Here is a 523,329-nt window from a genome sequence, read left to right as displayed (position 1 = left end):
CATGACAGACCAAGACCAGGAATGTTAATTGAGACCCACTCCCGGCAAAGCAGTGATGCATTTGTAGGATATGAATCTGGAGGGCCCAAAATAATAAAAGGAAAGTAGAAGAAGCATCTATATTGTTCCTCTCAAGTTATAAACCAGGCCGACGGCAAAGGTAACAGTAGGAAGTTTGGTATGTAGTAAAAACCTCAGTTGGAGGACATTGCAACAAGAACAGGCATGTAAATATCTAATTCATTCAAACTGATGGGAGGGTTTTTTGACTGCTTTATTGAGACCATATGTTGGCGGCCGAGTACATGTGATATGATACTCAGATGCTTAGATGGTATTTTTATAAACACATCAGACTGCTTTAGAAAGATCTGTTTTGCATTTCTCTCTAAGTCTTTACTTATGAAAATTAGAGTACAAAAATATGAGAAGTATTCGCTTAGGACCACTATAGTTATCCAGTTATACATAAATGCTTTTATTATTTTGTACTTATGGTGCATGTAGGGATATATGTGTGTATGCAGGTGCAGGAATGAATTGCAAAAATGTCTCTTCCAGACACGTGTTTGTACTGTCCTTCATCTTTCCAGCTCTCTGTAATTCTATGGGCATGAACCACACAGACTGGGCTCCAAAAGACCAAATTAGAAAGAGAAGGAAAATGTTAAGAATGCTGAAAATACTGGGGTTGGCTTTTCTTTTTCTGATAAGTGTGTACTTTCCACCAGTCATTTGGGCACGCTAAACATCCTTGCAATCTGAATTATCTCACAAGCTGCTGAGCTGATACATTCCTTATCAGAAATAGATTTACATGTGCACTGTTCGCTCCTTTTGTTTCTTAGACAAAAACCTAAACCTAGCAATCTTTTATTTATTATATTTCAAATGAGACAACATGCAGGGTGGGAGTTGATGCACAGATTGTAGAGGAATGTAAATTTGCTCAAAAACATGGAAACATTCTGTTCTTGTTGTGGTGAACAGTTATTAGTTTTGAAGCACTGCAACAGTTATTTTACATAATCTATCTTGACACTTTTCTCACGCACTCTCACGCTACACGTCCATTTTCTCACGCAGTCAGTCAAAGCAACCTGAAACTGCAACCTGATAACAAGGATATAATAAGGATACTGGCGAAACAGATTTGGTAAAGGCTCCTGTGCGCAATTGTGTTTGTGCTCTGGAAAGCGTCAAAAGTGCTTTGACGCCCCCCCGCCATGATTGGATGAAGTGAAGTGACATACTGCCAAGTATGGTGACCCATACTCGGAATTCATGCTCTGCATTGCCATACACACACAGCAGTGAACACACACCCGGAGCAGTGGGCAGCCATTTATGCTGCGGCACCCGGGGAGCAGTTGGGGGTTCGGTGCCTTGCTCAAGGGGACCTCGTGGTATTGAGGGGTGGAGAGAGCGCTGGACATTCACTCCCCCCACCTACAATCCCTGCTGGCCCGAGACTCGAACCCGCAACCTTTGGATTTCGAGTCCGACTCTCTAACCATTAGGCCACGACTTCCTTCCATAATCATTCAGTATGACTATATGATTATGATTTACAGATTATGATTTATTTTTATTTTTACTTATTTAGTTATATTTATTTTTTACTCATGTTCTAATGTTTATGTGTATCTTTCAGATATTATTGTTAAAAAATAACGCCGGGGCTATTTTCTATTTTTTTTTTAAAGTTAATCAAAGTTGTCCTAAGACAAGAACGCATTTTGGTTTTAGGTTTTAGGGCAACTTTGATGAAAGGTTTTGATCCACTTCAAATGTTTATAACATTAGTGTATATGATCTACCTAGTCCATGAAAAAAGTAACTGAGATTGTGTATTATTAATATTAACTTTAATATCGTAATATTGTTGCATATCTTGTTGTGAGGTCGTTGTTTGGTGTGGACTATATTACTTCTGTCGTGTGTCATGTGTTCCTGCCTCATGTTTCCATATTTGGTTTGTTTCCTGTCCTTGTTTAGTGTGATTATTAGTTTATTCTGTTCAGCTGTGTTTTTGTAATTAGCCTGTGTATTTATAGTCTCTTTATAGTGTATTTATACTCGTTACTCCCTGGTGTTCTTGTCTGTGTCTACCTTGCCTTGCCTTGTCCTGCCCTGCCTTGCCTAGAGTCATTAAAGACTGTATTTTGATTTTACATCCTCGTCTCGTGTTCCTCGTTCATCGTTGCTGTGTGCACCGTGACAGTTAACTGGACCCCCTCAGTGACAGGAGAGGTACCCATCACAGATAAACAAATACAGCACACATATAAATAGACCGAAAGGCATGTAGGCCCACAGTACAGCTCCTTTCATATTCGTTTTTGTTAGTTACAGTGGTCCTGACCTCCAAAAGGCTAAAATATCTCTTACAGACATGAAAAGCTACTGAAGACACTTTTGGACGATTAAACCTCTCTTTACAGTATTCCTCTCTTAATGTCACTCTTCTTAGATCATGCTTAGACATTTGATAACATAAATATAGGCTGCTTTTAGATAATCGCTTCACTTCAATGTCATACTGTGTTTATCTGATATGATCCTCGTGCGCGATGGCAAATTCAAACCAGACGGCTTGATTTTTCTGGCTTTTTTGGGGGCCCACTAAAGCTTCGTGTCAAGCTTCAACACAGTTTACTGTGAATAGCTGAATACAAACAAAGCAACAAAAAGGTGTGAATATGAGAGCCTTCTGACCTTTTAGTTAGGGCAGACTCGAATGAATCTTTTTGAATGGGCAGTGTTCCATTTTTATCTCCGAATTAGTCATAGGAAAAAGGAGACCTCACTGAAGATCACGCGAAAATGCTCTAAAAGATGACGTATGTCCAGAAGCCACGCTGTTGTGTCTCACTTGCTGGCAGAATAGTCTGAAGAAAGCATTAGGATTTGATGCAGCTCTTCTTTTCATACCCAACACAATGACCAGGATGTGTTCAGTGCTGGATCAGATAGCACTGGGGTCAGCTTGCTCTTTGCGTAGCAAAAGACTGGAAAAGGTCATTGCTGCTGTGATAGGATTCACCTGGTGATTTAAACCACGCGAACGCATTACCTCCTCCGTGACATCATCTCCTCTGCTCTGAGGCTGAAATATAATCTCAGGCACAAGTAAAGACGGGCTTGCACATAATTATATCTCACTGCAAAAAATGTTTCTCTTTGGGTCAGTTTGGGCAGAGCAAGGATCAGATCAAGAGTGTACAGTGCTGGCTGGAATCTGGTTGTGCTTTCTGAGATTTGTTTTGCTTCTTGCGATTCTGGTTTCAATACAAGTTAAACTCAGTTTGTGGCATAATCTTGATTACCACATAAAATAATTTCGATTCGTTCCTTGTTTTCTTTGGAAAATGCAAAAACTGAGGTTGCAGTGAGTTGCTTACAGTGGAAGTAAATGCAGCCAGTTTCAAAATCCAAATTATGCTGCATAATTAATATGACATAACCTGTAATATTACTTTAACTAAATCACACAATGTTCTGTGTGTGTATGTTTGTGTTTAGTTTAAAACATGCAGGGATTTGACAAACCCAGAACTCCCACAGTGCCTGGGTTTTGGGTGAGGCAGCATTTGGGCATATCTGTTGCCCTGTGAAATTAATCCATTATTGTCAATGGATTACACCAAGTTTGAAAAAAGAAAATCCACAAGCCAGACAGTAAGCTTTTTCTGACTTGTTGAAATAGTTGAAAAAGCATAAGATAGATGCAGTCCCAGCAAGGATGTATTTATTCAGGGCATTTGACAGTAAGACTGGTGTAGGCGTATTTAGCTGACTGGATGTTTAGCTTAAAGGGAGTGAATTTCATGACATACACTGTTAAGCATTATTATTATTTTTGTCAACCTTTTTGCAAGAAAATTTACAATAGCTGGGTATCGTTGAATTTTTATATGTGACCCTGGACCACAAAACCAGTCATAAGGCTCAATTTTTCAAAATTGAGATTTATACATCATGTGAAAGCTGAATAAGCTTTCCATTGATGTATGGTTTGTTATGATAGGGCAATATTTGGCCAAAATACAACTATTTGAAAATCTGGAATCTGAGGGTGCAAAAAAAATCTAAATATTGAGAAAATTGCCAAATGAAGTTCTTAGCAATGCATGTTACTAATCAAAAAATAAATGTTTAGATATTTACAGTTGGAAATGTACAAAATATCTTTATGGAACATGATCTTTACTTAATGTCCTAATGATTTTTGGCATAAAAGAAAAATCAATCATTTTGACCCATACAGTGTATTTTTGGCTATTGCTACAACTATACCCCAGCGAATTAAGACTGGTTTTGTGGTCTTTGTGTTACATATTATTAACAGGTGTCTTGACAACAGCAAACAGACCAAAACAGTTTAAAAAAATACAAAATGTCAGGTTATTTAAAACTGCTAATTTCCCAACTAGAGAACAAAATAAACACACACATTATAGCTGATTACTCACTAAAAACACCCACAGATCATGTATTCATGTCGTCTTAATTTGACGTAACAGAGTTGTTATATATAAATGTGTGAGTTGCTTACTTTTTTAATTAGTCTTCCCATTAACGCCATTATATTGTTCATTTAAACTGTTCATTATATTGTTCATTTCAGAACACAAGAGGTGAGATTTAGTGCATGAGCCAATCACAGCTGATCATAACCAATCATAATTAAAAGCGAATATTTCTCTAAAATTAGTTCTGTTCATGGACACATTTTTAAATAAAAATGTAAAGCAATAAATAACATGAGAAACAGAAATCTTTCAAATGGCACTTGCTGTTCAGCTGCAGTGGGCATGTGTGGTCTTGAAAGAATCATATATGCAGGACTACAATGCAACATTTCGGATTGCATAAGTTGTTCCTGCCTGTTGGAAGTCTCTCACACACACCCTACCAACACACCTGATTTATTTGTGGTTAAGGTGGAATTTTAGAGACATGTAAGAGCAAGCAGACGGAGCTGAGAGAGAGAAATAGGGCATGGAAAAGAGGAAGAGAGATGCAGTATAGGAGTGCTACAGGTCTGGCACCAATTTAACCGTCACATGTACTGTACAATTGCCTAAAGCACTCATAAGAGAAAGGGGCAGCTTCTGTAATATGACATGCTCTCTTCAGCTCCATACATTTGACAGTCTGCATACTAATCATGTTCACTGAGATACAATTTGGTAAAACATATTTGAAACATTTTTAATTCATTCAGAATTCTGAATCATCATAACCGATATTCACAATAGAGCTGTCTGAATGTGGACACTTTGGGACTGCTCAAACAAAATCAAGAGAATTGAATATAATATTGATTCAAATAATATTGAAGTGTGCTTTATTAGTGTTTAATGGTTGTAGTAAACAGTGTTTTTTTTTGTTCACCTGTGGATTTTTGTGTGTACTTGTTGGGATGGGGTTGGGAAAGAGAGCATCTGCATCTTTAAATGGTCAACATGTGCCAATGTGCTTAAATTGAAGAGGGCTGCTGTCATCTGGTGAATCATTCTGAAGTCGGGCCAGCAAGGACAGAAATGTTCTCGTACCTCACTTAAAGCCCCTCATGAGAAGATGATGGGTCACAGATTCACAGCAGCGTGTAAGATGTGACATCTGTCAGCAAATGAGGAAATGATTTGCAGCCTTCAATTCCAAACCACTATTTGCCTGTCAAAATAGAGGAGCTTTCGTTCACAAGCCTGCCCAGCTGTCAACATCATCTGACTTTTTGGGTCAGTGAATTTATTTATTTAGGACTAGTTTTAGGGTCAGTTTATTTATTTATTTGTTTTTGGAACTACTTAATGATTTATTAAACTTTAACCTTCATTTAAAATGCAGTTCATTCAAACAATTAATACACATGATGATGTGTATATGTTTTATATATATATATTTTTTTAAATTCTTGGGAATGACGTGGGGTGAATCCCTAAAGTTTTTTTTATATGAATGAAATTTTGAATGAATAATTCAAGATATTTGTAAAACAAATAAAAGTGTTTTTACTTTAGAATTATTATTATTTTTTAAATAATGAAGAAGATTGACTAATGGACTCAGTAGTACATATAAGAAAATATATATATTTTTTATGGTTACCACAACTTCCATGACCTACATAACCGTGCAACAAATCGTCCTTGAGCTGCTACTTCCAAAATTTAGGGTCCCTCATTCTTATCAAGCGAATAACACATTTCCATCTGTTGTAATCCTTTTTTTATCTAGTTTTTGACTAATCTCCACTTTGATCCTCCTCTTTCCTCCTTTTCCTTATGTGATACCACTACGTTATGAGTTTCCCCCTCCGTCAGTAATTTACACAGCTGCCTTCCACTTTCTCTTGGCTGTAGCCCCTTTGTAGGACAAGGGAGGAAGGAAGGGCCAGTCAGCTGGTTGTGGGGGGTGACATGCCTGACGTTCCTAATGCCTACCTCAATAAACCAATGTTAACCTCCTGGGGCTTAGACTGCTGGAACAGGTGCCTTATTGCCGTCTGCTCACTTAATACAGAGCAGTGAAGCCATAACCCATTAGCCGACCACAAGTGCACACAAACAGTCTCGCTCAGAATTCAATCACGCAGTTAGGACACACAAACCCCTGCATATTATTTGCTGCTCTATCTCTTCCTGCTGCCAGGCTCATCTGATATGACGCATGACTGAACACGCTCAATGTTGGGTGGGTCGTGAGTACTGAATCAACAGGTGGCCATTCAACAAGACTGGCATTAATACAGTAAGCAAGCCATGATGTGATTTATGCCAACTCTGTCAGAGTGAAGTAAACGCTATTTGTATTCTCAATCTCTCCATCTCTCACGCACATACAGTTTCCTTGAAGAGATAACTTTGTTGGAGGATGAATTCCCCAGTGACAAGGTCATTCACCTCCAATGAACATCTAGAACATCCCTTCTGCTGGTCTTGTGTTAACTGAGCCTTGAGCATATCTAATTAACAGGAGGTATATTGTTGTGTTCCAAGTCAGAGCATTGGAATGTTGTTCTAAAGGCCCTTGGTGCCCAGAGAGCATTATTCATTCAAGTGAATATGTGCGCTGCTTTATGTAGTCTGATGATCACATGATTGCCCGGCTATCTGTAGCTGCTCATTTCACTTCACGATTCTTTGGTCTGTTTGTGTCGGGGTGTGTCAGTGAAGTGATAAATGGGATTTATGATACCAAGCGCAAAAATTAAAATTGCTGTAATCCACAGGAATGTTGCATCAGGTTATCTATCTGCTGTAACTGTACTGTATTGTGAAATATAAAATGCATATTTCTGACTCTCAATTCAGATTGGATAAGAAAGATTCAAAGTTGGGAAATTAATATATGTGACAGCACATTTTATATTAAACGGATCGTTCACCCCAAAATTAAAATTCTTTGGTCATTCACTCACCTTCATGTCGTTCAAAATCAGCATGACATACTTTCTTCTGTGAACATGAAAGAAGAAATTTTAAAAATATTTTACAACCAAACCACTTTGGTTAACATTGATATCTATCTATGCATGTATAAAAAAAACAACAAAAAAAACTTAATAAATAAATCCTAGAGGACTGGAATGACATAAGAGTTAGTAAATGATGACAGAATTTTCATTTTTAGGTAAATTACAAGCAAATTGTAAATTACAATGGCAAGTAACACATTGAATAAAACATAGCGCAATATTTGTTTTATTTACAGCTTCGTAATTTTGTTTTTACAGTGTATCTCTTTAATTAACCAAATTGCTACTTTGCTTGGCAACTGCAAACACACTGCTGGATATTTCTGCTTTTTATATAATAAACTTTATTTTACTTATATTACTTTTTGTTAGAGGTGTTTACAAGTAAAATACATTTATTTCATACTAAGTATAGTTCAAACATATTTACTGACATATCGCTCGAGACATAAAAATGATATAAAATTATAATTACACTTAATTTGGAGTACTACTATGTGCACAATTCTTAATATTAAGCCTAAATGTGTTTTAATGTCACTATTGATGAGGATTGTATGATCATTGAATAATATCGCTCTTTAAATGCAAGATATTTAAAGTGTACTTGCAGTAGTTCCACTTTAGCACAATCAAATATAATTCAGCATATCTTTAGTTGGACTTCAGCCCTACTTCCGCACAATTAAAATGCATTATGCATTAAGTACAAAATTAGTTCCAGTTTAGCAGACTTTAAGTATACCTGTTTAGTATACCAGAAGCACAATTGCAGGGTATTTTTATTAAGCACATACATATGTAAATTTATTTGTAATATACTTATCATGAAATAGATGTATTTCAAATACATTTTAGTATATTTATTTTTCACTAGGGACTGTTTATGCAGCTCTTTATTGAACACTGGTGTTTGTTATGTAGTGCTGTTGCCACCATTTTTTTAAACAAGCCACATGACTTTTTTTATGGTTAAGAGAGTTTTATGTTTAAGAGGCACCCTGTTTTGTGTAAAATCACTGTAATGCACAATCTGTCATGGTTTATTGCTTTAATTTAACCTGATTTCCTCAAAGTGCTAGAGATAATCATTTCATTTTCTTGATTACACAGTTGTGACTCTCTCTCTATACAAATGAAAATAAACATATGATCCATGAAGAAGTTGTGATGCAAAGGAAAGAGCGAAGACCCCATCTCCAGGCCCCTTCATCCGAATCAACAGAACGGGTTGCATTTCAGAGATGCTGAAGCGTTGGAAAATCAGTCAGTGGAGTGGAATTTCTCTTTATGTCTCTTTCTACCGACCACACAGTCTTGCAGTAATTTTAGGGTTAGGGCCGCAGTGGCATCTCTTCTATTCCCATCATTATCTCCATCTGCAACCACATACGGTAGAATCCACAGTGCAGCTCAACCGAGATGCTGAAACGACATTTAAAGTGTTGGATGTATGTGAGCTATAGATACTAGTGACGACTCACTCCAATTCAGCCAAACAAGCGTAGATTAGTCGTTGATCTCTCTCTCGCTACCTAATTCTGTCTGCCATTAAGCACAAAAGTGACCACACCTAATGTTTAGTGCTCTACGAAGTTGTCCTTATTCAAATTTCCTGTTTTATGATTACGTATGTTATCGCTGAAGTCGCTTCGTAAAATGTCTGTGGTGATGGTTCCCAAGCGAAACCCCTGTTTAAGCCCCTTCATGTGGCTCAGCTGTGTGTGGTCTTGTGCTCTGAGCGTCTTTCAGAATTGTGGCCCATAGTCTGTGATCTTACAGTAAAATGAACTCTGACCGTGATCAAAGTAAATATTTTACCAAGCACTTTGTGTCGCAATAAAAAAATCATCTTCTTGAACTTTTGGCATGGTTTGCGAATTTACTTGCTAATGACTCTTATCATGTGATTACACACAGTGTGTCAATATCAATTCCATCGTTACCATAACAAACTGAAAGCCATATAAAAATCATACCCTATTCATTGACAGTTTCAGTGGAGTATTCATTAAGCATTTCCCTTTATTTAGATATCCCATGTTATTTAAGCTGATTGATATACTATAACAGCATATCAGTTTTTTCATAATTTTAAATTTTTTATATTAAGATATTGATTTTCATTAATGTTTAGTACTTTTGTTGTTTTTGACATTTTTATACGACTACTTATTGTTATTATTAAGTTATAAATTTGTGCAAATTGTTTTGTCATTTTATTTCATGTTTCAGTTATTTTAGTTATTTTATTTTAATCAGTTAAACTAAAACAAAATTCTTGAATGTTGCCTTGTAATCTAGCTGAAATGAATTATTTTGTTTGATATTTTATTTTTAAGTAACATTTGTTTTATTTCAAGTAAAATTATGATTTTAGTTTTAGTTAGCAATAATAACTTTGTCCCTGATTTATATTATTATTATAGGGATACTGAACCCCAAAATGTCATAATGCACACCCTCATTCTTCAAAAAGAAGTGTTTTTGTTCATAAAAATGAACTTCTTTTGTCTTCTCCAGAGGAAAGGAAGTCCTACAGGTTTGAAATGACATGAGGGTGAGTAAATGATTGCAGATTTTTCATTATTGGGTGAACTGTCCCTTTAAGAGCAGGAAACCCCAGTGTTTCCACAGAGGTGATTGACTGAGATATACTTTAGCTCACACATGAGCAACACTTGCTGCTGTATGTTGATGGGCTAAGTAACAAAAGACCTGCTGTTTGAGTGGACTACCACCTGTCCTTCAACAGCACTGCCTTCACAACTTCCCCCACACTTTCAAACCACTCTTCATCCATTCATGACTTAAGTTTCAAGATTTACCATGTTATTGCCACCTTGGTAACTAGTGCACTTCAAGTGCTTTACATTTTATACTCTCAAATTGCTCTCATGTAAGAACATAAACTGTACTCACAAAGAATACAAAATAAGAATACTGCTGGCACCATTCAAATAAAGGCCTTAAAATTTAATACAAATAATTATATTCCAAAATGTGTTGTAAAATCTTTTAAGAATGATGTTTGTGCAAGAATATCTACTTTTTCAGATCCATCTCTTAAGTTCATATGCATGTGTGAAACAAGGGTGTGAGGTGAGAATAGTTGTGTGGAAAGTTAAGGAGATGGCATTGTTAACCAAAAAAATCTCTGAAATGTTGGGAGCAGCACCTGGTGTGAAAGATTTTGTGGCTATGGTGTCGTCAGAGGTGTGGAAAGAGCAGTGCAATGCAGCAATGAACTCAACAAACAGGGGTTGCACATAATTTTCAGCATTTTGGTAGTACATTTCAGTAAGAAAGATGGTTTGAAAAATAAATCTCTATTTAAATCAGTTATGTACAAAAAAAAAAAAATCCCCGTTATAGCCATTTGTTGCTGTTTTTTTAATCTAAATGAACTGAAAGTGAGGTGACTGTCGTAAAATGCTCTCTGTCAAATAAATCATTTCACTTGTGCACTTTTTGTTGGTGACTCCACTGTGTGGCTGTCAGTGGAGCAGCTAAGTAGGGATCTCAAACACAGGGAGCTTGACTCCTAAATTCCTAAGAGTTGCTATGGGACACTTTTGTCATGATTTAAGTATTGTACTCTTACCAGTTCTACTTACAGTTGATACATTTTCCAACCAAGCAGCATCTTTGATTATACTATTTTTTTTTATCAGAAAACATAAAATAAATATAACATTTTGTATTTTAGTGTGATTGATATTATAATATTATAATTTTCAATAATATTTTACAATTTTTTTTTATAAAAAATGTTCATTATCATTTTAATTTTAGTTACTGTATTGATCATTTTGTTATGTTTTCATAATTTTTGTATTTTTTTTAAAGATCTAAATTTTATATTTGGTTTAGATATTTAGCACAAAAAGGAAAAAATAGCCTATTTAGATAAGTTAAAAATATTTTATTTTATTTTAGTTCAAGTAAAATGGTTATGGTTTTAGTTTTAGTCAATAGTAGTAACCCTGGTCCCATACAGACTATACAGCATGCCAGACTTCAAAAGGATAGTTCACTCAAAAATAGTGTCTGTCATCGTTTATAGGCCTACACCCTAATGTTTCAAAAAGAAAACGTTTTTCGTCTGAACTGAAGGTGAGAACACAAAACGCTGATTTTTTTAATTTATTTTTTTAAATAAAAATGACAAATGAAAAAAAATTATAAGACGAAATTTACTTTAATAGTTTACTACTACAGTGCATTGGATATCAGATCAAAAAATATAATGTAAAAAAATATGGCATTTGTTGTATGGTTTTAATTGTTAGGCTACTGCTGAGAAAATCAGGATCTTTGACATGGATATGACAAAACCCTTATTTAAAGGGGAGATACACTCTTAAAAATAAAGGTGTTTCCAAAGGTTCTTCAAGCGGTGCCACAGAAGAACCATTTTTGGTTCCACAAAGAACCATTCAGTCAAAGGTTCTTTAAAGAACCATCTCTTCCATACCTTTTTATAATCTGAAGAACCTTCTTTCACCACAAAGAACCTTTTTTGTGAAACAGACAGGTTCTTCAGATGTTAAAGGTTCTTTATGGAACCATTTAGACAAAAAGGTTCTTCTATATGGCATCGTGAAGCACCTTTATTTTTAAGAGTGTACATCCATTTGTCTTAAAAGTTAAAAATTTGGTATAGCCTACTGTAAATTTTACAGGTAAACTACACGCTGAAAGAAAGGTCAGGGGCGGGGTCCCAGCACGAAACTCATACATGTCAGTGCCCATGACCACCTCCTTCCTATAAAGACGTCGATCCCATTCCAGCGGGAGGGGTTGATGAAGCTCCGTGTTTCTCAATGAGTCTGTCGAGAGAGCAACTGGACTGAGTGTGGAGCAGCCAACCCCACTGTCCACTCCGAACACATCATGGATTACAGACGGATTAAGCGTATTTTATTTGTCAATGTATTTATGAACTTTGTATTTATTTCTCTTCAGAAAAAGGAAGGTACGTGGAATTTATTCTTTCAAACTTTCTAAACTTCTCACTCAGGTTCTCACACACATGGTTTAAACTATTTTAAAGCGTTGTACTGTGGCGTGTATATCTACCTAAATGTCTCTATGGAAATCATTTGCATTGTTGCAATGTTTTGCATAGTGTTAAATCAACCTGAATAGCCTAAGTGATATTGGTTTCGTCGATCCGGTGCACATTTGTGCGTAACATTTCATTGTAGGTTTGAATAGGCAACCTCGAGTTGTTGAAATTGTTTAAAATGTAGTATATGCCTTTAATAGCCCGTTTTATATCATGTCGCATTTAATGTAGCCTATCTCACGCGAACGTTAAATATTCTAGTGAAGTAAATTTATAAGCGAAGAGTGAAGCAAGAAACATAGGCTACTAACCGGACTTTGTATTATGAATTTTTATTTTTTAATTATTCAATTATTCTTATTTTAATTAGTAATAGTAGCAGCAGACATAATTTCCATGTTTGTTTCTAGCAGGAACCAGGTAGCCTATTGTATATATTTACTTTATTGTTGCTTTATCAATTACTGCTGCTGTGTATCCTGACAAAAATATGTAACACTTTATATTTTTGCGTTATTGTCACAGAGGTGCTGCTGGATATGGTGGCTTCGGGAGCAGAGTTGGGTTGGTTGACATCGCCTGTTGAGCACGGGGTGAGTTTACTGTACTTCTACCGTATGAGCCTTCAGTTATATGGGCTGTATTTCTTTTCGTTTGTTTGTAATTTTTGAATGAGCAGGTCCTTATTGGACACGTATAATTCAGACTTTACCCTCAAAACGTTCCTGGAAAAGTTTAGAGGATTGCACATACTTTGCCTGCTGAACACTTGTAGTCTCGTGCGATTTTAAAGCCCTGTGTTAGCGACTGTAAAACTGAGGGTGTAATTAACTTTTAAAGGTTGGAGCATATGGTGCTTTTTGTGACGTGAGCTGAATCTATAATGTTAACTAGAATTTTTAAGAGTAATTGGTTTTTGAAATCAAAGGGATGTGCTTTATAACATGGTAGCTGGTTTATAACTGGTATAGACCCATTTGGACCAGCAAACGAACCGTACTGGTCCTAGTTTCTTAGGGTAGTCAGGCTGGGTATTAAGGAATGATAGCTGGTGACAAGGTTAGATCAGCTCAGCTAATGTATTTTAAAACCATGTTCCAAAAGAGCTACTGGGTTTTCCAGCAGGGAATGATCTGGGATGGCAAGTACAGACTTGTTAAGTTGCCTTCCCACCAATACCTTAAAACGTGGAAAAAGCATATGCATTACCCAAAGTAATTAAACCTAAAGCATTTTCCTTCAGAGTCTCATGGAAAAAGCTGATAAATTAAGAATGTGAACAAGGTGTCAGCATGCTCAACTTTATAGAAAGTTAACTGCACTCTTAATGAGCTGCTGTTTATTTAAAGAGTTCAATGTCTTTCAAATGTATTCAATTCTTTAAACCACAAAGTTCCTTTTATATGGAAGCATTCGTTGCAGAGGCCGTTTTACTACTATGCCACACACTACGAAAACAATGCACCTCTCCTGTAATTAATATCACGGTGCACATGAAATAAGAGCTAAGAACACACATGCACACTGCATGTGAACAGATATGTTACAGCACATTACATCAGTCATGCAATAGAAAGATTGCTGCATTGTTCCTTGCCAGAAGTTGGTGGGTAATTGACCAGCATCCTCACTACTACTTAAAATTCCACGGTCAGGACATTTCGTGTTATTTTTGTCCTCAGCATATGCTGGCATCTTTTCTTTGAATTTTTTTTTCCACAGTCTTGGTTTTGACTTTCTTGCTAACATCCATTTTTTTAATTTCACGTTGCAGTGGGAGATAGGCCAGCGGGCTGTGAACGGCTCTCTGTTGTATAACTATTATATATGTAATGTGGAGGAACGAGAACAAGACAACTGGCTTCGTACTACATTCATCCAGCGCCACCCCACCGCCTCTCGGGTCTTCGTGGAGCTGCGATTTGTAGTCCGTGATTGCAACTCTTTCAATGCAGACTCGCTTATCTGCAAGGAGACTTTTAACTTGTACGCCTCTGAGGCAGACGCGGACATTGGCACTGCTTTCCGCAAAGGCCTATTCCGCAAAGTGGCCACCATTGCTCCAGATGAAATATCCAGCCTTGGGGAGATGAAGATGAACACTGAGACAAAAGTAGTGGATAATCTTTCTCGCAAGGGCTTCTACTTGGCCTTCCAGGACATTGGGTCCTGCGTTGCCATCTACTCTGTCAGGGTTTACTATAAAACATGTCCAGGAACAGTGAAGAGCTTGGCAGTGTTCCCTGAGACCGTGGCAGGGGGAGAGAATCAAGCCCTACGGGAGGTGGCTGGAAATTGTGTGTCAAACGCTGTAAGCGAGGACCAACCTCGCATTTATTGCACCACGGATGGGGAATGGGTGGTACCTGTGAGCCAATGCCAGTGCAGACCCGGGTTCGAAGCCATCAACGATGCATGCCAAGGTAAGACATAAGTTTCTTTGTTTTGTTTCCACAAACTGAGTCCAGCACCAGCTGTTGTCACTTAAGATTTCTGGTTTGCGTCAGGAATTTGAATATTGACTAGACTTCCACATAGATTGTGATTAGTATTTCAGTTGTAGTAAATCATTATATAAACGACTGTATTATTTTATAAAAATGTTTTTGTATTATTGTGAATTTTGTCTATCCTTACCCTATATGTTTGTAGCTTGTGATAATTTTTCAGCACTGTATATTAGAAATACTATAAGAAATATTATAAAAAGTTTTTTTTTACTTTTTCTTTAATGGTTCTCATTTTATACAATGTAGCATACTTTTCACACACTATATTTTTCACTTTTTAAGTTGCTTGTTGTAATAATGTTTGGCTATATATACGGATGGATATATATGTGTATATATATATATATATATATATATATATATATAGAGAGAGAGAGAGAGAGAGAGAGAGAGAGAGAGTTGCTTTTAAGTTTTAAGTTGCTCATCAGCCATTTTGTTCATGCTGTCACTCTTAAAATTTCAAGTGCTTTGAAACCTGTTTGCTCTTCTTCACTGTGCGTTTGACTCCCATAACCCCCAGCATTCTTGAAAACACAAGTTCAGACGTCAACGACTTTTGCAAACCTATTGTGCTTTAGGCAAAACGTTTCAATGACAGCTTTAAATCTCGCATTGAGGATGTGACAATTTCTCTTTTTATTAGGCGTATGTCACAGTCACCTGTTTTTTTCTCCTCTTGTGTTCTTATCCCTGCCACACCAGAGCAAGATCAGCCATGTGACAGTCCTAAAATGCTTTGTGACTGTGGAAATGAGAGCACTGGCGTGTTGGGACTTGATTAGAATAATTCAGTTTTAAACGTCCTCTAACCTCAACACTTTAACATATTTCCACAATTCAGCCACATGCAGCGACTGGTAAAATACAGGCGAGTAAAACTCAAATGATAGCAAAGTTTCAAAGAGGGCATCTGGGTTACAATTTCTTAATTGTAGCGGTTACACATTACAGTTTGCCAAGCTCCTGCGCATGCATTTTTTTGGTTCGTGCACATTCCTTGTTTTATAGTCCAGGAATTGTGGGAACAGGTGTGTGTGCATGCTTTAGAATGGGAAAAGATAAAGTGTCAGACTGGAGAGGGAGGAGATTGTAGTGGAAAGGTGGAGAATGGAATGTAAAGGTAGCAGAACAATGTAGTGCTGTGTTCAGAGACAAACCCCCCTCCGCAGACCCCCCTCCAGTGCCTTTTTCACTCGGCTGATGCATTCCTTCTAGGTTTATTAAGAAGCCTTCCCAACTACTGCCGGCCTGAGGAATTCCCTGAGGAGAGCTTCAGGCCAGAGCTGACTCACGTTGATGGATGTACTGTTGATTAAAAGCAATCATTGTCGAAAAGTCAGATCAGGGGATCAGGGGACTGTGGGTAAATGCATGGGTGGGGTCAGACAACCGTTCGTTCTCTGAAACGGATGGCAAACTGTCCTGTGGTGGAGAGAGTTCTTAACAATATAAATATCAGACATGCAGCGGCACTGTGGTTTAATCAGTATTGACCCTTACACAGTTTTCCACTAATAAAACACACCCTTTCTCAGTCATAATGAATAAAAGAGCGCATACCTTTGTTGACCACACAAAGACGTGCTGCCTGACCTATGCTAGACTGCACTTGGAATTGCCCACACCCTGTCACTCGCAGTACACCGAGGTTGCCAAATTTGGACAGCTATAGTTTCTGCAACGTTTCAAAGTGCTATTGGCCTCCATATTGTTGATATATAGGAAAAACAAGACACTGATGAAGCCGGATGGTCATGAATCTCTCATAGTTGCATTATATTTCAGTAGAAAAATCCTTGTGCTTTACTGTAAATAAAGCTTTTCCTGCACTGGAACATGTTAAGCCCAGAGTTATGGGTGACCAAGTTAGAGTTTTGTGTGTATAATGTGTGGTGAGTGACTGGCTGGGTAGTAATTGACTTGGGTGTGTGTCCTCAAGAGCCATAAGTACTGGTTTTGGATGGATCTTCTTCCTATCCTGTTACTCTGGTCTTTTCTTTTCTTGCTTGCTTTCTTGTTTTCTTATTCTTAGTTTCCACCTTTATAACCTCTCTCAAACTGATCGTGATCCCTAGAGTTTTCCCAAATTAAACCAACTAGGCATGGTTTATATTTATTGTTATTGGCTGTTCCAATGATAATATGTTATTTTTGGCCTTGACTGCAGGTCTTTGAAGTGACATGTATTAAATGTTTAAACATCCACTTTCACACGGCCCTGCAAACACTGTTGAAGCTCTTCTGGGAGATTTCAAATGGTGTCTTGTAAATAAACAGCTTTGCTTATCCCCATCTGTCTCCCAGAGACAAATAGATGCTTTTAGGCCATCCCTAGTTTACATGCAAAAGCATTTTAAATAAACGTTAGCTCTCACTCACATACATGAACGTGTACAGTCAAAAGGTTGTGAAATTTTGGAATTCCTTGCTTGAGAAAGTGCACAGAGCACTCGAATGTCTCGAGCCATTGGGTGACAGCGCAGAAGTGGAATACGGAAATCTTCTGAAAGCGAGATATCGGAGTGTGCTGGGCTACGAGTAAACAAAAGTAAAAAATTAGATGTTCAGCTAAAATATCAGCAATTGCGCAAGCTTAAAATTTGTGCTAAATATAGTTCAGCAGTATTCCACCAGAACAGAGTTGATCAAAGCAGTGATAATCTATACCCTGAGGTGTAATTATTCTCTGCTTTTTGTGATGCTAATGCCCTTTTCTTTTGCCTTTTTTAATTCTTGTACACCTATTAAGCCCCAGAAACTATTTATCTCCACCTATGGGATTCTTAATCTTACTCAACTAGCAGTCAACCACAACAACTCATTGCCTGTTCTTTCCATTGCAGTACCATTTGCCTGGGCAAGTTTAGATAATGAGGAGCACTTCCAAATGGGTTTGGTTGACGTCTTTGATCCTCTGTCAACCTTATGTGCCAACATCAAACGAAACGAGAGTGGATGACATGGTTGTTCTGATCATGTCAGGATAATGACTGCTGAAATATAGAAATTAAATTAAACTATGCTCACTGAAACTCAAACTGTTTGCATCGACCATGTAGGAGGTGAGCGAATGATAAAGTGAGTCACCATAAGGTGGGAATTGTGTCGATTTTTCCACCTTAGTAATTGGTCACGTACAATTCTGCCATTTGCTTATATAATTTGGTACTTTTTTGAGTTCAGCGACATAGTTGGTCCACCAATGGAGTGGAATATTTAGGTTTGACGCTCTATATACACTGGCTTTTACATGAGAGGAGTTAACTATAGGATTGTGTGCATGTGCTGAGTGTATTGTGCTCCTAGTATGTGAGATCAGCAGTTTCCTGCCTCCATGTCAGCTCTGCGTCCCCCGAAACAGGACAAGCTATAGCGGAAACCGGAGGCTTGCTAATCCTCAGTGACCCTCCAACTCGTCCGCTCAGGGTTTTCTATTGTCGCTCTCAGTCACTGGCTTCATTCACTTATTCATTTCCCACTTATTAAGGAATTTTGTTTATGCCTTTGCTTAACGTTTTTGGCCTTGACCAGACTATTCCCATCTGTGTTGCCATCTCAAAGTTTGGACGATGGGCTGGTGTTTTGTATGGGCCAGAGCACTGGTTGTGCCCATTCAGTTTTTTTTTTGGAGTAGTATTTAAAGATTTATTTTTTTATTTTTTGGAGTAGTATTTTTAGGTTTCTTAGCTAACTCTTTTCTTAATTAACAAATCTTCTGGATGAGTCTCAGTGTTTCTCAGTGTCCTTTTGTGTGCTGTCATCTTCTCTTCCTCTTGCCCTCTTTCCTTTAGAATGAGTGGAAAGTGTGAAAAGAGAGGGATTAGAGCATTTATTGTGTCTGTTAACGACTAGATGAAAGAGTGAGTGGAATTGTAAAGCATAGATGTAATTCTCTTACAACTGTTCCATTGGGCTGATAATCCCTTGCACTAATGCTCTCACCACACCTAGAGACCATTCCCTCCCTGCTGGCTTCATGTTACCACTGCACCCCCCCCCCCCCCCCCCCCCAACCCCCCCTATACATACAAACACACACTCACAGCTCAGGGTTTGTCCCGTCTGATCATAAGAACCACTCCAATGACCTTTCAGAGATCTGTGGAAAATGCATTTTTGTTGGAAAATTAGTTAGAATATGCATAAACCTTTCAAAAATATTTAGGGATGAACTTATATTAAAACACTAGCACATAATGATAACCTGACAATTATTTCATTATTTAATATTTCATTTTCATGCCTGATGGTGTAAAAATCAATACTATTTTGTCTGACAAAACTATTGATTTTAGTTTTTAGCTAGTGTCATTTTACAATAAATCAATGTTGTTATGTTAAGTGAATTAAGGAATCCCCAAATTATTAGTTACATTTATGCATGTATTTAAAAAATAAGTACTTCTAAAAATACAGAAACTCTAATAGTAGACAGATCAATAAGAAAACATCCAACTTAGAATTTTCAATATTGACTCTTGACTGATATGATGAATTAAAAATCACTATAGGCCGAAACCTGATTTCATCTTTTTAGTATTGTGCATCCCGTAATAAATGTTTATTTATTAAACATTAAACAATTAAACTAATATATATTAATTAAAGTGTGCTGGGCGAGTATATCAACACCACAGCAGAGTAAAAAAAAAAAGTTAAGATATTATAAATATTATTATAAATAATTATTTATATATTTATTATACTTTTTAATACATATTTTTATATGTATAATATTATAATAAATATTATTTATATTATATATATAAAAACTAACAAAAAATCAATATAATTAAATATATAAACTTAATTTTATATATGTTTGTATAAAGATTAGTTAGAGCTATCAGCACATATAGCTGAGTTGTAAAGTTGTCTTCACCTCCTTGTACGCCGCAGAAAACCAATGTTTATGATTGCACCATGCTATCTTAATCTTCATTTTCTTATGCGTGCTTGTTTTATTTTCTCAGTGGCTCTCTGTCTGAATTTAACCTCTTCCCCTGTGAAACGAGCCCCTGGACGCTGTCCGCACTCACTCTGCTCTGGTGTTTGTTTTACTTGGCCATCAACACCTGGCGGAGCAGCACACTTTAACTCAACTCTGCCTAGGGCAACATGTAAGCCCCTCCGTGCCTAGGTTTAAATGACTAGGCCTTTTGTTTTTCTTTCCTTTTTCTCATTCGAAACCCCCCCTGTCAAACTCTTGTCCTGGAGGGGTTCGCGCTGTCCCGCCGCCATGTAAACACTCATTCATTCAGCCCTCCTTCCCCTTCTCTGTCGACCCATCCATCCATACATCCGTCCATTAACGTCACCCTCTCATCAGTCTTTGCTCCGACTGCTCCACTCAACCCACATGGCTCACAGACCCCAGTACATCATTGGCGAGCAGGATCCAGCTACTCTCACAATAAACAAACAGTCACTCAGAGGCTCTTATGGCCTGGGCTCTCGGTGCCAGATAGCGAGACGGGGCCCATGAAAGACGGCTGACACATCTCTGCATCTCTGCTGGAAGTTTGTATTACATAAATGTAATCAGCGTTCCTCAAAAGCCATAAGTCGTTGTTCGCCTCTGACCTCTCTCTACGATTTTGGCGAATGAGCCAGTTTCTCCTTTCCAGAGTGTGTCTAACATTCGCCTTCTCTGTCCATGCATGCTTTGATTGGCTGTCTTAGGAAGGAAGCTACACGTCAGCCTTGCGCTTCCTGCTTCCTGTTGTGTCCAAAATGCAAAGACAAAGCCCCTTGCGCTGAACCATATTCCCGCAGTATTTTGGAAAGTGAAACGTTGGCTAAAAACACCACAGTAGCTTTAGAATTTAGTTGAGTATCGCTGTGTAAAATTATTTTTCTAAATTGTGAAAACAAAAAATGATTATTGGAGTACATTTTACAAAAAAAAAAAATTATTTCAATATTTATACATCAAAATTTCACATTTAATTCAGTGTGTTACTTGCTTTGTCTTTGTAATTGTTTCAATGTTTTTAAAAAATGTATTTAACTGCAGAAAAAATTAGAAATCAATACTATTTTGTCTGACAAAAACGATTTATTTTAGTTTTCAATTTCTTTTTACGTCAAATCAATGTTGTTACGCCTAAGTGAATTTAGAAAACACAAAATAAATAGTTACAGTAATATAGGTATTATTTTGTTGGTAAAAAAAGAAAAAGAAAATCTAAAAACACACCCTCCACAAATAAATATTTATTTATTTTAATTATTTGCTATATTTCCTAGCAATTTCTGAGCAAAAATCTTTCACAATTTTTCAAATCCTACATCACGTTTTTTTTCATTGTGGCTTGAAAAGTTCGTAGATCTGATTCCTTACACACAAAGTGTTTTGAATAAGTTTGGAGTCTTTTGTAAACTTTTTGCATAAAAGGATTAAAGCAGCCCTCCAAACGCTGTCAGGTTTTTGTCCGTGGCTGTTGAGAAGCCAGCCAGCATATTAACGCGTCATGTGGCATCTATGCTATTCGAAACAAGTGTTTTCTCTCTCGCTGCCCCGAGTGGCATTCTGCGCCTGTTGTCCGGACTGAATGGGGCGTCGAATGTTGTGCTAGACGCTCACATGTGGCAATGCGGCAAGCGAGGGGACTTAAGAATTTGGAGATTACGAGTGGAGAGCCGAGAGGGGGGTGATATGAAACGGGGTTCTCAGCAGCAGCTGTTTGGCCCCCTTCGCTGTGAATAGGACAATTCCTTTTCTTCCCCTACTCCCCCTTTCCTTTCAAATCCCACCAGGACTCGTTATCCCTCTCTCTGTCTCTCCCTCAGTCCCCCTGTCTCCCACACTATCCCCACCTCCGCAGAGGGGCGCGTTAATGAGTTGCAGTAAAGTCTCCACAACAGCTGGCACAGAAACAAGATGAGGAGTCAACTTGAAAGAAGGAATAAATAACACATTGGCTCGATCTTCGCTGCCACGCTGAATTATTTTCATGCTGCGAGTTTTCTTTTGAAATAAGAGAATGCGTGCTCTCAAATATTAGAGGTAATGTATACCACCGTTAACCCCCTTCCTGTGAGGCAGAGCAAGTGGCTCAACCCAAAACAAGGCTTCAATTGATACAAAGCATTCAGGAAGGAGGAAGCATCCTACTCTGTAATTATAACTGTTTGGCAAATCTTCAGATAACAAACCATTAGAAAATGGAAACAATGATTTGGTATGTGACCACTGTGCTATAGAAATAAAACGACTCCAAAAAGTATTTGCTCATTTTTAGCCACACTTAAAAATTGCATTAATATACACATTTTATCTTTATTTATATTATAAAAGTATATTTATTTTCTTAGCTTATTATAAGCTACATTATTTTCTAATGTGATTATAAATAATGATTATAAGCAAAAATATGTTTAAAATGAAATAATTACAGAAATAATAGTTTATTATAATATTAAAAAACAAATAATATTTATTATAACATCTATCTTTGCTTATTTTACACTAATGTATTAAAATAGTACTATTAAAAATCTTTTAATGGAAATAATCAATAAAATTAAGACAAAAAAGTGGAGAAACTGCAAAAACTGCTGCATGCCGTTTTATACTGATAGACTTCTTCATCACAGGTATATGTTTCAACATTTTTCAAAGTGTCCTAATGCTGAAACTTTAGAGCAAATGTCAATAATCATTTCTCTACTAGTATTACACTGTCTTTGCCTCTGGCAGTATTTCAACACACAAATACAGATATTTCACCTGATCAGACACATGGTGTACATGATTGTGTAATATTGCAATTAATAATCTAAGCCTTGCGTGTGTCTGAGCATGTTGCCTGACTGATCAGTTTTGCACTTGAAACTGAAAACCAGATATCACAGCTTCATTGTGAAAGTAAATAAATGGTCCTGTATGTGGCTGGTCCAAGAAACGAAAAGAGCCAAATTCAGAACGGAAGCAGTATGTGTTTGAGTGTGCATAGGGTGGTGGTGGATTGTGAATGAGAGTCTGGACAGCGGAAGGACATGAGCTGGGCATGTTGGAATGTTTCTAGACAGATTCCGAGGACGCCATTCTTTTTCTTCCTGTTTGTACATTTACAAAATCTGATTGACTAAATTTATGCTTGAAAATCTTTTTTTATTTTATTTTTTTATTAATCAGCTAAATTTTTGTGACCCCAAAAAGTTTTTGATTACAAGTCATACATGTTTGCAAAACCTTTTTTTTTAAATGATAGAATACGGTTGTAAATCATCATTTTTTTCAGACATTTTTTGTGGCCCCAAACCGGTTTCGGACACTTTTGAATACACAATTCTGACTTCACATTTTAAACTTTTTTCAATGACATTTAACCAACTGATCTCAAGTTTACACAGGTGTTCAATTTAGAGGAGTAACCACAGGTGTAGTTCATCACATAAACTATGGACATGTTTGGGATGTTTGACAACCACAGCCTGTCCAAATACTTCATTTTGTATAGAACATTTATCATGTAAAACTTAAATCTTGTAAAGTCATTATTTATATTATTTAATATTTTGTTCTATAATTCATAGACATTCATGTATTTTTAAGTGTGGCTTAGTGGTCCAAAGATTTTTGGGACCACTGTATGTCTCTCTATATATATAATATAATATATAATACGTATACATGTCTGTATGTATAATATCTACTAGACTTGGTTGACGACAACATTCTTCTTCTTTTTTTAATGCTTTGTTAGATGCAGCATTCATCCTGTCTTTTGGTTTTGTGTGTTTTGTTCTGTTTTCTCTCGTGGTGGAGTTTTGAGAGCAGAGGTACCGTGCTGGAATGTGGGATGACTGGTCCTGTTTGTAGAGAATGGGAGGTGGGGGGGGGGGGGGGGGGGGGGGGTTCACACAGGATGAGTAGGAGTGTGCTTAGTCTTGCTCTGTCAACTTTGTGCACTCTTGCACAGAGCTTCAAAAAAAAGCTGTAGAGAAAAAAAAATCATCTTCAAAGGAGGCTAATTTACTGTTCATACATAGATGATCACTTGACATATATATATGCAGTGAGCAGTTTAATTGCACAATTTGCTCTCATCCTCATCCAAGTCATCATACATGTACTTTTTTTTTTTTTTGCAGAATGTCAGTCTGGCTTCTTCAAATCTTCAGTGTCCAGTGAGGCCTGCAAACCCTGTCCAAAAAACACCCAGCCCTCAGGTCCTGGCGCCACCAGCTGCACCTGCAAGGACGGCTTTTATCGAGCACACGAGGACCCTGAAACAGCCGCTTGCTCTGGTGAGAAGCTGCTTCTACATCTCACCTGTCATGAGCTCGTTGCTGTCATTTTGTATTTACATACAATATCCTTTCGCTGTCACTCTTTTCTGTAGGGATTAACTAAACCAGTACAGGTGAATGGGTAAATAAAAAGCTTGTCTGCACTTTGTCTGCTCAGGTTTACCCTCAGCTCCTCAGAGTCTGGTGGCCACCACAGCTCAGATGTCAATAGGCAGGCTTCAATTGTCATGGAGGCCCCCTGCAGACACCGGCGGGCGCAGTGATATCACATACGCTGTGGTTTGCGAGCGGTGTGAGGGGAGAGCATGTCAGCCTTGTGGCGAGAAAGTGCGTTTCGATCCAAGCAACACTGACCTGAAGGAGACCAGAGTCACTGTGAGTGAACTGGAGCCCCATTTGAACTACACCTTCACCGTGGAGGCACGGAGCGGAGTGTCCCAGTTCAGCAATAAGAAAGCCACCAGCAGCATCAACACTGCTTTACATTATACAGGTCAGTGCTCTAACTGATCACGGTAGTAGAAAGCAAAATGGCCATTTTGACAGATTAATGGGTTGAAAACGAGTATATATATATATATATATTTTTTTTTTCATTCTCATTTTCAGTCTGTCAATTGTAACTCTCTTTCATTTAATTTTCACTATTTTTGCTTTGGGAAATGAAAACTATAAAAATATATTTTTTTAAATTATAATAGTTTTCATTTAGGTTTAAACATGCTGCAGAAATCTAATCGTTTTAGTTTTTGTAGTATAAACAGCAAAAAAAAACACACACAAAGTCAGATATTTACAAACCTGATTCAAATCACATCCATTTGTGGTTTGAAATCCGATTAAAATCAGATATTTTGTGAATTATATTCTGTACGGTGACTCCAGTCAGATCGAATTTCTGTTTTTTTTCCTAACCCCATTGAAAGTGCACAGTGTTTACTGGGACTGTTTCCAATTACACTCAATTTTCCCCTCACTATAGCGAACCATGTGACATTCTCTATTTGCACACAGTCCTAAAGATCGGATTTTAAAGTTTTGGGTGTATAATATAAACAAGCTCATATACATCAGAGACGCAAACCTAACTGTTGTTTTACCCCCAGATCCTCCAAAAGTGACTGCGATGCATCTTGTGGACAGCAGCTCCACCAGCCTGTCGCTTCAGTGGTCTGTTTCTCACCGTTCCAAGCCAGTTGCCACACGTTATGAACTGATGTATCGCAAAAAGGTCAGTTACAATATCCATTTCAGTCTTAATACGTAACTGCAAATCTTGATCCATGTTATTATTCTCCATTTCATCATCTTCCTTTCATTGTCATGTCTACAGGAAAATGATGAGGAGATAGCCAATGGAAAGGTCACTACCTACACTGTGCTGGTGCTGGAAAAGAACTTGGTTCAGATCAGTGATCTGTCTCCTTCCACCGTCTACTTGTTTAAAGTTCAAGCTCTCAGCCCAGAAGGAAACCCAGGCAGCTACAGCTTGGAACAGGAGTTTTCAACACTCCCGCAAGGTGAACAAAGTGAAAATGTTTGCTTTTATGAAATTAAAATGTTATTTTCTTTATGGCTTTCAGTTCTCTGGATTTTTAGGCAATTTATGTGTTCACATACCAAAACATTGACAAAATTCACTGTTACAAAATACACAGCCTTTTTCTTAGTGGAAAATTAACCAAAATACTGATGACTCATTCTTCACTACACAGATATTTGTACACAGTCCAATCAAATGTTCTCTAGAATAGAAAGTCCCGCCCCCAATACTACCAGCAAATCAAGTTATAATTTGATTATGACGTAACTACATGCTATTGGCTATTTAAAAAAGGGACAAACACGATAAAGACATGTTACACCCAAATTTCCTGTTTCAAAATGCAATACATCAACACAGACAAAAGAACTGTGCTGGGCAAGCAGATTCATTGGTTCTTTTATAATTAAAAAATATAAATTTTATTGCATTAAAATTAATATGTGTACAATAAAATGTTCTATTGTTTTTCTTCTTATCATTAATGGATTATTTTTAAAATCAATGTCAGAATGTGTTTTTTTTTTTTTTTTAATAATCTACTTGTTGCTAAGTGACAGATAATGTTTCTTTGCTCTTTTATGTTATGGAGTGTGATTTATTCTTGAATGACTCATTTGCTTGGCTGCTTTGTTGTTGTTTTCCCAGATTCTCAAAAAACAGGAAACATAGCAGTGATCCTTGGGGCCGCGATCGGAGGAGGCATCATGCTTTTCATCGTGGTAGTGGTCCTGTTTCTGCGAAAACGGTTAGGAACAAGCACTTCACACACACACCCGGCTTTGTACCTCTCCCCCAGTCACTCCTTCAAGCCGTTCCTTTTCTTTCTCCTTAAAAATCCATTCAGTGTTTCCTTTTCACCGTTCTCACACTCTTACTGAAACGGCTCCTTACCACTTTTGAGGAAGAATCAATTCGCTGACTGTCCGCTGGCGCTGACTGCTCACTAAGTGCGTCTTAATAAGAGGCGTGTTTGAAAGGAGATGAATCAGAGAGGCATATTGTGTAAGATAAGAGGCGACGGGATTTAAGCAGTTCTGTGACGGCGACCTGAGCCCTTTCGTAGTTCCCTGTGATAACCCAGACCTCTGTCACCACTTGGCAAACACAGACCACTTTTTTTCTAAGCACTCCTCGGCTGAATGGAGCCGGTCCAGTGCTAGCCACTCTTAAAACTCAAGTCTGAAAAGAAATGTGTCGGTTTGCTGAAAAATAGAGCACTCATTGAGTTGTTTTTCTTCTACAGGCGAAGAAACTCTCACACCAGACAAGGGCCAGAGGACACCTATTTCTCCAGCCCAGGTTAGTGGCATTGAATTTCATTTGGTGGCTTTCTTCTTTTACAACCCCTCCTCTTAAATTCTTCCTGAATTCTCTTCAATGCAGACCAGTTGAAGCCGTTGAAGACCTACGTTGATCCTCACACATATGAAGACCCCAACACGGCGGTGCTCAAGTTTGCCAGCGAGATCCATCCTACTCACATCACAAAGCAGAAAGTCATCGGAGCAGGTTAGTACATCCATGGCAGTTTGACAAGCCGCTGTGGGGCTGTTTTGAATGCATTCTGGGGGAAGGGAGCTTCAACACTCGTTGATTTGAAGTTATGTTACAGTTCATTGAGAGTGACAGCTTTTTTACAGTTCATTGGAGTGACAGCTTAAACAAGGCGCACATTAGAAATTGTCTGATTCGAGCTTTACATGTTAGAGCTGGAATATTTTTAGTGTAGTAATTCTTTCCCTCCAGAGATGTTTTTTTCCCTCCCAATGTCATTCAAATTGAATTAGTGTTGTTTTCTTAACCCGCTCTGGAGGTTTTTTTCATATCCCACATGGAGGAGTACTGCTATAAAAAAAATCTGAGTTAATTAATCATGACTTAAAAATAAAACAAACAACCGCTAAATTAGACCTAAGTCCTAAAGTGTTTATAGGCTATATATCAAACGTCAAATTTAAATGAGAAGATCAGTGCGCCGTGGTCGCGTTTCCCCTGTCAAGCCGCCCACAGGACGTGGCCCTTGTCCACTTTCTGTCTGCTTGTTGGACACAGATTCTCATGCCCCTTCTGACCCCCTCCCATGAATCCACTCCAATCCATTGTTCATAGGCTTCTCTGTGGCCAGATGCATGCTTGTTATCATTTCAAAGCGCCTCCTTCGTGTTTTTAAATAACCCCTATCATGAGGCACGATTAAAGCATTGTCATTTGGTGTATTGCTTATCTGATGCCTGTATGCCTCTCACTTTGGTGGATTGTGTTGCTGTGCTGTAGGTGAGTTTGGAGAGGTGTATCGAGGAATTCTTAAAGCTCCAGGTCGGAGGGAAACAGCGGTAGCAATAAAGACGCTGAAGCCAGGATACACAGAGAAACAGAGGCAGGACTTCCTCAGTGAGGCCAGCATCATGGGACAGTTCTCACATCAGAACATCATCCGACTGGAGGGGGTCGTCACCAAATGTGAGTGCCCTATCAAGTGTAGTCTACATCTAGTTTTAGAATAAATTTGCATTTAAAAAATAAATATATTTTTAAACATTTCTAAAGAATTCATTATTTATTTGATAATAAATATTGTAATTTATGAATAAATTGTCAGGTTGATAATTATATAATTATAAGTAAATAACCCGTTTAAAAATATATATTAAATAAAACTTGCATATATATGTCTGTATATATACATACACACATACGCACACACACACACACACACACATATGCACTTTTTTTATTTAATTCAAGAAACTAAGGAATGAAATATATATATATATATATATATATATATATACACTTTTTATTATTTTTATACACTTTTTATTTAATTAATATATATACATTTTATTTTACGGTATACATATAAAAATGTTTGTATTAAATTTAAAGTAATAAATTATTTATAGTAATAAATATACATTTCTTTAAATAAAAATATGCTATATATTATTTTAATTCAAGAAACTAAGGAATAAAATATTAATTTTGTTTTACTTTATAGTGTATATGAAAAGTGCATATACTGTATTATATTTTTCATTTTTTTAATAAACTTTTTTATTATGCTCTTTATTTTTATACACCTTTTATTTAATTCAAGAAACTAAAAATAAAGTATTTTCTAATTTTATAGTACAAAAATAAAAATATTTGTATAAAATTTATAGTAATAAATTATTTTTAGTAGTAAATATATAGGTTTTTTTAAATAAAAAACATGCTATATGTGTGTGTGTGTGTGTGTGTGTGTGTGTATGTGTAGCGTTATTTAAGAAAACAAAAAAATAATTTATTGTATTGTAAATGTGTTGTATTATATAAATAATAATAAACGTTTTTGTTGTCTCGAGTTTTATCCTCTGAAAATATTTACTGAGAACTTGTATTTGTTTTTACTTTTGGTTTTGTAAAGCCTCTTTGTCTGTTTCTTTTCAGTCAAGCATGCCATGATCGTGACTGAGTACATGGAAAATGGAGCTCTTGACAAATACCTGAAGGTACGTTTGTCAAATTCATCATCGAGGCAGAAAAATTCTGACAGATGATACTGACATACCTTCAAAGTGATTTAACATGGCAAATAATTTACTCAAGAATTCCCTTCTGTGGTTTTCCTTTCACAAGAACAACTAGAACTAAAACTCTTACTGCTCCACAGGACCATGATGGCGAGATATCATCCTTCCAGTTGGTTGGTATGCTCCGTGGCATTGCGGCCGGAATGAAATATCTCTCAGACATGAGCTATGTACACAGGGATCTGGCTGCCAGAAACATCTTGGTCAACAGCAACCTGGAGTGCAAGGTGTCTGACTTTGGTTTGTCACGTGTTTTGGAGGACGACCCTGAAGGAACCTACACTACCAGCGTAAGTTCACATAGCAAATAAATGTGTGGTTACAAGCTGCTCTTAACTCCAGATGTCTTTATTTTACCATCACTACAACCTGGTAATTATTTCAGGATTTTCGGAAATTACAAGGGATTGCCGACACTTGTTTATGTTTGGGTTTTTTTCCCAACAGGGAGGTAAAATTCCTATTCGCTGGACTGCTCCAGAGGCCATAGCTTACAGGAAATTCACGTCAGCAAGTGATGTGTGGAGTTTTGGCATTGTCATGTGGGAGGTCATGGCCTTTGGAGAGAGGCCCTATTGGGACATGAGTAACCATGAGGTACGGACTGGCCACACCACGTCGGCTATGAACAATAACTCCACTGTTTGTCCCAAAGGATCTTCCGTCTTATCTGACTACTTTTGTCTCTCTAGGTAATGAAGGCCATTAATGAGGCTTTCCGCCTTCCTGCTCCAATGGACTGCCCCTCTGCCGTCTATCAGCTGATGTTACAGTGCTGGCTGCAAGATCGCTCCAAACGGCCCCGCTTTGGCGACATTGTTAGCATACTAGACAAACTCCTCAAGAGCCCAGATTCTCTGAAGGCCATTGCAGATTTTGACCCTCGGTAAGTGCTCAACACATACTTCGAATTCTTAAAAGGCTCGTACAAATCTTCACAAGGCGTGAACGGTAGAGAGAAGTTGAGGCATGTACCGTCTATTACACAATTTTGCGGAAGAAAGTCAAGTGGTAGTTCAAACAAAGCCATTCCTTGGTAAAGTTCAGACATGCAGTACCAGTGGTGCCACTGAATGGTTTGGCATCTTCAGATGTTTATCACATTGTAGGTGTGCAAGAGGGAGAAATCTGACAGTTTCATATCTTTATCAGTTTCTCGAACCGAACAGACAGGTTTTCCTCTCGCAGTGTGTGTCTTTCCCACCCAATAATTGCAATAATGGAAAGGCAAAAAAAGGTATCACTGTGTGGTTTGTTGAATGTATTTGTGTTCTGTCTTTGTCAGAGTTTCCATTCGGCTTCCCAGCACCAGTGGTTCAGATGGCTCTCCCTTCAGGTCTGTGGCCGAGTGGCTGGAGTCCATCAAGATGAGCCAGTACAGTGAAAACTTCAGCATAGCTGGAATTGTCAGCATGGAGCAGGTGCTGCAGATGAAGAGCGAGTGAGTAACACAAATTTCCCCTCATTCCGTACCTTTAGCACACTATACAAGGGAAGCGTGGCTGTGAGCAATCAGATGAAATCACGCCAACTGTCCATAGTCCATTTTTTCTTTACTTGGTGTGTCATATCCTGGTGTCCGGTACACCAGGATATGACTAGGGTTTTCAGTAGAATTTAAATTGTAATTATTTTTTTTATAGTTAATTCGCTCAGATTTAGTCTCAAAATATATAGAGACTGGAGTCATAAAAAGTTTTTTTACTTGTTCTGTTACTGTTTCGAGTCGCTTTGGATAAAAGCGTCTGCAAAATGACTAAATGTAATGTTTGCCCATAAATGGTGTTTCTGCCATTCAAAGACTGCAAATGTCCTTATTTTTTGTTAAACATTTTATTAATTTATAAATAAATGAGCTGTTTTGAAGAAATGTCTCCGCCATGTACAGATAAATGAAAGTTCAAAGAATAGTTATTATAGTAAAAATAAATAAGTAAATAAAATAAATTGTGTCTTTTATTATTATTATTATTATTATTATTATTTAATGCTGTCAAATGATTAACTGCGATTAATCGCATTCAAATCAAAAGTTTTTGTTTACATAATATGTGTGAACTGTGTATATTTATTATCTATATTTAAATACTCACATTTGCATGTATATATTTAAGAAAAATATTTTGTTTTCATATTGAATATATTTATATATAATATAATTTATATGAATACATGTAAATAATTTCAAAATATATACTGTATGTGTGTGCATTTATATATACATAATAAATATACACCGTAAACATACATATATTATGTAAACAAAAACTTTTATTTTGGATGCAATTAATCACGATTAATCGTTTGACAGCACTATTATTATTATTATTATTATTATCTCACTATTCAAATATGTAATTTTGTTTATATGTGCATTTATTATTATTATTATTATCACTGTTCAAAAAATTATTTAGCATATTTACATTTATTACACTTTTCTTACTTTAAAAAAAGTTATCTTATATAGAATTGTAATTTCACATTAAAAATGGCGCTGTTTGGACATATTGTAAACTTCCTTCAGTTTTCCCTCTTACATAATACAAAATTAGTATTCTGACATTATGTAAAATAGTCCTTTGAATAAAATGGCCCCAGATGATCACAATTTGAGAGTTCTGGGAATTTTGTGAAGGAATTCAGGGTGTTTGGAGGGCTTCCTTTCCTGTGGCCTACAGCCTACACTGAGGCTGATTGGTCAGGACAAGATCGTATTTAAACAAGATGGTATCTTTTAACTTTTAATAATTCCTAGAACGTATAAATATTTTCCATGTTTTTGTTTTAGGGATCCGGTAATTGAATGTGGCTTAAATGTATGCTTTGGTTGCAAGGATAATCTCGCACAACCGCAGACCATTTTTGATTTACTGTATCTGGCGAACGTGGAAACCACATAAATTGCAATAACGATTTAACCTTCTTAAGACTTTTAATCGAGTCAAGCAGTAACATTTTACTTAAAAACATAAAAACCTTTCAGCAGCATCTCAGCAAACACCTTAAAATGCTACTCGTTGATTCAAATTTGAACAGAAAACACTGTGGCAGCAGAGAAAGAATAGACGTGGTTTTTAGTGGCCTGGATGTGGTGAATTATGGCATGCTGTTCCCCCTCCCCTCTTCTGCCATCCCTCCCTTCCTCCCACTGTTTCGGCAGACTCTCTCATCCCTCCCTTTCCCAAAAGCACTAGTCAAGGCCTGTGCTTTCACTGTAGCCAGGAACCACCGTTTCTGCCTGCTGTGGCCATGAGGCTATGCGGCTGCTCCCCCTCACATCAACACGATTGGACTTAAAAGTCAGGACATGAGATGAAAGAGTGTAGGGCTAGTGAAGGAGAGAGCTGATGTACATGTGGAGGTAAAGACGACAGTGCTGGACCTCACGGAGGAGGCAGTTTGACTGATGAAGGGCTTGGGAGTGTAGTAACGGCGTAGCTCCAAGATCTCTGGCTCTGCTCCCGTGGGTGTTTTTAGCCTAGAAGCTCGCTGAACTTTGTGCGGAGGACCAGAAATGTCTTTGATGTGTTTGTCTTTTATTTTATGGCCATTTTTATTTTTTGTTCCATCTGGTGTCATCTGGTAGCACTCTTTAAAACCAGAAACTATTTACAAGTCCTCCGCTGCCTGTGCCGGCCAGCTCTGATTCATGGCGGGTGAAGGGAATCCTTGTTAAATCATAAAGGCGCTAATTAAAAATGTAATTAGGACTCTGATAACATGCTATCTTTCAAACGCCTCTTCAAAATTACTTTTTGAAAGACAAGATTATGTATCATTTTCAAGCAACCTCCCACCGCGTTATTAACTTTGATATAAACTAAAGCAAAGAAATAAATATCTTTGACATAAAATGTAATAAAAAAAATTTTTTTTAACTGGGGAAACTAACCTAAAATGCATTTTTTTAAATATATTTTTTGACTCCAAAGACACCTTATTAAAATGATGTGAAAATGGACCTAAATTATTTTTTGAGTATTAGTTACATTGTGTAGTAAAAAAACTAAAATAAAAATGAAGACTACAAAAAAACTGTTATAAGTTATGAAACCTTAAACAGAAACTAAAGAATATACATTTTCTAAATAAATAAATAAATGAACTGAAATAATAATAAATAAAACATATTGGCAAAACTGACACTAAACTAAAATACATTTCATGACTCCAAAACCAAAATAATCTAAAATTAATTAATGTATGCCATGTTTTAGTTTTAGATACATGATGTATTAAAACTTTGGCTAGACCTGACAAACCAATATTGACAAAAACTCCACTCGCCTCAAAAAAACAAACAAACAAACAAACAATTAAACTGCAAAGACAAATTGAAAATAAAACAAATAAATTAAACTAAAATAACTCGGCAAAACTGAAACTGAACAAATACTAAAATAAACTGAAAATGCACATAACTTCATTGTTGTTTTAGCTTCTAAATGGTGTATTATAAAACTTTAACTCTTATTATAAAACTACAAAAAGCATTTGCATGGGATAATAAACGATGTTAAAACTAAATTAAAAATAAGATTAACTTAAAAGAGAAACTAAAGAATAAACATTTTGTAATTTTTGAAAAAAAAAATAAAAACTTGGCAAAACTGAAAATAAACTAAAATAGTTTTTAATGAATCCTTAGCTAAAATAAACTAAAATAAAATGAAAATAGACATAAATAAATTTTATTTTTGGAGACATGCTGTATAATAAAATTTAGTGTATTAACTAAAATTAAACAAAAACTGTAAGAACTAATAAAAAATAAACTGAGAAGACAGACTTATAACTAAAAATATAAACAAAATAAAAATGTCAAAAACTTAATAACCCTGGCCTCCAGTTCTCACAAACTCTTTCTTTTCTGTTTCCCAGGGATATTCGTAACATTGGCGTCCGTCTGCCGGGCCATCTGAAGAGGATTGCCTACAGCATCTTAGGACTTAAGGACCAGACGAGCACCCTGAGTGTGTTTGCAGTGTGAACTGTCTTTAAAATGCACCGAAGGGACCGAACCCTTTGGCTGTGGACTGAATAAACTCTCAGCTGCCTCGGGATTGGACTGCAGGGACAGCCCTTGACCTGGCCATAACCCTCCAGTCTAGCGAGATGGACTCTCACCGCTGTGGAGACATTGGAGTAGCATTTGGTGTACTTATCAAAAATGGAGGAAGTGTAAAACAATCAAAAAGCTATTGATGTATGCATCAAACCATGTATATTAGATATATATTTTACCATATGCATATGTTTATTTTTTAGAGAAGATATAGTCATTTCTTTCAGTTTAGTTTTTTTAAATTTTTTGTTTAGTTTCATATGCATGCTTAATTTTCGCCGGAGAGCGATCAATGCTAGTTAGCACTCACTTTTTACGCTCAGATCTTATATGTTGCTCCTCCAATGCTGTTGGCACTGTGTTGCTCTGTACTTGACTGACCGTTTCAGCAATACGAGAGAAAACCAGATCCACAGGTCTTTGTGTACCAGAAACGTGGACTCAAAGCTGGCGGTTATGGGTTTAACATAACACTTGATGTTCTGCTGAGATCAAGGTGATTATAATGCTCTCTGGTTTCTAGCATGCTTGAGTTGGCCACGATTTGATGTCTCGCACGATGACATTTCTTTACAATTGCACTCTCAGCGCTATATGCTTTGGACCATCAAGTTTAAAGTCTCTGGTTTAGATGAAACGGAGCAGCAAGGCGTTCCTTAAATCCAGTGTTTTCTCTACAAACAAGAAGAGAGGAGGCACCGCCATGAAATAGCACTTAAATCAGAAATCTCAAAAGCTGTCTCATCCCTTATCGTTATGAAAGGTTACGGCAGTGATGACATTAAGGATCGAAGGGAACAAAGAGTGAGCAAAATGACTAAATGGAAATGGGTTAAGAAGAAAAAAAACTGTTCTGGAACAGATTGTCGGACTTAATCAAATGAGAAAATGCGATCCGGCGGTGTTCTGCAAACAAATGCACGGTTCTGATTTTCAGATATTTGCACCAAGTGACAGTCCTAGCAAACTAAGAAAATGATCAAACAGACAGTTATGCAGACCAGGATATGTGGATGATATACCAAGGTCTGTTATTCATTCTATATCAGCAATTTAAAGTCGCCTGGAGCTGTGAATTGCGGAGACTATCTTTGGCAGATCTGCTTTATGATTAACTGATCCAAGATATGCTGGGATGAAATGCTACGACCTTTCTCGATTATTTCCTCTGACTTATAGGACCTCAATATGATTTCACATGTGGGGTACATAAGCCCCTTGTATGGAAAAAGTCTTTCTCCATATTTAACTCCTTTTTTTTTTTGTATTTGCAGAGGAGAGAAACAGCTACGTAATGTCTTTAAATCTTGATGGATATTGAAGTTCCTTGTTAATTTCACTTTATTCTGGTTATTTCTAGATGTTAATTGCAGATGGGTTCTTCCATACTTAGAAATGACATATTTAGTGTTTGTTTGCAGTTGATATTATGTTTCATATCTTTTTTTAAGTGGGACGTTGATACTGGCAAACTGCAGGACTTTTTTGGAAAGGGAAATTTGACATTTTTGGTCACCTATCTTGGTTCTGACCTTTTTCTAAACATTGAAATTTGAAACGCTCAGTACAAACATGCATATTTCCAACAACAACAAAAAAACAGTTTGATTGGGCCAATTGTTTTGTATTTTATTTAATAGTGTATTTATTTTTTACTTTATTTATTGTTTTAATGACACTGAATTGGGATTTATTTGTAATGGAAGTTTGTCTTTCAGTCACAATAAAATCTTTGTAGCCTTTCAATTCAATGTCACATTGATTTCTTTATTGTTTCTTAAACAATAAAAAGGCATAATAGAATAGAAATTAAATTGCTGCTTCTAATCACAGCTTCATTGTAATGCAATAGAAAGCAAGTCAATACAGCTCTGATGTACTCAAGGATGCCAGAAGTTTTGCTTGACTGCATTATCTAATTGGTCAAAGCAGCCCCTATTTAATTAGTTGCCGGTTTGCAGTCCATCTGTAAACTATGACAGAAACCATTGAACCTTATAACCTGTGCAGGTCAATTTACTTTGTTCTTAATTTAGCCCCCCCTGTCCATAACCGCAGCCTCACTGAACCCAAATTAAGAGAGGCTTTTGTCTGGCGCCCAGAGTATTGAATTTATCAGCTGCTGTTGAGTGATGCAGGTAACAATGCCACTAATGCACCCTTTTGATAAGGTGGAAAATGTCATGGTTGGAATGTAAATATTTATATACGAAAATAATCGGACAGGGGAAGCTGGCTAAAGAATGAAATGCCATCATGGATGGCAGACAGGTGTCCCGTATCTGTTTCTTTGACCTGCATTATGTCTGCATGTCTGTAATTGTCTAGGCAGCTTCGTCATCTTTTGTTCAAATGCCCTTGCACACATGGCCTGGAATCATGTATTTTAGTTTTACGTAACATGTGCTTCAGTGTGTACGCTGTAAAAAATACAAATAAAATAAATTTAAAAAATCTGAAAAATAGGGCACATTGTACTGTATTAATATGTAGGAATTTTCCTTGATTTTTTACAGGTGTTCACCTGTGTTTTGAATTTTGCACTTCATTACACATATTAAGGTTAACAGAAATATTGGTAAATTAATAAATAATATACTGGCAGAAATTTACCAATGCATTTTTTTTAACAGTGTGTCTTTGTCTCCCGTGAATCAGGAAAAAAATGTTTTAACTTTCATTCACCCTTGAAAACACATTCATGTTCCACTGACATCACTTAGGCCACACAGTCTTGTACAGCGCTACCCCCCCCCACGCTCCAGGTTTGTTCTTGCTGGGGAGCGTGCGATTTTGAGTTCGCTCGGGCCGTGCGCTCCTCTGTCCTCTGTGTGTGTTTTGTTGCATATAGCATAGGTGAGGACTGTGTTGAAGGCTGGGCTGTGCATGCGCTGTACACATGGTTTAACCTTAATGGCGAAATGTCCTGTGTGAGGCCTGTGGCTTTCATTTTTAGGTTTCCTCTTTCTTTACAGTGGCTTTGAAAATATCCCCGCTGTTTAAAGAACTCCCATTGTAAAAATCATCATTATACAGTTCAAGTATGAGTTTTCCCTTTTATATTTATTTCTTGTCTTTTCCATCACCCTCTTTTTCATCTGAACACACAAAGCCAGAAGCGTTGTGGAATTTACATCCCTGGCTAATTTTAGGGATGGGTTTCTGACCAAAAAACACATCCTCCAATTTGGGGCTATATTGGTCTTCGTCCCTCAGTTTTTCTCTCTGTGTTTCTCACTCTCTCCTTTTCTCCTCTTCAAGTTATTCTGTTTGTCTTCATGACTTTTCCACGTTTTTAAGCTTTGCTACCACACACTCACCAACTCTTTTTCTCTTCATATTTGGTGTTTTTGGTAACTTACGCTCAACCAAATGGTCCTTGAAGTTGTTTAGGGGTGAAGATTTTGCATTGAGCATTAAGTGGTGAACTAAAACACAAAAGTGAACAAAGTGCTCTCAAATCAAACATTACAATGTATTAACATTGGACTGCATAAATCCAACAATGTGCAAAATTATTACCATTGCATAAGCTGAACTGGATAAATGACAGTTCTTGGTTTTTAAATGTCTTTTTAATTTCGATGGTTTCATGTTTTCTGCAGTGAGCAGCCAATAATTTACCGCACAAAACACATTGTAGTCAGCACAAAACCACATTTATACTTGCTGCATGTGAACCCAATTTAATCTGGGATATATATATATATATATATATATATATATATATATAATATTACCTTGTGTAGTATATATTTATTAGATGAGTAGCTTTTCTCCCTACAAGATGTGACCCTATAGAAAAGACAAGCGAACCATTTTTGGGTTGTGACCCACCAATTGATAACCACTGGTTTAAGTTATGTACGTCTTCATTACTTTGTGACAACAACTTGCTTTTAAGTAGGCTTTTTTCAGTTCATTGTGTAAACACGTGCAACGTGTGTAAAAACATATGTGGAGTTGACAAGTGTTTTCAAACCTAGTTCTATACAAAGGCCACAATGTTTGTTCTCCCCTCAATTAAAAACACATTTGAATATGTATCATAGGACAACACCCAGTGCATGTATTTGGCAAAACTTTTCTTTCTACCCTAAAAATGTTAGGGTTTTTGATGACAATTCTATGGAAAAAGATTGAACTGTTTAGCAGTTGTGACACATAAATTTGTAACGGTGCCTAAACAAATGCTGCTTTGTGATGAAAGTGTCCTTGATATGTTTATCTTTAACACAGCTTATCTTATCTGCATTTTTACAATGTGCAGGGAAGTGTAGTTTGGTTAATTATGCTTACTAGACTGTAACTCATCTATCAGTATGCCTTAAATATGGTTCTTTCAGAGCTTGACAATGAGATATGAACTTTTTCCCTTTGTTTCCCCTGTTAAGCTTTAAAGAAGACAGCTGCAAACGGCACAAAACTAGCATGATTGCTTCCTGTGAAGTTTCTCTGTGGTGTTGTACATTTATAGGTCACACAATTACTGGCTCAACAACACAAGCTCTATTTTTCGGTTCTCTGTAGTATTCTTTCAATTAGATCTGTTTTGCCTTGTCCCTGAGTGGCCATGACAGTTCTTTCAAACTTTATAGACCCTCTTTCTGCTGGCATTCTTCAGCAGTTCCCTTCTCTTCAGCTCCTGTCTGCATGTGTTCTTGAAGCCATTAATCGTTCCTGCCTGCACAATGTGAACCCCAGCAGATAATTACAGTAATTAAACCAATTAGGCAGCATATGGAATGAGAGTTAACATGCCCGGAGGACACTGAGGTCTGCTATTCATCCCCTGCATGAGCCGCTGCTGAGGTGGTCCCCGTATCTGGCACTGCTTAAGGAAGGGGCCAGGGAAATTGCTTCTAACCAATTTTGGATTAAAGCAATTTCCTTTTAGCTGAGCCTTGAATATGGTGTTGCAGATGTATGTTGCTGGCCTGCTGCAAGAGGGGACTTCAAACAAAGAAGGACAACTTAAAGACAACTGAGAAGAATATAATATGAAACAGTGCCTTAATTCTGCATTGTGAACTGAAGTGTTTTATTTGCCACCCTTTAGTCATATAAAGTGATTTTTAGTAAGAGATACAACCCGAATTCTGGAAATTTTAGGACGTTTTTTTAAAAATTTGAATAAAATGAAAACTAAAAGAATTTCACATGAGCCAATATTTTGTTCACAATAGAACATGGATAACATAATAAATGTTTAAACAGAGACATTTTATAATTTTATGCACAAAATGAGCTCATTTCAAATTTGATGCTTGCTACAGGTCTCAAAATAGTTGGGACGGGTACATGTTTACCAGGGTGTAGCATCGCCTCTTCTTTTCAAAATAGTTTGAAGACGTCTGGGCACTGAGGTTATGAGTTTCTGGAGTTTTGGTGTTGGAATTTGGTCCCATTCTTGCCTGAGATATGTTTCCAGCTGCTGAAGAGTTTGTGGTCATCTTTGATGTATTTTTTGTTTAATGATGCACCAAATGTTCTCTATAGGTAAAAGATCTGGACTGCAGGCAGGCCAATTCAGACTCTTCTACTACGAAGCCATGCTGTTGTAATAGATGCAGTATGTGGTTTTGCATTGTCCTGCTGAAATACACAAGGCCTTCCTTGAAATAGACGTCTCGAAGGGAGCATATGCTGCTCTAAAACCTTTATATACCTTTCAACATTCATAGTGCCTTCCAAAACATGCAAGCTGCCCATACCGTATGCACTTATGCACCGCCATACCATCAGAGATGCTGGCTTTTGAACTGAACGCTGATGGATGCTGGAAGGTCTCCTTCCTCTTAAGCCCAGAGGACACAGCGTCCATGATTTCCAACAAGAATGTCAAATTTGGACTCGTCAGTGGTTTCTGGAAGTATTCCTGGGCCCATTTAGTAATGTCAATGACAGAATCATGCTGATGAGTGATGCAGTGTTGTCTAAGGGCCTGAAGACCACGGGCATTCAACAAAGGTCTTCGGCCTTGTCCCTTACGCACAAAGATTTCTCCAGTTTCTCTGAATCTTTTGATGATGTTATGCATTGTAGATTATGAGATTTTCAAAGCCTTTGCAATTTGACGTTGAGAAACATTGTTTTTATCATATTCCACAATCTTTTTAGACACTTTTTCACAGATTGGAGAGCCTCTGCCCATCTTTACTTCTGAGAAACTCTGCCTCTCTAAGACATCCCTTTTATAGCTAATCAGTTACAGACCTGATGCCAATTAACTTAATTAGTTGCTAGATGTTCTCCCAGCTGAATCTTTTCACAATTTCTTGCTTTTTCAGCCCTTTGTTGCCCCTGTGCCAACTTTTTTTGAGACCTGTAGCAGGCATTAAATTTGAAATGAGCTCATTTAGTGGATAAAAGTGTAAAATTTCTCAGTTTAAACATTTATGTTCTCTATGTTCTATTGTGAATAACAATTGGCTCATGTGATTTTAAAGTCTTTAGTTTTCATTTAATTCAAATTTAAAAAATGTCCCAACATTTCCGGAATTCGGGTTGTATAAAATAGCAGCATAATTCTGTTGTGAAACGGAATGTTTCCTCAGTCTTGTAAACTGTTTTCAGCAGCATTTTTTGTTTATGCTTCACGCTCTGATAAATTTTATTAGGCTATATTACTCAAAGTGGTCATTTACTTTTTATAAAGAGACATTATTACATGGCTCTCTGTAATACTTGATTCTGATTGGACACAGGCTCAGTGAAAAATGAGCACATCATTGAATCACCTACTTAACCGATTCGTTCAAAACATTGATTCATTGAAGAACCAAACACCAGCACAGTGTGTTTTGCGTGAACAGGCAACAACTGAGTCTCTTTTGGCTTCATGTGAAACCCTGGTGGAACAAAAATACACAGTAACTGGAAACACTGTGTATAACATGTACGTTTCTCACTATCAAATTAATGTTTGTTAAACTGTTCCAGTATCAGCACAGCACTTTTGCACATGTAGCTAATGCTGCTTAAAAATGACTGCTAACTACATATTTAACGTTGCCACTGACATACAATCTAAAACTCAACTAGTTTGACTTCTCTCATATCACTTAAGGTCTCTTTAGTTCTCAAACATTAATATAATTAAAACTAAAAATAATTATTTTAAATTGTATAATTGTGCAGTTGGCTGTCATTGTTGTAAAACAAATCCCTTCAGGATAATTCAAGACCTCAGCTTCTTATCATGAGACACATGTGATGTCACTATCTTCACATCATATTTCTGGTTTTATTGTGAAATGGCACTGGTCAACACAATTACACTTTTGTTTGACAAAAATACACTGGTTTTCTTGTGCTGATTTTATAATCTCGAATCTTGCATGTATGGGCCTCGTGAGCTGAATTTTTGTGGTGCTGCAACACATTTGTCCTGCAGCATTCAAACCCTTGCAAATGAGATTTGTCAAGTTCAAGTTTTCTTATGTTTCAGTACGAGATTTACTGCAGTAAAAACAGTTTAGGTTAGTGGTATTAGCCAAGAAAAGGAATGAACTGGAAACTTGATCCTTCCTCTGCTTCTTCTCTTCCTGACAGGCATTTGCACGCACTCGACCAAACCTCTGAGGCGTTCAGCATCAGTAGAAAAGACAAGAAATGCCACATGCAGATCATATCTGTGAATCCAGCTTTCAGCATTTTCTTTTGAGCAGATAAAGAATGTGGAGGGGTTTCTCTTCGACAGCAACAAGTGGGGGGTCTAGGAGGATTTGCTGGCAGCAGCAGGTGAGGCGGGTGAGATTATCTTTGTCAGAAGTGTGAGAACAGCAGACAGTGGGAGGGAGCCAACAGTAGTGGGAACCTGCTGAGCTGGTGCTGTGGAGCAGGGATGGGTCTTTACAGCGGGAAAACACTGGACAGGAAGTGCAGATCAGGTTTCTTTTGAGTGCCGATGGATTGAAGCTGTAAATGTGTGAGATCTTGATCAATAATGACTTCTGGTATATGGAAAATACAATACTTTGAACAAATGACATTGAATGTATGGGTTTGTGGAGATTTATTACAGTAAGAATGTGTTGTTTCACAGCATTGGAAATCCCCTGCTGTCACAATGCAAGGCTGATGATAAATTTTAGAGACATAAATTGTACATGTTTTAACATGCTCATAAAAAGAAAAATAGATCTTGTCTAACAGCTTCTTTGGTAGTCATTATAAGCCAATTTTCATTGTCCTCAGATGACTCAAAATTCAAGATTTTGGTTGCTCAATCATGAAATATCATCTTGCATGACTCAAATTTTTGCTAGTCACCTGTTTTCTGGTTTTCAGGGGTACAAGTTTTGTTTTGCACTTATTTTGTTGTAAATCGATTTAAAGGATAGAAAATTCTGTCATCATTTATTCACCCTCTTTTTGTTCCAAACTTGTATGACTGACTTTCATCTGTGGAACATAAAAGAAGTAATTTGAGATTTGTTTGTGCTTACTATATAAATCAATGCTTAGCAAAATGGTTTGGTCACCATTTGGTCAGAAAGAAAGTTATACAGGTTTGGAATAACATTAGGGTGAGTAAATAATGACAGGATATTCTCGTTTTTAGTGAAGGTTTTTTTTATTAAAGTCAAATTATTATTATTTTGTTTAATGTGGTCTTTTTAAAATATACTTTTTTTAAATTAAAGCTAGACTGCAGCAAATATTTAGACATTTTGAAAACATCCCCTGATTGCATCTCTTCTTAAAGGAGTTAATCTTACGTCCCAGGCCACTGAGTATTGCATTCAGTCCAGCCTCTCCAGGGGAATAACCACCGACAACTCATAAAATGGATTATTGCTTTAGTTATGTTATTTATGGTGACAGAAGTATGTAAACTGTATGGAGACAGAGAAGAGAAAAACACTCAGCCAAAGACCTCCAAAGTCAGCAGCCAAAAATAAAATCTGTTGTGTTGAGTTGTTGTTGTGAGTGATGGGATCAAACTCAAAGTCCCACGGGAAAGGGATTTTTTTTTTTCATGAACCAATGTTAACAAAACATAACAGCTTTTCATAACAGAATTTCCTTATCATTTTTTTTAACCTTTTTTTTAATAGAGCAAAGCAAATTTATACGTATAACAATTTATACAATAACAATATATAAATATTAAATTTACAAGAAGTGCAAGTATGACTGGTCCACAGCAAATTGATTTCAAAATTATTTTATTATTTTTACTAACTACTATTCACTGAAATACCACAATGCAATTGCTGAACTTTAAACCTTAGAGTGTTGAACAGTTGAAGTCATCTTCAGAAAAAGGCCCTTAATTTTCTAAATAATTCTCAAATTAACAACAACAAGAGTTGGATTGACTTTCACTCATACATCATTAAAACTGTGCCTTTGACTGATTTCAGTGTGCTGTTGTTGTTCATTTGTATAACTCTTTTTCAGGCCGTTACAGTGTCCTGTGTTATGATTAATTATTCATATTAAGTCTGATTACTTAGGAGAGATAATCAGAAAACAAAACGCGCAGATGACGGTGGAGGTGAGTGGAAGTTGTTGAGAAGACCCTGTGGAGTCCAGGATCTGCAATTAAACTGATGAAGCGCACAAGCGTGATTAAGTGCTCACTCGGATGTTCAGTTAGGCTACATAAAGCCGCACTCATACATTTGCTGTGCCCCGTTCTCCAATTATAATTCAACATTCACGTCTCAGTGAAATCAGCAAGATTATATTAGCAAATCTCCAAGCACGAAACAAAACCCTGAACACAAAAACACGCAATCCTCACAAACAACCTTCCCCCTATTAACCCGTTTAGTGACTATTTGAGGCTTTGATTTTGTTGTTGTTGTATTGTTTCAGGGGCTTTTGGGAATTCATCTATATTGTAATTGTGGAAAATAAAAAATGCATATATATATATATATATATATATATATATATATATATATATATATGCAGATGTTTTAAATAAAAAACCCTGTCATTATCATTTATTGTGTATTGAGATTTAAAAAGGAGTGAAATCCACCTCTAAATTTCTCAGTTATATGGTAATAATATGTTTCATAGTTTTTCCATGCTGTGATGATTTTGAGAAATATATAGAGCTGGTGTGAAAGAGCATGGAAATCTGTGGGAATAGTAAATGGATAGTTAAATGCACAATGGAAATTTATGTGCCCACAGATGTCAGAGACACATGTGCAACCCCAGAGAGCGACAGGGAAACCCCTTTTGACATGGTGAAATTAGTGTAAATCTTTAGTATTTTCACATAGAAATGTTTGAACCAAAATTCACTTAAATCAAGTCCTATTTTGTGAGGAAAACCCTCATGAAAACTTGTGTGCACAGTGCACGTGCATTTGATTACCACAAGGTGTCAGACTTTCCTCAAGATAAAATATGGTTTTCTTCTAGCTTTGAGCTAGCACTACACTACAAAAGAAGCATAATAAATTTTACTGATGTGTGTGTTATACTGAGGTAAGCGAGAGATGTTTAGCAAATTAAGTTACAGTTGTTTATTTTATTTTTACTTTCTTTGAGGCCTTCTAATACAGGCAGTGCCATTTAAAAAAAAGGAAGCGTGCTTTCCAACGTGCAATGAACATGACTTGGAGTGATGTCAGTAAAAAACTATTTGAACAATGTTTGCTTACTGGATTATAGGTTGACATGAGACAAAGAGAGTGAAAAGGATTTCTTTTTGAAGCCACAAGTTCAGACATGTGTCACTGCATGCTCTGAGACATGGAAAAAATAAAGTGAGAGTGTAAAAATAAAACCCAAGTGACATTTTCCTTTAAGATTGAAATTGAACCAATGCACAGAAATGACCAACACACTTTTTATTTAGTTAAACCAATAAAGCTTTCAAAAAGCATGATTATTCACACACTATAAATCTAACACACCCATTATCAGTTTTGTTTGTTGTAGCTGTGTTGCTTACATCATACCATTGTCTGTCTGCGTGTTTTTACCCTTCTGTGATTTTTTAAATTGTAACAGTTGCAAACTTACAACAGTGGTCAGGTGTTAATTTTCACTTTAGCATTCAAAGTCTTAGGCCTGGTTTCACAGACAGGCCTTAGACTAAACCAGGATTAAGCCTTAGTTCAAATAGGACAAGTGATTTTTTTATAAGCATGCCTTATAAAAAAGCATTACAGGTGTTCATCTTAAGACAAAACAAAGGCACTGACGTGTTTCAAGATCAGTCAGTGCAAGTTTCTTTCAATTGATTTACATCAATTGTGCTCAGATTTACATTTTAGTCTAGGACTAGGCTTAAGCCTTGTCTGTGAAACCAGCTAAATAAACCAGCAGACAATGCATTTACAGAACAGAATGTTATTTCAACAACATAAATATTTATCGAAGTTGTACTTTTATTACAAGTCATACTTTTTTATAATAATATTAAACACAACAGAGAGCATCTGTACATATAAAACAACAACTATTCATTTATATCTAGCTAATTGAGGCATTATGATATTGGAATATAATAGCAAAGACGCTAAATGTAGGTTGAGGTCAATAATGTTCAACTGTTATCAGTTTATGAAACAGAAGCTTATTTTTATTACAAAAAAAATATATACCCAGGAAAGTTATTTTTACTGATCTGACCAGGGATGCATTTCCCAAAAGCTATATGGTCGCAAGTTCTGTCGTTACAAATAGAGTTCAATGGAAATAACGTCCATAGTTAGCAAACAATGGTTTTGAGAATGGTTTTAAATGTCAAAGAGTAAAATAGAAAAATGACCCTACTGCTGTAAATGCAAAGAATAATAGTTATCTACTGTACATTAGTGATACATCACAGATCACCACCGTTCATCCTTTTCAGATAACGTTATTATTAATGAATTAGTCATGAGAGAAGCACCATAATTCTTTAAAATCCATGCTGAGATTATTCTCAGTTCTTCCTCTGAACTCTTCATTTGTGTGCCCTTGAGGAAAACCATATCCTCCATCTGCTCAAGATCTAAAGTTTGAATCACTGACCCCCCATAAATCACCACATAAATATGTTTAATACATGGCTGTAAATTGCATATAGAGGAAGGAAGGAATAAAAAAATAAAATAAAAAAAGTTATATTTTCTACCATTCACATTGGTTGTGCTTCTGCATGCAACTTTACCTTTGTGACACTGGAGGGCAGTAGAAAGCTTAAATGATTGAGTATGGAAACCCCTTATTCTTTTCTGCTTTTCTGGAAATTTCAGCTACCTTGCAGAACCTCACCTGAATTGATCTAATCATAAACACACCTTTATATTGTAGCATTTAAAGTGATTGATTGTAGGTTTTTTTCAAGGTTTAGGTTTTAGTTTCAAAATAATTTTATAAATATTGTTTTATTATTTCAATATCAGCCAGTTATCGGTTAGTAGTCATAGCACAAAAACAATTGTCAGCTTAATGTTATCGCTCAGAATTTTGATATCAGTGCATCCCTAATATAACCTCAATAAAAGGTTGTAATTTCAGTATGTAAATGGTGTGAAAGTTGGGTCTGAGAGAGAAAATGAGAGCAGAAGGGGGAGGAGAAGAAAGGAGAGGAGGGGAGGGACTGAGTGCACGCAGTCAGTGTGCTTTCCCCACTTCTCTCTCTTTCCCTCTCCTCACTTCCATCCCCACTTGAGAAACAGTGCTTTACTGTAACGGATGGACACCAGGTCCCTTTTTCCCTCATCCTGGACCAATCTTTTTCCTTTTCTCCACCTCTATCATCCAGTTGGCTCTCTCTGCTTGTTCCAGATCCCCTTCTACCAAACACGCACTCATCTCTCTCTCTCTCTGTTGCTAATTTTTCCCCGTCGCCCCACTCTCAGTCAGCATGGTGAACAGATAACTGCTAAGCTGTTGAACATGGGATCCTGCCTCTGCAAAGGTCACCAAGGTCAGTCTCTTCCTGATTGTATCTGAGTTTGTCTGTCTCTGTCCGTCCTGCGTCCATCAACCTACCTGTTGGTCCATCCGGTCTTAACTCTTATCTGTTTATCCACCTGTCTGCTTATCTCGAGCATTTACATAATGCATGAATGTGATGAAAATGACAGCTTATTCTAATATAATGCAAAATGAGCACAGAGTTGTGAGTGACTGAAATAAGTGCAGTCTATATGATTAAATAGTTTTATTGTTTGCAATTTTTATAGTTCTTGATACTGATGCACTGTTTGTTTTAGCAGCAAGAGCGTGTTGCTGCTAAAATACCGATGCTTACATACTGCACTGCAATTAAATATTACACAGCTTTTTGATACTTGATTCTGATTGGTCAGTCGTGCCTCCCAGTGGTCTGATATTTCCTAATATTCACCACTGCATAGATACACACACATACTCGCCTCACAATTTGCGATTATAAATTATCAACTAAAGTGAAAAGTGAAAGGACTTAATTTTTAATATTAAATTAATAATACACTATTAATATCAGAGTAGCTGTGTATTAAGTGTTTAACATTTGTCGATGTTCATTTTTTCTTATAACGGCTGTCAATAGCTGCATCCCAAATAACGCACTATACACTATGCACTTATACACTATGTACTTGTGCACTGTGTAGTGCATGAATTATGTAAGGTTATTTTGTCATTCATCAGATAGCACCTACCCCTCTGCCATGTAATTAAAGCTGCAACATTCGAGTGCATGAAGTGTCCATTTCAGACTTAGTTTTTTCACTTAAGTGCATCATCCTGGAATTCAAAGTGTGCTTTTTCTATTTGGAGTTTGCAGTGTGAACACACTACTCGCACTATTTATACTACAAAATGACACAGAATAGTGCATACGTATGCCAATTTAGATGAACCTATATTGTACATTATCATGACAAATAAAATAATCATAAAATCATTCTCAAATTAATATTTAATGTCCACTTGTTTATTTATATTGTGAATAGATTTGTGTTAAGTCTATAAAGATGTAGATGTGTATTAAATGCTTTAAAATAATTATCATGTCAACATAATTGTTTATTTGGTCTGAAGGCCTACCCGTGTTAGGTAAGTGTATTAGGTAACACTTTAGTTGCTTATTAGGATGCATATTACTAGTACTTATATGGCTGTTTATTAGTACTTACTGTATAAAGCACATGTTCTGCATGACCATATTCAACATCCCTAATACTACCCAATACCTAAACTTAACAACTACCTTACTAATTATTAATAAGCAGCCAATTAGTAGTTTATTGAGGCAAAAGTCGCAGTTAATGGTTTGTTAATAGCGAGAATTGGACCAAAATTAAAAGCTGTCCGGATTGTTTTATGGAATTACTATAAAAATTAAAACATAATTCTCATATCAGTATTTCGGGGAAGTCGTGGCCTAATGGTTAGAGAGTCGGACTCGTAATCGAAAGGTTGCGGGTTCGAGTCCCCGGCCGGCAGGGATTGTAGGTGGGGGGAGTGAATGTCCAGCGCTCTCTCCACCCTCAATACCACGACTGAGGTGCCCTTGAGCAAGGCACCGAACCCCCAATTGCTCCCCGGGCGCTGCAGCATGGCTGCCCACTGCTCCGGGTGTGTGTTCACGGTGTGTGTGTGTGTGTGTGTGTGTGTGTGTGTGTGTGTGCATTTGTTCACTACTCACTGCTGTGTGTGTGCACTTGGATGGGTTAAACGCAGAGCACCAATTTCGAGTATGGGTCACCATACTTGACAATACGTCACGACTTTACTTTACTTTACTTTTTTCATGTTCATGTATTTATTGATTTGTTGAGTAGCTGTATACTAACTATTAAACTCAAGTTTATTTTGCAATAATTGTTGTTCATCAACACTTGCATAATAAAAAAAAAAACCATCTCAGATCAATATTTAATATCCACATATATATTGATTTTGTTAGTATCTGTGTACATTATATCTTACATAATGACTGTCTTCATACACTGAGGGATTTATTTTAGTTAGTTGTCACTAAATTCACAGGCCAAACAGAACCAGTTGTTGACGCTGGATTAGCACAGCTAATTCTGAGAAGTTTCCTCTGAGCGCCAGAGGGAAATTATTCTGTTCTCATTTGTATCATCCCATCTGAATAAGTGTATTATGTATCGTAAACCAGCAAGACAGCTCAATCTGGGCACACAGATGTAGTGTCACAGTATTTACAAATGAAGTCTAAGGTAAGAGGTGACATTTCGTCCTCAAGGTGTCCTCCAAGGAAATGGCACCGATGAAGTGGATGATTGTAAATCCCATGGAGCGGAGAGTAGTGTTTGTTTGTCTGAGTCCTGTGGGGGTTAGAAGAAAGTCCAGGGCTCTGTAGCTAAGGCGGAGCATGGAGCGCGAAATGCCAGGGTCAAAGCTGATGTATAATGCATATGTGAGATGGATGGAGTTTCACCGTGATGAATGGGAGGTGGGTTGTAGAGGGGGAGACACGCACAACGTGTGACATTGTAAAGGTCACGCATTGTCAATTAATACCTGTTAGCAAATAACATGCTGGCGGGAGCCAGAAGCTCCACAGGTCTGAGATTAGCTGTCCTCTTTGAGGTCTAACCTCAATGAGATGCGGACGATGACGAAAAACGTGTTCTCGAACATTGGGGATCCCCAGGGAGGTGTTGTCAAGACAAACTCTTGTTGCTATGGAAACATGAGAGCAACAGTAGTGAGTCCCGTCCATCTACTCCAGATCAAACTGCTACATGCACACACACACACACACACTGTTATCTGTCACTGGAAAATGTATTAAATAAACAGTTGTTTGCAATGAACAGCAACATATTTTGCCTCTCTAGAGCTGCAAAGTGGCCAGCAACACCCCATGGAAGAGCTTCACTCGTACGCTGAAGGACAGCCTATTTTTAAGGTGTGTTTTGTCACAAAAATCTAAAGTGGGAGTGTATATGAAGATGTATAAATGTCAATGATACATGGGAGCGCTTTCACACTCTGAATGTGTAAGATCTGGTAAAAGTGTCTTGTTAGGTGTAATTAGCACCTGTGATTCACTTGCAAATGTGATTTCTGAAAGCTTTTATTTGGTATGATAGGCTGCCTTGTGTTTCCTGTCTTGTCATGTTATTCAGGGTAACCATCAGCCCTACAATGGCAGCATGTCAGATAAAAAGAGCAGCAGCGGGTATGACATTGGAGAATTGGCTACATCTTCCCTGCTGGGTGAGGAGCAAAGAGCGCATGTTAGGCACTGTCACACTGTGTATTGTTTTGATAGGTTTTTGCTATCGTTTGGAATCATTCGTCTGAATCAGAAGAGCAGTCGACCTTTACAGAAGCTTGCTAATGTAATTTCCCTCTGCCTGCATATCTCTCATTTATGAACAATCTCTCTCTCTCTCTCTCTCTCTCTCTCTCTCTCTCTCTCTCTCTCTCTCTCTCTCCTTCTCTAGTGCCTCTTTAGCCACCTGTTTCCTTTCCTGCCTGTTTTTTTTTTTTTGCTCTATTTCTCCAGGCCCACTCTTTTCAGAAAGTTAATTACAGACTAATAATGTGTTATGGGTTTTTAAGCTTTTCCAAAGAACATTTTTCATCATTTTAGGCTAATTATAAATGCAGTCACCAGCTGATGAAAATGTATAATGAGGGAAAAATAACCACAAATCTCTGATCGACTGCAAAAAATTCTAGAAACGAACCGCTTTGGGGAAAAATGCTATTAGGAGGATTAATTTATAAAACGTATGTCATGGGGAATGCAAATTATTGCTACTTCAGGTAATAGTTTGTAAGTAGATTGTTGCTCCTAGCAATGTATTAAGGTCTTAGCAAGCAAAGCGATCAGTCTGTGCAAGAAACTGAACATTATTAAGCTTATATATATATATATATATATATATATATATATATATATATATAACAAAGTGAAAATTAATTCTACAAATTGTGTCAAAACAAAACATGACATTCCTTTATGATTTTAATTGCTGGACACAATTGTAAATGTGAAGACCTCTGAGGTGTTGCAGGCCAAAATAATCATTTTAAGAGGAAAGATGCAGTTTTCATGCTAGGCTACTAAATAACTGTTCCTTTCATATAGCTAATATTTCTCAAAACATGCCATGCCATAGGGCCCTAAAGTGCAACCCAATGAAAATGTCTTCTTGTCCCTGCTTTCAGACACTAATCCTAAAAGGCTGTTCAGTTTTCGATGACTTTGGAGAGAATAAGCTCTACGTACCTTTTTTTCCGCAGAAGATACAGTCAGGTCCATAATTATTGGGACATTGACACAATTCTAACATTTTTGGCTCTATACACCACCACAATGGATTTCAAATGAAACGAACAAGATGTGCTTTAACTGCAGACTGTCAGCTTTAATTTAAGGGTATTTACTTCCAAATAAGGTGAACGGTGTAGGAATTACAACAGTTTGCATATGTGCCTCCCACTTGTTAAGGGACCAAAAGTAATGGGACAGTTGGCTTCTCAGCTGTTCCATGGCCAGGTGTGTGTTATTCCTTCATTATCCCAATTACAATGAGCAGATAAAAGGTCCAGAGTTCATTTCAAGTGTGCTATTTGCATTTGGAATCTGTTGCTGTCCACTGTCAAGATGAGATCCAAAGAGCTGTCACTATCAGTGAAGCAAGCCATCATTAGGCTGAAAAAACAAAACAAACCCATCAGAGAGATAGCAAAAACATTAGGCATGGCCAAAACAACTGTTTGGAACATTCTTAAAAAGAAGGAACGCACCGGTGAGCTCAGCAACACCAAAAGACCCGGAAGACCACGGAAAACAACTGTGGTGGATGACCGAAGAATTCTTTCCCTGGTGAAGAAAACACCCTTCACAACAGTTGGCCAGATCAAGAACACTCTCCAGGAGGTAGGTGTATGTGTGTCAAAGTCAACAATCAAGAGAAGACTTCACCAGAGTGAATACAGAGGGTTCACCACAAGATGTAAACCATTGGTGAGCCTCAAAAACAGGAATGCATCTAAAAAAGAGTTCACAGTTCTGGAACAACATCCTATGGACAGATGAGACCAATATCAACTTGTACCAGTTGTACCAATATCAACTTGTACTTGGAAGAGAAGAGTATGGAGAAGGAAAGGAACTGCTCATGATCCTAAGCATACCACCTCATCAGTGAAGAATGGTGGTGGTAGTGTCATGGCGTGGGCATGTATGGCTGCCGGTGGAACTGGTTCTCTTGTATTTATTGATGATGTGACTGCTGACAACAGCAGCAGGATGAATTCTGAAGTGTTTCGGGCAATATTATCTGCTCATATTCAGCCAAATGCTTCAGAACTCACTGGACAGCGCTTCACAGTACAGATGGACAATGACCCAAAGCATATTGCAAAAGCAACCAAAGAGTTTTTGAAGGGAAAGAAGTGGACTATTATGCAATGGCCAAGTCAATCACCTGACCTGAATCCGATTGAGCATGCATTTCACTTGCTGAAGACAAAACTGAAGGGAAAATGCCCCAAGAACAAGCAGGAACTGAAGACGGTTGCAGTAGAGGCCTGGCAGAGCATCACCAGGGATGAAACCCAGCGTCTGGTGATGTCTATGCATTCCAGACTTCAGGCTGTTATTGACTGCAAAGGATTTGCAACCAAGTATTAAAAAGTGAAAGTTTGATTTATGATTATTATTCTGTCCCATTACTTTTGGTCCCTTAACAAGTGGGAGGCACATATGCAAACTGTTGTAATTCCTACACCGTTCACCTGATTTGGATGTAAATACCCTCAAATTAAAGCTGACAATCTGCAGTTAAAGCACATCTTGTTCGTTTCATTTGAAATCCATTGTGGTGGTGTATAGAGCCAAAAATGTTAGAATTGTGTCGATGTTCCAATATTTATGGACCTGACTGTATATCCGTTCTCACTTTTGTCCCTCTTTAGCATCACCTCTTCACCTACTTCCTCCTTTTCAATTCTTTTATTACATTTGATTTGCTCTCATGCTAATCCCTCCGATCTCCTTAGGACTGCTGGCCACTATTAAAGACCACATCACTAAGCCAACTGCGATGGCCCAGGGCCGAGTCGCCCACCTGATTGAGTGGAAGAGTTGGGGAGGGGAAGCAACGTCTGGAGGAGGCTGGTCTGGCTGGACGAGAGATGGTGGAGGATGGGGAGGTGTGGGAGCCACACTGCAGGAGGACGAGCAGCGCTACTCCCACCTCACTGATGAAATCAAAGAAGCACGATTTGCTGCGGGTGACACAGCGTTTATATATTTAACATTTAACTACCCAGGTTTAAACTAATCTCAAAACTTCAGCCCTGCATAATAAGTATTATTGCAGTAATACCTCGATTATGTTGTTTAATGCACCTCATGAGTTCAGCATGATGGACATGAACAAATGCAGGGTTTTTCCATTCGTTCTTTCCATACTAATAGCTCCTCTTGTGATGTGTTGATGCTCAAGTACTATAGCAACCAATGTAGATATACCGGATATTGGACTACATTGTCTAATTAAACAGATCAGATATCATCACGTACAATATGACAGTGTCATTGGGGTTGTCTTTTTTAACTTGTTACTGCTAAAACTGCAACTATTTTCTTCACAAGTGTAAATTTCAAACCTTGCTCTGAAGGATTTCTATTTTTTAATTATTAGTTCACCTTAAAGTAAAAATTAGCTGAAAATGTACTCACCCTCAGGACATCCAAGATGTAGATAAGCTTGTTTCTTCGTTGGAAGTTTGGAACTGATTAGCATCACTTGCTCACCCATGGATCCTCTGCAGTGAATGGGTGCCATCAGAATGAGAGACCAAACGGCTGATAAAAGCATCACAAGTACGAATCCAGTCCACCAATTAACATCTTTTGAAGTGAAAGGCTGCATTTTGGAATAAACTAATTCATGTTTTTAACTTTAAACTGTTGCTTCCAGCTAAAATACAAGTCTTTTATTCATAATATTATTTTCTCAAATGAAAAAGTTGTCTTGTCTAAATATGCAAGAAATATGCAACAAACATGCAGCTTTTCACTTCACAAGACATTAACTGATTGACTGAAGTCCTATTGATTACTTGTGGATTATTTTGGTGCTTTTATCAGCTGTTTGGACCCTCATTCTGATGGCACCCATTCATTGCGGAGGCTTCATTGGTGAGCAAGTGATGTAAGGCTAAATTTCTCCAAATCTGTTATGATGAAGAAACAAATTCATCTACATCTTGGATGGCTTGAGGGTGAGTGCATTTTCAGCAAATTTTCGTTTTCAGTGAAAAGACAGACAGGTGTGAAATACCACTTTTGGTCTTGATAATTGTCATGAATATTCATTTAAATGTTAAAAGTTCCTTCATAGGACATAAGTGATAACAAGCAGAGTTGATGTAAGTGCATATTTCTTATGGGTAATTATGTTTTTTTTCTGGTCCTCTATGTGTATGTGATCTCTTTCTTCCTCTCACAGGTGTGGCGGAGCAGTTTGCTCTGGCTGAAGCAGCAATGAATGCCTGGTCGTCCCAGGATGTTGAAAATAAAGTTACAGGCAGTACAATTCCAGTACAAGGTATTAATTCCACTGTTATTATCTCCTATATAGAACCTTTTTGCAGTGGAAAGGTTCTATTGATATTAAAGGTTCTTCATGGAACCACAGATGCCAATAAAGAACCCTCATATTAAACCTAATTTAATAAACTAATGATATTTTTTTTTCTTTTTTTTCAGAAATACTGTGTTGTGTATTTACATTTTTCTGGTAAATAAATTGTGGTAACTAATGTTTTGGGTAAATATTCCTTAAAAAGAATGTTTTAATAATAATTGTATTAGTAGTAGTAGTAGTATCATTACATTAGGTAATATATTTCTGTCACAGTTTCTTCAAGTTAAACCAAACTTTTATTTTTTGCGTTGTTATGAAGACCTTTATATGATATGACGATAGTTTTTCTCAAAAGAAACTGAAAAATGCTCATGAAGTGACTCTCAGAGCAGTTGTAGAGATCATGTTCATGTACGCATATGTTGAGGCGGCAGAAGCTGAAAACACAGCGAGTGCCATGTACACTTCAGTGTGTGTAGTAAAAGAAAACATGCATCTGTGACATTCATTCACACATGCAGAACATGCAGGATTCATATTTAAATGGTATTTTTACTTAATATTCACAGACGCTAGTCCATATCACATTTTAATTTAATGGGCTTATTCATTTATGCTATCATTTTCATTCTAGGAGATGTGTGTGCTTGAGGTCTTTTTAATTTCTGCTCTCACAATGATGACGATGTCTTCACAGACCCCGAGGGCCTCTATCTTTCTCAGTTCCTGTTGGATGGAGGGAGTTTGGGTGTTCCTCAGCACCTGTACAGAATGCACATGGAAGCTGATGACACCAGCTCTCTGGCACCTTCTCATCCTCCTCAGTCTCATTCCCCCAGTCATTCTCATTCTCCACTGGACACACAACGTCCACCGCAGGAGCAGAGGATGGAAGAGTCCGTGCGACACGTAGACAGCACCTCCCTGTCAGAGGATGAGGTTTTTTATAACTGAAATTTTGATGATGACAGTGGGACGGAAAAGGTTTTTCGGCTGTTCTTTGTGTTCGATGAGAAGCGTATGAGGTTATGTCTGGGGTTATCGCTTTACCGTTAAAGTATGTAATAGCCACAGCTGAGTTCTTTGACAAGCAATGAACACAGGGATTGTTGTACATGTGGACATGTTATTTCATATCACGTTGCCTTTTTGCAAATGTTTGTGGTAATGATGATGGAGATTGGACTAGAATTACGTCTAGAATAAGGTAAAAGGTCATTGAACATGAATGCATCTAAAAAATAATACATAGACAGAGGGGTGATCAAAACCATCATGCCCTTTCACCTTCTACTGAGTGTTTGTAGATATTTGCAGCAACCTTTCACAAAGAAGCGGAGGCCTATTAGCACTATAGACTGAAGAAGAAAGAGACAAAATAAAACACGCTTTCATCTCCACAGACATTTTCCTGGTGCATTTCTACTGAGAACGACTCAATGGGACTACAGAGGTAAATAGGATTCTTTTGTGAGGACTCTGGAGGGTGAAAGTGACTTATGCCTTAAGCAAAGCCGCAGTCATTACTTGGGACAGTGAGGTGGAGATTTTAAAGATTTTTCATATTGCTAAATGTTTCCATGGAGATTTTGAGTATAAAACATCTAACACAACAAATGACTACATGTATCCTCAAAGCTGAAGTGTGTTATTTAATAGCCTCACCAAACAGAACTGTACAATATTGACTGTTTTCAAGTACAATTTTTAAACATTCCCACCATCTGCTATTGGTTGGGAAAAAAAAAGCCCCGTCCCCAACTCATGCCATTGGTCGAGCCAGTGTCAGAATACTCAGTCCATCAGGGCACCAGTGCTTACATATTTGGGCGAAATTGACCCATAGCTTACTTGTATAAAACAAGATTATTTATTATTAATATTATGTAATATAATTAATATTCGTGAATATCTATATTATTTGTATTAAGATTGATAACATTCATATTATTAAGATGAAATATGAGATGAAATTGACGTAAAAATGGCTTATAGTAAAAAATATTCAAAATAATTAAGATGAATAATATTCATATTAAGATGGAATATGAGAAATATAGACTTGTAGCAATTCCTTGATTAATTAACATGATCTTAATATTAACTCAACCTACAAATGGCTTACTTTTTGAAACAATTGTAAATTATTATTAATATGAAATAATAATAATGTTCATACTACAGTGGAATATGAAATGAAATCAAACTATAAATGGTTTACTTGTAGCAATAAATTGATTTATTAATATTAATATAATATTTTAGTAATATTACACACTTCAGCTTTGTTTGTTTTTTTAAAAGGTGGTATGGTCACAACTGCCACAGATTTATAAGTCCACATATATGTAGAACTGAAAAAGTATTACCACAGATAACTTTGAGTAACTTGCCTCCATATTGTGTTAATGATTGTGTCAACCGTTTTGTGCAGTCCTTTGTATGTGAAAAATTATGATTTAATCTTTAAAAGATCTATTGCGGCAGAAATCGCTTGCTAATAAGAAAATTCTTGTGTGTTCTTGCCTGTGTCTGAGACAAAAGAGTGAGAGCTGGAATAACAATCGTCTGCCTTTTCTCCGTAATTAGCCCCATTCACACTCCACTGATAAAGAAAGATGATGGAAAGAGAGAGATAGGGAGGGATGAGGTAGACGAGGGGAATCAGCGACGGAAGGGATTATGGTAAATGCAGAAGCAGTAGAGGGCGAGAGAGGAGGCTGTTGGGAGGTGGAATGGTCAAGTGTTATCATGCTCCAGGGTCTTTTAATAGAAGTTTGCACAGTGTGATCCTGGTGTGGTGTCAGATAATGTGTGTGACTGCTTTGGTGCTCCAGGGGAGGGTTTGAAGTAGGATTTAATTGAGTTGATAGAGGCTCTGGGGCGGTGAGCAGAATTGAAATTGTGTTTGTAACTGGAATTCAATTTCAACACAATTTATTTAGGAACAATACACTGAATTTAAATGAATTCTTATTAAACCTTTTCTGAGAAAAAAGCACAAGGATTAATGAACGAAAAACAGAGAAAAGAACAGAATTGGGATGGTTGAGAAATTAAACGAAGGTCATTTATTACTGAAGCCTTTGTTCTGTTCTTTTCTCCCATGCGTGAAGCTCATAAAGCTAACAAGCTGCATGAGGTTACAAATAGATATCTCATTTCATTCAAACTCTAGACATGTACATCAAATTATACAGGCTCTTTTTTCTCAAATTATACAGGATCCGTCCATACAGCATGACAGCAGTAGGGTACGACAGGACCTTGAATGTCTCCCTTTTGTTTTTTCTGATCCCAAAGTGTATGACTCCTCGAAAATATGTATTCTGTTTTATCACAAATTGGCAGAGGCACAATTTGTGAAAAATAAATAATAAAAAAACATGAAAATATAAAAGTGTTGACGGGCAAAAGTCCATCGGGAGGTCGGTGCCAATAGCCTTGTGGGCAGCATGCCGACATATAGCGCTACAGGTGTCCTGAGTTCGAATTCCAACTTAAGCACCTTTCTCTGGTCTGTCCTATCATAATAAAATCTTTTAAAAAAGCCCATTGAGAGAGCTACATAGAGCTGATATAGTACAGCTATCAAAGCACCTGAGCTTGGGCAAAATAGGCATATTCAGCTATATTTGGTATATAGCAATGTCTTGAGCAACATTTATAAACATAAATGTGTATAAACATTTCATTGTATTTTCCTCTTTAGCCAACATATTTGACTATTTCTTTTCAAGATGCAATAAAAGGGGTTTTGTACCTCAAATGTGACCCTGGACCACAAAACCAGTCTCAAGTTGCACAGGTATATTTGTAGCAATAGCCATCGTATGGGTCTAAATTACTGATTTTTTTTAATGCCAAAAATCATTAGGATATAGTAAAGATCATGTTCCATGAAGATATTTTGTAAAATTCCTACCGTAAATATATCAAAACTTAATTTTTGATTAGTAATATGCATTGCTAAGAACTTCATTTGGACAACTTTAAAGGTGATTTTCTCAATATTTAGATTTTTTTCACCCTCAGATTCCAGTTTTTCAAATAGTTGTATCTTGGCCAAATATTGTCCGATCATAACAAACCATACATCAATTGAAAGCATATGTATTCAGCATTCAGATAATGTATAAATCATTTTTTTTTTAAATATTGACCCTTATGACTAGTTTTGTGGTCAAAGGTCACCAATATTATCCTGGAATAACTAATGATAAATTCACCCTGGTAAATTAGATTTTTATTAGTCCCATAAATCTACATTTTAACAAATATTAAAAACTACATTTTAAGGTAGATCAGTGAATCCTAATTTTTTTTTTTGCCATAAACAGATGTTCAGCAAAGTGTTCTGGTTGTTATTTTTGTTATAAAACTTAGAATACATGAAATATTGTGCATTGGAGGAACTTCATCCCTGTTGTACCCTACTAAATTGCTGCTTCATTTCAAAAGATTTCTTTATTATTTCACTATGAATAGTTATCCACATAATGATCTGAGTAAAATCACCAGCAGATGAATTCATTATCAAAATGGGAAGCACAAATTGATGCCTGTCCTGGGAGTGTGATTCTGATGTATGAGCAAATTGTCCATGCATCAGACTTCCTTCGCCATCTCTTCGATTATTTTCTTCATCTGGAAGAAAAATCAGGTGTCATAAGAATATCCTAAACATACATATAGTTGGTGTGAGTGGTGTATTCATCAGTATTTGGTTTGTGTATGGCTGTATGTGTGTGTACAAGTTTGTCCTTGTGCAGACTGCTCTTATCACCTCTTTCCATGTGATGACGCCACACAGCCGCCCATTCTCCGTTATAAACAGACGCTGCTCACCTGTGACACTCATGATGCAATGAGCCTGACAGAACACACACAAACACGCATTATAGTGGAACACTGGAAAAAAACATACACAATGTAAAGTGAACCAGCTACCATGTATTCTCACTGCACCTGCTTTACAGTGCTTTCAGGAGTCAGATGTAGCCGCACAGGTTGAATAGAACATTCTTCCTCTAGCTGTTTACATAAACCCTACAAGAAAAAAGATTTAGTGATGATAAGCAGATACGTTATGTGTCAGATTTTTGAGCCGAGAGGATTTTAAATGTAATTTGAAAAAAATGGTAACACTTTACAATAATGTTAAATTAGTTCAAATTAAATACTTCATTAACTTACAATGCGCAGCAGATTTGTTACAGCATTTATTCATCTTTGTTAATGTTAGTTAATAAAAATAGAACAGTTCACTGTTCAAAATGTTTAATTATTCTAAAGTGTTACCAAAGTTACTAGATAAATAAAAATGTAATGCTTTTAAAATAAATTGTGTCTCGTATTCTTCAGTTCATATGCTTAATTGCTGACAATTTGATCATTATACTTGCCCTCATGCTTTTTTCCGTAAAACACATTTTGCTTGATTTACTATTTTAAAAATTATGGTTTCATATTTGAACCTTATCTCCTTGCATTCTAATTGAAAATTTTAAAGGGATAGTTCACCCAAAAATGAAAAATGTGTCATTAATTACTCATCCTCATGTTGTTACAAACCCATAAGTCCTTCATTCATCTTTGGAACACATATTTGTGATGAAATCCGAGAGCTTTCTGTCCCTGGATAGAGAGCAACGCAACTGACTTTAAGGCCCAGAAAGATAGTAAGGACATCGTTAAAATAGTCCATGTGACATCAGTGGTTCAACCTTAATTTTATGAAGCTATGAGAATACTTTTTGTGTGCAAAGGAAACAAAAATAATGACTTTATTAAACAATTTCTTCTCCTCCGTGTCAGAATTCGCTACACGTTCACAAGTACCACGATGCATGTATGTGCATTCCTCTGCTTGTAAACAAGGCGCAGCGCATCTGGGTTCTAGGCAGTCGTGACCTAATGGTTAGAGAGTCAGGTTGTGGTTCGAGTCTCAGGTCCAGCAGGGATTGTAGTCTCTTCCACCTTCAGTACCACGATTGAGGTGAGACAAGGCACCGAACTCCCAGCTGCTCCCAATGGCTTGCCACTGTTTTGAATGTGTGTGTGTGTGTTCACTACTGTGTGTGTGCACTTGGATGTGTTAAATTGCAGAGCACAAATTCAGAGTATGGATCGCCATACTTGCCACACGACACTTCACTTAATTTCATCAGAACGCTGGCTCCTGCATCAACAGCACATGTGTCGTGGTATTATTGTGAATGCACTTCAAAGACTGACACGGAAGAGAAGAATTACTGAATGAAGCCAGTCATTTTTTGTTTTGTTTTCTTTGCACACACAAAGTATTCTCGTAGCTTCATAACAGCTGAACCACCGATGTCACATTGTCTGTTTTGATGCTGTTCTTACTACCTTTCTTGGCCTTGAATATGGTAGTTGTGTTGCTGTCTGTGCAGGGTCAGAGAGCTTTCGGATTTCATCAAAATTATCTTAATGTGTTCTGAAGATGAACGAAGGTCTTATGAGTGACATGAGGGTGAGTAATTAATGACAGAATTTTTTAATTTTGGGGTGAACTATCCCTTACGGCTTGTCTCACTACTTAAGAGTTACATGAAGAAATACTATGTTTCTATGGGATGATTCACATGTTTTAAAAGTTCACCCCAAACTGAAAATTGTCATCTTTTACTCTCATGTCATTCTAGACCTGTATTGTGTAGTTACTTTCTTCTAAAGACATTTTATAGATTGTTTCAAGTGTATAAGGCCTACAGTCAAACCAGAAAATATTCAGACACCATATATAATTTTTGATATTTTTTTACTAGTGGGTGCAGGACACTATAGTTCATTTATGTAAGTGAGGATAGCAAAATAAAGTAAACTGTGACATACTATACCCAAAAATTCTTCATATAGTGGACTACTAGTAAAACTGACAAAAATTTGGGACCAAAGATTATTCAGACACTTTAACCCGACCATGCTTTGAGTTTTTCTTTAATTGCTAATGCGACCATTTTACACCACAGACTGAACAAAATTAAGCATTGCTTGGTAATTGGTTGACCTAAATTGGTATTGTCTAATCAGCTGACAGCTATTCAGCCTAATTCATTACATACCTTTCTATCAAAATGATCTGACATTATCCAGATAAATTTGTTCTAACAGTTTAACTCTGAGTTCTTGTCATATTTTATTACCATCTAAACTATAGCGAATAAACTGTCATAATGTGAGAAATGTTGGAAGTGTCTGAATAAATTTTGGTTTGACTGTATATAATGCAAGTCAGCAGGGTCCAAAACAACAATGAACTCCACTGACTGTCTTTTGTATTTGCAAAAAACACTCATGTGCGAGACACAAAAAATCAGTGAAACTCTACACAGTGCTCAAAAATGTTAATCGTATAGCGCATGTTTACATAGGAAGAACCAATTAAAAAGAATCCAGCCTCTGAATTGAAAATGCTTTTTCATTATTTTTTCAGTAACTTTGCACAATTCTTGTTATGATGGGTTCAATTACCTCATTTCTATGCTGATGCAGACACTCATGCAGCTGTGATTTGTTGATTGTACCCAGGAAAATAGGGGAGTCTGGGAGACAAGAGAAAAAGTAAATGACATGGCAAAGCCAGAGCCTCAGACTGTCAGTCTCATTTCATTCAATAGCACCATCATTGTACTGTACTGGAACATTATCTTGAGGGTGCAGTCTTGATTGTTTCTACTCATCAGCATGCAATCATTTGGCCTTTAGCTCTTATTGGCACACATTTCATTGGCTTTCACTCTCTTCTGTCAAGCAACAAGGTGCCATTAAAGTCAAAGAGGTGCAATTGTGTCGTTGAGCTGGTGATACAGTATTCGTTAGACTCACCGTGAGAGTCCACCACAGGAAATTCATTGTCTGCGCTGTCGTTTAGGATGTGCTTCAGACTCGCCAGTGTCTCTGTCCTCTCCAGAACAACTCCTGCTGGGATCACAAACTGCTTGATCTGAACATTGGCCAACCTGTAGGACAGCGTTCATGATGAAAACAGTTTACTATCCAGACATCACTGCCTTGATGTTTCCCCTCACAATCTTGTCATCTCAAGAAAAATGCAGGTTAATTTCAAGTCATAACACGGTGGAGCCTGAAGGCAGACGAGCAGACGGTTAACTCACTTTGGACAAGCACGGATGAGAGATGGCAAATGCGGGAGCTGTTTAATAAGGGATATGCCGTCGTAGAAAGATGGACGGTGCTTCGCACGAGCCACTGCATTGGATACCAGCGTGGCAACCAGAGCGGGGACGGCGTGAGAGCACTGGCCGGTCATTTCCACAGCCAGTAGGGCAGGAGAGAGCGTGTGTGTCACAGCCCCAGAGAAGGCAGCTGCTCCTGTACACACATACATGCACATCAAAATATGGCCCCATCAATACATGTAGACAGGCCTTATCTTCTCTGTGAGCCTGCTGTGTTGATAAAATCCCCCGGTCAGAAATTTGACAGGATAATAAGTTTGTTTACCTGCTAGCGCGTAGCCACCCGGGTTTATCAAACTCTTTCCTGATGAGATTCCATCTGAGAGCAAATAGGCCATGCCCTCGCCTACCAAACGCCCCACCGCAGCACCTAAAACAGACAAATGCTGTTTCATTGGGGCTTTTTTCAAATACCTTTTGGTCTGGATTCACTGAAAACTGCATATAGTTAAACTACTATTTAAAATAATACATTATAAACTATTATAACCATATTTTGCCAACTACCTTTGAGTGTAGATGCCTAAGATATTTAGCAGAACAAAGGATTTTATTTGTTTGTTTCATTTACTTAATTTAAATTAGTTTCAATACTTTATTATATTTTATTATTATTTATTTTATTTTACTTATTTTTATTTTTGTTTTCAAATTTTTATTTTCTAAAAAAAAACATTTTTTTCAAATACATGTTATTATTTTTGAATTTTCATTTACTTTTTCAAATATTGTGCAAGAAATTATGATCCGCACTCACGAGAACAGTCTTCTTTTTCCGTTTAATTCAATCAATCACCAATAATTCAACAATCATCATCTTTCCCTATTGGTGATGATTGTTGAATTAAACGGAAAAAGAAGACTGTTCTCATTAAGTGCGGATCATAATTTCTTGCACAAAGTGACTTAACAGATTAACGCACCAATATTCAAATAATGTTATTTATTTGTTTCAGTACTTTATCATATTTTATTTACTACATAGTTATTTTATAATAACAATCATAATAATGACTTTGGTTTATTATATTTTTTTTCAATATTGTACCATATTTATTTTATTGCATTTTAATTACTATTATATATATATATATATATATATAATTTTTTTTTTTTTTTTTTTTTTTTGCATATACATTCTAAAAAATGCTGAGTTAAATACAACCCGGCGCTGGGTAAAATATGGACGAACCCAGCGATTGGGTTGTTTTTACCCAGTGGTTGGGTTACTGCCCAGAAGGCTGAGTTAACTATTGGTTAAAAACAACCCAGCATGTGTTCTGTCCAATGTTTGCCAATATTTTTAGAGTGTAGAATGATGTAAATTGGTGTGATGACCTGATTACCTACCGTAAACAAATACTGGCATGAAATAGCCAGCAGGTAAAGGCAACGTACAAGCCACAACCAGCAGCCCAACCTTACAGAGAAATCATGAAATCAGCTTATGAGAACATTTTTTAATCTATTGAACAAGCAGTTTATGAACACAATAATAATTATTGCTACTTAATACTTAATACTCATTTAATTTCACCTTTGCAGCAATGAAAAATCCTAGTGTTTGGAAGTAACTCTTGCTAGGGGGATTCCATGCCTGCCAGAATGTTTTCTGAGGTTCAGGCAGGGCAGATGCATTCTGGGAAACAGTGTACCAGGAAGTGCCATCTAACAGTGAAGTAAGTAGCTGCTTCATTGTGAGCTGTTAGAAAACAAGGAGAAATTGAAAGTAAATATATGAACAGTGAACATGTAAGTTTGATACACTGCCAGTATTCTAGAAATAGGCCTATCCTCACCTCAGCAGCTATGAAATGTCCCGCTGAGTGATAATACGTAAAGCAGGCGAGGAGAAATGCCACTATGGCTGAATAAAGTGACTTTCTGGATAAGATTACAAACAAGAGGCAGCTCTGGGTTAGATCACAACAAATATCTCCAGGCATCCAATCAAAAGACACACATCTGCTGTCAACATACAGTGCCATCCATAAATCGGAGACCATGTTGCAAATCTAGGATTAAAAATCTAATGTAAACCTGGAAATAGCATATTTTATGAATGAAGACATATAAATATTTAAAGTTACACATTGCAATTCTGAATTTAATTCTATTAAACTTGAAAAACAAATGCAAAATAGAGGCACTAGTGCTCTCACATTTAGACCTCATCTACATAGTGAGAAAGAAAGTCTATCGAATTGTACAATATGATGTCCAGTCTGTGGGAATAAATCTTTCATCTCACTCTGTTGCCAGAAGTCTGCTGATGGGTTTGTTTGTTTTGACGAAACGCAGAGCCCAGCGATGACAGAATAAATAAATGCAGCTGAGAATACTGCAGAACAGCCTGAATCAGAGGAAAACATAATCAGAACAATTACTGCTTCATGAATGCTAATAATATAACCCAAACCCTGAGGTAACAGATATGAGTAAGCAGTATTTAACTTATGACTGTCCATCACCAACATGAGAATTTACCCAAGCAGAGCGAAAATAAATATTTCAAAAGGCTGGTAGGGAAGATCAGAAGAAAAGCTGGTTTTAAACAGGGCCTGGATGGTTTCTGTGGACATATATCAAAGAAATATTGAATCACTTCTCTCATATATCCTTTTAAATGAAACCAGATTACATTAATGTGGTGTGATACTTTCAGTTCAATCATATCTAAATCAAATTCATAGCATCCCTCAAGACTGATCTAATGGCCTTAGAGCACTGTGGTGGATGAGATTACTATGAAGACACCAGTAGCATCCATTAGGGGACGCTGTAGGTAGTGTAAACCTCTCACCTTGATCTCTACTACAGACAGAAAGCAGTCTGAAGGTGATTGCGCCGCAAGCCGCTGCAAAGAAGCAGGGACAATAATCTCTGACTGAATAATGAGTCCCCATCACTTCTATACTGAACAGAACACCTATGACAATGAAACAGAGATAAAAATACAGGCAAAGGTCAACTGACAGACTGGCTGACTGATGAGACAGTAATAACTTTGTGTTTGTTTAGTTCTAAAGGATAACACAGACCACAATGACGTCAACTCACCGCTGACTGGAGCCCCAAAGCAGCTCGCGACGCCCACCGCTGACGCCACAACCAGCATTTCTCCTTTAGCTGCTCTCTGAATGAACGGAGCCACAAGAGTCATTAGCTTAAGTAGCCTTCTATACAATTTCAATCTGGTTCTCATAATGGAAAATGCAAGTGGGCTGCGTGGTTCATGTATTGCAGTGCGGTTCAGCTACCTGTTTTCCTCCACGGCAGGAAACATGCAGGCGACTCATGAACGCACCCACCATGATAGATAAATGGACAAATGGACCCTATTGAGATGATAAGTTGTACTGCAAAAGGTCAATATATTCAGAACGTCCATTTATCCATAAACTCCACATCCTCATTTGCATGTAAGATAGGTTCTTACCACTTTGCCGAGAAACACTGTGCTGCCCGAAGCTAGTGTGCATATCAGGCCGAACAGTTTAGCGAAGAGATTGGAGAGGGACAGGTAATCTGGCATGTCCATCCCTAAGAGAATAGCCCTCGCCTCAGGAACACCAGAGCCTGAGGGTCAAACACATTATGCAGGACCAAATGCACCAGACAGCCCTTCTCAACAAATACTCATGTATGATTAAACATGTCTGTTTTTAACAACATCAGCATAATCCAAAGCAATCGTCTTTATTGCTGTTAATAAATCTTTGGCAGCAGAAGTGTCATGCCCATGTAGAACTGTTTTTTAAGACAAGTGGATTATATTTAAATTATATGTATTTGTATATTTGAAACATGGTGGTTGAAATCACTTTTTCTATCTATCTATCTATCTATCTATCTATCTATCTATCTATCTATCTATCTATCTATCTATCTATCTATCTATCTATCTATCTATCTATCTATCTATCTATCTATCTATCTATCTATCTATCTATCTCTACATCTCTACCTACCCACCCACCCATCCATAACATGGTGGTCGAAATCCCTTATTCTCTACCTATCTATCTATTTTTATATATATACAGTATATATATATATATATATATATATATATAAGACATGGTGGACAAATAAGACAAGCTCTAAATATAAGCAAATATTAGGTAGGCCTAACTGAAATTTAACCTTTTAAATTCAGTGAATATATTTACTTAAAATAATTATGGAAAATAAAATAGTAATAAAAACATCCAAACTGTTGCTCTTATTTTTTACAGTGTAAAGATGAGTATCTAGCTGACCTGCAGAAAATGGGCAGATGCTATGGGCGAAGCTGGTGGACAGAGCACAAAGACAGGCTGGGTAAAGCGTCCAGCAGAGGAACTGCAGCAGGTGGTGACCCTTCAGACATCCGTACAGCCATTGGTGAGCTAATAAAAGAGAAGGACACGGGCTGAGGTTTAAAAATGCGCGATAAACGCAAGAGCGTCTAAGGTCAGGTCTGTTTTTGAAAGACCTTGCCCCACTCAGCTGCTAGAATGCTTCAGTGCTCAAACAGTTAACCGCCCCACTTGCATCTGTATGCAAATTGTGTACAAATCATTTTTGAGTGACATGGTGGAACCGCTCACCATTCAGCAGCTTGGCTACAGTCATATCCATGAAGAAGCTCATTAGAGCGGTGACGATTCCTAACAGGGCATAACAGTACCACTCCATGCTAGCAAAAGACACCAGAACCTTCTTCACATACAGCACACACTCTGCCCAAATATAAAGAACATAAATTACAGCTGATAACTGTGAGTTTATGGCATTGAGGTTTGATAAAATGACGGGGGAAATGATTCACCTCACCTCTGATTCGTGACCGCGATACTTGCCATGGTTTCCATGAACGCTCATTAGAGCTGATTAGCTTTTCTTCCACCTTATCTTGGTCTGTCTTATCTTCATCGGTGCGCTGTTCTTCATTTTCTTCAAGATGCTTTACATTTACACAAGTCTCATCCATTGTCTAAAATGCAACATGTTAGTTATTTTGATGAATGTTGGTGACCAAACAGTTGATTGATATCCATAGTATTTTTTTCCATACTATGGAAATCAATGGCTACCGTCAACTGTTTGGTTACCAATATTCTTCATTAATATCTTCCTTTTTTCTCAACAGAAGAAAGAAACTCATACAGGTTTAGAACAACTTGAGGGTGAGTACATGACACATATATATAAAAAGAGTCCAGTATGCTGCTTGGTAACAGGCATTTGTTACCATATTATTTTGTTATTCTCCTTACTTATGTATTGCAAAATAAAGTGATATGGCTACGATATGGCTATGGCAACCACTCACTGTGCTTTTAATCCACAAACTGTTATTAAGAGTACAATTTTAGCAGAGTTAAAATCATAAAATAATAATTGTTTCATGTCCACACATTTGTCATTTTTGGTGAGTTGCCATGTAAGAAGCACATTATTCCTAATAATGAGAAAACATTCTTAGAAAGTTCCAAAATATTGCAAATGATTTAATGCCAACCCAAAGTCATTTGAAAATTAAAAAAATAAACTTTAAAGAGAGCTCACCTTTCATCCAGTTGACTCATTCCACATGAAAGACTGTTGAGGTCAGAATCAACTCTGGCATTACCAGATGTAGCTTGAAAGGAAAATTAAGCTTTAACTTATTTATGGTGCACGTCCTCTCCAGCTTGCCTCTGGGCAGCCACTGAATTGGAACAATGTGAAATTGAAGTTTCCTTTTTTGTTTTCTCTGAAATTCATTTTGATCTCACAAATGTCATAGACAAAGCTCGTTGTGGCCTTTTGGAACTTTTAATTAGGCAGTTAATGAAATGACCTGTGATGTGTTATGAATCTTTGTTGTTAAGGCCGAGAGAGCAGAAAGTGATAGAACCCGGCTGACCTTTAGAATTGGCATCAGGACTCTTATAACACTCGCACGCTTTAATGAGCCCTGGTGACATTTCTTAACAGGTGAAAAGTGAAGCATGAAAAGTGTACCGAGCTTTTCTCACGCGTTGCATAGTTTAGAATGTGATTGCCCCCTTGGTCTCTGTTTGAACACTAATTCACATTGCATTAACCTTCGTTCAAGGTGAAAGCAATCACACACACACACCACACAAATTATTCACTTGACACATTGTCGCACACAATCCTTCATTTTCACTGAGTTTCTTCATTTCACACAGAATTTCCAAATCACACAGTGCTGTGGTGGAAATACTTAATATTATAATTTCGTCATGCAACAGTGCATTCCATTAAGCTATTTCAGACCATAAAAACAATAATGCATAATTTGGGTCCTGCAGCTCAATGCCATCTTATCTCTTACAAAACAAAAATATATGGTAAAAACAATATACAACAACAAACAAATATTATTATTTTTTCATTTGTAGACAGTTGGATGTCTTATTAAAGTCATGGCAATACAGTGGATTGAAATGAGATTTGACGTAACTTAAATGATCAAGTGATATAATATTTGGTAATATATCACAATATATATTTTAATTGCATGAATATTTTGCACACATTACTATGTGAATGTGACTGACTATGTAGTACACATATAGTTACATACTGTATATAGTTATACAAATATTACAAAAATATTTATACACACAGAACCATATTTTATCACATGTACCTCTTTATATTAAGAAGTTTATTCCATATAAAATTTTAATATATTAATCATTAATGTATAAGGCAATATATTTTCATTGCGTAAGGGATTTCCTGCCCTCTGAAATTTATATTATAGTCATGATGATCAGCACTAACTCAGATGATAAATTAGTCTTTTTAAACAAACAGCAAGATGCATTATTCATTTCCATGTTGTTTACACACAAAGGCAAGCAATAAAGCCACTACTGTTCCACATGCTCATATAATTTCACTATTGACTAATTTAGCTGAGGGCTCACATGGGCTAATGCTTTAATTATGATGGAGCCATTTTCGCTGCACTCTGAAAACACAAATAGATAACTTGTCTTATCGACTTGAAACAATTTCATGTCCCTTGGTTTTGGATTCTTCTCTTTAGTGTTAACCCTCACGCAAACTGTGTGACAAAAGGTGGAATTTCATCTTATTTTAAATTTAAAACCCCCTGATCATTTTGGAATTGTTTTATCCCCACTGACAGATTCAATCTGTTACTCCTTGAGGAGTGACTGGATCACAGGGTGAATATGTGTGAAATGTCGCAATAATAATCCTTCCCTCCCGCCATGACTGATGAGCGGCTACCCGCATTCTGTTCATTTTCCCTGTCAATTTCCATTCGTTTTTCTGAGATGGGTCCACACACCAGTGGTTTTTATAGAATCATGACAGCCGCAAATGCAAACAAATAAAAAAACATATATTGACTGATGCCACCAGGCTATTTAAATGCATTTTCTTTCTCATCTCAGCTTTTATTATTGTATGATTTGTTTTGGTACTATAATTCGAGACTCAGTTTTGTGTATTTACAACTGCATTGTTTGTTGCTCTTGTATTTCTGTCCCTCAGTCCTAGCAAAACAAACCATTCACACTGAGCAACAATGATAATCCAATATTATGTAATGATCAGCAGCCAACAGAATCACAAACAGTGTAACACAACACAAACTCTCTCTCTCTGAGCTTCCATGTATGTTTACATATATTGCAAGGGACCTTAGACCATTTTCAGGCCAAGGACCTGTTTTTATTGTATAAAAAGTGTTTCAATATGCATGCAGTACCAATAGTAATATATGAACATGTACTTAAAGACAGCTAAAGCCTTGGCTTCTTTATCTTTGGTTATAGTTGCATAAATATCATATAAACATGTTTTTAATGAACATTTGTTTTTTTAAATTTGATGCTCACCAAGGCTGCATTAATTTGATCAAAATACAGTAAACCAGTAATACTGTGAAATATTATATTATATCTGTTTTTTATTTCAGTATATTTTAAAATGTAATTTTATTCTTTAATGAACACCAATAATAATTGAGCATCAAATCATATTAGAATGATTTCTGAAGAATCATGTGACACTGAAGACTGGATTAGAATAGAAAACAGTTATTTTAAATTGTAATAATATTGCACAATATTGTACAAGAAATGATTATTATATATAATATTACAAGCAAACTAAAACCACATTTTGGTCTCCACATACCCTCATGCTGTTACGAAACTGTTCCCTGAGGGCTGTCCAAAGACATCCATAAATTAGCTGAATACTTGGGAGGATATCAAGTGAACTTTCTGAAGTGAGCTCACACTAAGCCTGAGGACAAACTGTGCTAGTCGCGATTATACTGTTGACTGATTAAAAGCTCTCTCTCACTCTTGCTCTCTCTCTCTCTGTTTCTCTCTCAAGCACAGAATCAAATTAGAAGAGCTTCATTGGTGACACAAGCTGTAAGAGTTAATGTTTAATGTTTTTTTGGTTGGATTTAGACAATTTGTGAAAGTCTTGAAAGTGATAGGATATTGTGTGATTACATGCCATGAGAGGCAACTATTTGTCATTCTGGACAACACAGAGACTCCAAAGAAATGTGAAAATATTAATGCCTTAATTGCAGTTATGAACATCTAAATTATGTCATCGTTTACTCACCCTCATGTCATTCAAAACCTGTATGACCTACTTTCTTCTCCAGAACTCAAAAGATGATGTTGTTAACCAAACAGTTACTAGATATCTGAAAAATATTACCTTTTAGCAGTGCATTAAACTGCATGGGCAAATTAAAGGGGAAATAAATACGTGCAATTTCTTCAATGAGCAGTAAACCAGCACCAAATTGTCTATTATTAGCAACTCTCCTCCGTAAACAAATGCCTCCTAATCCATTTTCCTAACATCATCTGTCCCTCAACTTCACACTATCATCAACATTCCTTCCATCTTTCTGTTAACCCTCTGTCTGAACTTTCATTCCTCAACGTTGTTTATGCAGAGATGATGAACACCCTCAGGACATGTGTTGACTGTAATTTTCTGATTGACAGCTTCTGATGCCTCTTGTGAGAGTGCGTTTGCAAATCACGACAAATTGCTGTGGATGGCAGGCTAGAGAGAAATGGATGGAGAGCACACGGAGCGAGAGAAGAAGGGAACGGCTATTTCAGGGAGCGAGTGTCTGGAATGTCAGCTGTTGACTCAACCCCCCGCTCTCTCCCTCCGTATCTCCCTTTCCTATCTTTGAGCCTTTGTCAGAGCCCCTTTCTCAACCTCAAACCCTCATCACACAAAACTTTTCCGACCACTGAGCCCCTCTCCCTCACACGATAATTATAGCACACTGTCATCCCACAATTAACACACACACACATACACACACACATAGATATAACAACTCTCAGGCTAGACCCAGCATATAAAAGACAGTCAGACAGACAGACAATAGCCACACCAGAGGGACACAGCTAACAGAAAGAGTGAGAAAGGTTCTGAGGCTTGAGAGTGGATTCATACAGTGTTTTGAATAAGGACGGTGCAAAACTACTTCATTTATAAACTCACAGCTCACTGTATCACTTCAAAGCTGTGACTGGATATCGATTTAAGGCAAAGAAAGCGTCTAAACACTAATGAGTGCGACCAACTCCTCTGCCTATCGATCGGAGCGCAGTTTCCACCAGACATCCTCCTCATCTTCATCCTCAACCTCAACAAACCCATACATGGAGAAGAGCCGGGGACTCTTCGCTGAGGACTTTGGATCTTTCATGTGTCCAAAAGATGCTTTGGGATTTCCAAGTGAGTTATTAAGCCTGGTTCCATTGGATATTTACAGCCTAATGTAAAATAAACTGCTTTATGTTATTTGTCTTGAGGGAGAATCTGAATTTATTGTTTATATTCACATTGCCATTTTCTGTACATAAAATAGTGGATACTGATATTACAATGTGACAACTGCATGAGGCCTGAACATTTATTTATGGTATATGAATTTCAAGACTGCATGAGACATTTGACTGTTTATCTGTGTGGAATGTGTATGTGAAGGCAGATATATTTTATATTCACGGTTGCATCCTTGTATGTGTAGAAGTGTGTGTAAAACACAATAGATATACAAGGGCACCTGGGGGACAGAGAGAGAGAGGGTAACATAGGGAATGTTTTGAGCCAGAGCAATGCAGTGACTTCACTGTTGGGGAATGACTTAACAGTGCAAGGGCGGTCTGTTGCTGAATGTAATATATATGGATATGAAGTGCTGGTCTGAGATTCACCAAGGCACATTTTCACACATCATTAGAAAGCGATATTAATGCACAAGAATGCCCATTTGTAACATAATGGTGCTTGTGTAATGTAACAGAGTATATGCATGAGATTTAATGAACTCTTTGGTGGTCTTAGGCCATTTTAAACAGAGATATTTTATGTTGTGACTTAATCAGATTTTATGTTTTGTGACTTAATCAGAATTTTGCAAACCTTAGTGACTTTCACAGTACTTTCTACATGAACACACACACAAAATCACGGAAAGAGCGATATTCTGTACAATCTACAAATAAGCCATATTACAATAGTTTTTCATCATGTCTATATATACACTACCAGTCAAAAGTTTTTGGACAGCAAGATTTTTTAAAGAATTCTCTTATGCCCACCAAGCTGCATTCATTTGATCCAAAATACAACAAAAGCAGTAATATTGTGATTATTATTATATATATTTTATTATTATTTAAAATAACTGCTTTCTATTTGAATATATTTTAAAATGTAATTTATTCCTGTGATTACTAAGCTGAATTTCAGCATCATTACTCCAGGTACATGATCCTTCAGAATTATTTTTTAAAGGTTTTTTTTAGAAAGACTATTCTTTGTCCAGCCTGATCTCATTAGTATACACTAATGTAATGTAATAATTAGTATACAATGCACAATATGGACTTAATGAATAGAAAGTTCAGAAGAATAGCATTTATCTGAAATAGAAATATTTTGTAACATTATAAATATCTTTATCGTCACTTTTGATCAATTTAATGTATCCTTGCTAAATAAATGTCACTGTGCACACAGCAGGGAGGACACAGGAACACGGATACGAGGACGTAAACTCAAATAACATGTCTTTAATGAAGACATCACAGCAAGGCAAGGCAGACACAGACAGGAACACCGGGGAGTAACGAGTAGACCAGACGAAATAACACTGAACAGACAGGACTATAAATACACAGGATAATTAACACACCTGGAACAGAATAAACTACTAATCACATATAACAAGGACAGGAAACCAACCAAATATGGGCAATGGAAACACAAGACACACACACAACAGAGGCCTGACAATAAAAGTATTCATTTCTATAATTGCATAATTTAATAATAAATATATAATGATATATATATATATAATAATATATACTGACTCCAAGCTTTTGAACGGTATAGTGTATAATGATACAAAAGCTTTTTATTTAAGATACATACTGATCTTTGGATCTTTCTATCCATCAAAGAATCCTGAAAGAAATTGTACTCAACTGTTTTAAATAATGATAATAATGATAATAATGAAATATGTTTCTTGAACAGCAAATCAGCATATTAGAATGATTTCTGAAGGATCAGAAAAGATCACTGAAGACTGGAGTAATTATGCTAAAAATTTAGCATTGTCATCACAGGAATAAATTGCATTTTACAATATATTCAAATAGAAAGCAGTTATTTTACTTTAACATTAAAAATCTTACTTTAACTTTAAACATTAAAAATCTTACTGCCCAAAAACTTTTGACTGGTAGTGTATATATATATATATATATATATATATATATATATATAATAAAAGCAAGTAATTATAAATTAAACCCAGTAATTATAAACCCAGTAATTATGTTCTAATAAGCATCTAGGGAATGTATATATATATATATATATATATACTATAGAAATAAACCTCTGATCCATAATTGAGGAATACCCAAAAGAGTATTACTTAAATGATAGTTTCAGTCACATAATATGCATTTAAATATAGAATAAAGTTGTCCGTGAAGTAAAAAAAAAATGAAGGGGGAAACATGGACATGGAATTTTGATTTGATCTGATCCAATTCTATATGCTTGGCTGTATGTTATTTAATGCTTCCGCTAATTAATCAGGAGACCATTAAGGTGTGATAACATTGGTCCATTGTCTATTGTCAATGATGTAGCAAATCAATGTATGAAGCACAGTTGACAAGTCACTTTCAAACCAAGCAGCTTTTTGTTAGTCAACGTGGCAAATGCAGTGTGACCAACTTGAGGCCGTTGTGAAATCTGTGTGGAGAAATCTTTCGCAAAATGATTGCTTAAGTGGTTTTTATTAAAATGATTGAATTTTACGTGAAAATTTGCCAAAGAATGGTACATGTGACCAAACCTTTACAATGTTGACTAGAAAACAATCTGCCAAGCAACAGCAGTGCAATACTTGACAGTAATAGGCTAATTAATATTTAAATCCCAAACATCTGTTTTTTATACACAATATAAAATTGAGATACAAGATGGCGCCAGTTGTGTTTGTATGAAACAGTGATCCTATTACTGAGAGCCATATAATAATATTACATCGTATGTTTTCCATAAGACAGAACAGGGACAGTTGGAAACATGAAGACTCTGGGAGACACGTATCAATTCACAGTGGATGTCCGAGACTTCTCTCCTGAGGATGTGATAGTCACCACCTCAAACAATCAGATTGAAGTTCATGCTGAAAAGGTAAACAGACACAGGCCTCTGCATAATACAAATGAATTTTCAGAATATTCATTCCCTTATGTATGTACTTTATTCAACAGCTTGCTACTGATGGAACAGTGATGAACACTTTTACCCATAAATGCCAGCTACCAGAGGATGTAGACCCCACCTCGGTGAAGTCAAGTTTAGGGGCTGATGGGACTCTCACTATAAAAGCACAGAGAAACACTGCAAAACTGGAGCACGCACAGACGTTCCGCACAGAGATCAAAATTTAGATCTTTCCTCTCCTGCTGTATCTGTTTTCCTGTGATAAATGACCTTGATAATAGTTACTTAGTCCTGCTTTGTCATTCCTCCATGACCTTCTCTCATTACTTCGCATTAGACTTGGGTGGAATTTAATCCTGTCACATGTATTCGAAACATTTAACACAAATGCACTGCTAACGTCAATTCCCTGCTAAATATATATCACCTTACAGTACACAGTGGGGTCCAAACGTCTGAGACCACAAAGAACATCTGTGATTCAAAATCCAATTTAAATCTGTAAAGAAACATAACATTTTAGGATTTTGAGAGTATGAAAGAAAATGTATGTCTTTAAATGAATAAGAAATGTTTCAAGGATGCACTATTTCTGTCACTAAAAGTAATCAAATTTGTTAGATTGATCACGTGACTCTTTCTGCAGATGCTGCTGTTCTTGCATCCATTTAAATCATGCTGGAGAACATGATCATCAGGCTTTATACAAATGTGTGAAGTTCATGTAGCTCGAATGCTGCTGTCATGAAATCAACAAGAGGACAAACCAAATACTAAAGTATTTTTAAAAAGTTAACTTTTCCCTCAAACTTTTTGCAGATAATGTCATTTGAAATGCATTGAAAAGCATTTTTAGTGGGTGTTTAAGACTTTTGGAGCTTGTTGTATGACAAACAATCAGAAGAGAAACCTCTTCATTGAACTGATTGCTATCAAAAGGTATATTTTCGAACTGTAACACTGTGTTATGTTGGGTGATTTAACACTATTTTAGAAGATAATAAAACCAGAACACCTTTGATGAGTATTTTGAGCTTGTGAGTCAATGATTTGGGTCTTGTCCTCTTCCATTACATTGGACATCATGAGCAAATGACAGGTATTCTGTGTCTCTGAGCACTTCTTCTATAAATAGAGTTGGCCGTTACTATTCAGCCTTATCATCTACTATTTTTGTGCTTTATGTCATCCATCAATAACCTGTTACTGTGTTGCATCACATACAAATGTATGCAAATAAGCACTTGTAATAATACATATTATGCCATTATTTCTTTACAGTTCTTTTGAATCTAAGCTTAATCAGCTGAAAATGCCCAAACAACTTTAAAACCAAAATGGGAGACCAGCTAAAACAAGAAAACCAGATAGTTTAGGCAATGTTTTCCAGCACTTAAGAGTGTGTATTATATGAACATTACATGAATTTTAGGCCTATTACTGATCTGGGAACGTAATGACTTTAATAAGCTTAATTTATAAAGTAAATCCAATTATTTAAATAAGAAAAAAAATAGGCCTGCCATTTTTGCCCAAAGCTACATAATGGTTCACTGAAGGTTTAGTTAATGCCTAAAATGTGCACTAAAAATTGCCCCCTTAGATTTGCATAATATAATTTGAAACCATATTTTAATATGTAACTCGTGGTGGTTTAGGGGAAGTCGTGGCCTAATGGTTAGAGAATTGGACTCGTAATCGAAAGGTTGCGGGTTCGAGTCCCCGGCCGGCAGGGATTGTAGGTGGGGGGAGTGAATGTCCAGCGCTCTCTCCACCCTCAATACCACGACTGAGGTGCCCTTGAGCAAGACACCGAACCCCCAACTGCTCCCCGGGCGCTGCAGCATGGCTGCCCACTGCTCCGGGTGTGTGTTCACGGTGTGTGTGTGTGTGTGTGCATTTGTTCACTACTCACTGCTGTGTGTGTGCACTTGGATGGGTTAAACGCAGAGCACCAATTTCGAGTATGGGTCACCATACTTGACAATACGTCACAAATTCAAATTCAATTCAATTTAAAATGCATTATGACCCAATTCATAACCTGTGTTTTATTTGATAAATATTTCCTCGCTCTGCTATTATGATTAGATCAGTGTGTATTTAATAACAGCTAAAGTTCGCCTTCATGTGGACAAAAATATTACAGGAAAAGTTCGCGCATGCGCAGTTGAGTTTAACTTCCAGCCATTCGCTCGGCCACTATCAATCGATCAGAGAGCAGAAGATGGCGGCGCGTCGAGGCTGAGCACCGAGATCGATCACCGAAACACTCGATTGGACGGATCAGCTGAAGTCGGGGGAAAGGTAGAAACTCGTCCGTTATATGAGGTAAAGAACGTCAAACAAGACGCAATCTTCCGATAGTTTTTAGGACTAATCTTCAGCTAAATCTCTAAACGAACGCGCAGCTAAAATAAGCAAAGAAGAGGCAGGATTATAGCCCGCCTCTGTTAGCGCCATCTTGATCCATCAGCAGGGCCAGGCAAACTGAATTAATCCCGGAGCTGAGAAACAGAGAGAGAGAGGACTCATAATCAATCCGCAACATCGTCACACATTCTTGATGGGGAATTGCGCAGTTGTCAAATTAATCGATAAAGCCAGACAATCAGACATCATTGGGCTCGACTCGGGCTGATAATGATAGATTAAATTTAAATGCTGGACAAAATGTCCCGAGCGAGCTCGAGATAAACGTTTCAGTGTCGCACAGAAACACACACGGACTCTTACATAACGATGTTTGTTGATTTGAAGTAAATAATGAAGTCTGTTGGATGATTAATGTCTGACAATGTACATGCACTGGATCATAATGAGAATAATGCATGGATACTTTTGTACCGTAGATTAGATAATTCTGTACATATTATAAATACAAAGACAATATTGCAAAACAATTGACTTCCCATAACAGAAGGGATATGGGTCTATTTATACAGACAACACAGCAGTACACTTTTGATTAGACGATGATCAAAGGGACAAGAATAAATCTTCACTTTTAGTACTTAAAATTGTGAAATTACTTGCTTGGAAAAGTACAAAGAAGTTGAATCATGGCTATAATCACTAAAGATACTGAGAAGGAGACTTTCCCCTTATATACAGATAAGTGGCAGGGTTATTGTAGTTAACTAAAAATAAAAATATAAATTAAACTAAAACTAATTCAATTCCTTTAAACTCCCTTAAACTTATTTTCCCTATCTAGTTGCTTTTTTTAATGTTGCTTAACTTGATGCATTAAAATATTAAAACTATGTAGACACATTAAAAACATTAATACAAATGTCAAAAACATACAATTGTATTGCTAAAATTGTAACTAAAATTAATTATATGAATGACTCGGGACAGTGTTGACCAGACGAAGGCCCTGGTTTATCCCAATTTGTTTACAAACTGGGACATTTTGATTTGTGAGCCTCAAATGGAATAGCAACAACAGTGATTATGTTTCTCCTTTTCTTTTTATGGACAGGATACTGTTGCCTAAAGTACTGTAGTCCACTCCATCAGTTATGGACTTTCCTTGGCATAGTGGGAAGGTTCTTGGGCAGCTTAATGAACAACGTCAGTTGGGTCTTCTTTGTGACTGCACTTTTGTGGTGGATGGAGTAGACTTCAAGGCCCACAAGGCTGTGCTGGCAGCATGTAGTGCTTACTTCCGCACACTCTTTTTGGACCAGAAAGATGTTGTTCATCTTGATATCAGCAATGCTGCAGGTAGGCTTGCATTCTTACACATTACTTTGATGAAAGGGTTAATCCATCCTAAAAATGTAAATTCTGTCACCATTTACTAACCCTCATGTCATTTTAAATACATTTCTGCGGAGCACAAAAGAAAGTATTTGAAGAGCGTTGGGAACCAAAACACTGAAACATTACTTAAAATATATTATGTTATGTTTTGAAATGACATAGGGGTGAGTAAACCGTTATTTTTGGGAGAACTATCCCTTTGAACTTTTATGCTTAATGCTATGTAATTACATGTTAACATTTCTATTGTTCGTTGTTTTCTGCCTTTGTCTAATAGGTTCCATCTTTTTTTTCAGGTCTTGAGCAGGTCCTTGAGTTTATGTACACTGCAAAGCTGACTTTAAACCCTCAGAACATAGAGGACGTTCTTGTTGTAGCTACTTTCCTTCAGATGCAGGAAATTGTGAATGCTTGTTCAGCTTTTCAATCCTTGACTGTCCCTGCATCATCTAATCCTGGTTAGTGTTGAGTTTGCATTTTCATAAGCTATTAGTTAAAGATGGTACTGAAATTACAGGTCTTTTACGCCACCATTTCTCATTTGTGTTCATGTAAAGTAGTAGTGACCGAGCCGGTTGATGAACAGCTGCAATCTGTGAGAAAACCGGAGGATTCGAGTTCCCAGGAGGACCAGGAGAGTCATTCAGTGACTCAGAATGCAGTTTCTGAAGAGAAGGAAGCTCCTGTTCAATCAGAGACAAGAGAAACCCAGGAGGCTGCCAGTGACACAACTGAGAAGCAAAGCACAAAGACTTTGAGATCTGTCAGCAAAATTAGTGGGCCATCCAAAACAAGACAAAAAAAGGCTGGTGTTGTGGATTCCAAGACTGAAACGGAGGAAGAAAGAGCCACAAAAGAGATTCCACAATACGAAGATGACCCTTCTGATGCTGACTACACTCCTAGTTAGTGTCCATTCCTTACTCTTAATGCTTTTGTTAATGTTAACCATCTTTTAAAACTTGTAACACTTTACCGCTCCTACAGAAGTCTCTCAGAGGGTGGCAGCTAAACGGTCGTATGTTAGCACGAGGAGAAGCAAGTCGAAATATGCAGCTGTTCACACATCCGCAGAAGGTAATTCTGTCGTATATAACTATGGTGTACATTTACCTCACATTTTTATGTTTAGGTTTTCATAACTGTTAACATTTTTGCTAAAAGTTGATGATGCTGAGGAAACTATGTCAAAAGCTGAGAGCGTGGAGAACATGGTAGAAGAGGAGGATGCAGAGGATGAAGGAGAAACAGAGGAAGAGGAAGAAGCAGAAGAGCAGATGGAGACACAGGATGAAGAATCATCAGGTTCGGATGGGAAGAAGTCCGCACTTGTGGCAGAGAGAAGTGAGTCCAGAGCGTATGGCTCCATCACACACAAATGTGAGGTGAGAGATTCTTTAGTTTTGCAATCCTTATTGTCTTTGTCCTGTAGGTCTGTTTGATACGAATATATATATTAGTGTGACCATACGTGCCATTTGTCCCGGGCACATCCTTGCCAGGTTTTCATGCTTGCTGAAGGTAATGATCGAAAAGTAGTTTGACCAATAACATGCAGGCATTGTACATAATGGACCAATCATGGTGTGTGTCTATGGTCTATGGTCAAAGCAATTACGCGTACATATTCGGTGTGTTTGACTTAAGTACCTCGAGAGCATTTTGAAAGCATAAGGAACCGTCTGTAAGGAACTTTGATGTCATACACTGATCGGTCTGCACACACAAACAAATTCAAAGCCTAGATATTTTAGACAATATAGAAATCCTGACCAGGACGCATCCGGGAAAAATGCCACGTTTGGTCACCCTAATATAGATAGATAGATATATATTATATATGTGTATATACACACAAACACACACACACACACACAGGTAATAATGGTAATCTGATTATTGCAGGACTGTGGGAAGAAGTTTACACACACAGGCAACTTTAAACGTCACATGCGCATTCACACTGGTGAGAAGCCATTTAGTTGCAGAGACTGTAATAAATCCTTCTCAGACCCAGCTGCCTGCAAAGCACACGAGAAAACACACAGGTGAGCATGATACAGTCTAATGTTCTTCCTCTGCAGCCTCGTATGACTTGTCAACTATAAGACGTGTTTTCCACAAAAGCTTCACTGTGCAAAAACATCCACAATATGCAGTTTTCCTCACACTCTACGTTTCTTATTCTCCAGTCCTCTAAAACCATATTGCTGTTCCACGTGCGGAAAGAGTTACCGGCAAATCAGTCTGCTAAACCTGCACAGGAAGCGACACACAGATGAGGCGCGATACAGCTGTGAGGACTGTGGGAAGCTCTTCACCACTTCTGGAAACCTGAAGCGGCATCAGTTGGTGCACAGTGGGGAAAAACCCTACCACTGTGACTACTGCGAACGGGCCTTTTCTGACCCCACCGCCAAGATGAGACATCTAGAGACCCACGACACAGGCAAAGGTCACAAATGTCAACACTGTGACAAGAAATTCAACCAGGTAATGTAATTATAAAAACCTTTACACTAGTTTTGAAAGAAATGAATACTTCTAATCAGCAAGGGCACACTAAATTGATCAAAAGTGACAGTAAAGACATTTATAATGTTTCAAAAATCATTTATGATGATTGTTTTTTTCAAATAGTCCTAAACGCTGTTCTTTTTAACTTTCTATTCATTAATACAAACCTGAAAATATATATGAAAGTTTCCACATAAATATTAAGCAGCACAAATGTTTTAAACTTTGATAATAGGAAGAAATGTGTCTTGAGCAGCAGATCAGGATATTAGCATGATTTCTGAAGGATCATGTGACACTGAAGACAGGAGTAACTGAACTAAAAATACAGCTTTGCCATCAGAGTAATAAATTACATTTTAAAAACTATTAAAATAGAAAATAGTTATTTTAAATCTTAATAATATTATACCACATAACCGTTTTTACTGTATTTTTAATCAATAAATGCAGCCATTGTGGGCATAAGACACGTCCTTTAAAAACATTCAAAAATCTTTTGAACAGTAATGTATATTTACATGAGAGTTTAGTAATATAATTTTGTGTGTGTGCGTGTGTGTGTGTATATATATATATATATATATATATATATATATATATATGTGTGTGTGTGTGTGTGTGTGTATGTATATATATATATATATATATATATATATATACACACACACACACAACTATAAATGAAATACAAATTATATTTAAAATAATAAAATTTTTAATATATTTTTAAAAGGTTTATTATTATAATTGTAAGCATCACAACAGAATGTTATCTATATTCAAAAATATAATATCATGCAGACAAAATGTATAGATGATACCATATTATTGTCATTTAATTTTAGCCATTATGACACAAAACCTTTTTATTGGGCGTTACATATACAGACAACTCAAATCAGATTTTTTTTTAAGTTGGGAAACCTGAAAGCACATCTGAAGATCCATATTGCAGATGGGCCACTGAAGTGTAAGGATTGTGGCAAACAGTTCACCACCTCAGGTGAGATTTACACATTGAGACAGGGTGTGGCAATATATATATATATATATATATATATATATATATATATATATATATATATATGTGCGTGAAGGAATTTTAATGTGCCTTCATGGTCTGTTCACAGGCAACCTGAAGAGACACCTGCGTGTGCACAGCGGTGAGAAGCCTTTCATTTGTATGCACTGCCAGAGAGCATTTGCTGACCCCGGGGCCTTGCAGAGACACGTGCGCATCCACACAGGTCTGAGCTATTTCTCACACCCTCAGCCACTGTTACCTTATGTTTATTTAAATGTTGTTAAAGGTTTATTTGACCGTGTCTGTCTTACTGTTTTAGGAGAAAAACCCTGTCTGTGTCTGATTTGTGGAAAAGGCTTCACGCAAGCCAGTTCACTCATAGCTCATGTTCGCCAACACACTGGGGAGAAACCGTATGTGTGTGACCGCTGTGGAAAAAGGTAACTGAGAAATTGCATGAATGATGTTGTTTAGATTCATTATGGCACCATATATAATAAAAGTGTATTTCAACCATCACACCTCAAAGGTTTGTCCAGTCCAGCCAGCTGGCCAATCACATCCGTCATCATGACAATATCCGACCACACAAGTGCCACACCTGTAACAAAGCGTTTGTCAATGTGGGAGATCTCTCAAAACATATCATCATTCACACAGGTAAATGCAACATTTTGAGCTTTTTCTTATGTATTTCTCTCTTATGTGCTTCTAATGACTTTCTGTTTACAGGAGAGAAACCTTTCCTGTGCGATAAGTGTGGCAGAGGATTCAACCGTGTGGACAATCTGCGTTCCCATGTGAAGACGGTGCACCAGGGGAAGGCGGGCATGAAGAGACTGGTGGTGGCTGAGGAGGACGAGGAAGAGGAGAAACTGCTGCCGGACTCCGCACCGGGCTCAGAGCTCAATAATGAGATCAACATCGTCACAGTCACTACAGATGACATTGTTACTTTAGCCACAGAGGCTCTGGCTGCCAGTGCTGTAGCACAGCTCACAGGTGAGAGAATATGACAAAACTGGTGAGTTATTACACCTTGTAGAAAGGTTATTCCTCAGTACTAAGGGAATATTATAAATCTGAAAGTGACTGTAATAGCGGTTGGATGGTCTCCTGATATTATTTGTTGTCCTGTAGTGGTACCAGTGGCAACCTCTGTATCTGCAGATGAAACTGAGGCACTGAAAGCAGAAATCACCAAAGCAGTGGAGAAAGTACAAGAAGCAGGTGAGTAATATATGGTTTATGTACTATATCATAATTTATTAATTGACTGGTATTATAAGTTATGATAATATAATAATAATACAAAATAAATATATAATATTAATATGAATCCTATTAAATTGTTAATAGGATGTTGCTTTAATAACAAGTTACATGTACTACTATTACATTTACCGTGTGTACCGTGTGTACCGATCAAAGGTTTGATAGAATTCTCTTATACTCACCAAGGCAGCATTTATTGGATTAAACGTACAGTAAAACAGTAATATTACATTCCTAAATGTAGTATTAGATATAATTACAAAAAATGGATTGTTTAAGTGTAATTGATTCCTGTGTGCCATTACTCCAGTCTTCAGTGTCACATGATGCTTCAGAAATCATTCTAATATGCTGATCTGGTGCCCAACACACATTTCTTATTACGATCATTATTGAAACGCATTATGCTGCCTAATATGTTTGTGGAAGCTGTAAAACATTTTTTCATGATTCTTTGATGAATAGAAATATGTTTAAATTAATAGAATTATGTTTTGCAATATTATAACATAATTGACTTTACTGTCACCATTGATCCATTTAAAGCATCCTTGCTGTATAAAAGTATTAATAAAAAAACTCACCTGACCAGTAGTGTGAATATGAATTAATTATATAAATAAAAGCTGTCCTTTTGTAATATTTTGTAACATTATAAGTGACTGTACTGTTACTTGCATTTTTAGTCCATTTAGAGCATCCTTGCTAAATAAAAGTATTCTTTTTTTTCAAAACTTCATTCTCCATCTGACCAGTAGTGTGTATATAAATTAAGTCAATAAAATAAATTATACTAAATATAAACAAGATTTTTACAACCAGTCTTACGTGTCAATTTTCAGAAATTAAGATTTATACATAATCTGAAAGCTGAATAAATAAGCAAAAATCTGGAATCTGAGGATGCAAAAAAAAATCTAAATAGTGAGAAAATCGCCTTTAAAGTTGTCCAAATGAAGTTCTTAGCAATGCAAATTACTAATCAAAAATGAAGTTTTGATATATTTATGGTAGGAAATTCACTAAATATCTTCATGGAACATGATCTTTACTTAATCCTAATGATTTTTGGCATAAAAGAAAAATTTATCATTTTGACCCATACAAAGTATTTTTGGCTATTGCTACAAATATACCCCAGCGATTTAAGACTGGTTTTGTGGTCCAGGGTCACATATTGGCTCTTTATTAGTACTTTTACTCTGCATAACCATATTCTACATCCCTGCTGGTTTTTGTTATATTTGTTATACTTGTATTTTTTTGTATTGTTTTTGCCATGAAAATAGCCTATGATGGTGACATGGCATTAAATAAATATATACTACTACAACTCTACATCCCTAATCCTACCCAATACTTAAATTTAGCAACTACCTTACTAACTATTAATAAGCAGCCAATTAGGAGTTTATTGAGGCAAAAGTCATAGTTAATGGTTTGTTAATAGTGAGAATTGCACCTTAAGATAAAGTGTGACCAATCATACTGTATCATATTGAAGCTGAAACATTGTCCTGCTCTATTCCTTCAGATCCCAACACCCAGATCTTGTATGCATGTGACTCATGCGGTGAGAAGTTCCTGGATGCCAGCTCCCTCGCCCAGCATGTGCGCATTCACACTGCCCAGGCCTTGGTCATGTTTCAGGCAGATTCTGACTTTTATCAGCAATATGCAGGTGACGGGACATGGCAAACCACTGAGCAGGTCATCCAGGGAGGCGAGCTCTTGTTCCGGACACGGGTGGAGGATGGTGAGGAAGGAGAAGGAGCTCTAGCCCAGCCAGAATCTCAAAGTGAGGGGGCAGAGGAGGAGACCAGTACACAGGCAGAGACAGAGGAAGGTTCTGGAAAAATGAAGTCTGAAAGCCAAGCACAGTGAAGAGTTTCTGACCTAAATCGATCCAAAGGATGGAGTTCAGACTGTCACAAAGTGTGCTATTTCTAACATGCTATAATAAAACACACTGCTGTCATATCTCAAACCGCAGCACAATATGTGTACAGCATATTAAAACTACATTGTATAGAGTTAAATCTAAATAAATATGACAAGAAAAATGTTTTAATTAAATTTGAACAAAACAAACCTAATTTGTATGCTGTTTGTCAGACTTTTTAATACTAGCGTCTCCATGTACAGTGGGGCAAATAAGTATTTGATACACTGCTGATTTTTCAAGTTTTCCCACTTTCAAAGAATGGAGAGATCTGTAATTTTCATCGTAGGTACACCTCAACTGTGAGAGAAATCACGCTGTATGATTTTTAAATGAACTTCCATTTTATTGCATGAAATAAGTATTTGATACAATAGAAAAATAAAACTTAATATTTGGTACAGAAACCGTTGTTTACAATTACAGAGGTCAGACGTTTCCTGTAGCTCTTGACCAGGTTTGCACACACTGCAGCAGGGATTTTGGCCCTCTCCTCCATACAGGTCTTCTCCAGATCTCTCAGGTTTTGGGGCTGTCGCTGGGCATCACGGAGTTTCAGCTCCCTCCATAGATTTTCTATTGGGTTCAGGTCTGGAGACTGGCTAGGCCACTCCAGGACCTTGAAATGCTTCTTACGGAGCCACTCCTTAGTTGCCCTTGCTGTGTGTTTGGGGTCATTGCCATGCTGGAAGACCCAGCCACGACCAATCTACAATGCTCTTACTGAGGGAAGGAGGTTGTTGCCCAAAGTCTCGTGATACATGGCCCCATCCATCCTCCCCTCAATACAGTGGAGTCGTCCTGTCCCCTTTGCAGAAAAGCACCCCAAAGCATGATGTTTCCACCCCCATGCTTCACGATTGGGATGGTGTTCTTGGGATTGTACTCATCCTTCTTCCTCCAAACACGGCGAGTGGAGTTTATACCAAAAAGTTATATTTTGGTCTCATCTGACCACATGACTTTCTCCAATGCCTCCTCTGGATCATCCAGATGGTCTTTGGCAAACTTCAGACGGGCCTGGACATGTGCTGGCTTGAGCAGGAGGACTTTGCGCGCGCTGCAGGATTTTAATTCATGACGGTGTAGTGTTACTAATGGTAACCGTTGAGACTGTGGTCCCAGCTCTCTTCAGGTCATTGACCAGGTCCTCCCGTGTAGTTCTAGGCTGATCCCTCACCTTTCTCAGGATCATTGATACTCCACGAGGCGAGATCTTGCATGGAGCCCCAGTCCGAGGGAGATTGACAGTCATCTTGAATTTCTTCCATTTTCTAATAATTGCGCCAACAGTTGTTGCCTTCTCACCAAGCTGTTTGCCCATTGTCCTGTAGCCCATCCCAGCCTTGTGCAGGTCTACAATTTTGTCCCTAGTGTCCTTAGACAGCTCTTTGGTCTTGCCCATAGTGGAGAGGTTGGAGTGTGATTGATTGATTGATTGATTGAGTGTGTGAACGGGTGTCTTTTATACAGGTAACGAGTTCAAACAGGTACAATTAATACAGGTAATGAGTGGAGGATAGGAGGGCTTCTTAAAGACAAACTAACAGGTCTGTGAGAGCCAGAATTCTTGCTGGTTGGTAGGTGATCAAATACTTATTTCATGCAATAAAATGGAAGTTAATTATTTAAAAATCATACAATGTGATTTTCTGGATTTTTTTTTAATATTCTGTCTCTCACAGTTGAGGTGTACCTACGATGAAAATTACAGATCTCTCCATTCTTTGTAAGTGGGAAAACTTGAAAAATCGCCAGTTTATCAAATACTTATTTGCCCCACTGTATATGTCCTATGCTAGATCATGTATTCTCTGTTTTTTCACTGAAGCCAATTAAACATATGACTGTCCTACAAGTTTCAGTTTTCCACAAATCAGCTATAGTACTGAACTGTTATTTATTGATTTATTAGTGATTCTTTTGTTTGTGGAGTTTAATCATTTTCTGTTTGAGCTTAATACTGCTTGACATAAACATAAAAAACATGAAACCGCTGATTTTGACTGTATGCTTATCATTTTCATGACATGTAGAAGCTGAAGAAACTCGCAATAAACACGTTTAAATCCTGTTTTAGCATAACTCGTTTTTTGCTCCTTTGATGAGTGTGATGAGTGTGTTGCAAGCAAGTTTCTGTTTTTGAATATCACCGTTTTCATTGTCAGAAAACTCTTATTGAAAGTTGTACTGCTAGTGTTCCAGGTCATTTTGGTCCAGTTTTGTTCTGTTGGAGTTTATTGAACAGACAATTGATATTGTATCATAACTGCATACAATAGTGACTTTACAAAACGACTTAAACCACATTCAGTGCATAATGCTCAAAATAAGTTTGCTATTTATATATAATTGCTATATATATATAATTATTTTTATTTCCTAAAAAATATGATATATATATATATACACACACAATTACACTTATACTTATACCATTACGTTTAATAGATTTTATAACCAACAAATACATAATAAACTTAACATTCAGTTTTATATAAATAAATAATTGGACTTAATTTACTATACTGATTAGGCTAGCTCTCTGAAACGCATATAATAGTTGTGTTGCACTGACCCCTGCTGGTCATAAAAGTTTGGATGGACAGATGGAAACGGTGGATGAAATGAAATTGAAAATTAAAAATGAGATTAAATTAATTATTTGTTTGGAACATATTTTACCTAATGAGGGCTGTCTCATTATAATATTCGTGAGTCCATGAGGCAACACACGATTGGCTGCTGCTCTGGGTCAGAGTTCACATCCGCGTTAGCGCTGACGTTGTCCAAAGGAGGAAAATGGCGATGGGTTGCTTGTCAATGAGAGACACCGCGACTCCTGCAACATTAACCTGCAAAAGACGAGGTGCTATAATGGTTTCCACGTCGTCTGGTGGGTTCAGCAGAAGCGCTCTGTTTGTTTTATCCGCGGCGTTAATGTTGCAGGCAGTTTTAGGAGACGGAAAGACTCTCGTTCTGCTGGACAATCCCAACATCAGAGACACTCATTCAATCTTCTTCCGCAGTTTAGCAGGTGAGCTACACATTATCTAGATTTTATTATTAAAACACTAAATTATTATATAAGCATCTGAAAATATGTTTAATACGTTCATATGAATAGAAGATGCATTTTGAGTCTATGTGAATCTGAGTAATTGCACCAACATACCTGCACAGACTTTCTTTGTAATTATAAAACTCGCAATAATAAACTCACAATTACATTCTTGTTCTCAGATCGTGGGTTTGACCTTACCTTCAAGACTGCTGATGATCCTGGTCTCTCTTTGATCAAGTATGGCCAGTTCCTCTATGACCATCTCATCATTTTCTCTCCATCAGTGGAAGGTGAGTCTTGTTATAGTGAACATAGATTTTATGTCATGCTGCCATTTTTATGTTTGAATATCCTCGTTTACGTGTTTCCAATGGAACAGATTTTGGGGGCAACATCAATGTAGAGACCATTACAGCCTTCATTGATGGTGGTGGAAATGTTCTTGTTGCTGCCAGCTCTGATATTGGTGAGTGTTGTATTGGTTTTGCATAAGTGAACACGAATTGGCTTGTTGATATTTAAATGAACATTAATGATATCACTATGACTTTGACTCTGGCAGGTGATCCTCTGAGAGAGCTAGGCAGTGAATGTGGGATTGAATTTGATGAAGAGAAAACTGCTGTTATTGATCACCATAACTATGACATTTCTGATCCTGGTGAGGTAAGTAATGGATGGAGGAAAAAATACAGCTTAGAGAATTTATGAAGTGAAGGATTAAATATTTAAAGTCAACATGAAATTAAAATTGATCCTATAATTATTTACCTAGTTACTATGTAATGTTAGGTACAGCCAAGTGAAGCAGATTATCGTAAAAGAAAAGAAACTAGTTTTTGGCTGGACTGTCCCTTTAATGTAAATAAAATTAAATAAAGAATAGCAAATAACAATAGATGAACTTGACCTCCTGATTTAAAATGAGTTTCCATTTCATGTTGAATCCATATTGTGTGTGTTACATTCTACAACTTATGTTTTTAAAGGGGTCATCGGATGCAAAATTCACTTTTCAAGTTGTTTGAACATAAATGTGTGTTGGAAGTGTGTGTACACATCTATCCTATAATGATAAAAATCCATCCAGTTGTTTTTAAAAAATCCCTATTTTAAAATCTCCTTTCTCAAATCAGGCTGTTCTGAGAGCCCTGTCAGAATGACGTAGCTCCCACGATAGTTGATTGACAAGGCTGTCTTACCTTAGACCCGCCCTGAGTGGGCTGTAAACAGCCCGACCGCCATTGTGTTGACTCCGGTGCAGGGGAAGACAAGATGTCTCTGATTAAGTGATTGAGGTGTTCTGTTGTTGGATGTAATAATGAATATAGCAGTTGTCATTTACTCCCGACATCTGAGCTGCTGAAGACACAGAGGATAAACGTTACTTTTGCTTTGAAGTGAATGCGCCAATCCCCAATCTGCCTAAATACGTCGATGTTCACGTGAATCATTTGTGATCCGGCCTCACCTCCAGAAGAAGTGAGTATAAGGGTTTTTTATGATTCTTTGCAAATCGCCTTTCCTAATAATGTACTAGTTAGCCAGTTTTGTGGCTGAAGTTTACAGTCTGCTCGTCACTCCACGGAAGAGAGGGGCGGAGTCAGCAGAGCTCATTAGCATTTAATGTAACATGGACTAGAATGGTGTGCAAAAAACAGAGCTCGTTTTGACAGTTTTAAAAAAGGTGGTTTTTACACTACCATTGAGAAATTTTAACCAAAGTATGTTATAGACTTTTAATTAAGACCCTAAAGAATCATATCAACTTGTGCAAAATGGGAATCCGATGACCCCTTTAAAACACATTCTCTGTACATTTACACCATAATTTCAAATCATTGTTTGAAGCTTGGTCAGGTGCATTTAAGTTGTCTTTTTTTACAGCACACCCTGATTGTTGCAGACCCAGAGAATCTTCTTAAAGCCCCGACTATAGTTGGCAAGCCCACTGATGAACCAGTCCTGTTCAAAGGAGTTGGGTAAGTGGTCTCTTCTTGATTCCCCGATCTCTGCTTCTTTTGCAAATATACTGTTTAGCAAATTATGAGTTGCCTTGCTTTTTTCAGAATGGTGGCTGATCCAGATAACTCTCTGGTGCTGGACATTCTGACAGGATCCTCCACCTCTTACTCCTACTTCCCTGATCGCCCCATCACGCAGGCAAATATTTCAAATATTTCTTGCTTTCAAAGCTTTCGTCGTTCTTTTTTTGTCAAATTAATTCATTCACCTCAATCTCTGTTTTGCTTTCCAGTATCCTCATGCAGTTGGAAAGAACACCCTCCTGATTGCCGGTCTGCAGGCAAGAAACAATGCACGTGTGGTTTTCAGCGGGTCACTGCACTTCTTCAGTGATGCTTTCTTCAACTCCCCTGTGCAGAAGGCTGCTCCTGGGTCAAAGAGGTCTGTTACGTAACTGTGTAGACATTAAAAATGCATTGTGGTGTTAGGTTGAAATCATATGGATTATTTTATGTTTGATCAACTGCGAAGTTCAGGCCGTTAACAAAACTAACATTGACTTGATGAAAGATATACCCTCTATTTGTTTAGAGATGGTTTGATGCATGATTTGTATATTCTTCTTAGGTATGAACAGACTGGTAACCAGGAGCTGGCTGAGGCCTTGTCTCGCTGGGTGTTTAAGGAGGCTGGTGTTCTCAGGGTTGGGGCTGTTTCCCATCATCCAGTTGGAGAAAGCACTCCCCCTGCTGCTTACACCATCACTGACCTTGTGGTGAGACATGGCATATATTATTTATATAGACATTATAGTTCATTTAACAGTTTACACGTGATTTGTGACTATTTTGAAGAATGTCTTGGTTAATGTTTTTGGCTTACTACCCCCTGCTTGGATTGTCCCTACAGGAATACAGCATTGTGATTGAGATGTTGTCTGGTGGAAAATGGGTGCCTTTTGATGGAGATGACATTCAGCTGGAATTTGTCAGAATTGATCCATTTGTTAGAACCTACCTCAAGAAAAATGGTGTGTTGTTATTATATTCTGTTTAATTAACAGAAGTTCTCAAATGCATGCATGCTACTGTGTCAGTGTTCAGCAAGGATAAATTGCCACAAAGACATTTAAAATGTTACCAAAGATTTCTAATAAAAAGTCAGTTCTTTCTATAATCAAATAATTCTGATAAAAAGAAGGATATTGGGAAACTGAAGAGTAATGACTGCTGAAAACCCACAGAATGTTTTTGAATATTTTAAAGTTACTTTAAATTAAACTTTTGAATGGTAGTGTATGTTAATAATGATGTATGCCATTAAAACACGTGACTGCTGGTTGTTTAGGTGGAAAATACAGTGTACAGTTCAAGCTTCCAGATGTTTATGGAGTTTTCCAGTTCAAAGTTGACTACAACAGACTTGGTTACACACACCTGTACTCTTCAACCCAGGTGAAATTCAGAATTCATTCTAAATCTTGCTCCAAAAATTCCATAGTGATTTTACTCAGATTCTTGATATATTTACTGATTCTTCTGTTGTTCTGCAGGTTTCTGTCCGCCCTTTGCAGCATACCCAATATGAGCGCTTCATCCCCTCTGCTTTTCCATATTATGCCAGTGCCTTCTCTATGATGGCAGGACTCTTTGTTTTCAGTGTCGTCTTTCTACATATGAGAGAAAAAGAGAAGTCTGATTAAAATGTGAATCAGTGAAGAGGAGTGCAAGAAAATGTAAAAACAAAAATGGTCTTCAGACCTCTGGCAGTCATGATGAATAGAGATCTGAAATATGTTGGTATGGGCTTGTTATGGTGAGTTGGAGGTTGTGCCATTACAACTAAAAGCAAAAGTAAGTAGATTTTTTTTGAAGGGAGGTTGGGTAGTCTAACAAAAGACATGTTTTTGTTTTCTGGTTTGCTATCTGGTAATTTAAAGTGATTTGGGGCACACCATGTTTTATTTGTACAAAAGGCAACTTGAATTGGTTTTATGATACAACATGCACTGATGTTTTGGCTCTTGCTATGAAAATTTTGTTTTGAAATCTACCATTTATAAAATGAGGAATGGATTCTCAAAATGTGGTTGAAATACCTGAAGACAGTAAAGTTTTAACATTCCACCACTAAACTTTTTGTCCTCTTTGTTGTTCAGTTGCATCAAATTTGAAAGTGATTCTAATTATATACAGATTTATGCAGAACCTCAGTTTATACAGAACCTCATCTCACAAATGTAAACTACATGGACAAGTTTATTTTTAATTTTTTTATTTGTACGTTTTCATTGAATAAATGTGATTGAAATAGTATGAATGTGTGACAATAGAACCAACACTTTACATTGTGTTTGTATATACCAACCTTATATGCACGGATAGTAAAGCATTATCATTTTAGACATTTGTCAGTAACTATTTATATATATATGTATGTGTGTGTGTGTGTGTGTGTGTGTGTGTATATATATATATATATATATATATATATATATATATATATATATATATATATATATATATATACATTTATATTTTATCCTTATCTTACAGACCCCAAATGTTTAAACTCTAGTGTACATAATTTTTCCTACTGTATACAGTAGAAATGTAACATGTTATTTGCAAGAGCAGTTTTCTTCAATTTTGTGTGATTCAAATTATAAAAAGTATACTTACACTACTTACAGACAAGGACTGAAAGAAATCTAGATAATCCTTCTGCCTTGAATAAAGGTCTAGGACAGACCTGTCTTGAAGGCCAACTATGTAAATTTAACTTCAAATAGCCATTTCTATAGTTTCAAATAGTCTATATATTTTTGTTGTATTTTTAATAATTGTTTTATTAAGGAAATCTTAATAAGGAACGTTCAAGACAATTATTATTATTTTTTATTCGTTCAAAACAAAGATGTGAAAGCACGTGGTCGACGAATGACGTAGAATTTAACCGACACCAGTTGTAGTCCTTACCTAGCAACTAGCAACTTGTTTTTTTTTTTTAAACGGACAGCTTTTTCAAAAATAAAGTTTGAGCTATGACTGTTTATAATTTACGTTGTTGAAGAAGCCTGAAAGTCTCCTTGAGTAATGTTAAGCATAGAGCTTTTGGCGGAAACCCTTGGCGAATACAGGGTTGGCCTACAAATTTACGTCATCACTAAACATCTCGTGGCCTGTGAACAACACGAGCGCGAGTCGGGAGCGCGCGTCAGCTGACATCGCAGAGAGAGCACAGTCAGACATGGATCAACTCAAAGTCAAAGACAGGATCCTCGAAAACCTCTCTCTCTCCGTCAAGAAGGTAAGAAACCTCTATACATTCAACGATGGTATGCATCAACCTTCTGTAGTTTAGAATTTGAAGGATAGGTTGAGGTTTTTGCGGTTTACGCTATCAAAATAGTTGGGCCTCCCCCCTCCTGCTGTGTTTTGAAGACAAACGCCTTGACATCTTAAGAAATAACATCCAGTGTTCCTTATAAATCCGACTTTAATAAATACCAGGTTAGACAGACAGCTGTCAATGCACTATAATGAGTTATTGTAGTTTATATTGTGTACTTAGCGTTATCGATACCTGTTTATTGTAAAATAACATGCAAAAGAAAAAGTCGTTTTATTTAGGCGTGAGTCAAGTAAACACCGTTTACTGCATCATGGACACATGTAAACAAGTCCTGTTATTAAATGAGATGCTATAAATAGGGCAAACAGAGCTTACTGCTTATTTTATGGGGCCATCCCAGGACATCCCGTCTTTGTATGGTCTTTTTGTTCTGCAGTAAGTTAACTTGCTGAATCTTTGCTGTTTACAACATCAGAATGTTTGTTCTTTCTTTCTTTCTTTTTTGAGCTGTCTTTTGCTGAGCATTATTCTGAACATTAGCAGCTTGCACACCCTCGTTTGAAATCATTTGACTTATTCAGCTTTTAGCTGATCAGGTGCTTGGCATTAGTACGTTCTCATGGTTTTGTGATGGACTTACAGACCAAAAAGCTCTACTTTAATCAGTGAACCACAGAACCGTCAATTCTGAAAATGCATTTCTCATCAGAGGTTGTTTGTCTAGATTGAAAAGGATTGCTTGGAATGTCTTGGCTGTGTGCACATCATAAATTTACCAGATAGGACATACAGTTTTCATTCACATCCAAGTGATTGCTTCTTAACATTTTTCAACATTTAATCCACAGTTGCAGAGTTATTTTGCCGCCTGTGAGGATGAGACGCCAGCCATCAGGAATCACGACCGGGTTCTTCAGCGGCTGTGTGAACACCTGGATCATGCTCTGCTTTATGGGTTAGACAAACTGCACCAGAGCCTTTCAAAACGGAAACTCGTTTTAAGTAGACATTTGTAGGCTTACCGATCTTCTCTTTTCTCTACATCTTGAAGGCTGCAGGACATCTCATCGGGTTACTGGGTACTCGTGTTACACATCACACGACGAGAGGCCGTCCGACAGATTGATGAGCTTCAGCACATAGCTACCAATCTTGGCAGAAGTAAGATCAGACCTTTACTATGATGACTTGTTGATGTGCTATATAATTGTTGAAAAGTACATTAGCATTCAGAAGTTTATAGACAGTAAGATATTCAAGTAAATATATTTTTAATGTTACAAAAATGTTTATTTCAAATAAGTGCTGTTCTTTTGAACTTTCGATTTTCGAGCAGCAACTGTTTTCAATATTTATAGTAAGAATTGTTTCTTGTGCTGCAAATCAACATATTAGAATGCAGGGCTCGCAAAATTTCTAAATCCCTGGTAGCCCTTCGGGAAGGTACTCTTCAGATTTTGGTAGCCCGAAAATTAATTTAACTAGCCCAATTAAAATAAAGACCATAAATGTCAATCAAAAACATTCAATACACAAATATCAACGAATATCAAGGAAAGACTTTTTTTTATTTTACAAGGTATCTGCAGAATTCTTAAAAATCTATTTAAGGCAATTTGAAAAATAATTTCTTAGTTTTAAATACGTTAAATGGTATAAGGCCTTAAAAACTCTTCAATAAAGTTTTTTTAAATAAGTTTCTTATGCTCTTCAAGGCTGTATCTATTTGATAAAATAATATTGTGAAATATTATTGTAATTTAAAATAAACTTTCTATTTTAAGATACTTTAAAATTTAATTAATTCCTGTGAAGCAAAGCAGTATTTTCAGAGTAACATAATCATTTTAATATGCTGATTTTTAATCAATGTTGGAAACAGTTGTACTGCTTTTTTATTTTATTGTATTTTTTATACTGTATTTTTTGGGACGTGTGATATTAAAAAAAAAAAAAAAAAAAAATGGTTAAAAAGAACAGTGTTTAGTCAAAATAGAGATTTTGTTACAATATAAACTATTCAAAAGTTTGGGGTCAGAATTTTTTTTTTTTTTTTTTAAAAGATACTTTTAAAAAGTTTAAAGAAAGTTAAATAAACATTTGATAGTAAAGACTTCTATTAGAAAATATTTCTATTTTGAATAAATGCTGTTCTTTTAAACTTTTTATTGATCAAAGAATCAAAGAAAAAAAGAAACCGCTTCCAAAAAAATATTAAGCAGCACAACAGTTTCAACACTGATAATAAATCAGCATATTAAAATATTTCTGAAGGATCATGGGACACTGAAGACTGGAGTAATGATGCTGAAAATTCAGCTTTGATCACAGGAATAAATGCTATTTTAAAGTATAAAATAGGAAACCAATATTAGAAATTGCTATAATATTTCACTAGATCACAGTTTTTTTCTGTATTTTTGAAATTAATACAGCCTTGATGAGCAAGAGACTCAAAACAAGGTCAATTATTTATCAGGTTTATAATATAGCCCTAATATAATATATTATCAAAACAAACTATTTAAACTGATAGAATAGAATAAAATAGAATACAAACTGAAGCAAAACTGAAGCTGAGATCTGTAAGTTAAATATAAAAACCGTGAACATATGAATTCTTCTATAGCTGTCTAAACATCGTTATGAAGTACAGTTTGTACAATACTCTTGTGTGTGACTGTACATGTTTCAGAGTTTTATTGCCGTTCTTTGCCCATCCTCCGCTATTTCCAGCACTTAATCAAGCCACTCTTCTTTAATACATGAGGACGTTTTATTTCACATGTCACTGCGTTTGTGTTGACTCTCGTGTTGAGCGCACCGCAACCATTGAAGTATTCAGTTTCTACAAAGACTCATTTGGTGCACATCGTTCTCTTTCTGTGAAACCTGTAAACGGCATTCACTGGTTCTAACTCTGTCGTGACATCAGCTCTATAGCGGTTTGCCCGAGCATTGCTATTCTTTCCCTTTTTACTGCGGCATTCAATCAAATGGCTTCCCAACTCATTTTTGTTTGCGCGAGGCACATTATTTCTTCTGCGCGGCCGTGGTGGAAGAAGAGTGCGGTCGCGCTCAGCTTAGAGGGAACATTGTGTGGGAGCCCTGTATTTAAGGTAGCCCGTCGGGCAGGGCAGTGATACATTTTGGTAGCCCGACTGGAAAACACAATAGCCCCGGGACGTCGAGCTAGCGATTTTGCGAGCCCTGGAATGATTTCTGAAGGATCATGTGACACTGAAGACTGGAGTAATGGCTGTTGAAGAAAATTTGGCTTTGTCATCAAAGGAATAAATTACATTTTAAAATTAAAACTGATTATTAAAAGAGAAAACATTTATTTTAAATTGTAATGGTATTTCATTGTGTGACTGTTTTTGCTCTGTTTTTGGAGACCATAATAGACGTCTCTGAAAAAAATGAAAACATCTTACTTGACCCCAAACTTTTGAAATGTAAATATGAAGTGTTTGCAGATATATTCAGATGCTGAATGTTGTGGCACTGTGTGGACTTTGTTTCATATTGTTAACCATGACTGCTATGTTGTTGTTCCACAGGTCGTGCCTGGCTCTACTTGGCACTCAGTGAAAGTTCTTTAGAAAGCTACCTCCGACTTTTTCAAGAGAATCAAGGACTGCTCCAGAAATACTATTACAAGTGAGTGACTTTGAAATAATAGATATTGTTGTTCTTCTGTGGTTTCAGACCACAGAAAAAAAGCTTTCTTTCGGCAGTCATCTGATTTTTGTGATGTGTGAAAGCTGTTTCCTCCTTCCAACAGAAATGCACTGGTTTGCAGTCATGACCATCTCACTCTGTTTCTTACGCTTGTCTCTGGCCTGGAGTTTATTCGCTTTGACCTCGAATTGGTATGACTCTTCATTGATTTCTCCTGTCTAGAATTGTATGTCCTAGACCTTATGTGTCTCATACAGGACATACAGTATGTCACGCAGCTTAGTGCCAAACAACTGACTTCTCTTTACAAGTATGGATGTAACGATTAACCGCGAGCCGGTTGAAAATCGATTCAAATATGTGACAATTCAAATCGGTTGAGATGCCAAACAAATTGCGATACAGTTGCAGTTGGAGTTTATATGAATGTATCTCTGAGGGGAACTGATTGTCTTTAGAAAAGTTTACGTGGTATTTTCTTTTCATCTTGCATCTGTACTATGCAAATTAAAGTAGTGTTCATAAAAGCAGCTCTGCTTTGTTTACAGCGGTAACCCAGGAAACACTGTCATTACTGTTCATGAGCGCCACCTGCTGGCAGAGAGTGAATTTGCATCTCATTCAGTTCGTCTGCAGTTTTGTTCAGATATGTTTTATGTGGTATAGTTTTACAAAACTGAAGTCTGACCATTCTGTTTGTGCTTCAGGTTTTAAAATTATACAGTCTAATTTAGATATAAACTGCTGATGCTGCATCTTTGTTTGGATGATGATTAAAATGCAATGGCTGCCTCTCATTTTAAATGGAAAGAGCACAGGCAAAGTCTTTGTTTGTTTATGTGAAGAGATTTCTTTTATTTGTGTAACTTGCTTATTTGATTTGAGGTTTGTTTTAAAATTTCAATTTAGTTTTGTTATTTAAATTTCACAAAGAAACGTGCAGCAATAGCCTAATAAAAGGACACCTCATTTACAGTATAATGTCTTCAGTCTCATTTTGTTAAAAAATATTGTGAGAAAATCAAATCGTGAATCGAATCGTGAGTTCAGTGAATCGTTACATCCCTATTTACAAGCTGTTTCAAAGATGAGAAAGTGTATCATTAAGGTGATCTAACTGGTCAGAAAGTTTTTCTTTTGTTTTAGTCAATCTTTTTTTAAATAGCCCTGCTATGTGACAAATTAATTAAAAAATGTAACAAATAGGTATGAATATCCCATGTTGTCTCTCAATGTAAAGCATTAATTAATAATTTTATGTTTGTATAATTATAAATTTAACTAGCAAAACTATTTAAAATGGTTTTAGATGGAGAATTGAATGCCATTTACACTTACCAAAGATATTTGTCAACTACTAACTTAAAAATACTGTTCTTCCGTTATTACATTTTATACTATTCTATATCTTCTTTAATGGAAGATTTAAATATTTCCACTGCCTAATCCTTAATTTTTGAATTTGTCACAGGATGTGCCATATCTAGATGTTGCTCCTTACATGCCAGAATACTACAAACCCCAGAATCTATTGGATTTTGAGGAGAGGTTGCCAAGCTCTGATAGCCTGTCTCTGCACTCTTTCACATCCCTCACCTCCACTAACCTCGAGTGGGACGACAGCGCTATTGCCCCATCCAGTGAAGGTGAGCTGCTTCAGATTACCACCCCTTCATTTATCTGTCCATTTCTATTCCAGCTTCAGTTTCTTATTTTCACTCTTTTATATATATCGGTTTTCTTCTTTCTTTTCCAAATTTCCACATTTAACTTGATACAACTGATTATTCTGTACTAAGATAACAGTAATCTTTGTTAAAGATTGTTTATCTAAAAGATGAGTGTTCAGAAATCTCAGTGACATTACATGATCACACATCAATGCTTTCATTTCATTCAATGACAAATTTCACTGCTCATTATGTCACAATGTCTCTTTTGGTTGTCAGTATGTATTAGTTCCTCATATGCCGAGTTTACATTCACTTTATATCTCTTTCAGTTTCTGTTCTTCTTTCATTCACTTCATCATTCTTTCCTGCCTATTGATTATCTTATTTCTCCTTTTTTAGATTATGATTTTGGTGACATCTTCCCTGTGTTGCAGTCATTGCCAAGTGCAGACTGGGAAGGTGGGACATGGTTATTTCCCCCCTCCCCAATCTAACATTCGCAACCCCAACCAATCCAAGCTACTAACCAGCATCGCATGGCCATTTCACTCGGTGCATGTTTGTTTTCATGCGCAGAAGCTGTAGGTAGTGTGCTTGTGATGAGTTTATAGATGGGTTACTGGTGAATATGCTCTGTATTAGACCAAACAGAACCAAACCCACTGCTAATGCAGGGTTTGCATGGGATGATACTAAAACATACTCAGTGCCTGATGCAGCTGGAACTTGCTGTTTGTTGTCTGATTGTGTTTCCTGCCAGTGCAGCTGTGGTGGTGTGGCAGCTGGTTTGCATGTTTGTTGCTTTCAAAGCTTTACATTCAGTGGCAAGTATTCTTAACTTAATGTTTATGAAATTATGAATATAATAATCAGCCTTTAATATAGACATATTTTTGCTTGAATTATTTTAAAGTATTCTTTGTGGGGCTGACAAAAGTCATGTGATAACTTTATAGATTAATTTGAATGTATTTAATTCAGAAACAACACTTGCAGTACTTAATGAAACATTGTGCAAAATTGTTCAGTTTCTTTCTAAAAAGCAGCCGGAATAGTCAGAACCATTGCACAAGCATATGCTTATGTCTTCAAAACTGCATTAATGTCACTATATACTACTGTTTAAAAATTTGATGTCACTAACATTTGTTTAAAAGAAATGAACACTTTTATTCAGCAAGAAAGCATTAAATTGATTGATAGTGACAAAGATATTCATAATGTTACAGAAGGTTTCTATTCATCAAAGAATCCTTAAAAATGTGTCGTGGTTTCCATAAAAATGTTAAGGAAAAAGTTGTCCTACAGGGTTTTATAATGCATTTATATATAATTGCAGCTCAGGTTTGTGGCAAAAATAGAAATAGTTTTTTCTTTCCAGATATGCATTTCTAAACTAAATGCATGGAAATTGATGTTCAAATATTTAGAGGCAAATTTGGGGAAATTGAGATTGCCCTGTTTGTGATTATTTGCCAGAAATTTGGATGCATAAAATAATGAGATGAAAGTTGCTAGAAAGCTAAGCATGTGTTTCAAAACAGCTTATGTTTGTTGAATGTCTCTGTGCATTTGTCATGATTTGGTATCTGCCATAATACTACAATGAGCTCCTAATACCTGCACATCTAAGGTTTTCCCTTCTTGCTCTTGTTTTCTGACAGAAGGAGACTTGACCGATCCAGTCAGTGGGCCCCGCTCCTCAGGATCAGACCCTCAGACTGTTGTCAGTGACTGTGTTGTAATGAGGACCTCTGCACGAACCATCAGGACCACATCTCTGTCACGAAGCCCTACGTTTCGGCACAATCCCTTCAATGAGGACTCGGACACTAACACTTCAGCTGACGTCACCCCAGTGCACATAGCTAGCCGTCATGCTTCCACAACAGGAGATGATGCCGAGATCACCAACACTGAGCTGGAAGTCATTAGGTGTGTCTTGAGCATTAGATCTAACGCTGTAGGATTGTAGTAACATATCAATCACACATTATTAGTTGAACTTGTGAAGTGTATAATTTTTTTTTTTGTGCGCGCGCGTTCTCTTTTGGTTTGTAGGTCAACTCCTCAAAACTGTAGACACCGGCATTTAAAAAAAACATTTGAGCAGTTTGAGATATCAGTTTGTAGCTCAACCAGTGGTGTGAGCTTGTCTAAACCAATTAAATCTGTTATACTTAGGAAAAAAACATCTGTTAGCATTCTCATTTAACTTTATGGCAGTTACTCAACTACAGTATCATTGAGGAAGTGCAGTTTATGGTTTAAGAGCCCTCCAAAACAAACAGTCACTGGCAAAACATTTAATAAAAGATATTTATTTACAATTTTCGTATTTAATCAGAATGGCCATCGATTTAAAAAAAATAAAATAATTTGCAATACTATTGTAATGTTCTTGTTTATTATTTTACAATACTTAATGGTAAAACTATTTAGCATTATGTCAGATTAATTTATTTTTCTGTTTGGTTTGTGCTACAGAATGGCAAGGCGCAGAAGGCCTGGTAAGAAACGACGGGGAAGAGGGACGACAGACTCTGTGAGCAGCGAACAGAATGTCATCTCTCCAGACACAGCTGTCACTGAGGAATGCCTTCAGATTGTAGTTGAGAGAGATTTTGGAGTTAATAACAATAATATGGACAGTCGGGGATCTCTGGAGACCCCAAATGGTCCTGGCTCAGAGTCTGTGAGGAATGGGAGACCAGAAGGAGAAGATGAAGACCCGGAGGCAGGGCTGAGGCTTCCTGAAATGACGGACACTTCTATGGACAGTGTGGGCGAACCCCTGCGGGACGTCATGGACAGACTGAACGGTTCTCTGGATGGGGAGCACTGGCAGCGGAGTGAAGGTGAGGAGGGAGAGGGTGGAACTTGCACTAGTCACAATGGTTCCCCCCATCAGCGGCCCTTTCGAGAGGACTCAGGCGGTGAACCTCCGGACCCAAGTCGTAGCTTCCTGCAGGCCCCTCTGCCACCTGTGGACTTCTACTGCTTTACCTCCCAGAGTCCAGACCTTGCTGCCTCGTGTGGTGGGCACAATGACTCTGCAGGGAATGGCGAGTCGCAGGATATTCCTGTTGGCGATGAAGATGAGGGAGAACAAGAGACACCAGCTACAGGGCAGGATCCCTCCATCCCCATAGAGACGTTAGATGAGGAGGAACGCAGTAATGAAGAAAAGCAGCAGGAGGAGGATAAAGACCACGCAGTGCAGAGCTCCCATGCTGCAGAGTTTAAGTAAGATTGTAAACTGATTGTAATCGGTGACTAATTCTAGCTCTATTGACATAATGTGATTTATTGCGAGATTAAGGTATTTGTTTTTTGTTTGTTGTACAGGGTGGATAACAATCACCTTCTGCTGCTCATGATTCATGTTTTCAGGGAGAATGAAGAACAGCTCTTTAAGGTGAAACTCTGTTTGATTTAACATCACTGAATGGATAAATTTGTATTTACATTGTGTCTATGCTGCAGTGTACTAGTGTAAGATACCCAACCCCCTGTTTACTCATTGTACTCATTTATAGTACACTTTTTGATCAAATCACTCAACCCACATTCAGACGTGATTAGAAGTGACCACATCATTGATGTATTCCTAACAACACTGAAAGTCCACCTACTGCGCCAAAACAAATGCTGTACTTTTTTTTTGAGCTACTGTATTTTTAATGGAAGTCAGATGAAAAAATCTAAAGTGGACACATTAATTTTTTTTTTTTCTCAAACGTTTGGGGTCTGTACGATTTTTTTTAAATATCTTTTTGAAAGTGTCTTCTGCTCACCAACCAAAGATGCATTTATTTGATCCAAAATACAGCAAAAACAGTAATATTGTGAAATGCGTATTACAACTTAAAATAATTTTGTCTATTAAAATGTAATTTATTCCCATGATGCAAAGCTGATTGTCACATGATTCTCTAGAAATCATTCTACTATGCCGATTTGGTGCTCAAGAAGCATTTATTATTATTATTAATGTTAAAAACAGTTGTGCTGCTGAATATTTTTTTGTGGAAACTGTAGTACCTGTGAATACGTTTTTACAGGATTCTTTAACGGAAAGAATACTGTAAAATTTTTCAATATAAATCTTTTGTAATGTTATAAATGTCTTTACTGTACTATCACTTTTCATGATCTTAATGCATCCTATTTGGGGAAAAAAAAGATTTTCAGTTAGTGTACATGTTGTGAACCGTGCTATGCATATATTACAAAGCAGTTGTAAGTACCTGTAGTTAAACACGTTGTTATTGCTGTTTTTATCCATGTATAATAAGATTAACAAGACATTCTAGTGAAATGTAAAGCTGTATTGTAAACTGGTGCTATCCTATTGATTGATTTGCATTTGTACATTTTATTTCAGATGGTGAGAATGAGCACAGGCCACATGGAAGGAGATTTGCAGCCTCTGTATCTGCTGTTGACTGATTGCTACATTTACCTCTTGCGTAAAGGTCAGCAAACCTTCAGTGGAAGAGCAGGGCATTGTTTATATGTCTACAAAAGTGCTTGTTTGCATTTGTTGTTGTGTCCCATTGATTTTTAGGGGCAGCAGAGAAGCCTTATAGTGTTGAGGAGGCTGTATCTTATAACGAGCTGGACTATATCTCAGTGAGTAAACAACCTGCCTAAATGATCAGTTTGACATGCTGCAGAGAGATTAGAGCCCTTGTTTGTGCCTTAGGTTGGATTTCATCAGCAGACTATCACTCTGGTGTGCACTAACAGAAGACGGCAGTTCCTTTTGGACACAGCCGACTCGTCTCTGACTGTGTAAGTTTTTTAAATTAAAGCGTATCCCCATGGGGTTGATTAGTATGCATATCTTTGAAGAGGATCTGTTCATGTTCTTTCCTCAGCTGGTTTCTGACTGTGCTGAAAGCGGCCTTGGAAAATGGCTGTAGGGAGCCTCCATACCCCTCTGTTCTCACTGACGCCACCATGGAGAAACTGGCTCTTTCTAAGTTTGTATGCCAAGAGACTCATTGTGAGGTAAATGGGGGAGATCTATCACCCTAAATAATTCATGAGAGTCTGGCAGACAGTGGCTCACTTTGATCTTGGTTCTTCATGCTGACTCTTTCTGAAATGCATTTACAATTAAACCATTTATACTGATCATACAGTTTAGACCAGTGGATCTCAACCAGGGGGCCTCGGCAAACTTCCAAGGGGGGTGCAGAATTACTTAAATTATACATTTTAATAATTTTATTAATACAATTGATATTAATTACATAATTAAGAGATTAAAATAATAATATAATTAAATGTAAGAAATTGTAAGTATTTATTTTTCCCCCTTAGTAACTACTACAACCCCTCCGTCACGAGATGTGACTGTCATTCTTTTCGGCTCGTTAAAGATTAATTTTGCAGCCACATTCTGGATTTAGTTGTAGAAAGGGCCTGGTTTTCCTAATGTTGTATAAAGTAAATCTGTCCTGCTGACCTGTGCTAACTCTGTTTGTGTAGTTATCTGAGATGAGCATCCGCCTGTATTCTCTGGTTCACTGGGAGGACCCCATGGATGCAGCGGTGGCTTCACCTACATCTCCGTCTGGCTCCAAAGAATCCAGTAGCACTAAAGAGGGGGCATTGTTGTACCGTGCTGGGAGCACTTATTTGGGGAAGGAAGTGTGGAAAAGCTGTTACTTGGTTCTCAGGTAAAGAAGGGTTTGGTGCTTTAAGCTATTCGACAGAGTTTCAGCAAGCTGTTTAATGTGTCCTGAATCTAAATGTCCTGTTCACCTGGTAGCAACGGCATCCTGTATCAGTATGCAGAGAGAACAGATGTTACACCTTTGATGTCTGTTACCATGGGGTAAGCTATTCATAAGCAGTTCATAGATTTCACTTTTAGAAACTTAATATAAATGTTCTTTTCAATATGAATGCCCACTTATAAACATTTACTGTATGTTTGCATGTGATTGTGTTTATGTTGTAGGGGAGGGCACTGTGGAGGCTGTAGGCGTTCAAACAGCTCAGAGAAGCCTCATGCTTTTCAAGTGATTCTGACAGAACATCCTCCATTAGAGCTCAGTGCAGAAAACGAACTGGAAATGGCCGACTGGATGCAGCTGCTTTGCCAGTCTGTTTCTAAAGGGGTGAGCTGCAATTATACACACCTTAGCGTTTTTGCAAGTTCTTACAAAGCATTTTAAGACAAGATCTCTGCTATTTTTGGGAAGTGCGATTAAATGCACAGTTTCACACTTTCCATTCAAATTTACTTTCTTTTTTCTGAGCTGGTGGTGTTTGAGCAAAATGTGGGAGTCTGCATTTTAAATGCTTTCCGAGTCACCACATGACAATGTGTTGTTGTTCCTCATCAGTTCCAGATGTGCCAACATTAGCATTTTTATGGCTGAAATACTAGCTCTGACGTCCAGCAACTAGCATTGACTCTTCTAGACTGTAAAGTGGGGCAAAAAATCTGATAAATATTTATCTGGTGTATTCCAGCTTAGAGTGGATGCTGTAGAGGTTTTCTTAGCACAGCCCGTCCAGAATTAACCAGAATGTTTCCCAGATGTTGACCTCTATTGTGTATTTTTGTTTCTCAGATCATTCCACAGGGAGTAGCTCCTGCACCCTGTATTCCGTGTTGCCTTGTACTCACAGACAGGAAGTTGCTCACATGTCACCAGGATTGCCAGACCAGTTTTTTCCGTTCTCTAGGAGGAGCTGATCTGAACGATGTCACAGCTGTTTGCCTGGAAGGGGATAAAGAATACTGTGTCATTGTAAGAGTTTATTCAGATTGTTGTGTGTGTCAAGTGTCTATGGAAACAGATGTTTGCTGTTAAGTGTTTTTGTTTTTTTTTTTTTGTTTTTTTTTTTAAACAAGTGCACTAATCACCCTTTATGCCTGCAGGAATTTGCAGAAGATCGTGCTCAGTTTCTCCCACCCTGGGTTTTGTATTTTAGCGCATGTGAGGAGCGAGATCGGCTACTAGCAGAATTGAGTCAAGCTTGGGCTGCTGTTTACCAGGCAAGAAAATTGTTTTTTTATGACTACTGTAGTTTAATATTTAGCATTGGAGGCTCATCATCCTTTTCTGTACTTCAGATCCACTCTAATTTGCATGTTTATTTGATGTTTTTGAAAGGAGTTTGACGCTTTTGTTGAACTGTATTCCCATAATGGATTTCTGACAGTTTAGTGTCATTAAAAAAAAAAATAAATTCAGCAAAGGCATATTAAATTGATCGAAAGTGACAGTAGATTTTTATTTCGAATAAATTAATCAAATATTCTTGCAAAATATATCTCAATTTTAAGTAGCAATATCAACATTAATAAAAAAATATTTCTTGAGCACCAAATCATCATATTAGAATGATTTCTCAAAGATCATGAGGCACTTAAATGAATGCTAATTGGGTGCTAAAAATTCTGCTTTTTTATCACAGGAATTAAAATGTATTTAAAAATATAATTTAGCAACATTGCTGTCTTTACTGTGTTTTTGATTAAATAAATACAACCTTGGTGAGCATAAGAAACTTCTTACAGACATTCTTATTAAAGGGATAGTTCACCCAAAAATGAAAATTTGATGTTTATCTGCTTACCCCCAGGGCATCCAAGATGTAGGTGACTTTGTTTCTTCAGTAGAATGTAAACAAAGATTTTTTTTTTTACTCAAACCGTTGCAGTCTGTCAGTTATATAATGGCAGTCAATGGGACCCACAGCTTTGAGAGTAAAAATAAACATACACAGATATATTGAGGTCTTAAGACACGAAACAATCGGTGTGCAAGAAACTGAACAGTATTTATATCATTTTTTACCTCTGATAAGCGAGCTAAATAGATCATAAAATGATATAAATACGGTTCAGTTTCTTGCACAGAACGATTGTTTCATGTCTTAAGACCTCAATGTATCGTCACGAGCCGCAGGGTTAATTTGGTTTTGTCTGTTTTTTTGACTCAAAGCCGTGGGTCCCATTGACTGCCATTATATAACTGACAGACTGCAACGGTTTGAGTTAAAAATCTTTGTTTGTGTTCTACTGAAGAAACAAAGTCACCTACATCTTGGATGCCCTGGGGGTAAGCAGATAAACATCAAATTTTCATTTTGGGGTGAACAATCCCTTTAATATTATTTATTTAATTGATCTACAACATGAATTTCTTCATATGTGTGTCCAGGTAAGCTTACCTCATAAGCGGGTGTCAGACCCGTCGGTGCAGAAGAGGTGTAGGGAAGCGCTGGAGCTGATGAAGAGTGCATGGCAGAGGAGTGACAGCCTACACAGAGGACGATCAGAGAGAGAACCGTGGTGCTGACGACCTGTCCGTCACTACAGTGAGCCCAGGATTAAACCAGACCGCATGGGGGAGTCAGCTCACCAGCGAACCTACTGTTTATGTAGGTACAAGCAGACTCTGTGAGCTCTCCAGACCAGAGACGATATTGAATAGCATGGGCTCATATGATATTTGTCTACCAGTAATGAGGCCTGACTTTGTTTACACTTGCCTTGCACAAATATTTAAGGAGTTACGATTAAGGCTTTGGCTTTTACAAGTGGAAGTCTGCAACAGGAAATAAAAAAGACAGAGATCTAGCAGTTCTCTTCAATCACATGTGATCAGACTATATAGAGAGTAAATACATAGTGTAATAACTCAAAAGGTTTTTTTTTTTTTTTTTTTTTTTTAAACCTTCCCTGCTTGTACAAAGTCTATGGACAGATACTGTACACGCCTGTGCTATATAAAGAGGTACAAACTGCTTGTGAGCACTTGCGAAAGAGAATTTTATTTATGTTTACACCATTGGTATTAGCTGGCTGCTTTGTTAACTATTTGAAAGCAATGGTTTGCATGGCAGATTGGCACAGACACTCAAAACGCACAGAGAGAGAAAAAGGGGAATTGGTCCAGGTTTAATTTAGACATCTAATATCAGTCAGCACTGCTAACAGTGATGGTACGGTACCAGCATGTAATCGCTGTTGTTATATTGGACTGAAGTCATTTGTTAGGATCAGATCATTGAGATACTGTAATAAGGTCATACAATTCTAAAATATCATTAGTTGAAGATATTAAGGCTCTTGCAACTAAAATGACAGTTTAGAAGTGAAGGAGTTGATTACAGCAGAATTGCACAAGGGTCAGAATTGCACATTCATTGTTTTTTGTTTTGTTTTTGTTTTTTTACTTTTGTTAAAAGATCTTTTTTATTGGCATTAAAATGTTTCCCGATCATGCATAAGCATTCACAACTTTTTTGATTTTTTTTTTTTTTTTTTTTTTTTTTCGGTTCTTTTTTTGAGATTGAATGCAGTCAATCAAGCACTGGTTTAAGGTCAAACGATTCAAAAGGTGTTATTAGCTTTAAAAAAAAAAACACTGATCAACTGTGTTTTAGCTTAAATATCAAATCCATTCACCAGTTTCTCACTTAGTGGTATAATATACCATTTCCAGTAACAACTGTAAAGTTGAATGTAGAGTGGTTTTAAAGAGCGCAGACTTGAGTAATGTGGATCTGTGACAGACTGTGATAAATAGAAGCGGAATCTCAGGTATGTTGAAGTTTGTTCCAGTCAACAGTGATTTTAAATACATTGCTGGACAATGATGGAATACAGTTGTTCGTTAACAATTGAAATGTGGTTTTATGTTTTTTGTTTTGTTTTTGTTTTAAATGGGAGTAACCTACAGTAGTCAATTATGTTGTTCTAACACTCTGATGTCTCGGATACACTAAATACTGCATGTACATTTTGGAAGATGTCATAACATAACAAATATAAATAAAAATGACTTTTTTTAAATGGTGAAAAAGTATGAATAATTAATGTTTGCATTTGTAATGACATTGACATTAAAAGTGGTAAAAGCCTGTGGTCATTAAGTGAATCTTTTTAAAACAGAATATTGTATAGTAGAACAAGAAGTTCAGAGAAATAAGGATAAATACTAAAATAATACAAACAATCCCATTACAGGTGTTAAAGGGATAGTTCACTGCAAAATGAACATTTTTCATAATTTACTCACCCTGATGATGTTCCAAACCTGTATGTTTATTATTATTATTATTATTATTTCTTCTACTGAACGCAAAATAATATTTTACTGAAGAATGTTAGCTGGTAGCCATTGACTTCCATAGTATTTTTTTCCTTACTATGGAAATCAATGGCTACCAGCAACTGTTTGGTTACCAATATTCTTCAAAATAAATTATCTTGTGTTAAACAGAAGAAACTCATACAGGTTTGGAACAACTTGAGGGTGAGAAAATGATGAAATATGAAAATAGTGCAATATCCCTTTAAGAAATATCTACTTCATAGGTGAACTAGAAACTACACAAATACTTAATGGTGCCATCTAATGGTATTGAACTTGACAAACTACTCCTATTTTCGGTGTAATGTGCAATACTGTCACCTATTTTCGGTGACCGTATTGCACATTAGATTTTGTAAGTATTTAATTCAGACAAAAATTGAACACATCAGTGCACTAGAACTAAAGTCCTCTTGTAGCTTCTTGTTTTCCACATGCAGAAACATTTTATCAGGTCCTATAGACTAAACCTAAATAGGTTTGTTCACAATATGAAGGTATCCAAATTCTAGCTCATTTCGCAGTAAATTTTTTCCTCAACCTCTTTCTAAGGAAACCCTAAAATATCTAGTGCTACCTTCCATGAACATTTCCAGAAACATTTAGAGAAACTTGCAGATCCAGTGATAATGGGAAAATATCTAAAAAAAAAAAAAATTTTTATTTGATTTATGAAAATCATTCTGTATAATTTGGACCCACGTTTCCAGTTATGTTCTTGCTTTCCTCACATGTAGTGGTGAATTTCTGCAGTCAGGTGGCATTGCTACTTTTCCAGTCATCCTTGCCTCTGTACTCAATGTGCAGAAGGTGCTCAAACCCTCCTCCCTCTCACTTTAACTGCCCAACCCCATTTCTTTTTAGGTGCGTTCGACTTCATGCGGCGCCGCGAGAATCGGCCGCCGCCTGAAAAAACAATGCATTCTGGTTAGGACATTTGTCCGACTATGACCGGCGCTGCAGCCGCCTTTTACGATCACACGTGCAGTCAAAGTACCGCGAGAGCTAAACGAGACCAGCCGCTGAGGTCAGGCGCTGCAGTTGCTCAAAATCGGCTGCGAGAGCCTTGATGACGACACACTTTACTCTCATTGGTTAGATTCTGTGATGACAAGCACAGGTGTGTTGCGTGTTAATTCTAACAATTTTCAATAATGCTCACAAATCTGTGTTTTATAACAGTAAAGCTTATTTACTGTAATCGCACTGTTATCTTGTCATTTTTTTTCAAAAACCCTGATAAAAGTATATATACCCACACAGGCTACTAAATACCAATAAAGTGTGGCCCGCACTTTATTGGTATTTAGTAGCCTATATGTTTATGCTGAACTTTATTCTTGAACAGATTGCGCTGTATTAAGCAGTATATAAAAAGTGTTTCTGTTGTTCAAACGTTTCCGTGTATTTCACATATATTGTATTTAATACACTACTTGTGATAAGAGCATGGAGCAGAAAGTGTCCGACTTGACGTCGCCACTTTTAATTCCGCCCCGACTGCAAGCGGCAACTCTCGCTCGCCAGCCGGTCAAGCAAAAAGGATCACATGGTACATACAGAGATGATTTATTTATTTATTTTTTGAGAACGTGCCAATCATTTGTACTCTAAATGTTTTTATATCTCACCAAGCTCTTGCACTTGAATAGTGAGAAATATGAGCTATTTGTGGCTCTCAGCCAAGCATGCAGCACTTAAGATTGACCCAGAAGTCTGCACATACCATTCAAATGGCTAATGGCAGACTTCAATTGCTGTTAAGTGCTAATGATTAGTGCAAGACATAAATATACACAATGCAAATAATGGCAATGCAACTAAAGCAATGTAAAGCAGTATTCTTCTCTGACTCAACCAATTTGTTCAGGCCAGTTCCTAACTTTCAGGTGGCAATGTTTCAATATCTATGCAATGCAATGTTTTACCTCTTTGCACCGAAGGGTTTTGGTCAGTCCTTCCTTCCAATAGATTGTGTACATCCTTAGGCAATAAGATTTATGCTCCTTCTAAAACACACAATTTAGTGCATTTAGTCTAGTGTAACAGACCGGATTTATGTGGAATCCTAATGCATTAAACATTTGATCATCACCTCAGAGTCTCAGATGAATAGTGATTTGTCTACCTGTATGTGATACTGCATTTTGCAACTCTCTTTAACAGGAAACAGGATATATGCATTATTGTAGTAAAATGTATTTACATGTGCTTTTCCTTGCTGAGGATGAAAGGATAGGCTCATATGCCAGAGGATTTACGGTAAGCGTCTCTCTAGAGTGCTGAGGAGACAGAGGGATGCAGTGAATGAGCGAGAGAGAGAGAGAGAGAGTGCAGAGATGCTGCAGACCCACTTCTGCCCTTGTTTTGTCTCATCCGCTTATAGAGGCACTTAGTGCTTTTCCTCTTGTTTCCTCTCCTGCAGCTCTTCTTTGGGGACAGGAAATGCACTTATACTTTTATCTCAAATTTAATTTATGTGCATAATTCATTGGATGCTGATGTTCATCTGCAGGAGTGCCTGGACTGGAACATGGGACTGTGTACATAGATCAGTTGTACTACAGCTCTGAATGAGTTAACCTACCTAATCTCTTCTAGCTCCACCTCAGCGTTTGATTCTGGCTGTCTCTGATTATCATGCTGAAGAAGAGGAACCCTGAGGTGCAGATGGATCGGGAGGTTCTGCTGGATCTGGACTACAGTGGTGAGACTCATGGTCCAGACAGTTATGGAAGCCTGCAAAATGGGGGTTTCATCCCTCCCATATATGTGAGTGTACTGGTCTGTGTTGTATGGCATTATGTACTGATACATACTTTATGAGATACATTTGTTCATCAAAACGAGTTCTAGTTGTTGTGTGTAGCAATATCATCTAACTCATTGCAGAGCTGTTCGGTTGTGTGCTAAAATTGCTGTAAGCACATGACTTTGCTGATTTGGCAACCTGGTGGTGTTAATGCAGTATTTAGACATAGTTATTAAGGATGTATTAATTATATTTTTGCTAATGGGTTAAATCCTTAATTGTTTTTTACCTGTCTTATTTCAATAAAACCCAGTATAGTTGTAATTTTTGTCAGATTGTCTTTTACAACATTTAGATCCCCACTTCCTGTCCTTGAATTTGATTGGCCTTCACATGATTTTAGCCCTGATTCTCCACTCGCTGACAGTCAAAGGAATAGTTACTGAATTTGCTGAAAAAAACAGCTGGTTGCTGACCCCTCTAAAACCCCTTCTCCCCCCCCCCCCCCCCCCCCCCAGCTAAAACCAGCCTGGCCATATAGCTGGTTTGCAGGCTGGTTTTAGAGGGGTCAGCAACCAGCTTAAACTAGCTCAGCCAGCTAAAACAAGCTACTTCCAAATTTAAACCAGCTAAGACCAGCCAACCAGCGTAGGGTTTTTTTTTTCAGATTTGGAGGAATGAGAGATCAAAATGAGTTCAAACAGCTGATAACAATATTACAATAATTAACTGAAAATCTACGTTTGTAATAAATTCATCTTTAAGATGTTTTTAACTTCAAACTGTTTTTTTCCAGTTAAAATAAGAGTCCTATCAATAATATTGCTTTCTCCTGTGAGAAAGTCATCTCATCTGAATCAGGAGATAAATCTGCACAGATCAAGCACTGTTTACAAGTGAAAACAGTTTTGAACAATTTTAAACAAATATATTGGTGGATTTTGGTGTGACAGGACAGCAGGGGATAGACTTTTTCCACTGGTGGAAGAGTTATTGGACTACTTTGGCCAGAAGCAAAAAGTTAAAATAATGGATTTGTTTCTTACAACCATGCAGGTTTTTACTTCACAAGGCATAGTTGATGGACCAGAGTCATGCAAAATACTTGTGGATTATTGTTAGGTTTTTATCAGCTGTTTGAACTCTCATTCTGACGGCACCCATTCACTGCAGAGGATCCACTGGTGAGCAAGTGATTTAATGCTTAGTTTCTCAAAATCTGTTTCGATGAACAAATAACCCGTCTGCATCTTGGATGGTCTGAGGGTGAGTACATTTTCAGAAATTTTGTGAGAACTATTCCTTTTAAGGTAGTTTACCGACAAAAGCTTTAAACCGGATTGCAACGAAGATGCGGACTGAGAGAAGCACCATGTGGCCCACACATGATTTCAGCTCTGATTTTCCGCTTAATACTATTTTTACTAACACAGAAAAAAAAGACAGAACAACAGCTCCTTTGCTCTGTGTTGCTTAAATATATTCATGTTGTCATAACAGTTGAATACTGCGGCTAATGATGAGGATGATGACCCCATATATGTTCATTGTGAGCGGACCTCAAGCCCACCTGTTCACCCCTCAGGCAACTACTTCAGAGACGGCCAAACACAAATAGGTAATGGTTTGGTAAAAACGCTATAATTATGCCAACTGCTTTGCCATGCCCAAGTAGTCATATTTGTTCTTGCCCCAGACTTTGTGCTGGTGTGGGAGGTGAAGGTGCGTTGCAAGCGTCGAGGTCGGGGACAGTCGCAAGGAGAGGCTGCAGAGGAGGCAGTTGAAGCAGCACAGGAGGAGAGCAGGTCAGAGAAAAGAAAAGCTCAGCTGGCCCGATGGAGGGACAAATTTATCCAGAACCTCCAAAGTGCTGGACTGTTGATGGAAAAGGTTAAGCTATTAGGTTAATTTTCTCAGTGCAGTGCCATTTATGGTACTTACCCTGTTGTTTCTAATGGTTTTCTCTTTATTATCAGGAGGAATCATCCAGTGTAAAAAAGACTATACACTATCTGAAGCTCCATGCTCCATGGGATGTGTTAGTGTACTACGCTGAGGAGTTATGTCTTAGAGCACCTCTGCAGGTTAGAGCCATGTTTTCATGTTCACCTTCCCAACGCAAATACCGAGGGCTTAAAATAACACTAGAATCAAGTGAAGTGAGCTCTGAGATGAGTTATGTTTATTGAAAGGCATAGCCGCACCCAGACTTCAACACTTCTGCTCAAGTTCTTCAGAAGCTCTGGGTGCCGAACATCATGAAAGACTCAGTCCCCAACCGTCCTGTGGACTACTACACATGTGCCTTCCGCAAGTCCAAAATGGAAAAGTTAGGCTTTTTTTTCTAGAAGTGTACAAGATGATCATCTACTTGCAGAAACAGATGTGTAAATGTAGCTATTTACTTTGACTTTCAGGTTTCTCGGCTCCGATGACCGTGAAAACTACTTCACTAACACACAAAGACACCGCATTGTGAGTGTGCAGTAAACAGCCATGAGAAAAGCAGAATTGGGTATCACGTAGTGTAATAAATGATTACATTAACATTCAAAAGTTTGGGCTCAATAAGATTTCTTTAAAAAAAAAAAAAGTCTGTTTTGCTCACAAGTCTGCATGCATTCGATCAAAATAACATTTTTCTTTTTTAATATATATATTTTTTAAATATTCATGTGACTGCAAAGCTGAATTTTCAGCAGCCATTACTTCAGTCTTCAGTGTCACATGATCCTTCAGAAATCATTCTAATATGCTGATTTGATGCTCAAGTAACATTTTTTATTATTATCAATGCTGAAAACAGTTGTTGTGGCACTTAAATATTTTTGAGGAAACCTTGATACATATTTTTCAGAATTCTTTGATGAATAGAATGTGTACCTTTTATTTAAAATATTTAGTTTTTTGTAACAATGTAAAACTCTTTATTGTGACTTTTGATAAATTTAATGTATCCTTGATGTATAAAAGTGTTGCTTTCTTAAAAATCTTAGTGACTTAAAAGTTTTGAATGGTAGTGTATATGATGGAATAAGTGTATGATAATTGCTTACACCTGTCCTCATTGCAGGTGTATGAAATTTTAGCAAGGACTGTGTATGGCAGGAGGAAGTGTGCAGAAGTTGGAGTCGCTCGTCTTCTGAATGAGGGGGCTTTTACGGGTGCATTCCCTCTGCATGAGGTTGGCACAAGACACCATATACTACAATGTGCCTCAGACATGTCTTATTAAAAGTACAGCAATTAACTTAAAACATGTATGTCTTATTAAATGTACAACTTCATACACTGTCAGCTTTTTTCCTTTTTAAAGGGCCCATTTGAGCTCCCAGGTTGTGACATGCAGCCCGATCAGTTGAACAAGAGGCAAGTACTGTACCACTATTGGTCCAACTGGTTAAAATGGTGTAAGTACCAGCCTCTAGATCACATCCGTGAATACTTTGGAGAGAAGATTGCGCTTTATTTTGCATGGTTGGGTGAGTAGGCACCATAGATCCTATTCATATTTGTATATATGTAATGCATATTACAGACATATTTTATGCATTAATATTTTATATATATTATTTTTATATATATTTGTTAGTAATATAGTCATATATTTTATCAAATTAAATAAAATTAAATGGTATATGTTTTGAAACCCATTGCCTAGGCATTACTAGTGTTGCAAACCACAAAACCAAGTACTGTCAATATATTACAAATTATAATAACCAAATTCTACTGTTCACAGGATTTTACACAGCCTGGCTTTTGCCTGCTGCAATGGTTGGGACGTGCGTCTTTGTTTCGGGTATTTTGACAATGGGATCCAATACCCCAGCGTAAGTGTCTTCCATATTATCAATTAATAGTGTTTAATAGAACTTCTTTCTGCTCTACATGACTCACACATTTAGTGCTCCTCTAAGCTATTTTGCTGCTATCACAAATAATATCATATCAATGGGCTTTATGACCTTTATTTGTTACTATAGCAACTGTTGACCGCATGTACTTGAAGGACTAATAGCGATGAGTTGGAAATATTTCCTGCAGTTTATACCTCAGAATAAGCAAGCAAAATAATGAGAATCAGAGAGCAAGAGACCGTAAAGCGATACAAAATTAGAAGCACTTTGTGTATCTAATATCCTAGAAGCATTCATTTGTACATTTTGCCTCCTGGATCTATTGATCTTAACATAAAACGTCTCAGGTTACATATGCGTGACCGGTGTCTTGAAGCATATATCGGCGACAGCCTATGACGTCACTACTGGCGCGGCCACAGTATAAAGGGGCACCGGGAAAATACGTCATTCACTTCTTCGTCTGAAGCTTGCGTCCGAAGCATGGCACCGAACCTAGAGGACGCAGTGCTATGGGGAACGGAATACCCACGCCACCATGCTGAGGGGAGTGCAAGCCAAGCACAAAAGGCAAGCACTAAGTACCAACTCTACCCGGCTAAGGGAGTTGCCCCTGGGACGGTACGATGGCTGTCCCTTCGGCCAAAGGCCTGAGCTGCATACCCCAGAACTTACCTGTTAGGGGTAGAGCTCAAAGGCTTGGAATCAGAAGAAGAGATTCCTTTAAGGGGATACGACCAAGCGCTTAGGATAGTAAGTAGGATAGAAGTCTTGGCCTGTCACCCAGGGGCTACTGCTTGCTCTGCAAGAGCTCGCTGAAGGAACTGTCTCAACAGATCCTTGGTAGCAACACCCTGTTCAAGTAGTATCACTGGGGATACATACGTAAAGTGGGGCCCAATGTGAAACCGGGGCCTGACCGACTCAAAGAATGGGCATGAAGCCGCAGCGCGTAACCCATATCGTACAGGATTTTAGAAAGACCGCAAAACACTTGGTGTGTGATCTTACCACAACGCGGCTTTCAGAAAGTGCACAGAGACTAGCGTGCACACTTACCATAACATGGATTTGTAAACACCATTCTAGGGAGCAAAGCGAGCAACTTAACAGGGAGGCAGAGAGAGGCCTAACAACCTGAAGTTGCTGACTCACAGAGCTCTGGGGAGTGGAGAACTCAACTCTCAGTATGAGAGGGAACTCAGACACTCGGGGAGGGTTAGCATGCTCGTAAGAGACCCTCGGAGTGAGGGGAGCACTGCCGAACACACCATGAGATCAGCCTAAGGGGAAGGGCTGACCCAATGGCATGACTGCACGGTGGATCCCACAGAGCAGAGAATCCAATTCTCAGGATGCAAGAGAAACTCAGATGCTCGGAAGGGAGCAGCATGCTCATAGGCGACCCTCTATGGTGAGGGGAGCAATGCTAGCTCGACCAACAAGCAGAGCGACCTAACAGGGAGGCATAGAGAGGCCTAACATCCTGAGGCTGCTGAATGACAGAGCTCTGTGGAGCGGAGAACCTAACTCTCAGAATGAGAGTGAACTCAAACACTCAGAAAGGAGCGGCATGATCATAGGTGACCCTCTATAGTGAGGGGAGCAATGCTAGCTCGACCAAAAAACAGCCTACCAGAGAGGCAGAAGGTGGCCCAACAACCTGGCATGACTGCTAACCGGAGCTCTAGAGAGCGGAGGCCTAACTCTCAAAATAGGAGAGGGACTCAGACGCTCAGTTTTGGGAGCGGTGTGCTCATAGGTGACCCTCTAGGGTGAGGGGAGCACTGCTGAGCTCAACCAACAAGGACAGAAACCTAACAGGGAGGCAGAGAGGAGCCTAACTACCTGAAGTTGTTGCTCAATGGAGCTCCAGGGGGAACAGGACCCAGTGAGAGCAGTCCTGAGACCGCCGACCAGGAGTGGCAAGCTCAAGAGTAACCTCTAGGTGAGGAGAGCATTGCCAGGCCTGACCAACAGGGTAACTCATCAGGAAGGCAGCAAGCGGCCAACTTCCTGGTGTCACTGCCACAGAGCTCAAAAAGAACCTCCCGCAGTGAGGTTGTGGAGCACTGCCATGTTCAGAGCAGTGCTCTCAGCCCTTGGGCTGAGGCGGTCCCTACGAAACAAACTGGGAATAGGAGGTGCATAGCTAGCTCTCGCAATGAGGGGAGCACACCTTAGCTCGACCAGAAGGCAGTGCCAGAATAAAAGGACAGTCCAGCAGCACCCAAAGGGAGACTGTCATCTGTTAGTAGGCGAACGTAGTTCTACGCTCTCCATCTTGATAGAGAGCATAGACCAACGGGTTAGCCAATAACCATACATGTCTGAAGAGCTATCGCTCCTCAGAGCTAAAGCACTCAGGAAGGGTTTCCGCAGAAACATCTCTCACTCGTACCTCCGGGAAAGCAGTGTACTCAAGCCCACTCCACGGAGGGGTGACTCACTGGTTCGACCGTAAAGACAGTGTGACTCAAATCTCAGGAAGCCTCTCGATGCGAGACACGAGTAGCGCATCCTGGCCGGGGCAGCTTCTCGAAGCAAACACCCAGCCAGGAGGTCAGGGAGCACATCACGAAGCAATAATCTCAGAAAAAGGCTCAGCCTGAATGGAGGACCCGCAAGTCCTGGGTTGCAGCAGCGCTATACTGGGACCTGAAGGCCAAGGAGGCTCCCGCAGAAGCCTAGCGACTTGGCTGCATGATCCAGCAAGCATGAGGCCGAAGATGTAGGTCATCATCCAGGCTGGATCTTGTACTGACTGGTGAGACCATACCACAGGATCGAGAGGGCTCCCGGAGTGCAGTATAATGTGGTTAGAACATGTTATAAATGATCTGTCCAATAACTGCAGACAGATACCCACATTGTAATTCCTTACTGATAGGGAAGATTTCCCGTCAGGTCCTTTCCCTGTTCTGACCATGAACCGCGAATCGCGGGCAATAGGCAGATAATTCTCACCGCACTGGCAACACGCAGCATGTATTCAGTTCCCACGGGAGCTAAACATGCTCCGCCCATGTGCTAGATTACCTCCGGAATCAAGCGAGAACGGAGCCGCCGCGAATGCGTCGCTATTCCAGCAAGAGGCAAACACACTCATGCAGACACGGGTATTACAATTTGAGTAAAAAGTGAAGCACTCACCTTCCCTCTCAGTAGTCCCGCGAATGCATCACGATGAGCACAGGTAGTCTCCTCGTGAGTCAAGCACGCACAATTCATGCCTATTCCTCACGAGAAAAAAGCAACGAGTGTATTCAACTCCCTATAGAGTTGAACGTGCTTGCTCTTCACCACACACACAACACACGAGCCACGTGAAAACTGCGAGTATCAGAGCGTGCTTATCCCTCACAAGAAATAAGCAATGAATGCAACGAGCGCATTCAACTCCCTCGAGAGCTGAACGCTATGAGACGCCACGTAAGATTTAAATCAAACTTCACTTATCAATACATACATAAAACACGTGCATATACACCTATAAATTACTCACATATACATGTATACTATTGGATGTTCAATATATATATATGAAATACATGTGCACGCTAATATGAAATCCATACAATGCATATTATGTTAGTAATGAATGCATTGTGAATAACTTGCATATACATATAAACTTGACGCATGCATACACCTGTAGACTCTCGCTTATACATACAAACACGATCCATGCATATATACCCACAACAACACACGCACATACATATAAACACGCTGCATGCATATACACCTATAAACACTTGCACATACATAAAAAAAATGTCCCTCGAAAGGAAACTATACTATTGCTTCTAATTTCTAATATTTTCTTCTGTTTGATCAACACAATTTCACCAGGACAATGCACTTCAAAAACACAGGCTGTATGTTTGCTTTGATTTTAGCTCTACCATTGTTGCCTGTTTGCGTTTGCCATCTACAGGAAGGAAATCTGCGAGAGTGGAGGACTTTATCTAATGTGTCCTCTGTGTGAAACCTGCAAACCCTGGAATATGTCAGACATCTGTCCCATGGCCAAGGTAATCAGATGAGTTAATAAGTATTGTCTGTATGCGAAAGACACAATATTGTAGCATTTGATATGTTTGTATAGTAGTTTATGATTACAGTTTGTGTATGGAGTACATACTGACTTTATTATGTAAAATATTCATTACTGTTTAAAACTTTGGGATCAGTAAGAATTTTCATGTTTTTTTAAAGAAGTTTTGTATGCTCATCAAGGCTGTATTTCTTTGATCAAAAATGCAGAAAAAACTGTAATTTTACTCCAGTATTCAGTGTCACATGATCCTTCAGAAATCATTCTAATAAGCTGATTTATTGTCAATGTTGGAAACAGTTGTGCTGCTTAAAATGTTTTGGGACCGGTGATATTTTTTTCAGGATTCTTTGGTAAAGAAAAGGTTAAAAAGAACAGTGTTCATTTAAAATAGAAATGACAAAATACACTACTATTAAAAAATTTGGGGTCAGTACTTTTTTTTTAAAGAAATTAATACTTTTTTTCAGCAAGGATGTTAAATAGATAAAAAGTGATAATAAAGACTTATATTGTTAGAAAGGATTTCTATTTTGAATAAATGCTGTTTTTTTTTTTTTTTAGTTTTTATTCATCAAACAATCAAAGAAAAAAAATATCACAGGTTCCAAATATATTAAGCAGCACAACTGTTTCCAACACTGATAATAAATCAACATATTAGGATGATTTCTAAAGCATTATGTGACTCTGAAGACTGGAGTAATGGCTGATGAAAACTCAGCACTGTGTATAATATATATACTAAAGTATATTAAAATAGGAAAACAATATTATAATTGCAATAATATTTCACAATATTCCAGTTTTTTTTTGTATTTTTAATCAAACAAATACAGCCTTGATGAGTATCCATTAAAAAACATTAAACATTTTACTGATCCCAAACCTTTGAATGGGAATGTAGTTGTTTTATGTCAAATAGTTTTTGAAATGTAGTATGGTCAATAGTGATATAAAAACCGATTATGGTTAATCTCAACTCTTCTTTAGGTGGGCTATCTGTTTGATCATCCCGGCACTGTCTTCTTCAGTGTGTTCATGTCTTTGTGGGCCGTCACGTTCCTGGAATACTGGAAACGCAAGAATGCCACTCTCGCTCACCACTGGGACTGCATGAATTTCCATGAAGACGAGGTTTGACGTGTTTTGTTTTGTTTTTGATTATTGGATTTTTTTTTGCCCCTTTCACAGCAGAAAAATACAAGAAGTCACTGTCCTTATGACACAAACACATTAGGTATTTTGCCTCAACATTTAGAAAATGTGGGATGTATATGTACATGTGTGTATGTATGTATGTATGTATATATGTATGTATATATATATATATATATATATATATATATATATGCATACATGCATACACACGTGTGTGGTATGTGTGTATACTATTTGTTTAGAATTATTATAATTTAAAAAAATTATTTTTAACATTGTGGGTTTTATTAGATTGGCAATTTATGTCAGAAATAGTAAAAATATAATCTTATTTTTTTTAATGAACAGGAACCACCACGTCCTGAGTTTGTTGCCATGGCCCCTGCAATGGAGGAAAACCCAGTGACGGGAGTAAAGGAACCCTACTTTCCAGAAAAAGCCCGGATTTCACGCATGGTGACTGGCTCTATGGTCATTGTTATAATGGTGAGACCCACTGGAGTTGTCAGAGGTTTAATGGGGCTTCAAAATTTTAATTGGCCAGTTAGAAGAGAGATAATATGTCATAATTGTCACCCATAATTGTTCCTCTTTCTCTCAACTTGTTTTTCCCAGCTGTGTGTGTAGTGATGATCTTCTTGGTCACAGTGATCATATACCGCAGTATAGTGAGTGTAATGATGTTTGAAACTGGGAGTTCTGTTCTGCGTACTCAGGTGGGCACCCCATCGATCTGCATTAAAATATAAGATAACTTACCGTACTGCACCATTTCATTAAGCTCCTCTACACCTGCAGTAGCTCTTGAACTCTGAATCCACTCCGCGCACACATTTTTTCTTCCAGGCTGGGAATATTGCCAATACCTCCAGCAGTTTGGTGAACCTGGCTTTGATCTTGCTGATGGGGCAGGTCTACACAGCCCTGGCAGAACAGCTCACTAAATGGGGTAGGCTTTCTGCACACATCAGACCCCATTTCCAGGGCTTTAAATCAAATCAGGCCAGTGTTGCCATTTTGTGTGGTTCAGGGTAATGAACCTGCCCATCCACACTTGCTTTGAGAATCAATAAGCCATTAGGACTCTAGTCCTTAGTCCTACTTTCTGTGGCCGTTACAGTAAAGCTTTGAGACACACACATGCCATCAAATAGGTCTAATTTATCTCGTTGCCCCAAATAAGGCTCCTCCTGAAACATTTTTCCCTACAGAAATGCACAGAACACAGACACAATATGAAGATGCCTTTACATTCAAAGTCTTCATCTTCCAGTTTGTCAACTTTTACTCGTCGCCCTTCTATGTAGCCTTCTTCAAAGGCAGGTAATCTTTTAAATTAGCCTACCAGAACAAAGCAATATTTTGTGCCATAATTTTCCAGATCAAAGCTTTCAGTGCACTTTTATTGCAGATTTGTGGGCTATCCTGGTCATTATGGCACACTGTTTGGGATGCGGAATGAGGATGTGAGTGCTTTGCCTGCAGTTTTATGATAACATATAATCAGTTTTTATTTTATCATTTTATTTCAGACAACAATATTTTGTAAAAAGATTGCAAATCAGAGTCATGTATTCCAGACAGCCTTGTAGTAAAGGCAAAACATCCACAATAGGTTGCACTGTATTTGTTGCTTTTTCAAAACAAGTAGTTTTCCATTTGGTGTCGGTAATATTTCTTTTTGTAAGAAAATAATACCATAATTCAGCAAGGCATTAAATTGTGCAAAAGTTACAGTAATTTCCAATGAATGCTGTTTATTTGAACTTTCTATTCCTCTTCAGCATTGATAATAACAAGAAATGTTTCTTGAGCTCCAAATCAGCCTATTAGAATGATTTCTGAAGGATTATGTGACACTGAAGACTGAAGTAACGACTGCTGAAAATTCAGCTTTGCTTCAAAGGAATAAATTACATTTAAAATATATTAAAATAGAAAACAGGTGTTTTATAATATTTCTCAAATAGTTTTTTTACACTATATATCTAACTAAATAAATGCAGCCTAATAAGAGATTTATTTAAAAAATATGAATAATTGTGCATGTGTGGTTGCAGTGCGGACCAGGAGGTTGTCTGATAGAACTGGCTGAGCAGCTCTGCATCATCATGGTGGGAAAACAACTTATCAACAACGTTCAGGAGTTTGTCATCCCGTACGTTTCTCCCTCAGAGCCTGACTAGTCATATTTATTGGAGCTGCAAATAAGAGCTTATTATATTGTATAGCAAACCACACTAGAAGACTTCTTGAGTCTCAACACTGCAGAATCAAAATGATTTTATTTGGTCCTCTGAGAAAAGCGAGTCAGCAGTGTAGGTCAGTGCAGTTGGCGCAGCAATCTTCTGTGGAGGTGGATGTGTGGGTCAGGCTTGGCCTACATTGTGGAGAACATATTTAATAATTTATAAACATTCGAATGAACATCTTAAACGGCAAAAGCATTTCTGTGAGGTTTAGATTAACAGGTAGAGGATAGAAAATTTAATTTTAAGCAATAGAAGTCAGTAGAAGTCCCTACAATCATAGATGGGCTGTGTGCTTTCATGCAGCAGTACGAGAATAAAAATGCATAAATTTGAGCAAAAATAGCTGTTTTTACTGATTGATTTGTATATTGATTTATCTGCAGATATCACTGTAGGGTGCAATGAGCAGACAGATGCCTGTATCACTGCCAATACTGCAGCATGTCTCTCTTCTAAGGCGGCAGTTCTAGCTGTTTAGCAGAATAAATGTCACACAGGAGAAGCTTTTAGCGCTCCCTTATCAATTATTCATCACCAGAGTCAAACTCAGGCAAAACCGGATCTTCCAAATGAGCACAGTTCTATTTTTGAACTAGAAATAACCTCAGAAGAGCCATCATCATCAACATCAACAGAACACCATGTCTATTGCTTTGGTTGTCTCATTCTTTCCCTCTTTCTGCTTTTCAGTAAAATAAAGGCTTGGAGACAGAAACGGGCCTTATCATCTGTCAAAAAGGCCCAGAAGGCAGAGGAGCCCAAGCGCTGGGAGCAGGACTATGAGTTGATTTTATGTGAGGGGCTTTTTGACGAGTATCTGGAGATTGGTAAGATGATAATATTTAACTTTTTAATGAGATTTTTGTTGCAAGTTTCTGTCAAAAAAAATGTGTAGCTACTGACACTGGAACATCATGGACCTCATTTCTTGAGGGGCACTAGTAGCAGTCCTGGCTCACGTGGTGTACTAGACAAGATAAGACGTGACAAATTAATTCTAACAGCCAAGATCATTATATATGAGTGCGTACACTACCAATCAAAAGTTTGGGGTTAGTAACACAAAACTTTTCAACAGTAATATTTATAATACTGAACTTCTTGTCATAGTCATTTATGCTAATGCAGCATATTTTTACCTACAGTAATCATGCAACTTATTATAAACTTTAAACTGATGTTACATTTCTGTACAGATGCTCTTGCTTATGCTTGTAATAAACTTACACTATTTGATCTTCATTGCTGCCAGTCCTGCAGTTTGGCTTCATCACCATTTTTGTGGCGGCCTTTCCTCTGGCTCCTCTCTTCGCCCTGCTGAATAACTGGGTGGAAGTAAGGCTGGACGCTTATAAGTTTGTGTGTGAATACCGCAGACCCGTGGCAGAGCGAGCCCAGCACATTGGTGTGTGGTTCATCATACTGGAGGCGCTGTCCCACGTGTCTGTCATAGTCAATGTGAGTGCCTACAAAAATTAGTAATATTTTTGATACTTAAGGTATTGAATCAGCAGAATCTAGGTGAAATTTTGCATTAAAAAATACTCCATTGTCAATAGTGATGTGTGAAGCCGCTTTCTCATGGTCAGCACAACAAATTCACATGACCAAATTGAACATTGTGACATGCATAAATGACTTGTCTTGTTACGTTACACTATTCATTATTATTATTCACTATTCATTAATAATGTCCAACGTTATTTTTAACATCTTACAAGGTCTCAGATTTGCTTGTGATTTGTTTTTGTTTTTCCCCACAGGCTTTCCTCATTGCATTTACTTCAGATTTTCTGCCTCGCCTGTTGTACCAGTACAAGTTTAACAATGACCTGCATGGATATGTCAACTTCACGCTGGCTTACTCTCCACCCAGTTACAACTACTCCAGTCATACTGTATGCAGGTAATATTGCTAATGCTCTTTTATATTGCAAGAAATCTGAATAAATCACTTGCAAAAAAAAGTTTTTTTCTCTTATTTTAGGATTTAAAAAAAAAAATCTTCATTGTATTTTGTATTATTGTATTGTCTTGTTTCTCAGGAGTGTCCTGGCTGTTGTACAGTTTTGTGGTCATTTTTTTTTTTTTTTTTTGTCATGACTTTTTCTTGTCAGATAAAGCATTTCGGGATGAAAATGGAAAATACACGCTGGTGTATTGGGAGCTTCTGGCTGTAAGACTGGGCTTTATCATTGCCTTTGAGGTGATCATTGATCTTCCTCCTGCAAACCACATCACAGCTATATTCTTCCTTGAATTTGAGCTTCCCAGTATACACTGTGACCAATTTAAAGTCGACATGAAATCAAAATGAACCCTATTTACTCTGGTAGATAATGTCAACTTTTCATTAAAGTTCCAGCCTTTATTTATTTTTTAATTAAATAAACAGAAATTATATTATACAAACACATTTGACAGTAAAGAGCATCTCACACACACAAGGGAAAAAAAAAGATACATAAACTAATTGAAATAATGTATATAATATTATTAAATAGATTTAAAAAATAAATTGTAAATAAAAAATACATTAGTAATTGAATGAACAAATCAAATATAATGGAAATCATTGATAAGTGAAGTGGATAAAAGTGCTTTAAGCCATATAAATATCACCAAAATCTCTCTTATATTTATATCAGATATTTATATATCAAGAATCTATCCATTTTTCATTATTACTTCAATAAAGAGATTTAAAAAGTCTGTCTGTCAACTAAAAATGTTATCGGAGAGTAGAGTAGGATTTCAGAATATTATGTTCTACCCAGAAATATCTCGCATTAAGATAGTATTGCTGATGGCAATTTACGATTTCTATATAATTACCTGATTGTTTACAGTCTCTTTATTATTATCTAATAATTATTTCTATTCACATCTTAATAATCCTCAGCATGTGGTGTTCTTCATCCTGCGTGTCATTGACTGGATGGTTCCCGACATCCCTTAGTCCTTGGAGCTGAAGATCAAGCGGGAGCGTTACCTGGCTAAGCAGGCTTTGGCTGATAACCAGGAGGCCCTGCTGGTGAGTAGCTTTAGGTGATGTTAGTGCACATAGTGACGTCCCTCCAGTGCCCACTCACTGTGAGCCATGCTTCTTCTCATTACCACTCACACCAGAGAACTCAGAGACTGAGGCTGCGTCCGAAAGCTTAGACAGCTGACCTGATGCTTCACTGCCTGATAGGTACCTCACAAAATTAATTTCAGACCGACTTCTCAGAACAGTTTATTTATCTACAACAAAAGAGAGAGAACTTGATTTGGTGAGCAAATATTCATTTACTTCAATGCTAATTTGGTCAAAACCTACTTTTAAGTACAAACTGACCACTAATCACAACTTTTGGACACCGTTTTTATTTTTTAGCTCAGGTGTCACAGAATTGAATGCACAGCAAAGGATACATCTATGCTGCCTTCAAAAATCAGATGACGCCATCTCTGGAAACAAGTGAAGCTAACATTGGATTGAGACATACCTTGATGCCTCCCTACTTCAGAATGCATCCTTCCAAGGCAGCATTCTTCTGTTTTCAGATGCAGCCTGAGATTTTATTACTGAGGCATATAACAAGTCTTCATGTTGTTCAACCTAGAGCAGAGCTTCAGTGGTTGGCCTTGTGTCATGACCAAAAAAGCAGAAAAGGCTTTGAAATATACTCTACCAATGAAATGTTTAATTTAGCTATTTTTGCTCAATTTTGCAAAAGACAGGTGTTTCGTATTGTACTAATATTTCACAATATTACTGTTTTACTGTATTTCTGAACAAATAAATGCAGCCTTGATGAGAATAAGAGAGACCCCAAAATTCACTCATTTAAATGAATGTAATGATGATAAATTGAATGCTATTTTCCTTTAATTTCCTTGCTATTTCTTTTTATTTCTTAATTTTTATTTCTTCTTATTAATTTTTTTAAAAATGAAATGAATTTGTGACACAGTTCCAGCACTCTAGTAAAAGTGGAGCAAAGACCTTGGAATTACCGTTACTTTTTTACTGCCCTGGTTTATGTACTTCACATATTCTGTAGAGGGGAGGAGGAGATCAAACATTTTTCAACCCACTTTTCTGGAAAATGTGTGTTAGGATGATACTCTGCTTCTGCTTCTTTAAGGTCAGAGTGTATATTTGGCTGTGCACTGGATTCTGAACAGTGATGTAATAGAATATTCAAGGTTATGGGGAACCAAATGTAAAAGTTTAAGAGTCTGCCACTGAAAAGCCATCATTCTGAATATTGCCAGGATTTCAGTGTTTGTGCTGGTTATGGCCCTGTTGTAGGGTATATTGTTTTTAATTAAGTTGTATTTAAAGGGATAGTTCACCCAAAACTGAAAATTCTGTAATTAATTACTCACCCTCATGTCGTTCCAAACCCGTAAGACCTCCGTTCATCTTCAGAACACAAATTAAGATATTTTTGATGAATTCTGAGAGCTCTCTGACCCTCCCATAGACAGCAAGGATACTACCGCAGTTAAAGTCCAGAAACGTAGCAAGGACATCGTTAAAATAATCCATGTGACATCAGCGGTTCAACTGTAATTTTACGAAGCTACGAGAATACTTTTTGTGCGCAAAGAAAACAAAAATAACTTTATTCATCTTCATTCTTTATGTCTCCTCCGCGTCACCCTGGTTTTGGAGAGTATCCACTGAAAGTAAACAACGTGTGCTGTTCTGTGTCAGTTGCGCCACGCGGATACGTTGTTTTAGTTCAGATCAAAGCGTTAACAATGAAGCTACGAGAATACTTTTTGTGTGCAAAGAAAACAAAAATTGCGACTTTATTCAACAATTCGCCTCCTCCACCTTCCCGCCATTTTGGAGAGTATCCACTGAACGATTGTGGAACGATGATAACGTATGCTGTTCTGTGACAGCTGTGCCACGCAGATACGTTGTTTTAGTTCAGATCAAAGCGTTAACAATGAAGCTACGAGAATACTTTTTGTGTGCAAAGAAAACAAAAATTGCGACTTTATTCAACAATTTATTTTCGTTGTTTACGCTTTGATCTGAACGAAAACAGCGTATCTGCGTGGCACAGCTGTCACAGAACAGCATACGTTATCATCGTTCCACAATCGTTCAGTGGATACTCTCCAAAATGGCGGGAAGGTGGAGGAGGCGAATTGTTGAATAAAGTCGTTATTTTTGTTTTCTTTGCGCACAAAAAGTATTCTCGTAGCTTCGTAAAATTACGGTTGAACCGCTGATGACACATGGATTATTTTAACGATGTCCTAGCTAAGTTTCTGGACTTTAACTGTGGTAGTATCCTTGCTGTCTATGGGAGGGTCAGAGAGCTCTCAGAATTAATCAAAAATATCTTAATTTGTGTTCTGAAGATGAACGGAGGTCTTACGGGTTTGGAACGACATGAGGGTGAGTAATTAATTACAGAATTTTCATTTTTGGGGGAGCTATCCCTTTAAAATTTTACTTTAATAGTTTAGAAACAGACCTACTGTATCTCTCAATAAATTACAAATATTTCAAATTTATATATAAAAACAAATTATAATTAAACATGCTTGTCATTATTTACTCAAATTTTTCTACACCTAATAGTAATAGTTTCTTTGGCCTGTTGAGGACAAAAGAAGATATTCTGAAGAATGCTGGTAACCAAACAGTTGCCAGTACCCACTGACTTCCATAATATATAATAAAAAATTTACTTCCATAATTTATAATAAAAAAATACCATGGAACTCAGTGGCTACCATCAACCATCTGTTTGCCAGCATTCTTCATAATACTTTCTTCTGTGTTCAGCAGAAGAAAGAAACTCATACAGATTTGGAACAACAGGTTTGGTAAATTTGTGGGGAACCATCCCTTTAATAAAATTTTGTGACTAATAAAGGATGCCTCTAAACAATGTACTTATTTCATTCTTTTTTTTCTGCTTTTCTCCTTGTATGCTGGTCCTTGAAGCAAGCGAAGCGGCTCGCTACATGAGACTGATCTGCAGGGCAGGGGCTTCTCCAGAAGGGGGCATAGTCGCTAAGAAAACACTTTACACCCTTAGAAGTGATCCAAGATGGACTTGTTTTGAGGGGGAAAACAAATGCACTTGGACTGAACTTTGGCTTGATTTTGTGGTGGTTGATTGAGCGTGTGTGAGCATGCATTTCAAAATGTAGAGGTCTATGCCAAAATTGTACACTACCACCTCCACTTTAACAAACGGCTGTTTACATATGACTTCCTCTGGCTCCAACTATACTAAGACATGTGATCACCTACACATCTCACTATCTCTGCCCTCCTGATAAATGATATATTCCTGTTCGGATTTAGTGGGAGGACAGGGAGGTTTGCTTTTCTACATTAATACTAAAGTATATATTTGTACTACTGACAAAGTGAAAATTGTGAAAGACATTAAGAAGCCTATTCTACATTGTGTTAGTGTGAAATGCTTCTCCGAATAATACCTTAATATATTTGCATTTGCCATGTCTATCTCCGGGCTGTTTAAGGAATTATGTTTTAAAATAAAGCTAGTTTCAATAACCATTTAAAAACCAATGAAGTGTTTACATGCTGGAGGACAGGATTTAAAAGGATAGTTCAGCCAAAAGTTAAAAACGCATGTCATTGCAAATAAATATGACTTTCTTTGTTCCGTGGAACTCAAAAGGAAATGTGTTGACTAATGTTAACTCTAGTCTCTTTTGAATAATGAAAGTTGATGATGATCAGGGGCTGTCAATCTTCAAATAAGGATTGTAAAAAAAGGATCATAAGTGGTCCATAAGACCTGTGCATTATATTACATATCTTTTGAATAGGGTTGTTATTAAATAATAAAACAAAATAGATAAAATAATTGCAAACTACTAAAAGTAATAATGAAGAAAACATTTTTTTAAAAAGCTGTGCTTGTGTGTAGGACTGCAAAATTTAGCAAAAAAAGCAATTGTCTATATGATCTTAAAAAACAGCCTTATGAGCGCTTCTCATTACAGATTTGGAAAGATGGGTGGCACATGTTGCGTTCCTTAATGCATATCGTAAGCAAGCCAAAAAAGAGTTTGTGTAGATCAGAATTTCCTGCAAAACAAGCCGCTAAAATCACCGGATCATGAGCTGCTCAGTGCCGTGCTTCACTTTGAAATGCATAGTGCATATATTTATTTAGCAGCTTTTTTTAATTGTGCAGTCCTACTCATTAAGCCATAGGTTGTGTAATAAACATGTAAATCATGAGTCAGTGAAAATTTTGTGGTAACTGTTTTGTGGTCACCATTCACTTTCATTGTATGGAAAACAGCAGCTTGAACATTCTTCCAAACATCTCCATTATTATCCCATAGAATAAAAAAGTTTGGAACAATATAAGGCAGAGTAAATGATCACAGAATGTGATTTTTGGCCATACTAACCTTTTTAATTCCTCTAGTTACGCCTGTCCTGTAGAACAATGGCTAACTGTGCAAAAATGGTTGAACTTGAACAAGAAAAAAAATGATATGCTTGAACAAGTTAGAAAGGTGAACAAGACAACACTAATGCTAAGCCATTGAAGTTCTGTGTTCCAGAGCCGAGAGCCAATGCCAGCTGGCAAATGCTTCAGATCCTTAATCTTTGGTTAACATGTCCATGTAGGCAACTTCTGCCCCACTTTTCAGCTCTACTTTCTGCAGAAGATCTCTGGTTCTCACATTCCATTTAATTTGATTAAACCATCAAGTTTTGTGCGAGCAACCTGCCCTTATGAAACCCTTTACCGAGCAAAAATGCTCCTGACTTCCACTAGTTTTTTTTACTGGAATGGATCAAGCAACTTATTAAAGTCAAAGGCAGACAGGTGTTCTGATAATGATTTGTCTCTAACCCCACCCACTCAAAAAACGAAAAAGAATCTCCATCGCCTCAGGCTCTTTGACTTCTCTCTCCTCCTCTACTTCATTTTTTTGATTGTTATGGTTGCTGTGCGTTCCTATGCCGTTCAGCCTGAAGGAAGGGTTGGTTGGTACATGTCAAGATACTAAACTATGCAACGTGGACAGAAGCCCTTTTGCTTATTAATTAATAACAGACTCCATGTTCTTTATCACCTGCAGGAGTGACCCACAAAACCAACACTCTTTAATGTGCTTTCACTCCTGAATAAACTAATTTCTCAGTGCAGACACATCAATAATTGGCTGGAGATGAACATGAATAGGTTTTGTTTACCAAAGAGTTCAATGATTTTTTTTTTTTTTTTGCTGATCTTCTAGACTTTCACACGTGCTTGCCTGATAAACGACTCTTTCAGCTCCTCTAAAGTGAATAAATGAGGTGTGTAAAAGGGAGAGGAGTTAAAGAAGATTTAAAGAGCATATCTGAGTGAGTTTCGGCATGCCCTCTCAGCTACTTGCTATCTTCAAACTGATACTTACCTAATTATACACTCACACATGCACACACTCGCATACATGGATATTCGCATACAGTCTTCTTCCCACCCTCTATCTCACGCCCCCACCAAACTAACCCTCCTAACCGACCGCCTGCTATCCACTTGCAAAGTACTGCTGTTGACACACAGGAATCCAGACCCACACACACACTCATGCTCTTTCTCCCTCTTTGGCAGGAAGGACTCTCCTCTGAACCAGACGACAGCTTGCGCCTCTCTCCTTTTCCTCTGCTGGCAGGTGTTAGAAATAAAACCATAAATAAGTGCAAGACGGAGCCAGAGACAGCGCGAGAGAGCAGGGCAAATGTCTGTCTTCATTTGTTTGCTGGAGTGAGGGGGAAATATGAGGGAAAAGGAACGATATGGAGGAGAAATCTGTGATTTTGAATAGCTAGAACAGTTATTAGGGTTTTATTTGTCTGCTGTCAACTGTAATTTTGTGTGTGAAGGGGACTGAAGAGAGCACTCGGATCATCTGGGCTCAAGCTGCAGCGTTGTTGATTGAGCTTGAGTGCAGCTGAGGGGAAACAAAGTAACCGAGAGGAACACAAGGCAGTCATGGACACTATAACACCTCAGCCACAATCCTGGATGACTTGGATTTGCACACTGGAGTTGGACCCCATCCAGCCCACAGTCCACTGATACAAATGAGGTACTGTTTTTTTTTTTTCTCTCTCTCTAAATCTGTGGAAATCTGTTGCATTTTAGATGATGTTTTGGGGAAAGACTGTGTATGTTGTGTTACACTATGCAGTAGACCAACAGTCTGAGACCACTGAAAATCTTGGATTCAGAATCAAATTTACTCTAGGAAATAAATTAATAAAATAAAGAAACATTTCAGGTTCTGATTTCTAGGTCACTAATCAAGTAAATGTGTTGCATTGATCATGTGAACTACTTTGTACAGACAGTCAGATGTTCTTGCTTCAACTGAAGCTCAAGAATCTGTTTAGATCATCTGTGGAGAACATGAACATCAGGTTTAACACAAACCTGTGGATTCATGCAGCTTTTGTCATACTAAGAAAGTATGAAATTCATATCAGTTTTTCAATTCAAGCTCACTCAAATGGTTATGAAAATAAAAATAAAAGATTCCTAATAAAAGAAATGCATTTAAATTAAATGTATTATGTTTCTATTTTAGACATAAGTTTGTATTTTTACTATATAACAAAAGTAAACTTTAAATGTATTTCATTTTATTATTTTTTAATTAAATCATTGTCACTAGTGGTCTCAGATTTTTTAATCTTCCTGGTTGTTAGCTGTTTAAAGGGCTGATGGTTTATTTTGCCTACTGTTACTTCTCGACATTGTAATGGCTTCTTGTTTACTGTGTAACATGGTGAATGTTTAAGGTCACTAAACATATTATTATCATTTATTTCTGTCCTGCTGGGTTGCACTGCCAGACACTTTTTTTTCTTGCTTGAACAGATGTTCAGGCATGAAGTATAATGTTTTGATTTGCTACTCATCACCTGCATAGACAAATCTCATGATACGCCTGGGATATGGTCCAGTTTATAAAATCCTGGTAGAGCAAGAAGAAACACTGCCCTCCACCCCTCCTAACAGACATCAAATCAGATGCAAATATGGCCATGCTACCGATCGCTTGCAAGCTACTTAATGTTGCATGCATAATAGTGCGATAGATTGAGCAGGATATGAGCCCTGAACATTCTACTGCTGCAGGGAGCAGAGATGGTAAGTGTGTGCATGCGTGAGCTTCTGTTGATGTGAGGGGCAGGTGACAGCATGTCTGGAACACACTGTAAAAGAACTGCACATGGATAGATGGCAGCACAGTCATGAACTCAATGTTAGAGTGCTGTACTGTGTGAAGCAATATAGAAGTATTTGTTTATTTATATAACTCCGTTTTTAACAATTTTACAAAATCATGCTTTTTTTTTATTGTGCATTCCAATTAATCTCAATCAAAATGCAGTTGGGTTATTTTGATTAGGTTAAAAAATAGCAGAAAATACAGCTAACTAACACAAAACACAATAAAAACATGATAACAGTAAAAAAGTAGAGTCATCTGTTTTTGCAAATAAACTCTTCATATATATATATATATATATATATATATATATATATATATAGTGAAATGTGTGCTTGACAGGAATGAAGGTATATGCATTGATCATATGTTAAGAGCTCATGAAACCGAATTAATTTCCAGGTTATGTATCATTTACATATTAACTTTGTCCCAGATCGATTACTTAGGAGAATAAAAAAATATGACACAAATGAGATCATTGTTGATGTGCAGTAAAAGAGTAAAAAAGCTATAAAATAATTGTGGATAGCAAAGTCCAGATGTATTGCTCTTGGAAGAGTTTGATAAGAAATGTTTGAGTTCATATTGATGAGATTTAATATTATTTTAGTTTAATTTAATATAGTGTTTTCCTGAAAGAACATTTTGTATTTTTAGTTGACAATAACAACACTAATGGGAAGTTATGATAATAACATGGCAGTTCTTCTAGTAAAATCAATAGGTCTTCTACATCTGTTTTTAAACAGGAGACCTGTCCACTTGCTTGATTATAAATCTGGACTATATGCTCTTCTATTGAAGTCATGATTCATAGAGTGCTGTTGCATCATCATTGTGTGTGTCCATTAATGTGTCTGTGACTTAGCTGTCTGTTTTCATATAGACTGATTGTTTCATGCCATGTGTGGAGCATGTGGTTTGGAGAGTGTTTTCTTTTCTTTCTGAGCGGGAGGGTGAGACCTCCTCTTTATGACCTAGCACCTGTCTGATGGAAGGCTTTATGTTCTCCGCTATACTGCTGTGCGGGAATAGCAATTATCCCGGCTGCCCAGACGAAATTATTAAAAAGCAGAAACCTCGCAGCTTAAACTGGCTTCTTAACGTCCAAGTTTAGGTCATTTGCCTGGAAACTGAGCGATCCTTTAACGTGAGTCATGAGTAAATGCCCACATGAGGATGTGGGGTAAATAAAAAAAGTATCATGTCACAGTAAAATCTCCCTGCCTTATTCATTCTCATCCTGTATAGCCTCAGAAACCATTGTCTGCATTTGCTTCGTAACACCACTGGATGTGTAAGAGATATCCTTTTAGTATTAGTGTGATTATGTCCCTCAAATATGGGTTCTTTTTCAATGGAGTTAGATCAGGTGATTTTTGTTTCCTTCATCTCCACTGATTAAAGGCCCATGAAGACAGTGAATTTGTAAGCAGGGTGAGCTTTTAGGATGTGTGTTTGAGCATGGATGGATCCCAAAGGGTGTGGTTTGATGGTGCTTTGCTTTAGTTAACATGTCGGCAGATATGAAGATCGGAGAGACAGTGGGGGGACCCTTCCAGACCCTTGGAATGTCTATCACAACCTGCGGCTTGCCGCTCCTCCAGCTCGGCCGTGCCAGTCTATGTGTGTGTTTGTATGACTCATTGCATTCTCGTAGTTCTCAGCAGCTCTGGATTGCTCATATATGCTGGTAGAGATAAGAACAGACTGGAAGGAGCAATAGATGGCAAGGGATGTCTGGTAACAATACAACTGAACTGCCATGTGTACAAGGAAAATATTTTTGTGTCAGATCAATTAATTGATTCAGAAATACATTGCAATGAGTACACATCTTGTATGATGAGCACATCTGTAATTTCTGAATTAAAATTCATCTAGATATTTTTTTAGGACAAAAAGTAAATAAATGTCAGGGTGATATAAGTCGGTATTATATCAAAGGAAAAAGGCAAATGAAGAAATGTACATTTTATTAGATCCGATCTGAAAGTAAGTTTATTAGTATTGTGTGTGTGTGTGTGTGTGTGTGTGTGTGTGTATATGTATTTGTGTGTGTATTTATATGTAAAATGTATAGATATTAAATGTATGTTACAATGTTAGATATTTTTTGATAGTATTTCCTAGAATTTTTTGTAAATAAAACTAAATAAATAAATAATGTATGTTAAAATATGTTACACATGTGATGGTAGTATTTCTTAGAAATATTTTTTAAATGTATAGTTATCATTTATTTATAATTACTATTAATTTATTTAGTTATTTAGTTATTCATTCATTTGTCTGCCAAAGCAAAGAACCAGCACCACAAATTACAAATCATATTTAAATACAAAAATAAAATAGAAAAATTCTTTATATATGTATATATTTTTTAAAAGAATGATTAAGGTACACTCGTGTGTTCAAGGTGTAACCAAAATATGCTTTTTACTTAAATTTACAAAAAAAAATTGAATGGTTACACCACATGACATTTTTAGAGACATTTTTACTTTATTGTTCTTTTACGCCATTGACCCCCATGCCATGTTATATAAATATGGTAATCATTCAGTTCCATGGTTTCCATGGTATTCAATCACCATGGTACAACCGCAGTACTTTTTGTCACTGTCATGCCAGAAATAGTATTTGTATCGTTTGACTTAAATGTAATGCATGCAATTTTTGAGACTTTGCAGTTCATTTTATCCCATAAAGCACTCTCTAACTCCTCCCATGGTCTGTCCAGCGTACGGAGCACCTACCCCATCACCTGTCAGTTGGAGGCAACAGGCTCATTCTGTATTTGCACCTACATGTACCAGAGCAGTCTGGGGAAAAGGACGCCACGCCACACCCAGTAATACTCCGTCCTCGCTCTTCGCGTGCAAAAACTTTCTCTCCTCACCCTCATTTAGCTTGCCGAATTCAGGTCAACAGGGCCACGCGGGGTGGAATGGGTGTCTAAATCCCCTTCACTCAACTCTGTTAGTCTGACTGGCCTTAAAGGGCTTGTAAGGGCTAAAAAAAAAACAGCAGAGCTCACCTGCAGAATGAACAGATGGTGACGGAGGAGGTTTGGGGAGCAATAAGAACAGACCTTGTTTGTGTGACTGCACGCTATTAGTGCCTCCCCCAATGGTCAGCACAGATAGGATGCAGACACACAAATAAGGCCTGTTCTTGTTGCGTGAGCTCAGACAGACCAGACTCTTTGTTTGTACTCTGGTATAGCTTACTGGGCAATTTAAGTGGAATGACAGAAGCGCAGTTATTTGGGGAATGTGGAAAGTGTCAGAGATCTTTATTGGGAGTGGGGGTCGACCATGATAATGAACTTGCTTTTCTTCGGCTCACAAAAGGCTTAATGGTTAACCATTTTTATTGTCCTCATTTTGCTTTTACAAAAGGCCAATGGATTTCAAGACTATACTATAAAAGAAACAGGTTATGAATGTTGTAATGTGTTGGAAGGCGCAAGCATTTTTTTTATTTGTCATTTGAAGGAACTTTTTATGGTTTAAAAACAGGAACATTTGTCTATAAAAAGCAAATAAATTCTTAATGACAGGAGGTGCAGATAACTTCTTGTACAAATGTGTCAGTGCAGGAGTAAATGAGTTTTGTTTTTCTGCACGGTGCACATGTTTGTGTTTGTCTATGAAAAGTGATCCTGAAAAAGCCAAGCCCTACAGGTATGTGTAAAAGGCTTTTCTTTGGCTCTGCGCACACCTGTTTAGCTACGCAGCCTGCAGGCTTTTTCAGGCTGGCTTAGACCTAATGTGAATAAAACAGTCTGTATGTGTTTTATTACATGGATTGACCTGAATACAGTCTGTAAGAGAAAATCTTAAGAAATGCCAGCAATGCAGGTATTATGTGGTGATTTCCAATGATTTTTTTTTTAAGTTTAAAGTTTAAAAAAATATTTAAATAAAATTTAGTATAGCACAGTTTTTTGTTTTTAGTACTATACTTTATTTTTAGTATTACTTTTTTCTAAAAAACACTTTAGACTATTTATACTGCACCACCTTTGCATTAAAATTCTTATATCTGCATATTAAAATGTCACAAACACTCATTTCATTCTGCTGCATGGTCATTCTCAAAGTGTAAGCAGTGTAGCGATCACATTTCAAAACAAGTTGCTCTGAGTGACTAGTCTTTACCTGTCCATATAATAAAGCAGAGGGGAGGGGGAGCGTTCGCCTGGCTCAGTTCACCTCCTGAGCAGTGAGTGAAAGGAAACAGGAAGTTGAGTGTGAATGAGTGTGACGTGAATGGAACGGTGAAAGTAGGTCATCTTTGAAATGACAAATTTAATGGCACATTAAAGAACAGATTGAGCTGTATAAATCTTGCAAACATCAGCAGGGCTAGTGAGTGTCATATGTCAATTTTAGTTGTAGATCATAATTATGTGACCTGACAAAGAGATGTTTGCAACCCATTTTATTTTCATAGTCTGACATATTTCCAAGTGTGAACTGTAGGGTGGGACTTGATTTTATCCACTGGGAATTGATCGTATCTCCAAAAGTAGGCATCCCACATCAGAATGGAGACAGAACGAATGCGAGTTAGCCACAATGCCTATAAATACTAACGTCGCTGGACAAGCAAAATAATCTCAGAAGAAGAGTGTAAGTTATGTTTTGACTTAAAGATTAAGACAACAAACTATTTTGTCTTTGGAATAACATGCACTAAGGAATTGCTCACAATAACACAAAGAACATGCATTAGTTTGGGTAAATTGGATTTTGCTTGATTTTAAGCACTTTTATTAATGAAATTTGCTTTTATTTTCTTTCTTAGACTTTTTTCCCCTTTTTTCCTTGTTGATGCTTTTTGGGTTACTTGTTGATTTGTAGATCAGTAAATTAATGTAAAGGCCCTGTTGCAAATTGTTTTCTATTAAATGAACATTAACAAGTAATGCATGCGATTAAAAAGCATACGTGTTTATAATTAAACCTTAAAAGAGATTTGAAAGCGCTAATATATTTTGGACTAAGCAAGTGCTTAACCAGACCTATGCTGGACTTTAATGTGAAGCAATGTGGTACCTCCTTAAATATCCTACAGAAGCATTATTAAATCAGAACAAAATCAATGTAATAATAGTTCTTTGTTTCCACACTCAGCACTAGTGCTTGTGTGCATAACGCTCCTGTATTTGACCGGGTGTGTCTAGTATGGGAGGTGCTAATGTCGAAAGACGGTGAGTGCACAGATGTCCTAAAGAAATGGTAACATTTTTCTTTAAGAAGAGACCGTGGGGTTCAAGGTGGTCTAAAGAAGCTCAGCTTGTTTGAGTAATACCTTAAACCAGGCTTTGTTACACCTATGGGCTTCTCTCTCTGTTGTGTTGGAGTTGAGAGTGTTGAGGGCAATGTCAATGTTTTGTGAACGTGAAAAGTGATTTCGGTGTCTGTCTTGATGGAGTAGGTGGAGGAAGGCCTCGGGCACTTTGAGAGATCAGGCCCCACACCAAACACAAACCAAGTGTTCTTCACCTCCAGATGTCCTCACTAACCCCATCAGAATTTCTCTCGCTACAATGAGATATGTATGACAATGAGTTAAGTATTAACCTTTTACAATAAAAGTGCTGGATATTTTAAGGCCACGCCATGGCAGGAAACTATTAAAGATATAGTTCAGTTGAAAGTGAAAATTCTGTCATTATTTACTCGTTATATTGTACTAAACCTGTATTTTGTTCTTTTTCCATGGAACACAAACAGAGACTTAAATAACTATTCTTTTCCGTACTTTTCAAACCTACAATTTATCATCAAAACATTTAGGTTTGGAATGTCCAAACTGTTGACCAAAATGATGAAAACCTGAATGTTTTGATGAAGTAATAAGTAAATATCTTCAGTGAGCTATCCCTTTAATATTCAACTAATCATGTCATTTTTTGTTACCCCTTGCATATTGCTATTGAGTTGCAGCAGCTGAAAATGAGCTAAGGTGTTTGAGTGTTTGAGGCAGATGCCATGATGCACCCTGGATCTCTCTGTCACAGGCCAATTAGACCAGTGGTGTCAGCCTGCTTCAGAGCAATATAACATACAAACATAAGCCTATGACACCACACTGTTAGACCCTGTGCTCAAACAAGCAAAAAATTCTAGAAATTAAGAGGGGAAAGGTTATTTGTGGTCTATATTGTGTATAGTCATTTATAAAAAAAATATTTTACAAGAGGACTTAATGTGACTTAGTGACAGCTATACGCTATGAAAACAAATATTTTGCTTTATTTAAAATACAAAATATTTGTCCTCATTGTTATTGCTGACATTGATGAATATGTACATATTTGTGGATTCATGCGGTTGCTATCAGCTTCCATGGGCTTTTGCAGCATTGTTTTTTTTAATCATATACTGTAGCTACAATGAAGAAGATGGCAGTTTTCTATTCACTTACTTTGTTGACGCCCTGAGTCACAGGAACCCTCCAAAATTACAGGGAGAATGTATACAACAAAGACCAAAACATAAGGAAATAACATGTTGAGAACATGGAAAATTACATGGTGGATTTTACTAAAAATTGTCAAATGGGTAAGACTTAATGTATGGAATAGCTGTATTGTAATGGGCTATAATGTAGTGTATTATTGAATTTATTTTATAGTAATAGCTATGCACAGCATTCACAAAATTACTCCTGCTATTTGTATATTACATTCAATTTGTGTAGCACAATAAAGGGATTTACAGTTATATTCTACAATGGTTCCCAAGTTTTGCTTGCATGATTTGACATATGTCTAAGTAACATGGGATGTTTAGCGAGAAATACCGTAGGGCAAATGTGAGTTTGTTAAAGCTTTGCCTTAATAGCTCTTTGGCTATTGGCTTACATTATCCATTACATGAGTAGAAAAGAAAAGTCATTTCAGATAAAGAAATAAAGTAATGATATTTTGATTACAAATTACGAAGACGTTAAACAAAGGGTACCAACTGACTTTTATTTCTGTGAGTGCATGTAAAGAATCCAGATTCGTTCCTTAAATCTCACATGTCCTGTACACCTAACAGCATTCTCTATCTGGAGAAATAAAGAGACCTTTGTTTAGAGTAGGGAACAGGTAACCATTTGTGCAGTGTGTTTGTTGTACAGATGTGGGTATAGGTTTTATCAGTACTGAGGGTCAGATTGTGTTTTTGTAAGTATGTTTGCTTGTGGATCATGTTGAATCGTGCAGTTGGATTTAGCTGCGTGTACATTCAGCTTAAAAGAGAAATTGAGACGGGGCGGGGGGGAGAGAGGTTGGGGGAGACTCAGGTTCTTTTGTGTCCTCAAAAAAAAAAAAAGATGTACTACAGATATTGTTTGAGGGTTTCAAAGATTAGCAATAGATGGTTTCAAAACTATCACATTAAATCATTTATTAAGTTTTACATTATATTTTTTGGTTGATGACATGCAGACACCTAAATTGCATGCAAGGTATAGTTTAAGCCAACCCAACTAGCATCCTTGGGTGGATTTCATCTCCAAGTTTAGAAAACATCTCTCTTTATTTCATGGGTCAGTGAATAAGGCAGATGTGGGTCATCAGCACTGACAGTTTGCTGAGCCTTCATTGCTTTAATAGCCCAGGAAATGTCATAGCTCAAGCTATCTCAGGCTTGCCTGTCCCTCAGGGCAAGACACTGAATACTAATAAGTGTTGCTTCTCCCATGACCCAGATTTGTTTGGGTAAATAGAGAGCTGTTTGGAAACATGGGAAATATGTACAGAAAAAAAACCTCTTCCAAGATGACCTTCTCAGTCAGGGTCTTTTTCGTGAAGCATTCCATCTCAGGTATAAGCCGCAAGCAAGACTAGACACTTGCCCATTATCATAGTTGGAGAGACTGAAGTGTCCTCATGTGACTGCCTTGACATCTTCATGCAGAAGCTGCACTACAGAAGCAGTTTTGAGTAAGGGATCCAGCTGTATATGATGTAGATAAGTATAGAGGATGAGGGCTGCATGCTGTGCTCTTTAATTAGAACAGGAAGATGCAGCGGCAGCGGCTGAGCCAAGTCTGCCACGGGGGAAGAGCAGAGTCTGTTCAGATAGACTTAACTTTACCCAGTGGAACACCAAATCCACTAAGAACTGCAGAGATGAGCCAAGCTTTACTGTGCATAAATCTGTGCTGGCACAACAAAAACATTGGCCAGAGGGATCTACTCCACTATGCTCAAATTTGGAGATGCAGCATCTGTCAAGACAATAGGTATGTGGATTCATGAGTTATAATAGTTTATATTTATTCTTTCTATTTTTGTTTCCCAATTTCTTTGCAGTACCCATGTGCCTCCTGAGCCATGCTCCCCGGCTATGGATTTTCTCCTCTCCTTGATTTCCAGCCTCACCTCCAAGCGTTCCATTGCAGAGGCGAGAGCTCTGACATGTGGTTCCCAGGCTCAGTTGAGACCCAGGCTCTGAGCGACTCTCGGGAAGGTAGGCCTCTCCTGCGACAGCATCAACACATTGCCGTGTGTCAGCAAGAGACGTTGGCCTTCATTGACCTTCAGCAGCCAAGTGTTAATGGTTTCCAATCATGCACACCGGAAAACAAGCCTGTCAGATGCAATGGAAGCAGTCCATCTGATTTTGCCAACAATGGGAGTACAGACACAATACTGGACAATTATTTGTCCCAGGATAGCAATAATGTGGAAGGGGTTCAAGATCAGACGTGGACGTCCATTACTGCCTTACCTGAAACAGTTTATGAAGAACCTGAACCAGAAGTTAAGGGACTCAGTTCTGGAGACTTGTTTCTGCCTCTGTCCTCTACATATGTACCTGAGAACAGGAACTCTTTGGAGCCTCAGCAGCAGAGCTCCCCACCTTCCCCCTTAGAGTTCGAGAGTTCGGACCCATTTCGCCCTCAAAGACGCACATCTTTGGGATCCATAAAGGAGAAGTCTATAAGTAAGTGCCTCTCTCATTTAAGTCTTGACACGTAGTTACTACATTCCTGCTTTAAACAACAAATAGTTTGTTATAGTGCAGGGTTACTTTCACCTCTCGAAACTGTGGTAGATTTATTTCTGATAGATGATTCTGCTCCTCTGGAAGATCCTAAATACAGTATACATTTTGGATGTGGGAGTCTCTACTAAAAGCTTGATGAATTAAACAAGTTTATATTATAAGTCCAAAATCTGTGCTGCTGACAGGTCTCCAGAAACAAGCCTGGGACCTACTGTGCTAAAGTGATTGTGTCTGTTAAAACTAGAGATTAATGTACAAGTAGATGGTTCCACTCAATATGCCTTGTTGTTAATAGGGCGTAAGATGAGGGTGTACTCTCCAGACACTATGAATGATGGGTCTCTCAGCAACCCAGGCGTGGAGTGTGATTACCTGCTTCCAACATCCTTCGAATCGTTCGTAGAAGGAGGCCTTGGCATGGTGGGTTCTACCATACCCACATCCAATAGTTTCAGCTCTCTCCCAGAGGTAGATGAGGACCTTTCTCTTCTTGCCTTACCAACGCCTCCGAAACCTTTCTTAGATCCCCTTCAGGAGGGTGCCAGATTGGAGGGGGGTGTAAATGATGGGGGGAGGCAGAGGTTGGGTCTGGAGGACTGCGGGGCTCTGGAAGGCCCTGCCCTTAACAGTGGGACCTTGCTTTCTCTGTCCCGTTCTCGCTCAGCAGACAACGAGCGCCGGCGCTTCTCTGCCTCTGAGCTCATCTCTCGTCTACAACTCTCCCAGAGGAAAAACTCTTTTACCCTTAAGCTGGGCAAGTCTCTTTCTGCTCGTGTGGCCTCCCGGGACCGCCACCTGTCTGGAAACCTCAGCTCAGACTGTAAGTGACTCATCAGGACTGATTAGCCTATGAAAGACTTTATTGTGAAAGTCTTTTGCTTTGATGTCATTATCACACTTCATCACTATATTTTCAGCTCTATTCCTTTTGTATACCTTCTCCCTCCCTTTTCTGTTTGTAGACAAACCCAGCTCCAAACATCGCTTCTCAGGGGGATCAAGTGACAGTGCACCACATAGTCCGGTGGGGTCTGCACCACCTCTGCCCTCTGCTGACTTTAATCTGCCACAGCAAAGGAGGAGTTCCAAGCAAAGGTGGCTCTAAAACTAGAGATCAAAAGCATTGAGTAGAATATCACAAATTCTGTTTTAAAATTTAACATTTCTGCTTTTTTTTCACAGTATGAGAAAGGGTTCCATTGATGAGGATGGAGACAGTCCTCCCAGTAGCTCTAAACGTCTGTCACGCTTCTTGCCAAACTGTAAGTCCAAAAAACAACAAATCTGGAATTTGATATATACATATATATAGTATTATTTACCAGTTTTCTCTTTCTCTCTCTCAGTGATTTTGTATCAGGAGTACAGTGATGTTGCTATCAACAGAGAGATACAAAGGCAGCAGGGGGCGGAGCCAGGAACCGATGAAGAAAGAGGAGAATCTGTGTCCTCTGGCAACCTGTCTCCATCCAGTTCTTTCCGCTCATCTCGAGGCTCCGCCTTTTCCCTTTGGCAAGATATTCCTGATGTTCGGTCCAGTGGACAACTTGACAACTTCAGCAATGAAGAGCGTAAACTGCAGGAGGTGACTTTGTTTTGTTTTTATCAACCAGCACATTTTGCTGAGAGAGAAACCATTCATTTTATCTTGACTTATTTTCTCATTTCAGGCCAAGTTTGAGTTGGTGACGTCAGAGGCCTCATACATACGCAGCTTGTCTATTGCAGTTGACCATTTCATGATGTCTCCTGAGCTGTGTGAGTGTCTTGGGACACAGGAGAGGCAGTGGCTCTTCTCCAAACTGCCTGATGTGAAAGAAGTCAGTGAGAGGTGAATAAAGAATAACTACAATTTTGCTATTTTTGAAAGAGTAAAGGTCATTGCACACTGAGTCCGAAATTTTCGCATGCGTTTTTTCGTATTCCCCATCCTTTCCTATCAAAATGCATGCTACGAATGCGAAAATGCAGAAAATCGAACCTGATCCGAATTTTTTTTACGGACGAAAGTTTCGGAGGCAGTGTGCAAACGTGATTGACACAACGTGAGGTCGTTTTTTTTAACGTGCAAAAATTTTGTACTCAGTGTGCAATGACCTTAAGCCTTCTTCAGAGATGTACACTATCCCTGTTTCAATTCTGCTCATGTCCACAGATTTCTTCAAGATTTGGAGCATAGGTTAGAAGGAGACATTCTGCATTTTGATGTTTGTGACATTGTCCTTGACCACTGTCCTGCACTGCGGAGGGTTTATCTGCCTTACGTCACCAATCAAGCCTATCAGGAACAGACCTATCAGCGGCTACTGTAAGCAGTCTTTTACTGTAAAACTGTTATCTAACAAGCATAACAATGTGTATGTTGCATATTGCATTATTGCTGTTAATAAGATTTATTCATTTGCTTTGTGGTGTTTTCTTAGACAAGAGAATCCCCGTTTCCCTGGAATCCTTGCCCGCCTGGAAGAGGACCCAATATGCCAGAGGCTGCCTCTTACATCATTCCTTATCCTTCCTTTTCAAAGGATCACACGCCTCAAAATGCTAGTGGAGGTATTCCATCATGCACATCCAAATGTGATTGTGTTAGCGGGCACAGTCTCCATCTTTTAAATTTTGCAAAGCTGTCTTAAAAGTTGAAAACTATTATCAAGCTTTAGAACAAGGCTTACAAAGTTCATCAATTCAATTATCTTGTGGTAATGAACTGTGTCCACTATAGAATATCCTAAAGAGAACAACGCCTGGATCACGAGATGAGGACACTGCCACCAAAGCACTTAATGAGCTCAAAAAGGTGAGTAAAGTAAGAGAGGACCATTTTGGAGAATATGAAAATGAAAACTAAATCTGGTCTATTTCACTAGATAATAAAGGAATGTAACTCCAGTGTGCAGTCCATGAAGAGGATGGAAGAACTAATTCATCTAAACAAGAAAATTCACTTTGAGGGCAAGGTATAACATTTAGCATTCATTTTAATGTTTAATTAGATACATACTGTATATAATGCAGGGGCATCATGAACCAATTTTAGTTTTTTTATTGAGGTGCCAGTGGCAGCCCTGCCTCATTTGGGGCCATTCGCAAAGTATGACGTGACCAATAGGGGGAAGTTTTTTTTTGAAGACTTAGTTCTTTCCATAAACAGTTAGTAACTGAAATTTGTACATTTTGAGGGTCTAAATGTCATACAATAAATATCACATGACTAAATGTAATTAAAGACTTTACTTACAATAGTTATCAAGTATACAAAATAAATAATTGCTTTTGGAAATTGCATTCAAAATCAGTTTGAATAAGCATGACATTTCTGGCATCATGTTTTCATATTACTGACTTGTCAGTTTATGCGTTTGTTTTCTTTTTTTTTTAGATTTTTCCTCTCATCTCTCAGTCTCGCTGGTTGGTCAAACATGGTGAACTGCTAGAAGTGGACACACAGAACTTGAGTATTTCTGGGTCCAAGTTTAAACTTACCACTCGGCCTGTGTACCTTCACCTGTTTAATGACTGTCTTCTGCTGTCCCGAAGGAAGGAGTAAGTCTAATGGGAAAGAGAGATATATAAAATGAGAAAACTAGCAAATGTGTCCTTGAATGTCCAATGTAGTATCTGGACCCTGAAGCAAACCCAACTGAAAACTGTTTAAATGATATTACTCTGCTACAAAATCTGTCCCCTCTCTACCCTGTCACAGCACGTGGAAGTTCATGGTGTTTGTACATGCAAAGATTGAAGACCTCAAGGTGAAAGATCTAAGCCAGAAACTTCAGGGAATCTCAGGCTTCATCTTCTATCTGCAGTTATGTGAGGGGCAACAGCTAAAACACCAGATTCTGCTCAAGTCACCCACAGAGTGAGTACATTCACATCATTCTCAAATATTAACATCCAAAATCCTGTCACTGACAAATAGATCTGAGTGTTCCTAGAAAATGAGCCACATTGGTTTTGGTTGTGTCCTCACAGGATACATAAAACTAAGTTTAAAACGGAGTCAAGAACATTTTGTTTTATATGTAGGAGCAGCAAACAGCGGTGGATAACAGCCATGTTTCCCTCCGATCCAAAGACAGCTATTGAGCAGACCAGTGAGAATGATGGTGTGTACTTTCTTTGTCTCACATCTTGTCATGCATTTCAGATTTAACTACATTTCAAATTTAAAACTGTTATTTAAATGGTATGTAAAAAGTGAATTGTGGCTGGTAGCATTATGTGGATTATCGCCAAGTTAAGCTGCAGTGCGTACCAGACACTTTATGATGATTGTCAAAAGTTTGGCTGTGTTAAAATAAGCAGTTTGGACCGTTCTGCCTAACATACAAAGTCATCAGTTATTTCTCTGACATAACATTGAAAACAAAGTGGATTATACAGTTCTGCTCAAGAATATCCTGTTTACTTGTGAACTAAGTACCTCAAATGAAACTCTAAAAGGAATAGTTCACCCAAAAATGGAAATTGTCTCATCATTTACTTACTCTCATGTCTTTTCCAAACCTGTATGACCATATTTCTTCTGTTGAACAAAAATGTCTTTAAATGGAGCCTACAAAGAATAAATATTCTTCGTAAATAAAGCATACAAGTTTAGACATCAACAGATTGAGTAAATGATGACTAATAATTTTGTGGTGGACTATTCCTTTAATGTCTTAGATGCCATACGATGAAGGACGGCAAATCCAGTTATCAGCAGTCCTCATTATTACCCCTAACTTTTTGTCTGCCTTGTAATGCTAAGACTTATGTTTTAATACAAAATATTGATATCACTTTAGTATAGGGACCAATTCTCACTATTAACTCATTGCTTATTAGTATGACTATTATTAACGTATTGGCTGTTTATTAGAAATTATAAAGCACATATTCTGCATGACCATATTCTACATCCCTAATCCTACCCAATACATAAACTTAACAACTACCTTACTAACTATTAATAAGTAGCCAATTAGGAGTTTATTGTGGCAAAATTAGTTAATTGTTTGTTAATGGCGAGAATTGGACCTTAAAATAAATTGTGACCAAAATATTTACACAATGTCTGCATTTGCCTGCACAGATCTTTCTCAAGTCCAGTGCATCAAGAGCTACCAGTCTCAGGAGCATGATGAGTTAACGCTGGAGAAGGCAGACATCCTTCAAGCTGTAACAATTACAAGTGATGGTAAGGAAAATCATTTCCCTTCCTCTGGCTACACTCCATTTTTCCCTTTGAAGAGGAGAAGCTGGAGGACTGCAAAGAGATAAATGACCTTTAATGTTTTCAATTCACAGGGTGGGTAGAGGGGATCCGGTTGTCGGATGGAGAGCGGGGCTGGTTCCCCAAAACTTACGTGGAGGAGATCACAAGCCGCAGTGCTCGTTTGCGAAACCTCCGTGAAAACATTCGCATTAAATGTGTCTCACAAAAATTAGAGGGAGAGACTCTCTGAGACCTTGAAGTATGGGACATTGTTTTAAGCTTCTTGAATCCGCTTTAGCAATCCAGAGTAAATTTGTACATCACTGCAAATTTGTGTGAATATTCCATGGCTAACATTTTAGCTTTATTAAGGTATGCTGTAAAAATCGAAACTATGCATTGCATCGATGGAGGACAACAAGTGCCACATAAAAAACAAATCTATTAATTTATTAAACTGAAAATATAAATGTAAATAAATAACTTTGCAAAGTTTTTACAAATGTATTTAAAAACATTTAATTAATTATAATAATAATTGAATATTAAGATAAAATAATATGATGCATTTAAAAAAAAAAATCAAAGTTATTGTATAAATTCAATTTTACAAATTCATTTAAAAAAATTAGTTTTACATATCTATTTTCATTTTAATGAATTATTGATTTCATCCTTATTTGATGCTACTAGTCCTCCTTAATCAATTAAGAGTTTTGCACTTCAGGTTTTAAGTATCCCTAGCTCTTCAAGTGATATTACCTTGGTTACTTTCTATGGCTCGCTTGCAAAGAAATGCATGTGTTGTTACTGCATGTAGCATATGGTGCTGCGCTTTCTGACAGTCCATAGATGCACACTACTCAAAATACAGCTGTCCCAGGCTCACCATGTGGGTGGATGAAATCTGGATATGTCAGCTGTTAAAATGTTTAGCAAAATAACCAGATCCAATTTAAATGGGTTAGTTGTAGGTGGTATAGCAGGCATTTCACTCTAAAAGTGTACAAGGACTTCTCTCTGACTTGGTTAAATAAAGTGAGATGTCTTGCTGTAAGCAGATTCACTGAACAGCCACACAGTAAAGATAAACGCTCGCTTTTACTAGTGAAAAATTGGAACCAAATTTTGGATTTTTTGAATGATGTTGCTGTTGCAACATAAATATTAGTTTATGCCACTAGTCTTCTGTAGATAATCATTTACTAAATAGTGCTGGCATAATAATAACAAGAAGTGTTCTTTCAAATAATGACCATTATTTATGTCAGTGATACTGCTGTTTGTGTATTTCTTGTTTTGGTAAGGCAGATTTTTGGGGCAATTTCTTTGTGGAGTACTGATATCCTGAGCATGTTAAATCACGTTAAATCACATTTGAAATATAATCCTTTATGGTGACTTTGTAAATAAATAAATGTGCATATTCTAGCTGAAAGTGTCTCAAGGGTCTATATGAGACCAATACCAAACAAAAAAAGCTGAGCTTTCCATTTGTGTGTAAATTTAACCTTACTGTAACCAGGATTCCCAGCCACGTATGCACACAGCTACAACAAAGCATGCCTCATAAACATCAGTTTCATTCCAGGCTCACCTCATACCCCATGGGGCAATAAAGCAGCCGGGTAGCAGGTAAACAGAATAGTTTCTTTGTCACAGCTCTTCTAAGAACCTTGAATGGTTTCCAACTGCTGTAAATCAGAGGTGAAAGGCTGCAGAAAAGAAGCTGCAGTTAGAGACAGATAAGAGACAGGCTGCAGAGGCCCAGGAATGCATTTCTAATTAAAGCCATTTATCAGAGTGAAACATTTTGTATTATTTTTACATAATGCACTGTACTTACAGTTTTAGTAGCAAAGTAGCAAAATGCATCCATGCAGGTTAAATTAACTTCTGCTGCAAGTTTGCAGCAATAATTAGCTACTGTATCTATCTAGCCTCTTTAGCAATTGAAACAGTAGTAACACACAAACACACACATATACTGAAACACAGTAATATATAATTTAATAAGAAGGGTTATATTGACCTGTTAAGATTTTGCTTGCATCTACCTTATAAATATATTTTTTTGCTGTTTTATTAAAAAGTTTTCAGAGGTAAAAACAGTTAAAATTTTAAACATTTTTCAAGTATAATTTATGAGATTTGTTGTATTTTGAATCCTTTATATATATATGTGTGTGTGTGTGTGTGTGTTACTACTGTTTCAATTGCTAAATATATTGGTTCTGTTCATTGGATGCAGGCAGATATTAATGCAAGCTTGTAGTCTATAGTAAGAAATGGATGGGGTTAAAGCGGACTAAATTAAGTGCATCAAACATCACCAGACATACTGTCATACTAATGAATGAATTGTTGACAATAAAATCAATAAGATGAATTTAGAAAATAAATTTTCATGTCATGCTGACTTTAAGGGTCCTACTAGCCTGACAAAAAAAAAAAGTCAATGCCCTATATAAAAAATTAAAAGAAAACTTTTTCACTGCTACTCTTATGAGTCCAATGTCCGATCTTCAGCAAAGTCACTAGACAATCTTCAGACCAAACCATATGAAAGTTATTGAATGGATTTTTGGGTCTTAAGGGGCATTTTTGAGTCTTAAGGGGCATTTTTGGAAATAACACAATACCAGTGCCAGTGGCTAAAGGGAAATAAGGCTGAACCTTCCCAATGTGTCTGTGTATCGAAATGAAATTTCATAATTTGCAATGCTACTGTGTCCTAAGGATACTTGCTTTAGAGCTGATCATAAAAGGCCCAATTTCATAACTCTTTGGATTATTTGCACGATAACCATATTTCTGGCATATTGTATGTCCACCATTTTGAACTGAATCTGTCTTTTTGAATTACAACAGCAGTTGGCAACACACCAAAGCAGTGTATGAAGTGGGTACAAATTTTGTCTGGTAGTCATAAGGTTAAAAGTTCAAGTCCTGCCTGGGGTGATGCTGAAGTTGTACCTCTGCTATGTTGACTCTGCATCTCACTGAGTGCTATGTAGGCTTATAGACAAAAGGGTTCATTATGGCTACGTAATTGCTACATGCAGGTATATTTTGTTTCCTTATCTTGTAATATTGTTCCATTAAATCGAACACCACAAGATCCCAGAACAATACAGAATCCTTAACAAGCAGAACAGACACAATGATTTACAAAGCTAATATACCCTGCTGAGATGCATGTCATGTGGTATGATATCATTTTAATGATTACGGTATTTTGTGTCCTTCTTGTCTGATTGTAAATACACGACACCACTGCCCTCTGCTGACAGTAACAGAAAGCGTCCCAGGCCAAGGTAACAACATTCACTTGACTTGAGAATATAGAACCACGGTTTTATAGTAGTAAAAGCGTAGTAACCATATTTTTTGGCATATTAAATTTAAATACCATTTGTATAACCACAGTTTTACTACAAATACCATGGTTAAACTATAGTTAGTGTAGCAAAACCATAGTTGACTTGTGGTTACCATGGATTTTTTTTAAATTATTATTATTTGTAGTAAAACCATGGTTAATTTTCGTAAGTTAATACTGTAACTCACTATTCCTTATTCTACTGTCTCTAAGGAAGAGGCAAACCCATAGGCTAAATAAAGAAAGGGGTGACAGAGAGCATGAGAAACTTGTAAAGGAAAAGATTAGTTACTTTCTGGCTCTATCTGTTCAGTCCCAAGTCACTACAAATCACTCAAATGTTGTTTGATGTCTTTGAAGAAAAGAAAAAGACTTAGCTCAGAGATATGAGACCCTGAAATTAATTACTAATTAAAACAATTAATTACATCACATTTACACATTTGTATTCATATTTGTAGGCTATACATTTCCACTCCCCACCTCAAAACAGATTATTATGGGGCAGACTGTACTGTCTAATCCTGTAAGTTTCCTAGCTATTGAAGATATTTCCTCACAAGCAGCGAAGAGATTTGTTACTTAGGAGTAAAATACAACGGTAAAATGTTCATTTGTCATCAGCAGCTTTCATTGGGCACAATATATGGAGTTCACAGCCATTTTAATTTCCATCCGGCACATCCTCAGCTTCTGCGCTTCTTTGGTATCAGAGGTGGAGGGGTGTGATGTGGCAAAGAATCTGCCACTTTATCGGGCTGTGGGAGATGGAAAAAATATATTTAAACGTATTGTAGGCTTATCAGTAATGCTTAGGATGTAGGCTCATTTACATCTTGTAAACTGTGGTGAACACTTAAGTGTTTTGCTATAATGATCATTAGCTAAAAATACAACGACTGAAGTCTTGCCTGTTGTAACTGGAAGATCCAGCTTTGATAGTCCTCAGGGTGAGTGCAGGAGACAAGAAGAGGCTCCATCAGTTCACCTGGAAAACACATCACTTTTGATTCAGCATGAAGATTACAACAGTTTAGACGATGAAGTTGGTATGTGGCTTGAAATCTGTCAGAAAGGTGCACAGAAGCTATGAAGCGACATTAATCATATCCCATATTTTTGATTAAAAAAGTGCATTTAAAGGTGATTTACTAGATATTTATATAACTTGGTGCCATTTCAAATTTATTGCCTTTTTAAAAGGTTCAACAAAATTCAAGTGACAAGAGGAACACTGAGAATCCAGTCTGAGAGTGTTTATCATCACATGGCTATATTCTGAAGCTGAGTCACAAGCTTCTGTATGACTACCACAGATCACTTGATTTCTGACTCTTATCTCAAAACATGAAATGTATCTAACTTTGGCTTTCTTGGGTTATATAAAAGATCAATATATCATAAATATAGTATATCCTAAAATACCTCCAGCAAACTAATGAGATAAACAGCAGAACTAATGAGTAACCCCAATAGTTTGGCGTTACGCCATAGTTATTTCTTAGGTTCTCATCACAATTCATAGTGAAATGACTGATATGGCAGCTAAACATAGCATATGTGCTTAAAGAAAGTAGAGACCATACCACATCCTCCACAGAGGCGCAGCGTGTGATGTAAAAACGGTACCACAAAGTGGCAATATATATCTAAATGTTCAGGCCAAAACCGAACATAATATTTTTCTGCCCCCCTACGAAGGTCTGTGGTTAGAATTACTGTTAAATCATGTAAATAATGTAAATCACTGTAAAATCATGTTTTACAGTGTACATCTTTATTTCATAATTACTTGTCTTTGAAATACAATATGGTTAAAGTGTATTGCCAAATTTGTAAACCAAAATATATTTAAATTGTATTTCTATGTCTAAATATATTTCATGCTCTAATGATTTAATATTAACTTTAAATGTAATATCAAACAACACACAACATTTAAAATAATAATAAAGTACTTAACATGTGCTTTAATATTTTAGTCAACACAACAAACTTTGATTTAAAATATGCTTTAATGTTAAACATTTCATTTGACATTATTTCAAAGTACACTTTGTGTTTTACAGAATTAGATTATCTGCAAGTAGTTTTTTAAAAATATACACACTTCTTTTATACACGCACACTTCTTTTAACAAGGGTAGTTTTGCAATAATAAAGCTGTTCAGAAACATACATACCTGTGAGTTCAAACTCCAATCTGCCAGGTAATGCAGATATTTCCATGGCTTTAATGCTCTTAAGTGGCAGACGGCCCTTCAATATAAAACAATACAACTCAATAAGTGCTTTGATATTGCATAAACATTGTTTATTGTCACTTAAATTGAGGTCAAACAATAATGATTCTGGCCAGAAGGTCTTTCATGAAGATGCATTTGATAAAGGAACGTTACCCACTCTCTTTTTAAAGGAACAGTATGTTTAAACCCCACTGTCAGCATTTTGTTTATTTTTCAATCAAATAGGGTTCACTGATTGAGGTTGGCAAATACATTATAATGGCTGACAGTAGCACACATACTGCTGATAATGCAGTATTCTATAGAGCTCATTGTTTAGTCAGCAAAATCAGCTTACTTCATATTTAACACGTACACGATGACAGTCAAGAGACAGAATGAGGAGGTCACATGGGAAGAGCACAAGCAAACGCTCCTGAGGCCCCAGAAAACGCCGGTCCTGTTGTTTGAGAAAGGTCAGTTTAGTACCATCCTGAATTACATGGACACCACACTCTATTTATAGATCTGTTTATATTCTTACCTGTGTGTTTACGTTGTTGATGTGCACCAGTGAAAGGTATCTGGGATAGCCCATGTGCTGAATGGGCGTCCCCTCCCACTGCAAGATGGGAGACCGCAGTAAGTACCTTTTAAGTTCCTCCCTCTTCCAGTTTTCATTACATGGCACCTGTAATATTGAAAATAAAATGTAGGAGCAACTTTTTTTTTTTCTTAATTGCCAATGTTTTTGTGAGTTCTATATAAGATATATATTTCAGTACAAGACTGAATAAGATCTACCAGGTATGAGAGAGCACTATGGGACGGGCTCAGCTGTTGCCTTAGGGATTTGTATCTCCTGTCCTCGATGTTCTCCATCCAGGCTTTTGTTTCAGCAGCAGTAGCACAAACAAAGATCTTTGAGTCCACCATAGGCCCTAGAGTATATCATAAATATAAGTTTACTATAATCAAAACATTTTGTGGCCTCCAAATTTTCATATTCAGGTTTAATTAAGTGATTTCTTTTGCTCTTACCGCTAATCTCAAACATATGTGGAGAACTGGGATCCTGCTGTGAGATCAGACGCACCTCAATGGCTGAGAGAGGAAGAATGCCCTGTGACGAATCACAGATGTCAGTTTAGATGGAAGCTCATGCCATTTAATATTTGATAATACTTATAAGAGTCTTACCTCATAAATAAAATCATTATTAGAGCTGTCCAAAGCAAGGATTAACAAATGGAAGGAAAATAAAACCAGGTATCTTTCAGTCATAGCCTGCAAACAGAAATCATAATGCAATAAGTTGGAAATACGCATTCCAAATATTAATTTGACTCCAAACATTTAATAAAATCAAAGGACATCTTTTTCAGTAGTCAGTGGCAGATTGCCACATGAACGGTATAGTATAAAACAATTTAGTTGAATTGTTACCTTTGTGAATCCACTGTGTAAATACACTGACGATGAGTGGATAATGTCTCCATAGGTGTGTGGTGCCTGTCCTTCCCATTCTCTGATAGGTTGAGTGTATAGCCTATGATGGAGCTCCTTTTTTGTCAAGCCCCAAAGCACCAGCTGACAAACAGGAATACAAATATCATTCTACTTTATGTTATATGAAGAGCATGTAATGTTGATAAATGCACAGAAGATAATTGTATTTACTATTATTAGTCTATTTTTTAAAGATGATAAAGACATACTTTTGAATTGTTGTGTTTTGTTGTGTCCTTCACAGTCACAGAGACAGGATCTGGGTCCTTACACAAGACACAAATGTAGAAATTCAGATAAAGCTGATCAAACTCTTATTCAGTGTGCAGACATTATATTAATCTAGATGTATATGAACACAGTGGCCCCATAACTTTTTTTTATACTTTAATGCACTTAAGCTAAACATCCCTGAATGTTACTTCATTATATAAGATATAAAACCAAGTGGCATCTGTACACCAATGATGCTATTTTCTTTCAAGTAAATGGCAGTCGATTTGATATTTTGATTTTTAGGTGTCAAAACTTTTTTTCTTTTGTGGCCACTGTGTACTTTGTTTTGTTTTCTATTGGTCTTTGTTAATGTCTTTTGTGGAAACATAGCTATGCCCTTTGCCACTTCCTGTTTACTGGCTTACCTCCTGCTTCAGGTGCCTCACAGAGGGACAGCAGTGAGGACCTTCATTTGTGCCATTCCTTGTAGAAATTTGGAGCCTGCTTTCACCAAGGCTCCAGATTCTGAAACAGCAGATGGCTAAACACTGTCAAATCACTTTATCTTGCAGCATAACAGATGAGGATTTAAGAAATGTAATGCAAATTGCTCTGCACTATGTGATAGATTTAGCGGGACAGAATTTTGGTCATGGCTGTTCTATACAAGACTCAAGTTTGGCTGTTTTGCATGTGAATGTTAATTCACTTTAAAGTTAAGCATGCCAGAAAAAATTTATCAAAAAAAAAAAAAAAAAAAAAAAAAATATATATATATATATATATATATATATGTGTGTGTGTGTGTGTGTGTGTGTGTTCTGGTTTGTAAAAGAAAAAAAAAGTAAAATGTAAGTAACATGGAACAATGATTTATTATTGTTGTTATTTATTTAATAATTATTTTATTATCAATTATTAATGAATTGTATATATTTGCTTAATGTGATTAATTTAAAAATATTGATTGATATTACTTGAAGTTGAAGTTGAAATTGAAGTTGATATTACTAATATCAAGACATTGGGTTATACCAATAAAAGTAATTTTAAGGTTCAGATCAGGTGGAATCTCCTTCATGTGACAGCCTCAATTATCTATATTTTAGCATGTGTATAGTTTTCCATTAGTAAAAATAACCATGAAGATCATCCCAATCTATTACATCCATTTGGATACCACAAATAACAAATAATCACCCTATAGTCAGCCTGAAGCCATTGCTTTTATTACAAATTCTTTATCAGCGCACTTTAACAAATACTTTTTATGAGGCTTGCTCCCTAAATGTTGCTTATTTCATCCCCAGACCCTCTGTTCCCGCTGCTTTTACCCATGCTGCTTGCTGGGGAAGTGCCCAGACATAAGCAGCTTACTATGGGTGGTGAATGACAAGCAGACACCCGCCATCTGACCCTTAACCTGTTAACCTGCGCCCCTATTTTTGAGCATTTTGTGAAAAACGATATAACCAAATAAAAATGTCTGTAGCTCTTGAACCCTAAGGTCTATATTTAAAAATCTGGTGTTGTTTGAAACTAGACACTTGAACCTTTGTTACTCTAGAGTCATAATAACTCAAAATTAGTATAGCAATAGAGTAAAACAAGGTAAAATATACATGAAATTGACTCGCGATATGTTTTAATGAAGCTCACTAAGGGAAAAATGGATGAGACTTGCATGCCAAAGGCCTGAAAACACCATAAAGATAAAGCTGAACCTCTGACCATGTTTTGATTCAAATTTGAGGATGATACTCCCAAAAATGTAGTTTCTGTAAGCTTTTATTTAAAAAAAATCTAGGCGTTCTTTCAAAAAAGCCATTTGGAGACCCCAAATAGACACTTTGTAAACAAATGTCCAAATGAGTCAAAACTACATAATACATATATGTATATCAATTCAGAACTGCTCTGCCCACCAAAACACACAATAAAAAACTATTTCTGAACAGCATTTGTAGTGCTGACTCATTTAGTCATTTGGTTACTGTCTACAAATGGCATTTTTGAAAAAAAAACGCCTAAATATTTCCTGAAATAAAATATGAAATAATAAATTTTTTATAGGTAAAGACTTACAGAAAGTACATCTTTATGGTATTTCATTTCAAGAAAAGCTTTGGAAAAGTCATCTGGATATTTTATTTCAAGAAAAGTCTAGGAATCCTTTCAAAAATGCTATTTAGAGACTCCATAAGACACTGCATACTACATATGTATATCAATTCAGAACTGCTCTAGCAATGAAACCACAAAAAAACACAAAACTATTTCAGAATTTGAACATAACTAAACAGTCTTTATTCTGAACAATTCCAATAATGAAAACTGTGAACCAAAACAGATTTGATCATTTTTGAACTAGTGAAAACACAAAACATGCAAAATACATTTTTTTACAACATTTGTAATTTTTATTTATTTTATATGGTAAATATTATGAATATTACTATTTTACTAATATAGTAATAGATTACTATTACTAATATTACTAAATAATAAAAAAAAAAACTATTTACAGTATTTACAGTGGAGGAAGACGCTCAAGCAGCCACTAAAATGTTTTTTTTTTCTGACCATCTGGATTCACCAGACCTCTGAAAGACAGGAAAGAGTGAGAGAAAAAGAGTGAGAAAGTGTGTAAGCAAAACAAATCAAACTTGCAACACTGTTTACATTTTGAACACACACACACACACACACACACACACACACACACACAATACTCGGGACATACCCACAAACAAACACACCCGCCCACACGAACAAAACTCATGTAATCCCCTCATATTATCCCTCTCCGTTGTCATTTTTAGAATCTAAAACAGCTAACATGAAACAAAAGCTGCAAATACATGATAAAGACACATAAACATTCAAGAGGAGGGTGGAGACACTTACGTGCTAATGCTATCCACGCTTCCCAGCGATCTCCAGCGATCTCCCGTGCGTATTCGGTTATTAAATTAGCTATTTTGTGTCCACACGTCCTCCAAAACACCACCAAACGCCACAGAAGCTGTTCTCAAGTCGAAGATCCATGATGGAGAGATTCAGATGTGAGCTTTGGACAACATCTGTTCGCTGATAGCCAGTCTGTGTAGCGCCGCGACGCCATTATCTGTACGCTTCATGCGTAACCCGAGAGCGCACGAAAACACACGGACAATACGCCGAGCTATTCTCTAAACAATCTTACGTAAACTATTCAAACTGTCAATCACTGTAAACGTCCTTGTGGTTGGCTAACACTTCCATCCATCAAAACTGTGCTGGCGAGGCATTGGCTGGCTTCAAACACCCCTATTGTGATGTGTCCGGATTGACACCTCGCTGACCCATTCACGGACGCGCTTACTGTCCCGGGTTATAACAGCTCCTGCGATTGAAGGAGAGAGACGAGGGAGGGCTATTCTTACTCGGAAGAGACGATTCTGCTGGAAATAGATGGCGTTTCAAAGCTGGAATACGAATTATAATCGATATTTATTGGAAAATGGACGCTATCGATAACTATAACTCGAATCGCTTATGTAAACAAAGGAGGATCTATCGTGTTTTCCCCTATTTTTTCGTTGTTTTGGATTAAAAAGTGGATGCATTTTGAAGAGTGGACCCTTCTCTTGAAATGTATGCTGGTGTGTCTTGGAAAAGTCTGAGCTGACCAGCGCTATTGGCGATCAAACGTGAGTACTGCGTTTCGCTTTGTTCATTTTAAATGGCCGGTCTTTCAGCATTTCTGTTAACCCTTTCCTCTCTGGTGTATTGATTTCAAAAACAAGCTCAGATCGTTAATCTTGAGTGTTTTAGCTTTCAAATGATATATAGTTAATGATAATTGATTGAATATTGTTCTAAAACAAAGGTAATAAAAAGCGCAGACACGCCCGACCACGCCCTTCCGGCCCGCCCACGGGCCGATGCGGGTTAACAGGTTAATGTGCTTGACTCTTTAAAATACACCCACAAAACACTTCAACAGGTATATTGCAAGGCCGCTGCCCACTTAAATGAGTAATTTAACTTTATTATTACTCTAAACAGACCATGTTTTCACCCCCGATGCATATTAACAACCTGTTTGTGTTTCCACAGATTGGCCGTTGTCTGATCCCCGTTTTTCTGCTAGTTTGGCCACATAAAGCTTATGAGCTCTGATTAACTCCCACTCTAATCCCTACAGTCACCTAATGAGAGGATTGAGGCTTCCAGCTCGAAGTAAGACACCAGACTGCTCAAACACACTTGGCTCCTTTAATTAGCTATATTAGTTGCATTAGTTCTGGCTCATTTGGTGTATGAGAGGCTCTAATGAGATCTATAGCTGCAAGTCTGCTGCCCATCCACGGTAAACACCACCATTGAGGGGTATAAAACAACTCAGACTTACACAAGAAGCTCAAGATGTTTCACACAGTTACATCCAATCAGATGGACGGAATTGAAGCAGAACAGTTTGATGCTTGAAAAAGGTGTCTTTTTCTAGAAATAACTTGGCTGAAACTGAAACTGTCACGTTTTCTCAATATAAAGACCATTAGCCTTAAAATATATACTCTAAAAAACAAAGCCAACAAACATTGGCAATGCTAGTGGACAGCTGTTTTAACATACACATGATTATGAACAATCCTATTCATTTCTTTTAAATACTCATGCGGTTTTTGAAATGTTATCAAACATTACCTAACACTCTGAAAGAAGGAAGTTCTGCTACTATGTATATTCTGACTGCCCAAGAGCCTGCTTCCTACTAAACTGCATTTGCAAAGAAACTCTTACCCTGCATTGTTGATTTCCAGGAGTTCAATCTCATCTGGGCCCACTTCATCAGTCCCTGTATGCCTCTGGGTCACACTGCAGCATCCCATAGCTTGTCTACACCTTACCTCTCCTTTCCACAAACACGTCTCCAATGGCTTCTCCTCTAAACTACACACTGAGGGCCATCTGGTCACCCCCACACGCCCCACACCCCGACAGACTATAAGCAGGGTTCAAGAATGAGTTGCACAGAAGCCAGACATTGGAAAAGACATGGGACAGAAGGCGACAAAGTTGAGCGAATGAAGAGGAGCAAGAGAGGTGTATGAAACTTTCAAGCACAGCAGTTACACACAAATACTGCACTATTTCTTCCTGTTGGTATCAGTGGTGACGCAGCAGCAGGCAACACAACTTCCTCACTTCACTCAGTTTCAATTGCGAGTGATCTTGAAAGCACTGAAAGGCTTTGTTTTCTACTTTGATTTTACACAAGGGGGATGCAAGCAGCATCAATAAAGCAAATGAAGTCAACATACAAAAGCAGGCAAAAAGTCACAGGTGAGTTAGAGACATGTGTGTTTACTGGTTGTGAGGAGCGTGTTAGTGTGTAAAGAGGTCTAATCTGGTGTTTGTTTTGTCGCATGTGCCACAGATGGAGGAAGAAGGAGGGTCCTGTGGTTGCAACACAACACACAAAAAACCCGGGTGATTGTCTGAACTTCACTCAAAGAGAACATTCAAAATTTACTTCTGAAGAAGTTATGGTAATTTGGTGAAAAAACTATTGATGGTGATGAGCAGAAGCATCATATTTGATTGAGTTCTGAGATAAGACATAACCTGACATCCTCCCCCTACCCCCAAAATAAACTTTTTTTCTTTTTTGAAAGAAATATCTTTATAAAGCAAGAACACATTAAACTGACCAAAAATGGCAATGTTACAAAAAAATATATATTTCAAATAAATGTCGTTGCGCCATGTATAAATGTTCTTTTGAGCTTTGTATTCATCAGAGACTCCTGAAAGAAAAAAAAACATAGTATCACGGTTTACATAAAATATTAAGCAGCACAACAGTTTTCAGCATTGATAATAGTAACATTTATCAATAATCAGCATGATTTCTCAAGCATTATGTGACAATGAAGACTGTAGTAATAGCTGCTGAAAATTCAACTCTGCCACCACAGGAACAAATTATATTTTAAAAAATTTATATATAAAATTTATATTTAAAAAATTATGTATAGGCTATATATATATATATATATATATATATATATAACATACATACATAGCCTACACACACACAGTGTCTTGCGGAAGTATTCATACCCCTTCATTTTTTTCACATTTTGTTATGTTGCTGCCTTACGTTAAACTGCTTTAAATTACATTTTTTCCACATTAATCTACACGTCATACACCATAATAGTAAAGCAAAAAAAAATGTTTTTAACATCTTTGCAAATTTATTAAAAATAAAAAACTTTCCATTACATAAGTATTTGTACCCTTATCTGGGACAGTTGAAAATCAGCACAGGAGCATTCATATGTGTGACCCTGGACCGCAAAACCAGTCTTAAGTGTCAATTTTTCAAAATTGAGATTTATGCATCATCTGAAAGCTGAAGCTTTCCATTGATGTATGGTTTGTTAGGATTGGACATTATTTGGCCGCGATACAAATCTGGAATCGGAGGGTGCAACAAAATCCAAATATTGATAAAATCGCCTTTAAAGTTGTCCAAATTAAGTTCTTAGCAATGCATATTACTAATCAAAAATTACGTTTTTATATATTTACGGTAGGAAATTTACAAAATATCTGGTTTTGTGCTCCAGGGTCACATATCGCCTGTAGGTGTTACTACACTTTGAATGAAGTTAACCTGTGGCAAATTCAATTGAATGTGTATGATTTGGAAAGGCACACATGTCTTAATAAAAGGTCTAACAGCTGAAAATGCATATCAGAGCAAAGACCAAGCCCTGAGGTAAAAAAAAAAACTGCCTGTAGATCTCAGAAACAGGATTGCATCAAGCCACACATCTGGGGAAAAGTTCCTGAAAAATTCTGCTGCATTGAAGGTTCACAGAAGCATCTAGTCTCTGTTACCCTTAATGGTAGAAGTTTGAAACAACCATGACTCTTCATAGAGCTGGCCTCCTGGCTAAACTGGAGAAGAGCTTTGGTTAGAATGGTGACCAAGAAACAATATTCTCTGGTCTGATGAACCTCAATTCCAAGCATCATGTTTGAAAGAAAGCAGGCACTGCTCATAACCTGCAGAGTACCATCCCAAACGTAAAGTGTGCTGGTAGCAGCTGTTTTTAAGCGGCAGGAACTGAAGGACACGTCAGAGTAGAAAAGCTCAATGCACCAAAATATTGAGATAGCCTTCATGAAGAGCTGGTCCAGAGCATTCAGAACCTCAGACTGTGCAGAAGGTTCACCTTCCAACAGAACAATGACCCTAAGCACACAGCTAGAGTGGCTTATAGACAGCTCTGTGAATGTCCTTGAGTGGCCCAGCCAGAGCCTGGCCTTGAACGCAATCAGATATTTCTGGAAAATTTGCATCTGCCCCCATCCAACCTGACAGAGCTTGAGAGGTGAAGAGGAGAAGAATGGCAGATAATTGCCAAATGCTGATGTGCAAAGCTTGTTGCATCATACCTAAAAAGACTTCAGGCTGTAAAGGTGCTTCAGCTAAGTACTGAGGGTATGAATACTTATGCAAGGCACTTGTTCAGTTTTTTTATTTCAATTTATGAAATTGTGACAATTCTGTTTTTGCTTTGTCATTATGGTGGATGGAGTGTAGACTGAAGTGGATAAAAAGTAATTTAAAGCAGTTTAACATAAGGCAGCAACATAAAACGTGAATAAAATGAAGGGGTAAGAATACTTTTGCAAGGCACTGTATACACACACACACACACACACACACGTTATACACACATTATTTGACACAATATTAATGTTGTGCTGTATTTTTGTTTTAAAAAATGCAGCCTTGAGAAACCAAGCAAAACTTGTTTGGTCAAAAGTTGTAGATCAGATGAGAAAGGCGTGAATCAATTGGACATTATTTAGATATATAAGTGGCCTGGGTGACATGCAAATAATACAAAATATACAAATAACTTTTTTTTAAAATTTGAATGTACATGATGCTTCTGTTGATAAGGAACAACATTCGTCATAAGCAGAAGCAAATTATAAAAAATCCCTTATAATAACAATTGGACTATATTTGTCATCAATCATTCATCATCTTCCTGTTCCTTTTCTTTTGTTCTCTCTCTTTCATTTCTGTCCCCACAGTGTGGAGGGAGCATGGCTCAGCCAAATGAATCTTGGATGTTTTTAGGTTGCAGCTCATGTGCTCCATTTTTTCTGTCTGGCGGCCTTGAGCTCCAAGTCTCTGTGTGGTGTTTGAGCCTTTGCTCAGGGCTGGTGTAGACAATGATCTGATAGCACTTCTTACCGGTTGTGGAGGCACGTTGAGGTTAGATATCGCTGCAGGATGTTGCCAGGTGCACTTGCTAAGCTGAAGCTCAACACGAGAACGCTGGGGTTTGGACTGGTGTGGTCGAGGCTGATTTGTTTCTTGAGCTTTGGATATCAGAGGCTTCTGGGATATAGGTGAAGGTTCTTTCACTGGTAACTGCTGTGAAGGTGGGATGGTACTGGACAAAGCAGAGGAAGGGACCAGACATTTGGCTTGAGTTTCAGAATATTTGCTGGCCCGATTGGTTGAGTTCCCTGTTTGTGTTGTTTTGATGGTGGTAATGTGGGTGGAGCTGCTCTTCGGATGAAGGGTTGAGAAAGGCCCGGTGGTTTTGTGTCTCTGTTTGGTTATGGCCACAGTCTCACCATTATACAGCAATAGAAAATGTCTTTGACTGTTTAGCGGCAGCAGTTTCTGTCCACAGCAAGACTTATTGAAGATTTCCAAAGTAAGGTCTGAAATGAAAGGATGTCACATCTACAACAAGTGTTGTCACACCTTATTTTATCAAATGCTAACAAATTTTCACAGCTTTCAGACACATGCATTATTCAAATAAACTACAAGGTTTTATCTCATTTAGAATTGCATATTTTATACTGTTACATCACATTTAAAACACATTTGTTTGTACATAATTGATCTATATGTGATTTATTTTCTTAAATAACTCACCAAGTGCCTCGGTGACTGTCTGTGGTATCACATCTTTCAGTACTTCACAGTTAGTATGCAGGGCAGGGTTACAATTCATCTCGAGCAACCAGACCTGCCCAAAACAAGCACATCCTAATTTAAGTGACTTCCCAGGCTATGAAGATAAAAGCGGGCTTTTGTTAAAGTGACCAGATTTCTGTAATTAAATCATTTTGTAATTAAGTGGTCAATAATGTCTATGTATTAATAATGTCACACTGCTATTCAAAAGATTGGAATTTTTAATGTTTTTTAAAGAAGTTTCTAATTCTAATTCTCATTCTAATATTGTGATTCATAATCAGTATTGGAAACAGTTGTGCTGCTTATTATTTTCTGGACCTGTGATACTTTTTTTTCAGGATTATTTGATAAAAAATAAATTGAAATTTTGTTACAATATACATTACTATTCAAAAATTTTTTTTTTTTTTAAAGAAATTAATATTTGAATGATGATGATGCATTTATATTTTTATAAATATTATAAATATTTATAAATATTTTTATTCAGCAAGGATGTGTTTTGACTGAAGACTGGAGTAATGGCTGATGAAAATTCAGTGCTGCGTCACAGAAATAAATTATATGTGAAAGTATATTAAAATAGGAAACCAACATTAGAAATTGCAATAATAAAATCTGTAATTTTGATCAAATAAATACAGCCTTGATGAACATAAGAGACTCAAAAAATACTAAAAATCTTACTGATCCCAAACTTTTGAACAGCAGTGTATACATTTTATAAATGCATTTAAAAATGTTAATAATGCTTTTCATTTTATAAATAATTTATAAATGATCATATATAATTTATGAAAGATATGCTTTTGTCTATTTTGACCATGGTAAATATGTGATGAACTATGCTAGCCTACTCTGTCATACTACTAAACATCCGTCAACACAGATTTGAACCATGAAGACTGTTCAGAATAACTATCAAATGATTCTCAGACAGTGACTGACCACAATATCAGCATGCATCCAAAACAACAAAAGCACAAAACAGTTCCATTACTGTGAATAATCTAAATAACTATGCACTGATCTAATTCATTAAAACAAAGAGAAACCAAATAATTACTATATGATCTTTGTTTACATGTCTAGTCACCCCCTCCTTTATGTACCAGCAACAAAAAAACCTACAGCAGATTTTCGCCAGAAGATGGCAGTCTTACCCTTCTCAAATAGCTATTTATTTTACAGTAATCACTACACATTTTTGTAATCGCTGTGGAGATGACAGTGTAAACACATGACATGAATCACATGTACACATTTCAGTGAAGAAGGATGTCAAGTATTGAATATTTCCAAGGTACTGTTATAGCTTGATGTGTCAAGTATTGTCGAGTTAATGCTGTGCAATGTAAATGTTGTTGGTTGTTATTGTGTGAATCCATAATGATCCGGTAACCTGGAGACCAGAATGTTCCTGGCCTGGGGACAGCAAGTTTATGCTGACAGTACACAGGTTGCCTGGAAACTGCTTGGCAGGGATTGAATTTAGGATGCTCCATAGGGGACAACCGGCCTCTGAACATCATGTTTGCAGAGAATCGTGCCAGCATTAGAAAACTGTATCATAATTGTCTTGAAGAAACTAAGGAGATTACAGAAGAGATAAATAAAGACTTTCTATTTGTAATGCGTCTTACCACATTCAGAGGATAATTCTAAAACTAATCTGCTGTGTCTGACTCTGTAAGCCTTTCGTGCTTCAAATACACACATTTCGCTCTTATAAACACTCTTTTGTGTCTCACCTTGAAATCCTCATCAATCAAGAAGTCACAACCAATTAGGTCAAAGTAACCAAGTTTGCAGTCCAGCTTGGCTTTGACAGCTTGAAAGCACTGCATGATAATATGTTGCATCCTTTTCTGCAGAATGACAAAACACTTGGTTAGGATGCAGTTTAATTATTGAAACCTCACATGAAATGTCGTTCATCTGTTTTAGACTTGATATTTTCCTGTCAAAAATGTTATGTTTTGAGCTCCAAGATAAAATTCCGCCCTTCATTTAGCACATTTTTTTTCCCTATTCGCTTTCATCCTTCTCAATATATTTGATGAGCTTCCCTTTTAAAATTTCATATACTCCAAAAACCACTGTTACCATGACAACAGTACAACTGCATCCTTTCGAGCTATTTGAATAAATCTACATGCAGTTATTACTTTAAAAGATACACTAAGACAACCCTACTAAGTCAGATTAACAGATATTATCAGTTAATTACTATTGATAATAACTTCTTATATAAACCTATAAAAATTATTTAAATAATTAAAATAATTATCAAACTCACTGCAAAAGCACCCAGAGCCCAATCTTTAGGCAGACCCTTCGGAAGCATGTACGTCTCATTAATGTATGTATTGAAGCGATCCATGGACCAAACGGTCTCCTCTTTAAGCAGGCTGTAGAGAGGATTTTTCTTTTGCATGTACTGAAAAAAGAAATTGTAGTATCTTACAACCTAAATAAAAGCAATATATATATATATATATAGAGAGAGAGAGAGAGAGAGAGAGAGAGAGAGAGAGAGAAAGAGAGAGAGATACATTACATACGTATAGTATTATTATTATGCTTTTAATACACATTATCTTACTTGATTGGTCAGGTGGGCTGTGATATTGTCTGAGTTTGGGTCATAAAGGTTACATGTCAATCGGATGTAACCATGACGAAAAAACACCATGTATGGCGAGGTGCAAGGAATTAGAAAATATGTCCGCACATCAAATTTCCGGCCTTTTAGTAGCAAAGGGTTCTGGATGTACCTTAAAGAATGAGAAGAGCATGCAAAAAAAACAACAACAAAAAAACAACATTATTACTGATTAAATATGATTGCTTAAATTAATTGAATGTGAATATGTATCAGGCATTTTTATTATTTATTAATATATTAATTTAATATATAATAAAAGTACAATTATTTAATTAGTATTCATTTAACTAGTATTTTGAAATATTTATTTACACATTTTTGTGTTAATTTTGTGCACTCTTTAATACTGCTGCAGATTTCAGTGAATTGCTTGCCATGCTGTTCTAACATCCTCAAAATGAAAAGATAAATCTTAGTAGCATGACAGAAACTAGCCCATGACCTGATCACTGCTTCCCTGCAGAGCCGGAGATGCCTGTTAGCGTCCTCTTTGGCATAGCTACTGTATTTTGTAATGCTGACTGATTTCTGAATGAAAAGTTCAGAATGTAGACATCAAGCTCTTTTTGATTGATGCCTGTGGCATTGGCCATGGATTCAGCAGGATTATAGGACACTGAAGGCATGATTCACAGCATGATTACATATAATTAAAGCATGTGACCTTTTGAAATTGTCAGCTTTACTCACTGTTGAACAATCCGAGCTTGTGGCAAATTGAAAGGTGACTTCCTGTTGGACTGCTGCTCTGTGTTCTGCAGTCGTTCTCTGAATGCGGTTATGTCTTCTGGTGTCCGCAGTAGAAAAATACCACGGCCTTGGTTAAGGCCTGTGGGCTTGCAGATCCACATGCTGGATTTATCATTGCATGTTCCTGAAGGCCACATCAATTTTGCATTCATTAGATGCAGTACTGTGTTTATTTCCAAAGTTAAGACTCTATATATACTTTATATTTAAAATACTTTAAAATATAATTTATTCCTGTGGTGGTAAAGCTGAATTTTCAGCAGTCAATACTCCAGTCTTCATTGTCACATGATCCTTCAGAAATCATTCTAATATGATGATATATTATCAATGCTGAAAACAATTGTGCTACCTCTTTTTTTGGAACCACTTATACTTTTCAGGATTTTTTGATTAAACGAAGTTAAACAAAACATAATTTATCCAAAATGATGTTTTGAATTTTTTTTTTTAAATTAAATCTATTTAAAAAAAAATATAAATTTAACATATCCTGGCTGAATAAAAGGTAATTTATTTAAAAAAGGGCAAAAAAAAAAAAAACTTGAATACCAGTGTTTATTGTTGCAAAAGGTTTCTATTTTAATAAATGCATAGTTTTGAACATAAGACACTTCTTTAAAAAACATTAGAAACAGTATATAAAGTAAAGTGTATATAAAGAATTTCATACTTCTATTCAATTTCATACTTGTATAAAATAAACACTTAAAAAACAATGAATCACAGATTCTACAAAAATATTACAAATATTAACAATGTGACACTGAAAACTGGGGTAATGGCAGCCGCAAATTCAGCTTTGCCATCACAGCAACAAATTATTCAAAATATAAATATAATTATAAATATAAATATAATTTTAAACTGTTTTCTTTTAAATCGTAAATTCTAAACCTTGGTAAGTATAAGAGACCACTGTCAAAAACAACTGACAAAAAAAAATAAAAATCTTAAGGACCCCAAAATGTTTGTAACAGAAACAGTATTTCTTTATCGACTGTATCTATCCATATATTTAACCTGTAGTCATACCATTAAAGAATGCCTCTCTTTCATATTTCATATCCATACGAAAAGTGACAGGAAAAAAATCCTCCAGCCTCATCCTCCTGCAACATGTAAACAAATTTTGTATGTAGATGCAGCAATTAAATAAAAAAAAAAGAGAATAATATTGCAGTGTCTACACATTTTGTTACTCTGGTAAAGTTTTTCCATTTATAACCTGTTTCCACGTCCATAGTTGACCTTGCTGCTGACTCTGTCATACTCCCGCAGGCTGTTCAGAAGGCCTATCTTAGTGGTCAGGACCTTATTATTGGGTATCTGGTAAATCAACTGGCCACCTGCACGAAAATAAATAGACAAAGTGTAGAATGCTTTTTTCATGATTGCTGTGAACCTAACAAACATAACAAAACAGATCACCTGCTCTGAAGCTGTAGTAGGCAGCAGATGATTTAGTTTCACACCATTTCAGCTTGTAGTCCGTCCTGGTCTTGTCATATATGCGCTGCCAGCCTCGACTCTCACAATATGATACAACTCTAAATATCAGATCAGACCATGTCATGTTCAAAAGGCTTAAAAAAATGGTTTGATAAATTCTCAAGAAGTGGCAAATCTCCAAATCCCTTTTTTATTTAGTAAAATTTCATTATTCATTATAAACCACTGATATCTACTGATTATATAGTAGTTGGCCTCTCATGGACCTACTGCAGACTAAAGGCCAAAAGAAAGACCAAGACAAACACCAAAACTGTAGTGTGTCCACAATTCATTAAGTCAAGTTGTATAATTTGTGCACCTTATAACACATTACAAATCACATGGTTACAAATAAATATCAATATTCCATCCAACACCAAAGTTTTTTTTTCACTCACATGGAGGCCCCATTGCTTCCCCCAAAGTAGAAGAAGGGTCCAGGGCCCCTTGGATCTTCAGGCCGCTTGTCTCTCTCCCTCTCAACAAATGAGACACTTACTGATCATGTACACACAAGAAATACAAAGTGAACTTCACTTCTTAATACATAGAAATAATACATAGGCTATATTTTACATTATATACTGAAACAAATTTGGTTGGAAAATTGGTCATGATCCTTGTAAAACTCATGAATGTCGTTACTTGTGTTGGCTGGGGCAGACTGAAGTTGCAGTAGTGGGAGACACCTGATCCGAGAAGGTGTTTAATTACTCTCACCTCCTCTTCCTGACCCGTGAGTGCACGCCTGACTAGACTTAACTCTGTATCATGTTGTCTAGTTTGTTTGCTGGCACTCAGCCAATACAGTCAATACTGATTAAATAAGTCATTCTACAATTACTGTGGCATTTTAGCTTTAAAAAATATCGATACTACCAATACTACAATATATTCAAATTGTTTTTATGTAAATTGTAAAAACAGAAGTATCAACATTTTTTGTCATTTTTCTTAAACATAAGATATTTTACAAACATAACACAATAATAATAATCACAAACATAATAATAATAATAATTTAATAACTAAAACTATTGTAAATATTAATTTCAAACAAAATCAATTTTACAAGCATAATTTATTTTGATGATGATAATAATAATAATAATATTTATTAATTAATTATTAATTTATTTATTAATAAGAATTATAAGACCATATATTATATTCCAAGTTACACGTTATAATGTTTTTGGCTGCACTCAGTAATCTTTCTATTATTTAACAAGTTGTAGATATAAGGAAACAAATAATACTTAAAATATGTTCAGTCCTATCCAAATAAAGGCTAAAAAAAAAAGTGCAAAAACATACATACATACATATATATACAGTCAAATCAGCGTCCTAATATAAACTGTTTTACACTGAGCTTTTTGCCTCATGGTGGCAGACATGTTGAGATCAGTCAAATGCTACTCACTAATATCCCCTAATAAATGGATATTTTTTTCATTGTTTTGCCTCTCATTGTCTCATCCCTAGACTATTAAACAACAGTACAGAATCCATGATTGTCTCCCATCTACAACACAAACACTCTTACACACCTGGCAGGGCTCCATCTGTATGTTTTACTCTGTGAGTGACCCGCCTCCTCGTCTGTGTCTCATTGTTCTTCTCCTTCTCCATTCCAGCTTCATTCACATGTCCTAGCACCATGACCTCGACCCCAGCATTCAGGGGACTGCCATTCTCCTCATCTGATTGGCCCTGGTTGTCCATCGTCTGCTGTGAGTCTCCACGGACATGCTGTGTGTCCTGTCTCTGTCCAGCACCTGGCTCTTCTCCGTGCTGACGGGGCTCAACCCAGCTCTCACATGACATCACAGTCACTCCCCTCCAACCAGCCCAGATCTACGGAGAAAAAAAACTGATTTTCCAGCAGCACTGCCCGACTGACCTCTGTAAAGCCAGTGATCCAGAAAAAAAGCAACATCAGATTTGCATGGCTACGTTTCAACTTGGTATTTATTGTGGTCACTGGAATAAAACAGAGGAGTTGCTTGAGAAAATAACCTTGAAACTGCAGTATCAAAAACTGATTTGAGCTCTAGCACTCATTTTAGCAATTTATATGAAGGTAAAAAGATTTATTTTAATGCATACACTTTAAAAATGCATAATTAAAGACATAAAAGAGTACACATCAGATACATGGCTGTAACCAGGGTTTGAAAATTAGTGAGGTCCGGGGTGGGGTTAGGAATTGTGCTATAATAACCCCTACAAACACTATACACTAACACTTTACTGTCAGTTTAAGTGCCAGATATCGCTGTGTAACGTTAAAAAATAAAAACAAAACATAAACCGACATTAGTTCAAATCCTTTGTAAATAAGATAAAGATATCGCTAGCACTAAGCTGCAATATCCCGCTTTATTAACTTTCTAAAGTGTCAAATTAAGTAGAAAAGACAAGTCCAAAGACGCTAATAATTGCTGAATCTGGCAACACGGCGGAGGCTGCCGATCACTTTTATACCACGGACGCTATTCTTGCAAACTGTCTAAACTGAATTATACATGCAGACACTCATATGATGAGTTTTAAACAGCAAATTAGTCATTCAGAGAAAATTTCTTTTTGAATATGAAAAATTGACCGAGTACCGGACCTCGGTTACCTAAACTGGCTACGGCTAAGCAGCAAGTATCAATTTAGGAAATACAAATTGTATTAAACTTACACTGATGTTGGAGGTCACAAAATATGTTTATCCTTCCGTTCCTCTTTCTAAAAGTTCCTGTCTCCTCTGGGAACAACTAAACCGGTCGTGTTTGTATGATATGGCAGTCTATCATTGTTTATTCAGTCCATGTACTTAAAAGACTTTTGGAGCATGCTAACTCAATGCTCACCAAACTAGCCAGGCCAATGTAAACAACTGCTTGTTACCTAGGTAATAGGTGTCTTAGCAACAGCTGCTACTGAAGGCTAGAATCTCAGAACAAAAGAATCACTCCAGGAAATGATTCCCAGCGTTTCCAACCTAACACCATTCATTATTAATTGTCTGCAGATCACTGTTTTGGCATTACAGTAATGTGAGAATGCAATGAATTGTGCGCACTGATGCCGTTAGTTTGATCTCTCTTAAGCTATTGTGTTCAATTAGGTGTAAAAACACATTAGCCATGGGGAAATTAGATCTATTGTGGGCTAAAACAAAACACACTCAATCCTTACTGGTTCTTCTTTTCTTATATTGTTCTGTAAAATCAAATATCTTAATTTCAAAATAGATGAATGTCCTATTAATAATTCTTAGGCGGTGGGTTTAATTTCTTGGCTTGTAAAAAGGCTTATTCATCTCTTTATGTTTTTTCAGGATTGTGTTGTCATGAGCAAACCATAAACGTAAAACAGCAAACAAAGAACAAACCTTCAATAAATATCAAACCCAAACACACCTGTCTCTATGCAATTACTCTAATAATTACTCTTCATAGGTCGTATTTACTACAGTCTAATCATGTGTTAACAATATTGTGATGCATGAGTCCTAAAAACAAGTTTGCATATACTGTAGTGATGTCTAGTGCCATAAAGATTCTATAATACAGTTTTTGCATTGAAAACATATTATCAGCATCAGTGTTGGGAAGGGAAATGTTACAGATTACAAGTTACACTATTTACATTTACATTTATTCATTTAGCTGACGCTTTTATCCAAAGCGACTTACAATTGCTATATATGTCAGAGGTCGCACGCCTCTGGAGCAACTAGGGGTTAAGTGTCTCACAGTGGATTCGAACCCGGGTCTCTCACACCAAAGGCATGTGTCTTATCCACTGCGCCATCACCACCCCTATTTAAAATGCAAAAAGTAGAGTTTCAATTTCAATTACTTTATTAAATTAATGTAACTGATTGCATTTGATTACTTTTCTAAATTTCTAATGAATGTTTTCAACTGTTAATCATTTTGAAACATTTAAAGCCGGCAGGTTTACCCTTTCTGTACTCATCACTCATTACTTTCAAATCCTTCTTCACTTGAATTAAGATTATAATAATTTAACACACCTTTTTACTTTGAGATCATTCTAAGATTAAATACAGATGTAAATCATAATAAGATATGGTTTAATAGCTATGATACTGTTTTTGAAATCAAGTCTTTAAACACTGGCATCTAACAAAGCCTAGGAAGAAAACAGTTCATCTTAAAATATAAAGCATATAAACCTAAATAGGAAACAAGTTAAGCATGTGTCCTATTCTGTGTCCTAAACTCCTGAAACATTGGCGTCTCATACAATGAAATTTGGGAAAGAAATCAATCACATCTGTATATGTGTGAATCTATTCAGATGTAACCACCTTTCTAATCGTTAACGTTTTCTTGTAATTAACTGTAACTGTAATTTAGTTACACATTTTTCTCGGTAATTGGAACATATTACAGTTAAATTTATTTAATTAGACTATGTAATTCCAAAAACACGTAACTAGTTACTCCCCAACTCTGCGTCACAAATTTACAGTGACCTGGAAATAGTGCAAAATATGAAATATATATATATATATATATTTGTTTAAATTGTTTCAAAATTCTAAAAACTTTCAGTTTGTTTCCGAGTCAAAATTAGATTTTGATTTCCACATTTTGCAGCAGGGATAGAGATGTTAACCTTGTTGTGCATATTTAGATCCTGCAGAGATTTATTAATGTTTTATATTCAGAGGTGCTAGTCATTTAGCACATATCCTAAATTTCAGGGTGTCTCCCAGAAAGTGTGAAAATTACTGCTCTTTATAACAACAGACTCTGGAAGACACACCCAGACACCAGTGGCAGTTAACGGTAATCCCACCCCTGACACTCATTTGATGTTTTCCCCCCTTAAACCGGCTTCCACACAATCCCAATAGTTTCAGCTAGGTCTTGCTCAATGAGTAGAATTAATCCAGTTTGGAAAGAACTGACTACACCACACATTTCAAGAAATATATAGTTATACTTATTAGCAGAATAAGTACTCATTATGAGGGTCAGTGAATAGAAACGCTACTTTTAATTTAATTTCCTAATTTTTATAAACATATACAAACAATTTCATTAAAGTAAAGAAAAAAACATTGCATGTTGTATCCCGTGAATATGTTTTCGACTGTTTTTTTCTTCAGGCCACAAGCTCTTAATGCAGTAGCTCAATGTTGTCAGATATGGCTTGTAGTTATGTTAGTACATTGTTGGTTTCAGCCACACCTTGCCAGTAGGCTGCAATCTGATAGACTCTGTGTACAGAGTGCTGTGTAGGTGGACAAAGAAAACAGGTTTGTTTTACAGCCATGTAACTCCCCTGGCTCACCATCTGCTTATGAGTATGTGCGTGTGTGTGTATGAGAGAGAGAGAGACTGTATATTTGTTTTTGGAGGACTGACCTATTCCTCATCATTGCCACCAACCAGGAAGTACTGAATCGTTTATGTACATACAGTAAACCAATGTGCACTTTTTGTAGAATTTTTTTTAACGCTTCTAAAACTCACCATAATTTTGAGACACGAGGAGTGGAGGAGTGGATAGGACAAACAATGCATTTTCATGTCCTTAACAGTTGGTGAAAGAGTGATGTCATCTTATTGTCGTCATGTTATGCCAACAATTACTTGTTTTTCAGTCACCAGAACTTGATCAACTGGCATATAAGTGAAGTAAATGAGGGGTGACGTGGTTATTTTGTACAAGGAGGAGCATTAATAAGATAAGGAACACTAGGCCCTTTAAAAAATCAGATACAGAAACAAACCCCCCCAAAAACAGAATGACCTTAATAATCAAGAATATTTGGTTAGGAGTTGAGATAAAAACCTTTTGCAAACTAATCAGGGAGTTCCCTATCAGTATGACTACTTATCCACCCTAAAGCTATGTCACAGCCGTTTAAACACGTGTTCATCCTGACAGCCCGTTCTACTTCATTAGCAATCCTAGGTTAACCTCACCCTCTGTTGGTTGGAATCTCGTTTGACTACATCGGAGCAAGCACAGACCAGTTCTGGAATTCTCGAGGGTTTCCGGCAATGTGGAATTCTCTTGTCACGCGATCGCTGGCTCTTCTGCTGCCTTCACTTGAACTTATTTAACTCAAAAACATTTTGTTTTATTTACCTGTTTTTATTTTAATTCCAAACAAACATTAATAGATTCACAATTCTTTGCTTGAATATCTAATTAGTACCAATAACTGGTTAAATAGTTTCTATTAAAATGCTGATGTAGTGTACTGTAGAAGTACTGAAGGTGTAACACATTAGGATCATAGAAAAACATCTGGGAAACATCTTCGCTAAGAAATGAATGAGCCAACTGAGCACTTGGCAGCATTTAAGATCCTGTCTGGGTGTATCGCAGCTATTAATTATAAATTATAATTATGGATTTCATACAGGATCTCTCCCTGAAGCCATGTGACTTTTCACAAATATGTGATTACTCTGAAAATTTGCATTAACACCAGAATACTTGAGATTCTGACGTAATACAATGTAATATTTTTACAGAATATTTTGTGTTCATGTATATATACAGATATATATACTGTATATATCTATATCGTCACATCTCTATATCTGGATACATACACGTTTGAAATAAATACATTTTGGTTTGACTATGTTGAAAACAGTTGTGCAGTTTAATATTTTTGCAGTTTAATAGATTTGATATATTACTGTCACTTTTGGTAAATTTAATGCATCTGTGCTGAGTAAAATATTAATTTCTGTCAAATGTGTGTGTATACTAAACTATATATATATATATATATATATATATATATACACACACAAAAAAAAGAGAAGGGTTTAATATTTTTATGGTAGATTTATTTTAACTGATAGAGACAGTTAAAGACTATTTTTAGAGAATATCAAACTAAAAAAACTGAGAAAAAGCAGCATACAAATGTTAAAAAAAGATTTACATTTTAGTAAGTCAAATAATATTTGATCCCCAAGTAAAACATGACTTAGTACTTGGTGCAGAAACCCTTGTTGGTAAGCACAGACGTCAGACGTTGCTTGTAGTTGGCCACCAGGTTTGCGCACATCTCAGGAGGGATTTTGGTCCACTCCTCTTTACAGAGCCTCTCTAAATCCTTAAAGTTTCTTGGCTGTCTCTTGGAAACTCGAAGTTTCAGCTCCATCCACAGATTTTCTATGGGATAGGCCACTCCAGGACCTTAATGTGCTGCTTCTTGAGCCACTCATTTGTTGCCTTGGCGGTATGTTTTGGGTCATTGTCATGCTGGAATACCCATCCACGACCCATCCTCAGTGTTCTGGCTGAGGGAAGGAGGTTCTTCTCATCTAATATTTTACGGTACATGGCCCCGTCCATTGGCCCCTCGATGCGGTGAAGTCTTCCTGTACCCTTAGCAGAGAAACAGCCCCAAAGCATGATGTTTCCACCTCCGTGCTTGACTGTAGGGCTGGTGTTCTTGAGGTGATAGTCAGCATTTCTCTTCCTCCAAACAGGACGAGTCGAGTTGATGTCAAAGAGCTCAATTTTGGTCTCATCTGACCAAAGCACATTCTCCCAAGCCTTCTCTGAATCATTTAGATGTTCACTGGCAAACTTCAGACAGGCCTGTACATGTGCTTTCTGGAGCAGGGGGACCTTGTGGGCGCTGCAGGATTTCAGAGCATTGCAGGGTAGGGTGTTACCAATTGTTTGCTTGGTGACTATGGTCCCAACTGCCTTGAGATCATTAATAAGCTCCTTCCTTGTAGTTCTGGGCTGATCCCTCACCTTTCTCATGATCATCCTTACCCCATGAGGTGACATCTTGCATGGAGCTCCAGACCAAGGGCGATTGATAAATATTTTGTATTTCTTCCATTTCTGAATAATCGCACCAACAGTTGTCTCCTTCTCACCAAGCTTCGTGCTGATGGTCTTATAGCCCATTCCAGCCAGATCTGCAATCTTGTCCCTGATGTCCTTTAACTTGCCCATGGTAGTGGAGAGGTTGGAATGAAAGATACAGATTCTATGGACAGGTGTCTTTTATACGCACAACGAGCTGAAATTAGGAGTATCATCTTAAAGTGACAGGACTAATCTGTGTTCCACATATGCACATAACCAATCTGTGGGAGCCAAAAATAACTGCTGGTTGGTAGGGGATCAAATATTTATTTTACTTACTAAAATGTAAATCTTTTTTTAACATTTGTATGCTGCTTTTGTCTGGATTTTTTGTTTGATATTCTGTCTCTGTCAGTTAAAATAAACCTACCATAAAAATGATAAACCCTTCTCTTTTTTTTAAGTGAGCAAACTTACAAAATCAGCAGGGGATCAAATAGTTATTTTCCCCATTATACATTATATATATATATATATATATATATATATATATATTAGCGCTGTCAAACGATTATACACATAGTATAAACACAGTATATGTGTGTGTACTCTGCATATTTATTATGTATATAAATACACACATACATGTATATATTATATATTAGAATACTGTATGTTAAGATTATGCATTTGAAATATTTATAGATATCAATTATACGAATATAAATACATGGAAATATTTTAAAAATATACTGTATGTGTGTGTATTTATATAAACATAATAAATATACACCATATACACATTATGTAAACAAAATCTTTTATTTTGGATGTGATTCATCTTTTGACAGCACTAATATATATGCAGTATACAGTACACACACATATTTGAAGGAAATTAATATTTGATTCAGCACAGATGCATTAAATTGTGCATCCAAAAGTGACAGTAATATATTAAACTGCAAAAATATTAAACTGCACAACTGTTTTCAACATAGTCAAGCCAAAATATATTCAGACACCTTCAAAATTTCTCATATTATCACAGTTTATTCACTATAGTTTAGAAAATGCTAATAAGATATGGCAAGAACTCAGAGTTAAACTGTCAGAACAAATTCATTGGATAATATCAGATAACTTTGATAGAGAGGTATGTAATGGATTACAATCAACCAAAAATTATTCAAACAACTTATGACAATATTTACACAAATATCAATACTTTGTTGGGAAAACCTTAGCAATGCTTAATTTGATTTAGTCTGTGGTGTAAAAAGGTCTCATTAGCAATTAAAGAAAAACACTTGAGCAAAACATGGTTAGGTCAAAGTGTCTGAATAACCGTTGGTCCCAAATTTTTATCAGTTTTACTGGTAGTCCACTGTACGAAGAATTTTTGGGTACAATACATCACAGTTCACTTTATTTTGCTATCCTCGCTTACATAAAATGAAGTGTTCTGCACCACTAGTAAAAAAAATATTAAAAACTATATCTGGTGTCTGAATCATTTTTGGTTTGACTGTAGATAATAATAAGAAATGTTGATCAATTGACCAAATAAATGCAGTCTCTGTGTGCATAAGTGACTTATTTCCTAAACATTAGAAATGTACATTCAGAAAATTAACCTTTGTAATCCTAAACATGGTTCTTTTTAGTTGCTGTACTACTCCTCCAACCAATGACAAAAGAGATTTAAAGGTCCTTCTATGTCATAGTTTAAAGTTGGGTGCCAAATGTATAGCAGCAGACAAAACCCTCTGTGACAGACCAATATTTCAGAGATAACAGAAACATCAAAGAAAGGGTCATTGTGTTGGTTTTGTGTCAGAACTTTATTCAGCCATTGTGTCATTTTACATTTCAACTTCAAATGAATCATTCATATGACCATTCACAGCAGTTTGCGTTTGAGTACATAAAGCTAAAAAGTCTTCTACATATCATTGTCCTGCTGTCCTTGCACCTCACTATGACGGGGCCCTCAACACAATGAGGTCCTGGCAGAACAGGGCAAATTGAGGTAGTTAAAAAGGAGCTCTGTTCACATGTAACTGGATCTTGCTTTGCTCTGAGGCCAGGCATTCCGGTCGACCCACTGAGGAGTCACATGAACACAATGACCAGGCCAGCAGCAGAGCCAGACCCAGATTTACTGACAGCCATTAACATACACCTTACCTGACCGCTGAAAACATGCCTGACTGACCTGATACAAATCGAAAGAAATGTCTCAGACACACTCAATTAAAGTCTGAAGAGTTTGTGTTATTTCTGCACCTTTCCACATGCTACAATTGATGTTATATTCACTTTCGTTGCTCTCGCATATTTGCAAATCAGCAGATCGTTGGAAAGAAACTAGTCAACATACTGTTACAAAATGAACACTGGGTTTTTTTTCCATGTGAAATTTTGTTACCATGGTAACACTGGAGGATGGTAGTGTTGGGTAATCAGCATGTGACAAATCCTTTTATCATGCCCATTTCTGATCTAGCTTTTTACTTGGACTTTGTCTATTAATATGCATATTGTGGTAGCCACATTTTATGGTACATATCAGAAGAATTATTATGTAATTCCTTGAAACAAAATACATTGAGCAAAAACATAAAATATACATACAAGCGCATGTCCCAGATGTCTTTCTTGCAAGGCCAAATTACTTTTCTTGCCGGTTTATTGCAGAAACTTTGACTCATAACACATGGAAGAGAATTGCAAAGTATCAATCTTCCAGTGCAGGATTCACAGTTTCTCTATACATATAAAAATACGGTCCGTTAACAACATATGTGAAGACTGTTGGGAGTTACAGCCAACGTTTGCATCCTAACCACACGTTTCTTGATAAAAGTTAGCATAACAGGAGCTTGATTTGCATATGTTGATAGGAAAATTACATTTTCGACATCTTCCTATCAAGCACACTGAAGTTATTTTTTCATTCGGTGAGCTGAGATGACATTAGCATGTAATGGACGGCATTACCAGACAGTATTAGACACAAATTATTAGATCTAACCATGTCTGGTAAGACGCCCATCAACAGGCCTGGCTTTGTGGCCTCACACCTGATAAAGAGGAGATGATGTTAACTCACAAAATAAGTGCTCCGTTTGGTATATGCCATGAAACAATTTTGTTCAGAACAAACAATTGCTGAGGTTTGAGTTCACAGCCAAAAAATTAACCTGCTAGGATTTCAAAAGGGACCTAGATTACGTGGTTATGTAAATACGGGCACGAAAAACACAAAAAAGGGGGATGGTGAGTGACAAATGAGTCCATTTCATACATAAGCGAAGAATAATAAACAAAAATGTACCCCATATAAGCAAATATGGGTGTGGTTAAGTATTTGTCAATCAATTCCCCCACCTTAAACATTCAGTGCTTCAATGACTTTACGACCATTGCCTACACATCATTCTTTAATGTATAACATAAATAAAGAAAAAAAAAGGATTTTCTGTTCCCTAAATAAATTTACAAGTGGCAAAGGACATTATAGTTCAGATTCACGTTAAATCAAACTACTCAATGTAAAGCTCAAAAAAATGCCGGCAAAGACCTGCTATCATAAAGATACTCTACCGCTGAATGACATGTTTAACATGGACATCTGCCAAGATGGTTTTCTGTGGGAACATATAGTCAGGGATAAAAGACGGAGAGGAAAAAATGGGAAGAGGAGGAGTTGAGGATGTCATTATGTCTATTTTTATCAGGAGGGTTATGCTGAGCTCATGTGTCAGTTGCAGGATGTGCCACGCAGGTAAAACGAGCTGGACCAATCACGGCTCACCTGCTATCACAAAAGCCACACATAAGAGGGGGAGGGGACGAGGAAACTTTCAGCAGGTCTGGTTTAACAGTCAACCGACTGGTATTCTTTAACTAAGGCTGGGTGGGGTTCAGACGTCTGAAACACAAAATGGGACAAGGACATAAAAGAAACAAAGCCCTCGAGTCTCTTCTTAGATAATTTCTAAAGGCTTTCGTCTAAAGCAGCATTTAACGATTATGAACTTTGTAACTGCTACCGCATTGTTTTCTAAATGGTTTCCCATCAATAACAACATACAGTATAAAAGGTATATCCTACGTCAGTTCTAGACTACACCAGGAAGTGCAGAGTGGCAGTTATTGTTTCTGTGGAAACATGGCTTACGCATACAGTATTTACCTAATTGTGAAACAAACATATGCTCTGATGTGGCTCTCTCATCCCAACGGTGAAACAAAGACAAAACAAATGCTGTCAAACGAAAGAGTGATAAGAATTGCTACCATGACAACAGCATGGACATGTACAGGACATGTACAGTAAGTTGCAAGTAGACTAGCATTATAATATTGTCACTTGAGTGAACTAACACAAGGACTTACCCTTGAAGCAATGAGGTCACCCAACAAACATCGTTACCAGACAGTGTTAGAAAACAGATACACAGTCCAGCACTGTCCGGTAAGATGACTGCTAAGCGCCAGCGGAGAGGGTTAATATTTCCAGGACATTGACACAGAAAGATCTGGATCTGACAGTCGCGGACAGCCATCATCATCATTACCAGGCAGTATTAGAGAAAATAATGAAATCCAATGCTGCCTCGTAAGATGGAGAAGACTACCCAAATCAATCTTAATAAGCAGGGAAAATCTCAGTCTGGTGAAACATATCAAATGCCAAACCAAAACACATTGCTGGAATTTAGTACTAAGAGAATTATAAGCTACTAATTCCTTTGTTTAAAGTTGGATTGGTAATGGCATCATTTGGGGAGTCAACCATAGAAACTACACTTAGAATCAACAGGGCTCTGACTCTGTCAGTCAACTGTCCCAGACAAAGCGTATGCCAGCAAAATAACCTGCTCAAAAACAGGTAGAGCTAGTACTGCACATGTCTTTGTTCATCTGAAAACTGCAGCTGAGGCGCAGAGTGGGCCACTGAGACAGTTAATAATTGCCCAAACCTGTCCTGACTGGTCTGATTTGACATCATGGCCAGGCTGGGAGGGCTGTTCGCTTTAACAATATAATGTTGAGACAACAAAATATGCATTTCTGCTAAACGGCACCCCCCAAACCCAGCCCCTTTGCGTCGAAAGATTCACTCATCCTCACAAACTAAAAACCCCGGCTGTCTTATTACACGTGAGAGAAACGGTATTACTGCGAGTGTGGGAAGGGTTGACGGATGCTAATGATAGTTGTCGCACTGTGTGGTGATAACAGCATTCAGGAATGTTGTTCCAGACTGACCTGCGACCGAATTCGGCATTGAGAAAGTCCTTCCTGTTTACTGAGTAACGACTGTAGTGCAAAAAGTTAGAAACTCCATCTTTGGCATACTGATAGTCGATCCGATTTTAATGATAAAATAAAAGTAGATTAGATGTTAAAAGTACTTTTTGTGTGAATGTGTAGTAGTTCTTGTTACGATTATGCTTTTCAAATGCCTAAAATGGGAAAAACACACTCAAAATCAGGCTAATTATTTAAAACAATTCCCACAAAGCAAAAAAGTGACAAAGAACTGAATTTATAGATCTCGTGAGAAAATGAGAAGAGTGTTAGAGGGAGCAGAAGAAGAGAGAATGGGAGGGAAAGAGAGAGAGTGCAAACGTAAGGGTAGAGAGAGAGAGAGAGAGCCTGTAACCTTACCGTCATGAAAGAGACCCTGGTAAAGTAACAAAAAAAGCAAGTAAGGGGGGGAAAGAAAGACAAAAATCTCAAATTTCCAGCAAGTGCTTGAAAAGGCTTCAGCTTCCTCTTGCTCAGTCAGGACCCATGAAATGAAAAGCCCAAGCAGACCCGCTCTCCCAGACCGCAGCCTCTATTTGGTTAATCATCAGCATTATAAACCAGTGCAGCAGGCCTTCTGAGAAAGAAAGAAAAAGAGGAAGAGAAGAACAGAGAGAGAGAGAGAGAGGGGAAAAAGAATAAGTCAGAAGTGGAAATCGTTTTAAGCACATACTTGAGGGTTCTGGTCTATCGTCAATGTCCGTCTGTGAGAATAGGTCTCCCCTGTTCTGTTCCTGTTTCTCTCTCTTTCCCTCACATTTCAGCTGCCGTCAGGAGCAGGTTTAACCTTTCCTGGCTGTCTGCACGGGTCTCTGGGTTGAGAGTGAGGTGTGATCAGGTAACCCTGCCCTCCTGGTTGGAATGTGACTCCATGCTGAAATGGACAACCTGAGGGGGCTTGGACTTAATCAATAGTTTGTGAAGAAGAAAGACGAGGAAACCCTAAACCTTACTTAAAGGCGGGCCTCGCTCCGACGACTCTAATTGCGCTTCAGGTTTAAATGGATGTGTTGTTTCCTACAACGTAGAAACAAGTAGTCGATATATACCCTAGTTTCTGAGTATAAATTCTCCCTGAGATCATGCAAAACTAGCATATTTCCTTGTTCAAAATAATTCTTCCTGACAGGAATAGGAAGAGGATACAGGATATTTGCATATGTGGCATTTTTTCCAGAGAATCCCTTTTAATATTTCAGAATAATTATGCTAAATGTCTTTTTTTATTAAATGTAAATTAACTTTTTTTAAATTAAAAATTTTAAATTAAATAAAAACATGAAATTATCTAAAAAAAATGCATAGCTGCTTATAGACGGTGTCCCACGAACATGCTTATTGTGCACTGAGGCAGACTGCTGCTCTTAAGTACACAAGTTCAATGTGCCGCACTTCCGTGACCTCTCACCCGCGCACAGTAATTAATACGCCATTTTCTTCCCTCACACGGAGGAACAAACACTACGGCACGAACCCCTGCCCACTACCGGCTCTGTGATAAAGGCTTCATCGGCCTCCAAACGTAGAGATCTGTTACCTTTCCACATTGTCCCAGGGAGAGATTAACTCTCATAATGCTTCGGCTGGGTTATAGAACGGTGACAAATGACTCATTCAGATGAGGGAATGAAACAGACTCATTTTCCTCCACCTACCAATCAAAACCCTCCACCTCACTGTGCATCCATTGTGCTGCCCAGCCGACATTTTCTTTCCACGGCAGACAAGCTGTTTTAAAACGCATTTATCAGCAATAAAGAAATTAAAGGATGACATAAGCCTGCCTTCAGATGCGATATCAAGACTGTGTCACGTCAAGAGAAGAGTTATTATTAATCTAAAGCAGCGATCGTGACTATCAAAAAAAGAAGGATAAAAGAGCAGATGACAGCTTAGTGCATATAAGCTAATAGACACTTGTTTGCGTTTCGCATCAGAAGCCGACAAAACAGCAATCATCGTTTCACTTCCTCTGAAATCATGCCAAAAAACACGCAAAGACAAGTCTTACTACAAGCAGTCAGGAGAGCAAATGCTATTAATCTTCACATGCTTATAGAATGAAGAAAATTCAAACTAAATGCTGCTATTTATCCACTATAAAAAGCTTTTAAAAATATGAAAATATTTGTAATAATTAGAAATAATTCACAACAATCTTTTTTTTCAACAAAGGCCTTTTCGTCAGTCATTAGACATTTGCGAGCGTCCATCTAAAGCTGCATTTTCAGCAAAAATAGAGAGGGCTCCTAAGCCCCCTCTTTATCCCCTTTGACAAGTCTGGCGGTTTGCCTCTACCTGCCCAAACTGGTCTATCCAGTCAAGGAATGACGGTTTGTGTCTATTGTGTTCCCTTTTTCTTTCTGTTTAAATGGATTGAAATTTGATACAGATTATCAGAGCTCCTACCAACTTTACAAAACATCCCCTTCCTGTTCTGTGTCACTTACGAGTTCTTTACTTTGTACTGTACAGACTGTAAATACCACTATGTGGCTACCATGACATGGTCTGTTAGCAAACAGGAACAAAACTAAGGGTGGGGACAACGAGCGCAAACATAGACTCAAGCAAACCACGCAATATAAAAAGACATGAATAATTTTAGTTGAAAAAAAGTTACCCGTTCTGTCCTCGAACAGATCCACTAGATACCAGACACACCACACTGCGTCAGTTACGCCGCTTCACAAGCACGTCCTTCTCTTCTCTCTTCGGCTGAACGACGCCCTTTAGATTTCTGCAACCCGAAAGCCAGGAAGGAGACCATCTTTAGATTGGAAATCGGATTCCCAACGTAGAGAGCGCTGGGCGTAGAAACGTACGAGTCACAAATCAGGTGAGTCTTTGTCTCCACAAAGACGCTCTTCGCCGGGAGCTCGAGGTGATGCTACCTGTTTAACCTCTTTGAGAAGAGAGACAGAATTTGTAAAGAGCTTGCTTTACATGTAACAGGCCCCCTCCACCCCCACAGGTGTAATTTTCATGCCGCAGCCAATCTCCTTAGCCTCTAGTGCTTGCAGGTGTGTCCCAAACTCCATGATAGGTCAGTCCCGCCCTGGAGAGCCTTCTCCTACCACCTGCCCCCGCCCAACCTGCTTTTTGTTTATGATGTCATCTCCAGCTTTGCGTGATTGCACCTTCTTTTCCTATTTCAACAGAAATACTCCATTCATGTCTAAAACAGACTCACCTGATTCAGAAAACCAGAGAGAAATTACATATACGAAAACACGGCCTGTACAACCACAGAAGGAGCACCTGCCCTTTGCCCTTTGCTTATTCCCACACCCATCTGAACTGTAACCTCAGTCATATAAAACACATCAACAAGTTAGATGAATCAATGAGTTAGACATTATGAGCCGAGGGACACAGGTAAACTCAGGGTTGTGGCTGTGTGTCATCAGGCCTTGAGGCATCTGTTCTAATCCACCGTCTACTGCAGGCTGGTGGGCCCGACTACACGTGGGGGCCCAACGTAATAGCTGGATTAGTTTAAACAATGCAGACTGACTTGATACTAATCCTATGCCTGACAAATGTCAACGAAAGTCAGGAGAAGATATGCTAATGGGCAAATATTGTCCCATTCTTGTGAGAATTCATAGCATTTTGCAGTTTCTCTAAAAGAAATGTGATTTTTGGGAAGTTTGTGAGAAAGTTTTGGTTGTGTTAAAACTTTTTAACTGGTTGTTAAAAAAATTATTTATTTACCTAATATAAATATTTATAAAAAAACAAAAACAAACCACAAGCAAACCTAAAAATACTAGATATTATATTATTTTTATCATGACCTATTCGATCAGTTGCATGACTATGAGCAGATTTGTCTTTCAGGTAATCATATAATGGATAATGAGAGCATTATCGCCATAGGAACTGTCAGGGGCACAAAGGAGCATATCTTAATGATGTTGTTAAGGGGGTTTAATGGGCTGGTGGCTCCTCAGCCATCACTGATTGTCTGTGAGCATCATGTCAGAACAAAAGACTGAGGTTTTTCCCATGATAACCCGATACTTCAAGGTGTGGACCATGTTGACCTGCCTTACCTTTGCCATCAAGGACACATTAATCTCTTCACACCAATCTGAACTAAAAACATAAAAACATGTTTTACATGTAAAAACATTTTACTTGTGAGAAACACAATGTGGTTACTATGATGACATATTTAAGATTCTATATTGCACGGGTGAAAGATGCTCTTTTGATCATTCTCAAATCATGCTGGAGAACATGATCATTAGGATCTGCACAAATCTGACATTAAATGTAACATTTTCACTCAAATTGCTATATTGATAAGATTTATAATTCAAAGCTGCATTAAATAAATAAAAAAGCTAAATAAAAGCCTTTTTAGTAGTGGTCTCAGACTTACTAAAATAAACATGCCATGCTACTAATTTCATACCTTTTTTAGATGCAACTACAAATGCAAAGTACTGTTACCCGTAATTCATTGAAAGAAAAAAAGGGTGAATGTAACTAGTTACTTATTGACTCCCATATGATGTTTCCTCTGATACAGTATTTCTTGATCAGCGGAGCAGAGAAGTGCTGCACTATGGTAAATGGGGACAAAGGGCCGTATCCATTAAGCGGCCGATTGCTCAGTGCTCTCTCCCCTGGCTGTCCAGTGACAGAGGCCCCCCGGTGTGACTGGAAGGAAATTGGCCTGTCTAAAAGGTTTGCTTTGTTTAGCATTCTTTCATTTGCATTCCAAATTAGGTTTGAGAGCGAACTGGCCAGGCACAACCAAAACTCATTTGGGTAGAGATAGATATCAGCCATGGCTGTCACGCAAGGCTAGCAGAGGGGACAGACATCAGCTCCCTTTGCAGAAGATCCATGCCACAGGCTGTAGGCACGGCCCTTTGACAAGAAAAGAGCAATCACGATGATATGTTCGTCTGTGCTCCATTTCATACTTTTTCTACTGCTCATCAATCATTTCCCTTCGACATGGTAATGACAAATAGTAAAATGTAAGCATTGGAAGAAGCACATACACTCATTTACTTACGCATGCTATGTGCCTGATCAGGAGCAGATGAACATAAACAATGTAAATATATAGCGATGAGCTGTTTTCCATACTGGTTTGCATTTAGGAACCAGAACAAACACTGGGGATGAGTCACTCCTCACTGGAGGCAAACAAATGACTCCACAGAGTCACTTGGTTTAACTTCTTTCTTTCTCTTGATATAACCTGAATGTCTCACTTATACCAACCAAGCATTCCAGGTTCAGGACAACTGAACTAAATGTTGTTATTCTTAACTATTAAATAAATAATATAAAATATAAATATTACATGAAAAATGTATTATTGTCTTGGTAACTGAAATATATCTAAAGATGTTTCATTAAAATGACTAAAAGTGAAATAAAGAAAAATAGATATTAAAAAAAGAACAAAATGACAAAAGAACATAAAATTACTAAAACAAACCGAAATTCAAATTAAAACTGAAAATTAAAAAAGTATTTTAGTAATAGAAATAATAATAATATAACACTGGTACAAGCTAAACTCAAATCAATCCAAAGAACAACAACAACCAAAACAAAACTGGAGGTTGTGGTAAGGCACTTACAATGAATGTAAATGAGCCCGTTTTTGATGATTTAGTATAAAAGCAGATGATTTATTATAAAGCTATAAAGTTCTTTTTGACATGTTTACAGTCATTTAAGGGGTTCAGCCGCAAACTGTCATGGCAAGTTGTAAAATATAATATAACTTTGCACAAAAAAAGGTTAGTAAATAATCTTTTTATACTTAAATCATGTTAGCATACACACTGTTAATGTCTTTTGGCTATATTTTTCGAAACAGTGAGTATTTTAATGTTTAAAGCATCTGATATTTGAAAAACAAAATTTCAGCTAAATAGCAGTCTTTACATGACCTTTGAATTTTCCATATACATTTCTTTGTGCAAAGGAACCTGTGGTTACTGCTATGTTTTAGAATATATTAACCTAAGGCGCTCATGCGGTGATGTGAGTTTGAGTCTGGCTCGTGTTATTTGTCTATCCTTTTCATTGCACTTTATGACTCTTCTTTATAAATAATAAAAGCCAAAAATAAAAAAGGTACCATGACTAAAACTGATATGAAAAAGCGCAGTGCTGCACAGTGATTGTGTATTTTACCAGTCCATGTCTGTCAACAACTGTTACATGTTTTCATCTCTTTGTGTCTCTCGCTCTATTTGGTTGGCTTTTGTTTTTTTGGTCAGGCCGACTGCTGTGTAATTATAGAGTTGTGTGTGTTGTCTTAACAGGAAATGAGAGCTTAATCCAGATGGGTAAGACTCTTGTTCACTAAATCTATTTTTTTTTTTACACAGTTCATAATATAAACCTGCTATGAAAACAAAACCAACCATAATGTCACAAATCACTTTCTACAGTTTGAGTGTAACTTCCCTTCCTGCATCTTGAAAAGCTTCTTCACCTGTGGAAATTCACTAGGGGATGGAGGTTTGAGGGGAGACATAAACGAATAAGCAACCACAGCTTGCTCTGACTTGCCACGCATTACATTCATTGGGTAATTGGCCTCCGGGGACCGTGGGTGTAGTGCATGTGTGTCACCGAGTCCGTCTGTGTGTCCCCAAGGAGAAGTTGCCATAGGTGAAGGGAAAAGAGTCAGACCTACCAATTAATGAGGCACCGTTTCACAACAACACACTAGTTAACAAACCAAACTGGCCCCTGCTTGACCATTCATTCAAAAAATGACAAATGACTAGCAATATTTCAGGAAAAGGAGTATTAGAGTTTATCATTAACGTCAGCATTAGTTTATTCAACCAGTACAACTCTTTCACACGTATTGTTAGTTGAGCATGTACAAGGTTATGATGCACTGACACAAGTGGTCTGCAGTCAAAGTGTTTGAGGCAAACGCAAAGTTCTGAAGGAGCTGATGCAATTATTCTGCCTCATTTCGTTGTGTCTGTGATCAACGTTACGAAAGAAATGTTGTCATATTGGACAGATGAAACAGAAACGCTTCTCTCCATCCAAATATATATTCATCAAAATTGGTTCACAAGTTTAAGTTACCATATTACTAAAACAGACAGATTAGCAGACTTCCAGCATAACTGTTTAAATGTAATTTCAAGCATATGATATCACAAATGTCATTTTTGTCCTGATGTATGAATGGTAGCAAGAAGGATAAAAGAAAGAAATCTGTTACACAGACAGACATAATGGACAAAATACATATTCAAAAGTTTGGGGCGAGTATGGTTTTTATCCCCATAACTTTATTAATGTATTAAATTGATCAAAAGTGATAATTACATTTATTATTTTACAATAATACTAATTAAAAAGAAAAGGGGCTTTTGAACTTTCTAATTATCATAGAATCCTTAAAGGAAAACGCCACCGTTTTTCCATATTCAAGTATATTCTTCCCTCAACTTAGACGAGTTGATACATACCTCTCCCGTCTCAGTGCGTGCACTTAATCGCTCTAGCGTGCGGCGCCACTATGCTAGCGTTTAGCTTAGCACCATTCATTCCTTAGGATCCAAACAAGGATGAATTTAGAAGCCAGCAAACACTTCCATGTTTTCCCTATTTAAAGACGGTTACATGAGTAGTTACACGAGTAAGTATGGTGACACAAAATAAAATGTGGCAATGGAAGTGTTTGCTGGCTTCTAAATTCATCCTTGTTTGGATCCTAAGGAATGAATGGTGCTAAGCTAAACGCTAGCATAGTGGCGCCGCACGCTAGAGCGATTAAGTGCACGCACTGAGACGGGAGAGGTACGTATCAACTCGTCTAAGTTGAGGGAAGAACATATTGGAATATGGAAAAACTGTGGCGTTTTCCTTTAAAAAAAGTATCACGGTAGGGTTTCCACAAAAATATTAAGCAGCATAACTCTTTTCAGAATTGAAATGTCTCTTGATGAACAAAACAGCATATTAGAATGATTTCTGAAGGATCATGTGACACTGAAGATGTAAGTAATGGCTGCTGAAAATTCAGTCTGGCATGACAGGAATCAATCACATTTTAAAATACACTGAAATAGAAAACAGTTATTCTAAACTAATGTTTCTTCACAATATTACGGTTTTACTGTATTTTAGATCTAATAATTGCAGCCTTGTTAAACATAAGACTTCTTTCAAAGTTTATTTACTAAACGATGCCACAATAATGCATAATTTGTCTTTAGACTCAAACACACAAGATCAAAACAAACAGTCTAGGCTCTCTCTTCCTGTGAACTGCAATTCACTGGTTAATGTCAAATCAATATCAGATTAAAAAAAATCCATTTAGATTCAAAGCAACCCTATTCCATATTATATTGACTCTGTGCACACATCCAACAAAAAGCCTCTCTTTCCTGGTATGACCCTCAACAGACCATCAAACACACCTGTGCTGGGCCTGTTTTATGTCAACTAACATAATGAGGGAAAAACAAGAGCGAAGGAGTTTGTTTGGAAAACGAGGCTGGCTGTTGTCCCACAGGTCTCTTCTTCCATTGTTTCGGCTAAAAGCCTCGTCTGCTCGCTCAGCTTTTAGACCCACACCGCATTGTCAGGCAATGTATGCTTTTCAGGAGACGATGCTACGAGCAGCCATTACAACAATTCCTACTATTACACACCTGCAGGCACAATCATTTTAAGAGAGTGTTTGCTTATTACATTATTACAGAACATTGTGGACAGCATCAGAGCCCATTCTGCTCATTGATCCTGCATGTGTCTCCATTTATAATGATAAGGGATCAATCGGATTTCAGAGTTCATGGTAAGTGAATGTCAACGTCACAAACATCCATGTTCCTTTATGCTTTGCTTCAACTTGAAAAGAGCTTGTGAAATCTGTGTGGGCACAGATGGAAAAGCAACAGAAGGGCTGATAATGATGCAAGATCTGTTTGTGAGACTGTCTGCCCACAGGGAGCTCTGATCATGGGGAGACAGACTCATCCAGAGGCCCCTCTGGACCCGTTACCATGGAGGACGCTGGATGTATGGGCCACAGTTATGTTTTATCAGTCCTACCCAGATCAAAAGAGGCCCGCAGACATATCAAAGTTGAGACTAAAATGGCAAAAGGTTATTTAGAAGGATATCAAGTACCACAAATTGTGAAAACTTAAAAGAACGTTATTAAGCCACACTAAGGCAGGTGTCTGAGACAGTTTCCAAATGAAAGTGATGAATATCCTTGTTCTTGAAACCCCTTAGATATTTTCAGGAGTATGTGACATACCTTTATTATTTTTCTGTGAACAGAATTTGTATGACATCACAAAAGGTGATCTCTTTAATCAGAGCCAGATCGCAGAGCGTGGAGGGAAATCCCAAGAGGTGCTGCTGCTTTCCTCTGGGTGATATCAATATTCACAGCAGTGAGAAACAACTCCTGACACATGGATTCTCATTATAGACAGATGGTGAATCAAATTTTCCCACAATTTTCTGATGCCATTCAGATCAGCCTCCAAATCTGTAGTATAAGTGACTGTTATAATAAATAGCAGCATGGATTATACATACGGATTATACAACTGCATAGCTAAAGCATGCCTCTGGTTTTTAAAAAGAATACAGGATGAGTCATTTTCATTGGAAATTTATACAGCTCAACAAGCCTTTTAACCGCCTGTGATTAAGACAGTTCAAAAGAGCAGGGAACCGATGGGCCCAATTAAAAGTGATTTATAGATGTAAACTTTGAAAATTTAGTGGAAATGGGTGAGCAACCAATTAGCATGGATGTCTCTGAACTTGAGCAGTCCACACAGAAATGAAATATGGACATCGCTGCGGTGCCTATTTTACTAATTACCTGAAAACATGAAGTGGAATTAATGCAACATATTTTTTTTCTCCAGCAGTAAGCTGTAAGTTATAAATTCTGTATGAGTTATGTATACACAGACACACACACACGCATATATAAAACATAAATATTACCAATAGTGTATTCATACACAGAAAACACAACAACAAGCAAAGATTCAGAGTGCTTCTCGTGCTGTTCTTAAGTGTATTTTCCAAACGGCAGACTTTATCTATGTTCGCCTGCTTCACATCATGTAAATCATTTTTTTTTTTTTGTGAATAGTGAGAAATCAAAGTCCAATGTTCTAAGCACCATCTGACACCATTCTCCAAATGCTGTCTCTACGGGAGATTTACACCGCAGCACATTTACCCATGTTAATAACACAGCACTATCAGAGGGCTGGGTAGTTTTATTGCTGCACAAATACAGCCCAGCAGGCCAGTCTGTCAATAAAGAGTGTGATTATGCAACAAGAAGCAAAAGAGAGAGAAATTCATGCTTCTTAGGAACCTTTAAACCTTAGACATTTTAGAAAACTAAAACGCTTGACATAAATATCTGGAGGTTTTTTTGCGATTTAAAAACATAGAAGAATCTAATTTCCAAGTAATGCAGTATGACCCAAACAATCCACAATGCAGTTAATTAATGTTTTATCAGAATGTTCTGCGCGCCGTTTTATGGCTGAATGTTGTGGAACCAAACCACAAGAGTTGAGACTTTTTAATGACAGTAATATAGACTTGGTACACTAATCAATTGTAATCTTCACTAATAACACAGCAAATTCTTGTTGAACAACCCTGCCATGACCAACTTTACAAGGTGAACCTACATGCTGTTGACATAGCTTTTAAGCTCTCCATATGAGCAAGCAGCTGTATGTGGATGAGGACGATTATCACAATAGCACAGCATATAATCTAATGATACACACACACACTCACCCCACAATGTGCCAGACCAGCAACATCCCTATACGAGGGGGGAAAAATTTTTTTGCTGGCAATGCTGGATTGCCCCATACTAACATCATGACAAAAATCAGATCAAAGAAGTGCTACTACCACATTTTATCAAGTTTCAGTTTCTGAATGTAACAGTGATGCATGGCTCTGGAATGCTGGGACTACACAGACTGTGGCATTGCAGAAAAGAAACATACAAGGTTATCTGAAATTAAAAAGAGAGATGACCAGATGTCTGTGCAATGAAATACAATTTTTTTCCATGAACAATAAGGGAAAGCATCCTAAATGCAGAAAGACATGATGTAGACAAAAGACTGAAAGGCCATTCTGGTCCAGTTTCATCAATACATGTGAGCAAAAACAACATGACCTGTTCAGATGCAAAGCACAAGCAGGTGCAAGTTCTCAAGGTGTAAGAATATCGTAACAGCACCATACAATTCCAGTTTACGGCTACAAAAGACTACTTCATGAATTTACATAAGCAGTAGAATGAATTTATACATTGTTGGCTGTTCCGCTGGCTTTTATTAATTCTATTTTATTAAAACGAATAAACTAAAACCATTTTTCTCCATTAAATTTTCCATCTTACTTTAGGATCAAATTAACATTTTACATTTTTCAAACATAGCAATACTAATTTTATGCATGTAATCGTTTAAGATTCACACTCATTTACTTATAGTTTGTAAAAAGGTTGCTAATACAAAACGAAAAGCCACACAAAGATGATAACCATGGACCGCAATACTGACAGCAAAAAGAGGAAGCACTAACATATTGAGTACCTCAAGAACTTCCTAAATCTTAACCCCAGGTGACCTACCTCAGAAGAAGCCCTCCAACTCAAGGCCTTTCAAGCTCAGATCCTTAGCCGCATGGTACTTGACCACAACGTATTACAAAAATATATACATAAAAATCCAGAAAGCTATATGGTGATTGCTCTGAACATGTTAACAACCGTTTTCCACTCAGCTAACCTATCTACTATCTGTACGAGAGGGTGTACCGCATGTGCGCGCGGACTCAAGCAGGGGGAAATGATGCTGGGCGTCTAGGGTGGCTGGTTTGAAGAATGCACGAGTGTTATCACCGGAGGTTATGCAAGAATAGTTTGGTGGAAACCTTTGCCTGGTACCGTGCTGGGCCCCTACTGCATGCGGCCAAAGAATCCTGCTCTGAAAATTCCTAATTGCCCTTGCTGAGCAGGAATCCGCCAGGCTCACCCAGGATGCACCACTTAGGTTATCACACAAGCTTCTTTTTTTGTACTATTTTTAGTTTTGAACTAATTCCCTCCCTGAGTCTGAGGTCACCGGCTGAAGGGAGCTATTAAAGGACATAAAAAGCATGTAGGATGCAGTTTCTTTAAAAAAATAATGGTATAATTTTCATTTTAGAGAGAAGTATGTATTCCCATTTTTACTGGAAAATATGAAAAGTATTTCAGGTAAAATATGGAGAAACGAAGTAAAAATCTGTTGCTCCTACAACCAAAACTTTTAGAAGAAACTTTCCAGACATTTACAAAAAAGAAAACTGTTTTCTTTTGCTGCACACATACATACAAGAAAAGTAAAATGACAGAATTACAGAACGAAATACACGCAGTGACTCTGAACACCTCCTTGTCAAGGGGTGGGGGGTGGTGGGGGGTTTACACTGAATGGCGGTAAGGTGAGGAAGACGGGTATCAAATACTCAGATGAAAGAGGCAGAGCAGATTTAGAGCCTTTTTGTTTCCATGTGTTCAAAGGAAGCAGCTGCTGACTGCACAGGGCTTAGGTCCTATTCATCTGTAGGGCGAGACAGACGCAGTATCCTGAGGCACAAAAACACACACACCACACACAAATACACACTTCAAAGTCTATAGAAACACAGCCTGCTGCAGTGTGGTAGACTCTGCTCCATAACTCTGTCATTAGCTTCACACACAAGGCTCAGAGAAGCCCTGAGCTTGCCCAAAGTCTATCAAATCAACATTTATCAGGCTGAATATCCTTATGAATATGAAGTAAAACCTATTTTGATTTAAAAATACACTACATGTATCACTATCAATGCTTTTTTTATCACTGGAAATAGTCATTTATACCAATATATGTCTTTACAAAAGGGAAAAATGTCTAGAAATCAATGACTAAGTAAACACTGGGGTCATATGTCAACAGGTGACATGCAAGACTCACGCCCAGAGGTGGCCGCCCATCCCCCAACTGCATTTCCCATTCGCTTGTTAAAATTCAAATATTCCCTCGGACGTGTATGTGTGTGTGTCTTCCTGATGCACAAGCCTCCACAAATCTTCAGTTAACATTTGCATCACAAGCAAATCACTATTGTGTGGTCATTTAGTATAGAGAGAAATGCCCTTATTTCACCAATTATCTGCATAAAACCATTAGCGTAGTCAAAGTCAAACACATGCTGTGGGCTTAAAAAAAAAAAAGAAAAGAGAATAAGATGAAATGTCTAGTTATTAATTTTTTTCTTTCTAAGTATGTGACTTTTAATACCTCCCAAAAATGCACACTAGTACTCAAGGTTAGACAGGAAATGAGGTCAGAAAGTGAAAGGCTTAGGCAAACTTTACGAGGAGTAGAGCTTGCGCTTTTATTTTCCTATTCAAAAACATTTGCATGGGTTGTCTAAACGCATGGTGTTTGGTCCGTGCGCTCTGTGCCTGGCTGATGCTTTTCTGACTCCCTGTGTGTAACCAAACCAACATGCAAAGCTCGCTTCAACAGAACAGAGCACTAGCTCCATGTGCAGTAGTGTACTTGCACTGATAACCAAGGCCATATATTTGTACCACCTGCTCATGACCGTTTGGCTTCCCTGCCACTAACACAATCCTGACTGTCAGATGTAAGAGCAGTAGTTCGCAATACAGTACCAAAAATTGTATAAAATTAAAAAGAATGTTATAAATAATAGTATAAATATAAATACTAAATACTAATATTAATATAAAATTAAATATAATTGTATTATTAGTATTATTAATAATAATATTATACAAAAAGTAACAATTTTACCTCAGATATGTCTGATATATATATATGTGTGTTTATCTTTATATACTGTTTCTATGTTCAGAATTAATTTTCATTCAGAAATGTAAAACATAATGGAATAGGTGTATTCTGACTGCATGCATGAATTGCCTTTGTGTATTTTTTAAAGTAATGCATAAGATAAAATCACATCTTGTCACAGTTGTATTTTGCATTATTTGTATCTGCTGAACAGACCTATAACCCAGTTGAGAATCAGTGGTATAGAGATATATTATTATTTTGTCCTACTATGTCCTAATATGTACCAGGTCTGTGAGACAGACAACAATAGAAATTAAAAGCAAATCCAACCACAGATTGCTCTGAGCTTCTGCTTGATTCCCCGAATGGCTCTTAATCTAAAGACTCATTTAGAACGTGATTATTAGTGGACCGCGTTAACTAGGCCCATCTGTATCAGTACAACAGGACAGATGGTCCATAGGAGAACATCTCAATTATAGTGTACGCTGAGGTAAAGAAAACACCTACCCCAGATTTACCACAAAATCCATATTATGTTGAACAGGTGTTTGTGCAGTCAAGGGAACTTTCTGCCTTATGTGAACGTTCAGTCCCATGTTACTTCAGGGATAAAACACAGCCCTCACAAATTCATATTTCTTTTACATTCAACATCATGACATAAGTGGCGCTCTGCACAGTACATGGAAACAATGGAGTGACATATCAGGGGAGAGCTGCAGAAGATAAAATAAGCACCTGTCCTAGGAGTCAGTCCCATAAGGGCTTTCAGACAGTGAGAGTCATTGCATCAGTCGGTTCTGTGCTATGGAAACCAGGCCTCTCCGGCTCACTCTATTCAGCAATGCACACACACAAACACGAGTGTTCGCACGGAACCACAGACTACTATACAACAGCATTAAACCATGTTAAACTGGAATTATTAGAGGGTAGCTGACAAGACATATCAAGCAGTGACAGCACTAATCTGCAATGTGAGATGTTAAGCATTGTTTAAAACTATTTTAAACAACATTTTTCTTATTCTTTTATAATTACCATGCATGCCGTTTTAATGATCTCATAATGAGAACTATATTAATTACTTTTTGGTCACCGCAGAACTATATTAGTTAACTCAGACACAAATTATAGCACAGCTGAATTACTAATCACAGAATCTAAAACAATCACTTTTCCAGAAGTAATATGATCATTCAAATTCTGATGCATTTGGAAATTAATACAACTTACAACAACAACAACAACAATCTTTGAACATTAATTTGGCTGATTAGAAAATGTTTGTATAAAGCCTGTGGCAGAATTCAATAATTTACACATCTACATTTGGCCAGTTTAATATAGTCGCATCTTCAGCAGATCATTTGCTCGACACTAAATTCTGTCATCCATCCACCCTCATGTGGCCTGAAACTCATATGACTTTTATTCAGTGGAACAAAATGCCAAAGAGGCTCATTTCCATACAACAGAAATGCAGGGTGATCTATCAAGTTTATTGGAAGTTTGCTTGGTTAATTAAAAAAATATATATTAGGTCGAAGTTTGAGCCCCAGGGCTATATGAAAACTACAATACTATGGCCTGCAAACAACGATGCTTCATCTAGGCCTCAAGTTAGCCAGTACCACCACTTTTTTTTTTTTTAAATAAATTTTTTTCCCCTCATACATAGGACATTTAGATTTAAACTTACAGTCATGTGTAAATAAATAGTTCATGATCATGTACCTTCTTTTAGCTTTTAAATGCTATGCACCTAACAGAATCAAAGTATTCCTAAATTATTATACTGTATATATTCTCTAAAGTGGGAATGGTACTTATATGGAGGTTATATTAACGACAGTATCTGTCACAACAGTGTTTTAAATCATCCTCAAAAGCAAATCCCATTTGAAAACAATCCTCGAACTTTATGACCAGTCGAGCCACTTGGGTGACATTATCATTCATCAAGTGCTGCTGCAGGGTTTGTATTTGTTTATTTATTTTACTCTAATGCTAAATAAGATTTGTGTATGCATATCAACACTTTGAATGCTGTGACTCACATAACTGAGGGCTGGTACAGGCATCAGATGACATCTTGGTTTACTGTACTAGAGTCTCTCGTTGACTTGGACGCCATCAGCCTGTTCGAGCGCCTCGTGCCGGAGTCATTACTCAGCAGCAGCGCCTCCTTCTGGAACCTATTGACATAACAGCTGTACTTCTTTAGTATCTGCATGTCACCAGTAAACCCCGTAGTCCGCAAATATCATACATATTTTTTAATTCAACTTTTAAGTATTCAAAGTATTCAAATTCACTATGCTACTTTAAGGCGATATTCTGCTTTCCTAATATATCAAACATAGCCTTGTATAGGCTATGTGTTTTGATCGCTTTCGTGTTAATAGACTTTGAAATTGGACGTATAGGCTATATACCCACATTCTTGCTTGAAGACATTAAAGTGGGGTTTACTTTTATGTATTATATTTATGAATGCAAAATTTCCCAGTATGTTTATGCATAAACATACGTTTTTCATATTTTCGTGATTAATATTAAAATTCTAAAAGAATATGTCTATATAAGATAAATTAAAGTCACATAAAACATTCTGGACAATCAAGGTATTACTCAAAAAAAAAAAATATTAGCGTTCTCCAAAAAGACTGAGCAAAAAGACACTCCTATAATAAAAGACCTCAGTTTCAGACAAAACTTCAAACAAGGTGTGCCAGTCCTATTTTTACATTTACAAACAAACAAATAAATAAATAATTGACAGGGTGAAAAAACAAAAACAAAAAACAATGAGGGTTTGAATATAAATATATTAGAGAAAAAATGGCAAAACCTTATACAGGTACAAAAAATGGCTCAAACCTTCCTAAATGTGAATACATTAAAGCACATATAATTAAAAATCAATATGATAAAAAAGTGGGACAATGTTTTTAATCGTCTTTGCTGCAGTTGAAATGCTGCAAATTTTACAGCAGTGTCCTTGTGTGTAAAATGATAAAGCATCTAGGTCTCTTCAGTAAATTATTTTATATGAATAAAAAAAAAATTTTTTTTTTGGAAACATTAGCCTACATACAGTGTGGTCTACCATTACCAGCCCTAATCAATTTGATCAGGTTCTATCAGGTCACATTTAAAACAAGACATGTTTTTGTGATAAGTAAACTTTTAATAAAGTAGCCTAATAAATGATGATGATGCAACTTATGATTTGTCGATGTCCCGTCCTAAACTGATCCTAGAACTGGAAGAGTACACGGCAGCCTTCTGTTGCTATGGTTACATAAAGCCTACTGTAGGCCTAGGCTACTTCTGTTCGAGAATGTCTGTTTCGTGCATTCTTAGTACGTTTGTGATTACAGAAATGTTTGAAGCATATATTCGAAACATATATACTTTATATGTACTATACCTATGTATAAGTAATATATACTTTTCTGTATAAAGAATGTCTACTACTTGTAAAGCCTGTAACATATTTGATATTCTGATATGGAAATCAATCATGAAACAAAGGTGTCACACTTCACCTGATGTCTCATAATGTTAAAGCGTGTAAATCCTTATATTAATTAGAAAGATTAATTAATCAGAGAAGGTACTCGGACCAGTAGGCAAACAAAACAATAACAACCTCTCAAAAATATAACACCATGGCCGCTGGTTATAGGCTTGTAGAAACGAAGTAGCCTATTAGTTTCCAGTAGACTACTTTATTACAATAACCCTATTGCGACAGTCAAATCAAAGTTATTAATACGTTTAAATGGCACAGTCCTTGACTGCATCAATGCTCCATCACCGACAGAGGGCTTTCTGACTGTTAGTGTTCACACAGGTGAGAAGGCTATCTTCCTGACTTCCTGATGATGAATTTTTGTACTATTTGTTTGCCCTTTAAATGTTTGGCCTCTTGCCACATACTAATTTGATTAAATATAAAATATTTACATGGCAGGTGAATGTATGATAGTGATGCTAAACTAATTCACAGAGCCCTGGATTGCTCTTTTCAGAGATGACAACGACACCTGCACTCTTCATGAGCCTGGCTTGAATGTAGCACCAGGCAGTGAGAGATCTTGTGAAAACTGAATATGAAAGAAAAAAAACATGTAGTCCTATATACTCAAACGATAGATGATGTTATGAAGCATTTTGAGCCAAACTGATTTGATCCAGGAACAATCACTCATTGGTCTCAAGTAGTTTTCCTAAATCTTAATCCTTCCTGGCAATCAAAACCTTCCTGTCCTGCAATACGGAGCCAAAAGAAGACCTCACTGTTCACATAACAGCAGACACAAGCATTTTCACTCCATTAGGCCTAAATGTTTCTTAGAGAGAGCAGTTCCCAGCTAAATAAAAAAAAAATATATATATATATATTCTAAGAATTATTTGGTAACGTTCCTAATAAGTTATGAAAACGTTATTTCTGAATGCACTCTGAAAGTTCTAAAACATCCAGTTTTTAATGTGTCTGCATAAAGGGAATGTTCCATTGTATTATTTCATCATCAAACATGATGGAAATGTAACTTTTGAATGTTCTCTTCTGAATGCTCTTGAAACATATAGTGAGTAGCGTTTAAAAAACTTTAGACAAATGTCCAACTAAATCATTTCAGAAAAAAACATTCCATGACTGATGTACTGTATAAATAATGTTATTGTGCTAACATTATTAAAGACCTGCCAGAACCTCCCAGAACGTTAGCCAATGATCTGTAAATGATTGTCAGCACTGCTCAGCTGCAATAGAGGTGAATTTATGAATTTTAGCATGCATTAAAGGTTGCAAAAGATGTGCATAGCTCACACACAAGGTCTTGATTATTACTAACCAGAATATTTTATGCAAAGTGACTTTCTGACTCAGGGTTAGAAATTAACCAGGGTTATAAGCAATAATTACACAAAAAGTGACACTCTGTAAATGCTTCACGTACTGTATTTCAAAATGTGCAACCGCAAAACTGAAAACAGCAAGCTGTGAAATGTACTGTAAAGGTTGACAGTATAGAGAGAGCTGTATTATAAGGGCCAGCCAGCTGTATTCTGTCCTCATTTTGCACAGTGTGTGTGTGTGTGTGTGTGTGTGTGCGCGCGTGTTTTTGTGACAAATGAGGACATAAATTTGTATAATGACTTGTAAGTATGACATAGGTATTACAAGGAGAAGGCGACTTATGAGGACACTGACCCATGTCCCCACATTTCAAAACGCTTATAAATCATACAGAGTGAGTTTTTTTTTTTTTTTGAGAAAGTAAAAATGCACAGTTTCCTGTGAGGGCTAAGTTTAGGTGTAGGGCTGGCATAGGGCAATAGCACATACAGATTGTACAGTATAAAAACCATTATGCCTATGGGATGTCCCCACTTTTCACAAAAACAAACGTGTGTGTGTGTGTGTGTGTGTGTGTGTGTGTGTGTGTGTGTGTGTGTGTGTGTGTGTGAAATGCACTTGAAAATCAAAGCCATGGGTGCCAATTCTGCCCCACTATAAATAAATTAATTCTGCATAATTCTACTTGTGTGCACTTCTTAAAGTGCTACTCACCCAAGTTTTTTCCAGGAACAAAAATGTGCATCTATTGGAGGGTTGAAAACCCACAACCGTTTTGTTACTAGTCCAGATATTCAGGTTATACCACCCCTTTACAGGCCATACCTGTGGATGTGGTGTCTGCCCCTGTCCAGGTCTAGACCAGTTTGTGGGGAATTTTTCAAAAACGGTCAAAACTGTACCTGTATGTGGTAATGCTGGAACTCATGTGCAACTGAACTTGCAAAAAAATTAAGATTTCACACAATACTTAACCATTTCAAGTCTGCTACAGTTTTGAACATCATGAGCCATGGCAATAGTGAACTGGAAATGCATACATGACCATTTTTGTAAATACTGTAATTGTAACTGTGCAGTCTTTGTGAAAGACCGAAGTGAGGTAAAATATTACTTCCCCAATAATAAAAAAGGTAAAAAGATTGTAATAGTTAATATATAATCAATAAATATTTTTTTCTAGGCTTTTAATATTTATCAATAATGAATACTCTTTCTTTGTTGTCTTAGATCTGTGCCAGAAATGGATACCATCTACAGCTCCTTCTGATGAAAGCAACATCTTGGCAGCAGGGTGTTGCTTGAATTTGGCCTTTTACCTCAGACCAGTATGGTTTTATTTATGTTAATGAGCTTTGGGTGTAAAGCTGGTTAATGTTGACAATGCTCCAGGTGCACATGTGGATATGGAGAGTCATAACAGAGTGGTGCAGGTATGACCTAAGAACCCGGAAGACTACTTCACCGCTGGTTCCTTTGAGATTTTCCTATGGGGTTTTGTAATAGGGTTTTTCAATTTAAGAGTAAAATAAAGTCTGTGGTAAACATAACTTGACAGTGCACTGACGTTTTGTTCTACTACATGAACTGGACACACTCACACCCCAAACTGTCTTATCTAGTTGCAAACATACATAGTTACAAACATAATTACTTCAAAATTCACACTTATGGTATGGGTGTGTGCAGTTTACAAAACATCAAAATCTTGACCTTTGCGGACCAAAAATTATTTAATTTTAAATAAAAAATTACATGAATTAATGAACAACTTACAGAATAGAAGTAAGCAGACATTTATGGCTTAATTGGCCATGAGATACACTAGACATAGGTCAAAGTGCATATGACAAAACGTGATGATTTCCAGCTAGCATGTTATAAAATAAAAAAATTTAAAAACAACAAAAAACTTTGACCTTGATCTATTTTTTATGAAAGTGTTTTGATAACATCCAATTAAACCTATGTGCAATTCTCAGCTGTCTTTGTCCTCACATCTCTGGTCAGTAGATATCCCAGTGAGGCACTGTGCTGGTTATACCTGTCCTCTGCTGTCAGGAAATCAAGGGCATCTCAACGGAAATCTTAATGGCGTCCATAATTATGTAGAGTTTCCGTGGTAGTGTGGGGCAGGGTGACAGCCGTTAGTTTTATTGTTCCAGTAAAGACTCAGGCAAGAATCTGTTTCGGTAAACATCATGCAAACACACACACAAACACTGACTCTGAAGCTGTCGATCCACATGCTGTTGTTGGTTAGATGCATATACACATGCATGACAAAATAAGTTCAAAGCAAAGTTTGTGTGGCTGACACAGTTAGTTCATAGCATGTTCTCCACCATAATATTGGCCTACTCTATTATAATGTGGATCAGTGCATCACAAGACATGCCAAACATGCACCTCTCACTCACTGAAACACATTTGGAGAACAGAGCTCTTAACATTGGACCCCAGGGGAAATATTTAACAGGTGTAATTAATTTTGGTAATTAATTGTGAAATGAATGACTACGAGGAAAGGATCATTTATCCTCATTAGAGTGAGAAGGGCTTTTCCCAAACAGTTTTTCTTCTCATAAAAGAAAAAGTGCACTGAACTTTAACAGCAGCTGATCGCTATTTTTAGATTCAGTTCCAGGTAACTGCATCTAATCTCATCATTAGTATGGTGATATTAAATTTGGGGGCTAATACAGTCAAAAAAAATTTTTTTTTTAAGAAAGAGATGTAATAATTTAACACAGAATCCAAAATAATCCACAAACTGAATTCAAAACACGTTTAGAGGGGTGGTTTCGGATGACTGAAGATGTTACTGCAAACAATTCTCAGAAATAAAATGATTTCCTTGCATTATAAGGTGTTGATGTTATTCACCACTGATTTGAAGTCAGCAACAGAGCCTTTATTTAGCTCCATCAGTGTTTCACAGGTAATTGGGCAAGCATTGTTGTGTGATCATGTGAGACCATCAGAGAAGTATCGGTCATGCATGCTCCACATTCCCGCGGAATGAGATGCAGAGGAATGACAAGAGTCTGAAAGTGGAGGACTTGATATTGACTATTGGGGATTAGGTTATATTAGATGAACAGATTACCATCAGTTTGGCTCACTCAAAGTACTTTGTTGTCGTTGTCTGTTTACTTCCTGCAGGTCGACTCACATAGTATGAACAGATAGTTCATGTATCGATTATTCTTTTAGAGGTTTGTCGCCCTCTATGTGATTGGTTTTTATTATTGTCACTTATTTATTTATTTATTTTAATGCCAAACACACTAGTTGTTTGGAAATTGTTTGGTGAGCTCATCAACAATGATAACATACATTAAATACATACATAATACATACACATAAATCAATCCAACTATACATATATGTCCTATCAATTATAAGGAGTGGAATGCAGATGCATAGATACCAGAGGAATTAAGAGCATGAACAATCCTACAGTAAGTACTGTTCAGAAAATGTGTAGACTTTTAATTGCTCTAAGGCGTCTGCCTGAAGGAAGAGGCGTAAAGAGGTGTCTGGATGTAAGGGCTCTTTCAGGATTGTTAAACCTTTTTTCTGGAAACATGAGACATAGATCTCATCAATAGTGGGAAGATCACAACCAATACAACATCTCAGTTTTGTTATTGACAGCTGGTGTAAATTAAATGTTTTATTGTGTGGCATGCCTGACTAAACATGAATTTAACTAGGTCTTTTTGCCATAAACAGATATTGTGCTTAGCTGCTCAATGACCAGTACAAGAGAGTCAGCAATCACAGGTATTCCTAACAATTCCCATCTCATAAAGTCATAAAACCAGCTCAGTTTAATGCTGCGTTATCAAGTTTCCATTTCTTCCTTATAACAGTGCAAGCAAAACTAGAGTGACAAATCACAGTAAAAGTAAATGATTGTAAAATGTGATTTTATTGTCGGCATTGTTTGTTTATCTAATGCTAGTAACAAAAATATTTAAAGACTCAAATAAAGAAGCCCAGAAGCTCAGTTCATGAATATAATATCTTACAGATGAGTTAATAATGATGACAATAACCCACTTACAAAAATGAAACAATGTTAGGATATAACCATTCATGTGTTAACCTTCACTAAGGCGACAGTGTTTCTTTTGCTGTTATTGTAGCGTTCTCTGACTAGACCGACATTTAAAAATATACTTACCGACCAACTACACACTTAAAAATAAAGGTTCCAAAAGGGGGTTCTCACAGCGACGCCATAGAAAAACCAGTTTTGGTTCCCCAAAGAACCTTTCAGTGAACAGCTCTTAAAAGAACCATTTTTTCTTAGTGTAAAGGACATTTTAATAATTCTTTGTGGGACCATTGATGCCAATAGAGAACCTTTACTTTTAAGAGTGTAGTTTCATATATTTTACTGAGCATCCCAGGTTATTGACATGAAGGCATGCGGGTTGACTATGCTAGATAAAAAGCTAATTTATAATGTTAAATGAGTAAAATACTCAATTGTAACTAAGTTTTGGTATTTCTGAAATTCCAGGAAGTAATGATGATACAAACTAATCAGAATATATAAAAGTATGCAGCATGCTGGGAAATGATTGGAGTAGACTGAACAACAGAGAAAGAAAAAAAGAGGATGGGCAGATGAAGAGAATGGAAATGTTATACTATGAATATTCTTTCCTTCATCCCAACCCTCCGCCTCCCCCGTCTCTGGCACTCCCTCAAGGCCGTGTTATTGTTCCTGCCTATCAGTGTCATTTCCATAGCGAGTGCTGAAAGAGAGTGGATAAATTGAGGCAGGTGAGAGTGGACACGAGACACTGAGAAGGAGCGCGGCAGGCACCGGTAGCCCACCTGCGTTCAGCTCCACTTTGACCAGACTCCTAAGAGGAGGACATTATCAAGAGGATTGCTGACAGCTCCAGAGCTGATAATGCATTTGTGTCCTTAGGGAGGCGAAGTGATGAGAAGATAAAAGAGAAATCACTGGAACAGGGACAACACTAGAGCTCAAGTTATCAGAACAGGTAAGAACATGTGCAATACTTGTCGGCCACATGTGGCAGTCCCTCAGCTGATATATGGAAAGGCAGCCGTTTGGAGATAGAACTGAAGTGAAGAAAAACTGGATGGGTTACTCAATGCCCAAAGGGACGTTAACTTTAACTGTCTATTGTGTGATTCTAGACTGGAGAATAATATAGAGGAAGATTTACAATACTGGAGAGCGAAGTGAAGTTACTGCAAGTCAAAGTGGAGCACACAAAGTGTTCTCAGAGGTCTGGTAGAGTAGAGTGTACAATGTATAACATGATTAACAATACAATAAAATTAGTGATCATATAAAAAAAAAAAGGTTAAGATTTGAAATTCAAAATAAATAAAATGTAAAAAATCAAATTGCTTAAAATACTACAAGTGAATTCAGGCATCTCAACATTATAATGCACATTACAGAAAATGGATATTCATTAAAATTAGTTATTTTTAGCATTAAATTATTAGTGTTTTTAAAGTGCATGAACAATTGCATATCCAATGTAGACTAATAAAGATAAAAAAAACAATAAAAAAAAAATTAGACTGACGACTAATATGGTAGCAATATATTGTGCACACTTAAAGGTTTGTACCTGTTTAAGGCTTTTAAGTACAATGCACAACAACAGATTAAAAATGCATTTAAAATTCAGGGTTATTGTGCGTAATGATGTCAAAACAGACATGCACACAAGACATCCAGGCTAAATTTACTGACAGAATGCTGCTAAAGCCATTTATATGCAAATGAAATTAGAGAAACCAAAACCTATAGGGGTCAACAGGGCTTCACTTAAACCGTTTATGACCTTTCCCAGATAAGAGCACATAGGCTACCCATTAGCTTGCTAACTGCAGTTTTGTCCTTGGGCTTCAACCTAGATATTAAATCAAATTAGTGGAGCTACTTTCAAACCCCTCCCTATCTTCTCTGATGGCTCTTGTTATCAAACATAGGGTCTGTTAATTTGAGATTGTCATGTGAAATTTCAAGTATCAGGGCCTGCTGCACACAGGGAAGGAGAATCAGGTCAAGAACATTGTCAACACTTAGTTTGTTTTGCCTGGGGATCAACGGAGGCGGTTGAGTTAATGAATAACCATGAACTCGTCCACTAAAGTCGGGCAAACAGTTTTGCGTTGAAGTGTCATGAAAGGAGATAGACGGATAGACTCGGGCCGTAGGTGTTCTTGAGGCCATGGCTCTGAGTCTGGGGGTTTTACATAGTGCTGAGAGACTGGCTGCCTGGGCACCAGCCTGTTCTCCAGGAATGCCAAAGCCAGACCAATATAATGGAGAACAAACAGGAGCATTGTGCAGTGCAGGGATGGAGAAAGAAACACACGCACATACACATATGTCTGCCCTGCAGGGCTTGTGAACAGGCCATCTGCTCTCAACCAAACCACCACCTGAACCTGTGCAGGCACAAAAGCACTTAAAAGAGAAGCTGGATTGGAAGCACATATTATTTAGCTCAGGATGGGCTCTGAGAAATACTTCACTGTATTATACAATGTAGTGAGCTGTAGAGTCACCTTGTTGATAAAATTCTTCTCGGCTCCAAATGCCAGGACTAGTGGAGCGATGACTTTTAGAGGGTCTTAGTAAGCTGAAAGGGTTTCTGAAGGACAGTGGTGCTGACATTGGCAGAACAAGGACAACAAAGTGGTCTGTGTCTTACTAACATTGTAAGCATGGGTGTTTGACCTTTACTAAACTTGTGTACTCATTTAAAAATAGATTATAATTAGAACCAAAAAGTTTTTACAGCTTAACGCCACAGAACCTTACAAACATTTAATCAATTCCGAAGACCAAGAACTTTTGGACACTAAAAATGAACGAAAAAATGGTTATTGATAAGACAATTCTTTGCTGAACCCGAAAGGGCTACAAAGAACTATTTAAGAACATTTTAACATTATTTACTTCTTCAGAAAAATATCTAGGCCTATGTACTGCTGTTTTAAAAAACTAAAAAAATCTATGAAGAACTGAGGAACCAATAATGCAACATTAAAAAACACTCTTGATCTCTAAAGAACTATATATCAAATCAAGAACCCTATACAAATGTCCTGAAACAAAACAATGCAATACAATTTGTAACAGTGAACACAAAGTAACAAGTTTTTGTGTCAAACTGATGACCTATTTTGTAGAACCGATGACCAATTCAAAGTCACGGTTAATTTTTTTAAAGGGCATCATACAAAGGCACGATGATGAATCCATCTTCCTGCTTGGGCTTGTTCTGTGGTCCATTTCTTATTGCACTGCAATGTCCATACAAATGTGTATTCTCAAACAATCATAAATCACCTGGCGGTAAATGTTTACTTCATATGCTGTGCCTTAGTTTTGCTTTAGAGCCTACGGAATGAACCTAGATTCATTTTGAGATGTTTGTCTGGCTTGTTCCAGTGAATTCGCACGAGGAAGAGAGTGGAAGACCATATTCCTGGGAAATGGAGCCGAGTCCTGCTGTGTGGCACACCCAGGTGGTCCCGCTAGAAACAGAGCTGGAGAAGGTGAGCTCTCATCCCGAGTGCTCCATCTGCTTCAACACCTACGACAACATCTTCAAAACGCCAAAACAGTTGGACTGCACTCACACCTTCTGCCTCGAGTGCCTCTCCCGCATTATGACCACCTCCATGGACCCCCAAAACTCTAAAATCTCCTGCCCCTTCTGCCGCCAGCCCACTACCATCCCAAAAAAGGGGCCTCCGGCTTTGACCACCAGCCAGGAGGTGCTGTGTCACCTCCCCGTCCACCAGCAGCAAGAGGAGCCCGTGTGGATGGATGGGGAGAGGCTGTGCTACCAACGGCCAATAGACATTCCAGGCGTGCCAGCATTCTGCATCTGTGTCGATATTGGGGCCAGTGGACAAAGTGCCGTATCTTCTTCCCAAACTCGACCGCGACTTGGGCTTCTGGAACGGCTGATGGATTGGAAGCGTTTGCTGGTCTTTATATTCCTCATGATGCTGCTGCTCGGGGTCGTTCTGTGGCCCCTGCAGTGCATCGTCACGACGGGCTCCATGCGTTGTGTGCCCCAGGACTTGCAGGCATCTACTACCACACCTTCTACTACTACTACAGTCAATGTATAAGTGAGACAGACACGTCTAGATGGATATTGGACTTGCTAAATCAGGATGACCGGAGTCAGTTTACATCCATACCTTTGTGCAAAGCCTGCTGGGTGCTAATGGACTAAAGGCAAGCACCTGGACTGCGGTAAAGACTGAAGAACTGTATCGGGATCATGTGAAAGAGCGTGACAAAACTGATTGATGATCAACATTGATCATCATTTTTACAAAAGCAAAAACGATACAAAATACGGTCACATTAGCGAAGTTCTGGTGCAAATTTGCAAGCAAAAAAGGTCCAGTCAGTCGTGTAATGATGTGATTAAAATAAACTTGCAAACCAAGCAATTCGCAAATTCGCATTACCAACATCACGAGTGCAATCTGTTTTGAGAACTTTTTCACTCTCGTGAGAAACTCGCAAAGATCGCACAGATTCCTGTTGAAATGACTGGACTTTGCCCATGAGAAACAGTAAATGTGGCCTCAACTCAATCCAAAGAAAACATTGTTTTTTACTTGTACATTTATGTATATATTTTATTTGATAGCATTACATTCCATGAAGAGTATTTTGTTTACGAAAAATAAATATTTGTTGCTATAAACCGCACAAGGAAGTTCAACTAATGGTGTCATGAAATGTTTTTCAGTTTTAATAGGTGCAATATTCAAGATAAGACTGATAACGCAGGTCGACGCACAAAAGAAAGGAAAAGCAAACAGGTTCACGTGGCTCTTAATTTCTCACTTCCTGCTCTGGGACGGTTAAACGATCACGCCTCAAAGAATAACCGTCTGAAACCTAAGCCCTGCGGCGACGGGTGCTCTGAACACACTCACACCAACGTAAACTATTCCACTGTGTGTGTTTCGTAGGGATGAATCATCAGCTTCCTACTTCCAGGTGTTTTTATATTAAAAAAACTAATGTTATTAAACCCTAAAGAGACAAGGAAATAAAATATGGGTCAGCAACAGTTTTTTTGGAGCAAGGTGAAATGAGTCAAAGACAATTAGTTGAAAGTTCCCAGTGTATGCTTTATTATGCAATAACTAGTCCTGTATTGTAATTTGAGATGCAAGTCTTTACATCAGCTGTATCTTTCAGGTCAAAAGGCATTTTAGGCTGAACCAGTGCAAGAGGGAACACAGTCTTTATCACACAAGGACAATCAGCACGACACAATTCAGATCAAACCTACTGATCACCAACTGAGATAAAAAAAAACAACCCACCAACATAGTATTCAAGTAAATTTAAAAAGAAGACTTCAAAATTGTGATAATGCAAGCAGATAGCTTCCTAACTGTTGATGTTTTGTATAACAGAAGTAATAATAAATGTAATAATATGCTAAACGGCTGTAAATATTTCCATCGCTGTATTAATGAACAAATTAAATGTACAATTTACAACAAATCAATAACTGACCCAATAAAACAAAAATAAATGACTGATCTATACGCAAAACACCACACTGACGGCAAATCAACAAAAAATATTCATTATATATACCTCCAAACAAAAGGACATTCTGACAGCCATTGACACTATACCTTGCAGCAGTTCAAATTGAATTTCAAGTCATTACATCTTTGACCCATTTTCACAGAGGTAAAAATAAAACAAATTTAAACAGCAGACAAGCAGCTTTCAGATGCCAGTAGTACATTGCTGTCACATGATCAGGTACATAAATCACTAATTCATTCAGTCATTCAGTCAGTCATTCCAAGGACAATGATTATCATATGCAGTGACATTGCTTGTACTTCCTGGACGGTCTGACAAACTGGTTCTCTAATATAAAACCCAAACATTTCATCCATCAAAAAAGTGCAAAAAAAGCAGACCCAGGCCTCTCTCTGAACATGTACAGTAGCCCTTCAGATCGTGACATCACAGATCCCCTCATGTGGCCAAAACTAACACCACATTCACAGTCAGACGCTGATTAATCACATGCATCATGCCCTGCTTTATCTAAGCCAAGACGTACACTACTTTGTAGTTTTTGATAGCTAAGATTTTTTTTACACTTTTTCACCAAGGCTAAATATTTGACCAAATATAGGCTGCATACGACCTCCAAAAATACAGCCAAAACAAAAATAGAATACAGCAATTCAAATTTAAAAAAAATCTATTTGAATTAATTGTAATTTATTCCTGTGACGGCAAAGCAGCCATTACTTCAGTCTTCAGTATCACACGATCCTTCAGAAATCATTCCGAGCTGCTCAAGCTCAAGTTATTCTTTAATCATCATCTAATGTTAAAAAGTTTAAGTTTAAAAAGGAAAACATGATACATTTTTTCAGCATAAAAATAGAAAACGTTTAAAATAAATGTCTTTATTGTCACTTTTGATAAATGAGTGCAACCCTGCTGAATAAAAGTATTAATTTCCTTAAAAAAAAAATCTTACTGACCCCAAACCCTTACTGACCTGCTAGTGTATATATAACATCTTATGACATCACTGCTGACCTCACCTAATAATAGCTATGTGTGGATTACGGCCATGTTTTAAATTACTTTTTTCGCCCTACACAAATCTATTTCTTTAATCTTAGCTGTGGGCCATCTGGCCTGCCTCCTTTTGAGCTAAAGTCTCCACCGAAATGTCATTCACGTCAACAGCTCGCTCGACATCCTGACGTACCCCCTCCATTGTAGATGTTTAGTAACACCACGTTTTTCAATTTACGTTTGACCTCCTCACAAATCACAACCCGCTATTGACGTAAAGAGCTTTATCGGGCTATTTACAACACCACAATACACACATACCCTGTTTATATGTGATAAAAGAGCTTAATGTGTCTCTTAGGAGGAAAATGAGGAATAATATAGTCAAAAATGCATTATACCAAAAAATGCCAGGCCTAGATTTCATAATCACATTCACAAATATCACAAGATAAAATTGTTCTAAAGGAATCATAGTTGCAAACAAAACGACTAGTAACAAACAAACAAAACCATACCTAATAAAGGCTCACCTGATGTTTTCAGAACAATAAAGCCTACGCATTGAGAGAGGAGCCCGGTGATGAAGAGGCAGCCTGATTGGTTAATAAGCCTTTGATTGACAGTAGCACTTGACTTCCTCCATTTGCCTGGAGGTAATGCTCAATAAAAAAGCATCAAAGCAGAAGCTTTTATGAATATGATGTACAGGCTGCTAATTGGCACATAGTGTATAGATTCTGCCACACTGTATCAAATCAGCCCATTTAAAACACCTATTTACATAAGGTATCTAAATCATTGGTCGAACTTTGACCAATCACCTCCCATGTGCTCTGAAAAGAAAAAAAAGGGGGGGGGGGGGGGCCTTGAGGCAGGACGGTGTACTTTTCTTCTTCTTATATCGCCATGCCACAAGCATCACTCAGCAGAGCGCAAATAACCGCTGCTTGTGAGATACATATTAAAGGTCTTTGGTTACAGTAGACGACATCTAGTAGACAAAGCAAGGTCTGGAAACAGCCGTAGACAGCATGGAAAGAGCGTAGCTTCATCCAAAGTTACGTCACTGAGTGTAAATATTCATATTTCATATATATTTCACACATGTACAAACCATCATGTAGCTTAGTGCAGTGTAGAGAGGCTTGTTAGACTAGAAGTGGGGAGAGAAAGCACCAAGTCACTTGTCCTTTGTGGGAACAATTTCGACTGCTGTTGAGGCACTTGGTTTTGGAGTGTGAGTCCCCCCCCCCCCCAGTGCTGTAATCCAGTGTCGCTCCATGATTAGGTGCTTGTACACAGCACCGCTGCTGGAACTGCAAAGGAAAGGACGAGAACATTTAGAGATGCATTCTTTAAAAAGGTGTGCCACTTTCATATGTCTTGGTTCTTTTGCAAATGGTCAAATCTGATGCATTAGTTCAGGCGGCGGAGTCGTTATATGGTGGATCTACTGTACACTGGTTGCTATAGTAATGATGTAGGCGTCAGCAAGATGCCAAATGACTTTCTTTTACAAAGGCTGAGTGCCAAGCTGTCAGTATGGAAAGAGGAGGAAAAATGGACATTTTATGGATACACGAGTCTTTTCCCCCTATATCTAGAGTAAAATTTTTATATTCTGAAAGATAAAAATGCATATTTCAACTGTGGTCTGACAAATAACACTATTAAAAATAAATAAATAAATGCAAACCACATACTCTATGGATATGACTTTGATATGTTTTTGCTTCTCATTTCATTCTACAAATAACTAACTATTCAGTCTATGCCTACATTTGGATTTTTGCTGTCAGTGTAAACAAGCCATAGATAACATTAATATTACGCATAATTCCTAATCCTGTGAATTATGGGACTTGGAAGACCAAAGTAAATATCTATGAAATAAGTACTTATTTAAATACCCAACAGTCACCAGTCATATCAAAGTTATGGCTGCATTTATTTGATCAAAAATACAGCAAAAACAGTCATGTGAAAAATGATTTTTATTTAAAGATATATTTTAAAATGTCATATATTCCTGTGTTGGCAATTTTGAATTTTCAGCAGCCATTACTCCAGTCTTCAGTGTCACATGATCATTCAGAAATCATTATCAACAAACAAAAAGAACGAAAAACAAGAAATGGTTATTATTATTTATAATTTACTATTATTTAATGTATTTATTTGTTTATAAAGTATGTATTTAGAAAGCATGCTAACCTTTGAAAACATCAGTAGCTGTGCGTATTCTTTGAAGTATGGTGTAATTTTCGAGGCCATTTGGCAAACAGTGCTGTTCTGTAAGATAATACTTTTTCTGATGGTGGGCTGCAACAAAGACACAACTCTCACCCCCATCTGTTCCTTACTGTCTTTCTCCTACTCATTTTGTTTCTGTATCTCTACTCCAACAGCCTTGATGCAGGTGTGTGTGTCTGTGTATGTGTGTTTGTGTGTGTGTGTGTGTGTGTGTGTGTGTGCACGGCTGCAGTAATGTGTAACACTGTGAGAGCGAGGGTGGAAAAACATACTCCCAGAGTCCCTGAGACAGCAGCCCACATGGCTTATCTCCTGGTATTGCTGCTGGTGGAGCCCTTTGGATTTTTGATGTTCAAATTCTCATAAACACCGGAGTCATCGTTCATTCTGTGGAGTTGAATAGAAGCGTGTTACTAAAATAAATAGGAATGAAAATACTATTCAAATCTATTTGATTATAGGGATGCTACAAAATCGAAACTGACACTGTTTTTATGACTTGATGTACTGTATGAAGTTGCATATTGTGCTTATGGCTCTAGAACAACTGACTCACAGCAGCATCAGAACCCTTTGACGGAAAATGATTCACTTAGCAATGAATATCTTTAGAATTGAGGAAGTGTAGGAGATAGAGTTTACCTATAGAAAGTCATTAAATGTTTTCCAGTAAGAACACTGTGTGGGCCATTTTTCAAAGTGTGTGTTTGCGTGCAACACAGGAAATCAGCACTTACACAGATGAAGAGCGAGACGAGCTCATGTTTGGCTTGGCTCTGGCATTTGACATCTGTGGGTACTTGATGTTAGAGTACTCTCTCTCCTTTGTTTTATTCCTCTGCAATAGAAAAAAAACAAGGAATATAAAACTGACGAATTTTAATTTGTAGAAATAACGGATGTCAAATATTAAAATTCTTTAGTACTTAGCCTTCTATTCAACAAAAAATCCTAAAAAAGTGAATGGTTTCCACAAAAATATTAGGCAGCAACCAATTCAGCATTGATAATAATAAGAAATGTTGTTGTGCACAAAATCAGCATATTTGCATGACTTCTGAAGGATCATGTGGCACTGAAGACTTGAGTAATGATGCTAAAAATTCAGCTGTGCCATCACAGAAATAAATTACATTTCAAAATATATTCAAATACAAAATAGTTATTTTAAATTGTACCAATATTTCAAAGTATTACTATTTTTACTGTATTTTTCTTCAAATAAACGCAGCTTGGTGGGCATAAAATCTTGAATGGTAGTGTATATGCATACCATATCTATCAAACGGAGAAAGCTACATTTATGCAGAATTGCTCTTTACTTATCTAAGATGCACAAAAAAGTTTTAATGTTTCATCAAACTCTTCAAATAATTAACTACCTTTGACAGTCCTAAAAAATAAATAAGAGCAGAATCCAATAGAAGCCTTGATATATCATTCAGTCAGTGAATTTGTCACATTATTATCAGGTGAAATGAAGTGTGTAAGCACCTGCTCCTCTTCCAGTCTCTTCTGAGCCGTGTCAATGTATTGCTGAACAGCCATGTAGATGAACTTGTACTGGGCCTCGGTTTGAACCATACCGGATCGTTGCTGGCGCACTCTCTGAATAGTCTTTGGGATGTCGATGTCACAATCCAACCCTTAGAGAGTCAGTTCAGTTGTGTTATTTTTTTATCATCAAGGCATAATAACAGAGATAATTTAGGATAAAACAGTTACCTTGTCTGTTTATGATGTCGATAAGGATGTCAATCACAATAATTGTCCCTGTTCTTCCAATTCCTGCACTAGAGTGACAATGACAAATGGATATTTAGATTATGGGGGAAAATTTTTTTAAACAACTATGTTGACATCTGATATAATCAACTCAGTTAAGCAATTCTTTATGAGTATGGCACTCTCTAAACTACACTGTGTGAGGTGTGCTATACCTGCAGTGAACCACTATCGGTCCACTCTCTGGAATGGCGCTCTGGGTTCTGTTGACTTGCTCCAGGAAACTCAAGACTCCTCCAGGTTCATTGGGAACACCGTGATCAGGCCAGCTCAGGTACTGATAGTGCCAGATACACCTAGGAGGCTCTCTCTTTACAACAGATAAAAAAGACCATCAGATTAATAAACAAAATTAAGGAAAAACACTGCATCTGTCCAAAAATGTAACATAACATGTCACTAAAGTAATGTAGAAGGTTCTCTCCAAGCTGCTACTGTAAACAAAAAGGTCAAAGGTAATGACTGCCCTCCAGTACCGTCATCTCAGCTGTCATGAGAGTGATCTTACCCTGTCTAGACACGTGATTTCAAGCTCTCTCCGTATGTAGTCCTGAGCTGTGTGTTCCTCAATGTTCTTCACACACACCTTCCCAAACTCCTTTGTTGAATTTAAGTCCGGCCAGTACCGCACACACTTGTTCTGCAGAAAAAATTTACGTTTTAAGTCCCCCCCACAAAAAAAAAATGTGTTGTACCTTTAGTTAAATAGTGGTGTTTTGAATTTAAATATTTTTATTGATATTTTCAAATGGAGTACTTCTCAGATTAAGTTTTAATCACATTTATTTTTCACCAGTTTTTTTTTTTTTTTAATAATGAATACAAATAAACTAAAATGTTAAATAAACTAATACAATATTAAATTAAGACATTAAAATCCTATTTTTTACATTTACGTTTTTGATCATTTCAGAGAGAATTGTGAGATCTTGTGAATTTAATCTCACAGCCTACATATTTAAAAAAAAAAAAAGAAGCATTGTTTCATCCTGGGCTGGACCTCACCCGTCCTCTCTCCATCTCCTTGGTTGTCATCACAATAACATGAGTGTTTTCCTGGTACACCATTCTCCAGAAGTCTAGGACGGTGTTCTGAAGGCAACCCTGAGTGGCGATGAACACTTTACCTTCATCCATATGGCGACCTTCTTCATTCATGCTCTATATGAAAAAAAAAAAAAAAAACAATAAAGACAACACTCAGGATTATAAAGAACATGCAGTGTTTACAATTTTTGATCACAGTTCCAGTAACCCAGCAAAAGCTTGAAATTTAGATTGGCATGTAAGTATTATGAGCGAAGCGAGGGATTACTCGGATATAGTTAGCGTTGATGTAATCGGAGCCTGGCACGTCAGGATCCGCCTCCTTGATCTGCACTCGAGTGGTGTCAACTGCAACAGAGAAAATGATTATCAAAGCAGGAACAAGAGCCCTGGGGATCAGCTGCTGCTCTCTCATTAAATTATGAAACATATCTGTCCATTATTAAACCTGAAAAAGAGAGTTACTCACATGGTAGAATGTTCTTATATCTGTTCTTGTTTTTGTTTTCTGGTCTTTGCCCCTCTTTCCTGGGGTAAAGGAGTTTACATTCTTGCTGCTGTAAAACCTACAGAACCACAAGGGACAAGATAAAGTAAGTAAGGATGAAACATGGTTCCATGTATCAAGAATTGAACCCCGGGAAAGTATCCATTCTAACTTTGCTGTGTAATGAGATGTTATGTTAAGTCAGCACCCCCTGCAGGAATGTCCCATTTATCTGGACAGGTACCGCTAAACAGGAACTGTAGTTTAAGAGGTCAGCGAGCAGAGTCTTTTTATAAACAACTCTCATATCACACACTCCTCTGAGGTTTACTACAGCGGAAAGTACGCTGTCAATTCTTTCAAACAAAACCTGGACTGAATCATCACATCCCATGATGAACAGAAAATATGAGTAGAAGAATGAATATGGACAGAAATACCTCAAATTCTTCCCAGAAGCCTTGCTTGGGTTTCTCTGAATTGTCAGCTACTTTATTTAATTCTCGTACCCTGTTTTCAATGTTTGCTGCATTTATCCTTGTGGCATTGAATGGCTTGTACATAGAGAAAGAAAGATAAAACATCAAGAAAATGTAAAAAGGAATTTGTAATTGTAATTATGTAATTATGAGGGATGAAAAGACTGGCATTTCATTAAAAGGATTAAAGCACAAACACAAAATATTTATACAGAAATGTTATTTTTTTCATTTTTGAAAGAATTCTCTTATGCTCAACAAGGCTGGATTTATTTGATATTATATAGTGAAATATTACAATTTAAAGTAACTGTTTTCTATTTTAATATATTTTCAAACGTAATTTTATTCCTGTGATGGTGAAGCCGAATTTTCAGCAGCCACTACTCCCAGTCTTTAGTGTCACATGATCTTTCAGAAATCATTCTACTATGCTGATATGCTGCTCAAAAAATATTTATCAGTGTTGAAAACAGTTGTGCTGCTGAATATTTTGGTAAAATGGAATTTTTGATGAATAGAAAGTCAATAAATAAATAATAAGCTTATTGACCCCAAGTTTTTGAACAGTAGTGTGTATTATTTCATGTACTTGTTTTTTTGTGCATTCATAATTCACTGTTTGTGTGGAAAAAATATATCCCTTTCAGGCTTGATTTACTCACCTGTTTAAGGTGTACAACAATTCCACTCTTCTCAACCATGGGGTTTTTCTTATAATGCTCCACTAAATCTGCCAAAGTGTCAAACCTCTCCCCTCCCCCTACATCATATTTTCCATCCTGGTGAAACAGATCAGATAAGAAATGTCTCTTTAGAAAGGTTGAGCTTTCTTTTTTTGAGAAAATGCTGAAGTTGTATTCCATATTTACCTGATAACGGATCATGACATGGGTAACTTTAGTCTTGCGGTCTACGTTTTCATGCTTTTCTTCATTAGTGAGGACAGAAAGCACAAAGTCTCCTGGTTTACTCTGGCTTTCTCTCACCAGGAAGCTGCCGGATTTACCTTTCTCCGTAAGGAGCTTTTCAGCATCTCTCCCTGAGAGATGCCCATGATACCACCTGAGAACAGGTAAAAGACAACAATGAGGCACAGAAATACAAATATTGAGATTATTTTTTCCTGTAATGGCAAATCTGAATTTTCAGCAGCCACTACTCCAGTCTTCAGTGACTCACGATCCTTCGGAAATCATGAATAAATTAAATCTGGAATAAATTATATTTTTTGAAAACCACATTGCAATCTCTGCATCTAAACACGTTTCCTGCAATGTTTCATATGCAAACCGTCTTATTGTAATGTAAGTGATTAATAATGGCTGCTCCCACACACAAGAACGCCTACTTTTTTTATCATCGCCCACAAAAACGTGCACGCTTTTACTTGAAATGCACATTTCCAACTTTCACTATAGAAACTATAGCGTAAACTATAGTTTGTGGTCGGAAAATGAGCAGGGGTGTTCGTAGAGATCTTACGAATGTAAAGACGCTGTGAGCTCTCATGATATGAGGATATGTGTGGGAGGCACTCGCTCATAAACTGGAAAAACCACAAAAATGAACCACACATATTCGCTGAATGTAAATACAATGTTTTTCATCCATAATGTTTTACGTATATAAATATTTCACTTCGAGGATGTTGCACCATATAGACGCCTTATAAACACCAAACCCAAATATGTTTAGGTGAAGGAAGTTACAAAGTTCACTAAAATGAGACTGGACCTCTAACGCATAAACATCAAACACAAACAGAATCAAGAAAGCACCTGTTCCACCGCGCTAAAACAAACTATTAGTCATGAAATCAAGATAAGCACAGTCTAGTTCTGACAAACAAATGGTCTAATAGGTCAAAAGGTCAAATAGTGCTGATGGTCCTGCCGTGCCATCAGTGTGCTACTCTTCCTTTCTAATGATCAGCCCTCTGCAGGGTTTGAACACTAGGGGGCAGGATTTCTTCTGTCCACACTGATGCCACTGTCAAGCTCTAAGCTCTCCGGGTGGATCTGGAGCTGGCGTACCTCTCAGACGTGGGGTCTTTGCAGTTGAGGGGGTATTTCAGCTCGATAACATCTCCATTGCGTTCCCGCAGGAGGTCGTGCTGCTCAGTGTAGTACTGGACTAATTCAGCCAGCGTGGCAAACTTCTCCCCTCCGTACAGGTCATAATAGTCTCCCGAGTTCTGGATTTTAATATGGGTGACCTCATCGTTCCTCCTGCCCAGAACAAACAGATGGGACACAACAGGGAAAATGCAGGGAGGGAGGACATGAGGGATGACAGACAGGGTGGAAAAGACAGATAACAGTTAGGAGGCTGGCATTAAAAACTTGCACTTTAAACCAGGGTAAATGCTGAAGGAAATATCTTACAACGTTAGAGTTTTAGCAGACACAAATGAGGTTTCATCGAAATGTGACCATAATAATAGAATAAATTACAACCAGCTAACGATTCTAAACAAATTCAAATTAACCACAAAAAGCTTTTGTAATTTTATAGCCATCATAAAATGACATTTTAGCTGTAAAATATGCAGCTGTTATTGCAAATACATTTTTGAAAAGTGTTTTTTTTTTTGTATTATTTTAAAAAACAACGTGTAAAAAACATTTTGAGCATATTTCGTGATATATACTTTCACAGTGAACATCGTGTTCAGTTCCTTTTAAATGAAAAATACTGTAGTAGTACAAGTTAATAGGAAAACAGTTATGGTTTGGTGTTGATGGGTCTTTGCAAACACTGTTAATAATAAAGAAATTTACACATTAGTTAAGTAACAGAACTTGATTTGAACTTTTTTCTTAATCAGACAAGAAAAATAAAAATAATGCTCAATTTATATTTGAGAATAATACTAAGACACTGAGATTGAAGACATTCTTATCTGCTTAGACAAATGACCTTAGAGATTTGGGAGGGAAAAAAAAGTTAAAAAGCGAGGGACAAAGTGTTTTGGAGCAACCAAAATTATAAACACAATGCACTTAATGGAAAATTACTCTCAGTAGACTTCAGGTATACTGTCATCAAAACCGTCAAAAACTGCACTGCAGCTTTAAATGGCAGCGTATGGAAAAAGCAGCAAGGAACACCTGCATAGATATAATCAGCTGTGCTCAGGCGCAAAACCACAACTTAACGCTTTGTGAGCAGATCATACCTACTACAGCAATCCAGCTCAAACACAGACACATAAAACTGCAAAAAAAAAACTAAATCAAGCGAAAAAACAGCAACCGATCTAAACTGAGACCATGATTCCTCTCCCGTTTAATTTCTCTGGCTTTCTCTAAGAATTCATCGCTCTATCCATCACTGGCCTGGCTCATGAAATTGCACTCTCCACTGTGTAATTGTATTATGGCGGTAACAGAGGAGGCAGAGCAGCACGGTCTCAACAGTGTGGGGCTAATGGCTGCTGACTGCAGCAGATGAGCGTCTCTGCGCTCTGGGTCCGGTTGGGCTACAAATGCAATCACACACACACACACAGACACACACACACACACACACACACACGTTGGTTTTTGTGGTTTATGGGGACTCTCCATAGGCGTAATGGTTTTTATACTGAACAAACTGTGTGTGCTATTGCCCTACACCAACCCTACACCTAAACTTAGCCCTCACAGGAGACTTTGTGCATTTTTAGATTTTCAAAAAAACACCATATAGTATGTTTTTTAAGCCTTTTGAATTACGGGGACATAGGCAGTGTCCTCATAAACCACCATCATATTGTAATACCTCTGTCATACCCATGTCATTATACAAATTTGTGTCCTCATAAACCACATAAACATGCACACACACACACACACACACACACACACAAACACACACGTTTGTCTACATCACCATCAAAATAATAATGATAATAAATAAATAAATAAATAAAAATTTAATTAAATTATATATAACATTTTTAAATGAGAAAACTATATCGAAATGAAGTTTACACAGAATGTCATAAAAAAAACAGCATTTTTATATACAGTAAAATTCAAACAATTATTTAAAAAATATATTTTACGAATAATTTTTACAATTGAGAAATCTCTGGATATCCCCAAAAGTGTTTTTTGTTTTCCCCCCAGATCTAACTTGTATGGACTATTGTGGAGACAACTGAACTCCACTTCCCCTAAAATATACACAAACATAAAAACCTTAATTTGATAAATATCAAATATGCAAAACAGGAAACATTAAACGGGTGCACTAATTGCAGTATATTCAATGTAACTGCCAACTTGCGGTTCTTCTGGTATTTTTATTGGCTGTTTTATAATAGACCGATAGCACCCTGTCAGATTCCTTCAACTCAAATGTAAATGTTCGGAATGTGTGAATGTGATTCAGTCATTTGCATGAGGCTGTAACATGTTCAGAGTCAGAGTAGAATGATTGAGCTCTGGCTATTATCAGATTCAAGGACGCCTGCTGACTAATTTTACCTTCGATCATGAGTTCATCATTGATTTTCCTGATAAAGCCAGCCTCTGCAGAAACTGAGAAACATAATACAGCTATTGAGCTCCTCTACATGTCTATGCTTAAAGGTGTAGTCTGTCACTGTAAAATCACTGTCACTGGAGCAACAAATGCTTACGAATGAACAGCATTAATGTCTATGAGGATTTTTCTTCGTTAGAGAAACTCGAGGATTAATTTGGCAGAGGTGTTCAGCTATTTTTCTACCATATTACATGTCCTTCCTTAACACAATCAAGTGTTGCACATAGGGCCCAAAAATAACACTTTCCAATTGCCAAATGAAAGTAAAATTGACTTGGGTGAGTAAATGAAATGAGTGATTTACTCACCAGTAACTTTATTAGGAACTGCAACATAATACAGTTTTAATCTAATTTTAAGTATGATAGTCCGAATCTTGCTTATGTAAGTAACACAAGACAAATCAACTAATAAGGAAAACATCTGTCGAGTATTATAACTTTCACCTGGAAATTTACCACCAGAAGTGATATTTTTCTCCAGAACTCCATGTGGCGGCACATGTGGACAATTTTTCACATTAGGCTCCCAAAATAAAAATACGATGAACAAAATCATGTGATTCTTCACATTTCTATTTTTGTGATGGAGACAAAATGATATAAAAGGAATTGGATTACCAATTCTGTTTACATTACAACAGTTCAGACTGTCAAACATGCATTTGCCACCGGTGGATTGTGAAATAGACATTTGGCTGCAAAACAATCTTCTACAAGGCTGCCTCAGGTTACACGATACAATTCTATACGATTCCTAGACTTTCACTTAATTTTCACTTCACATTCTCTTCAAACTGGATCTGGATTAATTGTTACTAGAGTTTAGTGGTGTGCGATATGATGATTTTTGATCGTGGGCGATAAAAATGTCTCCACGATCTGCTTTTGAAGAAATATCGTAGTATCGTGCTACAGCATACATTCTATCAGATGCAGTTCTGGCTCCGCAGTACTGTACAACGCCACATCCATTCAGTGTTAACTCAGCATTAGAGTTACACTCACGGGACACTGCACTTATTCGCAATCACAAAAGTACATTATTTGCAAGTGTTTTAAAGCCTTGCCGGTTAAGCTTTTCATTCACTCGTGGGTCTGACGTGCGCTTTTTCTGAGCCCGTACACCCGAAACGCGCAAACTAAAAAGCCTTTCTACCAGCGCCTGATTATTCAACTAAGTTATATTTTGCGCTAATACTGTCAAAACACACAAGGTTTACATATAGACTCAGTTGGTTATGTCTAAAATGAAAGTAAACAGCTGAGAGAAAAACGGATGCGTGCCTGTATATTAGATGGGAGCAGGTCTTAAAGAGACAGGACACTAAACATGCAGCCCACTGTCATTAAAGGGATAGTTCACCCTAAAATTTAATTTCTGTCATTATTTACTCACTCACACGTTGTACCAAACCTGTATTATTTTCTTTCATGTGCTGAACACAAAAGAAGATATCTTGAAGAATGTGAGTAACCAAACAGTTGCTGGTCCACATTGCATTTGATAGGAAAAAATATATATTATGGAAGTCACTGTGGATCTAATAGCATTTATGTTCAGCAGAAGAAAGAAACTCATTCAGGTTTAACTAATTTGAGTGAGTAAATGATGATTATAAATATAAAATACTTTCACATAATCGACAGACAGATGACAGAATTTTTATTCTTTAATGTTAAAACAACAAAGAGAAAAAAATAACTCACTACTCTTGACTGAAAAAAAAATAGTTGCTTTAATAGGAATCAATCTATATAGTGTTTTATTTTTATATGTGTTCATTCAGTTTCTTGAATGCTCCTGCTAAATATGACTATTGTACCTGAAAATAAAGCACTGTTTGTTTTATTTGTGTATTATGTGTATTTGTAATGTGTATCTTTGTTCTTATTTTTTAATAACAAAGATAAAACAATGACAAAGATTTTCATCTTTGCCCACTTTGGCCTAAATATCCACCATTCTTTTTTATATTCTGTTACCTTGAAAGGATTTGTCTTTATAATAGGGAAATTAGTGTGGCTGTACTGCTCAGACAAAATAGTAAAAACAACATGACAAAGAATCTTGATAAAATTGTGAAATCGTGATATTTAAAAAAAAAAAAAAAAAAAGGTGATATGATATTTTTGCCATATTGCCCACCCCTACTAGAGTTACAGTCACAGTGAAAGTTTGACCCAATGTAGTGCGTCAAACTATATGCATCGTGAATGTAAAAACAGTTTCAGAGGGTCACTTCCTTTGGCCTGCTCTTGATAGTCATAACAGCCGGACAGGAAACATCGCCTGACACATTTCACCTGTTCCTGACACATCATATGTTACACTGCAGCGCAGTGACTCAGCTCCCAGCTTTCTGTCTGCTACTTAACGGTTAACAATAGAGCAGACGCCGAGCAATAGTTTCCACCCAGGAAAAATGGTGCGAGACAGATAAGAGAAACAGAAGCATGGAGGGGAAGATAATGTGATGGAGTCCCTAGGTGTCCATTTGGCCATATGAACTCTCCCTTTATCTAATAATGCATTTTAAGGGAAGACTTTTCCTCATAATTTTGTAATTACGGTCTTATCTGCCTACATTAGGCCTGAGAGGCAGAATGGCAGTGAGACGGTTTGTTTTGCTTTCAGCTGATATCTGCATAACTCTTGTACTGATGCATTAGTTCAATTTTATGCTTCTTTATCTACAAATTTGCTCACTACATTCAAAACACACTTGCTATGAAATGTTATTTGAAATTATGTTATGTATTTATTTGTTTTACTGAGTCTACATGTCATGGTATCTGCTTGTTATTATTACTAAATAAATCTTGGACTCTGACATGAATATACATTTTTGGTAGAAAAGATTATGTGACAATACAGAGAAAAATAAACAATAAAACAGACTGGTCATTTGAACAACGGTCAAATATATTGTCTAGCAGTAATTGCACAAAAACATTACAATTCAGAATGATACAGCTGACCAATCATAATGAAGTATTTCTATGTGCCATGTAATAAATATGGGTCAGTCCATCTCAGTTGTTCTTGATCATTTTTAATTTTCCTCATTTTTTTTTTGATTACTTCTATGCATGTAGTATTATACATAAATAAATAAAAAAAGATCAAGCAATCGACTTTTTGGACAATTTTTGAAATTATCTCTCTATATATGAATGTGGCTCAAAAACAATATTTGATATTATGTAAAAGTCAGGTATGTTGCATTTATTCTGCAAGTGGAATTTCAAATATAATACCATTTCATTGTTTGAAAAAAAAAAGTTTTGCAATTCTAGAATGTGCTGCAACAGTTCTGGAAAAAAAAATCCAAGATAGTGGGTGATTGCATTTAATACTGGTAAATATAAATAAAAATAGTTCAAAGTCTGCTGATGTCAAACGCTAATAAAACCAAATGAGAGTTGTGAAGCATTATTTGTATGCCGCACAGAATTGCAACCTATGCAGTGCAATTGTTCACTCATGAGGTTTCAAGATAGTTACGAAGGCAGCTCCTAGGCAGTAGGGAACTCACTAGAATTTGGTACAGAGCTATGTCTGTGTATATTGCAGTAATTTGCTGCTGAAAAGCACAAAACATGTGTCCAACAATACACTAATCAACAGTCTTCACTATTACCTTGTTTATATACCATTCATCTTGATAATCAGAACAAGCTGACCTCATCGCTTCACAGCTGGCCAGATAAATCAGTCTACAGGCAGCTGGGCCCCGGCCCTGAAGGCTTGTGGTGGAGCTCAGCCACGTGGCCTGATTTCTGGAGAACATTAGATACAGTGAGAGATCTTACCACCATAACCACAAACAGCAGGTCTGGGGCTCCATGGCCTCCACATCTTAAAGCTATTATGAAAGCCTGTTTTTCTCTCTCTCTTCCTATCCATCGACTCTCCAATCACTCATCGGACAAGCAGCTGCAATGGCTCACAGACCTGCCCACAAGCTGACACTGTTATCCTTAAGCACCAGCCCAGGGGCAACTTAAAACCCAGAGGTTCTAGAAAATGGGAGGGAAATTGCTGTCTATTATTGTCATCCATGTTCAAGCATCTAATACTGATAGCAACCAATAAAAATACTGCTGTAATCCTCAATATGCTCTGACAGAATGCAATGTATTGCAATGTACTATTAAGTGCATATTCCCTATTGTGTTTGTATTTTATAAAGTGATCTCTTGAGTTTTCACTGCATGAAACAAACATGGATTAGACATAGAAATCTATGACACAAACAAGCATTTTAATGCTTTACCAAGCATGGAAACAGCCAGCTAGACTAACAAGTACATGTCTAAGAAATCAATAACACACAGATAAACATTTAACAGGAGAGATTTGCAATTCATGCTCAACTTCACAAAAGACATAAGAGTCCTGTGGGAAAAAAAGCATAATTTAAGAGCAGAAGCGCAGTGGGGCAGATGTGGAGGAGTGCACGCGACAGGACAGTAAATATGCCGACCTGACAGACAGAGTGAAATCTCCTGGGTTGCTCTTGCTGGGTCTCGCTAGAAAGCTGCCATGGACGCCCCGTGTCAGGAGCAGGTGTTCTGCCTCGATCCCAGTGATGTTGGGATGAAACCACCTGAAAACAAATGAAAACAAAATGACATGCTCAGCAAAGACATCAAGACAGCTAAGAAACCATCTTTTAATCAAAAATATGCGAACACTTCTTGTAAATGTAGGAGGCAAAAGTCTGACAAAGTTACTAATACAACTTTTATGCTTCATTTTTATACACTACTGTTGAAAAGTTGGGTCAGTAAGAATAAATTATTACTTTTATTCAGCAATTATGCATAAAATTGATTAAAAGTGACATTTATAATGTTTATAATATATATTTATATATAAATATATATTTATCAGAGGGGTTTCCTCTGAGGAGGTAAGGGAGGTAGTGCCTCCTCAAAATACTGAACGAGAAAAAAATTCATAGAACAAAAATAAAACAATGCAAATATTACAAAATATAACGTTAAAAAGTGTATAAGGTTAAGGTTACAGCAGGAGTCTGCGACTCTCTCGCCTCCCCTGAGCCCATTAAGTTTTAACAGACCTTTTAAAACGAGCAGGGGGTTTAGTGTGGGGTTGGGGGGGGGGGGGGGGGGGGGGGTGCAATGCCTCCATCGCGATATGATTGGATTATGGTTGGTTATGATCAGCTGTGATTGGTTCATGCGTTAAATCCCGACTCTTGTGATTGTGCACATTCCGCACTCACGAATCAGTCTGAATGAAGAATATAATGGCGTTAATGGGAAGACTAATTAAAAAAGTATGTAAACAACTCACTTAGATATAACCACTTTGTTATGTCAAAATAAGACTTCCTGAACCATCCTGAACACATGATCTGTGGGAGTTTTTAGTGAATAATAAGCTTGGTGAAATTTTAAATAAATCTCTGTATCTGTGATCAATATTTACTGAGGTTTTAGGACTGATGATCTGAAAAATTCAAAAACAGATAAAAGTTAACTATAAAGAATAGCTGAACATAAGTTTCTTTCACAATTAAAATTGTACTGCCTTGAGTCATCATTGGGGAATAAATGTAAAACGCTAAACTTGAGGAGATTCATACTTGGCTTTAATAAAAATAATATTACATTGTTAATGTATATATATATATATTTCTTATTTTTCTGAAAGTGTAAGTGATTTTAATTAATCAAGAAAATGTGACTGGGACATGATTTCACATTTGATAAAAAAAAAAAAGCCTCATGTCACACTCACACTCACACTCTCTCTCAAACACACACACACACACACAGAGAATACATGCAGAAATGCATCCTGTGGCTCTCCAAGCTCTTTGGCCCACACACGTTTAGTGATGTCATCAAGCAAGCTTATCCATATGTATATTTGTGTCCAATTTCATGGCGAATGCCAGTTCTAATCAGTGACGATTGCTGTATTTGAAAAGTTATTTCCTAATCCTTCGGGGTTGATGGGGGGGTGGGGGTTGGATGGGGACGAGAGGTCATGTGTAATCTGGGCTAGTGCTGGGCCCCAGCTGTCTGGCTGCCTGCAGCCCGTCTGTTCATACAACGGCTCCCTCACGTGAGAAGGCTTTGTGAATGGCCGTCCAGGGGTCAGGAGTAATTTTATCTGTGTTTCTAAGCGTGGTTGCCTGCTAGGGGCCCCAGGTCTTAATCTCACTTTAAGTGACTACACGCGGGTCACTTACTTTCATCTTGACAGAACGGCGTAAATCCTGAATCCTGTATATACACATTACAGTTCAAAGGTTTGGGGTCAGCAAGATTTTCAAGAAGCCGCTTCTGCACACCAAGGCTGAATTTATTTGATATTTTGATACATTTTAAAATGCAATTTATTCCTGTGATGGCAAACTGAATTTTCAGCATCATTACTCCAATCTTCAGTGTCACATAATCCTTCAAAAATCACTCTAATATGCTGATTTCTTATTATTACCCTTGACGTTGTACCTTTTCGTGTAGGCTACCTGTGAGCATTAGTAATCACTGTTTCACTGGTCAGAGGGGATGTTGAGAGTTCTGAATCTCTTTGCTCCTTGTCATGACTCACTGCTTATGATTCTATGTTTGTCAGAAGGTCTATATTTTCCCCTCCTGTCACATCTTCATTATGCATAATCACTAACTTCCCTCTATTTTGTAAAGTTTGCCACTAAAGCAAAAATATTCAAATGTATGTGGATTAATAATTCATTGACATTTCTGTCAGCAGTTTTCCTCCTGACAGTGATTTTCAGAAAAGAAAGTCCAAGCAGCTATATCCTAGAAACAAATTTGTACACAAATATATGTACAGGTTTGTAATTGTAAAAGAATGTAAAAACACTTAACTGATTTACCATATATTTAACACAATTTAATAAGAAAATACATATAATTATACTGTAAAACACTGAATGAACTATGGGTTTTGGAAGTAAAATGTCTGAATTACCTTATGAATTATGCTAAAATATGTATAATATTCAACAAGACAAGATATGAATGTTTACAATAAAATATTACTAGTTTTGTCATTTTGTGTGTGTGTGTGTGTGTGTGTGTGTGTGTGTGTGTTTGTGTATATGACAATGTGGACTGTTTATACATGTTAATTCTTGTTTTTGGAAATGATAGTTGTGTAAGATGAAAAAATGAAATTACCACAATAGTATCCCTAGTAAAAAAGTAATACATTTATATACATTTATTTATACTAAGTATAGTTCAAATCTATCAACATATTTACTGACACATTGCTCGAGACTTACTGATATAAAAATGATAATTTAACTTTATTTGGAGTACTTGTGAACAAAGCACATTGCTTAATATTAAGTCTAAAATGTGTTTTAATATCACTACTAATAAGGATTATATGATCTCTGTACAATATCGGTCTTTAAATGCAAGTGTAGCTGAAGTATACTTGCAATAGTTCCACTTTAGTACAACCACATATACTTCAGCATATCTTTAGTTGGACTTACTTCTGCACAATTAAAGTGCATTAAGTACAAAATTAGTTGTTCCAATTTGGCAGGCATTAAGTATACCAGTTTAGTATGCCAAAAGTACAATTGCAGGGTATTTTTATTAAACATATAAATATGTTAATGTATTTGTAGTATACTTAGCATTAAATAAATGTATTTCAAATACATTTTAGTATATTTATTTTTCACTAGGGATACCTTATGACATTTATTGCCACCTTGTATGAGTTTATTTTTTGAGGGAATTTCATAGGGATAAAATCAGATAACTGTTTTTTATTTTTTATTTTTATTTTTTACAGTGTACATGGCATACAAAAAGAGAGATATTTTAATATATCTATAAAATGCCCTGTATCATAAACACGCCCTATATGTCATGAAGAACAGAAAGAAAGATATAGCACTGAATGAGGTCTGTGCTGTATAGATAAACATGTCATCACACATTAGCTGATAATACATGGGCTCTACATCCTTTCTGCAACATTAAAGCAAAAGACTAGAATATTCTGTTTTAGAAGACCTCAAATAATTAATTAGGATATGAAAAAATATGCAACCCACTATATATATATATATATATATTAATTTAAAATATTTCTGGAACATCAAAGACTAAAAGGAATCCAAAATATGATTGAAGAAATACTGCTTCTTATGTCCATGTTTGGTAAACATCTTAGTAGATAATTGTGGGATTTAGGGGTTATCAGAAAATACATATATGAAATCTTCATTTTGCATTTTGTAAAACAGCAGGTGACACTAATCCCAGCTAAACTGTTATGTATTTTCATAAAACAATGACAGTGGGCTTAATCTGACCCCTTAACCTTTCTTTTCAGTTCCCAAAACTGCTCTCAGCTCTTCACAAAAAATGTTCTCTGAAACTATAGGAACAGATAACAGTAAATAAAAAATAAAGGTTGCACGTAGCAAAAAAACAGCAACTAGATGTATTTCTCTTGTGATGGAGACTGTCTGGTTCTTCACTTGAACAAGGCTGTACAGATGCAGACATTCAGGCAAGACTCTGCACCCAGGAACAAACAGCTCCACGTCACTTCTAAGCTTCACTGAGCTCCCAGCAGCTCTCTAGGAGCTGTCCTCCAGCGCAACACACAGAGCCACAACAAACCACAAACCATCCTGCAAAGTGCGAACACACTCCTGCACAAGCAGCGGCACCGAAAGAAATGCGCAGCGCTATGGCAAGTGAATTCGGCCGTGAAAACCGCATAGTCCGGACACAAAATGATAACAGCAACTAATGCCTCATGTTCCTACCTCACCATTCTGTTCGGAGCCTGTCAGAGCCCCTGCTTTGCTTCAGAGTTTAGTAATCCATGCTCAGTACGGTTACACAAGGAGGAAGAGAGGGGGCAGGGACTTGTAGGAGTGCTGCTGGTTGGAAAGAGAGGTGGGGTGTTTAATCTGGGATTTGGATGTGTGTGAGCTGCCCTGATAGGAAAGCCAGTACAATCAGCTTTTGAGCAACTGTCCATTCCTCTCTCTCTCTCTCTCTCTCTCTCTGAACGTGACGTAGCGTTGCCATGCTGCCTGACACACTCTTACACCCCTTATCTTTATTGTATCTGTGCTATCATTAGGTTTAAATGGGGAGTGGCAGCTTTTGGAAAAAAACAGCACTGCACTCACCAATGAAGGCAGCAAAAGAAAATGAAAAAATTATAATGAAAGTGTACAGTGCAAGATTATATTCAAAGCAGCTTGGGCACTAAAGCATACTGACAAACTATAGAAATTGAAGAATTTGAAGAATGGTTTGTGCCTGCGCTCAAGCACTTTTAGCGTTGACTTGCCAGCTTATGCGAAGAGTATGCTCTGCTACTGTAGGTTGCAGAAGTGAAAAATGCTTGCCAAGTAATGAAGTAATTGATTTTATAAGAGACAGAGTATACATGTGAATAAATTTTACTGCTCAGGCTTACAAAGCTTTTTCTAATTACAGACAAATTTTGGCATGAGTAACTATGGGACAGAGAGAATTAGGACAGGCCTGATCGCCAGGAAAACCCCCAGATTTCCCAAGAACGGAGCTGGACACAATATCAAGAGTCCAAAATATTAAGAGTTAAAACCCTAAGCTTTAGTTAAAGCTGAAGTGTGTCATTTCATAATTGCAAAAAAATAATATTGACAGGTTTCCCTGCCATCTACCATTGGTTGGACAAACAGACAGTTCAGGCGCTTCTAATATACATCACTGTTTGAGCCAATGTTGCTATGCCAGTATGCTCAAAAAACACCAGTGTTTTCTGCCAAAGAGTCAGTGTTTAGACTTTCAAGGAATTAACCTACAAATGCCTCACTTCTGGCCATCTCCACATCTTAAACTGGGGCACAAAGTATTTTAAGGTCAAAAATGGTACACTTCAGCTTTAAGTCTTATCAATTCTCTTTAATGCTTCATCATGGAAGTAATATTGCCCTGTAACTTCCCTTTATACCTTATAAAATCTCATAAGGACACAATAAATGTAATCTGAGGCCATTAGTGTTATAATGGTCAGATTAATGGATGCAAAGGAAGAGCGCTTCGGTTCTTTAACTTCCTCTTCGATAAAATAAATGCACGACTTTCTCCCCTGGTTTAATAATTAACAACCATTGTCCAGCTTGCAGCCTGATATAAATAGCAATGAACTGGCAAAACCCCCCCAAAAAAACAACCAAGATGAACGAAACTCAACAGACATTGAATGTATTTTAAAAAATAATATAACAATTTTAATAATAATGAAACCAACATGCAAATAAGATTCAAAATATCTAAAACAGGAATGGCCAAACAATCCTCTGTTGTCACATCCATAATGGCACATACTGTTGAGTGACACCAGAGACTCTCTTGCTTATGATAACTCGGGGGCACAAATGGGTTGTACAGTGAGGGTCAGAGAGAGAGAGAGAGAGTGTGAGCGATATCAGGCGGAAAGTGCTGCAGCAGTGTTCTGACAGGGGAAACACACAGACCCACGTGCACACAGCCTCTTCCCTCTTACATAATGTCTCAAGTTCAACACAGTTGGCTATTTAAAACGGCAGGCTCGGTGACAAAAAGCGATATACATAGTACCACCAACTCAGCTTCAAAGACCCTCTCACATCTATATTGGGGGCAGACAGGTCCCTGTGGCTGGATTTTGGTACTGTTACTGATATTTTTAGAAAAGCTGATTATGCTGCCACATGTCAGTCTAGCGGTGACATGGTGAGTCAGTTCAAACACACACGGTCTTGTAGTTTGTCTCATTTTACTTCATCTGTTCATTGGCTTAATTTTATTTAATAATTTGATATAATTCTGGTCATTTTTTCAGAATTTGTTTTTTAAAATAATAATAAAAAAAGGTTTAATTTTGTATAAAACATTATAAATATCTTTCCTGTCACTTTTGATCAATTTAATGCATCCTAGCTACGTAGTTTTTTTCTTAAATTCCTACAACTGATAATAATTGATATGACTGAATAATTAAATGATATCTGAAGGATCATATGACCCTAACAGCTGATGAAAATGTAGCTTTGTCATCACATGAATACATTTCATTTTAAAATATTTTAAAATAGGAAACAGTTGTTTTAAATATACATATACATATTACATATATATATATATATATATATACAGTATATATATGTATGTGTGTGTGTGTGTGTGTATGTGTATGTATATGTATATGAATGTGTGTATATATATATATATATATATATATATGTCAGATATGGGTATGGGTGCCACCCACCTTCGGGACATTATGCCAGCGAATCTGAAAGTGTGAGTTAATTGATTAAGTCCCAATCCCAAGTCCCCAAGCACATACATGTAATGTCAAATCAATTCACATAACTAATGGTACATTCAAGGCTAGACGCGGTAGCAGCCTCTCTCTCTCCCCTTACTGAGGGAGAAATATGTTGCCATTTGTGAACTTGCCCTGGGTTAGACAGCCCAAGGACATGTGAAACAAAATCTAACGTCAACGATCATATTCAAATTCTCGACAGCTGATAACAACCCTTCCAATAGAAATAGCCTCCTGGAATGGGATCAAGACCTGGCTTTGCGTCCTAAAAGGAGAGTCTAGGAGAAAAATAAAAAAAGTGATGATTTATGATATGAACAATGAAATGCACAACATCTATATACCTCAACACACTGCCTCCATAAACTATATCATGATTATGGAGACATTAATCTGTGTAATCTACACTTCATTTGATCTGATAATAATCCCTTAAAATAATTCCTTAAATAATAAATACTGTGGGTTTAGAGTCATGCTGTGAGTCTGCTGGCCTGATTTTAAGGGTTCATTTATAAAATGATAAATGATAATCATCAAGCCATCCATGATCTGAACTACCCACAAATTACGCAAATGTCACACTTTTGATTTTAATTTTAACATAAATGTCAATAGCACAAAGAAAATGTACAGTAAACTATGACGATCCTAGTGCTTTAGTAGGATTAAAAATGGATGACTGTGATAAAAAATATATATATATATATATATATATATATATATTTTGGACAGACTATCTCATTTCACCACACTGAAGGCAGTTTTTTCTGTCTGTGAATTTTGAGTACTACTATCGGTCCTGTCCCTTCTGCTTTCAGACAAACAAGTCAAACTCTCAGACATACTGACCCCAAATACTGATATACTGTTTTGACTTGTTGAAAGAAATTAATGTTTATTTAGCAAGGATGCATTAAACTGATACAATTTCTATTTCAAATAGATGCTGTTCAAATAAATTTCTATTCATCAAAGAATCTGGGGGAAAAAGTATCACAGTTTCCACAAATATATTAAGCAGCATAACTGTCTTTAACATTGATAATGATAAGAAATGTTTCTTGAGCAGCAAATCAGCATTTTAGAAGGATTTCTGAAGGATCATGTGACTCTGATACTGGGGTAAGAGCTTCTGAAAATTCAGTGTTGCATCACAGGAATAAAATACATTTAAAATACTGTATATGAAAACATTTCACAATATTACTGTCTTTACTGTATTTTTGCCTCGGGACGGCATAAGAGACTTCTTTCAAAAACATTAAAAACATCTTACTGATACCAAACTTTTGAGCATTCATATAAATGGAGAGAAAATATGAGTGAATCACAAAAGACCTTAGTGTGGAAATTTTGACAACATGTGACTATTTTCACGCAAGCAAAATATTCATGACCCCATATTTTCATGACCCCACAAAAATAACCACGCAATGAGCCATCTCTTCCTTTTTCCTCTTTCCTGTACACGCTTACTCACATGCACACAAAAGATGCTTTATGATCTAGAGAGAAAGAAATAACAATAATGCCAAATCAAAACAAAAAAAGTAGCAGGTGGGATAAGTGACCAAGAAAAATTATTCCACATTACATAAAGAAAATAAAAATAAATCTCTTTTGGCCTTCCCAGGACTAGGAGCAGTGTAAATGTTCTTTACGGTAATGTGTTAAATATGCATGAGCACGGAGCTAAGTAACTTTGTTAGCCTCCTTTATGAACAATAAAACATTTGTATGCGTAATATTATGTAAATCCTATATTGAAATAATTTTTCACTTTCCTGTTTGTATAGCACAGACAACTGCAAATCTGCAAAATGTACAGTATAGCTCCCTGAACTTTTGCATATTAGACAGATCATCCTCTGTTATGTACCGTTAAGTGAATTTTCATACCAGTTAAAGGGACATGTCCACATTTACTCCCCTTCATGTTCTTCTAAATCTGTACAACTTTTTTCTTCAGTGGAACATGCACAAAAGGAGATGGCCTCAGTCAACATTCACTTTCATTGTATGGAAAAAGATGCAATGAAAGTGGGGTTTCTAAGGCTGCCAGTCCCTAACATGTCTTTTTGTGCTCAACTGAAGAAACAAGTCACACAAGTCTGGAAGAGTAAAGGACGACAGCTTACATGTTTGGGTGAACTATTCCTTTAATGAGATGAGAAGGACATCAGTAATGATAATCTAATGATGCTAATAATAGTCAATGGTAATTGTTGGCAGCAGAACTATTTATATAACAGATGATGTAAAGCCACAGTAAAGGCCAAAGGATCACAGACTATTACTCTGACAAACGAAAGCTGCTGGTAAAGACATAACCAGCACTGAATCCTGAAACATATATTAGTGCACACAGTAGATAGTGCAAGCTTAAAGCAACACTGAGTGTTGTTCCCATGCTACTATGTTATTTACCCAAGGCCACCTGTGCAAACTCTCACAATAACCGATGTGTGCTTCAGCTCTTTGTGTAGGTGCATTAACCCAGGGAATCTCTAGATCTCTGCTTATGCAGATATGACACTCAGAATGAAATTCAAATCATTTGTCCAACTTTAGGAAACAAAACAGCCTCACACCACACTTATCCTTTGGTTAATGTCTTTTAGACACAGACTAAAGGCCTCTTTACTTTTAACCCTGACTAAATTTAAACCCCTGCTGGCCTGCTCCAACATTCAATTATAAAATGCCTCAGGGCCTTACTAAATATACATGTGCATTGTACAGTAGTTGACAGTTGTTTTGTTGTGTTTTAGAAGACATAAGACAGCCAGAGAATCTACAAGGAAGCATTTCTGGAGAAACAGTTATTAAAACAGATGCTTGCTGTATTTGTCCAGTCAGTTTGACTGACCTTACACATATGCAAATAAGGACGTTAACCCGAAGTTTCAAACATACAATGTGAAATCTATAAATAATGACTAACCCAGGATAAAGTGTGAACAATATGAAACATGTCACAAGATAACCAAGGAAAACAATTTAAAATGTGAAATTTTAAAGTAATACATTTTTTGCAGCTACATTTAGTCTACAGATAAGGCTATATTAGAGCTTGTCTACACATTTCTCTATTTTTCTGTCTACTATCTCAAATCTCTGTCTTTAATATTTTAAGTTATCATTTTAGCACACGACGTAGTAAATGCAGTAGGAGGTCATTACCATAAGTCTCCTAATAAACTAATGAAACACAGTTTAAATACTGCATTAGAGAGGGAGAACTGTTACAGTGACTTTGCGCTGATTATTCATATTCAACATCCGGTAGCGAGAGAGACACAGGCTACAATCTACATGCTACTGAAATCAACGAATAAAAAAAAGACTGAAACTATTCCTAAATAGTCTATGGTATAAAATTGTTGAGCGAAGCGAACAGTATAATGGGCCAGACAGGATCAGGAGCCTGGAGTAAAGACCGAGTCCGACTCATTGAACTGCGTGTCGTGCTCGATTCATTCACACAGTAACCCGCAGCATCCGCTCTTGCAGTTTTAATGTAGCCTTCAGCTTACCTTCGAGACGTCATGGCCGTCCTGGGAGCTGTCAGATGTCAAAAGTGTGTGAGCGGACTGAGGGGGAAAGAGTAATAAAACGATCCTGCCTTCAACGAGTCACTGCAGCAGAGCTGAGCGAGGGGCGTCACACAGCGCCCAGCTCTCACTGACTCTCTCCGCCTCTCACTGACACACCGCTCACAACAACTGACTGGAAAAACTTTATCCAGCCGGTTCAAAACGAGTCAAGTATTATAAAGCCCGTACCATTTCCCTGGACCATATGACAGCATTAACCAAGCAGAAGATGACACAACGACTCATTTTGTTTTCTCAGTAGACTATATATAAAGACCGGGGACGGTTTGGGCTGTAACACCAAGAGTTTAACCATTTACATCTATCTATCTATCTATCTATCTATCTATCTATCTATCTATCTATCTATCTGTCTATCTGTCTATCTGTCTGTCTGTCTGTCTGTCTGTCTGTCTGTCTGTCTGTCTGTCTGTCTATCTATCTATCTATCTGTCTATCTGTCTATCTGTCTATTTGTCTATTTGTCTATCTGTCTATCTGTCTGTCTGTCTGTCTGTCTGTCTGTCTGTCTGTCTATCTATCTATCTATCTATCTATCTATCTATCTATCTATCTATCTATCTATCTATCTATCTATCTATCTATCTATCTATCTATCTACCTACCTACCTACCTACCTACCTACCTAGTCAGTCAGTCAGTCAGTCAGTCAGTCAGTCTGTCTGTCTGTCTGTCTGTCTGTCTGTCTGACTCTCTGTCTGTCAGTCAGTCAGTCAGTCAGTCAGTCAGTCAGTCAGTCTGTCTGTCTGTCTGTCTGACTCTCTGTCTGTCAGTCTCTCTGTCTCTCTGTCTGTCTGTCCAAAACATTGGTAAATGGCGTTCTTAAATATTAACAAAATGTACATTTAAATAAAAATTTAGCAGATATACGCATTAAAAATGGTCAACATTTGTAGGTCACTTGACAAAACAATGTATTATATAACGGAAGCCAATTTCTGCCACAAAAAAAACATTACGAGTTATGACATAAAACGTCAAGTCAATGTTATTTTTATTCCATAAATATAATTTTCATCTCACAATTTAAACCTTTTAAGTCATATGATGTAGTGTGTCATATTTTTACTCCCATAATTATGACTCTGTACATCATAATTATGACTTAATGTCAAAGTTATCATTAATTAAAAACCATTACTGTAGGCTAATATAAATATTAACTGTAACATAAAATAAGCATTAACTAAAACATAAAAAGGTGACTAAAAAGTATTTTTGCTTAGTTTAAGTACTAAAATAACTAAAACCAAATATATGAAAACTAAGAATGTGTATGACTTAATGTGATCACAAATGAAATATTATAATGTGATCTTATGTAAGAGATATTTTAGCACCTATTGGCACCTGAATTCGTCTCAGGCGGAGGTGTCAGACATTTAGAGGTATACACACCTCTGAAAGGCCCATAAATAATGAAGTGATGAACATTGACTTCTTTTCCGCCAGTCTTATTTTAGCAGTTCCTTCTATGTAATTATCACCTTTATTTCATGTTTATTATTACTCTGTTAGCTGTAATGCTGCTATTTTTGTTAGGACATAGAAGATTCACAACAGCGATGTTGACTTTCAGCAATTTCCATTTGGGCCTGACCCCATTTACATTGGGGTGATTTGAAGGTGGCAGCTGTGGGCACCGCATGGCTGCCATGATGTCACTGGCCCTAAGGAAGATTAATCTGCTGGGGACATGGTTATGCAATTTTCTGAACTGCAGGGCTTTATCTATGGATTTCTCTCTCTAGACAGAGAATCTGACCGGGTGTTCTCTATGCAGTGTAAGAGCCAATGCAAACAATGTGTCTGTCTTTTCAGGACACTGTATAACTGTTTTCACATTTCACCCATATAAAAGCCTATTGGGAAACATCATATAATGCGTTATATATTATGGAGGCCCACATCTGCCACATAAGTAAAAAAGTATACTTTTGTTAATCATAATTATGAAAAATTACATAAAAAGTAAAATCAATTATAAATATGTTATGTCATAATTATGAATTTTCATCACACAATTTCAGCTTTTTAAGCCATATGACATATGTCAGAATTGTAACTTTTACTCATAATTATCACTCGGTATGTCATAATTATGACTTGGTATTTTGACTTTTTATCATAATTATGACTTAGTATGATTAGTTAGTTATGATAAATTAACTAAAATATTTTTTACAGTACTGTAATATGAAATAAACATTAACTGAAATAACAAAACATAAAACTTTTTCTCATGTTCGTTTAAGTTGAAGTACTAAAATAACTAGAACTAAATAAATTAAATCTAAAACTTAATAAAAGTACATAGACATAAAACAATGAAAACAGAAACATAAAAATGGAAAAATATATAATTCAGCTAATTATGATTTACCAAAGCATGATTATTATTTTTTTTTGGTGAAAATGGACTTGTATAATATATATCTATATATGCATTTACATATATTTCATATTTATTATTACACTATATATTTATTGAATCAATTCCTCAGCTCATTCAAAAACACTGGAATGAAACAAGTGACTATATTCATGAGTGAGTCATTGATTCGATCACTTAACGATTCATTCAAAACTGGGATGCATTTAGTAACAAAATGAGACATTGTGGTTGATGATTATGCTGTTGGAAATTACACGGTTAACTTAGTTTAGAACTATATTCATTTTTGAGTGAATTTTCCTTTAAGGAAATCATTCACTAAAGGAAGAGTCAGTGCTGCTGACAAGCTCTGTTCCAAGACGCCCCTTGACCTTACAGCCCGAGGACTCTTCAGTCCAAACTAAAACCCCATCAGGAGGAACAATGGGAGCCACAGATCCCCTGATGTAGCCAGACAGATGAAGCCTTGTTACTCGCAGTAAAAGCCTCTTTATTGCTCTGCTGTGAGCATGTGTACTGAAGGAACCCTCTACTCGTCTAGCATGGATCATTTCATATGCTTTCTCCTATGCAGAGAAATCCAATGGATTTTTCCATTGACCATTTTTACCCCTAGTGCCAGAATTCTTTGACAAGTTCTATTTCTCTAACATCTCCAGGCAACCCTGAGCATGTTAGGCCTGATGACATTTTATATCCCCTTAAGAGAATCACTGTTACATAACTGAATAATACACTATCTATCTTATAAATTAAGACATTACTGTAAGAACACCACAAAATATTCTTATTTAGTGTTATTTCAGGACACTTCAATATTATAACAATATATAGTAAAGACAGCACAATAAATAGTCAAAAAATTTTAAGAATGAGAAATGCTTTAGAAACATTACATATGTTGCTGACATAAAAGGCTGTGTATTCAGTATATATATATATATATATATATATATATATATATATTTAACTATACATAGATAGTTATATAAGTAACTCATATAATATATAGCTTGTATAATGCATCCTTGCTGAATGAAAGTATTTAACTATATATACATGCATAATGTATATATAGTTAAATAAATACTTTCATTCAGCAAGGATGCATTAAATGGATAAAAATACACAGTAATGCCATTTTGTCACCAGGAACAAATTTCAATTGAAAATGTATTAAAATATAATGCAGTTATTTTAAACTGTAATATTTCACAACGGTGCTGTTTTTACTGTATTTTTATTACATAAATGCAGCAGTGGTGAACATGAGATTTCTTTCAAAAACCAAACTTTTGTAATATAACTCTAGGGAGACTCTGGATTAGACAATTTGGGAACTGGAGGGATTTATTCACAGACATTATCAGGAGTAAATGTTACAGAAAGTCAGGTCAGTTTGTTTTACATTTTATTTTATGGTGGTTGGAACACAAGACACAAGTAATAAAGTTAGTAATGGTAACATCATGCCTCTCATTCTGTGCACTGCCCATCAGATCTAGTTCAATCAAAACAGTAGTTTACAAATCCAGACTGAGAATCTTTTTAAGACATAAATAAGATACTGAAAATAGTATTTGTACAGTAAATAGTATTTTTTGTAGAGTCCAGAACCACTATTATTGAGGCCTTCTGGAAATTCTCATAAGCATTATTAATATAATTATTAACATTTATGAATTAATTTACATGATGGGAATGAGGCTAATATACTGGCTAAGGTGAGAGCACAGAACAATATGGACATGAACTTTTGTCACCCATGAACGGTGAATGATTTTTAAGGCATTTCTCAGTTTCCATTCACACAGCAGATTTCCATGGCGGTTCTCACCATGAGCCTCGTCCCTTGAGAGCAAAGCTACTGGAGGAGGATGTCAAAAAATAACTCCCATTAATACAAAAGAGATCAAAAATCCAGTCCGCTGGGAAAGTGAAGTTGAGGGCGCTATACTAAAAAGGGTGGATGGTCCATACAGTTCGTGCAGTAACGAAGGGCTCCCGGTCTCGGTCTGGACGGCCGATCAAACCCTAGACACATAAATGATCGATTTCCCCCGGATCCCACCCTGTGTTCAGGATATGCCATGTGTAGACAAGTCAGACTCGCTTCCAGTGTATAATACTAAAACAAAACCTCAGTAACAAATTTACACTTGAAAAAATCACAGGGCTGTACATGATGACAATCACAATCTTGCATGTTCCAGGGTTTGTAAAAAAAAAAAAAAAAAAAAAAAAAAGATATGATATTTTACCCTGAAGAGGCATATTTGTAATGGAATATTGCAAAGCATCTGGCATCAAATTCATATTTCTTACACCGAACAGCACCACAGCATTGCAATTGTCTTGGAACAGGTTACAAAAACCATTTTGACTTAACAAGCCCATGCATTACTATTTTCACTGGTTACCGTTGAACATAAACGGCTGTTATGGGGGCCACAGTCATAGGATGCAAGGGGTCTACATACATCATCCCTTTTTTTATAGCAAGTGCTGGCAGCATTTTAAAGCGACATTTTCATTTGATATACGATAGAAAAAAAATGCAGTGAATACATAAGTTTTGTTCGATGACGGAACATGCCAAGAATGTCAATGCTGTTTTTGTCCAGTGGTTGTGTTTTGAGTCTCTCATCTCTTCCTGTGTTACAGCGCCTCCCAATGTTGAGTTGTTGCAACAACCATTTGTTCCAACGCGCGCGCACACACACAAGAAGTCCAGATTGACAAGTAGCAGATATATGTATATATATACGAAATTTCAATATCTCCCAACTTGAATGATCAGATGTCAAGATTGCAATGTAGTCAGCTACATTTCTGCCCTGAATGGAATGATGAAGATCAAGAAAACCAAGGCAAAATCAACGCAACGCTTAAACAGATGCATGCAACAAGTGGTCATATAGTATATTTATATATATGTAATTGCTCTTTAGATATGCACAACACATGAGACGAATGATTGCAACAAAAAAATAGCATCTTCAAAATTCACAGTCTCATGTATTTCATTACTATTTATTACATCTCACAGGTCAATGATGTTTGTATGGGGGAAAAAAAATAACAATGGTGAATTTTGAGGAATGCTAAATGTTACGTCAGATACTATCAGTGCTCCAAGTTTCGAGCATTCGTCCTTGTTAGTGGTATCATAAATGAGGAATATCGTACATAGTCTTGCTCAGTGTTTTTAACAGTTGCTGTCGTGTCGATAAAGTGGAGAGTGGTTTTTTTAGACCTTTTTATACGTAGTAATGGACCACAGCAACAGCTCAGAGGAATGTATGGTGAATGCTGGACAGCAAGCTATGGCACCGAGAGAAGGCAATCCAGACGGCACAAACAGCACCAACCTCATCTGCCACTGTTCAAGTAATGAGCAAGTACATGTTCTGTTGTTTGTCATAGAAACAGGACAGATGTAATACAACTTTTTGCTTGTCTTGTGACACCATGTTCGCTGACTGCTGACTTGATTATGGTTGAACACAATGATGGGGAAAGAAACAAACAAACCAAAAAACAAAATGATAATTAAAACAATGTAATTTTTCCAATATAAAAGACAAAGGAAAGTATACAAAAAATAGAAAAATAATTACAGCAGTAGACATGGTGTTGGGAGGAACGTGGTGCCAGACTATTTGGCAGAACAGTGTAATATTTTGGGACTGTTTAAGGCGTCCTCAACCAGATGTAGTTCCACACCGTCGACTATCACATCTTTTACACAGCCAACAAAGCCTGTGCTGTAAGCCTTGGGCAACCGGCGAGCTACGGACAGCTCCTCCAGACCACCTGAAGATGAGAAGAATGGACAAGATCAGATCAAGTGTACACAACACTTTATGTTCACACAATAGACAGACTTAAATAAACCATTTCAACCGATTCAAGCAAGTGCATAAAATTGATTTAGAAAGCCTTAAAACACACTCAGAGGTTGTCAGAAATACATGCTACATGCCTTCTATGATAAGCATGATTTTAATTTCTGAATTATTATTATCATTTCATTTTGATATTTTTGGAAGCCAAAAGGTGAAATGGTAAAGTGAAAAGCTTTAGCAATTTAACATAATATTTGATCAATTTCTTAATTTGGTGGACCAAAAAAATAAATAATTAAAATAAAAAATTATACATATATTATAATATATTTATCATATTTATAAGTAATGCTTTTCATATTGATTTTTAAATGTGTTTTTTTACATTATATAAACATTAAAACATTATATAAACTTAAAACTTCATGAAACATGAATACAAAGATAAGTCTTAAGAGTTCCCAACTGTTGTACAATTACAATTTGTACTTTTTTTAAACCATGGACACTCGTACTGTACTATATATGTCACTGACTATATATGACTATATATGTGTAACCTGAGATTTTACCTGCCATGCAGGCGAGCTACAGCACTATATATTATTAAAGGCCGATGAACAGTCTGTGGCTTATGGAAAGGCTGTGTAGAAGACTGTTAAAAACTTAATCACGCCTGAGACTCTGAAGATGTAACGTGGGGGTGTCAGAATGAAGAAAGATAGAGACACAACACTCAAGAACAGGTGAGAAGATCAAACAGTGTTTTTGGGAGGCCAGGCTCTGGGGACGTTCCCTGACAGCTTTCCGAGTGAGAGTTACGTTCGCCTCCCTCAGGGATCTGACACTGTCGAAAATCCAGCTCCGTCTCCTGCTCTTTGAGCACGGCGGAAAACGTCTCCCCCCGTTGCAATTCACTCACGTTTCTTCTCTTTTCCTTTCGCCTCCCCGCGTGTTTCCCCTTTAATCGGATTGTGCGCTTTGCGATGGGAGGATTGACAGGGCTAATTTCAAGTGAATTACATCTGAATAAGTAAATAAATAATGACATTTGAAAGAAGGGATTTTCGGAGGGAGCTCTTGATGTTCGGGCTGTCTGAGGATAATGTATTCTAGCCACCAGGCATCAACAGCACCTGTTCAACTGGCTGGCCTGTGCCGCAATACTTTTCACAACCTTATAAGAAGATTCTGCTCCCTTAAAATGGAATAAATCCCTCTTTTTAATCTTTATAGGTTTGTCAAAAGAGAAAGAGAAGGCAAACACTTTTTAAAACACCCTATAGTAAAGACTCATCCTGAAATTAATTAACCATAATAAAGTAATATTGTGTCTAATATTGTGAAAAGAGAAGCGCTCTTCAAAAGCACTCACTGTGGGGGAAGATCCAATTAGACGTTACAAGCTAGGCGGGGACTGTTGATATTAGGTGTGTCGGAGCAGGTGTACGTAATCGGTTTGTAAATGAGCTACGATTGAGCAAAGCGGCGTAAGATGGACTTACCCAACCAGAGAGCGCCGTCTGTGTCCAGCTGTGTGGCAGCCAAGGGTGATGACCCAGTGACAGCTGCCTCATTACCAACCTGCAGTGAGCCGTCTCTGAGCGCTCTGTGGAGAGTAGAGAAGTACAGCAAGATAGTGAGTCACAGCTCGGCATTAACATTGAAAATGTGATTTTCCCTCACATTTCTGGAAGATTGGCCTTCTGGCAAGCTTGCGGTTAATATGTACTAAATTTGTGGCAAATGAAATTGTAGTAATGTGGAAAAAAAAAGATTGCAGCTTTTTATTTGCAGTCATAAACCTGCAGCTTTGAATAACATGCCACCACTGGGAAATGTCTACAGCAAATATGTGGCAAATATAATTGTCTGGCATGCCTGAGGCAAATATGAATGAGTCCCACTGCTGGTAAACATTTCTATGGCAAAACTGTGATAAATATAAATGTTCGTCATTGCTAGCAAACAGTTCTATGGCAAACTGTGTCATATATACTGTAAATAAGGGCTGAATAATAAGGATGGCCAGCTGTTCCAGGGTCGGTGTAAGAGAGTTTTGGGAAAGTTGACAAAACTTCAAATTTTTGCATAAACGTGTCAGCTAAGTAAAATTATTGTTTAGAAATGAGGAATTTAAGATTGATAGAAATTGTACTGTAGTGTCACTAGGAATTGGTTGAAAATTATAAACCAATCAGTATGTTTTGCTATGCATGGTTTTGCAGCATTTTATTCAACAAGGATGCATTAAACAGTGACAGTCTATTTCAAATAAATGCTGTGTTTTTATTTATGTTTATAAAAGCAATAAGTAACAACTGCTGAAAATTCAGCTTTGGCATCACAAGAATTACATTTTTTAATTTTATAATATATAATATATAATAATAATAATAACTAATAATATATAATATATTTTATAATATATTAAAACAGAAAATTATTAAGTTATTTTAAATTGTAATAGTATTTCACAATTTTACAGCTTTTACTGTATTTTTGATCAAATAAATGCAGCCCTAGTGTGAATAAAAACTTTCAAAAACATTAAAAACTCCCACCAACACCAAATTTTCTGAATGGTACTCTATATACTTAAAAATAGTTTTATAATAAATATTAAATAATACAAAAAAAATACATTTTAAATTTGAAAATGTATAATCACAAACATAAAATTATACATTTTTTAAAAATCTGAAATGTATAATTATCATTGAGGGCCAATAAAGTTGTTGGCAGGTCAAGTAGAAATCTGAACTACTGGCTTGAAAGCACAAGCAGAAAAACTCCTTTCTCTTGAGCCCTGTAAACGTCTGCAATACTCTGTCAAACCTGAGGCGATGATGGAATAACTCTCAGTGTTTTACCTGCTGGCCTTGATTCGTATCCAGCGGTTGGTGTTGACCCGTACAGAGGAGCGCAGCACCACAGGCTTGGAGCCGAGGTCATAGGTCATCTGCACACGGCCATCCACAATGGCGAGGGCGATGTAATCTGATCGCTCCACTCCCTTGCCACTCCACAAAATCAGACCGTGAGTAGCCTCAGTCCTGATGCTCAGTTCAAATTTATTCACCAGCAGGGCCTTCTCACTAGATCAAAGACAGACAGGAAATGCTATCACAAATCCATTGCCGTTTCAGAGACGCCGTGTAAACTGCAGGCCGTGCATGAAGCCCCGACTTACCTGCTACTTTAACAACAACAGTGATGGAATTAAGGGTGAACACATAACTTCGATACAGTCAAAAACCCACTGAGGGTTTGAAAACTAATGAGCAGACTGAACAGTTGTGGGTCTCTGTGAAACTAGGTAAACTAGGCCACGCTGATGGGGGAAGGGCGTATGTGTGACACGCTTTTTTTTAACACTTCCTATTTTGCCTTCAAGCTCTAGATTTTCTCTTCCTGTGCAGGGAGCACTAAGGAAGGATGCCCATATCAGCTGCCGTCTGATGTGTGTTTTGATCTGGTTCCCTGGATGCGGTAAGGCATAGAGAAGGTGACATCTGCCTGTCCTCAGGGAGGACAGTGTCACTCGGAGCGAGCTATTGTTCAGGTCATCGGGGAGCCGATTGAAACCAGTGCAACTCACGTTCTGCCCCCTTTGCAAGTACACACAGATACACCACAGAAAAAAAGCGTCTATTTTTACAACAATTCCTTTGCTCTCAGTGGTGTACCTGCAGTAGTGGCATCAAGAGAGTCATTATTTGAGAAAGCGAGCGCGTTTGTGAGAGAATAGCGAGTGTGTGGGGACTTGTTTGCTAAATCAGGTAACATGTAAACAGGAGTAAGACAAGTGACAACAACACGAATAAAGACACAGACAAGACAAAGACAAAACGGAGAGGAACAAGACAACGGACACGATACACAGAAGAAAAGAAAGCAGATGGCGACTGCGCTCTCATCTTCACACCACAACGCGGTGAACAGAAACACTTTCTCCACGGTGTGCAAACTGTGATATCACCGATGGTGTTTATTTGTGAGTTTGTTTGTATTTGTGTTTCCTATCAAAGTGAAGATTGGGTGAATAAATAAGCCGCAGGTGCATTTTTTTTATTTGAGAATTTAACCTAGAAAGAGTCCAGTCCAAAAATATGTGTTGTCTCATGGAACGATTCATCTGAAGACGGGCATAAAATCAGATGCTATGCCCGACTGACAAGTCAAATTTCAAATCACAATATTAGCAGCTCTACTTACGACTTGAGAATTGGAAATAACATATCTTAATTCGTTTGATTAAAAAGACAGAATTTCATTATGCTAATGCTGTTGATGAGCCTGTGACGGCGTAAAGCTGAATAATTATTCGCTGTAATTGAATTCTTTCCCGATGAGACACGTGTAATGTGCTGACTGGACTCTTTCCACAGGCCTTCCCTTCACACGGCCCCAGGCCAGAGCTTTGGCATCAGGGCAGCTAACTGTGATTATACACCACTCTGCTGAGCTCATTATTGCTCACGTCCCATTAGGATCTCAAGCATCTAGAACATTCTAAAGAGAAGTAGGGCTTAACCCATTAAAGCTGGATTCCATTTACAAAGAAACATCTATATTGAGTATTTTGCTTTTAAAAAAATCTTGAGAGCAGCAGCTTGTGTAATAGGGTGGTGTATCATTTTTCATAATTTAAGCGATTAGAGTGGTTTATGCCTATAGGGGGCAGTGGCTCACATGGGAATAGCCATTAAATACTGTACATGTTTCTAACATCTTAGCAGGTCCACAAAGAATCTGCAGTCACAGAACTCAAGCTAGATGCTTTTTTTGTATTAGCACATTTGTTCTGCTTAATATGTTATTATATGTGACCCTGGACCACAAAATCAGTCACACGGGTATATTTGTAGCAATAGCCAAAAATACATTTTTTGGGTCAAAATTACAGATTTTTCTTTTATGCCAAAAATCATTAGGATATTAAGTAAAGATCGTGTTCAGTGGAGATATTTTGTAAATTTTCTACCGTAAATATATCAGAACTGAATGTTTGATTAGTAATATGCAAGAACTTCATTTGGACAACTTTAAAGGCGATTTTCTCAATATTTTATGTATAATGTATAATATTTTATGTACAAATCTCAATTTTAAAAAAAATTATGTTTTTGTGGTCCAGGGTCACATATGTAATCTGCTCCATCCTTCTGGGTTGTTTATTATTATCATTATTATTATTACGTCTCATGCTCACCAAAGCTGCATTTATTTGAACAAAAATATAGTAAAAATAGAAATGCAATTTTAAATAACTCTAAAATAACTTGTAATTTAATCCTAAACTCAATTTTCAGCAGCCATTAGTGACCACAGTGTCACATGATCATTCAGAAATCATTCTAATAAGCTGATTTGGTGCTCAAAGATATTCTTATTATTCATCAATGTTGAAAACAGTTGTGCTGCCTAATATTTCTGTGGAAACTACTCCTTTTTTAGGATTTTAAGTATTTAATCATGTATGTTCACTGCAACTTACAACTCAAAATGATAGAGCATGTCACATATTAAAATTCATCCTGCAGATTTCCACGTTTTGCCCCTAAATCAGCCTAGAAAATGCAAAAATTCCACATATACTATCAAGGTTTGTGTATTACAAATGATTTCAGAGTGCAAGCTGCGACGTGCTACTTGACAAAAGCCCTGGCCTTTAGCCTCTGCAGGGTGGCTGAGTGTGGGAGGACAGCATGCCATTGGACAACAGTTCAGGCAGAGGGGACTCACCTCTGGTCAGATGGGTTCTCCAGTGACTCAGGGCTTAGAGGAGCAAGGGAAGAAATGATAGGCATGCAATAAGCGCAAAAGGGCGGAGGGGAAGAACAGGGATCGCATAACATACAGACAAGAAGACCTGCGCCAAGAAGCTGGAGTGACCTCACTAAATTATTCTAGTCTTTCAGTTGTTATGCCGGCCTAGGCAAAGAAATAACACTTGGAAGACTGTATCGGTGGTACCAGTGGTACTGACATGCTGTTTTATTGTTCTGCGCTGTCACATGGTTGAGTTACTGCAATTTATCAACAATTCCATAATTCTCAAACAGTCAAGAGAGCAAGAAAGCGAGAAAAAGAGCAACTAAGTGAGTATATGTTTGAAAGACTGGTCGTATTTGATCAAATTCCAAAACCAAGTGAGCTGCCTATGGAGGTAGCATTTTAAGGCATCATATGTCCCCTTAACTTAAGTACTCAGTTTGTTACCCTTATGAAAATTAACTATGGTTTTACTACAAATAAAACCAAAAAACCATGGTTACTATTGTTAAACTACGGTAACCCCAAATTAACCATGGTTTTGCTACACTAGTTTAACCATGGTATTTGTAGTAAAACTCAATATTTGAGTGAACTGTGTTTTAAGTTCTTATGCTAGTAGCGTGTTGTTAGATTAGCAACATGCTAACATCAAACTCTACTAAAATCAACTGCAAGTCAAGATTCTATTTATATGGTGTGATTTTCTGCTTGTGTAAACATTACAAACTGGTCATTTAAAGGGTTCAAAGAGAGTTATTATGCTTCCTAAGAAGGCAGCAAGATAGCTCACTAGGTTTTGAATAAGCTAAATACAAGATACTTCTTTTTGTCAAAAGGCCAATTATATAAAAAAGGGCATTAAGGAACAGGACACTTAAATGTTAAAAATGGATAAATTGATCCAAGGCTGCTGAGCTAAAGAGAGAGAATAAAGACAGATGAAGAGCACAGTAAATACTAACAGAAATATTACTCTACTCCCACAGATACGGCGCCACTATGCCGGCGTCCTCTGAGGAATTCATTAACTTTAAGGGCTCTGTTCAAAACCAGATCAAGCTAAATTGATGACACTCATTTTGAAGGGCCGGTCAGCTTTCTTGGTTGAGATTAATTTTAATCTGGCACTTCATTTGTACAGGAAGTGTCACGCATTAAACCCCAAGAAGAGTGAAAGTCAATGAAGAGGGCCTTGTCCCTAACCGTTATTGATGTCAGCGGTGGCTCTCTCTCTCTACTGGACGGAGCCTCTTTAATTGCGTCCAGTTTTCTGAGAGACAAATCTTTGATTAATGTGCCACTTTCGCTTTCATCCTTGGGCACAATTATTAGAAATCACTGGGAGCGATTTGACAAACAAAGTGACGTGGTTTAAAAGCCGGGCAGGAACTTTTCATGAGCATAAGACATAACATAATTCCATTTAATCAAGCTGCCAGCTTTTTAAGGGCTCAGTGCAGCCACTTAGACACTTAATTACATTCAGAAGGAAACAAATAATTTAAAATAAGAATCACTAAAAGGAACACTATAACAGATTGAACATTTCACTAATGGGGCGGCAAAATGCCATTTAAACCCAGCAGTAAATACCAGCTAAATATTGATGTATATCGTGCTTTAAAAAGTCAAATAATACTTGCAGTTAAAAGGGGCTTCATTCTTTTTTTTAAAATAAGAATACATACAGACATATTTCCAAAGTCAGTTTAGGTATTTCCATGCATGATTCCTGTGGGAATCTATCAGAGTTTCACAATGCTCATTATCATTCACGCCAAGCATGCATTCCTGAAATTGGTTTCTGATGCAGCTGATGAAAATGCAACCTTTCCTGGAAAAATATATATTTATGTATAATAGATGAGCCCTGTATTTTTCAAAAATGTTTTCCTGAATGTGATGTAAATGAGAATACAAGGAAAAAACTAATGTAATGTATGTTGGGTTAAGTCGATGGTTTGTCTTAAATAAATGTTAGTTTCGCTTAATCAAATCCATCCCAGAATGTCTCTGGGTTACTTACTCTGGGATCTCATTGGTCAGTTGGCTTGAGAGAAGAAAGAAGACAACAGAGTACACTCACATGAGACAGACAGACAAGAGCAAAGACAACAAAAGCTGTGTACAGAGACAGACAGGTTGACACACACACACACACACACACACACCACATAACAGAGATGAGTGCCGCTGTATGTCCTACATTGAGATTCACACCGTTTCCGAATGCTAGTTTGTGAAATAAGTGGTACGAGGTGAATTTCTCAGTTGTACTAACATTTTTCTAATGGGAACTCTCATGTGAATCAGTTCATCTAGTTAAAAAAGATTCCCTGTAGCACTGGAAGGACCAATTCATTGTAAATGGATGGCTCATGTAAATTAATCTGTTCAAGAAAACGATTTAGAGTTCATGTAGTCAAATATTTAGCTAAGTTCTGCTGTTCATCACGTTTTTGAATCAGGATGTGTAAATTACAGTGCTTTTAATTCAAATTTAAATATGGTCCCCCTAAGTGAGATCCTTTGTGCCAGAGAGCATTGTCCTGATTAAAATAAATTATAATCACTTGATTTCTATATGTATTATATTTTAAAATATATGGCCTTTATAAATAGCTTCACTGTAGTTAAATACTTTTAGTAATCTTTAGTGTAGATATCTGCACCTTCAATAGGGTATTTTCACTGTAATTTAACTCATTTAAAATCTGAGTAGCTTTGAAAGCTACATTTTTAAAGCAGCATCCCCAACACGGGTGGAGACATTGCAATAGAATATATAACACTTGTGATGGGCTTAGAAATTAATTATTTCTCCTAGAAACTGAGAAAACACTGACACATCAGACCAACCAAAGGAAGAGAAATCATCTGATAAGTGAAGAAGGAAGCAATTATCAAGACATGACCATCCATGGTGCTTTAGGATATGTGTGGAAGTGGAGACGTGTGGTTTTGAGATCCCAGTGATGGTGGAGGATGGTTCATTATAGCGCATAAGTGTGGTACATCGTAGTGGAGTCATAAGACTCCTTCGGGTGCTACACTAATTAGAACCAGGCAGGGTTCACAGAAAACCAAAGAGACAGGCCACTGGAAGTGGTAATTGATGAGATCAAATCATTAGCTAAAATGAGGAAGCACGTTAGACCTTAAATGGGGCCGGAGTAATCTAGCTTGTCATCACCCCTCATTGACTGCTAATATAGAGATGGGATGCTCAGGGCGGATCGTGATCATCGGGGAGGCCATTGACATTACCTCTTTGTGACTCCGTTGTGATATTCGATGAATGTATGACCATCGAATGCAATGGCCTCGGTGTCCCCAGCGGATTTCTCGAATATTGCTGGAAGGGAGGAGAAGACAGAGTGAAATTACACCAATCGATGTGAGACACAGCACTGTTTAATTAAAACAAAGAAGGAAAGCGTGATATATCGCAGGCTTCATGCTTGTGTGGCTTAATTAAGGTTAAAGATACAACAGTAGGACCCAGCAAGGTTAATGAGGTGAGCAAAAGTTCTTGGGTTTCTTGCAACTGTGCCAATGTGCGTTTGCGATAAGCATACAAATGGAAGGAAGGACGATGGTTGGTGTTAATTGTGAAAGTTTGGAGGTGTGGATTTAGCTAAATCTGCATATGGAGCATATGATTGGCTAAAGCTGCCATGAGCGTTAAGTCGTATGTTGATGTATGCAAAAGATGTATGCAAAGCTTGCCTTAAAGGAGTGTGAGGGAGTTGGAGGAGAGGCCATACTGGGTAATACGATTCTGCATTAAAAAAGTGATGAAATAAGGCACTAACCGTCCTGGCAGTGCTGTCCAGTGAATCCGTGGCGGCAGACGCACTCGTAGCTGTCCAACAGGGGGTTGCAGAGGATGACGTTCTCACAAACACCTTTGGAGCAGGGGTGGTAGGGATACATGGACACATCACTGGAGTGAAGGGCGTTATCAGATTTCAGGATTGGAATTCCCATGAGTGTAATCTAGGTAGACAGATGTTTAAAGTCAAAATTATTTTCTTAAGTCAAAACTATTTCATTTTTAATGCATGTTTTTTGACGTATTCCTATTTTAAAGTAGGAAACATGAAAAATTTATTCTCTTTGTGATTTTCTACCTAAATGCAATAACCTGTGCTTCTTCGGAAACAACTTTGCTTTTCTGATGATGTCATGAAGTAAGTCGTGACGTATTGTCAAGTATGGTGACCCATACTCGAAATTGGTGCTCTGCGTTTAACCCATCCAAGTGCACACACACAGCAGTGAGTAGTGAACAAATGCACACACACACACACACACACACACAACCGTGAACACACACCCGGAGCAGTGGGCAGCCATGCTGCGGCGCCCGGGGAGCAATTGGGGGTTCGGTGCCTTGCTCAAGGGCACCTCAGTCGTGGTATTGAGGGTGGAGAGAGCGCTGGACATTCACTCCCCCCACCTACAATCCCTGCCGGCCGGGGACTCGAACCCGCAACCTTTCGATTACGAGTCCGACTCTCTAACCATTAGGCCACGACTTCCCATGAAGGCCTTACAGGCTATTGGACAACATTAACCAATAGCCAAACAGCTATTTAGGGGGTGTTTTAGCAAATCACATTTAGCTCTGGCTTTATTCTAGTAAGTAACATCCATTTTTTACTATCCATTTAATTCTCAATGGGTAAATTCAGGTTTATTCCCACTGAATATCCTGTTTCTCTCTAAAAATACATCAGTTGATGGAAGTAAAATGGGATGTTAATGATAATTCATGACTTTAATGCATCTGTAATAGCTCTCACCTTCTGAATGGCCCCTTTGAAGCCATCTTTGATCGCAGCAGCTCTGGCTACTTTGCGGAAATCCAGGGCTCCGCCCACAAAGAGCGACTCCTTCAGATTAAGATCTGTGTGCTGATTCTGGAGAGTACAAAAATGAGCGTGAGAAACCACCCAAACTGTTCCTTGTCCTCTATTCGCTCTTCAAACTTAATAAAAGTCACATCCTTTAATGCAAACAAAATGGCTATAAATTTTTATGGGTCATCTAGAGCAACTGCAGTAAAAGCAATCAGTATAAGAGTGGATGTTTACTGTACATCAGCAGACTTATTGATTCAACTTTTACACCTAATCCTTATCCACATCAGTGTGAGTGTTGTATTACAAAACCATAATTGATTTAAGCTCAGTTCCCCAAATGGTAAATGACTAACGTATAAGACAGGAGGAAAAGAGCTAGGAAAAAAGTGAGAGAGAAAACTGCAGCGATTGAAATGAGGACGATTGATATGGATGGTTTTTTAATGAAAGAATGTAATGGATGCCTGATTGTTCCTCGGACCTTTAAAATCTTGAGCTGTAAACTCTAATTGGTGTATCGCTCACAACGCAGATGACCATGAAATGAGCGTTTCTCCAACCTGTGTGAAAATCGCTTTAGCTACAGTGGGATTTTTCTGCACGAGGCTCCACTTAAAAATAATTAAAAAAATTTATTTTATGTAGGCCAATAATTGCCTTGGGGGAAAGGCAAGTTAATTGCTGGGAAAAAAAAAAAGATGGGACATCAACAGCAATGCCAATTTCTGACGTGTGGTCCAGCTCTCATTCCAGCGATATAAAAAGAAGAATAGCTAAGAACGGATACAGGCGAAGGCTTCAAAAGCTCTGGCTACAGACCCGGAGGCCAGTCCAAGCATGCGGTTGGGCCAAGACAGCATAGCCAGAAATGCTTTCACCCAGCTGCTGTTTCATGTGGTCAGAGACGTGTGCAATGAGAAGTCTTGACACAAAGCTGCAATGCACCGACAGCCACAGGCTGGGAGAGACATTTTCACTCTCCCGTTCCCTGCCAACATGAGCTGAGGCTGAGATTGAGCAGGTGAAGTGAATAGCTAACTGTCAGAGTTATATAGGAAGTTTCCCCAAGGGCCCTTGAAGCATCATGCCCACTCAAACTGGCACGTGCCCCCTCCGATTTCTGAGCCAAGAATTTGAATGCAATTTCCACGAAAAATTTGTATCTTTGATAATTATGTTGGTAAGTTTACACGATTGATATAGGTAAAAAAAGGTGTTTGTTTAAAACACATTGGTAGAAATGCAGACAGTTGCACCTTGCGCAAATCATTTGCTTTACACTGAAAATTACATTATTTTAAAAATATCAAAGTTGATGAAAATCATCACTAGCTGTCGTATAATCAATTATATTATACATTAAAAAAATTTAAATAAAATTCATCTTTATTAATGACATACTAGCATTCTAAAGTTTAGGGTCGGGAGAAAAGTAATAATTTTATTAAGCAAGAATGAATTCCAATGATCAAAAGTGACAGTAAAGACATTTATAACATTACAACCATATATAATTTTTATATTTTTTTACTAGTGGGTGCTGGACACTATAGTTCATTTATGTAAGTGAGGATAGCAAAATAAAGTAAACTGTGACATAATTATACCCCAAAATACTTCATATAGTGGACTACTAGTAAAACTGATAAAAATTTGGGACCAAAAATTATTCAGACACTTTGACCTAAACATGTTTTGCTTAAGTGTTTTTTCTTTAATTGCTAATGTGACCTTTTAATACGACAGACTGAATAAAATGAAGCATTGCTTGGTAACTGGTTGACCTAAATTGGTATTATCTAATTGTGTACTTAAATTTAATAGCTGACAGCTATTCAACCTAATTAATTACATACCTTTCTATCAAATTTATCTGACATTATCAAGATGAATTTGTTCTGACAGTTTGTCATATTTTATTACAATTTTCTAAACTATAGCAAATAAACTGTTGAAGATGTCTGAATAAATTTTGGTTTGACTGCATATGTATGAAAAAGTAGATATAATACTATATTCAAATAGTAATAGAACAGAGTTATTTTATATTAATAAAATAATTTTAAAATATTACTGTTTTTACTGCATTTCTGACCAAATAAATGCAGAATTTGTGAACATAAGAGACTTCTATAACTCTAACCCGAAAGTTAAAAAAGTTTTGGGTTCAAAAGTTACATATCTGAACATCTAAGTCGCCCTGGATTCTTAAAAGAAAATCTCTCACTAGACTATCATGTCTCACACTTATTTATAGAATGTCTTTCTCTTTGGTCATGTCTTGTGTTGCCTAGGGCAGCAAGTGAGCCAGGACTGTCATTGGTACCACCTCAAACAAACAAAGCAAAAAAAAAAAAGTAAGACACCCTTGAAGGGTCCAAAAACAAATGTGCCAAAAGAACAACTCCTAACTCTGTATCACACGCTTTTCCTCTCACATCCCTTTCTTCTGTTGATAACACTCCCTTTCTCTCCCACGCCAGCAGCCTTTCTTTCACAGTCTACATCCACAGTGAGGCGGTTTAATCGCCCTCCCACGCGAGACTAATGAAGACATTTCATTGTTGTTGGAAGGGTGATGAAACAATGGTGGTCAAATGATAACTCTCTCCCTCGTCGCCCCCATACCAGCTGGTCTGAGGTGAAAGCCAAATCTCTCTGTGCCTCGTTCCTTTCAGCATATGGAATGGTTTGAAGGGGAGAGGGAAAAAAACCCTCCCCTTCGTTTCGTTTGATCCTCTACCAGATCTTGACTAATGGACGATGAAGCTGAAATGGACAGTTGCTTTTGGTGGGAATGAGGATGTTGATTCGAGAAAGCGATTTCAGACTTCAGTCATTACCTTGCGTGATTTCTTATATCCAGACAGCACACAAAAAGAGCACAGGGGAAGGAAGAAAAAAAATGTTACCAGTGTAGAAAACACAGAGGATGTCAGTACACACAGAACTGCATGCAGTAAACTGTAAGCCTGTAAGAGGAAAAGAATATTCACACGCCTAGCTCAAGCAAGACACTTAGCATGCAGGTCGCAAGTAAATAAATATATATGTGTGTGTACAGTGCCTCGGAAACAAATGTTCAGAGTAAATCCGAAATGGCATTAAAGTTGCGCTATGTTTTACACTACTGCACCCGCATTATTTATATTTGCTTCGTGATACGGCGGTGTAGTTAGAGTCTGTTCAGTGGAACGGCTGAGGCCATCGAGGCAATATGAAAGTATTTCTCTTGGGGTTTCGCTGCAGACGGCCCCTTTGGAACAAGACCCTTCTGGTTTCTTCACATTTTTCCTCTCTCATCCTCTCACGCTTTCGCTTTAATAAGATTTTCCTGCCTCTACTGCTGAAATGAAACACAATTATCATACGTAGGAAGGTTTAATGACGAAAAAAGGCACACTTAAGTGCCTACGCGCAAGACTACATCAAGCTAATCACAAATTACACTATTTAAAATATCTGGAGGATGAGAGAGTTTCGAGATTATTACATGGCCTCGATTTGTGTATGAGAGCGGCCAGATTGTTCTGCTGTCGTACTTCGGCTTTGACACGAGGCTGTTGGGATTGATATGAGTGGGTGAGAATCCGTAGCACAACAGACAGAGTCATTTCCACATGGCAATTAAAAGCAAACGGAGGGCACAGACAAAAGACCACATGTACGAGACGTAAAAGAGGGAAGTTTCGAAAGCTTCCCACACATGCACCCCAGACCCTGCGTGAAAAGCAGCCAACTAAACTTCAAAGAATGCACCAAACAAAGCATGACTTTCTGCACAATATCAATTAGCGTCATGGTAATATCATGGTTTCTTTGAAATATACCATGATAATACCATAGTATTATCTGAAATCTCAATATCATGTATATGGTAATCATGCGATACCAGGTTGTACAGTGGGGTCTAAAAGTCTTGTGGGGTACAGTGGGGTCGAAAATGCTTGTATTTTATTATCTTAATTTAAACAGCTGACATTCTTGTCATAACAGTTTGAGTAAAAAGTTGATTCGGAAAAAAATTATGTTTTAGAATTATTTTAGAATTTGGTATTTGTTTGTATTTCTTTTGCTTTACTGACAGCAGCACTGGATCTGTATGGACTCCTCAAAAATGATATGTTCTCCAGCACGATTTGAGATGATTCAAAGAACATTTTGAGCTTCAATGGAAAAACATCTGTCTGTACAGAGTCCCATTATCAGTGTCACAAATTATTTGCTTAGTGACATAAAAATCTAAAATATTTTCAGTCAAAATTTCTAATATCCCAAAAACTATTTGTGCTTTTGGACTCCACTGTATATCGAAGTACCATCACAGCACTTTTTGGCAACGGACAGAACAGCTAGTTTGACTTGTTCTTGTAAAGAAGGGTGATGTTTGTGGCCTTTATAGGACTGCATAAGAAGCATAAGAGGGTTTTCATACCGGCGCCTCTCCTCTGACAGGGTCTTTGCCGTTAATGCTGATCTCTCCTTTTCTGCTGGCCCTCTCCAGATTCACTGTGCTCCATTCGTTCAGCTTGATTTTTTCTTTACTCCTGTTGCATACACACAAAACGATGGGAAAAATGTTTACTTCCCCCTCGTAATAGCATTATGAAAATAAACCCAAAAGCTACAGTTAGATAAATTGAAACAGAACACAACACAGCCAAGTAATTTGAATTTAGTTCCATTTGAATAAAACTATAGAGAGTGCTGTTTACCTAATGACAGCCGGTCCTTTGCCCAGGTCATATCTAAACTCCAAGATACCATCATTCAGGGAGAGAGAAATGAAATCTCCTTTGCCGTCAGTCTTTTGACCGTTGTAGAAGATCATGCCTTTGGAGTCATTGGCCAACAGAACCACAGTCATGCTGAACTTTTGCCTATGAACAAATGAGTACAGCTCGATTAGATACATAAAAGAGGTTTTCTTCCTTGATACAGGCAAGAAGTATTGTGAGAAACAATGTTGACATTCAGTCAGCAAATATGCATCAATATTGGTGGAAATGGATGGACTAATTACAGAGTTAACAGCTCAACCAACCGAACATAATTTCTGAACATGTCAGAGTCTAAATGAACTTGAAATGACTTGAAACATTAAATAATATGAGTGAGATAAAGCATAATTAAATCAGTGGTGTTTACCAAATATTTTCTGAGTATTAATAACATATTTAGTCTGAAAAGAATAGTCTGAAAGATATTTAGTAACTGTTATAATATTATTAACAACAATAGTTAGCCGTAACAAATACACAAAATATGTTTGTTTGTTTATTGAATTATTATTTATTGTATGATGATGAATATTATATTATTAATATACAACACAATATTGATATACAGGTACAAGACACTTTCAAATAAAGTATAATTCTTCCTCTTAGTAATAATCCTTACATATAGCATGCCTTTAGCCCCCCCCAAAAAAAAAAACTAACATGAATGAAAAACACAAACAGAACATTATTATGTGCATGAAAATAATAAATGCAAAAAACAATGGCCAATACCTCAGATCCTGGCCATAGAGATGAAGGCCCTTGAGCTCCAGGAAAGAATCTCCAGTAAAGTAAGGAATGAAAGCGCCTCCCTTGTCTGACACTGAGAAATATGAAAAAGTCCATTATGCTTTGCAGATAACTTAATGTGTTTGAGATGTTCCTCCAATTATGAAACCAGACAGTGACGGTGTATAGCTTACCCGGTCACACATACACTCACACCCATCAACACATAGCACTGCCACTCAGCCCAGCATGAATCCTGCAGTAATTACACAGGATGAGCGCATGCTCAGTCTGGGATGGTAGACTGAGATTAAAAAGCTAATTAGCTATTGTTTAACACAGCAGCAGCTTCGCTATTGTACAAGAAGACACAACACTTGCAGACACCACAAGGAAGTGAGGAGTCAAAATCGAAAGTGACAAAGGAGAGGCCTCTATTTCTGTACTGCAATCAACTTAGGACTTGGCAACATCCAATAGTACAGGACAGGCCTGTTGTTTGGTAAATTACTGACAACTGAACAGTCCTTTTTTGTTTTACATATTTATTTTGAAATATTCCATTAAACTACAACACTTTATTTATTTTGGAATATTCCATTAAACTACAAATTTTTTTATAATGTAAAACATTGCACTTTCACAAAACTAGCAGTTTTCAAAAGGGTTTTTGACCCTTTTGTAATGCACAAACATATTGTAAATTACCATTAGAATTAAGCATTTGTTTAGCAAGCTAGGATGCGTTTTTCTTATTAAACATATATATTTATTATAAGTACATATAATTATTACTCTAAAATATGCCACATTGATTTTCAAACACTATTGTATTCACTGATTATAAAAATCTTCATTTCAAAATGGCAGCTAATGAATGAATCACACATTATTTAGTTCTTTAGGCCAGCAGTGCTTTAGAGACAATAGCGTATTGTATCTCCTGAGTCAAGTGTTTCCTGACTAGACTGTTACGTAATGTAAATTTCCTTCTTTCAGCACGCTGCTTGTATTTATCTTCTGGCCTCATCCAGAAGGGAGCGCTCTCCTGTTTCTGACTTGCTCATTTCAGAAGAGCCAAACGGTGCTGGACAGTCTCTTATCTGAGAGAGCCACTCTCCCTGGACACTTTGCCCAACTGACTCCCCATTAATCATGATGTGCAGCTGACTGATAGAATTACTCATCTCATTGATTCAAGAGATAAAAAAAAACACTCCATCTGATGGATGTGCTCAACTCATTGATTCTGGTTCACCTCAATTTATTTTAATCACTCGCTAATGGAGATTTTCTTAGAAGAAAAGGTGACTCTATGGCCCCTCTCGTTTGACAGTTCTGGGTTGAACAGGTGCTTGCATGTGTGTGCAACCATATACTACAATCCTGGGGTACCTTGTGAATGATAAAATCTGGCCCGCCCACTATTAGTGACATCATACCGCTAAAAAAAAAATACTAGTAGTAGTATTGCTGATACCGGGAGTCCTGATAGTCCTGAAAATTAAGTTTTTAACCAATCAGTAAAGACTTGACGGTGACGGAAATGAGTTGGAAGCCGTACAATATGCAACAATCGGGTTCCAAAAGTAAAAGTGCTTTTAATTTTCTTCATAGTGTATTTTTTACACTAACTTATAAACCAAGTGAAAAATAAATAAATAAAAAGGCATGATGGGATGTATCTTTATATTGCATTACTTTAATTTTTAACTAAATAATAATAATAAAATAATATTTAATTCTTAGTACCCTGTAGAACTGTGCCTGCATTTACCTAAACCAGTGGTCTCAACCTTTTTTACTCCAAAACCTCCTCCTCTCCAAATCAATACTGCAAGCCCAAACTTTTCTATTCACTAAAACCTTTGTATATGTTATTACTTTTCAATTACATGTATTTTTTTTTAAAACAAAACAAATTCAAGATGGATTAAAAAATTCCATGTTCTTTTTTACAAATATAGGCTACTTTACAAAATAGTCACTGGAGATATTCTATACAACTTAAAAGTTTGTAAAGCTCAATTAAACACTAATTTTAACATATAAGCACAAGTCAACCTACCATACCAAACAATAAGGACTGCTTCTAAACTACTATACGGGTCCATTCAGAATCACTAAACACACCAAAATACAAATGAAAAATTAAACCGTTCTGAACTCAGCGATCTGAAGGCGGCTCGATGCCACAGTGAATAGTTCCTCTGTCAGAACAAGCAGTATGGAGCATCTGATGCCCATTTGTACATAAATGCCACTGATCCTCAAAAACTTCTCCAAAACACGCAAGCATTCATAAACACTCGCTGTATTCAACTACATTAATATACTGAGCTGTAGTCTATTCAAGTAGAAATATAATGTTATAGTGATGAGTGAGCCGAAAGCGCACACGGTTCATTTGCGCATCAAATAACGGACACAACACGCGCCTAATGCACGATCCTGTATGTCACTGTAATCATCTTTACCTTGATTACAATCATCATCCATCAAAACTTTAGGCTACTAGCATGACACTGGCTTCTTTTATCCAGCCGAGAGCTGTATTTTACGTATCATATGCTCATACAGCGGTTTTGAGCCGTCGTTCAGTCTGTAATTCACACAGAGCAATAACGGCTTGAGCTGCTCCGAAACACAGAACATCACAGAATACGTAGAGAGGTGGTGCTGTTATTTATTTATATATATATTTTTTGCATTATTTAACATATTAAATAATATATATAAAATTTTAGTTTTAGGTTATCTCGCACTGCCGGGTTGAGAACCATTGACCTAAAGTGCGATCTACCAGCATTGCCTTCGTGATCGACTGATAGATTGCGATCGACCTATTGGGCACCCCTGCTTTAAAGGGCACCCTACTGTGAGCTACAAGGTTGGTAATCGGCTGTATATGCTTTTGTTGAATAAGCCCACAGTAGTTCAACTTATTTTGTATCATGTTTTACAGCGTGAATCCTTATGAGAGACTACATTACCCATAATTCTGTAAGAAATCTCCACCAATAATTATTTTCCTCATTAAAGGAACAGTTCACCCAAAAATGAAAATGATGTCATAATTTACTCACGCTCATGTCATTCCAAACCCATATAAGTTTCTTTCTTATATTTTGAAGAATTTTGATGAACCAAAAATTTGTTGGCCCCCATTGACTTCCATTGTATGGAAAGAAATACTATGGAAGTCAATGGGGACCATCAACTGTTATCAAACAGTTAGCAAACCATTAGCTGTTCCTAAACCTTTCATTTGGTTTCCCCTTTTCTAATGCTTGCAGTCTAAAACATCTGTAGGAATTTTAATGAGGTGAGAGAGGGAAACGCAAAAGAGTGAGAGTGCTAATGAAAGCTTCGAAACGGCAGAAGAACGAAGCATCTCTTCCCTGGTTAGGGTCCAGCTCCCATAGGAGAGTAATCCACCCCCCCTCAACCCACCATATGTTTGATCTTCCAGTTCAGGATGGCAGCTCAGACATAGTGTAAAAGGAAAAATAATTTCAAATCACCTCCCAGAAGCTGACTCTCCATTATACTAGCTGGTAAAACCTATTTTACAGTACTGGAGATGCCAACTGGAGAATCTCACTTTTACCACTCCACCATAACCTCAGCCCTTTTTCCCCTTGATAATACAGCCAATATCCAAGTCAGACCAATCGATCCTGACAAAAATCAATACTGAAATTACAACTGAGATGTAGCAGTTTTTTCAGGCCTTAGGAGAGTCGATATGGTCATTTACTGTATTTTTACTATGATGTAGTACTGTACCTTTTTCACAGTGCTTGCCTTCACGTCCCATTGGACATTCGCATTTGTAACCTCCCTCCGGAAGGACCTGGCACCGCGATGATGGGTTGCATTTATTGGGGTCGCAAGGGTTGTGGGCATCAGCGCAGGTTGGACCTGTTAACAGAAATTGATATTTCTGTGAAACAAAAGATGATAAAAAAGCCACTTGGGGAGGAATTCAACAACTTCCTGCCAATCCTCATACAAACTGGCTACTTAAGTCACAGCGTAAGGAGGAAGAGATGAACTACATGCACTGAAAGGAATGACAGAAATTAATATGGCGGCAATCAGTACTGCCTTACAAATCAAAAAGAGTCAATCACCTGTTTACTAGCCATTAGCTGAAAGATAGCATTACTGTGATAAATACAGTTTTTAAGCATGATTTGAGCTAAAGAAGCTGAATTAAAATCGAGCTGCCTAGAAGTGTTACAAAGATGGCCTTTGAGTGAGCTGACTTGAATTTACACTTAAACACTCTTAAAAATAAAGGTTCCAAAAGTGGGGTTTCACAGTGATGCAATAGAAGAACAATTCTGGGTTCCCCAAAGAACCTTTCAGTTCCTAAATTAACCATTTTTTCTTAGTGTGAAACATGTTTTTAATAAGAACCTTTTTTCCACTATAAAGAACTTTTTGTTCAATGGAAAGATTCCATGGATGTTAAAGGTTCTTAATAGAACCATAGATTCCAATAAAGAAGCTTTATTTTTAAGAGCGTAAAGGATTTCTAATAGGATTCTGTTTTGAATTATTACAAATTTAGATTACGCCACCATGCCGCATGGTGTGCTTGTGTGCCTTCCTGGTTTGAGACCGAAACTTCTTCAGTTCAGCGCTTCTAGCCTCATCAGAACACTCCCATCATCACAAAGAACATAGTAGGAGATCACGCCACGGGCGGCAGCTGCTGCTTGCTGTAATGAAAGCCCCCGCCGCGTTCTGAGACGCTCTGCTAGGTGACTCTCTCTTTTGCTCTCAAACTCTAAGGCCGCTCTATCACAGAGACAGTGCGGCAACCCTCCAACTTACAATCCTGCTCTTTAAACATTAAAGGTTATCCCACATATTTATCTCTCAAGCCAATTTCTTTGTGTACACTTCTACTTCAAAGGGTTTTCATTTTCCTACACACCTCATTGCAGCCATTCTGCAGCACTGAAATAAAGTGGAAGATATTGAACTGTATTATTATAAAGGTTGTTCAATAAAGGCTTGTGAGCAGAACAACAGAGCAATTTACTCTGGGCAATATTTCAAATGTCTGGAGCAACACTGCAAGATGGAGAGAAAAAAAGCTTCTTCAAAGTGAACAAAGAGAACACAGTAACTTCTACAGTGTGGATGTACCACTTCCTACCGTTCCTTATGCTGTGAGAAAGCAAAGATGGACATAGAGGAGAAATCCAGAAACAGTTCAACATACAGCTGCAAGCAGTAATTACAGGGCCAAGCACACCAGTGGAATATATACTATGTTCCCAAGTTCGCAGCTGGTATGGTTTCTTGATGTTCTGAGAGAAGACTTCTTTTATGCTCACCAAAGCTGCATTTATTTGCTCAAAAAAACTATAAAAACTGTAATGTTGTAAACTATTGTTATTATTCGTAATAGAATTTGTGTAACATTATAAATTTTACATAAAAAAATAAATAAAAAAATTGGCCAGTAAGATCCAAGATACAGCTTCACTTTCTGTTTGGCATAATCAACATCAAATTTGTTGGTGTTTTACACTCATTTTTTGAGTCTTGGTCTAAAGATGACCTGAGCCAATTTTGTTGAAGATTGAACAAACTTTGTGTGGCAGACGTCGGAAAATGCTCATCATAACATTGGCGTTACATTATATTATTGTATATTTATTTATATTATAATTTTACAAATATTTCAAATATAATCATATAACATATTATTACATATTATTTAATTTAAACACATTTGTGACCCTGGAGCACAAAACCAGTCTTAAGTCGCTGGGGTATATTTGTAGCAATAGCCAAAAATACATTGCATGGGTCATATATTAAAACTTAATTTTTGATTAGTAATATGCATTGCTAAGAACTTCGTTTTTGTCAGTATTTAGATTTTTTTTGCACCCTCAGATTCCAGATTTTAAGATAGTTGTATCTCAGCCAAATATTGTCCTATCACAACAAACCTACACCAATGGAAAGCTTATTTATTCAGCTTTCAGGTGATGTATAAATCTCAGTTTCGAAAAATTGACCCTTATGACTGTTTTTTTCAAAATAAAATATTTCTTCAAAATAAAATATTTCTTCAAAATAAATAAATAAACAGAGACACAAGAGAAACCCTGCCTGTCCACGAGAGACTCGATCAAATTTAGTTAGAAGTTCGGTGCTTCAAAAGTGGCTCTGAATTAACTGAATATTTATACGATCAATTTAAAAAATAAATAAATTATTGAACTGTGAGAAATATAGCTTGTCTCTGTTGTTCTGAAAACATTAAAGTTTTTTTCTATTCACTTTCTATCCATGGTGTGTATATTCAGGACTGGTGAAGTTTTTTGTATTCGCTGCATGTTTGTCCTTGCTGCCTTCATATTATTGGGTAAACACTCATCTTTCTTACATACCCATAAGGCTAAAAACTGATTAGACAAGTATCCTCTGCCCTGCTGAATCTTTCATCAATACAGTCAAGTCCAGATATTCAGAACTCAACAGAGAGTGACTGCAGAAGCTTTTATAATTCAATAGTGTATAGTTAAAGGTGAAGGTTGTCATTTCTGCACCACTATTGGCACCAAATAGAACAGCAATCTGTTTTTTGAGACAACACTAGCGTAATCACTGAAAGCGTTCAAAGAAAATATGTTTAAGTCAAAAGGTGCACTTACCAGAGAAACCATTGACACATTTGCAGTGGAACATCTCGGCTTCTTTGACCTGGCAGGAGGCTCCGTTCTTGCAGGGGTTTGGCATGCACGGATTGTTGCCGCACTCGCCCACGCCTGAGCCGTACAAAACGCTGTCGCCATTCTCTTGCAGGTTATAGAACAAGTTGTTGACGTCCAGCATGCGGATGCAGCCCACCAGGCCTGTTGAAACTGACGTCCTCTCCTTTACACTGCAAAAACAAATCAGTTCTTGTCAGTTCCTTAATGCTCGTCTTAATTCGTAAATGACACGGAAAATGTAACAAAAGCATGAAATGATTAAATAAAAAACAAAGACGTCTTCTTCTCAATTGAGAAAAGACACTCTTTGCCTGACTGAGAACAGATGGAAAAACATTCAATTAGACCCACAAGAACTCAAGTGGTGTATCACAACATCTCTGATTGATTCTAATTTGATTTGGCTATTTCTGCTCAATCATATTAAGTCATATTAGCTGTTCTGCCAGGTTTCTGCAAGCATGCACAGACAGTCTCAGACAGTCAGTGTTTTAGGTTATTATTCTCCATATTGTTTCATTATGGCTTCTAAGAAGACTAAAGAGGCTCTTGTTAGTGTTATTTGGAGGTGTTCTGGAGCTTCTCTTACTCTGGTATCATGTCTTCAAGCATTCCTCCGATGAAAAGGTCTGTGTCCAGGTTGAGTCCATCTGTTCCTGGGGGACTTTGTCCTTCAACGCTCGGCTCATTGTCCACGCTCAGCATGGCATTACGCCTGTTACGCACTACTACGAGCTGATGCCAGCGACCCGGACTTGCCAGGACCTTACTGATCACTGAAGCCGTCCCAGAGCCAGTGTTAAACCTTCATGGAGGAAAATCACACACAAAAAATGGTTAATGGATCTGTAATGGTCATGAAAATCACTCTGAATAAGAACTGCTAGAGTATATAACAAATGTGGGTTACTTACCTGAGCTCCACATGTCCTTCAACCAGTGCCAGAGACAAGAAGTCCTTTTTGCCCTTTTGGCCATTGTACAGCAATATCCCTGTCATTTCCGAAGCCCTGAACTCCATGGCAATTCGCACAGTGTGGTAGGCCCTCATGGTTTGGAAAGCCAAGTAAGACTTGCCACCAAAGGATGGTATGAAGTACTTTATAACTGAGTAGGGCAGAAGGTAGAAGACAGATAAAGCAGGTCATCAGAGGCTCTCAACCAGGCATTCAATCCCTTAACAGTCTGCTCTCCACTGATAGAGCGACAAACAAAACTGTGCTTAAGTGTGTCTCCCTCAGATAATGCAGATACACCTGTCAATACTACAGTAATGTGCAGTTCATGTTGTGTTTGCTATATTCCCAAGGGTGAAAAAACATAGACCTGCAATGATGAGTACTGTAGTTCTCTCTGGACCTTTCTCCTTTAGACATTTACATTCCAGACAGAGAATCCCCAAGCTCAGAAATGTATCAACACCTCTCTCTCTTTCTCTCTCGGCTGTCTCTCACCCTTTTCTCGGGAGAATGCAAGGCTGATGAAGCCTTCTCTCTTCATCACTCTTTAATGGCCCGATTGATCAGAGGAAGTGTCTGAGGGCTGCTTACAAGCCTTTAATTAGTGGCTTTTTTCACCTCACAGCGGTTTGATACTAACTAAAGTTCATCGATGTAATTAGTGTCAATTATAACCTGACACAGCTGCAAAAGGTAGTTTCATATCCCAATACCACCAACAGAGGCAATGAATTGAGCTAAAAATTTCTTCAGGGCAACAGCAGGGCTACAGTTTTAAATGCAATCCTTATTGAACACTTTTTTTTTTTCCAAAGGATTCAAATATGCCGAAATATGAATAATAAATAATAACAGTTATAAATAATACATATTTAATTGCAATCAATTATGAATAATAATTAATATTTAAACCTATCTGAAATATGTAATAATTCAAGTGTACTTCTGTTGTGGTTTTTATTTCACACCAAAAGATCAAAAGAAATAGGAAACAATACTTTGCTTGAAGAAAATGATTATAATAAAATGAAATGCTAGGTTTTCTGCATTATGACATTATTTTCATTATAATAAAAAAAGTCACATTAGCATAATGCAAAAAAGTATATATTTATTTTATTTAAATACATAATATATATTATAAATATTATAACACTGATTTATTAAAATGTTTTAAACTGTAAAGTATTCATGGTAGTATTTGTTGTACAGCCTTTTATGTTGATTAAAAAAACTACATATTATTAAATAATTTTAATAAAAATCACCACTGAAAACATTATTGTAATTACCAGAAAAACCCTCAAAATTAAATTTTCCAGACACACTGCAGTAATGAGATGTATAAGAAAAGATTGATAGGAAAAATGTGTTTAATTTTCATGAAAATAACATAATAATGCAACAAATAAATCTTAAATGGTCCTAAAAAATTGTTTTTGTTTTATTATGCAAAGATTTTTTTATTCCTGTTGATTATGGGGTCATTAAAATATGACCTGGCTATGATTTCACCCAGTCGTCCCTGCAATGTACAGATTTTTTTTTCTCGAGTTTTTGTAGTTCTCCTCACCTTTCTCGCACACAGCTCCTCCTCTTCCTGCAGGACAGATGCAGGTGAAGTCATTGTCCTCCTCTTCGCAGGTTCCACCGTGACGGCATGGCTGGGAGTCGCACAGCCTGTTGCCGTGGACCGCCAGTCTGTTCTTCAGCGAGACTGTGGTTGTGGGGGCCTTGGATGGAGTGGTGGTGGCTGGTGCGGCTGTGGTGGTCCTGCGGCTGGTGAAGGGCCGCCTAGTGGTGATTGGGCGGAGCGTGGTAAATGTAGAAGTGGGAGAGAGCGTAGTGGTAGTGGGAGTTGTGACTGACGCTACAGTGGTCGTGGTGGTGGTGGTGAAGAAAGGAACAGCTGAAAGGCCTAAAAAATGGGGAGAAGGAAAAAGTAGGTCAACAGCCTTAGTCAGGGTAGACATATATAATTCTTGCCTCATGAAACCGAGGCTGAGACATACAGTCTCACGTTCAATAAGCTGGATCTTTTTGAGTTATTTGAGTCCTGCAGGCACTCGTGGTTATCAAATGCCAGCTTGAAGAGCAATCATATTTAACAAAAGGCAGCAAGAGAAAAAGAAAAACGACGGAAAAGCAATTTCAAGCAGGTTACCATAGGTGGTGATGCGGATGTTCTCTTCCTCAGGTTTCTTCACAACGATACCAGTGTCTTTAGTCGCCTTGAGCTGTTTGAGAAGGGCTCCCTCAATATCCTCCACACTGAACCTTGTGTCTGTAGCACAAGAACACAACATTAAACAGAGCCAGAGGTGAATGTATTGCACAGCAGAGTGTGAAGAACCGGCACTAACCACCCCACCACTCTTGCACTTGACATAACATACTGCAAATATATACAGAAAAGCCTGCATGTAAAAGGCCCTTGGGAGAATCTGTTCTTGAACCGCCATGCATTTCAGGGACGTTGGGATGAAACACTCTAATAACACTTCCACAGATGGCCCTGTTACTGGCCACCACAGACCGCCTTTATGACAGGCGCTTGTGCTAGAATTGTGCTCTTGTGCCGCTGAAAGGGACTAATAAAAAGAGAATAGCAAAGGAGATTTTTATCAGCTAGTGTGATGCTCAGGGTCTTAAAAGCATGAGAAGCGATGGAGACTAAAATAAAGGAGCTTTTTTAGAAGCCCTAGCTGATAAATTACCTCGCTAAAAAGGCCACACTCTCTGACCGCTCCGGCAGACAGAAAAGACGAGAGCCGTATCTTCAGGGATTCTTTTACTTAACTTATACGCCTCATTCTGCTGTGTTGAATTATTATTTTCTTCAAACATACAAGGGAATTTTTATGTGCTTTTTATTTCTTGCTGCGGGCACGTTTCTAAAGGAGCGCAGACTGGGGGAATTTTGATGTGAGAGGAGGGTATAAGTCGGACTATGTGCTTTGTGTGCTAGAGCTGCTTTAGAAATAAGTTAGAAGCAGCTTGAAAAAAGAAAGTAAATAAAAACAGGATAGCGAAGAACAGAATGACTGGGAGAGACAGATAATGAAGAACATTGAGGGGCAAATTCACTAAACTGTGCTGTATTGTAGCGCAAAAAACAGTCTTCACTAAGCACATGCAATGCAGTTTAATCCAGATAAATGCACTAAATTAAGTTACAAATATTCTTGTAACTTAAGTACAAGAATATTTGTAGGTTATATTTGTAATATTTGGAGTAGGTTATTAGTGGTGACTATGGCAGAAATGTACAGTAAAAATCATGCAGTTAGTTAGGCTCAGTTAAAACTCTCAAGTGTTACCGGTCCTACTGCAAGATTTGAAACAGTGTCAATCAGCATGGGAGGCAGGTGCCAGTCACTAATGTGTCTCTTGAGGCCAGAGGAATGAGGTTTCTGTACTACTAGCTGGCCTTTGTAACATGCACCCGCCTAAACCTCACTACCATCCGGGTCACGGCACCAACATAACTGGTCCTATGCGCACTGTTTGGAGTGGGACTCAAATCAACATCAACCGGCATGGGAGGCAGGCATGTTTTCACCTCTTCACAGCCACTAGCTGGCCTCTGTTACACAAGATGTGCTCAGTGTTAATTTTGTGGGGGAGTTTGAGCAGTTAGATCAGGGTGCTAAACTCAGTTCCTGAAGGGCTACTGTCCTGCTGTGTTTAGCTTCAATCCTAATTAAACGCACCTGATCCAGCTAATGAAGTCCTTCAGGACGATTTGAAAACTACAGGTATGTGTGTTTGAGCAGGCTTGGAACTAAACTCTGTAGGACTGTGGCCCTCAAGGAGATCAATTTGGCACCCCTGTGTTAGTTTATTTGGTAATAGTGAGTTGGCCACTGAAATGATACAAACAGCATGTGTACATAAAACGCTATCATTGGGCACAATTCAGATCTTTTTGAGCAAACAATCTTTAAGAAAACCTTTGGTGTAACTTTACCTGGGTCAAAGTGAATCTCGATAAAGACAATTATGGAGTTGCTGGGGGCCAGATTCTTCACACGGACACTCTTGAAGTGTTTCAGGACATCTGACTTGCGGAACAACTCATTCAGCTGGAGAAAATAAAAGCAAAAAGAAAGTAAGAGAGAGAAAAACAAAGAAGTAAATGCCCCAAGTGCAGTGTGTGAACTGGTAATAAGCTCAATATGCTGATCTAGTTCTTGTTAACACCAAATTCCTCCACAGGATGAGAAAGTGTGTCAGTGGAAAAACTCTACTGAACCCCATTGGGTCTCGGTGCACAAATTGACATTTAACTACAGCGCAGAAGTAATTACATGAACACGTTTCGAAGTCGGCGGTAAATGTCAGATTACAATGCTGCCTGTTTAGAATCGGCTCGGTTTCCACCTCGATACATGTAGGAGTGTTCTGTCACCAATTTGGTATAATGTAAGACGAGCTTAGTTGCTGCTGGTTCCCTGAATACAAAGACCATTTCACCTAAACCAAATTCATTTCAGTGCACCTAATTGGTCAAAACTAGAGCAAACGAGAAGTGGTTTCCAATTAGGATGCACTCAATCGACTCACAAATCGCTTTGTGAGTTGTTCTAGCGCTTTCTGACATGTGTGCACATTCTGTAAGAGTGCCTCAGCAGGAGGTCCATCGAGTACCCCATTCAAGTCACCCAAGGGCCTTGTGTTTTCCTTCTTCGCTCTTTTCATTCACAGCTGCACTTGAATTTGGAAAAGCGCACAGTTGTCGCAGACATAATGGCTTTTGCCTCTAGGCTGACCCTGTGTGAGTTCATTGTACTTTTGGATCCATGCTGGGCAAGAAATGAAAGGAGACGCTCCCTCCCTTCCTTCAGGCCTCACTGGAGAGACCCCCAACAAAACCAGGCTGCCCAGCATAGCCGGATAGAAATGCTGACCCAGAAACTGGTCTCTATCCTCAGAAGCTGCTTACACTGAGTCTAGCGGACAGTCTTGAAATTAAGTGAAGGGTGGAGATATCGAGGCCTGAAAGGGAGGGGGTACTCTGCTGAACCTGGGGGCATCATGAACATCATGAAGAAGTGGGATTAGGACACGCTCAAGGCAAGTGAAACCATTTCAATTGCTGGCTCTGTACTGCCCATGGCCCCATTTGAGATTTGGACCTCACTGAGCGAGAGAGTGAAGTATGGGGATTAGCTTTCTGTGTCAGGTAGAGCGCTCCTAGAGAAAGGCTGATTACATCCTCGCTTAGTCCCTGTCGGGAATCTCGGTCACAGCACTACCTAACATTAGAGTGATAAGTGGAACTCATTATAGTACTGCCCTTCATTCTCAGACACACCCAAAATGGGTTAACAAGCCGAGAAAAAAAAAAATCGCCAGCTTCTTCGGCAGTTAGTTTGCAGTGTTAGTTGAAGAATGCAAGAAAAACTCAGTGAAGGAAGCAAGGCTATCAGTATCGGTGCGTTGAGGCCAAGATGCCAGCCAGTGTTGAAACCGTGAATTACAACAAAAATTATAAATAATAGCTTTTAGGAAATTAAATAAAACTAAACCAAAATAAACTAACAAACTAAATATATAAATGAATAATACTGACAAAAAGGTTATTAAACTAGCAGCGATGCATCAAATGCACTTCTTGGTCCAAATGTCCCCTAGAGGACGCAGTGTCTCGTTCCCTACTCTCAGGGAACCATGGTTACATACGTAACCTGAGACGTTTTTACTGCACTCTTAAAATTAGTATCAAAAATTGTGAAATTTCACAAGAATCGGTATATGCTACTGAAACATTGGTATCGTGACTAGTGCTAGCAGACTATATTTAGCACGTGGACAGTTTTGAGCACTGGTTGCTAAAATGGGATTTGTGTTGATATCCCCAGTGAAGACCTTGACTAAAAATACATTAAAACTAAAAATAAAACAAAATAACTAAAAATATAATAAAATACCTAACTACATAATACTATTATTGTTAGAAATTTCAACAATATAAAAATAGAAATATAATACATTTATACATTTAAAATTGTAATTAAAACAATAAGTAAACAATAAATAAACAATAATATTGTTTACAGAGGAGAACTGGCCCCCCGACTGAGCCTGGTTTCTCCCAAGGTTTTTTTCTCCATTCTGTCACAGAGGGAGTTTTGGTTCCTTGCCGCTGTCGCCTCTGGCTTGCTCAGTTGGGGACACTTAATTTCTATTTTCGATTTGATTATCGTCAGTTTGATTTCACAGATACTATTTAAACTAAACTGAGCTAGACAATGACATCTCTGAATTCAACAATGAAATGCCTTTAACTGAAAATTTTGTGTTTAATCTTATTAATATACATTACTGACACTCTATCCTCCAATTTGATACTGTTAAATGCTTTGACGCAATCTTTATTGTTAAAAGCGCTATATAAATAAAGGTGACTTGACTTGATCACAAACTTCAAATTCAAGTGTCTGTATTTTATTTTTATGTTCCTGCACTGCTTTCCAGACATTAACAGATCACCAGACACATATTTTTCAAAAGACATATTCAACCTATTTCGTTGGATAATTCCACCAATTATCACAATGCATTCCACATCAATTCCCAAGGGGCCAACCTCAAGAGAAAAGAGACTGGATGGAGAAGTAAAGGGTTGAAACAAACAAGAAAAGAATCTGTGATAAACGATAAGCTAATCTTCAATCAAGTTTCAGTTATTCTGCTACTTTTTAGAACAGCTACAGTGTTTTGAAACAACTGAGCTGACATACAATTGAAAAATAAAGCATTACTAAAGCAGCGTAAAGTTTTTGTAGTTTTTTATAAAATGAAACTGTAACCGAAATCTGAACTTCTTTTCAAAGCTGAACTGAAAGTGAACTCAAGCACAAGTTTGAGCTACATAACTCACAGCGCTTTCGATGCTCCGGGCCGTTTCGCCAAACAGCTCTGACTTGGGGTCTTCCATCTCAGGAGTGTAGAAGACCTCCTGACCCTCTACCTTATCCAGGTGCAGGGAGCCGCTGAAACGCATGGTGGCTGTGGGGCAAGGCAGGGAAGCACATATCGTTATATAAAAGACACTTCGATGAAACACAGTGCCAGTCTAATCTTAGCTACACACACTTGTGGTTGGTGCAATGCCAGTCTGTAAATTAGTGATGGAGCTTCTGTGAGGTTAGTCGTGGGGTTCACTGAGTGAAGAAAGAGAGATTTATTTTCAGTGGAGGTGGAGGTAGAGGGAAGTATGTGAGAATATGGATAAAGGGAGAGGGTCTGGAAGGAAGGATGGACTGGAGTTTACCAGACCGAGACTCTTCCCAAAAGCTGGCATGGAGGACTGAGTGGAGAGAGATCGGTTAGACAGCGACACTGACAGACATTGCACAATATATCACAGATAATAGGTTAAAAGACACTTTCATATGTCCCGACTAGGGTCAGGGTCATCATTAAACATTCCTTTAAGGTTATTGCTGACCTTTCTCATTGACACTAATAAGCGGAAAGAGTGAGAGAGGATCAGAGGCCTGTTTTTACATGACAGAGAGAAATAAATAATGAATAAACGACTGAAGGAGAGCAGGCCTGATGCTGGGTTCTGTGCAGCATGTAATCAGCTGAACAAATTGCCCAAATCAATCATGCCAACCAGGCTCCAGCTTGGCTGGGACCGGGATAAGCACTTGTATGATTATCGTGAAAGATAGCCGTAATTGTCTTCTAATCCCAGGAACGGGTGAGTGACAGAAGCTGGTTAAAACTGTATGATAAGGGTCTTTTTGCACAGACACACATCACCTCGTATCTGATGGGACTTTCAAAAAGGAGCAAATGGGGGAGATTTGAATGTGAAGAGAGATGGAGGGAAACAGCGATCGGATTCTAAATCGGAACCATCTGAGGACAAGAATTTCCCACGGAGCGCAGACATGTTTAGAAATCAGGCTTTAGATGTGGATTCAAATTAAAGTCCCAAATTCTCCACCACAATACGGCTATGATCCATCATTTCTAGCGTCTACTCATTAAAATGGTCCTTATCTTTGGTAACAAAGAATCCAGATAGCTTTCTGTTGTACAATGAGCTATATAATTTTAATTTACACTAGATATGTAAATTCAATCTTAAGTAAAATTTGAACTTTTAAGCAGAGGGGTAGGGTAGAAGCATCTACGACTCCCTAGTTTAAATCATAGGCTCAGAATTGGTCCACAGAGGACAACAGAGGAGAATAAACACCGACTATAACAGTAGCATGATTTCAGTAGTAAAAGAAATATAGGACTTTTATTCTTTAATAATTTTTTCCAGGGTCCAAAATGATTTTTTTGAGAAGTAATTTGAGAAAATTCAGACAAAAACATTTCTCACTTAGCATGATAATGTATTTTGTAGTATAAAAATATGGTACATATAAAACCACATATATGCATAGAAATATATATTTTAAATAAGCATTTGTTCATATATAAATAAATAAATCGATAATAGATTTGTTTTGTATAATTACATTTTATAATCTGAGGACTGGAAAACCAGATAACATTGCATTCAGGCAGCAGGGGGTAAACTACACTGTTTGCTGTTTTCAGCCCCTCAATAAAACAGTTTAATACGAGGGGGAGTTCTCCTTAGTGCTTGAAAGACATGGGGAGAGCTCGAGCTGACAGCAGAGACTGAATGCAATGGACATTAAGGCCCTCGCTCTCGGCCGCTGTGACACATTGGCAATAAACGGTGGGGAGTTACGAGACCCGGCTAACGGATATGAGAAGACACGTGAGCACTTGACCTAGTGTTCCCATACAGAGAACACAAAACATCTGCCTGTTACTGGCTGTCTGTCCTGTATTGATTAGTCTCCATTGTGTGTCATTTCTGCTCTTATAAAACAGATGGGGCTGGTGCGAGAAAAGGGTTTGTGTGTATGGACACATATGGTCTAATGCCAGTCACAGGACACATTTTGGAGAATTGGTTTATCCATTTGCTATAGCTACTGACCCTGAACCTGCTCCCCTGCATCTGGCATACTCAGGGTCCAAAATTGACTGATTATATGCAGTAACATTCAAAAGTTTGTGGTTAGTAAGATTTATTTCCTTTTTGAAAGGAATACTCTAACTATTAAGTCGACAAAATAAATTCATCAGTAAAAAAAAGTTTGTTACAAAAGAAATAAATTACATTCTTTTTAACTTATTCATCAAAGATTTCTGGAAACAAAACACTGTGTCACAGTTTCATGGTTTCCAAAAAAATATTAAGCAGCACTACTGTTTTCAACATTAATAATAATGTTTCCCTTTCGAGGGAACTTCGAACTGCGTCCTCTAGGGGTTTCTATGGGGAACGCCTCGGCGTGACCGGTGTCTTGAAGCATATATCTATACACAACAACAACATTGGGCGGCGACAGCCTATGATGTCACTACCGGTGCGACCACAGTATAAAGGGGCGCTGGGAAAATACGTCATTCACTTCTTCGTCTGAAGCTTGCGTCCGAAGCATGGCACTGAGCCTAGAGGACGCAGTGTCTCGTTCCCTACTCAGGGAACCATGGTTTACATACGTAACCTGAGACGTTCCCTTTCACGGGAACTTCGAACTGCGTCCTCTAGGGGTCACTATGGGGAACGGAATACCCATGCCACCATGCTGAGGGGAGTGCAAGCCAAGGACAAAAAGGCGAGCACTAAGTACCAACTCTACCGGGCTGGCACGAAGCCGCAGCGCGTAACCCATACCGCACAGGATTTTAGAAAGAACGCAAAACATCTTACCACACGTGGCTTTCAGAAAGTGCACAGAGACTAGCGTGCCGGTAGTGACGTCATAGGCTGTCGCCGGCCAATGTTATTGTCGTGTTTAGATATATGCTTCAAGACACCAGTCAAGCCAAGGCGTTCCCCATAGCGACCCCTAGAGGACACAGTGTCTCGTTCCCTACTCAGGGAACCATGGTTACATACGTAACCTGAGACGTTCTTGAGCACCAAATCAGCATATTCCAATGATTTCTGAAGGATCATGCAACATTGAATACCTGGAGTGACGCCTGCTAAAAATTACACCTATATGTACAGTGGGGGAAAAAATATCTGATCCCCTGCTGATTTTGTACGTTTGCCCACTGACAAAGAAATGATGTTTAATTTTAGTGTATAATTTTAATGGTAGGTTCATTTGAACCGTGAGAGACAGAGATCCAGAAAAACACATTAAAAAAAAATTATAAATTGATTTGCATTTTAATGAGTGAAATAAGTATTTGATGCCCTATCAATCAGCAAGATTTCTGGTTCCCATGTGTCTTTTATACAGGTAAGGAGCTGAGATTAGGAGAGCTCCTAATCTCAGTTTGTTACCTGTATAAAAGACAGCCTGTCCACAGAAGCAATCAATCAATCAATCAGATTCCAAACTCTCCACCATGGCCAAGACCAAAGAGCTGTCCAACGATGTCAGGGACAAGATTGTAAACCTACACAAGGCTGGAATGGGCTACAAGACCATCGCCAAGCAGCTTGGTGAGAAGGTGACAACAGTTGATGCGATTATTCGCAAATGGAAGAAACACAAAATAACTGTCAAACTCCCTCGGTCTGGGGCTCCATGCAAGATCTTACCTCGTGGAGTTTCAATGATCATGAGAATGGTGAGGAATCAGCCCAGAACTACACGGGAGGATCTTGACAATGATCTCAAGGCAGCTAGGACCATAGTCACCAAGAAAACATTGGTAACACACTACGCCGTGAAGGACTGAAATCCTGCAGCACCCACAAGATCCTCCTGCTCAAAAAATGCAGGAGATGAGACCAAAATCCAGCTGAGGTGGAAACATTATGCTTTGAGGGTGTTTTTCTGCTAAGGGGACAGGACAACTGCACTGCATCAAAGGGACGATGGACGGGGCCAAACACACGGCCAAGGCAACAAAGGAGTGGCTCAAGAAGAAGCACATTAAGGTCCTGGAGTGGCCTAGCCAGTCTACAGACCTTAATCCCATAGGAAATCTGTGGAGGGAGCTGAAGGTTCGATTTGCCAAATGTCAGCCTCGAAACTTTAATGACTTGGAGAGGATCTGCAAAGAAGAGTGGGACAAAATCCCTCCTGAGATGTGTGCAAACTACAAGAAACGTCTGACCTCTGTGATTGCCAACAAGGGTTTTTCCACCAAGTACTAAATCATGTTTTGCGAAGGGGTCAAATACTTATTTGACTCATTAAAATGCAAATCAATTTATAACTTTTTTGAAATGCGTTTTTCTGGATTCTTTTGTTGTTATTCTGTCTCTCACTGTTCAAATAAACCTACCATTAAAATTATAGACTGATCATTTCTTTGTCAGTGGGCAAACGTACAAAATCAGCAGGGGATCAAATAATTTTTTTCACACTGTATACTGTATATATACACACAAAATTCAATTCAACAATGTATAATATATCAGTTCCTGATAAAGTCACCAGCCAACTGGTGAGTAGCAAGCAATTTTTTACAAGAATTTGGTGCTTGACAAGTACTAATTTTGGACCCTGGGCAAACGAAATCAACATCCATACGGCATGTCTAAGATAATACATGCTCATAGACAGTAGTTTCCCCTGTCATTAACAACTCTGGCCCCCTCCTCCTCACCATCCTCTCAGTCTTCCAGGATAAAAAGAATAATCGCTGTTGGCGGCTTAGTCATAGAGCTGGTCATACAGTTAATAAATGAACACGTGCTGTTATCTAAGAATGATTGACAGGAACTTACAGGGGCAGTTTGTATTCTCAGCGCTGATGGCGGCCGTCTTCCCATCAGGACAGCAGCCGAATTGTGTGTTGTCACAGGAAGACCGTTCTTCTGCTGTGGGAAGAGTGGTAGTTGCTACTGTTGTACCTGAAGAGAGAGATGAAGACGTCAGGATTTCTAGAATTTGATGCTTCTAGGCAGCAACTAGTTTAAACTGATATTTCTGTTTGCATAATTGCAAAAAAATTAACATGTCAAGTTGTAGAGAAGGAACATTATGGTGTAAATAATTACAGAGGCAGACGGTTCTATGGTTGACTCTTTGATTTGCAGTAAACAATTTGCGATTAGCTGCAAAATGACTTTAACATCTTACTTGATGTATTCCTACTTTTTAAACTCACATTTAGTCAAACCCTAACAATAGCTTGTTAAAACTGTCTTAGCTATAGAGCCAGCCTCACACCTACAAGGATATATACAGAAGATTAGCACTGAGGGTTGGAGCAAAATATCTCCTGCTTGCCAAACAAGCCATAAAGCCGTCAGATGTTCAAGGGCTCTGTGAGTATGAGAGAGGCAGCGTGTGAAAATAGTGAGTGGTGGAAAATGACTTTTGGCGTAGAGCTGGAAAGCATCCCTGGATGTCTTTTCTTCGCGTCTATGGGCAAATTTATGAGCCGCTGCCCCCGAGGTGCATGCTGGCCGCCACACTGCTTCAGCCTTACAGGCTATTGGTTCACTGGGAGGCAGAAAGTCATCAGAAAGTCCCAAGAGATGCCTCCCACTCCGATGTCAGACAGACTTCATGTGTCCTGTGTCAAAGAGCGCTCCGGTCCAACAGTGACAAGAGAATAAATCTGAGGCCCTGCTGCTCTCTCTTATACCAGTTCAGGCAGTTAAACAGTAAAGCTAGCATTAGCTGAGTAAAAATAGCTGGTCTACTTTATGTATCATGATGTTGAAGGACACAAAACAAGTAAAGGGATTGAGGGATTTGTCACTTGTATGTCAACCAAGAGGTTATCATTTTAGAGACGGCGGTTTTGTGGCTCTTAAGAGTCGATGTCCATTAGTTTGTAGAAGTGTGCAGAAGGTTGACAAAAAGAACAGATCTTTTCAAAATGGCAAAATGGGCCAAACAATTTTAGAATTGCAGCTTCCCCTGTTTTTACTTGCTATTTTTTGCTAGAGGCAAGTAATGCAACTAAGGATTATTTAAGTCTGTTAACATCATAGCTTTTTTTTTACTAAACAACTTAATATACTTGTAAATTGTAGGTAGCAGCTGGAAATTATTCATTCTGAAAGTGTCTTTGTTCCTTTCTTCTATGGTATGAGCTGTCAAGGCAGAAAATAACTACAGTAGCTATGGTTCTCAACTGGTCTGGCAATAATAAAATGCAACCAGTAATATAATAAAAAATAGTTACAATATATATAAATAGGATATAACAAAATCTCAATAGCAAAAATGTCAACATAGGAAAGAAAACTCAATTAATTTTATGGGGTCTATGTCTTGAGCTCGGTTCCTGACAAACACAGTCTGTGCAAGGAGAGAAAGGAACAGTGGTTACATCGACTTCATCTGAAATGGCCTTAAGAAAAGGCTTAATCATAAGTTTAGGCCACGTTAAAAACTGAAGCTAGTCATTTTGGTGAATTATTCACCAAAGTGATTCCAAATGAAACCGCTCACTTAGCAGTTGGATGTCAGGTGTCAAAACCTCTCAGATAATAATGGGCGCTGAGATAATGGGCAGTGCTAAATTGATATGCCATTACAATTCGAGTCGAGGTCATCTCACACGCAAGGTCACTCCATACAAGGGAGAATTTCATCATCTCTTGTCATCTGTTCTTGACAATTATGTCTAAACCCCTTATGACTGAAAGATTATGGTGAATGCATTACCAAGTGGCTCTTCTCCGCTCTCCTCCATTCCGCTCACCATCTCGTCGTCCCCACTGGGCTCTCCACTGCCCGATTCGTCAAAGTCAGGGCTGGAGTCCAGGGGTGGGGATGAGGTGCGATGTGGTTTGTTGAGTGTGGTGGGGCGGTGGGTGGTGAAAGAGCTGGAGTACTTTTCTGCCTCGACCACCTTCGGTGGAGGCAGGGCCTCCACCACGAAGCTGTCCAGATCCTCGAGAATGCTTGAAGTAGTGGTGGTGGTGGTGTGGCCATGGCGCTGTTTGGTGATCTTGACGTGAGCGGTGGGAGGGGTGGTGCGGTGGGTGGTTGGGAAGGGGGTGGGTTTGGCCGTCAGCTCAATGGATTCTGGGAGAAAGCAGGAATGGAATGATGGGTAAGCATAGATGGAAATGTTTCTGTAAGCCTTCTTTCTCACCTTTGAATTCTACCTACACCCTCCCACCCATTTCTCTTTGCCATTTAAAAACAAAAAACAAAAAAAGCCTCAGCATGGTTTCAGCGGGGTTTCCTTAGCCCGAGCAATGCTTTGTATGCCTCACAGATTCATATCAAAATGCATTGAAACACCGGGAATAAACCCACTCCTGCCTGCAAAAAGCATCGTGTTTCCATCATATCACTTAAGCTTCATTACACCCCAACACCTGAACACCTGCAAAGAGCCCCTTTTGTAGTCAAACAACAAGGGCTTAGACTTAAAGGATTAGTTTACCCAAAAATGAACTTTTTGTCATTTACTTGCACCTCATGTTGTTCCAAATTTCTATGACTGACTTTCTTCTGTGGAACATGAAAGGAGAAATTTTGAATGAATGTCCTTGTCATTCTTTTCCATACGATTACAATGACTGGTGACTAAAGTTTTTAAGCTTCAAAAAGGCAAAGTAAAATTGGTCCAAATGACTAATATATTCCTTGTCACTGAAATCTGGATTAGTTGGATTTGTGAGCAAATCATTCAGAATGATTCTGTGAACTGAATAAGCCAATTTCTAGAAAAGATATGACTTAAAGAGTGATTCATTCTAGTCCCATAAACTCTAATGAACATGCCAAGTAGAGCTAGAGTGGACTGTCAAGATTTTCAGGGAATAATGACTAAAGAGATAGTTACCCAAAATAAAAACCAAATGTTGGTACTCAAATAGTTTTAGAGAACTTAAATATCGTATTTACTGTAAGTTTATCCTGTACACAAAGCTATTTTATAGCTATTTTATATCTTAAAAAGAAGAACCGCTTTCATGATGCTTTTTTTTTGTCATTTTGAAGCTACACAGTTCAAATACTCACTTTCATTACACTGAAGAATAGCAGCCAGGCTATTCTTTAAACCTTACCTTTTAAAAGTCACACAGGTTTGGAATGACAAGAGAGTGAAAAATGATGGCAGAATCTCCATTTTTCAGTGCATCTCTTTAAATTACCCACAAATTTAATGAACTGAACATGTAGAAGACCCGGGTTGCTTCACCGCGTCTTTCTGATGTGATTCTTTGAGGTTTTTAAAAGCTAGGTTTTCTGCAAGTTCAACCCGATCATTACACATACTCTTGACCAGAAGTGTCTTCTGGGTTTGAGACTGCAGAATATGGTTGATCTGTGAGAGAGTGCGCTTGTGCATGTGAGAGAGTGCCTGTAGATATGAATTATATATACATATTCAGATGTTGCCCTCCTGCAGGGAGGCTTTAATCACAGACAGCCATAGCCTCTAGTGATGAATGATTGATATAAATAGGGCAGAAAAGCAGGGTTTAGCTGCAGCTTCAAAGGAAGCCCTCACTTCATGCAGGCATCCGTCGACGCTCCAACCACCGCAGCCTTGTCAACACTCTCACAAACCTCTCCAATGCAGCAGCTGAGCTCAAACTTAAAAAAGACATTACCAATGCAAGAGTCTTCTTCAAAGATACATATTCTCTGATATATATTTAAAAAGATTCAGAGGACAATAATAACCGTGGTGCGAAGATTTCACCACAATAGGGACCAAGGGATCCAAACGCCCAATCATCCGTGGCTTCGTGCTCAACTTTAACAGATCCCTCGTGTACAGGCTAGCCGCGCTTGGTCGGGAACCTGATAACATGCTAGCACAGGCTCTTAATTACATGCTAATCATCTCACATTTGAACAGCGAGTAGCTGACGAGGTGTGAAATACGATACCTTACAGAAATACTACTTCTATCAGACCGGCTGTCACAGCCTGGGCGAGAGGGAGCAAGTGTGTAGATGCGTTAGCTTTGTGCGGGAGAGCACCGATGCTATCGCCGTGTGTCACGGCATGCATTTTCTTATTTCGACTCGGCTGCACCTGTCATTCAGGAGCTCAGCGTAGCGTTCGCTCTGAGGGAAAGAGAGATCTGGGGTGTGGGCTTCGAGTCGCTCGCTTCAGCTTTGGGTTTTGTGACACAAATACGCACACTGAAAGAGAGCAACTGGCAACGGGAGCAGTCAGTTCGCCTTAATCAAGTTTAACGCTCCATTTGGTTTTCAGAGAGGCAGGGTGCACAATTAGAAGACGCAAAAATCATTGTCATCTTCAGTCGCCATAGCCGTATACTTACTCTTGAAAGGCTGTTATTAAGATGGCTTTCTGTCTTTTGATACATTGTACTCGCGTGTGTATTTTAGGTGGAAGTGAAGTTGAAAGAGGCAGAGAGAGAAAAGAGTGAGAAAAAAGCAGATGAAAGGGGTAAAGAAGATTGTTCCGGATTCAATGTAAGTTAAGCTCTAGAAACAATGTGTTTATTGTAAATAGAGCACCACAGAAAATTATTTCAGTTTGTAACTCTTGTACTAATGAAACTAACTATGATTCCAGACTCAAGTCTGTCCACACTTGACATTAGTTTTGAAGTGTAATATTTAGCTATGTGGAGCAGAATTTTAGACCAATGAGATTTCATGGGGGTGGGGCTATTTGCAATATAGCGGTGCAATGTCTTTGAATTAGAAGCCAAGTCATCGAAAAAATATCCAATCTCAAGATTTACATGTTACTTCATCACTTTGTACAGCAGTGGTTCCCCCAATGTCCACAACGATATTTGAAGATGCATGATTTGCTGGATAAGAATTAAGGGCAAGGATTTTTAAAAATATATTTTTTACTCACAAATTCTACCTGAAATTTATGTGACCATTTCAGGTCTAGAAATCATACTTAAAATTAGGCTACTTCATATTTCCATTTATGAAGGAACCCTGTTTCTTTAAAGAAAAAAAGTCTTGAGGGAATGAATTAAAACAGGAAATATCTTGATTTATAGTTGTTTTGCCCTTGGAAGTTTGCTGAGGCCTCTAGTGGGTCCTGGCCACCTGGTTGAGAAGCACTGGGTAAATCAGAATAATTTACACTAATGCTCATTTCATATTGTTATTAAAACATAAATATGCTTACATATAAAATGGGAGTTATTTGAGATGTACAGTTGTTTTAAATGCCCTAATAGCAGTGGTACTACTGTTGTAGTAGGCGGATAAACTCCAGGTTATACGACATAATTCTTGTGGGAGGATTTTTGCCTATGTAAATAGTACCTTGCAGGGTTTACCACCTTTACATGGTAATGAGAAAGTTGAAAAATTGGATGTAACTTTGCACAGACAAGGTTAGTAAGCAATTTTATCAGAACAGACTTCTGAAAAAGTGTGTATTTTAACGTCTATGCCTTGCCCTGTAGATTATATTTTTAAACACTGAGGGATGATTCGAAATGCTTTTCTGTGGTATGACAGAGATAAACGGGTTTTGAACCCAGAAAATATTGTTTAGAACAAAAACGATAACCAAAACTAACATCTATGCCGAAAGCCGCCAGTCCCATATGCTAATGCACAGACTGCCAATTTGCAGCAAGCGTACAGGTGATGACACCATATGTGAGCGCAAGGAACTGCCAAGTATTGGACTCTTGATGAGCCAAAAGTTTCTCAGCCATTCAAGACCCTGAACGCCCTGCGTCATGTACCAAGATGTGCCACTGATTGCCTCATCTGCTGCCTGCTATGGCAACACGAGGAGTAGCTCGCTCCGTATGGCGTTTCATAGCACCGTTTGTCATCAAGAAGAGTTGATGATGAGAGATCGTCAAGAGATCAGCGGGAGAAATATAGAGAGAAAGGCAGGCTTTCGGCTAATTCACATCCAGTCACACGTGAAATGAGCTTGTGATCTAACCCCTCCACCTCAGGGCTGCCGAGCAGTCTGAAGCCTGGGCCGCTTTACCTCAAATTTCGGAGAAGAAATTAATAAATGGTCCTGCTGTTGCCAGTTCTGCCCTAGGCTGGTGAAGATCCAACCTAAGCCCACTCTTTACTTCCTCCCAGATCCCTGAATAAACCAAGAAGAGCAGCTGGATTCTTGTCATACAGGCAGGTAATGCCAAGAAACAGAGCAAGACAGAGAGGTGCTCTGGTTAATGACTACAGGGATAATGGTCCAATCATCATCCCTAAACATCAGTTTGTGGTGTGTTGTGTCATAACCAGGTCCAGAATCAATTTGCCAAATGTGAGCTGTAATCAAATAACTAAAATATCTGTCAACGTGAATTGCTGTTCTAAAAAAGAATTGACTTCAGTTAACAAATATGAACGATATGGAGTTGAAATGGCTGCTGCCAAAATCTACAAATGCAGCTGATGATGATAACTTGGTATAATCTGAATGTTAGTATTGTATTATTTGTTATATATACAGTATATATAACACACACACACACACAAATGTATGTACTCAATTGTTTATTGGCTGATGCCTCATCAAAATGTCCAATTATTAATTTTCCTGGCTGATATATTCCCTAGTGAAAATTACATTTGAATTAAATTACATTTATTTTATGCTAAATATACTTTGTGCTTAATAAAAATACCCTGCAATTGTACTTCTGGTATACTAAACTGGTATAACTGGTGGAACAACTCATTTTGTACTTAATGCACTTTAATTGTGCGGAAGTAGGGCTGAAGTCCAACTAAAGATATGCTGAAGTATATGTGGTTGTACTAAAGTGGAACTATTGCAAGTATACTTCAGCTACACTTTAAATATCTTGCATTTAAAGAGCGATATTATTCAAAGATCATACAATCCTCATCAATAGTGACATTAAAACACATTTTAGGCTTAATATTAAAAATGTGCATTGTGCACAAGTAGTATTCCAGTAAAGTTTAATTCTCAAGCGATATGTCAGTAAATATATTAATAGATCTGAACTATACTTACTATGAAATAAATGTATTTTACTTTTTTACTAGGGTTTTGTCTCTACTGAAAATGTTGAATTGTTGAAAATGATGTTTTTTCACTAGTGAGAGTTTGAAAAGGAAAAGTGGGAATTTGAAAAAACAGTGGCTAAACAGAATTGTTTAACATTATCCAATAGCCTGAATGACCTCAGTGACATCAGAGGAAATGGAACAGCGTTTTATAGGAAAAACAAGTTCACATTTTGGTTAAAAATAACAAAGACGTTTTTTTCTTTAAAATAACACTAAGGAACTGTTCACAGTTACACCAGGAATGAGAAATTATTTTATGTTGAAGGCAAAGATTGAGCGATGTGCTGAACTTTTTAATATTCTGTTGGCAGAGAATCCATAAGGACCTGGTTATAGCTTTGAAAAACAACGCAACATAGAGTCATGTTAGATCAAGCTGCACTTATGTGGCATTAACAGGTCTGACAGAATGGCTGCATGGGCTGCTGCTGAAAATGTCTGGCACCTGCCATTGGCCCTGATCCAGGATTCGGCAGCTGGTGATGTCCACTACGTGCCATATCCATCTCAGAGCAGCTCTGACATGAGCTGGCATAGTGCTTCTTATATACAGCCGACATGAAAGTCTTAACCTTGGCCTTCTACCAGGTCCCTTTGCCCATGCATGTACACAGCGACCGATGAACGATTTAAGAGAGAAAGAGAGCAATGCCCAACTCTCTATACAGCCTGCTCTACCCAAAGCAGGCCACCCGACAGCATCAGCAGCCGGATTGCAGGTGCTTCCTTCAAACTGTGCAGTTAACTCTCCCTAATCCACACGGGGGTGATGCAAATCAAACAGCTCAAATGTCGCCCAGTTCCAGGGGATTCAAAGACTCCAGCCTGAAGCCAAGCAGCACGGCTCTATCTACAGGGGAGCATCTGTCAGGCAGCTTTCCTGTCCCCTTGAACACCCGCCACCCACATCAATACCCTCCCATACCCATCCCACACACAGTGACCCCATTCCTAAATATGGGCCATGCAGTTTACCCCAACAAACCTTGTAAAACTGCAAAAATGAATGTCCTTAATCAGTATTTTTCACTTGTTTTCCAGTTTAAGCACCTAAATATCCTTAATATAAAGCCATTTTGCTTTTTTCCCCAAGAGCATATTGTGGGAATTTTATTGTTGTTTTTATTGTATTATTTTTTTCATCTCCTCACACAATTTTGTTACAAACACATTTAAAATAAATGTAAAAATACATCATCTGACTAAATTTGATAAAAAAAATACAATAGAAATAAATAATTAAGAAACATTAAAATTCAAAAATCATTCAATGACATTTGTTAGAAATACAATCAAATTTAGAAAATACATTAAAAATAAATTTTCTGAAAAAGAATTGTTGAAATGGGCAAAATAATATAGTAAAAATGCAAAATGTATTCTCTGAAAACATTGTGGTATTTTTTTTATCTAAGATTATACTACACATTTTTATTTGTCAAATAGCCTATTTATCTTGGTTTATTCATGTTTATAATATTTTACTGGAAAAAGACAATAATAATGATTAAGCCTTTTTTCAGTTGAAATCATGAAGACTGAAGTAGAGGTTCATGAGCCAAGGACTTTCTTAATTGCGACCCTGGACCACAAAACCAGTCATAAAGGTCTTTTTTTATTATTATTAAGATTTATGCATCATCTGAAAGCTGAATAAATAAGCTTTCCATTGATGCATGGCTAGGATAGGACAATATTTGGCCAAGATTAATATTTGGCCACTATTTGAAAATCTGGAATCTGAGGATGCAAAAAAAAAAATCTAAATACTGAGAAAAACACCTTTAAAGTTGTCAAAATGAAGTCCTTAGCAATGCATATTACTAATCAAAAATTTGATATATTTATGGTAGGAAATTTTCAAAATATCTTCATGGAACATGATCTTTACTTAATATCATAATGATTTTTGGCATAAAAGAAAAATGGATAATTTTGACCCATACAATGTTTTGTTGGCTATTGCTACAAATTTACCCATGCTACTTATGACTGGTTTTGTGGTCCAGGGTCATAATTTATCATTCACATTTTCTTAGATGTCTGTATGCATTAGTGCAAAAAAAACAGATAGCAAATCTAATCTCAAGAGGCTAATCTCACCTTTGCACTGGCCTATATGCTCCACAGTGATCTCTTTATCTTGTCTGCATGCGATGGTCCTCAGCTGGCATTGGTCTGCATAGGTGACCCCATCAGAACCACATACCTGTCCACAAACATGTCCATGTCTATTATTAGAAAATAAATCTTCATCACTAAAGTAGGTGTAGAGTGTATTTCTGTGGCTCATACAAGCTCACCTTGATCTTGTTTTTCTCATCACAATCTGGCGACGGGCACTCACAGTGAGCCTGTCCGTTCACCTCCACACATGATGCCCCAAAGTGGCACTCAAGCTCATCACAGGACTTGGGTGCCTCAGGTCCTGTGGAACAGATTGGCCTCTTGTTAATTCATAACTGATGTTTGAACTTTTAAGGGTTCCTGAAAGCTAACACACATGGACAAACATGTGGGAAACTAGCATCACAAAACACAATATATGCTGGTCATTTCTTTGTGGGCTACTTGTTAATCCACTTCTGATACGAACCCTGCGACCTCCTCCACAGATATTCATCAGAAAGATGGACTTGCATCAGTAGCAGTGTTGGGACCTTGCCTGCCACAGAAGTCTACTCTTTACTCTGACATCAGAGCGCTGGGCTGCACTGCATGGCCTGCAGCATTGACTGACTTCCTCTTCTGCACTTTCATGTGACAGCTTTTATCTGGCAGGGACGCTGCATGAACACTTCTATGCTGGGACTGTTGAGTTCATTAAGCTCTTCACTTCCTGTCAATAGCTGATGGTGATTTCATTCTACTCACCATGCCAACACAGGGGGTGACATCAGGATATAATTTCACTGTTACCCCTGGTGTGCATTTGAAGATTCAGTTTTGAACTCCATTGATTTAATTACATTATAGCATATAGTTGAATGTAGAACAAATTAAAATATAGTTTTACAATCATTTGTTAATGATGTCAGAAAATACTTGATGCTACAATATTTAGTATAAAGTAGCTAATAATTTGGCATTTAATTAATATTTTAATGGGCTTTCTACTTTTAATGCATATAATAGCATACTGTAGTCTCAGCCTTTTAAGATAATTATAATAATTAATGATTCATCATTAAAATGAAAAATTATTCAAATAAAATAATTATTTTTAGCATAGATACTAAGTAAAATATCTTATTAGATACTAATGATATTTAAATAAGATAAAAAAACTGTTATTTTCACATAATGAAAATGGTAAATGATCATAAATGATTAGTGGTCGACCGATATTGGTTTTTTGACAGCCGATGCCGATCTCTTGGAAAACAGGGTGGCCGATGGCCGATATAAAGCTGATATAATTGTATTTCTTTTCATTAATATTTAAGAAATTTGAAATCATTAGAAAATGGATTAAAAATAATTTTATAAAATACTTATACTTTAGATGACAAAGTATTTTTCACAAATAAATAAATATTTAATTAAAATATAATTATTAAAAAGGAAGTAAACACTGTAACCAATAGAGCACTCAGTATCCTGGGAAGTTTGTGTGGGAATCATATTTTTTAAATAAAGCCAAGGTAACACTCATTTTACATACAGCACACAGTGAAAATGACATGAATATTACAGTGGGCAAATGCATAAAGCGCAGTATAATTTGAAATCACAAATGTAATGTTTAAAGCATTGTTTAAAGCATTGCAATGTATATTATAAAAGAAATGGGTTTGGATTTTGTTTTCCCTTCATAAAAAAAAACCCTCATTTAAAAACTGCATGTTGTGTTTACTTGTGTTATCTTTGATTAATATTAAAATTTGTTTGATGATCTGAAACATTAAAGTGTGACAAACATGCAATAAAATAAAAAATCAGGAAGGGGGCCAACACTTTTTCACACCACTGTAAGTCAAAGTCACAACCTAGCTGCATCAGAACTACAATCCTGGAGAGATCGTCTGAGTTTTGTGCTAATTAAAATCCCGCCGTTACCTTTGTCACAGCCGTTGGCTCCCATCTTGCTGCCGTCGGGGCACACGTTGCATTTCATGCCCTTAACTCCAGGCTTACATGAGCACAGCCCTGACATCTGCTCACAGTCGTCACGAACCGAACCCACTCCATCACAGTTACACGCTGATGAAGAGAGAGAGGGAGAGAAAGAGAGAAAGAGAGAAAGAGAGAGCGGGCTGTCAGCCTTATCTGCTTGAACAGTTTTGATTAGATTCCTTGTCTCTTTCTCTTCAATTTCACTCTGACAAAAACATCCACACATCCGCCAAATGCATGCAGGCAATCTGAAGCTGCTCCAATCTCTGACCCCACAGCTACAGCAATAGTGCTTGCTCTGTGTCAATGACCAAAGCTTGGTGGAGTTCAAAGCGGGGTCAAGAAGCCCTGGGGTGAGAGCGAACATGGCTACAGAATGTGCTAATGCTCCGAGGACCCCTGGGACAGAGCACAAACTGTTTCAATCACGCTTGTTTTTCTATCCTCGGCTTTGTAGCGGTGTACAAACACACAAATACGTGTGTCAGAGCTTTATTGGTCTGTAGGCAGAACTTATAGGTCAAGCCACGTTGCACTCTCGCACAGTTCCCATTACCCACGGTGGCTCGGAGGCTTAACTCGAAACGCTTGTTTTGACAGAAATCGCATTTGAGGCCGGAAGGATAGTGCACGTTAAATGAGTAGGTTGTCACTTCGGATTTCGGATTAGAAAGGAACATTTAACACATTTAACAGAAAATGCCCCGAAAGCAATTCACCAGGAAAGAGAGAAGAGAGGAACGCTTACGTGTGCAGCCACTCATGTTCTCTGTAACGATGCCTCGGAAGTTCCAGAATCCGGGCTCGCAGCGGTCGCACTTGAGTCCCCCGACGCCGGGTTTACAGGAGCACTGGCCGGTGGACGGGTCGCAGGTGCCTCCGTATGAGCCGTAATGATTACACTGACACACACCTAAGAAGAAACAGGCACAATCTATAAGTTGACAGCATGTGGGATGAGACAAGAAATTTTGAACTACACAATTGCAATCAGTCGGAACATATTTTACGTTTAATACAGTTAAGTGACATTTTGGACTGTTGTAGTGCTGTCAAACGATTAATCGTGATTAATCCAATCCAAAATAAAAGTTTTCGTTTACATAATATATGTATGTGTACTGTGTTTATTTATTATGTATATATAAATAAACACACATGCAGTATATATTTTGAAAATATTTACAATGTACATACATTTATATATTTATATTATATATAAATATATTTAATATATAAACATAAAATGTTTTTCTTAAGTATGCATGTGTTTGTATTTATATATACATAATAAATATACACAGTACCCACTCATATATTATGTAAACAAAAACTTTTATTTTGGATGCGATTAATCACGATTAATCGTTTGACAGCACTATTGTCAGGGTTGCAAACGACGCCAGCACATTGCCCATTTATCTATAATTGGCCATAATAAGAAAATAAGCATTTGGAATTGGACAGAATTTTAAATCTGGTTCATCCCAGCTTGAAAAAGTAAAAGTTCATCCACTCACATTTTGCATAATTAAACATAATTCATTTTTCAATATTTATTATTATGAATTGTAATGCTTATAGTTCAAGAGTTTTGTTTTAATTGGCATTGTGGAGATAAAAATTTGTATAACATGTCAAGATCAAGCAGAAGTGAAGTGAAGTGACATTCAGCCTCTGCCTGGATTAAATGAACGAATGCCCAGTACACACTTATTTCATTCAGCAAATATTGTAGAAATGTTGTCATCATGTCATCTCTATAACATTCCTTTTCCCCATGTCAGACCATTCCTACGTCCATGCTTTTATCATTTAATGTGTTTAAGACAGTGTTTAAGACCTCTACAAACACTAAACATTTAATAATATAATGAAGATTGTGAAAAAATTCATTGTAATAACTATTTTTTATTGTAATATATATTAAATGTCATTTATTCCTGTGATAACAAAGCTGAATTTTCAGCAGTCATTATTCCAGTCTTCAGTGTCACATGATCCTTAAGAAATCAATTAAATATGCTGATTTGCAGCTCAATAAATATTTCTTACAATTATCAATGTTGAAAACAGTTGTGTTGCAGTTTTCTGGAACCCTCCGATGCATTTTTTTTTTCAGAATTCTTCAAAAAATCTCAAAGGAACAGCATTCAAAAGAAAAAAGCTCAAAAGGACAGTATTTATTTGAAATAGAAATCTTTAGTTTAATCTTTACATTATAAAGGTCTTTACTGTCACTTTTAATCAATTTAATATGTCCTTGCTGAATAAAAAGATTCATTTCTTTAAAAAAAATGTGTTTGGCCTAGCTTATGTCTGATATTTAACATGACTCAATTAAACTGCCACTGAATAGTTGATAGATAAGGGTTCATGGCGGTTATACGTACTAGGACACCCAGCCAGTCCAACACCAAGGGCAACGGTTTTATTGTCTTGGCAACATCCATAAACAGTTTCGCTACAGTGCTGGGAGGCGACGAGCTCTGGAGGAGCTGATATGATAGCTAGAGAAAAGATACAGAGCAAACAGGGGTGGGTGGGGGAGAGAGAGAGAGAGAGACATATTGAGATCCACAGCGTTCTTAAGACAAATTAAACTAAACAATCCAAGCTGAAATGCAATTTAGTACAACACAATAAGAATCGTTTAAGGAGCAGAGGTGGGAGAGCCTGCATCTGGCTGCCAGATAACAATTCTATTTACAATTCCTGACACCAATTCAAAATCAGGAAAAAATGATGCTATTACCAGTCGTGAAAACAAACAATAGACCTCTCGTCAAATGTCTGGTGGGTGACATTTGACACATTCTCAGGGGCCTGTTCTCTCCATTTGTTCTCATCTCAGATAGTGCCGTTTACATCTACGCCGCAATGTCAAACAAAGATTTATGGACTCCGGGTTTATGGACGCAAATGCACAAGAGCGCAAATCAGGACGTGCTGATGTCAGTCCACTCTCGCTAGAACCTAATTATACTATTTTAGCGTTCCCGGCTCACATGTGGAGGAAGTTTGTTGCGGTGTTTAACTATAGCGTTGTGCCGGAGGCAGATGGAAGGTGCCTATTTGTCTTATCTGTGCTGTCATTTTTTCCCCAGTCTTTCCACACTTGTTCTGTTCGAGCGCTTCTTCTCTAGGCCATTGAACTGAATGGCTGCGAGGCGGCAGGTTTGTGGTTTCAAGTTCGGAGCTAGAAGGACTAGGCTGTCGTAAATCAGGGGGCCGTCGGCGTGAGCATACACGTCCTGGGGTATTATAGTGATGTGTCACTGTGCCTTTCACAGCATTTTGTGGCTCCAGAGATGGGTTTTGTCCACACCTCATTAAACTTCTCTCTGCACTGAGTCCATTATGACAAAGGTGCTTTTAATTTGATCCTTTCTTCTCATATCACTGCAGTTCTTCACCATCCTCTTTCTACACTCGTTTGTTCTACAACACAATCTTTCTGACACCAACAAGGTGCTGCTAAAAGCGAGGCTGATCATCTTAGATGTTTATTTTTATTGAAATATATCATAGATTATTGGTGATGGTAATGGTATAGATGAAGTGAAGATTTCTTTACAGAAAATGGAATGTTTGTTTCTCTGTACTAAATTGAAATCACCACACCAAGACAAACGAGGAACGTCTGAATATTAGGGCTGTATGATATATTGAATATATATCATATGTTTTCATGCTTTTGATGCTCAGAATTGAAAAAAATCTGTAAATCTTCAATTATCTAAACTACTCAATGCTTTGTTACAGTTAACTAAAACTAAAACTATTAAAAAAACATTTTTGTTAATTGGAAAAAAGCTTATTAGATGAAAAATTATTAGATGGAGTGTCAAAAAAAATTGTACACTTAAAAAAAGTTGAAGTAATAAATGACTAAAACTAAAACTCAAATAAAAATATTAAGATAGATAAATAAAAATAGGTAAGATAAAGATAAGAAAAAATGACAAAAGCACATTAGAATGACTAAAAGTGGAACAAGATTTACTAAAAAACTACAATTAAAAGGAAAACTGAAAATATAAAAATAAAAGCTAATTCAAAATATTGCTAAATACTACGGTAGTACATACATAATATTAAAGTCTAGTTGTTTTGAGTCTTAAATCAAAACGGTAAACATTATGAAATTAAAATTATTATATATCAAATTACATATATTAAATATCTGTATCTAAATAAATGACTAGATTTGACTTGTTTGTACATTAAACATTTTTAATTTAATCAGGCACAAAGGTTCTTTTTTGGTAGAAATGCTGGTTATTCTAACTTTAAAAAAAATTAAGTACATAAATATTGAAAACAGCAAAAGTATAAATATTATAAATATCAATTTAGTAGCTTTTTTGCCTAGCGCAGCTCAGTATCTCCTCTGAGCATCACAATCAGCCAACAAATTGCAAGAGGCAGCTTACAGCATCCTCTGATCTTCACTGCAAGGAGACTCAGTGCAAGGTTGTCTAGAGGTCACCAAGACCTAATTTCCAATTAGCAAAAAGCAGCAAGGTGCTTTGGAGGCCCGTCAGCTCTCAAAGGCACGGGTCAGAGACTGGGGGAGGAGAGACAGCAGTGTGCATATCAAATGCAGGGCCCGATGAGATTTCCATTGATCTGAGCTGAGCCAATGGGAAGCAGATGCCAAAAGCTCCTCATACCGGTTGAAAGTTCTCCAAAAGGATTTATTTTCCACGGCCACTGAAGGAGCATGACTGATCTGGCTAGAGGGCCTGTGAGGCTCTGAAGCAGAAAACTCAGAGTTCGAGAAAACCATAGATAAAGGGGTGCAGCGAGAGAGCGAGGGAGAGAGAGAGAGAGAGAGAGAGAGAGAGAGAGAAAAGAGCGCGCATGTGCGCGCGCAAGTGGAGTCAAGCTAGGCTTGAAGCCTGAGGGAATCTCACACTGCTCTGATCACAGAGCCACGCTCTTCCTCTCTCTGTGGTAGATGCTCAGGTCTGGACTACACACTGCATTCTGCTGCAGTGACTCCAACAACCATCCTGTCAGAGCTCCTGGAGTGTTATTCTTCAGATGACTGAGGAAAACATAAATATTAGAGGAAAGAAAAGGTGCTCTCTTACTTGGGCAGGGACCTTGGCTCTGGAGCAGCAAGTCCATTTGCTTCTCGCACCTGGCCTTCTTCAGCTCACACTCGCTGGTGTACGTGTTCCCATCAGAGCCGCACACCTGCAAATGTTCACGGAGAGGTTAACCTGGCGCGATTAATGAATTCAACAAGATTTAGCACACGTTTTAACAAGTCAAACGCTTTTGTGGCACTCTCTTCGATTGGAAATGGCGAGGCGTGTGAATGGACATACTGGGCTGCGCGGCACTGTCTGACAGGTGAAGTCACACACGCAGCGGTCATCCTCCGTGTCGTCATCCCATGATCCGCCGTATCGTCGACAACGATCCTGCTCGCAGGTTTCAGATCCTGAACCTGAGCCTCCTGAACCACAGTCTGCTGGAACACGCACAAATACCCTTGTTTACTTCATACCCTTTATTGATTTGAACTGTCCATAAAGTAAATCAATCATTATACAAATTCTAACTCAAACACTTTTAAGTATGAAATGAGATTATTTAGTCTATTTAAGGGGGGCTGAGGCATAACTATGTCAACATTTTCATTTTTTATTGTCTCCATTAGTTTGTTAAAAAAATCCTCTGATAAATACATTTTTAAAATAAAACTCAATTGTTACACTATAAATGCCAGACATTCTAACCCAAAACCCTTAAGTGTCTGGCATTTTTAAATACAAAATAACATTATATAGTCCATTTATGGGTGGTTGATGCATAACATTTTTCTCTACATTACAATTGTAGTTTTTTAAAAGTTTTTCACCATTTTAAACATTTTTTGTCTTCACTGATATTAATAAATTTTTAAAAAGACAAATATTCCATCCATCTCTTAATTGACATAAATTAATAAACAACATACAAAATCCATATTAAATAACCAAACCATGTCTAAATAAATGCAAAAATCAATAAAACAAAATGAATACTAAATATTACAATTGTATTATTATAACATATAGTATGAAAAAAAGATATTCATTTGGAGACATTAAAGAAAACACTCTAACACTTTAATTTAGTTTAACTGACTTAAAATTAAATAAAACACTAAACTAAAATCAATTGTTTAATGCTAATCAAAACAAAATATTGCATTTCTTTTCAGATTTGCTAAACATTACATTTAAAGGTGTTTTTAAATTATTACTCTTTTTAAAAATTAACTTTGATGACCATTAGATAATAGCAAAGGTAATCTAAATGTAAAAATGATGAGGTACCGACACACTGTCTTACAAACACCCATTCACAGTTGTTTTCCTCATAAGAAACACAAGGCAGGTCCCCAAATGTAGCTTTGTCCACACAAAGAGCAATAACCCATGCACAACCTCAATTTACACCGTATAAAAGAACAAATAAAATCACTAACACTGATTGCAGAGAGATAAACAAGCAATCTCACACGAGACCTGCGATCTGAGTGTAACAGCGGGTAAGTACTTTAGAAGTCACAAAGAGCAAAGACAAATAAGACACGCAGACACTGGGGACCTCATGCAAACACATATTTGCATATCAGTATGCCGCACATTGTCTTCTAATAAAATAAAAATATTCCCAGGTACTCAAGCATCTTATTTTAACTTTTGCTGCCAAGAATTAATGGGCAGTGCTTGGCAAAGTATTCAGACATTCAGTGCATATGGAGCAGAGAACATTGAGATTTTCTTCACGTTGGGGTGAAGATTGAAGCAAAGGCACTGCTGGAAGAACAAGATAATGACCAACTACGGAAATACCCAGCAACTAATGAAATAAATTAAACAAGACACCAGAGTGCCACCAGCAAAGTCTCTCTCACATTTCGATTAGAAGTGAAATAACTGACAATCTGTAATCTAACACAGGAAATCATTGTAAACAGGTGTTTCACGACCATCTTGTGTGACGTCAGTAATCACTCTACATTTTGTCGGGTGCAGTTAGTCTTGGTGCGAGTTCAGGGTTAGTTTCTCTGTGGGAAAAATCTCGATTCTCTCCAGGATTATGGGTGAGGAAATCGTGAGCGTTTTTCTTCAGATGAGTCGCCTCATTAAACACACTCTTATCTAGCCTATTTAATTAGAATTAAAGTTCATTAGTCAACAAAGCTGACTTGCTGGAGATATAAAGCACCACTCTCCGTAACAAAGCATTACCGTTTGTTATTTTTAATGAAAGTTGCCGAGCAGCTCTAATAAAAAGAGTGTAAAACTTGCTGCAGTTCATAACTGCGAGTTTGCCTTAATTAAGGAAAAAATGTGTATTTGCTGAGAAAAATGTCTATATCTATAACTATGCTTATATGTATATATATACATATATACACACACACACACATGTTGGTTTTTGTGTTTTATGGGGACTCTCCATAGGCGTAATGGTTTTTATACTGAACAAACTGTGTGTGCTATTGCCCTACACCAACCCTACACCTAAACTTAGCCCTCACAGGAGACTTTGTGCATTTTTAGATTTTCATTTAGTACTGTATGTTTTTTAAGCCTTTTGAATTACGGGGACATATAGGCAGTGTCCTCATAAACCACCTTCATATTATAATACCTCTGTCATACCCATGTCATTATACAAATTTGTGTCCTCATAAACCACATAAACATGCACACACACACACACACACACACACACACACACATATATAGATGCTTTCTGAAGGATCATGTGACTGAAGACTGAAGTTGAAAGTTGAAGTCTATTGAAAATTCAGCTTACCATCTCATAAAGAAATAACATTTAAAAAATATTCAAATAATCAATATTTATTTCAACCTGTAATAATATTTTGCAATTTTGAGGTAACTTCACAACTTTGTATTATTTTCTTTTAGGGTCTTATCTCTGCAGATAGTCATATATGCAATTAATTGCGATTAATCAGCCAGTTTATCATTAGCATCAGGGAAACACAAAATCCGCATGTCGATCGATTTGATTAATGAGGAAAAACCAAATGCCTGTGGATGCTCTTTCCCATGTCTCCACTGCAAGTTAAACGCGTTCTTTTCTTCACATGCAAAGCTGGGTAGGGCAACCTCGTGCACACTGATGGGAAAATCGATTGCGTATAGGTGGAAATGCCACTTAGCATAAAAAATCTCCTTAAACAGCTTATGAAGCTGGTCAGAGTAAAGGCTAGGGGTTGGCCAGCACTGATACGTCTTATCAAAAATCCACACTGACAGCCTTGCAGGGTCGATACTCGTGGAGGCCATTCAATTCGTTAGCCCCAGCCTGGAAACAATGAAAGCACTCAATCCTGAAGCCCTGGCCACAGTGATACAGAGAGCAAATGCACTCACTGTGTAGACATCAGGTTTCTGCTTCAGAGCATTAGCGATCCGACGCTGTGATGAAGAGATTTGGTATTTTGCTTAATGTGAGCTGAGCTGAATTTACGCCTTAGGGCAGAGTCTTGTTAAGATCAGCCAAGAGACTCCAAGGGGAAAGAATGTAGCATTTGACTATGATTATTACAACCTTTCTCTTTTTTTCACACCATTTGCCTATTATTAAGGCACAGCAAACAGAGAAAACAGTTACAAACTGTCTGAAGCACAAAGTGCTTCATGCTGCACATACTTTCACAACAAATACATTTAATAATAATAACAACAATATACTAATATATATATATATATATATATATATATATAAATAAACATGTTTTTGAAATGTTTTAACTGACTGATCTATGATAATCTTATATGAAAAATCTTGAGCCACATTATAAATATCTTTACTGTCATTATTGATCAATTTAATGCACTCCTGATGAATAAAAGAATAAAAGAATATTCATTTCATTAAAATTTCTATTTATCAAAGAAACTTGAAAACAATATGTCAAAGTTTCTGCAAAAATATTAAGCAGCATAACTGTTTTTAATGTATATAATAATAAGAAATGTTTCTTGAGCACCAAATCAGCATATTAGAACAATTTCTGAGGGATCACATAGTTTGCATAATTGTTATGTTGCTTCATAAAAGCCTATATTGATAATAAAAGATTGTTGATAAATTTATAGTGCACTTTCAAGTGTTTTCTGCTGTCAAGCACACTTTTCACAGTAAAGATCAGCACTAAAAAAAAAACTCATCTTGCAGCAGAGCTTCTTCTACACAGCACTGTGCTGCATATACACTCAGTGTAAATACTATAAACTGTAATTTAAGCATATAAATAAATGTGCTGCTTGCGTTTGCGTATGAAACAGACCTGATACCACAAGCAATTCCAAAGCCACAAAGCAGATTTGCACTGCAAAGACCCATTACAGATTCAACACACGCTCTCATCCCCTCATCAGCGATACAGTAAATAATACGCTTAAATGAAGGTTTCTAAACTCTGACTCTGATAAACCTGACCACTGAGCTGCAGCAGCAATCATTTCCATATACGAGGCTCTCTGGGCCACCTAAGCCAAATTGTGCAAGCTAAGCACAAGATGAAAGCGTTTACGTTCACGGTTCTGTTGTGCGTTAGCAGAAAAAAAAAACGTAAAAAGGTGAATAAATAAACCTGGTGGAGTGAGTGGATACGGGTGGGGGGGGGAGGTGCTAATTAGTTTCGGTCCTTTGATGTCACCACCACTCGCGCTGCATGCGAACCTTTCAATTAGCGAACACCAAGATGTACACATCAGCTGTCCTCAAAGCCCTTTTCCGTCTCTTTAACTCAATCATGTACTTACGGAGTCCATTTAGCCATGCGGTTTCCATTAAGACGGAGAGCTGAAGGAATAAAGAGCGAGCTAGAGTGAAAGTAAAGTGGGTAAACAGACAGAATAACTCCAGTAGAAAAAAACAGATGGTACCATCAAGAGGTGAAAGGTTTTTCTGGCCGATGAGGAGATAGATGACAGGGAGAGGAGAGAGATATGGGAAGAACGGGGAGAAAAAAAAGTCAAGCGGGAGCACGGCAAGGACAGTGACCTTCAGACTTAACTGCTAGTTTGTTGCAGGTGGCTGGGATGCCTTACTGTGAATGCATAACTCCCATGAAAACACACACACACACACACACACACACACACACACACACACACAGACCTTCTAAATGTCACACTTCACTTTGGCACGCACACACAAACACACACCTTGTCTACCTCTCTCTTCCTCACTCTCTTTTTCATTTCTCCCCTCAAGAGTCAACATTCACATTCATCACAAGTTGTTGACCTCTGTATCTCAAACTATGGGTATACATCTACACACACACACACACACACACACACACACATACACAACCTTTGGCCCTCAATATCGGCTGGATGGTTAGTTGTAGGATTGGGCAATAACTAAAATATTCACAATATACTGTACATGCAATGACTTTACTGGGGATAAAATTAAGGAAAATTGTGAATATCGTGACTTTTTTGGGATATTTGATTTGACAAAAGGCATCACATGACTTTTAATGACTCTGAGAACATTAAAAACATAATTTACTCCAAAAAACTAAATTTTCACCCTTGTTTACTTATTCTCATGTTGACCCAAAACTGTATGACTTTCTTTTTTCCCCCTGCAGAACACAAAAAAGGATACATTGATTAATATCGCCATGTTTTTTGTCCACCCAATAAAAGTCAGTGATGTCTAATGTTGTTTTGGATGCCATTTACATTCATTATGTGGGCATTTCTAAAATATTCTTCCTCAAAATATTGTCTTTCATGCTCTACAGAGGAAAGAAAGACACATTTTTTAAAGATTAAATTTTGACAGAATTTTCATTGTTGGGTAAACTGTTCCTTACAGAGTATCTTCAGATTTGAACTTCAGTAGAAAACTGGCAATAGAATGGGAAAGTATGATTCATTTCATTTCAATCTGTTCAAACTGATTCAATTCAAAACTGATTCAACAATTCATCAGTGCTCAGAAACTTTTTGTTTTATTTTAAATAAAATAATAGATAAATTATTATTAATACTAAGTATTGTTATAGTGGGGAGCATTAATAACAATATGAAATATTTGTTTTTTTTGTGTTAATTTTTATGAAGAATACTGTGGAAAATATGCCTACATAATATTAATTAGATATTCACATATATTACTTATGTCACATAAGTTATGTGTAGATACATGTACTAGATGTTTACTGTGTTATAGAATTATTTAAAAATAATAAGAATAATTCAGTTGGCTACAATAGCTTGTTTTCTTTTCTAAATGAACAAAACATTTAACAAAAATACAAAACACACACACTTTATATCAAGATATTTATAGACAAAAAAAGTAAAAATTTTTAAGCAATAAATCCCAGCCCTAGTTGGTTGCTTTCTGTAATGGTGCCAACATTAGGAGCAATAGGGCATCCTGACAGCCTGCAGAAGTTCTTTATGAGAAGATACTTGTGTGTAACGGATGACTTCACACTCTCTCCTGTTTGCCCTCTCCTAAACTCTCTTCCTGTGGGTGATCCGGAGCGTGTACTGCTGCTTCATATGCTATTATGTTGCTATTTCCAATGCATAATCCTATTTAGTAAACGTATATTCAATTAAAAGCGGGCCTCGGCCCCAAGGTGATGCTTGGTTCTCTCATATCGCTTTGTCTGTGTCTACAATGAGGCTGACTTCAGACTAGCAGAGTGTGAAATTAAACAGGTGATAAATTCACCGCTACGGCCAGACGCAGGGAACACTGTCATTTTTCATTACCTCCAAATAAAAGAGCCACAGAACACTGCCATTTCTTTCTTATGACTAATGAACATGCGTATTGAAGCCAGGTCTAAACAAATGAATAAACCATCTCTGTGTAAATAAACAGCCCCTTTGGCCACTCTGAGAAAATGTTTTACTTTGACATTGATATTTTGTGCCCACAACCACAAAATCATACCAGGCATCACACAAATGGAGTGCGGTGTTTGAAAGCTAAATGTAAGATAGACAAAAGAGCTCAGTTTTCGTCAACTTAAAACCCCGTTCACAATTCTTCTAAAGACCTGCCGGCTGATGTGTTTTAGCTGCTGCGGTGTTGCATCACTAGTCTAGAGAATAAATTGACAAAGCAGGTGTCACTGGCCTCTGGGCAGGGTCTATTGACCGGACCCAGATCCTGCAGCCTTTAATAGCAACTCCTCTACAGCTTATAGAGCTGGAAAGAAAGGTCTGATGAGACTTAGAGAAAAATGTGTTTCTTTTTTTTTTTTTTACTGCCAAACAGCCTGCTGGGAATGACTTAAGTGAGATATTACATCAGGACTATACAGAGATGTGGTAGGGTACATTATAGTTTATTACAATCCGAATTCTGGAAATGTTGGGACGTTTTTTAAATTTGAATAAAATGAAGACTTTCAAATCACACGAGCCAATATTTTATTCACAATAGAACATAGAGAGCATAACAAATGTTTCAAATATAAAAATGTACACTTTTATCCACTAAATGAGCTCATTTCAAATTTGATGCCTGCTACAGGTCTCAAAAAAGTTGGCACGGGGGCAACAAACGCAAGACAAGACATTTTGAAAAGATTCAGCCGGGAGAACATCTAGCAACTAATTAAGTTAACTGATATCAAGTCTGTAACATGATTAGGTATAAAAGGGATGTATTAGAGAGGCAGAGTCTCTCAGAAAGAAAGATGGGCAGAGGCTCTCCAGTCTGTGAAAGAGTGCGTAAAAAGATTGTGGAATACTTTAAAAACAACGTTCATCAATGTCAAATTGCAACGGCTTTGAAAATTTCATCATCTACAGTGCATAACATCATCAAAAGATTCAGAGAAACTGGAAAAATCTCTGTGCGTAAGGGACAAGGCCGAAGACCTTTGTTGGATGCCCATGGTCTTCAGGCCCTTAGATGACACTGCATCACTCATTGGCATGATTCTGTCATTGACATTACTAAATGGGCCCAGGAATACTTCCAGAAACCACTGTCGGTAAACACAATCTGAAGTGCCATCTGCAGATGCCAATTAAAGCTCTATCATGCGAATAGGAAGCCATATGTGAACATGGACCAGAAGCGCCGTCGTGTCGTGTGGGCCAGAGTTCATTTAAAATGGACTGTTTCAAAGTGGAAAAGTGTTTTATGGTCAGACGAGTCCAAATTTTACATTTTTGTTGGAAATCACGGATGCCATGTCCTCCGGGCAAAAGAGGAGGAAGACCTTCAGCGTGTAATCAGCATTAAATTCAAAAGCCAGCATCTCTGATGGTATGGGGGTGCATAAGTGCATGCGGTATGGGTAGCTTGCATGTTTTGGAAGGCACTTTGAATGCTGAAAGGTATATAAAGGTTGTAGAGAAACATATGCTCCCCTCCAGACGACGTGTATTTCAGCAATCCAAAACCACATACTGCAGCTATTACAACAGCATGGCTTCATAGTAGAACAGTCCGGGTGCTGAATTGGTCTGCCAGCAGTCCAGCTCTGTCACCTATAGAGAACATTTGGTGCATCATTAAACAAAAAATACGTCCAAGATGACCACGAATTCTTCAACAGCTGGAAACCTATATCAGGTAAGAATAGGACCAAATTCCACCACCAAAACTGCAGAAACTCATAACCTCGATGCCCAGATGTCTTCAAACTGTTTTGAAAAGAAGAGGAGATGCTACACCATGGTAAATTGGCCCCTGTCCCAAATATTTTGAGACCTGTACCAGGCATCAAAATTTGAAAGAAGCTCATTTTGTGCATAAAATTGTAAAATTTCTCAGTTTAAACATGTGTGTTCTATTGTGAAAAAATATTGGCTCATGTGATTTGAAAGTCTTTTAGTTTTCATTTTATTCACATTTAAAAGTTTCTGGAATTCGGGTTGTATATAAAGAGCTGGGTAGAGTACTTTGTAGATTAAGTTGTAGTCTGTTACTGATTTCAATTTATGTGAAAAAAAATTGTACTTTGTAATGTAATACATTGCATTACACATTTTAGGTAATACTGTATAATAAGACTACTTGTTGGTTACTTTTAGATTACTTCTCGTTTATCATTTTGGACAATCTTGCACCATATTGATGTAAAAATACAAAGAGTAAGAAAAGTTATTACATTTGTTGTAATTAACAATGTGGATTAAACATTACAGTACATCAAGGTTTCCCAAACCATGGTTTGTAAAAGAACTGCAGTGGGTTTGTGAGTTTAAAGAAAAGCTAATAATTAATTAAATCATAAAAATGTTAAATTAAAATAAATAATTTTAAAATAACATAAATCAAAACAAAACACATAGTAAAAAATGAAATATTTTATTTGTTTACCTGCATGTAATGTGACCAGTAACCAATGTCAGAGAACCGTGAACATGAAAAATGATACTTAATTAATATTAAATAAATATATTAAATATTTATTTAAAAATCTCAGGGATACTTTATGGGATCAGTTTACTGCCAAAAGTATTGCAGTCACGCATAAAAAATGATAAGTGTGAAACCAAAATGTAAAAATATAAGTCAAAATATATTGCACAAAATGTACAAATGAAAGAATAGCAAACAATGGTCACAGATCAAAAAACGAATTAGCCAAAATCAAAAATTTAATAAAGCATTTAAAAAAAATTATAAGCATGAATCAAAACTTTAAACATTTAAAATCATATTGCACAAAACTGAAATATTAATGCAAAATTATTTAACTTTCACACAAAATCATGTTTTCCTTTGATATTTTTCTGTTTTTTGTGCTCTCAGATATTTTCTGCTCATATTTTTTTTTTTTTGTATGCTTATGTTGATTTTCACTTCGCTTTTGCTTCCACGTTTAGTGCTTGCTTTTCCAAATATTGCAATTTCATGTTAACCAGGATGGGTTTAAGCGTTATCATTGGTCCACTAGTTCTAGATTGACAGCTCCTTCTCTAGACAATCAGTCGAAGAGGGGACTTGACGTCACTCCATTGCGCCTCATTAACATACTTATGTGTGCGTGTGTGTGTTTTATTGCACATTTATTGTGAATATTACATTTATACATATGTACTATTAAATGTTAGTACAAGTAGAAAGCATGGTACCATCTGTAACTGCATCAAAACCAAAATAAAACTGAATCTCAAACACTGACACAACAGAGACCTACGGCAAAAAAACAGAGAACACAAGGTGCATACTGATGCCTGCATTTCATGCTTCAAATATGACGGGTCACCAAGTGCAGTCGATGCAAGGATGTTAAATTGGCTGCAATAAACAGTTTGGAGTGAATGCATTAACTCGGCTAGCCCTGAATACAACTGTGAAAATCAGCAAATAACAGGGAGTTCAGCTTCTCACTTATCTTATCGCATACATGAACACATAAACCCACCTTCATCACAGACGCCAGGTTTGTCCACCTCAATCTTCCTCTGTTTCTTGCAGGAGGCCAGCCGAAGCTCACAGTCGTTGTTGTAGGTGTTGCCGTCGCTGCCGCACACGAGTTTCACCGGCTGACCCATGCACTGCTGACACTCACACTTGTTCTGCACGCACCGCGCTCCCCAGCTACACACAGTGCTGCCACAGGTTTCTGATCACACACACACGACAGGCACAAATCACAGGATAGGATTGTTGAGAAACAAAGAGATGCAAGAAACATGCTCCCACCTCAATTAACGTCCTCCTGAAACTCCAAACGCATTCACATGGGATTCTGCTATGTAAAAAAGCACCACGTAAAATCATGTAGCATGCATGATTTGGAAAGAGTGCTGAAACAGTTTCTTGTGTTTTGACAAGAAAACGGCACTGCAAAACATTTTCTTCATCAGTATTTTGTCTTGTTTTCTAGTACCACATAATCCAGCAATTTAAAAATAAACTAAACAAAACATAATTTGCTTGAAAAGTAAAACTGCACAAGAGTTTTTCAGAGAACATTTATTTTGAATTAAGTAAATTTTTATTCCTAAATTGTCAATTTTCTTGCTTAAAGCATAATTCTAAAAAATAAACAAACAAAACAGATAACCTTAGTTCAAGATACATCAGAAAAAGTCATATCTGTCAGAATATTAATATTAATATATTAATATTAATTATAACTTTTACTGGAAATCAAAACAAAAATACTACAGAAAATGATTTTTTTTGCAGCAAACGCAGACTGATGAGTGAACATGTATGAAGGTGATGGATGAACTGATTGTTGTTTTTCTGTACTCACTGCATTCTCCATGGGCCACCACTCTGAGATCCAGCTGCTTAGTGCAGGCTTCCACGTTCAGCTTGCACTCGTTCTCGTACGTCACCCCGTCGCTGCCGCACACGGGCTGCCGTGTTTCCAAACACCCTTTGGGGCACACGCACCGGCCAGTCTGAGCGTCGCAGATCGCGCCAAACGAGCAGTTGGTGCAGGACTCATCTGCTGAAAAGGAAGTGTGATGTCAACGGAGAGATTCAGGCTACAGATTCACGCCATCGCTCACTAGGATCAGCCTCAGCTGCCCGGCCGCCTGACCGCTTTATTAAAATCTCTCTGCAAAGTCTGGGCTAAAGCATCCTTCCATCGTGCAGATGGGAGCAACAGTGCTCTGTTTACATGCAGGCACAGCAGAGCATATTATAATGTCATCCATTTCTACTGATGTTGTGCCTTCGGAAATAGTTACAGCCCCCTGACATGACATTGCATTTAATTAACCACATTTCAATATTTACAGAGGAAAACCCCCAAATTAAGCTATTTTATACATTTACATTTAGTCATTTAGGAAATGCTTTCATCCAAAGCGACTTACAAATGAGGAGAACGGAAGCAATCAAAATCAACAAGAGAGCAACGATATGTAAGTGCTATAACATGTCTCAATTAGCTTAACGCAAGGGTTTTTTTTTTTTTTATTATATAATAAAAAGAAAACAGATTGAATAGAAAAAGAATGTAGCAAGCCAGTGTTAGAGGCCTTTTTTTTGCTTTTGTTAATTTTATAATAATAATAAGTTTTATTTATATAGCGCCTTTCCAGTGCTCAAGGACACTTCACAATGTACATTTAACAAAGAAGAGACAATTCAAGTAAGCATAGATGGATTTCAAATTTTATAATAAATATAAAGAAAACAAAAGAAAACAAACAGATAGAATACAAAAAGATTAGAGAAGCTAGTGTTAGTTTTTTAGTTTTATACAAAGTAATTCATTCAAAATGATAGAATATACATATATTTAAAAAAACATGTAAATAATTCCATTTATTTTATACCAAAATATATGGAATTAATTACGTGATTTATTGTATATATATATATATATATATATATATATATATATATATATATGTGTGTGTGTGTGTGTGTGTTTGTGTGTGTGTGTTTGTGTGTGTGTGTGTGTGTGCAAGTTTATGTGGTTTATGAGGACACAAATTTGTATAATGACATGGGTATGACAGAGGTATTACAATATGAAGGTGGTTTATGAGGACACTGCCTATGTCCCCGTAATTCAAAAGGCTTAAAAAACATACTAAATGGTGTTTTTTTGAAAATCTAAAAATGCACAAAGTCTCCTGTGAGGGCTAAGTTTAGGTGTAGGGTTGGTGTAGGGCAATAGCACACACAGTTTGTTCAGTATAAAAACCATTACGCCTATAGAGAGTCCCCATAAACCACAAAAACCAACATGTGTGTCTGTGTGTATGTGTGCGTGCGTGTGTGTGTGTGTGTGTGTGTGTGTGTGTATATATTTCATGCAATTGAAAATCACATATTATTGAATACAGTTATATTATATATAAAATATATGGCATTCATTTCATTTTATTTTTTTATATATGTATGTGTAATTAAAATCACATATTATTAACTAAATTATATTACATATAATAATTGCATTTTAATATATTTTATATTAATACATTATATGTTACAGTATATATGAAATGTGTTATTAATAGGGCTGTCAACGTTAAAGCGTTAACACATGTGATTAATCTAAAAATTTTAACACGTTAATATTTTTTTAACGCAAATTAATCGTTTGATAAGGTTTGACCCAACTTCTTGCCGTCATCGCAGCATGGAAGGAAATCATGGCCTGCGTCCCAATGTATGCACATTGGGATGTAGGGATTGTGTGATTATGGGGCGCCGGGCTCGACAAAAGTGAAGCGAACACAGAGAGAGAGAGCGAGTGTGTCCGAGAGAGAGAGAGAGAGAGAGAGAGTGCGCAAGAGATATGTATACATATGTCATAAGGGTACAGCGAACCAGTGTTGCCAGGGTCACGGTTTTCCTGCACAATTGGGCTATTTTGAAAATACAGTCGCGGGAAAAATTACAGAGCTGTGGGTTGCCTTTTTTTGGGCTACTTCTACTAGTTTCCTTAAACTAGTTTGTCATGCATTCCTTTATTTCAACACATTTACAGGAAAATCCTAGTATTTTAAATTATCGATTGACAGCACTAATGATTAATTTTACATTTATATATGATATTACATTTGAATAAATTTTATTAATTTCTTATTTATATTGATTTAAAATTATATTAATATAAAATGTATATATTAAGAAATGTTAGATATATTATAAAATTATTACATACAAAATGAAGAATTTAAAATAATTATTATTAATATGAAACAATTAATAGTATTAAACTTTATACAAAATGTTAATTTGTGATATTAATTGCAATATGCAATTCAATTATTAACTGAAGATATAAAATCGTTCTAGTACTATTTATTTCCTTATTACACAATTTAAATACGGGTCAGAGAGTGTGATTAAGGGTTTTAGTGTATGTGTGTTTTTTAATTAATCACAGTTAACGTGTTAAATTGACATCCCTAGTTCTCAGATATCTTGCTATGATTACCGAGTGCCCAGTTAATCAGTAAAACAAAATGTGGTTCCAACTGGGAGAGAGGGAGGGAGGGAGCATGGCTGATGACAATTACACCTGGGGGATTGCATTAGAGCAACTGCTATCACATTCAATTAGTCCTGGGGTAATAACAGCACCTGATTTAGTGTTAATGGAGAGAGGTCCTCATGCATAAATCTCTCGTCTCTCTTCTACCAACCTGTTTATTGCACATTAATAAAGTGACCTCACCCCCGCTCAGGATCTGCGCTCAGTCAACCTCAGGGACTGTGTTCGGCCGTCTTATTAAAAGCAGCTGCAGCATGCTGCCCAGCGGCTGCCCAAGAGCGCTTCATCGTGACAGTCCAATGCAGGCCGATAAATCACATTCTCATGGCTGCTGGTATTCTCCTTTATCAGTATGTGTGATAAAGGCATTTCTTTATCAGTTGCAACATGTTTCCATGCTTTCATGGCCTCGGCAGAGGGGAGCGCAATACAGTAGATATGGCAGTTGGTTACATATAAACAGCGATCCAGCATACAGAGCTGGACCCGAGATACGAATACAGACACAGGCCATTAGGGCAGAGCTTAGCCTTATGGGAAACAAGAAGAAATTCTGTGCATTCAGGCCCAGTAATGAAAATTGTGCCGTCATTTACTCACTCTCATGTCATTCAAAACCTGTATGACGCTCTTTCTTATTCGAAGCAGAAAGAAAATTCTGAATAATGTTTCTCTCTTTTGTATGCAGTTACAATGAATGAATGGGGACTAGAGCTTTCAAGCTTCAAGAAGAGCACAAAAGCACCACAAAAATATCATAAAGGTATAAAAAAGGTACCATTTGGGTGTCAAATACATGTCTTCTTGCGGCAGCTGTGTTGAAAAAGACTGAAATTTAGTCATTGAGAACTGAATCAGCCTGATATGTGAACGAATCAATCTGTAATTGATTTTTTTCTAGTAAAAATGTTTACTTTAATTCAATATGTTACTTGCATTTGTCATTAATTGTGAAATAAAATTTCTCAGTGAAAATTGTTTCTACATCAAACTTTTTTCAATGTAGGAAAGCAAGAATGAATGTTTTCAGATTTTTTGTTTCAGTGAATAATGGTTCGAATGTTCAGAATTCAATTCCATTATAATGAAAAGTGAATTGTCTTAAAAAAAGATGCTATTTCAGTCTTTCCACTTAAAAACTTCAGCTTTAATTCAATGTATTACTTGCCTTTTGTCATTAATTGTGAAATACTACCAATTTCTGAGTAAAAATTGTTTCTACATCAAACTTTTTTTTAGTGCAGGAAAGCTAGAATGGATGTTTTCAGAACTTCTATGAATAATGGTTTAAATGTTCAGAATTCAGTTTCATTCCAATGAAAAAGTGTTTTTTCTTCACAAAAAAAAGTCATACAGGTTTGGTGATGACAAAAGTTTCATTTTTGGATGAACAATTCCTCTAAAGGTGAGTGGTAAACTGCTCTCTTTTGCCCAGAGAAAGGAAGGAACATTGTTAATGTCAGGTACAGAACAGCAGTTTTTGTGAATAGCTGTAAAAATTCCCTGGCGATTGGTGCTTGGGCAAGGGCACTGGCTCTATTAGTCTGCTCCATCTCCTCCTAGTTTTTATTTACTGCCCTCTCACTCCTTCCACAGCCTGATGATTTTTCTTCCGCTTCCAGCTCAGTGTCTTGCAGGTAACCTATATTCCCCAACTGTGGCCAGTAATATTTCAATCACCAGTAAAAAGTGCTTATTTGCTGCTGACTCGTTGGCTGTTCTTTCATTTCCTTGCATATAAACATATACGTATTGGTTCTCAGAGGAGCAGATATCAAATACTCCATTACAACTGCACGCTTTCCTGTAGCTGTGCGACAAGGTCAGCCGCCACTCAAACGTGAGGGAAAAATCTGAATAATAAACAATGTCAGTCATACCTCTAAACGACTGCACCTGAACTATAAAGATAAGGGCATTTATGAGTCTCCCCTCTATGCGGAGTGAAGAAAATTAAATGACATTTGGTCACGAGCACATCATACACCCACTCATGTGGGTGCATTGCTACCAACAGCGACCCACATACAAGCTTTCATGAACAAATACACACAAACACAGCTGGGGTCTTAGTGAGGCAGAGGCTGTGGTCTGAATGGGCCTGGATAATTAACGGTGATAATAATAGAATTCACTTGTGGTGGAGAGTGTGTCTGTGTACACAGCACTAAATGAACAACATTTCCTTCTGTATGGTTAGCTGTTTGCAGCTTTTTATTGCCCCTTTCCATTGACACCTGTTCCAGCGAGGGGCCGGACCCATCAACACTGCTGTGATGCTGTAATGGGTGGATTTCTTTCAAACTACAATGATTATTTCCAGCTGGAATAACCAGGTCAATCCCGTTCAAGGTGGTTAAGCTTGTTTATGGAATACCACAGCTGGTTATAAGATGTTCTACCATCTCTAAATTGCTTGTCCAGCATGATCTAGCAGGTCTAAACCAGTCACACAATTTTGCAGTTCAGCTGATTAATCATCTAGACTGGACCATCTACCAACCACTGCTGTTTTTACTGGATTAGTTTTCAGTTGTTTCTCAGTGAATGAATGACTAAACTGTAAACATTAATACATTTGATAAAGCTTGTCAAATAAAATAAAATAAATTATTTACATAATTAAATAAATACTTTCTAATTACATATTTCTAATTATATATGGGGTACCCATGATTGATTTTATGTAATTATAAATATAAAGTATATATAATTAAAAAGCAAATAATTTTATATCTAAATTTGATCTAAATATATATATTTAAGTTTATTGCCTTGAATACACTTTATTTTAAGGTCAGATTCTTGCTATTAACTAAGTCGTGACGTATTGTCGTGACGTATTGTCAAGTATGGTGACCCATACTCGAAATTGGTGCTCTGCCTTTAACCCATCCAAGTGCACACACACAGCAGTGAGTAGTGAACAAATCCACACACACACACACACACACACACACACACCGTGAACACACACCCGGAGCAGTGGGCAGCCATGCTGCGGCGCCCGGGGAGCAGTTGGGGGTTCGGTGCCTTGCTCAAGGGCACCTCAGTCGTGGTATTGAGGGTGGAGAGAGCGCTGGACATTCCCTCCCCCCACCTACAATTCCTGCCGGCCGGGGGCTCGAACTCGCAACCTTTCGATTACGAGTCCGACTCTCTAACCATTAGGCCACGACTTCCCCCGTTAACTATGTTAACTATTGTTAACTATGACTTTTGCCTCAATAAACTGCTAATGTGCTGCTTATTAATCGGTAACAGTTAGTAAGGTAGTTGTTTTTACCTACCCAGTAAGTTTTATTGGGTATGATTAGGAATATAGAATATGCTTATGCAGAATATGTGCTTTATAAGTATTAATAAAGAGCCAATATGTTAATAACAGGCATGCTAATAAGCAACTAGTTAATAGTGAGAACTGGTCCCTATACTAAAGTGTTACCATTATCTTTTATTTACAGGTTTTCTTTGATTGTGGGAAGCCTATTATTACTTTCTACACATAGAACATCAAGCTTGCCGTTTCAAAACAAACCTGTCAAGCTCAAGCATTTCTAAAATCCTCTATTTCTAGACCTGAATCATCAGTTTTAAGATTTCACCATGCATGCATGACACTGACTTGTTTAGCCCCAACCAAACCTGTTTCTGTGGGTTAAATCTCTGTGGGTAGTTAAGCTTATGTTCCAGAAGCCTGTGAGGAGAGAGATATCACTCTCATTTGTCATTTGCTATCTGGAAACATATATAGCATGATAGGCGGCACTGCAATAAAGGGCAACCGTGGCCTATAGCGATCTGAGATTAATTCTACTGCTACCAAATGACCCCCGGCATCCATTTCCAACTTTTCACTGGAGGGTGAGCCAATACACTCACATGTATAAACTGCAAACACATGACACTTTTGTCAACACAATAGCTCCACCTCATTCTCTCTGAACTTAAGCCGACAGTGAAAGGGACTGGCTTTACAAGGGCTCCAAGTTTAGCAGAAAAAGCACCGTTAATATTCCCCTTCCAAGCATAAAGACAGCCATCGAAAATGATTTACAAACCTTTTGTGAAGAACACACATAAACGTGTTTGTTTGGAGGGCGAGCAGGCCTCTGCAGACTCATCTGGAGCGTGCTTACAAAAGCCAGACAAAAAACCCATGACTCATGCAAACAATTACTGTGAAGGATGCTGCCCTCTTTAATTCTAACTTAAGTGCATCGTTTCAAAAAAAGGTTGCGGAGGAGGAAAATTACAGTCCTCTCTCGAAATATCGGTGGAGTGCTTAAGTGCAGGGGGTGGACGGGGATGAAAGACAGTGAAGGAGTGAGTGGCATCAATGCGTGTGTGTGTGTGTGTGTGGACTCACCACATGGTCCTTTGTGCTGCATCTGTATCTGTTTCTGAAGGGCACATCCCATGGCCTTCATTTGGCATGAGCTGCTGTAAGTGTGCCCGTCACTGCCGCAAACAGGGTCTTGGTCCTGCAGACACGCGTCTGAGCATTCGCACACAGGCTCGCTGTTCTTAACCACACACACAGCTCCAAACTCGCAGATCTTCTTCAGGCAGGGGCTCTCCAGGTTAAGATCTGCCCCAAAAAGCAGGGAAACAAATTATCATTCTACTTAGATGAAGATGGGAGAGATAAGGAGGAAGGGAAAGAGTAAAGGTTGCTAAATCCAGATGTCATTCCACTTCCCAGTGCTTAATCAGGATTCTCTACACATGGTGTTTTAACTATTAGAAGCGCGACATTCCGATCCTGCATTTAAATTGCCACCACCATCCATGTTCCGCGTTTACACATGTGAGACACCAAAATGCTGCTATATTTATCTCTATATCAAACATTTCAGGATCTGGAGTGACTCCAGTTTTCTGTTTACACACGGTACAATAGTTAAATGGATTCACTCTTGCATTTAATTGTGGTTTTCATATCCATAACCACGGCAGTATTCATTATTCTTGTGAAATATCATTCCTCTTTTACACCTGTGAGACACCAAGCCATTGCTATGATTATCTCTATAGCAAACATTTCAGGATCTGGAGTGACTCCAGGTTTCTGTTCACACACGGCACAATAATTAATGGATTCACTCTCACATTTAATTGTGGTTTTCACATCCATAACCAATGCAGTGTGCATGTGAAATGTCATTCCTCTTTTATACCTGTGAGACACCAAACCGTTGCTATGATTATCTCTATATCAAAAATTTCTGTTTTTTAAGTGACTCCGGTTTTCTGTTCATATACATCATAGAATAATTTAATAGATCCACTCCTGCATTTAAATGTGGATTTCACACCCATAACCACTGCAGTGGGTATGTGACCTATGTTTTATTAGAAATAGTTTATTTTGGACACAAAACACAACCTTTTTCCCCAACCCATAACACCTGATGGTCTGAGAACTGCTTGCTAAACAGATATGCACTCTGACTTTGCAGTTGTAAACATGCAGCCCATTAGAGCATCCAATCAGAACACTAACTACTCACATCTCATTTCATGCATCACTAACCAAGCCTCCCTCAACTACAGACAGAAGGCAAAAAAAAAGACAGACAAGTAAAACACAAAGCATCATCTCAGAAAAGGGAGAGCTCTAGTTAATAATTCAGCATGCTGGGCTACAGCACAGATATGAAAAATGAACATGAAAGAGAGTAGCTGGGACTCTCAGTGGTGCCACAGTAGTTCCACAGTAAGTTCATTAACTGCTGCAGTTAGCAGACAGAGGGCCGAGGGACAGTGGGACTGAGCACAGGCCCTGTTTTTGATGCCAACACAGAGGGAAAGAGAAAGAGAACAAGAAAGAAGAAGTGGGTCAGCGGTGAACCAGCACAGCTCACCGTCCTCTAGAGGAGAAGCTTTCGTCACCAAATAAGGCTTCATTTCGCCCAATCAGGAGGAATTTTTATAGAAAAGGTAAAAAATTAATGCACAAAAAGATGGAGAAGGTTTCTAGGGGAGATTCTGTAAAAGCAGTGACCCTCATTTCCATTCCAAACTTGAGTGATGTTCTTTCTTCTGTATAAAACAAAAGCAGAATGTTCACGCTGCTCTTTTCCATACAATGGAGTTTGAACAATGCACCTGTGAACACTGTCTAATACTGCCTAAAATCTTTTTTGTGTTCTACAGAAAGTCAAACGGATTTGGCATGACACGAGAATGAGTAAATGTTGATATAATTAAAATATTTTTTAGTTTAACTGTTTTTATAAACAAATGCACAACATGCTGCACATTTGTGTGCTTGGGCTCCATAGCTGAGGGCTGAGAAATGCTAGAGGAGTAAACGCGATGTGTTTGCACTTTCACACTAAGATTAAAGACATGTCAAAATAAAGGGCAGCCCTTCAGGCACACTCAGTATTGTGTGAGAGGTAAAATGACAGGGTGACAGCAAATGTTTGCAGGTGCATGCTGGTCGGCGTGTGTGAGTATAGAAGATTACATGTTTTTGACTGTTTGCTTGTGAGTATGTCTTTGGACATGTATGTACATATAAATAAGAACCCCTCCATCTTCAGTGTTTGTTTTAAGAATGTGTGTGTGTGTGCGTGTCTGTGCATCCCTACCCGTGCTACACACGGTGTTGTCACAGCAGTAATTTATTCCTGGATTAGATGCTATCGTTTCCAAATAACATTACAGACACTCAGATACATTTAATATCGCACACAAAGAGCTATCATACTGCCTTCAGATAAATCAAATACGTCCCTCGCCATAAAAATAACTTTCTTTTCCAATATGATATGAGCAAATAAGGACAAAATAATGAGAAAAAAAAATTAACATCATTGAGTTTCTTGAAGGGAGAAGAGACTTGCTGTGTTCCAAAACACACTGAGCTGCTTAAAGAGGCAGCATTTTCAAGAATGCTAGTTAGGGCAATATGATTTGGGGGTGTAAAAAAATCTAATTATGATTCTAATAAAAACCGATTTAAAATGCAATGCAAACAAAATGTGCCAGGTTTGCTAAGTGTCTCTTCTGAAAATTAACCATGGTTTTATTATAGTAAAAGTGTAGTAACCATGGCTTTTTGGTGTGTTTTGACTCCAATTTGTACAACCACAGTTTTACTACAAATTCCATGATTAAATTGTGGTTAGTGTAAACCATTGTTAATTTGTGGTTACCAAGGTTTAATAAATATAGTAACCATGGATTTGTGGTTTTATATGTAGTAAAACCATGGTTAATTGGTTGTTACCATGGTTTAACTATAGCAACTATGGTTTTTTGAGTTTATGTGTAGCAAATGGTTAATTTTCATTAGGTTTGTTTGTAGGGCTGCATAATTTGTCCATAAATTGTATTTTTATTTTTTTTTATTATTAATGAAGAGTAATAGAGAAGTTAAATGCCTAGTTTCAGTGAAATTCTTAAGAAGTCAATCCGAGAATGCATTTTCATAAAATAAATACGATGGGAATGTTGATAATAAACTTAATTTTAAGTCAATACTGATAAATATCAATAAAAATATTTCTAAGAGTGCTAAGCGTTTTTACAGTGTTAGCTTAGCAGCATGCTAACAAAGACTGTATTGAAATTGTCATGTAGTGCTATTGCTATGATGCACACTCTATGTAGAAAGTTCTAAACTGGTTACTAACAAGATTCCATGGCAGTTGATGTTGTATTAGAAGGCAGCTGACTATGTAGACAGAAGGCAGCTCACTAGGTTTAGCACTAACAAACAGAGCTAAAGACTTAGCCTGTGCCTTAAATATTACTTAGCAAGAGTGAAACCCTCAGACAGTCTCATGGCTTTAGTAAACTGCAGGAGACCGACGGAAATTATTTGAACGTAACCCTTCTCTAACCTCTTCTTGGCGCTCACCTATAATCCCGCCTCACATCTGAAGGCGGCAACCAGGGAGAAGCGCATATCAAACACACATGAAGCACAGCGTGCATCAAAAGACCATGATTAGTACTCCAAAGCATGTTTTTCATGACAGAAATCAAGCAGTGCCACACACATCTCTTTTAAACCCACACACGCAACTGCTCAGCTAAGCCAATGAAAATAAAAACAGAAGTGGGAAGTAAGCAGGTTACTTTCCCGACTTGCTGTGTTCCTGTGCCAATCTAAAAGTGTCCTACAGTAGAAGCTCCTCTAAGAGAACGTTTCCGGCTATTGATTTCTCTGCTGAGAATGAGAGCTTAAAATACGTCTTGAACTGGCACGTAACTGTGTAAACAGTGGATCGGTGCCTAATTTTGCAGGCCTTGAAAGCGGGCTTTTCCTCCAGCTCTTCTCTCTCAGCGCCTCTCCATCTGTGCCTTCTAAGCGCCCGGCTGAAGGACGAGATCAGGCTCATCAGTAAAGCCCTCATGGCCTTCAAAACGCTTTAGTGACCCGTTTCCCAAGGCACAGATCCTAAAACCCGAACCGTAGCCTACGATAATGCTTTGTCCCAAGCCAACCTTTGTTTCCTTACAAAGATGAAAGAATCACTCTCCTTTAAAAAAAAATAAAAATAAAAATACGAAAAAGTAGATATGAAAAGAAACGTTCACTTGTTCAGTTTCTCATTTTCAGTTTTTCGTCTCTAGGGGATGGGGAAAAAAAACTTGCAGATTTAATAAGTCAAGGGAGAGAAAGTTCTCTGAGAAATAATCGTGCAGCCACGATTACATACTTCATAAAAAAAAGCAGCCTGGCTTTGGTTATTGAGATGGCTTGCATATTCTCTCAGTAAAAAATTAGCCCTTTTCGGAGCCTCTTTGAAATAGTGGGCTGCCATCCCCGAGGCCTGTGCTGCAGTGCCAGTCTTCAAGGACTCCAGCTGTAAGCTGGATGACAGCCATATGTCTCGACGGGACTGCCACTGGGACGCAATGCACGTATAAAAGGAGCGCATTTGCAAACTTGCATTTGCAATTTTTTGCAGAGGTTAACGTATGTAAAAGAAAGGAAAGTTGCGTAAGCAACGTTGGAAAGCGGTGGAGGACGTTAATTAGGAGCCTGTGTGAGAGCGTAAGTGTGGAAAAGCGGGTTTTCTAATAATGAGAAGGTGTGAAGAAATAACGGGACTTGGAAGCTGAGTAATTGCCGCGATCAGGCCTGAGAATTTCCGCACACCTCCGACCCCTGCGGTGTTATATAATATGCGCGATGTGGCTCCGCCTCCTGCTCTACATTCACACTGCAATTTTGTATTGCATTATGCATTCGTTCTAGTAGTGTTTAATTACTGCTGCCACTGAAACATGATGTTAAGGACTATTAGCACATAGTACGAGATTCTCCTATTGAGACGGCTTCCCTACATACTTTATCCTGACACGTTGAAACTCCCACTCACATCTCGCCACCGTTACATGCTATTTAAAGTGCAGGTCTCTTGAGCCAATGAAGATTTCTTTAACTTGGTTTGCAGGGCTGTCAGAACGCAGACAGTTAGCCAACACTCACTTCAGGGGGTCCGGTAAGCTCCTTCAGCTCAGCTCTGGCGCAAAGTTAGTGAGTTTAGCACAGTGTGAACGCAGAGAATTATTCCTACGATCTGCTGTATGCACGCTCATGCATATGGAGATCTCCAGCCCTCGTATCGGGATTACAGGGCGTGTGCGAATCATGATACAAACAGTCGCACGAGCGTCTACTCCAACTCTCCGCTCCCTCGCATCTTGCCAATATGAGAGGAGTTTGAGAGTTTCGGCAAGCTGTGCGTGTCTCACTTTTTGTGCGTCTGCATATCAGAAGCAATGACTTCCCCCCCGCCACGTCCCCCTTGGTTCTGTCTTTCTCTCTTTCGTTCCCTACCTTTCCCTTCAGCTTGAGGGGAAACATTTATAAGCGTGTAGGAGAAGGTGCAAGGAAAAGGGAAAGAAGAAAATATTAGCATGACACAAGCAGAAATCCCCCCAGAGGCGGTGTTTGGTTTCTGAAGGAGTACTTATCACCAAACAATGGCTTCAAGGGCATAGAAACTTTCTCCCCACGCATTAAGAATTTAACCAAGGAACTAATTCCGTTGCCCTCCCCGCACCGTAAGGGAGGAAACGGATGAGGTGAGACACCGTGAAACTGGAGAAGCAAGAGGAGCGGAAGAGAGAGAACGAGACAAAGAGAGGGAGAGAGAAGGGAGGACAGAATAAACCACACAAATTAGATTAGCTTGCTATCTAATGTTGGACACAGAAAATAGAGAGGGTTGGTGAAATTCTGAACTAAGGAATTGGCTTTCACTTTATGAGTGTGAATTTGAATTGAACTGGCTGCATCGCAAAAAGGATTTTTAATTGAAATTTGAATTGGAATGAAAGGAAGAGAAATTGACTTTAACTGAAATTCAAAGAAAATCAACAAACAAATCACATCATTACTAAAATAGCTAATAATTGACTAATTCTTAATATAAAAATATATAATTATTACTAATTATATTTATGACAAATTATTATTTATTTTATGAATAGTTATTTATAAAGGTATATTATAATTAGATTTATAAATATTATAAATTACAAATATCTATTCCAACACCATAGCCAATCCAATTAGACAATTAATTAAAATAATAATAATACTGACAAATAAATAAATAAATAAATAAGGATTTTATACATACAATTTATTAACAGAATAATTACAAATATTATATTTGACATAACAAATATATATAATATAATAATATTATATATTATATAATAACACATACACATATTTTCATTGTACTTCTTTAAATTCAAATTACAATTCTGCACCCAGTTTGCTACCTCAATTCAAATTCAGGAATTGAACTGGAAATTTGAAGTCATTCATAATTCAGTTCTGAATGACACAGAAGCCTGAAAACTGAGCACAGAGCGAGTCGGATCCATGGATCCCTTCAGCAGAAGGGCGTCACACAGGCAGACGTTAAGACAAGCATTGCACATAGCACTCTGAACAGAGAAGAAAGGGAAGCAGAGGAGGATGAGGGAATGAGGGAAAACGAGGCGGAAGGCAGATGTGCATTACAGAAGCATGCTCTACAAAGAGCATCCTAACAAACACAAATAACAGAATCCGACGAGGGCTTTCCAACTTACAACAGCGACCCAGATACAACCCTTCCTCACACAGCGAGGTGCAAAGGTTCATGCTAATTATAATCACGCTACCCTGGCTCTTCAATCTACTCGTCTAATTGGATTCATTACGCACATCTCACTAGGCCCTCCAAAGTTCAATGGGTGCTTAACTTGTTATTGTTTCTTTTTTTTTTGAAAATTAAGAAAAAAAATTCAAGTTTATGCCGTTTTCAGCAAGAGATGCTAATCAAATAAATATGCAAATGATAAATATTAATCAGAGTGCGTTGTCACCTGGGGCGTTGATTCCCAGGCACCTCTTTTCACGGAGCTCTTGCTCAATGACATTGTCAGTAAGTCTGAGCCCATTGTTAGTCTTTATGAGTTACTGCCATGGGAACAGAGACAGACAGGCAGAGACAGAAAGCTGGTATATTCTGAGGGTCTGTTCACTTCACACAAGCTATGAAACATCCTCCGGACTATAATGACAGCTGTGTATTTAGGTCAGCTTCATTTGCAGGATCCATCTTGCTCTGCTTGGAGAAACGGGCTGCTTTCTTTCCTTATAATTAGGAGTCCATTACGGCTGGCACACCCACCGAGTTATGGAGTTCTGAAATTACATTGGATGGAGCTGAGCCATGATAATGCACAAAGATCATCATTCAAGCTCTCATAGACTTCAGTCAGAGCAGACGCTGTATTTAATTTGAAGTAAACGAAAATGAGGCTGTGAAGGACGGAAATAGCCCGTTAAATATATTGTGGCTGGCGTATATCTGGATAGAGTTCGTTCAACCATTGAAACCTGGAAAACAGATTCCTGGTGGACATCCTGGTGGATTCCAAGTGTGGTGGAAATTGTGAAGACGAGCGCAGGACCTAATTTAAACTAACCAAAAACAGTATATTATATCTGATAATACCATAGTACTACCATATTCTACTGTATAGTACCACGGTCATCACAGTACCATATGTGACCCTGGACCATAAAACCAGACATAAGTCACTGGGGTATATTTGTAGCAATAGCCAAAATTGTATGGGTCAAAATTGCCAAATTTTCTTTTATGCCAAGAATCATTACGATATTAAGTAAAGATTAGCGGTGGGACAATAAATCGATATGGCGATATATCGCGATCCTTCTCCATGCGATACGAGAATCGATATCTGGTGCCAAATATCAATATTTTCATTAATATAATAAGGTGCTCTAAATAGATTTCCCTGCTCCCAGCGTCTAAAAATGTGTGGAAATCACAGCCGCGCCATTTCCAGCTTCTTTCCAAAGCACTCTGAGCAACCATGAACCGCGTTCTCTATGAAGATGGTGAAGCAACCGAAGGATAAACAGATTTCCAGCCACTGTATTAGCTCTACTGCTATATTATATGGAGATGAGAACTAAAAAAACTGCCCCGGAAGTGCCAGAACAGCTATCAGCGTGGACCATAGGCACCGATCGTGTTATTATTGTAGAGCGCATATTCAGTCCGCGAGTAGCCTCTCCACTCGGATCACAGGTGGATTTCCCTCACTATGAGTGACTACACTCCATTCACATGGAGCGTCGGCGTCATTGCTTGACGGAGGGCGTGTCTGAAGCTTGGTGCTGATGCGCCGTCATAGTGACAACAGCCAATCACATACATTTTTGGTTTTGCGTGAACGGGATTGGCTAGCATCTGCGCTAGGGTATTTGCATAAGGCGATCTGATTGGCTGACGCCTGCGTTGGCGCTTGAAAAGTTGAAAAGTTCACACAGGGCGTCGGCGTCAACGCCTCTCGTTTACTTTGAATGGAGTGACGTCAAGCGTTGCCGAACTGAATTGTGGGTCCGTCGCATCACTTCACTGGCGTTGCTCACGGCAGAAGTTGAAAACTTTTCAACTTTTCATGTGTCAACGCAGGTGTCAATCAATCAGATCGCCTTATGCAAATATCATAAAATAATAATCAGAACAATGATTTAACTAAATAAAAAATAATCTTGCTAATGTTTTTTATTAATCAGAACAACTATGATTTGAATAAAAACCAACTTACTAATGAATGGTTACAATGAATGTAAAGAATTATTATTTTTTTTGCATGAAAAAGCCATGTGGAGACTAATGACATGCTCTTCATAAATTTTATGACAAAATGAAAAGCACATTCATCACAATACTGCTCAATTTTACATCAGCAGTAAAAACCCTGCAAACTAAATATGAATATTCAATATAATCGGCCAAGTCTAACTGGTAACCTTTTCCTTTTGTCACTCGTAAAATGACTTTGACACAGGTGTTCTTAGACTCATCTCACACATCCAAACAACAGACCGAAAAACCCACGCTGACATTAATAGGACCTGAACTCTCTATACAACACCATATTTTAAAGCTCCATCAACAGAATGCAGGTAGACTTTCAGATGAAGAACCACAGTCTAGTCTTGTGTATCTTCAATCCTTTGTTCTCAATCTTTCTTCTTTCACAGTGTTTTCTGTTTTCCTTAGGAGCTGCAGTCTCTTTTTGACCTTTCTCAGTACTACACATTTATTTGATTTTAGAGCAAATCGTCTCTCGACGAGAGCTGCTGACACAGTGACCCAACTCTGCTTGTTTCCAAAGACAACGGGAAGCAGATGAAACCATGTCAGACACTGGAAAAAGTACTGACATGCTCAGTGTTTGAAATGACTCTTGTACACACACAGCTTCTCTGCTATTGATTAGCGTGTGACAAGAGGTCCATTTAGAGGTTTTCCACTGCAGGAAAAGTGAGCTTTGTCACGCTTGAGTGTCTTCTAAAGGACCGAAACGCACTTTAGTAAAACATAGACTTCACTTGGGCCCTTGTCAGTATGAAGGCCGCCTATAATATCCGCAGGAAGCAACTGTAGCTGTTAGCATTCCTATTGACAACATCTAATGGGAACACGCTAAAAAGCAAAACCTGAAAACGTCTGGATGGATTTAAGAGACAGAGAGAAGACAAAGAATGTGACAAAAGCAAAACAAGATGACCAAACAAAGCAACTTTTTTTTTGCATTTACACATCAAACTGAGAGCAGGTGTCCAAAGCACAAGACTTTCGCTCATCAATGCTCCGTATCTTCCTCTGCATGAAAGGCAGTCAGCCTGGCTCAGGTCTGCTTTTGATGTTTAATTAATGTTCTGTTTGCGGAATATGCAAATGTAAATAAATGTATTAAAAAAACATACTGTAACTTGCCACCAGCAAAAGCCTGAAAGGACCAAAACATTTACTTTGTCAGAAATAATGAAATAAAGCCAAAGACACAAGCACTACACCTCTTTACATGTTAATTTATGCATCTTTTCGCTGAAGACTGGAAAACAATCCTAATGAGTCATAGAGGTTGATAGTGAGAAGAGAATAAAGAAGAGATAAGGAAGGAAAAAAAGGAAAGACTCATACAGCACTATAGTTGCCACATATGTGCTGCCAGGGAGTAGGACACACATAGCATTCAGAATAAATGAGAGGGATATTTCTGTACTGTTAAAATGCGCTCAAAATCTGAGCCCTGCCAAAACAGCCCTGGATACACGTCCCATAATTAACACACTGTCCAGATCCCTTTTTTTCCCTTTCAAGCCTTTTTTTTTAATAACTGCTGCAATAATTTTGAGGTGTTTAATGTATTTTAGTATAAAATGGAGAGTGGCGCACAAAACAAGGAACCTCTGAATTACTGTACTTGAATATAATTTATTTCTTGATTGTTAATGCAGTACATTTGGTAGATATGCCAGGTGTGCACTACAAAAAAATCATTTAATATTTTTGTCTTGTTTGCAAGTAAAAAAGTAAATATTCATAAACAACTTTAAGATATTATATATTTCTTTTTCTAAGAGAATTAAGATATTCTCTAAAAACGAGAATAGATTTTCAGCTATTACTAACCAAAAAGCATCAACTATACACTTGTTAAACAAGAACAATTTAACCATAAAAAGCAATGTCTGACTGGTTTTTTTTATATATATTTTGAATCTCATGGATATTCATCTCCTATGGCTTTATGGGATGTCCAAATGGGGTGTCCAAATGTCCAAAGGTAGCACACTTTGCGGATGCAGTGGGTAATGCAGGTATTGCTCGCCTGCATATTCGGACATCCTGAGCTTTACTACACTGCTTCTTATATACTGTATAGGAGGGAAGTACACACTAGAACTCAAGGGAGAATGGCAAAGGGATATGCCACACAAGTGCGCAAACGTTTCAAGCAATGCAAGCCCAAAAACTTTCTTCTTCTATGGCCAGACTTTAATCTTCACTGAGCGACTTATAAATATATTTAGTACTTTTCATTGTCATTTTTGAATGGCAGCATATAGTATAAAAAGTCAGACATTTGACAGTAACCCTCTTGCCCTCTAGAAAAGATTTTCTGCTGCCAGAGTAATGCCAGGACACTTTAAATATGGGAATGTTCGCTTCCACATTTTGAGTTTTTACGTCTGCGTAATTGCGTAGATTCTGTTTCTATGCTTAAGCATAACAGAGAAATGAAAATAGCTCCTATCAAGGGGGCTACATGCATGCATCCATGCAAACAGGTAGCGGGGCAACAACAGGGTCAGAATGATTGGGTAGTGATTCATCCAGACAAACACAGCACTCGAAAAAAAGAAGAGTTCCATGACCTCACTTCCCTTCCAAATAGTGCCATGAGGACTGGAGCTGCAGGGAGGGCCACTCCATCACGCAAACAAACACAAGAGACAGAGACAAAAAGGTACAGGTAGAAAAAAAAGACATCAAACCAGCCCTTTGAGGGCCCCCCTGAAGGAGACCCACAGGTCAGAATTCCAATAAGAAAGGTCAGAGGTTGAACTCTTCCCCGCTCGCAACGAGTGGCGTGTCCGGCGGCAGCCCTGAGCAGACGTAACACAGACAAAGACAGACAGAGAGACACACTGGAACAGAAAAAACAGTTTAAAGACAGCCAAAAAAGGACATAAAAGGACAAAGGGGGAAATGACGAGACATTTGAACATGGAAGGACTGGCGTGGACGACTGGCACTGGAGGGGTGAGGACATGAATGAAACATGAAGTCAGCGTTTCATGTGTCATCAGAGCTGATGGCAGAATGAGAACGGCATGGAAATGAAAGAGAATGAGCACCTTCCACAAGAGTTTCTCGCAGGACACAACCAAACACAAGCAGACATACAATGCTAATTAAACAACATCTATTTCACTAACATAAAATTACAAGAACACACAGAAACACATTGTACAATTCTCCACACTCACCACAGGGCCCTTGTTGCTTGACGGGGATGTCTGTTTCGGTCCGGCACTCTTCGAGTTTCCTCTCGCAGTCGTTAGGGTATGTCTTTCCATCCTTTCCGCACAGGGGCTTGTATGTGCCGTCACATTGTATGGGGTCGCAGGAACACCGAAACTCTCCGTTTTCCAGCAAACACATGGCATTGAACTTACAACCGTTCGGGCAGCCGCCTGGAGACCGGAGACACACGTATATGTGCGTCAACAATATGAAGAACGGCAGTAACCATCCTGGTGCTAATCAACACTGACTGGAGGCATCTCTCTTTCGCTCTCGCTCAATCAGACATCGGATATTGACTCACTCAGGGGTTTTGAATTAATTACCGTGCCTGATTATTTAATCAATTATCTAATTCCATTCAGATTGATTTGGGGTGTTTTTTTCCAACTCAGAGTTGTGTTAAGCTGTCACAGATGGGCCGGGGCAGTGTGTAATTACAGCAGCCTTTCATCTGTTTGAGAAAATTAAGAGACCTATTATGTTATTGTAAAATCTGAGCTTGATTTATGTTTGATTGCATTATCCAACCTATCTTTAAGGATGTGACATACATGCTGATGAAAGTGGACTCACAGGAAGCTATAGGAATGGAAGTGGAATTTCGTGAACTACATGAAAGTTTTCACAACCCTAGTACTTTCACAGTGTGACGTATTTGTGAGTAAAAGAATATTTAATGAGATAAAATCTAGGGCAAGACTTGATTTAATCCATCGGGAATCATTTGGATTGCGAAAACTGGGAGTTCCACATAAGAAAGGACCTATGAGAGATTGCTAAGGAGAATTTCACTCCTGAAACACTGCTGGTGTTGTGAAATATCTATAGCCCTGCTCTGTGACACTTTGTAATGTCAGATCAAAAATGTAGCAAGTTACCACAATATTTTGTTCTAACTTATCAAAAAAGCCTTTCTTAGCTAGTTAACATTGTGCTATGCTAGTAGGCTAAGCTGTAACTAGTAAACAACATCTTACCAAAGCTAAAAATGTAAGGTGACCAGATTTCTGAATGGAAACAACCCACTTTTTTGTGCCTTCATTTATCCTTTATTTAGCAAACTAAGAGCTTAGTGTTCTAGCATAGCATTGTGCTAACCTGCACGGCTAGCCTTAAATAACATGCTCCATCTGCAATTACTGTGAAAACTGAGTGCTTCATACAAGAGCAGACCTAAAAGAGAGTTTTCAGTTTATTATAGAGTACTCTCTCTTGAAAAGCTCCTGGTGTAAATATAAATCCACCCCACATAATCATATCCCCCCTGGAAGTCTTTGTAATGTCTGATAAAAAATGTAGCATATTATCACAATATCTTGTTCTAACTAATAAAAATATAGCCTTTTTAGCCAGTAGCTCTGTGTTAAAATAGTAGGCTATGCTAAAGAAAATATTAGCAAAGTTAAAAATGGTGACTAAATATATCCCTTTCTTTGTTTTCATTTAGCCTTCAATTAGCAGCTAAGCCTACTAGCACATCATATTACTACTGTTTAAGAAAGACTCTTTTGATTAGCAATAACATGATACCCATTTGATCAGGATCGGAAGAATCTAGAACAACTGGCATCTACTTTGAGGCATCTACTTTGATATGGAAATAGAAAATTATGGTAATAATGCATTACACTAACACTAATGATGTGAGTGATACATTTTGATTTACGTATTGAGAGCAGATACCAAACACATGTTAACATGCTAGACATGTATTTAACAAAGTAAGACATTCATCGTAGACAAATGCTATCATTTCTTGAGTTACACCAGCACAGAAACAGTTGCTCTGTACTGGGACAACAGTGGCCCACGAATAACACCGCTATCGCTCACGGCACAAACACAGTTCAGACACAAGCACACACACATACACACTAAGCCACTGTTCGCGCACTATCACAGCTGAACACACACTCTCTCTGCGCTTTGCCACAGGGCTTCAGAGCGAAGCAGGGACGATCTTTTCATCACCCGTGAAGATACAGTCTTGCCACAATACACCTGCCAGAGCCCGACAGGCAAATTGGATTTGTGGAGATTGGTATCGTGTAGGCATGACAGTACTGCTAACCTGACTTAATTTGTCTAGAGCCTCCTCACCGCAGCCATGACAAAATAAATCAAATGCGGCCGTAGGGCTCCTTTATCAGACACGAGCATGAGCTCCTGGGAGTCTGTGACATCTCTGCTTTAGGAGGAACTCACCTTTCTCCTTGCAGCTGCCTGAAGAAACCTTCTTGAGCTCCAAGTTGTTCTGCAGGGCCGTCCGCTCCATCTGACACTCGCTATCGTAAGTGTGGCCGTCGCTGGCGCAGATGGGCGTACTGTCGGGCGGGCAGGAATCAGCTGGGGCAAAGGTAAACTGCTTGTAGGTCTTTGGGTTCACCCGACAGGCCACACTCAAGCTGTTCAGAGTGTCACTGCAAGGATCTGAGGACAAGAGTGGATAAAATGTGTCAGACCGAGATGGCAATTCATGACTGATTGTATTTTGTTGACATAATGTTGATAATCTGAATCTAAATAATGCCAAAATGTTACCAAATACTACCAAAGCTTTCTTTGTGTTTTCATTTAGGCATCAGTTAGCATACTAACAGCTTAGCCTATTAGCGTAGCAATGTTCTTTTTAAATATGCAATTCCATACTATCAGGAAAGGCCGGGATTCGAACTCGGGACGCCCGTAGCACAACAGTGCTTTATGTCGGCATGTTGCCCACGAGGCAATCTGTGCCGACTCACTATTATTTTTAACAGAAAAGGTAAAACCTTAATGTTATGAAGCTAGACTGACACGGAATAGAAGAGAGAGAATTGTTGAATACAGTTGATCTTTTTGTTTTCTTTGCGCACAAAAAGTATTCTCGTAGCTTCATAACATTACGGTTGAACCACTGTTGTCACGTGGACTATTTTAACAATGTCCTTGCTATCTTTCTGGGCCTTGAATGTGGTACATGTTAGTTGCGTTGCTGTCTATGCAGTGTCAGAAAGATCTCCGATTTTATCAAAAATATCTTTTGATATTTGTGTTCTGAAGATGAGTGAAGGTCTTACAGGTTTGGGACGACATGAGGATAAGTAATTATTACATTAAAACATTAAATACATAAATCTTACCAACCATAAAAGTTTTAAACAGCAGTACATGTATATTTTTTCCTGTAGATCTTGATTCATTTTTTTGATAAATGTTGGATTTAAACTCTTAAGGACAGTGCACCTCCAGGACCAGAGTTTCTGGTATCTGAGCTCATGCCCTATCCACTACTCTACAGCAGCAATGCCATTTTTTGACTAGAATGTTCTTTTTTTCTTTTTAGTGCATCTTCTAGGCACTATTGATGGAGCTGTCGTCAGTGGCGTGTCATTTATTGAGAAGAAATACTGAAAAGTGAAAAGATAAGGGTGACAGCTGACGGGACGGGAGTGATGAGTATGTGGGAGCTGATGGGTCTTTGTGGCTGCAGGGGGCTCCAGGCCCTGGCCCTGTATGGCAAGATCATAATTGTAATAAAAATGCCATGATGGTTATTGAATAAGTGTGACAGTTTCGCCAGCCTCCACACTTTTCAGAAACAAGACGACACAAAGGACTTATCAGCCGGTGTCGTGCTAAGACAATGCCGAGCCGCGAGCGAGTCGCACAATCGCGGGAGAGAAAGAAGCGCGGCGACAGAAAGAAAAAAAGACAAGAGAGACAGAGACAGAAAGGACAGAGGAAATTAGACAAGAAAGACAAAACACGTAAACAAAACAAAGAACGAGAGGAGAGGAAGAACACAGGCGAATAAAGAGAACAAGAAAATGGGAACAAAATAAGCAGGAAATGAAGACAAAGCCACAGAGATAAAGAGACATCATGAAAGCAAATAACACACAGATGGACACATGCACACTAGGGATGTATAAAACAACATATTTCAGAATCAGCTAGTCAGTGGCTTTCTCCTGAATGACTAGTCAACTAATTAGGCTAGAAATGAACTAGTCAGCTACCAACCCACCCTAAATGCACACAAATCAAATCCAATACTTCCAGCAATAAAACAAAATAAATAATTCTTAGTATTTTTGTCTGTTTTTTAGAAATTTTTTTAATAAAAATAATAAATAAATATATAAATATATATATATATATACCTAAGCATCCTTACAACAAAATAAATTTACTTATCAAAAATGATTGTTGTTTTCCAAGTACATTTATCATCTTGTAAGAATGTTTAGATATAGTTTTTTCCTTAAAAACAAGACAAAAAAGGATTAGGCTTAGTTTTGTTTCTCAAACATCAATAATGTCAAATAATAATTTAAAGGAACACTCCACTTTTTTTGGAAATAGGCTCATTTTACAACTCCGCAAGAGTTAAACAGTTGAGTTCTACCGTTTTTGAATCCATTCAGCCGATCTCCAGGTCTGGCGATAGCACTTTTATCTTAGCTTAGCATAGATCATTGAATTGGATTAGACCATTAGCATCTCGCTCAAAAATGACCAAAGAGTTTAGATAATTTTCCTATTTAAAACTTGACACTTCTGTAGTTACATCGTGTACTAAGACCGATGGATATATTACGCAGCGCCTGAAAGTAGTCCCCAGCTATATCATAGGCTACTGAGCTAGGGACTACTTTCAGGCGCTGCGTAATATCATTGCGCCTGCTGCACTCATGGTACGGCAGCAAAGTTTCTTGATTATTACGCCGGAATGAGAGTATAGTTCCTAGCCATATCAGTCTAGAAAATTGCAACTTTTTATTTTCCGTCGGTCTTAGTACATGATGTAACTGCAGAAGAGTCAATCTTTAAGTAGGAAAATTATCGAAACTCTTTGGTCATTTTTGAACGAGATGCTAACGGTCTAATCCGATTCAATGATCTATGCTAAGCTAAACTAAAAGTGCTACCGCCAGACCCGGAGATCGGCTGAATGGATTCAAAAACGGTAAAACTCAACTGTTTAAATCTAGGGGAGTTGTAAAATGAGCCTATTTCCAAAAAAAGTGGAGTGTTCCTTTAAGGTTAAAGTCAGTTAAGTTAACCCATCCTAACTGCACACCCAATAGTTCTAGAATAATTAATAAATAAATAAATGCATGAATGAATAATTTTTTTAATCAAGACAAAACAAAAATAGATTATTTTTGTTTCTCAAATACATTTATCCTCTTTAAAAGATGTTTATGATTTTTTTCTGAGAAACAAGACAACAATAATGATTATTTTTGAAACCAGACAACACCAACAACAACAATAATAATAATAATAATTTTCACATAAAATTGTCTTATGTTTAGGATGTTAAAAGATTTTTCCCCGGGGAAAAAAAAAAGATTAAGAAAATGATTATTTGCAGTGACAGATCGTACAACATGACATTTAGAACATTTATAGAGATTTTGAAAGTTTTATTTCTTATTGTCTTGTTTCGAATGTAAATATGCCAAAGTTAAGTCAACGCATTCTAACTGCACACAAATCAAACTCAATAGTTCTATAGGGGTGTGCGATATGGCGATTTTTGATCGTGGGCGATAAAAATGTCTCCACGATCTGCTTTTGAAGAAATATCGTAGTATCGTGCTACAGCATACATTCTATCAGCTGCAGTTATGTTACCGCCGTATCAATATACTGTACAGCACGACATGCATTCACATCAGTGTTAACTCAGCGGTGGAGTAACTCTCATGGGTCACTGCACTTATTCACAATCACAAAAGTACATTATTTACGTGTGTTTTAAAGCCTTGCCGGTTAAACGTTTCATTCACTCGTGGGTCTGACGTGCACTATTTCTGAGCCCGTACACCCGAAGCGCGCAAACTAAAAAGCATGTCTAATAGCGCCTGATTACTCAACTAAGTTATCTTTTGCGCTAATACTGTCAAAACACACAAGGTTTACATATAGACTCAGTTGGTTATGTCTAAAATGAAAGTAAACAGTTGAGAGAAAAATGGATGCGTGCCTGTTAGATGTACGCAGGTCTTAAAGGGACAGATCTAAACATGTAGCCCACTGTCATTAAAGGGATCAGTTCACCCTAAAATTTAATTTCTGTCATTATTTACGCACTCACATGTTATCCCAAATCTGTATTAATTTCTTTCATGTGCTGAACACAAAAGAAGATATTTTAAAGAATGTGGGTAACCAAACAGTTGCTGGTCCACATTGACTTTGATAGCAGGAAAAAAAATACCATGGAAGTCACTGAGGACAAGCAACTGTTTGGTTTTCAACATTCTTCAAAATTGCATTTATGTTCAGCAGAAGAAAGAAACTCATTCAGGTTTAAAACTAATTTTGAGTGAGTAAATGGTGGTATAAATATAAAACACTATGACAGAATTGACAGACAGATGACAGAATTTTTATTCTTTAATGTTAAAACAACAAAATGCAAAGAGAAAAAAAATAACTCACTACTCTTGACTGAAAAAATTAATAGTTGCTTAAAGTTAAGTGTATAGTGTTTTCTCTATATAGTGTTTTATTTTTATATTTGTTCATTCAATTTCTTGAATGCTCCTGCTAAATATGCCTATTGTACCTGAAAATAAAGCACTGTTTGTTTTATTTGTATATTATATGTATTTGTAATGTGTATCTTTGTTCTTATTTTTAATAACAAAGATAGAATAATGACAAAGATTTTTATCTTCACCCACTTTGGCCTAAATATATATAAATATATAATATCCACCATGCTTTTTTTTAAATATATTTTGTACCCTTGAAAGGCTTTGTCTTTATAATAGGGAAATTATTTTGGCTGCACTGCTCAGACAAGATAGTAAAACCAACATGACAAAGAATCGTGAAATCGTGATATATTTTTGCCATATCGCCCACCCCTAGTTCTAAGGCTCTGAATTAAAAACAAATATACAAGCATTAAGCATAAAAGCCCAGGGAGAGAGGTGGGCCGACAGAAAGTGTTGCTGTCAGGTCAGGGACTGGTGTATACTAACACAATACTAGGACGGCTCTCAAAGGAGGGGAGTATGGAGCTCGACCAAAAGGGTCCAGCACAATGCGGGCAGCGCCTCCAACAACATCTCGGCACGCAAGCCAGGCATTACCACTGGAGAAACCATTAGCTCCCATTAAGAGAGGCCGGCTGGAGCCAGCATTCAGTGTATCGCTGCCTAACAGTGCCATGCAGGGGTGGCTGTAATTAGCCAGGCACACTGAGCCCCGCTCCAGCAGGGAGTGTGTATGAGGCCGCTCCATTAGTCCAGACCCTGTATCTGTGTGCCTGACAGTTGCTGGCCAAGACCTTAATGCATGTGTTGGAGGAACAGTAGCTGTAGCCATGGTTTACGGGAATGAATGTGTATACAGGGCTGGCCAAAAATGTGTCTAAGTGTGCTTTGAAATAACAGTGGCCCATATCCTGCTGTACGATTGATTGTTGGTTTGTTTGTTTTGTTCCTCAGTTCTCTGTGTAAAACAAAATGTGTTGCAACACTGCAGGATTTAAAAAATAAATAAAATTATAATAACAAAAATTATTTTTCATGGAAAAAATATGCACAATATTATTATTAATTTATTTTTATCATTGTAATTATTATTGTAATTAATTATTTTATTAATGTTATTATTGTAATTATTGCTTCTCAGATAATTGTTTTTGTTTTTAGGATTTTAAATGTTTCCTGGAAAAAAACCCGAAAGCAGAAGCACCATCCTTTTATCCTTTTTAAAAGCATCTTTATAAATGTTTTCTAGGAAAACAGACATAAAATAATGTTTATTTTTGCTTCACAAGTAAACTGATCCTCTTTTAAAGATGTTAAGATGTTTTCTTGCAAAACAAGACAAAACAAAAATAGTGATTCTGATAAATTTGTTTAAATGTTCTTGTTTTAAGGATGTTTAAATATTTTTCCTGTAAATCAGTTTAAGAAACCGATTATGCAGTGAAACATGATTTAACTTTTGTTGCATAGATAGTTTAGAGGTCAGATTTCTTATTCTGTCTTAATTTCATTTTTCTTATTTTCAATGGAGTGTCCCTCAGTGATAAAAATACCATGTGTATGTGCTGACTGAATCGGAGTCAGTAACCGCAAGGATGGTGTCTCTAAGTTAGATTTAGAGTTGCTGTCTGTCCTCTTTGGTGCTTTGCACTCTCAAGGGGGTTAAAATGAAAGACACTCTCCCAAGAGCCACGGAGAAACATACTCCACACGTCCTCTGGGACCCGAGGCATTCATCCAGCCCTGCCGCCCAGAGAGCCATCATTTACAAGAGGTGACTTCCCTCTGAGTCTGTCTGCCGCAGGAAACACCACAATGTCACACACCCCAGACAAGACACAAGGCTTGCTTTCAGAAAGTCTATAAAAATACAGCCAAAATCATCCTCTGAACTGGTATTTTTGTCTTGTGTCTTCACATTCATAAAACACTTGAGAAGCAAAACTGCACAGGATAATGAAACTTGTTTTCAGAGAAAATATTTTCAATTACATTTATGTTTCTAGCCCCATGGGCAAAACCTCTCTAACTTTTGTTAGATTTGTGCATTGGAACAATTCCAACGGCAATGAAGTAGGAAAGATATACTTAAGTTTAAGACAAACTCTGTGAAAACAAGTCTCACTATTTTATGCATTTTTGCTCCAAGTAATTTGATCTTTTTAACTCAAAACCATGACAAAAATACAGATTAAGAAAATGATTCTTTTGCACTGCAGACTCAGAGAATAGAGGCTGTGGATCATCTAACCATCCTACAGTTTTAACAAGAATACAGTAATGTTCTGTAAAAAATGGCAAGGTCAAATAAGGAGGAGTGTTTGATCTTCGTTAAACACTAAGGAAACAACTGAAAATGATCTACTGATCATCCTCTGAGAGTGCAGGGTATGCTAGAGCAAATATACAGAGACAGAAAGCAGGGCTTAAGTCTGGACCTTTCCAAGCATGCTGGTTTGTGGGGCTCTTTATTGACTTCTCTTAAAAATGTGAATGTGTCCAGACTTTCACGGAGTACAGACGAATAAAAGAGATCAAAATAAAACTCTGAAATGTCAGAGAGGGGCGGAATAAGCTGAAAAAAGAATCTGACAGCTCGTCAGGCAGCGTGGAAGGGAAATGTCATTAGGCAGTCCAGGGTGGGAAGGGGGCTTTTCATGAACGACACTCTGTCCTCATGACTCAAACTCCCCACTAACATGAAACAGCCAGGATTTAATCAAAGAAGAAGAGCTCAAAAATCCAGACAGTTAGCATGGAGAAGTGTAATGTGACGGGAGCTTTCAGCAGAATAATTGATCTGTTGAATTTTTTACTCAAAATTCATCCATAATACTCTTTAACAAGCATTCAGAATCCAAAATCACAATAGGAATAACGCAATACAAGTGATGTGTTGCATAATCAGATATATTATGTTCTTGTTGTTGTATTCATGTATGTACACTGGAAGCTTCATTACCAAGAAAAATCCCTTCCCTGGCTGTAAACCGCTTTCTGATTCTCAATTCTTTCAAGTAATATAACAAGAAATTTAATTTAATACTTTTTACTAATACATTATGTCAAAGTTACTTTCCTGCTTTCTATCAGTTTCAAATCATGAAAAATAAAAAAATAAAAACAGTCTAAAAATGTAAAATAAATAAATAAATAATTTGTTAATTTTATTATAATTTTATTTAAAATAATAATAATATATAAAACTCCTTAATAATAACAAAATATTGTATCACTGTATATATATATATATATATATATATATATATATATATATATTCTTACACACACATATACACATAAATATACAGTAATTTATTATTTTATATTCTTATTATTAATAATTATTTATAAAATAGGCAGGTATATATATATATATATATATATATATATATATATATATATATATATATATATATATACACACACACACATATATATAGAGCTGCCATATATTTTGTTTTAGAAAGAGGATCACTTGCATTTTAGAAGTAACATTCCCCAACACTAACCACAATTGCATTCTAAAAGCAGCCAAAACGACCTGTGATCACTTTGAAGGAAGTTGCAATGCAAGAAAGGCAAGATGGTAACAGAAATACACGTGATAATCACATAAATGGAATGCTTATGACTATTTAAAGGCTGCATAGACTCACCGCAGCGGCCTTGGTGATGCACGCGGATGTTCTTCTGAGTGGCGCAGGCTTTCATGTTGAGCTCACATTCACTTTGGTAGTCCAGGCCGTCGCTGCCGCACACCACGTGCTTGGGGACGTTCTCACAACTCAGAGGACACATGCACTTGGCGGACAGACCGTCGGATGACTGGATGCAGGTGCTGCCAAAGCTACAGGTCACCTCACTGCATGGGTCCTTCAGGGCTGAAAAACAAGGAAAAGAGAGAGTGAGTGTAGAAAATGCCTGAATAACATTTGACAACATAATCGGAGATGAAGTGGCTTTTAGTGTGTTGCTATGTGGTTGCTTAGTTTTTAAGTTTTATCAAGTATGCTCGTACCTATTCATGCATCTAGCACACACGGTACAGGAGGTGTTATGTGCCAAAGTTTAATATTAATGTTAGCACAAATTACACGATGCACCGTTGGTCATGTTCGGATAATTGGTTGGCTTCTTGTCATGTTCACACTATAAAGTCTGTTTAAGGTGGGAGTTCATGGGTGAGCTCTAAACATGAACCCTATTACTGAGATAAGATTGGGTTAAAATGAGGCACGGTCTCCCAGCACCTCCACATGGCTCAGACGTGCCCCGTGTCGATACAGATGGCAGAGTGAAGTGGCTTAACCCGGGCTGAAGAACAGCTCAGTGGCCCAGACTTGAATATTCGGTCACAGCTGGGTGGGTGTACAAACAAGTCACTCTAATTCACCACGGACCATTTCAAGCAAGCTTTGCATTCACAAAACATTCTCAATTGCTATGCTTCAGCGTACCCGTCCTTATGCTGGAGGGACCTAATCAGCTTTTTTCACTCTGAAAATAAGAAAGCCACATTTTTTCTGAAAAAGACTTTGTCTATTTCTTATTAAACATTCCACCACTCAGGAATGAAGTTGAAGAAATTATTTACGGAAAAATTAAATTTATGTCATCATTTACTTGTATTTCAGTACTTGTACTTCCAAACCTGACACAAACAGATCTTAAATCCTGGCTCCTCTCTTTTATATAGTGAAAGCGAGTTGGGGCTGTCAAATTTCAAAATGACAAAAAGTGTCTTAAAAGTATTATAAGTGGTCCATTTGATTCATGCATTATATTTCAAGAGCAAGTCTACTGAAGCCATATGATAAGTTTATCATACTATTTAAATTCATACTATTTTAGTATTATTTATATACTTATATATTGTAATTAATAATATTTTTTAAAAATCTTTTATTTTAATATTTTCATTTAGCATCTTAATTTTAGTATTGTGTTTTTGTCATTTTCATTCATTTTTAGTAATGTGCTTATGTGCTTTTGTCATCTTTTTAATTTTTGTTATTCTATTTAGCTGTAATTAATTTTTTTTTTTTTTATTTTATTTTTATTTATATCTACTTATTTTAGTTATTTGGCATTTGTAATTTTTTACTTTTTAATCTAATTTTTTTTATTATAATAATATATTTATTGTATTGTTCCAGCTCAATTTCAATTAACGAAAAACTATTGTATTAGTTTTAGTTAATAAAAACACAGCAACAAATCATTTGATGCCACTGACAAAACCAACGGATGATTTGTTCACAAACTAGACTGATCTGGATCTCAAATCCAGTTTAGGGACTCAAATATTAGACTGCAGCAGTTAACACCTCACTAGATGAAAAATACAGTTAACAAGAACTTGAATTTCAGTCTGTTCATCAGAAAGCTAACACATGAAATTCTGAATATAACACAAGACCATTTTTACCATTTTTTAGGATTCATTAGTGTCCTTTTTGAAGCTTAAAAGACTGTAATTGCATAGAAAACCAGCATACTCTTCAAAATTTCTCCTGTTTGATTATGCTAGAAAAAAAAAAGTCATACAGGTTTGGAATGACATAAGGCTGAGTAAATGATGAACTAATCCCTTAATTCTACATAAATGAGAAAGGTGGAAGTTTTAATTTGCAATACACCAGGTCGATTTAACTGGAATGAATACATATCTGTTTCCGATACTCACAAGAACCATCTGATTATTATCATTATTAGTTAGATGATACATATTCATGAGGCATTGACAAACACGGAGTTGCTGAAGAGTGAACAGACCGTGTCACTTCAGAGAGGGCTAGTTTCATTTCCGACTGTCCCCACACACTCCAATTCATTCTCACTATCTCCGTCCCTGTTTTCACCTCTGCCGTGCGTCATATAAGCCTCCAGTCTCCTCTATCATTTGTGAGTTTTACTTTGTGTAAATCTGTTAAAAGAACCCACTTGTTTAATTAAAGGTTTGTGCCTGTCTCTAAGGACCACGCTCCACTTACGCACACACAAACCCACTCACACGCATGTGATAAACCTGGCAAGCGGCATCGTAAGGATGAGATCAGTGGCGCTTTTGTGTGTTGTGTGATCAAAGTGTTCATTCTCTTTTCCTCCTCTCTCTCTCTAAAAAAAGATGACTGTGCCTCCCTCATCTTTGCACATCTGAACCTCGCACTTCATCAGCCTGGGCTCGCTAACTAACCAACCACTCGCACTTCCAAAAAACTCATTGTGAATGTTTGTGTGGAGGAAGTGCTAATACACGCCCTGATACCGCAGACAACAGCCACATACAGGACCTGTTTTACACTTTGTAGCGATGCTGAATCAAGGAAAGTTGAGAGATGCATTGGTATACAAAAATCTAGAATAGACAACAGTCAAAAGTCCTCATATCTTCACTTCTTTTGTAATAAAAATAAATAAACTCAAACATACAATGGCAGTTAAATGCTGTACATCTCTATATTAGGCCTACAACTTAATTTCATTTTAATTACAATTATGGTAATACAGTAACACTTTAGTATAGGGACCAAATCTCACTATTAACTAGTTGCTTATTAACATGCCTATTATTAACATATTGGCTGTTTATTAGTACTTATAAAGCACATACAGTATTCTGCATGACCATATTCTACATCCTTAATCCTACCTAATACCTAAACTTAACAACTACCTTACTAATTATTAATAAGCAGCAAATTAGAAGTTTACTGAGGCAAAAGTCGTAATTAATGGTTTGCTAATCTAGAGAATTGGACCTTAAAATAAAGTGTGACCGTTAATATAATACTATTTTAATAAATTAAGATTTATTAGGGCTCCTAATGGCCCCAGGACCTTAATTGTTGACAACCATTGGACTAGTGGAACCCAATAAGGGGGAATGGGGTAAAATGGGTCAGTGGGTAAGATGGGACACCCCTGTGCACAATATTTTTCAGGTGATCATATGTGCATAAAAAGCCAAACAGCTAACTGCGATTGAGAGATATACATGAGAAAAGTGATACACATTTTTATGCTAAAAACTACTAGTATAAATATAAATAAAATAATTTTTTTTTTTTAAATATTTTATTTAATAATATTTGAATGCAATATTTTATTTTAAAATATTTTTTTTAAATATTTGAATTAGAACATCATTTATTTATTACCATATGATTCAACATTAACATGTTGCAAATTGTGACCCCTCTCTCGTCTATGCAGTTTTATTTTTTCCCTAAAATGATAAACAAGTCTGTTCAGTCTATGATGGCCTTTGAGACGGGCTGACGCATTTCGGTACTTTCCTCATCCTCGCAGTCATAACTAATGGCAGCTGAGCTCTGACTCATTACTTCTGCTTCGACAGATTGGCCTCATCCCCAAAAGCCTGCCACTAAGACATCTGATTTCATCAGTCTGATGTAAAACGGTTCTTTAAATCAGTTCTGATGTGTCTGTCCGGAAGTACACACTGAGAAGAGTCCGACGATCCGCATAAACAGCTTCCTTCTTAGTGGCGCTCTGTTTGTTTTGTGACAGTACACAGAATTGCCTCCGCGAACCCATTAAATAACAGTCGGCACTTTTCCACCTATTGTCGCCGAGAGTTGATGAGCGTCGAGGAAAAGGATGAGCTGATTCAAATGCAAAAGGCAGCTCCGGTATAAGGTCCGTACGCGGCTCTCCACTGTGTTAGCACAGATAAGCTGCCCTCTCAGGCTGAGACAAGCAGGCAAATTGCCTGTTAGAATGTGACTGGCGTTGCAAGCCGAGAGGCTACAAACTATTGGGGTCGCAACAGAGATGAGCCGTTTCCTCCTTATGCTTTAGTGCTCATTTTCAAGGATAGAAATACAGTATCCTGAGGAAAGAGCGGGAGTCTATAGTTACCTATTGATGAACTGGAAATGTCTCTCGCAGCCAATTAACTGCTGTCCTCCAGCTCTGAAGAGGTTAGGACAGGAAGAAAAGTAGGAAATAATAGGACCTATACAATGAACTAATAAGGCATAAACAGAGTGAGAGGAAGTCGAGACAGCGAGGAAGCTTGCACTGATCTGCCTTTCAGACAGTGCTGTGATAATGTTTTAGTGCTGGATGTATTAATGCGTAATGTGTGCAGGGAGCTGTCAACGGCCGCTACGTGATCCTGACAGGATCGGCTCGGCACAATCCGCCCTGCACCGCGAGCCCCAGGCGCCCTCTCCAGCGTGACAGAAGATGTATGTGTAATGTATGAGCATGCGTATGTGTTAAGGAGGCTTGAGAAGAGCTGCGGGTGGTGCCGCTCTCATTTCCTCTGAATACTATGGATTCAACACAAGTGAACCGCTATAAACAGTATTTGGTGGGATAATAGCACAAAAAAAAAAAAAACTGCAAAAATTGAGGTTACAGTTTGGCAGTTACAACAGAAGTGAATGGGAGCAATGTCATAAATACCAAGTTCTGTCATGAAACTCTAGATGGCGAGGGCTTATGAGTCCTTAATGCAAACTGATGATATTTACAGTCTTAAACAAGTTGGCACAAGCTGATTGGTTCATGTTGCATTCGCAGCCAATAAGCTTGCTGCTTTATGTTTAAATGGCTGGTTAACATCCACTAGAGCATTTCGCAGCGCGCTTTCAGAGTTAGTCTGAAACCCTACACCTTCCCCAGCTCCACCTGTATAGATCTGCAAAGGGTTATTATATATGTTACTTGTGCAGCAGCAGTATGTCTTAAATATTTACAGCACCGTAACGACATATGTATTGGCAGTAGCAACTTCTTGTACTTGCTTTGCAGCAGCAGCAGCAGCAATAATCTCCAACAACAGCAATAAACAACAAAAACAGCAGCAATTCAGCAGCGTAGCAGATCTACTCTGCCAAGACCAAATACATGAACATTGTCATATCCATTACCATGCTAAAATCTGAGAATCATCCGAGAGTTGTCATGATAGAGCTTGATCTTCAAACGAAACAACAGATCTCTCTGGTGAGGTATGCTGAAGTTATCCTATGATTTTGTCCAGATAAACTCCAACTCTTTTTTACAAACAACATCAACCACATTCAAATTTGATTCCATCCAATCAACAACCAATAAACTAAACCAAGTCTCCACCAACATGTTTTCTTTCCTTACTAATCACAGTTTGGAAAAGGATTTGTAGCTACTTAATTATACTTAATTTTGTGGCTGTGCACTTAAAACACTAAGTATTTTAACGTTTACAGATTGGCTGCATTTGCTTTCATTGTCACACAGTTTAACACTGATTTTATTTATTTGTATTTTTTTGTCCATAATAAATTTTATGTCACAAATGCTGAGCTTAACTTGTACTCAACCCATAATAAGGTCTACAAAGCCTGGAGAAAACTATCCATTAGTATTCTCAAGCATTTATGTTTTTTGCCATATTTTCTGTGATGCATCAACAGCAAAAACTGGAAGAGTACCAAAAAAATGAAGCTGAACCTCCACAGATGACCTCCAAACCCAGTGTCCCACCCTCTGCTGTTGTCATCCCTCACACGGTGAGATGATTTGTTCTTTTGATGTATTTCTTCAAAGGGCTTATTTGACTGCAGCTGTCTTCCTTTTTTGCACGCCTCAGTGTTGCCCTTGGATAAAGAAAATTAGGCACAAAAATGGATAATACACATCTTTTTGTGGTTGGATTCAAAGGCCAAGCACTCCTGTTCTCCTGCGATAGCTGTCAGTGCGCATACTTGTGTAGTATTCCCGAGGTGAGCCACTCCTAACCTCAGGCCTGTGAAGCCACAGAGGTAACATCAGGGGCAAGACCAGCAGGACGACGTTAGCTCACGGGTTTAATACACAACCAAACATGTCTATCAGAGGCAAGGTTAATCTCCTGTGAGCTTTAGTGAGCGTTAACCTGATGCAGTGCACTGCAAACACTAGCACAGGCTTCAGATCGCAGCCTAAAACTGGATTTAATTCATCACGTGTGCATTCAGTATGCAAAAGACAAATCTATGCATCCGCACGACTGGAAAGAGATCACAATCAAGATGAATTCAAACATAATCCCTGCTTCCATAGCCTGCTAAAAAGTGATATACAATTATGTTCAAAGGAAGTGGAGAATTAATTCAGAAAAAAAGTATTCTGGAAGTCAAAACTGGAGGCACATGGAATACAGAAGAAATAAAATGACAAAAATGTGAATAAGGCTAGGTCATTGGAGTTCAAGGTGGTTGTTAGCAGTGTTGGACAGATTAATTACAAATTGTTGTCCATTACTGATAAAAAATGACATAACAGAAAATGTAGTTAGTAATAATCTTTTGGATTACACATATGGTAATGTATTCTGAGTACTTTTTGAAGACTTTTAGATTACTTTCGACCTAACTCATATGAAATACTTTTCATTCTTTGTTATCAACATCAAGAAGTGCATTAAACATTACATTACACCAAGGTTTCCCAAACTGGGGTTTGTGAGGTGGTGAAAAGCTAATAATTAAATCATAAAATGTCAAATTAAACTAACTGTGTGGTCTGTCCATTTTCTATGTAATTATAGTAACCTGACTAGTGGCTGGTGTGTGCAGTTCCAGAAAACTGGAAGACTTTCCAAATGTATATAAGCAATAGGACCTTTTAGAAAGGAAAATTTCAGAGAAAAAACAGAATTAAGGTGCATCAATACATTACGAATAATTTACTTCCTTTGTGTAAATAATATGTAATCATGTACTCTATAAAAAATGAACTGTAGTCTGATTATGAGCACTTTAAAATGTAATATAATCTAATTACAAGTACGTAATTTTTGGACTCTGATTACATAATCCAGATTGCATTGTAATCTGTCTTGCACTGGTTGTTAGGTATTGCTTGGATGTTGTAGCTGCTAGGATGTTCTGGGTAGTTGCTAGGCCAATGCTAGTTGGTGTCAGGTCAAAAAAGCACACTCCCAGTCTCTATAATTTTCTGATCTTTAAATCGAATCACTGGTTTCTCCAACAGTTCAAGTCTATGGTATATTCTTGCCTGTTGTTCCATCTGCCAGGTGTAAATCATAAGTCTGGCTGCTTACACAGTAACAGCACACCTTACAAAGTTGCAAGATTGGAGGTGTAATTTATAATTCATTACTGTAGCACAAACAATGTGGGTCGAGATACATTTTGAAGTTTAATACTTAATGGTAGGGGTTTGTAAAAACTCCCTAGTAGAAGCAGTAGTGGTTTAATAGCGATACCTACTTCAGCAAGCAAAACTAATTAACAATAGCGAGGCTCAAGCAGGCACTGCACTCCAACAGAAACAGGTCACCAGATTCAAAGCGACTGCTTTGGGATTTTCAGGAGGTCAAAGCTTAATGATAGTGGGCAAAGAAAAGAGCAAGAAACCTTATTTTGTAGGCTACATACAGCTTACATAATGATCTTTCCCCACACTGCTCTCTGTTACTGCAGTACTCAAACATAATGACAAAGATGGAATTGTTTGTTATGGCTAAAAGCAATATCCTAAAAAAAAAATTCTTTTTTTCTTTCAAACAAATTTTGAGTACAATCAGCAAGCACATTTGACGCTAATCATTTTCTTTTCCTTCAAGCAAGCCCTTTCAAACACACACACACATTTATCAGCTGGTATTCATGCGTTCTGCAAGTTGATAATATACAGTCTGTCGGGAGAGACGGAATTAGATTTTCAAGTGGTTTAGCAGCTCCATACAACAAAATGTGGATACCCACAAAGCATTAAAACAGCAAATATACATGCATATATACATGTACAGTGTATATATATATATATACACACACACACGCACACACAGTATATATATATATATATATATATAATATATTTATTTATTTTAGGAGTGCCACGTTCGGTACACACTTTGGTTTTGGGGTCACAGTTCATGAGACTTAATAAAATTCCACACAATTTACATTTTGGGAAATGATTGCAAAGCAGTTTGTGTGCAATTCTGGAATAAAGATCAGCCAAAATAAATCTAAAAACCGGCTCCGATTTATAGCCAGTTGACCAGTGCATCTCTAGAACTTGAAACTTTCCCACACTGCTGATTTAAAACAAGCAGGTGTGCCATCTGAACTCGCTGTTCTTGTTTTAGGTTGGTGCGTAGACCGTCTCTTCTTCTGCTCTTTCCTGTTCATCATCTGACTGCATGAACCGAACTGTGACGTCCATACCGTGAAGGTTTGGTGCTGGGTAGTAACTGATTACATGTAATCTGGTTAACATAGTCAGATTACAAAAATTGAGTACTTGTAATTTAATTATATTACGTTTTCAATTGCTCATAATCAAATTACAGTTACTTTTTTACAGATTACATGATTACATGTTTACACAATGGCAGTAAACTATTCATAATGTATTGATTCACACAAATTCTTTTTTTTTTTTCTCTTAAAGGTTCTAAAAAAATCCTACTGCTTATACAGTCCATTTGGAAAGTCTTACAGTTTGATGGAACTGCACACACCAGCCACTAATCAGGTTACTGTAATTATACTAAAAATGCAACGGGCACAAAACTAGTTTAATTTGACATTTTTATGATTTAATTATTAGCTTTTCATCACCTCTTGAACCCCAGTTTGGGAAACCTTGGTGTAATGTAATGTTCAATAAACTTCTTAAGGTGGGTAACAAAGAATGGAAAGTATTTTTTTATGACTAAGGTAATCTAAAAGTAATCAAAAAGTACTCAAAACACATTTTCTAATAGAACAATAGATAGATCAACTTGTTTGACTATATAAACAACTGATTAGAACAGGTGAATTTGACTACTATTTGATCTCTACAACACCATGAAGAAATGAGAACAGTATTTAAAAGAACTCTCTCTCAAAGTGGCTGGCCTCTCCTGCACCTGTGTGCTCCGTGGAGACTGTAAGACATAAAGAGCTCTTGAGAGGGTCATATGAAGAATCTCTTGGTCACCAGAACCCCGCTGGCTGATGGGAAGTGTTGCTCTCTCCTGCATTAAACTGAGAGAGGTCGGGCAGACACCTCTATGATTACTGCAAAGGGCCTTGAGTGGACATAGGCAGGTATTCATGAATGACTTTGTACTCTTGCGCGCTTGAATGTGCAAGCGTGTAAAGTGGCGTGGGTCTGTGTACGTGATTCAGGAAAGGTCGCGGAAGAGAAGGACATCGTTGGAGGGAAATGTAATTATGGGCCGAAATGAACTCGTCTAGTTTAGAGGTACTAGTCGTTTGGAAGAGGATGTCTTGAGAGGAAAATAGAAAAAGGAAAGGGTAAGAAAGAGGACAAATAGCAGCTTATTATCATGAAGACGTCAGGAAAGGTAGTGGTTGTGCCGTTGGTGTGTGGCGGCGTGTCTGTGTGCTACACAAACTGGAAGCTGAATGTAACAGTCAATAATCATTATCTGGCACAGCGAGTACGGGAGTGCATTCAAACATTGTTTTCAAAGGTAAAATATAATCATACCCAATCAGCTGTGATTGTTTCTTTAAGATGCCTTTATGATTTACTTTCAAAAGCACAGAATGTGTCCTGAAGCATACTGCGGCCATCAAATATCAAGGCGCATGGTAGACATACTGTAAAGACGTGGTAAATACAGGGTAATATATACTCTATTTAATTCAAATTAGTGCAATAATGATCACTCACTTCGTCAGCAGCCTTGATTCCAGTATTTTTCCCATCTTCACCATAGGGATTAAAAAAGCCAAAGGCTGTGTACGTCTTTTATGAGGCAATGAACTACATAGCCCATGAAGCTTTGTAAATAACATAACTGAATTCGTAGAATCAAATTTCTATGAATCAGATCTACTTATAGAAATACAAAGTACAAAATGCTATACAGTTGAAGTTTATTACTAAATAGACTAGAGCCGCTTTCCCAGTATCGGGCCGAATGGTTCTAAGAACTGTCAGGAACGGTTCAGTTGTATTTCCACGTGAGCCTGTTACGGCGCGGCACGATTATAAACCGTTCTCGGCCAGGAATTCTCGGCACGGTTAAACAACCGTGTGACGTCGCCACTCAGGATCTGTCACTTGTCTGTTGCCTGGCTGCTAGTTTCTCCGTAGCTTGCTAAGTGCGCTATTTTGAGCAATGTTAACATAAATTAGTAATAAAATCTAAGAAATTTCTGATCATCCTCCATAACTCGGTGGTTATTTACACTTCAGATCATATGTAAACACTTATGTTACCCCGGCAACGACTGATGCATTTGAATTGCATTCCAAAGAGATGCGTTATCAGCCCCGCAGTGGAAAACGAAACCATAACTCGGATCGGCGCAGAATGGAACGGTTATGAAAAGAGAACCGTTCAGCACGATGGTGTAAAAGCGTCTAAATATATACACAGGAGAGATTCAAATTTTGTTATTGCTGAAATAAGTTTTTATATAGAGAATGTCAATGGGATTTTTACTGTAGTGCTGTGATTTTTACTGCTCCAATGATCAGCTTGGCTCTTGAATATTAATTTAGATGAAAGTAGCCATATTATGACCACACAGAATACGATTAATCTATTCTGGGTTTAAAAACAGACATTTTTATGCAGCCGCTTACATTTTTATTCAGTGCACTCTGGTCAAGCAAATGAAGTTCTTAAAATGCAATTATTATTGTCCAAAAATTGGACGGGGGTCCTCAGAAATTTCTGAAAGTGGTAGAATTGTTCTAACGGTTGGTAAGCCCCTGATTGTTGCACTCAATACTCCACTCGAGTGTGGTAGGGGTTAAAAATAACAATGCATTATTCAGGCCAGTCAAATGCATGAATACATGAATAAGTTGTAAAAAGCGTCTCCCGTCTGGTATTAGAAGCGAGAGCGTGGAAAATGTGCCTTTTTAATGTGCCCGTCCTGCTGTAATCTGCCTTATCGCACTTCAACACTACATCCTCCCCCTTCGGAAGTGAGCAGGATGGCAGAGAGAGAGAGAGAGACAGAGGAGGAGAGCAAGAGAAACAGATTTGTATAAGAAGTATCCTCATTCTCCAGGGGATAAGCAGCAGAATGAAGCTCTGGTGATGGCATTGATCATATTCTCGTCGACATCTGGGTGTTTTTTTGTGAGCCTATATAGAGTAGCTGTGTGGAAGTGTTGGTATAAGACAAGCTGCATGTGATATACCAGATTTGAGCCTGATGGAACCCAATATGGGGGTCCGAGAGTTTGAGACCACAATAACAACTTAGGATTTAAAATCAAATAGTAATAAAATGCAAAACTGCCAGTTGTTTTGGGTCAAAGCATCACATTTGCAGAGCATATTTCAGTTTTATTGCCCTGTGCATATCCACATAGACCCCTAATATTATTTACCAGAAGCATGCTGGATCACATTAGCTACATTTTTCACTCAGAAGATCACTCTGGTTTTCAGCTGAATGAGGTTTTCAAAAAAAAAAAACATCTCTATGATGGATGTTGCTAGATCACAGAGTATTTGCTTCCAGAATTAATTTAGAGAACTCCATTATTGAAGGAGACTGTCGATCTTGCTATAATTGTTTGCCGGTGGACAGGCCCAGACTGTGTAGTAGACGTAACCCAAGCTAAATTTAGTCTGAGAGCGAGGAACCGCTGGGTTTTTTCTGCAGATGGAGTAAGGAAGCCGAGAAGCCGCTGATGAGTGTGAATTGAGTCTCCTGTCACGGAGACAGGTGAATGTGTTGAGGCGAGCGTCGCCACGCACGAGCACGGGAGCCAACGTAGGGGTGGAACAGGGTGAGCGGAAAACTCATTTGCACGAGGCAGGGCTGGCTACGTGCCATCGGCGGCGGCTGCCGAGCTCAGTGGCCGTGGAGGTGTCACCAGGACCGGAGCTGTGCCTGAATAACGAGCCATCACGGGGAACAATCAGCCAAACAGAGCGCTAGTTTTCACACCACCTCTCTAATAAGGGAGACAAAAGTGCATTTACGCACACCTAAACCATTAACAAATTCTTAAAGTTGATGAGTGTAATCTATCATTGTATAACATAGAATTTATCTAATATCAATACAGACAAACCTATAAACATCACAATCGTAGATTGAAAAGGTATAAACTTTACTTAAATCAAGTCAAGTGTTGAAGAAAGATGTACTAATATATTTTAAGTGATTTGAATTTTTGCCCTGAAAACAAAATAAAGCAAACATAAAGCAAGACATAAAGCAAATTAAAACATAGCAAAAAACATACAAACAAAAAACACCCCAAAACAAACAAACAAAAATAAAATAAATAAAACTCAAAACAAAACCCCAAAAAACAAAACAAAACCAAAAGCAAAAACAACTGAAAATCCCAACAGACCAAAAAAAAAAAAAAAAAAAAAAAAAAAATTTATATATATATATATATATATATATATATATATATATATATATGTATATATATGTATATGTATATGTATATGTATATATATATATATATATATATATATGTATATATATATATATATATATATATATATATATATATATATATATATATATATATATATATATATATATATATAACAAAACAAACTGTGTGTGAAAAATTCCCATAGACAAGTTCAAGGTATGGGCCTGAATATTATACAAGGTACAGGCTCTATCACCTAACAACCATCCAGAAATCCCTAGAAACTGCAAAGCAACACTCGCTATACGTCACACATTTAGCATCAAGCTTCAATAAATAATAATTTCAGAATAAATAATTAAATATATATGAAATATATATATGAAAGCTTTGCTGTAGGGTGACACTATGATGACACTTTCTGTGACTAGTGCGACACACACACACACACACACACACACATACACATATATATATATATATATATATATATATATATATATATATATATATATATACACACACACACACACACATTTACATTTAGTCATTTAGCAGACGCTTTTATTCAAAGCGACTTACAAATGAGGACAATAGAAGCAATCAAAACCAACAAAAGAGCAACAAGATGCAAGTGCTATGACAAGTCTCGGTTTGCCTAACGCAGTACACATTTTTAGATAAAATAGAAAAGAAAGCTAGGGTTAGTTTTTCAAGAAAAGATAGCAGTTAGAGAATAAATATGCAATTGATTGAGGGTCAAGTGTGTGTGTTTTTGTTTTAAATAAAAAGAAGACAAATAGATAAAATAGAATTAGAATAGAGAGTGCTAGAGTTAGAGGGTCAATATATATATATATATATATATATATATATATATATATATATATATATATATATATATATATATATATATATATATATGAAGAATTCAGATGCAAAATCCTCTAAGTACCGTCTGAAATTTTCATCTAAAATGAGGATTTTTAGCAGGCTCCTCTGTTTAGGTTCAGTAATTTTACTCTAATGGCAATGTATAGGTCCTTTTCAAATGCAATTAAAGTGAAATAACTGAACATAAACATAGGAGCCTGCTAAAAATCCTCATTTTAGATTAAAATTTCAGACGGCACTGAACTCATTTATATATATATATATATATATATATATACACACACACACACACACACACACACACATATATATTTATAAATACTGTATATGCGTGTGTGTGTGTGTGTATGTATACATGTATATGTATATATGCACAAACACACACGTACACACACACACACACACACACACACACACACACACACGTTGGGTTTCCATGTTTTATGGGGACATCCCATAGGCGTAATGGTTTTTATACTGTACAATCTGTATGTGCTATTGCCCTACACCAACCCTACACCTAAACTTAGCCCTCACAGGAAACATGCTGCATTTTTAGATTTTCAAAAAACTTTATGCTGTATGATTTATAAGCTTGTTTCCTCATGGGGACCAAAAAATGTCCCCACAAGATTAAGATTTACTGGTATTACTATCCTTGTGGGGACATTTGGTCCCCAGGACGTGATGAATACCAGGTGCACACACACACACACACACACACACATCCAAGCATTATTAATCAATCATTTCTTTGAACAAATTCTGTCCTTTTCTTCTGAGATGGATCACTACTATGATGCGTTCAAACAGTATATCCCTATGCTACTTAGCCTCGGGCTAAACTCAGAGAGTTGCTTTAATATTGACTAAGATGTGTATGCTGAAAGATCATAAATCAACAGTCTCTCATGGCTGCTGCTGCAACTGTTACGTGCTTGGGTGAACGTCAGCTTTGACAATATTAAAGGACAGTAAAACATGCATGTAGTGCACCATGACGTGAGAATCGGTTGACAGAGAGCGTGAGAAGCAACCGAGGGAGAAAAACAGCCCATATGTGTCCAACAGTATCAACACCTGGAGTTATAGCAGGTAAAAGGATCTGAGAGAAATGAGCCATACTTCCCAAGTGAAGGAACACAGTTTCAGCCGTCAATAACGGGACAAACATATTGATTCCTCCATTAAGCTGCTTCCCATGATACCCTGAGGTTAAGGCTTTTCCTCCCCCGCTCTTCTGTACAGCAGAATAACCTCATTTAGACAACAGAAGCTGACAGTTTCAGCCTCTGCGGCTAGTTTAAGTTGTAGGCCTGGTTTAGGGAGTGAATATTTGATGCCCAGATTTTACCTCCTCCGTGGGTACTCAAAAGCCGAGTATAAGGATTTCATCAGTCGAGTCAGGGTGGAGGTGAAGAAACGTGTAAAAAGAAAAAAGAAAAAAAAAAGACAGACAGACAGAGTGAGAAAAGAGAGCGCTCCTGGCAATCACAGTAATTCCAGACGTGCTCTGCACACATATGATCAATCCTTTCATTGATCAATCACTCTGGCCCAATGCTCCACTGCACCGCTGCCAATCTAGACGAGTTCCAGCATACGGCCCGTCTGAAATAAGCTCCACACACACTCCACTTCTTTCCTCTGCTCGCTGACTCTCTGAATGACTGACTCACTCACTCACTCACTCACTCATTCTCTCACACAAACAGCTGGAGACTCTGTTTACCCACTGGAGTTCAATATTATCAAAGCACCCACGCTCCCCTGCTCATCTTTAGAAATAGGGCACCTCTCTGTATTTCTTTTTCTGTATCACCTCTTATCCCATGCCGGGGTGTGAATTAACCCTTTGCCACACCTGCCAATGCAGTGTGAACTGAAAAAAAACCTACCAGCTATAACATTTTTCTTTTGGCCACTTTTGATTCTGTTTCCAAATAAACTGAATCAAACAGTTTCCATTTTTAACACTGATACTGATTATATGAAATGTTTTTTGAGCAGCAAATCCGTACACTAGAACGCTTTTTGAAGGATCATGTGACACTGAAGACAGGAGTAATAACATAAAAATATTATAAAAGAAACCAATGGCAGCTGAGAGTCAGGTTAGTCTTTTGCCAAGTTCTACTCCGGTTGTGTCCAAAATTAACCCTTGGCCTTTTTTTGTAATGAATATGTAATATTGTTAGATTACATACAGTGGTGGCCAAAATGATTAGAACATATTTTTACCAGCTAAAAAAATGGTCAGTTATTTCTATCTTTTGCTGTAGTGTGTCAGTAGGAAATATCAGTTTATATTTCCAAACATTCATTTTGCCATTAATTGTAATAATCCAGTGAGATTTTTGTTTGCACAAGGAGTCTGACAACAGCCAGTGCTCCACACAGAGATCTGCTCTGATCATCATCCAGTCTGTCTGGAATGACGTGAAGAAACAGAACAAACTGAGACAGACTAAATCCAGAACTGTGGCAACGTCTTGATGCTTCAAGAAACCTCCCTGCAAAGCTACAGTACTGTTTAAAGTTTTAGGCACTTGTGGAAAAATGCTGTAAAATGAGGATGCTGTCAAAAATAATGTCATAAACAGATTTTCTTTATCAATTAACTTCTATTAACTAAATTAAATCAGTATTTGGTATGACCATCCTTTGCGTTTAAAGCAGCTTTTGCCCTAGGTGCACTTGCGCATAGTTTTTCAGGTAGCTTTGCAGGGAGGTTTCTTGAGGCATCTTGGAGATGTTGCCACAGTTCTTCTGGATTTAGTCTGTCTCAGTTTGTTCTGTTTCTTCACGTCATTCCAGACAGACTGGATGATGATCAGATCAGATCTCTGTGTGAAGCACTGGCTGTTGTCAGACTCCTTGTGCAAACAAAAATCTCACTGGATTATTAATGGCAAAATGAATGTTTGGAAATATAAACTGATATTTCCTACTGACACACTACAGCAAAAGATAGAAATAACTTACTTAAAACCATTTTTTAGCTGGTAAAAATACTTGTGTTCTAATCATTTTGGCCAACACTGTATGTAATCTAAAAATATTACATATTTATTACAAAAAAAAGGCCATGGGTTAATTTTGGATACCACTGGAGTAGAACTTGGCAAAAGACTAAGCTGACTCTCATCTCCCATCTCAACCTCTCTGCCCAGGAGAAACACTGAACCGTCCGTTATCTATGGCTGCTGATCCCATTTGAGCGAGAGAGATATGACCCCTGATAGCCACACTGTCAATTTCATTAGCGCAATAGCAGGGAGGCTACTGCCCATTAAAGCTCTGCCGCGGAGCCAGCGCCGATTAGCATGGAGCCGAACTTCAACTGCATTAACACACCAGGACAGTGTGATCTTTAATGCCTTTCTCAATGGAGGCTGGAGTTCACTAGTAGGCTGGAGCTCTCATTCCTCAGGACTGATCATTTTCTGCTAGACAGCATGTGAGGTGGCTAATTAGAGCTCTTTGAAGGCTTTGTACGGCATGTTCCACCGAATCACGTAATTACGGCTCATGCTGCCCAGGCCCACTGCCACAGAGCCCGCTTAATGACGAGCCACATTTCACATATTAGTTATCATTCTTGGAATGAAATTGATTGGAATATACATGATGAACAGTGTAGAAAACACAAAACTCATATTCTCCACTCCATAGACCATCTATCCATGTGGGGGTTCATGAATATGGAAACTTGTCATAAAATAGGGATAATTATTGTTTTTGGCATGCACCAAAAAAAGCTTGAATTTGAAAAGAAAAAAAAAAAAAATGTGTGAGCAAGTGGAAGGGTGTAAATATAATATCTCACTTGGCCTTGCCATGTAGTAAATCCAACTTTTGAGGATGCTCTAAATTAGTCTAACTAAAGAGTAAAAACTTAGAGAGTCAACTAATAAATAATAAATGATCAAAAGTGTTCTAAGTTTTCAATAAATAAGTAAACAAATAAATAGAACTTTTCTCACTATTCACAGTATTTTTTTTTAAATTCATGTTGAATATTTATTTTAAATATTTTTATTTAAAATGAATTAAAAATGTTTTTCATCCAGAAACAGATTAATGTAACTTTTATTTTATTTGACAAATTAATATATATAATATATATTAATATATATAATATATAATATATATATATATATATATATATATATATATATATATATTTTTTTTTTTTTTTTTTTTTTTTAAAGAATGTGCTAAATTATATTTGATTAAATGATTGATTTTACAAACACATTGTCTTTATAATATCATGCTTACAATTTTTCTTACACAGTATATAATGTTTACACATAAAAATGTATAGCTGCCTTTACATTTGACGACGGCTGTCCTCATCATATTTTGGGGTCCTTGGCATAAAAAAAACTGCTGGTGTAAGATAAATGCTGTTTCACTGTTTAAAAGCACTGTAAGAGCAACCAAATAGTTTTCTAGAATTTTTTTGTGTTCCACAGTGAAAAAGAGAGTTTGGAATGGCATAAGGATGAATTTGTTTGTGAATTTTCCCTTTAATTTGAAAATAACAGTCAGGTCCTCACAAGTATAGATACTGCATGTGACTAGACTCACCACAGGGGCCTTTGCGCATCACCTTGATGCGTCTCTGTGTATTGCACTGGGCCTTCTCCAGCTCACACTCATTGGAATAGGTAGAGGAGTCAGATCCGCACACCGGCGCCACCACAGACATGCATGCAATCTTCTTACAAACACACTCTCCTTTAGAGGGGTCAGTCGGGTCTCTCTCACACAACGCTCCAAATCCACACAGCTTTCCTCTGCAACCTATAAAGAGACACAGACATAAGAATCAATTTTAGAAAGCCACAATCATGTGACAAGTGCAGCATTCTAGAAGACTACAGTCAAATGAGGACTGAACAAAAGACCCTTGTAAAACAGCTCATGCAAACCAGCACTCAGTTTAAAAACGCTTTTAGTTAACACATGACCTTTAGAGCTCCTGTCTGAAGAGACGAGTACGACATTATTATCGTTGCTTTCTTTTTCAGAATCAATGAAAGCACTGTCTCAACACAAGCACTCTGCTAGGAAGACCTGGTTTTAGACAGTTCATTCAAAAAACGAAAATTGACATAATTTAACATTCTATACCTGCATGACATTCTTTTGTGGAACACAGAATGCAAGCTTTCAAGCTTCAAAAAGGACACAAAAGCATCATAAAAGAGGCCTATCCCACTCTACAGTCTTCTGAAGCCATATAAACTGATTAAAATTTGACTCATTACACACTGAAAGTATTGACCAGCTCTCTAGTTTTCCTTGGAACATTAATGAGAGTTCATGAGAGAAGCTTTGATGTCCAATTTGTACACAAATCATTCTTTTGAGTCAAAACTTTTCAATGAATCAGTTCCTTTTCACAAAACCAGTTTGAATGATTCAATCACAAATCATGATCTTGAGTTCAGAAATTTCAGTTTTTCACACTATTATATTATTTCAAACAACTATATATAGAATATAGAGCATGAGTTGTGTGGACCACATTTATAATACTTTCATTGTGCTTATATGTTCATTTTGAAGCACTAGTCCTTGTTTAAAGACCATTTTCATATTTTCTGGGGTTCTCAGAACTGGAAGTCGTCATAGTTGGCTAAACTTAGGGCTGGGCGATAAAACGATAACGATATGTATCGCGATAGACACGTGAACGATATCAATAAAAAATGTGTTCGATAAAACGTCGGAAGAAAACAAAGGTTGCGAAGCAAGTTTGGTTGCATTGACAAAGGCACTCGCTCTCTGGTAACCTAGCAACGTAGGGAGTGACACGCTAACAGCCAATCATGTAACAGTATCAAGTTTGGTTGCGCCATATCGTTGTCTCGTGTCTAAGTGCGCACGCGCGGCTGAGAGTGCATGTCTGCAGCCAGACCTGGCTGGTCTGCTGGATTCCTCTTCATAAGCAGAAAATGAGTGCCGTAGCGAGCGAGGAAATTGTAAATAAAAGAGAAAGTCAGCTCGCCAGTATGGCAGTTTTTTGGATATTATAAGTCTGACCGTAGTCAGACCAAATGTCGTCTGCAAATTATGCAAGACCGTCGTCCCCGCCAAGACTGGTAATACCACGAACTTGATGTAACACCTTAAAAGCAATATCAATAATTATCGATATCGACCGATATGAAACACTGATATCGTGATACAGTTTTCAGCCATATCGCCCAGCCCTAGCTAAACTTCTATAGTAGTGAATGGAAATGATGGCAAATATAATTTTGCCTTCCCATTTGTCCCAATCCACAAAAATCCACAATAGCATTTCTATGACTTTCCAAAAGAAGAAAACATATCGAGAGATTATTGGTCAGAAGAGAGAAGGATGACAAATCTGCCGTCACTCCCTCAGTCATTGTATTTGAAACACTCATGCAGCCAGTTTCCGTATACATATATATACGTGTATGTGTGTGTGTAAATAAAAGATTTCCAGTATATTACAGAATTTTCATTTTTGGGATCTAAGGAGATATACAGCATTACAGTTATTTTCTTATTCTAAATCAAAGCAAGCACAAGTCTATGCTGAGAAGACCTGGTCTTTGATGAATGATCTTTAAAACACGCACACACACATTCTCGCTCTTTCACTTTTTCTTATCACGGACTACCAGAACAGGTCCAGACAGGGTGGCATGACCACTCGAAATGCTCCAGGATCTGTCTAGCTGTTCCTCATCACTGACTTCACTTCATACAAGAACACACAAACACATAAAACACACACACATGTACACACAACTTTTCTTCTTTTCTGATACTGACAGGTGAGCATCTGTGTCAACTCCTCTGAGACGGTTTCGTTCTATTGCTTTCCTGTCTCACAACTGCCATCAAAACACAAACTTCCATAATTCCCCCAGGCAGGGTCCACTATGGAGCTGCCACAAACTGATTGACAGCCATCAGCTAAACGCAATGGGCTTTTTTTTTTATTTGTGACCAGCTACCTACACAGAATCACACATGTGGAACGTGAGCGTGCACACCTGAGCTTGAGGCATGAGGAGAGTTGCATTTAAACTCCGCTGTCAATCCGACATGCACACCTGCCCACTGTTGTCTCCTTACACAGTGCTTGTCACCTCTGTGCCTGTTTGAGATTCATCGCAGCGCTGTGGCGGCCCGGCCCTTTGTTGATTCTGAGTAAATCAGGTCAAAACCAACAACTTGAGGACACAATCGTAGAGACTCCGTGAAAGCCTGCGGATCTCGGTGGGATTGGGCTGCAAAGGACAGCACTTCCTGGAGGCGCGCTCTTCAGTCGCGTATCTACAGACTAATTACAGAGGCTGGTGTTATTCCTATTATCTTACACTGTATAAATTAATCTTCAGAAGAAAACAAGAAAGAAATTGAAAAGCAGAAAATAAGTCAGTTTGTTTTCTCAATCAATATGTAATTTTGCTCCTTAAGTAATAAAGTTATTAGGGATGCACCAAAATGAAAATTCTTGGCTGAAGCTGAACAAAATGAAATACTGGGCCGTAGGCCGATTACCGAACACGGTTTTTCACATTTTTTCCCCCGTGTAGGCCTATGTTGCCATTTTTTTCACCTTTGCATAAATTAAATAGCCAAAATGTGCTTTTTACTGTTTTGTCCTGCTTAAAAAAAAAAATTCTCATTACGAATTTGGGAAGATATTTGACGCACGTATCACATTGTCACGTCTCTAAAAGAATTATAAAAATGTTACTGAGCAAATGACGAGTAAGAGTGTTTTAGTGCAGATTTTTCTCGCGCTTTGGATTTTGAACCCTGGCGCCGCGAGCTGCACTGTTTGAATACATGCAATTTGTGCAAAACATAACATTCTGCAGTTTATTTACTAATCGTTTGAGGCCATTTCACAATTTCAATCATCACAGTAACCAGCAACAATCACCTCTTCCTCTTTTCATCAGAGATATGAGATGCAGCGCTAAGCAGTCTCTCGCTGTCGGTGTTTCGTTCTTGTAATGATTTTTGTCTTTCTCTGACAGTTTTAAATACTTCCACGCTGCAGACGTATTTGCTGCATTAGTGCTCGCCTCTATTTGATCTTGTCACGTCATTGTTTGGTACTATTTATTCGGTCTTTTTGCTTATTCGGCAGAACATTTTCAGTTGCCGAACATTCGGTGCATCCCTAAATGTTGTAATCAAATCATTATAATTATTGTAAACCACTTAACCTTTTAGAATTTGCACAGAAATCTATATTTGTCAGGCAAAAATGGACAGCCAGAGAATTAAATTGCTTGCCTTAAAGATATTTATGAAAATATATGTATATACATGTATATATGTAAATACGGTAATTGTGTAAAAAATAAAAATACATTTTAAATAAATGCTGTTCTTTTTTAACTTTAAAAAAAAAAACTTTTTCATCAAAGAATCCTGAAAAAATAATAAATAAATAAATAAAATAAGCAGCTAAACTGTTTCCAACACTGATAATAAATCATCATATTAGAATGACTTCTGACGATTCATGTGACACTGAAGACAGCATTGCATCACAGGAATAAATTCAATTTTAAAGTATATTAAAATAGAAAAACGAACCAGGTTACGTATGTAACCCAGGTTCCCTGAAGGGAACGAGAGCTGCGTCGGAAGACGCTAGGGGAACGCCATCAGCGTAACCGACGCTCTGAATATCGTCTACACCTAGTCCGATAGAAGGGCGAGGCGTCACGGGCGGAGTGACGTCACGACCAGGAAGTATATAAGCACGTGAGGCAGAGCCCGCGTCAGCTTCATGTCATGAAGCAAGCGCTGGCAGGGATGCCGGAAGTATGGCTGCGAGACGCAGCTCTCGTTCCCTTCAGGGAACCTGGGTTACATACGTAACCTGGTTCGTTCCCTTCCAGGAACGTCGAGCTGCGTCGGAAGACGCTAGGGGAACGCTATACCAACGCCGCCAGACTGACAAGTCCCTGCCTGATGTCAGGCCAAGAGGACAGAAGAGCCTGTAGTGGCTCGGATGTCGAGGTCGTAACCTGGCGAAGTCAGGGGCGTGGACTACCCAGCAGCGTCGTAGATGCCCTGATCGGTACATCTGTCCAAAAAGGCCTTGAAGGCCGCCATACCTCTGGTTGAGTGCACTCTGACTCCCACGGATGGGCAAGCCCAGAGGCCTCGTAAGCAAAATTGACAGCATCCAACATCACTTACTAAGAGTGGGCTACCAAGCCCTACCCTCTTAGGCGGACCAAGGCCCTCGAGCAGTTGGTCCGACTTCCTCCACAGGGCAGCTCTGTGGATGTACGTGCCCAGTGCTCACACTGGACACATATAGTTGTGCCTCTCCTGGCCGGGCTCCCCGAAGGGAGGAGGACAGAGGCCTGGAGTACGACCGGCTGTGGTATGACCGTTGGAACCTTCGGAACGTAACCCGCACAGGGGTAGAGAAAGACTTTCGCCAAACCGGGCGCACAGTCAACATCGAAGGGGCCGCAGACAGGGCCTGAAGGCCACACACCCTCCTCAGAGAAGTGATGGCCAGCAAGAAGACGATCTTGATGGTGAGGAGTCCATCTGTTATCTCCTCGATAGGCTCAAGGTGCTCGCACCGAACCTCAGAACCACAGCCAGGTCCCGAGTCGGGACGCATGATCGTACCGGAGGCCTCAGCCTCAGCGCACCGGAGGAAACGTGTAGCTAGGGGGTGTCTGCCCACTGACTGGCCACCGCTAAGGGCGTGGTACAAAGAGATAACTGCCACGTAGACCTTAACAGTGGAGTGGGTTAACCCTGCGGAGAAGCGGGCCTGCAGGAACTCCAGAACTGCGCGAATCGGGCAGTTGACTGGGTCGAGCTGGTGGAGAACCATACTCGGCCCGGCCAGAACGGTGCTACCAGCAGTAGACTGACCTCGTCCCGGCGCACTCTCTCCAGAACTCCCGGGAGCAGAGCGATCGGGGGGGAAGGCGTACGGACGGAGCCTCGGTCTCCACGTCTGTACCATAGCGTCCAGTCCCGGAGGAGCTGGAGGGGCTAGAGAGAACCAGAGGGGACATTGCGCTAACTCTCAAGCGGCGAAGAGGTCCACCTGTGCCTGGCCACAGCCTTCCAAATCTGCTTCACCCCTCGGGGTGAAGCATCCATTCCCCGGGCCTCAGCCCCTGTCTCGACAGGACGTCTGCTCCCATATTCGCACCAGCACGTGGTGATCTCTTGGGTCTGGGAGGAAGTGCCTGCGCACACAGAACACGGCTAGGATCTCTAGCTGGTTGATATGCCACGTAGGTGGCGACCACTCCACAGACCGCGGGCAGGGTGGCCACTCATGACCGCACCCCAGCCGGTGAGGGAAGCGTCCGTCGCTAGCGAAACGCGGCAACAAGGAGCTCCCATCACCGGGCCCTGAGACAAGACTCAAGGATTCCTCCACATGTCTAAGGCACGGACAGCGGCGTGACACTTAGACAGCGCGGAGCAAGTCTCCCCTCGGGGAGACCCCTTGGTCTTGAGCCACCACTGTAGGGGCGTCATGTACAGCAGGCCAGAAGTAGTCACGCTGGACGCAGCTGCCATGAGCCCAAGCAGTCTCTGAAACTGCTTGACAGTGAATGGCTGGCCTTCTCGCACTCTCTTGACTGCCGTGAGGATCGACTCGATCCGAGCAGGGGTCAAACGAGCCTGCATCGTGGTCGAATCCCTCACTACGCCTGGGTAAGTGGTTCTCTAGCTGGAGAAAGCACACTTTCCTCGGCGTTTAGTCTTAACCCCCAAATCTTTCACGTGGGCGAAAACGACACCTCGATGCCGAATCGCCACCCGCTCTGATTGAGCGAGGATCGACCAATCGTCGATGCAATTGAGTATGCAGATGCTCTGCAGTCGCAACGGGACTAGTGCCGCATCCACACACTTAGTGAAAGTGCGGGGTGAGAGTGTAAGGCCGAGAGGAGGAACCCGATACGCTTTGCCCCCAAAAGCGAACCTCAGGAACTCCCTGTGAAAGGGAAGGATGGGTAACTGGAGAGGTCTGTCGTGACAAATCAGTCCTCGGACCTGATTTGAGACACGATCTGCCTGCCAGTGAGTATCTTGAACTTCAGCTTTCTGGCTGAGTGGTTCAGAACCCCAAATCCAGTATGGGCCTCAGCCCCTCATCCTTCTCTGGAACAATGAAGTGCCGGCTGAGCCGCCGGCGTGAACTCCGTGAGGAGGAACCACTCGATGGCTTCCTTCCTTACTAAATTCTCGACTTCTTGTCCCAGAACCAGAGCCTGCTCGGGGCGGACCGTAGTCACGCAAACCCCGTTGAACGGCGGAGGTGGCCCATCGAACTGGATGGAATAACCATGCTCTACCATCTGCAGGACCTAAAGAGACACATCTGGTAGCCGCTGCCTGGCCGCTAGATGATCTACTAAGGGAATCAGTCTCTCGAGACTGACCTCTGGTGTTAGAGATATGGCCAGACCACTGTCTTGCTGTGGAAGTCCGGAGGAAGACGCGGTCTCTGGCGCTTGAGGCGAGGTTCTCAGGCCCGCAGTCACTACCGGCGGGGAATTCTGAGAAAGCACTCGCTGGGACCTGCTGTGCCCTGGACCTGCAGGGTTGACAGACAGATCCCCGGAGGACACCGAGGGGAGACGGTCACCGTGTGCCGCGGTGCAAGCCGCTCCACCCCAGTAGGGGTCGTCCTCCGCAGTCCTGGGGCTCGCCCGTCAGGACCTCTGAACGAACCAGACCCTGCCAGGCAGGGCCCAAAGAGACGCATTCGGCAGCTCACTGCCCAATGGTCTACTAAGGGAATCAGGCTCTCGAAACTGACCTCTGGTGTCCGAGAAATGGCCAGACCGCTGTCTCGCTGCGGAGCTTCGGAGGGAGACGCGGTCTCTGGCAACTGAGGCGAGTTTCTCAGGCCCGCAGTCACTACCGGCGGGGAATTCTGAGAAAAACACTCGCTGGGACCTGCTGTGCCCTGGAACTGCAGGGTTGACAGACAAATCCCCGGAGAGCACCGAGGGGAGACGGTCACCGTGTACCGCGGTGCAAGCCGCTCCACCCCAGTAGGGGTCGCTCTCCGCGGTCCTGGGGCTCGCCCGTCAGGACCTGCTGCGCGAGGAGCTGGTATGCGGAGGAGGCTGCGCCCGCCCAGCAGCCGCCTGAATTTCGAGAGCGCGCATACCATCTGCCCTCAAAGATTCCACCCGCGATCTCAACACCTCGGTGGAGATCGGGGGAAACTGAAGGCTCTTGTGGCTCATCACACTGGGGCGAGAGAGGCGGCGAAACCTCGTCAACGCTCGTCACATCCCTTTTCCTCGGAGGACGCAGCGTCAAGCCCTCGTCTCGGGGGGAAGAGTACCGCTTCCGAACCACGAGACGGGGCGCCAGATCTGGTGGATACGGGAGAAGATAGTTTCTTTTCTCTTCTCTTCTATATGCCCGCCAGCCAGATCAGCCTTTTTTCTCTACGAGCCCAACGAGCGCAGCCACCGCTCTGCCTCGACAGAGTGGGGCTGGCTTTATTTGTGCTTGTGCAACACTAGAGTTTACAACGCTCATCATTTCTCATCCACCTCCAAGCGGGGCGACGAGCCCTCTCTCTGGGGGAAGAGAACCGCTTCCGAGCACAGAGAGCGGGCGCTGGATTTGTTTTGATCCATTTGCGAGCCGCGCGAGCGCAGCCACCGCTCTATCTTTCTTTTGCACAAAAGCGGGACCGACAGCGCGTGGAGAGCTCGCTTTCCTTCTATATAAATTGGGGCGACAGAGGCGGCGAAACCTCATCAACGCTCGTCACGTCAACCTCCTCGGAGGAAGACAGACGAAGCGTTGAGCCCTCGTCTCGGGGGGAAGAGACCGCTTCCGAATCGCGAGACGGGGCGCCAGATCTGACGGATACGGGAGGAGATAGGGACATTCCCGTCTCACTCTCGTTCGCCAAATCAGCCTGTGAGTCCCACGAGCGCAGCCGCCGCTCTGCCTAGGCAAAAGCGGGGCCAGCACCACGCGGGGAGCTCACAAAGACTCTCTTCTCGAAGAGAGCCCTCCGAGTGCGGAGTGTGCGCAGCGAGAGCCGCTCACAATGCGGACAGTCAGCTCCCTCGAGAGCCGCTGCCTCGCGCTCCGCACTCAGGTAGACCACGCACAGATCATGTGTGTCCCCGCTCATAATGCTTTTTTTTTTCATAACGCAGGCAGTGGACTAGCACACAATCTGAAACGCGATCTAGGATCGCCCCCTGTTTTGGTCTTGGCTTTAGGGATGTCTAATTTCTTTTCAGGACATACAACACTAAATAAGACTCACAAACAGATATGGACTGACAACACACAGAGCGCTTGCTGAATGACAAAAAGCTGACGCGGGCTCTGCCTCACGTGCTTATATACTTCCTGGTCGTGACGTCACTCCGCCCGTGACGCCTCGCCCTTCTATCGGACTAGGTGTAGACGATATTCAGAGCGTCGGTTACGCTGATGGCGTTCCCCTAGCGTCTTCCGACGCAGCTCGACGTTCCTGGAAGGGAACATTATTTTAAATTGCAATAATAAAATATATTTTACTGGCTGAAACCATTACGGTAGTGTTTTATTAAAATACATACCGTACACCAATATTACACCTCCAAAATCGTTTGGCAAAACGATTCCCATCTTTCTGATTACTATGTGAGCCCACATAATAGTATTTCCATCAAATTCATTAATTTACAGAACTTTAATTAAAGCAATTAGAAACTTTAGATGCAAACACTTTTAATCGAGTAGATATTAACAGCTACAAATAAGAAGTCAGTGTTGACTCACATTTCCCCACAATCCCTGTATCAATGGCTGTGGACTGTGTGCTTTGCACAGAGAAATCAAGCGTTTAAACCTAGTGGCTGTTGAGCATTATCAAATATAGATCTAATAATAGAGTAGACCACCTGGATCTAGGGTCAGAGCCTGAATGGTCTGTGACTCTGAGCCCTAGAGAAACTTACTACACTGCAGCACACAACCGTACTAAATAAAGGCTGTGAGCGTGACAGGTGCTGAGTGTCGAAGTGATGCATATTCATGTTTTATTAATGCATACGCATGTGAAACATCTACTACTTAACGTGTTTTGAAAGGGGGGAGGGAATTTGAAGTCCATTCCATCACGAGTAAAGCTTTTCCACGGCATGGGATTCTCCAGTGAGACGGACCACACAGATTTTCATCCATATGTGTAGTTTATCAATCATTTAATTATTTTGCATTCTGCATGACTTCACGTCAAGTGTTCAATCCGTGCTGCAACACCTGCGCCTTTGTTGAAACTCATATTAAGTACTCTTTTATTTGTAGCACGCTGAACAAGTAGCCAAAATCTACACAGATGCTCCATCCAGACTTTTGTCCTAATCAGAAATAACACAATACTTAAGTGAAAAAAACCTTTTTGTATATTCACTACAGCAGTATACTGAAAATAAGTTTATGATAATTTCTGCTCATTTTTACATTTAGATTACCTTTGCAGTCAAGTACAAATAAGGTAATCTTAGAGTCTTAAAATTAATATGTACTTTTCATACCATATATATTATAATGCTGTAATGTCTCATTTCACTTGTAGCATTGATCTATATATCTATATCTATATATACACACACACACATACACACACACAGCTGTTCAAAATAAAGTCTTTACTATCACTTTTTTTATCAAATTTAACACATCCTTGCTGAAGAAAATATTATTTCTTTCAAAAAATAAAAAAAATAAAAACAATACTGACCCTAAAGTTTTGAACAGTAGTGTACATTGTTACAAAGATTTATATTTTAAATAAATGCTATTCTTTTAAACTTTTTATTCGTAAAATAATCCTGAAAATGAAAAAACTATCACAGATTCAAAAAATAAAAAATAAAAAAATTACAATACATACCGTACCCCAACATTACACCTCCCAAATCTTTTGGAAAAAGATTCCCATCTTTCTGATGATTATGTGAGCCCACATAATAGTATTTCCATCAAATTAATTTACATAACTTTAATTAAAGCAATTAGAAACTATTTTAGAATTATAATATATTTTTCATACTATATATTATAATGTTATAATGCCTAATTTCAGTTGTAGCATTGATTGATTCTAGATTTTAGGGTTTTATTTTTAAATTATTTAGACAAAACAGTATAGAATTTTACCATCACCAATTTATCAGTTATTAGCTATAAAAAGAATTATCGGCTTATTATCAGGCAAAATTTGATTATTGAAACGTCTCTAGTTCTGATTGGCTGAAAGTGTAGCAATTATGCATTCTGTGTGGAGTGAAAACCTAGTCCTTCAGCACATATTGCTCATTATATATGCATTAGGTACTCATGTCTTTCGCAATCTGCGTTATGTAGAAGTATTATGTAGAATTTTCCTGTGGCTGCACATTTCTGCCATGATGTCAGCCTAGGCGTTTTGAGCTTCACACTCATTTCCCAGCCATGTGGTGCCACAGCCATGAGCGCTGGAGCATGTTGCCATGACAACAGCCCTAGAATCAATGGGGAAAAGACGTTGTTGGTTTTACAATGGGCCCCATTCGCACATATAGATGTGCGTTAAGCTCAAGGCTTCAGATACAGTATATTTGTGCTTTCCGAATTGGATTTTTTTATGAATTAACTTAAATTGGAAACTCTATACTGAATCTCTATATATAAAGCCTGTAATTCTATAAGATACAATAAATGTATCTTGTTCATTGCATAAAATATTGGTTTTGTGTTTTGTTAAAATGCTTCGGTTTGAGAGGAAGAGACCCATTATTGGTTGCTGTAATCATTTCACTTTAATAATATTAATGATAATGAAAAATGATGGTCCAGCGGAGGTACATAAGACAAAAAAGTGATACTAAAACACATATTAAAACACATTATTGGGTTTCTAAATAAATGGCTGAGGAATAATGGCCTGTTTGTGTCAGTGAGGACATGTTCATCTCCTGGGAGACATCCTGAGAGATATTATTCTAAAAAACTCATTTATAACAAGACCACCAGGGGTACGTGTGATACACCTCTACCCTGTGCATGAGTAATGGAGAAAGACTCTGGAGACTTTGACCATTGACTCACGGTGAGGCAAACACAGCATCAGTTTTGCTCTACAATAACAAAAACAGACTGAGGGAGCGTGTGATTGGTGTCTAGTAGAATAAGCAGACTTCAGTATAACAGGTTGTACGTAAATCCCAGAGGCTTCCTATACAGATTTCTCACTGTTTACTGTCTGATAAAGTTATCGACTACTCTGCACTGCAGTTATAAACAGTAGTTATTTGACCGGAGTTTCAGCAGATATTCACTGTGTGAGAGTATGTGTGGAAGTTCGGAACTAAGGACTTAAGTTTTCTGCTAAACTTTAAACTCTAAAATCTAAACTCCTCAGATAGTTTTCTGGTAGAAACTAGTCTAACTGCCCTTACAGCTTGTCCAAAGATTGTCTAATTGTTCTCCTGACCCAGTCAAGCTCTCTTAGCCTGCACAAAGCTGGTTTAAGCTGGTATATCTGGTCTCTTAACCAACCTGAAGATGGTTTAAACAAGTCTAACTGGTCTCAAAGTCTACCAAAAGATGGTTCAACCTGGTCTCCCATTTTGAACCCGCCTGAATTTGGTTTAAGCATGTTCAGTTGGTCTCTCATTCTGCTGGTTTAATTGGTCTCCCATTCTGGTCAAGCCTACACAAAGTTTATTTAATCTGGTATAGCTGGTCTACTAATTTGGTTTACGCAAACCTCACAACAGCCCAAAACTGGTTTATGCAAGTCTAACTGGTCTCCCAGCATGTCCAAAGCTGTTTTAAATGGGTCTAACTGATCTTCCTTTCTAGTCAAGATCTAGCATCCGCAATGCTGGTTTCAGAAGGTATAACTGGTCTCCCAGCCGGCCCAAAGATGGTTTAAGCTGGTCTAATTGGTTTCCCATTCAAGGGTGCGTTTCCCAAAAACAACTATTGTCACAAGTTCTGTTGTTACCAATAGAGTTCAATGGAACTAACGACCATAGTTAGCTAACGATGCTTTTGGGAAATGCACCCCTGGTCAAGTTATCCTAGTTTCCACAAAGCTGGTTTAAGATGCTAGAACTGATCCTGCCTGACATTGTTTAAGGATGTCCAGCTGGTCTCCTATTCTGCTGGTTTGCGGTGGTTTAATTGGTCCCCCATCCTAGTCAAGCCTAAACGAAGCTTATAAAATATGGTATATCTGGTCTCCTAAGTTGTTTTAAGCAAATAACTGTTTAGCCTGCATAAAGCTGGTAAAAGATGGTATAATTGACCTCCCAATTGGCCAAAACTGGTTTACGCAAGTCTAACTGGTCTCCCAGCATGCCTAAAGCTGTTTAAACTTGTCTAAATTATCTCCCATTCAGGTCAAAATCTCCTAGCTAAAATGGTTTTATTCCCCCAGCCTGGTCAAGCTCTTCTAGCCTGCACAAAACTGGTTTAAGGAGGTATAACTGGTCCCCTAACATGCCTTAAACTGGCCTTAAGTTAGTCTAGCTGGTCTCCCAACCTGGCTATCTGGTGTTCCGCTGGTTTTGCTGTTCTTTGCAGACTGTCTAAAGCTCCTCTAAAACCAGCAAACCAGACCAACAAATCATCTTAGACTGGTTTAAAACTTATTTTTTCCTTAGCTGGGCTTCCCTCTCACTCTGTTTATTTTGTCCACTTTCACCCACTTCCTCCATGTCCTTCCATTTCATTACGTTTTATTAAAAACTAAAATGAAGGGTCGGGGAAAAGAAAAACAAATATAAAAGCTGGTGTCATTTTGTTTCTCTGTAGCTATAGATAGTACACTGGGCAAGGGCAGGTCACGCCAAAGACACCCTCTATTTTCTCAATTTCCACATATAAAAGCCCAATCAATTCCCCTCTCTCTCTGTGCGCATTCCCGCCAGCTCGAGGCCTTGACCCAGGCTTAAACCTCGCTGAACTTATTTACCAGCGTCGACTCTTGGTTAAAACTCTCCCACACATCACAGACAAAGGGCAAGGGACAGAGAAAAGAGCCAAAATGAAGAAGTGCTATACATGAAAAGAAGATACACAGAAATGTGATTTTGTTTTTCTTCAGGCATGTTTATGGCAACCACTTTTAGGAGGGAGAGTCCACTGGACTACCAAAGGGCACTGTAGCCCTGGACAGCTAAATCTATGATGACAAGGTGGTCAAGGATATAGATGGAAGGCCCTTTTTCTTAAAGAATAAACACTCTCCAAAGGTTAGCAAGTAAACTAACAGCAAGCAAACTAGATATTTCCAAACCAAAATCATACACACCTGTCCCTAAACAACACATAAAAACAAGATAAACTGTTTAGTCGGTTCATATGTCAGACATTAAGTGGGCAGTTTTTAATATGAATAGATTGTAGTGAGTAGTCCAAAGTCTGGGCAAAAACTAGCACTTCTCAAGCCGAAATATTAAAGATGGAGACCTGAGAGCAGAACCAATTCTGTCACAATCTCATTTCTGGCACAAAAGAAAGCAGACAAGCATTGAAATGATGACAACTTCCTGAAATATACATGAATAAGTCACTGGTGCCTTGCAGTGATGCTACGCAAGATTCTATTATTTAAAGCCGTCCGGAGTGTGTTGAAGAGTGTGTCTTCCTCTCTCACTCCATCTGAACACGCTTTCATGCACATCCTCCTTTGCACCGTGTGTACCCATATTCCCCACGCTCCTTCTGATCTGCCCTGTAGTCCATCCACATCATTATGTGCTTTTGTTCAACCGATTCACTTAATTTATCCATTTTCCCCTCACTCAGCCTTTTCTTCCACCTCTCTCTCTCATCAGCCTCATGGATCTTATTTTTTTCACTGAAAAGATGAGAGTGAAGTAATATTGAAATGGGGTAAAATGAAGAGTGAAAGTACATGTTTTTGGAAATCCATTGAGATTTGGTGAAGGGGGTGGCATAGGAAGTATTCAATAATGGAGAAGGATGGGGGGTCTGTGGCATCTCTTCTGGACTAAATCCAAGCCATAGCCAGATGGCTTCATGCTACACCCCCAGGAACACCAAAAGAGCCCCGGTATATATACACAAATCTGCTAAATTACAGTACACTAGGGGGCGAATTCACTAAACGTGGCATTTCAACACACAAAAAATGTTTTTATTCGACTAACCACCGGCAAATCCAGTTTAACTAGGTGCTAATGCACTTAAATATCACTGTGCAATTAACACTGTACTATTACCGCCTGCAGAAAACAGAATTTCATTTAAATATGATGCTTGTGAACATTTTGAATTGATCATGGCTGCAGTAATTTTGATGTTAAAATGTGTCAAAAACTTTTATGCTACTGCATACAAAATAATTTAATAACAATTTTAAAATAGGTAGAAATTAAATTAAATATGTACATTTTAATGAATAAAATAAATAAATTTGATTAAATATAAAATTTAATATTTCTAACTCTAGAAAATTCTTATAATGGTCAATTAATACCATTAAAATAAAATGAATAAATATCATAAAATGTAAATAAAATCACTAACATCAGCTAATAACTAATATGGTGGCAATATATTATTTGTTATAATGGACATTCATCCAAACACAATATAGTCAAGCACATTTTCCGCATTTTAAAAAGCAGATTTGGTGTTTGGATCATAGCGTTGTATAGTCCCGGTAAAGTATGCTAGATCATGGTAGACTGCATCCTCCACAACTTAGCATTCAAACTGATCTGAAACTGCATAAATTCCTTTATTTAATCTGGCGCTTTAACAAAGCAGACTGTGTGTGCAAATGAATCAGTATGCACAATTATTTTTGAGTAAATTCCTCTTCCATGTTTTGCAATACATTTAGCCATTTCAAATAGGATTTTTTTAACAGACTCTGCCAATCGTCATCTACTTCAAATCCTGCCATTGTATAATTTTCTCCTCCGAAGGCATTTTCTTTTTTCAGTTTGATTGAGATGCTTCCAATTTTAGCCCCTGATTGAGGAAAACTGGCCATTTAGGATGTTGGATTGCTTCGATTAGGATTTCACTTAGTTTTTTTTTATGATGCAAAATAAATCCGAGTCAGTCTATCTGCAATTTATTCCTGAAAACCCCACTTGTCATCAGCATAATTTAGATAAACAGAGCTGTGACATAACCACACCCTCATGTCACGGTGGAGGTCAGCAGCTGTGGCCTGCTGGAGGGGGCGGGGTTGGTCTAACAGCAGGGTTGGAGAGTGCCCATCTATGCCAGCTGGCCAGCCAGACAAAGAGCTGCTCGGCAACCCCGAACCCCCTCCCTTCTCCATCTCGCGCAACACCCTGATCAATAACCTCACTACCGATCAATACCTCCACAAATCACTTCATTTTCTCTTTTTCTTTCTCTAGCACTTACAGCTGGCCGTGGCAGGAGAGAAAGAGAGAAAGAAAACGAGCAGGCTGCCTAGGTAAAATGTGACCTGCCCTCCAAACCAAAGAACAAGTAAGTAAAATAAAAAAATAAAACCCATTAAAAGCCACCCAGTATTTCACAATAAGAGAGCTCGTTTTAGCTGCTGTCATTGTTTTTCCTTTTTTATTCCCCTTCTCCCTCTTCCTTTCTTACTTAATAACTCTAAAAGGTAAGTTCAGAATATAATCAGGCTATTTTCCTGAACTCAAAGCGAACTGCAATGTGCATCCATCAAACTCAACCCGTCTTCTGTTCTAAAAGAAAAATAATTCAATACATAATAATTCTCCACAGTTGGAAAAAGGCAACTATACATTAAAAACACAGAATAAACCCAACGGTCAAGAGGTCTGCCTTCTAAAAACAAGAACTAAATTAATCATCATCAAAGCCCCTGCTAGCTTTTAAGCTGTCTAATTTGTATTACTGCCCCTTGAGTTTGTTATTATGTTGTTCTATTGCTTATCTAACCCTCAAAAGTATGTTTTTGCCAAATGGAGAGCAGGGGAAACTATTCTGCATTTCCTTTTTGAGTTTCATAATGACTCTAGTTCACATGCTTTCAAGAGATACAGTCCAACTCATTGTGCAGTCAATGCATTCTCATATCATTATAGATGAGAATTCTGAGAAATTCTGAGAACGTCTGTGCTCTTTACAAAAGACAATGAGGCTATGAAAACCACACAGAAAAGCATGTTAGCGACTGTCACATACACCTTGCCGCTTCCCTGTAAAGCATTTTAAGCATCTGCTGATTGAATTCCATTCCTCTCAAATTTGCTAAATTCTTCCCCTCCAAAGACGACCGCATGAAGTGGCATAAATGCAGTGTGATTTATAACGCTGAAATAGCTACGTGCCATTATTTATCCTTGCATCGATAAAGATGTCTGTTGGTGTGTCTGGAGTCACGAATACGACCAAAGCTATTGGAAAAGGAGAAGGTGGGGAAAGTGTCCACCATTCCTAGCTCCTCGCATGGTTTGAAGGGTTAATATAATCCTTGTCTGCCTCCTCCACCCGATGTGACCTTCCTCTCCTCGAATGCCCCCGCATATATCAGTTTTACTGGGGACTGCTGAGTGGGATTTGCCCAAAGAAGGGGGATTTAGCTAATGATATCATTAAAAAAAGAGTGCCTGTGATGTGAAAGTGTGGGAGAGAAGCTACGATCTGAGTGACTGTTAGTAAAAGAAATGAAGCGAGGGTGACAAACAAGACCATCAGGCGAAGGCCAGTGCGTCATGAGCTCCAGATCAGCGCTCGGCTTGATCTTTGACGCAGACGTCCCAGCAGGGCATATTAAAGCCAATTACCATGGTGAAGAAACACTGCCCGTCCACGGTCCACCCCATAGTGTATCCATCCCCTAAACCCAACCCTTCGGTAGCTCTTGGCAGCACATTACCGCACTGTCCATGGCTTGGTGGCAGCTGCGAATGGTGGTGCCTCAATTCCCTGACAGGTTTCCATCATGTAGTGAACAGATGGAGTTCTACACCCCCATCACACCAGTTACACTAGCAATTCTCTCTCCTCTACTTGTGAGAGAGAGTGAGATTGAGAGAAAGAGAAGGCTAGCACCCACCCCACCGCCACAAAATCTGACCTTGCTTTAAAAAGCCTCTTCTTGACGCTGATTTTCGCTCAACATATGCGCTTCTGCTGCAACCGAAGCCATGGATTTGTTCACCCAAAATAAAGCGAATGCTACTACAAGGCTTCTCCCATCATTCATGGTTGCCAGCGTGAAAGCTACTGCATTTATTAAAGGGACAGTTCAACCAAAAATGAAAATTCTCACCCTCGTGTCAATCCAAACCTGTATGACTTTCATTCGTTTTTTTCATCAATACAATGAGTGGTCCAATCATGTTTTGCACTCTTATTATATGGAGTAAAAAATCTTCAAAATAACATATTTTGTGTTCAGCAGAAAAAAATAAAGTCATACAGGTTTGGACAACATGGAGTGGAAAGTAAATGGAGTGGAAAGAGAAGGAGACCGGCTGAGGTCTTGAGCGCCCCAGCTTTTGAGAGAAACCCAATGGAGAGTTCTCCAGAAGATTGACTGGAGGTGGAATGGACAGGTGGTGATTGACAAGGTCTCTATAGAATCAATGTTGGCTCTTGTAACAGGTACTGATGCTTCAAACCACCCAGCGTAATGTCGGCCTCTGGGCCTCCATCACTCATCCTAAAACACAGTCTACTGAGCAGGTTTTGCATCACAAAATTCTCCCCTACATGCATTCGTTTAAAGAGGGCGAGAGGATTGCCTGAGGATTTACACTAGTCCTGAAATAGATCCAACAGGAAGGAACAGATCTTACACTGGGCTAAAACGAATGGCAAAACCATTGCAGACTTCATTGTCCATAGTTCAATAGTGTAACTGACTTTCCCAAGAGCTCAGGCATTAGTGTAATGGCATGTGCAGACACTGGAACAGGTAACAGGCACTCTGTTTTCACCCTAATCCAGCTTGAGCAATCAAACAACCCTAGCTGGACTACTCCCAAAGACACTTCACACCTGAAAGCTTTCGGCAAGCAAGTCCTTGAGAGCGCAAGGAATACTGGCATTGTCTTTAACATTAACTCTAGAGGTTTACAACCTCTGATTCTAACAACCCCACCTAATTCTACTGTTTTCTACTTATGATTAATATGTGCATATATATATATATATATATATATATATATATATATATATATATATATATATATATATATATATATATATATATATATATATATGTGCACATATTAATCATAAGTAGAAAAAAATATTACAAATTATGCCATTATTTATTTATATACATTTTTTTTTTTATTAAATTATCTGCACAACAACAAAAAGGTATTTGCATGAAGACCAAATACTGATCCAAATGTAATTCTAAGCAACGACACACAAGCCAAATCATTTCATTAGAAAGGGTGAGTGCCAATGAAATTATTTGTTATAGTTCTTGTCACGAGTCAATAACCATAAAAATTAATAAAGAGTAGAATGAAAAATCTGGTGTTAGTCATGTGGTGCTAATGTAATTTTTAGGTTGTGTAATACCTGTAATATTAATATGATATAATATGTACTGCTTAATTGTGATTTGTGGGGTCCCAAGAATTTTGGAACTTAAAAAAACAGATTGTGGACCAGAAAGTTTGTGGTCCCCTAATCAAGTTTAAGTCCAGCACACCTGTGGTGAAGTGTTTACTCCCTCTTTCTTTCTTTCATTCACTTGATTCTACTACTTCAGGAGTAGCAATCCGACTGAGAGCCACAAACCCAAGGTTTGACTTTAGACACAATTGGAAAGTAATTATACACAAGAGCCAATTTTCTAAATGTCCCCTCCTTTTCTTCATCTCTCTCTCTCGTCTCTTTTCTCCTGGCCTGTATAAAAATGCTCTCTGATTTGTAGCATGTGTAGTGAAGGATGACAGATAGGATTGTGCTCTGAGTCACACAAATTCTGGCGGATCTCTCCTCCTCATGCCCCCACCGTCCCCAATGGCACGATGAAGTAATTATGCAAAATTAAATATATCCTTGGTTGATTAGGGTGCCATATTAAGGGAAGTTACCAGTAGGGATAATGTCGAAGCGAATTAGGTACAAAAATATCCTACTTGTGAGCAGTCCCACAAAGGCTGACTCCAGAGCAGAGATAGTTAATGGCTGTTTTAGGCAGCAAATGTCACATATTCAAGAATTTGAGGTGATCTGCATTAAGTGCACTTGAACTGAATGTATTACCCTTTTTTCATTGATTAATGAGACTAGCAGTCAGGTAAAGTGAATGGCCATTCAGCAATTGCTTGTGATAGATGCTAATTTTGAAATGGATGAAAGCGCACTGAATCTGGGGACCTTTCAAATTTGAGCATTTTGAATGATGAATGGCCCCATGTGGCAGAAAAAGGCTATCAGGGATATCAGTGGTTATCTAATAAATTTGAACAATTAACTATCATTCACCATCTTGAAAGAATATTACTTAAGCCATATCAGACAAGCAAGAGTGCTGTTAAACTCAATTTCACTGACAGATCACAGAGCTGATCACAGACATGCTGATATTCAATGCAGCACTTTTGTTTGTAATATTGAGCAAAACAACAACTTGTGTTTTAGACAAAACGTGTGTGTTTATTTAGGTGAGGTTGCTTATTTAGGTGAGGTGAGGTGAGGTTATTGAGGGATGCGGGGTTAGGGGTGTGCCCGAAGTATGAATCCGTATTCAGAAAGGCACAGAAAACAAATAACGTGTTCTACGGAACCACTAATGGACATGGTTAGCCGCTTGCTAGCGGCAGCCTGTTACATTACAGTACATAAAATTTCACTTACCAAATAAAGAGAGTAAGGAGAGATGACTGAGGATGATAGTGAATGATTTACAGATCCTGAGTAAAACTGACAAGCATCTAATCTTATAAAATGTGTGGTAAGTACTGCTGCTCCGTAGTATAGAGTACATGTGATCGCGAATCTCGAAAGTGAATGTAAAGAGAGCGCGCATTCAAAAGCAGTTTCAATGCCCTGCATATTAATAGCGGCTCCCTGATGCCCAAAATTTATATACAGTATAATTACCCAAATTGTGTGAGGATGTATTGAAATAAGTATATTTTTTCCTCCCATCTTGTATTTATTCCCTTTAGGGGTTCCATAGTACACGTCATTTACATGGTATTGGGAATGCGGTGGATTGCAGGAGAGGGGGTGGGGGGAAGGAATCACGATGCTGGCTCAACATCGTGATGTCTGTCAGCCATCGGTGATGGACGATGGCATCGTCTATCAGCCCAACCCTATATTATTCAAAAACATTTTGTGGATTTGGGTGTCTGCTATAACACTCATTGTGAGAAATGCTGCAAGTGGAATTATGGAAATGGTGAAATGGTTGGAGTTCTGTTATCACTACAATATTGCACTCCTGGAAAAAGCTCTGAGCCAATCAGATTCGAGGACTAGAAAGAGCTGTTGTATAAGACAGTTTGTGTATATATATATATATATATATATATATATATATATATATATATATATATATATATATATTTAGAGAGAGAGAAGAATATAGATTTGTATACCTTATTGTACAAAACTAGGGTAAAGGTGAAAAAATAAAAGAATGAGAAACGACAGTTAATGGTGTAACAGCATTAGCGTAACCGGTGTGATTTGATATAATTATCTCCTCCACCATCTCAAAGTCAGACACACAAACACAGCTTCTTTTCCTCCACAGTAAGGTCATTTTCTCCATACGTCTCTCTCTAAAGTAGATCATATTTCTCTCTCCCTCCCCCGCACTGCTGCTGGTAGCATGTTGACACTTATTAAAGCTGAACGAGGTGGCGTGTGGCTGAGTCGGGTTTGAATGGAGAGACAAGCTGAGAGGAGACACACCTGTATGAGCCCCTAAGACTTTGCACAGGGCCAGAGGGCGATGCGCAGGGGCCATGAGAGGGCCAAAGCCAGACAAATAAAAGGTCAGCATGAATGTTGCATGAGCGGTTTGGTGCTGAGGTTGCCATGCCGACCAGTCTGGGTCTTTCCTGGCTCCAGCTGGGCCTCATCTGTGAGCTGACTCGATGGATTGGAGACACCTGAACAGGACATGCATATTCATCCGCCTCACATTTGCGTTTATCATAAAATACAGCTCTAAACTAAAACAATTACATATACTTTTGCCAACAGCAGGTGGGAGCGAGTTAAATTAGCAAGCGAGCACCAGTGTGTGAAGTCAAATGACTTCGGAAACGTAATGAAATCGTGTCTGCTAGGTAGCGCTCATGCTGAGTATGCAAGCACGCATTGTATTTGACACACAGACATCATCTAAGGTCGTCTGCTGCAACATAATTGCATTTTCTGGCATTAGCTAAAAAGCGCTACTCATTCTGTTGTTAAAGGCTAAGCACATTTTGCCACTTGCATTGATCTCTTCCCACAAATCTCTTCCAGAGACCGGCTTAGACTACTGCCTTCACAATGCGTCTCTGTTGTCAATGCATTGATTTGAAAGTTAATGTGGGTATTTATTACATTTTACCAATCTAAAGCTGAAATCAATAACGTAAATGCTTAATGCTAGAAACGGTAACGACAATCGAGAGCAGCCTAGGAATACTGAGATCTCACAGCTGAACAACACACGACACGAGTCTCACAGCAGAAGCTGAGGAAGATGACATCCATTTGTGCTCCAGTCGATGACAGAATGCTAACAACATGCTAATGCAGACACAACAGTCCTGCACACAGTGGCATGGTGAACAAGTATGGCAGAATCTGAGGTGTTTGAGAAGGGCAGTTTGGAGGCTGAGCTGTGTAGGTGTACAATAAAACTATCAAAATCAACACAAAATAAGCCCTATTTTTAAATGTGTTTACATTCAGGTTCCGCCTAAACAGTTTATGACTTTACCTTAGATAAAAGAACACAGTTTAAGCAGTTAACCAAGCCTATTAGGTATAATCGGTGTAATCCAGGACATAAACAAATAAAGCAGTCCAAAATGGCTGCCATGAAGGTAATTTCACAACAAAAACCTGTTGTCACCGTGGTTACCAGTGCAATATGACAGCAGAAATCACCTGGGTACCTCCCGTAGGGTTATTTGAGAGGTTAATGGTGCACTTTAGAAGGAAAAGGACAGAATGAAGCAATGCTAAGAGTTCAAGACCACCTGATTACTACTGAGGTAAAAGGCTCTGGTCTTGTATGAGCACTGCTGACTGTAATCTACAGCGATTCAAGAGAACTGAATGAAAAAATATGTGAATAGTCAATATGTGAGCATTCACACAGTGGCTTATTCAAAGCAGAAAATTAATGCTAATCATAATTTAAATCTTCTTTGAGTGAATACAGAGTGTGAAACACATTACCTGACTACTTGACCGGTCATCCAAATAGTCAGTAATTGAGGTTGACAATATACATTCATTTTATAAGCATGTACTACTTAAGAATGCTGAATGCTTCTTTAGACGGTTAGCATGCTAAAAACCTTACATGGCTACTAAGGCTGCATGATTCAACAGAAGCAAATCCAAAATTGCGATATGGGTTATTGCAATTATAAAATCACAAAAGCTGTGATTTAATTAAATAGCCTACATGTACTGCATGTTTCAGAGTTAAATGTGGTGCTGTGTTCTTTATACGTGAGCAGCTCATTATCAAATGTTTTCAGAGTCTCAGAGTTGTTTGGATTGCAGTAAATGCTGCTCCACACAATCTCATTTCTGCTTGTGCTGTGAGTTTGGGTCACTTATGTGCATTTGGGAATGCAACAGACGCCAACAAAAGAAAGGTTTAAGGACTTGCAGATTTCCACCAAAAAACAAAACAAAACAAAAAAACTTGATGTTTAAAAATTGAACAGTTAAGAAACTAAGATATTGAACATTTGTTTTTTTTTTTATATTATTTTACAGTGAAATATTACAGTATTCGTATATTTATATTGTTATCCTTGAAGGGATAGTTCACCCGGCATTTAATACATTGTTAAAATTCTGTTAACTGACCTGTGCATTATTTTTTAGAATATTTCAAATTTTGTCCACAAAATGAAAGCCAACAGGAACCATTTTATGTTTATTACTTTGTACGGAAAAAAAAAGGAAGTCAGACATTTGGATTGACATGAGGGTGAGTAAATGATGACAATTTCCATTTTTAGGTGGACTATCCCTTTAAGAAATGTGTCAGATTAAGTTTGTGTGAATGCAAAACTAGCCTAGTTAACTGTTTACAACATAAATTTGTGATTTCTATAATCTCAATTAGTCATCTAGGTAAACTAGAGACTAATCAGTATCAAAAACAAGTTGCTTTGCACATACCTACACTCCATATAGGAACAGGACAGCCAAATGCTCTCAGAACAAGTGAACGGCATTAACTGCAGAATGCATCATCTGATTCATCTGTAACTAATTAAATGGGTAAACAGATGGAGTGTTTTCAGGAAACAGACATAAAAAGCTTTTAGAAGAAGCTGGACAATCTGAGCAGAGCCGCACTGAGGTGTGACAGCACACACACACACACACACACACACAGTAGACTTGTGAGGACTGACAAATCCCAAAACACTTTGCAAAAACCTTGCTGTCAAACAAAACGGCTTGTACGTTTGAACTGGCATGTTCCGATAGCATTAGCGAAGTGAGATCTCATGCGGTGCTGCCTAGAGTGCAGATCTACACTGACTGTATCACTTTTTTTCCCTTCCCTCTCTCTCCGTCAGGGCATTACATCATCTTTTAATTATTCATCCCAGCTCACACACATGCACACACACCCAATCAGGCTCACTGAAATCTTCAACTCTGCATGTCAATAATGAATCTCAACCACCTCTAAAAATAGTCTGATAGACACCGAAAAAAGCACCAAAGCTTCTGCTGCTCATCAAACAAAAAAAACAGCCATTTTAAATTCACATTTAAAGTCTTCGCCAAAACCAAAAAGTCTAAAATAAGAAATCTGTTCTTTTCCTCAACACGACTTAATAATGACGAGTGAAACGGACACGCACAGTTGACGGTTATACCCTGGTGACTGATACGATGCTGGCAGGCATTACACCGCTTATTAAAAAGGTGGCACTTCCTGTTTTGCCGGTAGTCACCTGGGGTAGAGGAGCATATGGCGACTCTAGCACATAATCTCTTTTTCTGGGAGGCTTCCACATGCAACACAAGCACCCCTTCCCGATGATGTCATCGAAAGCCAGACGCCTCCGCGATGGCCGTTCCGTCTTGTATGCATGAGCGGAGATGTGTTAGCTGAGGTGCCAAGAGCAACGAACACTTGACTTCAATTTTGGCATTGAGCAAAGCAGCCTAAACCAAAGGTGGCACGGGCGATCCGATATAGCAGCGGGTTGTTAGGCATCACATCAAAGACTGTTATTTCTTCTCGGATGGAGGCCTCAATCGCGAGTATCTGACAGCGTGCCGCATGTATTCAGCAGGACGCTGTGGTCTGGAATTATGACTGTAAACTAGAAGGTGCCAGCTGATGTGAAACAGACCTCAGATCTCTAAATCTGCTATCTCCTGCTGAGACCTGCACGGCCAATATCGCAACAGGCCGGGGCTAAACTAGCCATATCTGCTTCCACGCACTGCTTGTTTCCTTTTCAGCTGTCTGAGGGTGGCTGTTTCTCTTCTGTGATGGATAAGACTGCAGTGTTTCCAGGTGCTGCTGTCTGACTGGAAAATAGATCTGCACTGACCCCTCAAATTCATTTCTGAGCATCATCAGTAATCTTATAAAAAAAAGTCTGAAGGACTATGCAGCAGAGAGAGCTTTACAGGATAACCGCAAAGACGGTATAATGGATCACAGGAGCTTGAGTTCACTGTCGCTTGCTTGTGTTCTGCTGGAACAAAATAGAGGAAAACTTCACAAACAACAGCCATTGTGCTGAAAATTATCCATAACTGATTATGATTACTTGAGCTCTCAGATCTGCACAATTACACCGCATAAAGGACTATGGATTGTCGTGCAAGCTTTCAAAAAAATACCGGCGATGCTTTATGGGTTTCTAGTCACACAAGAATTGATGCACAAACGGTACTTTAAAGAATAGCAATAGGTGCCTCTTTAGAGAAATTCATTCTGAAATATTCAACACCTGTGTGAAATATTACGTTCAATGCAGTGGAAACAACATACCTGCAATTAAGCATTTCTGAAATTGTCCGCATAAAATACAGTTAAATCTATCGACGGCTGGGCTGAATACTGACAAGAACGGGCCATTTTACCCAAAAAATAAAATCTGTAATCTGTTTTTATTATTATTATAGTATTTCAGTCTGTTTCTCACATAATGCTGTATCACATAGACAAGTCACATAGATTTCTTTTTTTGACACTGGGATATTCTGTATGGAAAAGTGCAGTGTGAACATTCTGCTAAATTTCATATGAAATTGAACAATACGACAGTGATGATAACAGAGTGAACTATCCCTATCCTTTAAATAGAAAAAGAACAGATTTTTGCAATCCAGCTAAATTTAACTTGCATTTGAAGTTTGAAGACACTGGATTTATTTGACAGTAAAAAGTGCAATCTTCCTATAAAGCAATTCTATAAACTGAGCCACTAGACTGAAATACGACTTCTTCCAAAAACAGAAAGTTTCTGACCACAGTGACCCAGACATCTTCCATTTTGACAACCAAACTGGAGCACTGACAGCTCAGAGAAAGCAAAGACTGGCTGCAGGGATTTCTGCCGCACATCCAGACACGCTCTCACCTCAGCTGGGTCTGATCCAGAGTGTGTGCCCTCTTCCCTTCCTCAGGCATCAACGACAGACACCTCAATCTCATCCAGCTGAGCCTATGGCAGGCATTCTCAAGAAATAGCAAAGCAAAAGACAAGCTGATAGAAAGGGAGATGTATGCAGCCCTTTGAGAAGACGATGAATGAGATGGTTTAGACACAGACGCAAGCAGTGCATGAAGAGAAATGCAAATGACATCTGCATTCTTTCTCATGTTGGGATAAGATGCAGCATCTGAAACACCCCTCCTGCTGGCATCTCCCCACGATGCAAAGTGTGACTGAAATATTGATACGAATCTAATGATGAGATTTCCATCACGGCGATGCCTAACTAGCTCTTCTCAAAAGCAGCTTGACAATGCAAGAACATTTCTTCTTATAGTACATTATGCTTTGCCATGAGTATGTCCTCACGGCAGGGTCCTGAAGGGACCAGCCATGAGCCTTGCCTGCGGCCCTGTCTTTTGCATTGGACCACCGGGGTCGGTAGGTAGTGCTGGAGCCTGGTTTGACTTCTGGGAAAGCCCCTCAGACGGGCTCATTAATTTCAGGAGCCGCAAAACCAGCATTCCTACAGTCTGAGCTGAATGTCCAGGCTGAACTAATTCAAGCAAATCAGATCCTATCATGATGGACACGGCCTCAGAAAGAGGCATGCTGGGAAACAGTACAGGATAACAGCTGGAAGAGATCTCGCAAGGCTCCTGCTGGGCGGAACGTCATGCTTAATATGTTACATATGAGGAAAATGATGGGAGCATAACCTAAAGTTAGTTTTGTTACTCTAGAATGACTTCAACATTCTCATTCTCATATTCATATATACAAAGTATGTTGATTATGCATTCATAATGCATGTCCCAGATCACCAAAGGGGTCTTGAACACATCTTTGTTTATGCACCAGATGACTTTTCTACCCTTCTGTCTTTTTTCCAGATTCTTTTTGCCCTAGCTCTCTTTCTGTCAGAGAGGTGTGTTCAAATTCCTTCCCAAATCGCCACCTTTCCAGCTGCCTGGCTTTTCCTTCTGTGACACATACAATCACTTTCATTATGCAAATGATCTCGATGCAGGCTTCTCCAGAGTTGCATGGCGGAGTTGCAAATGGCTGCATACAAAACAGCCTTTATTTGTCCTCTTTCAATTAAGGATTCCAAGATGTATCATTAAAAGCAAACAGAAGGGTAAAACACATCCTCAAAACAGGCATCTTCCAACTTCTTTCCCAACATGAAGAACAATTTGGCAATAAAAAATCATGCAGAAATTATGATTCATGTTGGTATCAGTTTAAAATGTAGAGAACAAAATGTTAAAAAATACAATTATTATATACGTTTTATTTAATTTTTTTAAAGGTAAATATACATTTCGAAATAGACATTTTTATTTATTTGATCTTATTCTATTTTTAAATCAATTCTTTATTTATAGTGACAAAGACAGAGAGAGTCTGGATCTATAAATTGAAGGCAACTCAGTTTCCAGGTTTAAATGGTGAATTAGATGTTTCACATTTTTTGAAACTGACTTGATTGTTTTTTGGATCTATGTTGTATTTTATGATATTATCTTGAGATTTAAAGGTGTTTTTTTGTATATGCAGATGTGTATATGTATTTATGTATATGTTTTTTCCCTTCTTTGTAAATCTAAACAATAATAATTGAAATTTATTGGGTTTAATATATTATTACAATGTATTATATATATATATATTTAACATATTAATTATATTTATGAAAAACAATTCTCTTTGTGTTGTTTTTACAGTTATTTAGGTGACTGTCATATGAAGAATTGATAGTTTGACACCCTGATGAAGGCTTGTGTACTTGTGAGTTGTTTTAATGTAAAGCTATGTGAGAATAGTAAACTAACAAGCAATGATTATATACATGATTATATGTAACAATTTCAGACGTTGTAAAGTGATTCTGAAAGATTTCTATTGAGCGCCTGTGTATAATACTCATTTCTTTCAGTCAATGGACTGAATTCGCCCAACTGAGAATCAAAACGAGAGTCAAAGTCTCTCATTTTCTCCCTTTCATCTTCTGACGTTGATACTGAAATCCTTACAGCACTATATAATAAAAAAGCAGCATCTGCCTGCAATACACTCAACAATGCGCTTCTTGATGGAAAGCGACGCTAGTTTACATGCACATGAACACACGCTCACACCTACACAGATAGCCACATCTATCACGATCACTCAAGGCGACGGTTGGCTCTCGGTTCTGGGCAGGCCACTGCCGTAAAAGAGCGAGTGTCAATAGAAATGTTGGCCTCCAGCCTCGCCAGGCTGTCTAAGCACCTTGTCATAATTGTGTGCAGTGGCGCGGAGCACACATGTCAAACAAGCCATTAAGGGGAAGTCTGGGAAACAATACAAATTAGATGAGAATGAGTTGGACTCCTTTTGGGTATATGTGACCGGAGGCAATGGACGAGCACAAATACACACAACTGGGCCCAAACAACTGTCCAGTGCGATATCGGGTCTTGCATAACAGGGAAAACGGACTGGTCTGCTTCCATGGGTGCAAAGACCTTGCCTGTTTTTGTTAGAAGGAGCCAGAGAGAGAGAAGGGGAAAGATGGTGTTTTGGGGGTTTAAACAGGGAGATTTATGGTTTCCTGTACTCTTCATGCAGACCTACTCCATCATTTTCAGCAGCAGTCCAGGCACAAACACTGACTGTGCTGGTCCTGCTGCCGCTGGAACATTTTAATAGAATTACAAAGCAGTTTCGCCTTACAGTTACACTAGACTGGACAGAGAAGCCGGAGAACACACAATTTAGAGGACACTGGCCCTCCTGCTGTGAGGATTGCTTTTATGATGACAATCAAAAAAATAATGCTGTGTATAATACTATATTTATAAATGAATGCAGAGAAATGCTTTTTGCTGCCATTAAAAGCCCAAGTGAAGGCCAACAAACCAATTAATGTGGCTATGTCATATTGAAGTTAACAGATGGTACTTAGAGATATACTATGGCACTAAATAATTACTATATTCAAGTACGATGGTATTTAGAAGTATACTATTGCTGTATGCAATAAAAAACAAAACAAAACACTGTAATACCGTGATAATTTGTGTACATATATAAATATATATATTTCACCAAATATTAAGCTGAAAATTAAGCATTACTGTTTGCTCATACACTATAATTGTCACGGTTCATAGAATCACGGTCTCATCCTTGCTTGTCTGTTGTGGTGTGTGGCGTGAGTGGATGTGTCCAAGCTCGTGATCACGGGCTGATCTGCCCCAGCTGTGGCTCATTATTGGGTTTATTTAAGATCAGCTAACGTTCCTCTCATTGTCAGATCCTCAGAGATTCTCGGTGTTCCTCTTCTGCCACTCGATCTGTTTACTGGTGTGTTCCGGTCTCTGCCCTGGCTTCGGAGGATTCCACTGCTGGACTTGGCTGCCCATTGCGTCCCTGCGCCCAGTTTCCATCCCCGCTGTGCACGAGCTCCGCCCTGACTAGTGACTTTGTTTTTTCTTTCAATAAACTGTTGTATATCCGCAATTGAATCCATTCTCTTGATTTCATAACAATAATAGTATAACATCCACAACACAATGATAAATGGTTTGCAGGATCTGTTGCATAAAGTCTTGAAAAGTCTTGAAAAATGATACTAATAGAAAGACAAGTCAAAGTCTGTGTAATAAAAACTGAAGTGTATGCGACATAATTGGTTTCATAATGAGACTAGAGAGCGTTCTAATTTTAACGGGTGCGATTAACAATTAAAAAACCGATAGGGATTGCCCCCGCATTACGGTCCCATCAAGTCATTTCGCATTTCCTTGTAAGCCTGTCAACAACATCTGAACCCTGGATCTATGTGCCAAATGATCACATTAATCATACAACAAAACATCTCAAGGTATTCCTGCCTCACTAACGCATCTGTGAATGCTTCAGAAATAGTACTCAGTGTTTCATCATCATCCCAAATGCATTACTGCTATGCAGTGTAATTATTATTATTAAATCCAAAACTAGATCAGTAGACATCTTCCTCTCACAAACAGTGTTTTAGCGCACTGCATTCTGCTGCCGATTTGGTTCATGTTACTATTCAAGGGAGTTAAAAATGTCAGGGCGATACAAATGTTCTGAGAATGGAATTTGTATAAGTAAATAATATAAAATTCATAAATTAAATATAAAATAAATACATGTCAGGTTGCTACAACTGTCCTGAGAATGAAATTCCTATGAATAAATAACATAAATAATGTATAATACTTAAAAATTGATTTATATAATAAATGATAGGCCTATATAACTTTTTTTTTTTAATCAAGTCATTTATGATTTATGAATGGCATTTCTGAAGTATTTTTGTCCAACCAACAAGCAGAAAGAACAAAATCAGAAAGAACCCCTGCAGACTCAGAGCTCAAAATGTGACTACATTTACTTGAAGGTTCCACCATGACAGTTTTAGTGTCATTACATTGAAAATTGCCTTGAAAATGGTATAAATGTTCTTTAAAACCATATCAAACCAACACGAATACAAAGAGCACATCTCTAGGAACTTTCGAAGTGTTTTTCTTATCTTTATCGTGGACATTCTCACTTGTCATTGACCCAAATGCCAATTCGACTTGAACACAAAAGACTGTGAGTGTATATTTTCAATCTGGAGCCCAAGTAAAACCAGAGCCATGACAAAACCTCACTGATGCGAATGTCAATATGAATTGCTTTCCTCACAATTCTCTGGAACAAACCGGCCACATCTTACATCTACTTTCTTACCCTCGATGCGTAAACTTGCCATCTCTCTCCTCCAGAAATCAATAGCTTCCATTTCTGCGCTGTACACTGAGTTATGTCAAGAATATGTTAGACAGATTAATATCAAAACCTGCTTTGCCCACACCTCCCCGATTTCCTCTCCATGACAAGCTCTTCTGTTTGTTGCTTATGCAAGCAACTGCTGATTCTACAGAACTACAAAGACAGCCGTTCTCGAGAATTTCTCGCAGTTGTATTTATGTTCATACAGCACAGAGGGCAACAAAACTTCCAGGCGTAATGTCAAACTCGAAAACTTCGGTGAACGCTCGAGTTAGGTATAACAGTTAATCCCCAGATGAATTTATGCCACCTATTTGATATCTTGATACGCGCTGTTCTCTGCAAACCAAAAAAAAGAGAGGAGATGTACATGATTTTTCGGGCTCTTTTGTGTGAAATCCATGACATGAAAAGATTTAATTAAGATAAGAGACTGGTAATAATTAATTCTGCTTCCTTCTGTCAAGAACACAGCAATGGCTGAATAAATTACACAAGCCCTGCCTTTTATTTATTATCGTTTCCCCTTTCCGAAGATGCCGTTTGAGCTTTTCAAAGCTAAAGAAAGTTTGGCAGGGTCTCTGAAAGTTAGTCCACAGCTCGGGCCCACATAAACATCTCAATCCTACATTCCACCACCTACTCGATTCAATCTGCTATTTTTTTTTTTTGCAGGTACAGCTTGGCCCCGAGGGGGAAAACTCGCTGTGACAAACGCCGAACGGAAGGCTGCATTCAGATGGAGTGTATTCATTACCACACGTCGAGATGTGTAGGAGTGGTTTTTCCGTATCTTACCATCTCATTTCCAACATGACACAAATTAAAGCAGAAATCCTAGGTGACCTATTGCTACAGACGACATCTTCTCACACGTAACTCAAACCGGTCAAAAACATCTGATCTGATGGTTATAAACTACCCGGCACAATCCAGTCATTGTTTCTTTGACTCCTTCTAAAATAACATTAACATGCGGCCAAACCAAGGGCATTCCAAGTACAGAATCCCCTCAAGTTTATCGCTTGGCGCACACAACTTCGTAAGTGGGCCGGATACAAACAAACGAACATTTGTTGTACCGAAAGCAAGATGTTTTCCTCAAGCCAACTTTCTAAACCGCCACAGAGATGATTAACGGGACAAAGCTCTGCCAAATCTTACACGAATGACCTTTGTGTGGGCAACATGGCCCTGAGTTTGAGAATCTGGCAGCGTTTGGTTTGTCGACTCGATCGGATAACACTCTGAAGGACATCCGCTTAACAAGTGGCCTACAAAACGACGCTAATTAAAGGTTGCTTTGTCAGGTTTCAGCTTAAACATCTTTTATTGAGTTGGAAAGGGCAGATGCACATACAAATACGCTTCAAAAGTGGGGGAAACTTCAATACGGATTGGTTTCTGTCATTTGAAGGGGAAATACTTCAATTGTGCTTGTAATAGCGGGATACTTAGATGTCTGTGATGTGATTCTGTTTAATTAAATATCTGTGGATAATTTGGTCTGGGAATGTCATTACGTCCTTGGAACCGGGGACATGTTTTGCCTCTCATGCTCATTTTCCTAATGCACAGGCTTTTATATAAGTACATCTCAGTCTTGTAACGAATTAATATGGCAATGAAGGATCGGGGATGGAAGTGTAATTGGACAACCGATCTCCCTTGACGCTTAATGGCCTCTGAAAACAGCGGCCGCGGGGTAGGGGATGAGATAGCCGGGAGGAGAGCTTTTCTGCAGGCTTGTGTAGGTCTGGCACATAAGAACTGTCCGTCTGAGAACTCGCAGAACAATCGGAAATGTAATTAAGAGCTGGCTGCGGCTTTTAAACGCTCGGCTAGAGCGGAAACATACAGGCGAGGAAGAAGAAACATCCATGTATCGAAAATGTGCAGTGTGATCAATAGCCCACAGTTCGGAAAGCATCAAAGGGGGAATGGTGTTTTGCAACTCCACTCGGCGCCTCGCAATTTCTCTCAGAATTGCAGGTTTTCAAAGCAATCTCTAATGTCATTAAACTTCTATTAAAAAGCAGTTAGAAGCCTCTATTTCTCTACGAGTCAGATGTATACATTTTAAGTAAAATTTTTACGAGTTTCCGATCTCTCGGTAAGGAGTAAGGTTAATCAAAACATCAATCAGACATAATTACCCAGCAGTGCCGCATGGACAGTGTTTCAAGGAGATAATAACTATTGTCTTGTAGCTGCAAGGGAATAAAATTAATCTCAAAGCCCGGATTTTCAACACAAGCCTTTTTTCAAGACCTCAGACAGAACATCCTATGAAGCAGGTGATTGGGCAATTATTGTGCAAATCGAGCCTAGTCCCAGCAGAGCCGTTTCTTCAAATACAGTTATGATCTTGACAAAATTACTGGAAAAAAAAGTGTTTAAAGTTTTTTTTTTTGTCAAAAATTATATATATATATATATATATATATATATATATATATATATATATATATATATATATATATATATATATATATATATATATATATATTAATCACAAATATATACAAATAGTATATATAATCACAATTTGTCTATACACATACTGTATTATATATTATATTTATACTTGAATATTTAGCTTAATTTTGCATTTGTTTAGTCTCATCATCGTTGTTCGGTGTTATTGTTAACTAAAATGATTCAAATGGTTTTGTTCATTGAAATGAAACTGAAATAAAATAAAATATAAAAATTATATACAAAACTGACATTCAAAAAAAGCTGTTGAAATCAAGTTTATGCTGAAGTGCTAAAATTAGACGTATAAAAAAAAACGTAAAGAAAAAAAATAAAAAAGTCCAAATTACTAAATCTAAAAAGTAAACTAAAAATATATACAAAAGCAAATTCAAAATACTAAAAACTATTAAATAATACTAAAATAACACTGATGATCTATCAAATTAAATGTCATTATCAGACTAAAATGGTCAATAAAATATGACTAAATATTGACCAAATTTAAAGAACATTTTCACCAATATACAAAAGCCATGATCAAATCATAAAAATGTGTAAAAATGAACAAAGCATTGATCTCAGAGTGTTATTACTGTTTGTTTGCTGCTCCTTTGGTCATTCAGGTCTGGTTCGGTGCTAACAACCACGCTGAAAACTTTCAAAATGTTTGCACGTGTGCACTGGAGTTAATTATACCACATGTAATTTCAGCGCATTAATACCAACTACACCCACACACACGCAGCTATTTTGTTGGAGTATTTACGATGGTATCCATAATGAAGCTGCCTCCAGCTCATAAAGAGAAGCATCTCCACTGCCGGCAGCTCAGGAGTAACCTCCAAAGCCCATTTCATGTTGTCGCATATAAATATTCATTAACAGAGTGGGGAAACCAGCTGTTTCTCCCAATTAATCTGTGCAGAGATATGCCATTTGCCAATAAATTGTTGTTGTATAATTAATGACTCTCAGTGCATGGTGACAACTAGAGAAACAATACCTCATTTAATATTGAGATTTATATTCATAAACTTGGTAAAAGCAATCAGCTAATCAGCTTGAGTAATAAACAAAGCTGCGTTCCAAGGGGATGTGGGAAAACTTTAGCCACATGCCCAAGAAGTCAGCCACCCCGCATCCCACCAGTCTAGATAAATCAAGATGTCAGGAGATTTCTACATCAAAGCAGATGTCCCTCCCTGATTCTTGCTGACCATGTTAACAGGCTCCACACAAGCCGGCAGTGGGAAACGATATGGCGAGGACGCCCACTTCAAACAGCAAACGGGCCTGAGCTGAGATCATTATCTGGGCAGGTTGAAAACACCACGGTCAGGGGAATTCTTATGGGACTTACCATCAGGAGGAGGAGCCGGTGTGAAGTGAACAGGTTTATCTACAGAGGAAGAAGAGAGAGAGAAGCACATTAGTTAAAAGGAAGACATCCGGACGGTCTCAGGCGGTCAGCAGTCGTTTCGAATGAGTGGGTGGACAGTGGACTACATGACTCTTTCAGAAAGGTTAAATCTAAAAAAGAATAGATGAAGAGAGATCAGTTGGAATATGAGATTAAAAGAATATTGCGGGTTAAATACAACTTGAGCTCTATCGACAGCATCCGTTGCGTGACATGCAGTCAAAATTGTTTGCAGTAATGCACATACAGCACTGAAATAAATGTCAAAAACAGAATTTTTCAATAAAGGTTTGGGGGCAGTAAGATTTTTATTTATTTTTTGAAAGAAATTCATACTTTTTATTCAGTAAAGGCACATTATATCAAAAAGCGATCAAGTGATCAAAAGTGAGACTAAAGACATTTACAATGTTTTATATGTGACCCTGGACCACAAAACCAGTCATATGTAGCACAGGTATAATTGTAGCAATAGCCAACAATACAGTGTTTGGGTCAAAATGATTGATTTTTCTTTTATGCCTAAAGTCTTTAGGATATTAAGTAAAGATCATGTTCCATTAAAACATTTTGTAAATTTCCTACTGTAAATATATCAAAACTTAATTTTTGATTAGTAATATGCATTGCTAAGAACTTCATTTGGACAACTTTAAAGGTGATTTTCTCAATATTTAGAATTTTTTGCACCCTCAGATTCCAGATTTTCAAATAGCTATATCTCGGGAAAATATTGTCCTATCCTAATAAACCATACATCAATGGAACGCTGGTTTTGTGGTCCAGGGTCATATATGTAATATATATATATATATATTAGAGCATATTAGAATGATTTCAGAAGGATCAAGTGACACTGAAGACCGGAGTAATGCCTGCTGAAACTCTACAAATATTTCATAATATTGATGTTACTGTATATTTGATCAAATAAATTCAGTTTTTGTAAACATAAGAGACTTAAAATATATATATATATACATATATATGTGTGTGTGTGTGTGTATATATATATATATATATATATATATATATATATATATATATATATATATATATATATATATATATATATATATATATATATATATATATATATATATATATATATATATATATAAATATTATTGACCCCAAACTTTTGAACTAGTAATATGGAATTGCATTCACAGACTGTACATCAAAAAACATCAAAAATTGGTTTTCATACAAGACTAAACCAAATGTTCTTGGTCAGACATTCAAATGTCTTGTTGGACAGATGAATCACCAAAAAACAACAAACAAATGAAACATTTGTTTTCTGGAGATACTGACTTGATTCTGTTGATCTTGACAACAAAAGTTGTTTTCTCAAGATTTCAACTTAATTTATCATTTTAAAAATCATTGTATTAAAATCTCAACTATTTTCTTCAGATTTAAATAACTTAATAACAAAAGTTTTCTGTTGCTTTTTCATGGCCATTTCTATGCTCATACTGTAGCAACATGGTTAAGAAAATTTGAGTTTATTTCAGCAACTCATTGAAGCTGAAATGTTTTTATGCATGTCAGTGATAGAGCACTCTACTGTCTAACTGTATGACATTCATGAAGGAAGCTACAACTTTATAGTTTAAAACACTGTAGAGACTCTAAACATGTGTTTCAGTTTTCATTTTGAGCCAGTTCAAGGGAATGGAACATCTGCATGGTAATAGAAAAATGCTTGAGAAATCAACATCGCAAAAACAACTTATGTTGAGGTCACAAGAAAATTACAGATCGCAAGAAAACAAGACAGGAAAACAATAATGCTTGTCCCTTCAGGCCTTTCATACATAGATCATACATAAGCAACAAACATCCAGTATAAAAGAAGATACTTTGAAGAAAGTTTTAACTTTTTTTTGACTTTCCTAGTAAGGATAAGAAAAAAAAACATTGAGACATTTTTCAAAATATCTTCTTTTTGTTCCACAATAGAAGAAAGTCATACAGGTTTGGAACGACACAAGGGTGAGCAAATGATGACAGAATTTACATTTTGGGGTGAACTATCAGTTTAAGCTGTTACACTAATAAATGTTAAAATATTCAGAATACAAAACCAGCCAAAAGAGCTGGGCTGAAACTCATTAAAATCAGCACTGACTGAAAGCGAGAACTGCCACAGAAGTTGGAAGCGACCCCACTCGGTCTAACTTTCCTCCAAACCGAAGTGATTTTGAAAACACTGAACTCGCGTACATTATTACTCTTGACAGAACCGGCGTTTCAACAGCACGCGCATGAAGCCATCTAGCTAAAGTGCAGCTACAACACCCTGCTTCTGCAGGCGGGAATAACCAACACCTCAAAACTATCACATCAATTGCCCAGCCAGTCGGTTGCACTTACACACACACACACGCACTCTCCCACACACAGGGCCAGAGCTGGAATCTCTGCTCCTCTCTTCACCAGCACCCCCAACTGCCAGGATAGAGTTTAATTTTAGGCTCACTTCAAATTGCTTGTCAACAACTGAGCACAAGGAAGATTGGAGAGCCGGCGCTGGAGAGAGGGGGAGAGAGAGACAGAAAAACAGAGGTGTGGGGGGGGGGGGGGGGGGGGGGGGGGGTGGCTTGCTGTGCTTCTCTCCTTGAATAATGAAGTGTCTGTTGAACTGGTCCGGGAGTCAATCATGACAGTTACAGCATTTCATCCACTGGGAAACATCGCCAGAGCTGAGGGCGAATAACACACACACAGATGCGTATCATAGAGATAAAACATATACTGCTCACACACTGTAATTCATAACCCTGTGACGCCCCCAAGCACAGCTCGACTTTCTTATATGTCCAGTGGCAGTAGAGGACAAAACAACTGTCTGCGCAGGTCTCACGGGAATGTTTGTTTCACATGTAAATGATACGCGGCTGAGAAGTTCAACGCAAGGTTCCCCTCAAGCACATTTGCTTTACTTAAAGAGATGAAAATTGTGTCATCTCTATTCATTTATTATGTTGTTGTAAACCTGTGGTTTCTTCTTTGGATCACAAAATAAGATATTTATGTCTCAGTGTTTCAGTTCATACAATGAAAATCAAAGGAGTCCAATGCTGTTTGGACTCCACTGACTTTGAAAATATCTTTCTTTTGGGTGAACTTTTCCTTTAAGTGAATTGGCTGGGACCTGGTGATACAATATTATATTAATACTTGGGTCACACTGCAATAACATTGCAATTCTTTATGTTAAATTATTCAAAGCACAGCTGTTGTATATTCTAGCACAGCTATGTAGGAAATTGTTGCCAGGGACAGTTGACAATTTTACAGTTTTGTCGTTGTTATACAAAAAGTTGGCCAGTTAGTATTTAAAAATGTAAATGTTAAATATTGATAAAAAGCAATATTTTAATTCATGATGCTATAGCGATATTTTCATGCCAAGAATTGACAATATTTTCAAGAAAATGGAGATTAACTGATTAACTACAATTTAAATGGGAGCAAATCTAAATAGGTGAAATTGCAGTAGGTCAATGAACACTCTATGATTTCCGTTAAATTAAAATGTGCAAAAATGTAAATGTTAAATATTGCTAAAAAATAGGAAGGAGAAAAGTATTGCAATACTTTTTATACAATACCAATATTCTCACACCAAGAATTCACAATATTTTTTTGAAAAGGGAGATTAACCACAATCTTAGTAGACAAAATGTACTGTAGCATTAGATCAATACAGACTCTATTATTTCTATTCAACCAAAATTCAACTGAGAACGAGCCAAGAATATAATTGCACAAGTACTGAAGTAATTAAGAATACATGATAAAGAGGCGAGTGACTTAGTGATTGCAAAATAACTAAACATAAATCAGAATATTATAGAATCAAGTGAATTCATGTCTCACATTAATGTCAATTTAAATCAATACTGTCATTTCAAACATACGATTAATAATTTATTTGTTAAATAGCATGGTACGGCAGATACACTCTGCAATTTGTGGCCCCAAATAGACCTTAACTTGAACTCTCAGGCAGGCTATCATATCTGTGCATATTTGTATGCCAGCCATATGTTTTCATTCAGTGTCTGTCCTCCTCTTTTCCTTTCTGTTTTATTATCTAGTTTGTGTATGTATAGGCTGATGGATTTGGTTGTGGAGCTGAGCAGCTCTAGTCCTGTGTGGCCTTCTCTTCTCTGTGCCTGCTAAATGAAAATGGAAATGACTAACCTTTGGTCTGTATTCCACTCCAACAAGCTTTCAAACGCTATGATGCACCTCTCCATGTTAATGGTACTTCTTTCACTCCGTCCTGTTTTTTACTCTTCTTTGAGGAGCAGGGATGGAGTGCTCTAACTGAGTTTATGTTTAAATCTAATGGAATCTGTCTGGATTAAATCGATTTTGCGACATGGTCGGCTTATAAATGAACCTCAAACTCCTTTATTGAGGGATGGAGAGGGCACATTTTTAGAATTTCATGAAGGGCCCTTTTTGGTCTTTTAATATAGATCTAATGCAGAGGCGCAGTGGATCTCTTTAAGTGAGGGCACAGGTAAGATTATGAGAAATGAGGTAGGTAATGGTTTACAGAGGGTGCATGAGGCATGAATGCTCTCTTTTTTTTACTGTTTTCTCCTTTCCAGGGCCTTTCTTTAAAAAAATACTAAAGAATTCCTATCTAAAAAGGTGTAAATTATTGTCTCTATACAGATCAAAGTAACATATATTCTTCTATGTATTTACCAGTGTTTTAATATCTACTCAGATGGCCTGAGGCCCTACCAAAGGGCTAATTAAAATTTTGTTGGGTACTTTGTGACCCAATTTGTCAAATATTTCCATTAACAATACACCAGTGTCTGGAGTGTAATTTCCCATGGCATCTTACAAGCTTAGTGCTGGAGAACGGCCAAAGACTGAACTCAAGTGTAAACAGACCATATATATATGCGTGTGTGTCTGACAACCTCTGCACAAGCTTCCGGTTAAAAAGTCATCTAAATTTCAATATCATTAAGAATCGAATGAGACATCAGCACTAATGCATAGCAAGACCATTTTCTAATCAATTTCTCTAGCAGAGCGTACTAATAAAATCTTACAAAAGCTCCGAAATCATACTGTAGTCTTAGATAATGCGTTTCTATGTAACTGAGAATTCACAGAATAAGAAAACCTGGGATGCAACGGTGCAAAAGGCAGATAAAACAGGACAGCGATAGTAATACATCTAAAACAGGAAAAGAGCAGCATTACCTGCTGCTCCATGTCAAAGCGCACTGTGACATGCTCTGGAGCTCACGTTTCGTCTCCAATCTTTTCTTTGTAAGCACAGTGCCAAAACTATCTGGCAACACACACACCTGCTGGCGGGGCACCCTAAGACACCAAAGCGTTTGCAGATTCACTCAAGCAGATACAGTAAGCACTGACGCTAATGCCAAGCTTTCACATCCAAAGGCATTTAATCTGCCCCCTTTATCCCACTGTGCAGTCTAAATACCACTGCTTCAGGGATGACAGAGCGCCACCGAGCAGTGTTTTTAGACACAAGCGTTCAAGCACTTTGTAGGATGAGGACAGTTTATCTGTGTCATCCTTAATCATTTCACTGTCAGTCAGGGGATCGAAGCCAACGCATTAGGGATTAGTTTTTGATTGCCATCGATCCTTATTGAACCATCCATCCGTCAAAGTGTCTCCCCTCTGCCTCCCTGAGCATCATTGTAAGAAAACTCAACAGAGCACACAAGGGAAAGGAGCACTAATATGTAACTTATCAAGCCACAAAAACTCTACGGGGTCATGCACAAACACGAACACACAAACACATATATATATACATACGCTGCAATTCATGTTTCACTAACTGTGACCTACAGTTATTGAGGAAGAGGAGTACAGCGAAGCCGAGCGTGGAAGTGGCCAGCAGTATGAGACAGATGTTGCAAGGAATCATGAAGTACCGCACGACCAGCGACACTTTGTGCTGGTACATGCGGTCCCGCTCCGGGGGCGGCGTGGGGTACTGACAACTGGTCATACTCCACTCCGCGCCGTCCCTAAAGTACGCCAAGTCGGCAAGCGTTCCGAACAGACTCAGAGAAGAAGGATAGACAAAAGAAATCCGAAAATGGCTTCAGCTTAAACTCCAGTGGCGCTTCTTATCGCAGTTCCTTCATGAAAAACGTAGACAAATACTTTCGCCAGTCTCCAAGCAACGCATTTTGTTCCCAAATTACAGCCGCTCTGGAAGGGTACAGGTCCTACAGTCCCCAACCCTCCGGCGATCGCTCCATTTCTCTCCCAAGCACAGGGGTGGTTTGTCATGAAAGGTTAGAGTGCGAGTTCTCTCTAGTGTATCTGTCAAAAAACTCCACTGGACCTCTGGCCTAGATTGGCAACACGACAAGTGAGTGCAAACAATCCCCGCTGAACTTTGTACTTTAAATCCGCAAGCGCAGAACTCCACGGCTTGGCGAATTAGTAATGAATTGGCTCTTGATTTGTCTTAAGGGGTGCTTGTAATTTTTTATGGCACAATGAATTCCCTTCTTTCAGGACGTGCTGCCACCTGTCTGTGCCCGACAGTGGCATGAAGATGCCAGGCTGCTCTGGTTGTGGCATGTGTCAGGATGCACTGCGGGTGTGGCTAGGTATCATGCTAGCCGTCTGTCCAGGGAAACGCTCGGTTGCCCACAAGCTGGAATCGGAGTCATTAGCCTCTCTCTCTCACACAAAAACGCACAAACTTTTGGAGAGTGACCCCTTCCAAACTCCTTCAGAGAACTGCAACACTAGGCTCGAATTCGGTCGTAAAAGTCTAAACTTTTCTCCCCCCGCCCCAGGCTAAATCGCCTGAATGAATGAATAATTAGCCCACAGAGATTCAGCAGCTGTCTTTGGCAAGCTCGACCACATGCCCCGGAGAGCAGCAGGGTCTTTTCCTCAACCCCCCCTGTATCCTTCAACACTGGTCCTCTCTGGCGTCCTCCCCTCTTTTTCGGAAAGCACTCTGGATGACGCGTACAGTCAAAAGTTGTGGTGTCTGGTGAGCACTCTTCCCCCAGATGCTCCTGTCAGCGTAGAGGCGCACTCCTTGATCCGGGCAGCCGGAAACAAGATACAAGGAACAGCTGAGATTGCCACGGCAAAGCGCGCAAAGCAAACTAGACAACTGCTTCGGACAGTGCTGTTAGTCCTCAGTTCTTTTTAGTGGATAACTCCTGAGACAAGACAAGCCTCTGTTGTGGACTCAGCCAAGTTGTTTGTCGCTCTGAAAAAAGTGGCTCTTCTGTTCACATTTCTTTTCATTGGAGTCAGAAGCTATTTCTCTCTCCGTTTAGCTCTCTCAAGCATCCATTCCTCTTCTTGTGTACCTCCTCGTGTCCTGGGCTTAAACTCGCTCCAGCTGAACCTCAGAGGAAGTGTTCACTGCCAGCCAAAACATATACTCTGATCACCGCTATTCATGTGAGAAAATCCCCCAGGCAGCAGGTACTCTGTCAGCGCAAGCTTGCGTTCAGCCAGCGTTTCTCAGCCAAAGAGCCAGGGAGCGGCATGCACAAATGAGTGGAGCCTGAGAGGGAAAAAGCAAGAAAAAAGAAAACAAACTAGCCGATGACACTAAGTCCACCTCTCCGTTACGTTAAACAATGCACGGAGCATGTTTTCTGCATCCTTACGGCACGGACGCTCATGATTCCCTCTCTCTGCCTCGAATGAAGGAGAAGACAGTGAGAGGGGGAGTGGATGAGGGGCTGTCTCTAACAAAGGGTTGGGAGGGGTGAGAAGGGGGAGGTGGTGAGGGAGGGAGGGGGAAACCGAGAATAAAAGGTTTTGGGAATACTTGGGAGTGTTTTAAAGGGGGGGGGGGGGGCTACAACGACAGCTAAAACACAAAAGGGCAATTGGACCAAAAACATGTCAAGCCTTTTGAGTTGATAGTGATTTAAAGGAGAGTGTTGCCAACAACTGTGCTAATTTGTAATTGCAAACTTTGTGGTTTAAATGGGAAAGGAAAAAATGTGAGTAAAACAGAATCTGACATATTTACTCTCGGTTTTGGTGATTTTTTTATGAGCTATTAAGGAAAACAGACAATTTAAACTTGAAGGACAATTTGAAGGAAAGGACTTGGATGCATTTAAAATTATATATGCCTATATACTGTGCGCGCGCGTGTGTGTGTGTGTGTGTGTGTGTGTGTGTGTGTGTGTGTGTATATATATATATATATATATATATATATATATATATATATATACACACACACATACATACATATAAAGGACTTTGATGCATTTAAATGATATATGCACATCTACAGTAAGTCCTCTCTCTCTATATCTATATATATATATATATAACAACAACAGTAATAGAAAACACAGAACTGAAATGAACAATGGTTAAAAAAAAAGAAAAAAAAGAAATTGGAAGCAACAGGCAAAAACACACAAAAAAGAAAAAGATTCATCTTCTCGTGACACCATGCCATGCTTTTATTCATCTGTCACACTGTGAAAAATAAAAGCAAAAATGAGCAAAAATGAATATTCAGTAGAAGTGAAAATGAACATACTGGCAAAAGATCAGTGAGAAATGTGTTTTTAATCCATAGCATTATTTCACTAGGTTTCTCGCCTATGAATGCTTATTTTATGCTCTAAGCCACATAATGAGGTCAACAACACAGAGAGCTAATGCTTCTTTTTAAAACCCCCCACCTTCAATACTGACTGGCATATACACAATGGATGTTCATCTTCACAAAGAAGCCAGTACATATTATCAATTATTTATACGCTCTGTTTCTTAACCCACCCCTCACTGGATACCCGTAATGCGCACACACACACACACACACACATACACATACACATACACATACACATATATATATATATATATATATATATATACGTATATGTATATATATACGTATATATATATATATATATATATATATATATATATATATATATATATATATATATATATATATATATATATATATATATATATATATATATATATATATATATGTGTACAAGGTTACAAGGCCGTTTATCTCTTTGGGCACAGCCTATTCATTGACTTTATAGGGGGCCCGTGAAATCGAGCCCCTGATGTACATAGCAGAGAACACGGGGTCAGCCGGGCCTCCAGCACAGGGCTCTAGGTTCACTCACCAGCTGTGGTGCTGCAACCCTAAACAACACCCACACTCCACCAGGGCCATTAATCTCCCTTCAGCCAGACATGTAGACTAAGAAATGCATTTAGCAAAGACAACTGGCCATCTAGTGACATTCATGCGGGCTACAATGACCTGAAACCTCCATTAAATAATAAGGAGACAGAAGAGGGTGCCACATCCGGTCCATTCTACACACCCTCTGTCATGACTCGAATAAGACCTAATTTGACTTCAAAGCGCTCCGTAATGCATCTTTAATGTGCATACTATCTCAGAAGGTTAACATCTCTCTCAGTGTGCTCTCTCAGCTGGCAACTTCCATTAAGAAACAACCACAAACTCTCTGCACTTCCCGCACTTTCATGACGAGCAGCCTCAAGGCTTTTCATCAACTTCTGCTTGTTCCTTGTGCCATGTTTCTGGAATGATGCATGTGTGCTCATTTCAGGATCGAAGGGATAGGAGTAAAGCATAGAGGGGCACTTCATGTATTTTAAAAGAGCGGTGGTTATTAAAGTAGAAGATATGAGAAATTCAAAAGATATTCACTTTCAAGTCTCTTCAGTGAAGTTTCGGATTCAGATTTTTGCCAGAGAACAAAACAAGTCAATCCATCCCTCTAAATAAGCAACCATCTATCTATCTATCTATCTATCTATCTATCTATCTATCTATCTATCTATCTATCTATCTATCTACCTATCATTCATTCATTCATTCAAATACCCACCTCTTTGCCCATACATTTACCTGTGCATCCAACTATCCTTCTATTCATCTACCTATTTATCTATTCAAACATCCATCTATCCATTCAACTCTTCATTCATTCAACCATTCAAACATCCATCTCTCTCCACTTACCAATCCATCCAATCTCCAAAACTATCTTTAGGTGACACCTCAGTAAAAAACAGACATCAAACGTCTTTCCCTTTTCATCAAAGTTTCAACAATGGTTTAACCAAAGGAGAAACAGTTTCCTCCAACCCTCATAATAATTCTTAAGACATTGAGCTATTTTCACAGCAGCTGGCTGAATGTCTTATTGTATAGACTATCATCAATACATTCTGTTTTGATTTTGAGCAGATCCCCCCAAGTGCTCAACTCATTACACTACACTGCACAAGCAAATCTGTCAGGAAAAATAGACGCGAGACAGCGCAGGAGGGAGGTGGAGACTGCCAGCAGACTATGAGTGAGAATGAGCTAACTGCACCTCCAGCCAGATCTGCTCTGGTTTCCTACAGCTGGGAGTTCCTTACTCCACCGCGCTGTCATACGGCTCACAAGAATAGAAAGCGACGCCTCCCCACCAAAAAAAAGTGGGAAAGTGGGGATTTTTCCTTCGTGCTGTCTGCCGGGTGCCGATGTAACTGTAACAGAGACATTACCCATGGGAAATGACATCAGCGTAATTTAACGTGAGAACACATCTGCCGACTGGCCTGCTGCTCGTTGAGGCACACCGCCTGTCGACAATGCATCCAGGTGTGAGCTATCACACAGATGAAGCTGTTCGTTCAATATCTACAGTCAATTTCTACAGACTCGGCTACCCAAAAAACATATGGCGAGATTCCAATCCTGATTTCCACTGAATGTTAATCAATCTAGTAGTTTTGTTGTTAGCAACTCGAGTTTTGAGACTCTTTCATATGGTTCTTTTTGGTTTCCTACATCCCAAGGGCTTCATCTGACAGATGTCCAAATCAAATCACTGTCAATCTGCCAGATTCAAACTGTCCATTTTGCTGCTCAGCTATAACTGATCCTAATCCAGACAAGTCTGAGGAAACGGATGGATAGTTATTATTCAAAGCTTATGTTTACCTTAACTGTGGTTTAATACTACCTTGATGAAAACGACAGCAATTAATGCTGGGCAATACAATAGGCGATACCAGCTGACATTTTATTATAACTTCATTATATGATTGCTTCAAATGTGGCTTATTCAGTAATATGTATAAACTATTACCATTCTGAATTATGCATTTAACTCAAATGGTGCATAATAAAAAGCCTTTGACGCAAATGTTATAATGTTAAAATGTTAAATGTTTATGTAAAAAAATAAATAAATAAGGATGCACCATTATTAAAATCCTGGCCAATACCAGTAAGTTAGTATTTTAATGGCTGATGATCAGTTAAATGGCCAACATTTTAATGACACTAATTTATCTAAACAAGTTAAAATCATTTTGTTTAAATAAACATAGGCATCACATTGCTATAAATGTACAGTATGAAAAATTGATTTTCGTTTTGCTAAAAAAATTACATTTAACAGTCTCTTTTATGATGTTTTAGGACCATTCTTCTATTTGAATAATTCAAAAGGAGTTCTGCTCCATAAATGCAATTTTTAAATCTGATCTTTATCTGTTAGCACAGTGCAAGAGCCTGTTCCACTCTAGTTCACTGCTATCTACATTGTAGAGGTCACTGGAGAGGTCTCTCTATCTCTCTATCTACTGTGTGTGTGTGTGTGTGTCCTCAGTGCAATCCACTAAAGACCATGGCAGATAAAACACAATTACCCTAATCCTTCTTTCCTTACCCAGTCCTCACCCTAATACCTATTAGTCGATGTGTGTTCAGCACACGGCCGTATACCGTACATCACATATTGATTTTGGTTTGAGGATACCCACCGCCACTCAGGTTAAGTGCTTTAGGACTGATGAAAACCACCATCACATAAATCCAGCCTTCTCCCATATATCAAGGAAACAATGAATAAATCATTCCAGAGGAAGATTTTATTACTCAGACGTTTCTCTTTCATTGCTCAAGAAAGTTAATTAGGTTCTTTAGTTATTTAGTTAGTGATTCCATATAGGATATTGATGGATTTCATTTATCAATATCAGCCAATAATGAAAATATTTTATGCTTATTTTTACATATAGATTACCTTTACCATCATTTAACACTCAATAAAAGGGATAGTTCATCCAAAAATTTAAATTCTGTCATCATTACTCACCCTCCAAGTTGTTCCAAACCTGTATGGGTTTCTTTTTTCTGCAGAGCACAAAAGAAGATATTCTGAAAAATGTTGGTAATCAAACATTCCAACATTCTTCAAAATACATTTTTTGTTTTGTATTCACCAGAAGAAAGAAACTCGTACAGCTTTGGAACAAGTGGAGGTTGAGTAAATGGGTACATTTCATTTTCGGGTAAAGTTAAGCTTTATACTTTTCCATTTAAACACTTATAATTGAATAAATAAGTACAATATAAACTTTAGCAGATTTCAAAATAAATATAAATATTTCAATCCGTAGGCCTATATTGTAATTTATCATTTAAAATTATAAATTTGATTTATTTTCATTTTAATTATTTTTAAAATTTATTAAATTTTAACTTAAAACTTAAAATTTTTTACAGTGTGTGAACACAGTTTGAAACACGGTTGAAATCTCATTCCAAACACTAGAAGAGACAATTTGAGATTATTTAGTTGTTTTTTTTCATGAGAAAAATCTGAGAAACAGCCGCAAGCCAATTTGCTCTCCTAATCTTACGACTGTCTAGGAGAACAGATGAGATATTTAAAGAGATCTACCATCACATGTATTTCCAGCTTCCCTCCCCATCACGAAACCACCTGCCTAAGCAAAGATGTGCATGCAAGGACAATTCTTCTCCCACAGCTGGATGTTCAGCTCTGGGTGGAGCGAGCTCATTACCCTCCCACTCAGGCTGCTCCTCACTCCGGGACCAGGCTGTTGAACACAGGCAGGAGCGCAGCTGCCCCGGGCTGAGAGCTGGGTCTCTGGGAACGGGCCAGGCGCTGCGTACTAATGGAGAAGAACTAACCAGCAACAGCATTTACAGCCACTCATTCATCAGCATGCTGTTTTCCCCTCTCATCATGGTAACTACAATAATGATTGCAGCATTTAATACTTGCCATGCTCCAGCTCCCCACTCTTTATTCGTTCTTTATTTCCCACGATGCTTTCTTAATGGTCCTTATGGGGGCAATTGAGCTGGAACCGTGGTGGGGTTCTTCGAAGGGCTGCTGAAGCAATGTGCCAAAACAGAAACTGCACGACCAGCAGAGAGTGACTGTTTTTTGGAGACTTGCTTGAGTTTGGCTGTGTTTGACACCGGGCTTCATGGGAGCTGGCATCCATGACAGACAGGGGCTGTGTGATTGAACTTGCAGGTAATGCAGGTGGCAGCAGCAGCTGTGGAACTAAACTTGAGGACTATGGCAAGCTTGGTCCAAATAGAGCAATACACAGCAGTGCCTCTCAACTGGATTTGATTAAGGATGCACCAATATTACAAAAGCAATGAGCTGATGAGTATTTTCATATGGACTTAACCGATAGATGCCAAATATAAAAATCTATACTATTGGGGCAAAATAAATAAAAAAAATTCTAAATTTAAAATATATATACATGCAAGATCATAAAAATATTTAAAATGTTTTAAAATATTTATATTTTAATATTTATATTTATACACTGCTCCGAGTGTGTGTTCACTGTGTGTGTGTGTGTGTGTGTGTGTGTGTGTGTGTGTGTGTGTTTGTTCACTACTCACTGCTGTGTGCGCACTTGGATGGGTTAAATGCAGTGCACAAATTCTGAGTATGGGTCACCATACTTGGCCACATGTCAATATTCATGTTAATGGCCTATAACCCATAGCTGCAGAATATAAAAATCGATACTATTTCGTCAAAATAGGTAAAAAAAATTAAATAATACAAAATTATGCAAGTTAAATAATTGTTAGATTATGGATTTTGATGGATTTGCATAGCCAATAACAACTGAAAACATTATAGTACTGATATATCATGCATAATTATATTTATTGCATATATTATTATTATTATTATTAAATAATTTTTTCCCCTGCTGAATAGACTTTAGATGGACCACTCGCCTACATCTCTCTATAGAGAACAGATGACCACTTCTGCAGCTACAAAACATGTAAGTGTCAGACAGATAAGCGTCAGAGTGCTGTTATTAAATGTATATAAAAGGATGCAATTTTAAATGCTTTTAAATGTCGTTAAGTAGTTCAACGCATGAAAAAAAAAATGGCAAGCTGTTCTGAGCTTCTGTCTCCACACAAGCACCTTCACCAACATCTGCCTGGTGCGCAGTTTCATCACGGAAACTTCTGCTCCATTTATCTGCAAATCTACGCTTGAGACAATGCTTGTTTTCGGTTCATCCTCCACTATCAATAGCAGCACAGATTTGCCTCACACAATTAACCTCTGCAGAATAGAGGCCAAATTCAGCCTGTTTTCCATCTACCTATAAATTAAGCAGAGGTGGAGAGGATGCAGTGATTGGATGACATGCAGAGCATCCCATTTTAGAAGAGCAAACACACTGGAGGACCAAATGGAAATTGTTTTGCATACAGTATAGACAAAACCCAGCTGCTCCTCAGCATATTCCAATGAATCAACCACTGCAAAGCAGCAAGTGCTCGGGGACCAAAGGGAGCGCTTCTTCAACCCATCTGGACATTTTTTTTTATCCATCTACAGCTTATTATGATTGCTGTTTCCACACACATACACATGAACATCCACACCCAAACTCAACCTAGCAATGGGCAATCTATTCTCAAAAGCATTTACAATATTTCAAAAAGTTTTGGGTTTAACCGAGGAAAGAATATCTCCAGTGTTTTATGTTTGCAGAACACTTCACAGTCTGCTTTTATGAATATTACATTTCCTTGTGGAGGCCTAACAAGCTCGAGCAAAATATAAAAATCATGGTATATGGAGACCAGCTATTATGAAGTATTACCATTAAGGCATCCGAATAATACTATATAACCTCTACGGCTTATGTTCTACCATTATATAGCTCCATATCCGAACACACTCTGCTCAAAATTATGCACACGCACAAAACGAAGCTCTTATCAGTTCTGACAGTGACAAGCTATTATATGCAGGGACCGTTTCATTTGCATTTACAGTAATGAACTCTTTCTCTTCACCCTTTCATTCTTCCGTCTTTCGGCTCGTTCTCCAACGTGCCGGATCGTCTTGGAGGGCAGAAGGGAATCTTAATTGGCATACATCCTCATTTCTCGCAAGCCATCCAAGGAGAAAAAAGGAGCTTCAATTATTTATATTTCAAATCAAGAGCCTTGCAAAACCGGCTTCCACAAAACAGCCTTTTCATCCCTTCTCACATCAATCAGACAGATTTCAGAGAGTAACTGTCAAAAGTGGGAGAAGCTTTATGCAGCTGTGTATCTGCAATCAGGCGCTGTGTGTATGAGAAGACAGGACAGGATTGTACTGTTTTTTGAGGACTATAGTGGCATTGAATCTCCTGTCGAATCACTGGAGGCACCAGGGCCCCGGAGCTCACGGGGTCGTTTTGACACAGGTGTTCCAGAGACATGGAAACGGGGATTGTGCCATCAGCTGATACAATCTGTCAGACACTCAACACAGGAAGACAAGATAGATTCTTCTCACCTTGAGACTGACTGCCTGCTCCTTTCTTCTCTCTTCCAGAACTCTTCAAAGACTAACTACAGCTAGTTCTACACTTTTTGAGAAGAAGAAAAAAACACTTAGTAGCACTTATTGATAAAAGCCTTGCATGTTAAATAAATGCTCGGACCGTTGTGTGCATTTCTCTTGCCTTGAATTCTCCACTTTACGAAACACAACAGACTCAATCATCTGAGAACGAGATCCACTATGAAAAAAAAGAGACAAACATACACCCACACAGCTGCTTTTTGGAAGCGTACACCAATGATTGCTGTGCGTTTAAACATAACAGATGCCTCATCCATTATTCACCTGCAAACCAACAAAGAGCAGCCACAATAACAACTGTGGACGAAGAATTTCCTCCAAGATTCTATCCGGACCCTGAGGAAAGAGGGAGATAGTGAGGGAAGACAAGGAGGAGAGATTGTAAGCGAGAAAGATAACAATGCTCTGCGTCTGGCGTGGACATGACCTCAGACTTGGCCAATGCAAACATTTGTTCTGCATGTAATCAGCAAACGTAAGCATGCTGCCAGAGAAACTGACTGAAGGAAAAACATTGAGCACGGTGGGAAGAATTCACATTATACTTCATGTTGAATCATATCGAATGACTCAGTGATTCATTAATGACCCCCCTTTTTAACAGGTTCAACTGATTCATTAAAAATCCTTATATTAAAAACTAATTGAATCACTCACAAGTCAGGCATCGCTACGGCTTTTAAGCAAGCTTTACTCTACACAAGAACAATATCTAGCAAATGAAATATTCTGGACAATAACAAAAATATTTAAATGATATTTAAACTTTTCCTGAAATAAATAACAAAAAAAGCTGATATTTCCAGGTTTTCCAAGACTGTGAGAAATTCAAGACTATTATGTCGAAATAAGTTAAAAATTAAATATTAAAAACTCTAATTACGTTATGTACAATATGAAATTTGAATAAAAAATATATAATGTTTTTTACAAATAAATACATTTTTAATTATGGGTCCATGGTCTAAATTATTATTATTATTATGTTACTAACTGTAAATAATAATAATAGTAATAATAATAATTGAATTAAAGGTAAACTGTGCCACTTCTAATTATTCACAGTATTATATGCTATATGTACAATATGAATATGAATGATAAATATATTTATTTTTTACAAATAAATACATTTTTAATTATGGGTCCAAGGTCTACATTACTATTATTATTATTATTATTATTAACATAGTTATTAGCATTATATAATTAACATAATATTATTAATCATAATAATAGAATCAACATAAACTGTGCCACTTCTAATTATTTGCAATTTGCATCCCACAATCAAATGCAATGAGTATTATTTTTATTATTATTATTATTATTATTAACAACTAGTTAATAATAATAATAATAACAATAATTGAATTAAAGTAAACCATGCCACTTATTATTCATCTCAATGACACAAAATGGTCTAATTTACCATAATTGATCCTTTTCCTTTATTTATGACAGTAATGGGTTTGTGGGAAAAGATGGAAGAGGAAGAGCTTTAATTCAAATTCAGTACTATCATGACCAAATTAATAAAAAATCAAATATTAAAAACTAAAATGACTCATTTTAAATGTTTAGGTGAATTTCAGCATTAAAACATACTAAAGCACGATAAGAAAAACGGATACTCATTGTTATCTTTAGCAAATCTCACATTTAACAGTGTTATTAAACTATTATGGTTTTAAAGATTGTTAAAGAACATTTTAATTGTGCTTCAGACAACGGCAAATGTAATCTACATGTTAAAATAGAGGAGATGAGCATGAATAATATACAATGTCAAATAAACACTAACAGGGGAGCAAAATTTGGACCAAGTAATCAAACAGTGTAACAGTAGGCTAAGCTCATCAGATATCATGTTTGACAGTCTCATGCAGAAGTGCGAGGACTCCACAAAGCTCTGCCTCACAATAGCCTTACGCCAATGCTCTGCAACAGCTTCCCTTTAGATAGCGTGTCCGTTCCGTCACTGTTCTGATGAAAAACCAGGCTTGGTTTGTGCTAGCAAGTCAGTTTTGCCTTCTCTGACATGTCCAATGTGTTCACAGGTCCGTGCTCGTGATGAGGGCGTTGCACGGATGGAGGAAGAGCGCAATTTCTTCCTTTGACCGAAGCCTCCATGTTTTAATGAGCAAATCAGGGGCCACGAGTCAGCCGCAACAACACGGCCCCCTTCCCAGGCATCCATTCACCAACACAGCCTTGCCTATTTCCTCCCAGTTACATCTGATGCTCTCCAGTGTGATGACTTCATTGCATTTTCTGAGTAGAGGGAACATTGTGAACGTGTGGCTGCTACCTTGTTGGATTGAGGATACTCAAGACCCCCCCCCCCCCTCCCTCGGGCTCTGATGATCTACAAACCCCCCTTTCTGACAATCATTCCTACATTTGTCTATCTGACCCAAGTACCACACCACCCCCAATTCCCTCAGGATAGCGTAGGGGTCATGTGACTCCCCTCACCAGGCAACAAATTGGCTCCATGTTCCAGTGTTCCAGAGGGCCGTTGCCATGTGACACTCCTCAAAAAGATCCACTGTCACACACATGGAACACTGGATGATCTCATTCATTCCGAGATTGTTTGTGGCACACAATCTCGGAGGCTCTAAGAAATAGAATTACAAGCTGATCGCACGGATGGCTTGAATCAAAAAGGGAAGCACAACAAAAGAGGGATATCGATCAACTGCACATTGAAGAAGATCATTAAACTCATTACGGAATGGTGAATTAGAGGTGCTCGGTAGCCTTGGGTTTCCTCTGGAGCTCTATAGGCAACCCTGGACCCATTTTTAAACCACAGCAGTGTAAGATGGCTTTCCAACTAGAAAGACCTATTTACATTGAACGCTATCTTAAAACAAAAAGGTGTATCCCTAGGGACTCTTTCACACTGGTAGCGAATTGCAGGTCCATTTTTTATTCACTCAATAGGCTTTTGGGGTCATGTGTCTTAACTAGCATTCTAGATGCTGCTGATAACACTGGCCCACAAATACAGCACATATAAAGACTAGGCATGCTGCGATAGTCAAGTGCTGCGATTTTAAGCCTCAACAACAGTTACGTCACTTGCCCACCGCGGCACCATCCCCCATCGTCCTGTTGACTGTTGAAGACCTGTTGACTTTTGTCGTTTATCGACATTCGTTTCTTATTTATTTGGTTCCCCCGTGTTGTCTAATTTTCTGGGGGTTTTTTCATATTTAAACTTTGTGTAGGTTATTTGTTATTTCATATTAGGCATATAGCATGGTGTATTTTTATTTGTTTTGGTAAATAAATTAAACATTCTATGTATAAGCGAGGTTGTCATTGTGCTGTTTTGTTGTTGTCCATTGCAATCCATTTACTCCGAATTGCCGCTAAGTGAAAGTAAAATGCGCACTGGCATTTCCAAGCTATTTAAAAGTGAGAAAAGTGAGGGATAGAGGGAAAATTCTAGTGAAATACCCCCGCGAACATCCCGTCCCCGATACCGTTATTCCTGGTGTGGTCACACGTCGATTGACTGGTGGTAAAAATTTCCTCACCGCCACAACCCTAATAAAGGCACAGTGCTAAACAGAGTGAAAAAAAAGGATATGGGAAGAAATACTGAAAAAGGGAATGTATTTGATCTATATAGACATTTCAGCTTATTTGACACTTTTAGTTAATTGACATTTAGCTTATTTTAGCAGTTGAACTATTATTATTATTATTATTATTAATTACATTAACAATAATAACAGTAAAATAATAATAACAATATAGTAATTTCCAGTATAATATGTTGTGAACTGAGAAAATGTGCCACAATAATAATAGTAATAATAATAATAATAATAATTAATATTAGTAGTAGTAGTAGTAGCAGTAGTAATAGTAGTTGATCAATTACATTATTATCAATAACAACAGTAAAAAAAAAAAATAATATATATATATATATATATATATATATATATATTAGTCATTTAAAGTATAATATGTGGTAAATTGAGGCAAAATGTGCCATATTTTGCCATACATTTACCTAAATTTAATAACATTTAATTACAATTTAGCAGTTCAGAGAGAGGGATGTTAAACATTAAAGTGATATTTAACATTTAAATGTATGTATTGATTGCCTAAATTGAGAATTAAAAAGTAATGCACTGATTATGAATTTAACAATCAATAATTACTAAAACAATACAATACAAAACCATTTCACAACAGATGCAGAGCATGTAAGTAAAAGATCGCTCTTCAAAACAAGACATTTTCAAAGTCGGTCAACAGTTGTTATTTCGCAGCTCAATTGCAATATGTTTGTGTTCAGGAATATTTGAAGAATGTATGTGAATATCATTGTTACATCTTCCACGCATATTATTCTCCATTGATATCGGTTTGGCATTCATACTATCAGAGATTGTCTCATACCAAAGCTGAAGACTTTGGAGTCTACCCAACACTAATGTACACGTAATTAACGTAATTAGCGTGAATCGGGTGCACAGAGGTGTAATGCAGCTTCTATGCAGTGTAAAAAACACAATATTTTGGCTCATAGCCGTGAGGGGCCCCCCACAGAGGGCCGGGGGCATCTCTACACCAGTGGGCCGGTGGTAGAAATCACACTTGGGCTGGACAGAAGCAGAGACAGCTGAGAATGTGTGCGAGGTGAGGACGAGATCAAAAGAGTGGAGTGGAAGAACAAAACAGACAGATAAAAAAATACAGTCTCTCGAGAGAAAATTAGAGTGAGTGGGGAGAGAAGAAGAGGTGAATCAGACAGGAAAGCGAGGCAGAGTGAGGAACAGAAGGGTGAAATTACAACCAATTGAAACAATTGAAACCCAAACTAGATTTGAAAGAGACTGACAGATAACTTAAAAGAAACCGAGGGGGACAGAGAGAGAAAGTGTAGAAAGAAACAGCCCCGCAAGCCATCAGTCCAGCTGGTAGGATCCATGTGTACGTTTCCGTCTGACACCCACAGGGGACGGCCCGTCTCCATTGTGCACAATGACCGCTGACCACAGACTGCTGACTGTGGACACCAGCCAGAATGCATCTGTAGCCAGGCAGTGACCCAGCCAAAACCAATCCTCCACTGGGCTTAAAGGAAGTGAGGGAGAACCAGGGGTAGTGAGCCAAAATACTCGTAAACATGCCCACATGAAGACGAGACAAAGCACACATACAGCGGCACATTTTAGGGGAGAGGTTTACCATCGCCGGGTCAAAATACCAAGCCGAGTTTGACAGTGATGAAGCACCAGCATTCCAGCCAGAGGACGGCCAACTGGGAGACCACCGCAGAGCGTCTCTGACACGTCTGCTGGCCAAATGCGCGGATCAATAAGTTGACCTGACGCTCAGTCTACCACCTGCCCGCAACAACTCATTCTCTGAGAAAATAGTCGCCCCTTTTCCTCCATCCCACAATCAAATGCTCCTCATATTTCATAATCCTCCCTTCACTCCAGTATCATTTCCACCGCTATCGATCAAAACAGTCTGTCTATAATTGCTAGGTCTATTTAGCGACTCCGTCAGAGAGTAAAATGCGAGAGGAAGAAAGGAGGAAAGACAGAAAATGCGTTGTGAAATGAACAAGTGAACTCATCTTACTCAAGACAGTGGCACTTTAGTAAAGGTTATTGTCTTATAAAAGGCTGAGAGCCTGGAATAATTCACTTGGAAATCAATTTTCATCGCACCATTCATACATTAGCGGACCATGATGGACTGTGGGAGAAAAACTACCACCTTCTCTCGTTTCCTTTGTCGGATTTTTTCTCTCCGTCTTGGCTTATTTTCTCGCGAGTATTTCGCACTGACCCCCATTTTCATTTTCCTCGCTTTCATATCAGCTCTGGCGCTTTGTTCCGGCTCGTTCCGAAAAAAAAAACCGAATTAACCTGTAGATGAACTGACCCGTTCTAAATACCTCAGGATGGCAAAGAACCGGACACATGCTAATCCTTGTTAACACAAGATACCAAGTGATACTCTGCAATGAGGTTCAATGTGATTGGGGGTGGAAAACTCATCCGTGTGTTCTAGACATGCAGGCCTTGAGTTATTTTTTCCGTTTATATATACCATGCATATGTGATGCTTATTTCTGAGATCATTTACTCTTCAAAAGGTGTCATGAGGAGCACTCCCAGTATAAACAGCTTAGCTGATTAGAATGGAAACTATTATGTTTTGATGTTCCATTTGTGGCTGATGTAAACACACTGCAAGTGTTTTTTTACGGTTGAACAGCAACATCACAATTTGATGCACAAACATCAACTTCATCATATATGAGGTCACAGGTGTGCTTATTTTACACTGGCTTCAAACACAGCTTACCCAAACATATTTATAATGCATTCGGGTTCTGAGTCTGTTTTTAACTCAAAAGTTGCATAATGTAAAGGTTTTTTTTATTTTATTTTTACCATTTATGTGAAACCTATGGTTTATTTCTCATTAATAATTTTATATTTTGGCTTGCATCTAAATGATGTATTTAGAACTACTTAAAATATAAATGTGTACAATTTTAAATACATACAATTTTGAGTGGGGCCCTGGATTTTATATTACACATTAGAGAATGTTTATATATAGATACATAGATGATAGAAGGATTGTGGTTGGTGAAAATTCATCTTTGCCATCACATACATTTCATTTTACTATTATAAAAATCATCATTTATCACAATATTACTGTTTTATGGTATTTTTGATCAAATAAATGCAGCCTTGGTGACTTTGACAAAACATGAAAAATAATGAAACATGACAGGAAAACATGACAAAAACATCAAACCTGTTATGAATCCTATTTAAGACACTATTTCACTATTTCTGACACTATTTAAGCCTGGGTCTTGCTCTTGCTCGCTGCCGAGTATTGTTAGCCTGTCTGCACTACAAAGCGTTCTCTGTTCATAGTTTTCCTCGTTGTTTTCCTGTGTTTTGATTCCTGCCTGTGTTCCTGGATTATTCTCTCTGCCTTGCCCTGTTTGGATATTGTACGCCGATCGTCGACCATGCCTGTTTACTGACCACTCTTCTGTCTTGCCCTCAACATACCTGTTTGCTGGTTATTCGACCCTGCCTGTCTTGACCATGTTTCATAATAAAGCTTTGCACATGGATCCGCACGTCTCACGTCTCGTCAGCCCCGTAACAAAACCACAGTATAAAATATATATTTACTTTAAATAAACAAAACCTAAATATTATTTTACTATTGTAATAATATGTTTAATTTTAAATTGTAATAATTTTTAACAATATTACTGTTTGAAGGTATTTTTGATCAAATAAATGCAGCCTAAATGCAGGCGACTTTTTAAATAAAACATGAAAAATAATATTAAAAAAACACCAAACTTTTGAACAGCGGTATAAAATATATATTTAATTTAAATAAAAATCTAAATTTTATTTGACTATTGTAATAATATTTATTTTACAATATTACTGTTTAGTGGTATTTTTGATCAAATAAATGCAACCTAAATGCAGGCGACTCTTTCAAAAACATATAATAGACAAATAAACAAAATTTATTTAAATCTAAAAGTGTGGCCCTTGAGACTAAAGTGATTCTGCTTTGTGACAAAAGTCGAGTAGTCTCGTTCCAGAAGGAGCGTTGATGAAAACGACCGCGATGCCCCTAATCATCCCGAGGCCAGCTAGTCTTTGTCTGCCGCCCACCATCGCATCCAGATGATGATGATGCGGCTGTGTGTTCAGGACTTGCCTGTACTGATAGCAGTAATGAGGCCAGCCAGTGTTTATGGGTTAGTGTAAATGTTTAATGTGTTATGCTGATGAAGCTTCTTTCTCTCAAGCCCTCAGAGGGGCAGTGCAGTGTTAAATGCCCACCGCCTCCCCCCTTCAACTCGGCTCCGTCCTCAGGAAGCCAATTACAGCGCCGTATGACAGCACATTCAAAAGTACCAATTAACTCCATCAGTCCCTGCTCCTAAACGCATATCAAAACAGCCTCTTAATGGACATCCTGTTGAATTGTCTTCCTCATCCTCTATTTTCCTTCGTCTTATGAGACCAGCGTGTCATAACCACTCCTAAAGGCTCTTTTTATTATTCTCACTGCAGGAACAGAACAGTATGTGGTGAGTGCACATAATTGTTTAGCCTGGAGTGCACATAATTAATGAGAGAGTGTGATAACAGTATTGCTTTGTTACATCTCATTCTATAAAAGAATTAAAAATTAAATTAAGTGACAGATAAATTAAGAGTGAAGCCCTATTGTTCAATTCTGAGCTTTTTGTTGGAATGCTAATAGTTTGTTGCACCCTTTTCTTATCAATTATCCAGACATAGTCTTTTTTCGCCCTCGATTTTTAATGTGCTACTGCATGCCGTGAGGGACAGTAGCATCATCCATTGTATATGTATATATAAAAAAAATAAACCCCCAAACCAATTTATCTAATGTGCTTCACAATGGATTAGGGCTTGATTTGTATGGTAATGGGAGAATTTGCCCGAATAAATTGAGATGTAGAATGCGCAGATTTCACATTCCTTACAAAATCAAAAAATAGCCAAAAGTGATTTTCCAAACAAACAGCTTTTGTTTATTGTCTATAACAGCCATTGTTTCAGCCATAATATTAGCACGCTGGATTAAGTGCACATTTGCATAGGCTGTAAAATCCCAGATCGCTCTAATAATGTACACAATGAACAAGGCTGCAGCCTGGATTCTCAATTTGAAACTGGCTTTTTGTTGGCATTAGGTTTATAATGTTTCCCATTTGTATACTAGCACCTTCTCTAAACCACTTTCCACACATTAGCTTGAAAAAAAGATGTGTATATAGATGCTTAAAGGCATAGCTGGCCTAAAACGTTTTTCATCCTTTGCTTATTTTCCTCATGTCATTCATATTACTTTCTTTTTCTTCTCTGGCACACACACAAGGAGAAATTTAGAAGATTGTTTCCAATGCTTATATTACAAGGAATGGGGGCTGAAGCTTTCAAGCTTCAAAAACATCCCAAAAGTATACAACTTTTTCACTATATTCCTAGTTTGTAGCTTTACATGAGATAATTTCACTGAAGTAGCAACATCTGATTCATGAACAAGACATTTTTTAGAGTCAGCTCTATTCAAGTGAATCAGATGAAGTTGTTCACAAAATGATTCATTCACAAATCAACTCTTGACTAAATGAGTTGGTTACACCAAGTCGGCCTGAAATGAAAGTTGCTATTGTATTTTCTTCGTCATCTGTGACATATCAAAGTGAAATGACTTCTTGATCAAGAAAAAAGCTAACTAGATATCCTTAATTTTTCTTTTGTGTTAAAGTAATTCAAAAAGGTTTAAAATGGCATGAGGAATATGTATAGCCCTAATTCCAATAAAGCAAGTGATTCAAGCGTATCACTATTCATATCTGTCACGCTTCCCATTCATTCTCCGTTTTGACACATACAAGAGTGCCAGCATTAACAACTATGATGGGTAAGACAGCATGACAGCCAGAAATGTGTCAACAGCAGAATTAATCAGTGTCAAAATACTGCTTGAGATTATGAAGTGTAAGCGGGGGTGTGTGGGGGGTAGCTAACGGGATCCTTAAGCAGCAACTCCACACGCTTCTCCTATTTTTACAGTACGCTCCCTCACGGCAGGGCTCCTTCTTTTAAATGCTGCGATTGTGAAGTGATGATATCTTTTACACATTTACAGTGTCACAAAAGAAATGTGGGCAAAATAACAGCAGCCTTAGTCATACTCATTGAAACACTACCTAACAGTGGCCTCACAATAGAAACAGAATGTGTAATCTGAAGAGCTTTGACCCAGCTGTCTACGCTCTGCTGCACAAAACACATTTCTCAGTGTTACGTTTTGGTTGATGTTAGGTTACAACGCAGAACAATAATTTAAGGTCCCAGCAACAACACATTCAATGAAACGTAACAAAATGTGATGTGCAATATAGTACATGCCAAAAATGACCAGAACCAAACAGCAATGTTGAGAAAAGTTGTTTCTGTTGCATAAACATCTTAATATTATACTACTAAATGAAAGCATTGTAAAACAAACAAATAAACAAAAACCTTGAAATAGACTCGAAACAGAAGCAATACAATACAACAAATGTTTGATCTGGTTTATTTTTGTTGTAAAAACGTTTTTCTTTTTTTTTAAATACAAAAACAAAACTGGTCTGGTTTGTTTTTATAGTAAACTGTTATTTATTACTACAAAAGCAACCCAGATGAAACAGCAATGTTTAACTGTTGTAAATACAACCATATAGTTTGTCTAGATTTAAATGACTTTCAGCTCGCACTAACCCAGACGAAACAGTAATGTTTAACTGTTGTTATTACAACGTTGATACAACCATATACCAGTTTAGAAGATTTACATGACTTTTAGCTCGCAATCAGAACAAATACAAATACAAAAAGACAACATATTTCATAACTATCACTAAATAACACCACTTTTATGTTATCAGTAAACAGTGTACGTGAAGAAAAAGTACTGGCAATGCCAAATCTAGTGTCAGGTTGCATGAGGACATATAACATCACGTAACATCACAAAAAGACATAACAACAGGATATCCTTTATGGCACAAATAAATATGTTAAAACCAATTATGCCTGATAAAAACTTTATCACGAAAAAATGGGCTAGCTGGGTGCATCTTTTACATTGTCTTTTGTAGTTGGGCCGAAGGGAGGAACTGGGCGTTGGTTTTTGGCGACAAACTGGTGGATCAGGGTCAGAGTGAGCAATTCCCTCACGCCTGTCTGCTGCCGAAAGACCGGCTCCCGTCAGGCAGCCTAATGGAGACCTCAGCCCCATTTGAGCAGACCCCCTGGAGCCTCCCCTCACACATCAGAGGAAACACTGGCGATGTGTGCATTTAAGCAGGGGAGCAGATATGAAAGTAGCGGGAGGGTGGAAAGAAATCAAGGGGGCAAATTATGGACAGGAGCCAGGATTTTCTATTAATGTACAGCACTGGGGATCATAGATGTCTGCACACCAGATGGACCCCCCACTTAACACCAAACCGGGTGGGGGTGAACCTCAAGCCTCTTGCCTGAATGCTAAACAGTCTTTTACTGTGACCGAGCTCATCTTCACATTTCAGACACGGTGATCTCTAGGGTCATCGCTCATCATGCGCTCAACACAATCAGCCTTATATGGTATTGTTCCATCCGTCAGCCATAAAGAGACATGAAATCAATGGGGCATTTGCTACATAAAGCAACTGCATTCAGTTATCCATCTACGTAATGATCTCTCCGAGAGTGTGGGCAGGAGTATAGATTATGATGTGCAAGAGGGATCTGTAAGTTGACCTCTACAGGATTTAGGATCTGGTTGTTATGTACCTACAACAGCTATGAAATCAATACAGCTGCTAATAAGTGGTGAATGTCGATGTTGGCGCAGCTGCGCCCCCTTGTGGATACACCTAAAATACAGTTTACCCCATAGAAAATGATAGTGATAATGACAAAGAAGGTTTCAGTGAACAGACATTTTTTTCATAGTGTAAAGAACATTTAAAAAAAAAAAAAACATTTTGTGCATCGGAAAGTTTCCATTCCTTCATGATGGAACCATCAGTACCAACAACAAATCTTTGGTGTGTATGTAAACTGGAGGTGTGAAGGTGGTATAGCTCACACTCACCTTGTCAAATCAACGTCTTATCAATCTGTTACAAATAAGATTTCTAACACCATCTTACATACTTTAGCATTTTTAGCAATATTTTGCTATGTATTACTAGGTCTGCTTTCTCATACGTCACTCAGAAATATCTGTTAACAAGCATATAAAGTCAATAATAAACAATTAGGTTTAATAATGCATCTTTCACTAAACTCTAATTTATCTGAAGGTTTTTGGCACAGTTTAGTCCACACGTATCCTATTTCTGTGCAACGTTTCATCCGAGGTATGCAGAGGCCTAACCTGAGCGGTGCACATGCAAGAGAAGCAATACCTTCGATGGCCACCAGATGGCAGTATGTGTTCTGTGCAAGTAGGTAAGGGCTATTTTGGCAAGTTTCCTCCACACCTGCCATTAGAAAAAGAAGGGGGAAAAAACAGCCACCTGCTACCTTTAACATTTTCCTGTACCGTTATGTCTTATCTTTATTTATGGATGTTAATAATATGATCGGTCTCCTTGAGTGATCAATCTCGCCTTAGTCTAATCAAAAGTGGGTAATCAGAGAGATCTGTGGTGACTCCTTACGAGAAGAGGCAGGTTGGCAAGGCCTCAAAAGGCTTTGTGGTGAACATCAACACCAATTAGTCATCATAATGCTGCCAATTTTGGAATTCTGATGACCAGGATTGAGGAATACGTAGCTGATTTCATTCCTAATGCATTACTTATTGCCCTGAGCTCTGTACAGAACAACAAAACAATCTAACTTGCCCTACAAAGACAAAAACGGTAACTATACAATCTCAGAGATTGAGAAAATGTGAAATAATTATTATTAATAATAATAATAATAATAATAATAACAACAATAATAATAACCATTTTTCATATCACAAAAATTATTATAATATTGTTATTGTAATTAACATTAATAATAATAAATGCTATATTACAATTATTATTGTTTTAAAACAACTACAATAATAATAGCTTTTATTATTGTAATAAGTATTAAACTTATTAATATTATTACAACTAAAACTCATTTTACTTATAAAACTGCATTTTGATTTTGTAGGGCAGAAGCCCTTATGCCTTTCAAAACATACCAGAACCTATGAGTTTTCATCACTACCCTCACTGACTCACCCTGGAGATCAAAACAACAGTAATTACCAAGAGTGAACATTCAACACAGGCAATAAAACAGACTATTATGGTTTATCTCCTGCTGAAACAAGCCTTGAGGTCTTCACAAAATAAAAACCACCATGTGGAACAGGCGGAGGCCAATAAGGCCAGTAGGATGTTTGTACTGCACACTACACTAAGAACATAGCCAGACTTGGCTAAACACTGCTAAATGTTCCTCTGCTGCCCTAGGAGGAGCTGCTGGTAAGTGCATGCCGATCCTCACGGATGAGCGATGGCCCTCAGCCAATTAAACAAGCCAGGACAACAACTGCTACAAAACTTCAATTTGAGTGCCAGTCAGACATGGTGAAACATGGTGAAAAGTGTTAAAAAGAGAGGGAATGAGAAATGAGAATGAGAAAAAGAGAGGTGGTTGGGTTTAGAATTACATTAAACTTGAACCGGAGCCTAAATTTCATGGCCTTGACCGAATAAGGCATGCCTTCGGGTGAACGGTGCTAAAGAAAACATGGAGAATGAGTGGTTGAGTAATGAGAAAGCCCAGAGGGAACGTGTTGATGACTTCTGTAATGTATTTTTGTGCTGATTTTAAGGGGGAATTTTGCAGGTGAAATGGATTTGCACAAAAGAAAATGTGTTAAAAGGAGCCCTTACAATATACTTTTACTGCCAGCTGTAAGCATTTACAAATATTTAAAGGGATAGTTTAATATTAAAATGTTTACAATATTAAATTATTTTGACTGACTTTCTTTTTTGGAATTACAATGGTTACTGGAGCTTTAAAGCTTCAATAAAGTACAATAAAAGTATAATAAGTTCTTAATATCAATTGTGCCTTATCAAGTCATGTGATATTTCTGTGTGAGAAACGGATGCAAATTGATGCACTAAAAATCATGAGAGTACATATTATCATTTCTAAAAGCAGAAATGTATGATCTCAGAACAAATCGTTCTTTGAAATCAAATATTTTTAATGAATCAACTGAATCATTTAGTAAAACCAGGCTGAATGACTCGTTTAAGAACTGGAGGACATTTATACGTGTTTGGAATGACAAGCAAATGAAGAAGATTTTTGTTTTTGTGTGGCCTATACCTTTAAAATACAAATAGAATTTTATATGACATCTGTTTGCAATTCAGCAGATGGTAATGATAATGCAGAAAATGCAATAGCTGTAAAGCATCATTATAAAACAGGCAAAACGCTAAGCAGCATTCTCACTGAATATTTTTGTGATCTCTAAAGGCATATCTTGTTGCATTCTTTTATGTGGATCTACTAATATAATGTTACACACATTCTCTTTCCAGGTGTTTCGCTTTGACAGGCTATGATCACCACCCATCATCTGTGTGGATGGAAAGTCCTGGCATGTCAACTGAAATAGAGCCTCACATACAGCCCAAACTGTGCTAAAGTTTTCCCTTTTTTTACCACCTTAAAGCATTACAATCTAGATTTAGTATTACTCTTATACTCTATTAAAGCACATACACCAGTCACACACGCACATCAAGAGACTTTCACTCACTGTGTGTGGAATAGTAAACAGCCAATTAAAGTATGCAGTGTGTTTCCGGTTCTGTAGCATAGATATGGGGCCGCTGGGATCCCGTTCAGCTCTGTGTGCTGGGGCAGCTGTCGTGTGCAAAATGCAGCCCAGTTCTAACTGATATGCCGTAAACATGCAATGACACAGCTTATCTCAAGACAGCTATAGGGCTTAGCTATAGGCTGAAGAGTTATGTCATAAAGATATTTGATTTATTATTTTATATCATTATTATTTACTCACTCTCATGTCATTTCAAACCTGGCTTGTTTATGTTGTGTTGTGCTAATTTCTTTGTGTTGTGGCTTGTTTCCATTTTGTTGTGCTAATTTCGTTGTGTTGCAGCTTGTTTCTGTTGTGTTGTGCTGCGGCTTGTTTACGTTGTGTTATGTCAATTTCCTTGTGTTGCGGATTGTTTACATTGTGTAGTGCTAATTTTGTTGTGTTGCAGCTGGTTTACATTCTGTAGTGCTAATTTCATTGTGTTGGGGCTTGTTTCCATTGTGTTGTGCTAATTGCGTTGAGTTGTGGCTTGTTTCTGTTGCGTTACGACTTGTTTCCGTTGTGTTGCAGTTTGTTTCCGTTGTGTTGTGCTAATTTTGTTGCATTATGGCTTGTTTCTGTTGTGTTATGCTAATTTCTTTGCATTGTGGCTTGTTTCTGTTGTCTTGTGCTAATTTCGTGGCAATGTGGCTTTTTTCTGTTGTGTTGTGCTAAGTTTGTTGTGTTGCAGCTAGTTTCTGTTGTGTTGTGGAGTTTTCATTGTGTTGTGCACTACTAGACCACCATAGTCAAGCTCCAAACAGCAACAACAATAAGGACAAAAATCACCACAAAAAGTAGATACAAGTTACATGCCATACTTTTATGTTTTTAATTTTTATAATTTTTTTTTAACCTTGACAGCCCCTGGTCACCTTTTGCTTTCATTGAATAGAAAAGGGCAGCATGAACATTCTGCTAAACATCTCCTTCTGTGTTCCACAGAATATCATTGCATAAATTGACATGAGGATGAGCAAATGATGACAGAATTTTCATATTTAGATTAACTATCCCTTTAACATGGGGGGGGGGGGGGGGTGACTGGGGTTCATGGGAGGAAAAAGAAAAGCCTAGCAATAACAGACCGGCTTCGACCTGTTGTCCCTGGCCCTGTCTCTCTGCGCTGCCTCCTTCCGCGTGTTCGAGTAAATACTTTCAACCTTCGACTGGTCCGGAGATTTACGCAAACCCAGGCAGAGGTGTCACCATTTCATGTGGCTTTGATCAACGCGCACTCTCTGGTAAATAAGATATTTATATTAAATGACTTTTTTTTACTCTACACACTCTGGATGCCCTAGGTATCACTGAAACTTGGATTAAGCCTGGAGATTTAAGGCCATTCACTGAGCTGGTGCCTCAGGGCTGTAGCTTTTTAAATTCCCCTCGGTTATCTGGCCGTGGTGGGGGCTTGGCGACAGTGTTTAAAGACTCGTATCTCTGTCGCAGTCTATCAACTGGGACTCATAGTTGTTTTGAGGTTCTGCTGTTTCAACTTTCACTAGTCAACCCTGTGGATTTTGCAGTCATATACAGACCACCTAACGTAAATAAGGAATTTTTAAATGAATTTGCTCAATTTATGAGTGAAATCGTCACCAGTTATGATAGGATTTTAATATTGGGAGACTTTAACATCCATGTGTGATTCCAAACCACTATCCAAAGACTTTCTTAGATTACTTGATTCTTTTGACTTGTGCAATGGGTATCTGGACCTACTCATGCTCAAGAACAAACTTTGTACTTGATTTTATCTCGTGGCGTGTCAATGTTGGATATAAAAATTGAGGATGCTGGCATATCCGATCATCTGCCCATATTGTTCTCAGTGTCTCTTGATGGAAATACTCCAAGTCAATCATCATTCCTACGCTGGACTCGTATATTTACAGACAGCTCAAGTAAAGAATTTTCTTCTAAATATGAATTATTAGGTGCTATTCAGGATATGAACATTCTTACCGGTCACCTGGATGTTAACGAGCATCTTAGTATTTTCAACAATAATTGCTCCAATATCTTAAACACTATTGCTCCATTAAAGATGAAAAAACATAAATATAATCCAATACCTTGGCATAATGATACCACTCGTTCCCTTAGTCTGCCCTCTTAAGAGTTCTAAATGACGTCATGTTGACTACGGATTCTGGCCAGTTTACAGCTCTGGTTTTATTAGACCTTAGGCTCTGCCTTTGATCTGGCCAACCATGATATTCTTATATCTCATCTTGAGGCATGTGTTGGTTTACGGGGCACAGTATTACAGTGGTTTAGGTCATATTTTACCAATAGGAGATATGTCGTCAACACTGGGCATCATTTCTCCTCTGAGATGCATTTAAGATCTGGTGTACCTCAAGGATCGATTGTTGGTCCAGTATTATTCTCACTTTATACGCTTCCTTTAGGGCTTATTCTTAAAAAGCATCTATTCCATCTATATGCAGATGACACCCAAATTTACATCCTCTTAAAGCGTGGCAATAAGCATGCCATTAAGCCCATTTTGGATTGCCTGGAAGAACGGAAACTCTGGCTTGCAACTAATTTTTTATGCCTCAATGAGAGTAAAACTGAATTCATTATGTTTGGTCCCAATGATCAAAGTGTACATGATTTCTACATCTCTGACACCATACAGTACCACTTGTGTCAGAAACTTGGGTGTTTGGTTCAACAATAACCTCAAATTTGATAAGCAGAAAAGTTCAGTTTGTGAAATTGTTTCTATCATTAAAGAAGCTTGAAATCGCAATACACGCATTTGTTGCATCTAGGCTTGACTACTGTAATTCTCTGTACATTGGTGTTCCTCAGTCCTTTGTCTCTCGTCTGCAGTTAGTCCAGAACGCAGCAGCTCGGCTTCTTACTGGAAAGCACAAATATGATAATACACCAGTTTTAATCTCACTTCATTGGCTTCCAGTAAAGTACAGAATTGATTTTAAAATTCTACTGTTTGTTTTTAAATCTCATCACAATCTGGCCCCACTGTACTTAACCGAGTTGTTACAGCCTCACACTTTGTTGAGATCGCTCAGATCTACTAATTCTGACCTGCTGCATGTTTCTAGGACAAGGCTAAAAACGAGAGGTGACCGTGCCTTTTGTGTTGTCGGCCCAAACTTTGGAATAGTCTCCCCTCTCGCATCAGAACTGCTCCAACTTTGTCTGTTTTTAAATCCAATCTAAAGACCTATATTTTCTCGTTGGCATTTGATATTCCATGACAAATTGTCTCTACCCTTGCTTTTGGAACGCCACACATATACACATAGCTTGTGTATATTCTGTGAATATTTAAGTTTTATATTGGTTTAAAAAGGTGTATTTTTTTTTTTCCCCTCTCTTCCTCTCTCTCTGTTGTTGTGTTTTAATTTGCCTATTGTTTGTATGTTGTAATGCACTTTGGTCAACTCCGGTTGTTTTTAAACTGTGCTATATAAATTTGTATTGTATTGAAAAAAATGACTCACAACAGAACATGATAATTACCTAAATCTGCATTCAGCAGGAACTCCTGAAGACTCCCGTTTGTTTAGTGAGATTCAGTGCCAAGTGAATCAGTGACAACAGCATCAGTCATTGTGACAGACAGCAGTGAGCCACTAATGAATCTAAACATTTAGCTGCCGGCTGTGCCAAAGCCCAAGCGCCGCTCGATGGGACTCACTCCTCACTACCACATAATTGCAATCTCCCAGGTGCCTGAGATAACATTAAACATATTTTCGCCGTTCTCACTGTGAGATAAAGAGCACAATGAATCTGACATTGTTCTGTACATGACTTCCTCTCCTACCTGAGGAACGTATTCTGGCTGTATGTATTGCCCTGCCGACAAAACATGCAATTTTCCTTTGCATGCATTTTTAATGGAGCTTCTTAGAAATGACTGAATGGCTGCTCAGCAATGAAGGAGGGATGGAAAAACATGGGGGATTACTACAAAGGGACTTGTCGGTCAGCAAATTCGTGGCTTTGGAAAAAAGGGATTTCTCATTTGGCTGCAACAAAAGGCTAGGTGAGGTTCAGTGTGAGACAAAAATTGTGGCTGATATTTGGAAGAAGAAGAAAACGCACATCCAATTTGGGGGGGGGGGGGGGGGGGGGGGGGGGGTGTTCATAATCTATCAGAAAAGCCATCAAGCCTCAACCAGTGGGAAAAAAAAAGGAAAGAAACAGAAGAGGATCTAGCTAATGGGAAAATAGTCACTGAAGGCCCACACTGTGCTTTGGTGGAGTGTTTATTGGATGGTGTTTATATGTGGCCCTGCCATGGCGACAAAAGAAATGGGGCAGGGTTTTTCACACATCAGAGAGAGCTGGGTAACAAACAGCCTCATTGAACCCCAGGAGCCGCTGGAGTTACAGGCACCATCAGCAACTCACTACACTGTGAGCTTTTGTACAGTTAGCTTGGTAGAATAAAGGAAAAGCCACTTGTGTTTGTGTGCTACAGTGATTTCAACATGGGGAATGGGAAAAAGTGAAACAAATCCTGACAATTTGTAAAATCACTCCAACGATATATCTTTATAAAACAGTAACTAAAATAGATGCCACTAATGTTCAATTTAGTATGACTAAACAATATTAATTTATTTTCTCTTGCAATAGTAATAAATAATTTCAAGGATAATAATAATAATAATAATAATAATAATAATAATAATAAGTAGTAGTAGTAGCCATTACTATTATGAAAAAACTATTGTAAAAATATATTGCTATTGCAATAAATATATTGTAGTATAAAATAAAATATCTAGTATGTTGGTAATAATCATCATAATCATAATCATAATTTAAAATTCAGGATGTATACATATAAACAGAAAACAAAATCCCTAACTAATATAAACGATTACATTAATCATAAGAAGAAGAAGGTCACAGAGATGTGAAAATAGCTATGTATAATTAATCAATTAAACTACTATAAAAAAAAAAAAATAAAAAAAAATTTATATATATTTAAAAATATCAAGTGTTTCCGAAAGCTTTATCTTCCATTCTAAGTGGAACAGCATGTTCTGTCAATGATGGCTAAATGACTGCCTGTCTGCTGCTGAAGAACAATGAAAACTTTGCTGTGCTCAAAGTAAAATTTTAATAACCGTGTCTCTTTGCCGTGTGGAGCAGCAATCACAGCCAGTAAACAAAAGAGCTACTAGCAGACGATGATGAGAATTCAGGCTCATGTGCTGTAGAACTAACAGTAATTCACTAGCATACCTGAGCTGTGTGTGTGTGTGTGTGTGTGGGGGGGGGGTCTAGGTGCCGGGCGCCATCATCAGGGCTGCTCCCTGCAGGTGGTTATTTATGTGTTTGCATATCTATAATGGAAGGAAGAGAAAAGTCACATCTCTGCAGTTAATGAGCTCTCCAGGCAACAGCTGCCGGCATACGGGCACCACACGTACACAGACTCAGTCACTCTAAACTAATTCTACAAAGCCAAATGAAATTGAAGACTCTGTGACTTATAAACTGGACACTGCTGAGTTTATTAAGATGTAAAGGTGAGAGCAGAGTATTTACACGTAAATTCAGAGGTTCACAAAGTGCAGGTACCTCAAGAGAGTTCACAAAGTCAGCTCAGGGGTGCGCAGGAGTATCAGTGAGACGGACACAAAAATCACTTTCCCAAACCTCCGCATTCAGTGAAGCTTAATGGTGGAAGGATCTTAACAATTCTATCCTAACAGATGATTTCTTTTGATGTTAACAAAATGCCTAGAAAAAATTCTTCCATATCATGGCGCTAATTCTTAAAATTAATAAATAAAAAATACTATTATCTGTTATTTCTCTGTGCTGTAAATATATCTTTGTTCTAGCCTGTAATAGTAATTCTAGAACTTTGTATAAAAAATATCAAAATTATGGCTTTGGAACTATATTAACTCTAGTACCTGATGTTAATACTATATCTTAAACAATGTATAGCCTCGAAACGGCCTTGAAAAAAAAGTTAATTAAAATGAAAATATTTCTTCAAAAATACAGCATTTCATTTGTTGACCTTCGAAGATAATTAAATTTCACCATATAAAGAGTGAACTAAGTGAATTAAACAACCCATCTGAATTTGATATATAGATTATCTGTTTATGATTTTAAAAATGCATTTAGAATAAAGGAGAACTGAGTTCAGAACTGTAAGTGTACAGAACACTGTAAAAAAATCAAATCAAATCAAAAATACAAATCAGTAGAAAAACTATGAATCGCCTGGTAATAAATGACCAGTATATTTTCTGTTATTATTTATATATATATATATATATATATATATATATATATATATATATATATATATATATGCATCATGAATCATATTTGTTGTATCATTCCTCATTTGTAAGTTGATTTATATCTGACAAATAGAAATATAATTGTAAAACTGATCAAATCAATTCTTTTAAATCTGAGAAAAATAGATAAATATATCTGTCCCACATTTCTCTGTTTCAGATGTAGTTTGTCTATAGCCGCACAAACATTTAAAAAGAAAAAGTGTGAGACCCTACGGAGGAGCTATTGTGTTTCATTGAATAACTTCTCTCTCCTCGAACAGGACTCCTTCCTTTTCAACACTGGCTTCTTTTTTTCCCCCTTTATCCGTCTCTATTTCCTCTCATCGCGATGACTTTCGGACATGGCACACACTCATTGATTCTTCTCATTCAGTCTCCTGGGAGAGAAAAATTCCCCTGTTCCCGACTATTAGTGCACAGGGTGAACGGAGAAGGGCCTTCCATCTTTTAACCACACTCCAGGGGTTTGGCTGCAGATTGTGTGCGCGGAGACCACATTGATCTTTCACACACTCATTACCACCATTTTCAATTAGAGCCTGGCACAGCTATCAGCCACTTTTTGAAAAAAAGAGGCCCTGCTCATTCTTCACAGGCTTTCAGATTCCTCACAAGCCACCTACTCAAAGAGGCTCTCTATCCTGGCCTTTTCCCTCAGATAGGACTGCGGCGGATAACGCCGTTCGCTTAATACGGGTGACAACAATGTTGGGTGGGAGGAATGATTCCAAAGCATCATGGAATGCAAACACAAGTTCAAAACACATCTTTGGCTGTTCGCCCCCTACTAAGAGAGGAAGTTTATAAAGCAATCCCGCCGATAGAGCCCTAGATAAGTTTCAGGCTCTATAGAGCAGCAAAAAGGGGATTTAAGAGTAAAACATCTAAGCAAGCCAGAGATTAAGCATTCAAGAAGTTAGTAAATGCTGTGCTTACCTGCATTGATCATTCTATGATCTTCACGAGGCAAAAAGGAGGGAGAAAGATAAGAAAAACACTGGTTAGCATTGGTTAGTGGCAAAGCAGCAAACATTGGGGAGACTGAAGAATCATGGGATACATGAAAATGGGACAGAATGAAGTGGGACATAAAAGCTCAAGATAGAGAGGCAATATCTGATGAAGCTGAGCCGTCAAGTTTCTCATCTGCAGAATACCTACTGTCTTTGACCGCACAGTATTTAATAAACTCTAGGATTACAACCAGAAATGCAAGAAAATTAATAATAAATCAGGAACTAATGTAAATAAAAAAACAAATCTCATTAAAGCTATGTCAAGGTCACTACAAAATAAAAATAAATAAATACAAAATGTTGTATCAAATTATTTTGAATAATTTGGAATAATAGGAATACATTTTCTATGCATTTTAAGGATTGTCAAAATACAAAGAAAAAGAGGTGGATACAGTAATGCAAAAAAGGGGATACATTATTTATAAAACAATATTTTTATTTTATAATTTTAAAAATACTTTAAATATGATCAAATGTATTAAAAAATTAAGTATTATATTCCATTTATTTACACTGAATTCAGTATTATCATTCATACATAACGGTAGTAGGGTGCTTAATGTGCTGATTTTAACATAATATAACATAACATAATATGTAACAGTTGAATGCACTGTAAGTCCCTTTGGATAAAAGCATCTGCCAAATGCATAAACGTAAATATAATAATAGTATATAATAGTAAATAATAATAGTAATAATAGTAAATAAAATAATAATAGTAAAACAAATCCTTGTGTCAAGACTGGAATATGTTCGCATCATGAATGCAAAAATAAAATAAGTAAAAAAATTAAATCAAATAAAATCAACAACAACAATAATAATAATAATAAATGCTTCAAGAATCCCAACAAACAAACACATACATACAAATGATTCACTTATTTTTGATTTGGGGATAAATGCGACCTGGATTTCTTTGTGAGATTCACCCACATCCTTTATTTAAAGATAATCACTGCTGCTCTTCCAGACAAAAGACTAGCTAAATCATCACGTTCCAGCAGCTTAAGATCACTCCATTACGTGAGTGAAGCACCTGGCTGACACACAGGCACAAATACTTGTTCCATGTGCTCACGCTGTCGCCATATCAACCTCCACTCTGATGCAGATTGTGGGTAACTGACACTGACTGCAAACCAGGTCTCATCTATAAAGCATGAGCGTGTGTGCGAGAATGAATTTACCTACGCAAAACAAAGCAGACCGCCATTCCACAACATGCCATTACTGAACCTGCCATAGGCAAAGCCTTTAACAACAAGTTCTGATGCACTAAACCTTCACTTAAACCTACACCTGTGACAGTTGCATTCATATCACTGTTTCATCTCAGGTCTCAGCTAAACAAAATCTATTATAATGTGTAAGTCAGACCAGGATGTTTGTCAAAAATGCACTCTTTTTGAAGAAAATAAGCAAATGAAGTGTCATGTTTAGGACTCACTAGGCTTCCAGACAGCGGTAAGCTTGAGTCTGAGCTGATAGGAAATGATGAAGAAAACAATGACTCATTTATGAGCATCTCGACTATTATAACTTCTGTAATCCGGCATCTTTATAAGTACAGTACATGAGCTTTCAATGTTCGCAGTAGGGGGCTTCCCATCAGACAGGAAGGTGGGGTGCATTGTTCCACACTGCATGCTGCTTTCATCACAGATTGCAGACATGGTGTGCATAATCGATGGAAGAACCTTATTGTATCTGTATACTTCTTTTGTGGACCAGGATCTTTTTAAACTAGACCACAAGGAGGAGCACTAGAGGTCTGGGGAAATACTCCGAGAGAAATAGTGCACATTAAATAAAGCTGAAATTCACCAAATGTAACATTATTACCGTCTAATTTTATATACTGATTTGTAAACTACAAAAACTGTAATGAATTCTGTATGAACGTCTTTGGGCTATTTTGCATAAAAGCCACTTTGAACACAAACCCACATCTATCAAAATTAGTCTGTGACAAATATTCTGGGCCCAGTGGGTTTGGCAGGTCACAATAAAAGTGAAAGAGTCTAAAAGTTGCTTGGGAGTCACAGTAGAGGGGGCACTTGAACTCCACTGCAGCATTAATACAGAAAACAAAGAGCTTATTGAACTTTCAGGGGGGCTTTTGTATCACCACAGAGCAGTACAACTCCAGTTTCCCCTGAACAGGCCCCCAAACACTGAGGTCCGCCAGGGACACAAGTGCATGGACAGTGGGGGAGAATCTAAAAATATGCTCTGGAAACATCAACTGCATCCATGTTTTTACAAAGGTAAAGCCACAGTAAGAAATAACTAGACATCTCTGAATATTTTTTTTTCTACAGCTAACAATATTGAAGAGTTTTGCGGCTTTTATTCCATGTCTAAACCTGAGGTCATCTACATGCAAGTGTATGTCTAAAGGTTAGCCTTTAGAGCATGTACACATTTAAAATGTAGTCTTCCTCTTCACAGACCAAAATAATTGATGGAATCATCCTGAATTACACAGATCTTTGTAAATGCTCTCCAGATAAATGCTCTCTAAAATGAGAAAGTCCCTGCATCCAAATATGCCCAATTCTCTAATATAAAAATAAATAAAACAGTATGCGAGACAAGTAGTATGTCCCAATAGTGTGTGAAATGACCCGAATGATGTATTACTTCCGGTGAGATTCTGAAGCGCACATCTGATGAGTTGTGAATGCCAGTGAAGCGACACAGCTGACAGAAGGTGACGTGACTGTGACAATATGCCGGAGGTGTGGATTTTATATTTGATATTCATACTTTATAGAACTTTTTTTTTTTTACATTGCAAAGTTTAAAACCAAATGTTGTACCAACAGCATGCGATTTCAGAGGGCTAGTAAATAGCAAATCATGACAATTTAAAAGAGACTGCACCTTTGATATGCCCCAAAACCAGACTTCCAGTATCAATCCTTTTCAAGTGGGGTCTTAAAGTTTCACTTCCGAAAGAACCAAAAGCAACATCATTAGCTCGCTGTCACAAGAGAAGACAACTCTGTAATTTATACAGACCATGGATCAATTGCCCTTTCCTGTGACACCCCTAACTCTCAAATGCTGCTTGTGTTATCTATGCATTTCAGACCCTCTTCTGCCTGCAGTAGCCTTGACGCTACTTAACTCCAGAGCTAAAGGTCAGGGACCCTTATTTGCATTTGAGAGAACTTCTGAGACTATTCTACATTAAGTGCACTCTACATTAGATTTCCTTTGCATTTAAGACTTTCCTCTTTATGTAAATCAGCTCATTTTTTGGCTTGACATCACATAACTGAGTTAAGCAGAGCCGTGAAGTCATGTGGCTTAGCTATTCTCCTATTCTCCATGTTCAAGTGGGGCAGACTTGGCAAAAATTTCTACTCCATTGTGTAATTGTGACCAAACAATCCCGTTAAATCCTCTTAAACTCAAACAGGCCTTGAGAATAAGCAGGTAGCATAATACGGGTACATCAAGAAAAAGCCACGGCCTTTTTAAACACATACTGCTTACACAAAAACTACATCAGACTAGAGTTATACAAATACAATCGATAGATCAAGCGGTTTGACAGGTGGACAGACAGACAGATGGACAGAATTATAGACAGACAGATAGACAGAAAGACAGTTAGATAATATAAATAACAAATTAGACAGACTGACAGAAAGAATGCTGGATAGATGGACAGACAGACAGACAGATAGGTGGACAGACAGACAGAGAGATAAATAGATGGATAAACAGACGGACAGACAGACACATAGATAGACGGATAGACAGATGGACAGACAGCCAGATAGACAGACAAACTGATAGATAGATAACATCAATGACAACAGAAAACCCAAATATTACATTTAGAATAATAAAATAAGACGGAACCAGACGGAGAGACAAAAAGATAATATAAATGAATATAAAACTCAAACATTATATTTAGAAAAATAAAATAAGACAGATAACAGACAGGCAGATCGATAGAAGGATAGATGATATGTATGACAATATAAGACCCAAATATTTCATTTAGAAAAATAACAGACAGACGGATAAACAGATAGATGAAAGATAATATAAATGACAATATCAAACCTAAATATTACATTTAGAAAAATAAAATAAGACAGACAGAAAGATAGATAGATAGAAAGATAATTCATTTACATACATACTGTACTTGGAACTTAAGGAAAGTGAAAATCTGGCCTTGAGTTTGAATAAAGAGTTAAGACATGCAGTGACTTGCATGTGTCTCTACTCTACGAATCTCATGAAAACATTGCATATTGCTTCTAAGGTCCGTCTTCATTTGCATTCACAGCCAACAGGGGAGGGGGTATAACTACATGATATGGTTGGAAACCCAAAAGGACCTGTTTCAGAGCACATACTCTCACAATACTGTAATTTCACGCTATACAGCTCTAATTCCCAATCATTTTAGGACTGTCTTGTTTCATTTAGTGTGAGTGGTCAGATTAAATAATCCATCATGAGTGTCTACAAGGCGCCATGAAGAGAAAATCTGGGCCTTTAATCATTTTAAATAAGTGTATATTTTAATATTTTTTTAATGGCATCTTTTTTTTTCATTGAAGGCCAGCATCACTGATATCAATACTACTGATGTCTCTATAAAGTTGTTTTTTTCCCCTTAATATTTAACCATTGAATGTAGCCATTCAGCATTACAGTATAATTGAGAGCTATTTTATTATTAATCTTCGGTTCACTTAGTTTTGTCATGGCCACGTCATATTAACTCGTGGTAATGTGATATTATGTCATGGCCACGAGATCGTGTTGTCAAGGTAACGACATTCTTATGTTGTGGCCACAACTTCTTATGTTGAGGGAACGACATATTTTTCTCATGGCCACGAGTTTAATGCGTAAACAAACCTACGTGACCATAGCAACCCGGGATTATCAGATATGGATAAATCATTTTTTATTAACATTAAACATTTCATTTAATATTTGTATATTATTATTATTATTATTAGGTTATATTAACTTGTTAGGGCTATATTTTTATATTTATTTCATATACAATATTATATCATTTCCCCTTTCAATTCGTGTACCTCATTAACGTTCTGTATAATTAGGCCTACGCCATTTGCTACCATATATTTAGCAAATACTGCAAACACCTGACAATTATGCCAATACTTTATGATTGTAGGCTATTTATGCCAGTGCGTGATGATAAATGTGTGTGTTGTGTTTTCGTTTACAAATGAAACTACATGAATGATTCAGTCCTCAACAAAACACTAGGCTATAATATTAATAATTATTAATTCGCCTAAAAAAAGAAATATTGGCTATAAATTCCAGTCAGCATAATCAAAGCTTTATGTCGAGCATTTACAGTAGGCTTATTTACAAAACTGGTCAGAACGTTATGCAAAGAGATCGAAATGAAGGGAAAAAAACGAATATAAAAATATAATAATTTGCTAATAATAATATAATAATAATAATATACAAATATTATGGAAAAAGACGATCAGTTAATGGACACACACAGCTAGTAAGATTGATGGATAAAAAGGTTTTCTTGTAGGTCTATTTTATTTTATGTACTTGATGTAACATTTAGCCTATTTGTGATAATTGGAATGCTGGTTACATTCGCGTGCAATTACCTACAGTCTGGTAGCCTATGGTCAATATAATAATTTAATTATGTAATAAATTCTATAATCATTTTTTAAATCAAAATAAAACCCAAACATTAAACTCGTGGCCACGAGAAAAACATGTCGTTCCCTCAACATAACATCTCGAGGCCACGACATAAGGATGTCATATTGGGAACATTTTAAAGTTTGAAAGCTTCCGTTTTATGGTAATGAGGCAGAGTCAAATGAGAGGTAAAGGTTAAAGGGCAGAGAGCATTCTGGGAAGACGTGCTCTCCCGCAGACTCACAAATCTCATTACACACTGGTATGCACCGACAATTTGAAGACTCAGAGTTAAAATAAAGAAATAAAAAGGCTGCTATTTCTCTCATTAGCACGCTGCACTAGCTGACTGAGCAGTGAGATTTCCTCTAAGGCATGAATCAGATATAATCCCAAATAAACCTACAAAACATCCACAAATTAGAGGAATTAAAGCTGAACAACTTAAAACAAAATGTGCCTCTTTCTGCATGACATGTTTTCATTAGGGTACACTAGCATTAAACCTTCTCAAATGAAGGTGCCCACAATGTCACTGCATTCTTCCTGGACCTCCTTCTCCCCCGCCTCCTGGCAGGATTTTTTAATGCCAATCATTTTTCATGTGCTGCGCTAACGAGGGTGAATCCACTTGTGAGAGAGCAGCTCCATGCCTCCAACCAAATAGACTAATTTAATGGCACTAAAACCCCTGCTATTACAGCAAACTGCTTTTAATCTTCCCAATCAAATGGCACACAAATCTGTCAGCTCCGCTCGGTGTCCTAGCAGCCGTGGGGGCATGACCCAGCATTAGCATGAATCAGCACGACCCCAGGCCATATACAAACGCAGCCACACACACAACAGCCTGAGGATGACTGGCTTATTGGGGATCGTAACTAGATTGAGCTTTTGGGATGTTAACGTAGCTCTCACTGCACGTAGGAACAGGTTGGAAATGGTTAGTTTAACAACACATCTGGAGCAATAAAACTTTCACCTCTGGAAGAATTTCTGGCCTGATCTGCACTGTTCGAGTTTTGCACTAGATAACAAAAGTGTCTGCTAAATGTAAATGCAATATTAAAGCTAGGTGCTACAACAAATATTTATGATATATTATGTTTTTAGCAGATGCTTTGATTATAATGCGTTTATGTAAAATTGTTAGGAAATTCAATAATTTAAAGAGATAGTTCACCCATAAATTAAAATTCTGTCATTAATTACCTCATGTCGTTCCAAATTCGTAAAACCTTCATCTTCAGAACACAAATTAAGATTTTTTTGATGAAATCCGAGTGCTTTCTGACCCTGCATAGACAGTAACGAAACTGACACGTTCAAGACCTAGAAAGGTAGTAAGGACATCGCTAAAATAGTCCATGTGACAACAGTGGTTCAACCGTAATTTTATGAAGCTATGAGAATACTTTTTGTGCGCAAAGAAAACAAAAATAATGACTTTATTCAACAATTTCTTCTCTTTCGTGTCAGCCTTCGACACACATTTGCAAGAGTACAATCAAAAATATCTTAATTTGTGTTCTTAAATTTGTAGTCCGTAAGTTTTGCCTCTTTGTCGCCATCTCTGTTTGAAAACCTGGAATTGCAGCTGTATGCGGAATTCTCTTTCTTGCGTGGGTTGTGTGCCAGCACGGTTCCTGCACGGATGAATCTAATGTTTTGAGGAGTATGTGTGGCAGTCAGTCACCGCACTGGTGTACTGTACTTCAAAATCACAGATTCTAGCCTACGTTTTGGAATATATGACCCAAATAAGAATTTTTTTATCGGATATTGCATCTGAACAAGTAACAAGTCTGCCACATTTGTTCTGACCAACTGAGGAAAAAAAGCATTACAATAAATTGCGATATGGTGATTTAATCTAAAAATTGGTTAGCTCATATTACATCAAACCGTGCAAATTATTATTATTATTATTGTTATACTTTATTCTCAAATTATTAATGTTAACAATATCAGCATTGCGTGACTACGAGCATGTATTAGCATGTAGATTTCAATTTCTGTACAGTCTAATCTAATTGTCATGCCATTCAAATTTCATAAAGAAATTATTTTAACCCAAAAAGCAAATTATGCTCCCTTTGAACTGGTTTTCTTTAAAATACAAATCTTGTGTAATCCCAGGCTATCTGTAATCAGAAGCACATTTAAAACTGGAATATAATTTAATTTCATTCACATGCATTTCATAAGCACACAGTCCGCCATCAAAATGATACATTTAATTATTGTAGCTGCTGTGAGAAAAGGCTAAACGATCACGACATGCAATAGCCTAGTAGCCGGAACAACTTCTTTATGTTTACAGATGTGACGTAATGACGCAGTGCCATGTTCAAATTACCCGTGAAAACCTACTCGTACCACTCAAATTAGAAAACATTATTATAAGCTAACCATTGTGAATTGGGCTAAAGTAAGGTAATAGTTTTGAACACTGGCTGGTTATGTACTTGCTCAAATATTGATTTAGGATCATTTTTAACCAAAAAAAGTTACGGACTGCAGCTTTAAGATGATCAAATGTCTTACTGGTTTGGAACGACATGAGGGTGAGTACCTATTGAAAGAATTTTCAATTTTTGGTGAACTAATTTTAATGCATTTTTAATTTGCCACTTAGGTTTTCTAAGGAGGTGTCATTATACTAGTATCAGGATTCTTCCTTTCATCACAAATACAAAAGCGAAATGGTAGAGATGTTTTAATAGTGTCTCTCATTTAAACATAGATTTTTTTTTAAAGATTGAATTTTCATCAAGCTCAAACTGTCTGTTCCAATTCAACAATTTACTTGCATTATCATGGATTATTAGCATTATCAATTAAAGTATTACAGTATGCATGTTGTATAATATGTATATGATATATACACAGACAGACAAATGATACATACACATACACGTACGTGTGTGTCTGTGTGTGTGTTTGTGTCTGTGTGTCTAAATATATAAAGGAAGTTGTGGCCTAATGGTTAGAGAGTCGGACTTGTAATTCAAAGATTGCAAGTTTGAGTCTGAGGCCGGCAGGAATTGTAGGTGGAGGGAGTGAATGTACAGCGCTCTCTCCACCCTAAATACCACGACTGAGGTGCCCTTGAGCAAGGCACCGAACCCCTAGTCTCAGCCTCAGACGTCACGCTAGGGGTGGGCGATATGGGAAAAATATCATATCACGATTTTTTTTAGAAATATCCAGATTCACGATTTTATCACGATTCTTTGTCATGTTGGTTTTACTATTTTGGTTTTACAAGTTGTCTGAGCATTACAGACAAACTAGAAAGACAAAGCCTTTCAAGGTAACAAAAAAAAAAAAAAAAAAGACATGGCAGATATTTAGGCCAAAGTGGGCGAAGATAAAAAATCTTTGTTATTATTTTATCTTTCTTATTAAAAAATAAGAACAAAGATACACATTACAAATACACATAATATACAAATAAAACAAACAGTGCTTTATTTTCAGGTACAATAGGTGTATTTAGCAGAGCATTCAATTAAATTGAATGAACAAATATAAAAATAAAACACTACATAGACTGATTCCTAAAGCAACTGTATTAAAGTTTTTCAGTCAAGAATAGTGAGGGATTTTTCTCTTTGTGTTTTGTTGTTTTGTTAATGTTAAATGAATAGTTCCCCCCAAAATAAATATTCTGTCATCTGTCTGTCAATTCTGTCAAAATGTTTTATTTTTATACCATAATTTACTCAAAAGTTGTTTTAAACCTGAATGAGTTTCTTTCTTCTGCTGAACATAAATGCTGTTTTGAAGAAGGTGGAAAACCAACCTGCAGTGACTTCCATAGTATTTTTAGTATACACACTACATAAATGACAACAAAAATGTAATGCATATAATTGAAAATAAAAGTTTTCAACCTAACTTTTGATATCATTCTTCTAGATTGCAATCGTCTGAGTAATAAGCCATGCTGAAAGTGCCCATCAAAGTTGAAAAAATGAAATACATTAAAAAAAACACTCAATCTCCAGCAGATCCCAAGCATACATAAACATGAGGTCAGGTACAGATGATTAAACGGCCTCGCTATTCATCAGACATGATTAGAGCTGAGGTCTCCTCCCGTCTCTCTCTCCTCTGCCTACAAATAAAGCAGCCCCTCGAAAAGGTTGCAATCAATCTTCATCATTTAGTCTTGTCTTGTAGTTCAATGAAAATTAATGGAGTCTGCACCTTATTTATTTTCTGATAAAGAAAACTGTGTAAAATGACATTCATCTTAATGGGATTAAGCCACCTTTACCCATCATACAGCGGCATTAATTGGAAAATCCAACTCTTCCATCCCCTTTCAGAATGGTGGATCATCTGCACCGCAATAGGAAAAAAAAATAACGTGAACATTGTGAACATATGATGTAACACGTAAAACAGATGTCATTATCCAGTAGACCATTAGAGGCGCTACAGTATTGAAGGCCCGGAGGTGCACCAGCATTCTGATAGAGGTCACCTCAGAAGCAATCTCTCTAAGTGTTCTCACTGGCAATAAAGAAGGAGATTAAACACAGGCTTTAGCTTCAGTCACTGGACAGAAGACAGAAAACCAATCAAGCAAAAACAGCCTTTTCTTTCTTGGGCTTCTGCACTGTCAGAGATTGTTACTTGGTAGCTCTTCTTCCTTCAGTGTATCCCCTCTGTTTTATTTACATAATCCAAAGTAAGACCCTCGCCCTGCTGACAGATCCAAGGGTCATTATAAGTAATGCAGTTTCAGCATCGCATTAACCTAATGAATGCAGTGACTCATGGAACACTTCCCAAGATGCACTGCTCTTTCCGTGTCTCCCCACTGAGGTCAGCATTACTGCTTAGAAGTTCAAAAAGAAACGGATAACGGAGGCGGCTGCTGAATCCATAGTCTTTTTGGCACCTGCACTGCATACAAACTCGCTTACTTTTCCTCTTTGCGTCTGACTTTGTCAATTCAGCTTTGATTAAGTGGAAGGTCTGAGGCATCTGAAAGCAGTGCCAGCTTTACAAAGCATAATAGAGCTGCTTTTTAGAGGGCAGCAAAGTGCCATTTCACATACCTGGGAGAAAGAAAGATCGCCAAGTGACTCATATGCCCACCGAGAGGCTAAATGCAGTATAAATGACAGCATTAGACGGTAATACTACAGGAGGGAAGGACTGAACATCATGAAAAACGCCAAGCTTAGTGACTGGACTAAAAGACTGAGTAATGATCGTAGAAGAATTGTCACACTGCTAAGTAGGTAATCACACAGACTTCAACCCATCTAAAGCTTGGTGACAGCATACAAATAGTATTTGAAAGATGAAAGGCATTGCTTTTCTTCTGAAATATGAATATGATTACCAAAACTATAATTATCCATCCTTTACAAAGAACTAGAAATCTTTGCATTCACGTTACAAGATTAAGTGAAAAGCAAAGACTGATCAATTCACTATTAAAAAAAAAGTCAAAATACTTTTGGCCAAGAAACTTCCTTAAAATTAAATAATAATGTAACGTAACGTAACGTACCTTAACTTAACTTAACTTAACGTAACTTAACTTTCTTAAAAAAAAAAAAATAAATTAAATACAATAAATTAAATGAAATATGGGTATTTCAAAGAATACCATTGTGCTCCAATTACACATTTAAAAAAGGTCTTTGTCAATAAATTAAAATAAGTAAATACATAATAAACTGTTTGTTTTTTACCTCAGTGCTGTTAATAGAGCTGTTTCGATTTGTTTCAGTGATGCTGGCTGAGCAGAGTGTTTCTTTAAAATGACTAAATAGATTGTGCTATTAATAATGCAGGGAATAACACCAAACTAGAAGTAGAAAATGACTGAGTTTCAATATTAAAGGTCGTGCAAACAGATGTCCCTCTCCAATGTTAATCGTTTCAGCTTCTTAATGGTTTCTAAATTAAATTTCAATATACAAGCATGCAATTAACATGTTCACTGGGGCAGAAAACAGACGTTACAGAGTCATGTATGATTATCTCAGTGGAATCAGCACAAGACTAAACTTCCACTTGTTATATGAGTCAGATGATTCATACATGTGTGTGTTTGTGTTTTCAGGCCATGCACTGTAGTAATGAGGATATCGAGCTTGGGTTTCATCAACAATGCTGGAAGTTTTAGAAATATTCATCCTTCATGAACCTACAGGATGACCATGAATTAGACTCTGCCGGAGTTCATCAAGTTCAGAGTGCTGCAGTGAAGCATTAAGACTGATACAACGAAAAGCTTTTTTGGCCCATATGAGGCCTTGTACTCATCTGACCATTCAAGGGAATCTATTGCTTGACAATACAAGATTTGTTTTTGCTCATCTGTAAACCAGTTCAGAGGGCAGAACATCAAGTAACTTGTATCCGTAAGAGACTAGCCGATCCAATTATTTCTCTTCATTTGTTTTCAAAATGAATGTGGACAATCTCTCCCTGGATGTCAACGCTGAGAAATGTTTCCCTCTTCTAGCACTAATGCACTTCCATTTATGGAAACACAAGTACTTTGGACACAAACAAACAGCACATTTGTGAGAAGCCAAGACGATATCCATTTAAGAAGTTCTGGGCTTCAGTGTCACAGACAAGATTAGAAAAAAAACAATGTACAAAAGCACCTGAAAGGCAAAATCTCTTATAAAGTATCTAAGAACAACACCCACTCATGATGACACAATAATACTGAAGTTTTATCTTCATTCCCACAAACATCTTGTTTCAAGATGAGTTATAATTTTTTTCAATGTTAAAATGGTCCAATATTCCAAATAGTCAAAAAAATAAGTAAATTTCATGCTTTTAAGAACCCTTAAAGGATTAGTTCACCCAAAAATGTCAAATTTAGTCCATGTTTTACTCACCCTCAAGGTATCCTAGGTGTATATGACTTTCTTCTTTCAGATGAATCCAATTGGAGTTATATTCAAAATTGTCCTGGCTCTTTCAAGCTCTATAATGACATGTGCGGGTTAGTGTTCAACAGGTCAAAAATAATCAAATAAAGCATGTGCATCCATATTAAAATGAGCATCACACGGCTCCGGGGGGTGAATAAAGGCCTGTAGTGAATCGATGCGTTTTGGTAAGACAAATATCCATATTTAAAATGATATAAACACCTTTTTCTTACTTCCGCTAACTGTCGTAGGCGGAAGGGTTCCGGGGGATGACGTAGGACGTATGTGTCGCGTAAGTGCCGGAGATTCGTGACGAGGACTTCTCAACGGAGAGAGAACGAAACAAAACGCCGGTCACGAATTCGAAGCACAAAACGAGGATTTGTAAAGAAAAATGTCAGAGGATTTCGATATAAGCCAAGAGAAGACTGCTTTTCCTTTAGTAAAGTAAGGAAACTTTGCTTCCTTTGTTCCTATAAACAAACGTTGGTTTTTGCGAGACTCACATGTGCATGCACTGCGCCTACGTCATCTACTGGAAAGACAGTCTCTCGTGAACGCGCGTACGACAGATAGCAGAAGATACACAAAACTGTTTATATCGTTTTAAATATGGATTTTTTTATTTATTTTTTTTTACAAAAACGCATCGGTTCGCTACAGGAGGCCTTTATTCACCGCCCGGAGCCGTGTGATGCACGTTTTAATATGAACACATGCGCTTTATTTGACATCATTTGCACTGTTGAACACTAAGTTGAACCATGTTATTATAGAGCTTGAAAGAGCCAGGACAATTTTGAATATAACTCCAATTAGATTCATCTGAAAGAAGAAAGTCATATACATAGGATGCCTTGAGGGTGAGTAAAACATTGACTAATTTTCATTTTAGGGTGAACTAACCCTTGAAGTCAGACGCAAATCATGTAATATACTGTATAGATAAATGTAAATTTTAAATATAGTTATATAATATAATATAATATGAAAAATAAAATGAAAAAAACAAGGCAACACAAGGCATTAAGAGCCAGGGGATGTACATTTTTTGACAGGATGATGATGTGTTCAGAAGACTAGACTTCAGAAGCTACATAAATACTTACATGTTTCCCAGAAGACAAAATAAGTACAATTTACCCTGATCATCCAATTTAAAATGTTTACACCCCCGTCTCTTAATGCATTGTGTGACCTTCTTGAGCATCAGTACATGTTTTCACCTTTTGTAATAGTTATGCATAAGTCCCTTAATTGTCCTCAGTCTTAAAAGATGGATTTCAAAATCATACAGTCAATGATGGAAAGGGTTCAAATATGCAGAAGATGCTGGAAAACGTCTCAGGTTACGTATGTAACCATGGTTCCCTGAGAGGGAACGAGACACTGCGTCCTCTAGAGGTCGCTATGGGGAACTCCATCTACGTGACCCGTGTCTGAAGCATATATACAACAACACCAAATATTGGCCGGCGACAGCCTATGACGTCACTCCCGGTGCGCCACAGTATAAAGGGGCGCCGGGAGAAAGCATCATCCGCTTCTTCGTCTGAAGCTGCATCCGAAGCATGGCCTGAAGTCTAGAGGACGCAGTGTCTCGTTCCCTCTCAGGGAACCATGGTTACATACGTAACCTGAGACGTTCCCTATCAAGGGAACTTCGAACTGCGTCCTCTAGAGGTCGCTATGGGGAACGATATACCAACGCCGCCATGCTGAGGGAAGTGCATGCCATTCCAAAGGCGAGCACTAAGCATCAACTCTTATCAACGATAAAGGAGTTGTCCCTGGGATGAATTGACGGCTGTCAGTGACATTATCCCCTTCGGCCAAAGGCCTGAGTTTCATACCCCGGACTTACCTGATAGAGGCCGGACCTCCTGGACCTAGGGTAAAACTCAGGGCTTGGAATCAGAAAGAAAGATTCCTTTAAGGGGATACGGCCGAGCGCTTAGGATAGTAACTAAGCCTGGCCTGTCACCCAGGGGCTACTGCTTGCTCCTACAAGAGCTCGCCGAAGGAACTGTATCAACAGATCCTTAATAGTAGCCCCCGTGCAAATGATATCACTGGGGATACATAGGTAGAGTGGGGCCCAAGGAGACCGGGGCCCAACTGACTCAAAGAATGGGACGAAGCCTCAGCGCGTAACCCATACCATACAGGATTTTTAGAAAAGACCACAAGACACTCGGTGTGCGATCTTACCACAGCGTGGCTTTCAGAAAGTGAACAAAGACTAGCGTGCGCACTTACCATAACATGGATTTAGACATCGTTCTTTTCATATGCTCTGGAGGGAGCAGCAAGCTCATTGATAACCCTCTATAGCGAGGGGAGCAGTGCCGGCTCGACCAACAAGGAGAGCTCGTGAGGGAGCAGCAAGCTCATAGATAACCCTCTATAGCGAGGGGAGCAATGCCAGCTCTACCACGACAGAGCTCCAGAGAGCGGAGAACTTAACTCTCAGTTCATGAGAGGATACTAGCACGTACATGAGTAGAGTGGGGCCCAAGGAGACCGGGGCCTAACCAACTCAAAGAATGGGACGAAGCCTCGGCGCGTAACCCATACCATACAGGATTTTTAGAAAAGACCACAAGACACTCGGTGTGCGATCTTACCACAGCGTGGTTTTTAGAAAAGTGCACAGAGACTAGCGTGCGCACTTACCAAATATGGATTTTAGAAATCGTACTGTCAGATGACGAGGAGGCCTAAAGAAAGGCCTGACGTGCTGAAATTTCTGAATAACAGAGCTCTGAGAGCGGAGACTCGACCCTCATAAGAGGGGAAACTCAACGCTCAGCAGGGAGCGGCATGCTCATAGGCAGCAATGCCAGCTCTACCCAGACCGAGCTCCAGCGAGCGGAGAACTTAACTCTCAGTTCATGAGAGGATATTAGCACATACATGAGTAGAGTGGGGCCCAAGGAGACCGGGGCCTAACCAACTCAAAGAATGGGACGAAGCCTCAGCGCGTACCCCATACCATACAGGATTTTTAGAAAGACCACAAGACACTCGGTGTGCGATCTTACCACATCGTGGATTTCAGAAAGTGCCCAGAGACTAGCGTGCGCACTTACCATAATGATGGATTTGAAATTTCTATTCTCCAAATGCTCTAGCTTTAAACAACGTTACTCTCTATCAGATGCTCTCTGGAGGGAGCAGCATGCTCGTAGTCAAAGTGACCCTCTAAGAGAGGGGAGCAATGCTATCTCGACCAGCAAAGAGAGCTCCTGAGGGAGCAGCATGCTCATAGGCGACCCTCTAAATGAGGGGAGCAATGCTAGCTCTACCAAGACAGAGAGGATACTCAGCACATATATAAGTAGAGTGGGGCCCAAGATGAAAACCGGGGCCTAACCGACTCAAAGAATGGGACGAAGCCTCAGCGCGTAACCCATACCATACAGGATTTTAGAAAAGACCGCAAAAACACTTGGTGTGCGATCTTACCACAGCGTGGTTCTTAGAAAAATGCACAGACACTAGCGTGCGCACTTACCAAATATGGATTTCAGAAACCGTATTGTCAGATGCTCTCTGGAGGGAGCAGCATGTTCATAGATGACCCTCTAAGTGAGGGGAACAATGCTAACTCTACCAAGAAAGAGCTCTGGAGAGCGGAGAATTCAACTCTCAACATGAGAGGGAACTCAGACACTCAGAAGGGAGCGACACGCTCATAAGAGACCCTCTAAAATAAGGGGAGCGATGCCAGCTCACCCAACAAAGAGAGCTCAGAAAGGGAGCAACATGCTCATAAATAACCCTCTAAAGTGAGGAGAGCAATGCTAGCTCGACCAACTATGAGAGCAACCTGACAAGGAGGCCTAGAGAAAGGCCTGACGTGCTGAGGCTTCTGAATAACAGAGCTCTGGGAGCGGAGACTCGACTCTCATATGAGGAAACTCAGACGCTCAGCAGGGGGCGGCATGCTCATAGGCAACCCTCTATAGCGAGGGGAGCAGCGCCAGCTCAACTAACAGGGTAGAGCTCGGAGGGGTACAGCAGCAACGAGGAGCAGGTTGTTAAGTAACAAGCTCTGGGAGCGGAACTCTACTTACGGCAAAAGAGGGAACTCACACGCTCATACGAGAGCAGTATACTCAAGGTGACCCTCAACCGTGAGGGGAGCAAGACTAGCTCTACCATGATAAAGCTCTGGAGAGCGGAGAATCTACTCTCAGCATGAGAGCTCAGACACTCAGGAGGGAGCGGCATGCTCAAAAAATAACCCTCCACATTCTAGGCGAGGGGAGCAAACCGGCTCGACCTACAAACAGAGGGATACCTAACAACCCGAACGAGCTGCTGGAAAAGTATCAGGTAACAGGTAGCTGAACAGAAGGCAACAAGGGCTCAGGGAAACTGCTACTTAAAACCCTAATAAGGGTGGGCAGTTCCAAGCTAAACCTCGTGTGCCTATTATTGCCTCGTTTGAAGAACAAAAGGGCCAAACTCGAAATGCTGCTCCTAGTTACCAAAGCATAGTAATAACGACGCTCATCCATACCTGATACCATTTCTAAAGTAGATTGAACACATCCCAGCGAATCTGAAAATTGGATCGTACTCACCCATCCAAGGATCCAGCGCATAAGATCGGACCCAGAGGCGCAAACAGGGCCTAGGTCCAGATCATCAGTAAGGCAGGTTCTAAAGGCATAGAACCTAACCAAAATCATCATAGATCCGGTAGATGGAAATGTGAGTGTAGGAGGTGCTCACCTAGCCTCAGTTAGGTGGAGTGAACGGAGGTTGCAAGGGAATTAGAGAGGGAGATGTAAAGGCCCTCTGAAGGAAGGAAAGTCTCAACTTTCACCCTGGCCCGGGCGAGAGCGTTGTGAACGCCTCTTCCAGACCACGTCCCTCAGGTTCTGCCTACCTCTCGTCGACCTGCGCTTCCCTGAGGCCTTACCCGCAGGCGGGGGAGGGGCGCGAGTCGCGACACTAGCCTTCTGTACCCATCTTTGATCCTCAGGTCCAGATGGGCCAGGACCCTCGCGTTGTTTGGGTTCAGACCTGAACCTTCTCGGGATGAAGGTTTTAAAAGCCGCTGAGCGCGCCCTCGCCTCCCTAAACTTTTCAACCACCGTCTCGACGGAGGTACCAAAAAGTTCAGAAGGCGAAACCGGCGCATCGAGAAGAAAGCCCCTCTCTTTCTTCCCAACGTCTGCCAGGTTCAACCACAGTTGTCTCTCCGTTACCACCATGGCCGCCATGGACCTGCCCATAGCAGCGGCGGCCTGTTTGGTGGCTCGGAGAGCCAAATCAGTGGTGCGGCGCAACTCAGCCACCTCGTCAGGGGAAAGACCCTGACCCTTATCCAGGTCTTTCAGCAGATCAGCCTGATAAGCCTGAAGCACAGCCATCGTGTGCACCGAGGCGACGGCCTGACCTGCTGCTGCATATGCCTTACCATTTAAGCGAGATGTCATCTGAAGGGGCTTAGATGGCAAGGAAGGAACCTGAAGAGAGGATGCCTTGCCCTCAGAGAGATAGCTAGCTAGCGTCTCTTCTATGGGAGGCATCCGCTCATAGCCGTTCTCACGCATCCCCTCAATATTAGCATAACTGGTATGCTGAAATCTAACAATACGAGAGGAAAACGGCTTTTTCCATTCCTTCTCAACCTCCGTATGAAGGTCAGGAAGGAAAGGAAGGTTCACTTGGGCTGGGGGGTTATGGCCAGAGAGATAACGCTCATCGAGACGACCCCGCGGCGCCACCACTCTGGCCCGCTTCCACGGCAAGTCAAGCCTTGCCGAGGCGCGTTCCATAACCTCCAACAGCTCCTCATACGCAGGGCAGGAGGATTGAGAGGGCTCAGTCTCGACTTCTTCACCCTCAGACATCTCCTGCTCTTCCTGGGCAGCGCCCAGCAGAGCACTAGCTGTTGAGTCAGATGGCGCCAGTGAAATCGCGTCATCCTCCTCCAGCAGCTCGCCCTCGTCCGCGACTGATGAGCGTGAGAAGGAAAGCCCCTTCTCTAACTCACCAGCGAGACTCACCTGCGAGCCCCATGAGCTCATTTTCCTCCGTGCCTCAGCAGCAGAGGGTCCTGAACCCCGGGGAGCAGATGGCTGTCCCTCCTTCCTCAAAAAGAGAGACAAACGAGAGCGGAGCGTTTTCATGGAAAACCGCTCACAGTGCACGCATACCGCTCCCTCGAGAACATCGCGTGCGTGCTCTTCACCCAAACAAAAGACGCAAAGATCGTGTGAATCATCAGGTGTCAGATAACGCGGACACGGATGCACACACCTCTTAAACGCCTTGCTAGTGCTCGCCATTATTATATTTAGAAGAAACCGTTCTTACCTCGTGAATACACGCTTCAAACAAAGCAGTCATTGAAGACGAAGAAGAGGATGATGCTTTCTCCCGGCGCCCCTTTATACTGTGGCGCACCGGGAGTGACGTCATAGGCTGTCGCCGGCCAATATTTGGTGTTGTTGTATATATGCTTCAGACACGGGTCACGTAGATGGAGTTCCCCATAGCGACCTCTAGAGGACGCAGTTCGAAGTTCCCTTGATAGGGAACCAGACTCTTCCTGCTTCAAGCCCTCAAATGATGTCAGTATCCCTTCCGTAAGAAAACAATGCAATTTATTCTTCCCACACAGCAGCTTGATCCCAAAGCTAATCCATTTAACAGTGATGCTGAGACTGAGACTGGGATACAGGAAAAAGAGAAGGGTTGGGAAAGAACAAACTATGGAAAGAGAGTGAGGAAGAGGGTGCTCTCCTGCTGTGCAAGCATGGTCAGCTTGCCCCAGAATTTCGGGCTAGTCTCTGGTTTGCATTCGGCAAATGCACCCTCTGCAAACAATGGCCACTTATGTTTCCATAGGGACTGGAGCTTATGGGTAGGCTTGACTCTCTCTGCTCAAGAGAGGCTCATTAAAGTGCTGAAAAGCGCCATACAACATGGTGCAGTGTGCAAATCAGGGAAACATGCTGCACTGACCGCACAAGGTGATTTAAATAGTGAGGTGAAAAATACTGAAATGAAAGGAACCACAGCAGATGGCCAACCAACCATTACAAAAGAAAAATTCAAAAAATCCAGAGACCACTAGTGAATAAATAACTAATATATATATATATATATATATATATATATATATATATATATATATATATATATATATATATATATATATATATATATATATGTATATACACACACACACATACATGCGCTCACATACTATATTATATACTGTATAATATATTTTATATACTGTATATATTTTTACACACACATACATACATATACATACGTAAAAAAAATTCTTGAAGCCAAAATATGTTTATTTTTAAATAAATTTATTTTTATACTTAATTTTTCAACAATTAATTCTGGACCCCACAATATTTCTTACCAAAGCATGAAGACATAATCGATTTCAAAATGCGGCAAATTGAGCAAATCTGATTAGATTACAAAACGGAAGAGCTACAAATTGTTATTTATAGCTCTGCGAGGTCTGACATAAAGCGGAGTGAAACCCGAGAACGTCTACCTACATAATGACAGCAGGAATTCAGGAAAAAGTGGCAGACATCTGGTTTATCCAGTGCCCGTTCTCACATAACAGGCTAATAAAGTGCGAGTGCTGGAAATGTATAGCCCAGAGCTGTGGATTCTTTTCCCCCTCCTTACAGCTCCTCTGAGAGGAATGCTGAGCAGGTTAACACAAGAACGCTCAGACACGTCTACACAGGTCCCCTTCCTCTATACATTTACTCCCACACAAAGACAGCACCTTCCCAGCTGACATCTAGTCTTTGTGCAATGCCTTTTGAAGTGACTGTGAAGTAACTGACCATCTTGCGCTGACAAGATGAAAAAGACAAAAGTGAGCTAACGTTACAAAAAGGAGAAAATCTAAAGAGCCGGAAGTCATCCATGAGGGACAGGAATTCTAACTGTGCGTTCCGGCTTTTGTAGATGCCATGCAGGATGGCAAAGGGACGCATTCTGCAGATAGTATTTCCCCTTGCTGTGGAAAATGAGTGGGACAATGGATCTTGTCGACTTCCATTATGGGTGAATAGATAGATTGGCTGAGCCCCGTCATCCAAAACGCTCATGTTACCTGCACTAGACAAAAACACCCACCAGCTACCAGAGTCACCAGACGACACACAGACATTAAACACACAAAGAGAAAGACGTGTGCCCTATGTGTACCTGATATACAAAGACAGGCACACTAACACACAGACACTGGCTAAATGGTTGGGTCATTATGTGCTAATTAAAATGACTAAGAAGTCTATCACCGACTGCAGGGTTGCCCAATTTTTTTTACACAAAATTACTTTTCAAATCAATTAATTTTTATATTTTTTAATTTCATCCAAGGAACTGTTCACATAAAAAATAAATGTTAACAGTACATTCATCATTAAAACCTTTTAAAAAGTGGACGCCTTGCAATCTTCAGGCTGCACACCTGCAGTGTCAAGAAATCAAATCATTTGGGTCAAAATAAATTTCTTTTGTCCTCACACAATTTCTAGACCCTTAAGAAAGAAAAAGTAAGGTAAGAGGTGAGGAAGTAGAGATAAAAAGAACAGGGCACCTTGGCAGATCAGCCGAGGCCTGTGGGTGGAAACAGAATCGCTGGAATTCCTGCCTCAGACGGCATGTCCCTAATCTCATTATCTGAATGAGTATGAAATCTGCATTCCTGCACCCCTTCACCTCCCCTCCCGGGCCTGGTCCACTTAGTCTCTCCCTCTCTCTCGCTATGACAGCGGACACTTCAAAAGCTCTCCTGAATGAGTCTCGAGAGAAACGGGATCCGGCACAGAGAAGCCACTCATCTGTAATCTATAGAGGACGAGCATCTCCACCAGTGATCAGGATGACCTGTCAAACACACAGCCTATCACTACAGGCAAAGAGAAACATACGTATAATGACAGCAGCTGGATAAGATAAAGCCCTTTTTAAAGCTGCAAAGTGGACTGGAAAGGATTTCTATATCTGTCCGCTCTGACTGAATGTGTTTCTTCAGTCAGCGACGTGTCAAGACTGACACTATGTTTTGTCTTCCATTGACAGGAGACAGGTTCAAACTGACCTGCTTTAGCATGACCTGCTAGCAATCCCAAGAGAGCAAAAATTCATGAGAATGTGAAGTGTGAGTGTGATGAGCAATACATATGAAGTGAGAGTGAAAACAGAATAGAATAATATACCCACAGTTAATTTATGGGCAAATGCAATAAAAGATCAAACTACACAAAGCGTATCATAGAAAGGGTGAACAGAATCGTAACATGCTAAATATCAAATGTCAAGGTTAAATTCAAGGGTGAAACCTAAATAAACAAGCAAATCAGCATGATTTAAGGGTGAGCACTGCTTCAGAAGTGTCCTCTGAAAATGTCTGTCATTGGTCTGGGTGAGTCTGTCGGTTTGGTAAAGGTGACCGTCTCTGTCATTGTCAAAAAAAAAAAAAAAAAAATGAACATACAGAAACAACAATAGCTAGGCTTTTCTTAAATTGACTGAGCTGGGCAGAAATTACTCTATTTGTCTTTAAAGATGGATCATTTTAGAAATTTGAATAACGAAAACAACTTTTGTCACTATAACCGTGTTTTTCTATTACTTTGTAAAATAAAGTAGATAAAAATATAAATTTTTAACACACGCACAAATACCCCCACAGTAGCAATACTTAAAGCAGTTAGGTGAACTTTCCCAGCCACAGCTCTTTAACACTTCTGGGAAAATGAATAGTTAAAACATTTTGAAACCACAGAGGGCGGGAGAGCATAAAAATCCTATTAACCAATACAAAGGCCGCAGTGTTTGGCTCTGACACTACGGCACTCTGCTTTAATGAAGTGGCCCGTTAGCGCTGAGTTAGCACCAGGCCAAGATAAAAAAATAAATAAACAGCTGATGGAGAATAAAAACTGCATCATTCACTTTGAAGAATGCACAAAGACAATTATTAGCATTCTGTTAGACTGCGCCCTCCGCATTATGTTTCATTATGAGCTAAGCCAGTGCAATGCCAGCTGGGATACATGTTCAGTAACGGGCTGAGCACCCACTCCCATGAGATAGGACCCAATAAAAGACCCATTTAGACCGGGGAGTGAGGTGCTGGAGAGGGCGCTAGTAGGTTTACAGGAAGGGACGGGCTTCAGCAGATGAAAGGGCCTTTCCCTCACGTCTGCTTTATGAGACAGAGGACTTGTTTTGACTGTCTCCTGGCTTTTAATATACATGATAAAAGACGTCCTTAGAAAGGACTTAGAAAGGCTTAAAAGCACTGGCCCACCATTGACAAAAAAAAAAAAAAAAGCACACGGCTTCCTCACAATGACGATTGTGTGTGTCTCAGCACTGCTTTTCATGTGAAACTTCCTGGATAAGTATAAAAAATAAAAAAAAGACAGGATGCACCAGAAACTGCGGGCTTCTACTCTGTTACATGAAACAAATGGAAACAATGTGTCTTGGAGTGAAATATTGGTAGTATGCATCTGTTTGGAAGTGAATGGCTTCAGTTGATTCCTCTCATTGGACACATTTTTATGTGTATTGATTCGTCCACCCAGCAGACACTGAACAAACGTTACAAATGCTTGGCTGAGAGGAGTAAAGATGGCTGTTTGTTCACAGCAGGACTGCTGTACACTGGCCAACACTGCATATGAAAGCACTTGAGAACAGTCACACACATTGCTATTCCATCCCATTCTCTCATTGTCTTTCTCTGTCAAGGCGTGACAGGTGCAGACACCAGTTTACAACAGGATTGGGATAAAGGAAGTGCTGCTGAAGAAAACAGAAGAAAGGAAATGGTTGCTATCAAAATTCAATAACAAATAACATGATAAAACTGCATCCAATTGCACCCTCTGACCTGTTTGTAATAATGTAATAATGTCTGTAATAATTCTTAAAATCTTCAAGAGAGAAGCAGCCTGGTAAATCTGGCAACCAAATTATGTTCCAAAAGCTAGTAAGCTGCCTTACTGTCTACAGCCTGTATAGACAACTGTCTACTGAGGTAAACAACAAAAAACATTACAACCAACTAACAACATAAATGAGCGATTTGAAACTCTACATAGTCAACAGCTTCAAGAACGACACACATTGCGTACACAAGAAACCCACAATTGACACTATGGGATTAGCATTGCTAATTAGCATGCTGCTAAACTAATGAGAGAAAAGACTAGAGGAAAGAAAATAACAAATATTAGGGCTGCCAATTTAAAGTGTACATTTTTCATGAAAAATTACACAATCAAATAACAACATAAACTGAAATTTGATCACCTTGCTCTGATGTTGATAAATACATCGACAAAAATTCGGTGTAGAAACAATTTTCTCTCAGAAGCTGCTAATAATTACACAAACAAACATAATGTCACGTAAAACACTGAATTACATGTGAAATTTTGAAATAGAATAGCTGAAATTGTGTTTTCTTGTAAAACTTGCTCCAGTAATCTCGCTTTTATTTACAACTTCAAAAAAATATATATATTTTTTTTTATAGTGTACAGAAGGTAGTACCTTTAAGAAGGGAAATGGTTGCTCTCAATGAAACTAAAGATCTATTGAAGTCCCTGATAAATATTAATAACGGACTGCTGCACTAATGAGAATGATGAACATGTATAGCACTGCATGTTTGTGCATAATGTTGCTGTCTGACAACATGGTACTGTTGTTTATATTTACTTCCTGCCCCAACATGATCAGTCTTGGAAGAAAGACTGAAGGAAAAGTATGAGGGCTGCAATTACAGCTGATGGAGATGTGAGAAAGCACCGGGTATGTGGAGAGAAGAAGAAGGGAGCGATATAGAGACAGATGACGGCTTATTGGGGAATGATGAAAGTCAGCAACTGTCTTACCTGAAATGGCAGTCCGCAAGGCCAGTGATGGAACATGAAAGAGAAGGAGAGAAAAAAAAGAGTCATGTTAGAGTACAGAAAAATCTGGCAACCAATTTACAATCTTTGTGCCAAAACCTAGCGAGTTGCCTTGAGGTCTGTAGCCTACATAAGCAGCATGCTAACCATAATGGTGCCATCAAGTGAATTTTTTGTAACACAACACTGGCAGGAATTCGAAAGTAGCCCTTACAACAAACACAACTCTCAATGAATTCCAAGAAAGTGTTAGATTTTAATATATTTTAAAATAATTTTTCCTGTGATGGCAAAGCTGAATTTTCAGCAGCCATTACGCCAGTATTCAGTGTCACATGATCCTTCAGAAGACACTCTAATGGAACTCAGGAAGCAATTCTTCTTCTTATCAATGCTGAAAACAATTGAACTGTTTAATATTTTTGTGCAAAGCAACAAAAAAAATTTCAGCATATTCTACAAGTCATTCTCAGGGTATGTGCAGCCAGTTTGGAGTGTCTAAGATAATATGCTAAATATTCAAACCTGCTTCCAGACAAGACCTCTCAGGAGTATCAAGATGTATAGAGTAATTTCCTTTCAGATGGGAAGGTAGATACTTTCTTTATCCCTGAAGGGATATGTAATGCAACACAGCTGCAACATCAAACAAAGAGTGCTTAAAAGCACAACTATACATCCGCACAGTAAGGCTGAACAGTTGACAATTTATGTCTTCAATATAGTAGTGTATTGAGATCTGCCAAGCTCCATCCTTTCCTCAGCTGCCATCTTTCAACTCTCTGACACTCTCTGAAATATTTACAGCAAGACCAGGCACATGTATAATTTCCCCAGCCGGCTCTACCGTGAGCCAAAATCCAGTAACCAGGACAGTCGCCTTTTACTGTCATGCATATTTAAAAGCAGATTGAGATACACTTGAGCTCCCCGCTTGGAATATAAACGAATGGCTTCATGACAAATTACAATAGTTTCTATAACAGGATATGGAGAAGAAATGAAGAAAATAAGCAGAGAAATTATAAAGGAACAAATCCTGACTAACACTCCCTCGAAAATCCTTGACATGAAACCCAGAATGGTAAGGAGGATCTCCTTTTGAAAGAAAAAGGAATACTAAACTCATAAATCCATTAACAATAAAACTAGGCAGACATATTTGGATATTATGGATATTTTACTAGATTTTATCCATTGAGAATTGAATAACGGTCCACTCACACTAACGCCAGTTTCACACTGGATGCACAAGGAGTGTGGAGGCAGCGCAGAAGCAGTGTGTATGCAGAGCAGGAGAAGCGCGCGCCCATCGTGCTTTCATACTGGCAGCGTTTGACGCAGCTGAACCGCGGCTTGTACTGCAATACAGACGAGTATCGTCATTTCTGTCGTATTTTACAATTGCCAGCATTCTCCTCTGATCACTGTGTGCCATGTGCGTTGATGTATGATATGGCCAGCATACTCTGTGATCCTCCCCTCTGTCCCATGCACATATGTAAATAGCATGCTATATTATACATAGGTAGTTTACATGATAAACTTGAGCCAAGTTTTCAAGATGTGTATATGAAAAAATTCTTCTTCTCACATTTTGTATGAGGAATATTCATTTTTGCCATCTAACAGAAGGCTTAGAGTTGAATATGCTAGATTGAATAGGCTATATTACGTAAATCTTTTGTATATCAGTCTGTACAATTAATAAATCAGAATTGGGGGTTCAAATAGGCCTCTGGGACTCACTAGTCTGTATATACATAAACTCACTGTAGCCGTGTGTTTATGTATATACTGTTGTTGTTTTTTGTATTAAGGTGCATCTATTGTATTGTTTGTTTAGTAATTATCGATGTGACTAGATGTGAGACAGTACAAGCTGTGAGATCCGAGACAAATTTTGGAAAGAATTCCAACACTGAAGTGTAATTGGATTGAATAATTTAATTGAAAAAGTAATCTTAAAGCTAACAAAAGCCTCTAGTTTTATTAATTTAATAGACCTTTGAACTTTGGACAAAAACTCATGGAAGTTTTCATGCATTTTGTTTTTTGATATGGTGATTGTGAAACACATCACATGATATGTGATGTGGAACGCTCCCGTACTTTTGTTGTTTTTGTTTGTTTGTTCTGTGTTTAGTCATTTTCCTACTGTCAGTTTTACCAGAGACGAACTACTGGACATAAGGCAACACACACCGGACAATTTTTTTCCGGTTTTTGATTATTCAGACGCTTTATTGGATGTTTTGGTCGGAGGGGCAGCGGTCCTAGTCAAACGCGCGCTCAGACGGAAAAGAGGGAAGCGCGCCGGCGCGCTGGTTAAACTCCGCGAACGCGGCTTCCGAACTGCGCTCCCAAGCATTCATCTAGCGAATCTCCGATCCCTTCCTAACAAAATGGATGAACTACTTCTCCTCACCCACACAAATAAGGACTTTACAAACTCTGCTGCATTGTGCTTCACTGAAACCTGGCTGAGTGAAAACATCCCGGATAACATGCTTCATTTGCCTGGATATCAGCTGTTCAGATCAGACCGCATCACGGAGCTAACGGGGAAAACGAGAGGTGGTGGACTATGTTTCTACATAAATGAAGGTTGGTGTTCAGATGTAACAACTCTGAAGAAGATGTGTTCTCCTAATTTGGAGGCCTTCTTCATAAACTGTAAGCCGTTCTATTCACCCCGAGAGTTTTCCTCCTTCATTCTCGTGAATGTGTACGTGCCTCCGGACGCGTGCGTGAGCGCCGCGATGCAGCAGCTGGCTGAACAAATATCTGAAACAGAGCAAAGGTACCCGGACTCTTTTTTAATCATTCTTGGAGATTTTAATAAAGCAAATCTCTCCCGCGAACTGCCAAAATACAGACAGCACGTTACATGTCCCACCAGAGACATAAATATATTGGATCATTGTTACACAATAATTAAAGATGCATATCACTCTGTCCCACGGGCAGCTCTGGGGCTCTCTGATCACTGTTTGGTTCATCTCATACCGACCTATAGGCAAAAACTCAAATCTTCGAAGCCTGTATTAAGAACCGTTAAGAGATGGACTAATGAAGCAGAGCAAGATTTAAAAGCTTGTTTTGACCTCACTGATTGGACTGTTTTTGAAGCCGCTGCCACCGATCTGGATGAACTCACAGAGACTGTAACATCATATATCAGGTTCTGTGAGGATATATGCATCCCCACCAGGACATTCTTATCATTCAATAATGATAAACCGTGGTTTACTGGGAAACTCAAACAGCTTCGTCAGGCCAAAGAGGACGCTTACAGAAGTGGGGATAAAATCTTGTATAACCAGGCCAGGAACAGACTAACAAAGGAGATCAGAGTGGCTAAAAAGAACTACTCTGAGAAGTTGAAAAAAGAACTTTCAGCCAACGATCCGGCGTCGGTATGGACTGGTCTGAGGAACATCACCATGTACAAGACACCACCCCCACAGTCTGTGGAGAATCAACAACTGGCTGACGATCTCAATGTGTTTTACTGCCGATTTGAAAAGGCCAGATTGACACCCAGCACCCGCTCTGATCTGCACTTCACACATTCACCTTCCCCCCCTGCAGCCCCCCTTACTCCCTCCCCCACCATTCTACCTGCGTTTAAAGTCTGTGTAGAGGATGTGAACCGGGTCTTCAGAAAACAGAAATCTAGGAAAGCTTCAGGACCAGACGGTATTTCACCTGCCTGTCTAAAAGTCTGTGCTGACCAACTGGCCCCCATCTTTACACAAATCTTCAACAGATCTCTGGAGCTGTGTGAAGTTCCCCGCTGCTTCAAACGCCCCACCATCATTCCCGTCCCCAAAAAGCCCAAAATCACTGGACTTAATGACTACAGACCTGTCGCACTCACGTCTGTGGTCATGAAGTCACTTGAGAGACTGGTCCTGGCCTACCTGAAGGACATCACTAGACCCTTGCTGGATCCTCTTCAGTTTGCCTATAGAGCAAACAGGTCTGTGGATGACGCTGTCAATATGGGACTGCATTACATCCTGCAACACCTCGACAAACCTGGGAATTATGCAAGGATCTTATTTGTGGACTTCAGCTCGGCCTTCAATACCATCATACCTGACCTTCTCTCAGACAAACTGAGACAGCTCTCTGTGCCCTCCTCCATCTGTCAGTGGATCACCAGCTTCCTGACAGACAGGCAGCAGCTAGTGAGGCTGGGCAAACTCACATCCAGGACTCTCACCATCAGCACTGGCGCCCCTCAGGGTTGCGTTCTCTCCCCACTGCTCTTCTCCCTCTACACGAATGACTGCACATCAAAGGACCCCTCTGTCAAGCTCCTGAAGTTTGCGGACGACACTACAGTCATAGGCCTCATCAAGGATGGTGACGAGTCTGCTTACAGACAGGAAGTTGAGCAGCTGGCTGTCTGGTGCAGTCTTAACAACCTGGAGCTGAACACGCTCAAAACTGTGGAGATGATAGTGGACTTCAGGAGAAACCCCCCTGCTCTCCCCCCACTCACCATCATGAACAGCACTGTGACTTCAGTAGAGTCATTCAGATTCCTGGGCACCACCATCTCCCAGGACCTGAAGTGGGACAATCACATTGACTCTATTGCGAAAAAGGCCCAGCAGAGGCTGTATTTCCTCCGCCAGCTAAGGAAGTTCAACCTGCCTCAGGAGCTGCTGAAACAGTTCTACTCTGCAATCATCGAGTCTGTCCTATGTTCTTCTATAACTGTTTGGTTTGGTTCAGCTACCAAAACAGACATCAGAAGACTACAACGGACAGTTAGGACTGCTGAGAGAATTATCGGTGCCCCTCTGCCCAGCCTCCAAGAACTTTACACCTCCAGAGTGAGGAAAAGGGCTAAGAAAGTCACTCTGGACCCCTCACACCCAGCTCACTCTCTCTTTGTACTGTTGCCCTCTGGCCGGCGCTACAGATCACTGAGCACCAGAACAGCCAGACACAAGAACAGTTTTTTCCCCCAGGCCGTATCCCACCTGAACAACACATAACACACCCCGGTACTGTACATCTGTAAATAACCCATCAAACCTTCATCTGCACATAGGACACATGCACATTCACAGTTCTGTCTATGGTCATGTCTCTTTTCTGTATATTTTTATTTTTATTACTATTGTTATTCTTAATTATTGTATATTCTCTTCATTAGTGTTCTTTATCACCTTAATTATATGTTGTCTGCACTATGTTTGTACTTTCTGTACTGGAAGCTTATAACACCAAGACAAATTCCTTATGTGTGCAAACACACTTGGCAATAAAGCTCTTTCTGATTCTGATTCTGATTCTGATTCTGATGATATTATGGTGAAATTTGTTATTTTTCATGTTAATTGGGTCAATTTTGATCAAGAACTATGCACTGTGACTTTAATTCCGCGTAAGAGGAACAGCAAACATAGACTCAGTACGCTCTGCTTATGCATGCAGTGTGAAAAAGGCGTAGGATCTACTGTATAATGTTAACCCTAAAGTTTTAACAAAATAAATCTACATTATTTGACTATTGGTCGAAATTAACCAATAGTTCACAAGACCTTAGTGATGTCATCAGGAAAGGAAAGTCTTTTCAGAGGAGGCCGAGTATTTTAAAGACAGACTACAAAAGACACACATTTTTAATCTTTGGAATACCATACAATGGAACATCAGACCAAAAAAAGCGAATTAAGAAACTAAATTGAGTGGATTTTCAATTTCACATTGACTTGAAAACTGTGGATGAGGAACCCTTCCAGATGAGCAAATGAGCTCCTAAGCATCAAAGCTGACCCTGTGTAAAGCACGGGCTGACCTGAAACACAAAGCATAACAATGTGCTTAAAGGGAAGTTAATAATGGACTCAGGTGCTTAGGGCTCTTCTAAGAGAAAGTGTGAGAAATTGAGAAGGTCCTGCGGGGGACGTATTGAAAGGCGCCTACTAGTACTTTGCACTGGATCACACATGAGGTCAGCACTCCTTTAGAGGGTTTAAAGATCTGTTTTTGTGTGTAAAGATGTGAGAGAAGGGGCAAGGGGAGGAGGAACGAGCGGGTTGATGCTCTTCCTCTATCAGGTTGCTGGTGCCGTGATGCAGAGATAACCTGTGCTGGGGCAAGACGCTAGACAAAATATGGCTCTTCCCCCGGCCCCCCATCGACATGATACGCATCATGTCTGGTCTGCATGTACACTCTTTTGTATGTGGCCAAAACATAGTGAGGACAGCAGACAAAAAGCGTCCTTCAAAGATTTTCAAACTAGGGTTTGTGTCATACAGGAGTCTGAAAAGGGACCAAATGGGACGGTAAATAAAGCTAAATGATCATGTAGTTCTAGAAAAGTACAAAGTCATCTTAACAAGCTCACTAAATGAGACAGACTGCAATAAAGTAGAGTTAAGATAGCTTAAGTGTTTTTCCTCCCAGACTGCCGCCCACTCTTTCGCCTAAACAAATAAGTGGGGGAAAACGATCTTGGAAATCACTCAAATCTCTTGTTTTAGTTGCTACTGGCTTATCAATCAAAGTTGCAAGATCTGGGTTTATCTTATAAAAACACTCACTGCAAAAAACAGAATCGACTTTTGTTCCCCTGTGAAAAATAAGGGGCTGCCAGTCACGATCCTCTAAGGCGAGGCGGCTTTAAGGTGGCGATTTAAAACCGAGGACCGAGTCTGAGCCATCAGGGAAATTGCAGTGCAGGGCGGCTCACTTTGAATGCACTAAAAGTAATCAAGTTGCACAGCAATCTTCATTACAAGGAGAGCACTCTACTTTATTGAGATTCAGAGGAGGGGATGTGCCAGCACAGTGCACAAAGGAGGAATTTACTGATTGCACTTAATGCAATAAGTATGCAGGTTCCAATGCAACTTCATCGTCCACCCCCGGCCCATTTTGGTTGGCCAAAAGAAGAATGGGCCATATACCCTGGCCAGGGATGGATCTCAGCCTCTGTACTGCATTATGAACCATACGGCTGCAGTCTTAATGGAAGGTGAGTCCACAGAAGAAAAGTGCATTTTCTGCAGCATTGATCTGCAGCATGCGATTCGTAGAGAACTTTACAATTACAGATATGATTTAGCTTAATGGTTCCATTAAGGATTCTTTCAGTATAAAATCTATCATTTAAAATAGTAATAATTCCACTGCCAATTTACAAGATAATTCCAATAATAAATAATTTTCACAAAATTCTTACAAATGGTTTGACTTTTTAAGGACTTTTTACAGTCTTTTTTAGAGGAGGCACAAATGCAATCCAATAACTGGCTGTACAAGAAACAAAAATACTAAAGTTGTGGTCACATTAGTGAAATTTTGGTGAAATTTGGCTAGAAAACGTGTAGTGATACATTAGGCACAGCTCACTTTCAGAAGCTGCTTTCTGTTGGTCAACAGCAAATTGACTGTATATCACCTACGAAATTCAGCAGTACAACTGTAAATGTCACTAAATCCTAACAGTATTTTAAAAAGCATAATTCATTTATTAATATTTATCAATTACTACTGAAAAAAAACTATATATTTGATTCACTAAAAAGAAGCAGTTTGTTAGAGTTATTCATTAAGGAGTTAGATTACACTAAAAAGAACATGTTCATTTGAGTTATTCATTCGGGATTCAGATTACACTGGCTGTGCTGTATGATTTTGATTCACTAATAGATGCACAATATATTTGATTCACTAAAAAGAACTGGTTCATTACAGTTATACGTTCAGGAATCAGATTACGCTGGATTACAGTATGATTCACTGAAAGAACCAATTAATAAGAGTCATTTGTTCAGAAATGTGGCCACGCTGATTCCGCTGTGCGTTTCTGATTCACTAAAAAGAACCAGCTTATTCTACACTGTTCATGCTATCTGTTTCACACTATAGATTCAACAGCTGTATTGCAGCACTGCTGAATAAGTAGTACAATAAACTTTATACGGTCCTTTAATATGGTATTCTCTTCCCACTGGGGAAAAAAGCATGTGCAAGAACCAAACCAAATGCCTTTTTTGAATAAAAAAAAACACCGTTCTGCTTTAGCAGACTGTGCAGGTCTGTGTGGAGTGAAGATAAAACAGCGTCCTGATGAAATGGAGCAATATCAAGCGACTCATCAATAGCGGTATCAATGGTAAACCTGCAATGAGAAAGGAAGCTGAATGATCCATTTGTATTTGCTATATTAATCCATCCTATGCAACATTCTGAGAAAGGATCAAAACATAGCATTAGTCATGATCTATAACACTCAAAAAGGAATGATGTATGGGGCTTAGTGTAAATTAATTTACAGGAACCCCGTGTGGATATTCAAACGTGAAATACACACTAATGCCCTTTGTGTTTTTCATATCCTAATCTACCGTTTCCAAACAGCAGCTGCTGTATCTCTCTTGAGGACAGAGCAATGAAAATAAATAAATGGTCTAGGACTGCCCTGCTGCTGTGATCCATCAGAAGGAGCCATGTGTTCCCGTTCACTCCAGCTGTTCCGGCCTCAGCCTCACACCTCTGGTGCCCCCTTTACACCCCTACCAGAGTCACCTTTAGCCCTGCCCTGTCAACTTCTTCAGACACGCTTACCATATTACACATATGAATTTGAACCAAAATTAAGGGATAAAATAAGCATCAGAGATTTAGCATAAAAATACTATAAAAATTCCTGCAAAAATGGTACTGTTCTTTCAAATACAGCATGGTACTGGGTGACTTCCATGCTCATAGCCTTTCAAAGAAAATGCCCAAAACGAACCAAATAAAACACAAAAAATATTAATACTAAAGTAGTTTTTTATGAAAGATGTGAAGAAAGGCTTTTATTCTCAACTCAAAAGATAATTACTGACAAACCTGCTGTGTTGTAAGACGAACAACATGTATTTGTAGGATTTTATTGTGCAACATCTCATGTTGGAAACGTATAACCTGAAATTTGCTGTGGCTCGTGAAAGCTCTGAAAAACAAAAACAATATATCAAAGTTGTTGTTTTTTTAATTGTAGCCAAAGGCAATTTCTTTTCACAGTAATGGTTTAGCGGGTTTAAACTGAAGTCAAGCAAATGATTAATGTTGTGCTTCTGAGTCTAAACTCAGGAAGCCCTAAATCAAAACTGTATTTTGCTTTTAACAGCTGAACTAATGAAATTATAACAACAGTAGCCCCACGAGTCTTCCTTTTTCTGTTGGAAGAAGAAAAAAAATCACTTCCTGTTCCCTTATAAACTAACAGTTTACCACAATGAGAAGAATTCTTTTCTAATGTAAGAAACATTATAATAATTTAAAGCAACTAGTTCTAATGTAATTTAGGCCTATTCCTGCAATGATAAAGCTGTTTCAGTGTCACATGATCCTTAACAAATCATTCTCATTTGCTGCTTAATAAATATTTTTTATTATCGTGAATGTGAAAACAGTTGTGCTGCTTAATATTTTTGTGGCAAGCATGATACTTTTTCAAACAGGATTCTTTGATGAACAGAAAGTTCAAAAGAACAGATAAAATTCTACTATAGTGAAAACCTAACATTACAATTTCTAACATTCTAAATATCTTGATGAATTACTTTCATCTCGCTGAATAAAACTCTGAGGGTGAAACCGACTGTAAGAGTTGATTGAGTGAGCAGGGTTATGTTTGCATGGCTGACAGGGGCAATTCATCTGTGTTTTCATAAATCATAAGTGAGTCATTTGAATCTGTCACAGTCTAAACACCCGTCCACATCAGCACTTTATCTCTACTGCTTTAAATGAGCCTCGAGCCACCCTGAGGAATGGACATTCCTCTCCTCTGACTCTCACCTACGTTCATAAAATTTCCATTAATCTGTCACCGGCAAATATCGACATCGACTGGGAAAAAAACAGATGAAAATCTGATGTCTGTAAAGACCTGTAATCCTCCTTTGGATAGCTGTTATTTATTAAAGTAATCTCTCAAGATCAGTATTGACTTCCAGGAACAACTTTGAGTCCAATATCATTTCTGAAATGGATCAAGTCAGGTGGGTCTCCAGTTACATGATATCTGCTCAGACTGTATATACTGTAAGCCAAAAGAATTTTTGTCAAATTTAAAGATTAACTGTTAGTTAAACCAGTGATTTAATCAGAATTGTAAAAAAAAAAAATATATATATATATATCCAAGGTTTATTTCAGAGATTCATTCACTGTAGCAGTTTACACCAACAAAAACTCATATCAGCAGTATAAAAGTAGCATTTATGTCAGCATATCTAAGAGTAGACAGTCTAGCCAGATCAATATATTGCAGCTTTTACTGTAGCCTTTTGATATGGGAGACAGTTTCCTAACGCAATCGCTTTATTCTTGGATAGGAGCGAGAAAATGATATGTTCAAAATCGTAAAGTTGCTGAATCTGTCTGTTTGTTAGCAAGTTCTTATAACCATATGCTTGCAAGTGTAAGATTTGATAGCCTGGGGACATATTACAAAAACATCATAAATCAAGAATCCCAGCTGTTTAGTAACCATGGTGATTTCAGGAAACTTGAATTTGTCACATCTTACCTTACGTTAGAAGGTAATACAGCCCTTGAACTATTTGAGATGAAAATGAACTAAATCTCAGGTGTAATCTTATGCATCATGTGTCATATTTACAATGAACAGAGTGTTATGTTGACGTAAAGCACCACAATGCCACAATCCAAACAAAGTTGCGGTTGGTCTAGTGTTTATGTGCGAGGCACTCATTTCCAAGTCACGTCTACAAAACACCAGGTTCCAACGCTTGCCTCATTTCCTCTCACAAGTCGAAAGAACAAAGGCAAAGAATAGCAGGTTGTAGTGATAACGTCAAACGCTGAAAGATGTATTGATTTTATTATTCCAAAATACCAAGGTATTTCCTACACTCTTATTCCTTCCTTTTGCACAACTGCACACTGGGCGTCTGAATGAATATTCCCACACAACCTGCCACCCCTTACTTCAAGTGTGCCCTTTGACCCCAGTCACGAGAACAGAGGCCTGTAATCTCCTTCTGTCTCTAATGAGCCCCATATTGCCATACTCGTTCAGCCAAACAATCCTCCCAGTGCACAGGAAACAAGTGCAAGGTGTAAGGAAAGGAATCAGAGGGACAAAGAAGGGGGCTCTAACTTAAGAAGGGGACTAAACTAAAACCTAAAAATAAATAAATAAAATATTTACTTGAAATGAAATAAATGTTAACTAAAATAAAATATATTTTTAAATAAAATAAAAAATTCAGCTAGTTGCCAAGCCAATATTTATCATTTTTAATTAGCTTAACTTCATGTACTAAAATAACTAAAACTGAATAAAAATGTATATTAAAAACTCCAAATGAAAATGAAATGTATACATTACAAATATCTAATAAAATATAGCATTATTATTATATAGTCATTTAAAAACAGCAATAACAAATGACTGTACTGTAACACTAAATAACATCTTAATGAAAATCATCCTCTCTGGACGCATTTGGCACAACATATAACCGTGGTTACTTCTAAATAAAACTCCAGCCAATAAAGACACACATGCTTTCACACCCTTACAGTATAGCCTCTGTTTCTGCACAGCCATTCAGAAAGTCAGCCGCAGGTCACATGACCAACAAATATGGGTCACTTCAGGACAAAAGCATTTTGAGATTACACTCACATTTTCAATTATTCAGCAAACAAACAATAGTATGACATTAAGCATTACAGCAAAAATGAAACCCAGACAGACACTTAGTCTGCTATCTAGTGCCACAACAAAGGAAGTGGCGCTGTAAACGACACCATTGTTCACCAACTCATTTCTTTTTTTCCTCTGTGATATATTGATATTATTTGATACTGTAGACCACCCAGCACAAAGAAGCATTAGTCCAGATGAATAAAGCACTAAAATGCAGCAAAATAACATTGAGACTAATATTTAATGTAAATGTTACTACTTGCATTCCAAACCAATGTGGTGCTAATGTTGGTATTTTAAGATCAAATCTGACTTGCAACTATTCCAGATACTAAAAAAGTGGTAAACAATAAAAAAAAAAAATGCTGATTGTATCACATATCAACTATCTTCTCCTGAATCTCGAATTTGTTGTTTTGAAGAAAACAGAGACGTGTTTATCACTTCGGTTAACCCTCTTACACAAGTCAGCGTCTACGGTATCTGCATCAACTGTTACTTTTTCAATTGTGGCACTTCAAATAAAAAAAACCCTCAATGGAAAGAACTGGCAAGCACTGCAACATGCAAAGTTTACACTGGCATAACAGAGACAAAAAAGGGAAACGTGAAAGAACTTGCAGCGGCAACCTCAACAAGGGGCTTTGTGCGATACCTGTTGAAACATCTCACAGATGGTTTAGGCAGATCTCCGAAGTAAAGCAGAAGCCTGTCAAAACGCTCTAGCACGGGTCAAGGCCTCGGCCTAATTGATTTCCTGTGGAAACTATACGTGCAAGAATACACCATCAATCATGCCCACCTTAGCTCACATGCAGACCGAGTGCCCTGGATTTCAGTCAGTGTTATTTTAGTATCATCAAGATAATATTTTCATTCATATTAATATTTTGCATTAATTTCAGTTAAAATTTGTGTCATTTTGTTGTGTTTTTAAATTTTTAGTAGTTTTTTTTGTATTTTTATAGTTTTTGATTGAAATCATTTTTATTTCAATTAAATGTTTTGGTACTTTAGTACATCAACTTAAACTACATTAAAATGACAAATGTTGCTTTGCAGCTGGCTAAAAAAACAAACAAAAAAAACTTTTTATTTAATTTTTTTGAATTATGTAGTTTCAGTTGGAATTTTAGTTAACTAGAATATAACTAGAATAACTGCACTGCAAAAATAATAAAATAATGATCATAAAATAAATATTTTAATTAATTGTAAAACTGCAAAAACTTCAGACTAAAAAGTCATGTCATTTTATGCATAAATATTATTAAAGTAATTAGAATTGGAATAAACTTAAATCCTGAATTTGTCTTAATTTTTCATTTTTTAAACTTTTTATTTTTTTATTGTTTAAGTGTATCCTTGCCTCAAGTGAGGACAAATCTGTGTTATTCATGAAAAGTAAAGTCAAAGCTTCCTGAAAATGTCCTCCCAATTCCATTAGTTTTATTAAGGCAAGATCAATGGTAGGCAGTCTGCTAAAATAAATCAGTTTAATAATGCAGGGCTGGAGCCAGTTATGGCCTGAGCGAGCATACATTTCTGCACTAATTATTCAGGGCAGAAAATGTTGAAGTACATCAGATGCTCCATAAATACTAAAGTCTTTGGCACTGGGAACATTCTACCCTCTCTCAGTCACATAGTGAGTCAAAAAAGTAACAACCCCCCTATTGTTATGCGTTTATGGGTTTAAATTTATAACATGATTCATCTTATATATGAGAGAGAGAGAGAAATTCTCTTCTACTTTCGCACATCATCCACTTTGATTTAGGAGAAGAAAATAAATTTGTACTTGGAAGTAAAAAGGTCTGCACTCCCACAACTTAAAGAGAACGAATGAGTCTTCTCACACAAAAACACACTAGATTTTCCCTTTCAAGAGAAAAGTGAGTGAAATACCAGCGGGACAGAGGAGTACAGGGAGGCCGAGTAATGAAAAAGGAGTTCATTGTTCTGAAGAAGTGACTGTAGCGTCAATCTGACACAGGTATTCAGCAAATAAGGAGGGCATTGTACTGGCTAGCATGGAAAAACTCCAACATACAAACACCTGTTAAAGCCGACCAACAGTTGGGATTTCAAATAACTTCAAAACTGGACGAGATTCCTTCAACATTTCGCAATGCATTTTTAGGACACAACTATTTTATTTACCATTCCAGAGAGCATGTTTGCATGTTTGTGCAAAAGCAGAGAAGAGGAGGATGTGATAACTTACACTATCTCTCGATTCCCATTCTTAGTTCTTAGAAACTCACATTCACATTGACCCGTCACACAACATTATCCCACAATCCATAATCTGCTAAATCCATAGTAAAGAAAATAAGTGGAGATCAACACTCTCCCTTTCTCTGTTCTTTTTTGATAGTCAGACACCACAACTATGAAAAGGTGTAAGGACTCCCAGTGGGGCCATTCGCATCACTTCCAGCCCCCACCCAACATTTGCCCGCCGTTTCCATTTCAAGCCCTTTTTGCGCTCGTCTCCTCCCAGGGCCGGCCAGGAGACATACAGTGGCATTCATCCATTGTGTGGCAGCGTGGTCTATGCAGGCATGCTATTCTCTGTTGACTGAGAGTGACAACTGTGATCTAATTACAGGCAGGAAGATGAAGTCGCCCCCCTTTTCCAGCCCTGACGGCTGAATCTGCTCTCAACAGCAAGGCCCAAAGGCCTCTGGCCTTATCTTGTCAAAGTTCAACATCAACCGAGACGATCCAGACTGCATGAGGAAGGTACAGTAACTTAAGGATGCACTCATATTGCAATACTGATACTTATGATTAATAAGTGGCTGATATTAAAATTCAATACTATTTTGTCTAAATCTACAAAATCAATTTAAATGTTGCAGTACAAGTGAAATTAGGCATCACAAAATTGCAATGTACAGTATTAAAAATGAATAATAATAATAATTGTGGTGTATGTAATTATTATTATTATCAATAAATATAAAATTAATTAATCCATAATAATATAAATAATAATAATAATTATTATTATTATTGTTGTTGTTGGCCAATAACCAATATATTGCACATCCCTAACAATATATCAATATAAAATAAATTAATTCATTAAAATAATAATAATTATTATTATTATTATTAATTATTATGGTATATCTTAAATAAATAAATAAATAAATGTATTTTATGCCAACATCTGAAATACCACACTATATATATTAATTCTGCACTGACAGAATAAATAATAAATAACTGGGGACCGTCTTTGTTATCCACTAAGCTACTGTTGTGATTCATGTCATTACTAGGGGTGGGAGAAAAAAAAATTGATCCATCGATGCATCGCGATTCTCTCTCCAACGATTCTGGATCGATTCTGAGCTTAGTTTTAACCAGATGTGCGATGACGTGGCGTTTGCTCCAGAAACACCCGTATTCTGCTTGCTTCCAATTCCTCACACACATACACCACTCGAACCTTCCGTAAAATAATATTTCAGAAAGTTCGGATCGGTTGAAGCGAATTACAAAGTCATTCACGGGCTTCATTGCACAGGATGCACTGTGAGAGACGCACGCTTTGTTTGATGTTACACTTGAAGTGTGCGGTCTCGCCCGTCGGTATTTTCCTTACAAATGCTCTACGAAGACATCATTTATGAACCTCACCTCACAGAAGGCTGCTTTCAATTTCAAATGCTGACGCGCGCTTTGTTTGTGTAGACTGCTCGCGTATGCAGCTGTGCGCGACTCCCAGAATCGGAATCGGATCGGATCGGATCGTAAGGTGACTAAAGATTCCCACCCCTAGTCATTACCAGTAATTAGTTAACATTTTAAGAGGACTTTAAGTTTATAGCTTATTCCAACAGTTCTGGGTTGTTGTTTTTTTTACAGGGAGAGGAAATGGTCAGACGGACCACACAGTAAGGAACGGTGGTGGGTCTGAAAAGCTCCATGGCTGTCACAGCTTATAAGAGCAGTCGTCGCTCACCTCCTTGTTCTGCAGACAGCTGTGAAACTGGAGGGATGTGAGCTCCCAGAATCCACCGTTAGCAGGGAAGACTAAGTTCATATCCACGGAGACAGAGCTGTCATTTCTCTGAGATGCTTATTACATCCTGTCACAGAATACAATATAATTTGACAGCTGCTTCCATCAAAGACTAATGTAGTGTAACAGAAGCTAAAGGTACAATTACCTGGGTGCAATTCCGAATTATGATACTGTCTCTATGGAAGATTGAGAGCCTTATATTATATAGATAAATCAGTCCTCCTTGATGTCGTAATCCTATTTTGTGGCTACAACACACTGCTGTACCACCTGTATCTATCACACATCATCTCAAATATGTCCAAAATGCTATTCAGGATATCCCCATCTGCCATTTTCACTGCCTACCTCCAAAAAGTGCCAAAAAACTTAGTGTTCAGATATATAGAAATCAGATCTAACTCAAAGTCTAACAGGAAAAGACAAAGTTCAGCTCTTTTCAACACCTTAGCTTACATCTTAAATTACAGCTAATAGCTAATACCATTAGCATAATGTGTGCTTGTCTTTGCTAATGAGGCTTTATTATTGCAGTGAGGTAGCCTTTCTGTTCCCATAATCAAACAGCAATAAAGGGAAGGAAATCATAATTCCACCCTGGCTGTATAAGCACAAAGTCTGGGATTTGTTTTCAGTGTTTGGAAATGGTAGACAGAGAAGCATAAATGATAGCATAAATCATGTTTTGGAACAGAATAGCCTACTCAAAAATTAAAAAAATTTGACTTGGCTATTTGACTCGATTTACCTCAATTTTGGAAGAAAACAAGGGACAAGTGGCAATTTTATTTTGTAGTAGTCATTATTATGTCAAACATGCTTTTGATTGAGCTTAGATTGTAATGAACCTGGAAAATTGAGGTACAAAAGAGTGTACTGTGAGAGTCATTCTTGTACTGGAATATCCTCACCATTTAAGAGATTAAGGTTAATTAAAACCATAGCGGCAGCTGTAAAATCATTTGTGGGAATGAAGATGAGAGCAGCTCACTTAGTCTATCTCAACAGCCCATCAGTCCACCCCAGTCTAATGACATCAGCCAGCAGGGTCACATCCTCCCAGAGCTCTGAGACAGAAGAGAAGAGAAGGACAACACAAGGCTTCTCTCAAAGAATATAAGTTAGAATTCAAAAACAAAGTGGGAACAAAAGGAGAGGGGGGACAAATCTGTAACATTCCACATCCTGTCTTCTCTTATCTGGCCGGCGGCCACGCCGTTTGAAGATATGCCCGAGTTCAGATATAAGGAATCGAGAGACCCAGGAGAAAGACAGAGCTTTCTGTGAACATGAGTAAAGCTTTTCCCCTGCTATTTATTATTCTGCAATATCTCCCTCCAGACTAAGCCACTGGAAAGCAATTTCTTTGCAACTCAAGGCATCTGCCAGAGCTGCTGCAGGCGTTTTATTGTTTCCTGACACCTTAAACAGGCTTTTAAAAGGAATACTCCTGGTTTAGTACAAGTTAAGCTCAATCGACAGCATGTGTCAATGACATTTACCATAAAAATGGCCACTTGTCCCCTACTTTTCTCTGCCAAAGTCTGGGTTACAATGAAAGTGAACGAAGCCAAGTTGTAAGCATTAAAATACTGTTTCAATAGTATAGCCACAAGACACAACCAACATGTGCGGTACCACGATTTTAATGGTAATAACAATGAAACATCATGAATAATTTAAACAGCCTTATTGCTTAAATAATACACACGTTTTAATGAAATAATTAACATAAGTGCTTTTATATAAATACAAGCTTCATGTTTCTGTTTTTAATTACTCTAAAATTGGCCCCATTCACTTACATTACAATGACTCAAAGTAACCTTGATTTTTGCTTATTTAAAAAAATAAAAGGGATGAGTTTAAGTCATTTTTTGTAGTAATTCAGCATTAAGGTTATGTGTAAATTTGGGTTAAATGGGCAAAAATGCAACATGTAGCAATATATGAGCAACAGCTCACATAGAAGTCACTTTCAAACCAAACCAAGTTTCTGTTGGTCAATGTGACAAATTCACATAACCACCTTGAACCAGTTGCAAAGTTTGCAATTACGAGTCATGTTGATTCCCATTGAAATGACTGGGTCTCGCTCAGTGAAATTTGCAGAATGTGGCTACACCTTTATGCCTTAAATGGTTTAACTTGAATGAAACCCAGATTATTGCTTTAAGGATGTATCATAATCTGAGACTTTTCATGATTTAAGTGGTCAGTTTAGAGTAACAAGGTAAAATTATTACCAACAAACCACATAATTCACTTCTGGACATGAAAAAGATACATTCGCGTTAGCGTGGAAGAACTGGTGATGGTTGACTTAAAAATGAAAACCAGCTGTTTTTATTACTACAGCCCACATAAGGTTATAATTGAATCTTTTTTTTTTTTTTTAAGCTAATGATGTGACAGGTGCACCAGGCTTTTTGTCATTCATTGGAAATGCAAAATCTCCTGACATGCCTTATCAATTCAGACCATATGTTGGAGACGGCTGCTTTCCATTACTTCCAGTTAACCACCAGCCTGTTATACACTGAACTTGGATTTGTACCAGCTCTGGCTGGATCTAGTGATTGATACCAGATGTAGAACCAGCCGGCTTCCTTTTCCTTTATTCTGACCGCAAGGGGTGAGCTGAGGTCTTCCTCAGACCAGCTCCACGAAAGCTCTGCTTCCTGGATCGGTTGCGGATCAGAGTTGTCAAAAGAAGCATGTTTGGCAACAGAGGTTAACAGTGCCTAGCAGGGTATCTTGCATTGACATTTTCCAGGGTTACCAGGCAACTGGTGGGAAGGGCGGCTACCGCAGCATGCGCTGAGTGTGTCTACGTGGTTTAGGTAGCTAATTTGGACTGCAATCAGTTAGCATTTCCTGCCACATGGAGGCTAACAGTGGATTGTGGTGGGAACAGAGCCCAGAAGCTGAGCTAACGGGTAGACATTTCATTAACAGCACAGTTGCCGATGTTGAGAAGACCCTGGGTGACCATAATGAGTAATGAATAGCAGTAGTGGGGAAATGAGTGAGTTATCAAGGTCAACTGGAGTGGTTCAGCTCCAAGCGCAAAAGGTAGACTGCTGCTATAGTTAGGAATAGCCAGGTCTCAATACTCATGCCACATGTTGGTTTAAAGGTGCATTTTGGTCATCTTAAAGAACCAAATTTACAGAGGTCTTGATGATTATACAGCCACGTATTGGTGTGGATTCAAAAGCAATACTTCTCGGTTGTCATTGCCAATATTGAAATACTACATAGAATTTCCACTTAGTTTTTGAAATTCAGTTTTTGACTGTGGTGTGACGGGAAATTAATAGTGCAATAATCTTCTGGCAAAGAGCATGAGTGGTATACGTTAATCTAGGGCCCTATGAAATCGGTTTTATTTTTTCCCAAATCCCGTTTTATTTTTTCCATATTCCAAATTTTTGTTTTGTTTTGTTTTCTATCTTTCTGGACTCCTTCAATTAAATTGTATTAATCAAAAAGCATGTCTAATTAATTTTAAATCATGAAACTCATACAATTTAACATCAATTTAAAAATTATATGTTTAGGGCCCTGTGAAATGATTTATTTTTCATACATTCTGTTTTATTGTTACCAAATTTTGTGTTTAAGCATTTCTAATTATTTGAATGCAAAAAAAACAACTCAATTTATGAAAATTTTATTTTTACAACAGCCTTATGATTTTGTTTTCGCATAAATTCTGTGTTGTTTATTTAAATTTTTCTGGTTATCAAATGATGGCATTAAACAAACTTTTATTTTTTTAGCAAACAAAGGAATACTATTACTATTAAAATTAAAACATGGAAAAAATGTGTGATTATTATTGTTTTTACACATAGTTAAAATAATTGAATTAATTTAAAATTAATTGACAGAGACATGAAGGAACGGGCAGGATTCATATTTAAATAGCATTTTTAAATGTAGCAGCATGTAGCAACAACTTTTTCAGACCTACAATACTAAAACTAAAGTATAAATAACTAACAATATAAGCGAAACAATAAGTGAACAATAAGCGAAAATGGAATAAAAATAAAACGTAAATTAAAAATTCTAAATCGTACTAACCTTATTGGAGACCTGTGTGAGAATTTAAGTGAGAATACAGCATTACAGTATATACATATTAGTCAATGTACTATTGATTTCTTGCAGCGTTAAACACTTCCGAAGTGGGAAAAAAATACTTACTGAACCTTTAACACCTCATAAATGAGAGGCCTGCTGATAAGAGATCAGTTTTGAAAGGGCCACTTAGCATGGTTTATTTTACAGGGCTCTCAGGGGAGCAGCCAGCTGAACTCGGCAGGAGAAAGGAATCTGTGGCCTTCAGAGCAAGCATATGGTCATTGTCTGTACTTGACAGACAGGGGGAACAAAACGCTTTAAATTAGGCAAATCGGCGGAGGGGAAACAGCCTTGAAAGTATTTCATACACACAGACTACATTATTACAGAAAAAGCATGACACAGGAAAATCTTCACATTATAAATGAAATCTCTGTTGAGTGATGGTTACTGCATGTGGTCATGTACTTCGTTCTATGTGGACTGAGCAAAGAACTTGCAGAGAACTTGTTCTAGTCAAATAGCAAGCAAAGCTTCTTATCTATAAAACTGAAGCAGATTATGCTTTTTATGGCTTGATTACACAATTTCTTCTTAGTGTCCTATAGCTTAACACTTTAATAGACTGAATTAGATGCTTGGCTGCTGTAGATATGCTGTATGTAGCCTACCATCAAACTCCTTATAGTGTGACTGCATTGTCTTTTGCCCTGTGACAGCACATTTTATTTACCCTATCCCTCCCTTCCCTGCAAACAGGATATCTTGATGACTTTGTCACCCGGCATTTCCCTAATCAAAGTTCATCTGCACGCATTCGAATGGTGACTAACCCAGCACATAAACACTGACTCACTAACCTCTCACTTCCGACCTCAATCACACTCTCTTATCAAGAGTAGTCTGCTTTTAAACACTGTACTTGGCAAAACAAAGCGTCCCTCAAGAGTCTGAAAGAAAAACACATTTCCTTAATATTATTAAGCCTATCATTTATATTTATATAAACAGATCATAAATTCAGTGAATAAATAGATGTATTTATTTGCTTGTTTATTTATTTTTGGTCTGATTTCCCCAGTATCTAAAGTTGATTCATATGATGATTGTTTTTATTTTTAACAATTAGGCCTAGGCTGCAATAGGAAAAGCAAATGCATTGGAAGTTCTAGCATGATCGTTCCTCTCAAATACCAATTAGCCTTGATTTGCAAAAGCCCACTGAGCAGCACCACAACATCTTTAAAGTTTTGACAGCAAGTTCCCTCATTACACACCGTGTTGCTTTTATCCAAAGAAAAAAGCACTTCTGTTCGATTCTGCAATACTCTCTACTCCACATTTACAAAGGCTGGTTCAGCGGCTCAGGCTACAACAAATTATCTAAACACTGAGGGAAGTTTATAACAGCAGAAAGCCTCCCTGCACATTGTTTGAGCTCCCTGTTATTTTCAGCTGTCTCTTTTTCTGTTTGTTTCTGTCTAACTGAGCAGATAGAAAAAAGAAAGACACAGAGGAATAAGAGAGCATAAGCACAACAACTCAAACCTGAGCTTGGACATAAAAAAAAACACCCCCTTTCCCTGTCTATCTCCACTCTATATTCTCTTAAAACACCTGTGTCCACACCACCGCATTTTGCAAAGCCTTTTGTGATGGAGGTAGCAATTAATGCAGTCCCTGTACGACTCCTTTCAGCAATCTTTGTTTGAACTCGTGACTGAAAGCAGAAAAGATCCAGTCCCATTAGTGGAGGACAGGCTTAAAGCCCCCATGAATGAAAGGCAAAAATGACTTTGTCACCGTCTTTTTGTGGTTCCTCTCCTCTCAGCACCCAGCATTCCACCTTCAGAGTACACAGACTCCATCAAACAAGTCAGGCTAACAGTAAACTGCGCAAACACAGTTATCTTTGAACTTCTGTGGTAAAGAGTGTGAATGAAGTCTCTCGTTTTTGATAAAGAATTGGAGAGACCACCAAAAAAAAAAATGAACACCTGCTCTTTCAGAGCTTCCACCAAAGGTCCATCAAGCACAGAGGACTGAATAGAGAAGAATGCTAGAAATGCATAAAAAAAGCCTAACAAAACCAATTTATTAAGTTTAATTTGACTCTAGAGAACGAATTCCTCCGCGACCATGAAGTAAGAAGCAAATATCAGCTAATGCAAGAAGAGAAGATGCTATGAAGTGTTTTCCTTTTGATGTTAATACCAGGGTGGAGCTTGTGTGTTGAAAGATGAATCCAAGAGAAGGTTGAAAGGTGAATCCAGAGGTCATGCTGGGGTTGCTAAAGGAACCAGAAAGAGAAAATGATTTCCATCGATGGTCACAAACAGAAGCACACCTGCAGACTGCTGTGATTTATGCAGGGTCGGGCTACAGGACAGGGACAACTGAAGATGTGAAACAAGACAGGAAGGACTAAAGGGATATGGACAAAAAAAATGGTTGAACAACCAGATTCAAATATACACATCTATGCATTATTAGTGGTGAGAGGAAACCTGGGAATCCTGAATTAATTTTAAGGATTTAATCTGTTAAAAGGTGAAGTGTGTAATTTCTTTGCCTTTAGTGTCAGGAAAAGTTTCCATAGGTCGGCCAAAAAGATATTTCATCCCCAAATTCATTCCTTTAACCACAACAAATTACATTCTTCATATTTAAGCATTGTATAATGTTTGTTCATGACTAATGAACTCTTAGCTAACAAAAGTGTGTGCGGTTCTAATCCCTCAATGACTGCTTGAAATCAAGTCTGCAAAACCAAACTAAACTCCTGTCTGCTTGAGCAACAATTGAGAAAATCTTCTTTAGTTTAAAAATAAATATATTAGGCTACTTTTGATTATTATTATTGATAGGCTTGTGACTTTTCTCTCACGTTTAGGCACAATCTGCTAGTAGAAATCATTAAAGTAGTTCTTTATACATATTCTGAGTTATTCTGTTTGTGTGCGTTTTCTTCTTTTTTCTTATGATGCATTCATAGTAATCAACATGAGCCACAAAAAGGACATCTGCAGATTCATAGCTGTTAGTTCTTCTTTACCTCCTAAAATTGAATCTGCCTTACGTTTGGGATTTTAGTGAGAGCCACACCTAGATGAAGTAACAAGGGTTTTGCATTCTCTCCAATTTATCTGCATGGAAAAGTCTTTGGAAATGATTTCAACAGCTTTTCCATTCTCAAAAGCGCATTGGGGGTTTTTTTTCTCAAAAGCGCCTTGGTTTCCAGGGTGTGATTTCTTTTTGTATGAGCTTATTATCTACTAAGGATGTGCAAAATTATGTATATTCAAAATAGACTCATTATTTGGTTGTCTTCAAATTGGATGTGTTTTTCAGGGGTGTTTGAGAGTCTTGTATTAAAAACCAGCTTCATGGAACATGAATGAAATGAAATAATGCTGGGAGAAATAATGCCCCATTATATTTTCCAAAAATGCTGTATGCCTTTAATCTCTGTTATTTATGGAAAGTTAATGTTTAATTAGAAATTATTTTCTAGTACTGACACTGAAGTTTGCATTTTTTAAGTTTTATTTATGTAGGTTGACAGATCATTCTCTCACCACTGCATCGAGTGCTTGAATTTGGCTCCTCTCCCCACATTTCATTGGCATCTGCAAGTGTACAATAAATTGCTAGAGGTCCCAATTGTCAACGTCCAGTTTTTTTTTTTCAGAATCTGCAACAAAGCTTTCTGCCCACATGCCTCCGGTAACGTGTAGGTGTGAGTCAATGCACAATCCATTCACATTGATGCCCACCAAAAGGAATTTTATTATCCCTTTCTCTGGGGTTCTGCCAGGGTTCTGCAAGCACCATTTTGCAGGAGTAGTGTTTCTTTTGTCCCACAGATGTCAGAGTAATCAGATTACTGCAAACTGATAAGGGCACTCATCTCCGAGTCACTGTTATGGCAGCCTTTGAGCTGCCTGTCTGAAAGCAAGCTTTTCACTGGGGAGGATCGGACAGTAAAAAGGCTGAGCATTTTCAGGCCCATCCGTCAAACTCTGACAGGGTATGGATGTAGGCTTTAAATAGTCTACTTCCAGGGCATATGTCGGGACAAAAAGGATGATGCTTCCCTCTGTGTAGATATCTGCAGCTTAGAGGAACTGAGCACTTAGATGAGGCTCTTTGAAAAAGCGTAGATAAATACACAAGGGGTCTCAAGCACACTTCCTGACTCGCTCCCGTTCTCTCCCTCTCTACCACACCGTTGACTTTTTTCGATCTCATTTCAGCACTGGAAAGTACTCCACCAGTCTAATTTAAAAGAATGAATGTGAAATTGACTTTAAGTTAAGTTTTAATGAGTCAAAAATTGTTCAGTTGCTATGAGACCACTGGGCTGGAAATTAGCCTTGCCATGAAAGGAATGGTTCAACCAAAAATTAAAACTTGCTCATAATGTACTCACCCTCAGGCTATCCAAAATGTACATAGGCTAGCTTGTTCATCAGAACATATTGGAGAAATTTAGCATTACATTACTTGCTCACCAATGGATCCTCTTGCAATGAATGGGTGCCGTCAGAATGAGAGTCCAAACAGTTGATAAAAACATCACAATAATCCAATAAAAGTAATTAATACGATTTGGTCAATTAATGGCTTGTGAAGTGAAAAGCTGTGTGTTTGTAAGAAACAAATCCATCATTAACTTTAAACCATTGCGTCTGGTCAAAATATAAGTCCATTAATCTAGAATAATGAAAAAGTGCATCCCCACATCAAAATCCACCAGCATAATTGTTTAGAACTGTTTTTGCTTGTAAACGGTGTGCATATTTCACTCCCGATTCAGACAAGAGGACTTTTTTATTCGAGAAAGCAATATGAATAGAGGACTTTGTTAATTGATGTTAATTGATGAACTGAAGTTGCATTGATTTGTGGTTTATTTTGCTTTTATTAGCTGTTTCAACTCTTATTCAGACAGCACCCTTTCACTACATTCACTGCAAGTGATGTAATGCTCAATTTCTCCAAACCTGTTCCGATGAAGAAAAAAACCCCTCTACATCTCAGATAACCTGAGGATGAGTAGGCCTACATTTTCAGCAAATGTTCATTTTGGGGTGAACTGTTCCTTTCAGAAATGACACACACAATGGTTTCCATACAACACCTTTCTGTTGACCAATCAAATGAAAAAGACCACTGGTAAATATCTGAAAAGGATGTGTTTGCCATCTTTTGCCCCCTTCTCTCAGCAGTTCAAGGAGGAGGGGCAAATGTCACTTAATTTAGGGGCTTTTGTCTCCATCACCCCTGGGGGCCCTGTGAGAAAATACAGCTGGAGATGCAACAATTGTCAAAAGAAGGTTTGACTGTTTACACAGTTTAAAGCGACTTCTGTAGAGTTGGAACTGTCACCATCCACATCCAACCGAATCCAAGACCAAATCCTTCCAAAATTGTAGGTGACTAAATAAACAGACCAAAGAACACCAACCTTTTGTGTAGTCTCCATACCTCTCAATAGGAAAACAGCAGTGGTGCACCTACTGTAAGTATTTTGCTGGGTAGCCAAGAATGGACCACAATCAAAAGATATTACAAAAACAAACCAATTATTGAAGGATCTTTGATGTGTTTCCCAAACAGTTCTTATTGGAATCTCTCAAATAGGAGTCAAACAAACACAAACAGGGGTATCAGAGAGGCATGTTAATGGAATGCCCAGTGCAGGACAAAGCCAAATAAAGGGCCAGTGGTGACAGGCACTGAGCTGTCTTACCCACTAAACGCAGGGCGACGGTGCGGCCCACATCAAAGGCCCGACAGTCAGCATATCTAAGCATTTACAGCCCCTATCTGTACACACAAGACTTTATCATCCACAGCTCATATGAATGGACAACAGGTGGAGAGATGTGACTTTGATCACAAAATAAGAATTAGTTTAACATTTTAATTTAATGATTATTCCTACCATATCTGCAAGGAATTTCACTGAAACCTTTACTGATAGGCTACTTTAAGTACAATGAGCATCTAAAATATAAATCATTAATAAGTAAATAAAAAAGTAATAAAATCAGTACCTTGAACACTGAAATACCTTATTAATAAATGACAAAAAAAATCACTAAATTAGGGTGTGCATGTGTTTTTATTATTCTGTATGGGAATATATCTGCAATACTCACAAATCTCACTTTATGTTCTCATACACAATTTATTTCCAAATATATTCATGTTCAGATATTTTTACTGGAAAAACAGACAAAATACTATTAATTATTTTTGCATTCTTTTAATTTTTTATGGTGTTAATAATAATAATAATAAAAATAAAAATATCAAACCTACTAAATAAATACCCCACTTCAGATTTCCTCATTCTATATTTTCCATGGTATGCAAAGCAATATAAAGAAACCTTCAAGACTGGATCAAAGGCTGGGTAGGAATTCTATTTCTAGAAGGTTTTGGGAGCAATAACCTCAAACACTAAGGAGGAAATCTCTGTGAATAATCAGCAGACATGTGGCCTTGTCTCTTTGACCTGGGCTCATTATTTGTTCCAGATTAACCCACGGTCCCTCCCGGAAAACCATGTTCCGGCTTCAGAGCCTTGGAGTCCTGTCCAGCTGACCCCATTAGAAAGCCGCTTGTGACAAGCCTACTGACAGAAAAGCAGAACGAAGCATGGCAGGCAATAAGAAAGTGCAATAAATCGTGTGGGAGTGACTTGCTAAATGTCACTTCGGCCTGTCTAGCTTCCCAAACAAAAAGACCTGTGCTACCAAACACTTTTCCTCTATTTCTTGCACTCCTTCCCAGTTTCTTCTTCCTCTCTCCCAGCTTCACACTCACATCACACTTTGATGAACAGGCTGCAACAATAGTCCAATTCTTCTACAGCACCACGGGCCCTCCTCTTAATCCTGTCCCATAACCCACCTCCTCCAGTGAACTTGGGGTTTCTGCACTAAGGAGCCAAAGCTACTCCCAGCCCACTCTTCCTGCCATCATTGCCGAACACGGTCAACACTATCCCCCCTCCTTTACCGAGGGGCCCAGGGGGTGCAAAGAAGGGCCTTTATCTTAGCTCTCTGGCCCTGTTAGAAACCCTTAGGTGGTTGTGTAAAAACTGTGAGCATTCGCATTTCTTTTTTCTGTTGCTAGCACTTTTTTACCACTCACTCTTATAAAACAATGGCAGAATTAAATACTCGCAGAAGAACACTAATAAAGGTCACAGTGAGGTAAAAAAGGACACTTTTAATAATGGCTGTGGGGCTTTTATAAGGACAGCATCTGATTTGAAACATAAATTAGGCGTCATTCTCTGACAGTCTAGTTCTGACTGACTGCATGTAATCCAGCAAGTGTAAAGTTATACTTGTGCACTAATCCTCTGGATAAAATGGTTGGATGTAATTCTATTAAATAATTCTACTAAGAATACTTCTATTATTATTATTCATTTCTCTTCTGCATTGATTTGGAGGTTCAGTGTGTTTGAAGCAACATAGGGAGCAAGACGCAGAAAAAAAGCTTTGAATTTCGAAAAACCCACTCCTCACTTCAACCAAAATCATGCAACCATGCTCCGCAGCCCTCGCACGCTCCGAGGACGCATGGAGGTGGCCGCAGCCACCACCCCATTTAGCAAGGTCATTTTTCATTTGAATAACGTTGTGATTGGGAACAGATGGGGTGTGCCACGTCAGGCCGGCGCTGAATAGAAGGATGAAGTGACAGAGGGGCGAACATGGAGGAGCTGATTATGTGCAGGGGGCGTCGAGAGATGGCTGCTGCTCACGAGCAGATATGAAGTCTGGGCTCCATTCACGACACTCTACTGGAGACAGACGGCTGCTCTGGGCAGGGTCAATTATTCTTTTCTCTAAAGAAACAGCGATCATAGGAAAGAGATCACAGTTTAAGAGAGCGAGGGGATGGGGAGGGAAGAGGGGATAGAAGGGAGAAATCACTTCAGCATGATCCATTGTCTCCATGTAAATACACCCTGATCAAGATTCCACTAGCACTCTGCCAGCAACTGGCACAATCCAGTTAAAAGACAGAAAACAAGGAGTTCGAGGGGGAGTTGAAACAGGAAAACCGAGCTCTGAAGGGAAACCACAAAGAAGTGAATGCCACACTTCTTACATCTACAATCCATCCTTTCACTAAAATAAATGTTTGATGAACGTTACACCACATGTATCTCTCAAACATGTCGGTAGAAGTCTGTAGTACAAAACAAGTGATCTTCAAAAGGTCACTCTTTATGAAACAGGTGCTGAAAAATGTAAGCTGGCACACTGCGGCATAATTTCCAAATTTCTGAGAGCTAGGTTCTGGGAACCGATTTTTACTTTTTTTTACGGTTTCTCTGCCAGTTCCTCACACCCCTCCCCCATGAGGTCAGCCTGTAGTCCCTCAGACTGGTCATCCATCTCACATTGAAACCATGAACCCAGCACATTCCTTCTGCCACCCCGAGAACAAAAAGCTGAAGAGGGAATGAGGGACAGAGGGAAAACGGGAGAAAACAGAAACCGCAGTAATTTATGAGGTGCTAAAATTCCTTAGAAGTCCAAGTATACAGAGTCTTAACTAGTGATGCATCGATATTAAAAATTCTGACAGATAAATGGTTGACATCGATAGTGTACAGTATTTTGACTACATCAATTAAAAATTAAAATTTTAAATGCTACAGTTGAATTTTGACATGACTACTTTATGACTTCTTTCAAAATATAGCATAAAGCATCATACCTTAAATCATGAGGTTTGTTGAATGAATGAATGAATGAATGAATGAATGAATACATATCATGGACTTGCAAGGTAGAAATGGACCCAAATGAAATGAAAAAATAAAATAAAATAAAATAAAAATACAAAATACTAGGCAAAGATGTTAAAATTTATCTGTCAACTGAATTGAATGAAAAATGTAGTCAGTCCAGGACAAGGGCAATTTTCACTCTCTCTCAGGTGGGCTGCTACTTTGGGAAATAAGCATTAGAGAATGGACACATTCCCTCACCTGTCCTGGATCTGACCTGCACTCCAGCCACAGGTTAAAAACTCTTAGAAAACACTTCAGCGTTCTTAACATGCACATAGCCACACAAAAACGTTGATGTAACAGATAGCATTGGTCTGGACTAGTCTCTTTCCACCTCACCAAAAGCCCAGAGGGGAAGTAGGAGAATTCCACAGAAATTCCAGTTGGACCTCCATTTACCAAACACTTCACAAAATCATACTTAACAGCTCGTTTCACAGCTTTGCCTCACATAAATGCACAAATGCTTTCCTATCAGGCATTGCCTCTAAGCTTCATGTAAAATTATAAACATTTGAAAATGCAATATATGAAAGCATCCTGTTTATTCATATTTTAGCATACTCCAAATTGCATATTGTCAAATGCCACTTTTTAACACATTTCACCCCTTGAAGTTAATGAAATGACTCAGACCTTTCAACACGTGAGTCAGAAAATGACTCGCTTTCTCCTACTCATCTCACTTTTCTCTCTGAGCTCATTCCAGTTGGTTTCATCTTTCTGCACTATTAAATTCTGATTCATGGATTTGCTGAAAGAATATCAGAATTGATCCTTAAACCCATTATGCTTAAAGCATCCCAGAGAAACCAGAAAAAGTATGAAGCTTCATTCTGGAAATAAAACTGAGACAGTCGTTTTATACAGAGCCTGTATCCTCAAATGACGCTTTAAAACAATACAGTAGACCCCCCCCCCCCCCCCCCCCCCCCAACAAAACCCAAAATAATTCACGCCATTTTCATTAAATAACCTATCACCTGTATCTTCTGTTTTTACTCCTACAATGAAATTCAATACAATATTGACATTTGGATTTTACAAATTCTCCAAAATATTTACTTTTATGTTTCACAAATAATTACAAATCATACATGTTTAAATCTACTTGACATCCAGTTGCCTTCTTGAAATAACATTGACTTCTAAATGCATATGTATGGTGTTTTTGAATCATTTTTGAAGTTTGAAAACTTGATGTCTCAATTTTATAATTGCATGGAAAAAAGTAACCAGGAAATATAAAAGTGATAGATTAGGAACAACATGAAGGTGAGTAAATGATGACAGAATGCCATTTTTTGGTTGAACTATCCCCTTAAAATCTCAACCACTGCATTTAAGAGATAGTTTACCCAAAATTAAAATTCTGTCATTAATTACTCACCCTCATGTCGTTCCAAACCCTTAAGCCCTTCGTTCATCTTCAGAACACAAATTAAGATATTTTTTATAAAATCCAAGAGTTTTCTGACGTTCTATAGAAAGCAACAGAACTACCACATTCAAGGCCCAGAAACGTGGTAAGGACATCGTTAAAATAGTCTATGTGACATCAGTGGTTCAACCGTAATGTTATGAAGCTACGAAAATACTTTTTGTGTGCGAAGAAAACAAAAATAACAACTTTAGTCAACAATTATTCTTTCAACAATCTGTGTTCCGAAGATGAACGAAGGTCTTACAGGTTTGGAATGACATTAGGGTGAGTTATTAGTGACAGAATTGTCAGAATTTTCAACTATTCCTTTAAGCAGTGAACCACTGCTGGGGCCAGTTGCATAAACTTAGCTTCTATGTTAAGACAGTGTCTTAAGTTCTAGTCTGGCCAACTAGAAGTTAACCAAAGGGTAATCAGTCTTATTTTTTGGATTCATCTAAAACTAATCTACATCTTTATTTAACTGAATTACAAAAAATATGACCAGTCTTAAAGAAAAAATCAGTTGACTAACTTTTAAGACAAGTCTAAACCTTTTATGCAACCGACCCCTGGTATGTTTTTAGAAAACTATTCCCTCAGGGTAGGCTACTGACACTTCACTTTCACGTTCCAGATGTAGTTCAAATCGATAAGCTTTTAATCTAATTGAATTTGACGTGAAGACACTCATTTCAGGAAAGACAATCAGAGTCATTGTTCTCGGCCGTCAACGTCTGGGCTTAAAATAATAAATAAATGTGCCGGTGTGTGTGCTTGCCAGTTCTGTCTGTGTGTGGTTAGTGTGTACATACAAGCAGAGCGTCTGAGGGCCTCCCTGCTCGCTCTCTCTCAAGGGAAAAGACACAGAGCAAGCGAGAGATAAAGGAATATCCCACCTGTAGAAACCACTTCCTTCCAGCTGGCCAGATGGTGTGTGTGAGAGAAGCAGGGAAAGAAAACACTAGCCATAGGGAGCAGAGCAGAGCAGAGCAGAGGTCTCTGGCTGCTCTCACCATGACTTCATCCCAGCATGCATAACATGAGCCTAAAAACCACAGCAGAAGAGCTGGCCCCGTTCCCTCGCTCCAGTTTCTCTGTCCCCTTACCCTTTATCCTCCTTTCCCGTCCTCCTCCTTCCTCCTTCCCACTCTTTATCCTATATTCTCACTGCCATGTCAATCTAAACTGGGCTAACATGGCTTGAAAAGGAGAATGTGCTACATGGAACAATCATTGCTAAGAAATAGCATCTATTCAATAAGATAATTCTTAGACTAACTGGTCTAAAAAAAGCTGGAAAATTTAGGCTGCTATCAGGCTAACTAGACACAATCGGAATTTTTTAGGGTCATTTAAATATTGGTTTAACATCCATATGAAATGCAAATGCTTCGAGATCTCTCCATTCTTGTGGAATTGTTTTAATTAGAAACGAAACTAGAACTACATTTTGAGTCATAAAGCAACAGCTAAAGATGCCGTTTTTAAAGCAGATACATTTATGTAAATAAATAAAAAATATATTTGTTATATGTTTGTTTGTACGTTTGTTCACATTTATATTTAATTAAAACATTTTTATAAGAGAAACTTTACTGTGAAACAAACTAAAGCTCAGCAGCCAAAATATAAAAAACCGAAATAAATAAATAATAATAATAAGAAGAAGAAAATAAATAAAATGAAGCAATAAATAAATATAAACAAAAAAAAAAAAAAAAAATAATTCCATTAAAGTAAATAAAATAAATCCATTACATTTTACTTAAGAAATTGTAACAGGATGGACAATGACACATTTAGTTTCTTTGAAAAATAAGTTATATTGTATTTTTGGTTAATGCATATTTTCCTTTTCTTATATTTTCAAACAAACTAACAAATAAATAAATAAATAGCTGAAGGTTTGAAAAATAAGAATTGGAGACATCAGACAAAATGCAAGGAATTAACCTGATGAAACATTATGGATACACATTATGTTACTTTTGAATACTTCATTATTTTCTACAGATAAATCGTTCACGGTAAAACATGGGAACATGTAGCCTAAAAAAGAAGAGTAATTTCTGATTTCATGTTGTTGAGTAAAACCACATTTCGTCTGTGTGACTGACAATTCCCAAAACCCTGCCATTTATAATTGCTGAGCTGCAAACTATGAGCAAGGGTGTTACAAGCCCAGAAACAATAAGCAAATTATTTACTTCAAAGGCCAAAACTTCTTTACAAGACCTGTCTTACTTGAAGCGTGCAGCATTCCAGCATGCTCAGCTCCATAATGACAGAGTAGTAATGAGGCCCTTTCCTTCCACATGGCCACTGGTTTACAGATACTGACAGCTCTGCACAGCAGGCAGCCATTCTCATGGGCATGTGTGTGAGAAGACGAGAGGGAAAGCCAGAAGGACAGTGAGGAAGAAATAGATGTGGACGTAAACGTGTGTCAAAGTCTTAAATATCTGTAACCGAGATGCCCTGTGTCAGATATCTCTGTTTGCCTCTGAAAGCCAGAACTTCCTTGCAATTGTTAGCTAAACCAAAAGGATTACCAGCCGAATTAATTTGAGCCAGACAGATATCTTGACATAAGAGGCCTTCAGCAGAGCACAGATGACCAGAACGCTGGAACAGGGTGGCACACTGCTTAACAACAAAGAGACCTGGAGCCTGGAGATTTTCACATATGCTTAGTCAAGGTGGCTAAATTTATGTTAAAAAACATAGAGGTCAATGACGACTAAAGTGAAAAATCTTTCAAGAGATTAACGTGCACAGTTCTTACAAATTTGTATTAAAGTCGGATCGCGCATGCTTATGTAAAACATTGATTCATTGATTTGAAAAGTAAAATGTCATGTGGTGCAATCATCAAATACTTATAAATAACATAAACCATTAATGCATGTGATTATAAAAATTTCACTTCAAAGGTTTTTAAATATAAATTTACCATTCAAAAGTTTGGAGTTGGTAAGATTTTTAATGTTTTTGAAAAGCATCTTGTGCTTACCAAGACTGCATTTATTTAATCAAATATACAGTAAAAATTAGAATATGAAATATTTTTTACAATTTTAATATATTTTAAAACATTATTTATTTCTGTAATGCAAAGCTGATTTTTCAGCATCATTACTCCAGGCTTCAATGTCACATGATCTTCAGAAATCATTCTAATATACCGATTTGATGCTCAATAAATATTTCTTATTATTATCAATGTTGAAAACAGGCTTTTCAATATATATTTTTTACGTTTTTATTTTTTAAAGTTCAAAAGAACAGCATTGTTTAAAATTAAAATAATTTGTAACATTATTAATATCTCTACTGTCACTTTTGATCAATTTGCTGAATAGAAACAATAATTTCTTTAAACAAAAAACATCTTATTAACCCTAAACTTCTGAACAGTAGTGTATAATGAATTTGTCATTCATAAATACTATTCAAATATTAATAGGATTGAAGGTTTTTGTAAAAAATAATAATAAATAAATACATTTAATAAATAAATATATATATATATAAGAAATAACACTAATACACTCATAAAAATCACAACTGCAGCATCACTTGATCCTATTTTAATTTACATACACAACATAGCAGACAAATGAAATTATTCTATGCATGAATTAAATCTATTTGTAAAAATAAATAGACAATAGACAAAAAAGTCACTGACCTACATAAAAACCAAAATGTTTGGAGGAGATCTTAGATTACAGGATGTGTACACAGACAGACCTACTCCCTCTCACACTCCATGTTGGGTTTAATAAGTACATGTTTGAGTAGAGAATTAGGTCGGGTCTGCTGGACCTCAGCAGCAGGTCTCAAGTCTGCACCTGGTGGTTATTACACTGGCAGCTTTACAGGCCAGATTCCAGTGTAATTACAGGTATGCTCTACAGGGCTCTGTAATACGGAGGACTATGGGAAAGCTAGGGGCTCATCTACCTCACTTTCCAAGAGCTACCGTTTCACACGCATTAAACATTTATCTTTAATGGTCAAACATATCGAAGTCATTCAGCTGTCGATGGCCCTGATGTCGGGCAGATGATGAGAGGTACCCATTATGAGAACCAAATGAGCTGATAATAGAACAAGATGCTACCAGCAGGAAACAATCTAGACGAGAATGACGAAGAGGAAGTAAAAGATAACAGGAAAGGGTTGTATCCCAACATCCCCATGGAAGTGACCATGCGATAACAAACAAAAAGACATTAACATCCTGGGATAGCTAAGTCTGGGATAACTTGAAGCCAGCTAACAGAACACAACAAAAACCAGAAAGGCTAAATTGTTATTAGAACCGTATTGGGGGGGGGTCAGCTGTGGATTTAAGCAGCACAGGTTCCTCCGTGACCTTTCAAGTACACTTAGAAGGATAGAAAACCAGCAATGCAGCTCCAGTTTAATGATTTACCAATGCCAGATCAGTGCAGGACAATTTCATGCTGATGCTGGCCCGTATGAATGGATTCTTCCTTTTCAAGGAAGGCACACATTGCACACACTCCATTAGCATGTGTTATTTGGGCTTTTGTGTGCTCTTTGTGCTTTACACCTTACAACTACTGACATTCCAGCAGGGGCAAACGAAACGGCACCGAACCCCCTCCGTCACGGGTTACTTCACTCAGCAAACAAACTGTAAAAGTGGATTGTATAGCCCTGAGTGAACTCTTGACCATCATTTAGCTGGACAGGTGGTTGTCCTGTGTGCTATAGGTTCAAATTCTGATGGAAAATCCATCTTAAACTGGAATCTCTAGCTGGGCCAGAATGGTAGACCAACTTGAATCAGCAACCATCTTATAAGAGTCAAGATTTTGGAGTTCGGACCAGCTAACAACAGACAGATGGTCAAATCTTGTCCAAAATTGTTAATAGCTAGTCTAAAATGGTTATATCCAGTTTGAACCAGCTAATGATCAGCTAGCACCAGCTGTGGCCAACAAGAATCCAGCTACAAGTGGATTTTCCATCAGAGATTTCCTTTTTTTCAATATGAGGGAGTTTTTGCGATACTGGAGTGTTTCCATTTGTGTATTTTCAATTCGCAATTTCAATTTGCGCAATTTGAAGGGTAATGGAAAAGCAGCTGTTTTCTTTATTTTCCTATAGAAAATAATTTCAGAGAGACAATATCTGGTTCATGAAACTGTCTCATCCATGACAGCCCTGCTTTCGTTTACCTACTGGAAGGCTTTTTTTCTTCCAAAAGTTTGACACCATGACCATTCAATTAGCAATGCGTTTTTCACACCGTCAGCGCAGAACTCATTTTCACTGGACCCTGACATTAAAGTCAAGCTTAAATAGGAATAGTCTATAGCAGGTTCCAGTGTCTAATGAAAAAGGAATTTAAGTTTTCCTAAACCTCAGCACTTGCTAGTGCCTTTTAAAAAATGAGCTCTCAAATTTCATTTAACCAGTGCTAATGCCTGAAATAAGAAGGTGATGAAACGTTCTTTAGTCTCTTGAGATCTTAAGGTCATATAGAACGGTCAATGCAACCAAGCTTAACAACAACAAAGTGTCAGTTAAAACAATGTCCAATGACTAAACGTGACTAAATGATAACACGACTCACTGATGCCAGATGAATCTCTAGCTGTAACAGTGAATGGTGGTGGATTAGCCGCATTAACCGCACCAGCTGTCTATCGCTTCACATTTAGACCCGTCTGAAACGTTGCCACAGATCTCAAGGAATCCATAACATGTGAAGTCTCCCTATCCATTCTATCCATTGTGTCTGGAATGCGAGGGGTTTTCCAGTCTATTGCCCATCTAACTCCTGAGAACACGGTGACCAACTGAGTGTTTCCTCCTCACAAGAAGCACTCAATCATGTTTCTAAAAAGTAGTAACAAACCTCTACCGCACAGGACAGAAGTAGCAGGTACAGACTCATTACATTTCATTTAATGATGGATGAGTAGATGCCAAACAACTGCCATAACTTTTTTTTTTAACCACAACCAAGATTTTAGTTTAAAAAAAGACTCAAAATAAAAGATTTTAAAATAAAGAAAGATTTTTGGAAGTAAATCCAACATAAATAATTACTATAAATTTATGTAAATGTAAAAAAAAAAAAAAAAAGACATCCTGCATCCCTGTAAAGGTAACATGGCAAACATACTACTTAACGGTCAATAAAAATGCAGGTGCCTCACTCTGATTCCATTTTCTTAAATGTAACAGATCTAACATTGAATTCCTCACATTTTCCAACTCTGCGTAATGAAATAAATCTGACTTTGAGAATGTCGACATGTGTTGCTCAAGCAATGATGTCTGCTGAAGAGATTAAACCAGACACGGACTCAAACTTGGTGCCAAGACAAACTCTTGTCCTTTCTACAGGAAGGAGGAGAATTTAAAGTGAAAAGAGAGGTGAGCAGAGGGCTGCATAACACTCTTATCCCTTTGTTCCACAGCTTAATTAGTATTCCGAGCAAGTGTGGAGGTTTCAGGGTTTAATTAAAATCTTTCAAATGTAATAACTTGGGAAACTCTAACAGGTATAATTCTCAGCCTTCGGTCCCTCCTCCTTACTTGAGTTATCTTTTTGCTGTCAGTTTCTCTAGCCTCTCAGTCAATCCGTTTTCTAATCATGTTCCACAGAGAAAGTCCCAGCGACACAACATGCTGGAAATCATCCTACCAAAAAACACCTTCCCATGACTACCCAGACAAAGAAGTGCTTGTGCACAGACAGATAAAATAAAGTGATGAGCCTATACAAGGCCTCAATGGAGACCAAAGTTCTCTTTGCATTTAAGAAACTTCAAAGCTTTAATTGCAGACTAAATAACCTGATAGAAAATTAGATACTAATTCTGGCATCTACAAACCTTAATCTGCTTCCTGTTCAGACTAGTCATCTACACGCGCAGCTAGAATCGCTCTATTACAAACAGCCATTCGGTGACGCATCACAGCCATTGCCTATAGATCATTCGGCCCCTGGATACTTGTGTTATGGTGCCGACAAGCTTTCAGCTCCATTCACTGATGGCTGGTCTCCCAAATCTCATAAAACACATTTGGAAATCCCTGGGCTAAAGTCTAGCTCAGGGAGATCAGCCTGAAATAACACAGGGGTGATTTTTTTTAATAAAGCCCCTTTCTGAGAGGGCCCTTCGCCAATGATTCTCATCCTAAAACCATTAACAAGGGGTGGAGGAAGTCCTTCACCTCAATTATGCTCAATCTATTAATCATTACCTGCTCGGGGCTGAGTGCAGGCGGGCTGACCTTCGTGCAATGTGGAATCTGAGGCACGCCAGGCCTCCTCCTTACACAAACAGCCGGAATAAAAGGGAAGACCTGCTACTCTTATTCCCAAACCTGCCACACACACACACACACTCATCCAGAGAGTTAGCCTGGATGACCTGCACACATTATCACGACAGACCACCAGGACTGGACTCTCTGTCCTCAGGCTAAAGCTCAACTTGAACTGGGCCCCTTGAACCATGTTGCCCTCGTGACAGGCAGAAAACAGAGGGACAGATCGGAGTTACAAAAAAAGCTACAAAAAAAAGAAAAGAAAATTGTCAATGTTGTAGTTCATTAGCTACATTAACAGGCACCCAAATCTGTTTAGAATCAGATTAAAAAGTCTTTATGCAAACACCTCAAATGATCCGGCTGATCAAATGAAATTTCGATTGGATTGAAAGGGATGGTGTAGAACTTAAATAATCTGATCAACAGAAAAAAATGAAGCATGTAAACTTTCAGAATCTGAAACCACATTGTATTAATTCAAGTTTAGAAAAATATAGTGCATGTAACCATATATATTTAGGCAAAATTATTTGTTTGAGCATCCAGTGTTGATGTGAAATAAACACATTAACATTAACCTATTCATAAATAAATTATTCTTTTGAACCAATTTTTTTAATGATTTGGTTTGTAAAGGGTGGATTTGGTTTTGAGATTATCATTGAAAATTTTTATTATGAATTTTAATCATTAAAAATTACTGTATCAATAATTTTGGGAACAAGAAGAAAGAAAATGATTTTTGTAATAATATCAGTAATGAACTCAACATATGAAGCCACGAGACTTTTGGAAACACTTTTGAGTAACACCTCAAAAGAATTTTAGAACAGGTTTGCTGCAATGAACAGATTCACCAAAAGGAATCTGACTTCTCATTTCAACTATAAATCAAGCTTCTTCATGCTTTCATTCGCTTTGCTTAAGTTTCATCACTTCTTCCTCAAGTTCAAAAGCTGCTGCAATGCTTAACACATGAAGCCATAACACATTTTTCTATCCAACGTTTTTTTGCTTTCCAGCTGTTTTTTTTCAGTTAGTCTGGCTTAATTCACTCTATTCAGAGATCTGAAATGCAAGGGATCACAACGGTTTGAAACAAGACTACTTTGGTTTAAACGATTATCCTCCAGTACAACGCAAGCTTCCACTATTGTGTAGTTTGGCATTTAATGAATTAGCGTCCACATAGGCAAACAAAGTCAGAGAAACACTAAAAAGCAGCATGTTCGCACATGTCAACTTCAGAGAAAGGAGAACACTTGATTTGTTGATTTAACAAACAATGCCAAAATCTCTGCTTGCAGATTTCCTGTTTCAACCACTGGACTTCTGAACGTACAATTCCAACTGTGGAATAAAACAGGATTTAAAAGATTAGTTCACTCAATAAAACCATTTACTCACATTCATGTCAATTGAAACCTGTTTGGCTTTCTATTTTTTTTCCATTAAAAAGAAGTCCAGCTCTATTCCATTCAGTGAAAGGGACCATCAACCTCCAAAAGGACAAAAAAGTATCATAAAACTATCATAAGTGGCCAATATGACTTGTGCGCTATATTCCAAGATAGTTTGTGTGAGGAACAGACTGAAATTTAAGTCGTTATTCATTGGAAGCCTCGCTTGACAGCATTCCCTTTCATTGTATGGAAAACAGCAGCTCAGACATTCTTCTAAACATATAATTTCAAGTTCCACAGATGCATTTGGTGTATTTTTGCCAGATGAACACATTAACCCAAGTGCTTTTTCACATAACAGCACAAATGGTCTGTTTCAGCAAAGAGCAAACGGGGTGGGAGTGAGAACTTGATGCCTCTAGGCCTCTCCTATAAGCGTTCCAGTCTACACTTGTATCAAGAATTTCTTGTTGCGTTCTCGTTATCACATTTCACCCTCCCAATCTTGTCATTATAAACAGCGCTTTTTCCCCCCTTAAGAAAACTTTGGCTTTGACGGCATTATTCTAAATTTTAGCTAGGAATCTCTTCATTTCTCAGTGCTATCTAACCTGTCAGAGGTGAGGAGAGAGGAGAGGATACACTCAACAGGCTGGCAGGTACGATCTTGTTCTTTCCACCTCACATGCTCTTTTTTTGCTGTAGGTCTAATACTAAGCAGTGACAAAGGAAAGAAAAAAAATAAGCTTCACTAAAAGATCATGCTTTATTAAATAATTGATGGATAACATAAAATTCACAAATCAGTTTAGCAAACACAAAACGAACACCATTAGGCACCATTCCAAGTCACTCAGCCTTCAGGGCAGTACTTTTTTTTATTCAAGGCCTGGTTTATAGTATACTTGTCTAACCATGTCAAAAGCAAGGTCAGAACCACTGTTTCTGAATGTTTTGAAGTACACGGTCTCTGTTTATAGACTCAGAATTAGAATTCGCAAGCTGCGTTGCAGACAAAACCGTTGGCCATTCTGAGCACAGCTGTTTTCTATTTGTAGCATATACTTGAGCATCTTGTGTGCAAAACGAGATCCAATCCTATTACAATATAAAAAGAATCACATTTGTTAAATGAAGCACATGGCCTCTCATTAGCCAGAGCAGCGTTTATTTTCAGTGGTCTTACACTTAGCCCTCCATGTGCGAATGCAAAATACGGTACTCTGCTAAATTGCCCCCTCATCAAACCTTTTAAGATTTTAGCAGCCTCAAAAAAGACAGTCTCTCCTCAGCAGTGGCTTGTGCCAAAAAGCACAGCACTAAAAAGTAGAGAATGAAGAAAATAAAAAGGAGAAAATGGACGTTTTGTGCCCTGAAGGAAAATTGTTCTGATTTGTGCTTGATTCTATTGAGCACTAGAAACCAATGAGGACTCGTCAGTCACCTGCCATGTAGTCTCAGTCTCATGTTGGACACAAATATGGCTGGTAAGTGCTTCATATACCAGGGACCAATCAATTTGGTTTACTTGAAGGTGGAGTTCACCTAAAACTAAGAATTCTATCAGAAACAGAAGCTCAAGTGTTGTCGCACAAGAACAGACTTCACTGATTCTCACATCAAACAAAAACAGGTTTGAGCTTCCGTTGACCATATTTAATATGCATATTTAATATTTAACTGTGTGTGAGCTGGTCAATGTCCAAGTGAATAAAAGCCTAAATTAAATCTGTGGTCTATGTCTATGAGCTTTTTGAAACCTTAAAGTTTTGGTGTAATGGAATTTCAATGGAGGGACAGAATTATGCATTAACACTAACCAGGAAGTAAACTGAATCTACTCAAAATCTTCTCAAACAAAACCATGGCTTCAAACTTTTAAAAGTCAATCAAGCTATCTCTTCCTATTAAAGTGATTGATTCTCAGTCAGAAAAAGCTGAAAACTGGACCAGACTTGATGTCAATATTCAAAAGTCTAGACAATTCAACCTGCCAAACAGAGATGATGTAGAGAGCCTATTTACAGAATCGATTAGACCTATAAGAGTGATGCTAGCTTCAAATGCTCTGTTGTATTCCAGACTAATGTGTATTTTCTCTGCTTGTACGGCTGCCAGCATTGAAGAACACTAAACAGGATTAAACTACAGGCACTGCTGACTTACAAAATGGAAAAAGGAACTCACCATTTATAGTAGAAGGACAACCAGTATTTCACATTTCCATTAATAAACCAAAAGCACTTTGAAAAGACACAGAAGTTTGGACATCAGTCTGGCCTCATTCATTCAACTGTTCTTTCCCACAGAGACAAACTTTGCTCTGACGGTTTGGTTTTGAGAAGGTGGAAATAAGCAGTGACTGCCATCATAATACAGATACAGGGGCCCTTGTGAGGGGACCTATAGCTTGAAGCTATGCGGTTATGTTTTAGTATCTCCACTCTAACTCTATAAATGATTTCCCTCAAGGAAAGGTAGAGGGTTGGACTTTCACTCAGGTTAGTCATAGGCCCTGGAGGTGCTCAGTTAGCGAATGGACACACCCTCCTTCCAGAGCACTGACTGTCAGTGGCTGATTGCTAGTGACGGTGCACATGATATGCTTTGCTTTTAAGGCCCCGGGGACCAAGAAATTCTATAAGCGTTACCAGCTAACAAAAAAGTTTAGAGAAGAACAAAAAAAAAAAACTGTTAAAAAGTTTAATTTGGAACGCTATGATTTCTGTATTAATATAATGTAAATGGTTAATGTAATGTCACAAAATGCGAGCCGCTTCATTGTGTGGAATAAAGATGCAGTTAGAGCAGAAAACACCACCTGCTTTTGCAATCAGGACCGCCGTCACCACCACGGGAGCTTTCTAACTCTCAAATCTCTACACAGCCAGAAGATGTGAGTTACAGCTTTATGCTGAATCAGGAAAGTGTTTTTTACCTTCAACGCACTGCTCCACCTCCTCCAAGTTGCGGAGAGTAATCCTCATCAGGCTCGAGTTGAGCATCAGTTCGTTCTTGTGGCTCGGCCACATGTACTCAGGGGACAGGTTGACAAAGAAAATGCGCGTATCTCCGGTGGCCACCTGATTGTCGCAAATATAGGGGTCTCCGAAACCGCCAATCATCACCTTGTTTCCTCCATCCAGCAGCACCTCTCCGTTCACCACGGTCTTGCCTTTTAGGTAACGCCATACCCTTACCTTCAGACAGGGGAAAGACAACATGAGATTAAGAAAACACCATTTCCTGCAGATCAAGGTCACTTTCTTGCACATTCCAAAGCAGCCACCTACCGCCAGCTCTATAAGACTCTGCAATCTAACTCTGCACTACACTTATTATGCATTTCTGATTCATATATGCCTCAGTGGTGGTCCAAACGTATGAGAACACGTTGAAAATATTTAAAACAAAAATATGTGAAATTATTGGGAAAGATAAGAATCTGCACTTTTCCTAGGTCACGTATCAAATTTAAGAAAATACGTGACTTGTGAACTGGTTAGATGTTTAATGATGGATAACATGATCATCAGGTTTTACAAAACTTGTGAATTCATGTAGCCTATATTTTTCAAATCAACTTTTTACTCAAAATACTATGCTTACTATAAATTTTCACATTTTAAAAATGCAAAAAAATATGCATTTTTCACCAGTGTCAGACTTTACCGACTAAGCTTTGCAGTGTCATATCTCTTCTATAAGACAGTGAAATAATGGTAGGAAGAGCTGCGATTTCAGATTACTCTTCTTTTCACACTTTTTATGTCCTAGTGATTAGTCTTTGCAAGACTTTGATATACGTGACCGCATTCAGTTACTTCTAACAAGGTAAGCCCATGATTACATGATAACTGCAGATAATTGAACCCGAAGCACTAATAGAGCTTGAAAGGACATCAAGTCACTGCAAAGGCTGTTCAGGTACCTTGAGTATGAAAGATCAAATTACAGGTGGATCAAAGTAGGACTGTGGACATTTTTCATCAACTGAGCAAAACCAATGTCCACACATTACAAAATCCCATTAGGAAGAGATTTAAACAAGTCCCTTTTATTTACAATTGTATGCATTTTTATGTGGTTGCAGCTACTTGGTGTTCATGATTTATTAGACTCAAAACCCACTGAGTATAACAGCATTATACATGTTCCCATAATATGCTGCGAGTTTCAGACCAGGACAACTCAAATACTTCGCTGCTAGCTTTCGTCTATATGTCTAACAGGTGATTATACATTGCAACATAGACTTGTAATACAATGTGTTATGAAGTACATATTTACCTTTTTTACTTTCACTTTGATGCATTTGAAGAGTGTCTGGTGAGTAAAGTCTTACCTTGCAGGAGTAAGTGTTGTGCACCGGATCCATGTTCAAGATCTCCTCCACAGTCCCGGTTAAAACTATATTTGCCTCTTCTTCTCGTTTTTCCAGCTCCTTTTCTGAACAACTTCCATGACAACGCTGACTCAAAAGCACAAAAACAACAGCAAACGACCAAACGGGCCAATAAAACGCCTTTTTGCGAAAAGAGCCCATGGTCAACCCAAACGGATAAAAGAGAAAGTTAGGAACCCTCAAAGCAAACGCCGGACGAGTTCTGCAGCAAGTTTGATGTAAATAATAATGCGACCGCGCGCTGCTCTCTGTCTTCTTCAAACTTCACTGCGATCTGCGCTCATTTCTGCGCTGAGTGAACGCGCGAGCATCAGCCGGCAGACAGAGAAGAACAGAGAGAGGAACGAGGAATGCCTCTCTGCTCACCCGCCTCGTGACACACTCGCCGTCCTTTCAGAATGACGCTCCTTTCTCAGGGCATTTGCATGCAATCTGAATTGCTGATAAGAGCGACGGAGGGGGTGAATTCAAGCGAACTGGAGAGAAGCGGGTGTAAAACGCCACCCCTTGGAGAGATTGTGCCAATTCGGACAAATGAACCGGTCCAGAGGATTACTTTGTTGAAAAAAACTTTCAACTAATAACAATCTTTTCATTTAGACTCGTAGACTCGGAGAAGTTCAGTTTGTAGTCTTAAAACCTCTAAAAGAATTAGCATTTTAAAGCTACTGGTTGGATTTTCACCAGATTTATGAGTAAATCAAGATTGAATTCTGAGGATAATATTATTTTTAATTTAATTTCAAGTTTTGTTCTACAACATACTTAGTCACACTTCAAAAGTGAACTTTGCAGCCGTTTAAAAAAAGCCTGCTAACAAAATGCTATTAAGACTACAACGGCAGTCGGATTTATCATGCATGTAAACTCAGATTATTGTGGTAGTTGTAGTCCGTATGTAGAAACCTATTAGCAATTTACATTTTTCAAAAGTCACATTTTTTTAAGGTCCAATTCTCGCTATTAACAAACCATTAACTACGACATTTGCCTCGATAAACTCCTAATTTGTGCTGCTTATTATCAGCTAATAAGGTAGTTGTTAAATTTAGGCATTGGGTTGGATTAGGGATGTAGAAAATGGTCATACAGAATATGTGCTTTATAAACAGACAATATGTTAATAATAGACATGTTAATAAACAACTAGTTACTTGTCCCTATACTAAGTGTTACAAAAAAGTATTAATACCAAGTAAAAAAAAAAAAAATTATATATATAAATATAAATAAATTATATATATATATATATATATATATATATATATATATATATATATATATATATATATATATATATATACATACATACACATATATATACACACACACACATACTACATATATTATACACTTTTTTCCATCCCGATGTTGTTGTAAGAGAAATTAAAATAAGCATGTCAAATTTGGCTAGCATCCTAGGTTAAGTGGGTTCTCCTTTCAAGTGTTGTAATAAGATCTATGCAATTAAAAGCAATCCCGGCCAATAATTACATATTAAGATCATCTTGTTCATTAAAATTACTTGGTACTTTCTCATGCAAAATGCACTGTAAAGCACAGCGTAACCAAACAAACAAATACATTTAACCTTAACACAAATAGTTGTACCAACTTTCATCTCTATGCGATGAGTTACGATGTTACTAATGCGAACAACATTCTGACACACACAGCCGATAAAATCCTTACAGTCGCTCCCAGTTCTAAACTGACAGTGCATAAATTTCCACCCTTTCAAAAGCTGTAATTTCACTACCCGTCCATCTATTCCTGGAAAATGACAGGGCGTGGAATCTGTGGTTGCACTGATATATTTGTAGGAATACTCTCATTTTAATGGCACCATGTCCTGGCCCTTAATTCTTACACCACAATACCAATAGTTTTTAAAAGATTATTTCAAATACAGGTTTGGGATTTGAGAAATGGTTCTGTTATTGCCAATGCTTGACAAAGGTGTGAATTATTCAGATAATTTTATACACTGTAGGTAACTTAACATTTAATACATTATTAATGTAATCAACTTCACAGGCTCTTCAAGCTGATGTATAACCACCTTTTTTTCCGAGTTCAAACAGTTGCATGATCCTAAGATCAGATTGCTTTTTCACTGGAGAAAGCAATTTAATGAACAGGGGACTCATATTTTAGCTGGAAGCAATGGTTTGAAGTTAAAAATGTGTTAATGATGAATTTGTCTCTTACAAACACAAAGATGTTCACTTCACGAGACATCAAATGATGGCTATTTTGAATTATTGTGATGTATTTATTAGCTGTTTGGACTCTGATTCTGACGGCACCCATTCACTGCAGAGAATCCATGGGTGAGCAAGTGATGTAATGCTAAATCTCTCCAAACTGATGAAGAAACAAACTTATCTACATCTAGGATGGCCTGAGGGTGAGTAACTTTTCAGCAAATTTTCATTTTTGAGTGAACTATTCTTTTAGGTGGCTATGAGTTTTAAAATGAATCTCATCCTATTCAGCTAAGACTGGAGTCCTATATACCCACCCACTCCCTCGCTCGTTCACTTTCCTGTAACAATGAAGTCAGCCCACATAAAGCCCATTACAGTCAAGCTCATTTGAGAAATATCATTCAAACTGAAAAATCACCCCAGTGAAATCACTCCGTCTACTTTGAAACAAGCGTAGGAGTTCAACATTTCTGGAAAACTATTGCTGCACTTCACAATGTGGAGAGAGTAATACTGCCTGTGGATTGATGTGAAAGCAAAAGACTCGCACCGTAAGCCGCAGACACCACTGTTGAAATTCAGGTAACATAAACCATTAGTGTCTCTGTCTCAGCTTGAGAGCTTTTAACATCACAACAACAGCTCACTCCTGCCCACAAATATGTCACCACAAAAGGTTTTGAAAATAAAATAAAAAAACAAGTATTAACAAGCGCACCCAGAGGAGACGTTTTCTTCAGCCCTGTGCCAGTCAAAGCATAATCGTTTTGACGGATGCAATTATTGTTTTAAATTCAGTTTAGTGATATTCCCTTTAGTCATTTATTATTTGGATTTTGCTTCCTAAGCTCCCTGGTGGCATTCCCACTTGTCGCTACACTAAGATAGGGGATTTTTACTTTATTCACAGAGCGGTGATTGATTGTAATGTGGGTTAATGTGCAAAAAATGAAAACAATTCATGGCTTGTGATGCTGGAGATGCAGTAGATCTTGCTGAATCATGTACAGCTGCAGTGTTTGGACTACGGGCTATTGGAAACGCATTTTATTGCCAAAGGCCTCAAACAGTTCTTTCAAAACATACATGCATAAATAGGGTTACTCAGAAGAGCTTTCTGTTTAGCCATTGTTTTTGAAATAGAAAGCATAATAATTCATGAGCCTGCATTGATTTATTAACATGACTGTGAAGGATTACAAAATTGCTGAAGCACTTTAGTGCTTATAGCTGTCACGGTGCACACAGCAGGGAGGATCAAGGACACGCAGACGAGGATATAACTTCAAATAATAGTCGTTACTGATGACATCAAGGCAGGCCAGGGCAAGACAAGGCAGGGCAAGACACAGACAGGAACACCGGGGAGTAATGAGTAGACCAGACAAAATCAAACTCAACAGACAGGACTATAAATACACAGGTATAATCATAGATAACGAGACGAACACGGCTGGACAAGAATTAACTAATGATAACATTTAACAAGGACAGGAAACGAACCAAATATGGACACAAGAGGCGGGAACACATGACACACACCACAGAGGACTGACAATAGCAGAATGAATTAAAAGAACAATAAATGGACCAAATGGTTTAAAAAGAAACAGGATAAATTAATACATTGTCTACACATTAACAGAATTAAATCTATCTTCTAAAATACTATATATTTTAATATATATTTTCTCTGATTATGTTGGAATTTATATTAATGTAAAAATAAAATAAAATGTGAAACTCTTCAGTCTCATTTCTAACATTGCCTACGGTTTGTTCCTTGTGTGTGTTGCACCTGCATTAATGTCTGTCAGATGTCTATTTATTTAATTTAGGGATTTTTAAAAGCTTTGTGGGTTCTATTTTAATGCCACTCTTTGCTTTCAACTCCTAAGTATTACAAGCATTGTGTATTTTTGTGAAGACTAGTGTAAGCCATAAAGAGTTTTGGCCAAGCACATGATTGTTGCCATGTGTGGTCTCCAATTTTTCTCTCTGCATGCAACTGCCTCGTACAGACTATAAAATCACATCCTTATATTTCATTTGAATCCTTCAGTTCTCTCCAAACATCTCAGCAACACACTGTCTGTCAGCTGAAAGTGAAACATGATATTTTGACCATTCTGACAACAAGCTGTGAGCGACCCAGAATCTCTTTGACGTGCCACAGAAAAACAACCCCGCTGTGCCAAAGCCGTGATAATGCCAGTCAACAGCTCACTAAGAAGACGTGTGACATCTGGATCACAGCAATATGCCCGCCAATGGCACTATATGTCACTGTTACACTGAATGAAAGCCATATGTAAACTTGCATGGATATTCACAAAGGACAGCTTTCAATAAAACTAAGTCCAGGTGGTCTGGACTGAATCAAAATGACGAGAGCGAGAGATCAGACACACACCCTTAAAAATAAAGGTTCAAAAAGGTCAAAAATGCCAAAGAAGAACCTTTTTTGGTTCCTCACAGAACCTGAATAACTTTTAAAAGAACCATTTTTTCTTAGTGCGAAGAACCTTAAAGGAGCCCATTCAACCTTAAGTTTCACTGTAAAAAATCAGAGTCTGTGCACATCATATAAGCAAAATTCTGTAAAATCTGTCAACTGCCTTTGATTTTCTGCAGCTAGCTCTTGACTGTGCATAAATATGGCCAAAACTTGTATTCCAGCCTAGCAACACAATGTGCTGAACAGGAATCAAAGCATGGGCCAAAGTTGACCACTTTATTGTGATAAATGAAGGCACGGATCATTGAAAAAATAGCCGTGTGTTTCAATCCTTCATTGTGTCACACGGAGCCAAGTACTGCAAGCCAAACACCAAGAGGGAACAGAGCAAACACACAACGATGGCAGCTTAGCCAGATGTTGTTGTGCATGGAGGTGTCAAGTCTAAACAGGAAGCAGTTTCTCACACCTGGTTTAAGACTGTTTGCTTGCCAGGAATTTCTCCCTCAATTATTTCCCTAGCAAATTACCACATTCAGTGCATCAAAAAAACAAAAAGCCCAGCTCAGGTCTTCTGTGTTTGATTGGTTTGAGTAGAGATGCAGTATTTTCTGTGGTCTCTCAGGGCACTAAACAAACACAGGCCATCTGGATGCATTGTGGTCTGGAGGGCGTTTGGGCCATACTGACCATGTGGCCTGCACGAAACAAGTCAAATCAATGAGACAATTAAGTACTAGCACATTACTGCATTCCCGAGTTTTCTTTTAGAAGAAAATAGTATGTATGGCTTACTGTTCTACGATATTGTGTGCTCTGTTGTACTGCATACTGATGATTTTGCCAAGGGTAGTGTACTGTAGGTCATCCAGGTATTTCATGCATGCAGAAGATTTGCATTCCATGCAATACAGAAAATGACTATATATACTGCATACTATATATACTGCCAAAATAGTATGAGCAGTATGGTGGTATGACATTCCCAACACGTTTCAGACTCCATTACACATACATTTTACCACCCTCATGTAAACACGCCTGCATTACTTCAACATAAACTTGATATATTGCCATCCACTTAACCTTGTAACATTTGCTTGTAAAGTGTCAGGCTTCGCCCGAGTATCACAAAATAAACACATTGACTGGTATCAGTCCCCATAATATAATGTGCACGTAAAGAGATCATCAATACGGCTCTCCACTGTAGACTATGGCTAAGATTTTGAACAGACCTGGGACCTCACATATTAAACTTTGCGAAAGTATATGGAAAACCTCATGTATCACAACACACCCAGTTGCCTCCCTGAACTAACCATATATGTCTCTCAGCTGGTTTCAGAAAAAGAAAATACAGCTGCTAGAATGGCCCAGCCAATCACCTGACTTGAATCCAATAGAAAATAAGAACTAAAGATCAGAGTTCACAGAAGAGGCCCACAGAACCTTCAAGATTTGAAGACTCTGTGGAAGAATTGGCCAAAATCACACCTGAGCAATGCATGCAACTAGTTTCTCCATACAGGAGGCGTTTTGAAGCTGTTGTACGAAGTATTAAATAAATTTCAGTAGTTCAATACTTTTTCCCTGTGTCATTACATTTTATTTGTCACAGACACGCCAGGCTCTTCCACCAATCAGCGCTCACAATCACCGGAATACTGATCACGCACACCTCACTCTCATTCATTAATCACCCACACAGCTCTATAAGAACACACAGTTCACATAGCCACATCGTCTGGTCTCCCATGTGGAAAAGGATTCAAACCAATGCTAAATTGCTTACCTGTTGTTCCACGACTCCTTGATCTCTTGTGGTTCCCTCGTGTGTTCCTGTGTGTCCATCCGACCTGGTAACCAAGAGCATAACTGTCAGTATCCTCCTCAATTCCGTTAAAGACTCTAAGTTTGCAATACTCATTAGTTATTTGGTCATCTCCATCCTGAATAATAAACCAGTCTGTTTGAATCTAACTCACCTGTGTCTTGAGTCTGACTTCCCGTTACATTATTTGTCTTTGTTTTATTTGTATGTATGGATTACTTTGGTTGTTGCTGACATCTGGTGAAAATTTCATGTCAACAGCACCTTTAGAGATCCAGTATTTACTGGGAAAAATGGTGACGTGTTCAACACTTATTTTACCCGCTGTATATGAGCGTTTCATCTTATGCATAAACTTACCCACATTCAATTTTCAAATATTGTCATCCAGAAGCATAATATTTCCAAATTACGGGAACATGAAACAAGAAAAACATTGGATAAAACTGACAGTAATGACAGATATGCCTATAAGAGAAATGCAATACTGCTAAAACCATTTTCATAATCGGCATCATTGTCTTGTTTAGACTAGAAAATATCCAAACATTCTTAAACACTACAAATGTGCTCGACAAGCAATGTATTAGGCTATTGCAATGTATTGAAACATGAGTTAAGTTTATCATTCCACTGACAAATTATTTATAATTAAGCATAAACATGCAATTCCAAAATACACTGCAAGGATGTTTAGAAATGACTAATCTCTGTAACTGTTGTGAAATGGTCATTTCAATACATTGCTGAACTCCACAACGCTGGGCATTCCATATATGGGTTTCTGAATTACAGTCGTATCGATTTTTTGGATTCCGATTTTTTTATCGAATTTTATTTTTATTTTTTATGCAGCTACATGTGAATTTCTTGCCACCAAAAAAAAAAAACCACCTGTGTGGTCTGTATAATCTAAGTTATTGGACTTACCTGACCACCGTAACAACTAAGGTGATAAGTCAACTATTATTTAACCGATTGGTACAAACAGATGTGTAAAATGTATAAATATATTCAGTATTTTTTCCTTCATAAGCGGTAAAGCAGGCCTTTTATTTAAATAACGCCAGAGGTGAAGACACCCATCAATATTCAAATGACACAATGTAATTTGCTTCCGTTAAAATCGCCCCGCTTCCGCATTTGTTACCAATAATCATCAACGATAGGCGTTCAAGCCAATCATCTTTCAATATTACTTTAGTAAGCCTGTTTGAAGTTAACGCTATGCAACAGGTGAAATCCAATGAATCTGAAAAACAAGAGAAGGAGTAGATGTTCATTCATTTATTTGTACTGGTGTAGATTTCTTCCGTTAGTGTTGGGTTATTGATCATAACGCGCTGTTAATCTAAACTATTTGATTATCAAGAAGAGATAGTCAGTGCAAAGGAGCATAATCATTACGCATCTACTGCAAGGACTTTTGAGATGGACTGGAGATTGTATTGATTTTTGTGATTGCTTGAGCAAATTTTCTTGAGCAAAGGCATTTTTAAAATGCGTTCTTTGCTGTTAACGTGTTCATTAAGCTTCCTAAAATATTTCTATACTTATGGTGTAGGTGTAATGTAGGCTACATTGTTTTTTTTATAGGATTTGTGCGCATGGTGATTTGTGCTAATTGGTGTTTTTGTTTCCCCCGTGTGTTTAATGATGCTGGCCATTTGTCTTGACTTGTCAATGCAATGATTCTCAGTATTTGTAGTGTGTAGTCCTTGTTATGTACTGCTGCTAATGATTGCCTGTTTCTAATGGGAGATTTTAAAGTGGCAAAAAGCAGAATGATGGATTTTTATATTTTTTTGCTATTTCTGTATGTTTAGACTCATAGACCCATTATCTTCATTATCGTTATGTAGCAAAGTTTTTTAAGAGTTTTTCCTTTTTCTTTATTATTAATTTTCCATTTGACCCAGACCATACTTGATTTTATAGTCCGGCTGTAAATTAATCAATTGAATTAGACCATTTAAATAGCCTATTAAATATAAATAATTTTTAATATTAAATATTTTTGAGAAAATAATTTTTCAATTTTTATAAGAATAAAAAACATTTAGTATTCTTGGTTATCAAGGAGACAACAGGGTCAGCAAAGAGCTGTGATGAAATACATAAAAACAAAGATTAATCAAAAAATACATCCAATCAAACTGTAATGTCAAATTGTACAAAAATGCTGTTTAATTGTTTTAGAAAACATTAAATGCTGGATAAATGCTTATTAAGACAAAATCTCAGTCATTTTATTAAAAAAGTTTAAAATCTAATTTGAATGCTGTGTTTTCACTGATGGATGCTGTTAGTAGGCAAAGTAAATAAGTGAAAGTTTGAAAAGTATATTTTAAGAAGGGCTAAAGTTGAACAAAATGCATCAATAGACAGCAAGGCATTGCCTCATTCCTCAACGGAAAAAAATGCTCATCCTTATATTGCATTAGTTACTGAAAACCTGCTGTGCTTATGCTTCTATGTTTCTGAAAGGGCACCATTTTTCAGCGTACTATCAGCGGGGGGAGACGTTTTGATTAGAACTAATTTACAGTGGCGTGAGAGAGTGGAGTGGCCCCAGTGGACTCATTTCCTAATTGAGTGCACGCGTTGTGCCGGCTTGAACACTCCGTTAATAAATTGCCCCATAAAACTGATCTGAGCTCTAAATCATGTCTACTCTTCTCCTTGCGCTTTCTGCAAACCTCTCAGGAGACATGGACATATAGCCTCTGCAGGCACTGACTCAGGGAAAAATCTCTGAGACAAAGGTTGTGCTTAATATACAGTGTAATCTTGTAAATCATGATGTGCGCTCTGATAGTCTGACTCAACAATTACAAATAGTGCTGTATGGGAACAGAGACAAGACATAAACCATGATTTGCTGTGGGAAGGATCTTGGATTTGCTTCGGATGATTCAGCTGGTTTTGACGGTGAGTTTGGCCAGTGGCAATGCTGTAGGTTATCAGTGCTGGTCTTTTAGAGACTGTCTTCATTAGTGATAAGATAAGACCTGCTCCTGTCTTCCTTTTTCAGTCGACGAACAACACCTAGTCCAGGAGCAGAAAGGGTCACTTAAATAATCTGTTAATCCACAATGGTTAAATTAGGAGTAGGCTGTGGCATATAGAAATTATTTATTCATCCATTAAACACTGCAATTATATACAAATACATTTGTTTGCTGTAACTCCAGGATTTTAAAATAAGCAAAAACATGGTGAAACGTTGTCAAAGCAGCTGTAGCATTGCACTTTTTATGTCTTCTAGGTTTAGTCGTTCATGAATCACTGTAAGGGTGAACAGCATGACTAGACAGAGACTTCAATAAAATCGGTGGGGTCAGAATGGGACACAGGAACTTGAGAGCTCCACACAGCCCACTCCGCTAATGGGCCGTAGCGCTTCATTAGGTAATTGCAGAGACGCAGCCTGGCAGAAAACACAGCATATTTCATTTTATTTAATTTCATCCATTGTTATGTGCGCTCGTTCCTGTTGGTGTCGTCAGTCTGGCAACCTGTGTGTGCGTCTGAGGAGGAGGGGCTGGATGAAAAAAAAACCCTCTCCAATATTTTGAATTTGGACTGCAATACCTAGTTCAATCCTACATACAGCACCTTTAAAGCAAATAGATCAAGATAATAAGACTTGTTTTCAAAAAAAGAGCTACACAAAGAGTCTGTCTTCATTTAATCCAGTTGTCTACTTGTTGAAAATTAATTTAATGACAGCTCGCACAAAAATGAAAATGTTCTGAAAATTTACTTAACCTTTTTACTCTAACCATTAGTCGTGGCCTAATGGTTAGAGAGTCGGACTCGTAATCCAAAGGTTGTGGGTTCGAGTCTCGGGCCGGCAGGGATTGTAGGTGGGGGGAGTGAATGTCCAGCGCTCTCTCCACCCTCAATACCACGACTGAGGTGCCCTTGAGCAAGGCACCGAACCCCCAACTGCTCCCCGGGCGCCGCAGCATAAATGGCTGCCCACTGCTCCGGGTGTGTGTTCACGGTGTGTGTGTGTTCACTGCTGTGTGTGTGCACGATGGATGGGTAAAATGCAGAGCACGAATTCCGAGTATGGGTCACCATACTTGGCAGTATGTCACTTCACTTCACTTCACTTCACTCAAGCCATCAAAAATGTTAATTGACACAGATTTTAAGAAATTTAGCATTACATCACTTGCTCACCATTGGATCTTCTGCAGTGAATGGGTGCCGTCAAAATGAGAGTCCAAACAGCTAATAAAAGAATTATGATAATTCAATAAAAAGCAATCAATGGATCTCTAATTGACTCTAGTCCATCATAACATCTTGTGAAGAGAAAGTGAAAAAATTGTCTCATCTGAATCAGGAGAGAAATATGCACAGATCAAGCACTGTTTACAAGCGCTGTTTACATATTCTAAACAAATGTGAATAGATTTTGATGTGAGAGGGCAACAGGGAAAAGCCTTGTTTAAAAAGTTTAACAGCTCTTCACCTCACAAGACATTAATTGATGGACTGGAGTTGTATGAATTACTTGTGAACTGTTGTGATGTTTTTATCAGCTTTTTGAACTCTCATTCTGACGGCACCCATTCACTGCAGAGGATCCATTGGTGAGCATGTTATGATGGACTAGAGTCAATTAGAGATCCATTGGTTGCTTTTCTTTTAAAACAAACATTGACGGTACCCATTCACTGCAGAAGATCTTGTGTGGCATTTATCAGTTTTGCTTCAAGAATCTAATATTGTTATGAAGTATGTTTTAAAAGTTCTTTTTTTTTTTATCCCACTGGAAAACAAGATAAAGAAATAAGAAAATGATTTTTGCAGTGCATCTGTCTGTCTGTCTGTCTGTCTGTCCATCAGAATAGCAGCAGTAGCAGCCAGTTATGGCATGTTTACTCCACGCGTCTACCACTGCAGTGCTCTCTGAATGACACACAGTGGCCAGACCACAACGCCTGCAGCCCTGAATGTCTCAGCAGTAAAAAATGCCTCAGCTGTATCCGGGGCCCGTGCCACAGCATGGCCGGCGCTCAAAAAGTGGCTGTTACACCTCTTGCTCTTGCCTTTTAATTTCCTTACTCAGTGTCAGTGAACCGCCAGCTATTCCTCTCAGCACCTCGGTGCACGAAAGACCTAGAAGAGGAAAGGGGGCAATGTTCCTCCCTCTTAATAATCCCTTTTTCTTATCTTTATTCCACTCCTATACTCTCCATGCATCAGCTCCAGTGCACCTAACCCACAATCTGTCAATCAGTGCACACATTCAGGTGTTATAGACATTCCCTCTGTGCACCCACGTCAGAGTATGGAAAAGACTTATGACTGCCTCTTTATCATATGGGTGAGCGTTCTGGGATACAGATATAAATGCAGACTTTTAAGTGCTGAAAGTGTTTAAAAGTGTTTGACCATGTGGTCACCTTTTAGTGAATCAAACACCTACAGCTTACCACCAACTGAATGAAAATTTCCCTCAAAACTGAAAATGAAAATTGATAATAAGGGTAAAAAAAAAGATATTTTGAGAAATGTTTATGTATTTTGTTTGTTGTTTTGTTTTGCTTTGTTTTGTTTTTTTTGTCCATACATTGTATGGACACCTAAACTGTTTTGTTTTTCAAAATATAATCTTTTGTGTTTCATAGGAGAAAGAATGTCATACAGGTCTGGAATGATATGAGCGTGAGTAAATAATGACAGAATTTTCATTTTTGGGTGAATTACAGTACAACTTAAAAGTGCATCAAAATCATAATAAAGAAATGCATTCCAAGATTCTAAAACAATAAAGCATAGCTACTGACTGGTTGTTCATATGATTTAATAGTTGTCATTTACCTACCAATGGATTCTCTACATTGCAGTGCCATTTTTTTTTGTTTTATGTAGATTTTGATGTATATTGTAGCTTTTGAGAAGGTCACACCAAGGTTGAACTATATTTTTGATAATTGTTCTAATTCTATGAGAATAGGAAAGTCCACAACAGAACATTAGCGATAACATTGAAATCACATTCAGATTTTTTTCAGTAGTCTTTATCATCATCAAAGTTTAAGCTGTTTAAGACTCCATTTGTCATATTTATGATCTTCAGTGTGGCAAAGTTATTGCGTTATATACAAAATACATGAACAGAGATGCCAAGAATAAACATTAACCTGCATTTGATCTCCCCAAAAAAGTTTACGTTTAAAGTTAGCACAGACCCTACTAACTCTAACATTCATGCATAATTGCTTTTTTTCATAATCGCATTATTATCATTGGTGAATACTGAAACAGTTTATGATGACTGAAGAAAGGGAAGCAAAAGAGTAAATGAACATGCCATGTTTATTTGTCCCTGCCCTTTATCAAAGTAATAAGCCTTTTCTGTTATTACAAAGATTCTGATCCCACTGGAAGGGATACTAAATTACTTGCTCCCCTAATTCTATTTCACTATTGATTCTGTTTCATTCGAATTAAATTATTTTTCTGCTATACCACTGTAATGATTAATCGCATGTATTTTAAAATACAATAACATACTTAAGGCTATTGCAAGGGATTTATTTGATAATTTAAAAAGAAAATTTTTATGTGGAAAAAATACTAGCATAGTAAAAGTTAGTACTGGATGTTCATTGTTAAAATCATTTTATAGTACCCATACAAACAGCACCTCACAGACTGAACTGGCCTGGTCATCAGTTCCAAACAAAGACATAAATGGAAGGGAGATAAAACGTTGGTTCAGCCATACAAACATGTTCAATGGAATGCACAATAATTTCAGCTTTGGCTTTTAAAAGGAAAAGCTCTCAGGATGCTGTCATTATTTATGTCGTGATTGTGTTCTGAGAATTCGGAATGATAGACAGGCAGTCAGAGATTATACACCACTGAGAACCAGAGTAAGGCAGTAATTTGGCAGTCTGAGAGCCAGGTAAAATGAGGATCTTTAATTCAACTTTCACACAGCACTGTAAGTCAGATGCCATCTTCACAGTGCACTTATATATCACAAACCTGTCTGGCAGTGACAGCAGGAGCACACTTGCTTTAGGGCTTCTTATGAACTGCAGAACATAAACATAGCAGCTAACAGAGTTCTTCGAGAGCCCAGCAACAGAACGACTTTCGTTCAAGATCTTAAACATAAGAACCATCGTTAAGTTGAGCACAGTAGGTCTATCTGCCTGGCTGTTCAACATCCAGCACTAAACATTCTTTGCTTCCACCTGCTGGTCAAACAGGTTAATTGCAGTTTCACTCTTAAAGTGATAGTTCACGTAAAAACGAAAATAATTTGCTCACCCTCATGTCTCACTCAGCACTTTTTATGCGCCTTCTGTGAAACATAAAAGGTGATTTTCTTTTTTAGAAAATATATATATATTTTTTTATTTTCCAAATGAAAATGAATGAGGGCTTGACAGGGTCTTCTGAAGTCATACAATAGCTGTGCATGAGAAACTAAATTAAATGTAACCTTTTTTACAGTGTTAATCTTCCCCTCCAGTGCATCGAGTTGAACTGAACAAATCATTTAGACCAGTTTTGTGATCTGGGTCAACCATTTCATCAGAAAGATTTGATTTAATCAAACAGTTTGGACATTATCTCTGGATATATAAAAAATATGAATATTTTGTGGATATATCAATATTTTTATTGAGTAACAAATTCAAATTTGTCTGTAAAATCTTTTTTTTTTCTTTTTTGTACAGGCCTGATTCTCTTTTACCTTTACTTACATTTATGCTGAAAAGTGTCCCTTTTATTAAAACAAACCAAAAATCTTCCAAAATTCACCTTTTGTTATTGAACAGAATTTTGAATTCTGATTAAAATATACTTATTAACTCAGTAATATGGACAGCAACACTGCCCTTCAGTGGTCACTTAGAGAACTTGTAATAAAAGAAAAAAATGCTTGGAAAGTTGATCCAATTATTTGACAAGAAACAAGTGCTAATGAAAGTATATTTTAAATATGCAAATATGTATAAAATCTTGTTCAGAAAGGCTGACTGGCTGGCAAATTGATGAATTAAATATAGAACCAAATAAATAAATAGTTCAATCACTGGAGGTTTCAACTATTTGACAAATGAATTCTCATTTAGTGTAGATTGTTCTGAACATTTAGAGTAAAACCTTACATGGTGTAATCATCAGTTCCTTAATCAGGTTATATGTTTACAATATTACATTGTCAGATAAAGCCACTTCTCCACTTCTGCCAGTGTGTCTGAGAGTTCATTCTAACAATATCTCTAGCTCCAGCATGATGGATTGAATGGCTGTCCTCTAATCTTGGCAGCAGACTCAAATTAAATAGGAGCTTTAAATCAAACTGATGTCATTTAACATTAAGGAAGTGAAACGCTCAGGTGCGGGCAAAAATGACAACCAGTGGCAAGGTGCCAAAGCTGACAGTGACCTGAAAGCAGATAGAGTGAGAGAGAGGAAAAATGACAAGCCCTTCAAAAATCCTTTTTACAATGTGGTTTTGATTTGTCTGCCTGCTCATGTGCTCTTTGCATACTAAACAGCTCTTTGAAAGACCCAGAGCGGGGCTTGTGAAATGTGGTCTAGTAATGGGAAGTTCAAAGTATCAGAGTTTAGAGATGAAGTGTGCGTTTTATGACATGTGACTGACGTCAGTACACAAAATATGTACTTTGGATTCAGCACAGAAAGCAAAACTTCATTTCCATGCCATTAACACATTATTTAGTGTATGTACGAGTTTTCACATGGTCATACAAAACCTAAAAATGTCAATAAAAAGTAGCTGATTTCCATGCCCAGAAAGGTACTATAAATGAACAAACAAGTCAATGTAAATTTTTCTAGTTGTCTCTAAAAATGTAAATGTTTACATTCAAGTTGGCGTAATGATTTCCTTAAAACTGTAATCAATTACCTAAAGTTTGCATTTTGTAAAGTAAAAAGTTTGTTATAAAAGGCAGTGATTTCTTGCCCGTTGCAACTGCTGTTTTACTTGTCAACAACTTTCTGTTTCAAAAGATCAGAAGAGGGCAGCAGAGATGCATGTTTGTGAAAACTCACAGGTCAGCTTGACCAGAACTGCCAACAAAAACACTTGTTTTGTTCTGGAATTTCTCTTTGGGAACCTTAACCCTGTAAATACTAACAAAAGGATAGTCTGGTTTTTTTTTTTTTTTAATTGACAAAATACTTTTAAAATAAAAAAAAAGTAAAAATTGCATAACCTATTTTTTGTTGCTGTTGAGTGTCATGTTTGATACATCAAGCTTTTATGAAGTATATAGAATATGGAGCTCACATGTGAGGAGGCCCAAATGAACAAAAATAAGCAATTTGATCCAGTTGCTGATATTTATATTCTGTCAAAAAAGTGAAATTCTTTTAAATGTAAGTAAATGAGATCTTTAACAGTGTCGCAGACCACTTACATGTCTGATTAATACATGTCTGATTAATTATGAGAACAGATGCGACTGAAGCAAAAGTATTCTTGAAAATATTTTTTTTTCAGTCAATGTATTTTTTAAGTAATTAAGTAAGTCATTTAACCTGTTTCTGAGCTTTGTAATGAATTCTAACTTTCAAATGACTTAATCAGATCATCATATTAGTAGCAAAATTATCAATAGATTTCAAAAAGTGGCCATTTTAAAATACAGCAATAAGGGGGCAAAGGTACAAAAAATGGTCCATATCAACTTTGCTATATTTCAAGTTTTGTGAAGCAATACATTGGATTTGTATCACTATCTTTGACGCTATAGGAAGTATCTTCCACTATAGGAAGACTATCAGTAACTTCAATTTCTGTCAGTTCCTCACACAAATCTGTTGTATGACTTCAGAATACTTGGTGCATATTGCACAAGTCATATAGACTTTTATTGTGCTTCAAAAATAATTTTAAAATGTTATGAAAAACTAATTAGCATGAAAAAATCTGGTCCATAGAAGAAATACATAGTCATACAGGTATGGAACAACATGAGGGTGAGTAATTGCAGAATTTTTTATAGTGAACAGTCTCTTTAATTAAATATTTGTCTAAAATGTAACTCTTTGAATGCTTTATTTTCGAATTAAGCAAGAAGGATTTGTTTCCTGTCAACGGATAAATCGGTTACGTCTTGAGAGCACATATAAGCATTCTACTTTCAACAGCCCTGAAAAGTCCCAATGATTCACTGCATTTCGGGGACACAAACAAAACAGCAACTTTTAGAAATGCTTTATGTTCTTCGTCATGCTAATCTGCAGGCCCTCGTGTGAACATGAGTGGAAGGGAAACAGATCTTGGACCTGTTGACCTACAATCTTCACATTCCATCTTGATGCCACAAAAACAAAGAGGGAGTGGCATCCATAAACCTGGAATTAATGCGTAAACCCATAGAGATGGCACTCCATCAGAGTCGCCATTCATGCGAGTGATCAACTTTATATGGGAAGCTGAAAGAGAAGGATTTGAGGCAAGAAAATTGGGGAAATTTGTCTGGATCGTCAAAAGGAAAAGCACTGCATACTTCTGCAAAAGACTTTGATGTCACAAGATGATTGAGAGATGGGAGAGCATGGTTTGATTTAATTTTCCAGAGAATGGTTGGAAATGGGTGAGTGGTGAGGGGAGGAGGCAGTTTTATAAAAAAAAAGTCAGTTCACAGAGAATGACAAAAAGAGCACATTTCAACGAATGTATCAATCTGCCAGTAAGGAGCCCAAGAAAGAGGGAGTGCAAAGGTCTGAATGACGTGAGAGGCTGAGGAAGAGAAAGCAGGTTGTGAGAAAACGCTCCGGTTGGCTCCTCTAAAGAAAAAGCCTTCTCTCTCCTGCTGGGCCCAGCTCGGCTCCTGTCCCCCATCACAATGCGGGGCCTGCCGAGGCCCCCTGCCCCCTGACTGCCCTTGCTGCACTAGGAGAGCATTCCCAGCCTGGCTCCAGAACCCCAGCATATGGAGGCCAGACTGAGGGGGTTGCTCTCCACTGCGGCCCCCCAGCAGCAGCTACACTGTCTGGCAGCAGTGTGGAGCCTACTCCTAGAGTGCCGGACATGAGATCTTACTACAAGGGTCGGTGCTTTACTGCAAGGGCACACTAAAACTGTTGTCAAAGACAGCATGAAGAGTGAAAGAAACATGAAATATATTTGGCTCTCATTTTACTAAAGACCAGGGGTCTAGTTTGGACTGTCAAACTGTCGAGGATGACAAGCTAGAAACACCATCAATTTGCCCCCCTACCTGTTATTAAGCTTCTTATTTACACAACTCCTGATGTGAATTAAAAATGCTTTTGAACTGGGAGAAAAAATCTCAAGCTTCTATTGGATGGAGTTTTTTATTCCATTTGGTTTTTAAATCACACATTGGTTTATTCATTGGATTACTCTTTGTTTTTACTTCTGTTTTTACGTTGTTGTTTTTTTATGGAGATGCAAAATGTAAAATAAGTAGGGATGCACAATATATCAGTGGTCAAAGCAGTATCATCAGATAAATGCAGCTTTCTAATGTTAAAGAGCTGGTCGAATAAGTAAAATAGGCCACATGTATAATGCAGCCGCATGTCATTTACAGTTGTTAAACAATGTCAATTAAAATAATCAGAGCCTGAAAAACTTTTAAAAAATTGTATTAATAGCCCATTTATCCTAGTTTATTCTTTATTATTTTGGTGAACGCTAAATTTTCCATTTAAATTTATCTGCCAAATTGTAAATGTTGGTGCATCCCTAAAAATGTCAAAACATTTGAAAAGATTTTTATGTCCATCAAGATTTAACTTGAGATTCTGCAAAATAAGAAACCAGGGGGCAGAGATGAAGTCCAGTCAGGATCTAGTATCACTCTAAATGCCTTTTGTATAGTTGCAGTCAACAGCTGTCTCTAAACTAGCTTCAAGTGTCCATTTGAAGAATTTCACTGTAACTGTAATGCATTGGTTAATGGCACCACAAAATGGGCCACACACGCCGTCCCAACACAAGAGGTGCAATCTGTACAACCAAGCACACTTTACTCAGGAGAGCTGTGCTTCTTGGCCTGCCCTCAGCCCTTCAGCTCTGACATTAACTAATGTTGGTTCACTGCAGGAATATGCAGCCATTCTAATGCTAATGGCAGATTTAACCAGCTCCTTATCCTCAGTGTCTGAGCCTCTGTTCAACTTGATCTGCTGGGAAAAGCGAGCAGAGAAAAAGAGAACAGGGAGGTGAGGTGAATAAAAGGGAAAGAGAAAGAGCGAGAAAGCGAGGTAACAAAAAGTGGAGTGTGTAAAACATTATTGTCAAAGCACAGGCAAAAGCAAGTTTGTTTCTTTACTTTGCCTTTGTGAATCTTAAAGAAACTGCTGGTCAGTAAGTATGCTGCATGTATTCTTGTAATTATGGGAATAAGCAACATTATGGTTGGAAAGCATGACCCACATGTGCAGTCAACGAAGCGCCGTAGGAAGTGGGAACCCGGCAGAGAGTTTTACACTCTCTCAATGCAGAGCAGCAGAAAGGCCAGGTGGTCATTAAAACTGCTGTAATCCCCTTCATGAATAGATCACGGTTTCTCTCACTGTGAGGAAAGCTATGCATGAGCAGTACTGCAGAGAGAGAGGGCGAGAGAGAGAAGGGTAGTGTTTGATGCTGGGCCCCCAGGTCCTTTAGCACAGTGGCTGAACCGTGTTTCTGAGCGGATGTGTTAACAGTTTCAGGCTCAATGGAGGGAGAAATCCCCACAAAGGGAGGTGTACAAATATTGTGGGAAATCCGTCCACTCTTTAATATTTCATGAAGCCCCACAATCTATTCATTGGACTTCATTCCTTTGGAGGGGCCCTCATTCAGACTCACTCCACCGCCTCAATGGGCAGCTCTTAATTGAGTGCCCGCTCATTTTCCAGCTCCCTGGCAAATTGTTCTTGATGAAAAGACCCTGGCTCTTCATCCTTCTCCTCTTCTGCCTAAGAGTGGGAAGCAGAAACGAGGGCGCGCCTTGCTGGTGGTATGAGTAAGAGGGAGGGTTTGTCGGGGGAGGTGGATGAGAAATAAGATGAAAAAAAAGTAAGGGAGATGGCAAGCAAGACCATTCGAGAGTTTGCATATGTTGTGTGCCGAAAAGGCAAGGGTTGAGGGTTGTCCCTTATCCCAGGCGAGATGAGGAACCCGTGCACTGAGAAAGCCAGTCTGTGCCAGCACAAGACAAACTGCTGTTCAGAGTGAGGCCATGGGGCTGAGCAATGATTCGGTCAACTCATTTGGGCTCCCCGCTGCCTCTGGCTGACAGAGAGGCCTTTCAGCACCGCTGACAGCACCTCAGAGAAATCCCCCATTCTCACCCTGGGAGCTCCGCATAGTCTGGTGTCAGCCCACACCGCGTCTTAAAACAGTCCGCAAGATAGATGCCGCTGTGCTAATCAGTCGTTTGTGTGCTGTACGGACACCATGCTGGGAATCTCAAGATGCTGAAGAGCACTGAGCACCTTTTTGATCTTTTCAAGTGTTTGTTAGATCAACTGTTTATTTACCACACAGCGCGGCCCCTCTCTCATGCCTTACGTCTTGAATGGGTACAACAGTGAAGTAACCTTCACACTTGTTGCACCTGTTCCCAAGCTAGACAGAGTTTCATTGATAAAACAACAGACATCAAAGCAAATCTTGCAGACCTGCCAAGGTCTCACGTTGTAGGTCTTTGGTGAATTGTCGGGAGACATGTAAATGAGATTCTGTGAGGTAAAATTGGACTGAAAGGAGTAGCAAAGTCCTGTGCAATGTAAAGACTGATATGCTTAAACCACAGTGACATTGATTACAGCTCCTTGCACCGGTTGTGACCTTGTGTGTTATAAGGATTCTGGATATGTCCAGCTGCATGCATGGCCCCTGATCCCATGATTAAAGGTCATCTGGTAAGAAAAGCTAAGCCTGGCATACTCCAGCTGAGTCCGCTCACACTAACCCTGATGTGTGTCCAACAGGCTTAGGGCGGCTCATGAGGGATGGCGGATGCCTGCAGAGAGGAGTCCAAGGGAGAGGAAAATTCACCACTACCACCCCCTTCCATCAGCTCTTTCCTCCCCACCACGCCTGGCTTGCTTCCGGGCTCTAACACAAGGAATTTGGGTGCATGCATGGAGAATGGATTTCTCAAGGAAGACCTGATGGACCTTTAAGTCTTCCTGTTTTAAGTTCTTGCTCTTCACATTAATGGGGGTGTTATACAACACGTTTGACTTTTTGAAATCAATGTATCAGTGTACCAAAGTGTGGTGGTGCCAGGAAGAAAATTATAGGAGTACCTTTAATGTAACCTAACTTGACTGGAAACATAGGGTATTTCATTCCAGAATACCGGAAAACTCAATGCATTGAAGTCTGGGAGTCAGGTTTAGAATATTAATGTGAGACTTTCAAGAGCCAGTCTAAGTGGTACCCCGTCTCTGTGTCTAATCTTGAATTTTTTGATGAACTTCAAGAATGCACTGTCTGAGAACTTAAAAGAGCCATAGGAATGTGACTTCAGATCCATTGCCTTGATCCAGAGAGTGGTTAAATCCATCACGGGGCTTAATAAAGTGCCACCTCCTCACCCTGTCCCCATCACTACCGAGATAATGACAAGAGCATGCAGCACTCAGACAGCTTGCCCAACTCGACTTTGCAGTAGCATTACAGGTGCTTTCAGAGTCAAGAGCCCAGCATAGAGATGAAGGCAGGGTTAAGCACAGTAACATGATTGCACCTTGCTTGTTAGCCTAACAAGCAGGTGATTAATTCTATGAGCTAATCTTGTGGTACCCAAGCCAGGAGGAAATACCTCCGGTGGCCTAATCCACCCAGGCTTGGCCCAAGACACTCACTGTGCTACTCAGCAAGGCCCTTTGTGTTGGACAGGTATTAGCCGACAAGTGCAGGTCTGGCCTGCAATAGTTGTGGGCTTGAGAGGAGGCCTACCTCAAAAACCTCGGAGTGGGAGGGGTAGAAGGAGGCTACTCTCATCAAGAGTTTCTCCTTTTTATTTGCTAGGCTTGCATTTTCTATGCAAGGGGACATGAAAGAGTCTGGGTCTCAGAGTGGCCTTTGTGCCTCTTTATATCGGACGGCATCTGAATCTAAGCAGTCAGACTATTTGCTGTTCTGATTCTCAATGAAGCCCATTCTATCAAAGCAAGTTTGGAAACACTGTTTGAGAGTCAAGATTTCCTTGTTCATTTTTTGTCCAGTAAGCTATCAAATTAAAAAGGAATCCGCTTCAGAGTGTTTAAAGTGGTGTTGGGTATGTCTACTACGATGGCCGGCTTGACCCACCTAGATTGGTGACCAATAAAATGATACTGCTAAGTGGAATATTTATATCCCTAAAACTGGACAGCGAGTGACATATATAAACACAGTGGAGGTTCATCTTATCTGAGCTACAAAGGGCACGAGTGTGCCGCTGCCAAAGGCTGTAGTGAACTTTGACCCTACTGGGTCACAGAGAGCGTTTGTCCCTCCATAATTGGACAGAAGGGTCCTTTCGCTCTTCATTTAACCTTTTCTGACTGATTCTTTTTTCCCTAGTAGCCACAAAGCCCCTGGCCCTGACCCAGTTGTTCCTGGCATATCTTTGCTCCCCCAACACAGGCCCTTAAAAGCTGGAGAAAAGCTGGAGTGTGCTTGCCCTGTCAGGAACAATGGCAGAGTTAGTGACCCCTGACCTCAAGGGCTTTGAGATTTCTTCCTGGATCAGGATCTGCCTTTCTCCATGGTTGGTTACTGCTCTGCAGCTCAGGAACAGAATGAAAGTAAACACTTGTTAAGAAGTGATTCTTCTTCTCCTTCATCCTTGCATCCCCTGCATCTTTTTTTCTCTCTCCTCTTTCTGTCTCTTTGGTTCTTTTGTGTCCATGTGTTAAAGAAGTTAAGGCAGGTCCTCTCTTCTGGCAGCATCCTGACAGTCCATCACTGTCACAAACACAATGTCCATCAGTCACAGAACACACACACTTAGTAACTATATGTATTTACGACTGTGGAATCTGTCAGATCTGTTGCCTTGCTTTATTTTCTACAAAGAACAAAAAGGAATTTTGTGTATTTAAGAGCTGGCAAAATAGAATACAGCAGTGTTAACACACACCCAAAAAATAATAATAATAAAAGATTGAGGAATAATAATTTTGAGGTAATTTTGAAGTTTGTTGCAGTTGGGTTTGACACTGAGACAGAAAAAGTGCAATGAAATGTCCAGTCTGCTGAAACATTACTATTCTGATGTAATATTTTCTTTACAAATTTTTTAATTAATATAACAATTTAAGTGTAAAGTTAGGTTAATACATTTTAAGTAAACTTTTGCTTTCATTTCTTTTGACAGCACCACTCAAGCTGCATGAACTCTAAGTTTGTGTGTTTGTTAATGATATAGACATAAGAATCTAATTTCTTTGTTTCATTTTATCACATTTCTTTTTTATACATTTTTCAAATACAAAAAAAAAAAAAAAAAATCTCAGAATTTTAGTGTGGTCTTAGACTTCTAATATTACTAAGAATGCATTCTTGAATAGGACTTCATTCAAGGATCCTGTATTCACCGGACTCTATCCCAATCCTATTGCAGTTTCCAAGGATGCCACCCCCACCCTAAGAGGGCTGGTCATCGAGGTGACCATAGTGCTGTCCTCTCGCATGTCCAGATGCTGAACATGAGGCTGTACAGCAGAAGCAGACTGAGAGCAGCCCGTGAGGGGTCTGTGAGTGGGCAGAAACATATGGGCTGAAAGAGAGACCCACTGGGGCTGGCAGCTCCAGAGACCACAGGAGGCTTTGTCTTCGGCCCTGCCCTCCACACCACTTAATTGTGCAAAACAGCATTGTACAGTATTGTCAAGTGCTGCCTGTCTTTAGTGTGTGGACACCCATGAAAAGAGACCCTCTCTCACTTTCTTTTGCTCAGTAGGTGTTTTAGTGCTTCTCTTTTAACCCATTCTTTTTCGTCAAATCACCTCTCTGCTTCCTTTTGGCCTTTTTGTCCAGTTTGAAATGTTCTCTTGACTGATGACCAGAGAGGAACTAAGTGAACTGATTTCCATTTCTGCATTGTCTTAGCCATGTGTCTGTAAATCTGTAGGATAGTCCTTTAATACACCAAAAATCTCAGTCCTGCAGCCTCTTTATCAGTTATGCAACCTAAAATAGAGGTTGTCCTTAGGAATTGTGATCTGTCAAGGCCAAATACCTACGCTAGGATGAGATTTCATTAGGGCTGGTTAAATATATTGATTTTTAATTTTGTTCTAATAAAATTAGTAGGTTCAGAGTAGTTTTTAGTTTCTTTTTGTATCTAAATAGTAATTGGACATTATAACTGAAATTATCATTTCAGAATGAGTCAGAATCAAATCAAGAGCTTGTGAATTTAAATTGAATCATGAAAACTGTATCAGTACCTAGCCTTATTTCCATCGTCTATCAATTGTTTAAAAGTGCACTCAGTATTTTGTCACTATTATCACTTTACATTAATAAGTGACTGCTAATAGTTCACTTTGACAATGGCTTCATTAACTGAAAACTTTTGCAGTGCAAAGGAACATAAAAATTAATTTTTTAAAAGCCACCAAAATTCTAAATGACACTTTGCTTTCTACTTTTTGGTCTACATAACAATGACGATAATTCAGACCTAAATATTCACAAAGAAGCCTTCTTTACGCCTGAACTATTTTCATTTGCATTTTAAATAGACAAAGCACTACACATCCCAATCTTGTCATTATATTACTCAAAGGTCAGCTGTTTGGAAAAATTACAAATATTATATGGGTACTGATTTACTGTTGAATGTGAGGTGACCCATCCCCTTTAAAGCTTCCTGTCTTGTTGGGCCTATAAAGCTGTCCCTGGCCCTGTGAGGAATGAAATACATTCCCATTTAATTGACAGAAATCCAAAACAGCTCGCTGGCTGCTTTTCACAATACGGCATGTCTGCACACTTTTACCTCTTTATAGTTCTGTGTCTGGAGTGTCACAGATGTGACCCTGTCTGCAATCGTAACCACACTGTTCTTTGCACTCTTTTCTTCACAAATACTTTCCGCCCCATTTCACCTGTCTGTGACACACCCTCTCACCACACACACACACACACACACACTCACATGTGGATAAGTGCACCCATCGACACAGTGGTTGACCCCTAAGGCACCTAGGTTTTCTTTGATTTTAGATTAACTGGGTTATATTATCCCATTTGAAAATGAATACCACTGCTTCATACAAAATAACGAAACTGTGTAAAAATGTCCAGTATTAGGTCTTTTTGCAAAACATCGCTAGCAGCTCTTGCACAAATTAAGCTCTTGCAAGACTAATTTGCCATAGTTTTTTCCCATTTTCCCATGGAATTTTATAATGGAGTTTTTCAATTTGTGAGTAAAACAAGGTTTGTGGTAAACATAATTTGACAATACGTGAATATTTTGTTCTACAATGTAAATTGCTCACACTTGCACCCTAAATGTTCTTATGTTGTAAATTATTACAAACATACGGTGTGTGTAATTTACATTGTAGAGCAAATCGTTGAAGTATTGTCAAGTTATGCTTACCGCAGACCTTATTTTACTCAAATTGAAAAACTATATTAGAGAACCCCATAGGAAAATCTCAAGGGCACCCATAGCGAATTCATTTTTTAGGATTTGATGTAATTTCTGCAGCACTCTATTGTGAAAGTTTGGGGATTCTATGCAAATTTGTGTTGTTACTATGGTTACATCAAAAGTGATTGCTCTAAACAGAAACAAAAGTAATCTGATTATATGTAACTTTAAGTTTGAACAGGTATTGCATTTAAGGCAAAATTTGATTTTACTTACAAACCTTAAAAACACGCTTTATCCCATAAATGCCCGGGTACTCCAAAACGCTCTAATAGAAACATACCTCATATCTCAAACACTGCAAGTGTCTTACACAGTGTGCAATCCCGCTGAATCTTACCCGTATATTCATTTTCCCTGTCATGAACACAATGACTTCAGTGGGACTGGAATCTGCTAATGGTTAATCATCTGCCCTGCCACACTGGGGTTTTGTGATTACGCTTGAGAACACTGGGGTGCTAATGGAAGAGAGGCCGGGCAGGCCTGACCCTGTCATTACCTTAATGTGGGCCTGAGCTCTCCCTCCTTGCCTCCTGCCACCATCAAATGAGCCTCACACATGCTAATGCCAGCCCTTTGATTGTTGCGCTAAATGAAAATTAATTGATTCTCATTCAAGTCTTTTGTCAGCTCCCTGTTTTCTCCACCGTGTGCTCTTTCTTTTTGGACCTGGCCACTCAACAATACACACCGCGGCCTTCTCCCCAACGCATTCTAAAGCATGTAAATGTACTTGCCATTGCTATGCAGACTCCAGAGGTACAAAAGAGAGAGAGCCGAGCAAATACAACGTCTTGTCAGTTGGTTATGTATGTGTGTCACCCTTTGGTTAGCAATGCCCTACCTGTAGGTTCTTCAGATTCCCTTTTGTGTATGCTAACACGCTGTGAGGAGTACAGTTCTGGGTGACAGAATGTGAAACTCTGTGGGTTGGTCTTCGGTCACAATGCGTAGTCCATGGTGTCCTGATGGGACCACTTAATATGGAGAACAGTGAAACAAAAACGAATTCTGTTATGTCTATGAATCATTTGCGGTCACACTGTCGACAAACTGTTGCCAAGTATAAAAGATTCAAATTACGTTTTTGAACCAATAGAGCAGAAGCTTCTTTCATAAACGTTCCTCGTGAAGCCTTTCTCATCTCATGATGTCTTGCCAAAATGGACGGGAAAGTTCTCAACTGAATGCAGAACAATTTTAAAAGAGATTTCACCCCCCCAAATTTTTTTTTTAAATTTCATCATTTGCTCACCATGTTGCACTGAAACTAACTTAAACTTAATTTTTTTGTCATTATATAATTGACACTCAGTATAATGAAAGTGAATGAAGACAGGGGTTGTCGAGATCCAAAATGACATAAAAGCACCTTAAATGTATCATAGAAAATAGTGCATATGACTTGCATGTTATATTTCTAGTCTTCTAAAATCATCTTTATCAATTTTCTGGGAGGAAAAGTTGTTACTCACTAAAAATCATCTTCAAACCATTCTTTTGACTGATCTTTTCAGTGAATCTGTTGTTCACAAAACTGGTCTGAATGATTCATTCTGGAATTGGAGTTGAATTCAACTGAAAAGAATTTTAGCATTGGATAAGGACTGTTTTCAGTCTGTTACTCAAGCTGTCATATGAGTTCTGATGACTTGGGATGAAATGTTTGAGTAACTTTTAATGGTACTTTTTGCTTACTTTTTTTAAGCTTTCAGTTCAGTTGAATAGAAAAAAAATCAACCGGAACATTATTTAATATTTCTACTTTAGGTTTAAATGAACATGAAGTTGAGTAAGTGATTTTGATGAGCTATTTCATTAATGAATTCAACTGATTAATTTCCTTGCGTGCAGTTTGTCCACAGACCATTTAACTCCAAACATCCAGCGTCCTCATGCTTTGCTGCAGTTCTAATAGACTGTGATAAATTAATGTGCTGCAGATACACAGAGGAAATAATCTCCTCAGTCTCTTTGCATTGTCCCTCCAGCCTGTTTGTTTGTCGATCGATTGCCTTCCATTTTCCCCGTGATTAACCAACACTCCCCTGCTCTCCTCTCCTTTTCTTTTCCAAGGCGAGGGAACAAAATGGAAGGCTGGTGAAACATTAACCAGGATGTGGTGGCTGACACTGATGGAATGAGACAGGAGTGTGATGGTCCCGTTGTCCAGTCTGAGGAAGGATTGTCCTCTGCTCTGGCTCTGTTGTCTGGGGTCGCCTCAGAGGTCACCTTGGTTATTACACCCAGATTAATTTAAGAATGGGGATGGTGAAAAGTCACCAAAATGGTCTTTGATTTATAAATCTGACACTAACACGAAGCCTGTGACATGTTTAGGAATGGCTGAGCCAGGAAGTGTGAGAAAATAAGCAGGTCTCGGGAAAGATCTGCTTTTGCTGCAGTGCAATCGGACTATCGCTCTCCATGTTTTTAGATGGGCGGCATGAGAGCGAAGTAGGTATGAATACCAATAAAAGGAGCGCCATTCGCAGGGCCATCATTCATGAGCGAGGGCTCCATGCCTCCACAAGCTTGCTCCC

General features: G+C 38.0%; 13 protein-coding genes and 1 pseudogene across 28 annotated transcripts; 9 read left to right on the top strand and 5 right to left on the bottom strand.

Moving 5' to 3' along the window:
- The first annotated feature begins 12,283 nt into the window (after window positions 1-12,283).
- LOC306859755 (ephrin type-A receptor 2-like) lies at window positions 12,284-36,938 on the top strand. Its single transcript, XM_079400997.1, has 17 exons — window positions 12,284-12,464; window positions 13,083-13,150; window positions 14,332-14,980; window positions 24,167-24,322; window positions 24,483-24,818; window positions 25,432-25,556; window positions 25,659-25,845; window positions 26,517-26,616; window positions 27,115-27,170; window positions 27,255-27,380; window positions 28,146-28,331; window positions 29,304-29,365; window positions 29,527-29,736; window positions 29,894-30,043; window positions 30,139-30,332; window positions 30,732-30,887; window positions 34,331-36,938. Exons 1-17 carry the CDS (start codon window positions 12,383-12,385, stop codon window positions 34,437-34,439), a joined length of 2,952 nt encoding a protein of 983 aa, XP_079257123.1. The 5' UTR covers window positions 12,284-12,382; the 3' UTR covers window positions 34,440-36,938.
- Window positions 36,939-47,065: 10,127 nt separating this feature from the next.
- Window positions 47,066-56,668, top strand: LOC306859216 (protein FAM131C-like). Its single transcript, XM_079400131.1, has 6 exons — window positions 47,066-47,406; window positions 50,282-50,352; window positions 50,573-50,663; window positions 53,463-53,696; window positions 54,920-55,018; window positions 55,755-56,668. The coding sequence occupies exons 1-6, from the start codon at window positions 47,172-47,174 to the stop codon at window positions 56,009-56,011; spliced, it is 987 nt and encodes a 328-aa protein (XP_079256257.1). The 5' UTR covers window positions 47,066-47,171; the 3' UTR covers window positions 56,012-56,668.
- Window positions 56,669-57,969: 1,301 nt separating this feature from the next.
- Window positions 57,970-72,228, bottom strand: LOC306859170 (chloride channel protein ClC-Kb-like). Of its 2 annotated transcripts, XM_079400065.1 has the most exons (21): window positions 71,455-71,583; window positions 68,836-68,977; window positions 68,101-68,260; window positions 67,875-68,006; window positions 67,545-67,673; window positions 66,722-66,861; window positions 66,543-66,620; window positions 66,343-66,418; window positions 66,086-66,211; window positions 65,770-65,854; window positions 65,534-65,635; window positions 65,082-65,166; window positions 64,820-64,984; window positions 64,633-64,702; window positions 63,548-63,652; window positions 63,199-63,415; window positions 62,909-63,042; window positions 62,555-62,625; window positions 60,026-60,106; window positions 59,844-59,930; window positions 57,970-59,704 (listed from the first exon to the last, which is right to left on the bottom strand). In XM_079400065.1, the coding sequence occupies exons 3-21, from the start codon at window positions 68,255-68,257 to the stop codon at window positions 59,666-59,668; spliced, it is 2,079 nt and encodes a 692-aa protein (XP_079256191.1). In that variant the 5' UTR covers window positions 68,258-68,260; window positions 68,836-68,977; window positions 71,455-71,583; the 3' UTR covers window positions 57,970-59,665. The 2 variants fall into 2 exon arrangements, with proteins under 2 accessions (XP_079256191.1, XP_079256192.1); XM_079400066.1 differs by lacking the exons at window positions 68,836-68,977; window positions 71,455-71,583 and adding an exon at window positions 72,001-72,228.
- A 68-nt stretch (window positions 72,229-72,296) lies between these two features.
- LOC306859169 (heat shock protein beta-7-like) lies at window positions 72,297-77,288 on the top strand. The gene is made up of 3 exons (XM_079400064.1): window positions 72,297-73,047; window positions 75,905-76,038; window positions 76,119-77,288. The coding sequence occupies exons 1-3, from the start codon at window positions 72,879-72,881 to the stop codon at window positions 76,296-76,298; spliced, it is 483 nt and encodes a 160-aa protein (XP_079256190.1). The 5' UTR covers window positions 72,297-72,878; the 3' UTR covers window positions 76,299-77,288.
- Window positions 77,289-78,201: 913 nt separating this feature from the next.
- Window positions 78,202-88,677, top strand: LOC306859352 (zinc finger and BTB domain-containing protein 17-like). 4 transcript variants are annotated; one of them, XM_079400363.1, is made up of 15 exons: window positions 78,202-78,402; window positions 79,559-79,803; window positions 80,139-80,300; window positions 80,403-80,747; window positions 80,830-80,919; window positions 81,007-81,227; window positions 81,748-81,890; window positions 82,035-82,335; window positions 83,278-83,365; window positions 83,493-83,609; window positions 83,706-83,826; window positions 83,916-84,046; window positions 84,119-84,388; window positions 84,527-84,616; window positions 86,196-88,677. In XM_079400363.1, exons 2-15 carry the CDS (start codon window positions 79,599-79,601, stop codon window positions 86,543-86,545), a joined length of 2,634 nt encoding a protein of 877 aa, XP_079256489.1. In that variant the 5' UTR covers window positions 78,202-78,402; window positions 79,559-79,598; the 3' UTR covers window positions 86,546-88,677. The 4 variants fall into 4 exon arrangements, with proteins under 4 accessions (XP_079256489.1, XP_079256488.1, XP_079256490.1 ...); XM_079400362.1 differs by having other exon boundaries at window positions 78,272-78,402; window positions 80,400-80,747; window positions 86,196-88,671; XM_079400364.1 differs by having other exon boundaries at window positions 78,273-78,402; window positions 80,400-80,747; window positions 80,833-80,919; window positions 86,196-88,671.
- Window positions 88,678-89,361: 684 nt separating this feature from the next.
- Window positions 89,362-94,035, top strand: LOC306859490 (dolichyl-diphosphooligosaccharide--protein glycosyltransferase 48 kDa subunit). Its single transcript, XM_079400530.1, has 11 exons — window positions 89,362-89,640; window positions 89,847-89,957; window positions 90,047-90,133; window positions 90,230-90,333; window positions 91,555-91,649; window positions 91,737-91,830; window positions 91,925-92,073; window positions 92,260-92,407; window positions 92,542-92,662; window positions 92,980-93,086; window positions 93,185-94,035. The coding sequence occupies exons 1-11, from the start codon at window positions 89,406-89,408 to the stop codon at window positions 93,332-93,334; spliced, it is 1,401 nt and encodes a 466-aa protein (XP_079256656.1). The 5' UTR covers window positions 89,362-89,405; the 3' UTR covers window positions 93,335-94,035.
- A 788-nt stretch (window positions 94,036-94,823) lies between these two features.
- On the top strand, window positions 94,824-110,241 carry LOC306859768 (pleckstrin homology domain-containing family M member 2-like). Of its 2 annotated transcripts, XM_079401011.1 has the most exons (20): window positions 94,824-94,941; window positions 95,835-95,941; window positions 96,038-96,147; window positions 98,550-98,649; window positions 98,774-98,861; window positions 100,142-100,316; window positions 100,743-100,802; window positions 102,008-102,278; window positions 102,831-103,589; window positions 103,692-103,761; window positions 104,731-104,821; window positions 104,914-104,978; window positions 105,052-105,140; window positions 105,227-105,359; window positions 105,843-106,033; window positions 106,126-106,191; window positions 106,318-106,477; window positions 106,937-107,116; window positions 107,248-107,364; window positions 108,536-110,241. In XM_079401011.1, the coding sequence occupies exons 1-20, from the start codon at window positions 94,882-94,884 to the stop codon at window positions 108,671-108,673; spliced, it is 3,030 nt and encodes a 1,009-aa protein (XP_079257137.1). In that variant the 5' UTR covers window positions 94,824-94,881; the 3' UTR covers window positions 108,674-110,241. The 2 variants fall into 2 exon arrangements, with proteins under 2 accessions (XP_079257137.1, XP_079257138.1); XM_079401012.1 differs by lacking the exon at window positions 100,743-100,802.
- Window positions 110,242-113,113: 2,872 nt separating this feature from the next.
- LOC306859347 (anoctamin-7-like) lies at window positions 113,114-130,544 on the top strand (annotated as a pseudogene). The gene is made up of 23 exons: window positions 113,114-113,245; window positions 114,726-114,843; window positions 114,922-115,115; window positions 115,202-115,309; window positions 115,424-115,554; window positions 115,643-115,700; window positions 116,299-116,409; window positions 116,542-116,707; window positions 116,968-117,058; window positions 121,026-121,122; window positions 122,139-122,282; window positions 122,655-122,792; window positions 122,922-123,022; window positions 123,153-123,255; window positions 123,518-123,629; window positions 123,718-123,772; window positions 124,367-124,464; window positions 125,249-125,385; window positions 125,811-126,016; window positions 126,322-126,464; window positions 126,676-126,764; window positions 127,461-127,592; window positions 130,521-130,544. The product of its transcript is annotated as an anoctamin-7-like (transcript).
- Window positions 130,545-143,123: 12,579 nt separating this feature from the next.
- Window positions 143,124-149,347, top strand: LOC306859519 (rho guanine nucleotide exchange factor 19-like). Its single transcript, XM_079400577.1, has 15 exons — window positions 143,124-143,757; window positions 144,116-144,640; window positions 144,783-144,915; window positions 145,003-145,082; window positions 145,167-145,405; window positions 145,491-145,651; window positions 145,976-146,128; window positions 146,244-146,373; window positions 146,543-146,617; window positions 146,688-146,777; window positions 147,200-147,363; window positions 147,524-147,682; window positions 147,850-147,929; window positions 148,898-149,002; window positions 149,113-149,347. Exons 1-15 carry the CDS (start codon window positions 143,145-143,147, stop codon window positions 149,268-149,270), a joined length of 2,865 nt encoding a protein of 954 aa, XP_079256703.1. The 5' UTR covers window positions 143,124-143,144; the 3' UTR covers window positions 149,271-149,347.
- Window positions 149,348-152,074: 2,727 nt separating this feature from the next.
- On the bottom strand, window positions 152,075-161,784 carry LOC306860028 (putative pleckstrin homology domain-containing family N member 1). The gene is made up of 12 exons (XM_079401550.1): window positions 161,141-161,784; window positions 156,778-156,877; window positions 156,346-156,402; window positions 156,074-156,217; window positions 155,828-155,914; window positions 155,669-155,750; window positions 155,432-155,568; window positions 155,172-155,318; window positions 154,986-155,087; window positions 154,586-154,661; window positions 153,314-153,390; window positions 152,075-153,160 (listed from the first exon to the last, which is right to left on the bottom strand). The coding sequence occupies exons 1-12, from the start codon at window positions 161,227-161,229 to the stop codon at window positions 153,089-153,091; spliced, it is 1,170 nt and encodes a 389-aa protein (XP_079257676.1). The 5' UTR covers window positions 161,230-161,784; the 3' UTR covers window positions 152,075-153,088.
- Window positions 161,785-162,010: 226 nt separating this feature from the next.
- On the bottom strand, window positions 162,011-173,256 carry LOC306859888 (protein polyglycylase TTLL10-like). Of its 2 annotated transcripts, XM_079401285.1 has the most exons (13): window positions 172,976-173,159; window positions 171,834-172,140; window positions 170,679-170,778; window positions 170,218-170,336; window positions 170,015-170,135; window positions 169,822-169,898; window positions 168,727-168,910; window positions 167,974-168,145; window positions 167,668-167,808; window positions 167,120-167,236; window positions 165,324-165,417; window positions 164,625-165,103; window positions 162,011-162,147 (listed from the first exon to the last, which is right to left on the bottom strand). In XM_079401285.1, the coding sequence occupies exons 2-13, from the start codon at window positions 172,108-172,110 to the stop codon at window positions 162,085-162,087; spliced, it is 1,944 nt and encodes a 647-aa protein (XP_079257411.1). In that variant the 5' UTR covers window positions 172,111-172,140; window positions 172,976-173,159; the 3' UTR covers window positions 162,011-162,084. The 2 variants fall into 2 exon arrangements, with proteins under 2 accessions (XP_079257411.1, XP_079257410.1); XM_079401284.1 differs by lacking the exon at window positions 162,011-162,147 and having other exon boundaries at window positions 162,587-165,103; window positions 172,976-173,256.
- A 33,728-nt stretch (window positions 173,257-206,984) lies between these two features.
- Window positions 206,985-211,779, top strand: LOC306859152 (RING finger protein 223-like). The gene is made up of 2 exons (XM_079400036.1): window positions 206,985-207,227; window positions 209,669-211,779. The coding sequence occupies exon 2, from the start codon at window positions 209,713-209,715 to the stop codon at window positions 210,358-210,360; it is 648 nt and encodes a 215-aa protein (XP_079256162.1). The 5' UTR covers window positions 206,985-207,227; window positions 209,669-209,712; the 3' UTR covers window positions 210,361-211,779.
- LOC306859151 (tyrosine-protein phosphatase non-receptor type 11-like) lies at window positions 211,363-238,516 on the bottom strand. 2 transcript variants are annotated; one of them, XM_079400034.1, is made up of 16 exons: window positions 238,306-238,516; window positions 227,901-228,023; window positions 220,909-221,103; window positions 219,745-219,937; window positions 219,538-219,654; window positions 218,834-218,947; window positions 218,376-218,472; window positions 218,175-218,254; window positions 217,865-218,020; window positions 217,368-217,499; window positions 217,015-217,169; window positions 216,800-216,867; window positions 216,569-216,720; window positions 215,812-215,912; window positions 215,347-215,461; window positions 211,363-214,137 (listed from the first exon to the last, which is right to left on the bottom strand). In XM_079400034.1, the coding sequence occupies exons 1-15, from the start codon at window positions 238,317-238,319 to the stop codon at window positions 215,380-215,382; spliced, it is 1,779 nt and encodes a 592-aa protein (XP_079256160.1). In that variant the 5' UTR covers window positions 238,320-238,516; the 3' UTR covers window positions 211,363-214,137; window positions 215,347-215,379. The 2 variants fall into 2 exon arrangements, with proteins under 2 accessions (XP_079256160.1, XP_079256161.1); XM_079400035.1 differs by lacking the exon at window positions 238,306-238,516 and adding an exon at window positions 232,221-232,466.
- A 4,472-nt stretch (window positions 238,517-242,988) lies between these two features.
- On the bottom strand, window positions 242,989-496,037 carry LOC306859145 (agrin-like). 8 transcript variants are annotated; one of them, XM_079400016.1, is made up of 37 exons: window positions 495,578-496,037; window positions 494,171-494,432; window positions 390,210-390,248; window positions 355,272-355,487; window positions 337,091-337,315; window positions 329,140-329,364; window positions 326,895-327,101; window positions 314,913-315,134; window positions 307,832-308,032; window positions 306,992-307,192; window positions 296,910-297,055; window positions 296,670-296,775; window positions 293,964-294,080; window positions 292,319-292,483; window positions 291,514-291,657; window positions 289,758-289,882; window positions 289,558-289,663; window positions 282,140-282,502; window positions 280,243-280,368; window positions 275,383-275,510; window positions 272,467-272,581; window positions 270,661-270,780; window positions 270,070-270,414; window positions 268,452-268,644; window positions 268,127-268,342; window positions 267,478-267,707; window positions 264,581-264,715; window positions 260,795-260,885; window positions 259,994-260,158; window positions 259,714-259,825; window positions 255,219-255,335; window positions 254,226-254,409; window positions 253,678-253,765; window positions 247,503-247,727; window positions 246,135-246,238; window positions 244,402-244,597; window positions 242,989-244,270 (listed from the first exon to the last, which is right to left on the bottom strand). In XM_079400016.1, the coding sequence occupies exons 1-36, from the start codon at window positions 495,776-495,778 to the stop codon at window positions 244,440-244,442; spliced, it is 6,123 nt and encodes a 2,040-aa protein (XP_079256142.1). In that variant the 5' UTR covers window positions 495,779-496,037; the 3' UTR covers window positions 242,989-244,270; window positions 244,402-244,439. The 8 variants fall into 8 exon arrangements, with proteins under 8 accessions (XP_079256142.1, XP_079256141.1, XP_079256143.1 ...); XM_079400015.1 differs by having other exon boundaries at window positions 242,989-244,597; XM_079400017.1 differs by having other exon boundaries at window positions 242,989-244,597; window positions 296,910-297,052.
- Window positions 496,038-523,329: the final 27,292 nt, after the last annotated feature.

The sequence above is a fragment of the Barbus barbus genome (assembly GCF_936440315.1).
Source record: "Barbus barbus genome assembly, chromosome: 40".
Taxonomy (NCBI): Eukaryota; Metazoa; Chordata; class Actinopteri; order Cypriniformes; family Cyprinidae; genus Barbus; species Barbus barbus.
The sequence above is the reverse complement of the archived record's forward strand: the minus strand, read 5'-3'. Positions and strand labels throughout refer to the sequence as shown.

What these genes read in the sequence shown, in the direction of transcription:
- LOC306859755 (XM_079400997.1), top strand. Translation starts at nt 12,383, where the DNA reads ATGGATTACAGACGGATTAAGCGTATTTTATTTGTCAATGTATTTATG. An exon ending in CATCAACGATGCATGCCAAG is followed by an intron (nt 14,981 to 24,166) that starts GTAAGACATAAG and finishes TTTTTTTTGCAG; the next exon opens with AATGTCAGTCTGGCTTCTTC. An exon ending in CTCTTGACAAATACCTGAAG is followed by an intron (nt 29,366 to 29,526) that starts GTACGTTTGTCA and finishes ACTGCTCCACAG; the next exon opens with GACCATGATGGCGAGATATC.
- LOC306859216 (XM_079400131.1), top strand. Translation starts at nt 47,172, where the DNA reads ATGGACACCAGGTCCCTTTTTCCCTCATCCTGGACCAATCTTTTTCCT. An exon ending in AAGGACAGCCTATTTTTAAG is followed by an intron (nt 50,353 to 50,572) that starts GTGTGTTTTGTC and finishes CATGTTATTCAG; the next exon opens with GGTAACCATCAGCCCTACAA. An exon ending in GGCTACATCTTCCCTGCTGG is followed by an intron (nt 50,664 to 53,462) that starts GTGAGGAGCAAA and finishes CGATCTCCTTAG; the next exon opens with GACTGCTGGCCACTATTAAA.
- LOC306859170 (XM_079400066.1), bottom strand. Translation starts at nt 68,257, where the DNA reads ATGGATGAGACTTGTGTAAATGTAAAGCATCTTGAAGAAAATGAAGAA. An exon ending in TCCTGTGGTGGACTCTCACG is followed by an intron (nt 62,626 to 62,908) that starts GTGAGTCTAACG and finishes CTTGTCTCCCAG; the next exon opens with ACTCCCCTATTTTCCTGGGT. An exon ending in CTGAAAGCACTGTAAAGCAG is followed by an intron (nt 59,931 to 60,025) that starts GTGCAGTGAGAA and finishes GTGTTCTGTCAG; the next exon opens with GCTCATTGCATCATGAGTGT.
- LOC306859169 (XM_079400064.1), top strand. Translation starts at nt 72,879, where the DNA reads ATGAGTGCGACCAACTCCTCTGCCTATCGATCGGAGCGCAGTTTCCAC. An exon ending in AGATGCTTTGGGATTTCCAA is followed by an intron (nt 73,048 to 75,904) that starts GTGAGTTATTAA and finishes GTTTTCCATAAG; the next exon opens with ACAGAACAGGGACAGTTGGA. An exon ending in TTGAAGTTCATGCTGAAAAG is followed by an intron (nt 76,039 to 76,118) that starts GTAAACAGACAC and finishes TTTATTCAACAG; the next exon opens with CTTGCTACTGATGGAACAGT.
- LOC306859352 (XM_079400362.1), top strand. Translation starts at nt 79,599, where the DNA reads ATGGACTTTCCTTGGCATAGTGGGAAGGTTCTTGGGCAGCTTAATGAA. An exon ending in GCACACGAGAAAACACACAG is followed by an intron (nt 81,891 to 82,034) that starts GTGAGCATGATA and finishes CTTATTCTCCAG; the next exon opens with TCCTCTAAAACCATATTGCT. An exon ending in ACATATCATCATTCACACAG is followed by an intron (nt 84,047 to 84,118) that starts GTAAATGCAACA and finishes TTCTGTTTACAG; the next exon opens with GAGAGAAACCTTTCCTGTGC.
- LOC306859490 (XM_079400530.1), top strand. Translation starts at nt 89,406, where the DNA reads ATGGCGATGGGTTGCTTGTCAATGAGAGACACCGCGACTCCTGCAACA. An exon ending in CTTCTTCCGCAGTTTAGCAG is followed by an intron (nt 89,641 to 89,846) that starts GTGAGCTACACA and finishes TCTTGTTCTCAG; the next exon opens with ATCGTGGGTTTGACCTTACC. An exon ending in ACATTTCTGATCCTGGTGAG is followed by an intron (nt 90,334 to 91,554) that starts GTAAGTAATGGA and finishes CTTTTTTTACAG; the next exon opens with CACACCCTGATTGTTGCAGA.
- LOC306859768 (XM_079401011.1), top strand. Translation starts at nt 94,882, where the DNA reads ATGGATCAACTCAAAGTCAAAGACAGGATCCTCGAAAACCTCTCTCTC. An exon ending in GATCATGCTCTGCTTTATGG is followed by an intron (nt 95,942 to 96,037) that starts GTTAGACAAACT and finishes TACATCTTGAAG; the next exon opens with GCTGCAGGACATCTCATCGG. An exon ending in GCCGACTCGTCTCTGACTGT is followed by an intron (nt 105,141 to 105,226) that starts GTAAGTTTTTTA and finishes TTCTTTCCTCAG; the next exon opens with CTGGTTTCTGACTGTGCTGA.
- LOC306859519 (XM_079400577.1), top strand. Translation starts at nt 143,145, where the DNA reads ATGCTCCCCGGCTATGGATTTTCTCCTCTCCTTGATTTCCAGCCTCAC. An exon ending in CATAAAGGAGAAGTCTATAA is followed by an intron (nt 143,758 to 144,115) that starts GTAAGTGCCTCT and finishes TGTTGTTAATAG; the next exon opens with GGCGTAAGATGAGGGTGTAC. An exon ending in GTGAAAGAAGTCAGTGAGAG is followed by an intron (nt 145,652 to 145,975) that starts GTGAATAAAGAA and finishes TCATGTCCACAG; the next exon opens with ATTTCTTCAAGATTTGGAGC.
- LOC306860028 (XM_079401550.1), bottom strand. Translation starts at nt 161,229, where the DNA reads ATGGGATGCTGCAGTGTGACCCAGAGGCATACAGGGACTGATGAAGTG. An exon ending in ATAGTGCTCTCTCATACCTG is followed by an intron (nt 155,319 to 155,431) that starts GTAGATCTTATT and finishes TCAATATTACAG; the next exon opens with GTGCCATGTAATGAAAACTG. An exon ending in GTGTACGTGTTAAATATGAA is followed by an intron (nt 154,662 to 154,985) that starts GTAAGCTGATTT and finishes TTTATATTGAAG; the next exon opens with GGCCGTCTGCCACTTAAGAG.
- LOC306859888 (XM_079401284.1), bottom strand. Translation starts at nt 172,110, where the DNA reads ATGTCATGTGAGAGCTGGGTTGAGCCCCGTCAGCACGGAGAAGAGCCA. An exon ending in AACTATGGACGTGGAAACAG is followed by an intron (nt 169,899 to 170,014) that starts GTTATAAATGGA and finishes TACATGTTGCAG; the next exon opens with GAGGATGAGGCTGGAGGATT. An exon ending in GACAGTCACCGAGGCACTTG is followed by an intron (nt 165,104 to 165,323) that starts GTGAGTTATTTA and finishes CTTTCATTTCAG; the next exon opens with ACCTTACTTTGGAAATCTTC.
- LOC306859152 (XM_079400036.1), top strand. Translation starts at nt 209,713, where the DNA reads ATGGAGCCGAGTCCTGCTGTGTGGCACACCCAGGTGGTCCCGCTAGAA.
- LOC306859151 (XM_079400034.1), bottom strand. An exon ending in AAAGACCCCACGTCTGAGAG is followed by an intron (nt 219,938 to 220,908) that starts GTACGCCAGCTC and finishes ACCTGTTCTCAG; the next exon opens with GTGGTATCATGGGCATCTCT. An exon ending in TCGTCTCGCTCTTCATCTGT is followed by an intron (nt 215,462 to 215,811) that starts GTAAGTGCTGAT and finishes TCAACTCCACAG; the next exon opens with AATGAACGATGACTCCGGTG.
- LOC306859145 (XM_079400015.1), bottom strand. Translation starts at nt 495,778, where the DNA reads ATGGGCTCTTTTCGCAAAAAGGCGTTTTATTGGCCCGTTTGGTCGTTT. An exon ending in GAAGGACATGTGGAGCTCAG is followed by an intron (nt 268,343 to 268,451) that starts GTAAGTAACCCA and finishes TCCTCCATGAAG; the next exon opens with GTTTAACACTGGCTCTGGGA. An exon ending in TGGACAGCACTGCCAGGACG is followed by an intron (nt 253,766 to 254,225) that starts GTTAGTGCCTTA and finishes CCTCCCTTCCAG; the next exon opens with CAATATTCGAGAAATCCGCT.